Source organism: Moschus berezovskii, chromosome 4, assembly GCF_049115385.1.
Source record: "Moschus berezovskii isolate FMDL1 chromosome 4, NW_MosBer_1.0, whole genome shotgun sequence".
Taxonomy (NCBI): Eukaryota; Metazoa; Chordata; class Mammalia; order Artiodactyla; family Moschidae; genus Moschus; species Moschus berezovskii.
The window spans coordinates 116,894,913-117,471,628 of record NC_142463.1 but is presented as its reverse complement, the minus strand read 5'-3'; the positions used below and the strand labels follow the sequence as shown (position 1 = coordinate 117,471,628).

The 576,716-nt window shown below is 42.3% G+C and overlaps 9 protein-coding genes, 4 non-coding genes and 2 pseudogenes across 31 annotated transcripts; 4 read left to right on the top strand and 11 right to left on the bottom strand.

The window, feature by feature from the left end:
• Nucleotides 1-27,901: 27,901 nt before the first annotated feature.
• OLFML2B (olfactomedin like 2B) lies at nt 27,902-78,901 on the top strand. Of its 3 annotated transcripts, none has more exons than XM_055402598.2 (8): nt 27,902-28,491; nt 30,875-31,138; nt 33,924-34,031; nt 56,675-56,851; nt 63,040-63,265; nt 65,093-65,644; nt 77,126-77,302; nt 77,823-78,901. In XM_055402598.2, the coding sequence occupies exons 1-8, from the start codon at nt 28,318-28,320 to the stop codon at nt 78,422-78,424; spliced, it is 2,280 nt and encodes a 759-aa protein (XP_055258573.2). In that variant the 5' UTR covers nt 27,902-28,317; the 3' UTR covers nt 78,425-78,901. The 3 variants fall into 3 exon arrangements, with proteins under 3 accessions (XP_055258573.2, XP_055258572.2, XP_055258571.2); XM_055402597.2 differs by having other exon boundaries at nt 63,037-63,265; XM_055402596.2 differs by having other exon boundaries at nt 63,034-63,265.
• A 30,400-nt stretch (nt 78,902-109,301) lies between these two features.
• On the bottom strand, nt 109,302-359,928 carry ATF6 (activating transcription factor 6). 2 transcript variants are annotated; one of them, XM_055401458.2, is made up of 16 exons: nt 359,649-359,928; nt 346,828-346,904; nt 342,650-342,737; nt 340,115-340,221; nt 332,655-332,784; nt 331,845-332,048; nt 325,213-325,433; nt 309,619-309,804; nt 308,532-308,623; nt 278,979-279,110; nt 270,602-270,715; nt 269,408-269,507; nt 260,032-260,099; nt 255,835-255,949; nt 177,994-178,078; nt 109,302-114,528 (listed from the first exon to the last, which is right to left on the bottom strand). In XM_055401458.2, the coding sequence occupies exons 1-16, from the start codon at nt 359,926-359,928 to the stop codon at nt 114,320-114,322; spliced, it is 2,208 nt and encodes a 735-aa protein (XP_055257433.2). In that variant the 3' UTR covers nt 109,302-114,319. The 2 variants fall into 2 exon arrangements, with proteins under 2 accessions (XP_055257433.2, XP_088692103.1); XM_088835977.1 differs by having other exon boundaries at nt 255,835-255,946.
• LOC129541337 (proteasome activator complex subunit 3 pseudogene) lies at nt 209,698-221,849 on the bottom strand (annotated as a pseudogene).
• Nucleotides 359,929-366,988: 7,060 nt separating the features above from the next.
• Nucleotides 366,989-373,459, bottom strand: DUSP12 (dual specificity phosphatase 12). Its single transcript, XM_055402954.2, has 6 exons — nt 373,011-373,459; nt 371,844-371,957; nt 371,633-371,751; nt 370,778-370,874; nt 370,287-370,473; nt 366,989-367,428 (listed from the first exon to the last, which is right to left on the bottom strand). The coding sequence occupies exons 1-6, from the start codon at nt 373,274-373,276 to the stop codon at nt 367,267-367,269; spliced, it is 945 nt and encodes a 314-aa protein (XP_055258929.1). The 5' UTR covers nt 373,277-373,459; the 3' UTR covers nt 366,989-367,266.
• A 25,766-nt stretch (nt 373,460-399,225) lies between these two features.
• Nucleotides 399,226-405,128, bottom strand: FCRLB (Fc receptor like B). The gene is made up of 6 exons (XM_055403651.2): nt 405,098-405,128; nt 404,796-404,816; nt 404,198-404,452; nt 401,589-401,855; nt 400,678-400,968; nt 399,226-400,114 (listed from the first exon to the last, which is right to left on the bottom strand). The coding sequence occupies exons 1-6, from the start codon at nt 405,126-405,128 to the stop codon at nt 399,729-399,731; spliced, it is 1,251 nt and encodes a 416-aa protein (XP_055259626.1). The 3' UTR covers nt 399,226-399,728.
• An 11,903-nt stretch (nt 405,129-417,031) lies between these two features.
• FCRLA (Fc receptor like A) lies at nt 417,032-423,581 on the bottom strand. Of its 2 annotated transcripts, none has more exons than XM_088835975.1 (5): nt 423,455-423,557; nt 419,725-419,919; nt 419,140-419,406; nt 418,381-418,665; nt 417,032-417,397 (listed from the first exon to the last, which is right to left on the bottom strand). In XM_088835975.1, the coding sequence occupies exons 1-5, from the start codon at nt 423,510-423,512 to the stop codon at nt 417,096-417,098; spliced, it is 1,107 nt and encodes a 368-aa protein (XP_088692101.1). In that variant the 5' UTR covers nt 423,513-423,557; the 3' UTR covers nt 417,032-417,095. The 2 variants fall into 2 exon arrangements, with proteins under 2 accessions (XP_088692101.1, XP_088692102.1); XM_088835976.1 differs by having other exon boundaries at nt 417,033-417,397; nt 419,725-419,877; nt 423,455-423,581.
• An 18,576-nt stretch (nt 423,582-442,157) lies between these two features.
• Nucleotides 442,158-459,795, bottom strand: FCGR2B (Fc gamma receptor IIb). Of its 10 annotated transcripts, none has more exons than XR_008682791.2 (9): nt 459,578-459,795; nt 456,078-456,098; nt 454,345-454,602; nt 448,099-448,353; nt 447,325-447,447; nt 445,077-445,133; nt 443,748-443,884; nt 443,063-443,103; nt 442,158-442,944 (listed from the first exon to the last, which is right to left on the bottom strand). XR_008682791.2 is itself a non-coding variant. In XM_055403016.2 (8 exons), exons 1-8 carry the CDS (start codon nt 459,687-459,689, stop codon nt 442,858-442,860), a joined length of 951 nt encoding a protein of 316 aa, XP_055258991.2. In that variant the 5' UTR covers nt 459,690-459,795; the 3' UTR covers nt 442,169-442,857. The 10 variants fall into 10 exon arrangements, 6 of the variants coding, with proteins under 6 accessions (XP_055258991.2, XP_055258990.2, XP_055258993.2 ...); XR_008682792.2 differs by having other exon boundaries at nt 443,748-443,881; XR_008682794.2 differs by lacking the exon at nt 445,077-445,133 and having other exon boundaries at nt 442,160-442,944; nt 459,578-459,794.
• Nucleotides 448,382-453,532, bottom strand: LOC148778241 (polyhomeotic-like protein 1; annotated as a pseudogene).
• Nucleotides 459,796-527,240: 67,445 nt separating the features above from the next.
• LOC129540804 (low affinity immunoglobulin gamma Fc region receptor III-A) lies at nt 527,241-537,516 on the top strand. 4 transcript variants are annotated; one of them, XM_055402220.2, is made up of 6 exons: nt 527,241-527,352; nt 528,315-528,335; nt 528,842-529,099; nt 531,900-532,154; nt 536,960-537,149; nt 537,241-537,516. In XM_055402220.2, the coding sequence occupies exons 1-5, from the start codon at nt 527,313-527,315 to the stop codon at nt 537,136-537,138; spliced, it is 753 nt and encodes a 250-aa protein (XP_055258195.1). In that variant the 5' UTR covers nt 527,241-527,312; the 3' UTR covers nt 537,139-537,149; nt 537,241-537,516. The 4 variants fall into 4 exon arrangements, with proteins under 4 accessions (XP_055258195.1, XP_055258196.1, XP_088692099.1 ...); XM_055402221.2 differs by having other exon boundaries at nt 527,265-527,352; nt 528,845-529,099; XM_088835973.1 differs by lacking the exons at nt 527,241-527,352; nt 528,315-528,335 and adding an exon at nt 528,438-528,610.
• A 15,343-nt stretch (nt 537,517-552,859) lies between these two features.
• TRNAD-GUC (transfer RNA aspartic acid (anticodon GUC)) lies at nt 552,860-552,931 on the bottom strand. The gene has a single exon. It is a non-coding gene; the product is annotated as a tRNA-Asp (tRNA).
• A 2,027-nt stretch (nt 552,932-554,958) lies between these two features.
• On the bottom strand, nt 554,959-555,030 carry TRNAG-UCC (transfer RNA glycine (anticodon UCC)). The gene has a single exon. It is a non-coding gene; the product is annotated as a tRNA-Gly (tRNA).
• A 653-nt stretch (nt 555,031-555,683) lies between these two features.
• TRNAL-CAG (transfer RNA leucine (anticodon CAG)) lies at nt 555,684-555,766 on the top strand. Its single transcript has one exon. It is a non-coding gene; the product is annotated as a tRNA-Leu (tRNA).
• Nucleotides 555,767-559,635: 3,869 nt separating this feature from the next.
• HSPA6 (heat shock protein family A (Hsp70) member 6) lies at nt 559,636-562,538 on the bottom strand. The gene is given in 1 exon segment (XM_055402561.2): nt 559,636-562,538. A coding segment is annotated over 1 exon segment (1,932 nt). The 5' UTR covers nt 562,392-562,538; the 3' UTR covers nt 559,636-560,459.
• Nucleotides 562,539-563,060: 522 nt separating this feature from the next.
• Nucleotides 563,061-563,131, top strand: TRNAG-GCC (transfer RNA glycine (anticodon GCC)). The gene has a single exon. It is a non-coding gene; the product is annotated as a tRNA-Gly (tRNA).
• A 2,390-nt stretch (nt 563,132-565,521) lies between these two features.
• Nucleotides 565,522-573,481, bottom strand: LOC129540978 (low affinity immunoglobulin gamma Fc region receptor II-like). 3 transcript variants are annotated; one of them, XM_055402563.2, is made up of 5 exons: nt 573,321-573,481; nt 571,439-571,459; nt 569,770-570,024; nt 567,965-568,265; nt 565,522-566,929 (listed from the first exon to the last, which is right to left on the bottom strand). In XM_055402563.2, exons 1-5 carry the CDS (start codon nt 573,430-573,432, stop codon nt 566,731-566,733), a joined length of 888 nt encoding a protein of 295 aa, XP_055258538.1. In that variant the 5' UTR covers nt 573,433-573,481; the 3' UTR covers nt 565,522-566,730. The 3 variants fall into 3 exon arrangements, with proteins under 3 accessions (XP_055258538.1, XP_055258537.1, XP_055258539.1); XM_055402562.2 differs by having other exon boundaries at nt 565,523-566,929; nt 569,770-570,027; nt 573,321-573,479; XM_055402564.2 differs by having other exon boundaries at nt 565,524-566,929; nt 567,999-568,265; nt 569,770-570,027; nt 573,321-573,479.
• Nucleotides 573,482-576,716: the final 3,235 nt, after the last annotated feature.

Below are 576,716 nucleotides of genomic sequence, written 5' to 3'. Positions count from 1 at the left end.
AAAGGTTCTAAGAAGACCTACAAGACCTTCTAGAACTAACACCCACGAAAGATGTCCTTTTCATTATAGGGGACTGGAATGCAAAAGTAGGAAGTCAAGAAATACCTGGAATAACAGGCAAATTTGGCCTTGGACTACAGAATGAAGCAGGGCAAAGGCTAATAGAGTTTTGCCAAGAGAACGCACTGGTCATAGCAAACACCCTCTTCCATCAACACAAGAGAAGACTCTACACATGGACATCACCAGGTGGTCAACACCGAAATCAGATTGATTATATTCTTTGCAGCCAAAGATGGAGAAGCTCCATACAGGCAGCAGAAACAAGACCAGGGGCTGACTGTGGCTCAGATCATGAACTCCTTATTGCCAATTTAAGACTTAAATTGGAGAAAGTAGGGAAAACCACTAGACCATTCAGATATGACCTAAATCAAATCCCTTACTATTCTACAGTAGAAGTGAGAAATAGAGTTAAGGGATTAGATCTGATAGAGTGCCTGATGCACTATTGATGGAGGTTCGTGACATTGTACAGGATACAGGGATCAAGACCATCCCCAAGAAAAAGAAATGCAAAAAAGCAAAATAACTGTCTGAGGATGCCTTCCAAATAGCTGTGAAAAGAAGAGAAGTGAAAAGCAAAGGAGAAAAGGAAAGATATACCCATTTGAATGCAGAGTTCCAAAGAATAGCAAGGAGAGATAAGAAAGCCTTCCTCAGTGATCAGTGCAAAGAAACAGAGGAAAACAATAGAATGGGAAAGACTAGAGATCTCTTCAAGAAAATTAGAGATACCAAGGGAACATTTCATGCAAAGATGGGCTCAATAAAGGACAGAAATGGACCTAACAGAAGCAGAAGATATTAAGAAGAGGTGGCAAGAATACACAGAAGAACTACAAAAAGAGATCTTCAGGACCCAGATGATCATGATGGTGTGATCACTCACCTAGAGCCAGACATCTTGGAATGTGAAGTCAAGTGGGCCTTAGAAAGCATCACTACGAACAAAGCTAGTGGAGGTGGTGGAATTCCAGTTGAGCTATTTCAAATCCTCAAAGATGATGCTGTGAAAGTGCTGCACTCAATATGCCAGCAAATTGGGAAAACTCAGCAGTGGCCACAGGACTGGAAAAGGTCAGTTTTCATTCCAATCCCAAAGAAAGGCAATGCCAAAGAATGCTCACACTACCACACAATTGTACTCATCTCACACGCTAGTAAAGTCATGCTCAAAATTCTCCAAGCCAGGTTTCAACAGTATGTGAACCGTGAACTTCTAGATGTTCATGCTGGATATAGAAAAGACCAAGGAACAAGAGATCAAATTGCCAACATCCATTGGATTATTGAAAAAGCAAGAGAATTCCAGAAAAACATCTGCTTCATTTCTGCTTTACTGAGTACGCCAAAGCCTTTGACTGTGTGGATCACAACAAACTGGAAAATTCTTAAAGAGGTGGGAGTACCAGACCACCTGACCTCCCTCTTGAGAAATCTGTATGCAGGTCAGGAAGCAACAGTTAGAACTGGGCATGGAACAACAGACTGGTTCCAAATTGGGAAAGGAGCACATCAAGGCTGTGTATTGTCACCCTGCATATTTAACTTATGTGCAGAGTACGTCACGAGAAACGCTGGGCTGGATGAAGCACAAGTTGGAATCAAGATTGTTGGGAGAAATATCAATAACCTCAGATATGCAAATGATACCACCCTTTTGGCAGAAAGTGAAGAACTAAAGAATCTCTTGATGAAAGTGAAAGAAGAGAGTGAAAAAGTTGGCTTAAAGCTCTACATTCAGAAAACTAAGATCATGGCATCTGGTCCTGTCACTTCATGGCAAATAAATGAGGAAACAGTGGAAACAGTGGCTGACTTTATTTTCTTGGGCTCCAAAATCACTGCAGATGGTGATTGCAGCCACGAAATTAAAAGTCGCTTACTCCTTGGAAGAAAAACTATGACCAACCTAGACAGCATATTAAAAAGCAGAGACATTACTTCACCAACAAAGATTTGTCTGGTCAAGGCTATGGTTTTTCCAGTAGTCATCTATAGATGTGAGAGTTGGACTATGAAGAAAGCTGATCGCCGAAGAATTGATGCTTTTGAACTGTGGAGTTGGAGAAGATTCTTGAGAGTCCTTTGGACATCAAGGAGATCCAACCAGTCCATCCTAAAGGAAATCAGTCCTGAATATTCATTGGAAGGACTGATGCTGAAGCTGAAACTCCAGTAATTTGGCCACCTGATGCGAAGAGGTGACTCATTTGAGAAGACTTCGATGCTGGGAAAGATTGAAGGCAGGAAAAGGGGACGACAGATGACGAGATTGTTGGATGGCATCACTGACTCAATGGATATGAGTTTGGATAATGGGTTTGGGTGAACTCTGGGAGTTGGTGATGGACAGGGAGGCCTGGCGTGCTGCAGTCCATGGGGTCAGAAAGAGTCGGACATGACTGAGCGAATGAACTGAACCCCAAAACCTCTCTAAACCCTAGTATTTAGGGTTTTTCCTGCCTTATAGAGGTTTTTATGTAAGTATGACTGATTAAATCATTAACCGCTGACAACTCAGTCTCCAACGGGTCTCACTTCTCCAGAGGTTTGGCAACATGGCTAAAAGTTTCAAGTTTCTAATCAAAGCTTGGTCTTTCTGATAACCAGCTCCCACCCTGACGCTAGCTAGGGGCCTGTCAAGAGTTGCCGCTTTAGAACAGAAGACACTCCTATCATTCTTATCACTCAGGAAATTCCAAGAGTTTTAGGAGCTCTAGACTAGGAACCAGAGACAAAAACCAACCGTCTTTCTATGATGCCACAGCTATGCTGGTAAATGCTTAACAACCAATTTTCCTGGGACAAATAGAACAACACAGATTTATAATATATGCTGATTTCTTTAATGTAAATATCCCACCGTGGCTCATGTCCAGCTTCCAGCATGATGTCACGAAAGGTGGAGATGGGAGGAGGTGTGCACAGTTGGCCTCACAGACTAGTGTGAGCCAGCTCCACACACCACTGCCTTTGCTCTGACTTAGCTCTAATACTAAGAAGTAATTGTCTTGGCCTCGCTACTGAATGCGTAGGTGCTGGAAGAAGAAGACTGACGGTTAGACATTAAACGTCTGTTCAGCCTGCACGAGTGCCTGTGTCTCTCCAGTAGCTGTCTCTTCTCTCACAGTTTTATTTGCGGAATCTTCACGGAGTTTTATTCTGTGTCTGTAGACCTTAGGGTTCAGCCAAGAATTCAAGAGGAACCCTTATGCAAATTTCTGAAACTCTGTCCCTAGATAGCTGCCTTCTTTCTGGTCCTCTGCCATGAGTGTTCGAGCTGTCTTGCTTTCCTGAACTCCAGCTCTCCAACTCAGGCTGCTGTGGTCTTGTCAGGTCTCCACTTCTGCGCTGCATTCTAGAAGGCGCCCCCAGCCAGGAAACTGTGCTGATTGTAGGCCTCCCTTTGCTTCCTTTCTCTGAGGGATCACAGTGCTGTGCTGCCTGCTGTGCACTGTCTGAAGCAGTCGTCTCACACATTTTGTTCAATTTTCTAGCTGTTTACAGAGGGAGGACAAGTCTGTTTTCAGTTACTCCAGAAGCCAGAAGAGGGAGTCATTCTGCTTTCACTGAAGTGAAGCAGATGCCTTTCTTCTAGGGAGATCCCACATTTCTGATTTCATATTTTCCTTTTACAAAAATGGGGCTCATCTTATTTCTGTTTCCACAGAAACTATCAGCTTGCCACTGTTTTACCCTACCTTGCTTTAGATTGTCCATGCACCCTGGAATAAGCCTTCTGAAGATGGCATTTTCAGGTGCACTCATCTGGCTTACAGATCCGAGGGACAGACCTTGACTTCTATATTCAGGTGGGGGCCATGGGGTCCAAAAATACCCACAGCAGTATCGGAGGAGTTCTTTAGCTCAGGAGAGTGTGAAGATGGCGTGAGGACTAATTGAAAGAAATTGAACTCACATCCACAAAAGAGAATCAAGTATAGTTTGTTACCTTAGTTCAGGATAAAATAATCATTTCAGGATAAAGTAAGACATTTGACTTCTTTTTAAATATTAAAGTCAAATTTTTTCTATGAGGAAAGTAGGGACAAAGTCTTTAGCCAAGTATGCCTAAGAGGCTTGTGGGCAAAATCTGGGTTTCTCTTTTCTCGCCTGTTCAGGACCAGCTGATCCTCCTCTGAGTGTCCCAGGCTGTTGTTACACCATATGCATCTGTGCTGGAATGGAGGGTTCTTTTTATCAGTGCCTTTCTTGCCAGATGCACAACTATTTTCAGCCTCTGCCTAAAATTGTCAGGGTCTTGAAAACTAAAACATAATGCGATTTTTCTTTCTTCTACTATGATCTGCCAAATGCCCCCACTGGCTACTTGTCGTCGGGGAATGGTGGCTTCGTAGTGGTGTGGTTATTATTTCCTGTGGCTGCCGTGACAAATCACCACAGACTCAGTGACTTAAAACAATAGAAATTTATTCTCTCACAGTTCTGGAGGCCAGAGGCCTGAAATCAGTTTCACTGGACCAACAGCAAGGTGTTTACAAGGCTGTACTCCTTCCAGAAGCTAGAGGAGAGAGTCTGTACCTTGTCTCTTTTGAATTTTAGTGGACACGGGCATTCCTTGCCTTGTAGCCGCATTATTCCAGTTTTCAAGCTCAGCATCTTCAAATCTCCATCTGCTACTTCCTCACATTGTTTTCTCCTCTATGTGTATCAACTATCCCCTGCCTCTCACCAATAAGGACATTTGGGATGATATTTAGGGCCCAGATAATCCAGGATAATCTCCTCATCTCAAGATCCTTAATAATATCTGTAAAGATGCTCTTTACAAATAAAGTAACATTTACAGTTTCCATAGATTAAGATGTGGATATCTTCTTTAGGGAGGGGCAGATTTTTCAGTCTACTGTGTGGGAGAGTTCTGCTTCATGTTCAGATGTATTACCTCAATGGCTATTGAATTCTGAGAGACACGTCTTCTGACCATGCTCTGGTATTTTGGGGACAATATCTAAAGAGAGAAAAAAATCAGAAAACTGAACTGAGTAGAACTATGGATGCTACTGGGTTCAGTTCAGTTCAGTTCAGTTGCTCAGTCGTGTCCGACTCTTTGCGACCCCATGGACTGCAGCACGCCAGGCCTCCCTGTCCATCACCAACTCCCGAAATTTGTTCAAACTCATGTCTCTTGAGTCAGTGATGCCATCCAATAATCTCATCCTCTGTCGTCCCCTTCTCCTCCCACCTTCAATCTTTCCCAGCATCAGGGTCTTTTCAAATGAGCTAGCTCTTCGCATCAGGTGGCCAAAGTATTGGAGCTTCAGCTTCAGCATCAGTCCTTCTGATGAATATTCAGGACTGATTTCCTTTAGGATGGACTGGTTGGATCTCCTTGCAGTCCAAGGGGCTCTCAAGAGTCTTCTCCAATACCACAGTTCAAAAGCATCAATTCTTCGGTGCTCAGCTTTCTTCACAGTCCAACTCTTACATCCATACATGACTACTGGAAAAACATAGCCTTGACTAGATGGACCATTGTTGTCAAAGTAATGTCTCTACTTTTTAAAAATGCTGTCTACAGGGTTCAGGTATAACCTGAACCCTGTATAAGAGACTACAAAAGAGACATAGGCATTTAGAACAGTCTTTGGGACTCTGTGGGAGAGGGTGAAGGTGGAATGATTGGAGAGAATGGAATTGTAGCATGTATATTATCATAAGTGACCAGTCCAGGTTCGACGCATAAATTTTCCTCTGTTCATATCTTTGCATTTGTGCCTTTTTAATAAAATTCTTTTTTAGAAATAAAAAATTAAAAAAAATAAAAAAAAAAAATAAAAATGCTGTCTAGGTTGGTCATAACTTTTCTTCCAAGGAGCAAGCATCTTTTAATTTCATGGCTCCAGTCACCATCTGCAGTGATTTTGGAGCCCCCAAAATAAAGTCTATGGAGAAGGAAACGGTAACCCACTCCAGAATTCTTGCCTGGAGAATCCCATGGATGGAGAAGCCTGGTAGGCTACAGTCCATGGGGTCGCATAGAGTCGGACACGACTGAGCGACGGAACGGAAATAAAGTCTATTGCTGTTTCCACTGTTTCCCCATCTATTTGCCATGAAGTGATGGGACCAGATTCTATGATCTTAGTTTTCTGAATGTTGAGCTTTAAGCCAACTTTTTCACTCTCCTCTTTCACTTTCATCAAGAGGCTTTTTAGTTCTTCACTTTCTGCCATAAGGGTTGGTGTCATCTGAACATCTAAGGTTATTGATATTTTTCCCAGCAATCTTGATTCCAGCTTGTGCTTCCTCCAGCCCAGCATTCCTCATGATGTATTCTGCATATAAGTTAAATAAGCAGGGTGACAATATAGAGCCTTGACGTACTCCTTTCCCAATTTGGAACCAGTCTGTTGTTCCATGTCCAGTTCTAACTGTTGCTTTTTGACCAGCATACAGATTTCTCAGGAGGCAGGCCAGGTAGTCTGGTATTCCCACCTCTTTAAGAATTTTCCACAGTTTGTTGTGATCTACACAGTCAAAGGCTTTCGCGTAGTCAATAAAGCAGAAGTAGATGTTTTTCTGGAACTCTTTTGCTTTTTCTATGCTATTGGGTAGCATAAGTTAAATATCCTTTCTGTCTGCAGTAGGTAAAGATTGTTCTTTGGGAGGAATTTCCAAAAGTCCAGTCATTAGGGCTGCCATTTTTCCACTGTAGGGGTACAAGTCCAGTCCCTGATTGGGGAACTATGATCCTGCAAGATGTGGTGCAGCCAAAAAAAAAAAAAGATTCTTCTTTCTATCAATTTTGGCTCCATCCTATTATCAAGGCTCCCCGACATCTATAAGAAGTACAGTGATATTGGCAAGGAGTGACAGATGACTAGTGTCAGATGACACTAGTATCTACTCTTGTTACATGGTCTTCATTTATTCTAGAATTGTCCTGTTCAATTAACCTCAAGAGAACCTAGATCATCCAGGCAGTGCTAATTAGAGTCCAAGCAGAGCCTCCAAGAGTGTAAACTGAGAAGAAAAAATAGAAACTGCTAAAAGATAGGTTCTGGGACCCAGAGAGAAAGAACTGAAAAAATAATAAAGGAAGAAAAATAAAGCATAAAGGAAAGAGGTGGTCTCATCTGGAGAGAAACAGTCAAGCAATAAGTGAGCAAGCATTTAACTAGCAACCATGATGCAATGGAATATACCTGGCCTTGTTGTGCATGCTTGCATGCCAAGTCGCTTCAGTCGTGTCCGACTCTTTGGGACCCATGGACCATAGCCCACCAGGCTCCTCTGTCCATGGGATTCTCCAGGCAAGAACACTGAAATGGGTTTCCATGGCCTTCTCCAAGGGATTTTCCTGACCCAGGATCAAACCAGTGTCCCTTACGTCTCCTGCATTGGCAGGTAAGTTCTTTACCACTAGCGCCACCAAGAAGCTCAGGCCTTGGTGAGGGAAAGAAAGCTAATATGACATCATTCTTGTCATTAGAAAACCTTCAATCTAGGAAGACAGAAATGTACAAATCTAACTATAATATCAGGTGTATTACTAGAGTAAATGTTAGTTGCTCAATCATGCCCGACTCTTTGCGACCCCATGGACTGCAGCCCACCAGGCTCCTGTGTCCATGAGATTTTCCAGGCAAGGGTACTGGAGTGGGTTTCTATTTCCTTCTCCAGGGGATCTTCCCAACCCAGGGATCGAACCTGGGTCTCCTGTACTGCAGGCAGATTATTTACAGACTGAGCTACAAGGGAAGCTCCTTACTAGGAGAACCATACAAGAGATAAAATTAATGTGGGAAAGTTCCCATCTGGCTAGAAGGCTCAGGGAAAGTTTAGTGAAGGAGACAGTGTTTGAGTGGTACCTAGAATTGGTATAGACAAGAGAATACACACACTGTGTGGCTGAGGCCTTATAAATCACTGAAGCAAGGTTGACTCCAGGTCCTCACAGTTCCTCTTTCATTCCCCCACAGCAACTGTTTTAGACTCTCCTTACTCTTCTCAAGCTCCTTACATCACCCCTCCCTCTAATTCTCAACAGAGAACTGTTGGCAAGAATATTTCCTACTTCTTTCCTGAATCTATGGATCTAACTCCACCAGCCTCATTTCTCCTAGCTCAGGGAAGAGGCGTTCCCTTTCTGTGTAAGGCTGATGGATGACCACCCGACTCCAAGCTTGGAATTATTCCTCCTTCCACCTTTTAAGGGACTCTGCTATTATCCCCTTTCTCTTATATGAAGTAAGAGAGCACACTTGGAGTTGAACAGCCTGGGTTCAAATCTCAACTCTACTTCCTTCTGGCTCTTACATGTCTTCTTTGGGCCTCAGTGTCCCTATCTGTACAATGGGAGCAGCAATGGTACCTACTTTATAATGTTTCTGAGAGGATTGAAGTTAATTATTTCCTGTAAAACAGAGTCAAGTCTCTGGTCCACAGGTGGTTTTCAGAGAGTGCCAGTATATATCTTTTACCTCCCCCACAATGAGTTCTTTAATCTGCCTTAAAGCATGTTCAAATCATTGCTGTTCATCAGAATAAACTCCTTCTCTGATCATCTTTTTTACCTTTGGCTCTATCTCTCTACTTTTCTTTATAGCCATCCCTCTTGAAAGAGTGATTCATGCAGGGAGAAGCAGTGACATGGGCTGCAGAAAGTCTGGAACGTCATTGAAGAACACAGGAATAGCAGAAAATGACAGAAGGGTAGCCAGTGGCCAAGTCATGAACAGTCTGAAGTATTAGGCTTTATTCTGCAGGCTGTAGAAATTAATGGCACAGGGGAGTGAGCCGATGGAACTGTACTTTAAGAATGTTAATCAGGCAGTGATATGCAGTTGAGAACTCTGAGAAAGTTATTACATTGAGAGAGATGAATTTATGAGCCAAAAAGAGGCAATGACAAGATGGGGCAAGACATGTAAAATCAACACAAGTCAAACTGCAAGACCCTGGCAGTGGGTAGGATGAGGGGCAAAGGAGAGAAAAAAGAAATTATTGGTGGTGACTGCGAAGTTTTCAGCCTGATCCCCCGCTCTCTGCACCCAAACAGGGGAGTACAGGGAAGGAAGGGAGACTCGTGCTGGGAACTGCGGGGTGTGAAGACTGACACAAGACACCAGGTGTCACTCTACTCCTTTTCTGAAAAGTCGCAGAGGCCACTGAGGTCCCAAAGGGCCGTAAAAAGCTGTGATGATTGCCACCCCCTGGCTCCGGTTCCTGTCCTGACTTCCCCTCCTGCAAGGATGGTACAGAAACTCCACATGCATTAGAGACTCACGGTGTATGACAAACATACACAGTTGACAGCTCCTTGGGAAGGCTGTGCTCTGAAGTCCCACCATTGAAGAACCAGTCCTTTGGGCCTTTAAGGATTTTGACCTTGGGGACGATAAAACTTTAAACCAATGGTCACAGCCTCATATGCCTCAGTGACCTGGAGTTAAGAAGGTTAACGTTATATGAAGTGAAATGTGCTAAAACTAGAGTATGTCCTCCCTAAAGACATTCAGATTCAGAAATAAAAAACAGTCACTGTGCTGGTCTAATTAAATACATCCACAGCCAGTCACTTTGCAACTTACACCTTAAGCTTCTCACTCAAGGAGTATGTTGTGATTTCTAACAGAGAAGGCTTGGATATAAAGGAGACAGGATTGTGGAGGTGGGGTAGACATTAGAAGTGGGATAATGAGACTTGGCCTATTAAATCTTCCATATACACAATTTGTTTCTCTCCGTTCAGAGGGAGCCAAAGGCCCAGGCACTGGAGGCGCAGTTCCAAAGGCTCAGGGAGGCCATGGATCTGCTCTGTCCTTATGGAACCAGGGCAGCATATTATCTGATTCATCAGGCCGCAAACCTCAGGCATTTGTGAAGTTCCCAACTTCACAATTTTTGCCACGTTACCTCAACTGACTTAACCCTTTGGACCTTAAATCAACTCACTTTTAAATCTGGCTTCCTCCTAAACAATATTGGGCTTCCCTGGTGGCTCAGTTGGTAAAGAATCCACCTGTAATCCAGGAGACCCTGGTTTGATCCCTGGGTCAGGAAGATCCCCTGGAGGAGGGCATGGCAACCAACTCCAGTATCCTTGTCTAGAGAATCCCCATGGAGATAGGGGCATGGTGGGCTACAGTCCATGGGTTAGCAAAGAGTCAGACACGGCTGAGCGATTAACACTTAACACTAAGCAATATTTAAGAGACAGCAAGTTTTATGTGTAATGTTCTTCACCACCAGAAGGTTGGTGCAGGCGTGTTGCTCACCGTCAAGATGGCAGTGCCAGGTGCATTATCTCTGCGCAGGGTCCCAGAGTTCCTGTGCTGGTAGCAGGCATTAGGTACAGGAACCCTAGTCTGAAGTGACTAACTGGGCACCACCTAAAATATTTTCAAGTGCTCCCTAACAGTATGCATGTCACATGGCAGGAAGCAGCGGTTCAATGCTTCAGTCCACAAATGAGGGATGCAGCACTGGTTTTGAATAAATAAGCCCAAGTTCCCATCCACCATCTGTGACCTTGGCTGTACTACTGACACTTTCTGAGTTTCTGTTTCTCATCCATAAAGTGGAGAAAACTATACCTGTCTCCTAGCAATGCTTTGAGAATTAGTGACAGTACGCATAAAGCCATGAGGAATCAGTTCTGTCATGAATGCTGCTATTGTTACTGACCTCTCAAGTTGCGACTTCAACAATGGTCCATGTGCCCCGTGTCACTCAGGCCAACAGAACAAGACCTGATTCAGTTGAGAAGCAAAGAAAAGCTTTACTCTTTGATCGGAGAATGGAGAGTTGTGAGCTCGCACTGTCGAGTCCACACTTTCTGACAGGTCTGCTGGGGCTGCTGTCAACAAGGAGGGGCGGAGTTCTCACAGGACAGAAGGTGGGTGCAGGCGTGTTGCTCCGCGTCCAGATGGCAGTGCCAGGCTCATTATCTCTGCACAGGGTCCCAGAGTTCCTGTGCCAGGAGCAGTCATTGGGTACTCGGAGCACTGGTCTGAAGTGCTGGGTGCAAGGTCTCTCATGTGGCCAGCCCTCTATGAGCTGTGAAACTAGACTAAGCACAAAAGGAAAGAGAAAATGGGTTAGACTTTCTTGCCCAGATTCTACTTCTATTTTCTGGGGATTGTTAATAGCCTTTGCAGTGACAAACCCCTGCTCTGTCTTTTCTCCTGCATCTCAGTCTTGAGGGGCACAGATCTGTCTCCTGTAACTGCTTCCTCTTGAGTCTGTGTGCAGCCATAACCCCAGGCTGAAGGGGAGAGCTTCTCCTCAGCTGCCTCTAGTGGTGTTCGGTCGTCACCAGGTCTCAGCCCTGACTGTTCATCTCCCAGAGCCACCACCACTTCTCTAACTTTTTGGAGACAAACGACAGCAGACGATCTAAGATACGTGGGACACATGTTAGCAAGACAGTAACGGTCACATGTCAATTTCTTCCTAATATTGCAAGCATCTAGGTCTTTTGTCTCTAGGCAAAAGTATGCCCTGAGGTCGAGGCTCACTGTTGTGGCCTGAGTATCTCTGGTCACAACAGTTTTTCAGAAAAGAAGCTTAAGATCAGAGAGAGGTTCACATGAGTAATCAAGAGGGTCTCTGGCTCCAGGTTTTTTCTCCAGAGGTTGTGGCTCCAGGGCCACTTCACTGCCATGTGATGTCCCCATGGAGTGACCCCTGAAACTTCAGGGCAGAAGCTCTCAACTTCTTGCTTAGGACCACCAAGTGGGGTTCATTCCCCTTAGACTGAACTGATCTTGCAAGCTGCTGTTTTCTAGGTTTTCAGATACACCCAGTCTCCTGATCAGAACCAATGGAGGGCCAGGTCAGGGGGTGCAGGCATTACCTGGTACCATAGTCTGTGAGGACTTTCATGGTTTCTCCTACCTGGAGGGCGTACATGAGTTGTTCCATTTCAAGGGGGTTAAGTTTTCCCTTCTTCAGGCCTGGGTCTACATATGAGAATTCAAATGAACTTAACTTGAACTTATCCCTTGGGGCTAACTGCATGTGGAGCAGGGCAATTGGAAGCAATTTAATAATTTCCTGAGTCTCCTGACATAGCTTTGCTAAGGGCCATTTCTGAGGTCTGATTGGATCTCTCTACTTTCCCTGACAATTGAGATCTCCAAACTGAGTGTAAGGTCTCTTTTTATGCCCTGGGCACTCGTTACCCCTTTGTTACTTGAGACACAAATGCTGGACAATTATTGCTTCGTAGGGATCCTAGAAGCCTGCCTAGAGATTATTCTTTTAGTACTGCTTCTATCCACCCAGAAAACATGTCTGCTAGCACTAAAAGATACCTGAAACTGCCCATTCTCTTGGCATGACAGTGAAATCAGTCCACCAGTCTTCCCCAGGATATATCCCTCTGCTCTGAATGGACCTTATATCTGGGGCCTTCTGGGAGGTCTGGTGTTGGGGATGTTCACTGTACAGATGGAGAAGTTTCTAACTATCCAACTGACTATATTTTTCATGCCAGGGGTTACTGTCAGCTTAACTAACCACTTATATTGGATTGGCCAAAAAGTTCCTTCAGTTTTTTAAGTAAAAATAAAAGGCACAGTTTTTTTTTCATTTTCACCAATAACTTTATTGACCAATGTATTTTTTGTTTTGTTTCACTACCTTCTGCCATTTTTTAGGCAACCTCATAACTGCCTCTTTCCAAAACTTTTTCCTCTTTTTGAGCAAAGAACTGTCCCAGCTGCTGTTTATAGTCTTTCAGGGAGTTGAAATTTTTCCCTTAAGGAAATTTCATAAAGACCAAAATAAATGGATATCTGAAAGTGTAACGTCTTGTGAATACAGTAGATGAATCAGAACTTCCCAACCAAGCTGTAACAATTTTTGCGTGGTCATCAAAGAAACGTGATCTTGCATTATCCTGATGGAAGATTATGTGTTTTCTGTTGACTAATTCTGAACGCTCTTCAGCGAGTGCTGCTTTCAGTTAGTCTAATTGAGAGCGGTACCTTTGGGAATTAATTGTTTGGTTTTCCAGCAGGAGCTCATAACAGAGGACTCCCTTCCAATCCCACCATATATGCAACATCGCCTTCTTTGGATGAAGACTGGCCTTTGGTGTGGTTGGTGGTGGTTCATTTCACTTGTCCCATAACCTCTTACTTTCCGCATTATCATACAGTATCCACTTTCCACCACTCATCATAATTTGTTTTAAAAGTGGAACATTTTTGTTATGTTTAGGTAGAGAGTCACATGTCGAAATGTAATCAAGAATATTTTTTTCACTTAACTTGTGTGGAACCCAAACATCAAAGTGATGAACACAACTAAGTTGGTGTAAATAATCTGGACATTTTGAGTAGGTCAGCTATCTCCCATGTGGCATAATATTAATTATCCTCAATTAATCTCTTTATTTGGTCACTATCAACTTCATCTGTCTACCTAATCATGGAACATCTTCCAGCGAGAAATCTCCAGCATGAAGCTACAGAAACCACTTTTGACACATTAAATCAATTAGAACACCTTCTCCACACACTGCACATTTTTTTTTTTTTGCATTTCAGTTGCTTTTTTAACCTTTCTTGAAATACTAAAGCATAATGTGATAAAAATGCTTTTTTCTTCCATCTTCAATATTAAAATGGCTACATAAAAATTCACCAATTTTGAAAGTGACTATAACGAATGCTCAGAGAAGGCAATGGCAACCCACTCCAGTACCCTTGCCTGGAAAATCCCATGGACGGAGGAGCCTGGTAGGCTGCAGTCCATGGGGTTGTGAAGAGTCGGACACAACTGAGCGACTTCACTTTCACTTTTCACTTTCATGCATTGGAGAAGGAAATGGCAACCCACTCCAGTGTTCTTGCCTGGAGAATCCCAGGGATGGCGGAGCCTGGTGGGCTGCCATCTATGGGGTCGCACAGAGTCGGTCCTGGAGGCCAGTGAGGAGGGCAAAAAGTCCTGGTGTGGTTGCTCCTGCCTTGTCCAGGGGTCAAGAGGACAGCACTACTAGCACGACAGTGGACAAGACTGCCTTGGCTGTCTCTCTCACCCACAGGTCCCCACTGTCCCGGGGGCATCCAGCACTGTGGGGAAGGCTAGCCAGAGGCAGTGGGCAGACGTGTGAATTTCAGTCTCTAATCCCTAATGATGCCACAGGGTGATGGTCTCAAGCAGGCAGGCACAGCCCAGATGACTCTGGCAGTGTGCAGACCACACCCAGGTTCAGGTTGCTGGACAGACTTGCTCTGAATCCCCTGTCAGAGGGAACTCAAAGACTTGAATCAGTCATCCTCACGCAAAACTTGAAAGCCTCCACTGTCCTCCCACTGGAGCCTAGTGGATAAATGCAGGTGAAGAGGCCATGGTCCATACCTTTGTGGCTGCTGAAATTTTGTTACTGCCCCTCTTGTGTCTGTTTCCAACAAGGGGCCTTGTGCCAGGTGTCATTTGAGCCAATAGAAAGAGACCGAGTTAAGTTCAGGAGCAGAGGAAAGCTTTAGTCTCTGACCAAAGAATGGAGAGGAGGGAGCTCATGCTTTAAAGTACATGTTCTCTCCAAAAGTCCTTTGGTGGAACTGCTTAAGGGTTCTTATCAGTGGGGAGGGGAGGGGGATGGAGCTCTTGCTGGTCATAGCTCCAAACTGCATTGCTCCAGGTGCAGTGTCTCTGCACATGTCCTGCCATCACCATCTTGAACTGAGTTGTTGTGCAGTGTTTATGCAGATCACCCCTGAGCTGAAGTGTAAGGTGCAGCCACTCCTCGCTAGGAACTCCGGTCTGAAGTGCTGGGTGCAAGGACTCCACACGTGGTACCCTATGACCAAGTAAACCAGACTAAGCACAAAAGAAAAAAAATGTTAGACTTTATTTTACTACCTGGGTTCTGCTTTTATTTCTTGGGAAATGTTAATGAGCTTTGCACTCACTGCTTAATTTGTCCCCATCCCAGAGTGAGCCCGCAGGAACCAGACCACTTCTGCTTCCTGGGCCAGGACACATGCTCTACAGAAAGTGAGCCATCACTCCTGACCAGACCAGTCAAATTCCCGGCAGCACACCTGGGGCAGCCCTGATACTCTCCCCTCCTCTCTTACCTGTCCTCAGGTGTAGACTGGGCATGATCACACGATGGTTATGCAGTCACCAAGCTTCAATTTGACGAAACCCAGGAGACACAAGTGTCAAGCAAAGTGCCATGAAAAACACAGGATATCTATGTATCTACCCTTCTCATAACTCAAACATTCAACACTCTCTAGTGCTAATGGCCTTACAGAAACATATAAAACAATTTTTTCGTGTGGGTAGCTACATTCAAGCCAACTGTGTTTACAACACAGTGAAGTGTCAATAAATCAACTGCTTGGACTGAAGACTTTAGAATGTTAAGGCTGAAAAGGACCACCTTGGAAATTACTCTTGATTTCCAATCAGTTATCTTGAAAAATAGACAAGATTGTAACCCAGGACTTCCCGAGTTTCACACACACAGCTGGAGTGGCAGCACTTCGACTAGATGCTGGGTCTGCTAGATGGGACATCTCACTGTCCACCGCTTCTATAGTCGGTTCTTTTTCTATAGTTGGTTCTTGCCTCTTTGCCCCTAAGTGATTGGAGAACCTTAAGTATGGAATTCCAGGAGGGGAGATGGCATGTGGGTGAGGAGACAAAGTTGGGTTTCAAAAGTTAACTGTAGGATGGGGTGCCATTAACAGCATGAGCTTGGAGTTAGATAGACCTGAACCCGAAATCAAAGCTAGGTTACCATTAATAAAGTGTGTATTTTTGTTCTCGGGCATGTCAGTCAATCTCTCTGCTCCATTTTCCTCACCTGCAGCCTGCGGGTTAAAAACACCTCCACTGCAGGACTGTTGTGATGAAACGAGATACTTGCACCTGGCCCTATTAGGTGCTCAAACCATCCTCAACCCCACAGGACACCATTTACATGGTATGGCCAGTCCTCCTGGAGTTATCCAAAAGCGGCATGTTAGTGGACATGCCAGTCCAGGTCTACGAGCAGTGAAGTGCAGACACCGAGCATCTTCTGTGAAGGGATGGGGAACCTCAACAGCATGTGGTTTTCCAGGAGCCACAGCTATCACTTTCAGGTAACCGATCTCTGAATGCGTTTTCCTTGCAAGAAGGGAAGAAGGAGGCATAAGAGGAAAACAGAGCAATATCAGTGAGCTGAAGGAAGGCTGAGAATGACGGGGGCATGAGGGAAGGTCCAAAGATTAACTGGAATGAACTTGGATTGGGTTTTTTGAAAGAAACAAAGTAATTTTAGAGGAGAGGGGAGAAAGCTGGAGAAAGCAGAAACTGGAACTCTAGGGTGGCGCCGCTCTGTCTCAGTCATGATGCTGCTGTTTTGGGTGTTTTTCTCTTTGGATGAGCGTGCCGGCTTTCAGAGCGCAGAGCAGGGTTTCCTCCTGTGTGGAGTGAGGTGGCCCTTGGTTCTCACTCAGGACTCAGTGTCGGGCCAGGCATGCTTGTGGCAGCCTTACTCTACTCACCATCTTGCTCTGGGCAATGCTGGATGTCCTCCAAGACAAGCCCCTGCCTTGCCCCCCTCCACCCCACCCTCTTCCCTCACTGGAGGTAGTATCTCCCTGGGCAGCTGCACCTGCTGGATGTGCCTGGGCCATCCTGCCAACAAAAGCAAGGGACTAGCAGCTGGCTCCAAACACCTCAAGGACTGCTTAAGCTTTAGAAAGTTATCTTGTTCAGGTTTAGTCCCGGCAACAAGCAAATCCCCAAAAGGGAAAAACCTGTGTATGTAAGTCACAGTGACCACATGGAAGGAACAAAGAACAGAAAATGATAGTTTTTGTTTTTAGATAAGTAAACCGAGGCACAGAGAGCGTTTCTTCTAAGTTCACATAGTGAGTCAGAAACAGAATAATGGAGAAGGAAATGGCAAACCACTCTAGTATTCTTGCCTGGGAAATCCCACGGACAGAGGAATTTAACAGGCTATGGTCCACGAGGTTGCAACAAGTCGGACATGACTTAGCCACTAAACGACACCATGATCCTGTGCTAAAGTTAAGTTTTTAAGGGCGTGCATTTGAACTGATACAATCATATCAATTGATGTATAATAAAAAAGAAACAGGATAATAATACCTCTATTTAATAAAGAGTTATTATTCTATCATTCACTCAACAAACATTTGTGAAAGTGGCAAGCTATGTCAGGCATTTTTATACATCTCTAATCTCCACAACAACGTAGCAATGCTTAGAAAACTAAGGCTCAGAAGAGAAAAACTTGCCCAAAACCACCCACCAGAAAGGTGGCAGGATTAAGATTGGAGCCCTGGTCTGTGACTCTAAAGCCACCACAAAGCTCAGACTAGAATCATTTCTCCTGCTTACAGGTGAACCTTCACCTTTGTATCAGTGTCTGGGTTTCCTCTTGATGCCAAATCTAAGACTCACCCTTTCATTAAGTCTTCTGTGAGCTTTGTATACCTCATGATTTTTAGCCTTAGAATTGGGGTTGGAGTTCATTCCCACCAGAGTCAAAAACAGGAACACATGGAGAGCACCTAGTAATCAGAGGTGGTGTTTACATGACTCCCAGGTGAGAAGGAGCAGACAGAGATCCACAGAGCAGAAGTGACTTTCCCAAGCTCCATAGTTAGTGTGGGAAAGCCAGGGTTCCATAGACCATCTGTCTAACCTGAAGCCCAGGCTCCCCTGCAGCTCCAGGCTGCCTGACGAGGCTAAAATTAAATGACATTCGTGCACCCCAGTGAACAGGAGAGCGTGTCCTGAAGAACAAATGTACGTATCACGTATTTTCAGTGGCTATACTTCCAAGCGAAATGTCTACCCTGAGCTGAGATCGATTTACATAAAGCAGGTTAAATGTATCGTTGAATCTGATGCCTGTAGGGTGGTGAGACGTCACATGTGGACCAGATTCAAGCCACTCTGGGAAAGATATCACCTGGACAGATACCTTCCTGGACAAACGGAAGAGCTGTCATTCCTAGATAGTAATTTGGGTTGTCTCTTTCTGTCATTCCGAGATAGTAATTTGGGTTGTCTCTTTCTGGGGAGACATTTTGCTTTTCTCTAAGAAGATTAATTTATGTTAAGTAAGTGCATCTTGGAAGCAGCGGGAAGACAGAGCCAGCCATGGGCTAGAATGTAGTGGATACTTGTCAATTTGTCTGGTCTGTTAGTCCTTCCCTGGGACTTGCCCTTCTTCCCATTTCTACACAGTGCCCTGACACCCTCCATATACACTTTAGATTATCAGTTCAGGACTGGCACCAGACTCATGTTGCATCAGAGTCCCTTTCCTGGGCATTTGGAATTGACCCTGAGAAGGAGAAAGCCTCACTCTCTCTTCAAATAACTATGGCCTGGACCACCTTCTGTCTGTTGTATGGAGAAGTCCTTGATGACCCAAGAGACATTGGGGCCTTCAGGTTCTGTGAGACAATCGTATATCCTTATAATAAAACCCTCTCCCTCACCCCTTTTCTTTGACTGGGGCTTCCCTGGTGGCTCAGAGGGTAAAGCGTCTGCCTGCAACGCAGGAGACCTGGGTTCAAGCCCTGGGTCAGGAAAATCCCCTGGAGAAAGAAATGGCAACCCACTCCAGTACTCTTGCCTGGAAAATCCCATGGACAGAGAAGCCTGGTAGACTACAGTCCATGGGATCGCAAAGAGTCAGACACGACTGAAGTTATCTTGTTACTTAAACTGGGAATTCTTAGTCAAGAATACTTTCGCCTTACTCTCTCCCCCATATCTGGAGGTTTACTGACTCCTATTGTTTCTATCTCATTCTGCGTCTCCTACCCGCCCTTTTCTGTCTATGCCATTGCCTTTGTCAGCACCTTTCCAGCTCATACTTCCAAACAGGTCTACCTGCTTCAGTCTGAGCCTCCAATCCATTCCACTGCCAGGACCATCTCCCAGAACTCAAGTTGAATCACTTCACTCCCTTGCTTACAGCAATTCAGGAGTCTCTCCAGAGCCTTTGGTTCCAAATCCAAGCCCCCAGCACGGTGCCCAGGCGTGGGATGCTGCTGACTCCTCCCCCATTTTGCTTCCTCTTCTCTTCCGTCCACTGTAACCCCTGCTCCGGCTTTGCCTGCGCTTCCCAATAATTCACCACAGTTTTATCATTTCTGGTTTCTGCCTGGAGTGCCCTCTCCCAGTCTTTACTGAACCAACTTCTATGCACCTCTAATGATCAAGAATGAATCCTTATACCTCATTTATAGCCTAGGGGTAGAGCATGGACCAGGCCTTGCCTTTCTCCACATTCTCCTCTCTGGATTGCCCAGTAATGTGTCCTTCGGACTTTGCAATGTTTTCCCACTGCTGCTTCCCTAGCAAAATCTGTTATCAGTTGTTTATTTATTCCCTGGTATAGATTCCAGGCAATACACTGCCTCTACCAGAAGTGTTTATGTGTAAAGACTCATCTCTGAAGGCAGAACTTAGTAAAGGGCTATCAGTGGAAAGATAGGGGAGGTGTGCGAATGTCTTGAAAAAGCACACCACAAGTACAAGATGTGTGCCCATCTGCTCTCCGCTTGTAAGCATAGAGGTGTCCTGGAGCCAGAAGAGAGGCAGGGGGAGAGGAGGGAGGAAGGGGGGGGAGGGGCGAGAGAGGGGAGGGAGAAAACGCTGTGTAGACGCCACAGACTCTACGCAGTGCTCCTGGCCTGTCCCAGGGCAGTGTTTGGTGCTGTGGGCTGTGCCTACATTATTTTGGAGGGCTCTACTCATGTGAGCTATGATGGGAATGATATCTCCTGCAGCTCTGCCATGTAGCAGTCACAGGAACTTCTTTGGTAGTGCAAAGGGCCTCTGCCTACCCCTCTTTGGGTCACTGCAAGTCATCGAGGGCAGGAGAGCTTCCCTCTAAATCAGAGCAATGGCTTATGCAGTGCAGGACTCCGGCTTGGGCAGAGCCAACCCAGGAGGCCAGGGGGTCTGCAAGCAGAGAACTGTAGTTAATTGTATTGTCTTTCCCTCTGCTTTCGACTCGTCACCACATGAGTGAGTCATCTAATCGAACCATGGCCATTCTCCTGGCCCAGATCTTTTAATGACTCCTCACTGCCCAGCTCTCTTGCAGTTAGGAACAATTTTGTTTTTACTAAATACTTTCAGAGGGAAAAAAGCTCTTTTGTATGCCTCCCCAGGATTACACATAATCTTTATAACATGAGTTCATAAAGGCAGAGGTTTTGTCTTTTTCATCTTCTGTGTTCAGCAGGCCATAGAGCACCCGGCTCACAATATACATTCAATAATCGAGTTAAGCTGAATTAGAAGAGAGAGAAAACCTAGAAGATCAAAGGCAAAAGAAGAAGCTGAGAAAACAGCAAAGCAGGGAGAACAGGGGAAAAAAGACCTCATTTTCGGCCATGCTTTCCATCATCCTTTTCCAGCACTTTATGGCAGTTCCCTGGCAGGGCTCCCACCCTACAATGAGCCAGAGAAGTGAGATGGCAGAATGATGTGGCTCATGGGATTTTGCCCTGCTCTTTGATTCTGATGCTGTGGGGCAGGTGCATTTTCTAAATTACACACTAAGGTGGCAGGTCATTTCTAGCCAACCCAACCCCACCTGGCAAATGAAGCCTTGGTTTTCAACAGACAGGCATTTCAGAGCAAAGCCAGGAGGCTCCCAGGTAAACTGGAAAACAGATGCTCTGGCCAGAAGCAAACTTGGCTGGGGAGGCCTGGTGGATGCAACATCTGAGGGAGCCCCAGAGACCCACAACCTGCCAACTGGCCAAAACCTATAAAGGTTCTGAGTCTCGGGTTGCTCAAGTGGCAGGCTCAGGACTTTCTGGGACCTTCTTCTTTGAACGTTTCCACAGTAAGCATGTCCCTCTTTGAAGCTGTTCCCTCGTTTGCAAAAGGAGGTGATACTACATAGCTCAGCGTTTTGTTTTGTTTTTAACATCAAAGGACACCTGTACACAGTCAGCACTCAGTATGGGGTGGCCATCATACAATTTATTGTCTAGATGCCTCAAAGACTTCATCTGTAAACAGGTAGAGCAGTACTTATTTTACATGAATATGCTGAAGATTAAGTGAAGTGGAATCTTTAGGCATTGAACAAAGGTTTCACAGAGTTTGTGTCAACTTGGATGCTCTAAAGCCAAACCCAGCTCATCTCAGGATCTTCAGATCAGGTTATCTTCCTGTCAGGTGGGAGTATGCTACAGCATATCTGGATTTCTGAAATGTAGGTGACAAAAGTCTGTCTGGAAATGCTTTTAGACATGATGAAAACATGTGACCTAGGCATCAATGCCTCTGACTCCCTAAGCAATGAACAAAATGTTAATATCAATAAGGAAAGGCTTTCCTATTACGCGTAGGGCTCTAGCATATGAAAAATTATGATTTTTTCAAATGAGTGATCTGCATTAAGATAGAAACTGTGCTCATTGAATTTGGAAATTATCCCAAACTGGGACAAAAGCAAAAACAGCAAGATTTCAACAGAATGAAAAGGTGGGCCACAACCATCATAAGATTCAGTGGGAAAAATTGTAAAGGTTTGCACGTGGGTTAAAAAAAATACAAAGAACTCAGCTGGAAAGCACAGAATGGGGAAAACAAGTGTAAAATTCATGCTAAAAAGTAACAGGAAAAACTACATTTAAAAATAAATCAATATGAATCATTGGTGTGATGTAACTACTGAAAAAACTAAGGCAATCTTGGGCTGTATTAATAAAACAACAGTGCCCAGAAAAATAGAGAAAATAGTTTCAATGTGCTCTAAAAGATACTCAAACTGGAGGTTTTCTAGAGAAAATGTAGCTAGAATAATAGAGGGTTTAGAAGGTTATGTGGTCTGAGAAGCAGGTGAATAAAAAGGAGATAAAAGGAGAAGAAAGTGGGTGTAGTTCGCTTGAGACAGAGACTTGGAAGATACATCCTGTCTTTAAGTGAAAGGAAAGCTAAGACATATGCTGTATTAGAACCATAGGCTTGAACTTTAAAATGATTTAAAAGTGGACTTTAAAAGGAGGAATATTTCAATTCAGCATAGCAGAAAGGACTCATGGTTATGAAAAGGCCATGGCTACAGTCAAAGACAAAGTGGTGGAAGGGTGACATTGGAAAGCTCCTCCCTTCTATTTGCTTCTTTTATCAGGAAGTAAAATATCTTTTGTAAAAACTCTGCAGATTTTTTTTTATTCTATTAGCAAGAATTGAATCATTTAGCTACCCCTAACTGCAAGAGCGGAGAAGGTAATGGCAAGCCACTCCAGTACTCTTGCCTAGAAAATCCCATGGATAGAGCAGCCTGGTAGGCTGCAGTCTGTGGGGTCGCTAAGGGTCGGACACGACTGAACGACTTCACTTTCACACACTGGAGAAGGAAATGGCAACCCACTCCAGTGTTCTTGCCTTGAGAATCCCAGGGATGGCGGAGCCTGGTGGGCTGCCGTCTATGGGGTCGCACAGAGTCAGACACGACTGAAGTGACTTAGCAGCAGCAGCAGCAGCAACTGCAAGAGAAATTGGGAAACTGAATGTCTATCAAAAGAGAATGGTCAAGGGATATACGGAACTGATTTAAGCCAATTACAATTAGGTCAAACAAAAAAATCTTTTAAAAGCCCAAAGAATAATAGAGTGGGAAATGAAAGAGCTTGGGTCCTTGATGATATCATCAAGCCACTAAACCAACTTTCAAACAGTCAACAGTCTTTTAGAGTGGGAAAAAAATAAACGAGAATTTGATTAAGCCATCGTTGATTTCCTGTTCCTTGTAGTCAAATGCATGCTAATAGGTACAAAAATGATATTAATGAAGGTAACTAAGAGTTCATCCAACTGGACTATTTATAGTCCATTCATTCAACCAATTTAATGAGTGTCTACTTCCTTCCAGGAACTAGCTGAACTCTGATAATGTGGTGGTGGTTTAGTTGCTAAGTCATATTTGACTCTTGCAACCCCATGGACTGTAGTCTGCCAGGCTCCTCTGTCCATGGGATTCTCCAGGCAAGAATACTGGAGTGGGTTGTCATTTTCTTCTCTAGGAGATCTTCCTGACCCAAGAATCGCTACAAGGGAAGCCTCTGGGAATGTAATGGTGAACAAAACCAAACAAAACCCTGCCATCATGGTGTTTACAGCCTAGTGGTAGGACAGGCACAACTGAAGCAACTCACAAAGCACAAAAATGTAATTCCCATAACTCTGTGAAGAAAAGATACATGGCACTGTGTGTATGTGTTGCTCAGCTGGGTCCAGCTCTTTTTGATCCCATGGACTGTAGCCTGCCAGGCTCCTCTGTCCATGGAATTTTCCAGGCAAAATTACTGCAGCGGGTTGTCATTTTCTACTCCAGGGGATCTCCCTGACCAGGAATCAAACCCATGTCTCCTGTGTCTCCTGCACTTGCAGGTGGATTCTTTACTACTGCGCCACCTGGGAAACCTGACACTATGGTACTGGGGAGCATATAAGAGAAGGTATGCTGGAGATGGAGTCAGGAAGTCTTCCCTGAGAAGTGAGCATCAGTCATAGATCTGAATATGCACGTTCAGGCTGATAGCTCTGCCTGAATGGCTCCTCTCATCTTGCCTACATCTTACTGCCTTGCTGAAACCTTACCATCCTCCCAGCCATCTACCTGTCACTTTTTCATGAAATCTTGACCTTTCAAGTTAAAGTGACCTAATCCTTCTTTAAGCTCCTTGGGATATGCTCTTACTCTGCCTGACCACTTGAGTACTTGTTCTGCATACCTCATTACTCCTAGTCCACTTCTTCAGGAAAACGTGGACTATTTCTTGTTCCAATTAAATATTTAGTAAATTGTCCTACACTTAGCCAACATTCAACACTTATTTTAATTGAATTTTAAAACTATATTTTATAGTTGCTTACTTCCATCTAGATTTGAAAAAAGATTTGATAGATTTAATATTCTCTGTGTGATATTTCCACAAGTCCAGATAACTAGAATCTTGAATTTTTGCCCATAAACTGTGTTTGAAAAGCTATTTAGTTATATTAATATTCTGAAGTCTTTACAACCTAAAAGATATTCAGTTCAGTTTAGTTCAGTCACTCAGTCATGTCCAACTCTTTGCAGCCCCATGGACTGCAGCACACCAGGCTGCCCTGTCCATCACCAACTCCTGGATCTTGTTCAAACTCATGTCCATCGAGTCACTGATGCCATCTCATCCTCTGTTGTCCCCTTCTCCTGCTTTCAATCTTTCCCAGTATCAGAGGCTTTTCCAGCTAGTCAGTTCTTCACATCACCTGGCCAAGGAGCTTCAGCTTCAGCATCAGACCTTATTTCCTTTAGGATTGACTGGTTTGATTTCCTTGCAGTCCAAGGGACTCTCAAGAGTCTTCTCCAACACCACAGTCCAAAAGCATCAGTTCTTCGGCGCTCAGCTTGCTTTATGGTTCAACTCGCACATCCATCCATCACTACAGGAAAAACCACAGTTTTGACTAGACACATCTTTGTCAGCAAAGTAATGTCTCTGCTTTTTAATATGCTGCCTAGGTTGGTCATAACTCTTCTTCCAAGGAGCAAGTGTTTTTTAATTTCATGGCTGCAGTCACCATCCGCAGTGATTCTGGAGCCCATGTCACTGTTTCCATTGTTTCCTCACCCATTTGCCATGAAGTGATTGATGGGACTGGATGCCATGATCTTCGTTTTTTGAATTATGAGTTTTAAGTCAGCTTCTTCACTTTCCTCTTTGACCTTCATCAAGAGGCTATTTAGTTCCTCTTCTGTTTCTGCCATAAGGGTGATGTCATTTGCATATCTGAGGTTATTGATATTTCTCCCAGCAATCTTGATTCCAGCTTGTGCTTCATCCAGCCCTGCATTTCTCATGATGTACTCTGCATGTAAGTTAAATAAGCAGGGTGACAATATACAGACTTGATGTACTCCTTACCCAATCTGGAACCAGTCCATTGTCCCATGTGTGGTTTTAACTGTTGCTTCTTGACCTGCATACAGATTTCTCAGGAGACACGTCAGGTGGTCTGGTATTCCCATCTCTTGAAGAATTTTCCACACTTTGTTATCATCCACACAGTCAAAGGCTTTGGCATAGTCAATAAAGCAGAAGTTGATGTTTTTCTGGAAATCTTTTGCTTTTTCTATGATTCATTGGATGTTTGGACATTGGCAATTTGATCTCTGGTTCCTCTGCCTTTTCTAAATCCAGCTTGAACATCTGGAAGTTCTTGGTTCATGTACATCTGGAAGTTCAAGGCTTCTATTGAAGCCTTGCTTGGAAAATTTTGATCATTACTTTGCTGGCATGTGAGATGAGTGCAATTGTGTGTAGTTTGAACATTCTTTGGCATTGACTTTCTTTGGGATTGGAATGAAAACTGACGTTTTCCTGTCCTGTGGTCCCTGCTGAGTTTTCCAAATTTGCTGGCATATTGAGTGCAGCACTTTCACAGCATTATCTTTTAGGATTTGAAATAGCTTAACTGGAATTCCATCACCTCCACTAGCTTTGTTCATAGTGATGTGTGATGCTTCCTATGGCCCACTTGACTTCACATTCCAGGATGTCTGGATCTAGGTGAGTGATCACACCATCGTAGTTATCTGGGTCATTAAGATCTTTTTTTTTTTTTTTTGTAGAGTTCTTCTGTGTATTCTTGCCACCTCTTCTTAATATCTTCTGCTTCTGTTAGGTCCATACTGTTTCTGTCCTTTATCGTGCCCATCTTTGCATGAAATGTCCCCTTGGTATCTCTAATTTCCTTGAAGAGATCTCTAGTCTTTCCCATTCTATTGTTTTCCTCTATTTATTTGCACTGATCCCTGAGGAAGGCTTTCTTATCTCTCTGTGCTATTCTTTGGAACTCTGCATTCAAATGGGTATATCTTTCCTTTTCTCCTTTGCTTTTCACTTCTCTTCTTTTCACAGTTATTTGTAAGGCCTCCTCAGACAGCCATTTTGCCTTTTTGCATTTCTTTTTCTTGGGGATGGTCTTGATCACTGCCTCCTCTGAATGTCATGAACCTCTGTCCATCGTTCTTCAGGCACTATCTATCAGATCTAATCCCTTAAATCTATTTGTTACTTCTACTGTATAATCATAAGGCATTTGATTTAGGTCATACCTGAATGGTCTAGTGGTTTACCCTACTTTTTCAATTTAAGTCTGAATTTTGCAATAAGGAGTTCATGATCTGAGTCACAGTCAGCTCCCGGTCTTATTTTTGCTGACCTTCCCCATCTTTGGCTGCAAAGAATATAATCAATCTGATTTCAGTACTGACCATCTGGTGATGTCCAAGTGTAGAGTCTTCTCTTGTGCTATTAGAAGACGATGTTTGCTATGACCAATGCATTCTCTTGGCAAAACTCTGTGGTTCTGTCAACTGTCATCATTTATATGAGTTGAAGTCTCATAGTTTATTATTTAGAATGCTTTTTCCTTACTATAAAAGGCAAGGTGTTTGAATTTCCCAGAGATGAATGACACTTTTCACATCTTCTAAGGGGTCTGGCTCTGTTTTGAATTTCCACAGTTGTCTCAGAAGGCGCAGTGCCTTTCCTTTAATTCAGATAGTTAATCTTCACGGTTTATAAAACGGAACCTAATTAAGGGATACTGTGACACAGATGCACACTGTTGAAGGAGGACATCTTCTAAGAGATCATCTAGTGACAGAGATCCTGACAATTTTCCCAAACAAGAAGACAGTAAGAGTTGTCCCCTTGGACAATCAACTGCGTCTCTGATAGTAGCTCCCCCCTCCCCCGCACCCCTCCCTGCCCCGGCCCCCACCCACAGACTGTCAGAGAGTTACTGAAGAAACTACTCTTTTTGTCTTTAATGACTACACAACTTAGCTATGGTTTTTACAGTAGTCATGGATGGATGTGAGAGTTGGACTATAAAGAAAGCTGAGCGCCGACGAATTGATGCTTTTGAACCGTGGTATTGGAAAAGACTCTTGAGAGTCCCTTGGACTGCAAGGAGATCCAACCAGTCCATCCTAAAGGAGATCAGTCCTGGGTGTTCATTGGAAGGACTGGTGTTGAAGCTGAAACTCCAATACTTTGGCCACCTGATGCGAAGAGCTGACTCATTTGAAAAGACACTGGTGCTACGAAAGATTGAGGGCGGGAGGAGAAGGGGCCGACAGAGGATGAGATGGTTGGATGGCATCACCGACTCAACGGATATGAGTTTGGGTAGACTCCGGGAGTTGGTGATGGACAGGCAGGCCTGGGGTTCTGCGGTTCATGGGGTCGCAAAGAGTCGGACACGACTGAGCGACTGAACTGAACTAAGGACACTCCTGCAGGGATTTCAATAGTTATCCTCTGGGTGGAGGTATTACCAGGTTCTAAAGCTGTGGCAGGGAAGAAAACGACCAGTGGCGCTAAGTTCAAAGCTGCCAGGTGTCTTTCCAGAGTCGTCAGGGAAAAGAAACATCCAAGAGCAAATGTTCCTTCTGTCCTCCAGGTGCAAGAAAAGGGGGGTGCTGAGGATCCATCTATACTGGCTGGCGCTTGGAGAGAGCTCTCGGTGCTTACCTGCCAACCCGGAGGAAACTCGCTCCTCCCGGAGAGAATGGGCACAAGGGATCCCCGAACTTCAAGGAGCCGGCTCAGGGTCACTTCTCTCCCACTTGCGGTCAGACGAAAGAGGCACCCCTCCGACGTCACCCCTGCAGGCGTGAGCGGCAGCTGAGGTTGAGCCGGGGGCGGGGTCGGCGGGCCTCCCCGCCGCCCGAGCCTGGGCGCTTCCCGGTCCTCCTCCGCCGCCGCGCGGTAACTGGCTGCGTCCCCGCGGCAGGCACAATAGAGGCTCCGCCCTCCCTCCGCGCCCGCGCTGCGCGGCGCCCCGGCCCAGCAGCCCGCGCCGCCGCCGCCGCCGGCCCCGCACTCCCACAGGGCCCCGTGCGCCCAGCCTCCCGCCGCCCGCCCGGCGCGCCGCCCCGCTCGCACCCGCCCGGACCCGTTCCTTCCACCTGAGCCCTCCCCAGGGGACGCCGCGCTCGCCTTGCCACCTTCCTTGTCACCTCCTCCTGCCCTGCGCCCCACCGTCTACCGGCTGATCGCGTCGGGAAGGAGATGACCAGGGTCTCTGGGGCGCACATTCCTGCCCTGCCCGGCCGCACCCAGCTCTAGAGCAGTCACTCTGGGGCTCCGGCCAAGACACCCTCTCTCCTTGCTGAGATACCCGCCCCCCACCACCCCCCGCACCGGACCCCAGCCATTCTTCCAAGGGGCCGAGCTCCCTGCTGTCGCCTTCCTCATGGCCAAGTCTTTGCTGCCAGTTCTCTGCTTCGCTCTGGTTACGACTCTGGGCTGGGGGTACAGCACTCCCCCCACCGGGACGACCGAGCCCCCAGATGCGCAGACGGTGGCACCCACAGAGGATGAGACTCTGCAAAACGAAGCAGACAACCAGGAGAACGTTTTGTCTCAGGTAGGCTGCGAGTCCCATGCCCACTGCTTTTGCCCCAGTGATGGCAAGAGCCTTAAGACGGTCCTCGCTGAAGCTTCGGAGGCAGCTGTTTGTCCCTCCATTACCGAAAGGGAGGGCTTTTGCTTTTCATTTATCAGAACGTTTTCTTAACTGAAGAGACAGGGGTCCTCCTCTCAAAGTCATAGGGTCTTTCGAGGTTCCAGAATCGGGAAAAAGGAGAGGCGAAGGAAGGGGAGACACCTCACAACTCCTGGAGAAGAAAGTTGTGGAAAGTATGGCCATCTCTTATCTGTGTGGCTGCTTGTCAGAACTGGAGTGGGAAAACGGGTGGGCATGTTGGACCGAAGGCAGATGGTGTGACCCACGGGGAGCTATTTCATGACAGTGATTGAGACCCCCAGGGAGGAGCAGAGCAGCGACAAGTGTGGCGACTGTGAGGCGAGCCCCACACTGCGGGACCGGGGGTGAGTGCCCCCATACTGGGGAGGTGAAATGGAGACGCAGATCCACCCAGGCCTGCCAGATGGAGCGGGAGCGGGGAATGACAGCATCTGAAACGTGTCCTTTTACAAGGAGCTTTCGCTTGGTTCATTTGACTCAGCCCTCACGCGTGCTTACTCCCTTTCTGTCGATAAGGGCCGTAAGGCTTGAAACAGTAAAGGGCCCTAGAGATGGGCAGAGTCAGGTCCTCTGACCGTCTTCAGCCCTGATCTCATGACAGTAAAGAAAAAAACAGTCCTCTTCTAGACTGTTTATTTCGTGCTTTCCAGGACCGGCCTGATGATTGTGTGTTGGGTGTCACCTTAATCCTAAGGAGGAGGGATGGCTGAAAAAGGATCCCTGTAGTGCTGCCTGTGCCTCTACTAAGCCCTTGGACTGGGGTCCTTGACTCTTTCCTATAGAAAGGATGATCGGCTCCACCTTGGCATTTATCAAACACTAGTCACCTCACCCTTCCTTTAAGGATGATGCTAATATGTGCCCTATACTCATCCATAACCTCGCACTGACCCCTAAATCAAAAAGACTTAAAAATCCATCACATTGGGGCTCTGGAGGACCATCAACAAAAACTTGCCTGAAACTTGAGCCTCCTGAAAGGAAGGGATTCACCCAGAGTCTCTGATTGGGCTATATAGGAATCTAAGCAGAGTTTCAGAGAGCAGACAGCTATGATTTTCCATCGGCCCATAAAGACCGGCCACTTAAGTCATCTTGAACTACAACTCTGTCTTCCACTGATCCATTCCGCCTTTGACAACAGTCCTAACACAAATATTAGTATTAGAAGAAACCCAACCTTTGCAAGAAAAACATTACAAGACTTCTTTCCCCAAACTGCATCCCAGGAACATATCCATTCCAACAAGCTCAGAGCTTGCCTGCCAGGGTCATTTGTCAAAGGGAACCATTCCCTGTGCCCACAGAGGGAGCTGTGACCTTGGGGATATAGGATGTCTTACAGAGGAGCTGGGGAGGAGCCTTGTCCCCAGCAAGTGCCTAGGATTGTGGTTCCAGCAAGCCTGCCATTGTGTTTTCCTGCCTGGGCAAGCACTCAGAAGGAAATGTTTAGTGCTGTGGAGGCAGCAAGTGCTGCCAGTTTGCTTTTCTGGCTTTGGCCTGGGGTTTGGGTGCAGAAGCTATTCTAGGAGCCAAATGAACCCTTGGGTTGAGTAAACCTACTGACATCTGCATCGGTCTCTCTCCTCCCAGTTTCTTTTTTCCAAATCTAACTCATCCTTTGAGACCAGATCAGATACCACTTCCTTCTAGAAGCCACGCTCTGTGGCCTTCTGTTTGAGCTCCCACTGGACTCCCACATCCGCGGTACTTATCACTCCCTGCTTGGTGTGATCGTAACTTATATACCTCTTGCACAGTAAGCTCTTGAGAGCAGGTTCTCTGGCCCATTCATTGCTTTACCTCTCATTGCACCAAGCTCAGTCCCAAGGTGGCACTCAATAAATGGTGAATGAAGGGGAACAGAAGCCAGTAGTCTTGAAATTGGAATGTCAGTTTTCCAATCCCTCTGTCAATCCTTTCTCCTTTCCCTTTTCAGTCTAAATCTGGATTCTAGCTAAGGCAAGTACTATTGGAAGAACGATGGAGCTTATTTGTTTTTTTCCTTTAAGTGATAAAAGACTAAGGCTCCCTGAGAAATGCACTGCTTTCCAAGATAAGTAAAGAGAGCTGAACTCAGAGTGCCTTCAGGAAATGCTAGAGTCAGCAAATTGTGTTGCGATGACCCCTTCAACTCCGCAACAGAGTTATCGGAGATCTCTGGCTAGCAGGACATCCGACAAAGTAAACGTCGAGCCTTTTTCAGGACCCTGACTGATGCTGGTGTTTGCACAGCCCCAACCTGGTCTCTCTCTCTGTCTAGTTGCTGGGGGACTATGACAAAGTCAAGGCCGTGTCTGAGGGCTCGGACTGTCAGTGCAAGTGTGTCGTGCGACCCCTGGGCCGAGATGCCTGCCAGCGGGTCAACGAGGGGACGTCCAGGAAGGAAGACTTCTACACAGTGGAGACCATCACCTCCGGCTCATCCTGCAAGTGTGCCTGCGTCGCGCCTCCCTCCGCCCTCAATCCCTGTGAGGGAGACTTCAGGCTCCAGAAGCTGCGGGAGGCAGACAGCCGGGACTTGAAGGTAGGACCTGGTGGAGGGTGATGCCTGCGAGAGAGGGTGGCTTCGGGACCCATGAGTCTGACAAAGCTTTTGCTGGGGATCAAGGCCTTGGAGTAAGGGGGTCCTGATTTAGCCTTTAAAGGAGGTCAGGCTCCAGGCTGGAGAGTGTTGCGTGTGGATCTGGAGCTGATGACCTGACAGGCTGGTCATTTGCAACTCCAGCGTCTGAGGGTGATGCCTAGAGCAAAGTATGCCTCCCTCTCTTGTGGAGCCAAGGAGGCCGGGCCTGGGAGCAGCTGCCAGACCCAGCTGGCCAAAAGAACTCAGCGTTCTCCGGGAAAGTTACTGCCATAATTTACTGTCAGCACAGCAGGCACCCCAGAGACACACAGAGAGCAGTGAGCCTTTAGTCCTCAGTGCAAGGGCTGGGTGACCCAGGAAAGAGGAGGCCTGGGGCCTGCTCTAGGTCCAATCAGCAAACTGCAATCCTATAGAGACACAGGCCTAGAGAACAAGGGTACGGATACCAAGGGGACAGAGGGAGGTGGGAGGACTCGGGAGACTGGGATTGGCACATATATACTGTTGATACTGTATATAAAATATATAACTAACGAGAATATACTATATAGCACAGGGAACTCTGCTTAATTCTCTGTGGTGACCTGAAGGGCTTCCCTAGTGACTTAGATGGTAAAGAATCTGTCTGTAGTGCAGGAGACCCAAGTTCAGTCCCTGGGTCGGGAAGATCCCCTGGAGGAGGGCATGGCAACCCACTGCAGTATTCTTGCCTGGAGAATTCCATGGACAGAGGAGCCTGGCGGGCTACAGTCTATGGGGTCGCAAACAGTCAGACACAACTGAACGAATGGGTGACCTGAATGGAAAGTAAACCCAAAAGGGAGAAGATATATGAATATCTGACATGACTTAGCAACTGAACAACAGCAGTAATATGTACATGAATGGCTGATTCATTTTGCTGTACAGTGGAAACTAACACAACAGTGTAAAGCAACTGTACTCACAATTGGAATCCTGTAATCCTGGACCACAGGGTGGGGAAACTCAGGCCCTATTTGGGGCAGCTGCATAGGTCAGCTGAGGGCTTCATCTGATGCCCACCTTCCCCTCTTCATCTGTAGCATGGGCTCATGGGATAAGCTTGATTTAGAGTCAGACTTGGGTTCAAATCATTGCTAGTGCTTGCTGCATGGTGATATGCAAGTTATTCAACTGGCCTGACCTCAGTCCCCTTGAATTAAAAAGTGGGAAGAATAACATCTACCTTTGAGGGTTTTGAGAATAGATGAGATGACAACTGTTGAGTACTTGGCACAATGCCTGACATATAGTTGGGGCTTTATAGACACATTCCAATAATGAATGACCGTGTAAAGTGCTACTGCTGTGCCAGAAGCTGCGCCCACTTGCTAACTGGTCGTCACTGATATTCCTTTAAGCAGAGTTGGGTTTCATCCCACTCCAGTACTCTTGCCTGGAAAACCCCATGGATGGAGGAACCTGGTTGGCTGTAGTCCGTGGGGTCGCTAAGGGTCGGACACGACTGAGCGACTTCACTTTCACTTTTCACTTTCACACATTGGAGAAGGAAATGGCAACCCACTCCAGTGTTCTTGCCTGGAGAATCCCAGGGACGGGGAGCCTGGTGGGCTGCCGTCTATGGGGTTGCACAGAGTTGGACATGACTGAAGCAACTTAGCAGCAGCAGCAGTAGCAGGGTTTACGAGTAAAATGAGTGTCCCAGAATTCAGCCTTGTCACTCAGAGCTGCAACTCTGCTGTGAAAAAATTTCTGAACCAAAGGCACAATCACTCAGTTATAGGATTGGACTCTTCGGGGGTTCTGAAACAACGGCAGGCAAAATTTTAGGAATCAGAGAATCATCACAGTACATACTAACTGGCTGCCCTTCCATGGCTCTCACCCAGGCTTCAGCTATCATCCTCTTATGGAGAGGAAGGAGATCTTTGAAACATGAGCATTTCACACACAGAGTTCCTCTCTAATAGAAAGGCTGTGGAGCACAAGTATGTCCAGCAAACTCTTCCAGGGATAGTCCTTGGCAGGGAAGCTCACTTTAAGCATCTCTCAGCAGCTTCCTGTGCCTAAACTTTGCATGACCTGGATGTCACCAGCACCTCAGCCACCTTTCTCCCACTGGCTCTGTACCGGCAGGAAGGACAGTGTTGAAAAAATTGAGACAGCTGGGTACCCCATGACAACTTGTCACCTCAAAGGTGGACCACTGGGTGTCTTTTACCTCCCAGGGGCAGTTTTGCTTCTAGTGCTAAGGTAAAGCTTGCTGGTGTCTTCCAGGGACTTCAGCAGACAATGCATGGAAGTATCTCAGAAGCATATCCTCAAGGCACGGATGTTAATAAGCCACTTTGTTGAGTGTTTATATATCACTTGTTATTGGCCAAGGTATCATGGGGAATCAGGGATGAAGATGACATAGCACTGCTTTCAAGGAGCTCACAGTCTAGTAGGAAAGACAGACATGCATCCAACCAATAGACTCAATAAAGGAAGTATAAACAGTTTGGTGAAGCTATTCAGACCTCAGTTGACTTGTAGGAGTCTCCTATCTTCTTAACCATGTACTCCAGTAGACAGAATACACCTACGCCATTGGATCTGCCTGTCCACCCACACAAGTGCCGGTTTCTGAGGGCCGCCTCTCAATTCCTAGTGGTGTCCCTGTGCAGCCGCCAGCACGGAAACGCCTCCCTCTCGGTCTGCCTGCAGCAGCCTTGGACTGACGCCTGCCCTTGTTCCGTAGCTCTCCGCCATTGTAGACATGCTGGAAGGTGCTTTCTATGGCTTGGATCTCCTGAAGCTGCATTCAGTCACCACCAAACTGGTGGGGCGAGTGGACAGACTGGAGGAGGTAAGGGAGATTCTGGATTTCTATCTCTTTCTCTTGATCAAACCTCAACGGGTATCAAAGTCAACCATAGCCTTTTTTCAGAAAGCATGTACCCTGGTTATATTTAACTCTTTATTCTTTGGAAAGAAAAAAAATATACATAAAACACTCATCCAAAATCATGCCAAATTGCTGGTGATAAAAAGAAATAGTGAAATATAAATGTAAATACCTTCTTTTTTCCATATATAAGAACCACTAAACAATGTATGGAGAAGGCAATGGCAACCCACTCCAGTACTCTTGCCTGGACAATCCAATGGACGGAGGAGCCTGGTAGGCTGCAGTCCATGGGGTCACGAAGAGTCGGACACGGCTGAGTGACTTCACTTTCATTTTTCAGTTTCACGCATTGGAGCAGGAAATGGCAACCCACGCCAGTGTTCTTGCCTGGAAAGTCCCAGGGACAGGGGAGCCTGGTGGGCTGCCTCCTATGGGGTCGCACAGGGTCGGACATGACTGAAGTGACTTAGCAGCAGCAGCAGCAAACAATGTTTATCTACTTTCTCCTTGACTTCAAGGGAACTCAGAGCTGAATAAAATGTATAAAGTACAATAAGCATCTTCATATTTTAAGGTGGAGTCATCTCTCTTCTGGGTATATGGTTATTAATTTCCTTTTTAAAGAAACTATTCTGGTGCATGTCTCTGTGTGTGTCAGAGAGGAGGGAGAGTAATCCATTTCAAATCCATTTTAGAAAAAAAAAGACATAAAGTGTTTACTAATAAATAGTACCCCTTATTGGAAACCATTCAGGCTGCTCACCCCCAAGAAAAGTAGACTAGTAATGTAATGTCCATAGACAGAGATGCATTTCTATGACGCATTTGTATGACGCATTTTTATGCATTGTATGAGTTCTAGAGAGATGCACAGCTGGAGCTATGGTTTTCACAGCTAATGGGAGATTGAAGTCTGTAATGTTGACATTGATTTGTTCTTGTAATGCTTCAACATGTAAATAAGCAATCATGTAATTATCAGAAAAGGAATGATCATCGTTCAGCCTGATTGATGAGAAGTTTATTGACTGACATCCAGTTCTTAAATGAATTCTTGAAGCAGTGGCTCAAAGAGCCGCTACTTCAAGTAGAAAACTATTTAATTTTTAGAATGTTAATGTAAGGTAAATTTAATAATGAGATGACTGTAAATATGTTATTATTCCTCATGAAAAAATGGGCTTTTGGGAGTCTCTCATGGAGAGGCATGACTTTACTAGTGTGTGAGATCAGTACAATTGTGCGGTAGTTTGAGCATTTTTTGGCATTGCCTTTCTTTGGGATTGGAATGAAGACTGACCTTTTCCAGTCCTGTGGCCACTGCTGAGTTTTACAAATTTGCTGACATATTGAGTGCAGCACTTTCACAGCATCATCTTTCAAGATTTGAAATAGCTCAACTGGAATTCTATCACCTCCACTAGCTTTGTTCGTAGTGATGCTTTCTAAGGCCCAATTGACTTCACATTCCAGGATGTCTGGCTCCAGGTGAGTGATCACGTTATCGTGATTATCTTGGTCGTGAAGATCTATTTTGTACAGTTCTTCTGTGTATTCTTGCCACCTCTTCTTAATATCTTCTGCTTCTGTTAGGTCCATACCATTTCTGTCCTTTATCGAGCCCATCTTTGCATGAAATGTTCCCTTGGAATCTCTAATTTTCTTGAAGAGATCTCTTGTTTTTCCTATTCTGTTGTTTTCCTCTATTTCTTTGCATTGATCGCTGAGGAAGGCTTTCTTATCTCTCCTTGCTATTCTTTGGAACTCTGCATTCAGATGCTTATATCTTTCCTTTTCCCCTTTGCTTTTCGCTTCTCTTCTTTTCACAGCTCTTTGTAAGGCCTCCTCAGACAGCCATTTTGCTTTTTTGCATTTCTTTTCCATGGGGATGGTCTTGGTCCCTGTCTCCTGTGCAATGTCACGAACCTCCGTCCAGAGTTCATCAGGCACTCTATCTATCAGATCTATTCGCTTAAATCTACTTCTCACTTCCACTGTATAATCATAAGGGATTTGATTTAGGTCATATCTGCATGGTCTCGTGGTTTTCCCCACTTTCTTCAATTTAAGTCTGAATTTGGCAATAAGGAGTTCATGATCTGAGCCACAGTCAGCTCCTGGTCTTGTTTTTGCTGACTGCATACAGTTTCTCCATCTTTGGCTGCAAAGAATATAATCAATCTGATTTCGGTGTTGACCATCTGGTGATGTCCATGTGTAGAGTCTTCTCTTGTGTTGTTGGAAGAGGGTGTTTGCTATGACCAGTGCGTTCTCTTGACAAAACTCTATTAGCCTTTGCCCTGCTTCATTCTGTGCTCCAAGGTCAAATTTGCCTGTTACTCCAGGTGTTTCTTGACTTCCTACTTTTGCATTTCAGTCCCCTATAATGAAAAGGACATCTTTTTGGGGTATTAGTTCTAAAAGGTCTTTCAGGTCTTCATAGAACCTTTCAACTTCGGCTTCTTCAGCATTACTGGTTGGGACATAGGCCTGGATTACTGTAATATTGAATGGTTTGCCTTGGAAACGAACAGAAATCATTCTGTCGTTTTTAAGATTGCATCCAAGTACTTCATTTCGGACTCTTTTGTTGACCATAATGGCTACTCCATTTCTTCTAAGGGACTCCTGCCCACAGTAGTAAATATAATGGTCATCTGAGTTAAATTCACCCATTCCAATCCATTTTAGTTCATTGATTCCTAGAATGTCTATGTTCACTCTTGCCATCTCCTTTTTGACCACTTCCAATTTGCCTTGATTCATGGACCTAACACTCCAGGTTCCTATGCAATATTGCTCTTTACAGCATTGGACCTTGCTTCTATCACCAGTCACATCCACAACTGGGTATTGATTTTGCTTTGGCTCCATCCCTTCATTCCTTCTAGAGTTATTTCTCCACTGATCTCCAGTAGCATACTGGGCACCTACCGACCTGGGGAACTCCCAGATGTTCAAGCAGGTTTTAGAAAAGGCAAAGGCACCAGAGATCAAATTGCCAACATCCGCTGGATCATGGAGAAAGCAAGAGAGTTCCAGAAAAACATCTATTTCTACTTCATTGACTATGCCAAAGCCTTTGACTGTGTGGATCACAATAAACTGTGGAAAATTCTAAAAGAGATTGGAATCCCAGACCACCTGACCTGCCTCTTGAGAAACCTGTATGCAGGTCAGGAAGCAACAGTCAGAACTGTACATGGAACAACAGACTGGTTCCAAATAGAAAAAGGAGTACGTCAAGGCTGTATATTGTCACTTGCTTATCTAACTTATATGCAGAGTACATCATGAGGAACGCTGGGCTGGAAGAAGCACAAGCTGGAATCAAGATTGCTGGGAGAAATATCAATAACCTCAGATATGCAGATGACACCACCCTTATGGCAGAAAGTGAAGAGGAACTCAAAAGCCTCTTGATGAAAGTGAACGAGAAAAGGTTGGCTTGAAGCTCAACATTCAGAAAACAAAGATCATGGCATCTGGTCCCATCACTTCATGGGAAATAGATGGAAAAACAGTGGAAACAGTGTCAGACTTTATTTTTTGGGGCTCCAAAATCATTGTGGATGCTGATTGCAGCCATGAAATTAAAAGACGCTTACTCCTTGGAAGGAAAGTTCTGACCAACCTAGATAGTATATTAAAAAGCAGAGACATTACTTTGCCAAACAAGGTCCATCTAGTCAAGGCTATGGTTTTTCCCGTGGTCATGTATGGATGTGAGAGTTGGACTGTGAAGAAAGCTGATCACCGAAGAATTGATGCTTTTGAACTGTGGTGTTGGAGAAGACTCTTGAGAGTCCCTTGGACAGCAAGGAGATCCAACCAGTCCATTCTAAAGGAGATCACTCCTGGGTGTTCATTGGAAGGACTGATGCTAAAGCTGAAACTGCAATACTTTGGCCACCTCATGCGACGAGTTGACTCACTGGAAAAGACTCTGATGCTGGGAAGGATTGGGGGCGGGTGGAGAAGGGGACGACAAAGAATGAGATGGCAAGATGGCATCACCGACTCTGTGGACGTGAGTTTGAGTAAACTCCGGGAGTTGGTGATGGCCAGGGAGGCCTGGCGTGCTGTGATTCATGGGGTCGCAAAGAGTTGGACACGACTGAGCGACTGAACTGAACTTATCTGAACATGGAGACGCTTGGAGAAGGCAATGGCAACTCACTCCAGTACTCTTGCCTGGAAAATCTCATGGACAGAGGAGCCTATTGGGCTACAATCCATGGGGTGGCTAAGAGTCGGACACGACTGAATGACTTCACTTTCACTTTTCACTTTCATGGACTGGAGAAGGAAATGGCAACCCACTCCAGTGTTCTTGCCTGGAGACTCCCAGGGACAGGGGAACCTGCTGGGCTGCCGTCTATGGAGCCATACAGAGTCGGACACGACTGAGGCGAATTAGCAGCAGCAGCAGCATGGAGAAGCTGAGGTTCCCTGAAGGGTGATTAGTTGGGATAGCAGATGTAAGTGAGAAGGTGTAAGTAAGGCCCTTCAGGGGGACAAAAAGAGCCGCTGGACCAGGAGTCAGGACAGTGAATTACTCTTTGTTTGCCACTCCCACACAGCCTTATTTCAGTTTTTCCATCTGTGAAGTGGGAAAGGTCCGCTGCCTACTTTGTGTGTTTGCTGAGGGGATAAAAGTTGAACTACTCATTTCATAAATACTTTGAAATGGTTAAAAATTAAACAAAGTACTCAGGTTATGACCAGTGAGAGAGTGGGGGCAAATATCCCTCTGTTGCTTTGCCAGGAGAACTGGGACAAGGATGATGAAACGTTATGGTTTCAAGGATTGATTTCAGCACACTCCTTACACTCCTAAAAATGTTCGCAGAAAGAGAACACAAGGAGAACTGGGACAAGGATGATGAAACGTTATGGTTTCAAGGATTGATTTCAGCACACTCCTTACACTCCTAAAAATGTTCGCAGAAAGAGAACACCACATACAGATGGCCAACAAACACATGAAAAGATGCTTAAGATCACTGATTATTAGAGAAATGAAAATCAAGACTACAATGAGGTATCACCGCATATCCGTTAGAATGACCATCATTAAAAAAATCTACAAACAATAAATGCTGGAGAGAATGTGGAGAAAAGGGAACCCTCCTGTACTGTTGATGGGAGTGTAAATTGATACAGCCACTGTGGAGAACAATACGGAGATTCCTTAAAAACCTAGGAATAACACTACCATATGACCCAGCAAGCCCACTGCTGGGCATGTACCCTGAGAAAACCATAATTCAAAAAGATACATGTATCCCAATGTTCATTTCTATTGAACATTTACAATAGTCAAGACATGGAAGCAACTTCAATGTCCATTGACAGATGAACGGACAAAGAAATTGTGGTACATTTATACAAGGGAATATTTCTCAGCCATAAAAATAAACAAATTTGAGTCAGTTGTAATGAGGTGGATGAAAATAGAACCTAATACAGAGTGAAATAAATCAGAAAGAGAAAAACAAATATTCCATATTAATGCATATATATGGAATATAGAAAAAAGGTACAGATGAACCTATTTGCAAGGCAGGGATAGAGACACAGATGTAAAGGACAGACTTGTGAACATGTGAAGGAGAAGGTGGAACACATCGAGAGTTGTAGCATTGATAAAGAGACACTACCACGTGTAAGAAGAGTCCGAAATGCAGAGCTTGGATGCAATCTAAAAAATGACAAAATGATCTCTGTTTGTTTCCAAGGTAAACCATTCAGTGTCACAGTAATCCAAGTCATTGCCCCAAACAGTAATTCTGAAGAAGCTGATTTGAATGGTTCTATGAAGACCAGCAAGACCTTTTAGAACTAACACCCAAAAGATGTCCTTTTCATTATAGGGGACTGGAATGCAAAAGAAGGAAGTCAAGAAACACCTGGAGTAACAGGCAAATTTGGCCTTGGAGCACAGAATGAAGCAGGGCAAAGGCTAATAGAGTTTTGTCAAGAGAACGCACTGGTCATAGCAAACACCCTCTTCCAACAACACAAAAGAAGACTCCACACATGGACATCACCAGGTGGTCAACACCGAAATCAGATTGATTATATTCTTTGCAGCCAAAGATGGAGAAGCTCTATACAGTTAGCAAAAACAAGACCAGGAGCTGACTGTGGCTCAGATCATGAACTCCTTATTGCCAAATTCAGACTTAAATTGAAGAAAGTAGGGAAAACCACTAGACCATTCAAGTGTGACCTAAATCAAATCCCTTATGATTATACAGTGGAAGTGAGAAATAGATTTAAGGGACTAGATCTGACAGATAGAGTGCCTGATGAAATATGGACAGAGGTTCATGACATTGTACAGGAGACAGGGACCAAGACCATCCCCATGGAAAAGAAATGCAAAAAAGCAAAATGGCTGTCTGAGGAGGCCAGCTGTGAAAAGAAGAGAATCGAAAAGCAAAGGGGAAAAGGAAAGATATTCCCATTTGAATGCAGAATTCCAAAGAATAGCAAGGAGAGATAAGAAAGCCTTCCTCAGCGATAAAGCAAAGAAATAGAGGAAAACAACAGAATGGGAAAGACTCGAGATCTCTTCAAGAAAATTAGAGATACCAAGGGAACATTTCATGCAATGATGGGCTCAATAAAGGACAGAAATGGTATGGACCTAACAGAAGCAGAAGATATTAAGAAGAGATGGCAAGAATACACAGAAGAACTCTACAAAAAAGATCTTCATGACCCAGATAATCACGATCATGTGGTCACTCACCTAGAGCCAGACATCCTGGAATGTGAAGTCAAGTGGGCCTTAGGAAGCGTCACTATGAACAAAGCTAGTGGAGGTGATGGAATTCCAGTTGAGCTATCTCAAACCCTCAAACATGATGATGTGAAAGTGCTGCACTCACTATGTCAGCAAATTTGGAAAACTCAGCAGGGGCCACAGGACTGGAAAATGTCAGTTTTCATTCCAGTCTCAAAGAATGGCAATGACAAAGGATGCTCAAATTACCGCACAATTGCACTCATCTCACACGCTAGTAAAGTCATGCTCAAAATTCTCCAAGCCAGGCTTCATCAATACGTGAACCATGAACGTCCAGATGTTCAAGCTGATTTTAGAAAAGACAGGAACCAGAGATCAAATTGCCAACATCTGCTGGATCATCGCAAAAGCAAGAGAATTCCAGAAAAACATCTATTTCTGTTTTATTGACTATGCCAAAGCCTTTGACTGTATGGATCACAATAAACTGGAAAATTCTGAAAGCGATGGGAATACCAGACCACCTGACCTGCCTCTTGAGAAACCTGTATGCAGGTCAGGAAGCAACTGTTAGAACTGGACATGGAACAACAGACTGGTTCCAAATAGGAAAAGGAGTACGTCAAGGCTGTATATTGTCACCCTGCTTATTTAACTTATATGCAGAGTACATCATGAGAAACGCTGGGCTGGAAGAAGCAAGCTGGAATCAAGATTGCTGGGAGAAATATCAATAACCTCAGATATGCATATGACACCACCCTTATGGCAGAAAGTGAAGAACTAAAGAGTCTCTTGATGAAAGTGAAAGAGGAGAATGAAAGAGCTGGCTTAAAGCTCAACATTCAGAAAACTAAGATCATGGCATCTGGTCCTGTCACTTCATGGCAAATAGATTGGGAAACAGTGGCTAACTTTATTTTTGAGGGCTCCTAAATCACTGCAAATGGCGATTGCAGCCATGAAATTAAAAGATGCTTGCTCCTTGGAAGGAAACCTAGACAGCATATTAAAAAGCAGAGACATTACTTTGTCAACAAAGGTCCATCAAGGCTATGTTTTTTCCAGTAGTCATGTATAGATGTGAGTTGGAGTATAAAGAAAGCTGAGTGCAGAAGAATTGATGCTTTTGAACTGTGGTGTTGGAGAAGACTCTTGAGAGTCCTTTGGAGTGTAAGGAGATCCAACCTAAAGGATTCCATCCTAAAGGAGATCAGTCCTGGGTGTTCATTGGAAGGACCATTGTTGAAGCTGAAGCTCCAATAGTTTGGCCACCTGATGCGAAGAGCTGACTCATTTGAAAAGACCCTGATGCTAGGAAAGATTGAGGGCAGGAGGAGAAGGGGACGACAGAGGATGAGATCGTTGGATGGCATCACCGACTCAATGGACATGTGTTTGGGTGGACTCCGGGAGTTGGTGATGGACAGGGAGGCCTGGTGTGCTGCAGTTCATGGGGTCGCAAAGAGTCGTACACGACTGAGTGACTGAACTGAACTGATGTATAAAACAGATAACTGATGGGACGCTGCTGTATAACACAGGGAGCTTCGCCCAGTACTCTGTGATGACCTAGAGGAGTAGGGTGGGCATAGGGGTGGGAGGGAGGCACAAGAGCGAAGGTATGCATGTATGCTTACGGCTGCTTCATGTTGCTGTATAGCAGAAACCAGCACAACATTGTAAAGCGATTATCCTCCAATTAAAAAATTTTAAAAAAGAGAACACCAGAGCCTTCTCAACTACCCGTAACCTTAACTCTCTCAGTGCTGGATTGAAGTGCTGTCTGAACATGGCTGTTTGCTCTGGGAGGGTTGGTAGGTCCATAGTCACTTCAGTTGTGAGGTCTAATGAGTGGGGTCAGGGTCCTGGAGCCCAAACTTGGAGGCAGGCCAAGGTAGCCAATAGGATCTTGCCAGTCTACTCGTATCACCCACTCCTCCTGGAGGGGCTCCCTACGAAAATCAGGCTACTTGGTGTCTTGAGTCTTTCCTTTCCTGATAGTAATAGCTAGACTGATGGGATTAGGAATGGTCACACCATCCTACTCCCAATGGACTTCATGCAGGCTTGGGAGTCTTTCTCCTTTTTAGAACCACCTTCTGATTCTTTCAAATGGGTGCAAAAGGAATTAGACCAGGGTCCAATTGGACCTTCGAAATTGAAAAGTACCTCTCTTTCTCTTGGCCCCTCAGTTCAGTTCAGTTCAGTTCAGTTGCTCAATCGTGTCCGACTCTTTGCGACCCCATGAATCACAGCACGCCAGGCCTCCCTGGCCATCACCAACTCCCGGAGTTCACTCAAACTCATGTCCATCGAGTCGGTGATGCCATCCAGCCATCTCATTCTCTGTCGTCCCTGTCTCCTCCCACCCCCAATCCTTCCCAGCATCAGAGTCTTTTCCAGTGAGTCAACTCATCGCATGAGGTGGCCAAAGTATTGCAGTTTCAGCTTTAGCATCAGTCCTTCCAGTGAACACCCAGGATCGATCTCCCTTAGAATGGACTGGTTGGATCTCCTTGCAGTACAAGGGACTCTCAAGAGTCTTCTCCAGCACCACAGTTCAAAAGCAGCTTTCTTCACAGTCCAACTCTCACATCCATACATGACCATGGGAAAAACCATAGCCTTGACTAGACAGACCTTGGTTGGCAAAGTAATGTCTCTGCTTTTTAATATGCTATCTAGGTTGGTCATAACTTTCCTTCCAAGGAGTGTCTTTTAATTTCCTGGCTGCAGTCAGCATCTGCAGTGATTTTGGAGCCCCCAAAAATAAAGTCTGACACTGTTTCCACTGTTTTTCCATCTATTTCCCATGAAGTGATGGGACCAGATGCCATGATCTTTGTTTTCTGAATGTTCAGCTTCAAGCCAAACTTTTCACTCTCCTCTTTCAAGACCTTCATTAAGAGGCTTTTGAGTTCCTCTTCACTTTCTGCCGTAAGGGTGGTGTCATCTGCATATCTGATGTTATTGATATTTCTCCCGGCAATCTTGACTCCAGCTTGTGCTTCTTCCAGCCCAGCATTCGTCATGATGTACTCTGCATATAAATTAAATAAGCAGGGTGACAATATACAGCCTTGACGTACTCCTTTTCCTATTTGGAACCAGTCTGTTGTTCCATGTCCAGTTCTAACTGTTGCTTCCAGAACCATCCAAATGTGCAGGAGTAGCAGTGACAGCCTCTTCTGCTTTTACCTGACCTTGGCAGCCACATGCTTTTCATTCTCTTTGGAGAACACAGCCTGGGAAGGATAGTTCTGGGGGTAGAACACAGTGTTCATGAGGCCAAGGTCAGGCACTCAGCCTCTGAGAAGGCCAGTGGGCTGAGCTTTGTTGAAGGGCTATAATCTGTTTCCAGCCTTGTCTAGCAGCTGAGTCCTCTCTGCTGGCAAAGGATGGGGCTGTGGGTGAATTTGGTGCAATGCCGCTACGCAGCAGTATCTATCTTCTGAACAGTCACACAATCACTGGGTTTTTGCCAAAACTAACTATAGTTACATTGATGAGAGCTATCTCTTTTTCAGAACTATGGAATGTTTAGTGGCAAGAACTGGAACCTTTATAATCATCATCATCATCATCCCTTATATTTGTATAGCATTAGTGGTTTTACTCCAGGGTTCTGGCCTGGAGAATCCCAGGGACGGGGGAGCCTGTTGGGGTGCCGTCTATGGGGTCGCACAGAGTCGGACACGAAGGAAGCGACTTAGCAGCAGCAGTGGTTTTATTTAATGTCTTCCCTGGGGGCTCAGTGGTAAAGGATCTGCCTGCAATGCAGGAACTGCAGGAGACATGGGTTCAGTCCCTGGGTCAGGAAAATCCCCTGGAGGAGGGCATGGCAACCCACTCCAGTATTCTTGCCTGGAGAATCCCATGGACAGCGGAGCCTAGTGGGCCATGGGGTCACGAGGAGTTGGACATGACTGAAGCGACTTAGCAGCAGCAGCAGTTTTAAAGCATCCCATTTACATTTAGATTCTTTGTTCCTATGAGCTGGACAAGCATGAGACCAAAGGAAATTAAATGGCTTTCCTGCAGACACAGTGCTGGGAAAGAATAGGCTGGAGCTCAGGTCTTCTGGTTCCTTGTCCAGGCTCTTTCTAATAAACCTTATAAGCTTGTTCAAATCATTGCTAGTTGCCCTGGGAGAGTCAATTTTTCCTAACCAGAACTTATAGCAATAGTCCTTCCAAGGGAATTTCTAGGCAGAACTATGGCCATAACCCATAAATCCTGTTAAATAGGATTAAAGTTGAGTTAGGGAAGGTCTCATCCAGTGAAAGTTTCCCCAACAGGCAGCCCAAGATGACGAGGTGCTTTGGTGTGACAGTGAATAATGATGGGCCTGGGCCTCGGGCCCACAGACCAGAGTCTCTTGCCTTTGGGTCTGGCCACTCATCTCCTGGCTCCTGCTGGCCAACTCTGTCTGCAGTCTGCGTACATTGAAACGGCAGAATGTTGGGTAAATGGAAAAAACACTCCTTCTCCAGCCTGACTCTGCAGGAGGAATGGAATTGAACCTCTGCTCTTGGTCTTTGGATATTCTTAAATCCCAAGGAGAGTTCTTTGGAGGTCAGACCAGATGAAAGGGGTCAAATGGAGGGGCATTTTGCCCAGAGTAAGATCAGAACTTGGCAGAAGAAGCAGGCACATACACGTGTGTACATCTACCTCGGCTCTGTAGGAGGATTTAAGAATGGAAACTCCATTTGCAGATGAAAGAGGAAGGAAGGAGAGAGAAATGGAATCTGAACTGTTGAGAATCTCACCTCTTGGTAAAGTGAGCTCTGAGAGCTCTGCTTGGTGGCGTGATTTAGGTTGAGCTTGTGTTTTAAATGGTGAAAAATAGCACGTGCATAGGAAAGTGCATAAACAATGAATGTACAGCCCAGCAAATCATTATAAAGCAAATACCCATGCAGCCACCACCCAGCTCAAGAAAGAAAGCAATGCTAACACCCAAAACTTGCCTGGAGAATCCCATGGACGGAAGAGCCTGGTAGGCTATAGTCCATGGGGTCGCTAAGAGTTGGACACAACTGAGCGACTTCACTTTCACTTTTCACCTTCATACATTGGAGAAGGAAATGGCAACCCACTCCAGGATTCTTGCCTGGAGAATCCCAGGGACAGGGGAGCCTGTTGGGCTGCTGTCTATGGGGCCGTACAGAGTCGGACATGACTGACGCGACTTAGCAGCTTAGCAGCAACACCCCAAAAGCTCCCCACATGCCCTCTTCCCACTTACTGGTTTGGTGCAAATGTAATTACATTTTTGGGCCCTGAATTTCAAATCATTTTAACTAGGCTCAAACACAGCTTTATTAATAAAAAATAGGAACCATTACAATCAACACATTTTTGCCAATGAGAAATGTTTGATTATTCCTGTAGCATAAAAATCCATGCTTTGGGATTCAACGAACTCTTGGAAAGCATTTTCTGCATCCTGCTGGCTGTGGAAACATTTTCCTTCCAAAAAGTTGTCAAGATGCTTGAAAAGGTAGTAGTGGGTTGGCAAGAGGTCAGGTGAACATGGTGGATATGGCAAAACTTGGTAGCCCAATTCATTCAACTTATGAAGTGTTGGTTGTGCAATGTGTGGTGGGCATTGTCGTGGAGAAGAATTGGGCCCTTTCTGCTGACTGATGCAGGCTGCAGACGTTGCAGTTTTTGTTGCATCTCATTGATCTGCTGAGCGTACTTCTCAGATGGAATGGTTTCACCAGGATTCAGAAAATTGTAGTGGATCAGACTGGCAGCAGACACCCAAACAGTGACCATGACCTTTTTTGGTGCAAGTTTGGCTTTGAGAAGGGCTTTGGAGCTTCTCAGTCCAACCACTGAGCTGGTTATCATATACAATCCACTTTCCATCACACATCACAATCCAATTGAGAAATAGTTTGTTGTTGTTGCATAGCATAAGAAAAGAGAGCACTTCAAAATGACGATTTTTAAAAATTTCCGGACAGCTCATGAGGCACCCACTTACTGAGCTTTTTCACCTTTGCAGTTTGTTTCAAATGCCAAACTACTGTAGAATGGCTGACTTTGAGTTCTTTGCCAACTTCTCATGTAGTTGTAAGAGGATTAGGTTCAATGATGGCTCTGAGTTGTCACTGTCAACTTCTTATGTCCAGCCACTGTGCTTCTCAGCTTCAAGGCTCTCAACTCTTGCAAAACTTCTTGCACGGTACACCACCACACTGTGTGTTCATTAGCAGTTCCTGGACTAGATGCGTGGTTAGTGTTGCAAGATGGCTTGCCACTTTGCAACCCATTTTTGAACTCAAATAAAAAAATTGCTCAAATTTGCTTTCTGTCCAATTTCATTTCCATAGTCTAAGGTAAATATAAAATAGCAAGTAATGTCAACCAGAAAAACATAAAGCAAGAAATGCACATTAAAATGAGGTATAACATGACCATATTTATTTAGAATATATTCCAATATCAAATGGCAAATTTCAACAGTGCAAAACCTCAGTTCTTTTTACCCCAGCCTAATACATCTGATCCCTGAAAGGAACCTCTATCCTTAACTTTGTTAATCATCTTTTTCACTTTTCTTTACAGTTTCATCACCTAAAGATACATCCCTAAATACAATAGTTTTGTTTGTTTTTTAACTTTAAATAGAATCCTACAGAAGTATGTGTGTATGTGTGTTGGGTTTCTTTCATTCAACTTAAAGTTTTTATGTCAATTCTATGGCTTGTAGTTCATTCATTTTCATTCCTGTGTAGTATTCTGGTGTGAGATTATACCACAATTTGCTGATCTTGCCTACTGGTGGTGAATATGGGTGTTATTTTGTAATTCATAGCAGCCCCAGGAGCACCCCTCTAAAAACCCATCCCATACATGCATACATTTCTTAATGATATGTCAGTCAGAATGAAACGACTGGGCTGTCACGCTTATCACCAATTTTAAGGGATACGATTGGCCTTCCGCATCCATATGTTTTGCATCAGTAGATGCAACCCACTGTGGCCAAAATATTGGAGCTTCAGCTTCAGCATCAGTCCTTCCAATGAATAAAATGGTGTAGTATTTGCATAAAACCCACAGACATCTTACCATAGGCTTTAGCTCATCTCTTGATTTCTCACAATACCTAATACAATCTAATGTTATGTCAATATGTGGCAAATTCAATGTTTGTTTTTTGGAGCTTTCTGGAATTTTGGCGGGAATATTTATGATCCACGTGATGCAAAGAGCTGATGGAAAAGATCCTGGGATGCTGGGAAAGATTGAGGGCCGGAGGAAAAGGGGGTGACAGGATGAGATGGTTGGATGGCATCACAAACTCAATTGACAAGAGTTTGAACAAACTCCAGGAGATAGTGAAGGACAGAGAAGCCTGGTGTGCTTCAGTCCATGGGGTCAAGAAGAGTCTGACACAACTGAGCAACTGAACAACAACACCATTTTCTATACAGGACTTGAATGGATTCTCTTATCTGTTCTCGGGGGTCCTAGAACTAATTTCCTACAGATACCAAGGGACAACTTTATTGCCACACTGTTCTCCCAAGTGGCACCTCTAGCAGGGTGTGCATACTCCATACACATTCTTACTGAAACTTGGTATTGACAGACTTTCTAATTTTTATAAATTTGGAGCACGTATCTTAGTATAACCATGTCATTGTGTTTCAAAAACTTACACCTCAAAACATCTTTTCTATTCACGTAGTAGAGGCCTGAAACCGCGTGGACATTCCTGTAGAACTGGTCCAGGTAAAAGGAACATCTAAGGTGGTCAGTGGTCCAAGAACCTTCAGTGTGGTAGATCCAGACTGACCCTTTTTTGAAAATGGCTGGGCTAGGGAAGGGGATGCAGGAAGTAGCAGTTATGTATTGGAGTTGAGGTGGGTGTAGGCACAAATATGGGCTTCCCAGGTGGCACTAGTGGTAAAGAACTCGCCTGCCAATGCATAAGATGTAAGAGATGTGGCTTTGATCCCTGGGTGGGAAGATCCCCTGGAGAAGGGAATGGCAGCACACTCCAGTATTCTTGCCTGGAGAATCCCATGGAGAGAGGAACCTGGCGGGCTACAGTCCACGGGGTCGCAAAGAGTCGGACATGGCTGAGCGACTAAGCAGAGCACAGGCGCAGAGTATAAGTGCCAAGAGAGATAGGAATTAGAAGTCTAGAAGGAAAATCTGTAGCTTCCAAAGGCAAAGGCAGCACCTATTCATTGCATGACCCTTTTCGTTCAGTGGCACAGATTCAGCTCAGAAGACTTTTGCTCTGAGTGCTCTCAGAGATACAAAGACTTGTAGGCTGCCCAGGCCCAAAAATGCCTTCTGATGGCAGCAGGACAAGAGGCGGGGGTACAGCTGTAGTACCACATACTGATTCCAGGAGTAATTTATTCTCGAAGTAAAGAAAAAGACAAACAGAAGGACAGGTCATTAAAATAATTTATTCTAGCTTCAAGGCTTTAGTTGAATTAAGTCATGCCCATAAAAACTCCAAAACTTTGTGAAGAAATGCCCCACCCCCACTTAGTGGCCAGACACCTGTCGACATTTATAATTACTTGGATGTGACTGTTTACACATGTGCTCTTGCATGTGTGTGGGTGCCTAGCCTAGGGTCTTAAAATAGATGCAAGCCTACAAGTTTTCCAAAGTGTGATTTCTGTTGCCCAAGTGTATGTATGTGGCTCTTTCCCTCGCACCTGCCTGCTGGAGTTTGCAAACCCCATCCATGAAAACAGATGGCACTGTGGAACCTTGTGTGTCATCTGAAGGCTTTTCTCCTGATAATGTTGCATCCAAGTGAGATTGAAAGTCTACAATGGATTTACCAGACCCAGAACTGGCCCTCTCCCCAGAATGTGTTGGCATAAGCATTGCTGAGGGCTTCCCCCCCAGACAAAAGGATTTGGTGGCCTTTGTGTTTCTGGTCTGGAAGGCAAAATCAAAAGATCGTTCCTGACACTGGGGGATATATCTCTTTACCAACTAATGGGGAAATGTAACTTTTGTCTGTGCAGACCAGGCCATGAGTTAGGGGAGCTGTCTCTCTCCAAGCCTCTCCTTTCTGCCCTCCCTCCACTCACATCGAGACACCGGGTGCACTCTCTTCTGATCTTTCACAGACGGGTTTGCTGTAAATCATTTCACTCTCCTTCTCACTCCAGTGTGGCCTTGGAAAGGAGTGTCACTCACCCTGCCTGACCAGAGTGTCCTCATCTGTGAAATGGGAGAGGGTTGGAGAGAAGATTTCTAAGATATATTTCAGTTCCAATGTTAATTCACATCTTAGTAAGGGCTTAGGTCAATATATTACCTCTCCTGGGGTTGTATACGCTTCAAATCTAATTTGTCACTGTGGCATGAAAGGTTTTCTTCTTGGCTAAAGGGGTTTACAGTATGAGTATCCATCCTACATCTACTGACCTAGGAATAGCTTGGAGCTGCCACGATGTCAGGGAGTGCATGGCTGTGCTTGTCATCAGAGGCCTAGAACTTCTTGCTCTTTATGTGTTTGACTATCTTCCAGGCTCTGAACTTCTTGAGGACAGCCTGGGTCTAAGTTATTTTTGTTTGTGGATTTTAGCCCCACATAGGGTGTGGACCAAATGCTCAGCAGCTGTTTGGTTGCGGGAGCAATGGAACCCGTCAGCCGGCCACCCCCTGCAGCATGGGCCTGCCTACCGTCTCCACCAGCTGTGGTCGGGGATTGTGTGGCGCCCCGGCTGTCCCGTCAGCTGGAGCACCGGCTGCTTCTAGCTGCGCTGCCCCTGCAGCTCTCCTCCAGGGGCTGCAGACAGCTGTCTTCAGGGGTGGCTGTCCCAGGCAACCTGGTCTAGTCATGTGCTGGAGGCCTCTGAGGAGGTGGGGCAGGGTGAGTTGACGAGAGCTCCGAGCCCTGCCACCAGGTCCAGTGACCCACCCTCCACTGTCTCACTTCCCTCCCACACGGACCCTGCTCCCTTCACCCTCAAGCTTGCCATGTGCATCTGAACCCTGTGTCTCAGGTGGGGGCTGGACGTGCCTGCTACGCAAGTTGGGGCCATGCTTTGGCCCAGCTGCACCTTGCTTAGTCTCCTTCCCCAGGAGTCCTTCACGCCACACCAGCCTTGAGTCTTCACCTTCCTCCCTGTCCCAGCCACAGGACACTTTAGCTCCCTTCCCTGTTTCTACCTGCACATCTGCTACCAAGATCCCGAGAGTCCATCCTACCCCACCTTCGGCTCCACGTGTCAACCCTGTTTTGTGCCTGGCATTGAGCTACATGTCCCTCTTCATTCATTCTCCAAACCAAGCCTGGAGGCAGGTATCATTATTCTGACCTCCTCAAACTGGGGCCTGGAGAGGTCCCATCCCTTGCCTTATGTGGTTACATAGTGACTGTGGTGTGGGTTTCATACCTTGTCTCCAGAGCCTGCACTTTGCCCACCATACCTCATCCCTGCTTCTGGTCGGGAGAGCAAGACCAGAGACCTGATGGAGGCTTGGCTGTGGCTGTCTTTCCCTCGGGTCCCAATTGGCGGAAGCTGCCCCGTGCTCTCACCCAGGCGTGCACACACTAGTCCCACAGCTGGACAAAGTCAGGATGCGTCTGCACCCACTGAACAGCCCTTCCATCCACGTCCATTGCACCAGCGTACACATCTGGTTGTGTTGGCCCTCCAGGGCTCCTTAAAGCTGACCTCTGACCAACTGTGCTGCCCAGGCAGGGCTGACTGCCAGGGGTACCCCCAATTCCAGGGAAACCTATACGTAGTTCCCCTTTTCCCGGCGGACCTGCCCAGTTTGCACACTTCCTTCTCTCGGCCACCTGTGCATCTGGCTGTGGTCAGAGCAGGACACCTGTCCCATCTGGCAAGGTGGGATTGCTCTTAGAAGGCGCCCTCGATGCCCTACTGCCTGCCCCCAGCACATGGCACTTCTTCTGGAATACCTCTCAGTTCTTTGGCCCAAGTCCCATGACACAGCTCCCTGAACTTTAGTCATCCTGTCTGGCTGTGTCCTGCCTTCTGTGCCAGCCTTCTCTCTACCTACTCTTCTTCCCTCTTCCTCTCCCTCCTCACAGCACCAGGACCCTTGGCAGGGATGATGGGATGTGTTTACCCCGCACGACGGGCACGCTTCCTGCTCCCTCTCCCACGTTGCCAGTGCTATGCACCACAAGCCAAGTTGCACACACCATAAATGTCATAGTCACAGCTGTCCCAGAGCGGAAGAGCCAGAGGCATGAGGTCATGGGGTTCAGCCTTCTCCCAGGGCAGGATGGAGAGTGTCCTGGGTAGGCAGCATCCCTGGTGCCTCCTGAGACGTACCCCGCAAAAGACCCTTGATATGAAGAAGGCAGAACCCCAGGGAGCAGTGGGGAGCCCTGCAAGGCCAGCATCCCCGGGGGAGAGGTGCCTGAGTTGGGGAGGGTGGCTAAGGAGGGGCATCTGCTGCTGCAGCCTTGGGGGACCCCAGCTGGCTTGGCCCAGCGGGCTGATGGGGTGAGGCTACCGCCAACCTGGTGTTTATTCAGGCGGCTTGTGGGCTTTGCTGTTCCCAGGAGGGAAATAAAAACTATTGCTTCTCTGGGGTCTCAGGGCCAGGTCTGTCTCAAACTCGCCTCTGGAAACCGAGAACAGTGGTGCCTCACTAAAACCAGAAAGTGGCTTGGGCATTTCTAAATCAGTGAGAACGGGGTCTTCCAGGGGCCTAGAAAACCCAAGGTCTAGATGGCAGGGGCTAATTCCATGGGATTTTTCCTTTACCTCACAGCGAATGTGACGGCCAGTGCTGACTCTGTCCAGGTGTTCAGGAATTGTGTGAGCTCTTGTTTTGCTAATACAGCTACTTAGGCCACACCACTGGGTCTGGGGTTCTGGGGCCATGCTGGGCAGCAGAGGTGGACAGGTTTCAGTCCCTTAGAGCTACGTCACTGACCTTCCCCATGAGTCAGAACCAGCATCTGTCACATCACCCCGACTTGCTTTCTTCATTGCACTTTTTACTAATTGATGCTTTCTTGTTGATTTCTTATTTTCTTACTCCCCCTCAGGGAAGGTGAGCTTCATCAGAGCAGGGTCCTTGCTCTGGCTTACTCTTAGTGCCAGGGCTGAACACATGAGTGCATTAATGAAGAAGTAATGTATCGAACCCTGAACCTTCTGGGGCTTCACTCCACATCACAGGACGTGAGAATTACAGGAGAAGACGCATAGGTGCTGCTCGTTGCAGGTGCCTATGAAAGTGAAAAAGTGAAAGTGAAGTCACTCAGTTGTGTCCGCAGAGTTGTATCCGACTCTTTGCGACCCCATGGACTGCAGCCCACCAGGCTCCCCCGTCCCTGGGATTCTCCAGGCATGAACACCGGAGTGGGTTGCCATTTCCTTCTCCATGGATGCTCAGAAATTCTTGAATCCCATGAAGGCACCAGGAACTTTTCCTGTCAGCCCCGGGAAGAACCTGGCTCCTGTAAAATAGCCTTTCTGACACGTTTGGGCCCCCTTGCCATCAGCTCTATCCCAAGTTCCCTATATTTAAGACAGTGCTTCTCAAACTTCAGTGTGTGTGCAGACTGCCTGGGGATCTTGTTAAAACACAGATTCTAATTCAGCAGGTCCGGGTCAAGTCAGAGCTTCTGCATTTCTTTCTTTCTTTCTGTTTTTAATCAAACTGCCTTTTATTTTTCAGGGACTCTTGCTCAGGTTAGTCTCCCCAAATCTTTATGCTTTACTCAAATGTATTTCAGTAAATGCACACACACACACACTTTAGATTATGTAAAGCTTCCCATCACTATCTACCTTTCACCCAAATCCTACAGTAAGAACAGAACTTGTGCATTTCTAACAAGCTCCTGAGTGATGGAGTGATGCCTATGTTGTTGGTCTCTTTGAGCAGCAGCTGTGGAACCCTAAACCAGGTCACAGGTGTGGAGCCCTCTGTTTTGTCACAGGACAGAAATCTCTGGAACTGACCAAGTCCCGTAGCAATTGTTGCCATGAGCCTCTGAATTTAAACCAGCCAGTTTTCTGGCCCCATAGTAGGTAAAACTCCCACCCTATTACCTACCCTATAGCATCTTAACCAATCACCTAATGCCAGCCTTCCAGTAGGAATTTTCTGTCTTGAGGCCATAAAAATTGGCTACCAGCCCAAGAAAGGGATTGGCTCTTTCTTGAGCCAACCTCTGTTCTAACAGCGTCTCCCACTCTAATGAACTTTATTCTCCCTTCATTCTGCTTCATGTCTGGAAATTCTTTTCCAACCTGTGCACAGACCATGACAGTAACATTCTATGAAAAATACCAACCACTTAGTATGTCCCATGCACTTCCACGTATGTTAATTGATTCTTCACTACAACCCACAGGGAGAGTGCTAGTGTTAACCCCGTTTTACACATGGACAAATGAAGCACAGGGAGCTTAAGTAATTGGCCCAGGATAACCGGTCTAGCAGTAGCACTACTGAAATGTAAACGGGAAGATTTTCTCCAGCATCCATGCTCTTAACCACTGCATTTGACTGACCCTGATAACACTTATCAGGGACGATACACATCCAGTAAACCCACTCATTCTGGGTATTCTTCAAACAGCCTCCTCTCGAGGGCTTCCGCTCTCACACTTAGTTCTGTGACACTTAGGGAGGCCGACTTGGCGTCAGCCCCACAGAACACACTGAACCTTTCCAGTGCTCAGAATTTGGCGTGCGCTGAAATGCTGTAAGAATGGCATGGCCAGTGGTCTGGAGCCTGGTTGGTTTTAACAAGCACCTCGTGGGCTCCTCTGGACCGCCCGCGCAGGGCCGCTGGAGCCACAGTGTCTGGGTGTCGCAGTCTGCCTGTACGCCCCTAGCTCTGAGCCACCGTGGCGTCCTTCTAGGACGGGCGCGGCATCTCACCAGACTGCAGACTGTGCCTGGCGGTGTCTGAGCTCTTGCACGTCTTGTATCTGTCAGTCAAAGAAAGATGGAAAGTGTCTGCGTCCTGTGTTTACATGGTTACTTCCTCTATCACCCTCCTAAACAGGGCCCAAAGGAGAACGCCACATCTAAAAATTCAGACGCTCATGGAAACCGTGGAATGGGGGCAAATGCTGGACAATATTAGATCTCAGTGCAGTAAACTTCTCTAAAAATAACTAGAGATGAAAGGGCACCTCTAAGTCTGTTGACAGCTGCCCAAGATTCAAATCCCACTCAGCCTCACCTTCTCCAGGATGCTGCCTCTGATGCCTCTCGTCCACCCCTCCCTTTGAACGCCTGTGTGACATTTACAGAACCTGACGTGGTTGGTCATCTTTTTCCTGCAGTGGGGACCCTGTCCTCCCCACTGCAGTTGTCCCCCACGGAACCCACCCCCACCTCCCATCCCAGGACAGGAACACCAGAGGAATTAGAGGAGTTCTTTCTGTACCCTAGACACACAGGAGGTACTTACCAGTATTGATTGATAGAAATGAAGCTTTGGTCCTTTCTGGTATGAAGTACATCTGGAACATGGGTAATTCACCAAGTAGGGTTCATTTAGGGAAACATTTTATGTGTGAATAGGAAAGTTTAAAGCCAGCCTATCAATTTCCTATGTAAATAATTCTTTTTAAATGCTGGGGAGCCATAAAAAATGGGTGAAGGGGCTTCCCTGGTGGTCCAGTGGTTAAGAATACACCTGCCAATGCTAGGTCACGGGTTTGATCCCTGGTCTGGGAAGATCCCACATGCTGCAAAGCAACTAAGCCTGTGCACTACACCTACTGAAGCCCAAGTGCCTAGAGCCCATACTCTGCAACAGGAGAAGCCGCTGCAGTGAGAAGCTCGTGCACCACAGCTCGAGCAGCCCCCTCTCGCTGCAACTAGAGAAAGCCCACCCACAGCAACTAAAACCCAGTGCAGTCAAAAATAAATGCATAAATATTTTTAAAGGGTGGAATGTGGCCATTTACAGCAACATGGATGCATCTAGAGAATATCAAACTAAGTCAGACAAAAACAAGTATGACATGAAATCACTTATATGTAGAACCTAAAAAACAATACAAGGGAATCTATATAAAAAACAGAAACAGATTCACAGACATATTAAACAAACTTATGTTTACCCAAAGGGAGAGGCAAAGGGGATAAATTAGGAATATGGTATTAACAGACACAAACTACTATACATGAAATAGACAAGCAATAAGGATTTACTGCACAGCATAGGGAACTATATTCAATATCTTGTAGTAACTTATAATGGAAAATAATCTGAAAAAAATGTGTACGTGTATAACTGAATCACTTTGCTGTACACCTGAAACCAACACAATATTGTAAATCAATTAGCATTCAATTTAAAAAAGATTTTTTTTAAGTGCTCAAAAGAATAGTTTGTGCTTATTAGAAAAGCAGATTAAGTAGATTTCTTTGACCACCTCTTTTAAAATTGCCTAGAAAATCCTTCTTTCATTAGTGAGCCATTGGTTTACGTGTGGGGGGATGAAAGCAAATGGAATTTTTCTGTAATGTTACTCATCACTGGTAAGAGGATCCTGTGTACACAGGATGGAAAAACAGCAGGTGTCCCAGTAGCTCAGGGACACGACAGTATTATCATTAGGAAAGCCGTGGTGGTATTGGGAAGCATTTCCAGTCACGGACACACTGGAGCCAAGCTGCCCTGGAGATGCCACCTGAGTCCAAGCGCCAGTCCTCAACACAGGGCTGGACACTCCTGACGGCCCCTGTGGTTTCTGGTTGGTTTCTCAACCTGCCTGTTGAGTCCCTGGGCTCTGAGCAGGAGATGGCTGCTAGCTCCTCCTGCTTGTCCTCGGAGCACTTTAAATGACTCCCTTTTAAAAATTTTCTCTCTTGCTAGGAAATATCTAAAAACCTCACCAAGGAAAATGAGCAGATCAGAGAGGATGTGGAAGAAATTCGAACTGAGATGAACAAGCGAGGCAAAGAGAACTGCTCCAGTAACATCCTGGACAGCATTCCGGACATCCGCTCAGTCCTGCAGAGGGACGCGGCTGCAGCCTACGCCCACCCCGAGGTATAGCCCCAGCCTCTGGGGGACTCTGACCACAGCCCTCCGGAAAGTGCACGTCCACCCCCTCGCAGGTGCATGGAGCCTCCAGGCTTCAGTCTCCCATGGGCATGGTCTCATTTCATCTACTCAGCTGCCCCATCGGTCTGATGGGGCAGAAGCGGACCCCATTGCACTTAAGATTGAAGCCCTGAGAGGTTCAGCCAGTGTTGAAGCCAGGACTCAAATCTGGGTCTCCTGAGGATCAGGCCCTGTTCTTTTTATTATACTTCATCCTGCCTCTTTGAGCATCCCTTGAATTTATAAGTTAGGTGGCTTGTCTGGGACCATCCTAGTTTACTCCTGCTGTCCTGGCATGATTACCAATAACTCCTTCTGTCACTCTCAGAAGAGTCCCAGTTTGGAAGCAGTCAGCTGTGTGTTCCTCCCTGTTTGTAAGGGACTTTGTGAGGTATTAGTACTTTCATCATCCATCATACCGTATGGTCCTCACCCCAGCTCTGGAGGGCAGCCTGAGGCCGACATCAGTATCCTCACTTTGCAGAAGAGGACCCAGATCCAGGAAAGCTCACGGTCTCCGTGGCTCAGCTGGGAAGCGGTGACAAGGTCTCAAACCTCTGTCTCTGCCCACTCAGTAGTGTCTGGGTTGGTGCAATGAAAGGAAACACTACCCAATGTGATTTGGGTGATGCTAAAGGGCCTACTTGCTTAAAAATACCTCCCCATCTGATACCTGTTTCTTTTGGCTCTGGTTACCAAGTTATATTTATGTGCTAATAATTATGTATATTATTATTTATGTGTTATCTCCTAAATTGCTGCCTATGAAACAGGAGCTAACCCTAAAAGAATGGAAGAGGAAACAGGTAACTTCTGGCAGCAGGACTTGCAGAGTGTGGATGCTATTAGCAAGGCAGGTCTGGATAAAGTGTTATAAAAGGGGTCCCTGGCAAGCATGGAATAGCGACAGCTAAGAAAGGTCTTGCTTACTTTTACTGGGCTATGGGTTGGTGGTGGACAGCAGAGCGTGGATTTCAGGTGACCCATGAGGGATCCCCTCAGCCTGGGGCAGGTGGGCAGGGTGTGGGTTGAGAGGGTCTGAGACACCGGCAACAGATCCCTGAACTTGTGGCTCTATGTGCTGTGACATTGAAAAGGGCTGGGAAGTGTTGCTGCAAAGGATTTGTTGCCTGGGTTGTTAAAAATCAGGGTAAGAGAGGAAATAAGGTTAGGCCTGTGGACTTGGAACTCTTGAGCAAAGAAACTCCCCAAGTGGTGCCAAGCAGGCAGCAGCTGTGCATTTGGGGAACTTTGAGCATGTGTTCCACAGGCAGAAGAGCAGGCAGATTAGGACTTTGGAGACAAGAGGCCCTGAAGAGAGTCTGGTGCCTGCACCCTGCCCAATTTGTAACTTGAAATAAACCCATTTCCAAACCAGAAAATAAGTACAAGGAAGGCCAGTAATTTTCTGGCTTAGCCCACGATGACTCCATTGATGGTGTTTTGGAAATATCGTATATCTTCAAAAATTATTTTTATTCTCATTTTGGGGTGTTCTCAACATGCCAGTGACTGAGTGTATGTTTAGTCTGCTTGGTGGGTCACCCCTGAGCAAGTCTGAACTTGTAAACCAAAGAGCCAGAGGACATTTGCACTTTAAAGGAAACTGGAGGCACCCTGGGTTCATCAGACCTGGGGTCCAGCGGCTCCTGTCACCGCCCGCGTGGCATCATCTGCCGGTCCAGCCGCTCAGCGGAATCAGGCACTCCCTAACTTCAATCCTCTCTGGCTCCAATTTCCCAGTTGACTGAGCTTGAGAATTCCATCAGTTGTCTTGATGACACATTATGTGGTATGTTCAGGAGCCCAACTCAGATTTCCTGAGGGTAAACAGCAAACCAAATCAAACACACCAAACTCTTTTTCTCCTTGCTCAGCAAACCTTGCTTTCTCCTGAAATCCCCACTCACACACTGCTGAGGTTAGCACAATCCACCCAAACCAGGGTGGTGGTGGGGGTAGCCAGGGCCAGGGCAGGGCCAGAAAAGGGGGCGAGGTGATGGAGACGAGGCTAGAATCTTCCTCTCCCTTTTCCTGTCTCTTTAGTGAACCCCGTGTTGAAAAGGGGGTAAGTGGGGTGTCTGGGTTTGGTTGTTATTTTCAAGGTTCTTATGGATTATGTCAGGGTTTTTTGGAATGGTGAATGGCACTTTGTTGGAGGCGTCTTTCCAAGAAGGTCTGTGCCTGGAGGGTTGGCAGGGGGCTCTGGGGGCTGGGTGGAGAGGTCAGGGTGGGATTGGGAACCTGGGGACACCAGGAGTTGAGGTCATATGACAGTTTAACAGAGAGAGGAAACCAAAACTTGGGGGCTGCTGCCACTGCCCCATGCAGCCTGTCGCCAGCGAATCCAAGGAAATTATATGTTCTCTGGCAGAGGCTGTCCACGGTCTTGCTCCATCTCCTTGGCTGGGAGAGGGAACTGCAGTTCCCGCTCATCCCTAAGAGTCTGGAATTAAAGACAGTTCCTGGGGTTTGCCACAAAGAAATGACAACTTGCTTTTGCAATGCAGAAGGAAACCAAGGTCTGGCAATTAGATGGCCTGTGGCGTCTGAGTTGAGGGCTGGGGCCTCTTGTCAGCCTCTCAGGCCGCTCTTTCCTATGGGAAATGAGGAATCCCCAAGTCTTCTGGACACCAGCCAGACCACGGCCCTGAGGACTTTTTGGATGGCAGATGAATTAGTCCTGTGGTGACAGCTGAGCACAGTGTAGCTATAACAAGGTGGATCACACGCTCTGAAGGCAAGCAGCCCTGGGTTATTTAATAGCCTTATGGCTTAATAAGGAGAAGGAAATGGCAGCCCACTCCAGTATTGTTGCCTGGAAAATCCCATGGACAGAGGAGCCTGGCGGGCTAGAGTCCACCGGATTGCAAAGAATTGAACTGAATGACTTCACTTAATAAGGGGCTTCCCACACAGAAGACATAAGAGACAGAGGTCCATCCCTGGGTCAGGAAGATCGCTTGGAGGAGGGCATGGCAGCCCACTCCAGTATTCTTGCCTGGAGAATCCCATGGACAGAGGAGCCAAGAGGGCTACGGTCCACAGGGCTGCAGAGTCAGGCACGACTCAGTGACTTAGCACGCACACACGTGACTTAACAAGCGCTCTCTCACGTAAGCGGTCAGCCTTCAACCCGACTGCGGGGTGACTCTGCCGCTGTCTTTACTCATCTGTAAAGTGTGCACAGCCGTATCCATCTCGCCTCATTGTTTTAAGGCTTAGGAGGAATGTGAAGGGACATGTCTGCCCATAACAGAGGCTCAGTAAAATGCCACCACCACCCGCCAAGTAGTCCCTGCACTTCTAGTGGCGCTCACCTCCCTGGCAAACCATGGGAAGTGGCGGAGGGGCAGTTAGCGGGAATGAGGGCTGCCCAGGGTGCACGACTGCCTGCTTCTTCCAGGCAGCTCTCTGGCCCCGGCAAGGGGAGACTGGTGGAAAGTGTCCCATGTTTTCCAGGAGAGGGTCAGCATGGGGGAGTGAAGAACACATATTTAGGAGCTTCCCTGTCTGCAGTGCCATCTGGATAAAGTCTTTTGTCATGGGAAAACCAGTACAGACCTGGGTTGTGGTGGGGAATGAGGACTCCAGATTTTCTCCAGGCCAGATTTTAAAGGTCAGAACAAGAATCTGATTTGCTTCTTCCTAGGCAGAGTGAAAAATTTGGTTATGATAGCTGGATCCCTGACAGCTGCTATTCAGGGAGCTTAGGGTCCTGCTCTGCCTCTCAGGACTGAGCATCAAAGGGACAGAGGTTTTGTTTCCAAGTGGGCTCTGCTCTCTGGGCAGATTTCACCAAGGATTTAAGGGAGCTCACCCACCTGCTCCTGATAAGAGGAGCTTTCAGGGCTTAAGTGACTACAGGGAGTGACCTCTTCATAATTCAGCCATTCAAAGCCCTCATGAGAGCAGAAGTGGGCCACACCTCCTGTGGTCCATGCTTGCTTTACTGATGGAGCCACTGCCCCTGTCTGGTGGCTCTGCATTTGAGCACAGTCAGCTCACAGGCCCTGTGCCCAAGACCCTTTGTTTTAAAAAATGGGCAGTTGTGATCCTGGGTGAGGGAATATGACTGGATGGACCAAGGCAGGACCCAGGGACTCTGCCACACTGTGGACACAAGAGGTCAGTCCCCAGGCAGCAGTTCTGTGGAGAACAGGATGGTCCTTCTGTGTGACCATAATCATCACAGAGGCCTTTTTTGGTACCGTCATGATGCCCAGGTCATAGGCTACCTACTTTAAAGCATCATTTGATTTGACAAAAATCCAAGTGGCACTCACAAGTGTATAGAGTTCTTTGGGATTTGTTATGATTCAGAAATTCAGTTTAACAAATATTAAGGTACATGTATCCAGGGGAATCAGAGATGGACAAGAGATTCTCTGCTCTTCCATTTGCTCATAGTTTACAGAGATAACATTCTTAAGAAATTCCTGTGGAAGGCAGGATGGGAGAGGTGTTATAAAAGTATAGAGTTTTATCCGTTAGGAGTTGTGTTCAGCTTTGAGTAAGAGACCAAAATATTGTGCGTTAAACAATATAGGGGTTTGTTGTTCTGTTATGTAAAAGAGTTCTGGAGGCAGGTGGCCCAGGGCTGGTATAGTTAGTGGTGAGATGTCATTAGTGATGTCCATCTTCAAAATCCCCTCATGGTCACAAGATGACTGCTCAGCTGCAGCCATCCTGCCCACATTCTCCTGGCCAGAGAAATGAGGAAAAGTGCAAAAGATGCCTTCCAGCTGAGTCAGCCCCATGTTTTAAGGAACTTTTCCAAAAGCTGTTCCCACCAACTTCTACTTCTACTTTAACAGCCAGAACTTAGTCCCAGGACCACTCCCACAAAACCAGTTTCTCATTAAGTTAGGAAAAGGAAGCAGGGTGTTTGGATAGTCACTTAGAAGTCTCTGCTGCAAAGTAAGGTTTGGGAAAGAAAGATTAATTCTAAATGAAAAGGTTTAGGAGTATTTCCTTGGGGTCCTGAGATTTTAGCCAGGCCTTGAAAAGTGGGTAGATTTCAATAAATGGCTATATGGGAGGAAGGGAATGGCCTTCCAGACAGAGAAAACAGTCTGAGCAAAGACCCAGCAGTTCGGGAGAGCCAAGCAGTTCAGGAATACCAAGTGCCTAGAATACCAAGGGTGGGGAGGCTGGGGGTGGAGCAAGAGAGAAGAATGCTGAGCTGGGTCAAGTCACTTTGAGTTCTCAGTGCCAGGTCAAGGACTTTGGACTTTATTCTGGATGCATTGACGGGGACGACAGAGAATGAGATGGCTGGATGGCATCACCGACTCGATGGACATGAGTTTGAGTGAACTCCGGGAGTTGGTGACGGACAGGGAGGCCTGGCGTGCTGTGATTCATGGGGTCGCAAAGATTCGGACACGACCGAGCGACTGAACTGAACTGAACTGAACTGGGGCAGTTTGTTCCAACAACAAAAGTAAAAGCAGTCATGCCTTATCCTGAGGTGTGCATCTTAGCCCTCAGCCTTCTTGTGCCATTCCCTGGTGGCTCAGATGGTAAAGAATCTGCCTACAATGAAGGAGACCCAGGTTTCATCCCTGGGTCAGGAAGATCCCCTGGAAAAGGGAATGGCAACCCACTCTAGTAATCTTGCCTGGAAAATCCCATGGACAGAAGAGTCTGGCGGGCTACAATTTATGGGGTCACAAAGAGTCAGACACGACTGCATGACTAACATACTTCATGTTCCAACCACATAGATTTCACTACAAACAACTCTATGAGATCTGAGGCACCCAGCATCTCTAGGCCAGAGCTGAGAGGACAGCTGAACTCTCTGGGAAGTATAGCATGGAGGTTAGAATCAGAGTCTAGAGTCAGACTGCCTGGGTTCAGATCCTGCCTCTACCACTTACCTGCTGTGGGACCTTGGGCGATTTACATAACCTCTCTGTGCCTCAATTTACCAGTTTGTAACTGAGAATGATTGAAAATGGTTCATGCCTCATGGGGCTGACAAGAAGATGAACAGTGCCTGGCTTAGGAAGTGCTTTTAGGGTTAGCTGCTGTGACTGGGATGGGCTTGACTCCAGCATTGCCTCTGCCTGCCCCCTCCCTCTCTGACCAGTGGCCTGACCTTCCCTTGTGTCCCCTCTGAGGAGCAGTATGAAGAGAGGTTTCTGCAGGAAGAAACCGTGTCCCAACAGATCAAATCCATCAAGCTCCTGCAGACGCGGCCACTGGCTCCACCAGAGGTGGTGAAGCCACAGCGACCCCTGCAGAGACAGGTCCACCTGAGGGGCCGGCCAGCCTCCAGGCCCACCGTAATCCGGGGCATCACCTACTACAAAGCCAAGGACCCCGAGGAGGAGAATGACATTGAAGAGCATCGTGAGTCGGGGTCAGCAGGGCGGCCCCCCAGAGGCAGGGCAGGGAGGGAGTCACCCTTTGGACTCTGGAGGGGCACTTCCCGCAAGCCACACCCACCTTCGGCAGTTTGATTACTACTGTGGCCCCGCAGAGCCAGCCTGGTTACCTGGGAACTACCTGCAGTTACAAATTATCCAGAGTTCTTAGTGCCTTTCCTCACAGTTTGCTGAGCACCCTGGGGCAAGTCACTTGCCTTCTCTGGGCTTGCAGAGGACCTCAGGGCAGAGCGTGGCTGAGCCGGAAGGGACCTCGGTGCCCTCCCCGTTCTCAGATGAGCGCGCTGAGCATGGAGGGGGACTCACTCAGAGACACACGGGGCTTCTCCCACCTGTTCTTTCTCGGGGGACCCTGGGCTTCCTGCCCGAGACTCTAGCACCTACCCTTCCATCGCTTTCCTTATACCCTTTCACAGAAAATAGATTCTCCTTTTCACCTCATCTTTATCTTGTTTCCCCTGCACTTCCTCTTCCTGGGCTCTTCCCTGCCACTGGCGCCTCCTTTCCTTCTATCTGTCCCTGCCCAGCACCCCAGGAGTCCCCGCTCTGCCGGTTCCTCCCATCCGCTCCCCCTCAGCTGCCTCCTGATAGATTCTGCTCCCCTAGTTGCTGGCATAATCAGTTTGCCCATTTTTAACTGTATAACATTTTAATTTATTGATTTATGGGAATTCCCTGGTAGTCTAGTGGTTAGGATTCGGTGCTTTCACTCCTGTGGCCCAGGTTCAATCCCTTGTCGGGGAACTGAGATCCCATAAGCCTCTCGACATGGCCAAAATAAATAATGGATTTGTGGGGTTTTTATATTCTGGGACAAATCCTTTGTCAGTCATACATATTGCAGATATTAATATTTTATTCCTACCCATGGCTTGTATCTTTAGTTCTTTAATGATGTTTATGATGAGCAGATAAAATCCGGTTGACCAATTATGTCTTCTGTGGTTAGACCTCTTTGTGTCCTAAGAAAACACTCCATCTTTGTATTCCTTTTCTGCTCAAAACCCTGCAGACTCCCCCATTTCACACAGGATAAAAACTGAAGTCCAAGCACAGCAGCCAAGCCCTACATGACCTGGCTGCTGTGTTCCCTCTGACCACTGCCCACCTCACTGCTCCTCAGCCTCAGCAGATGTGTTCTGGCCCCAGGGCCTTTGCACTGCTGCTGTTTCCCCCTAGAATACCCCTTCCCCTGTGACCTGCTTGGTTACCTCCCTCACTCCTTCAAGCCTCTGCTCCTCTGTCCATCCCACTGAGTCTCATCTTGACCACTTTATCCATGACTGCAAGTCATCCACCCCCTCCCCTCCCCTCACCCTACCAGACCTTTCCTCATGACGCCTGCAGGCAGACAATCTGCCTAATGTTTGGCATCTCCAGCACTAGACAGAAGCTCCCTGAAGGCTCATTGCTGTGCACGCTCCACTGATACCTACTGAGCGAGTGACTAACTTCCTCCCAGGTTTTGTAGCCCTTGGCTGTGGTCCCTGGGTGGTGGGTGGAGGCAGACTGTTCAGAGAGACCCTCCAGGGAATGCTTCCACCTGTGCTCCTTTCACCTTCTTCTAAATCCCACCTGGCCTCCACTTTGAATCAGGGTATCCTATGGCCGGTTCACGATGTATGGCAAAAACCATCACAATATTGTAAAGTAATTATCCTCAATTAAAATTAATTAATTTAAAAAATAATAAATCAGGGTATCACGCTGATGAAAGAAACCCTCATGAATCTGCCACATACCACATGTTGCTGACTTCTGAGTCATAAATGCACCTGTGTTTGTTTCCCAGAAGACGAATTTTTCAGTGGTGAACACGGAATGGATTTGCTGATTGAAGATCAGCTTCTGAGACACAACCACTTGCTGACCAGCGCCACCCGGAGGCCAGCAGCCACCGGGCACAGTGCCGCCGTGACAACTGATGCTGGCGCCACCAGCGCTGGCACTCCGACCACAGCTGTGCCTTCCGCCCGGCCGCCGGCCTCCACCTCAGCTCCCAGCGCCCCTGACCCTACAGTCTCTGCCTCAGTCGAACAATTCCCAGCACTGCTCCAGACGACCTCAGTGTCTCCAGATCCCATGGGGGAGGCAGTCCCTACACCTTTTACTCAGGTACCAGCTACCACCGTGGCCCGCACAGCCACCCAGCAACCGCCAGCCTCAGCTCCTCCGTCAGTGGCCTCTGAGGATGCATTTGTGGAGGCGACGCACACAGCCCCAGTGCCTCCCCCTCCAGTCAGGACAGACTCACCAGGGAAAGATTCTACTGCTGGGCAGGGCACCGTGCCCCCTGGCCCCACCCTGAGCCCCGAGGAAGAAGATGACATACGGAACGTCATAGGTGAGTTCATTCCACCTGGCTTGGGTCTCCTGCTCAAGTAAAAGGCTGAGCCTGGAAATAGTTTGAAAGGAGAGGGGGGAGTCAGATGCTCCAACTGCTTCATAAAGAAAGGCAAGTGGAGTTACGCCTTGGGCAATGATCAGTTTTAACATCTAGGGTCTATATTCAAAATGCGCCAGTGAAAAGAGTGGAAAACTCCTTTCTAAAATAAAAGTAAATTAGTGGAGCTAAGATCTCAGCTTCATTAATAAGTTAAATGATAAACATTTGTCAAATGCTGGTGTACTAGACTTTATGATGGGTGTTGGATGTTTGGTTATTTAGTGAGGACTACGTTGAGAACAGTGACAAGTGAAGTGTGGGTGTGTGGGTGTGTGTTTCTGTGGGTGGGGGAGGGGTACAACTAGGAAAGGAAGTGGGACTTGGCCACAGGTGGCTTTTTCAAAAAGACTTAAACATTCATTAAGTCACCATCAACACTGATTGAAAAATAACACTATTGAATAATAATTTCATTAAAAATATACTTGATTTGACAGAGATGCGATTTGCCTTATACCTTTCCCTTCTTCCCATTTTCAGCCCCCTTGGCAGCCTCTTTCCCAGTTCCTCCTCAGGATAAGGTGCCAGCCATGCCAGACAGATGGTGGTAGGAGGGCCTTCCAGCAGCCAGATGCCTGGTTATAGCCTAGTCTCTGCTGCTGAGAGCTATGTGACCTTGGCCAAATCTCTGCCCTTCTGTGGGTCTCAGAAATTAGAAATTTACTAAAGATTGTTGCCTCGATTGGGAATCCCTGATAGCTCAGTTGGTAAAGAATCTGCCTGCCATTCTGGAGACCCCGGGTTGATTCCTGGGTCGGGAAGATCTGCTGGAGAAGGGACAGGCTACCCTCTCTAGTATTCTTGGGCTTCCTTTGTAGCTCAGCCGGTAAAGAAAGTTTCCTCAGTTATATCCTGTAGTAAGTGTATCAGGCTGTGATATAGCAAGGAATTCTTATTGGGTGAAAAAAAATCCCAGAGCAATAACAAGGAAATAGCCAGTCACATGGACCCCAGGGCAAAATCTCATGAACCTTGGCCAGGAGGAAGCTAAGCAAGAAGACAGTTCTTGAGCCACAGAGGTTGGGGTGGGAGGAAAGAGTGTTTTTCTTTTCATCCCTTTCACTGTCACGGTGGGAGCAAGCCGACCCCAGAGTAGAAGATCCATTCCTCACCGCGTGGAGAATCAGTTCTGAAGCTGTGGATCTTGCTCAATTTCCGCAGAATGCCCCAGGGTCCAAGCAAAGGGTCCACTTCCACACTGGCTCTGGGCAGCCTTGACCTTGCTCGTGGGCCCACAGACCGTGAGCCCAGCACGCCGTCTCGCCACAGGAGTGCACTCCCCAGGGCCCGTATACCTCTACGACTCAGGTGACAGGGACAGTTCCTCCAGAAACTTAGCCAGCTGCCCCCCACTCTCCCTTCACAGACGGGTGGATACAGGCCACAGGTAGGTCCACACTCCTTCTGTGTCCTCAGGGATGGTGTTTGCCCGGCTGGAAACTCCTCCCATGGTGACTTCCTGGCCAGTAGGAGAGGGGCTTCCCTGGAGGCTTAGATAGTAAAGAGTCTGCCTGTAGTGCAGGAGACCTGAGTTCGATCTCTGGGTCAGGAAGATCCCCTGGAGAAGGGAATGGCTACCCACTCCAGTATCCTTGCCTGGAGAATCCCATGGACAGAGGAGCCTGGTGGGCCACAGTCCATAGGGCTGCAGAGTCAGACGTGACTAAGCGACTCACACTTTCACTTCCAGCCAGTGAGTTCTCCACTGTCTCCACAACCCACCTGCCTCCCTGGGGTGTTGCCACCAGTGCGCTTTTCCAATGTGCATCTTTCTAGAGTTCTTAGGTCTCAGGACTCTGCCCCCTTCACTAGCCTGACCACGAAGCCAATGCCCAGACAAGAGAAACCCTGTGTCCTGGCAGGTGTTTACCTGGCAGTAGGCAGGAGCTGGGATACACTTTCTCTTGTTGTTCTGTATTCTGTTCGACCAGAATCACATTGTCACAGAGGGGCTTCCCTGGTGGCTCAGTGGTAAAGAACCTGCTTGCCAATGCAGGAGATACAGGAAACATGGGTTCCATCCCTGGGTTGGGAAGATCCCAGGGGAAGGGAATGGCAACCCACTCCAGTATCCTTGCCTGGGGACTGCCATGGACAGAGGAGCCTGACGAACTACAGTCCATGAGTCAGACACGACTGAGCGACTATACATCAGAGGATGTCAGCTTCTGCTTAAAGCCTGGTCTGTGGGATTTTTCAAAAGAGCTGGGGTTCTTTTTTTCTGATTTTTATTTTATATTGGAAATAGTTGATTAACAATGTTATGTTAGTTTCAGGTGTGCAGCAAAGTGATTCAGTTAGACATGTATGGATAGCAATTCTTATTCAAATTCTTTTCCCATTTAGGTTATTACAGAATACTGAGCAGGGTTCCCTGTACTGTGCAGCAGGTCCTTGTTAATTACCTGCTTTAAATACAGCAGTGTATGAATATCCCAAACTCCCTAATTGTCCCTCCACCTCCACCTTTCCCCTGGTAATTATAAACTCATTCTCTGTGACTCTGTTTCTGTTTTGTAAATAAGCTCATTTGCATCATTTTTTTTAGATTTCGATATTTGTCTTTCTCTGACTTATTTCACTTAGTATGATAAACTCTAAGTCCATCCATGTTGCTGCAAATGGCATTGTTTCATTCTTTTTAACAGCCGAGTATTATTCCATTGTATATATGGACCACACCTTCTTTATCCATCTGTCCTACATAGAGGATGTAAGCTGCTGCTTAAAGACTGGCCTGTAGGGTTTTTTTCAGAAGATCTGCGATTCTTGCCTCTTGTATCTACTGCAGAAAAGAACGCGGGGACATGGACACAGATACAAGTGCTTCTTCAGATGCCAAGGGGCTGGAAGAGGGCAGAGAGAAGGCAGGTTTTCTCAGGAATCATTTTCAATCGCGTATTGCTGCCACATGCTTCTCTCAGGCTGCTATTAGTGTGGATGGGGTTTCTTTTCTGGAACCTTCTCAGCACACTTCCTGCCTCCCTGTGCCTGGCCGGGTAAGACTATATGTAGCCTTCAGTTAAACAAAAATCACTTGTCTGAAACCAACCCCTGCCACTGACTTGCTACCTGTGGGAGGTTGTTTGCTGTTTGATGAGCCTGGCAATTTCGAGTCTCAGCTGTTTGAGTGGTTTTAACCGGGGCTGCTTTCAAAAGGAACATTCTATCCTGTGGTTTCCAAACCTGGTTTTGTGATGCCCTAAAATGGCCACCAGTTTCCCCAGGGGAATTGTAAAATGCTCAGAAAAATTCCAAAAACAAACAAATTAGAATTAACTTCTGGCCAAGGCATAGCTGCCCTAGGACAAGAGAGGCAAAGCACAGCCGGTGATGGGAGCCAGGCTGCGGAAGGGAGGGGAGAGGCTGGCCCCATCCTCGATGCTGTGGGGAGCTCTGGGCAGGCAGCACAGAGGGCGAGAACACGGGTGCCCCGTGGCCAAGGCTTTGCAGAGTCCCAGAGCTTAAGGACTGTGATGCGTGTCACAGGAGAGGCTGGTCTGGGGCAGAGCGGGGAGTGGGGAGCAGCAAGGAGGGCAGGCAGGATGACAGCGATACCAGAGAGCCTGCCTCACGGCTGAACCTAGAAATGCGATCCGGTGAAGACCGCCTCTTCCGCAGAGTAAGTGACCATAACAATCCCCGAGGCCCGGCCGGCCACGCTGGCTGTGGCCACGAGATGGTCTGAGGAAGGTGGTGCCGACATGGGCAGGGCAGTGCTGGCCAGAGCCTCCACAGCACCCAGACTCAGTACCAAGGACTGTCCCAGCCGGCGGCCCAGAGTGACAGGCACCTTTCCGGCCCCAACTCCACGGACCCAGTCCACTCTCACTTTGCTGGCCACCGCACCAGGCCCTGGAAACCACAAGGAACCTCTGTCAGAACACAGAGGCTGCTGGCCCTAGAAACACAAAGTGGAGAGGCTCCCGGTAAATGGGTAAGGAAGAGTCTGCGCCTGTCTACAAGGACACAGGCCACTCCTAATGCACTCAGCCCTCCGCCGTGCTGGCTGGGAAAGGGACTGCACTCTGGTCACTTCCATGGAGGTGTCACCAGGAAGGGGGTGCAGGGACTAAAGCGGACAGGTCTGGCCAGTGGCAAGGTATGTGGTCCAGTGGAGGCTGTCTTTGGTTCTGACTGTGGAGCTCCATCTCCAGGTGTGGTCACCAGGGCAGAGTGAGCCTCTGCAGGGGGTGTTGAAGGGCACCCACAGTGCTGGCACAGACGGGAGACATAAGGGAGAGGGCCTGATGGTGAAGGGAGTAAGACATGAGGACTTATATCTAAAGGTGTTGGAGAAGGTTCTAAGCAGAGGAGTGCGCTCACATTTGTCAGTACTGAGTTGAAGGACGGTACTGAGTGCTGGCGATGTGCAGGCGCTGTAGGTGTTGGTCCTACAAAAGCAGGTGACGCAGGGTCCCCGACCTGGAGCTGTGCGCAAGCTCGTATACGAGACCCAGAAACGCAGTTTCAGTTCAGGTGGTGGGTGATGTTCAGCCGTTCATTCACATCTGACTCTTTGCGACCCCATGGACTGTAGACCGCCAGGCACGTCTGTCCATGGGGTTCTCCAGGCAAGCATGCTGGAGTGGGTTGCCGTTTCCTCCTCCAGGTGATCTTCCCAACCCAGGGATTGAACCCACGTCTCCTGTGGCTCCTGCATTGGCAGGTAAATTCTTTACCACTGAGCCACCTGGCAAACCCAATTTCAACTCTGGGTGGCGAGCAGATGCATAGAGTGTCAGAGGGACTCTCTTCTGGAAAGAGAAGTTGACCTAGCTGTCTTGAGGGGTGAGGCAAAACCAGCCAGGAAGGACGGTGGCATTGCGATAAGAAGGACCAAAGTCAACAAGAGCCCCAGCGGTGAGCCAGTTTAGTTAGGGCTGACTCCACATTTTGCTGAGCCCACTGCAAAATGAAAACATGGAGCCCCAGTTCCAAAAGCAAGATGGAAAGTGCCATTGAAGATAGTGAATATGAAGCTGTTTCCTTTTTTCTCTCATCTCTCTCTTGGTTTTTTTCTTTGCTACTTCATGCCATTGTAAGTAAAGAAATACGTTTAAAAAAACTTAAATAACTGGCGTGAATTTTATCATTCATGTTTATATTGTGCACTGCTGCTGCTGCTAAGTCGCTACAGTCGTGTCCGACTCTGTGCGACCCCATAGACGGCAGCCCACCAGGCTCTGCCATCCCTGGGATTCTCCAGGCAAGAACATTGGAGTGGGTTTCCATTTCCTTCTCCAATGTGTGAAAGTGAAAAGTGAAAGTGAAGTCACTCAGTCTTGTCTGACTAGTAGCGACCCCATGGACTGTAGCCCAACCAGGCTCCTCTGTCCATGGGATTTTCTAGGCAACAGTACTGGAGTGGTTTGCCATTGCCTTCTCCAATATTGTGCACTGCTGCTGCTGCTGCTGCTAAGTCACTTCAGTCGTGTCCGACTCTGTGTGACCCCATAGACGGAAGCCCACCAGGCTCCCCCATCCCTGGGATTCTCCAGGCAAGAACACTGGAGTGGGTTGCCATTTCCTTCTCCAATATTGTGCACTACCAGTGTTCAATGCAAAGACAAGATCATCTGACTCACGTGTGGAGTCCACCAAGATGATACAGTTTGCTTTTCATGGTTGCTGTGTTCCTGCGTAATTTGCTCTTAGCAGACCAGCAAAAATGCTGCACAAAACAAACTCATCTGTTTCTCTTCTTAATGTGCTCACAATCTACCCCCACTCCCTACATTTGGCTCCCTGAATAAAAGAAAAGGAACTGGGAGTTGCCCTCTCTTTCTCTCTTCTATAACATTTTCAGCATGAGTTATTGTCTACTCCAAGGAAGTAACACAAGTAAGAAAGAATGTAATGGGACTACTTGGTTATTTATGGTTCTTAGAACACCGCTGCCTTCTTTCTGCATTCAAAGTTCTGTTTAGAATGGCAAGTGTGGCCTCTGGTGCTGTGATGCCCCGCGTACTCAGTCACAGGGACAGCACACCTGCCTTGTCTCCACTCTGAATCTCTCTGTAACCCGCGAGCAGTGGGCCCACCAGCGTCCCCTGCACGCAAATGGGCCATAGGAAGGCGGACACGGTGGCCTCTGCTCATGCACACGCCCCGTTGTCCTGTTAGATTCTAACTATAAAATAAGAATCCACACTAAAATGATTAAGAATTACAAGATGGCAACAGCAGAGCTTTAAAAAAGTGACTGCGCGGTTCACATGTCCATGAAGCTAACTCCAGGCATGACCATGGGGAGTATGAGCAGTTAGGTATGGGCAAGAGATCTCAAAGCTGGCACCCCGAGGGCCAAGTGCACCCCTAGGCCTCTTGTCAGCCTTAAATGAGAACGCCTTTAGGTCAGCTGCTCTTCCAGTCCAGCCCGTCTCTGTTGCTGCTCAGCGTCTCATACTCAGCCCGCTTCACCCGTTTCCATCGCACCTGGCCCCTAGACGCATTTGAGCTTGAGAGCTCTGATTGAGGAATGGCAAGAAGTGATGCCATTGAAGGAGGGGCTGATGTCCTGGGATAGGGCCCAGGGCTTCCTGCAGCGGTTGGTGAGTTAAGGGTTTAAGCAGCAAAGCAGCTCAGGACTTCTGGGGGCAGGGGATGGATGGGTTAGAAGGGGTTAGAGATGAGCCATAGAAACCACCATTGTCACTGGAGTGATCCAGGCACGGGACAGGGAGGTCTAAGGTAAGCACAGAGGCGGGGTGGAAGAGTTGAGAAGTGAAGAGGTGGGAGGCAGTGACCAGTGGGGCCATGCGAGGAGGAGAGGTGGACGGTGGGGAGAACCAAGATTCCCGGCTTGGTGAATGGTGCGCCCTGCCTTTCTCCCGGACAGGAAGTATAGGAGGAGCAGGCTGTGGACTGAAGCAAATGAATCCCTTTTTGAATCCATTAAGTGTGAGCACGCAGGAGGACACTCAGGAGGGGGTGGCCGCCCGGCGCTCAGAAACAAAGTCTGGGCTAGGGGGAGCCAAGTGTGCCTGGGAATACAGGAAGGAGAAGAGGAAGGCGAGGGGCTGAGACTGGGGCTCTGAGAGATGACATCTGAAAGGTGGGCAGAAAAGAGAACCAGCCAAAGACAGCCTGACCTGGGCGGCGAGTGGGAGCCAGCAGAGAGGGGCAGGAAAACCGCGTGCGTGAGGGCGGCGGGCGCACAGGACAGGCTTACCGAGGATGAAAGGACCAGAGGGCGGCCCAGTGGACACTGTGCAAGGTTTAAGGCAGCCATCGGTGAGGGGTAGAGGAGTGTGTCGGGCTGCTCCACCCTGTAGGGGGGGCCTGCTGCGTGACAGCCGCAGCTGGGAGCCCTGGAGGGCGGAGGCGGCCTCTTGTGTGCTGACTGCTTTTTGTTAGATGGCAAGATTGAGCAGCCTGACATGCTGAGAGGAAAAGCCCCTACAGACCCTGGGAACTTTGAAGCAGGGCCAGCTGTCTCCCAGGACCATGGTTGACGAGATGAGTTAGTACATAGAGACAGCTTAGGAAATGTTCCCTGTCACCATACTTTGGGGGAAAACTTCTGAGCTGCAGGCAGAAGCAGTCTCTTTTCTCCACAGTGCCTTTGAACTCTCTCCCTTCTTTCTCTCATTACCCGTGAAAATGAATAAACACATGGCTTCTTCTCTCCAAGGCTGACAGTTTGCTGCCAAGGGTGGGAGCATCCGAAGGGCCCCAGACTCTCAGACCGTAGTGATGGGCCTGGGCCTCGTGGTTTACTGACCTCCCTTGAACCTGTCTGCACATGCTCCCAGATCACACACACCTATCACTCTGTTTCTGCCTGTGCTGGACCCCACTGTGTGTTGCTGGCATTTGCTCCATCTGAGGGCATATGGTGATACATCTTGAGGTCCTGGGTGTCAGGACTTGGAAGCTGTAAGCTGAGACTCCCTTCTTCCTACAGAAATAAAGATGCTTGACTCCAGAAGCAGACTCCATCTGTTTTAGTTTCCTATGCCTCCTGTAACAAATTACCACAAACTTAATGGTTTAAACAATAGAAATTTATTCTTGAATGTTCTGGAGATTAGAAGGCTGAAATGAGTCTTATAGGGCTAAACTCAAGTTGTCAGGAGACTGGCTACTTCCTGAGGCTCCAAGGGATGGTCCAGTCCTTGCTTTTTCTAGCCTCAGGTGGCTGCCAGCATTCCTTGGCTTGGGGCCTCCTCCTCATCCTTCCTTTGCTTCCATCATCAGGTTGCCTCCTCTTCTGCAGTCAAATCTCCCTCTGCTTCCCTATTATGAGGATACTTATGACTGTGATTAAGACCACCCTGAATAATAAAAGCTAGTCTCCCCCCTCCCCTGGCCACCCTCCATCACAGCATCCCTGATGTAATCACATCAGCAAACTCTCTTTTGCCATATATAGTCCCGTTCACAGGTTCCAGGATTAGGAGTTGGATACCTTTGGAAGACAATACTCAGCCTGCCATACCATCATCAGAGTGCATTCTCCAAGCGTGCTCATGATGTAGGGAGGGCATATATTTTGCTTGTTTTTCTGTGGAAGAAATGAAAGCTCTGTGACTTTTCAGATGTAACACAGACCTTGGGGGTCAGTAGCAGGACCAAAAGCAATTCCAGGCCTCTGGCTGCCAATCGGGGGCACGTTCTCTAGCTCCACATTAAGGCCCTATCACCGCAGAGCCTTAGTGCTGAGACAGAACCCTGTAGGGGTTTGGAAGCTGCCTGGGGCAATGCAGTGCATTGAAACTTTGATGAGTTCCAGCTTCCAAGATTTCATCTGCAGTTTCAATGTCTGGGCAGAAAGGTGGCGTAGCCGTAGCGACCCTGACAGAAACCCCTGGCTCTCACCCACTTGTGAGGCTCTGGGTATTGGCTGGGGTCTGCCTCTGACGCAGGGAGTTGGGTCTTCACTGGGCTTTTCCATGGGAAGGGGGCAAGTAGAAATGCCCCTCTCTGGGCATGGCACGCTAGGGCTCACCTTAGTTCTGAGGAAGCACAGCTTCTCCGCTGGCAGCCAGGGTCCCACTCAGCGCCAGGGAATGAGATATTTTCCATCAGACCTCTGCTGCCCAGGCTCAGCCAGATTCTTCTGTTTTATTGTCTCGAGCAGATGAGCTCAGTTGTGGGGGAATGAGGCTTTGGCTGGTAGGCTCTGTTGTTTGTCTTACAGAGACCGAAACCCTCCCCTCTCTGTCAGACCAGGACCTAATAAACCCCACACAGAGATGCCTGAACCCTGCCAATTGCACCCAACTGTGGGGCCTGCCTGGGAAACAATGTTTATCCTGCTTTTAGATGCCTGACTGCCCCAGGCTCGGGGCCAAGGGCACAGCGCCTGCCCTGTCCTGCCAGCTCAGACCACTAATGGGGGAGCAGGAGGGATGGAACAGATTGAAACCGTTTGGAAACGGGTGGCCTGGAGTTGAGAGAGCCCTGAATCTGAACCGTGGGCCCTTGCTCTCTGGTCCCATTTGAGTGTCAGGGGCAGATCCCTCTCATCGCTGCTGCCCGTCCGTGAGCCAGTGTTGACGGCAGGTGGGGGTGCTCTGCTGGCCCCAGCTGCCAGGAGGAGGAAGAGTGTGAAGTCAAGTGACGGTTGCTCATTCATGTCCGACTCTTTGCAACCCCATGGACTGTAGCCCAGCAGGTTTCCCTGTCCATGGAGTTTTCCTGATAAGAATATTGGAGTGGGTAGCCATTCCCTTCTCCAGGGGATCTTCCTGACCCAGGGATCAAACCCGGGTCTTCTACATTGTAGGCAGATTCTTACCATCTAAGCCACCAGAGAGGAGGAGGAAGTTGTAAAAGCTGGGTTAATCTGCTGCTCCCACAGCCCTCTCTTCCCATCTCCTTCATAACCCGTTAGCGTAGAGACAAAAAGAGCAAACAGACATGCTCTCAGTAAGTGGTCACGTTCATTCGGGGCCATGTCCAATATCATAACACTGCATAGTAAGCATGCAGGCAGGCTTTCAATTTGATTTAGAACCCAGCATGGCTATGGGGCTTCCCAGGTGGCACAGTGGTAGAGAATCCACCTGCAGGGGTTGTGATCCCTTGGGCAGGAAGATTCCCAGGATTAGGAAAAGCAACCCACTCCAATATTCTTGCCTGGAGAATCCCATGGACCGAGGAGCCTGGCGGGCTACAGTCTGTGGAATTGTAAAGAGTCGAACATGACAGCAGCTGAGCACACACACACACACGCATGATTCTAGCGGCCTTTGGGGACTTCTCAGGGGATCACTCAGGAGGGCATGGCAGAGTGCCGGTCCTACTAAAGCAGACCTGACCTTCGAAGGAGGCTGCTACAGCCCAGAATAAGCTCCTTGGGTGGGAACTTGGTCCCAGGCCTCTCCAGTTCTCAGAATGGGGTCCTGGCGCTCTGCTCACAGGGGCACAGGCTTGAGGACGCGCTCTAGGACCCAGCAGGCGGGCCTCAGGGACGTGACATCCACCACAGTCAGGGCCGCTCTCTGCCGCTGGTCTGGGCCAGCCGCCTCGGGGCCGCCAGCAGCTGGTGAAGCTCTGTGTCCCTGGTCATGCAGAGGCCTCTCCTGTGGTCACCTTTGTCATGCTGCCATGTATTCATCCACGTTTCAGAGCATCTGCTCAGTGCCCCCGGCCTGTCAGACACTGTGTTCTGAGGACCGAGGACACAAAGGGGACAGCCACAGACCCTGCCCCTGGGGTTTATGCTTGAGGTGGGGATGGGCATTGAATCAGGAGAGAGATGCACAAGCGTTGTCAAAACAGAAGATGACAGGTCCTGTAAGAGAGGCACATTCACGATACTCTGGGAGCAGGATGGAATCCAGTGGGGGGATAGCATGGTTTTTCAGAGGAGAAAGTGGTATCAGAAAAGCACACGGGAGCTTAGACCCCTGAGGGATGAGTTTGTAGGACTGAGAAGAGGTCAGCAGGAGCACAGCGTGGTGGCACGAATGTGGCCCAGGATGGTGGCAGTAGACGGCTTCGTAAGAGTAGACCACAGGATAAACAGGGAGCTTCCCGGGTGGTGCGAGTGGTAAAGAACCTGCCTGCCAGTGCTGGAGACAGAAGAGATGCAGGTTCGATCCCTGGGTCGGGAAAATCCCCTGGTGTCAGAGATGGCACCCCACTCCAGGATCCTTGCCTGAAGAATCCCAGGGACAGAGAGAGGAGCCTGGTGGGCCACAGCCCAGGGGGTCCCGAAGAGTCGGACACGACTGTGTGAGCGCAGCTCGGCTAGATGAGAGGAATGGCAGGGGAGGATGCTTAGCAACTATCTGGGGTCAGCTTGGTTACACGGGGCTGCAGAAGCCTGTGGAGGAGTTAGACGCCAGGAGGGGCAGCCAGCAAGCGTCCTAGGGGTGGGGCGTTCTTCGACCATCCTAACCCCTCCATCCACCTCTCCTCCGTCAGGAAGGTGCAAGGACACCCTCTCCACCATCACAGGGCCGACTACGCAAAACACGTACGGACGGAATGAGGGGGCCTGGATGAAGGACCCCCTGGCCAAAGATGAGCGGATTTACGTAACCAATTATTACTACGGCAACACCCTGGTAGAGTTCCGGAACCTGGAGAACTTCAAACAAGGTACGTGCTACAGGTCCAACTCAAGGGAGGGTCTTCCTTCTCCGCTGTCCTCTGTTTCAATCATGACCAGATCACCCAAGGTGGAGACAGTGGATAAGAAGGGCAAAACCTTCTTCTGGTGGTAAAAGGAACTTCTAGCAACAGGATGCCCCTCTTCCACACCCCCTTTCATCTTCCAGCCCCTGAGACATGGGACAACCTGAAGTCCCGTCCAGAAGACAGCAGTGATACAACTTCCCTTTCCCATGGCCTTTGACTGTTTATAAACCATGTTCGTGTATGCTAGCATCTGGATCCTTGAAGTAGCTCAATGAGGGGAGTGGGAATTGTCATTTACAAGTGACAGATGAAGGTGCCTCATAGAAGTGGGAAGTGGCAGATCCAAGACACAAACCCAGGGCTCCAGACCCCAAGCCCGGGGCGCAGCCCCTCCCTTTGGGCTTCCCCCCTCCGCCCTCCCTGCCTGGTGGCTGTCACTGCACCATCGCCCTGAAGCCTCCCGCCTTCTCACCGCCCGCAGGTCGCTGGAGCAATTCCTACAAGCTGCCCTACAGCTGGATTGGCACAGGCCACGTGGTGTACAACGGTGCCTTCTACTACAACCGGGCCTTCACCCGCAACATCATCAAGTACGACCTGAAGCAGCGCTACGTGGCTGCCTGGGCCATGCTGCACGACGTGGCCTATGAGGAGGCCACCCCCTGGCGGTGGCAGGGCCACTCGGACGTGGACTTCGCTGTGGATGAGAATGGGCTGTGGCTCATCTACCCGGCCCTGGACGACGAGGGCTTCAGCCAGGAGGTCATCGTCCTGAGCAAGCTCAACGCCGTGGACCTGAGCACGCAGAAGGAGACCACGTGGCGCACGGGGCTTCGGAGGAATTTCTACGGCAACTGCTTTGTCATCTGCGGGGTGCTGTACGCCGTGGACAGCTACAATCAGCGCAATGCCAACATCTCCTATGCCTTCGACACCCACACCAATACCCAGATCGTCCCCAGGCTGCTGTTTGAGAACGAGTACTCCTACACCACCCAGATAGACTACAACCCCAAGGACCGCCTGCTCTATGCCTGGGACAACGGCCACCAGGTCACCTACCATGTCATCTTTGCTTACTGACACCCCTGCCCACAAGCAGACGTGCAAAGGGGCTCCTGGCACCTTGTGTGTGTTTGTGTGTGTGTTTGTGTGTGTGTGTGTGCATGTGTTGTTTAAAAAATATATATTATTTTGTATAATATTGCAAATGTAAAAGGACAATTTGGGTCTATTTTTTCTATGTGGATTGTAGATCAATCCATTCGTGTATGTGCTGGTCTCACCCTCCATGGTTTATATTTTTGTGCAAATCAACTTCTCCTTTTGACCAGTAACCACCTTCCTTCAAACCCTCAACCCCCTCCAGCTTCCTGATCGCCATCTGAGAAGGTTTCATCATCAGGGTCTTGCAGGCAGATGGCACCAGGAGCAGGAGTGAAGGAGGCAAGAAAGAACTGCTAAGGGGCGGGAAAATTTTTCTATGTGTTGGAGAAGTTTTTGAAGAAAAAAAAAACAGAAAAAAATTGCTTTTTTTTTTTTTAAATAAAGAAGAAATTAAAAATCACCCCAAATGCGTTTTTGTTTGCGCAGCTATGTCTGATGGGATTATGCGCCTCACCCAGAAGGAGATGCGTCTATGTCTCACAGAACCATCCTCACGCTGAGCTGCTCCCAGGCGGCTCTTCTCCTTCTAATGTGGGGCTCCACTGGGGGCTTGGGGGTGGAATTTGGAATGAGCTGACTCCTGCGGCACTTGCTCTGTGGCATTGATCCCTCCCCAGCTCTTCCACTGTCACACCAGCTTCCTTGATCTGTTCGGCTTTTTTTCTGGTCTTTACCCAAGATGTGGGAACCTTTTCATTCCTTAATCTTCCTCCATGTAGTCTGGTGGTTAGCACCGTTGAAAGTATAAAGCTGAGTGTGACCTTCGCCCTGTACTTCTTAAGAAGCTTCCAATCAATCTCCCCCTTTCCCGCAGTCCTCTCCTCCACCGCTCCTGAACGTTCACATTCAGCCAGCCTTCCTTCCCAGCTTCCCCACCAGGGGAAGGGCCTTCTTCTGAAACAAGGCCCCTGAGGGAACTGGGTAGCCTGCCACCCCTCCCCATGCATGTGTCTAAGTGCCTGCTGCCCACAGGCAAGCCCTTTCCTCCACATGACACAGATCAGGAGACACAGCCTGGGCAGAGACAAGCCCACTGACAACCAGATGCTGGCCAAGGCGATCACGGAGCAGGCCAGCTTCCGTGTCAGCGCGGCCTGGTCCTCCAACGTCCCTAAGCCATCACCGTCAGCCCCAGCCACACACCCCAGACCGTGCCAGGTAGCCGTTCCCAGACACCATCAAAGGGGTGGGAGCCACAGACCTTGGGAGCAGCACCTCAGGCAGTTACAGAGACAGAGCGCTCTTGAGTGTTTCCCTTTCCAAGAGGCCTGGGGGTCCTGGCTGTGACTCCTTGTCCTGGCCTTGGAGGGACGTCTTTCTCCTGAGGTTGTGGGTGGTAGGCAGAACCCAAGAGTGATGTGGGAAGACAGTCAGGTCGCCACACTGTCCCTGCGCTGCGCCGTCTCTGCCTCCACCCCCATAGAGGGAGCAGCGCTGCCTACTGAGTCCTGTGCCCTGACCCCTCCCTGCCCTCGCCCCCAGTCATCCCCTGTGCGGCTTGTACCTCTCGGCACAGTGGGTGGCTTCCAACCCCACCCCGCTAGCAGCTTCCTCCACTTCAGTTCAGTTCAGTCGTTCAGTCGTGTCCGACTCTCTGCGACCCCATGAATCACAGCACGCCAGGCCTCCCTGTCCATCACCAACCCCCGGAGTTCACTCAAACTCATGTCCACAGAGTCAGTGATGCCATCCAGCCATCTCATTCTCTGTCGTCCCCTTCTCCTCCTGCCCCCAACCTTTCCCAGCATCAGAGTCTTTTCCAGTGAGTCAACTCGTTCTTCTACTTAGACTATTCTAAACAACGAAAATCCAATGACTTCACTTTATCTTGGGGCTGTTTGGTTCAAATTCTCCGAAACAGATGCTAGTGCCTATCAGGCTTGGAGACAGCAGCAGAGGTTACAAGCCGGGGTTCAAAAAGACTTTGATGGACGAAAATGGGGGTAGAGTTGCCCATGTCCAGAGGCCTTGCCCAGCTAAAGGAGAGAGAAGCATTGCCTCCCTAGACTCTGGCCCTTCTGTCAGGCCCCGGTTGGAAACCATAGCAAAGTCAGCATGAGCCCCAGGTCAGGCTGCTCTGAGGGAATGGGGTAAGACACCAGGAGAGTCGCTGGTGGGGAGCTCACATCTTATGGAAATGTTTATCTATCTATCTATCCATCTGTCTATCCAGCCAGCCATCCACTCCCCTCCCCCAACACACACCCATCCATCTATGTAAAATGATACATTTACGGTTGCCAGACTTCCTAGGTGGCTCAGTGTAAAGAATCTGCCTCCCAATGCAGGAGATGTAGAAGACGCAGGTTTGATCCCTGGGTCAGGAAGATGCCCTGGAGCAGGAAATAGCAACCCACTCCAGTACTTTTGCCTGGAATATCCCATGGACAGAGGAGCCTGGCGGGCTACAGTCCATGGGGTCGCAAGAATCAGACATGACTGAGCGTGCACACATGTACACCAGACTCCTAGACGAGGGCTTGTCCCCTAGGGCACACTCAGCCCTTCTGGGACCTTACTGCTGGGCGGCCCAGAGGCCCGTGCTGGCTGTGTGCCCCTCTCCTCTCTGTGCCTGAACCACAGCCTAGACACTTTGCTCTATCCAGATGATGCCAGAACCTCCCAATCTGCCCACTCCTCAGGTCTCTGCATCAGCCTCCTGAGGGTTGGGCTGCCCTGCCATGTCGAGAAAGGAAGGTCTCAGACTTCAAGTTTCCAGGGCAGACTGGCCTTCAGGGTTAAATAAGCCTTAGGAACAAGCAATGGGGATCAGTAGGATGTGGTCAGGGATCAGGAAGGGTCCTAGCTGCTATGGAAAATAATTAGTCCTGGGAGGCCTGGCTCAAAGTGCAGGTGTAGGGATCCTAGGACATGAGCTGTGTTCCCTGAAAAGCCAGAACCTGGGCTGAGGAGCCTAAAGGCAGGAGCAGCAGAGCAAGGACCAGGCAGCTGTATCGCCTACGCCAAAGGAGTAAGCGTCCACAGCCCGGATCCACAGGCCCCGGACAGGGCTGGTCAGCAGGTAAGAAGGGCAGCTGCCCACCTCCTTGGTGACTCTGGGGTCAGGCTCCCACATGGACACTCATGTGGCTCCTTACCCGAGCATCAGTTTTCCTGCCCTGGCTCCTCTGAGCTCCTCCTGGCCCTTCTGTCAGTCGTCAGGGAACTTCCCCTGCTGGGAGCGCCAGGGGCTATGAGAAACAGCCCCTGGGGATGCCAGCTGGAGCCTGTCTGGGTGATCTACTTGCCCTATGGCCGAAATACTCAGTCAGGCCAGGTGAGGATCTGCTTCCCAGGTACTCCCCACACACTGGAAGGAGGAAGCAGTGGAAGGGGTGACCTCAGGGCTGAAGCTGGGTGGTCGGAAACAGTTCCCCTAAGCACATCCAGGACTTCTCCAAGCAGCTTTCTCATCGCGGGACTGAGTTTCAGAAACATGAAGCATTAGCGAATTACTTTTTCAGAAAGTTGAAGAGGCAGACAAACAGCCAGGCGGGTACTACCCTCCTGGCCTTTCCCTCACCTGTGAAATGAAGGGGGATCTTCCAGCTCTCAGATTTGCCAAGTCTTCTCTGAGCTTTGTAAGCCCTCACCTAACCAGGGGCATTTTATTTTTTTTAATTGGAGGATAATTGCTCTACAGCATTGTGTTGGTCCCTACCATCCTACGGCAGGAATCAGCCGCAGGTATATGTGTCCCCGCCGCCTTGGACCTCCCTTCCACCCAGCTCGCCTCCCACCCACCCCTCTAGATCGTCACAGAGCACCAGGTTGACAGCAGCTTTCCACTCGCTATCTGTTAGGCACTAAGCTGATCCGCTTCAGGTCAACTGACTCACATTCATTCCTTTTTACGGTTGAGTAATACTCCGCTGTGTATATGTAGCACAACTTCTTTATCCATTCATCTGTCAGTGGACATCTAGGTTGCTTCCATGTCGTGGCTATTGTAAATAGAGCTGCAATGAACATGTGGATACATGTGTGTTTTTTTTGAATTATTAACCTGGGACATTTTAATTGCTTGATACTGATGGGAAAATAGATTTACTTTTGTTTTCCTATGAAAGTATTTTCCAACAGTATCATTTTCAAAAGTGGAAAAAAATATGACTAACAATCTACACGTTATTTTTGCGTTCCTCTGTTCGTGTTCACATGTATTCATTCAACAAATACGCACGGAGCCCCCGCTGGGGGACCTGAGTTACCAAGACAAAATTCCTGAGCTCAGGAATCGTATATTCTGAAGCGGAGGAGAGAAAAGGAATGTATTCATGTGTGTTATGACGGGTGGCAATAAAAATAAAGCCGGGGAAGAATATAGAGAAGCACAGGAGGAAGACAGGGAGTGGCTTCTTGTGTAGGCAGGTCAGAGGAAGTCTCTGTGACATGGGGACATTTGGACAGAAGCAGCAGATGGCAGGACTGAGCATGTAGACCTCTAGAGGCTGACAGCAGGGGACAGGACCCGCAAAGCCCTGCCGCAGCCCCTCTCAACAGCATCAGCCCAGAGCAACGAACCTCCAGGCTCCGGATGAGGCTGCCGAGGCGCGCACAGCCAACCCAGCCCCCGGGCAATGAGCACATTTACCCCGTGGCCACGTGATGTGCTCACACGCCTGAACACAACTGGGTGACGGCGTGCGGCCCTTTTTTGTGTTATCACCAAGGGGGGGCTTCCCTGGTGGATAAGGGGTAAAGAATCCACGTTTCAATGCAGGAGACACGAGTTTGATCCCTGGGGTGGGAAGGTTCCCTGGAGAAGGAGATGGCAACCCTTTCCAGTATTCCGGCCTGGGAAATCCCATGGATGGAGAAGCCTGGCAGGCTCAAGTCCTTGGGAATCACAAAGACTCGGACACAACTTAGAGACTAAACAATAACAACAAATCACCAAGGGAATAGGGATGTCTGCTGGAGGAAACTGTCTCCAAGACCTCGGGCTGAGTTCTGACTCCCCAACTTGGCATTCATGTGCCCTCAGAAAAGGAGCACACACTGCCTACAAGGAGGATAGGTTCATGGAAGACTAGAACAAGGCAGTGCAAGTAAGAGTAAGCGGAGAACACTAGCCAAAGTCCTCATGGAAATTTCTTAAGCCAGCTTCTCCTCTCAACTTCCCTGACGGTCTCCTGGCTCTGGGATATAACTTTAAGGCTCCTTTCTTAACTTTGCCGCCCCTCCAAGATACTTTCCTTCCACCTAAGGCAATTTTGGGAGATGGTGCGTGTTTGTGGACAAATATCTGCTTTGCCTTGTTCTGGCTGTGTGATCTTGGAAAAAATACTGAACGTCTCTGAGCCTTCAGTAATGGTTCTGTCTTTTATTGGTTGTTTGAAAACATAATGAAATAACACCCAAAGCACAAGGCAAAACTAGCACACAATAGCTTTTATTGTGACTTTATTGTGTTTTTATTGTGACTGACAATTTTCAGCCAGAAAAATACATAGGAAAGTATAATGAACCCCCATAGCCCCAACATCAAGAATATAATAGTTATCAATATTTCATCATATTTGCTTCAACTTTAAAAAAAATTTGCCTAAAATATTTCAAGGACATCAAAACATATTACCCAAACTTACCTTCAGTAGGCATATTTCAAAAGGACATTTTCCTACATAACCTCAACGTAACAAGGCTAACAATGATTTCTTAAAATCAGTAAAACCAACTCTCATTCAATTTCCCCAGTTGTGTCAACAGTGTCTTGTACATTTGGACCTTTGAATCAGATCAATCAATGTTGCAGGAGCAGTGGCTGCGATGGCACAGGAGTGGAACTACCCCACGTCCAAGGTAAGGAGCAGTGACCTCGTCCAATGTAAGGAGCGGTGTCTGCGCTTTGCTGGAGCAGCTGTGAAGAGACACCCCACAGCCAAGGTAAGAGAAACCCAAGTAAGACGGTAGGCGCTGAGAGAGGGCATCAGAGGGCAAACAGACTGAAACCACAATCACAGACAACTAGCTAATCTGATCACATGGACCACAGCCTGTCTAACTCAATGAAACCAAGCCATGCCATGTGCGGTTACCCAAGACGGACGGGTCATGGTGGAGAGGTCTGACAGAATGTGGTCCACTGGAGAGGGAATGGCAAACCACTTCAGTACTCTTGCCTTGAGAACCCCATGAACAGTATGAGAAGGCAAAAAGTAGGACACTGAAAGATGAATACCCCAGGTCGGTAGGTGCCCAATATGCTGCTGGAGATCAGTGGAAAAATAACTCCAGAAAGAATGAAGGGATGGAGCCAAAGCAAAAACAACACCCAGTTGTGGATGGGACTGGTGATAGAAGCAAAGTCCGATGCTGTAAGAGCAATATTACGTGGGAACCTGGAATATTAGGTCCATGAATCAGGGCAAATTGGAAGCGGTCAAACAGGAGAGGGAAAGAGTGAATGTCGACATTCTAGGAATCAGTGAACTAAGATGGACTGGAATGGGTGAATGTAACTCAGATGAACATTATATCTACTACTGTGGGCAGGAATCCCTTAGAAGAAATGGAGTAGCCATCATGGTCAACAAAAGAGTCCGAAATGCAGTACTTGGATCCAATCTCAAAAACGGCAGAATGATGTCTGTTCATTTCCAAGGCAAACCATTCAATATCACAGTAATCCAAGTCTATGCCGTGACCAGTAATGCTGAAAAAGCTGAAGTTGAACGGTTCTATGAAGACCTACATTACCTTCTAGAACTAAGACCACAAAAATATGTCCTTTTCTTTATAGGGGACTGGAATGAAAAAGTAGGAAATCAAGAAACACCTGGAGTAACAGGCAAATTTGACCTTGGAGCACGGAATGAAGCAGGGCAAAGGCTAATACAGTTTTGCCAAGAGAACCCAATGGTCATAGCAAACACCCTCTTCCAACAACACAAGAGAAGACTCTACACATGGACATCACCAGATGGTCAACACCGAAATCAGATTGATTATATTCTTTGCAGCCAAAGATGGAGAAGCTGTATGCAGTCAGCAAAAACAAGACCAGGAGCTGACTGTGGCTCAGATCATGAACTCCTTATTGCCAAATTCAGACTTAAATTGAAGAAAGTGGGGAAAACCATGAGACCATTCAGATATGACCTAAATCAAATCCCTTATGATTATACAGTGGAAGTGAGAAATAGATTTAAGGGACTAGACCTGATGGATAGAGTGCCTGATAAGCTATGGATGGAGGTTCGTGACATTGTACAGGAGACAGGGACCAAGACCATCCCCATGGAAAAGAAATGCAAAAAAGCAACATAGCTGCCTGAGGAGGCCTTAGAAATAGCTGTGAAAAGAAGCGAAGTGAAAATCATAGGGAAAAAGGAAAGATATACCCATTTGAGTGCAGAGTTCCAAAGAATAGCAAGGAGAGATAAGAAAGCCTTCCTCAGTGATAAAGCAAAGAAATAGAGGAAAACAATAGAATGGGAAAGACTACAGATCTCTTCAAGAAAATTAGAGATACCAACGGAACATTTCATGCAAAGATGGGCACAATAAAGGACAGAAATGGTGTGGACCTAAGAGAAGTAGAAGATATTAAGAAGAGGTGGCAAGAATACACAAAAGAACTGTACAAAAAAGGTCTTCACGACCCAGGTAATCATGATGTTGTGATCACTTACCCAGAGCCAGACATCCTGGAATGTGAAGTCAAGTGGGCCTTAGGAAGCATCACTACGAACAAAACTAGTGGAGGTGATGGAATCCCAGTTGAGTTATTTCAAATCCTGAAAGATGATGCTGTGAAAGTGCTGCACTCAATATGCCAGCAAATTTGGAAAACTCAGCAGTGGCCACAGGACTGGAAAAGATCAGTCTTCATCCCAATCCCAAAGAAAGGCAATGCCAAAGAATGCTCAAACTACTGCACAATTGCACTTATCTCACATGCTAGTAAAGTCATGCTCAAAATTCTCTAAGCCAAGCTTCAGCAATATGTGAACCATGAACTTCCAGATGTTCAAGCAGGTTTTAGAAAAGGCAGAGGCACCAGAGATCAAATTGCCAACATCCGCTGGATCATCGCAAAGCAAGAGAGTTCCAGAAAAACATCTATTTCTGCTTTATTGACTATGCCAAAGCCTTTGACTGTGTGGATCACCACAAACTGTGGAAAATTCTTAAAGAGATGGGATTACTAGACCGCCTGACCTGCCTCTTGAGAAATCTGTATGCAGGTTAGGAAGCAACAGTTAGAATTGGACGTGGAACAACAGTTTCCAAATAGGAAAAGGCGCATATCAAGGCTGTATATTGTAACCCTGCTTATTTAACTTACATGCAGAGTACATCATGAGAAATGCTGGGCTGGAAGAAGCACAGGCTGGAATCAAGATTACCAGGAGAAATATCAATAACCTCAGATATGCAGATGACACCACCCTTATTGCAGAAAGTGAAGAAGAACTAAAGAGCCTCTTGATGAAAGTGAAAGAGGAGAGTAAAAAAGTTGGCTTAAAGCTCAACATTCAGAAAAATAAGATCATGGCATCCAGTCCTATCACTTCACGGTAAATAGATGGGGAAACAGTGGTTGACTTTTTTTGGACTCCAAAATCACTGCAGATGGTGACTGCAGCCACGAAATTAAAAGACGCTTACTCCTTGGAAGGAAAGTTATAACCAACTTAGACAGCATATTAAAAAGCAGAGACATTACTTTGTCAAGAAAGGTCCGTCTAGTCAAGGCTATGGTTTTTCCAGTGGTCATGTATGGATGTGAGATTTGGACCATACTTAGCATCAAAGCATTGATAATTTTGGTTTGGAGAAGACTCTTGCGAGTCCCTTGGACTGCAAGGAGATCCAACCAGTCCATCCTAAAGGAGATCAGTCCTGGGTGTTCATTGGGATGACTGATGTTGAAGCTGAAACTCTAATACTTTGGCCACCTGATGCGAAGAGCTGACTCATTTGAAAAGATCCTGATGCTGGGAAAGATTGAGGGCAGGAGGAGAGAGGGGAAGACAGAGGATGAGATGGTTGGATGGCATCACTGACTCAATGGACATGGGTTTGAATGGACTCTGGCAGTTGGTAATGGACAGGGAGGCCTGGCGTGCTGCGGTTCATGTGGTCTCAAAGAGTCGGACATGACTGAGCGACTGAACGGAACTGAATCAGTGTCTATTCTTCGAGTTTATGGTTTTACATCTTCATTCTGTCTCTCACATACAGTTTACGTTTTAGAATACTTTAAGAGTTACAAAAAAGTTACAAAGTTAGTACACAGTGTTCCCAAATACTGTTCACTCAGTTTCCCCTAATATTAATATCTTATGTGATCATGGTATTTGTTAAAACTAGAAAACCAATATTGCTATGTTGCTATTAACTAAACTCCAGTTAGATCTTTTAGTCTAGAATAGTTTCTTCCTGTTCTGTCCTCTTTCTTTCATGCCTTGATTTGCTGAGAAAAATCATGTTGGGTTTTTGCAGAACATCACTTTCTGGCCTTATCTGATTGCTTCCTTCAGCTATCATTTAATTTATTCCTCTCTCCCTTCTTTTTCCTTTAAACTGGAAGTTAGATCTGAAGGCTTGATTAGGTCCAGGTTCAACATTTTTGGCAAGAAAACTGCATGCTGATGCTGTGAACTTGGTGCTTAGTATTTTCCGTGTTTTCCCTACTGCTTCCTCTGCCTCCTCCAGCTTCACCACCCCAAGGTAGCATGTTGCAAATGCCCCATACCAGTTCTATTGGCTTCTCTCCCACAGATCTATCAAGCCCACACTGACAGATGAATCTTACTTTGATAATGTCCTTGTAACTGTCAAGTTGAATAGGGTGCTTCAGGGCTGTAATCATCAAGCACCTTTATTTTTCCTACCAATATCCCTGTATTTGGGGGGACGAATATCTCTGTATTTGGCGGGGATGGTGGTGGTGAAACTTGTCTTTTCTTGCTCCCGTATGAAAAGCTGGGCAGGTCCTTTGACTTCTCTGGAAACTCTTAGGTAATAAAAAGTCCTATGGTCACCTTAAATAAACAAACACAGATTCAGTTTTAATCAACACGCTGGACTCCACTTCAGGTAGCTGCTTCAGTCTGTTGGAGACCAGAGTCCTGCTCTTGGGGAGGGGGTCATCAACTCCCCCAGGTGGCTAACTGGTCCAGAGTTGAACAGGAGAGAGAGGGGGGAACAAACAGGGCAGGGAAGTTATGACTTCGCTGGTAAAATCATGGTGGTCCAGCTCTCTTGAGAGGCTAAAATTCTCTCTCTCTCAAGCACTTTCGTGGGTCCTTTGAAGGGCCTCCTCCTCCTTTGATAGGGATGTCTTGTTGTCTTCTCTTCATAAGGAGTTGAAGCATCTTTATTCTGGCTGGTCGTCCACCCTTTTCCCAGCCCCTAGGATTCTAGTGATCCTTCCAGTGGCATACTGCTGAAACCTCTGTCCCTCTAAAATGGCCACCTAGATCAAACTACATCTGATCCGTAGAAATTTTTCCCTTGTTATTTATTCTGACCAAGCCTGGGAGTGCAGGTTGGCCTCCAACTAAGTAATCTTGGCTCTCCTGAAAAGTGGTAGCTAGCTAGCCCATCTTTCCTCTCTAGGTCTCCCAGGTGGGAGTCAGTCACTGGTCCACTGTGACCCCCGAACTACAAGGAACACAGATTAAGTGTTCATTTCAAACTCTCTTCCCTTAGCCTTAAGGGAAAATTCAGGCACTCCCTGCTCCAGGAGGAAGGGCAGACCTCGGAAAAGCTCTCTCCAAGGGAATTCTCTTCGTTCTCTTTTAAAAAATCCAACTCAGCTTTTTTTTTTTTTTTTAATAGTCTTAAGGTGGGTGAAGAGTTTAAGTCTTTACCCAGTTCAAGGATGCCTCCCTGGTGAATACAGAGTGCAGTCTGGCCCCTCCTTTGCAATGAGAGATGTAGTGTCTCCTGGAAACACTCACTTTCACTTCCTATAATACTTCTCAGGTTCCTTCCTCCTATTAGATTGGTGAAAAAGTAATTGCAGTTTCAGACCATGAATTTTAAATCATGATAACTAGGCTCAAACACAGCTTTATTAATCAAAAATAGGATCGATTACAATCAACACATTTTTGCCAACGAGAAACAAGCTTGTTCCTGTAGCATAAAAATCTGTGCTTTGGGATTTGACAAACTCTTGGAAAGCATTTTTTGCCTTCTACTGGTTGTGGGAGCATTTTCCCTGCAACAAGTTGTAGAGATGCTTGAAGAAGTGGTAGTTGGCAAGAGGCCAGGTGAATACTGCGGATGGGGCAAAACTTTGTAGCCCAATTCATTCAATTTTTGAAGCGTTGGTTGTGCGACAGGCGGTTGGGTGTTGTCCTGGAGAAGAATTAGGCCCATTCTGTTGGCCGATACTGACTGCAGGCGTTGCAGTTTTCATCTCATCTCATCGATTTGCTGAGCATACTTCTCAGATGTAATGGTTTCGCCGGGATTCCAGAAGGCTGTAGTGGATCAGACTAGCAACACCAAACACTGACCATGACATTTTTTGGTGCAGGTTTGACTTTGGGAAGTGTTTTGGAGCTTCTTCTAGGTCCAACCATTGAGCTAGTTGTCACCGGTTGTTGTATACAACCCACTTTTTCTCCTATGTCACAAGCCAATTGAGAAATTGTTCACTGTTGTTGCATAGAATAAGACAAGACATTTCAAAAAGACGAGATTTTTTATTTCCGGTCAGCTCATGAGGCACCTACTTACTGATCTTTTTCACCTTTCCAATTTGCTTCAAGTGCCAAACAACTGTAGAATGGTCAAGGTTGAGTTCTTGGGCAACTTCTTGTGTAGCTGTAAGATCAGCTTCTCTGATCCTCTCAATTGGCTGTTGTCAACTTCCAATGGCCAACCACTGTGCTCTTCATCTACAAGGTTCTCGACTCCTTGCCTTTTATTGCATTCATCTGTGAAGAGGTATAATCTACTCAGTGATGTGTCCCTCTCCTGGAAGGCAGAGGTTATTTCCTATTCATCTGGGACTCTCCACTGCACTAAACAGAGAGTCTGGCTCATAATGCTTATTCACTGGGGATCTGCCAAATGAGTAAGTAAATGACCAATAAATTCATTTTTGCTGCCCAAAATTCAAGGGCAAATTAGTGACTTCACAAACAGGAAACTGACCAGAGTCACAGGCTTCCCTGCAGTGTATATTCAAGGAGCTATTTTTCTTAAGTCTGCCCTGCCCACAGACTCTTAGTACAATGCGCAGCAGACCAGGTGGCATGAATGTGGCTGTGCTGAAGTTCAAGGCAGTGAAAACTCCAGGAGGGCAGACTCTAGACACCCTTAGAGAGGATCCTTCTGGAGCCACCAGTCTTCACCTGGTGGTCATCCCTGAGTCCAGCACATGTCCAGCTCATCCCACATTGTCAAGCCTCAGTGACAAAAATGGGTTGCTTTCCTTATTTTTAACTAAGAGATACAGAATTATGCCCTGTTTCTCAACAAGTTATACAGCTAACAAGAAATATGGCTATCTGGGGCTCTACTGAGAAAGGTGAGTCTCTGAAGGCTTGATCCTGAGTAGGCTGGGGAGGACCTCTGCCCTCTTGATCACAGAGCTTCCCCTGGCTGCCTTTGCACACCCTCAGCGTCAGGAACACCCTCCCTCCCTCCTCCACTAACTGCTGACTTTCTCAATCTCCACTCTGCCCCACTCTTGCGAAATCACAAATGGACAACAATAAAAGGCCTTGGATTGTCATTTTCAGAGAAGGCAACTCGGGATAGTATTTTCTCTTTTATTTGTAACTGAAGTATGGTTGATTTGTCATGTTTGTTAGTTTTAGGTGTAGAGCATGGTGATTCAGTATTTTTGCAGATTATGTTCCATTATAGGTTGTTACAAGACAATGAGTATAATTCCTTGTGCTAGAGAGTATATCCTTACTGCTTATTTATTTTATGCATAGTAGCTTGTATCTGTTAGCCCCTAATTTGTCCTCCTCCCTTTCCCGCTCCCTTAGGTAACCACAAGTCTGTTTTCTGTGGGAGTCTATTTCTGCTCTGCACCTAGATTCAGTTGTATTACCTTTTTGATCCACATATAATTGATATTATATTGCATTTGTCTTTCTCAGACTTACTTCACTCGGCATAATATTCTCTAAGTCAATCAACATTACTACAAAAGACAATATTTCAATCTGTCGTTCTACTTTATGGTATTTCCAATGGGTGAAATACCCTTTTCCATATCCTCACTTTCAGTTCAATTCAGGTCAGTCACTCAGTCGTGTCTGACTCTTTGCACCCCCATGGACTGCAGCACGCCAGGCCTCCCTGTCCATCACCAACTCCCGGAGCTTACTCAAACTCATATCTGTCAAGTAGGTGATGCCATCCAACCATCTCATCCTCTGTCGTCCCCTTCTCCTCCTGCCTTCAATCTTTCCCAGCATCAGTTTCTTTTCTAAGGAGTCAATTCTTTGCCTCAGGTGGCCAAAATATTGGAGGTTCAGATTTAGCATCAGTCCTTCTAATGAATATTCAGGACTGATTTCCTTTAGGATTGACTGGTTTGATCTCCCTTCAGTCCAAGGGACTCTCAAGAGTCTTCTCCAACACCACAGTTCAAAAGCATCAATTCTTCGGTGTTCAACTTTCTTTATGTAAGAAAAGAAAAATGCTGTTCTCTTCTCTTCTTTTCTCAGCTATTGGTAAAGCCTCCTCAGACAACCATTTTGCCTTTTTGCATTTCTTTTTCTTGGGGATGGTTTTGATCATCACCTCCTGTATAATGTCATGAACCTCCTTCCATAGTTCTTCAGGCACTCTGTTTATCAGATCTAAACCCTTGAATCTATTTGCCACTTCCACTGTTTAATTGTAAGGGATTTGATTTAGGTCATACCTGAATGGTCTAGTGGTTTTCCCAACTTTCTTCAATTTAAGTCTGAATTTTGCAATAAGGAGTTCATGATCTGAGCCACAGTTAGCTCCTGGTCTTATTTTTGCTGGCTGTATAGAGCCATTCCATCTTTGGCTTCAAATATAATCAATTTGATTTCAGTACTGACCGTCTGGTGATGTCCATGTGTAGAGTCATCTCTTGTGTTGTTGGAAGAGGGTATTTGCTATGACAGGTGCATTCTCTTGGCAAAACTCTGTTAGCTTTTGCCCTGCTTCATTGTGTGCTCCAAGGCCAAACTTGCCTGTTACTCCAGCTATCTCTTGACTTGCTACTTTTCATTCCAGTCCCCTATGATGAAAAGGACATCTTTTTTTTTTGGTGTTAGTTCTAGAAGTTCTTGTAGGTCTTCATCGAACTGTTCAACTTCAGCTTCTTCGGCATTAGTGGTTGGGGTATAGACTTGGATTACTATTGAACGGTTTGCCTTGGAAATGAACAGAGATCATTCTGTCAATTTTGAGACTGCACCTAAGTACTGCATTTCAGACTTTTGTTAACTATGAGGGCTACTCCATTTCTTCTAAGGGATTCTTGCCCACAGTAGTAGATATAATGGTCATCTGAATTTAATGCCCATTCTAGCCCACTCCATTGTTCTTGCCTGGAGAATCCCAGGGACAGGGCTGCCATCCATGGGGTCATACAGAGTTGGACATGACTGAAGCAACTTAGCAGCAGCAGCAGTCCATTTTAGTTCACTGATTCCTAAAATGTCAATGCTCACTCTTGCCATCTCCTATTTGACCACATCCAATTTACCTTTATTCATGGACCTAACATTCCAGGTTCCTATGCAATATTGCTTTTCACAGCATCCTCACTTTAAGTCTATATATATATCTTTCACCCTAAAGTGAGTCTCTTGTAGGCAGCTATTGAAGGGTCTTGTTTTTTTATCCAATTAACCACTCTTTACCTTTTGATTAGAGCATTTAGCCCAAGACATTTAATTATCGACAGATATATACTTATTACCATTTTTTTCCTTGTTTTTCAGATGTTTTTGTTGTTCTTTGTTCATTTTTTTTGTTTTTCCCATTGTGGTCTAATGGCTTTGTTTGTAGTACATTTAAGTTCCTTTCTTTTGGTTTTTGTGAATCTATTGTATGTTTTTGATTTGTGATTACCCTGGAGTTCAAGTATATTGACCCATAACTGTATCTACTTGATTTAAATTGATAATCGTACACAAGTTCAAACACATTCTAAAGGATCTATGTTTTTATACTCCCCTCCCCCACATTTTGTGATTTATATATCCTATTTTACATCTTCAGTCCTATAGTTATAATTACTTTTATAATTTAAAAAAATTTACATACAGGCTTAAGTGATCTTCCATCTGTTTATATATTTGCCTTTCCTATCATGATTTTCCCTTTCCCAAAGATTCTTGCTTTTTTTCTACTTAGTGAAGACCCTTTAATGTTTCTCTTAGGGTAGGTTTAGTGTTACTGAATTCTTTTGGCTTTTGCTTATCTGAGAACTTCTTTATCTCTCCCCACTGTTCTCAGTGATAATCTTTCTGGGCTGAGTATCCTATGTTGCGGGTTTTTCCCTTTCAAGATTTTGTATGTATCATGCTACTTCCTTCTGGCCTGCGACATTTCTGCAGAGAAATCAGCTGATAACCTTACGGGGATTCCCTTGTAAATGACTCTTTGTTTTTCTCTTGCTGACTTTAAAATTCTTCCTTTAATTTTGCCATGTTAATTATGATATGTCTTGGTGTAAGTCTGTTTGGGTTCATCTTGTTTGAGACCCTCTGTGTTTCCTGTACCTGGATATCTGTTTCCTTCTTCAGGTTTGGGAAGTCTTCAGTCATAATTTCTTCAAATACATTTTCAATATCCTTCTTTCTCTCTTCTCCTTCTGGAACCCCTATAACGTGAATGTTGGCACATTTTATATCATCCCATAGATCGCTTATGTGGCTTTTGTGTTTTTTTCTCACTTGTCTTTCTACCTGCTGTTCTGATTGGGTAATTTCCATCATTCTGCCTTTCAGATCGCTTGTGCATTTTCAATGTCATCTAGTCTTCTATTCATTGCCTTTGGATTGCTTTTTCTCTCAGAAATTGATTCATCTCTTTTTGATTGGGTCTTCTTTAGAGTTTATAGTTCCTTGTTAAAATAATCTGCGCTTGGATGATTCTCTTTCTTACTTCGGTTAGCAGTTTTATTACCAACTTTTAAAATTCACTGTCTGGTAGATTGATTGTCCCTGTTATTTTTTTAGGGTTTTTCTCTTGCTCTTTAAGTTGAGAGGAGTTCCTCTAGCTTTTCAGTTTTCTTCAGTTTCTCTGTCTCTCTGTACTTAAATGAAACAGTTACCTACTGTGGTCTTGAGAGAGTTTTATATGGGAGCATCCCTATGTAGGCTATGTGCCCAGTGCTTTTGGTGGGAAGGCTGGATTTGATAGGGATGCCAGGAGCATCTTTCTTCAGAGTGTGCTGGCCACTGTCACCTGGGAGGAGCTGGAGCCTGCACGGGGTGTGCAGCGGGACTTTCTGCTCAGTGGGATCTGCTCTTCCGTTGCTGGGCTGGAAGCCCTGAGGGTCAGGCTCTGGCTGGCTCTGCTCCCTGTAACTGTGTGTCTTTCCTCTTCTTGGTACTGGGACCTTCGCTGCAAAGGAGGGGAGTGCTGAAGAAAGTGGGGCTCATGTGCTTACAGAAGTCTGTTTGTGTAGGCATCTGTGGCTTTGCTCAGGCATAGCCCAAGGTTGCATCTTTCCCCCTGGTGTGGTGGTACCAGATCTAGTGCAAATTTGTGGCATGGAGTGGGCAGGGCCAGAGCATTCCCTTGGCTGGCACTGGGGATGGCTGCATTGTGGTTATGGGAACTGAAGTCACTGCACTGCCTTCAGAAGTCTTGGCTGCTTCTGTGGTCCTGCTGGAGTAAGTGCCAACAGTATCCACTGCCGCGCCACCTAGACAACACTCCACGGCCCTGGGTCCCCTCTGAGTCCCTAGACTGAGTCTTTTCTTAGGCCCTGACCATGATACACCCATGCCAAGCTGTGGCGTGGTGTGAATGGGCCCAGGGTATTTGCTCAGCTCGAACTGGGGAACATGGCAAGGTGGCTGCCAGTGGGTAGACGTCTCTCTGCCCTGTCTGGGGATAAGGCAGCACCCATCCAATCCTTACAAGTGATGTGTAGGCTTTTCTGTCCTTTCTATCTGTCCCAGTGGTTCTCCAAGCAGCTTGGAGCACTTATTTCCTAGGCAAAGGACCCCAGGACTGGGATACCCAGTCTGGCTCAACCAGCTTACTCCCCAGGGTAAGCATCTGCCTGTGTGATCTTCCTTCTCCTCTTAGTCTCCTCCTAGGGACACAGGCCCTGACCTGATGCTTTTCTTCCCATCCTACCCAAGCACATGAGAATCTTTCTTACAGCCTTGGCTGTACAGTTCTTCTGCCAATTTACCGTTTTCCATGAGAACTGTTCCTCATATAGATGCATTTTTGACATGTTTGTGGGAGGTGGTAAGCCCCATGTCCTCTTGCTCTGCCATCTTGAAACCCCTAACATTTACTTTCTGAGAACATTCTCATATTCCATATAAACTTATTGGTATACTATCTTCCGGAGACCTTGGTTATAAGCAATAGATATTTGTTAGCTTCAGCTAAAAGGAATTTACTGGAAGGATATTAGGAAGTTAACATACTCAAGAGAAATCCAGAATGGCAAGGACAGAACAAGGCCAGCACTGGGGCTCAGGAGTGGCAGAACATTGTGAATGGTCTTTGAAGATACCCTCACAGGCACATATGTGTGTGTGTGTGTGTGCAAATGTGAGTGCTCAGTCATGTCCAACTCTTTGTGACCCCATGGACTGTAGCCCACCAGGCTCCTTTGTCCACGGGATTTCCCAGGCAAGAATACTGGAGTGGGTTGCCATTTCCTCCTCCAGCCCTCACGGGAGCCTCTGCTTTCACCATATACAGCCCCCATGTTTCTCTACTCAAGATGTGAATTTCCAGTAGAGGGTGTGATTAGTGAGCTTGGGTCCCAAGCCTCCCTCCATGACAAGGTGGGATTCTGTGATTGACAACTCACCCAAATCATACCACATCAGGAAGGGCCAGTCCCCCAGATAAAGTGCTGCTGAGAAAACAAAAAACAAACAACAGAAACTAAAACCCTAAACCAGATGCCTCTTAAAAAGTTTTTCAAGAGCAACCTCTGCTAATAAATTTGAAATGTGATTCACTTTGCCAAAATTCAGTTTATATGTGACTCTTTGTGTAACTAATCACGTTTCTCTTTCCATATTAGCTGCTGGGAAGTGTACAGCTTTATTGTGTTTTAACCTATAGAAAGCAAGTAGAATTTGTATGGTGACCATGTTGTCTTCACCTGTCTCCTGGTTCTTTTTCATATTTGTGATGTTCGTTTTCCTTTCTAATTTGCCATCCTGGTTCATGCTGTGGGGTTATTTTTTTCTGGAATAGGGCAGAATATAAGTGAGTAGATTTGTTTGTGACTCTTCAGGAATGTGTTATGGTGTAAAGCACGGTTCAGCTGTATTATGAATTTTCCCATTGGAAGGACTTGTAATCTGAAAGCCAGAAAGCAGTTATAAAGATATCGTGGCACAGTATCCGCGCAGTTCTCTGCTTTGAAAGCTTTCCCAGAGTGATTAGGTGCAAAGAACTTGTATCAGACTTTCACTGCACAGCACTCCTGTGTTTAGGAGAATGCAATTTGATCTGGTAAAACAGGCCAGTTTCATGTAAGAGAGAGAGAACAAAAAGAAATCATCTGAAGCAGCTTAGGGCAGGGCCCCGCTCATGGATTATTTTCCGTGTGACCTCAGCTGAGCTCTCTCTCTCTCTGGAGAAGACTGCCTGGCCTGGGAGCACCAAGGAAAATTTGGCAGTGCCTGGGGGAGTTAAAGTGCAGCCAAGAGCAGCAGGTGCCAGGAACAGGCCGGAAAACTCTGGTGAAATTCCCAGCCGAATAGCAGCTTCAGTTCGGGTTTGGAGAGTCAAAGCTGGGGTTGGAAAGATGGGAGGTCTGCCTGCTGCCCTCAAAAGAACCCCAGCTCCACCCTCCAGCCTCCGTGATAAGCTGACTTTTCCTGCCTGAGCCCAGAGGCAAGGAGAGGTGGGAGGTTAATGTTCTTTCATCTCAGGATCTTTTGGTTGTAGCAAGTGGAAGTCTACTCAGGCTAGCTCAAATAGAAGACACTTGTTTGTAAGGATATAATGGATGCAAAGGGCAGTCCTTTAGACATTCAGGGAGGTATCATGATCTTCATGGCCTTTCCTGGTGGCTCAGACGGTAAAGAATAGGCCTGCAATGTGGGAGACCTGGGTTTGATCCCTGTGTTGGGAAGATCCTCTGGAGGAGGGCATGTAAACCCACTCCAGTATTCTTACCTGGAGAATCCCAAGGACAGAGGAGCCTGGCGGGCTACAGTCCATGGAGTCCCAAAGAGTCAGACACAACTGAGTGACTAAGCACAGATCATGATCTCAGGAAATTCCTCTCCATCCCTTGGAGGCCCTTGGAGAACTCCCTTACTTCTGCTCCTCTGGGCTCAGGCATCCTGCATGTGGCCCAGCATGGTGGCAGTGCGGTCAACCAGCTGTCTGAGCTTGAGTATCCACAGTTTGCTGTCCCTGGGTCTGTTTCTTCAACTCCTGTGACTGGTCCAGCTCATTGGTTTATCCTGAGCACATGACTTGACTGTGTCTACCCCTTGTCTAGCTGGCATGGCTAGGAGGAGCAGGTCTCATGAAAGGTGTTGATGCTGGCTTTCCCCTTAGCTGAAGGGCCGCTGAGGACCTTACAGACCTTCAGAGCTCTTGTTAGGAGTTATGTGGAAGGAATTCCTGCTCCCCAGGGCCACTGGACCCATGACTCAGAGGACCCTGCGGTGTCTCCTGGTTTCTGGAGGACAGCGATGTTTGGGACATCCAATGAAAGGCAGACTCACTTTGTGCAGGTTGACACCTAACTCTTCCCTCCTAGGGAACTCCCCCAAGTATGACTCTCTTGAGATAAAGCTGTCCAAGTTCGGGGAACCATTCGGGATTACTCACAGCCAGTCCCAGCATCAAAGCAGTGCTTTGAGACATCGGAAGTAATCGACCCACCAGTTTTATTCCTCCGTGGGCAGAACAAGACTTCAACGCGTGAGGCCACACTGGCCCCCAGGCACCTTCGCTGCTTTTGCTCAGGCCATTCCTCTCCTTGGAATTCCCTGACAGGTGACCCTCCCCAGTCACTACCTGATTGAATTCTCCCCTTAAGGCCCTATCCCAGACCAACCTCCTGGAAGAAGCCCCCCGGCTTGCCTATCCTTTCCTCCCCGTCTCCCCTGCACCTGTGTCTCGGCACACACGGCGTCTGGTGCCTCTGAGTTGCTCACACTTCATGTGTTTTCCTCTCACCTGACTATCCTTGGAGGATGTCTCTGTGTCCCTGAGAGAGTGTGAGCAGAGCCCAGCTCCGAGTAGGCGTACTGGTGTGCTGACATGCCCGCTGCCACCAGACAGCTCAGCTCTGTCACAGAGAAGGACCTCTGAACCTCCCAGCAGCCCCCGGGACAGGCTCCTGCGGCCCGAGGTCACCCTGACACCCAGCCTTCTCAGCCAGCAGTGGACCCTGCCGCCCCATTCGGATTCCTCTGTCGCACAGTTTTGGAGAGGCCCCTGCCCTCCACGTGGCATTGTCAGAACAGATGAGGACCCCTCACTGGGCTGCTGCGTTCTTGCAGAACAGACTGTCCTACCCACTGCAGCTCTCAGGAGACAGGCTGTAGACTCTGGGGTCCCAGGGTGCCCCCACTTCACTCCTGTCCCCTAAAAACTAAGGGCCAGTGGCTAGCTTCAGCTCCCAGACATGCTGTGTTTCTGACTCTGAGGACGCCAGTCTCCTTTTTGTTACTCTGGCAAGGCCAGGCCCGTGGTCAGGATGGACGGGAGGCTGAGCAGAGAGAGGGGGAGGCCTGCCAGTAAGTGGAGAGCGGAGGCCCGGCCCGCTCTCCCACAGGAAACCACTGACTGGAAACTCTGAAGTGCTCGGAGGCAGCTCCCGGCTGCACGACCCAGATGCTATCATGCGGCTCCCACAGCCCCTCCGAACAGCTCGTGAGACTTTCGGAGGATGGGAGGGGGCTCAGGGCCCGTGCAGCCTGGCACAGCGGCCCACGGTGCCCAAGGAGGAGTCACAGGCCGGTGGACAACAGCCAGCATCCGGAACACTTGATTTTGCATTGGTTTCTGATGCCCCCAGGCGGTTCCTTGAGCCTGAACCGCACACATGGTGACACTCTCTGATGGGAGGGAGCACTAACCGGGCAGGCGGTGCCGGGGGTCTCCGTGCCCGCTCGTCAGCGCAGGAGCCCAGACGGCACCCGCCGGGCATCACAGGGGCCGCGTCCCATGACGCAGCCGGAATCTTTACTTTGTGGGAGGCTCGGCACACACATGCGGGTTAGTCACACCGTCATGAGAAGTCTCCTGATTTTGCACAAAGTAGGTGTGAAATCTTTCATCCAGGAATAGAAGAGCCTGTATCATTCTTCTAGGTTTGGTCTGTGAGGCTTTTTTCTCTTGGTGACTCAATATTTGGATGGCTAGCCCTGAGGGAAGCCATTAGGGTGAGATCTAAGAATCAGGGGCTGGCGCGTGGCTTCGGGTGGGGAGCTGCTCCCCCCAAGACCCACAGGAGCGGGAGGCCTGGGCTCCTTGGGGCTCGGCCCTCACTCCCTCCCAGGAACTTGGAAGGGGAAGGATCTGGCTTCCCAGCGTCAGGCCCAGGGCACCCTCCTCTGCGAGCCCTGCAGAGCCAGGAGTGCAGGAGAAAGGGGAAGGGGCCGCCGGCTGTCATCCTGACCTCTCCCCTCCCCTGAGGGGCTGTGGGGGGCGGGGAGCTGCACCCTCAGCCTGCTCCCGGGAAGCACTCCGTCTGCCTGGGTGGGTTTGGGTCAAACGCGGGGTGTTTCTTTCCTCAGCAGTAGATTCCTTCTCTCCTTCCCGGCTCATCTTTTGTCGCTTCGGCTCCTTCTGGGTCAGCAGTTGGCCTCTGGCCCCACTCCTCGTGCCCTCTCCTCTGCCATCGTTTCACATCCTCCTGTTCCTTCTTCCATTCTCCCGAGGTCTGGGGGTGAATCTCCCGCCTATATTCTCTCTGGCTTGCCCCCTACCCCCACCCTTTCCCCCTCTCCTCTCCTCTCCTTCCAAGAATATGCCATTTCACAGAAAGTTCCACTTTCACAGCCATGGTTATTTTCATGTGTTTCCCCAGTTCTAACATCGCAGAGGAATGTCTGACATCATCTCCACCAGTGAATCCAACACTCACCAGCAGCCCCCCACCCCTACCTCTCTCCCGTCCTTTCTTCACCAGCTGTTTGCTAAGTCTGGAGTCTGTCTGACGATCGAAATCCTTTTTTTTCTCTTGTCCTTGAAACCCGGTTCTACCTTCCATCTTTAGGTCTATGTTGCTCCCTAAACATTAGAATATGAGCTGGGTCTTGGTCTCAAGAGACTTGTTCATTGGCTCTCAAACTTGCGTGCACATTAGAATCACCTGGGGGAATTGAAACACTCCTATGGCCAGGTCACACCCTATGCCAATTAAATCAGAACATCTGGGGCTGGGAGTAGGAGCAGTAGTTTTTAAAGATCCCCAGGTGATTCCAATATGCAGCCAAGTTTGGGAACCACGACCTGGTGATGTACTGAAGGGGGCTGCAGCCTGCAGCCAACTGAATCAACTTCATGGAGCCCGGAGCTCAGACCTTCTTGTCTTCAGAGCTGTGAAGTCGAGAAATGAGGGTGCAGGTCCCAGGCCCGAAACTAGGCTGGGAGCATTCTTTCTGGGGTGTCTCTGCACTTGCACCAGGGGCTCTCCTAGCCTTGGGGGAAGACATGCTCTGGGGAGGGTTGACAGAGGCCTGGGAGAGCTTCCCTTTTCTGCAGCAGAGGGTGCTGGTTCCAGGCGGGAGCTCTGAGGGGTTCAGTCCCCAGGAGAGCCTCAGGTCAGTTGGGAAGTAAGCAGTCAGTTCTGTCCCTCCTTCCTGAACGCAGCCCCAAGCCCTGGGGTTCCTGACACACTTCTGATTAAGGACACGGTTCTGATTTCCACTCTGCGGGAAGCCCTGATTCCTGCTGAGAGTGAGGTCATTCCGGGTAGCAGGAGGCCAGGTGAGGTGACAAGGGATGGGAGGTTGTGGATGCTCAAGGTGTAACCCCTGTGGACTTTCAGAAAGAGAGTGACAGCAAGAAAATTCTTTCCTGGTGTTTCCCTAAAGCCCCAGCAATGACAGTCTCAGAAGGATCATCTCTGGCAGAGTCTGATATTCTCACTCCTCCACCCTCTCTGACAAGCATCTACATGGGTGGTTCTCAAACTCATATCAGAATCCTCTGAAAATGAAAAGTGAAAGGCACTCAGTCGTGTCCGACTGCATCAGTCAGTTCAGTCGCTCAGTTGTGTCCGACTCTTTGCGACCCCATGAATCACAGCACGCCAGGCCTCCCTGTCCATCACCAACTCCCGGAGTTCACTCAAACTCACGTCCATCGAGTCAGTGATGCCATCCAGCCATCTCATTCTCTGTCGTCCCCTTCTCCTCATGTCCCCAATTCCTCCCAGCATCAGAGTCTTTTCCAGTGAGTCAACTCGTCGCATGAGGTGGCCAAAGTATTGGAGCTTCAGCTTTAGCATCAGTCCTTCCAATGAACACCCAGGATTGATCTCCTCTAGAATGGACTGGTTGGATCTCCTTGCAGTCCAAGGGACTCTCAAGAGTCTTCTCCAACACCACAGTTCAAAAGCATCAATTCTTCGGCGATCAGCTTTCTTCACAGTCCAACTCTCACATCCATACATGACCACGGGAAAAACCATAGCCTTGACTAGATGGACCTTGGTTGGCAAAGTGATGTCTCTGCTTTTTAATATGCTATCTAGGTTGGTCAAAACTTTCCTTCCAAGCAGTAAGCAAGTCCATGGAATTCTCCAGGCCAGAATACTGGAGTGGGTAGCCTATCCCTTACTCCAGGGGATCTTCCCCAACCTAGGAATTGAACCAGGGTCTCCTGCATAGCAAGAAGATTCTTTACCAACTGAGCTATCATGGAAGCCCAATGAGGGAAGTTATCAGGGAAGCCCAATGAGGGAGCTATCAGAGAATCCCAATGAAGGAAGGTTTTCTTAAAACACAGATTGCTGGGCCCAGCCTCAGAGTCTGATTCACTGGGTCTGGGTGGGGACCAGAGCATTTCTAGCAAGCGCTGTTGCTGCTACAGAATGAAGGTCACATTTCTAGAGCGCGTGGTCTACAGCCTCTCTCCAGAACACCTCCAGTTTGCCACAGACTGAAATCAGAGGAAAATGGCAGGAAGAAATCAAGAGGGAAGGGGAGAACTGATGCTGCCTCGTCTGATAGGAAAGGCAGGGCCCTCATCCTGTGTGTTCCTCCTGCTCATAGCTGGCAGTGTGTCTGCATTGCAAGAGCACCGTGAATATTTCCGTATGGTGACATAGCTGGTACACGGAAACACAAGCGACAAACGCCTGTCTATCATGTAAACTCCAGGAAAGACAGTGTCTGTCTGTGGCTTTCTAAATGCTCAACAACTGAACTCAACAAAAAATACTGAGTTGGCCTAAAATGCCCAAAGTACCATATTCTAAGCACATCATGTCAAAAAACTACTGGGGATAAAACAGTGAATTAGATACTGACAGAGTTCTTGATCTTCTGGAGTTTACTGCCTTTCAGAGATGACAGATATTAAACAAGAAATGGTAGAGATGAGAGCTTGGAAAGAAAGCTACCTTTAAAAGAGCAGGCTTCTCCCTCTTTGGACTGTTGATGCCCTGCTGACTTGAACCAGATTATAAATCACTGGTCCCAAATGGGCGACTTGTGGTGTTCACCTGAGTGGTGACCCATAGAGCCACTTAAAACAAGAGGTTAAATGTTTCAGCATCTTTCCTGCTCATGCTGTTTAAATTAAATGAATTTTCATTTCCCTAACCAGTCAAGGGTTTGATGGAAACAGCCAGGCTTGTGGTGCTGTGCTGATGTGCTCAGTTGTGGTCGACTCTTTGCGACCCCATGAACTGTAGCCTGCCTGGTGCCTCTGTCCATTGAATTTTCCGGGTAAGAATACTGGAGTGGGCTGCCATTTCCTTCTCCCCCTTCTCCATGGTGGTGCAGAGGTTGCTGTAATTCTGTCTTGCTTGAGGCTGCCAGGCTAGAGGGGGCATTGTGTTGGTCTGCTGTGAGCAAGTCACTGAGCAGAGAATTCCAGCATGTTCAGGAAACCAGAGACAATGCAGTGAAATGCACCATTGTTTGTCCTAGGACCAGCAGCCAAGTGAGTGGGTGAGTTCTGTGCCCGTGGCAAAGACACTGGTCAATGAATCTTCCATCCCAAAGCTCTCCTGAGAGCAGCCTGTGTCTAACTTATTTTTCAGGCTGACCAGAAATCATGACCTCGTCTGGAAATTATCTTTACTCTTCTGTGGGAACAGAGTGGTGACCGCATAGACCCACGGAAGAGACATCATTCACATGTCTTTGAGGACAAGGATATTATCTGGTTTATCTATATAGCATCCCACAGATTGGTGGTAGCTGCCCGAGCTTAGTCCAACACAGAATCTGTGACAAAGGTTTAAATTCTGGGGCCACTAACTCTAGCTATGGGGAAATTCAACTCAGGAGTCCAAGTTCCACCGGGTACGCGGGCAATGTACGGGGCTGTGGAAGGCGAGCAGGACATCTAACAAATGAGAGTCAGGAAAGGCTTTTGAGGCTAAGTTTTTCTTTGCAACCAACCAGTTGATGTATGTAGAAACAGGGCTACGCCTGTAAACAACTGGAAATATTTTTGGTTAGCTTCACAAGGTCCCCCTACTCCTAACTGAGCAGTTTTTAGGAGTGACAGGGTTGCACACAGTTAAGCTAACAAGACGACCCATTTCTTAATATGGTGTGTTGCATTTATTTTAAAGATATGTCCCTCTCTTCTAGACCAAAGCATTTCAGTTTTGGATCTGGAGATTAGTGATCTCTTACAAAAGTATCTCTCACCATCTCACAGTCCAACATCCACACTAGAAGTTAATTCTGCAGTGAAAACTTTCTAAGGGCTTCCCTGGTGGCTCAGAGGATAAAGCGTCTGCCTCCAATGCGGGAGACCTGGGTTCGATCCCTGGGTCGGGAAGATCCCCTGGAGAAGGAAACGGTAACCCACTCCAGTATTCTTGCCTGGAGAATCCCGTGGACAGAGAAGCCTTGTAGGCTACAGTCCACGGGGTCGCAAAGAGTCGGACACGACTGAGCGACTGAACCGAACCGAACCGAACCGAAAACTTTCTAAAGACAAAAGAGCTTGTGATCAAAAGAGTAGGCAGTTGGATACACCCTGCAGATGGGGTTGAAGGGTCACACTTCAATGCCCTTCGACCTGAGCTGAGTGGGTGGACTGGCCAAGCCTGGGGCCTTCAACTGTGGAAGCACTCAGCTTGTCTTCACCCCACTGGGTAACTCACCCAAGGAGAACACAAGGATTAAGGTCCAGGAGAGGCAGGGCAGCAGCCCACTGTGGGCTCCATGTGCAACCAGCATTGAGTATATGCCTTCAGAAGGAATCAGTTGTTCACAGAAAATTCACTGGCGCTGCTAGACTCTGCCTCTTAGCTGTTGTCCCTCTTTCCTGAACATGCCTTTGCACCCTGGCTGCCTGTGATATGCGACTTTGTTTCTGTCTACTTTGTCTCCTGTGACATCCTTTATGGCTTTAAAGGATGAGTGATAGTGTATTATAGTAACAAGAATGTAACCTTAAAAGCAAGGTAGACATAATTTGGCTCTGGAGTACAGAATGAAGCAGGGCAAAGGCTAACAGAGTTTTGCCAAGAGAAAGCACTGGTCATAGCAAACACCCTTTTCCAAAAACACAAGACTCTACACATGGACATCACCAGATGGTCAACACCAAAATCAGACTGATTATATTCTTTGCAGCCAAAGATGGAGAAGCTCTATACAGGCAGCAAAAACAAGACTGGGAGCTGACTGTGGCTCAGATCATGAACTTCTTATTGCAAAATTCAGATTTAAATTGAAAAAGTAGGGAAAACCACTAGACCATTCAGGTATGACCTAAATCAAATGCCTTATGATTATACAGTAGAAGTGACAAATAAATTCAAGGGCTTAGATCTGATAGGCAGAGTGCCTGAAGAACGATGGACAGAGGTTCATGACATTTAGCAGAGGCAGTGATCAAGACCATTCCCAAGAAAAAGAAATGTAAAAGGCAAGATGGTTGTCTGAGGAGGCCTTACAAATAGCTGAGAAAAGAAGAGAAGTGAAAGGCAAAGGAGAAAAGGGAAGATATACCCATTTAAATGCAGAGTTCCAAAGAATAGCAAGGAGAGATAAGAAAGCCTTCCTCAGTGACCAATGCAAAGAAATAGAGGAAACAATAGAATGGGAAAGACTAGAGATCTCTTCAAGAAAATTAGAGATACCAAGGGAACATGTCATGCAAAGATGGGCTCGATGGAGGACAGAAACATTATGGACCTAACAGAAACAGGAGATATTAAGAAGAGGTGGCAAGAATACACAGAAGAACTCTACAAAAAAACAGATCTTCACAACCCAGATAATCACGATGGTGTGCTCACTCTCACCTACAGCCAGACATCCTGTAATGTGAAGTCAAGTGGGCCTTAGGAATCATCACTACGAACAAATCGAGTGGAGGTGATGGAATTCCAGTTGAGCTCTTTCAAATCATAAAAGATGATGCTGTGAAAGTGCTGTACTCAATATGCCAGCAAATTTGGAAAACTCAGCAGTGGCCACAGGACTCGAAAAGGTCAGTTTTCATTCCAGTCCCAAAGAAAGGCAATGCCAAAGAATGCTCAAACTACCGCACAATTGCACTCATCTCAACACTCTAGTAAAGTAATACTCAAACTTCTCCAAGCCAGGCTTCAACAGTACGTGAACTGTGAAATTCCAGATGTTCAAGCTGGTTTTAGAAAAGGCAGAGGAACCAGAGATCAAATTGCCAACATCTGCTAGATCATTGCAAGAGCAAGAGAGTTCCAGAAAAACGTCTATTTCTGCTTCATTGACTATGCCAAAGCCTTTGATTGTGTGGATCACCATAGACTGTGGAAAATTCTTAAAGAGATGGGATTACTAGACCACCTGACCTGCCTCTTGAGAAATCTGTATGCAGATCAGGAAGCAACAGTTAGAATTGGACGTGGAACAACAGATTGGTTCCAAATGGGAAAAGGAGTACGTCAAGGCTGTATATTGTCATCCTGCTTATTTAACTTATATGCAGAGTACATCATGAGGAACGCTGGGCTGGATGAAGCACAAGCTGGAATCAAGATTGCCGGGAGAAATAGCAATAACCTTAGATATGCAGAGGACACCACCCTTATGGCAGAAAGTGAAGAAGAACTAAAGAGTCTCTTGATGAAAATGAAAGAGGAGAGTGAAAAGTTGGCTTAAAGCTCAACATTCAGAAAACTAAGATCATGGCATCTGGTCCCATCACTTCATGGGAAATAGATGGGGAAACAGTGGAAAAAGTATCAGACTTTATTTTTTTGGGCTCCAAAATCACTGCAGATGGTGACTGCAGCCATGAAATTAAAAGATGCTTACTCCTTGGAAGAAAAGTTATGACCAACCTAGACAGCTTATTAAAAAGCAGAGACATTACTTTGCCAAAAAAGGTCCATCTAGTCAAGGCTATGGTTTTTCCAGTAGTCATGTATGGATGTGAGAGTTGGACTATAAAGAAAGCTGAGCACCAAAGAACTGATGCTTTTGAACTGTGGTGCTGGAGAAGACGCTTGAGAGTCCCCTGGACTGCAGGGAGATTCAATCAGTCCATCCTAAAGGAGATCAGTCCTGGGTGTTCAATGGAAGGACTGATGTTGAAGCTGAAACTCCAATACTTTGGCCACCTGACACGAAGAACTGACTCATCTGAAAAGACTCCGATGCTGTGAGGGATTGGGGGCAGGAGGAGACGGGGATGACAAAGGATGAGATGGTTGGATGGCATCACCAACTCAATGGACATGATTTTGAGTGAACTCCGGGAGTTGGTGATGGACAGGGAGGCCTGGCATGCTGCGGTCCATGGGGTTGCAAAGAGTCAGACACGACTGAGTGACTGAACTGAACTGAGACATAATTTCAAATCCTAGCTCTGGTATGTGCTAGTTGTGAGTTCTTAGGCAAGTTCCTTAAATTTTTGCCCATTTTTTCATCTGTATCGTGGATAAACTACTTCATAAGTCTGCTGTAAAGTTTAGTGAACTAATGCTTACAAATGCTTAGCACAATCTCTACTACAAATTAAGTCTTCTATACATATCATCCATCATCATGAAGTCAGCTAAGGTAAGAACTGTCTTCAGGCAATTGTGGAGATCACACCAAATGCGATGGAGTGAATGTGTTGGAGTGAATAATACACTGCAGATTTCCTATGGTTAGCAAAACATTGGAAGTGGTTTAAATTTCTAACAAAAAAGGACTAGTTTGATAAATTGCAGATTATATGATAGAAGTGCCCTCTATTTCAGGCACCATGTATTGTGTAATCAAAATGTCAGTTGTGGTTATCCTTTGAGACCCCGAAATTGGCTTGAACATTATCCCACATACAGTGGGAAGTCCTGGAGGGACAATCACATAATGATTTGGTGGCAGGGTCCTGTGAGGGCAAGGGTATGGGCGGGTGATATTTCCCTGTTCACTTCTGCTGCTTCATCGATCTTCCATTTATGAACTATCTTGCTTTACTGTCTGCAAGCTTTTCTTCTGCACCAGTCAGACCACATTACATCCTATTTCCATTCTTTCACTCCCTCAAACAACACTGACTCAAAGGCGTGCGTGCAACAGGCTTTCACTGAATATTTGAGACAACGAAGAGGATTCACATTTTAGCACATTGAGCAGTGTGAAGTCTTTTTTGCCCTCCTGTGGCCAAGGAATCTTCTCATGAGTCCCTGAGAAGCTCCAGAATCCAGACACCAAGTCCTGTAGCTTTTCTTCTTCTGCTACTCAGGCCCCTACCCTCCAACGTGCACTGACCTTCTCTGCAGAAGAGGGGATTTGAGGTCTTACTTTCCAAAGAAGCCTGATAAGGTATCTTAGGAAAGAAACGTAGTTTTGCCTGTAAGAGAACCCTGATGTGACTGTAATTTTGTATATTTGTGTACCTGGCCCCACAGGCTCCTTTAGGGCATGTACCTATGCTCGATCTATGCCTCAGGAAGGGGAGCAATAGAGCAAATAAGAATCCGTGCACTGAGTTAAACACTTGGGTCCCAATACTGGGTCTGCTGCTGACTAGTTAGGTACACACTGTAGGAAATGAGTTGCAGGAGGATTGAGATAAGATAAAAGGTAGTGAACACAGAGCAGGGTCTGAGGCATGCCCTGGGTCCTCAGTAAATGCCTACACTGATTGTTCCCAGATGGATTCTGTGCTGTCAGTCTGCAGAGAAATATTCATGGATGGAGACATGTCATTCCAAGCTGAAAGGAGGTCTTTGGTGTGATTGAGTAACTTGGTTTCCTAATGTAGAATGTCAAAGGATGAGTTTTTAGACGATTGTTTTTCCCCTTAGTAAGACTGTAGTTTAAATATTTGGACACAATAAAGGAAACTTTTACTTAACCAGGTTGGGAAGAAGAGTGGAAAAGAGTTCATCGTTTCATCTAAACAGTAACAAGCCACAAAACCATGTCAGGCTTCCCTTCTCATTACTAATCACTTAACACTGCAGATTCGTTTTGGGTCTTTTTTTTTTTTTTTCTCTTTATACATATAGAACAAAACCAAGCAAGTTTAAAAATTCTTTATTTGAATTTTAGACAAAAAACAAGTATTGCATTATAAAGACTTGCTTAAAAGCATATCATAGTCTGTTGTCATTGTTTATGTGTTGAAAACCAAACAAAACAAAAAATTTAAGGGAGAAAATGGCACCTCTTTCCTCCACATTTTAACCCATTCTTAACTGAGCACGGACACAACCTTAGAAAGAGAGTCCTGGTGAAACGATGTCTCTGACGCTGCCTCCTCAGGTTCTAATGGCTCCGCGGGAGAAGCACTATTGGTCTCAGACTAACGATACTGCCAACATACTGATGACAAGTGACTAGTGTCTCTAAGGCCAGGAGCACAGAGCAGTTTCCATCTGAAGTTCTATTTCCCCACCATCTCTCATGAAGATGACTAACCTAGAAATTAGGGTTGAGTGTGAGTTAAAATGGTCCAATATACATCTGCTGCGAAAGTCAACCCGCTAAACTCTGTCTGAGATGATCCTACTGGGCAATACGCCAAGCCTCCTGGTCTGCTTGTTGACTAATGGTCAGCAACATCACTGGGGGCAAGCAGCAAGAGAGTGTGCTGTTTGTTGACTGTGGCAAACGATAAACTATGATTTACTCACTCCTTGGTTCCCCATTGAATATAATTAAAAGTCTTTTAATGTGCTAAGTCTCTAAGGCTTCAAGGTAGCAAAGCACTATGTTGAGTATGGTGCCCACTACTTGATAGTGACTAGCCATGACCTGATTCACACACAGGACAAGTTTCCTGATCAAGATACCTCTGTCATCCTTCTTTTCATAAGTTCTGACAGAAAACCTAACAGATAATGAACCCACAGATATTAGAATAAACTGTGAAAAGTTCTAGTCTTGTCCAAAATAAAATTTGTTTTAAGTTTAGTCATTAAAAATATAAGTTAACAGAACAGACTCTTTTTTTTAGGTAAGAGAAAAGTGTTTTGTTTTGTTTTTTTAATGTGCATAGTTCCATCTGGACTCTGGCAACATTTTGGGTGGTAGTCCAATGTTCTATTTCCTAGAAAACTAAAAATCAATCTCAACCCCTAGGGGTGAGGGGAAATAGGAATTGCTCCCTCCCAAATATTATTAGGTGTAAGAATAAAAATTTCTTACACTTCATTTTATCTCTTTAAGCTTTATTCTGCTTTTAAGGTAAAATTTATAATTAGTATTCATATTAGCAGCGAAGATCCTAATTTCTATAAATTAAAATGACTCAAGACTAACAGAAGTAGCATTTGGCAAAGAAGGAGGGGTCTACAGAAGATCAAAAATGTCTATCAATTCTGGCATTAAGCAATCTTATTTGAGAGGTTAATTTGTATGAAAACAGCCAATAGGATAGTACGCAAGGTCTCATTTGAAGTTGAGTCATATGACTGAAGCAGGAAGCTGAGTTGGCCCAGCAGTGTGCAGTGGAAAGAGGGCTTTCATGGTGGAAAATTTCCATGAGGTCAGACTGAAGCGGGCATGGACTCTAACTCTGGCTCTTCAGTAAAAGTGGTTACTTCTAATAGTTGAAAGTGGAAGCTGCTTTGAAACTTGGCAACGTGTTAGAAAGTCAAATATAATTACAAGTTTTTCTCTCTGATTGTCAAGTTTCACCACCTGAGGTTAGTAAAATAGTGAGAATCAGAAAACAGTACAAAAGCTGCAAAGAGCCTGAGAGTTCTCCAGCTTTAATCTCGCCAGATGCCACAGCAGCAGTTCTTACCAGAGTGTCACTGCTGTGACTACTGGGGCTTCATTCCCGGGAGGCAGAGTCCAGCCAGGAAAGCTTAATCGGGACAGTGTCTCTTTAAAAATGCTAGAAACATCAGTTTGAATCCCAAATTTCTTGTCTGTTTCTAGTAGTGTTTATTCAGAACACTCAGGAATGACTCATGTAACGTTGCTGCTTTCAAATACCTCTGTGTCTACTTGCTAACAAGAGAAGGCAAAGAAATGCCAGCTTTGTTCTGAAGCCTGGAGTCATTTTTTTTTTCTTTTTTTAAATTAGAAGATGCTCTGAGCTTTCATAATCACAGGGAATTTCTTCCTTGTGAAATGACAAATGCTACCCAATAACATAAACCACAAGGATGGTAAGCAATATATTTCTTTCAAGATGATCCTTTCACAAACCCTAACTTTAGAAAGAGACATTTCACGCTGTGGTCCTAATGGAGCTGTGTCCCTGTTCTGCTGAGTGAGTTAAGCCCCTGAGGAAGCAGCTCCTGACACCTGACTCAGTAGGGAGCACAAGGGAACATCTACTTCCATGAAGCCTTAAAAAGTCGCAACCAGGTGGGAAAAAAATGCCCAGAAGCCTTCACCATCACTTCCCAAGAGAGAAGTACCAGTGCCCCAAAGGGCACAGTCATCTAGTAACAGGCGGACTTGACCTCTCCGTGAGCTTATCTAATATTCTCACAAACTTGCAAAATACCACTTAAAGACTTAATAAATTAAAAAATTAAATAAATATACATCCACGCAGCCGCCATAATTCCTGGTTGCCATCCCCAAAAGGCAATCTCACCACAACAATTAAGGCAGAGAACAGCTTAATTTATTCATCAGGCACAGCAACTTTCATTTCCTAAAGGACCTTGAGCTAGCGTACAGGCATTAAAAGAAAAACACCATGATGCCCAGGGATTAGCAGTAGCCTTGACAGCAGTTTAAAAAGTATAATATTTCTTTGCACTTGTCAGTCGCCTTTCACTCATTTCCTGAAACTTTACCCTGAGGAGAATCCTGTTCCCACCTCTCAAAAAGATCAGTTCCAGAATAGGTCATGACAAGGAGCAGAAGGGTCGGTGAGTGAAAGTAGGCAGGGCTCCCAGACTGCTTTTTATGGTCACTTCACAGGTACTCTTAATCCACACTTAACCCACCTGAAAGAGAGGCATTCAGGTGACACAACATGTAAGTCTTCAGTCTGGCCACTTGGTAAAATGAGCGCAGGAAAAGCTGGGAGTGAAGGGATAAAGTAAAAGCGAGTGCTCAAACCAAGAACTCCACGTGATGGTTCGCTCTTGTGTGATTCAGTGCAAAGGACAGCAAGGAAGCACCATCTATAATCACTCCACGCACACTTGTATGTGTATCCACCGTAATGACTACCTCAGTTCCAGGGGAAGACTGGCAGAATGGGAATGACCATGTCACCACTAACTACTAGCCATGGCAGCAGCCTCGTTTGGAATAATTCACGGGACAGAATGGGAAGGATCAGGGCTGGGAGAAGACATTCCAGGAGAAGACTGGCCTGCAACCTAAAGGTCTTCGAGGCACTTGCCTTCTATGTCTTGGTACCCAGTAGAAGGAAGAGTGGTCCCCTGGGGAAGTGACTCTTGTCTGAAAATTGCCCAGGACAGCCAAATCAGAGTGGAGTGCTGCCCTGATTTAAAACGGTTTGTACATACAGAAAAGGAGGCTACTGATACTTCTCAAACTCCAGATTCCCAGGGCACAGAGCAACAGAGCCCCCTACTTCCCCTCACAAGAGTTAAACTGATTTCCTCCAAAAGCATCTAACTGACTTAGACAGAGAAGCATCACTGTCCAGACAGAAGTGTTGGTACGTCTTCAGAATTATTTAAGAACCATGATAAATTCACAGGCAGAAAACTAACTGGCTACATGTAAATCCTTGAGGAGCTGATATATTTTCTCTGTTCTTTTCTTGCAGGGAGGAAGAGACTGATACAGTCTGGAATGGAAGGGAAAAAATCTGACCAAAGCAAGTCAATTAGGATAAGAAGCGGATAAGAACTCTACTGAGAAAATGAAAAGTTTCAGAGGAGGAGAGGGTCAAAGACCCATTTTTGAAGCTAAAGGTAGAAATCACAGAGAAGAAAGTAAAGTACAAGTGAACAAAGTAAGATATTTTTCTGTTTTGTTTTTGCTTTAATAATGGGAGGACAAAATAATTAAATTCCTTCACTGCCTTTTCACTGGAGAACTGAAAATTACTGCCATATTATGGGAAGCACTCCACCAGTAGGAATCTAATTTGCCTGTCTGCATAGTCTTAAAGGAGTAAATACCTGTCAATTCTCAAGAGAAAAAACTCGTGTTTGTTTAAAGTCACCTACATGCTCCTTACTTGAACTGGGTATCATATTAATAGAAGGTGTGTAGTGTGTGGAGATCCACAATAAAATGAAGGACTTGTTTTGTGGTCTTTGAGGATCTGAATCAGATAAGCAAAGACATAAATGCCTGTGCTAATTCTTAGCGGCCCACGGTCCTCAGAATAAATGGCTTTAAATTAAACTGCAATCTCATCAAACTTTCAGTGTTTTAAATATGTGCATTAATGGAGCTACCCCCTCTTTCAAAAAGCCCCCTCCGTCTCTTCCATTTCATTCTCTCAAATTCACTACCCTCTCCCGCAATACAGTTGTTCTCGAGCCGTTTCAGGTGTGAACCACAAACCCCAAGATAAACTTTGCCACCGGAGGATTTTCCCTTTTACCTAACACTCCAAAGGGTTTGCCTCTCTTGGGGGTGCTTTTGGCTCTGCTGGTTCTGACATTTGCTTTCCAATAAGCATACATACACAATTGGTTTGCATTAAGTTGACGAAAGATCTAATCAGTGGAAACATCTGTGTGTTGTTAAATGAAAGCAGGTACCTGTAAGTGAAACGGCAGAGAGGGGAAGCAGGTCTTATTTGAAAGAGTATGGCTATTTAAACGCAAAACAAATACAGAGGGAAAAGTAATTTAGAAAAGTACAGGAAAAAAAATCTACCCCAGGCAGCGGTGAAGAATGCAGGGCTACCTATGCCCCTGGAGAACTGCTGCTTGCCTTGTGTCTGAGCTTCAGTGCTCTTCAAGTGGATAGGCAGATGGTGAAAAATAGAGCAGCTTCGTTTTTTCCTCTTCTATCTCTTGAATTCTATTATGAGGCAGTTCTCTGCTTGCCACCGAGGCAAAAAGAAACATTTCTCTCACCCACTCACCAGTCTGGCAGGGTCCCATTCTTAGTTTTCCAGTGTAGCCCCAGGGTACTACTGTAATGACTCAGGGATGGTGCTGACAACGTGGGCTGCCTCCGGGGCTGCTGGAGGGGAACCAAAGAAGGTGTTGGTTTGATTCCTCTGCTGATCCCGGAGGTAAGGAGGAACTGACGAGCTTTTGATGTGGAGGATTCTGGTGTCCATCACCTGACAGTCAATCTGCATCATCACTTCGTAATCTTGCCCGTTGATCACATTCTCTGCAGAGAGGAATACACACAAGGAATAAATATTCAACAGAAGGCGAAATTCCGCTAGAAGCTTCAATCCCAGGAAGACATCATGAGCTCCAAGGTGTGAACTGTCAACACGCTTTCAAGGGTACAGAGAGAATTCATCGGTCACTAATCAGAGCTACAGTGCCGGGATGGGCTGTCCTATCCTCAATTCTAGTTCCCAAACACCTTCACTGGCTCAGTAAGCGCTGCAGGCACTGTCAGAATTTATCTATCCACAGACACGGCGTGTCTTGTATGCTTTCCACACAGTGTCTCACCATGACTGCAGCGACTGGAAGAGAAGGAGATTTCAGATGCAGAGGGAGGGGAGTGGGTGTAGGGGAAGAATACTTGAGTCCTCTCCTTCCCTTTCAACAGTGGGAGGAGTAATTTGTCAAAGGGACCACCATATCATGTGAATCGTAAGGAGGCCTTGGCCAAGACTGCTTTCCTATGCATCAGTAATATTTCTAATTTCATTAAGATATTCCCAACTATGCATTTAAGGGTTAGAAATTAGGAACATAAAAATACAGTGAAGGCTATAGTAATTTATTCCCTGATTTGTAATTCTGGTTGGTTTTTTCCAACTTGTAGTCAATGAAACTTGGCATAAAACTGATGGAAGAATTATAAATAGATAGCATCTTTCAAGTCCAGCTAAACAGTCACAGCAATACAGTTAGAGGATGTGTGAACTTGGAAGAAGGCTGGAGAGTCAACGTGGCATCTCAGTTTGCATTTTCAACCATGAATCCAGAGCTGGGTGTGGCGATCAGGAAGAATGCTGGCGAAGGCCTAGTCCTACACTGCCTTTTCATGAAGATGATACACAGCCAACCAGTGATTTTTAAATTAAACATTTGGCTTCTCTAGAACAAAGAATTGAATTTAAAAGCAGAATTCTTTCTATTCCTTTACCTTTTTATTTTTTATTTATTTTTTACTACTACACCATGTATGCCAAGTATTATAAATCCAGAGGAAGAAAATCCAAAGTTTGACATTTGATCCTCAGATTCCACTATGTTTGGGAAAACTGAACTATGGAGTCTGTCACTTACGAGGCGGGAAAAGATTTACAGAAATCACCTAATCCAGGGTGTCTTAAAACAGGGTCTAATGCAAAGACTTTGGAGAGTCCATAAGTTCCCTGAAATTACATGCAAAGTTTTATTTGTGTGAGCATTTTTCTGGAGAGGGAGGTTATATCAGATTCTTAATGAGGTCACACCTCTTAAAGGTTAAAAACTATTAAATCTAATAAGGTATCAACTTTAAGTGCCTTGAGCAGATCATATATCCTATTTTAAAGCTAACAGAAGACATCATTCTTCAACTTTTATTGGCTAATTATTTCAATTCTAAAATAGTCTCCACTGATGGTGGATTTCCCCCTACAGGTCTTATAAGTCTCTTTGATTACAGTTAAAGCTAATTTCCTTCTTTCCCAGCCTTACTAGTGATGAAGAGCAGTCAGCTGCTGCTGGATATTAACTAACCCTACTTATTTTTTAAGACCATTGCTATGGAATTTTAACTCCAATTTTACAACTCCTGCTACTCTGTAGTGGCTATCAAATCATTTACTTATCTTTAGAGAATTAAATCTGACTGCCTGTAAGTTAGTCAACGTTTCCCTATCCAGGTGTTTTCTTTTCTAAAAAGTAGGCAATGGAAGAAAGACAAGCTGCTAACGTATTTGGAGTTATTACATTCAGAACATGTGATAGGGTTCAGATTCCAAGGTACCACACTAGTCATTTCCTTTTGGAACCATGGTCCCTCTTTTTTAGAAAAACTGAAAGATTGCGCACACACATACGCATAGATGACCGAATAATGAAAAGCACGTGTATAAGAGGCATAATATACATTACTAATTTTTACTACTTTCCTGGATTGACTCAGAACCCAGATGACAGTTTAAGATCAAAACTAGGTTCTCTCATATAGCCCATACCACCTGCAGAAGTCATCAGAGCCCACGTGCCTGCTATATTGATAACTGGAGTTCTTTAATATCTTAAATATTGGGAAGAGATGAAAAACCTGGTGATATGAGTTCAGATGTTTTGGGGAAAACTAAAACCAAAAACCTGGGAGTCCCCTGCCATGGCTGAAATGGCATCATTATCTTAAGCCCAACCAGGAGGCTCAGGCTAGCTATGGTTTGGGAGGCTTTAAAATGGACTCTGTTCTTCACTCCTTTCTGAACTTTGAGGCCAAGGAAATGACCAGCAACACTAGAAGAAGACTCTACCAGATAGGATATGAATGTCTTAAACCGAATTTAGGAAGCCCTTCTAAACGACAAACTGATAATTTAGGGTTCAAAGTGACATACCATTAGGACTCCCAAGTTACCCACAACCTCTAAAAAAGTAAGAGTGGCTCTAGTAATTTCTTTTCTTTGGTCCACTCTGTGGGACCCTATAAAAGAGTCCTTTGGGGGTTTCAGTACTGACCCCCTTGCATAATGAGTGGGATGTTCTCAACATTACTGATGAGGTTCTAATTATTTTAACTAAAGGAGAACAGAATGGGAAACAGCTTATGATAACTTGTGGTCTGGTAGGCCCTTCCCCTGTGCTGTCAGGCACACAGTCTGCTTCCAGGAGCAACAGAGAGACTCTGAAACTCTGAAATTTGCTCCTCACTGTGAATAATACAAGGGGTCTGCAGGTGGTGCAATGGTAAAGAATCTGCCAGGAGATGCAGGAGATGCGGGTTCGATCCCTGGGTTGGGAAGATGCCCTGGAGAAGGGAAAGGTTACCCACTCCAGTACTCCGGTATTCTGGCCTGAGAATTCCATGGACTGTATATATAGACCATGGGGTCGCAAAGAGTCAGACATGACTGAGTGACTTTCACTTCACACTTCCAGTGTTCTTGCCTGGAGAATTCCATGGATGGAGGACCCTAGTGGGCTACAGTCCATGGAGTCACAACAGTTGGACATGACTGAGCACGCGCACACGTGAATAACATACACCAGGGTAGGTTCTAACTGGAGAGATGAGACCTGAAGATTCTGGTGACTCAGGGAAAAAGGAGAGGAAGAACCTCTGAAGGAAAATCCAGACAGGATGTGAGAGACTGAGGACTGCACACTCTCATTAAGGGCCAGGCTTCCATTATTAATGGGCAGCACCCCTGGAATAAGAGAAAACATCACGGCTCATGGGCTTTCTGACAAGAGAGAACAAGGTAAACACTGGACTGGGGAGTTGTTAGAGCTGAGTTATGTGAAAAGATCGCTAAAAACATTTTTTGTGTACTTAATGAAAAAAGACAGTGACTATTTGGGAAAAACAGAACTAAAAGGAATCGTATGAAGCACAAATGGTGGAGTTTCACTTTCCCTCTTGTACTGGCAAGCACTTTTTTTGGGTGCTGCACAAGTGATGGAACTAACCTTATGTTCTGGGCCTTCTGGAGTAAACACAATGAGAAGAAACATTGACCTGAGTCAGGAAAAAGGTATAAAATATGAATACTTCAAGTTCAAAATTAATCAGGCAAATAAAAAGGAAGAGGTGATTGACTTGAAACATGAGCACCAGAAAGTGATTCTGAATGCTCAGAAGGACTGGAAAAGCATGAAAAACAGTGCCTGGACACTGGAGGTGGAAAAACTCTCGGCAACGTGAAATTCTGAATGCCTGTAAACGCACAGTAACCGAATTAAGAATGGGCTGCCAAGAGGCTGTTAGCGGGGAGACGACGAACACATCCACCAGAGCCTCGCCCGTGAACAGAATTCAAACACCTCAGAATTTTACAGAAAGCTTAATTTAAAAGCAAAACAAAACAAGACTTCACCAGTGCTGTGCAAAGAAGTTATGTATGAGAAAACAGGTTTCTATGCAGAGTCAGACACTAATCCTAACAAGAGGCAGCTTGCTCTGTGCAAGCTAGGCTGGTGACTGGCAGTAGGCTGTCGGTATTTGTGACTGAATTCTGCGGGGTGTGGAGGGACATGGAAGGTAAATAAAAATCCCCCCCTTCCACGGATCACAAGAGATAACTTCATCCAAAACAAACAAACTGAAAAATCAGGAAAGAAACCCAACGGGGTAAGAAAGAGGAGACAAAGGGAATGGAAGGTGGGGACAGAATGAACAATAAAGTGGGAAAATATCACATACGTCCTGGTTTTGACCGTCCCAGTGCACCATGCACTGGAAAAACAATTAAAAAGCTCTTTTTACTCTTCTACCCTAATTCTCCATTCAACTTCTTTTTTAAAAAATTAATTTAATTGTAGCATAATTACTTTACAATATTGTGACGGTTTTTTGCCATACATCAATATGAATCAGCCATAGGTATAGATATGGCCCCTCTATCCTGAACCCCCTCTCATCTTCCCTCCCCACTCTATACCTCCAGGATGTCACAGAGCACCGGCTTTGGATGCCCTGCCTCATACATCAAACTCACACTGGTTATCTATTTCATATGTGGTAGTGTATATGTTTCAGTGTTATTCCTGTTTCAAGAACTTCTTCTAAGAACCTTCTATGAAAACTCCAATATTGATCTTTTTCTTTATAATCAACATATAAATGTTCCATGTCACTGAATATGTTAAAATACTGACAGAAAAGAGGTTTGGCTCTTTTTAAAAATGTCTAGCATTTTTGAAGATAGCAGGTAGGGGACCTCTGGTAGAGCTGGAACCTTTCAATAGTCATACTGCAGACGGGCTTCCCAGCTGACACTGCTGGTAAAGGAGCCACCTGCTGATGTACGGGTCATAAGAGACGCAGGTTTGATCTCTGGGTCGGGAAGATTCCTTAGAGGAGGGCAGGGCAACCCACTCCATTTTTCTTGTCTGGAGAATCCCCATGGACAGAGGAGCCTGACAGGCTACAGTCCATGGGGTCGCAGAGTTGGACACGACTGAAGTGACTTAGCAGGCAGGCATACTGCAGATGGAAACATAAAATACACTTCCAACTTGACTCTTTCCAGAAACATAAGGAAGAACACCTGCAGGAGCAAAGAGATCCCAGTAACTACTATTGTCTGCCCTTTGCCGATTCTCTAACAGTGGAGAGATTTCAGGCTGTGAGTGTCCGAAGGCAGGGAGGGACAGTGGGAGGGGCTTGACATATTTAACTATAAGACAAACCAGAATTTGTTAAACATTTAAAAAATACATGTGTACTTATTTATTTTTTATTGAAGTATAGTTGATTTGCTCTATTACATAAATTTCAATTGTATGACATAATGATTCAATATTTTTATAGATTATATTCCATTTAAAGTTATTATAAAATATTGGCTATATTCTCTATGCTTGTAGCTTATTTATTTTATACATAGTGGTTTCTACTTTATTCCCTACCTTTACCTTTTCTCTCCCCACTGGAAACCACTACTTCATTCTCCATATCTGGAAGTCTGTTTCTGTCTTATTATATTCAGTCATTTTATTTTTTATATTCCACATATAACATACAGTATTCGTCTTTCTCTGTCTGATTTATTTCACTAGCCTAAAAACGTCCGTCTAGTCAAGGCTATGGTTTTTCCAGTGGTCATGTATGGATGTGAGAGTTGGACTATAAAGAAAGCTGAGTGCCAAAGAGTTGATGCTTTTGAACTGTGGTGTTGGAGAATACTCTTGAGAGTCCCTTGGACTGCAAGGAGATCCAACCAGTCCATTCTAAAGGAGATCAGTCCTGGGTGTTCATTGGAAGGACTGATGCTAAAACTGAAGCTCCAATACTTTGGCCACCTCATGCGATGAGTTAACTCACTGGAAAAGACTCTGATGCTGGGAGGGATTGGGGTCAGGAGGAGAGGGGTATGACAGAGGATGAGACGTCTAGATGGCATCACCGACTCTATGGACATGAGTTTGAGTGAACTCCGGGAGTTGGTGATGGACAGGGAGGCCTGGCGTGCTGTGATTCATGGGGGCGCAAAGAGTCGGACATGACTGAGAGACTGAACTGAACTGAAATGAATACTCTTCAGGTCCATCCATGCTGTTGCAAATGGCAACATTTCATTCTTTTTCATGGCTGAGTAGTATTCTGTTGCAGCTACATATACCATATTTTCTTTATGCATTCATCTGCTGATGGACCTAGATTGCCTTCATATCTTGACTAATGTGAATAATGCTCTCAACACTGAGGTGCATGTGTTCTTTTGAATTAATGTTTTCATTTTCCTCAGATATACACTCAGAAGGGGAATTGCTAGATCATATGGTAGTTTTAGTTTCTTTAGACACTCCATGTTGTTTTCCATAGTGGCTGCACCAATTTACATTCCCACCAACAGCGTACAAGGGTTCTCTTTTCTCCACATCCTCGCCAACATTTGTTATCTGTGGTCTTTTTGATGACAACCATTTTGACAGGTGTGAGGTTTTGATTCGCATTTCTCTAATAATCCATGATGCTGAACGTTTTTCAGGTGCTTGTTGGGCATCTGTATGTCTTCTTTGGAAAAATGTCTATTCAGGTCCTCTGCATTTTTTTATCTGGGCTGTTTGCTTTTTCAACATTGAATTGTTATGAGCTGTTTATATATATTTTGGATATTAACCCCTTACTGGTCATATCACTGCAAATATTTTCTCCTATTCTCCTGTTTTCTCCCAAAAAGGTTGTCTTCATTTAGTTGATGGTTTCCTTTGTTATGCAAAAGCTTTTAAGTTTAGTTCAGTTCAGTCGCTCAGTCTTGTCCGACTCTTTGCGACCCCGTGAATCACAGAACGCCAGGCCTCCCTGACCATCACCAACTCCCGGAGTTCACTCAAACTCATGTCCACAGAGTCGGTGATGCCATCCAGCCATCTCATTCTCTGTCGGCCCCTTCTCCTCCCGCCCCCAATCCCTCCCAGCATCAGTCTTTTCTAGTGAATCAACTCTTCGCATGAGGTGGCCAAAGTATTGGAGCTTCAGCTTTAGCATCAGTCCTTCCAATGAACACCCAGGACTGATCTCCTTTAGAATGGACTGGTTGGATCTCCTTACAGTCCAAGGGACTCTCAAGAGTCTTCTCCAACACCACAGTTCAAAAGCATCAATTCTTCGGTGATCAGCTTTCTTCACAGTCCAACTCTCACATCCATACATGACCACTGGAAAAACCATAGCCTTGACTAGTGGACCTTGGTTGGCAAAGTAATGTCTCTGCTTTTTAATATGCTATCTAGGTTGGTCATAACTTTCCTTCCAAGGAGTAAGCGTCTTTTAATTTCATGGCTGCAATCAGCATCTGCAGTGATTTTGGAGCCCCCAAAAATAAAGTCTGACACTGTTTCCACTGTTTCCCCTAATTAGGTCCCATTTATTTACTTCTGCTTTTATTTCCTTTGCTTTAGGCGACCGAGCCTAAAAAATAGTACTACAATTTTTGTCAAAGAGTGTTCTGCCTATGTTTACTTCTAGGAGTTTTTATGGTTTCCAGTCTTACATTTAAGTTTTTAATCCATTTTGAGTTTGTTTTTATATACAGTACTAGAGAATGTTCTCCTTTAATTTTTTTACATGTAACTGTGCCATTTTCCCAGCACCACTTAATGAAGACACTGTCTTTTCTCCATTGTATATTCTTGCCTCTCTTGTCATAGATTAATTTGCCATAAATGTGTGGATCTGTTTCTGGGCTCTCTATTCTGTCCCACTGATCTATCTATCTGTACACAGAACCATACTGTTTTGATGACTATAGCTTTGTAGTACAGTCTGAAGTCAAGAAGTGTGATGCCTCCAGCTTTCTTCTTTCTTCTCAAGTTGCTTTGACTATTTGAGGTCTTTGGTGGTTCCATGTAAAATTTTTAGAATTGTTTGTTCTAGTCCTGTGAAAAATGTCATAACTACTTTGATAGATTGCTTTGGGTAGTATGGTCATTTTAACAAGATTAATTCTTCCAACTCATGAACATTGAATGTCTTTACACTTATCTGTACTGTGTTCAATTTCCTTCATCAATAACTTATAGTTTTCAGGGTACAGGTCTTTTAACCTCCTTGGTTTAAATTTGTTGCTAGGAATTTTATTCTTTTTGATGCAATTGTAGATAGGATTGTTTTCCAGAATTCTCCTTCTGATAGTTCATTATTAGTATGTAGGGAAACAAAATATTTCTTTAATTAATCTTGTATCCTGTAACTGACTGAACTCATTTATTAGTTTTTTGGTAGAGATTTCAGGGTTTTGTACATACAGTGTCATATCATAGTAGTGAGAGTTTTACTTCTTCCCATCCAATTTGTATGCCTTTTATATTTTGTCTGATTAATATGGTTAGAACTTCCAACACTGTGTTAAATAGAAGTGTTAAGAGTTGGCATCCTTACCTTATTCCTGAGTTTACAGGAAAAACTTTCAGCTTTTCTTGTTGAATATATTAACTGTGGGTTTGTCATAAATGGCCTTTATTATGTTTAGATATGTTCCCACTATATTCACTGTGATGAGAGTTTTTATCATGAATGGATATTGAATTTTGTCAAATGCTTCTGCATCTGTTAAGATAATCATGTGATTTTTAGTCTTCATTTTGTTAATGTGATGTACTACATTAATTGATTTGCAGATATTGAGCCATCCTTCCATTCCTGGGATAAATCCCACTTGATCATGGTAAATGATCCTTTTTACATATTATTGAATTTGGTTTGCTAATACTTCGTTGTAGATTTTTGCATTTATAGTCATCAGAAATGTTGCCCTGTGATTTTCTTTTTTCATAGTATCTTTGTCTGATTTTGGTATTGGGGTAATGGTGGCCTCGCAGAATGAATTTGGATGTGTTCTCTCCTCTTCAGTCTTTCAGAATAGTTTTAGAAAGAGAGGTATGAATAAAATCTGTTAAATATTACATGATTGTTATATTTCTGAACAATGGGGAGACAGATGAGAAAGAACTTACCTAGTTAGAAGATCTATAATAATTTCATCTAAAAAATGTATGGGCCTACAATAATGTATATACAACCCACGAACCCTTAAGGAAGACATGTAGTGGTCATGATGATTGAAGGGAACTACTAAAACTTAATGGGCAGGGGTCAGGAGGCTGAACAGTCTGTCATGCACAGGAACAGTCCCTTGCAAAACTGTCCTATATCTCATACAATGTTTGTGTAGGCTAAAGAAACCTGATTATTACTATATTAATAAACTCACTGTTTTATATTTAAATATAAAGCATTTTTTACATGGGTTTTTATATATACTAAATTTCTAGGAAAACTACTGAATAATTTACTTAATAACATTTAGTAGTTTGGTTTGCTAGACACTGTTCATCTAATACTCAAAACAACCTCCTAATTCAGGCATTATTATTCCCATTTTATAGATGAGAAAACTGGAGCATAGAAATGTCATGCAACTAGCTATACAACAAGGAAATGGCAGAGCAGGAAGTTCAAAGATAGAGTGTCTTTAGAATACGTTCTTACAAACCACTCCACTATGTTGGGAATATTATTATTATTATTTTTAACTTAATTGAGATTTGTTTATCATCATTTCAGGAAATCACATCACCAATGGCAAGTACACTCTTAGTATCTGGGTCACTATCAGGAAACTCTAGTATCAGTTTGCTTTGTAGCTGTTGCATTCCCAGTCATAGTATGTACTGGTTCAAGCACCTGACTTGTTCACTGTGTATGCTAATACAGTATAAGCATTATATTTATAATGCTTGAACATTATATATATTTATCCATTCAACAAATAGGTACTGAATTCCTACCATGTGCCAGGCACTGAGGATACAGAAGTGAACAAAACAGGAAAAAAAATCTTATTCTCATAGAGTTTAACCCTTATAAAAGGTGAAAGTGAGGGTGGAGACAGAAAATAAATAATCTAGGTGTTCATTGGAAGGAAAAGTTAAGTACACAGAATGTTAAATAAGTGGTATGGGTAAAAACAAAGCACCGAGGCTGGTTAGGGAGTGAGGGTAGCGGTGTGAGGAGTGGCTTGCAGTTTAGATGTGGTGCCTGGTGGAGGCTTCACTGAGAAGGTGACTTTTGAATAAGGACCTCAGAAGGTGAGGAGTGAGCCATGCAACTATCAAGGGAGAAATTGAACATATATACATGTCTGAGATTCCATGACATTTTAGTGGAGAGAACAGGCAAGCAGTAGGAAATAGGGGCGAGGACTGATTGGCAGGAGAAAACACAGTTAGAACTGTAATTTTGGAGTTTATTTGCAGACAAGACAGATGGAGTCCTGAAACCAAATGGTACTCTTGGGGAAAAAATGATGGGAACATGTGTGTTAAAAAGGATGGGCATGAACCCAGAGAATGGGAGAAAATAATTCCCTTCATTTGCAAATAATCTCCAAAATATACAAACAGCCCATGCAGCTCAATAAAAAACCAACAAATAACCTAATCAAAAAAGAGCTGGAAGATTTAAATAGCCATTTCTCCAAAGATATACTGATGGCTATAAAGCACATGAAAAGATGATCCAACATCACCTATTATTGGAGAAATACAAATCAAAACTATAGTGAGGTATCATCTCATACCAGTCAGAGTGGCCATCATCAAAAAATCTGCAAAGAATAAATGCTAGAGAGAGTATGGAGAAAAGGGAATCATCCTATAATGGTGGTGGGAATGTAAATTGGTATAACCACTATGAAGGACAGTATGGAGGTTCCTTTCCATCCCAATCCCAAAGAAAGGCAATGCCGAAGAATGTTCAAACAACCGCACAACTGTACTCTTCTCACATACTAGCAAAGTAATGTTCAATATTCTCCAAGTTAGGCTTCAACAGTGCGTGAACTGAGAACTTGCAGATGTTCAAGTTGGATTTAGAAAAGGCAGAGGAAGCAGAGATCAAATTGCCAATATCAGTTAGATCGTAGAGAAAGCAAGAAAATTCCAGATAAACATCTACTTCTGCTTCATTGACTATACTAAAGCCTTTGTGTGTGGATCACAACAAACTGTGGGACTACCAGATCACCTTACCTGCCTCTTGAGAAATCTGTATGCAGGTCAAGAAGCAACAGTTACAACCGGACATGGAACAACAGACTGGTTCCAAATCGGGAAAGGAGTATGTCAAGGCTGTATATTGTCACCCTGCTTATTTAACTTATATGCTGAGTACATCATGTAAAATGCCAGGCTGGAGAAGCACAAGCTGCAATCAAGACTGGCAGGAGAAATATCAATAACCTCAGATATACAGATGACACCACCCTTATGGCAGAAACTGAAGAGGAATTAAAGAGCCTCTTGATGAAAGTAAAAGAGGAGAGTGAAAGAGGTGGCTTAAAACTCAATATTCAAAAAACTAGGATCATGGCAACCTAGTCCCATCACTTCATGGCAAACAGATGGGGAAATGATGGAAACAGTGACAGACTATTTTCTTGGGCTCTAAAATCACTGCAGATGGTGACTGCAGCCATGAAATTAAAAGGCACTTGCTCCTTTGAAGAAAAGCTATGACCAACCTAGACAGCATATTAAAAAGAAGAGACACTACTTTACCGACAAAGGTCTCTATATTCAAAACTATGGTTTTTTCAGTAGTCACGTATGGATGTGAAAGTTGGACCATAAAGAAGGTTGAGTGCTGAAGAACTGATGCTTTTGAACTATGGTGTTGGAGAAGAGTCTCGAGAGTCCCTTGGACTGCAAGGACATCCAACCAGTCCATCCTAAAGGAAATGAGTCCTGAATATTCATTGGAAGGACTGATGCTGAAGCTGAAGCTCCAGTACTTTGGCCACCTGAGGCAAAGAACTGACTCATTTGAAAAGACCCTGATGCTGGGAAAGATTGAAGGCAGGAGGAGGAGGGGATGACAGAGGATGAGATGATTGGATGGCATCACTGACTCAATTGACATGAGTTTAAGCAAGCTCTGGGAGTTGGTGACAGATGGGAAGCCTTGCGTGCTACAGTCCTGGCATGCTGGGTTACAAAGAGTCAGACATGACTGAGTAACTGAACTGAACTTAAAAAACTAAATATAGAACTACTGTATGATCCAGCAATCCCACTCCTTGGCATGTATCTGGAGAAAACTGTAGTATAAGATACATGCATTCTGATGTTTACTGCTGCACTATTTACCATAGCCAAGACATAACTGAAGAAGATGTGGCCCATATGTACAATAGGATATTACTCAGCTGCAAAAAAGAACAAAACAGTGTCACTTGCAGCAACATGGATGGACGTAGAGACTGTTATACTGAGTGAAGAGTTCAGACAAAGACAGACAAATCGTATATGATATGGCTTATATGTGGAATGTTAACAAAAAAGGTACAAATGAACTTACTTATAAAACAGAAATAGAGTCACTTGTAGAAACAAACTTGTTACCGGGGGGGAAAGGGGAGAGGACAGATAAATTGGGAGACTGACATACACACACTTCTATATATAAAATGAAAGTGAAATTGTAGTTGCTCAGTCGTGTCTGACTCTTTGCGACCCCATGGACTGTAACCCGCCAGTCTCTTCTGTCCATGGGATTCTCCAGGCAAGAATACTGGAGGGGGTTGCCATTCCCTTCTCCAGGGGATCTTCCTGACCCAGGGATCAAACCCAGGTCTGCCACACTGCAGGTAGATTCTGTACCATCTCAGCCACTAGGGAAGCCCCCATATATAAAACAGCTACTGCATAGCCCAGGGAACTCTATTCAATACTCTGTAACATCCTTTATGAGAAAAGAAAATGAAAAAAAAAAAGAGTAGATATACGTATAACTGATTCATTTTGCTGTATACCTGAAACTAACACAGAATTGTAAATCAACTATACTTCAATAAAAATTTTATAAAAAGAATGATGAACGTGAAGGAAAAGAGTAGATCTGTGGCTTTATCTGATCACCAAGAATACTTTTAACTGAGAAACCAAACTCAGTTTGTAATCTTCATTCATTCGTTCAACAAATGTTTACATACTAACTATAGGCCAGGCATGGTTACAGACTCTTAAAAGCATTCAGATCCTATTTTCTGTATCCAAATTAAACAGAGGGAGAATTTTCTAAAGGAAAATGGACACTATATCATGGGTCACAAAACTGTCCACCAACATTTACTAAGTGCCTTAAACTGTAAGGAATTACATAAGAAAATGAGATTTCTCTCTTTAAGCAGCTTATAGGAGTGTTTCAAAAGCAACAAAATCACATTTAAAATATTGGTAAAACATCAAACAAGTGCATTTCCTCAGAAAAGCCTTTCTTCTTACTACCAAAACTCAAGTAGCATCCTCAAATCACATCAGTTATTTTCCTTCATAGCACTTATCACAACATATAATTAAACACTGGCTTATTTACTTGTTTATGAATATATGCCTCCCCTACTAGACCATCAACTCCATAAACTCAAAGAATATGTCTGTTTCATTCACCACTACATATCTGGAATTAACAACATCTCTTTCCAGCAGACAATGAAAAATACAGAACATGGTTAAGAAGGCTGTTCTTTATACTTGCTAGTTATGTCATAAGGTAATTCTTTGCCCTGTGAAAGTTCCATCATTCTTGACTCCAACTTGAGAAAGTGTCATCCTAGAATGCTTCCAGAAATGGTAGCAACAAAGAATTTCTAACATCCTCAAACACAAAAATAATCCTATTAAGACCTTTGAAACACAGCCAAAGTCACTTCTCTTCAACCTCAAGTTTATATTCTGAATTCATAACCATCAACAATGACTCCTTTAAAGGTGACCAGATGAAATTTATCCCCTGGGAAATTTAGGGGCTTACAGAGGTCTAAGGTGTACATGGTCACATTCCTACCTTTTCTCAAGTTCAGCTTCTCCAGAGTTTTTGATAGTTTGCTAGGATGATTTCAGGAAATCTGACTATAATTGTTCAGATTCCATAATAATTGTTCATAATTCCAAAATAATTCCATAGTTGTTCAAAGACTAATGGTATTAGTTTTGCTTTACCCTGGATTTGCCTAGTCTTTGCCTGAAAATGCTGCCCACATATGTGAGAGGTTTTTTTAATCAGATCATAAAAAGAGTTACATTTCATTGATCTTCAACAGCCCCTAACAGATCATTAAATGGATATGATAAAATTACTCATTTTGCTTCAAACTGGATTTCTAGACTACCAAATTGAAATCTGACTATGTAATTTCAATTAGCCTGAAAAACTGAAACAAGTGAACTTCAATATGAGTGGCAAAAAGGGACCCATGAGATCACTGGGTTGGGGTTAAAATTCATTCTGAAAGCTGAATGAACTAGATGTAGGAGCTGATTTGCTGCCCTAAGACACAGTAGAAAGTCGGCTCCCTGAGGACAAGGCCTTTTTATCCATTTCTCACTGCTGAATCCCCAGTGTTTGGCACACAGAAGGCACTCAATAGGCATTTTAAAATGAATGAATGAATGAGGCTTTGATTGTGTGGAAGTGTTCCCATAGGAGCTGAAGTACAGAGGGTGTTGGAAGTATTATTCTCTACCACATTCACAGAACTGAGCTCAACAAGAATGATAGTAAGGCGGCTTCCTCAGGAGGGACACACTCTCCTGTGGTTTCAGGTTTTAACTAGAGAATTCCACACTCTCTCAAAAAAGGGGCAGGAGTGGAGGTAAGAGAGAGGTGGAGACCAGGTTCAGAGGTCAATGTCCACAAGGTTATTTGCCATTTTGGGTCTCATTTTCTCCACTGCAATGTACGCAGTTCTCTGTCTGCAGGAAACCATGTTGCTTTTCAACTACATAATGTTCGGAAAAGCCTAGAACTCCCCACTTTCCTGTATTTACTCCCCACTGTTACTTACAACTGATAGTTCTGTAGGCTTACATAAGCAAAATCCAGGAAACAGGACTTCTTAAATGTGTCTGCATTTATAACAGCTCTACTGCTCTGTTTAAGCACTGTAACATGCAGTCCTGCCTCCAGGCAAGTTTCATTAATGTGTGTGCGTGCGTGCATGCATGTGTGTTCAGTTCAGTTCAGTTCAGTTCAGTCGCTCAGTCGCGTCCGAATCTTTGTGACCCCATGAATCACAGCACGCCAGGCCTCCCTGTCCATCACCAACACCCAGAGTTCACTCAAACTCATGTCCATCGAGTCGGTGATGCCATCCAGACGTCTCATCCTCTGCCGTTCCCTTCTCCTCCTGCCCCCAATCCCTCCCAGCATCAGAGTCTTTTCCAGTGAGTCAACTCGTCGTATGAGGTGGCCAAAGTATTGGAGTTTCAGCTTTAGCATCAGTCCTTCCAATGAACACCCAGGATTGATCCCTTTAGAATGGACTGGTTGGATCTCCTTACAGTCCAAGGGACTCTCAAGAGTCTTCTCCAACACCACAGTTCAAAAGCATCAATTCTTCGGCTATCAGCTTTCTTCACAGTCCAACTCTCACATCCATACATGACCACTGAAAACCCACAGCTTTGACTAGACGGACCTTTGTTGGCAAAGTAATGTCTCTTCTTTTTAATATACTATCTAGGTTGGTCATAACTTTCCTTCCAAGGAGTAAGCGTCTTTTAATTTCATGGCTGCAATCAGCATCCGCAGTGATTTGGAGCCCCCAAAAATAAAGTCTGACACTATTTCCACTGTTTTTCCATCGATTTCCCATGAAGTGATGAGACCAGATGCCATGATCTTCGTTTTCTGAATGTTGAGCTTCAAGCCAACCTTTTCACTCTCCTCTTTCACTTTCATCAAGAGGCTTTTGAGTTCCTCTTCACTTTCTGCCATAAGGGTGGTGTCATCTGCATATTTGAGGATATTGATATTTCTCCCGGCAATCTTGATTCCAGCTTGTGCTTCTTCCAGCCCAGCGTGCCTCATGATGTACTCTGCATATAAGTTAAATAAGCAAGGTGACAATATACAATCTTGACGTACTCCTTTTCCTATTTGGAACCAGTCAGTTGTTCCATGTCCAGTTCTAACTGTTGCTTCCTGACCTGCATACAGGTTTCTCAAGAGGAGGGTCAGGTGGTCTGGTATTCCCATCTCTTTCAGAATTTTCCACAGTTTATTGTGATCCATACAGTCAAAGGCTTTGGCATAGTCAATAAAGCAGAAATAGATGTTTTTCTGGAACTCTCTTGCTTTCTCCATGATTCAGCTGATGTTGGCAATTTGAGCTCTGGTGCCTCTGCCTTTTCTAACACCAGCTTGAACATCTGGAAGTTCATGGTTCACGTATTGCTGAAGCCTGGCTTGGAGAATTTTGAGCATGACTTTACTAGCGTGTGAGATGAGTGCAATTGTGCGGTAGTTTGAGCATTCTTTGGCATTGCCTTTCTTTGGGACTGGAATGAAGACTGACCTTTTCCAGTCCTGTGGAACTCAGCCACTGCTGAGTTTTCCAAATTTGCTGGCATATTGAGTGCAGCATTTTCACAGCATCACCTTTCAGGATTTAAAATAGCTCAACTGGAATTCCATCACCTTCACTAGCTTTGTTTGTAGTGATGCTTTCTAAGGCCCAGTTGACTTCACATTCCAAGATGTCTGGCTCCAGGTGAGTGATCACACCATCGTGATTATCTTGGTCGTGAAGATCTTGTTTGTACAGTTCTTCTGTGTATTCTTGCCACCTCTTCTTAACATCTTCTGCTTCTGTTAGGTCCACACCATTTCTGTCCTTTATTGTGCCCATCTTTGCATGAAATGTTCCCTTGGTATCTCTAATTTTCTTGAAGAGATCTGTAGTCTTCCCCATTCTATTCTTTTCCTCTATTTCTTTGCATTGATCGCTGAGGAAGGTTTTCTTATCTTTCCTTGCTATTCTTTGGAACTCTGCATTCAGATGCCTATATCTTTCCTTTTTTCCTTTGCTTTTCGCTTCTCTTATTTTCACAGCTATTTGTAAGGCCTCTTCAGACAACCATTTTGCTTTTTTGCATTTCTTTTCCATGGGGATGGTCTTGGCCCTGTCTGCTGTACAATGTCACGAACCTCCATCCATAGTTCATCAGGCACTTTGTCTATCAGATCTAGTCCCTTAAATCTATTTCTTACTTCCACTGTATAATCATAAGGGATTTGATTTAGGTCATATCTGAATGGTCTAGTGGTTTTCCCTACTCTCTTCAATTTAAGTCTGAATTTGGCAATAAGGAGTTCATGATCTGAGCCACAGTCAGCTCCTGGTCTTGTTTTTGCTAACTGTATAGAGGCTTCTCCATCTTTGGCTGGAAAGAATATAATCAATCTAATTTCAGTGTTGACCATATGGTCATGTCCATCTGTAGAGTCTTCTCTTGTGTTGTTGAAGGAGGGTGTTTGCTATGACCAGTGCATTCTCTTGGCAAAACTCTATTAGCCTTTGCCCTGCTTCATTCCGTGCTCCAAGGCCAAATTACTCCAGGTGTTTCTTGACTTCCTACTCTTGCATTCCAGTCCCTTATAATGTAAAGGATATCTTTTTTGGGTGTTAGTTCTAAAAGGTCTTGTAGGTCTTCATAGAATCGTTCAACTTTGGCTTCTTCAGTGTTACTGGTTGGGGCATAGGCTTGGATTATGGTAATACTGAATGGTTTGCCTTGGAAACGAACAGAGATCATTCTGTTGTTTTTGAGATTGCATCCAAGTACTGTATTTTGGACTCTTTTGTTGACCATGATGGCTACTCCATTTCTTCTAAGGGATTCCTGCCCCCAGTAGTAGATATAATGGTTATCTGAGTTAAATTCAACCATTCCAGTCCATTTTAGTTCACTGATTGTGACCCCATGGACTGTAGCCTGCCAGGCTCCTCTGTCCTTGGTTTCCCAGGCAAGAATACTGGAGTGGCTTGTCATTTCCTACTCCAGGGGGTCTTGCTGACTCAGGGATTGAACTCCTGCCTCTTGTGTCTCCTGCACTGGCAGGCGGATTCTTTACAACTGTGCCACTACGTAAGGCCAAATAAATGCTGAGATTCTGAGGCTACTAATTCAATCTCATCCTTAGTTGAAATTTGACCAAGTGTTGAGTCATCTAGATTTTACTTTTTCAGAAACCTAAAAAATAAGTAAGTTTATCTTTTAGACACAGAGGTCTTTGATAACAAATAGGATTTTTTAAATGTTAAGAAAGTGGTATAAACACTACTTGCAGATATCTGGAACAGAAATAACCGTCGAGTGCCTTATTCAGATGTTCCTATAAATGAATGAAGCTCACTGCTTATTCACTCTACTCTTGCAGATGAAGTGATCAGAAAATTAGTGGAAAAAAATTTCCCTTTTGCTATTATTGGAAACTAATCTAGAAAAGCCTTGTCTAACAATTGAGGAAAGATCTCTGGATTTATTTAGAGAAAAATACTAGAGGATACGTGGTTAAACAGCTGATAGAAGTCACTACCAAATACAATTAAGGCTCTGCTATGAACTGATATCCCATCGTCAATCCACCCCCCAAATTAGAAATGGCCTGGATGGTCTTCTCTCAGATTCTGAAAAGAAACGGCCTAAGGGCTGTATAAGATTTTTTATTTTATAACACAAAAATAATTTGGAATATACTATTCTACACATTGAATAATTTTTGCATTCTGAGAATTCTGATACAGTACCACATAAGCCTACAAATAGTACCACTTTTGACTCTTACAACAAATGCCTCTTTTCCAAGAATTTATCATGAGTTCTGAATTAATATAAAGTGGGATACAGACAAGCTATCTCTTGCTATATGGTTAAACTATTATTCTCTGAGCCATAAAAGCTATTTCTCTTTTTGGCAGGGAAGCCATTTTCTCTCAGACATTTCTATTTCTTTCAGAAAAAGGAAGCAGTCATATTTACAAAACAGCTGAATAAATCCTGGTACTATATAGGTTTTTGGCAAGAAGCCAAACAGCATTTTGGAAAAATTTAAAGTGAATTAACTATAAAATGCTCTGATCAATAAATGTCATGTGATTTGCTGAGCAAAGAGTGAGAACGGGGTGTGAAGGTTAATACTCAGGTGAAGTCCAGTAAGTCTCCTGCTTTCATTTTTTTTCACAAACTAAACTCACAAAAGCAAAGAGGGTGCTTGTGTGTGTTTTTTAAAGATAAGACCTGCTACATAAAAAATGATAAACACTGAATGAAAAATGGTCCAATTGAGTACATGTCCCATTCCAGTGCTCTGCTCAGCTGTGACAGGACAAACCCTGCTGAAAACCCAGAAACAAAGCATGCTCCATCCCCCAAGGCCCATGTGTAATGTATGCCACATACACTCTGAGAATAGCTTCAAGACCAAATTCCCAGGGACTCCTGGTGCCAACTATGATACTCAAACCAGAAAGAGATTTTTTGATCAAGGATGTCATTTTGATTTTTTGAGAGTTTCTCATGCTCTCTCGTGGAACAGTTCCTAATAGGTGTCACTGCTACAGCCGAAGCATAATCTTAGAGGATCTGTAGTTGTCTCACAGGAGTGAAACATCATAGATATAGGCTCCTCCTCAACTTTAGTCTGTTAAAGACTCTTCGGGTTTGCAGTCAGGTATCCTGTACTGTCTTATGTAAATACTTGGGTAGGAGAACAGAAAATGTGCTCATGAAAGCTAGTGGCTGTATGTTCAGTGGATCCAACATGGTGTCAGGGCAGGCACTGCTTTCAGCTGAAATGTCTAACCAAATCCCTGAACATTCACAAAACTAGCAAATGATTACATGAGACAGTTTCTATTGGTAAGTAGTTTGTAATCAAGTTAGCAGATAAAATACACAGAGGAAGAAAACACTAGTAACAGTTCAGAAGGAAGATATTCTAAAATGACTGAAAAATACAGCAATTTGCTTGCATGCAATAGAAATTAACAATGATAAGCTTATTAGGATCCTATCCGTAGTTCTGTTATGACAGACAATTATACTTTCTCCCAGTGAAAAGTCACGTTAAGAATAAATACAGTAGTGATTGGTTGGTGTTTTGGAAACTGCGTGACCTGTGAAATCCAAACACTAGCTGGTATAGCGACAGGAGTAATGGTTACAATAAATTAACTTCAGTTCAAGCAAAGAACTTAATACAGTTGCCTCTAAGTGCAGCTATAAAAGTGCTTGGGGATAAGGAGAAAGAAGAGATTAATTCTAACTGGAAAAAATGGAAATCCAGTAAGAGAAAGGTGGCTTAGGAGGCTGCTGTTTTATTGTTTGTCTTGGGGTATTTTGGCCGTGTGGCCTGTGAGGTTCTCAGACCCGCACGCCCGGCACTGGGGGTGCAGAGTCTTAACCACTGAACCACTAGGGAAGTCCCTGATGCTTTTGTTTTATTTTATTTCCAAATAAAAGTTTTGGTATGATTACTGATCAAATCCTAAATTGAGTAATTAGCTTACCATTCTTACTTTCTCAAACTTGTTCCACCTTGTCATGGGCCATGGCAGGTTCACTTAGTCACACACCACTGTGCAAGCAGTATAACAGGACTGGGGACCACAAAACCTACTCAAGTTGTGCACTTAAGAACCAATATTTTGTCAAGGAGCTTGGAGAGCTGCCTTCTGCTCATAAGGATATGCACACCACCTCCAAATAACTGTACTCCCTCCACAGAGAGAATTTTTACCAAAGAAATTGAGAAACATTGCAAAACAACTGCCTTTCACCTTCTTTGCCAAAACCATTGTACAGAGTTGGACAACCACCCACCTGACTCACCAGTGCACTTTCTGTATCTGGCTGCCTGGGGCACATCCTTAACTCAGAACAGCAACAGTGCAGAGCCATGCTGCAGACTTCCTTCCTTTCCTGACCTGTGGATCACTGATTTAGTTCCCGGTCTAAAGTGGCCTTGCCTTCTGGTTTGTTTGCCCCTTTGGTGACTGGGAGAGTCTTCCTGTGGCAGAGGCCGCATGAGAGACCGGCATGCTTGCCAATCCTGTAATGTGACACAGGGAGGTGAAAAGACCTAGGTTTATGCAGTTCTACACCTGTTCTCCTTACTCCTGCTATGTGGAGACAGCGCAGAGGAAGGACTGGCCTGTGTCCCCTATGATATAATAACTGATGAAATAATTGCTTTAAAAGTGCAAATTACCTAAAAAGTATCCCTAATAAACTAGGTTTTATGTAATAAGGTCACTTAAAACCTCTTGTGGATTTTGGCCTCACTCAGCTCCAAACTGAAAAAGCATGGAATGTGGACAGAAGACCAGGGTCAGCTTAAACTCTGACACTGCTGGGCCACAGCATTTTCTGGGGGAAACCACTTTACCTTTTGGATCTTCCATTTTCTGGTTTCTTTTTCATGCACTGAATATTTAATGAGCGCTTTCTACGTGCCAAGCCTGTTCTAGGCACTGCAGCTAGGAAGTGAATAAAACAGACCTAAAAATTTCTCCACAGCATTCCTCACAGCATTATCCATTCTAGTGGGCAGGAGGAGGCCAATGATAAACGGTTCAATTCAGTTCAGTTCAGATGCTCAGTCGTGTCCAATTCTTTGCAACCCCATGAACCACAGCATGCCAGGCCTCCCTGTCCATCACCAACTCCCAGAGTTTACCCAAACTCATGTCCATTGAGTCGGTCATGCCATCCAACCATCTCATCCTCTGTCGACCCCTTCTCCTCCTGCCCTCAATCTTTCCTAACATCTGGGTCTTTTCAAAAGAGTCAGCTCTTTGCGTCAGGTGGCCAAAGTATTGGAGCCTCAGCTTCAACATCAGTTCTTCCAAATGAACACCCAGGACTGATCTCCTTTAGGATGGACTGGTTGGATCTCCTTGCAGTCCAAAGGACACTCAAGAGTCTTCTCCAACCAGTCCATCCTAAAGGAGATCAGTCCTGGGTGTTCATTTGGAAGAACTGATGTTGAAGCTGAGGCTCCAATACTTTGGCCACCTGACGCGAAGAGCTGACTCTTTTGAAAAGACCCAGATGTTAGGAAAGATTGAGGGCAGGAGGAGAAGGGGACGACAGAGGATGAGATGGTTGGATGGCATCACCGATACAATGGACATGGGTTTGGGTGGACTCTGGGAGTTGGTGATGGACAGGGAGGCCTGGTGTGCTGCGGTTCATGGTGTCACAAAGAGTTGGACATGACTGAGCAACTGAACTGAACTGAACTGAACTTCTCTGCCTTTTCTAAAACCAGCTTGAACATCTAGAAGTTCATGGTTCATGTATTGCTGAAGCCTGGCTTGGAGAATTTTGAGCATGACTTTACTAGCGTGTGAGATGAGTGCAATTGTGCAGTAGTTTGAGCATTCTTTGGCATTGCCTTTCTTTGGGACTGGAATGAAGACTGACCTTTTCCAGTCCTGTGGAACTCAGCCACTGCTGAGTTTTCCAAATTTGCTGGCATATTGAGTGCAGCATTTTCACAGCATCATCTTTCAGGATTTGAAATAGCTCAACTGGAATTCCATCACCTCCACTAGCTTTGTTCGTAGTGATGCTTTCTAAGGCCCACTTGACTTCACATTCCAAGATGTCTGGCTCCAAGTGAGTGATCACACCATCGTGATTATCTTGGTCGTGAAGATCTTGTTTGTACAGTTCTTCTGTGTATTCTTGCCACCTCTTCTTAACATCTTCTGCTTCTGTTAGGTCCATACCATTTCTGTCCTTTATTGTGCCCATCTTTGCATGAAATGTTCCCTTGGTATCTCTAATTTTCTTGAAGAGATCTCTTGTCTTTCCTATTCTGATGTTTTCCTCTATTTCTTTGCATTGATTGCTGAGGAAGGTTTTCTTATCTTTCCTTGCTATTCTTTGGAACTCTGCATTCGGATGCTTATATCTTTCCTTTTCTCCTTTGTTTTTTGCTTCTCTTCTTTTCTCAGCTATTTTTAAGGCAGCCATTTTGCCTTTTTGCATTTCTTTTCCATGGGGATGGTCTTGATCCCTGTCTCCTGTACAATGTCACGAACCTCCGTCCATAGTTCATCAGGCACTTTGTCTATCAGATCTAGTCCCTTAAATCTATTTCTCACTTCCGCTGTATAATCATATGGGATTTGATTTCGGTCATACCTGAATGGTCTAGTGGTTTCCCTGCGTTCTTCAATTTAAGTCTGAATTTGGCAGTAAGGAGTATAATGATAAACAAGAGAAGTAAATACCTAGTATGTTTGAAAATGATGAACACTAAGGACAAAACTCAAGCATGGAAGGGACACATGAAATTCTGAGGGGTAGAACAGAATTTTAGAAAGAGTGGCCTAGGAACAACTGAACAGGAAGATGATTTTTGGTGACAACGTGCCTTTTTCATCAAGACCTGACAGTGCTGAGGCAGTTAGTCATGCAGGTATCTGGGGAAGGGCATTTCAGGCTGAGGGAAGAGCCACGATAAAGGCCCTGTGTATCTAAGGAACAGCCAGGAGGCCAGCGTGACTGGGGCAGAGGTAGAAGGAGGGCTGAAGCCACAGAGGGAACCAGGGGACCAGAACCCTTATGCGTGACCAGGTCACATGGATTTGGGCCTCTACTCTAGACAGATGAGACACAGCTGGGGGGTTTGAACATGAGTGTCACTGACTGACTTAGATTTTAATAAGATCATTTTGACCAGTGGCTTGCTTATTTATTGCAAAAATCGCATTCATATTTCCAAAGTTCTTAAGAGTTAAGTGTGATCATCTTGGTGGAAAACTTTCAGGCTATAAAGTGACATAAAATGTGACTTTCTGTCACTGTGTGGAGTCGCACAGTGGAGAGACGCCAGGCTTTGGAATCACAGACGTGGGTCTGAAGGTGAGCTTTTCTAATTGGTAGCTAGCAAGTTTTGTAACTTCGTCTGTAACAGGGAGGCTAATATCTAACCTGTAGGGTGGCTGTGAGACTTAAACACATGGATTCAAGTACCTAAGACAGCATGCAATGTACACCCATCTAAGTAGCAAGGACAGAAAGACGTCAGAGCACAGGGAAGAGGCCTGGGAATCTGTGACCCCGGGGTCTAGCTGTGACTTTCCACTGCCTTATGGTCTTGTGGTGAGGGAGTTAGCTGCATTCTTTAAAGCTGATTCATTTTCTCCATCTCTCTGATGGATGGAGGTTACAGTTTCCTGTGGTGGTATGAGGGTTAAGAAGTTAATGCCTGTGACCCTGCTGTTTGAAAGCAGATACTACAGAATGTTCCTATTGTTAATACAAGTGTGACTAAGGCTTACACTAAGGAGACAGTGAGAGATTCCAGAGGAAGCTGCTGCTTTGGAAACAATATGAGATTTATGTTTATCCTGAGAATGCTTTCCATAACCTTTCAAGTTCTATGACTTATTAAAAAAAGGAGAAGAAGAAAGAGAAGAAAAAGGAGACAGGTCTATAGCATCAGACGTCTATTATTACACAGTAGAAATGGTTCCAGAGGGGAAATTCTGGCAAGTGTTAAAAACCTTCTTTAACTCTTCCTTTAGAGCTAAGAAAGCTCTAGAAAATTTGGCATGTTTCCTATCTCTTTTTCAGATAGGTTATCCCAATCCGCTTCCTGTAACTTCCTGTAACTAATTCTGATGTAATTCTCATAAGAATTCATGACATCTTTCCGGGCTTCTTCAATAAAAAATTTGGGGCCCTTCTTGGGATAAAACAACTGGAACCACCACACAGTTTATATAAGTCACTATGTGGACATGAGTTTGAGTGAACTCCGGGAGTTGGTGATGGACAGGGAGGCCTGGCGTGCTGTGATTCATGGGGTCGCGGAGAGTCGGACACGACTGAGCGACTGAACTGAATCTCTATGGAAGCCAGGCTGAAGGCTGAAAACTAGGCTGGTTTATGACCTAGAAAATGCAGGCTATAAGCTTTCTTGAAATAATCTGTATTTCTTGGGAGTTTTTAAAAAGCAAGACATCAAAGCAGAGACAGCGTGCCACTCAGCCTCTTCCACAGACCAACAGTGACTTGCTACTTTTACGCTATTAGCTCATCTCATCAAAATACCACCAAACACAGAGAGCTATGCTGGACTGCAGCTGGGCATCACACATCCCAAACAACTGTAAAATGTAGTCACCACCTATGTTTCTCCACTAATAGGCACTATGTAATCTTAACAGAGCTGTGAATATACTCAATTTAACCTTTATTTTTTAAGCAGGACTAAAATATCCAATTTAGTATATAGTACAGCAGCTCTCAATTAATAGAGTGTAATAAACAAGGGCTTTTCTCAGATATACAAGGCAAGCAAGGCAGATGTTCTCCCAGTGGGAGTTTGTTCATATGATCAATATGATTCAATTACATAAATATTTACTTAACAGCTGTTCTGTGTTGGTACTGTGCTGGGTGCTGGAAAAAGAGATGAGTAAGACCTGGCCCCGGATCATGGCATTTGTGGTGCGGTAAACTCCTTATTGCCAAATTCAGACTTAAACTGAAGAAAGTAGGGAAAACCACTAAACCATTCAGATATGACCTAAATCAAATCCCTTATGCTTATACAGTGGAAGTGAGAAATAGATTTAAGGGACTAGATCTGATAGATAGAGTGCCTGATGAAATATGGACAGAGGTTCGTGACATTGTACAGGAGACAGGGACCAAGACCATCCCCACGGAAAAGAAATGCAAAAAAGCAAAATGGCTGTCTGAGGAGGCCTTACAAATAGCTGTGAAAAGAAGAGACATGAAAAGCAAAGGAGAAAAGGAAAGATATAAGCATATTAATGCATAGTTCCAAAGAATAGCAAGGAGAAATAAGAAAGCCTTCCTCAGTGATCAGTGCAAAGAAATAAGGGAAAACAATAGAATGGGAGAGACTAGAGATCTCTTCAAGAAAATCAGAGATACCAAGGGAACATTTCATGCAAAGATTGGCACAATAAAGGACAGAAATGGTGTGGACCTAATAGAAGCAGAAGATATTAAGAAGAGGTGGCAAGAATACACAGAAGAACTGTACAAACAAGATCTTCATGACCAAGATAATCACGATGGCGTGATCACTCACCTGGAGCCAGACATCTTGGAATGTGAAGTCAAGTGGGCCTTAGAAAGCATCACTACGAACAAAGCTAGTGGAGGTGATGGAATTCCAGTTGAGCTATTTCAAATACTGAAAGATGATGCTGTGAAAGTGCTGCACTCAATATGCCAGCAAATTTGGAAAACTCAGCAGTGGCCACAGGACTGGAAAAGGTCAGTCTTCATTCCAGTCCTAAAGAAAGGCAATGCCAAAGAATGCTCAAACTACCGCACAATTGCACTCATCTCACACGCTAGTAAAGTCATGCTCAAAATTCTCCAAGCCAGGCTTCAATAATATGTGAACTGTGAACTTTCAGATGTTCAAGCAGGTTTTAGAAAAGGCAGAGGAACCAGAGATCAAATTGCCAACATCCGCTGGATCATGGAGAAAGCAAGAGAGTTCCAAAAAAACATCTATTTCTGCTTCATTGACTATGCCAAAGCCTTTGACTGTGTGGATCACAATAAACTGTGGAAAATTCTGAAAGAGATGGGATTCCCAGACCACCTGACCTGCCTCTTGAGAAACCTGTATGCAGGTCAGGAAGCAACAGAACTGGACATGGAACAACAGACTGGTTCCAAATAGGAAAAGGAGTACGTCAAGGCTGTATATTGTCACCCTGCTTATTTAACTTATATGCAGAGTACATCATGAGGAAAGCTGGGCAGGAAGAAGTACAAGCTGGAATCAAGATTGCCGGGAGAAATATCAATAACCTCAGGTATGCAGATGACACCACCCTTATGGCAGAAAATGAAGAGGAACTAAAAAGCCTCTTGATGAAAGTGAAAGAGGAGAGTGAAAAGGTTGGCGTGAAGCTCAACATTCAGAAAACAAAGATCATGGCATCTGGACCCATCACTTCATGGGAAATAGATGGAAAAACAGTGTCAGACTTTATTTTTTTGGGCTCCAAAATCACTTCGGATGCTGATTGCAGCTATGAAATTAAAAGACGCTTACTCTTTGGAAGGAAAGTTATGACCAACCTAGATAGCATATTAAAAAGCAGAGACATTACTTTGCCATCCAAGGTCCGTCTAGTCAAGGCAATGGTTTTTCCCGTGGTCATGTATGGCTGTGAGAGTTGGACTGTGAAGAAAGCTGATAGCCGAAGAATGGATGCTTTTGAACTGTGGTGCTGGAGAAGACTCTTGAGAGTCCCTTGGACTGCAAGGAGATCCAACCAGTCCATTCTAAAGGAGATCAATTCTGGGTGTTCATTGGAAGGACTGATGCTGAAGCTGAAACTCCAATACTTTGGCCACCTGATGCGATGAGTTGACTCACTGGAAAAGACTCTGATGCTGGGAGGGATTGGGGACTGGAGGAGACAGGGACGACAGAGAATGAGATGGCTGGATGGCATCACCGACTCGATGGACATGAGTTTGAGTGAACTCCAGGAGTTGGTGAGGGACAGGGAGGCCTGGCGTGCTGTGATTCATGGGGTCGCAGAGAGTCGGACACGACTGAGCGACTGAACTGCAGGGAGGCAAATGTAGACCGATATTGGCAGCACAGGAGCTAGATGGGTTTTCAGGTGATGTAAAGAGAACAAAGAGATGGAGCGCTTCCCTGGCCCAGGGCCAGGGAGGGCAAAGAAGGCGTTCTGAAGGAACTGCCACTCCCAGTGAACTCTGAAGCAGTCTTCAGCCAGGTCAGAGGCAGGGGAAATGCTAGAGAGGGATAAGCATCAATTCATGAAGTCCTGAGGACATTCTGTGCAAAGGGTTGTAGAAATTACACAGTGAAGTGGAAAGCGGGGTTATGAGTCTGAAGAGGTGAGAAGGGGTGATTCACAAAGAGCTTGGAATTTATCCCAACGGCAATGGGGAGCCACTGAAGAGTTTTAAGGAAGTGAGAAACAGGGTTGGATATGTATTTTATCTATTCTGGTAGTGCAGAAGACAGAGCTGTTGAAGGATGGAGATAAGAACAAAGGGATGATTCAATCCTAAGTTTATATATCTTGACTTTTTTCCTATGAGTAAAGAGGTCCATTAGCTTTGCTTTATATCTGCCAGTGCAGATAAAAGTATGGAACACAGATTTTTAATGTATGCCTGACAGTCTAGAGTATATCCCACTTGATGCATGAGTTAACCCTCCGTCCTTATTAGGTCTGCTTTGTTTCAAATAAAGATACATGAGCCCAATATAAGAGGAGTCTTAAAAAGTCCAAAATGGCTCTTAGATCCACGGTGAAAAAGTCTTCCCTTCTTTTTTTGTAACAAAGTGGCACAATCTATTGCAAAAGAGTCTCTTCTTAAGCAGAATATTTATTATTTTTTAACATTCAAAATATGATTTGGAAAAATAAGAAATTATCAAGGGAATAGTGAAGCATTTGCTACATTTTCTACACTGCTCCCAATTCCTGTATTGTTCCCTATTTAAACTAACTTTGGTTATACTATTAAAGACATATTCATATCAAGGTATTTCTGTGGCTACAGCTGCTCTGGTATTAACACTATTGAACCTAATAATAACATCCTAATAGTAATAATAACATCTGTTGGCTCCTCGAAAAAGAAGAGGGTTCCAGAAAAACATCTACTTCTGCTTTATTGACTAAGACAAAGTCTTTGTGTGGAGCACACAAACGATGGAAAATTCTTAAAGGGAGGGGAATACCAGACCACCTGACCTGCCTCCTGAGAAACCTGTATACAAGTCAAGAAGCAACAGTTAGAACTGGACATGGAACAACAGACTGGTTCCAAATCAGGAAAGGAGTACATCAAGGCTGTATACTGTCACCCTGTTTAACTTATATGTAGAGTACATCATGAGAAACGCTGGGTTGGAAGAAGCACAAGCTGGATTCAATATTTCAGGGAGAAATAACAATAACCTCGGATATGCAGATAACACCACCCTTATGGCAGAAAGCAAAGAAGAGCTTCTTGATGAAAGTGAAAGAGGAGAGTGAAAAAGTTGGCTTAAAAGTCAACATTCAGAAAACTAAGATCATGGCATTCAGTCCCATCACTTCATGGTAAATAGATGGAGAAAGAATGGAAGCAGTGACAGACTTTATTTTTGTGGGCCCCAAAATCACTGCAGATGGTGACTGCAGCCAGGAAATGAAAAGACACTTGCTCCTTGGAAGAAAAGCTATGAGCAACCTAGACAGCATATTAAAAAGCAGAAACATTACTTTACAGACAAAGGTCCGTATAGTCAATGCTATGGTCTTTTCAGTGCTCACGTATGGATGTGAGGGTTGGACCATAAAGAAAGCTAAGCACCAAAGAATTGATGCTTCTGAACTGTGGTATTGGAGAAGACTCTTGAGAGTCCCTTGGACTGCAGGGAGATCCAACCAGTCAATCCTAAAGGAAATCAGTCTGAATATTGGAAGGACTAATACTAAAGCTCCAATACTTTGGCCACCTGAGGCAAAGAACTGACTCATTTGAAAAGACCCTGATGCTAGGAACGATTGAAAGCAGGAGGAGAAGGGGATGACAGAGGATAAGGTAGTTGGATGGCATGACTAACTCGATAGACATGAGTTTGAGCAAGCTCCGGGCATTGGTGATGGACAGGGAAGCCTGGCGTGCTGCAGTCCAGGGGGTTGCAAAGAGTCAGACAGGACTGAGTGACTAAACTGAACTGAACCTAATAATGGCAGGTAAATGGTATTATTGTTGTTGTTGTTTAGTCGCTAAGTGTGTCTGACTCTTTGCAACCCCATGGGTTGTAGCCCGCCAGGCTCCTCTGTCCATGGGATTTCCCAGGCAGGAACACTGGAGTGGGTTGCCATTTCCTTTTCCAGGGAATCTTCCCCACGCAGGGATTGAACCTGTGTGTCCTGCATTGGTAGGTGGGTTCTTTACCACTGAGCCACCAGGGAAGACTTAAATAGTTTTATTAGGGCGGAGTAAAGCAGTTTAGGGCACAGGGAACTGGGAAAGGATATGCAGACAAGAAGGGAACAGTATCAAGGCACCCGGCATACACTGTTTCTTTTAATCCCCACCATATCCCTTGTTGTTCAGTTGCTAAGTCCTGTCTGACTCTTTGCACCCCTGGGGAGACACCTATTGTATCTCCAACATTAACACATGGGAAATCTGAGTCTAAGAGATTTATATAAACTGCCCCAAAGCACACAGCTAGTGAAGAGGAAGAATCACTTTTGAACTCAGGTCTGATTCCAAAGTCTGAGTAATTTTTCGATGACAGCAAGACCACGAGATCTCTCAAAAAGAGGCAGCAATTCAAATTTTATTAACATATAATTTACTTGGGTTCAGAATGAACTTTTAGGTTAATTAAAATGTACTATATTTTAGAAATGCCTTCATTTCCTGTTTGGTTTTCCTTCTCACTCTTCTACGCCCTACCATCTCTTCAGAAAAGAGATGACAAAATCAGGACAAAGTCATGAACTTACCACCGAGAAGAAAAATAGTATAGAAACAGATTCTCCCGGATTCTCTGAGATTTGATATCCAAGCCCAAGGTTGGTTGGGTCCAACATTTTAGATGAGTTCGGGCACAAAAGAAATGTTGGCCATCTAGTCTACATATCTGCTCATTCTACAAATACTGAATTCCTCCTTCCTCCATCCCATGATGGCAGCTCTCTTTGTCATAGCTGCTTAATCTGTATTTTCATATCATGATGAGATATAAAGAAGGATTTGAGCATCCAATAACGATCAAGCACCTTATACCTGCCAGGCACCATCTTAGGGGCTGGAGAGAGATCATCAAACAAATTTAAGGTTCTGCCCTCATAGTACTTCCTTAATAGTAGAGCAGTCAGAGCAAAACAAGAGCACAGTTTCAGATAGTGGCAGTGCTATGCAGAAATGAAAGCAAGCTAAGGACTCAGAGAAGGCTGGTGGAAGAGAGCAGAAGACAGGGAGGGAGGGAGGGACAGAGGAAGAGGAAGGACACCCTACATTCAACACTAGTATCATTAGACAAAGCCTCTCTGAAGATGTCCCCTTTCGGCTAAGATCTAAGTGATAGGAAAGAGAGAGTCAGGGAAGGACCAGACAGAAGAGTTTTCTAGGCAGAGGGACCAACACGTGTAAAGGAGTGAAGAAGAAATGAGCCCCAGAAGGCCAGGGTGGGGTGGGGTGAATGAGGAAGGAAAATAAAATCAAAGGAGGAGGTAGGGATCAAATCACGTAGGGCTCGGTAAGCTATGATAAGGGATTTGGAATTTTTTCTAAGTGTGACAAGATGCCATTGCAAGATTTTGAACAAGACAGGCATATGATTTGATTTACATTAAAAAAAAAATCATATCACTCTGGCTGCTGGGTGAAAGAGTAGAACGAGACACCACTAGTTGGGAAGAATTACAGTTGTCCTGCTGAGATAATGGTGGATAGATCAGAGCAGTGATCAGAGCGATGGAGGGGAGATGAGGAGAAGTGCTAGGGCTCAGTGTTATTTTGAAGGTAAAATTAATAGGACGTACAGATGGACTGTATGTTGCGTAAGAGAAAAAGAGAGGAACCAAAGTTTCCTATTTTTCTGGCATGAGCAGCTGGGAGAACTAAGATGAGGAAGGGGCTTGGGAAGAAAAGTAGAGTTCAGTTTTGGAGATAGAAGTGTTTGGAGATGTTGGAAATGTAGCTGGGTAAAGAATCTGGAATGCAGGGCATAGGTCAAGACTAGAGACTCAAAACTGGGAGACATCTGCACCTATTTAATACCTAAAGCCATGTGTTGTGGAAATTGCTCCCTGTTCACCAAACTCAATTATCCTCTTTTTCTTCTAGTAAAAGAACTGCCAGCTTTTACCTGGAGTCCAAGGTTACCTGACTAAAGACTACATTTCCTAGAGGCCATTCAGAAAGTTGTCATGTGACTCAGTTCTGGCCAATGGAATGAAAGGAAAAGAAATAATTTAACACTATAGTGTCCTCGAGGGTGGGGATGTGTCCTTCACTTCCTGTTTTCTTCTCCCTGCCGGCTAGAACACAGATGTGATGCAGAGGTTGGAGCAGCCATCTGGGACTAGAAAATGGAGGCAGTGTGTTGAAAACAGCAAGAAAGAAACAGTCTGGATCTCCAACACTAACAAGCTATTGTAGCAGTGGGATCATCTACCCTCACTTTTACAGGAAAGGGATGTTGTAATTTAGATACCATGGGATTAAGTGAGATCACCAAGGTGAAAGACCAGGGGTAAGGTCTAAGCCCTGGGATATTTCAATGTTTAGGGTTTGGGAGAGGAGAAAGAAAGAGGCTATAGATGAGACCGAAAAAGAGCCACTAGTGAAGCAAGATGAAGAACAGAACGAGACATAGCAGAAAGGTCGTAGTGGAAAACAACTAGAAAAAGTGTTTCAAAGCGGCGCCAAATGCTGCTGGGAATGATAAGAATGAGAAGAGAATTTGAAAGAACGAAGGCGAAGGCAGCTTTGACAAGAAGTTTCAGTGGAGTGATGAGCTGAAAGACTATTTGGAGTGGGTTAAAGAATAAATCGGAGAAGGCAATGGCACCCCACTCCAGTACTCTTGCCTGGAAAACTCCATAAACGGAGGAGCCTGGTGGGCTGCAGTCCATGGGGTCGCTATGAGTCAGACGCAACTGAGCGACTTCACTTTCACACATTGGCGAAGGAAATGGCAACCCACTCCAGTGTTCTTGCCTGGAGAATCCCAGGGACGGCAGAGCCTGGTGGGCTGCCGTCTATGGGGTTGCACAGAGTCCGACACGACTGAAGCGACTTAGCAGCAACAGCAAAGAATACCTAGGAGGAGAGAAGGAGGAAACACCAAGTACAGGCGAGTCTTTCAGTGATTTCTGCTACAGAGGGCGACAGTGAAATGGGAGATAACTGGAGAGGAAACAAGCGTCAAGGGAGGATTTTTTTGTAAGTGAGCCCTACTATCATTATCAAACCTACTGTAATGACAAGTTTAAAAATTAATTAAACTTGTCATGACAAGTCATGTCCATGGGAGAATCCCATGGACAGAGGAACCTTGCGGGCTACAGTCCATGGGGTCGCAAGAGTCAGACACGACTGAGTGACTTTCACTACTACTACTCATAAAAAGCAAGAGCTCTGAAATGCAGTATGAAATACTTACATTTTTATAAAGGAGTAATTCTTTCTTTGAAAAGATAACCCAAACTCACCTCCTTAAAGGAATGACAGCTCAAGCTGTTAAACTTGAGACCCTTAACTGAATCACGTTAACAGCACAAACGCTATCACTAACTTCAAATGGAAACAAGGTAATTTATGGGCCTCTTTCTCATTTGTAAGTGCCGATAATTTTAAAAAAACAACTTGATAGTCTGACTAAACTTTCTTCTACAAACTTTAAAAATATACCTTATATTTTTGGTACCAACGAATTTAAAAGTTTGGTGTACTTTTTCCATTGGAGAAATCTGACCATTTCCTTGAAAATCCTAATGCTCTTCTTATGTTCTCTCAGATTCACAGGGAAATCTCAAGTATGTGAAAATCATTAACATTTAGTAGGAGAGGAGATGGGGGAGGAATCCAACTGTTCACACAAAATATTTTGTATACAGAGGCAATTATTTCTTTAGATGTAATTTCAAAATTTTCATTTATGTGAGTCCAGAAGTCAAACCTACAACTGCCATTAGTCGTAACTTCTATTAGTGCGTAGATTCTCATATAATACCTTAAACAAACAAACCAAAAATGACACGTGGAGATTTCATAGGGAAGATTCCCAGACAGTGAAAGAAAGTGCACTCTGGGCAGAAGGAATAGCAAATACAAAGGCTATGATGTCGGAGGACACTTGGCATGTCCTGGGAACAACAAGGAGGACACTGCATGGAGAGGAGAAAATAGGGCAGAAGAGTCAAAAGCGAGCTCAGAAATGCAGTGCGTGTGTGTGTGTGGCGAGAATCATGCAAGGCTGTGCAGGCAGTTTTCAGGGCTCTAGCTTTTACTCTGAGTGAAATGGAAAGTGATTAGTTTGAACAGAGGAGTGACATGACCTAATTTATGTTTTAACAGGATCCCTCCAGCTGTACTGTTGGAGAGAGACGAAAGAAGGCAAGGGTAAAAGTAGAAAATAACAGGAGTCCGTTCAAGGCTCTACTGAGGTCTGGTCCAGAGCAGCAGGGCAAGGAGCTGAGATGTAGAAGAGGTGTGATTCAGGATATGTGCTGAAGTCAAGTCAGCAAAATTAGTTGAGGGATTAGATGTGGGGTGTGGAAGAAAAAGAAAGGTACCAAGGATGACTCCAAGGCTGTGTAAACGGAAGGCTGGATATGCCATTAACTGAGATGGGAAGACTATGAGAAGAGAAGGTTGGGGGTGGAAATGAGGAGGTCTGGTTAAGTGTGAGCTGCCTCATCTAAGTGGAGATATAAATGAATCTGGCTAGGCTGAGGTTAGAGGCACATTATGCAAGTGTAGATATTGAATACATAATGAGGGAAGTGCATGGCTAAGTCACTCACTGTCATAATAGAACCCCCAAACAGCTTGACAGGCTAGAAAAAACATGAGCAAACTCTAACAAGCTGAAATTAAGTCGAAATGCAAAATTCTATACAAATACATGATGAGGGAGATAGAGCAAACTTAATCAAGTATACCAGTTTGATTAATCAAAGGTGAAACAACTCATGCCAACTAAGGCTGTATTGAGAATACAACCAAAACAATGAGACTTCTCTACCTGTTGATCAGAGCACACTTGCAATGCTTTGTTCCATTCTGTGTTGGCTTGAACCCAGGAGTTCAAAGCAGCAATTTTCAAAGACCTTGAAGCTGACCATGTAGGAAAAAGAGTACATGTCTTCTCTGAGGCCTAAGGACACTGAATTAGAACAAGTAATTCAAAGGCAGAGATTCTGTAGCAATATAAAAAGAAATTTCTGACATTTATAGCTGTCTGAAAAGAGAATGAACTGTCTCTGGAGGTAATCAATGCCCTTTTATGAGAAATATTGGAGCATTGTCACCATTTTCTGAGAATCTATTATAAATGCTTTCACATGCTAGATATATTATTAGGCAATTTATACAATATATTAAGTCACTCTTTACTACAACCTCATATGAGGAAAGGCTTCCCTGGTGGCTCAGCTGGTAAAGAATCCCCCTGGAATGTAGGAGACGCAAGAAATGTGGCTTTGATCCCTGGGTCGGGAAGATCCCCTGGTGGAGGAAATAGCAACCCACTCCAGTATTCTTGCCTGGAAAAGTCCATGGACAGAGGAGCCTGGTGGGCTACAGTCCACGGGGTTGCAAAGAGTCATACACAGCTGAGCACACATGCATGCATGCACACATATGAGCAAATTTCAACTCAGAGCAAAGTGAACAAATCATACAGTTAGGGAAGGGCTGAGATTCACACCTATGTCCATCTGTTTCAAAAGCCCATGCTTCTATACATGTCTCTCTCTGAGTATTTTCAAGTGTGTATAGTATTTTTCAAGAGTGCATGTTAAAACTAACATGGAATAAGAAAATATTCTGCCTAGTTAAATACCTATTAATTAAGTACCCGTTAATCCAAAGAGCTCCGTGATAACTTCATACCAATTACTGAAACATCTCTCTTTTTTTAAAAAACGCTTATTTTATATTGGAGTATAGCTGATTAACAATGTTTTGATAGTTTCAGGGGACAGCAAAGGGACTCAGCCATATATATACACTGGAGAAGGGAATGGCAACACATCCAGTATTTTTGCCCAGAGAATACCAGGGACAGAGAACCCTGGCAGGCTATGGTATGGTCCGTGGGGTCACAGAGTTGGACACGACTGAGCGAATAACACACACGTACATATACATGTATCCATTCTCCCCCAAACTGCCCTCCCATCCAGGCTGCCACATAACATTGACATCTGCTTCTATTTTTAGTAATTGTGTGCATCACATTTCCTTGTTAAGTCAGATTCTCTCCAGCTATCATGGAAGGTCAATTGGAATGAGGGTAGAGAGAGAAGTATTATTATTTCTGGAAGGAAACTTCCTGACAGTGGTTAACACAGTGGGTGATGATGCCCCAGGAACAAACGGAGAATGTGAGAGCTAGTCAAGACTCTTGCCCTGCCCCGAGGGAAGCATGGGTTACCTTAGTTCTAATGTTGTCCGTGGTAGAATGTGCTTATTCCCTGGAAAACAAAGTGTTTATAACATGCTACGTGCCATGGAAACACATTTGTTCTTTCCACAAGCATATGAAAAATTCAGGGGAAAAAATAAATCACTGAGCTTAAGAACCAGAGGAAAAACAATTAGAAGGGAACTTAGAAGCAGAGGAAACACCAAATCACAACTCCAATGAAAAAAATTCACACTCTCGAGAGTTTTGGGCCTTTACATAGAGGCTGTTGGCCATACCTTCTCTTTCAAAGGTCTTTGGGGAAGTATCCGGTGCAATGGGAAGAAGCTCTGCTAACACCACTAGGAACCAAGAGTCTCGGGAACAACAGCCCACAGATGTGTGGCACTCTGAACAACTCCCTCCTTCCTCTATCTGAGCTCCTTCTACCTGAATGGGTTTCATTTCTTTCATAAAGAATTTCCTGCTGCTTCTTTGGCATTTCTTATTTTTATCAAACTTTTCTTTATCAGGTTTTGGGTTGTCAAGTGGCTCTAGAAGCTAAAGGAGTAGGAAGGAAGGCAGCAACAAATCTACTGACATGACAAACCAGAGGGAAGATCTAGTTTCATAGGCCATTTGTGAAGCTTTACCCAGGCTGAAGCTGGTCTTACTGCTGGGTGGCTCACCACGGTGGGCTCACATTCCAATCCTCATGTGAAACAGATATACTTGCATGGACGGAACTTTTGCTTTGTATGGGGGCAGGCAAAGTTCTCCTTCTCACTAAAAGGACATGTGTGTGGCTTCAAACACTGTGTCCTGATTAAAATTTTTCTTCACAGAACAACTTTGTTAAGAGTTGGACATGACTTAGTGACTAAACAACAACAATTAGCCACTAGCACTTACCCACTGGCTCAGTCTGGGCTTAGTTTTCCAGCTGTCACTCTACATATCATTTCACAGAGTCTTCAGGTGACCCTCCTACCACTGTGTTATCTTTGCACTAGCATCCACACTACTCCCTAATATAAGTAAAGTCAAAGTGAAGTTGCTCAGTCGTGTCCCACTCTTTGTGACCCCATGGACTGCAGCCTGCCAGGCTCATCTGTCCATGGAATTCTCTAGGCAAGAACACTGGAGTGGGCAGCCTTCCTTTCTACAGGGATCTTCCCAACCCAAGGATTCAACCCACAGATCCAACCCACATCTCCTGCATTGCAGGCAGATTCTTTTACCATCTGAGCCACCAGGGAAGCCACTGATATAGTGGCCTGTATTAAAAAGAAACCTTTGCTTTCTTACATGATGATCATAATTGATACCGTATTCTCACAGGTAATCACAAAGATGACTGTGAACTTGTCAGGGAAGTTACAGCACGAAAGCTGGCCTCAATCAAGTTTTCACTAAGTTTGTTTTTTAAAAACTGCGTTCACTAACTTTCCAGTCTTGATTTTCATGATAGGATCAACTGAATTAAAGCTGAGATTGCCAAATTCATCAGTTTAGAGGAGTGGAAGATTCTTTATTGGGTTGATCCACTCACCTACAATATCTCTGTGGTCTCTAGAACAATATCTCTGTGGTCTCCTTAGCACAGATGAGTAAGGGAAAATATATATATAAAGAAATTCCTCACATATATTCCAGAAGATAAGAAATCAAAATTTGTGCAAAAAAAAAATTGTCTAATAGAATACCTTAGTAGGTTACAGGGACAGGCAAGGGAGCTAGCCAAAATCACCACAGTAGCACTGAATACTTGACATGAGTTTTGAAAAATCTATAATACTTCTCAAGTGTAGAAGCAGGAAGAGTGGTTTGTAATCTCACTGAAAATACAAAGATAACTGGATTGCCAGCTCAGAGAAGACTGACTGAATCCTTATAATAGTTAGGTAAACCAAAAGGCTAATAGCAGATGTCTTCCATTTAAGCTCATAGAGAGAGATTTCACCTATGCTGCACAGACACGATCATGGAGTAACCATGGAATGGAGATCCCACTATCCTTCAGCATGACACTTGTGTTCATGAGGGGAATGAAGTCAATAAAACGGTCAAGAAAAAAAGGATGTGGTTTTGGCAAATAATATGCCATCTTCTATAAAGCCTTGTGTTCTGCTTACAAGCACATAGTCCTAACCTTTCTTCCAGGTCAGATCATTATCAATTCACGCCTGAATGAATGGGAAAGTTCCTAGCTGTGGCGCCTGATCATCCATGTCTAATCCAGTCCCTGTCTACATATAAGTCATCATGCGCACTGTCAGGAGATTAATCTTTCTTCACTTTTATCATGCCCCTGGCCTTTGATGGTCTCTGTGATATTGTGAAAGGCGTTGAACTAATGACTCTTTATGGTGGTGATGCTGGAATAGAGAAGTGAATGCAGAGGAGTGAACCATGTGATGACATGAGGCTAAGAGGCTTCCAGAAGATGGAAAAGCCTGAAGCATAAACAATCAGTCAGGCTGAAGACGAGCAAGGACTGTGTGCTGGAGTGGCATGAACAAGAATAGGACCTGTGCTGACAGAGGAAATGAAGCTGGAGAGACAGACAGAGATCAGTTGCGTTATGGAGGCCAAAGTCAGGAGTGTGGACTTTGTGACAGGTGTAACTCATGATGACTTATGCCAGTAACTTAATAAGCCCTGCCCATTGAACAAATGAATTATTAAAATCTATTCAGAACTACTTGTTTTATTAAATTAAAATTGAAGCTCACAGCATGATTTAAAAGAAAGAGAAATATTCTTCTGCATGTTTTGAACATGTTTTGAAATATTTTTGAACATGTTTAAATTAAAATAATCTTTTAAATGGGCCAAAGTTTTCTATTACTAAAATTGAATAATGTCAATCTTTCTAAGTCAACGGAAAAAATGAAGTTACACATACAAATTTCTCTTCTAATTGTGTCTTAGAATTTTAACATCATCTCTGGATAAAATGGATTAATAACATTGGATATTCACAATTAACGTAAATTGAAGAAAGTGGGGAAAACCACTAGACCATTCAGGTGTGACCTAAATCAAATCCCTTATGATAATACAGTGGAAGTGAGAAATAGATTTAAGGGACTAGATCTGACAGACAGAGTGCCTGATGAACTATGGACAGAGGTTCGTGACACTGTACAGGAGACAGGGATCAAGACCATCCCCATGGAAAAGAAATGCAAAAAAGCCAAATGGCTGTCTGGGGAGGCCTTACAAATAGCTGTGAAAAGAACAGAGGCAAAATGCATAGGAAAAAAGGAAAGATATAAGCATCTGAATGCAGAGTTCCAAAGAATAGCAAGGAGAGATAAGAAAGCTTTCCTCAGCAATCAATGCAAAGAAATAGAGGAAAACAACAGAATAGGAAAGACAAGAGATCTCTTCAAGAAAATTAGAGATACCAAGGGAACATTTCATGCAAAGATGGGCTCAATAAAGGACAGAAATGGTATGGACCTAACAGAAGCAGAAGATATTAAGAAGAGGTGCAAGAATACACAGAAGAACTGTACAAAATAGATCTTCACGATCCAGATAATCACGGTGGTGTGATCACTCACCTAGAGCCAGACATCCTGGAATGTGAAGTCAAGTGGGCCTTAAGCATCACTACGAACAAAGCTAGTGGAGGTGATGGAATTCCAGTTGAGCTATTTCAAATCCTGAAAGATGATGCTGTGAAAGTGCTGCACTCAATATGCCAGCAAATTTGGAAAACTCAGCAGTGACCACAGGACTGGAAAGGTCAGTTTTCATTCCAATCCCAAAGAAAGGCACTGCCAAAGAATGCTCAAACTACCGCACAACTGCACTCATCTCACACGCTAGTAAAGTCATGCTCAAAATTCTCCAAGCCAGGCTTCAGCAATATGTGAACCATGAACTTCCAGATGTTCAAGCTGGTGTTAGAAAAGGCAGAGGAACCAGAGATCAAATTGCCAACATCCGCTGAATCATGGAGAAAGCAAGAGAGTTCCAGAAAAACATCTATTTCTGCTTTATTGACTATGCCAAAGCCTTTGACTGTGTGGATCACAATAAACTGTGGAAAATTCCTAAAGAGATGGGAATACCAGACCACCTGACCCGCCTCTTGAGAAACCTGTATGCAGGTCAGGAAGCTACAGTCAGAACTGGACATGGAACAAAAGACTGGTTCCAAATAGGAAAAGGAGTGCGTCAAGGTTGTATATTGTCACCTTGCTTATTTAACTTATATGCAGAGTACATCATGAGGAACGCTGGGCTGGAAGAAGCACAAGCTGGAATCAAGATTGCCGGGAGAAATATCAATAACCTCAGATATGCAGATGACACCACCCTTATGGCAGAAAGTGAAGAGGAACTAAAAAGCCTCTTGATGAAAGTGAAAGAGGAGAGTGAAAAAGTTGGCTTAAAATTCAACATTCAGAAAACTAAGATCATGGCATCTGGTCCCATCACTTCATGGGAAATCGATGGGGATACAGTGGAAATAGTGTCAGACTTCATTTTTGGGGGCTCCAAATCACTGCGGATGCTGATTGCAGCCATGAAATTAAAAGACGCTTACTCCTTGGAAGGAAAGTTATGACCAACCTAGATAGCATATTAAAAAGCAGAGACATTACTTTGCCAACAAAGGTCCATCTAGTCAAAGCTATGGTTTTTCTAGTGGTCATGTATGGATGTGAGAGTTGGACTGTGGAGAAAGATGAGTGCCGAAGAATTGATGCTTTTGAACTGTGGTGTTGGAGAAGACTCTTGAGAGTCCCTGGGACTGCAAGGAGATCCAACCAGTCATTCCTAAAGGAAATCAGTCCTGGGTGTTCATTGGAAGGACTGATGCTAAAGCTGAAGCTCCAGTACTCTGTCTACCTCATGTGAAGAGTTGACTCATTGGAAATGACCCTGATGCTGCGAGGGATTGGGGGCAGGAGGAGAACGGGACGACAGAGGATGGGATGGCTGGATGGCATCACCGACTCGATGGAAATGGGTTTGGGTGAATTCCGGGAGTTGGTGATGGACAGGGAGGCCTGGCATGCTACGATTCATGGGTCGCAAAGAGTCGGACACGACTGAGCGACTGAACTGAATTGAACTGATTCACAATTAAAATGCTTTAAAATATTATACAAAATACACATAATTTATGTGGAGAGACCTGCTTGTAATACATATGTTTTTAAATGAAATGATCACTTGTGCGCGTGACAGAATCGTGTATGTCGGTGCTCTGCCTACAGACACTATGACTTCTGGGTACTCTATACTGGACAGCAGATTCACAGAACGTGACAGGCACCCTTTCCCTCTGACAGCACCTCCAGGGAGCCCCACGTCCTCATGTTCATATCCCTGGCTCTCCCTCCTGTTGAGTGGGGGCTTTATTTAATCATTTGCTTCTAACAAACAGAATATGGTAAAAGTGTATGGGGTACTAACTCTGAGATTTGGTTACAGCAACACTGTGGCATCCACCTTGAGCATTCTCTTATTTGCTCATTCTGAGATAAGTCAGATGCTGTGTTATGAGCTGTCTAACAGAGAGGCTCCTGTGGCAAGTAACTGCGGGAGGCCTCTGGCCAATAACCAGTAAGAAATGCAACTCTCAGTCCAACAGCTCACAAGGAACTGAATCCTACCAACAATCACGTGAGTGAACTTGGACATGGATCCTCCCTAAGCTGAGCCTTAAGAAAGTGTCTGCAGCCCTAGCTGAGAGTTGGACTGCAACCTCATGAGAGACCTTAAACCAGAGGCACCCAACTGAGCTACCCCTAGATTCCTAACCCACAGAAACTGTGAAATATCTTAAGTCACTAACTTTTGGGATAATCTGTTACACAACAATATATAACTAAAATACTGAACTACTTATCATTTTAATGGAGATGTAGATCAGTTACATTTTTAACAGCGGCTAATGATCCAACCAGTCCATTCTAAAGGAGATCAATCCTGGGTGTTCATTGGAAGGACTGATGCTAAAGCTGAAACTGCAATACTTTGGCCACCTCAGGCGATGAGTTGGCTCACTGGAAAAGACTCTGATGCTAGGAAAGGTTAGGGGCGGGAGGAGAAGGGGACGACCGAGAATGAGATGGCTGGATGGCATCACCGACTCTGTGGACATGAGTTTGAGTGAACTCCAGGAGTTGGTGATGGACAGGGAGGCCTGGCGTGCTGTGATTCATGGGGTCGCATAGAGTCGGACACGACTGAGCGACTGAACTGAACTGAACTGAATCCAAAAGACATTTAAAATGTCTGACATACATATTTAATCTCTTTGTAATAGAAAGTTTGCCTTTCATATTTTTTAATATTAGAATTAGTTTAAAAGGGCTAATTTGGAGGGGATAGCCAAAAAATCCAAATGTTATATATTAATGAAAAAACCTGATCAGAAACTAAGAAACTGCAGTTTCAAAGAGACAGAAATCTAAAATTAGAAGTTAAGGACTGGGTTCTAATATGCCTGAGAAAAATCTCGAGACTGTTATCAGACAAAAAATGAAGTTGTAAAATAATTTTGTTTTTAACAGAATGGCAGTGGGACATAAAGACACAATGACCTGCACTGGCACTTCAACTTTAAAGCACTGGCTTCAGTGCTTATTAACTTTGTGCAAATCAACCTCTTCATGTCTGTTTCTTCATCCACGTAACAAAAGTAATAAGAAAACCTATATTTTAGGGTTGTAAAGCACTCAGAGCAATGCTTAGTACATGGTTAACAACCAAAGAAATTTAGAAGGGGACGACCGAGAATTAGATGGCTGGATGGCATCACCGACTGTGGACATGAGTTTGAGTGAACTCCGGGAGTTGGTGATGGACAGGGAGGCCTGGCGTGCTGTGATTCATGGGGTCGCGGAGAGTCGGACACGACTGAGCGACTGAACTGAACTGAACTGAACAATTACTGTTTCTGTTATAGTCTTAAAAAATTATAAATCATAAATTTTCAGGTTACTTCACATGAGACATTAAAAAAAAATTAGCAGTAAGTTCAGGAAACCAAACTTTAACCAGAGTTAAGAATAAGGCTTGGATTTCCTGAGTGGTACAGTGGATAAGAACCCGCCTGCCAATGCAGAGGACACAGATTTGATCCCTGGTCTGGGAAGATTTCACATGCTATGGTATAACTAAGCCCGTGTGCCATAACTATTGAGCCTGTCCTCTAGAGGCCACAAGCCACAGCTACTGGGCCTGTGTGCTGCAACTACTGAACCTGCATGCCTACAGCCTGCGCTCCACAACAATAAAAGCCAACACTGCACTGAGAAGCCTGTGCATCACAACAAAGAGTAGCCCCTGCTCAGCACAACTAGAGAAAGCCCATGTGCAGCAATGAAGAAGACTCAGCACAGCCAAAAATAAATAAAGGCTTGTTCAAGAAAGCGAGAAGACAAACCCAGAGAATGAGTGAAAATACTTGTAAATCATGTACCTGATAAGGGACTGGGACTTGTATCTAGAATATAAAATGAACTCTTACTACCCAATAATAAAAAAGACAAATAACCAAATTAAAAACAGGCAAATGATCTGATGAGATAGTTCTTCAAAGAAGATATACAAATGGCCAATAAACACGTGAAAAGATGCTCAACATTATTACCCATTGGTAAAATGTAAATTCAAACCACAATTAACATACCATTCCACACCCACTAGGATGGCTGTAGGTGACCTGGGTTTGATCTCTGGTCAGGGAACTGGGATTCCCAAACAGCACTGAGGAGCTAAACCTGCATGCTGCAGCTAGAGTCTGCGTGCCACAGTGAAAGGTCGCACACAGCTCCAGGAGGACCCTGTGTGCCGCAACTAAAACCTGACTCAGCCAACTACTGAAATAAATAGATATTCTAAAACAGATAACAGTAAGTGCCATTAAGAATGTGCAGAAAATGGAACCCTTGTACACAACTAGTGAGAACACAAAAGGTACAGGTTTTCAGTGGAAAACTCTGACACTTATTCAGTTGATTCACTTTATTTTAAATGTACAATTTGCTACCGTCTCTATCACTGAATCAACTGAATCAAAAAAGGAAAACACTTGACCAGTGGATATAAAATGTCTCCAAAATCCTCCACTTTACAATAAATGGGAAGAATCTTATATTTTGTATTGAGATAAACCCATTTTTTAAAGAACATGGTTATATTCTAATTCATTATCATAAATGCAATTTAATCTTCAAATGTTAAATCAGGCATGCTATGGCTTAAAATCTACTTCAGAAATAATATTGAAACTAGGAAACTAGAAAGGCTCTCATAAAAATAGAAGCCAAAAAAAAACAAAAAACAAAACACCAAAAAATTCAGTGAGGATTTCCCCTGCTGCATCATGAATGCCTAAGCTGTACTGTGTGGGAAAAGAGCATTATCTGAAAAAAATAAAAAACTAAGTGGGAATTGAGGATTTAATTATGTGAGTTCATGGAAATTTACTGTCATCAGAAAACACGCTCATGGTTTATTTGCCCTCTAAAACACACAATCCATTTAGGCAGACCTTCCTTTAAAGATCACCTACCTCAGCCTTCTCATGTTATAGATGAGGGCATTAAACTGAACATCTGGTTAAGGGTTGAGCACAGTGAGAACCAAAAGTGTAGGTTGTTTTCCTGGGTCTTATGCTGAGATTAAACCTTTAAAACGAGATGATAGTTCCTGTATCTGTATAGAGATAATGGACTTCAAGTAGAGTTATTAGCCATTCTTTGGAGAGATACTAAAGCTGAAACTGCAATACTTTGGCCACCTCATGCGACGAGTTGACTCACTGGAAAAGACTCTGATGCTGGGAAAGGTTGGGGGCGGGAGGAGAAGGGGACGACGGAGAATGAGATGGCTGGATGGCATCACGGACTCTGTGGACATGAGTTTGAGTGAACTCCGGGAGTTGGTGATGGACAGGGAGGCCTGGCGTGCTGTGATTCATGGGGTCGCGGAGAGTCGGACACGACTGAGCGACTGAACTGAACTGAACTGAACTGAAGACCTTGTTAATTTCTGAGAATATCAGTTACCACCAAGACTTCTATTAAATGAGTTTTATTAAATGGTTTAGGAAAACAGTTTTTTTTTAGTTTAATGATATGAACTAAAACCAAACTCACTATATTCCTCCTTTGGTTGTTGTTTCTTTCTTCTTACTTTCTGTGTTTAACCTTCTCTGATTATCTAAAATGTAGTTGAAATAAGTTTTTAGGCACTTGGCATCTACTGTTATAGGTTGAGAGAATCTCCTATCTTAAGAGGTAAGAGTTTACCACCCACTATATAATTTAAGTTCCTGTGAGATAACAGGAATTATATATTGGCCTCTGCCCCTGGTTCCTGGCATAGAGCTCCTGAAACTCTTGGAATTTCTTAAGCAATAAGAGCACTGGGAGCCTGTTTTGTTCTAACACTTGACCTTTCACCTTGGTTCCTGATACAAGACTCCTGTAACCTTTGTGCTGGGTGACAGGAATGTCTTCTCCTAATAAGGCCACTCTGGATGGTCTCCTGGATTATGGCTGATCACCGAAAAGATCAAGCCATGATGAGAAGCTTGGAATTTTCAGCCCCGGCCTTGCTGAAAATGGAGCTAATGACTGACCATCACGCTTATGTGATGAAGCCTCCATAAAACCCCCAGTAATATGGGAGCTGGAAGGCTTCCAGGTTGAAGAACACATCCATGAACTGGGAGGGTGACGCATCCCAATTTCAAGGGAACAGGAGCTCCAGTGTTTGGGATACTCCTAGACATCTCCCTATGGAGCTCTTCATCTAGCTGTTCATCTGTGTCCTTTATCATATCTTTTAATAAACTGCTAAACATAAGTGAGTGTTTCCCTGAGTTCTGTGAGCCACTCTAGCAAGTTAATTGAACCCAAAACAGGGGTCATGTAAACCATTAATTTCTGTCCAAGTTGGACGAAGTTGAGGGTAACCTGGGGTGCTGACTACTTGCAACTGGCATCTGAAGTTGGGTGGGAGCAGTTGTGTGGGATGTGACACAGATCCAAGTGGACAGTGTCAGAACTGAGTTAAACTGTAGGACTCTGAGCTGGCCTTGTGGAGAATTTCTTGGTATGGGGGAAAACCGCACACATTCGGGGACCAAAACAGTTGTTAGTATCTTTGTAAGGACTAAAGGAGAAAGACACAGGAAAGCAGAACCACAGGTTTTCTCAATACGGAACCAGATACTTGATCTCTCAGGCTTCCTTATAACTAGGGTGTGGACACGTGATGTAGGCATTGCCTTACAAGATGCACCCTTTACAGACTACAAAGAAGCTGTGGCTATTAAGACTCTTCTGGAGAGGGTGGTGGCCCTGGAAGCAGTAGCATCTAATTTCAAGAGCCAGCCATGGCATTGGTTCTGGAAGCAGAGTTAGGAATCAGTGATCTCAATGGTGCAAGTTATGCTCTATGACCAGCTGTGTGGTAGAATTTAGGGCTTTGTTCTTGTTTAAGGGACCTCCAAGTGTGACTCTCTGGCTCTCCTAGAAATTCTGATTAAGTCACCCAGAGTTAGTCTCTGTTACTTGAAACCAAGAAGAAGTATTAATACAAGCAGGTATAAGTAAAAGAAAGAGAAAAAGAAAGGAATAAAGAAAAAGAAAGAAAGGGAAAAAAAGCTCTTCTATATTGTGAGTTTATCTGGAGCTGGTTCTACATGTAGTTTTCATATTAAATAGTATTTCTCAGCTTGTAAGATAATGTCCGGCATTTAGTAGGTTCCTAACAAATGTAGAATTAAATTGGCTATTTTATTTACAAAGGTAATACTTATTAATGAAGCTTACAGGGATAAAAGGGAAAAGATAGTCAACAGGAAAGTACATTTACTAGAATGTGTGAAAACAGAACAACTAACCAAACTCAGAGTAGGGGGACAGAAGTTGTTTTTTTTTATGTTCATAGCCTAGTTTTTCTAATGGAACTTTCGAACTATCTAAATCTTGAGTGCAAGCCCATTTTCCTGGGAAGATACATGTTTCTAGAGAAACGCAGGCAGTAAATTCACTAGTGAGAGGACAGTTTGTTTATTTTTGCTATAAAATGACATGCCTTATTTTGCATGTAGAACTGATCTGTTGGTCTGGGACAGGCTAGGTTAGAGAAATGATTAACATTTATTTACTAGAAAATGTAAAAAAAAAAATTTGTATATTTAAATGCCAAGGAAAAAGCAAGCAAATTTTGAAATCCATGTTTGCTAAATTTGGATGGAACGAATTTATTTTAAAATCCTTTAATTGGGTAAACATATGATGCCAAGAAAGCTGCAGCTTATAGTTGCTCCATTTGTTTATTCACATTTTAATATACTGGTAAAAAAGTCTTTGTCTTATCATGGAAATTCCAGGGAACATGTGAGCATGTCTATCTTACTATGAACATAAGTACTTCACCATTTTGTTGGCCATCCTACCAAATTATGTGCTTAATATAAAATATTTATAGATGATTGGAACATAAACACCATAGCTGCTAGTCTGAAATTATGGTAACATAAACTGGCATTTAGTCATACTGTTTCCACTCAGTCACAAACTGAATTTAAGTAGGAGCTTTGGGTAAAGGAAACTGACTGCAAGGACTATGCAGAAAATTCAGTTATGATTCTTCCAATTTCTCAGCCATTTCAGCCATAAACTGGGATAAAATTATACCATGGAGACTGTGTGAGGACCAAATGCAATTACATATTTTAAAGAACCCAGAAATATGCTTAATATACAGGGTGGGCACTCAAAAAAAGGCAAGAGGAGAAGGGACAGCAGAGGATGAAATCGTTTGATGGCATCACCGCCTCAAAGGACATGAATTCGAGCAAACTCCAGGAGACAGTAAAGGACAGGGAAGCCTGGCAAGCTGCAGTCCACGGGGACGCAGAGGCAGATGTGACTTAGTGACAACAAGAAAAAAACTCGAAAAAAGGAGGAACTAAACCTGAATTTGCGACTTAAACTATTTAGTAGCACAGGCAAATCTATGTCAAAAGCATTTTGTTTGGGGGAAAAAAAATTCCAAAATATTTTAAGCTACGATACATGCTGAATAAATCTTGTAAACGCTTAGCTTTATTCACTTTTATCCTCTCATTATTCTAACAGTATAGTTCATACTTACTATTTTTATTCATTATTTATAACATAATTCTTTGTTGAACCCTGGATTTTATCATTTTGGTGATGGTTTAGTCACTAAGTCATGTCCGACTCTTTGAGACCCCATGGACTGCAGCCCACCAGGCTCCTCTGTCCATGGGATTTTCCAGGCAAGAATACTGGAGTGGGTTGCCGTTTCCCTTCTCCAGGGGATCTTTCCCACCCAGGAATCGAACCTAGGTCTCCTGTATTGTTGGCAGATTCCTTACCAACTGAGCCACCAGGGAAGCCATGATTATCATTTTAATATGGGAAAATTTATGTAAATATCTCACTGTCAACTAGGGAGGTCCCTGCTTCAAAAAACTGTAAGGTATGTGACACTGCTAATTATTTTCTCTGGGTTTACTAATGCATTACAATTTAGTTCAAAGTCATACAATAATCAGTGACAAAGTGAGTCGGTGTTTTAAGAGAAGACAAAAATGTTTTCTAAGACATTTATGTCTCACTTCTTTCCATGTCAAATACTAAGTCATTTTGCTTCTAATATAAAATGGTTTATCAAATAAATATAAATAAACTACCTTTCACATTTAACTAAAGTTCTGTGTCTGGGGATCTGAAGATTTGGGCTCTGGTCACAGCTCCATTAATAGCTGGGTTAGGTCAGCTGTTTGCCACCCTCAACCTATTTTCTTACCTCTATCATAAAGCTATTGTACTAAACTATCACTACGTTTTCTTCTAGTTCTTAAATTCCCTATGATCTATATTATGTCCTGCTTCCCAGTAAGATCATTGGTTCTCTGGAGGCATAAATCAGATCTTTGACAGAAGCTGTACATTACTTGTGACTCAGCTGGTAAAGAATCCACCTGCAATGCGGGACACCTGGGTTTGATCCCTGGGTTGGGAGGATCCCTTGGAGAAGGGAAAGGCTACCCACTCCAGTATTGTGGTCTGGAGAACTCCATGTACTGTACAGTCCATGGGGTTGCAAAGAGTCGGACACGACTGAGCGACTTTCACTTCACTCACATGTATGGAATATCTATAAATCTGAACTGCAATTATATGACACTGTAAACCACCAGATTATTACATCTTATAGTGTAAAACCAGTTATTGCAAAGTAACCATTATTTAACATTTACAATGGGGTTCTCTCTTACATTTCAGTCAAGCAAATGCTTCCTTTACCCCTCTAGGTAGTTCCAAGCTGGGAGGAATGACTAAACACGACAGTTTCTATGTGAGGTGTTAAGTTCTCTCATCTCCATAAACCATTAAAATGCTCCTAACTTCCAGGCCTACTCTTTACATGCTGTCACACGGCAGTGTGGTAAGTAGCTTCAACGTGTTCCCCAAGGAGCCCCGCTCCCTGGGATTCACACCCTCGTGCAATTCCCTGCTATAAAGAACCAGGGTTAGCATGCAGCAGAACCGACGGGGTAGATTTAAAAGACTGACTGCTCTCCTGGGAGCTCTCCCACATGCTCCCTTTCTCACTCTTGTGGCTTACTTACCCTGAGGGAAGCCCCAGGGAGAGGCCCACATAGTGAGAAGCTGACGCTACCAACAGTGAGTGAGTTTGGGAGCATACCCTTCAGCCCTGATCAAGTCTTCATCTTCACCAACAGCTTTATGCAACCTCAGGAGAGATCTGGGGCCAGAACCACTCTGCTAAGCTGGTCCCAGATTCTTGACCTTCAGAAACTGTGTGAGCTAATCAATGTTTGCTTTTTCAAACTGCTAGGTTTGCAGATTCTACACAACAAATACCTATTTATCATCCTTTTCTAATATGAAGTACCCGTGATTTCTTCTTCTTGCCTAGATGATTATAACTTCCTGTTGTCCCTGTAAAAGCATCAGCCTCTGTAACAGTCATCCTTTACATGACTGTAAGTGAAATATTTGAAATGCAAGCTTATTTGTGCCTCTCTATTGCTTAAAAAATTTCAGTAGCTTCCTATTACTATTAGAGCATTTAAAAGTCCATACCATGTCATAGAAGGCCTTCACAAACTGGCTTCTGTTTTCTCTCTAGCTTCTTCTGAGCCTCAGTACTTATGCACTTTAACTCTACTTCAATACCCACAGTGGGCTAAGGGTTTTTTTTTCTTTTTCTGATATCACTATTACACTGTTCCCTCTGCCTAGAATATCTCATCCATTTGACCAATACTACTTATCCTTCAAGATTCAGTTTAAGTATTACTCTGTGTGTGTGTGTGTATTTAATTCATTATATATTTTTCTTGGATATAGATACTTGATATGAGTGCCTGGTTTGTGTATATTTATAATTCAATTCGACAAAAACTTCTGAGCACCTACTGTGTGTTAGGCACATTTTTTGTAAGGCACTGGGAATAACAAAAAAATATTAAGTGAAGGGTCCTTAACCAAGGAGGGGAAGTAGCAAGGAAGTTGGACAGTAAACGACTGATTACAAATGATATGAAAGTTACAAAATGAAGGGAGTTCAGGGTATTCTGGGCAGATAAGGTGGGGGAGGGACCCCAACTTATTCTATGGTTTTAGGAGAGCTTTTCTTGAATGATTGTTGAGTAAAGGATTTAAGAAAAAACTCTTCCCAAAAGGTGTGAAATCAAAATAAAAACACAGCCCTAAATTTTAGTCCGAAAATCAAAATCAGCAAGTAAAACGGAGACATGCTTTGGCAACAATATATGTAAAAAAGAGTTATGAACTTTATTTGACAGAAAGCACAATGTATGATATAGGGGAAAAAAAACACTTTGGCTTCACCAATGGGAATATACTATATAGATCCTCAACTGACAATGGAGTTACATTCCAATAAACATACTGTAAATTGAAAATTTCGTAAGTCAAAATGAATTTAACACACCTTATCTACCAGACATCGTTTAGCCCAGCTTTTGCTGTTGTTTAGTTGCTAAATCATGTCTGACTCTTTGAGACCCCATGGACTGTAGCCCGCCAGGCTCCTTTGTCCATGTGATTTCCCAGGCAAGAATCCTGGTGTGAGTTGCCATTTCCTTCTCCAGGGGATCTTCCCCACCCAGGGATTGAACCTGCATCTCCTGCATTGGCAGGTACCAGGGAGGCCCTTAGCTCAGTATACCTTAATTATTTATTTGGCCATATCAGGTCTTAGTCGCAGCATGTGAGATCTTAGTTGCAGCATGTGAGATCTTAGTCGCAGCATGTGAGATCTTAGTTGCAGCATGTGAGATCAAGCCTAGGACCCTGCATTGGGAGGATGGAGTCTCAGGTACTGGACCACCAGTGAAGGCCCAAGCCTAGCTCACCTTAAATTGCTCACAGGGGCTGCCCTGGTGCTCCAGTGGTTAGGAATCCACCTGTCAATGCAGAGCAGACAGGTCTGATCCCTGGTCTGGGAAGAGTCCACGTGTCGTGGAGCAACTGAGCCCGTGCACCACAACTTCTGAGCCCACACTCTGGAGCCCACACTCGAGAATCTGCTCCACAGCAGGAGAAGCCAGCCGCGACGAGGAGCCGGCACGCCGCAACCACGAGCAGCCCTCGCTCCACAGAGAAAGCCCGAGCTCAGCGAGAGCCAGCACAGCCGAAGCAGCCATTGCTTTACAATGTGCGCAAAACATTTGCATTAGCCTACGGTTGGGCAAAATCACCTAACACAAAGCCCGTTTCATATGAAGTGGTGACTATCTCACGTAATTTACTGAATACTGTACTGAAAGTGAGAAGCAGAGTGGCTGCCTGGGCACAGATTGGTTGTAAGGGTATCCACTGTTTACCCTGGTGCCCACATGGCTGACTAGGAGCTGCTGCCGCCCACGATCACTAGAGTACTATAACTAATATCACTAGCCTGGGGGAAAAATCAAATTTCAAAATATGAAGTATAGTTTCTATTGAATGCATATCACTTTTGCACTATCTTGGAGTCAAAAAAATGGATAGGTCAAACATTTGGAAATACTCCATTATGCTCAGCATTCACAGCCTCTTTAAGAAAGGTGGGAAAAGCAGAGCCCATTCAGAAGAGAATGACCAGAACTGAGACACCGTGAACCCACATCACAGAAAGAATAGTTTCTGAAAACTGGAAGGCCTTGCTGTGTGAAGACTCAGAGGATGCACAGTGTATAAATAGCTAAAGGTCAGTCTTGTAGATGAAATTATTAATAATAATATTATTAATGTTAATAATAATATTATTATTAATATATAATCCCATGGATTTATGGGTAGAGTAAGGAAGAGACAGAAAAACAATTCACAAATAGCCAGAGCTATTTAAGGCAGATAAATCTTCATCCCTGGAGGTGACTGCTTCTCAATTTATTGGCCACTGAGCAAAGCAATGCAGAAGGGAATCCCAACATTGGAAGGGAGTTAGTATGTATGACTTTATACTAAAGTCTTTTAAACCTTGATATTTTATGGCTTGAATACATGAATATTAATGAGTCTTTCTTTGTCCTAATCTATACTTCAGTGATGGCCAAGTAGTTCACATTTCCCACAAGATTCTGTTCTATATAGTAAGCAGAATGAAAACAAAGAAATGGGCTTTAGACATCTTCAGAGGCTATCAATACGGTCTTCTCAGCAACCCTGCTCCTAGCAACAAACTATTTCATAGTTCATTTGTCTTATTATTTAATCTAAATCATATGTTTAAGGCATGCATTTGTTTCTGTAAAATCTGTAATGAATCTAGAGGAAAATATCTCTATGGATATTTGGTTGAGTTCAAAGGCAACTATTGCTTGATGTACTAAAGATCCCCAAAGCAAAAGTTCTCTCTAATGAACTCTAATATCTGTATCCATATTTTCAATTTCAACTTTCTGAATTCAGAAAAAGGAAACATAGATTTCTTCAGACTTGCTAACCATTATTTGTAAAAGTCCAAGCATGTGTGCTTAGCCACGACCAACTCTCTGCAACACCATGGACTGCCAGACTCCTCTGGCCACGGGATTCTCCAGCAAGAATACTTGGGTGGGTTGCCATTTCTTCCTCCAGGGGATCTTCCTGACCCAGGGATTGAGCCTGTGTCCCCTGCATTGGCAGGTGGATTCTTTACCACTGAGCCACCTGGGAAGCCCCAAAAGTCTAAGTGTGAACAAGAACTACAATGTCTTTGACATGTACATCCTTAAGATGATGTTGGTCTATCACCCTGTCTTTAATTTATGTCTTAAATATCAAAGAATTTACCATGCAAGTATTGAAAGAACTAAGCAATACTCCATAGAAAGTTATGATCTCTAGTGTTTCCAATTGGTATCACTGCAAAGGAGAATACACAGAAGAGTTGAACCTGTGCTTGCTAAGCAGTTCGTCTGAAAAACAGAAACTTGAGATTATGTGAAATGGCTCAATCTTCTGACACACTACAAGGTTCTTAATTTTCCAGTGCAAAGATAAATCCATTCTGAAGAGCTTAATATGTATAAAATAAATAAATATTTCAAGTTTTGGACAGTCAGTAGGAGGTTCAAACCAATTCTGTTGGCTTAAATAGATGTTGATCTGTAGTTTTTATTAGCTGAAAGCTAAACCATCTGTTTGAGTAGAAACAGATTTTGGCCCAAGGGAGAAAGAGTGAAACTGATCTCACTGAAGCTAACAGGGCACTGAAGGTCAGTTAGGTACAGTGGGTTTGGGAACTGGCTCCTTTGGGTCAAGGAAGTTCTCTAATATCCTAGAAGATACAGTGCAAACTTGTCTAATTTAAATCTCTGGAGCCTAGTGAAAGTTCTAACAGATTAAATGTTTGATTAGTAAATCACATACAAAAAAGACAAACGCTTCATGGAAAAGATTTACTTGTGCAACTGCCAATAAATTATCAGAGCAACGATCATTCTTCACAAAGTGATCAGTATTCCAAGTACGAAAGGCAGACATACCATTAATCCTATTTCATTTCTATTTTAAAATTCTATTTTCAGATTTCCTTTGTAGAAGGGGCTTCAGAAGAGGCTATAGCAAGTGGGGATAACCTAGTGGTTTGGAAGAAATTAAAAACAGATACCCTGGTGACTTTAAGAAATAAGTGGGAAAGAAAGACAGCCAAGGAGATGAGGATGGCAGGACGCAGTAATATGGCAGCGTTTTCAAAGCCATGGGGTCAGTTTTCACTGCTTCCTCCTTCAGTTGCCAGGCGCTATAGATTTTTCTTTGAAATTTCTTTGGACATTTTCCCTTTCTCTCCATTCCATGCCTTCAATGATCTCACTCCAAGACTGCTGCAATGTCTCCCTGCTCATCTTCTCGGAAGCTTCAATGTATTCTACCCTTCCTCCTAGCACAGCTTCCCTCTTGTTTTTCTTTCTATTTACAGACCTCACCCAGATTAAAAGTCTCTTAATGGAGCCTTTATAGTATTTTAAAAATTATGATAGCTTAAAGTCACTTCCTTAACTTATTAACAACCTAAATCATATATAACTGCATCCCATGCAATAAACACCTATTCCTCATCTCTCCTCAACATGAATCCGCTCTTTACTGTCTTCTCCTGGCTACCTGATAAGAAGAGCCAACTCACTGGAAAGGACCCTGATGCCGGGCAAGATTGAGGGCAGGAGGAGAAGCGGGTGACAGAGGGTGAGATGGTTGGATGGCATCACCGACCCAACAGACATGTTGTTGTTCAGTCACTAAGTCGTGTTCCACTCTTTCCAACCCCTAATCGATATGAGTTTGAGCAAACTCTGGGAGATAGTGAAGGACAGCGAAGCCTGGCATGCTGCAATCCATGGGGTCTCAAAGAGTCGAATCCAACTAAATGACTGAACGACAAAAACCATCTGGATACCTTGCTCAGTTCCAACACAGCACATGATGGAGCACGCAGCAAGCAGCAGATGCTAGTTTGTCCACAATATCCATTATTTCCACACTAAGAGAAGCTCACATTTTTTTTTTTTTCCAGATCACAATGTGCATTATACTTCTGAGCCTCCTTTGAAGCTAGGCGCAAGAATGTGACACAGTTCATACCCAGTGAGAAATAAAGTCTGCTAAAAATTTCTGGAAAATGTGCCTTCCTGATAGACACCATGCCTTCCTTTTTTTCTGTCTGAAATACAGATATGATGGTTTGATCTACAACAGCCGCTTTGAGATCATCTGGGAAAGGCCAAGACAATTGCGGCAACCTTAGCCCTAGCACCCTTAAATTTCTGAATCAACACCAGCAACTGGACTGGTTCACTGCTGTGGATTTTTCAATACATAAGAAAAAAATCCAATTTATTTAAGCCAATGCTTAATTACTTCTGTTGCTTGTAGCTGAAAGCAATTTTTATATTATATTATTTTATAATAATATAAAATATTTTAATATAATAGAGTATAAGATATAAAACTTTATATCTTATACTTTCCTCATCCTTATATTCTAAGTTTCCATTTACAGTTCAGTTCAAGTTTTATCTCCCAAGTAACCAAATTATGTTAGTCATCAAGATTTTCTCATTTATCATATTCTTCTAATTTTCTTTCTTTTTTTCCTTCTTTTGAAATTTATTTATTTTTTAATTGAAGGATAATTGCTTTCATGATTTTGTTGTTTTCTGTCAAACATCAACATGAATGAGTCGTATACCATAGCATGAGCTTTACAACTACCAGTACCTAACTGATCTCTCCTTTAAAAACCATCAATCAGCATATTATTAATGGTTCAGAACTGATATGTGCCATCACTGTGGGTATAGATACAGTTAGTAAATTAGCATCAGTGGAAGCTATGAGCTATAAAGGGACCTAAGAAATTCAGTCATATTTTACCTAAATGCTAAAGACAACTGCGTCATACTCTGCCTCCCTTAGGTGAATGTCCTTTCACTAGAAAACTACCAATTGAATCTGCAGCCCAAAATGTAAAGTTCAGTTCAGTTCAGTTCAGTTGCTCAGTTGTGTCCGACTCTTTGCGACCCCGTGAATCACAGCACGCCGGGCCTCCCTGTCTATCACCAACACCCGGAGTTCACTCAAACTCATGTCCATCGAGTCGGTGATGCCATCCAGCCATCTCATTCTTTGTCGTCCCCTTCTCCTCCTGCCCCCAATCCCTCCCAGCATCAGAGTCTCTTCCAGTGAGTCAACTCATCGCATGAGGTGGCCAAAGTATTGGAGTTTCAGCTTTAGCATCAGTCCTTCCAATGAACACCCAGGATTGATCTCCTTTAGGGTGGACTGGTTGGATCTCCTTGCAGTCTTTACGAAAGTATTCCTTATCGTAGTTAGCACAGTAAATGTTATTTAATGCTCATCATTTTACTTGTCAGTTATTACTATATTCATAATTAACACATCTCTGACTCTATTTCGAAAGAAAAAAAATTCTTTTTTTTTCAGGTGAATAGTGTGATTTTTCTCCTTTCTTCAGTAGAAATTCTCACTGTGGGAATTTTACTGCTGGTTTTAATAGTGAGTCAAAAAGTGAGAACTATTTGATCATGCATTAAAAAAATAATTGAAACACAGCTTCAAGAGACGACTCCATTTACTCAATTAGATATAATTATATCTGAAATGGAACGAATTGCAATGAAAATGCAAAACTGTTCACATATTTTTAAAAATAGCCTGCACACATTTAAGGAGAAATGAATATATAAGAAGGAAATGAACAACTTTTAGGCACAACTCTCTTGGGCAACCAATCTGCTTGAGTAGAACAAGTCTAAATAGGACAGTTTCCAAATACATTTTCTTTGGGATAACACTCCTATGAAAGTAATCATCAAAAGCAGTTGTATCAACATTCTCTTATTTGGTTGGTTTGCTTTCTGCCCTTCTGTTATAGGTCTTCCACTGCTAGCGACTTCTAGATTTTCCTTACATGAAAATTATTTTGAGATTAAATATAATTACAGTTTAGCCTTGCAGTCATTTGTCCACTTACTTGGACCCTTAATGATGACAGGGTAGAATTAGAGTTACAGTTTTATTTTCATTACTCATTTACCACATTATTTGAGCTACATGGCTAACAGAGGGAAGGAGAACAGTAAAACCAAATCAACAAAAGTGCTGGTCAAATTGTGAAATGTATCTGCTAGTGGCTGTGTTCAATGCCTGATGAAAGGAGTCTACAAAGTAGTTACCGTTAAAAAAAAAATCTCTTCTATGTTCTATTTTGTTGAATTATTTATCAATAATGAACGAAAGGAAATGAGCAGTTTTACTATAACATGAGTGGAAATAATTTAAAAGCAGGAAATGCTGACTTATAGTACAAGAAGACCTTCCAGAAACCTTTTCCAAAAAAAAAAAGATAGCAATAGCCTTTTAATTCATCACCAACTGGCCTGCCATACATCTGCAATCGTTTTTTTTTTTTTTTAAGTTTTTTAAAAGTATGCCTAGAATTTCATTTTACTTCAATAATCTCTGGTGTGAAGACTTCCTCAAAGACAGACTTCTTTCTTACAGCCTAACCTGTTTTCAACTCTCTTACGAGAACAAAGGAAATTAAATAATAAAGTTTATTACTCTAGTAACACACTACAAAATTCAATAAGGCATGGAGAACACAGAACGATGCAACTAGTATTTTCTAAATGGCATTAAATGCACATCCATATCCTACTCTCTTTAGCTATTTCTTATATAGATATTTTTCCACAGCTCAAAACCACAAAGCAGAATCATTTTACATTATAGGGTAAGGCCAAACATTGACCTAGGAATCTAATTTACTTTGCTAAAATTGGAAAATCAAATTCCTATTCCCAAATATCCATATACAGGATACAGGAAAATCCAATTGCTCAATAAACTTTGACTTTATGCCCTCTACACTCACTCCAAAATTCTACAAGCTCCACTTAAGTCAAAGAGAGGGATCAAACCCACAACTCATTTTTCCTTTCCAATTTACATGTAACTTTTGAATTCAGAGATGGCAGAAAATATATTTTATTAACTTTCTCAAGTCCTCATATTGCTCAGGGTGAAAAACTTGCCGACTGTTTTTAATCAAAGAGTTAAAATAGTAATGTCTTTCAAGTGACCACAAAGTAATGACCAAATAACATTTACCTTACTTATTGTGTCATTCAACAAACATGTGCCTATCAAATCCAAAATATTATATTGAATTATATTGCTCTCAATGAATATGCTTTAACCTTTATAACACAGGGATAAAGTAGTATAAAAATATATCTTAAATTCTGGAGCCCATGTATTTTTAATATTTACACATTTGTCTTTAATATTGAAATATTTAATTAAAAATTGATCAAAATATATTTTATACAATGTATTTAGCTCTTACTTCTCTGTTATATAACTGTTGAATAAATGGTACAAATTACTTCCTTGACCTTTAATGTCTTCATCTATAAAATGAAGATAATACTTAGCTGGCAGCTGAGCATTACATAAATTAATAGAGATGAACATCTTGCAGTTATGTCCTGTGCCAGACACTGCTTGCTCTATGTGCTGGGGTTATGGTAAATGCAAATATAACAAACAACATTCCTGTCCTTACAGAGGAGGAAAAGCTGGCTAAAGTAACCAAGAAGGAGATGCAGCAGAAAAACTAGACCAGCCATTGTAGCACAAGAGCTCACAAAACAAAGTGTTTAAAAACACAGGGAACACCAAAAATGAACTTGAGGGGACTGATTGCAAAAGGACACAAATAAACTTCTTGAAGCAGTGAAAATGCTGCTATCCTGAATGAAGTGGTGGTTGTCAAAAGTCATAAAATTGGTGATTTTTTATTGTTTGTACATTGTATCTCAATGAATCTGATTTCTAAAAAATGCATGTCATGAAAAACAAAATTAAAAAGGGCAGAAGAGCTATTCTAAACGAGAGGAGACTAAAGAGGTATGACAAGGAGATGCCATGAATGACCTCTGATTGGATGTTGAATCCCTTCCTCCAAAAGCTATAAAGAATATTTTTGGGGAAAATTTGGAAATTTGAACATTGATTATATATTAAACTCTATTATAGCAATGTTAAACTTTGATGTGGTCGTTTTATTGTGCGTGTATAGGAGAACATTCCTTTTTTAGGAGATGCGTATTCAAGTATTTAAGGGTAAAGTATTAAAATGTTTGTAACTAACTCGCTAACCGTTCAGAGAAAAACACAAGTGAGTATAAAGAGATAAATAGACACAAATAAAACAAATGTGGAAGAATGTTAACAACTGGTGAAATCAAGGTAAAGGGTCTCCATATACTCACTGTACTCATCTTTCAACTTTTCTTTTTTTAAAAAATTTATTTATTTTAAATTGGAGGCTAATTATTTTAGCCCCGGGTGTACATGTGCTCCCCATCCTGAACCCTGCTCCCACCTACCTCCCCATCCCATCCCTCAGGGTCATCCCAGTGCACCAGCCCTGAGAACCCTGTCTCATGCACTGAACCTGGACTGGCAATCTGTTTCACATATGATAACATGTGAAGTTTTTAAAAATAAAAACGGGAGACTGAAAAAAAGAGGGAATAGTCAACCATGTCAAATACCATTGAGAGGTCAGGTAAGATGAGAATGAAGATATGACTCTTGGCTTTGGCAAGGCATCGGTCATTGGGGACCCTTTTGCAAGAGCACTTCATTCAGCAGGGCAAAAGTTACAAAAGAGTAAGCAGAGGAGAGAATGGGAGATAAGCAAATGGAGGCAATGAGTATAGGTTAACTCTTTCAAGAGTTTTGCTAGGAAGGCAGCAGAGAATCAGCATATGGAGTTAAGAGATTCTCCCTACACCAAAAGCAATATTAAGGCACTTTGTATGTTGGTAGGGATGACCCAGTAGAGAAGAAACTGATCACTGGGGACAGCAAGGGTAAAAATGCAGGAGCAAAGTCTCTGAAATGGTGAGAAGAGCTGGGATGCACAATCCAAAAGGAAGGCGTCACCTTACATAAAGGTGACCATGATGACAATGACAAAGTAAGAGTGACCACACTGAAAACAGCTAGGCACTATTTAAAGCATTTCTGCTCATTTAATTCTCACCCAAATCTAAGAGGAAGGTACTACACTAATATCTCCTTTTACAGGAAGCTCAAGTACAGAAGGAAATGGCAACCCACTCCAGTATTCTTGCCTGGAGAATCCCATGGACAGAGGAGCCTGGCAGGCTATGGTCCATGGGGTCACATAGAGGCAGACATGACTGAAGCGACTAAGCACGCACGCATGCATAAGTACAGAAAACTTAATTAATTTGTCCAACTATACACATCCAATAAATAGCAAAGTTGGGATTTACAACTCGGTGGAAGAAACTTTTCTCCCAGTGCAGTAAGAAGGAAGGCAGAATTTGTGGGTATAGATGCCGCTAGGCAGTGGAAAGATGAGATAGCTCTTAAATGATCGCATCTATTTTCTCAATGTAGCATTTTGATGAGTTCATCAGCTGAGGGGGTGAAGAGAGGGTATGTTGGAGATTTGAGAAGAGAAGGTGAGAAATTCTTGTTTCAGAGAGAAGGCAAGTGAATTTACTAGCAATGATAGGTGGCACTGAATGCCCCTTTGGAATTAATGGTCATAAGTTTGAACTGAATCTCCTTGTCCTGACTGGATGATGTTTTGTAGTGATTTCAACCGCTTTACAGCAGGTATAAAGAGTAGAGCTGTGTTTAATTAGGGTGAGATTTTACAGACAAGTGGGACCTAAGGAAAGCGGATTGGGGGGGGTGATTTGTAAAAGAGTGGTGATACTATGGGACATGGAATATCGGCTTGGTAAGGAGGAGTGTATGGCATGATGGATGTAAGACACAGAAAAAGTGGCAGGGTCATGGCAGGGTCTAAGGACTGGAGATTTGTGAGGTCAGAGAGTAGCTGGAGTGTGGGTATTACAGTGGGAGAGCAAGTAAAAGTCAGAGCAGGAAGCCTGGAGACATTTCAAATGGATGTCATTATGGATGATGAGGTCTTGAGTATGACCATGTGGGTGGAAAGCTGAGGTGGTGCAGAAATAAAAGATGAGTGGATCTAAAGAGGCCTGAGTGCTGGATGAATCCTCTGTGTAGATGCTGACGTTTTATAGAGAGTTGACAAAAGCCATGGTGGAGAAGTAGTCAGTGAAAGTGGGGTAGAAGACAGCAGCAAAGAAGGGTAACAGGAGTGTTATAAACTTGAAAGATGTTCAGTTCAGTTCAGTCGCTCAGTCGTGTCCGACTCTCTGCGACCCCATGAATCATAGCACGCCAGGCCTCCCTGTCCATCACCAACTCCCGGAGTTCACTCAAACTCATGTCCATCGAGTCGGTGATGTCATACAGCCATCTCATTCTCTGTCGTCCCCTTCTCCTCCTGCCCCCAATCCCTCCCAGCATCAGAGTCTTTTCCAGTGAGTCAACTCGTCGCATGAGGTGGCCAAAAGATGTTAGGGAGACTAAAGAAGAAAGGCGAGGTCATCTGGAAGTTGTAATGGGGAGCAAGGATACTATCTGCCCCATCTGCAGGCTCAGAGATATATGAGGTGGGAAGGAAAAATCAAGGTCTAATTTGAGAAGTGGCCTCAAAACAAGAAGGTTAAAGGGATGGTTCAGAAAAGAAGCTGAGGATACAACACAGTACTGAGCACATGGTATCTACTTAATCAGTATTTCCTGAATTTGAAGTAACTTTTCCAAGAGTAGTCTATATCCTAAAAAGGAAAACAAAACTTATTTACAAATAAATTCAAACCAGATTAAAAAGAAAATGATCCTCTAATATGGTATTTCTCAAATCCATGAAAAGGCTCATTTTCAAAAATTAGTCCCCTGGCCAAGATAATTAAACAGCATCTTATTGTTTTTGGCTTAATATCAATATAAATGGATAGCTTGCTGTTATGCAAAAGAATGCCTGGTTTTATTTTATAAGAACCTGAGATCCGAACACTAAAATTAAGTAAATTCTGCCTTGTTGAAGGTTAGACAATAGCCTTTCTGAGCATAAGCTGACCAGAAGTCAGATCTATAATGGTTCAAGCAGAGAAATCTAGGTACTTATGGAACAAGATTAATAATATTTCTTAAGCATATTCTTTGGAGTGTAATACAGTACCCTTTCGAATATACTGTTCCACTCGAAGTTGTAATATGATTGATCCATGAAAGCTTCAGAGGTATGCCTTTACTGAAGGAGGATAAGTTCACCTCAGCGTTACAGTTTGTTTTTTTTAAAAGTTTGTTCTGTCTTCCTAAGACTAAGAGGATGTCATAATTCTTTTATGTTTTAACAAAAAAGTTTTATGTCTATAACATTGCCTCCCAAGCATTTCTAATAAGCTGTCTGTATACAGTTAATTGAAGTTTGGCAATACTCGGTCTTAAAATGTACAATGAATACCTAATACTCTTTCTCTAAGACTAAATTTTATTGGAATTTATCTAGAATCCCAGTGTTTTATCATTGTATTTGGTGGCTTTAGCATAATCATCAATCAGAATGTGGACTGGTTCAACTGCAGGTTAAAGGACTTTTCAATTTTGTCTTACTCATAAGGTTGTCATTAGACAGAAAATTTACCAGTAGCTCTGTTACATCAGATAAATGGACTTGAGAAGGACAACCAATCCTCCCAGTTCCATTAGAATTTAATATGATGTGCCAGAGAAAGTCAGCCAACAATATACACTGTGCTCATTCTCAACATACAGCTGACACTGGGAGTGAGAAGTTTCTCTTTTCCATGAAGAACCCAGCTGGAAGCAATCTATTCTTTACTAAATCTCTTTAGTACTTTGTCTATTCCTTACGGGATTCTCTCTCTGGAGTACAGTGATTTCTGTGCTCATATTATACTCCCTGCTAGACTATAAGCAAGCACACCACACCGTCACACTTTGGATACTCTCAAAGCACTATGGTATTATTTGCATTTTATCCAATACCCAGAATTAATGAGAGAACAAAATGCAATAGTAATATTGTCAATATCAAATTCATTAGTATTACAGATTAAATATAAACAGGTTTCTTAGGTTTAGTTTGGGAATCACATCACCTTTATGTTATACAAGAAACTGCTTTGAGCTCCAATAACGTAACTTATGAACTCATCCTCACAACATAGCAAGGACTTCTTATACAGCAGGTATTACCAGAAAGGCCCCAGACAAGAAGTCTATAGATCAGTAAAGATAGCAACTTTTCTAAATTTATAAATAAAAGAGAATGAATTTACAAAATATATAGTAATTGTAAAGGTAGCTTTAAACTAAACCTTTTACTTTTTAAAAGAGAGGAATTTAAAATTACTATTTTGTGAAAACAGTAGGAAAATGTTTCAGAATTAATGCATGGATATATACTTGACCAGAAGAATGTCTTAGTTAATCCAGAGAATCTAGGTTAAACAAAACAATCACATGTCATTCATAAGCCAAAATTTCAACTTACCATTTATGTTTATTGCTGGTAATACAATTGACATCTTTGGTCTTGAGGTCTTGTTATGGGTGGTAGCTGGTAACAGCAGGTGATCCTAAGATTAACAAAGAACAATTTGTTACACATAACAATCAGCTTAGTCCTATAACAAGCCAAATTCAGAGTTTCTAGGATGCCAATATTTCAATGCTATCATAAAAAAAAAAAAAGAGGCTGGCTAATCCCTTTTGTACTTGGAACTCTGGTCTGAAGGACTAGGTGCAAGGTCTCTGTACTCGTCCCCCTGTGAGCAAGTGAAACCAGACTAAGCACCGAGGAAGAGAAAAAGGGATCTTCCATCAGGAGGGAGGCGTCATTCTGGAGGATAGGAGTCCTTGAGTCTGGCTTCAGACCTGTTTTGAAGACTGGGTTAAAAGCACTCCCCCATTTCTTCTGGACTCAGAGATGAAGCCCTGAGCCTTTGGAGTGGGAGCACTGACTCCAAGACCCTAGACTAACAGAGAACTAACCCTAGGGAGTATCAAATAGTGAGAACTCACACAAAGGAAACCACCTGAATACAAGACCCGGCATCACTCAACCACCAGTGCAAGATGCCTGTGCAGGACACCTGTGCAGGATGCCTGATCTAAACAACAAACAAAAATACAAACCCAATCATCAGCAGACAGGATTACCACCTCACTCAGCCTTGTCCATCAGAGGAAAAACAAACAAACAAACAACAACAAAAACTCAGCACAAATCTCACCCTACATGAAGCTTACACAAACCACTGAACCAACCTTAGGAGGCCAACCAAAAGGAAGAAAGAATTCAAGCTTGAAGCCTGGAAAAATGAGACCTCAAACACAGTAAGTTAAAAAAAATAATGAAAAGGCAGAGAAATACTACACAAATGAAGGAACAAACTAGAAATACAGAGGTCCAAGTAAATGAAGAGGGAATAGGCAAACTACCTGAAAAAGAATTCAGAATAATGATAGTAAAGATGATCAAAAACCTTGAAAACAAAATGGCAGAAATGCAAGAATCAATTAACAAAGACCTAGAAGAATTAAAGAATAAACATGCAGAGACAAACAACACAATTACTGAAATTAAAAATATTCTAGAAGAAATCAATAGAAGAATACCTGAAGCAGAAGAATGAATCAGTGAGCTGGAAGATAAAATGTGGAAATAACTTCTGAAGAGCAAAATAAAGTAAAAAGAATGAAAAGAACTGAGGATAGTCTCAGAGACCTCTGGGACAATATCAAACACACCAACATTTGAATTATAGGGGTGCCAGAAGAAGAAGAAGAAGAAGTGAAGGCAATGGCACCCCACTCCAGTACTCTTGCCTGGAAAATCCCATGGACAGAGGAGCCTGGTGGGTTGCAGTCCATGGGGTTGCTAAGAGTCAGACACGACTGAGTGACTTCACTTTCACTTTTCACTTTCATGCATTGGAGAAGGAAATGGCAACCCACTCCAGTGTTCTTGCCTGGAGAATCCCAGGGGTGGCGAAGCCTGGTGGGCTGCCGTCTATGGGGTCGCACAGAGTCGGACACAACTGAAGCGACTTAGCAGCAGCAGCAGCAGAAAAAGAAGAGAAAAAGAAAGGGTATGAGAAAAAATTTGAAGAGATTATAGTTGAAAATTTCCCCAACATGGAAAAGGAAATAGTCAACCAAGTCCAAGAGGCACAAAGAGTCCCATAAAGGATAAACCCAAGGAGAAACACACCAAGACATATATGAATCAAACTAATAAAGACTAAACACAAAGAAAGAACATTAAAAGCAGCAAGGGAAAAGCAACAAGTACATTCAAGGGAAACCTCATATGCTTAACAACTGATCTTTCAGCAAAAACTCTGTAGGCCAGAAGGGAATGGCAGGATATATTTAAAGTACTGAAAGGGAAAAATCTACAACCAAGATTATTGTACCCAGCAAGGGTCTCACTCAAAATTGAGGGAGAAATCAAGTTTTTCAGACAAGCAAAAGTTAAGAGAATTTAGTACCACCAAACTAGCTTTACAACAAATGTTAAAGGGACTTATACAGTCAAGAAATACAAGAGAAGAAAAAAGATCTACACAATCAGTTCAGTTCAGTTCAGTTCAGTCGCTCAGTCGTGTCCGACTCTTTGCGACCACATGAATCACAGCACGCCAGGCCTCCCTGTCCATCACCAACTCCCAGAGTTCACTCAAACTCATGTCCATCGAGTCGGTGATGCCATCCAGCCATCTCATTCTCTGTTATCCCCATCTCCTCCCGCCCCCAATCCGTCCCAGCATCAGACTCTTTTCCAGTGAGTCAACTCGTCGCATGAGGTGGCCAAAGTATTGCAGTTTCAGCTTCAGCATCAGTCCTTCCAATGAACACCCAGGACTGATCTCCTTTAGAATGGACTGGCTGGATCTCCTTGCAGTGCAAGGGACTCTCCAGACTCTTCTCCAGCACCACAGTTCAAAAGCATCAATTCTTCAGCGATCAGCTTTCTTCAACCCCAAACAATTAAGAAAATGGAATAGGAACATATATACCAATAATTACTTTAAATGTAAATGGATTAAATGCTCCAACCAAAAGACACAGACTGGCTGAATGGATACAAAAACAAGACCCATATATATGCTGTCTACAAGAAACCTAAAGGCACATATAGACTGAAAGTGAGAGGATGGAAAAATATATTCCATACAAATGGGAAGCAAAAGAAAGCTGGAATAGCAATCCTCATATCAGACAAAATAGACCTAAAAATAAAGACTATTACAAGAGATAAGGAAGGACATTACATAATGATCAAGGGATCAATCCAAGAGGAAGACAGAACAACTGTAAGCATCTACGCACCCAACACAGGAGCACCTCAATACATAAGACAAACACCAACAGACATAAAAGGAGAAACTGACAGTAACACAACAATAGCAGGAGACTTTAACATGCCACTCACACCAGCAGACAGGTCATCAAAACAGAAAATTAACAAGGAAACACAATCTTAAATGATACATTAGATGAGACGGATCTCATTGGTATCTTCAGGACATTCCATCCAAATGCAAAAGAATACACCTTCTTCTCAAGTGCACATGGAACATTCTCCAGGATAGACCACATCTTGGGTCACAAATCAAACTTCAGTAAATGTAAGAAAACTGAAATCAAGCATCTGACCACAATGCCATGAGATATAGCAAGAAAAAAGAAATAAAAATTACAAGAAAAAAGCTGTAAGAAACACAAACACATGGAGATTAAACAACACGTTTCTAAATAACCAAAAGGGAAATAAAAAAATTTTTAGAAACAAATGACAATGAAAACACAACTCAAAACCTACGGGATGCAGTAAAAGCAGTTCTAAGAGGGAAGTTCATAGCAATTCAATCCTACCTCAAGAAACAAGAAAAACATTGACTAGACAATCTAACTTTACACCTAAAACAACTGGAAAAAGAAGAATAAAAACCCCCCAAAATTAGTAAAAGAAACCAAATCATAAAGATCCAAGCAGAAATAAATGAAAAAGAAATGAAAGAAACAATAGTAAAGATTAATAAAACTAAAAGCTGGTTCTTTGAGAAGATAAACAAAATTGACAAGCTTTTAGCCAGACTCATCAAGAAAAAAGAAAGAAGAATCAAATCAACAAAATTAGAAATGAAACAGGAGAGGTTACAACAGACAATGCAGAAATACAAAGGATTATAAGAGACTATTATGGACAACTATATGGCAAGAAAATGGATAACCTGGAAGAAATGGACAGATTCTTAGAAAAGTTCAGTCTTCCAAGACTGAACCAAGAAGAATTAGAAATTATGAGCAACCCAATTAGAAGCACTGAAATCGAAGCTGTGATCAAAAATCTCCCAAAAAACAAAAGCCCCAGGAACAGATGGCTTCACAGGGGAATTCTATCAAACATTTAGAGAAGAGCTAACGCCTATCCTTCTAAAACTCTTTCAAAAAAACTGCAGAGGAAGGAACCCTTCTAAACTCACTCTACGAGGCCATCATCACCCTGATACCAAAACCAGACAGAGACAAAACAGAAAGAAAACTGCAGGCCAATATCACTGATGAATATAGATGCAAAAATCCTCAACAAAATTTTAGCAAACAAAATTCAGCAACACATCAGAAAGCTCATACACCATGATCGAGTTGGGTTTATTCCAGGAAAGCAAGGATTCTTCAATATATGCAAATCAATCAATGCGATACACTATATTAACAAGTTGAAAGATAAAAACCATATGATAACATCAATAGATGCAGAAAAAGCCTTTGACAAAATTCAGCACCCATTTATAATTCAAACTCTTCAAAAAATGGGCATAGAAGGAACCTACCTCAACATAGTAAAGGCTATATATGATAAGCTTACAGCAAACATTATTCTCAATGATGAAAAACTGAAAGCACTCCTCCTAAGATCAGCGACAAGACAAGTGTCCACTCTTACCACTATTATTCAACATAGTTCTGGAAGTTCTAACTACAGCAATCAGAGAAGAAAAAGAAATAAAGGAATCCTGATCGGAAAAGAAGTAAGGCTCTCACTGTTTGCAGATGACATGATACTGCACATAGAAAAGTAAAGATAAAAAAAAAAAAATAAAAAAAAAAAAGAAAAGTAAAGATAGTATCAGAAAATTATTAGAGCTAATCAGTGAATTTAGCAAACTTGCAGGATGCAAAATCAATACACAGAAATCACTTGCATTTCTATATACTAACAGTGGAAACAGTGTCAGACTTTATTTTGGGGGGCTCCAAAATCACTGCGGATGCTGATTGCAGCCATGAAATTAAAAGACGCTTACTCCTTGGAAGGAAAGTTATGATCAACCTAGATAGTATATTAAAAAGCAGAGACATTACTTTGCCAACAAAGGTCCGTCTAGTCAAGGCTATGGTTTTTCCCATGGTCATGTATGGATGTGAGAGTTGGACTGTGAAGAAAGCTGATCGCCGAAGAATTGATGCTTTTGAACTGTGGTGTTGGAGAAGACTCTTGAGAGTCCCTTGGACTGCAAGGAGATCCAACCAGTCCATTCTAAAGGAGATCAGTCCTGGCTGTTCATTGGAAGGACTGATGCTGAAGCTGAAACTCCAATACTTTGGCCACCTCATGTGATGAGTTGATTCACTGGAAAAGACTCTGATGCTGGGAAGGATTGGGGGCGGGAGCAGAAGGGGACGACAGAGAATGAGGTGGCTGGATGGCATCACCGACTCGATGGACATGAGTTTGAGTGAACTCTGGGAGTTGGTGATGGTCAGGGAGGCCTGGCGTGCTGTGATTCATGGGGTCACAGAGAGTCAGACACGACTGAGCGACTGAACTGAACTGAATGAAAGAAATCAAAGACGACATAAACAAATGGAGAGATATTCCATGTTCCTGGGCAGGAAGAATCAATATTGTGAAAATGACTATACTACCAAATGCAATATAAGATTCAATGTGATCCCTATCAAATTACCAATGGCATTTTTCACAGAACTAAAACAAAAAATTTCACAATTCATATGGAAACACAAAAGACCCCAAAGCCAAAGCAGTCTTGAGAAAGAAGAATGGAGCTGGAGGAATCAGCCTTCCTGACTTCAGATTATACTACAAAGCTACAGTCATCAAGACAGTATGATACTGGCACAAAAACAGAAATACAGACCAATGAAACAAGATAGGAAGCCCAGAAGTAAACCCATGCACCTATGGGTACCTTATTTTTGACAAAGGAGGCAAGAATATACAATGGGGCAAAGACAGCCTCTTCAATAAATGGTGCTGGGAAAACTGGATAGATATGTGTAAAAGAATGAAATTAGAACACTTCCTAACAGCATACACAAAGATAAACTCAAAATGGATTAAAGACCTAAATGTAAGACCAGAAACTATAGAACTCTTAGAGGAAAACATAGGCAGAACACTCGATGACATAAATCAAAGCAAGATCCTCTATGATCCACCTCCTATGCTATGCTATGCTAAGTCACTTCAGTCGTATCCGACTCTGTGTGTCCCCATAGGTGGAAGCCCACCAGGCTCCCCCGTCCCTGGGATTCTCCAGGCAAGAACACTGGAGTGGGTTGCCATTTCCTTCTCCAATGTGTGAAAGTGAAAAGTGAAAGTGAAGTTGCTCAGTCGTGTCCGACCCTTAGCGACCCCATGGACTGCAGCCTACCAGGCTCCTCCATCCATGGGATTTTCCAGGCAAGAGTACTGGAGTGGCTTGCCATTGCCTTCTCCAATCCACCTCCTAGAGTAATGAAAATAAAAACAAAAGTAAACAAGTGGGACCTGATTAAACTTAAAAGCTTTTGCACAGCAGAGAAAACTATAAGCAAGGTGAAAAGTTGACCATCAGAATGGGAGAAAATAATAGCAAATGAAACAACTGACAAAGGATTAATTTCTAAAATATACAAGCAGCTCATACAACTCAATACCAGAAAAACAAACAACCCAATCAAAAAATGGGGAAAAGACCTAAACAGGCATTTCTCTAAAGAAGACATACAAATGGATAACAAACACATGAAAAGATGCTCAACATTGCTCATTATTAGAGAAATGCAAATCAAAACTACAATGAGATATAATCTCACACCAGTCAGAATGGCCACTATCAAAAAGTCTACAAACAATAAATGCTGGAGAGGGTATGGAGAAAAGGGAGCGCTCCTGCACTGTTGGTGGGAATGTAAATTGATACAGCAACTATGGAAGACAGTACAGAGATTTCTTAAAAAACTAGGAATAAAACAACCATATGACCCAGCAATCCCACTCATAGGCATATAAGGAAACCGAAATTGAAAAAGACACATGTATCCCATTGGTCACTGCAGCACTATTTACAATAGCTAGAACATAGAAGCAACCTAGATATCCATTGACAGATGAATGAATTAAAAAGTTGTGGTACATATACACAATGGAGTATTACTCAGCCATAGAAGGAACACATGTGAGACAGTTTTGATGAGGCAGATGAACCTAGAACCTATTATACAGGGTGAAGTGAGTCAGAAAGAGAAAGATAAATATTGTATTCTAACACATATATACGGAATCTAGAAAAATGGTACTGAAGAACTTATTTACAGGACAACAATGGAGAAACAGACATAGAGGACAGACTTATGGACATAGGGACAGGGGAGGAGAGGTTGAGATGTATGGAAAGAGTGAGATAGAAACTTACATTTTAAAAAAGTGATAGTTTTTATTTGAACCTGACTTTGGGATAATTAACTACAAATCATTTTATGATTCATTCATTCATAATGCAATACACATGAATTACTGAGTGACTGTCATTAGCCCAGACCAGCCTGTGATGCTCAGTTATGTCTGCCTCTGCCAGGCTCCTCTGTCCATGGAATTCCCCGGGCAAGAATAATGGAGTGGGTGGCCATTCCCTTCTCGAGGGGATCTTCCTGACCCAATCCAGGTCTCCTACATTGAGGGCAGATTCTTTATCGTCTGAGCCACCAGGGAAAGACTATCACTACCACATATAGAAAACTGTTAGTTCTGATAACATATATCCTGCAGTATACTATAAAGAGTATTGGTCAAGCAGTCAGAACAGAGGGTTTTTAATTCTAGCTCTGCCACTGAATAGCTGTATAATCTGGGTCTGTTTCCAGTCGTATAAAATGAGGAGGCTGGACTAGATAATGTTACAAGATACTGAAGTTATCTAATAGAGGCATCTTCAAATTTCTTTTTTAAAGAAGAGTAATGTTCCCCCTCCCGAAAATAATACTGATCCCCAAAACTGATATATAAAAGAGAGGTTCTGACTGAAGGAAGACCAAGGCCTAGAGCCTTGCCTGCTGAGCCTTCTCTTCTCCCTTTGAAGCAGCCAGTGGTAGGCTTTTCTTTTGGTAAGCAACAGAGAGATGCTAAATAAGATGCATAATTCTTCCCCTTAAAAAGCTTACAGCTTAGTGGAAGGGTAAAAAAAAATTATAAATGGATGCCTAGCACAACTGTATAATTCTAAATGTAATATTGGGGCTTCCCAGGTGACACAAGTGAAAGAATTTGCTTGCCAATGCAGGAGACACAAGAGACATGGGTTTGATCCCTGGCTCAGGAAGATCCTCTGGAAAAGGAAATGGCAACCCACTCCAGTATTTCTTGCCTGGAAAATAACATGAACTGAGGAACCTGGCCAGTTACAGTCCACAGGGTTGCAAAGAATCAGACACGACTGAGAACATACACACAAATGTAATATTGCCAACTTTTGATCATCTGTAAGTGACCCAGAGCATCTGAGGTTTCTAGTCTCCAACCACACAAATACTGAAGCTGAAGTAAGAATGAACCAAGAGGACTTTGGCTTCAAAAACAGGGAGGAATGAGTGTTTTGGAAAAGGTATATATGTCTTTGTAGGTATGAAAAAGCTGGTTAAAAATGACTTTCACTTCGATATTAACTACTGTGTTTAATAACTCAGGACACTTTCCCGCAAAAACACAGGAGCTGTCACAACAGAACGGAGAAAGAGAAGCAAGCGCACGGCGGTGCTGCTTTTCAGGGAGCGTGGCTAAGCTGAGACGGAGCTGGCCCGCGGGCCAACTTCCCTCGCTGTCTTTCCTCTCTCCTTTGTTTCATCGTTCACTCAGCAAACTTGCTCCATGGAGAGGCTCATCAAAAAGCAGGATTTGACACAGCTGAGAGTGATAAAAAAGTCAACACAACTTAATTCAATGTGATTATGAAATGCAAGTATCAGCAAAGCTAAGAAAAAAATCCAGATTGTGAAAAAACAAACGGAAATTAATGTACATGAACAGAAGTGAACAGAAAACCTTTCCAGTAACTGCTTGTGCTTTGTCTAATTCAAGGCAACATCTCCATGAGAACATGCTTATTTTTAAGAAAAACAAAAAAACAGAGGGGAAAAGATGAGTGTGATTGTTCTGTTAGAATTCCAGCACTGCAGCATGGGAAAGGTTTTTTTTTTTAAGTGCATTGTTAGACACAAAGATCACATGTTTCTGAAAGTAAGATAACATATGATAGCCAAGACAAAACAACATTTGCTGATCTTCGTGCCATAAAAATTATAAATAGCTAAACTCCTATAATTAAAATATTGTTTCAGGATCCCCCAAATTGAATGAGAAAACAAACCAACAAACTTACAAGCCCCAAATTAAGGCTACTGTAAAAATAAACACACTTTGATTCCACTGGTCATGGGTTAAGGTCAGGCTCAGACTTAAATTTGAATTTCCTGTTAGGATCTAGATGTCGTATCAAACATTTTTAAACATGATTTTTCAGAACATAATGCCTCCTACTTTCTCTCTTCATTAAATTTCAAACAAAGTAGTTACTTTTGCAGCAGAAAACCAAAAAAACACATAATTATTTGTGAAAAAGAAGAAATCTCATCTTGAAGGCATAAAAACTATTACAGTTAACCTTCCCTACCTCTAATTATTAAAGGTTTGCAAACTGGGAAGAAAACCTATAAAGGGCTTGTTAACAGAGAGCCCTATAGGTTAGACGTGCAGGGAATCAAAGCTGGTATACTACAAACTCTGGGCTTCCCAGGTGGCGCTAGTGGTAAAGAACCTGCCTGCCAATGTAAGAGATATAAGAGATGTGGGTTCTATCCCTGGGTTGGGAAGATCCTCTGGAGAAGGAAATGGCAACCCACTCCAATATTCTTGCCTGGAGAATCCTATGGACAGAGGAGCGTGGTGGACTACAGTCCATAGGGTTGCAAAGAGTTGGACATGACTGAAGTAACTTCGCATGCACCCACGAACTCTAATTGTGCCCATTTTATATTAAAAAATACTTTGTACACACACATGCCTACAACAGTTGCTTCATTTAACATTTACTTTCACTTCCTCAAGTTAAATGTTTCTTGCCATAACAGTGAATCTTCAATCATTTGTTCTCTCCAAGTATGTTTATCTCACGTTTGATGGCATTTCACTAATCCTGTAAGTGACATCTTCAGAAAGAAAGGAATCAGTCAACAAACATTTACTGACTTCTCACCATTCATTAAAAAAATGTACTGAACATAGCAACCTACCAAGTATTCAGCACTGTGCTACAGAGGATATTTTCTTTTAAACTACATACATTCAGATTTTTCTTAGGCAAAGAATATGAATTGTGGCAGGAACAGTAATTGTGCTCAGTATCTGCTTTCCTTTTCCTATTCCTCTTCTAATATCATTTAGCTGCTCAGAAAAAGGACTATATTCCTGTGCAACCAAGTGAAGCCACACATTCAAGTTGTGGTCAGCGGAATGTCAGGAGAAATGGTGCATGCAACTCTGTCAGGGTGGTGATGGTGAAAGGCAAACTTCCTCCTTTTTTCTTCCCTGCTAGCTGGAATGCAGATGTGACTACTGAAACTGGGATAGCCATTTGGATCATGATACGGAAACTGCAATCTGAAATTTATGGAGCAATAAGAAGGAGCAAGGGATCCTAATGATCAAGGAGATACCAGAAGACCTCCATATGAGAAACAAAATTCTAGTTTGTATAAGTCACTACTGTTTCAGATTTTTCTGTCACTTGTACTAAAACAACTCTAATTACTAGTTATATTATAAATTTGTGAAATAATATAGTGGTTTTTACTCAAGAGAAAACTCAATAAGGGTTAAAGTAATCAAAGAAGCTTTACTCTTTAACAGTGTAAAACAATCACGTTTGTTATCTGGCCTTCTTGATAATACTCCCCTCCCCTTTAAATTATTTATTAAAGAAATTGTCTAGTAAATTCAATCCTGGAAAAGTAGGAGTACAATTAGATGAATCTGAACAAAATTCTTTCTTTCTTATTAAGTCAGTTAATATAATTCAACTGCAACAAAGGTGAAGTTACTTAAAAATAAAAAGTAGAAAAAAGATGTTGCCGTACAGATAAGTTATTTTGTCACAGTCTTTCAAAACTATGTCACTACCTTTAAGATATCTTCAAATGGACTCCTAAAAAGCTTTTATAGGACTGAGATACCTAGGAATATCTTTGGAGAGAAAACTATGTGGACAAATACCATAATCAACGCTTTGTTATTCTCAGAGGAAGTTAGAGAAACACTGGTGGGGAAAAACCAAAACGTTTCATTGTCAGAATAAAGCACCAGTTTTCCAATGTTATACAAATGGTGCCTGAGAAAATACACTATTTTCATACAGCTTTCCCCATTCCCTCTTCCAAGCACTTTGTTAGAGAAACAAAATTATTAGTGCATAATACAGCATCCAAAGTTATCCGTTTCTTCTCTTTTTTTTTAAAGAGCGAAAGCTTTGGAGACTAACTGATCAAAAGAACAGGACCACATTTTGCCCAGCTGGAGGTTATGATGGAAAAGTACATTCAAACTGAGGTCCTATCAAGTTTTGTCTAATGTTGATTCTACATATCTATGTAGGTAGAAACTGACCTTAACTTAAACTAACTCAATAGGTTAAATGACCCTTCCCGCTCCCCCTCTAAAACTTACTGATGCCCCTAACACACTGAACATTCATGACTAGTTGGGTTATTTTTCCAAAACTGCTGCTACTGCTGCTGCTAAGTCACGTCAGTCGTGTCCGACTCTCTGTGACCCCATAGACGGAAGCCCACCAGGCTCCCCCGTCCCTGGGATTCTCCAGGCAAGAACACTGGAGTGGGCTGCCATTTCCTTCTCCAATGTGTGAAAGTGAAAAGTGAAAGTGAAGTCGCTCAGTCGTGTCCGACCCTTAGCGACCCCATGGACTGTAGCCTACCAGGCTCCTTCCTCCATGGGATTTTCTAGGCAAGAGTACTGGAGTGGCTTGCCATTGCCTTCTCCATTTCCAAAACTACTTTTGCTAATTTCCTTTGTTACTGTGTAATTTAATAAAATACTACATAACTGATAAAACAGTGTGAACAGAAAGAGAGCACTGTGGGTGTAGCTCCTGAGTTGGCGCTAGTGGTAAAGAACCTGCCTGCCAATGCAGAAGAAAGAGACGCAGGTTTGATCCCTGGCTCAGGAAGATCCCCTGGAGGAAGGCACGGCAACTCACTCCGGTATTCTTGCCTGGAGAATCCCTTGGACATAGGAGCCTGGAGGGCTACAGCCTATAGGGTCGCAAAGAGTCAGACACGACTGAAGTGACTTAGCGTGCACACAATGAGAGGAGTTTATTGCAAGAAAGACAACATGGAACTCCAGTAGATGTGCACTCAAAAAAGAACCGGCCCTACCTCAAAGCTTGGCAAATGAATGCACATTTATATAATTAATTGAAATAAAGTGACACACACACATATACACACATATATATCTTAAAAAAAAAAGATCCCTTGCTTTAGCCAATTTTGTTAATTAACAGATTACCCCTAGTCTCTGTTTTACTAGGTAGAACACTTTCCCCATGTTAGGAAGCTGAATCAAGGCTGCAGTCTTTTATTTTTGATAGAAAGGAACGTATTTAAACTTTATTTATTTATTTGGCTGTGCTGGGTCTTTGTTGCCACGCAGGCTTTTCTCCAGTTGCAGTGTGCTCAGGCTTCTCATCGCAGCAGCTCCTCTTGCTGAGTGGGCTTCAGCAGCTGCGGTTCCCGGGCTCTAGAGCACAGACTTCATAGAAGTGGTCTATGTTTTCTCAGTTTCTCTGCGGCACGTGGGATTCTCCCGTGCCAGGGATCGAACAAGTGTCTCCTGCACCACTGAGTCACCAGGGAAGCCCAGAAAGGAAGGTATTTAATATCTAACGATGTCCCCTAGGGATGAAGGAAGCTCAGTCTGCAACAGGCAGTATTTGTGACACTAAACAGCTTTCACTTAGATCACTTAGATCAACATGTCAAAAAGTCTTGCAAATCAGGTCCATATTAATAACAATGACCTCTTGATATTGTAAATTTGAACCACGTAAACTGTATTACAGACATAGGGGTTGGTTTTCCAACCCAGAAAACTGTTAAAAACAGACCAAAAATAAAAAGAGCATCTATCCACATTTGAAAAATAGCTTTGTATTAAATTTTCTCTAATCTATCAATATGTTCCTACCTTTTGTTTCCTGCCTCATTTACCTTACCAAGTATCTTTCAAGCCAACAAACTGAAGGCCAAAACAGTAATTAAAGTCAGTTTTTCCTAGTTATTTATCAATTCACAACATTCTGAACTAATGCTAATTTCTAGTAATTACATTAATTGTTGATCAGGAACCAAATCTGTCCTTTCAGTTAAAGCAATTATAAAGCAAAGGCAATTAGGAAATTTGAAATCATTAAACTACACAGACTGACATATCCTGAAAATAAGAATTGCAAAAAAAAAAAAATTAGAGGTAGTAAAATTAAGTAGAGTGTAATCATTTAAAAGTCTATTAAAATGTTTATGATGTAGAACTTCTCATCATAGTAAAAGCATAAGTAAAATACATTACTCATCCCCAAACTAGAAATAGTTAATAGAAATAGCTAATATGAATGCACTATTTGTGCCACTAATGTATGCAATAAAACTACAGGCCAATAAAAGGAAACGTCAAGTTTGCATCTGTCCCATTAGCACACATGTTAGCCAGAGGAAAAATAAATCAAAACTATTAGAGCACAACAGATGGCTCAAAAGTGAGCCAAGGTTTACCTTTTGACAAGAGGAAAATTTTGACAGTAAATTCAAATCTGATAGTGCAGGCAAGGTCACCAAAAAAAAAAAAAAAAAGCTAGTTTGAAATCCTAATAAGTACAAACTCAAGTATTGCCATAAGCAATGGTTCTCATATCAAACTCTACAGGAAGCCCCCAAAACTCCCCAACTGATGCTGAACTCCTTTTTTTTTCTTAATTTTTTAATTGAAGGATAATTACAATATTGTGTTGGTTTCTGCCATACATCAACACAGATAAGCCATAGGTATACAGATGTCCCGTCCCTCGTGAGCCTCCCTCCCACCGCTATCCCATCTCACCCTTCTGGGGAGTCACAGAGCCCCGGGGTAAGTTCCCTGAGCCATACGACATATTCCCACTGGCTATCTATTTTACATGTTAGTGTACACGTTTCCACGCCACCCTCTCCATTCTTCCCGCCCTCACCTTCTGCATCTCCCCTCACGTCCGTAAGTCTGTTCTCCACATCTGCATCTCCACTTGCCTACAAATAGGTTCATCAGTACCATTTTTCTAAATTCCATATATGTGTGTTAATACATGATATTTATTTTTTCTTTCTGACTTACTTCACTCTGTATAATAGGCTCTACGCTGAACTCTTTTATTCACACAAAAAGGGCATGATTGAACCATACAAAACTGTCATTTTTATGGTGAGTAATTTCATAAGGGTCAATCTCATAGTTTGGTAAAGAGTCTTGAGAGTCCCTAAGACAGTAAGAAGATCAAACCAATCAATCCTAAAGGAAATCAACCCTGAATAATCATTGGAAGGACTGTTGCTGAAGCTGAAGCTCCAATACTTAGACCACCTGATGCGAACAGCCAGCTCATTGGAAAAGACCCTGATGCTGGGAAAGACTGAGGGCAAAAGGAGAAGGGGACAACAGAGGAAAAAATAGTTAGATGGCATCACTGACAACGGACAAGAATTTGCGCAAACTCTGGGATATAGTGAAGGACAGGGAAGCCTGGCGTGCTACAGTTCATGGGGTCAAGAAGAGTCAGACACGACTTAGCAACTGAACAACAACAACACAGTTACATATGCCTCTCTTTTTCAAATCCAGAATTAATTTTGAGTTTCACAGTCAAAATGATTCCTTGTAAACTTTCCCAAGAATAAGACAGTAGCCTCCCAATCATTATTCTCTCTTGATGAGAGCTTCAGGTAAAGTGTTTCTAAACCAGGGTGGGATTGTTTTCCCTAAAGAAAGCTCTTAGACAAAATGTTGGTCACGTGCCTTGAATAGGCAGAGTGCTAGGAAGTCTCTGACCTTATACTTCCTATTTCTTCATTCAATAATCTGAGCTCATCAAACTTCAAAACTTTGTCAGCTATAATACACAACTTTTTCAAAGGTGGACCATGTGTGATTTAGGCAAATACATTAGGATTCCTGAAACTTGTTATCAATCATCATTTGTTGTGTGCTGAGAGTGTAGCAATCAGAAAAACGTCTTATTAAGGAGAAAGATCAAACACCAAACGTATAGAGTTTAACCATATGAGAGTTTGTCAGACATAATGTTTACAAGATGTTTTATTTTAAAAATTGACTTTACTCAGGGCTACTGGCAGGAAGTGAATTTACTGAGAATTAAATTGCAAACTACAGACATAATACCAAAGCAAAGGATGGGGATGGGATAGAGGAAGGGTCTGTGTCTATAGAAAATTGAATCAAGTTTTCTGAAAAAAAGAGATTAATTAGGAAACATTTCAAGCAAAAAGCTAAGTATTGGTATCTAAGAGAATTACTTTATTTTTTTGTTGGAAAAATTGGGGAAAATGTTGGGTCGAGATCAAAAAACTTTTTTAAACTTCTAGGCAGAGGCTCTAGAAATGAGGTAAACTTGAACAAGAGTGGAGCGGGGGATTAGCTCAAATGTTAGAGCGCTCGCTTAGCATGTGAGAGGTAGCAGGATTGATGCCCGCACTCTGCAGTTTGGGGCTTCCCTGATAGCTCAGTTGATAAAGAATCTGCCTGCAATGCAGGAAACCCTGGTTCGATTCCCGGATCAGGAAGATCCACCAAGGAAGGGATAGGCTACCCACTCCAGTATTCTTGGGCTTCCCTTGTGGCTCAACTTGTAAAGAATCCGCCCACAATGTGGGAGACCTGGGTTCGATCCACAGTTGGGAAGATCCCCTGGAGAAGGGAAAGGCTACCCACTCCAGTATTCTGGCCTGGAGAATGCCATGGACTATATAGTCCATGGGGTCGCAAAGAGTTGGACATGACTGAGTGACTTTCACTTGCACAATAGTCTCAAATGCCCTGTGTAAACAGGGGACGGGAAAATGGGGGATATGACTTTAGCTGATTCCTTCATATCTATGACCCTGCAACCTTCTGCGGTGGAAGAAGAGGGGTCCTACTTAATTTATGTTTCTAAAGGTATCAGTCCTGGAATGATTCTCAGTGTCTGGATATTTCCCCACTCTTCACTATAGATCTTGATCCTTTTCTTTCCAAAAGCAATTTTGATCTTGGTTTCACACAAAGAAATATGAGGGGCTGTAAAATATCTTTCCTAAAACATTTTAGGAAAGACTGGACTTGACAAAGCAAACTACAAAGTGGGCAGTGACACTGCTGTCTAGGTTTAATCCGTTCTACCTCATAGTGGAGAACCACTTTCCACAGCTGAGTAAAAGAAACCCAGGGTGATAGGCACTTACAATTGATCTAAATTCCTGAGCCTAGAAATGAAAGCTCTTTTATGATTTGGTCCCCACTGATTTTGGTCTTTCTATTGTGATCGCTCATTATTCTTTTTCACAAACACTGGTGTCAACTGTCACACATATTCTCTATAAATTAAACCAAGGAAGGAATACACTCTGATATTTCACTTCTTTTAACTTAAAAAAATGGTGAGAGAAATAACAGAAGTGCAAGTATTCAGGGCTTCTACTCCTATCTCTGTGCTTCTTCTGGATTTTTTTTTTTTAGCACTGCTGATAGTGTGTGTGGGAGGGGTGAGGTTACAGGTGGAGAGGAGAGTTGGAAGAAGCTACATTGGCTTACATTTTTAAAAAAGTATTAGTTTAGCAGCAGGGGAGAAGTCTGGAAGTTGGAAGGGTAGAAAAGAATTGAGTAAAGAGGGCTAGCCTGAGCTGTGGGCTTTGTGTGACAGAACAGAGACTAAGGCAGTGACTGTGTGTTGGGGGCAGGAAGTGGTGGTTGGAGGCAAGAGGATGTTTTCCTGTCTATTAATACTCCCTTTCCAGTTTTTCCAAGAGGCTCCATTAAAAGGCTACATTACTTATCAAGTTTTTGAAGTTTTAGATTTGCATTTCTTTTGGATGTGTCACTATGCCAAAATTAGTCTTTTAAAAGGATAAGAAAAAAATGTCTAGTTTTATTTGAATTACACTGATAAAGGGTCTTTTCTTCTGTGGGCAGACTTCATAATGGTCTTCTGGCAAGGAAACACATTTAAAAAATCAAGTTAAATCCTAGTACCAAAAAAAAAGAAAAAAAGTTTCTCACAGGCCTAGTCATTTGAAGAATTTGGGCAGCTACTATCTGTACAACATGTGCCTTTCTCTGCTTCCCTCCACTGTTATTCTCCCACCCCAGCAAATCCCTGGCCTGGCCCAGCCACTCAGCTTCCACTGTGGCCCAAAGCACTTTCCCCCACCCCAGGCTCAACCCAATTTTCTCTTCTGCAAAGTTCTCCCGCCCCCTCCAAAGGGCCATAGCTACTCCTCATGTCCGTTCAGGTCTAGCTGAGACTAATCTCATTCCTGGACACGTGCTCCTACTACTCGGTTCAGCAGTGTCGCCTCCCTTTGCTTTGCCAGGCTGCCATCATGAATCCCAGGGTAGGGCTAGGGGCCCAGATACCTGGAGTGAGAGGGCCCTAAAGGGCCCATACTATAGGCACAAAGCAGGAGAGATTAAAGTTTTTAATTTAGTACTCTTGATATTGAATATTGGTAAGGCAAGCCATAGATTACATTCCTAAGCTTAATAAGTATTTTTCATTTTAGTCATGTGAATTTCAAATTAGTTTCCCTAAATCTTTAAGACTTGGCACTTAATTTTTATAGTATTAGCTGGTGGTTATGGCCATCCTGCATCCCCAAAGCTTTTCTATTTGTTGGTATTACCACTGAGTGGGTTTTTGGGCAGAAAATATCTTCAACTACAGAAGCCTGAAGCAAGGAGACGAAACCTCTCTCCCAGCTCTTTGGCAACAAGGGCATGGACATGTGACAGAAGCTTGGCCAATCAGATACTCCTTTTAAACTTGAAAGACTCAGGCATTAGAGAAAAAAGACTCAGAGACATACAGATTATTCATGGCAGTGAAGAGTCTGCCACTGACAGCAGTGCTAGCAGTCTGTGGGGTGTCCAGTGGTGGGCTGTCCTAACCCAACTTCTTCAGCTGAGACAATGGCTGTGTTCTTTGTTGTGTGGCTTCCTTTGGTTCCCACCACATACTAAGCTGAATTCTCCAGCCTGCCGTGGTATCTGTGAACTACCAAATAGACTCCCAATAAATTCCTTTTCTGCTTAACGTCAGCAGTTCCGGCTTTAAGTTTCCGAAGGTTTCTGTTGTTTGCAATCAAGAAGCACTACTAGGACAGAGCTGGAACCCCACTGCAGACATATCTGACACTGCTAGTTAATGTCTGACCTACCGTGTTTCAAAACACTGACTAGATTAACGATGGCATTACTTCAGATAGATAAACTACAACACAGTCATAAAGCAATGGGCTCCCTCACCTCCCATTTGAGGCCCAAAGTAATGGAAACTAACTCTGTCACTACCATCCTACTGAGACTGTCCTCAGATATTCTGCATTCTGACTGTCCGAGCCACTCGCTTTCGTCCAGTCCTCACGTGGGCTTTCTCTCTGCGGCACGCGACACGCAGCTTCCCCTCCTCAGTTCTCTCAGTTCTCATCCCCCTCCAGTGTTACTGCTGTTGCTACCTTCTCTCCCACCACATCCCCCATTAACAACTGGTGTTTCTTAGTGGCGAATGAATCTTTTTTCAACCCATATTATTGGCATTCTCATCTGGTTCTATGACTTGAAGTATATGTCTGACTCAAACCTCCCAAACATTAACTGAAGACCCATATTTACAATTTTTCACTAAACATCTCCACTGGAACATCTATAACAGTATTCTTAAACTACAATTTATCTTCTCCTGGGTTTTCTACTTTTGCTAACTCATCAATTTCCATCTAGTTATCCAAATAGAAATCTAAAATCATCTTGGACTCCTTCATTTTTCTTACCTTCAGCACGAAATATGCCCCCTTTTCATTCCCAAGCTTAAGTCCACATTAGTTCCTCTCATATACTTCTACTTACCCTGCTTATTTAACTTATATGCAGAGTACATCATGCAAAATGTCAGGCTGGATGAAGCTCAAGATGGAATCAAGATTGGCAGGAGAAATATCAATAATTTCAGACATGCAGATACCACTCTAATGGCAGAAAGTGAAGAGGAACTAAAGAGCCTCTTGATGAAGGTGAAAAAGGAGAGTGAAAAAGCTGGCTTAAAACTCAACACTCAAAAAACTAAGATCAAGGTATCCGGTCCTATCACTTCATGGCAAATAGATGGGGAAACAATAGAAATAGTGAAAGACTTTATTTTCTGGGGCTCCAAAATCACCTCAGCTGGTGACTGCAGCCATGAAACTAAAAGATGCTTGCTCCTTGAAAGAAAAGCTATGACAAACTGAGACAGCACATTAAAAAGCAGAAACAATACTTTGCCAACAAAAGTCCATGTAGTCAAAGTTATGGTTTTTCCAGAAGGCATATACAGATGTGAGAGTTGGACCATAAAGAAGATGGAGTGCTAAAAAATTGATGCTTTCAAACTGTGGTGTTGGAGAAGACTCTTCAGAGTCCCTTGGACTGCAAGGAGATCAAACCAGTCCATTCTAAAGAAAATCAGTCCTGAATATTCATTGGAAGGACTAAAGCTGAAGGTGAAGCTCCAATACTTTGGCCACTTGATGCAAAGAACTGACTTGTTGGAAAAGACCCTGATGCTGGGAAAGATGCAGGAGAACAAGGGGACGACAGATGATGAGCCAGTTGGATGGTATCACCGACTCAATGGATATGAGTTTAAGCAAGTTCTGGGAGATGGTGAAGGACAGGGAAGGCTGGTGTGCTGTAGTCCAAGAGGTCTCAAATAGAGCTACTGAACAACAATGTCCTCAGAATATCTTTTTTAATCTTAATCTCTTGCTAACAATTAAATGCACTTTTCCTAGTACATCTTAAATACCACCAAAACAAATATTATTATTGATCTATATTCATCATATGATGAGCTATACTGTTAGGATGTATGAGGATGAGATGGTTGGATGGCATCAGCGACAAAATGGACATGTGTTTGAGCAAACTCTGGGAAATGGTGAAGGACAGTGAAGCCTGGCATGCTGCAGTCCATGGGGTTGCAAAGAGTCAGACATCACTTAGCGACTAATAACAACAACAACATTATTAGGAATAAAAGGAATTAGGGCTGGTCACTACAAACATGACTTCAAAGAGCTAAAAATGTTTGGAATTTTTGTATCCACAGCACTAGAATAAATTGGGCAAATAATAGAAACTAACTGAAACTTTAAAAAAGTGAATGAGTCAATCTTTTCTACTTTTTTTAAAGGGACTCAAGTCAACAGAACATGAAGTATACTCATTTAAAGAAGACTTATCTGTCCAGAGACGTTATAATGTTTCTTTACAAACTTCCTTAGCTGTAAAGATGACAAAAACAAAACAAAGGAAAACACACATGCATAGAACAGAGAAAGGAGAAAGTTTAGACCATCCAAGTATAAAATATGTTCTTCATCAGAAACAGTAAAATGAGGAATACAACTGGAGAAGACCACATTTAATCGAAAATCACTTACGTTCCTCATCAGAGTTCAGCTATTAAACAGATGCCTCTAAGAAGCAGAAGCTATTATTTTAAGATACTGCCCAACACTTACCTATGGTAACACTCAAAACAATGTAATAAGAATCTAAGCTGTAGTTCACTCTCTAATGTGAGGTCTGCACAAGTGCTAATAAGGTGAAGCACTAGAGGAAGCAAGGTGTGCTGAGCCCAGCCCTGGAAAATCAGGTCACACACAAGAATGTACCTCATGAAAGTGAAAGTTTTTCAGTCATGTCCGACTCTTTGTGACCTCATGGACTACACAGTCCATAGACTTCTCCAGGCCAGAATACTAGAGTGGGTAGCTGTTCCCTTCTCCAGGAGATCTTCCCAACCCAGGTGTCGAACCCAGGTTTCCCGCACTGCAGTCAGATTCTTTACCATCTGAGCCACCAGGGAAGCCCAAGAATACTGGAGTGGATAGCCTATCCCTTCTCCAGGGGATCTTCCCGACCCAGGAATGGAACCAGGATCTCCTGCATTGCAGGCGGATTCTTTACCAACTGAGCTACCTCATAATTAGACTGAATAGATGGGAGACGTTAGGCAGAAGTGAAAGTGAAAGTGAAGTCACTCAGTCACTTCCGACTCTTTGCGACCCCATAGACTGTAGCCTACAGGTTTCTCCATCCATGGGATTTTCTGGGCAAGAGTACCGGAGTGGGTTGCCATTTCCTTCTCCAGGGGATCCTCCCAACCCAGGGATCGAAACAGGGTCTCCCGCATTGCAGGCAGACGCTTTACCCTCTGAGCCACCAGTGAAGCCCAAGATACCACACAAAGATAATGTTCCTCATTCTAAGAGAAGGGTTTTTTGGGGGCGGGGGGGGAGATTTTTTTCTCTGAGTTTTGAATCTTTACTCTTACAACAAGTAAACATTTTTATTAGGAAGTAAGACAATAGATATGCTCTTTAGACCAATCAAATGGTTGTGAGCTCTGACATTCAAAGAAGATCACAAAAAATCATCAGCTAACACAGAACTCAAAAGATGAGTAGAATGACAATTGGAAATGGCTGACTGAAGTATCAGGCTAATTATAAATAGGGGCCATAAACCAAAAAGGAAAACAAAAATTTAACAATTAGGAAAACAATAGATACTATTAAAAAAAAAAAAAAAACAAGGCAAGTGTCTCAGAAGTGAATACTAAATAATAAAGGAGGAAAAAGCTACTCAGTCGACTAATCCAACCCCTTTGTTTCAACATACAGTTATTAAGCAAAGATACCAAACTGCTGCTTTCTAAAATGTTTTTTAAAAAATCCAAAGCAATATAAAATTTCCTTTTTGCATTTCCCAACTCTTGTTATATATGGAACATTCAAATGGGTATATATAGAATACATACTTAACTGAGAAGGTGATATGTGCTAAGTTGCTTCAGAAGTGTCGGACTCTCTGTGACCCTATGGACTGTAGCCCGCCAGGCTTCTCTGTCTACGGGATTCTCCAGGCAGGAATACTGGAGTGGGTTGCATGCCCTCTACCAGGGGATCTTTGCAAACCAGAAACAGAACTCGCGTATCTTATGTCTCCTGTATTGGCAGGCAGGTTCTTTACCACTAGCACCGTCTGGGAATCCCACATTCTCTCAGGTATAGTTAACTTGGCAGTGAGGGTCCCTGTGTCTGTACGGCTCGTGATCTTTATTCTTCTGTGCTGGGAGTACCTCACTATTCACATGACTCAGCTCATACTCTCTTTGTCTTTGAAGACTTTATGATCATCCCCTTTCTGACTCCACAAATCTCACGGCTCAAGTCTCATGTGAGAGATAGTCTTAAAGGTCTGCTATTATACGCAAAAAGCCAACCGAAATATCACAGAAATTTCATTAGGCAAAAGCACAGAGCCATAAGGCAGGAAGAGACCTCAGAGATCTTATAGTCTATGCCCTCAATCGAAAAAACTGAGGCCCAGCTGGGATGTATACCAAGCTCTGTCAATAACAATTTTATTCCAGTATACCAAACAATTGTTTGTTTGGTATACTGAATAAATCAAAGTAAAAGTTTTTAAAGTCATCAAGAAAAATGACACTGAGACCTCCAAACTAGAAAATACAACTCGTTCATGAAAGGTACTTTATAAAATCGCTAAGAATGATCAATTCTGCTCATACCTAGACAGGTTTCTGGGATGTCCCTAAATAAAAGGAAATCAATATTCATCAGCAACTTAACAAACATAATTATCGAACAAATCATATTTGTCTATAACAAGATTTCTCCAATCTCTCTTTTGTGTACTTCTGGCCTGTCTTTGGTATATGTTCAGGAAGCATACACTACCTTTAACATAACCCTAAATCATATAATATCAGGATGATAAATACACTGCGGAAAAATTGTCATTTGAGATAATCCTTATAGCTTCAAATCTATATGAATGATAGATAATTATAGAACACAAGAAGTAGGGATGATTATAAGTAAAAGTAAGCTAAAGTAATTTCAACATAATTATTTCAATGTTATTAATAGGACTTTAAAGTGCATTTGCATGAACAATTCTAACACAGTCACATATTAAAACATTAATGTCAAAATAAGTATAGATAATCTTATATATTAGGAATTATTCTTGGATGTTTTAAGTTATGAGTAGTGAAAACAGACCTATAAATCTTTGAATCTACCATTTCAAAGCTCCCACGATATACCTTGTTCATGAAGAAAACTGAGATTTGTTAAATGATTTTCTGTGTTCACAAAGAGGAAATAAATGTATGACTCTACTGTGGGCAGTCAAAGAATGATTAAAGTACAACTGGATGACAACTCCCGGAATATAAAACTTTTCTAGAAAATAAAATCAAAATTTAAAAAATAAAGCAAAATACAGTGGTTTGTATTTTACTTCATGGGAAATAGATGGGGAAACAGTGGAAACCGTGGCAGACTTTACTTTTCTGGGCTCCAAAATCACTGGAGATGGTGATTGCAGCCATGAATTTAAAAGACCCTTACTCCTTGGAAGAAAAGTTACGACCAACTTAGATATCATATTAAAAAGCAGAGACATTACTTATAGACTTCTTGACTAGACATTCCGTCTAGTCAAGGATTTGGTTTTACCAGAAGTCACATATGGATGAGAGAGTTGGACCATAAAGAAAGCTGAGAGCCGAAGAATTGATGCTTTTGAACTGTGGTGTTGGAGAAGACTCTTGAGAGTCCCCTGGACTGCAAGGAGATCCAACCAGTCCATCCTAAAGGAGATCAGTCCTGGGTGTTCATTGAAAGGACTAATGTTGAAGCTGAAACTCTAGTACTTTGGCCACCTGCGAAGAGCTGACTCATTTGTAAAGACCCTGATGCTGGGAAAGATTGAGGGCAGGAGGAGAAGGGGACGACAGAGGATGAGATGGTTGGATGGCATCACCAACTCAATGGACATGGGTTTCAGTGGACTCCAGCAGTTGGTGATGGACAGGGAGGCCTGGCGTGCTGCGATTCATGGGGTAGCAAAGAGTCAGACACGACTGAGCGACTGAATTGACTGACAGTGGTTTGAAACCACCAAACTATAGGTGAGTACCTACTTTAGCCATTTATTTATCTATTCATTCATTTATTCATAAGTGATTCAAGAGCAAGTTCAAATCTAAAAAAGCTGCTGTCTGCTATACACATTCAGTTCAGTTCAGTTCAGTTGCTCAGTCGTCTCTGACTCTTTGCAACCCCATGAATCACAGCACGCCAGGCCTCCCTGTCCATCACCAACTCCCGGAGTTCATTCAAACTCATGTGCATCGAGTCGGTGATGCCATCCAGCCATCTCATCCTCTGTCGTCCCCTTCTCCTCCTGCTTGCCCCCAAACCCTCCCAGCATCAGGGTCTTTTCCACTGAGTCAACTCTTTGCATGAGGTAGCCAAAGTATTGATGCTTCAGCATCAGTCCTTCCAATGAACACCCAGGATTGATCTCCTTTAGAATGGACTGGTTGGATCTCCTTGCAGTCCAAGGGACTCTCAAGAGTCTTCTCCAGCACCACAGTTCAAAAGCATCAATTCAGTGCTCAGCATTCTTCACAGTCTAACTCTCACATCCATACACGACCACTGGAAAAACCACAGCCTTGACTAGACAGGCCTTGGTTGGAAAGTAATGTCTCTGCTTTTTAACATGCTAGCTAGGTTGGTCATAACTTTGCTTCCAAGGAGTAAGCGTCTTTTAATTTCATGGCTGCAATCACCATCTGCAGTGATTTTGGAGCCCAAAAAAATAAAGTCTGACACTGTTTCCATTGTATCCCCATCTATTCCCATGAAGTGATGGGACCAGATGCCATAATCTTAGTTTTCTGAATGTTATGCTTTAAGCCAACTCTTTCACTCTCCTCTTTCACTTTCATCAAGAGACTCTTTAGTTCATCTTCACTTTCTGCCATAAGGGTGGTGTCATCTGCATATCTGAGGTTATTGATAGTTCTCCCGGCAATCTTGATTCCAGCCTGTGCTTCTTCCAGCCCAGTGTTCCTCATAATGTACTCTGCATGTAAGTTAAATAGGCAGGGTGACAATATACTGCCTTGACGTACTCCTTTTCCTATTTGGAACCAGTCTGTTGTTTCACGTCCAGTTCTAACTGTTGCTTCCTGACCTGCATATAGGTTTCTCAAGAGGCAGATCAGGTGGTTTGGTATTCCCATCTCTTGAAGAATTTTCCACAGTTTATTGTGATCCACACAGTCAAAGGCTTTGGCATAGTCAATAAAGCAGAAATAGATGTTTTTCTGGAACTCTGTTTTCTCGATGATCCAGTGGATGCTGGCAATTGGATCTCTGGTTCCTCTGCCTTTTCTAACACCAGCTTGAACATCTGGAAGTTCACGGTTCAGGTATTGCTGAAGCCTGGCTTGGAGAACTTTGAGCATGACTTTACTAGTGTGTGAGATGAGTGCAACTGTGCGGTAGTTTGAGCATTCTTTGGCATTATCTTTCTTTGGGACTGGAATCAAAACTGACCTTTTCCAGTCCTGTGGCCACTGTTGAGTTTTCCAAATTTGCTGGCATATCAAGTGCAGCACTTTCACAGCATCATCTTTGAGGATTTGAAATAGCTCAACTGGAATTCCATCACCTCCACTAGCTTTGTTCACTACACACATTAGGACTGCCAAAAGTATGAGTAGAAATCCAAATTAAGGCTTGCCTAAAATATACTGGGGGTGAGGGTATACTTGGGGGCTAGGGGTAGGGAGGAATGTTGAGACTGAAGAATATGCTTGATCACTCAAGACTGACTGACTTTAAAAATTACTTCATGTAATTACACCTAAATACTTCATATGTATGACAAACAAGAAAATTATTTTATGACAGTTAAAGATCTCTGTTGGTTAACAGGAAGGAATAATGTACAGGTGATTGACACAGTGGTCTCTCTATATAACATCATAACAATACTACCAGGGTTATACAGCAAAAGTATTCCCATATGTAAATAATAAATGCATTAATACTTATTGTGAGCTCAAGAACATTTACAGAAAGAGTTTCACATACACTTGAACAAAATAATACATTAGTAAATCCTCAGGATAGGTTAATCAATGGACAGGGACAATTTGATTATTTAATGAAATAATACTGCTTCTTGAAATTACTGAGTAGAGATCAGTTTGAAATTAACACATACACACTATTACATATAAAACAGATAATCAACAAGGACCAGTCTATTGTATGGGACAGGGAACTTTACTCAATATTCTCCAGTAACCTATATGGGAAAAGAATCTGAAAAAGAATATGCATATAACTGAATCACTTTGCTACACGGTTGAAACTAATACAACATTGTAAATCAACTATACTCCAAAATAAAATTAAATTAAATTTAAAAAAATAAGTTAGCCATTAATCTGACAGTATAGCTAAAAATTTCAGAAATAATTTCAGAGCAAATCTAGATACTGCTTCTTTATAAACATATTTAGAATGTATCACCATGAAATAATATTAAAAGTCTCAAATTTATTTTCTAGGCAGGACTGTTGTTAAACCTTTTTGAAAAAATTTAAAAGATTTCTGAGGTAGAAATGAAAGAGCTTAAAAAATGAGTAATATTTCTTTCTGATACAATATTTCTTATAGTCTTTCCTGTTGGAATTATCAAAGTTCTCATTTTTCAAACATCAGTTTTAATTTTTAAATGTTCTTATGGGGCTAAAGTTCATTAATTTTACATAAAACTTTTACAGAATGAGCATATCTCAGGTAATACATAAATTTATGTACTTGCAAAGCAAAAAATTAGCACATACTGTAAGATTAAGGAGATATTCTTTTAATAAACTATAATTATTTGCTTCCTTTAATCAAGCTATTTTAACTTCATTTGTTGCCATTACTCTTAATCTTCTTTCTAAAAGTATAAACAGAAATTCGATTCTTAAGTAACATTTAAACTTCCTACCATACATACTGTGTGGTCTTTTGGACCTAATATAATGCAATGCAATAAGTTGAAATTTAAATACAAAGGACTATATTAAACTTATTGGTTTACTGAAAATATTAACTCTCAGCTCATGAAGCTCATAAAACGGCCTTTTTCTCTACTCCTCTACAGAAGATCAACCATCTCAGTCTGTCAAATTTCTTTAATTCCAGATGGGTGCCTTAAAGAAGTATTGGAGTAAATAACTAAGTAATGGGTTCAATAATTTTGTGCTTGTCTCACAGCAGAAAATCAAGGAAAGAAGCAGAGAAAAACATTCACTAACATTCAGAAGCTGAGGAATAAGACAGTGATGTCTTGAGCTCACTATACTTTTTAAACTGTTTAAAATTTATGAAATAATTTTAACCAGAATATTTTAAGTCTTTATATTAGCAAATAAAACTTAAAATCTAAGAGAATTCTTTCTTGAGTATTTAATAAACTATGTACCTTTAAGTATTTAAGAAATTAACTTTTTAAAATCAGAAATCTGGAAGGGTAAAGCATTATGTTCCTGATCATAGAGAATCAATTTTGAAAAACAAAACGTTTCACTCTTTGATATACTAGACTTATTTCTCCATCACTCTTGGTTACAAAAGTAATAGGAGAATTACTGATGCTGTTAATGGGGTGAGAGAGTTGTTTTCAAATGGGCTTATACAGCATGGGAATTCAGTACAGATGTGTGGAATAACTTGCAGCTGTTGCAGGGTGAATAGGCTTAATGAAATCACTGGGAATATTGAAGGAGAATTGCCAGAAGTACTTTAAAACATTTATATTATTGTGATTAAAAACTGTTTAATTAGAAGCCTAAAATTGGTCTTTAATTATGAATCAAATTTTTAGATGTCTATCATTGTTACCTATTCCTGGGTATACATCCACAAACATGTTCAATTGTAACAAAGTACCTCACTTACTATTAATATATGTCTTACGAGAAAACAATTTTCTTTAGTTTGATCACATTTTGGCTCAGTTAAATTTAATTCAAAATGCTTTATAAACTTATTATATGCAAAACACCAAAAGGATAAAAGAGTGAATAAAAAAAAAGTCCCTCACTATTCTCAAGAAACTTACCTAGAGAAGGTATTATACATGTACACATAAAAATAATACAAAGAAACAGTATTACAGGAATTCAGTGGAATTTTCCAGATTTCACTGAGTGTTCAAATGCTGTTCCTTGAGGATGAGCCTGACTTTGCCTGAAGGTATCCATAGGTACCAGAGGTACATTATTCCTTCATCCAGGTAAAAATTGTTAGGAAAGTCAATCTTCAAAATAAGATGTCAACCTTACCATCTATTAGGTTTCTAAAGCATATGAAATCACCCTGAATTAGCAATACAGAAGGCTAGTACTAGGCTCTCACCATAAGTGTGGATAAGAGATAAGATATTTAGAAGATATGTTTAAGTGGCATGCTGGCCATCCATTCCTTTAGGCACTCCAAGTTCCAAGATCAAGTTGAACTCTGAGAAGGCTTGATTCACTTTTACCATATATTATGAAAAGGTGACAAATCAGTGTCTTCAGGTAATGTTCCCATAATATGTCACCGTAGAAAGTTTTGATTCAGCTTCAAGACTCAACCCAATTAACTTAGAAATCTTAGATCTAAGCATGTTGCCTAAGGTCAATATATTGTGAACCATATATGCAGGTCACATGTAAACTTTAGTAATAAAAAAGTAAAAAGAAATGGGTGAAATTAATTTTAATAATCTATTTTCTTTACCCAACATATTCAAAATACTATCATTCAATTTGTACATAATCAATGTAAAAATTATTGAGCTATTTTACTTTTTTTCATCAAGTTCTTAGTCTTCAAACTCTGGTGTGTAGTTTACTCTTAAAACACATCTCCATTAGGACCAGTTATATGTGAAGATTAGTGGCTACTATAATGAACACTGTGATGCTCTAAAGGATAAACTTCTTTTGGGAAATGGTCCTTGGAGCCTTCCTCTCCAACAAAAACCTATTGCTCCTCTGCTTTCCCCCTTTATTCTGTAGGTTATTAGGGACAGAGCTGTAACAACTCCACTTAGCAGTTCTTTGGTGGTAAACAATGGGAGGGTAAGGGACTTGGTCAGTAAGATATTTTAAACCCATGTATTCAAAAGTGAAATAAATAAAATCTTGTACTATATTTCTCCTCATCTATCTCCAAATGCTGTAATAGCAGCTCCCTCCAACACAAATCTGTCTGCAATGCAGGAGACCCAGGTTCGATTCCTTGGTCAGGAAGATCCCCTACAGAAGGAAATGGCAACCCACTCCAGTATTCTCGCTTGGAGAATGCCATGGACAGAGGAGCCTGGCAGGCTACAGTCCATGGGGTCGCAAGAGTCAGACACGACTTAGCGACTAAACCACCACCACCACCACAAATGGCATGGCTGATAGTTTAGAATGTCTCCTCAGGAGAAGTGGAATGGGGGTATTCAAACTCCTGGGTTTTGTTTAGTAAGGGTCATTTCTATGACCAAAATAAAGTTACAGTTACCATACAAATTTAGAGATTGTTTTAGATACCTTTACCTAATCTGTTAGTAAAAATACTACAGCCCATTCTGGTTTAGAAATATTTCAACTTCTCTTAAATTTCATAGAAAAAAGTAATACACCATTTTGTAGTGATATATTAATTTGCGGCTACTAGTTTGCAGGTTTCTGGAACTCCCTTTTAATACACTATAATCTCACTTTTGAAAATGAAGATGCAGTTCAGTGCAGTGAATAAAGCACTAGCCTGAAATGGAAGATGATTTGGCTTCTAGACTTCTGTCACATAAGCTGTTATATAATTCTCTGAATCTAAATTTCTTCATCTGTAAAATTAAGGAGGCAAAAGTACATCAAAAACCTTAATTGGAAGCTATATATTTATTCAAGAATTTCAAAATGCTGTATTATCTGAAGCAAACAGTATTACCAAGGTCATGTTGCAAAACTTTGTTAAGAGTGAGATTAAATAACAAAGCTAAAATAAATGGCCAGGTTATAAAAGGAACTTAATTCTGTAGGCAGGTTTAATTCCTGTTCATTAGCTCCTGATAGTTTTTCACAAGTAAAAATAACACTTGACTTTCTCCATGTGAGAGAATTCATTAAGTTCACTTTAGTATTGAAATAGTTTAAATTTGAGTGACTGGGATCACTAAGCTTCACTGATAAGATTCTGCTAACTATAGGAACTTAAAGACTTATCACAAAACAGAAAGCAAAGAAAAAACATATACAAATGTATAACCATCTAATATTAAACACCTGTGGCTGGTGATGAAAAGATAAGTCATGAAACTTCTACATTTCTATTTTATTTCCCATGGATAATTTCAGTTCAAGGTGGGCAGATACACGTTAGCACTACAGTGTTGTAATGCAGTGAACAAGGGCGGTCCAACACCTGTTTCTATAACTGACTGAGTCCTTTGTTTTTTCAAAAAGATCAGTAATTTTTAAAAAATGCCTTGATGTCAGTGCACAATAGTGTCTTTCAGAAATGTTTAAATGTTGACAAAGGAAGTAGGATTCCCTCCTACTCATACCACATCACTGTAAGAAGGAACAACTCATCTAATCAGTACAAGACAATGAGTGCTTTCTGCAACATATTTGCAGAGGTAATAAAAATGTTTTTTGAGGGGGAATGGGATAAACACTAAACAATAAAATGGATAATTCCACTATGGAACCTCAAATCAAAATCAGAGTAAAATCCTAATGTAAGTATCTAGACATTCTCACAGTAATCTAGGCACACATCTTCCTCGCTATTAGATCTCTATTTTCCACACTGTGGTCAAAACCCTTATCCGAGATGCATATCATTGCCACAGCTAGGTAACAGAGCCTTAAGAATCCTTGAAAGACAAAATTAAAGGGGGTTTATCTATTGCTATCTGAATCTGGGGGATAACAGCCAAATGAAATTCTAGTTAGTAAAACTTGATTTAAATATAAATGCTTATCTTCTATAGAAATATACATAATCTTTGTTGCAATAATATAAGAAGATGTATTTCTTAAATGAAACCCACACATAAGCTTCAATGATTTCATTAAACTAGTGGATAAGAGGTGACTTCTCCCTGTTTGTTTCTCAAATTTCTGAGCATTGAGATAGTCCTTTTGAAACTAAAAAAAAAAAAACATTTTAAATTGATCACAGTTATCTATTAATGGCTGAGGCTATTTGGTAAGAGTTCTGTAGAAATATGAAAACCTCATAAAGACTATTTAAAAAAGTTGCTTCTAATAACCAAAGAATTTATAAACAATTTGATAATTAAAAAAAAAAAAACCTCTAAGCTCCAAAACTTCAGAACTTTGAGTCTATTTCAGTTTTATGGCTTAAGAAAGGTATGTCACTCAGTTCTAAAAACCAGATCTACCAATTTCAGAATTTCCAATAAAATCTGAGTTAGAATATTTCATGAATCACTAAAAGAATTTAAAACTAAAATTAATTTCAAATGAGTTTTTCAAACCATTTCCTAAGAACAAAACATAAAACACATACTCTTTCAATTCAGCTGTCTTTTTAAAAGGAATTTAAAAGACGCTTTAAGAACTAACAGTTAGCAAAAGACTCATATTGGCTGCCATGTTTTGATACCAGTCCTGAAATAGGCTCATTACAATAAAAGCTTTTGCAACCATATGCAAGGAGAGATCATAGAGGGCTTGATTTTTGCAGAAGTAGGCACCAGCTCCAAATTTGTTTGATACAGTGTTAGAACAGGGAGAAAAAGGCAAATACCAGAAATCTGAACTAAAAAGGACATGCATATTTTCTTAGTAAGACATTCTTGGGTATTAGAGATAATTTATTTCAATCTCGCATAGGGTCAGCGTCAAGAAGTTAAAACTCCAAACCTTTGGCCACCTGATGCACAGAACTGACTCACTGGAAAAGACTCTGATGCTGGGAAAGACTGAAGGCAGGAGGAGAAGGGGACGACAGAGGATCAGATGGCTGGATGGCATCACTGACTTGATGGACATGAGTTTGAGCAAGCTGCGGGAGCTGATGATGGACAGGGAAGCCTGGTGTGCTGCAGTCCATGGGGTTGCAAAGAGCTGGACATGACTGGGCTACTGAACTGAACTGGCACACGGTCTGACAGTTTAAGAGTATAAGAACAAGCAAGATGACAGTGATATTATGTATGGAACATATTTTAAACCTTAGATGATTAACTATGGTTGAAAAAAAGCAACAGTTGGACTTCCTTACACTGTCAATTACACATTGGCATGCAATTAAATGCCTGTCAAATGATATGAACTGACATAGAATTCCTGGCACTTAATCTGAATCAGATCTGATACCTTACAAGGGAAATAAAGTGAACTCTTGAGGAAGAATGTTAAATGCAACCAGAAGTCTCTCTATTAGGCAATATCGTTTATTGTTTTACAAGGTTCAATTTCAAAGATGCAGGCTTTTCAGTTCAACAAAAGAATAAACTTGCTCTATCTTAGGGCATCATTTTTTAGAAGTTTACTTTGAAAATAAAGCTTCCACTAAACCAGTTTACAATTTTTTCTCATCTATGTAGGTTAATATAGACAATATTCATGTAAATTTTAGTAATACAGGCCCAGTTATAAGGATATGTTATATAGTTATAACTATAAATAAAATTTTTTTAAGGGTGACTATGTCTCTAATTCACGTCACTCATGAAGAACCAGATATTTTACTCCTTCAAGTGAAAAAGATAAGGAAAATGAAAAAGCAAGAGGTGCCCAAAATCATCATGCCCTTCCTGCACAGACTTTGATATCACCCCAGAAAAAAATATAATGAACATCACTATTCACTTAGAAAAACAAAACCACACACTAGAAATGTGGTGTAATTCAAAATAAGAAATATTTTTTTTTAATATGCAAAAAAAATTTCTGCTTTACATATTAAACAATTCTTATTGTTAAACAGGAAATGTTTTTATAGCAGCCTTTAGAGTCAAGTCTGTACAATAAAGGTTCATGCTGGTTTTCACCCTTGGCAACCAAAATGCATTTTTGAAAAGAAACTCCTAAATAAAAAAGTCTCCTTCAAAAGTGATTTCATTCATTAAATGGGGAAAGGGGGGAGTGGAGGAGGAATGATCAGGATCAATGAATAGCAGATAATCAAGTTTTGATCCTATCTAAAGCAAGATCTGAAGGTAGTTTCACTTATAGCAAGGAGTATATTCTTATAAAGATATTGCAAAAAAAAAAAAAGGGGGAAGAGAGTAGAATTACAAGCAAGTTTTAATAATAGATTCTAGACTCTGACTTGGACAGTTACCTAGTTTCAGAGGGTCTTATATTATGTGGGAAAAATTTCCAATGGGAAATACATTCTCATTTCTCACAAAAATAAATTTAATCCCTCATAATTTTCACACCAAAAACTCATTTGAGAAATAATTTATTGCATGAAAGTACTACTATAAAATACATTAAAAGATTAAGGTCACAACTTATTATGCGTAGTTTTAAAACTCTCATGAGGATTCAGGGCACTGTTAGCTGAATGGAAAAAAGAGATGAAGCTGTCAATTGTACACGGGAATAATCTCACTCCTGTATATAAAAAGGTAAGAAAAGTAACTCCCACTCTTTCTTTTTCCAATTGTGTATTATATAACTTCCACAAATGCTGATTTTGAGTGATGAAGATCCTCAAATAATACTAATAGTGAAAAAAAAAGTGAAAGAAAGTGAAAGTAAGTCGCTCAGTCGTGTCCGACTCTTTGCAACTCCATGGACTGTAGCCTACCAGGTTCCTCCGTCCATGGGATTTTCCAGGCAAGAATACTGGAGTGGGTTGCCATTTCCTTCTCTAGGAGATCTTCCCAACCCAGGGATTGAACCTGGGTCTCTCGCATTGTAGGCAGACGCTTTACCATCTGCGCCACCAGGGAAGTCCCAATGAAAAAGTTTTTAATAAATATACTTCAGCTGGCTGAAGTATCTTCATGACCAGATAAAGTAGAATTCTGAAGAAAAAAAAAAACACCATGGAAGAAAGATTAATCATATCAATAACTGCAAGAAATTCTCTGATGCATAAGGTGACTCAGGGTACAGTAATTTACCTTACCTGCAAATGAAAACTGGGAATGCTGGACTTGAAATGTAACAACAATATAGATCACTACTGAGAAGATGACAATGGTTTCCCCTAAACGCGGCAGCAAAAGCAGGAAGGAGGAAAAAACCCAGTCACATTTTAGAGACTTTAGATTTTTAAAATGACCCATATAATTTTACAGGAAAACTTTTAAGAAATAAGAAATAGCTTAAAGGACAAAAGGGTACAGGAGATGAAAATCAGTTGACAAAAAATGTAATGTAAAGTTTGAAGGACTTAGCAGGGACTTAAACAAATGGATACATAGAAGAAACTCTAAATTGTGTGTAAAAGGAAAATAGATGATGCTAAGATGGCAGAAGATTGTGCCGGGAAGGCATTTTCACAGATTTATCTTCAGTCTAAGGGAGGTAAAGATGCCCATTTCTTTAGAACAATTGAGCTCTATCCCTCTTTATATGCTCATTTTTCTTACACATTAGAGTCGAAAAAGACCAAAGGTATGGGTCCAGCTGAGGAGGAGGAAAACTATATATCCGAAAATTAAAGTTCAGATAAGCACACAGGCCATCAAAAAATGATTTTTATTTCAATTTGCTAAATTGAAAGCATACAATGACCTAAATGCATCCCTTTAAACTCCTTTTCTTGCAAAAAACAAAAGATGGTATAAAAGAAACACTTCTGAGGTTTGAACAAAGTAAGAGAGCAGAAAAGAAAAGCTTCACTGAACTTTCTTTAAAACTTTTTTAAAAAATTAACCCCAGAAACCATTCAGTATCACCAATGCCATAAAAAAAGAAACCTTGGCCAACATTTATCTATAAAGTTGTTTTTAAAATGGCCATCCTTTCTCCTTGACCAACCTCACCACCTTCAACCAGATGGCTTGATCCCATTCTCTCTCCTCAAAGAAAAATCAAATAAAAATTACACCAAGAGGATTCAGTATGAGGATAAACTATACGAAACTGTCTCTAAAGAGTAAAGCACATTTCCAGTCATTTTGTCACCTGTAGATAACCAGCCTTCTGGCTGCCTTAACAGCTCAGCCAACTTCTGAAGGAAAGTGGGGTGGAGAAAGTTCCTCAGTAAAGGTTGTCAGTGTTGATGCTCCGAGGGGTCTTGATCTTCTCGATGTTTTTGAGGATTACATCATACAAAGTGGCATACTGGTTCCGTAGATGGAGCAGGATCTGGCGCACACTCAGGTACTCATTTTCGTCGACCTCCGCTACAGTGCGGCGATAATCTTCCACCTGGGGGTATTTCACTATCTTGGATACCAACTTGGCCCGGGTGTTGTAGTAGGTGGAGAAGCGGCGTAGATAGGAGGCTGCTGTGCTCTCCACGGTCCACAGCTGGTCCACGGTGTCTTCCTGGATGGACACTCCGAAGTTGTTGCCGTCCTCCACCTTCGGGATGAGCAGCTGCACCCACATCCGCACCGTGTTGCATTTCTCTCTCAGCAGCTCAATCTCAGGCTTTACACGCTCAATCAGCTCCACTAGATGCTGGTTGCTTCTCAGAAGCTGTCCCTCGCCGCCCGGCAGTGCTAGTACCTTAATGGAGGACTGGGTCTGAAGAGGCGGCGGATCCCGGTTGGGCCCATCACCCGCAGTGTCTGGGGCGATGAGGCTCTCTGGGGCTGGCACTGAACGGATTCTGGACAAGTCTTGCAGGCGGAGCTCCTGGACACGAGTATCTAGCTCCGAGAGCTTCTGAGGGAAGAAAGTGGACACTAGATCCTCGGCCTCCTGGGAGATGCGGGCCCGAAATGAATCTACTTTCCCCTGCACGTCCTGCTCTAGCTTCGGCGGAGAAGCCATGACCACCAGGGGCGTCAAATGTTGGAGCGGATGCGAGTTTGGGCTTCCGGTGCCACCGCCAACTCCCAACAGACCAGAGCCCCCTAGGCCGAAATGACGTCCCAGCGTCCTGCGGACTGGCACGCAGCGGAAGTGGAGCCGCCACGCGGCGGAAGTGGCCACACGCGGACCACTCCCGATGGCGCCCTGGCCACATGTGTGTAGGTGGGGAGGGAGCCCAGCCGGATCTAGTTATCTGGGCGGCCCGTCCCCTATTTACTGGCCCCAGTGGGCTGGAAGACAGTTCCAAAGAATATCGTTAAACTTAAGCTGTGAAGATGGAGGTCAAGGAAATCCACAGTCCTTAGATCCAGAATACACGATCTCCTTTGAAAGTCACCTCACGAAATGGGCTCCCAAGAGCAAGGCCCACTTCTGAAGAGCCTTAAATCACATCTTTACAGGTAATCTGAGACTATCCATGCTTTCCCCTTAGAAAGTCAGAAGGCTTCCCTGGTGACTCAGTCGGTAAAGAATCTGCCCGCAATGGAGAAGACGCTGGTTCGATCCCTGGGTTGGGAGGATCCCCTGGAGGAGGGCATGGCAACCCACTCCAGTATTCTTGCCTGGAGAAGCCCCGTGGACAAAGGAGCCTGGTGGGCTACAGCTCACAGCGTCGCAAAGAGTCGGACACAACCGAGCAACTAAGCACACAAAGAAAGTCAAAAGCGAGTTCACTATTATATTTTTAATCAAGTTAGAAAACTTCTGAAATCGTCTATGGCGTACTTCATATACTTTTTAGTTTCAATCGCAAATGTTAAGTTAGAGAATTTTTCTAAAAATTCATTTTGGTGAATAATTACAGTTGAATCTAGACGGTAGATTAAAGTAACAGATTTCCTGAATTTGATAAGTATATGGTGCTTACAGAGGTTAATGTTCTTGTTTGTAGGAAGTACACACTACAGTATTAGGGGATAAAGTGGTATGATGTATTTTACCTATTCTCAGATGGTTCAGAAAAAGAGAGTGTATGTTTGTCAGTGTGTGCATGTGTATAGAGAATGAGAATGCTGAAGCATGTGGAGAAATGATAAAAAAAAATGATGACTCTGTATAGATTGTATGAGAGATCAGTATTAGTCTTATAAATTCTCTGTAAGTTTCAACTTAATTCAAAATAAAAAGTGAAAAACCTTTTCCTTAAAGGTTTCTGGAATGATAAAGACAAATTCTATAGCCTTCTAAACTTTCACCCTATTTATTTATATTCATTTTCCTTTCCCTGAAATAGTTTCCTTTTGTTCTTTGCAACCCACAGAGTAAAATCCATGCCACTCACTTTTATTCTAAAATTATTGAAGTTTAGGGTGTTTTTTTTTTTTTTAAGGATTATTCTAAAGATGCTATAGTATAGTTTCAAATGTAATTGTCCCTTCGGTCAGGCTGTAAAGTCCTTCAGGACAGGAGCCAAGTTTTAATTCATTTCCTTTACAGGTGCTCAATACATGCCTGATGAAATGATCTTGACATAGTAAGATTTTAGCTAACTAGAACTTCAGAAAATCTAGAACCAAAAGGAAAATATCAACAAGAAAAATATGTTGTTACAGGTTGGGTCACCCAGCAAGCAGAGAAGTTGCTTACTGGAAGTTTATTAGGGGGTGTTCTTAAGATAAACACCTATGGAGATGAAGAGACAGAACTGGGAGAAGCTGAACTTCAATGCAATCTCAGAGCCTTGACGGACCCCATGGGGAACTGGGAAATGCCCTGCAGAGTTATCCTAAGATGGGGTCAAGGCAGTTCTGAAGAGGGCTCTTTGGCGGCAGGACTTCTTGCAGTTGGGAAATAAAAACTTAAGTTCTGAGGAGGGATCTGGGGAGCTCATCACAGCTTCAACTACGTATGTAAGACAGTAAGATTCCATAATCCAAATGGAAAAAAAATACCTCGTTGGGGGTGGTGATGGGGTTGAAGAGAAGCATAAAGAAAGTCTTAGAAGTAAAATTAACATGGTGATAGTTTTAGATATGGTGAGATGAGAAAAAGCAGAATTCAATATTATGCAAGTTTTTTTGGCTTAGGTAAATAATTTCTATTTATACTTATATTAAACCTCTCCTAAGAGGTGATTTAGATATATATACATTTTTACATATACATATTTACATTCAAGTTATGAGAATTTAGATATAGCTGTCAAACAGAAAATAAAAAGCAGATCTTGAAACGACCACAATTTCCCAAATGTTGATTTTCTTCATAACTTTGGCTATAAAAGATTACAATAGGGCCAGCAAGGAAATACCTTTTTGTATCAATAACATCCTCAAAGGTATTAATATATATGGTTTAACAAATGGTTATTCTGTTTTCAAAGAGAAAACATTTCTAGCTGTTTTTTTTGTTTTAACTGAAGTATAGTTGCTTTACACTGCTGTGTCAGTTTCTGCTGTACAGCAAAGTGAATTAGCCATACATATACATATATCCCCTCTCTTCCAGTTGCTGTTTTAAAAAAGGAGAGAAGTTTCTTTCTGTTTATAAGTGATTAATGTAGCCATTTATGTGAAATTATTTTCTTTACTTGTCTAATGGTAAAATATAAAATACTTTGGGGGATTCAACTGCTCTTTTTTCTGATGTGATATAAGAATTTTATTTATTTGTAATGTTTTCTGGTCTTGTTAATGAAAGTAGCAGTTGGTAGGAAAGTAATAGCTCCTAATTCTTCTGCCATCAACCAACAGCGGTCAGTTTTAAAGATTATTTAATGCACTTGCATGCCTTGATTTGACCCATGAAATTAACACTGAGTGCTAACAGGTGGAGGAAGGGTAGGGACAGCTGTATAGAGTGTTGTCTGGTTCAGTTCAGTTTCTCCCTTCTCCACAGCCCAGTAGGGTTCATCATGAACTGATGCCAATAACAGACACCCCACTCATCTTTTAGGAATACCAACAGATCTATGGATTGATTTGTCCTTTAAATATCTTCCAAATCTGAAACTATGCCCTGTGAAGATGGGATTCTGTGGTGCTAAGTATAAGTTCCAATTACAGAACTAAACAACTGTTGTTGTATCAACTTTTGGAGACACCTGTAAGCTTGAGATATGGATTGGAATTTAATCTTTCAAAATAAGCTTTTTTCCACCCCCACTGATTTCTGTCTATGAAAGTTAGAAGAAATATCATCAGTGGGGCTAAATCTAGATAATCTTAAGACTCTGCTGGGTGGTAATATTTATGCCTTTATAAAATTCTTCAACTCTGGGTTGCAATGGATCTTACATTATCTAGACCAAATGGTTTCATTTACCACGTGTGAATACCCCCAAGTGAGCAATTTCTAGGCCTGGGAAATATATCATGTCCTCTTCCTTCATTCTTCTTCCTAGACTGCTGTAAGTAAAGGTACAGAAATAAACGATCTGCAGTGCCTTTTTGTCAGAATCAAATCTCCACATCTAACATGACCATGGCTTTAAATGAATTGAAAGAAAGTGAACATGTTAAGTCACTCAGTCGAGTCTCTTTGCGACCCCGTGGACTATCACCTGCCAGGCTTCTCTGTCCATGGAATTCTCCAGTCAAGAATACTAGAGTGGGTTGCCATGCCCTTCTCCAGGGGATCTTCCCAACGCAGGGATCAAACCTGGGTCTCCTGCATCTCAGGCAGATTCTTTACTGTCTGAGCCAACAGGGAAGTCAAGTTGGCAATATAGCATTGTGGTTAAAGTTTGAAGTTAGTCATATTCAGATCTTAGCTTTGCTACTTATTGTGACTCTGGCTAAGTTGTCTAACCTCTCTGTGCTTCATTTTCTTCATCTATAATAATATCTATAAAATTATTTTGAGGATTAAATTAGTTAATACATGTAAAGAGTTTAGCAAAGGGCCTGGAATATAGTAATTGTTCAATAAACGTTAGCTATTATTGAAGGAGGGTCTATCAACAGTCCAAAATCTCCCTTTACTCTGAATTGGAGTAGAACTGTGTATTCTAGACAAAACAAGATACAATTTCCTTGTTCACTGTCTTACTACTTAGCAGTAATGACTAATTGTACTACACATTTGAATATAAGTATCTTTTTTTTAATGGCTTGAATTTCTCAGATCATCAGTATTTAGAGTCCATATCACAGAGGGCATAGGTGAAGGAAGCACAAAGGTTTATTGGCTACCTTGTCTAAAAACTGTGTTTCTAAATAGAACCCCTTCTTGCAAAAGCCATGTCTTCAGCAAGTTCACATTATTTTTATCTTACAAATTACACAATTGGGATAGTTTGGAAACAGTGGTGTCTACTTTCAAGGGTTCTAAAATCACTGATTTTAAGAAAAATCCACTGATTTTCGGGTCCTAGATTCTTGACTTTTTAAGATGCTATGGCCAGTGACTCTCCATTCAAATCACTGATATCTTCCTCGTTTACAAAATGCCTGGATCAGAAATGTACTGGAGGACTTCCCTGGTGGTACAAAGGATAAGAATATGCCTACCAATGCAGGGGACATATGTTGGATCCCAGGTCCAGAAGGATTGATTCCACATGCTGTGAAGCAACTAAGCCCATGTACCACAACTACTGAGCCCACGTTCTAGGGCCTGCAAGCTGCAACCACTGAGCCTGTGTGCTGCAACTACTGAGGCCTGTGCTCCACAGCGAGAAGCCACTGCAATGAGAAGCCTGTGCACCACAAGGAGCAGGCCCCGCTCACTGCAGCTACAGAAGGCCTGTACGCAGCAATGAGGACCCAGTGCAGCCAAAAACAAATAAATTAAAAAAATAATGTACTGGACGAACAATTTATCTTCCAGTTCAGTATTTTTCAAACTGAAGTCCACTGGTTCCCTATAATTATTTGTGTGTCTTCATTCTGATGATAAATTAATCGATGTAAGCATATTCTGGGTCATATTATAACTGCCATGTGATCTGGGGCCCAGCAATTACTTTTTTATGATTATGATAGTACCAAGTATATCTACCTTAATTGATGAGAGAGGAGCCTTTAGGTGGTGTTGGTTTAGTTGCTAAGTTGTGTCCGACTCTTGCAACCCCATGGACTGTAGCCCACCATGCTCCTCTGTCCACAGGATTTCCCAGGCGGGAATAATGGAGTAGGTTGCCATTTCCTTCTGAAAAAGGAGCCTATTATGTATGATTATCCTTTTTTCCCTTCTCCCAAATAACTGTTAATCCAATAGAACAAAAGGTTTTCTTAGTGGCTCAAATAGAGAAAACCTGTAGGAGAATTAATTGGAATTAATAATATGGAAATGTTTAATTAAAAATTAAAAGCACTTGTACCATAAGAGTCAGTACTTCACTTATCAGTAGTGACTTACACAAGTACATAGTCTATGACATAAATTCATGCTGTTGATTTGAATTTTATTTTTGTAATATTACTTATATTTAATTTATATATTTATATAATAGAATTATATTATTTTGGTTTAGTACTTGTAAACTAAAAGTAGGGGATGTTTCGAGTTTTATGTTTATATGTACTTAATAAACATAAGTTAATGCTGGCAGAGAATTTCTTCCTTTAAAAGTAAAAATCCTCTTCTAATGCCTTATGTGAACAATTCCAGAGTTATCTTCCGGAAATGTGTTTTTTATCAGATTTCTCTCAAATTCCTTAAGCGTAGCCTACAAGTTCCTTCATGACCTATTTCCTGCCATCTTTTATTTCCCAGAACCAACTCTACATTCCAATAACATGTCCTATGCTTTTACATATTCACCTTTTTCTGTGTAAAATGCCACACTGCATCATTTTCCCCTCACTCTCTGTCTTCCTCATCTTCCTGTAATCAACTCAAGAACTCTTCCTGATACCACCTGCTTCCTTGTTAGATGAAGTTAGTGCTTCTGGCACAGGTTAAATAGTATAAGATCTACCTTATAAAGCTGTTGAAAGGATTAAATGAAATAACATACAAAGCATCTAGAACAATAAATTCTTCATAAATAGTAGTAGTTTTATTTGTATCTTAAAGTATTCTGCATATATCTCTTTTATAGTTCCTAACACAGTATTGCAAGTTTGGATTTACATCTCACTTTTATCCACCATAAGTTCTTTGAGGATAAGCATTTGAGTTCTTTGATTTCTGTATGTCCTTTAGTAGCAGTATGCCAGGTAACAATAAGTGTTCAATGAATATTTACTGAATAAATTAATGAAGGAAGTAGAATAAAATTTATCAGACAGGACCTAACTAGCAAAAGAGATGAGATTCTCAAGCAACTTATTTTTTTCTTTTTCCCCTGAAAAACTGCTGAACTATCCTACATCATATAAAAATCCATTTTAGAGATCTAACAGTGGTCTTCTGGGCTGAACTCTTTAGGGATTTATAGGGAAAGTAGGAAATATATTTCTTTTTTCTCCCATCAACAGCATGCAGAGTTTTACATTCTGCTTTTGACTTTGGTAATACGCCAGAATTCTACCAATCACAGTATTGCTTAGTTCTAAAAAGGAGCTCTTACATAAATAACTGGAGATGCTTCTTTAGAACAGTAGTTAGCATTACTACATTTGTGCAAAATGAACATATCAGGGAGTACTGGAGAGGTACACACACAAGGAATACGGGTGGTGCTGGCTCTGACTCACGCTCCTACTGTTTGCTTATAGCTGCTTATTAGTATGGGATTTGTTTTCTTTGGCAAATATACAAGATTTCACTGACTGAGAGAAGAAGATGTAAGAAAATGCCCAAGCATAAAACTTCTACAGTTGAATAATAATCTGTACCTCAGTGCTGTATCAACAGACTCCCCAGGGGCTGGTACAAGCTGAAACCACTCCAGAATTACAAACCTCATGAGCTGCAGATTTTACTGCTAAAAGTAAAATAGTGGTTAACTAAAGATTTTATTCTTCCACAGACACTTCCATTTATAAATGCTAAATTCACTAGTTGGGGCTAAATTTTTTGATTAGTATATAAAATATGTATGATGAGTTTCTAATTTCTGTAAATAATTTTCAACAGCAGAAATAGTCAAAGGTACATCTCAAAAACCAAGCCAAAGAATGTATATGCTTCAACCTGAAAAAATGTACTTTCTTTATGTTCATTTAAAATTACTCTGTCCTCTCACTTTGATTTTCCTTCTTAACCCTTATCACAAACTGAAATTCTATTACATATTTATCTATTTGTTATTTCCAGCCTCTAGAATATAAAATCAAGGGCTTTTTTTTTGTTTTGTTTATTGGATTCTTTGCAGTGAGAACAGCTTGGAACATAATGGCTACTCAATAAATATTTTGTTGGATGAATGACAGTAAAGTTGTTTAAATCTCTTGATTTAAATCACTCTTTGAGGATAACTGCATTTGTAAAAACTTTTAAATTATGAAAGTAAGGTAATTATTCAAATAGTCGTAACTTAGTATGAATAAAGTTTTTTAAGCAATAAAAGCAATCCTTAAATATCTGAAGAAAAAACATTTTATGTTATGATCTCTCATATTTATGTTTTCTCTTAAAGAGCAACAAAAGAGGCACTACTTGTTTTTAAAAATTTGGATTTTGGTATTTATCACTTCCATTTACCTTCTTAAAATATATGTTTTTTCCAAGATAAAAAGATTCATATTTTGATAGATGGAAAATATAACTCCTTAGCTTTCTATTTTTCAACTCGGGTCAACTACACCAAATTGCAGTAAAGTTAAAAAAAAATACAGATAAAAACAAGTGAATTTGGACTTATTTTGGTTCTAATAAGTACTTTACTTAAGAAGATACTATGCTTTCCTGAATGTAACCTGAACACAAAGTTGGTAAAATAATCCTAGGAGGATAATAGTTTTCAAAAAACTTATCAATCATATATGTACAGAAATTAGGTTGATCACTTCTTTTTGTATGGTAAGTAATACATATATTTATTTTACTAAAAAATAAGATTAACTTCATAGCTAAAAAGCTGACCCCAAAGCCTCAGTCTTAAATTGTTTCATCAGAATAGACTTGAATTATTTATAATCTGAATTCAAATTATTTTATCATTAATTACTGATCTACTTAATAGCCTATGGTGGACTTCCCTGGTGGTCCAGTGACTAAAACTCTGAGCTCCCAATTCAGGGGGACCCTGTTTGATCCCTAGTCCGGGAACTGATTCCACATCCTGCAACTAAGAGTTGGCATGCTGTGACTAAAGACCCTACATGCCGCAACTAAGACCCAGTGCAGCGACATAAATAAATAAATAAATATATCTTTTAAAAACCTATGAGCTTCCATTATATATAAAAATGTCAGGTAACAGGTTTCATCTAAAAATGAACTACAGAATTAGAACCTTGTGCAGTAATGTCTATTAATACTAAACCTATGCTGACGTTAACTGTTTCAAAAACTATATATGATTTTATGTGTGCTATTAAACTGTATAGGAAAACAAGACTAGTTTTATGCTACAAATATGTAATACTTACTACATCTTCTGGATGACCTATCACATCCATACCAGGCATATGGTTCCTATCTGATATCAATATGGAAAGGTCAGATTAAAGATGACAGTTTCTTTTCAATTATCAGCTGATGTTACTAAAATCATCAAAATGAATGTGACACAGTCTGAATAAATCCTAAAACAGCAGAAAACCTAGTGTCTTCTGTTACTTTGTTTTCTGTCTGTAATCTAAGTATCTAGTTTCCGCAGTCATCACATGAAATGAATATCAAAATAGTATTAATTTAGGAAATCACTCTGAAATAACTTTTTAAAAGACTACTGTAAGAAATTATAGACTACTGAGGGAGATTCTAGCAGTCTTTCTGTTTGGAAGAGCTCTTCCTTTCAAATTCCCTTTACCCCCAAAAGGGATAAAGGGTAGGTCTAAATTATCTAAATAAAGCCTTCAAAAAACCTAATTAGATAATAGATAGTAATATAAAAGTCACTGTTGTAAAATCTTGCAGATTTCACACTCTTTCCAATATGTTAATTTTCTGTCTGTTGATGAATGATAATGGCAAAAAAAATGAATCTTTATGGGGAGTTGGGGGTGGTACAGGATCATGGATGACTGTGCTATATCTAATGAAAAACAAACTCTCTCCCCTTGTCCTATCCACCTATAGGTTCTTCAGACTGTAGTCACAGGCTTCAAAGGTCAGTCCCCTGATGACAGAGAAACAGACATATACTGAACACCTACTAAGTGTTAAGTACTATTCTATTAAGTACCATTCTAGTACCTTATTTTTTATATAAAAATTTTTATATAAAATTTCTTAGCCTAAAAAGAGAGAATTATTAATATTAGAGATACTGAGGCTCTGAAAAGTATTTCCCTGAAATCTTTGAGTTTGTAAGCAAGAGAACAATGCTGGTTGAAATCCAAATACATTTGACTCTAAAGCCCATGCTACATGATTTCCTAGCAAAAAAAAAAAGCTGTCTCAGCACCTCCAAAGTTATTTTCTTTACTTGACTAAAAATTATGATGACTCATAGCTGATTGGAAATTTTTTTTCTTATTTCTGAATAAGGCTGCACAGTGGTACAGGATAAACTATCTATACCCTCTGTTATTTTTCTACTCTTTAAGCCAACGCCTAAACTATCTATATGTGCATGTGTATGTACATACATACACATATCCATACATATATAATACATGTATTTTTAAAAGAATAATTCTAAGGTCAAATGCTATAGGTCTTTTTTACTAAAAAAGGGAGAAAAACATAGTAGATTAGATACAAAGTAGTAGACAGTTCTTTTAAAAACTTCATTTTTAGCTCCTCTTTCACTTACTTTTCTGTGTATTTCCTAGCACTGAGATCTGTATTGGCACATTATGTGTTTATTTCGTCTGGTCTCCAGAACCTTGGTTTGGCAATATCTTCTGCTACCCATTACACTTTTGCTATAATTACCTACAGTATATGTTATGTTTCCAAAAGAGTATATAAATAACATTTCATTGGTTAAGTAGAAAGACAGGAAACTTGAGGTTGAAGGAGTTCAATCACAGGATACTGTTTTAAGAAGTTCCAGCAAAATGGACAAGAAAGTTTTAAGGATAACAAAAGAAAATAGCCTAGTACAGCTCAGCTGATAAAGAATCTGCCTGCAACACAGGAGACCCACTTAAATTCCTAGGAAGAGAAGATCCCCTTTAGGAGGGATAGGCTACCCACCCCAGTATTCTTGGGCTTCCCGAGTGGCTCAGATGGTAAAGAATCCACCTGCAACGTGGTAGAGAATCCGCCTACGATGCAGGAGACCTGGGTTCTATCCCTCAGTCAGGAAGATACCCTGGAGGATGGCATGGTAACCCACTCCAGTATTCTTGCTTGGAGAATCCCCATGGACAAACAAGCCTAGCAAACTACAGTCCATAGGGTCACAAAGAGTTGGACATGACTCAGTGACTAAAAGCACATACCCTTTTAAGCTTGGCTTTGTTTTAATTCTTCTATTAAAAGCTACTGGACACAAGGAAAAAGAGTTTTTATTAATTTTATACCTATATAAAATGATGGATATTCAATAAACTTAATGATAGTCATTTCATGATGTGTGTAAGTCAAATCATTATTTTGTACACTTTATATGGTGCTGTATGTTGATTTTATCCCAATAAAACTAGGAGAAAAAAACTATGGAATGAAAACACAGTATTGAATATCATACAGTACTGGATACACATATGCAAAAAATGAACTTTGACCCATCCCTGTGCCATATACAAAAAGTACTTTAAAATGGATCACAGACCTACATGTAAAACCTAAAACTATAAAACTTTTATAAGCAAATAGAAAATCTTTGTGACCTTGGGTTAGACAAAGATTTTTTTAGAACAATAAAAATAATACTTAAAGGAAAAAGATGATATATTGGACTTCATCAAAATTAAGATTTCTGCTCTTTTAAAAACACTGGTCCAGCCCCTGCCTGCTACTGTGCGGGCGTCTGCGCCACTTCTCCGCTGAGAGTTTCCTCTGGGCACTTAGTCTGGATTTGAAGATGACAAAGAATTTAAGACACCAAAGAATGATTGTATGGCTTTGGAATTATGTAGGTCCCATGACAGAAATCAAGATGACACAAATAGATGGAGAAATATACCATGTTCATGGATTGGAAGAATCCATATAGTGAAAATGAGTATACTACCCAAAGCAATCTATAGATTCAGTGCACTTTCTATCAAGCTACCAATGGTATTTTTCAGAGAACTAGAACAAATAATTTCACAATTTGTATGGAAATACAAAAAACCTCGATTAGCTAAAGCAATCTTGAGAAAAAAGAATGGAACTGGAGGAATCAACGTGCCTGACTTCAGGCTATACTACAAAGCTATAGTCATCAAGACAGTACCACTGGCACAAAGACAGAAATATAGATCAATGGAACAAAATTGAAAGCCCAGAGATAAATCCACACACCTGTGAAACTCCAGTACTTTGGCCACCTCATGCGAAGAGCTGACTCACTGGAAAAGACTCTGATGCTGGGAGGGATTGGGGGCAGGAGGAGAAGGGGACGACAGAGAATGAGATGGCTGGATGGCATCGTCGACTCGATGGACATGAGTTTGAGTGAACTCCGGGAGTTGGTGATGGACAGGGAGGCCTGGCGTGCTGTGATTCATGGGGTCGCAAAGAGTCGGTCACAACTGAGCGACTGAACTGAACTGATGGACACCTTATCTTTGACAGAGGATGCAAGAATATACAATGGAGAAAAGCCAATTTCTTTAACAAGGGGTGCTGGGAAAACTGGTCAACCACTTCTAAAAGAATGAAACTAGAACACATTCTAACACCATACACAAAAATAACCTCAAAATGGATTAAAGATCTAAACATAAGACCAGAAACTAAAACTCCCAGAGAAAAACATAGGCAAACACTCTCTGACATAAACCACAGAAGGATCCTCTATGGCCCACCTCCCAGAATATTGGAAATAAAAGCAAAAATAAACAAATGGGACCTAATTAAAATTAAAAGCTTCTGCACAACTAAGGAAACTATAAGCAAGGTGAAAAGACAGTCTTCAGAATGGGAGAAAATAATAGCAAATGAAGCAACTGACAAAAAGTTAATCTCAAAAATATATAAGTAGCTCCTGCAGCTCAATTCCAGAAAAATAAATGACCCAATCAAAAAATGGGCCAAAAAACTAAACAGACATTTCTCCAAAGAAGACATACAGATGGCCCACAAACACATGAAAAGATGCTCAGCATCACTCATTATCAGAGAAATGCAAATCAAAACCACAATGAGGTACCATCTCATGCCAGTCAGAATGGCTGCTATCAAAATGTCTACAACAATAAATGCTGGAGAGGGTGTGGAGAAAAGGGAACCCTCTTACACTGTTGGTGGGAATGCAAACTAGTACAACCACTATGGAGAATGGTGTGGAGATTCCTTAATAAAATGAAAACAGAACTGCCATATGACCCAGAAATCCCACTGCTGGACATACACACTGAAGAAACCAGAATTGAATGAGACACATGTACTGCAGCGTTCATTGCAGTACTGTTTACAATAGCCAGGACATGGAAGCAACCTAGATGTCCATCGGCAGATGAATGGATAAGAAAGCTGTGGTACGTATTCACAATGGAATATTACTCAGCTATTAAAAAGAATGCATTTAAATCCGTTCTAATGAGGTGGATGAAACTGGAGCCTATTATACAGAGTTAAGTAAGTCAGAAAGAAAAACATCAATATAGTATATTAACATATCTTTATGGAATTTAGTAAGATAGTAACAATGACCCTATATGTGAGACAGCAAAAGAAACACAGATGTAAAGAACAGACTTTTGGACTCTGTGGGAGAAGGCGAGGGTGGGATGATTTGAGAGAATAGCACTGAAACACGTATATTACCATATATGAAATAGATCGCCAGTCCAAGTTAGATGCATGAGACAGGGCACTCAGGCCCAGTGCACTGGGAAGACCCTGAGGGGGGGTTCAGGAAGGGGAACACATGTACACCCATGGCTAATTCATGTGAATGTATGGCAAAAACCAGTAGACTATTGTAAAGTAATTAGCCTCCAATTAAATAAATTAATTTACAAAAATAAATAAATTAAAAATAAAACACTGGTAAGAAATTGAAAAAACAACAGACTGGGAGAAAATATATCCAAATCAGTAACTGACAAAGGAATTTTATCTAGAATATTTAAGAACTCTCAAATCAATTATAGGAAAACAGTTAGAACCCAATTATAAATGGGCAAAAGATCTGAACAGATTCTTTACCAAAGAAGATATATGGATGGCAAATAAGCACATGAAATGATGTTTAAAATTATTTGTCATTAAGGAAATGTAATTAAAACCTGAGATCAGTCAGTTCAGTTGTTCAGTTGTGTCCAACTCTTTGCAACCTCATGGACTGCAGCACACCAGGCCTCCCTGTCCACTGCCAATCTTTTGAGCTTACTCAAACACATCCATCGAGTCACTGATGCCATCCAACCATCTCATCCTCTGTCGTCCAGTTATCCTCCTGCCTTCAATCTTTCCCAGCATCAGGGTCTTTTCAAATGAGTCAGTTCTTCACATTAGGTGGCCAAAGTATTGGGGGTTTCAGCTTCAGCATCAGTCCTTCCGATGACTATTCAGGACTGATTTCCTTTAGGATGGACTGGTTGGATCTCCTTGCAGTCCAAGGGACTCTCAAGGGTCTTCTCCAACACCACAGTTCAAAAGCATCAATTCTTCGGCGCTCAGCTTTCTTTATAGTCCAACTTTCACAATCATACATGACCACTGGAAAAACCATAGCTTTGACTACACAGACCTTTGTTGGCAAAGTAATGTCTCTGCTTTTAATATGTTCTCTAGGTTGGTCATAGCTTTTCTTCCAAGGAGCAAGCATAATTTAATTTCATGGTTGCAGTCACCATCTGCAGTGATTTTGGAGCCCAAGAAAATAAAGTCTCTTACTGTTTCCATTGTTTCCCCATCTATTTGCCATGAAGTGATGGGACCAGATGCCATGATCTTAGTTTTCTGAATGTTGAGCTTTAAGCCAATTTTTGCACTCTCCTCTTTCACTTTCATCAAGAGGCTCTTTAGTACTTCTTCGCTTCCTACCATAACGGTGGTGTCATCTGAATATCTGAGGTTATTGGTATTTCTCCCGGCAATCTTGATTTCAGCTTGTGCTTCCTCCAGCCCAGCATTTCTCTTGATATACTCTGCATATATGTTAAATAAGCAGGGTGGCAATATACAGCCTTGACGTACTCCTTTCCCTATTTTGAACCAGTCTGTTGTTCCATGTCCAGTTCTAACTATTGTTTCTTGACCTGCATTCAGAGTTCTCAGGAGGCAGGTCAGGTGGTCTGGTATTCTCACCTCTTGAAGAATTTTCCACAATTTGTTGTGATCCACACAGTCAAAGGTTTTGCATAGTCAATAAAGCAGAAGTGGATTTTTTCTGGAACTCTCTTGCTTTTTCAATGATTCAACAGATGCTGGCAATTGGATCTCTGATACCATGACACATTTATTAGAATGGTTCAAATAAAAAAGATTGACCATATCATATCAAGTGTTGGTGAGAATGTAGGGGAAGTGAAACTCTTGTATACTGCTGGTAAAAATGTAAAATTGTATAACCATTTTGGAAGATAGTCTGGCAATTTCTTACAAAGATAAACACATACCTATCATATAACCCAGCCACTTTACTCCTAATTTCCATAAGAGAAATGAGAGCATATGCCTCTACAGAGTTATATGTACACCAATATTCATAGTAGCATTATCTCATGTTGATAACTGTAAAGTCATGTTGCTCAAAGGGCACCAGTTTCCAGTTATATGATGAATAAGTTCTGGAGATATAAGATGCAGTATGGTAATTATAGTTAACAATTATTTGTATTAGCCGAAAATGTAAGGTGAATGAATAAATTGTTATATCCCTACAATGGAATACTAAACAATAGAGGTATGAGCTATTGATAATAAAACAGTACAGATGATTCTCAAAGTAATTATGTGGAAGGAAAAAATATATACTTTATGATTTCTTAATATAAAATTTTTTTAATGTAAATGAACTTATAGTATTATATCAGAAAGAAGAACAGTGATTGCCTATGACAGGGGAGAGAATAAGTGGGGAGAAATTACAAAGGAGTAACCATCAGAAATGATGGGCATGCTGATTATTTTGACTATGGTGATGATTTCACAGATACATATATTTGTCAAAACAACATGTGTGATTAAGTATGTACAGTCTCTTATATGTCAGTTATATCTCATTAAAGCAGTTTTCTATTTTTTAGACAATAACAACTAACCCACCATGGAAAACAGTATGAAGGTTCCTCAAAAAATTAAAAAAGAGCTATCATATGATGGAAAATCCCACTTCTGGGTGAATATCTGAAAGAAATGAAATCAGAATCTCAAAGAGATGTGTGCACCCCAGTGTCCACTGCAAAATTATTCACAATAGCCAAGACATGGAAACAACCTAAGTGTCTAATGATGGATGAATGCATTGATAAAGAAAATGTGAAACACACAAATTGGAATATTATTCAGCTACAAAAAAAAGGGAAATCCTAGTATGGAGAACAGTATAAAGGCTCTTTAAAAAACTAAAAACAAAGTTATCATATGATGGTATATATGTGTATATATATATAATGGATTATTACTCAGCCATTAAAAAATGAAATAAGGCCATTTGCAGCAATGTTGATGGACCTAGAGAGTGTCATACTGAGTAAGTCAAATCAAGAAGGAGAAATATCATATGACATCCCTTATATGTAGAATCTAAAAAGAAATAATACAAATGAACTTATTTACAAAACAGAAAGAGGCTCACAGACTTAGAAAACGAACTCATGGTTGCTGGGGGAAGGGACAGTTAAAGATTCTGGGATGGTCATGTACACACTGCTATATTTAAAATGGATAACCAACAAAAACCTAATGTATAGCACATGGAACTCTGTTCAATGTTATCTGTCAGCCTGGATGGGAGGGGGGTTTGGGGGACAATGGATACATGTATATGGGTGGCTGAGTCCCTACACTGCTCACCTGAAACTATCACATTGTTAATTGGCTATACCTCAATACAAAATGTTTTTGGTGTTAAAAAATAAAACTAAAAAAAAAAGGTGTGGTATACATATACAATGGAATATTAGTTATACATAAAAGAGAAAGAATGCCATTTGCAGTAATATAGATGGACCTAGAGATTATCATACTAAGTTAAGTCAGAGAAAGATAATACTGTAGGATTGCACTTGGGTGGGGGAAATGAGGGAGATGTTGGTCAAAAGATACAAATTTCCAGTTATAAGATGAATAGGATCTAGAGATATATAATTACAGTTAATAATACCATATTATATACTTGAAAATTGCTGACAGAGTAAAACTTAAATATTCTCACTATTAAAAAAAGCAATTATGTGAGATGATGGATGTGTTAACTAACCTAATTATTTAATAATATTAACTAATAACCTAATAATTTAACGAATATGTTAACTTTTATTATAGTAATCATTTTATAATATGTATGAGTATATATATTATAAAATGATTAAAGATATATGTTACATACCTTAAGCTACACAGTATTACATATCAATTATATCTCAATAAAGCTAGCGGGTGGAGAACATTAACCTTCACCTTAAAAAATGGCATTACATGATATACAAACTCTCACTAGCAATTTTAATTATAAATATGTTAAAGAATAAGTCTTTGCTTCATATAGCAGAAAATTAAATTCAATCCAGACGCAAGGTTTTTTTTCTTATATTAAGAGTCTTCCAAGAGGTATAGTTCCCTGATTGCTAATAAGACTAATTCCTCAGAAGGCCATAAGGCAGAAATCCAAGTTAAACACTAAATGTTCAAATATTCCTGATTACAACAGTAAAAAAATTAGTTAGAAAATAGGAAATGATAAAAAGAACATGCCAAATAAAAACAAAACAGTATTATTAGGCTGCATCTACAAATCCTTGTAACTTTCTAGCTTCCAACAACTACAACTAAACAAAGATATGAAGGAGGGGAAAGAGGGAGAAAGAAGAGAAGGATGGCCCTTTTCCTCACAGCATCTCGACGTGTTAATGAGGTGCCTGATGATATTTGCAGAAAGCAAACAAGCTATTGCATCAAGATGTAAATAGAGTTGTGACTATCACAACCTCTACAGTTATTTTTGTCACCATGAGCTATGATGTAATAGTCACAGGTAAAGTATCTCAGAACAGTCAGTTCTCAGCTGTTAAGTCTCCAGGAAGAGTTCCCTGCACAGGACTATACTGTAATTATTTGTCTTTCATTTTTTACATTATAAATTCCTTGAGTGCAACGACTATGTCTTATTAATCAGCTGTAACCCCATATCAATAACCTCAGATATGCAGATGACACTACCCTTATGGCAGAAAGTGAAGAGGAACTAAAAAGCCTCTTGATGAAAGTGAAAGAGGAGAGTGAAAAGGTTGGCTTGAAGCTCAACATTCAGAAAACAAAGATCATGGCATCTGGTCCCATCACTTCATGGGAAATAGATGGAAAAACAGTGGAAACAGTGTCAGACTTTATTTTTGGGGGCTCCAAAATCACTGCAGATGCTGATTGCAGCCATGAAATTAAAAGACGCTTACTCCTTGGAAGGAAAGTTATGACCAACCTTGATAGTATATTAAAAAACAGAGACATTACTTTGCCAACAAAGTGCCATCTAGTCAAGGCTATGGTTTTTCCCGTGGTCATGTATGGATGTGAGAGTTGGACTGTGAAGAAAGCTGATCGCCAAAGAATTGATGCTTTTGAACTGTGGTGTTGGAGAAGACTCTTGAGAGTCCCTTGGACTGCAAGGAGATCCAACCAGTCCATTCTAAAGGAGATCAGTCCTGGGTGTTCATTGGAAGGACTGATTCTAAAGCTGAAACTGCAATACTTTGGCCACCTCATGCGATGAGTTGACTCACTGGAAAAGACTCTGATGCTGGGAAAGGTTGGGGGCGGGAGGATAAGGGGACGACAGAGAATGAGATGGCTGGATGGCATCACCGACTCTGTGGACATGAGTTTGAGTGAACTGCGGGAGTTGGTGATGGACAGGGAGGCCTGGCGTGCTGTGATTCATGGGGTCATGGAGAGTCGGACACGACTGAGCAACTGAACTGAACTGAAGTGAACTGAACCCCACACCAAGCACTTTCTTGCAGAAATTTCATGTATCTCATACTGCAAACTGGCACCCACCATGGCCTGACAGTCCTGTTTCTCTGGCAGGCACAGCATTAGTCAAGACAACTATTTCATACCTACCCAATCCTCTTTCCTCAAATCCCCTATACCTCCTCCAACAGCCTCACCTGCAGCTGATCACACTGTATTAAATCCTTCAGTGGAAAATAGAAGCCATCAGAGGTGTCTTATCTTCCTAGAATAAAACGTCCTGCCTATAAATTGCCTGGCTTCTACCACAAGACAAGAAAGGTCTCACCTTCTAGCACAAAGGACAGTCTTTCTACTTGTGACATAAATTCCACCTGTTTGCCCCACCTCAAGGACTTCATCACTTCTAAGAACACTGCTCTCTTACTATCCACTAGTTCATTCCTTGAAAATTTTAAATTGTTATTGTGGAATTAAACAACTACCCTATCCCTGTTCCCTTTGTTGACTAAAAAAATACACAACCTAAAATTTGAGAATTACATTTTATTTGGCAGACAGAACTGAGGACTTAAGATAGTTCTGAGAGACTGCTCCAAAGAGGTAAGGAAGGAGCCAGGGCATATAGGAGATTTTGCTACAAGACCTGGTAGTTGGGATGTCAAAAGATTAGTATTATTAGTTAATGAAAACTGGATGTCTCAAGTTAAGAAATTGAGTATTTTTCTATACATGGGAAGATTCAAGACTCTGGGGTCACTGAAACCAATTCCCAATTCTTGATATGCATTGCTTGTATTTGTTGACAAACAGTCTCATAAAAGAGTTTTGTTGCTGATTATTTGGTGTTCATACTGAATGAATATAAATAAAACATCAAGTGTGTAGGTTCTTTCATTTATAGAGCAGAAAAACAATTCTATACTAGAAATACTAATTCAGTCTCCATATTTCCTAAATCATTCATGTCATTCAGTTGCTTAAATGCCTTAAATGGCCCTCAGAATAAAATTGAACTCCTTACCATAGCTTACAGTCCTTGTGTGATATGGCACCTTCCAGTCTCTCCAACCTTATTTTGATAACTCAACCTCATCCCCCGTAGTATTCACTAAGTCTTCTGCCACACTGGTTTTCTTATAATACCTCAAATAAAGCTTCATTCTATGAGGCCACCCTGATACCAAAACCAAACACCAAAACACTACAAAAAAAGAAAATTATACGCCAATAATCTTTGATGAATTTAGATGCAAAAATTCTCAAGAGAATATTAGCAAAACAAATTAAAAAAAACATAAAAAAGATCAGACACCATGATGAAGTGGGACTTATTCCAGGGTCACAAGGATGGTTCAACATTTGGAAATCAACATGTTATAGTGCATTAACAAAAGGAAGGATAAAAATCACATGATCATCTCAACATATATAAAAAGCATTTGAGAACATTCAACATCCACTCATGATAAAAACACTTCACAAAGTATGTATAGAGGGAATATAACTCAGCATGGTAAAGGTTAAGACCCATAACTTAACGTTACTCTAAGACCAATCACGTAAAGTTTAAGGACCACTGAAATATCTAACATGGTAAATTTATAATGCATTGGCTGAAGAAGTACATACAATCAATACCCGAGAGACTAAAAATATCTTGGATAGTTGACCCCGCTCAATGCCTGATGGATGAAAAGTCAATAACAGAAATTATGGCACTGCTACTTTCTAGTCATATAATAACCCATCACATTAAAGATTAGTTGCAAATATGAAGACTGAATTAATACTTTTATTGTAGAATTGTTCTGCTCAATAAATGAAGGAAACTACACACTTGATATTTTATTTACATTCATTCAATATGAGCACCAAATAATGAGCAACAAAATCTTTTATGAAAATGTTTGGGAACAAACAGAAGCAATGCTAAATATTCAGTGTTGAATAATGGTTTTGAGTCTCATTTATCCTGGAACAACTGTGTTGATATTTATACTGATGATACAAAATCAATTCTGATACTTTAGCCTGAATGAAGACGGGGCACCAAACTGTATTAGAGTTCACTGTATTATTCATCACCTCATGTTCAGATACACACACATATACACATCACACACACACACACAAAGTAAGTTTAAGGATATCCTTGATAAAGCAATAAAAGTTATTAACTTTATTAAATCTTGACCCTTGAGTAGACTTCTTTTTAATATTCTATGACAAAATAGGAAATACACATAAAACATTTCTGCTGCGTCCTAAGTATGATTGTCCAAAGGAAAATCACTTGTGTACTGTTTGAGTTGTACGCTCTACAAACTACTTTTTTTTTTAAATTTCTTTTTTGGAAAGGCCACGGCAAAATACTTGAGATAATAGATGAAAACTTCCCTAAAATGGGGAAGGAAATAGGCACGCAAGTCCAAAAAACCCAGAGAGGCCCAAACAGGATAAACCCAAGGCAAAACACCCCAAGACACATATTAATCAAATTAATGAAGATCAAACACAAAGAAAAAATATTAAAAGCAGCAAGGGAAAAACAACAAATAACATACAAGGGGATTCCCTTAAGGATAACAGCTGATCTTTCTATAGAAACTCTTCAGGCCAGAAGGGAATGGCAGGTCATACTTAAAGTGATGAAAGAGAAAAACCTGCAACCCAGATGACTGTACCCAGCAAGGATCTCAATTAAATATAAAGGAGGAATCAAAAGCTATACAGACAAGCAAAAGCTCAGAGAATTCAGCACCACCAAACCAGCTCTTCAACAAATGCTAAAGAGTCTTCTCTAGACAGGCAACACAGAAAAGGTTTATAAACTTGAACCCAAAACAACAAAGTAAATGGCAACAGGATCATACTTTTCAATGCTGCTGCTGCTAAGTCGCTTCAGTTGTGTCCGACTCTGTGCGAACCCATAGACGGCAGTCCACCAGGCTCCCCTGTCCCTGGGATTCTCCAGGCAATAACACTGGAGTGGGTTGCCATTTCCTTCTCCAATGCATGAAAGTGAAAAGTAAAGTGAAGTCACTCAGTTGTGTCCGATTCTTAGCAACCCCATGGACTGCAGCCCACCAGGCTCCTCCATCCATGGGATTTTTCAGGCAAGAGTACTGGAGTGGGGTGCCAAAATTACCTTAAATGTAAATGGGTTGAATGCCCCAACCAAAAGACAAAGACTGGCTGAATGGATACAAAAACAAGATCCCTATATATGCTGCCTACAACAGACCCACCTCAAAACAAGGGACACATACAGACTGAAAGTGAAGGGCTGGAAAAAGATATTTCACACAAATGGAGACCAAAAGAAAGCAGGAGTAGCAATACTCATATACGATAAAATAGACTTTGAAATAAAGGCTGTGAAAAGAGACAAAGGACACTACATAATGATCAAAGGATCAATCCAAGAAGATTAACAATTATAAATATATATGCACCCAACATCGGAGCACCGCAATATGTAAGACAAATGCTAACAAGTATGAAAGGGGAAATTAACACAATAATAATTAACACAATTAACACAATAATAGTGGAAGACTTTAATACCTTACTCACACCTATGGATAGATCAACTAAACAGAAAATTAGCAAGGAAACACAAACCTTAAATGACACAATGGACCAGTTAGACCTAATTGATATCTATAGGACATTTCACCCCAAAACAATGAATTTCACCTTTTTCTCAAGTGCACACGGAACCTTCTCCAGGATAGATCACATCCTGGGCCATAAATCTAGCCTTGGTAAATCAAAAAAACTGAAATCATTCCAAGCATCTTTTCTGATCACAATAGGGTAAGATTAGATTCAACTACAGAAAAAAAACTATTAAAAATACAAACATATGGAGGCTAAACAACACACTTCTGAATAACCAACAAATCACAGAAGAAATAAAAAGAAAGAAGTCAAAATATGCATAGAAACGAATGAAAATGAAAACACAACAACCCAAAACCTATGGGATTCAGTAAAAGCAGTGCTAAGGGGAAGGTTCATAGCAATACAAGCTTACCTCAAGAAACAAGAGAAAAATCAAATAAATAACCTAACTCTACACCTAAAGCAACTAGAAATAGAAGAAATGAAGAACCCCAGGGTTAGCAGAAGGAAAGAAATCATACAAATTAGGGCAGAATTAAATGATAAAGAAACAAAGAAGACCATAGCAAAATCGACAAAGCTAAAAGCTGGTTATTCTAGAAGATAAATAAAATAGAGAAACCAATATCCAGACTCATCAAGAAAAAAAGGGAGAAGAATCAAATCAACAAAATTAGAAATGAAAATGGAGAAATCACAATAGACAACACAGAAATACAAAGGATCATAAGAGATTACTATCAGCAACTATATGCCAATAAAATGGACAACTTGGAAGAAGTGAACAAATTCTTATAACTTTCCATAACTGAACCAGGAAGAAATAGAAAATCTTAACAGACCCATCACAAGCACGGAAATTGAAACTGTAATCAGAAATCTTCCAGCAAACAAAAGCCCAGGACCAGACGGCTTCACAGCTGAATTCTACCAAAAATTTAGAGAAGAGCTAACACCCATCCTACTAAACTCTTCCAGAAAATTGCAGAGGAAGGTAAACTTCCAAACTCATTCTATGAGGCCACCATCACCCTAATTCCAAAACCTGACAAAGATGCCACAAAAAAAGAAAACTACAAGCCAATATCACTGATGAACATAGATGCAAAAATCCTTCACAAAATTCTAGCAAACAGAATCCAACAACATAGTAAAAAGATCACACATCATGACCAAGTGGGCTTTATCCCAGGGATGCAAGGATTCTTCAGCATTCCCAAATCAATCAATGTGATATGCCACATTAACAAATTGAAAGATAAAAACCATGTGATTATCTCAATAGACACAGAGAAAGCCTTTGATAAAATTCAACATCCATTTATGATAAAAACCCTCCAGAAAGCAGGAATAGATGGAACATACCTCAACATAATAAAAGCCATACATGATAAACCCACAGCAAAAGTTATCATCAATGGTAAAAAATTGAAAGAATGTCCCCTATAATCAGGAACAAGACAAGGGTGTCCACTCTCACCACTACTAGTCAACATAATTTTGGAGGTTTTAGCCACAGCAATCAGTGAAGAAAAAGAAATAAAAGGAATCCATATTGGAAAAGAAATTAAAACTCTCACTGTTTGCATATGACATGATCCTTTACATAGAAAACCCTAAAGACACCACCAGAAAATTACTAGAGCTAATCAATGGATATAGTCAAGTTGCAGGATATAAAATTAACACACAGAAATCCCTTGCATTCCTATACACTAACAATGAGAAAACAGAAAAAGAAATTAAGGAAACAATTCCATTCACCATTGCAACAAAAAGAATAAAATACTTAGGAATAAATCTACTTAAAGAAACAAAAGATCTATGTATAGAAAATTATAAAACACTGATGAAGGAAATCAAAGATGACACAAACAGATGGAGAAATATACCATGTTCATGGATCAGAAGAATCAATATAGTGAAAATGAGTATATTACCCAAAGCAATCTATAGATTCAATGCAATCCCTATCAAGCTACAATGGTATTCTTCACAGAACTGGAACAAATAATCTCACAATTTGTATGGAAATACAAAAAACCTCAAATAGCCAAACCATTCTTGAGAAAGAAGAATGGAACTGGGGGAATCAACCTACTGGACTTCAGGCTCTACTACAAAGCCACAGTCATCAAGACAGTATGGTACTGGCATAAAGACAGAAATATAGATCAATGGAACAAAATAGAGAGCCCAGAGATAAATCCATGCACCTATGGACACCTTATCTTTGACAAGGGAGGCAAGAGTATACAATGGAGAAAAGATCATCTCTTTAACAAGTGGTGCTCGGAAAACTGGTCAACCACCTGAAACTGGAACACTTTCTAACACCATACACAAAAATAACCTCAAAATGGATCAAAGATCTAAACGTAAACTAGAAACTGTAAAACTCCTAGAGGAAAACATAGGCAAAACACTCTCTGACATAAATCATAGCAGGATTCTCTATGACCCACCTCCCAGAGTAACGGAAATAAAAGCAAAAATAAACAAATGGGACCTAATTAAACTTGAAAGCTTTTGCACAATGAAGGAAACTATAAGCAAGGTGAAAAGACAGCCTTCAGAATGGGAGAAAATAATAGCAAACAAAGCAACTGACAAAGAATTAATCTCAAAAATATACAAGCAACTCCTGCAGCTCAATTCCAGAAAAATAAAGACCCAATCAAAAAATGGGCCAAAGAACTAAACAGACATTTCTCCAAAGAAGACACAGAGATGGCTAACAAACACATGAAAAGATGCTCAACATCACTCATTATCAGAGAAATGCAAATCAAAACCACAATGAGGTACCGTCTCATGCCAGTCAGAATGGCTGCTATCAAAAAGTCTTCAAACAATAAATGCTGGAGAGGGTGCAGAGAAAAGGGAACCCTCTTACACTGTTGGTGGGAATGCAAACTAGTACAGCCACTATGGAGAATGGTGTGGAGATTCCTTAAAAAACTGGAAATAGAACTGCCATACGACCCAGCAATCCCACTGCTGGGCATACACACCGAGGAAACCAGAATTGAAAGAGATGCATGTACCCCAGTGTTCATCGCAGCACTGTTTATAATAGCCAGGACATGGAAGCAATCTAGATGTCCATCAGCAGATGAATGGATAAGAAAGCTGTGGTACATATACACAATGGAATATTACTCAGCCGTTAAAAAGAATGCATCTGAATCCGTTCTAATGAGGTGGATGAAACTGGAGCCTATTATACAGAGTTAAGTAAGTCAGAAACAAAAAGACCAATACAGCATACTAACACATATATATGGAATTTAGAAAGATGGTAACGATGACCCTATATGCAAAAGAGACACAGATGTAAAGAAGAGACTTCTGGACTCTGTGCAAGGGTGGGATCATTTGAGAGAATAGCATTGAAATATGTATATTATCATATATGAAATAGATTGCCAGTCCAGGTTCGATGCATGAGACAGGGTGCTCAGGGCTGGTGCACTGGGATGACCCAGAGGGATGGGATGGGGAGGGAGGTGGGAGGGGGGTTCAGGATGGAGAACACATGTACACCCATGGCTGATTCATGTCAGTGTATGGCAAAAACCACCACAATACTGTAAAGTAATTATCCTTAATTAAAATAAATAAATTAATTTTTTTAAAAAAAGAAAAACCGGGAAAAAAATTTCTTTTTTCACTGTGCCACATGGCTTTTGAGATTTGTTTCCCAACCAGGGACTGATCCTGGGTCATGGGAGTGAAAGCCCAGAATCCTCTAGGCCACCAGGGAACTCCTGGCAACTTTTTAATGTAATATCAGTTTTATTTAAAAGAATGTTGAATAGACAAATAGTTATTTTGACTGGGTATTTGATAGACAAATGAGTTAAAGGAGGTTGCCACTTCAAGGAAAACAACTGACAACATTTTGACAGTGATGAAATCTGAGCCTTCAAGCAAAAAATAGAATTTTGAAAAATCTGCATCTGTTACCATGAACTTAACAGCTTCCTAATACTTAAAGACTCTCTTTCTTCATAATGGTGTTTACTGGATGCTAACAGTTAGTACTACTGGGGCTTCCTGGGTGGCTCAGTGGTAAGAATTCACCTGCCAGTGCAGGAGATGCAGGTTTGGTCCCTAGGTTGGGAAGATCCCCTGGAGGAGGAAATGGCAACCCACTCCAGTATCCTTGCCTGGAAAATCCCACTGGACAGAAGAAACTGGTGGGTTACAGTCCATGTGGTCGCAAAGAATCGGACACAACTGCGCGACTAAACAACAACAATACTTAAAGACTTTTCAGATAAGACTTGTGGTGGTATTAAACAGTATGATTTTTTAAATATTGTATAATAAAATGTGTCAATATTTGGAAGATCTGTATATCTCAATGAGCCAAATTTTTCCAAATGGCCAATGTGTGATGTTACAAAATCATGCATGGAGAAGAGATCCATTCAAAGGGCAACATAAAACCAATGGATTTTAATGCATCAGAGTACTAAAAGTTCTTAGATTTGGCTTCTACACTTAAAGTACCCTTGAAAAAACTATCTCTGGTTCAATTTTGGTATGGCATCAAAGAAGAATACCCACAATTATCTGGAAAGGCTTTGAAAATATTCCTTCTGTATCCAACTACATTATCTGTGTGAGGTCAGGTTTTCTTCATGTATTTCAGCAGAAAGGAAATGATTAATGCAGAAGCACATATGAGAATCCAGCTGACTTCTACTAAGCCAGATATTAAAGAGATTCATAAAAATATAAAACCATGCCACTCTTCTCACTAATGTTTCTTTGAAATCTTTTGGGAAAATATAAAGGACTCCTGAAACTGAAAAGTTTGAGAACCTCTGATCTACATCAGTCTAAGGACCTCCACTTTCTTATCACTCAGTTCAGTCTGAGGCCTGATTTTTCAGGCAAAATAGGAGCCTGAAGATCAGAGTCAAATATATAGGAAATTAGTGGATAAATATTTGATGAGATAAATGTCTGCCTGCAAAATTCTGAGTTGGATGCTTTTTCATTCCAAAGCCAAGGAAAAACGTTTTGCCTATGTATCATTCTTTTTATACTGCTTGTACCTCCACAAGAACAGATATCCAAATGCTACTAATTCAAAGCATGTTTAACAGGAAGAACGCAATAGTCTCTTTCCGTTCCGTTCCGTTCAGTCGCTCAGTCGCGTCCGACTCTTTGCGACCCCGTGGACTGTAGCCTACCAGGCTTCTCCGTCCATGGGATTCTCCAGGCAAGAATACTGGAGTGGGTTACCGTTTCCTTCTCCAGGGGATCTTCCCGACCCAGGGATCGAACCCGGGTCTCCCGCATTGGAGGCGGAGGCTTTAACCTCTGAGCCACCAGGGAAGCCCAATAGTCTCTTTAAAGAACTTTAAAGTAAACACCCCCTCCAAGGCAGATTCATACTCAGTAGAATAAAAGTTACTGAATTTCTATTCAGTAACAGAATGAGAAGAAAAATAGCTAGAAAACTTTAACAGAGGCTTGCTTATTCTGTATGATATATTTTATTTTCAAGATTTACTTCTAGGTATATTATAATCAGACACAGATGACTCTATATAAATTATTTAAAATATAGGCTATGGAAGATTAGATTGACAAGCTTTTCTTGAAGCATTTTTTTTCTTTATTAAACAGTTGATTTACAGTATTATATTAGTTTCAAGTGTACAACACAGTCATTTAATATTTTCATAAATTATATTCCATTTAAAATTATTAAAAAATATTGGTTATATTTCCTATGCAGTATAAAATGCATTTAAATTTACTAATTTCTAAAGACTGATTTCTAGATTTACCATGAGACCTAGATGGTCCTGATAAAAGTAATCAAGAAGCTGGTCTATCACAAATTGTTTATCACATTATAGTGATGTTATAAACTAATTTAGAATCCATCCGTCAAACTAATGGATTTGATATCCAGTTTGTTCATTCATTCAATATTTACTGAATACCTGCTCTATGCCTGATACTAGGCTGGATACTATGGATAGCGTGATGACTAAGATGGAGATGGTTCTTGCCCTCAGGTGCTTAAGGCCTGACAAGGGAAACAGACATTAAGCAAGTAGTTGCATAATTATTTAGTTAGACGTACGCCACACTCTGGTCTCAGCTAATCATCTATTCTGCTGGTTTCCACTGTGATTCTATACTAGGAATTGGAAAACTCCTCAAAGTCCAACCATAACAGACTCTTTACAGATTAGCATCAATGTCTTGAAATGAATACCACATACCTATTAAAGCCTTAGGATCTTTCAAGAAAAACCAACTACATGTCAGTGTTCAGATTTGTTGATGGTGTCAAAGTTAAACAAACCATAGTCTAAAATGAAGAAATCACCAAATAAAGGGGAGGGAAGGACATAAGCATTTCAGACCTTACACCTGAGTTAGACTGTAACACAAGTTTTCCTAACTATAATAACTGCTTCCTCCATAATTAAGTTTTATGACATAATCAAAAAGCTAGCACCAAATTCTGTTTAAACATAAAATGATTTAACAGTCTACTTTGCTAGTTTTCCACCTTTTCGAGGAAAAATTCGAAGACCATCTATGCATTTGTTAAATTAGAAATAGTTCTATCACCTTTAAATTTTAAAAACATTTTACCATTATTATAAACCAGCTCCCTGTTTCAGATTTAGAAGACTTTTGATATCTCAAGGAATACTTTAAATATGATTTTATTTTGTAGAAATCTGGTTTTAATTCCACTTTTCCTTTTATTTTTTGTAGTCCTACTGCAAATCAAAATTTTTCTTTAACTTCCTCCATATTCTGAGTTAAATAGAAACACATTAATACAGATGAGGAACAAACACTGACATGTTTATTTTCCTTTAAAACATCTGTCAAAAATAAAATATGCACTCCATTCTTATATTTATATGTATATAAATTAACCATAACAGTCTCTCTGTGACTATTCTGGGAGATAGTGAAGGACCGAGGAGCCTGACGTGCTGCAGTCCATGGGGCCACAAAGAGCCGATTATGACTTAGCAATTGAACAACAACAACAAATCTCTCCGGAGAAGGCAATGGCAAGCCACTCCAGTACTCTTGCCTAGAAAATCGCATGGACAGAGGAGCCTGGTGGGCTACAGTCCATAGGGTCGCTACGAGTCGGACACGACTGAGCGACTTCACTTTCACTTTTCACCTTCACACATTGGAGTAGGAAATGGCAACCCACTCCAGTGTTCTTGCCTGGAGAATCCCAGGGACAGCGGAGCCTGGTCGGCTGCCGTCTATGGGGTCGCACAGAGTCGGACACAACTGAAGCGACTTAGCAGCAGCAGCAGCAACAACAAATCTCTCTTTACTTTATATCTCTCCTTAAACACACATGTGTGCAGACATGCATGCACACGCACACATACACAAATATACACCTTAGTTCTCTTCCCTTTACCTGTATCCAGGCTATTTCCCCTTCCCTTCAGTGCCAAGTTTATCAAGCCCGCCACTTTATTTCCTTCACAATCTTATCTCTCAGCCTCTAATCTGGATTCCGTCCAGATTACTCTACCATAACTATACTCTTCAAGTCACCAATTATTTCCATGTTTATACAGACCAAATGGGCTTTCCTCATCTCATTCTCAGTGAGTTACTGCTGACCATCTCCTTTTTGAATTCTTCTTCCTTGACCTCCATGTTTTAAAATAGATTTTTTCCTCCTTCATCTGTAGTACTGTTCCAATTCTTCTTCTATATCTCTAATCATTTCCTCTGTATTTCCCTGGTAGCTCTGTTTCTCTTACAATATTACTCTTCATAGCATAGGTCCTGCTTTTCCACAGGGCGTTATCTTTGGTCTTGTTCTTTGGAAAATGAACCAGAAGCATTTAAACTATGTTTTGAATAGATGGATCAGTGGAATCAAAATCTTGAATTAAAATCCAAGCTGAATATTCTGAAAGATAAGACACTTGGACTTAAAAGTTCTAGAAAGGCAATATTTAGAAGTGGCTGGAAACACAGATTCTGGAACCAGACTCTGTAAGTTAATGCTGGCTCAGTCACTTCCAAACTATGTCACGTTGGACAAATTAATCAACCTGTCTGTGCCTCAGACTGCTCATCTGTAAAGTGAAGATAATAATTTTACCTACCTCAGGATTAAAGACTGGCATATTATAAGCACTCTAAAACCATTATTAGATAAATTGTAAGGCCACTAGCAATTAAAAAATCAAACTCATTAACTTATGGGTCTATCTTGTAACTTGACATTTTGTTTTTGCTATGGTTGTATTTTAAAACCTTTAAAATGTTCTAACTCCAACAGACTAAGTCACTCTAGTAACTTTAAAGAGTTTTTAACACAACACTATAGACCTTTAAAAGGACAGTGTTGACACACAGAAACACATATACAGACAAATACCTACACACACACACAAATAGAAGACTATAGATTTCAGATTTCTAGAGTTAGAAGGAAAATGCAAATCTGTTCTAACTTAATGCAAATCTGCATTTGCTAAATGCTTCCCTGATCATTTTACAGATCAGGAAACTGAAATTAGGAGAGATGAGTGATTTGTCCAAAGTCAAATAGTAAGTGGCAGAATTGGGGTTAGAATGCAAATCACTAAAGGCTGCATCTATGAATTATTTAAAAAACATTTTCCCTCACATATTCATGATGTGAAGAAATATTTTTTCTTAAAATGCAGTTTTGCTTTCAGGAAATGTTTTCTTACTCCATTATGAAAAATTTGAAGTTTGATGAGAAGGAAACTATCAAAACTTTTATCAATTATCAAATCCCACCTGAAGAATAGGGGTAACATTAGAAGTCATTCTATTCTATAGCTAAAAATCTATCCACATCAAAGTAGACTATATATTTAAAATTTTTCCCACAGTTATTCAAATAATAAAAATAATTTTAAATGTTCACTGAGAAAAATTTCCTTGTTTCTGGAAATCTCATCTCTAGTAATCTTTTGAACAATAGGACATAAAAAATAAGGCAAAAAGACACAAATAAATAGCAGTTTGAGACCTAACATTTATTTAGGACTTGCTTTACACAGTCTGCAGTGCATTGCAACAGACTTTGTAAAAAGACCAGAGAAATAACTTTATTCCTGCCCAGAGAAAGCTTGCAATCGATAAAAGGAGCTTAAACAAATGCACGTGAAAACACATCATAAAATAAAGATTACTAAATATAGCACATGAATAACTAAAGGCTTGAAAATTATCCTGACTCAGATGGACTTGCCCACCATCCAGAAAATTTTGAAGACTTGAAATTATGAGTTATAAGTTCTTTGTGTCCATGGCTATTCTACTTACAAGTCTAGTTATAAAGACTATTGAACAGTCATTTTTCAAACATAAAACAAGTTATATTACAGTTCATAACTGAAAAGTCCAAATAACAGAAACGTTTTTTAATGTTAGCTAGGAATCTGTTACAGAGCCAAGGAACAAATGACTAAATCCCCCGAAACCACACAACAATAACTCATATTTAACAAGGAGCTTGAGATCAAAAATTTCTCATCTCAAGAATCCGGCATGCCATATACAGAACGCATAATAAAATGCAGTGACACACGCACAAAACCCACTCTTCTCTGTGAGAAGTTCTAGAGTACCAGTCATTAAAACAGTGTCTATTCTGGCTAAAGTTCTTCCTTTTCAAGACACAGCAAAGATTTTTTTTCCCCCTAAACTGTTTTAAAAGAAACCAGAAACTCTCAAAGCCTATATATTCTATTCCCTTGGTTTCAAATCTGAAGCGATACTGTAATCTTTCAGACCATTAACTTATTCTTTACTATTATGAAAGTATAACCTAACAAAAGCACTTAATCTACAGTCTGGTAATTAACAAACAAAATATTTTAACTGTTATATAATAAATCCAGCAAAACTGGCCAGCAGATTTGGCAACAATAAATGCTTGGCTTTGGAGGAACAGAGTAATCTTGCTATTTAAATATTCTGCAATATATCTAAAATGCAGCACCAGAATGTAAAGAAAAAAAATCATTGTATTAAATAGGAACACCTCAATTATTGCTATTTCTACTGTATACCATTTCTGTGTCCTTAGACAAGCTACTTAACCCCTCTGTGCCTCAGTATTTCCATGTGTAAAGTAAAACTGGGAATACTTTAATATATGTGTGGAACTAAGATTACATATGTGAAAGGGGTTGGTAAAGTATAGTTAGTTCACGTCAGTTCAGTTGCTCAGTCGTGTCCAACTCTTTGAGACCCCATGGACTGCAGCATGCCAGGTCTCCCTGTCCATCACCAACTCCCGGAGTTTACTCAAACTCATGCCCATTGAGTTGGTGATGACATCCAGCCATCTCATCCTCTGTCCTCCCCTTCTCCTCCTGCCTGGAATCTTTCCCAGCATCAGAGTCTTTTCAAATGAGTCACTTCTGCATATCAGGTGGCCAAAGTGTTGGAGTTTCAGCATCAGCATTAGTCCCTCCAATGAATATTCAGGACTAATTTCTTTAGGATGGACTGGTTGGTTCTCCTTGCAGTCCAAGGGACTCTGAAGAGTCTTCTCCAACACCACACTTTAAAAGAATCAATTCTTCAGTGTTCAGCTATCTTTATAGTCCAACTCTCACATCCATATATGACTATTGGAAAAACCATAGCTTTGACTACACGGACCTTTGTTGGCAAAGTAATGTCTCTGCTTTTTAATATACTATCTAGGTTGGTCATAACTTTCCTTCCAAGGAGTAAGCGTCTTTAAATTTCATGACTGCAGTCACCATTTGATGTGATTTTGGAGGCCTAGAAAATAAAGTCTGTCACTGTTTCCACTGTTTCCCCATTAATTTGCCAGGAAGTGATGGGAACAGATGCCATAATCTTAGTTTTCTGAATGTTGAGCTTTAAGCCAACTTTTTCACTCTCCTCTTTCACTTTCATCAAGAGGCTTTTTAGTTCTTCTTCGCATCTGCATATTTAAGGTTATTGATATTTCTCCCAGCAATCTTGATTCGAGCTTGTGCTTCATCCAGCCCAGCATGATGTACTCTGGGATGTTTCTCATGATGTACTCTGCATATAAGTTAAATAAGCAGGGTGACAATATACAGGAACAATATACAGTTCCTTTCCCTATTTGGAACCAGTCTGTTGTTCCATGTCCAGGTCTAACTGTTGCTTCCTGACCTGCATACAGATTTCTCAAGAGGCAGGTCAGGTGGTCTGGTATTCCCATCTCTTTCAGAATTTTCCACAGTTTGTTGTGTTCCACACAGTCAAAGCCTTTGGCATAGTCAAAAGCAGAAGTAGATGTTTTCCTGGAACTCTCTTGCTTTTTTGATGATCCAGCGGATGTTGGCAATTTGATCTCTGGTTCCTCTGCCTTTTCTAAAACCAGCTTGAATATCTGGAAGTTCACGGTTCACGTACTGTTGAAACCTGGCTTGGAGAATTTTGAGCATTACTTTACTAGTGTGTGAGATGAGCACTATTGTGTGGTAGTTTGAGCATTCTTTGGCATTGCCTTTCTTTGGGATTGGAATGAAAACTGACCTTTTCCAGTCCTGCGGCCACTTGAGTTTTCCAAATTTGCTGGCATATTGAATGCAGCACTTTCACAGCATCATCTTTTAGGAATTGAAATAGCTCAACTGGAATTCCATCACCTCCACTAGCTTTGATCGTAGGGATGCTTTCTAAGGCCCACCTGACTTCACATTCTAAAATGTCTAGCTCTAGGTGAGTGACAACATCATTGTGATTATCTGGGTCATGAATATCTTTTTTGTATAGTTCTTCTGTGTACTCTTGCCACCTCTTCTTAGTATCTTCTACTTCTGTTAGGTCCATACCATTTCTGTCCTTTACTGTGCCCATCTTTGCATGAAATGTTCCCTTGGTATCTCTAATTTTCTTGAAGAGATCTCTAAACTTTCCCATTCTATTGTTTTCCTCTATTTCTTTGCACTGGTCACTGAGGAAGGCTTTCTTATCCCTCCTTGATATTCTTTAGAACTCTGCGTTCAGATGGGTATGTCTTTCCTTTTCTTCTTTGCCTTTTACTTCTCTTCTATTCACAGCTATTTGCAAGGGCTCCTCAGATAACCATCTTTTCTTTTTGCCTTTCCTTTCCTTGGGGATGGTCTTGAACCCTGCCTCCTGTACAATGTCACGAACCTCTGTCCATAGTTCTTCAGGCACTCTATCAGATCTAATCCCTTGAATCTATTGGTCACTTCCACTGTATAATCGTAAGGGATTTGATTTAGGTCAAACCTGAATGGTCTAGTGGTTTTCTGTACTTTCTTCAAGTCTGCGTTTTGCAATGAGTTCATGGTCTGTGTCACAGTCAACTCCCGGTCTTGGTTTTGTTGACTGTATAGAACTTCTCCATCTTTGGCTGCAAAGAATATAATCAATCTGATTTTGGTATTGACCCTCTGGTGATGTCCATGTGTAGTTTTCTCTTGTGTTGTTGGAAGAGGGTGTTTGCTATGACCAGTGCGTTCTTTTGGCAAAACTCTATTAGACTTTGCTCTGCTTCAGGACCCAGAGACCCCACAGAGACTGAGATTAAGAACTGTGATTGAGTGTCTCCTGTGGAGGTACAGGTCAACAGTAGGCTGACACAGGGGCAGGGGCTCTGGGTGCAGCAGACCTGAGTTGGCATAAGCCCTCTTGGAGGAGGTCGCCATTAACCCACCATAGAGCTGCCACAACTTACAAAGGACTGGGAAACAAACTCTTGGCGGGCACAAACAGAACTTTATGCACACCAGGCCCCAAGATAAAGGATCAGTGACTCCACAAGAGACTGATCCAGACTTGCCAGTAAGTATCCAGGAGTCTCCAGCAGAGGCATGTGTTGGCAGTGGCCTGTTGCAGGGCTGGGGGCACTGAGTATAGCAGTGCATACATGAGAACTTTGAAGGAGGTTGCCATTATCTTCATTACCTCTACCATAGTTTGGCCCCAGGTAAATACAGGGAGGGAACATAGCCCCACCCATCAACAGAAAATTGGATTAAAGATTTACTGAGCATGGCCCCATCCATCTGAACAACAACCAGTTTCTAACTCAGTCAGTCTCTCCCATCAGGAAGCTTCTTATCCTTCTCCATCAGAGGCCAGACAGACTGAAAACCACAAGCACAGAAAACTAACCCATCTGATCACACAGACCACAGCCCTGTCTTACTCAACGAAACTTTGAGCCATGCCATACAGGGCCACCCAAGACGGATGGATTATGGTGGAAAGTTCTGACAAAATCTGGTCCACTGGAGAAGGGAATGGCTAACCACTTCAGTATTCTTGCCTTGAGAACCCCATGAACAGTATGAAAAGGCAAAAAGATAGGACATTGAAAGATGAACTCCCCAGGTTGGTAGGTGCCCAATATGCTACAGGAGATCAGTGGAGAAATAACTCCAGAAAGAATGAAGGGAATTAGCCAAAGCAAAAACAATGCCCAGTTGTGGATGGGACTGGTAATGGAAGTAAAGTCCACTGCTGTAAAGAGCAGTATTGCAGGAACCTGGAATGTTAGGTCCATGAATCAAGGCAAATTGGAAGTGATCAAACAGGAGATGGCAAGAGTGAACGTTGATATTTTAGGAATCAGCAAACTAAAATGGACTGGAATGGGTGAATTTAACTCAGATGACCATTATATCTACTACTGTGGGCAAGAATCCTTAGAAGAAATGGAGTAGCCCTCATAGTCAACAAAAGAGTCTGAACTGCAATACTTGGATGCAATCTCAAAAATGACAGAATGATCTCTGTTCGTTTCCAAGGCAAACCATTCAATATCACAGTAATCCAAGTCTATGCCCTGACCAGTAATGCTAAAGAAGCTGAAGTTGAACAGTTCTATGAAGATCTCCAAGACCTTCTAGAACTAACACCCCAAAAATATGTCCTTTTCATTATAGAGGACTGGAATGTGAAAGTAAACTATAATGGCTGTATACATTAAAGGTATCCATATTTGTATAAGAATGAAAAAGAAAATGGACATATAATGTTATTGATATAATCATTAACTAAACTCTTGAGAAACCTGTATGCAGGTCAGGAAGCAACAGTCAGAACTGTACAAGGAACAACAGACTGGTTCCAAATAGGAAAAGGAGTACGTCAAGGCTGTATATTGTCACCTTGCTTATTTAACTTCTATGCAGAGTACATCATGAGGAATGCTGGGCTGGAAGAAGCACAAGCTGGAATCAAGATTGCTGGGAGAAATATCAATGACCTCAGATATGCAGATGACACCACCCTTATAGCAGAAAGTGAAGAGGAACTCAAAAGCCTCTTGATGAAAGTGAAAGAGGAGAGTGAAAAGGTTGGCTTGAAGCTCAACATTCAGAAAACAAAGATCATGGCATCTGGTCCCATCACTTCATGGGAAATAGATGGGGAAACAGTGGAACAGTGTCAGACTTTATTTTGGGGGGCTCCAAAATCACTGCAGATGCTGATTGCAGCCATGAAATTAAAAGACGCTTACTCCTTGGAAGGAAAGTTATGACCAACCTTGATAGTATATTAAAAAAGCAGAGACATTACTTTGCCAACAAAGGTCCGTGTAGTCAAGGCTATGTTTTTACCCGTGGTCATGTATGGATGTGAGAGTTGGACTGTGAAGAAAGCTGATTGCCGAAGAATTGATGCTTTTGAACTGTGGTGCTGGAGAAGACTCTTGAGAGTCCCCTGGACTGCAAGGAGATCCAACCAGTCCATTCTAAAGGAGATCAGTCCTGGGTGTTCATTGGAAGGACTGATGCTAAAGCTGAAACTGCAATACTGTGCCACCTCATGCGATGAGTTGACTCACTGGAAAAGACTCTGATGCTGGGAAAGGTTGGGGGCGGGAGGAGAAGGGGACGACAGAGAATGAGATGTCTGGATGGCATCACCGACTCTGTGGACATGAGTTTGAGTGAACTCCAGGAGTTGGTGATGGACAGAGAGGCCTGGCGTGCTGTAATTCATGGGGTCATGGAGAGTCGGATGCGACTGAGCGACGGAACTGAACTGAAACTCAGGTTAAGTGGATCCTCAGACAACTCTGTTCTATTTTTCATAATGTGCTTAAGACCTGGATAACAGTATATCTTAAAGTAAGATAACAACTTATTTGGAAAAAAGACTTCTAAAATAAGGATTTTTTTTTTAAGTCTCTCTCTTCTAAGAAAAGACATTTTTTTGAAATTTATTTTAATTGGTCATCCCAGTGCACCAGCCCCAAGCACCCTGTCTCAGGCATCAAACCTGGACTCGCAATCTATTTCACATATGATAATATACATGTTTCAATGCTGTTCTCTCAAATCATCCCGCCCTCGCCTTCTCCCACAGAGTCTAAAAGTCTGTTTTTACATCTGTATCTCTTTTGCTGTCATGCATATAGGGTCGTCATTACCATCTTTCTAAATTCCATATATATATGTTAGTATACCGTACTGGTGTTTTTCTTTCTGGCTTACTTTGCTCTGTATAATAGGCTCCAGTTTCATCCACCTCATTAGAACTGATTCAAATGCATTCTTTTTAATAGCTGAGTAATATTCCATTGTGTAGATTACCACAGCTTTCTTATCCATTCATCTGCCGATGAACATCTAGATTGCTTCCATATCCTGGCTATTGTAAACAGTGCTGCAATGAACATTGGGGAACACATGTCTCTTTCAATTCTGGTTTCCTTGGTGAGTATGCCCAGCAGTGGGATTGATGGGTTGTATGGCAGTTATATTTCCAGATTTTTAAGGACTCTCCACACTGTTCTCCATAGTGGCTGAACTAATTTGCATTCCCACCAACAGTGTAAGAGGGTTCCCTTTTCTCCGCACCCTCTCCTGCATTTATTGTGTGTAGACTTTTGGACAGCAGTCATTCTGACCAACGTGAGATGGTACCTCATTGTGGTTTTGATTTCCATTTCTCTAATAACAAGCGATGTTAAGCGATGTTTCATGTGTTTATTAGCAGTCTGTATGTCTTCTTTGGAGAAATGTCTGTTTAGTTCTTTGGCCCATTTTTTGATTCGGTCGTTTATTTCTCTGGAATTGAGCTGCAGGAGTTGCTTGTATATTTTTGAGATTAATTCTTTGAAAGACATATTTTTAAAATAGCAAGTATTTTTCCAAATTCATTTAGTCACTTCTTTTATCAGCCAGAGGAAGAATTTGGCTAAAAGGCCATAAAAGCAGAGATAAGTAAACGGCCAAACTCCAAGATCCATGTGTAGTTGTGAAGTCCCAGAACAAAAGGAGCTGTATCCTTTTGAAGTAGACTTTATACATTAATTTCCTTTGATTACTAAAGAAATTCCTCTTGCTTCTGAAGATTTTATATAAAGTTATACACTAAACAAAAATTTCCAAGAAATAAATAATATACATTAAGAAAATATGCCACTCTTCTAAGCATGTATTAGGTATTACTTTAGGCATTAACTTAGAAAATGTGATTGTCATTCTGTGAAACTCTTCTTTATGGCCTTCTGTGGGAATAAACCTTTGGCAAACATTTTGAATCATTAATATTACCAGTCAACCTTTCTGCACTATTAGAGTCTTTCTTATTCTTTGTCCAAAGTTACAAGTTTCTGGTTCATGCTGCTTGAATCTGCAGAGATACTAGACACCAACCCCTCTCCACAAAAAAAAAAGCAAAGAGGTCCAACAACAATCCACTCCAATAATTTCACCAAGGTGATTTTTTTCTTAGCTCTAGAGCTAAGATTCAGAGGCAAGCACAAAGATGATACATCTCTGGCTAGTACAACCATAAATAAAGCAAAGACAGGTCATCTCTAACTGAACTTTCTGCTGTAATTTGGCATTGCCCATGTTACTTCTTAGATCAGCAAAATAGATTTAAATTTCTCTAAGCAAAACAGATGTAAATATACACCTTAAATGATTATGAAAAACAATGAACTTTCCCTTAGTGAATCATACAAAAAATTGCTGTGTTCAATAAACACTGAGTGACTGGCATTGTTCTGAGTGTCCGTTGAAGTAATAAAAAAGAACATGACACATTCTGCCTTTCAGAGGCTTGTGATACATATGAGAAGACAAGCCTTTGAGACCAAAAAACTAGGGACCAATAAAGAAAGAACTTTTTTAAAAAAAAGCAGGTGTTATGTCATATAATAAACAGTTTATGAAGCTCTAATGGCTCATCACAATCTTTTTCTCAGACTAGTGGTCCAAGCTATTCCTTCTGCATAAACTTGCTGGTACATTTAAAGAAATCCACCCTATTTCCTTGGTCACAAATAAATGGACCATGGATCATGAGCCAGATTATTGCAGAAATTCCATATAATTATACATATATAATCAAACTCTCTTTTATGTTTGGGGAGTCTGAATAAGATATGTGAGAAAAAGACTAAAGTGGAATTACTGGAGCTGCTGTTGAATCAGGAATGACAAGCCGCTATTCTAATTTTCCATGAGGTCTAGTGTACGTTCCAAGCTATGAAATGTAAGAGTTGGTTTATTAAATAATGGCAAACTAAACAGCCAATAGCTACATCTACTTTTTAATATATTAAAATATTTGTTAAACACATGTCCAATTATAAAATAAAACAATATGGTTTACTTATTGGTTCCGTTAATTTTCATTTATACTAAGCAAAACCTGGAGGCATCAAAATTCCTATACTTCTTAATTTCTAATGCAGTCACACAATATCAATTACAGTAACTTCTGTCAATGAAATTAAGAGCCTGAGTGAGACTTCTACATCTTTCTCTTTTTTCCCTTATTTATTTTTATTGAGATTTCTACATCTTTCTGTACAAGAAATGATGCCACCTGCCTTTCTGATAAAACTGTTAGAATATTTTATACTGAAACAAATGGAAAAGAAAACTAAGCATGTAAGCATGAGCTCATTATGTCTCTGATTTTCATTTTAGCAAGAACAAAAAAAACAACCCAGGATTTAAGAATCAAATTCCCGTCCAATGACATAGTCATGATGATAAAATTAACTTCCTTCCCCCTACTGCTGAAATAAAATAAAGCAAGAAAAAGTAAAAAAGGATGCTATCTCTAATGACTTCTAACAACTGTTATCTAGTTAAGTTCATGCTTATCCTTACTTTTCCTTGATACAAAACAATAAGATATGATAAATCAGTAATTAGGAAATGAAAAACTCAAACAGAATGTGAGAGTCCAACAGTTTTCTTAAACATAAGACAGTTCCTTCCAGAACATCAAAAGATTGGAGGGAGTGTGACAAATAATTTTCTAGTAGCACTTTTCACAGCAAACTAATGAGAAGTAGTTTTTACAAATGTAAGAAATGTAATGTATTCATTAAAAAAAAAGAATAGCATTCATCTTCCTTTGTAAAAACACAGTCCTTTTAAGGCTACAATAATTTTCTTCATAACAAATATTTGTTCTCCTCCCTAGAAAAATGTTACTAGTCATGATGTCAATCTGTGGCTTGACAATTGCTACTTTTAATGTATACTGTACCGTTTTCATCAAATAATACAGAAAGTACCCCAAACCTAAGGAAAAGTATTCAGCTATTTCAGTGTTTCTTTTGTGGTTATATTCATTATATATACACATCAACACGTTCGTTTCAACACCCATCAAGTCTCTTCTTCATAGTGCTGGATCCCATTTACATTTCCCCCTAACATGATTGAGTCAACCCAAAGCAACACTAAGTTCTCATCAGCCAAGAGAACTGGAGCTTTGCTGAAACCCTGTTTTCAGCTGCCCCCTTGCTGCTGAAAATGAATTTTGAGGCTGGTGCAGTATAGAAACACACCAATTACATCTGAGAGAACAGAGTGAGCACAGGGAATTTTTGAGAAAAGGCAGAAGTCATGAGGTACCTTCACTATAGTATCCCAAATCTCCTAACATATTTGATTAATGACTACACATACATGAAATGTTTGACTACCCTAATCTTCAAGTCCAAAATTCTGAGCCGCTAGATATTTATACTTCGGGAAAAGAATTAACTGAAAATTTCAGTGATAGTGAGTTGTGACAATAATCAGAGAATGAATTGTTTATTGTCAGCATATGCTTATTTCTATCATGCCTCTCTACATTCTTTAAAAAAAGAAAAACCTAGGATACAAACTCGCAAGGAATTCTAACCTATTCATGTGTTCTTGCTTGGAGAATCCCAGGGACGGGGGAGCCTGGTGGCCTTCCGTCTATGGGGTTGCACAGAGTCGGATACGACTGAAGTGACTTAGCAGCAGCAGCAGCAGCATGTGTTACTGGTTTAAGATACAGGACTTAAACAGAGATATTCAAATGGCAATTCTATGAAAAATGTATTTTCATTTTAGAGGTAAAGTAGATGGCATGAAAATAAGCCATGCATTTTACCCCATTTAGTCTAATATCTGTAACATTCAGAAGTGGTCATATAAACATTTTCTTTTGCATAGGTGACTAATTATCTTATATATTCTTCACTAATAAGAGTAAATGCTCGATGAAGGAGAGAAAAAAGAATAGAAAGTCTCAGTCATATAGATCCAAATATTCCACAAGTAATGTATTAATCAGCCCATAACTCATATTAACCTAAAATTTAGAAAGTCTACTTTCCAATAACCAAATGGGAAAGCCTAAAAAGAAATTTTTATGTTTTTACTTTTCCTTTAGTTATAAACAAACAACATGGCTATAGGGACAACAAAGAATAAAAATCAATAAGCAGCTTATATTTTCTAAATATTGTCTGGTATCAACTCCACGTTCCTCTTCTTAACTTGAACAGCTCAAAGTCAAGCTTGTATTATAGCACTTAGAGTGTTCCACTCAAACAATTTATTTTATATTGCATCCTATCTCATATATTTTTATCTTCCACAGAATTCAGCCCAATGCCTTATGTACAGCAAGTATTCAAAAATATTTCTTTTATTCTTTCAAAATGAACTTACCCTTCGAAACGACACAACATAAAACGTGTCTCCCCTTCTGCGGATGGCTTCAAAGAAGTCTTGGTAACTTCTGGGTGAAGCATAATACACCTGTAGCTCACTCCCTGAGTTCCTGCTGAAGTAAGAAAATGGCAAAGTGCTCTTACACTGATGAATTTGTATCCTCTCAAAAATGCTTCCTAATCTAAGGTGACATTTGAATCATAAGAATCTCTCTCAACCAAAATATTAGTAGCATTTTGGCAGCAATTTTTATAATAACATTTTGAAAAGCTAAGATCCAGTTCACTAAAGCTAAACTCTTATTTCTGAATCAAGGCTCTAAAATGTACGAGACAGTCAAGTGCATTGCAAAGCATGTAAAAACAACAGAAGTACCAGAAAACAGACTTTTGCATCAGTTTCCATGATTTTAAAATTTTGGTAACAAAAATTAAGTCTGAAGAAAAGTTCTTTTTCACCATTCTGTCAAATCTGTGAAAGCACACTTGTCTATGAGGCTGTACAAAAGGTGAAAAAGAGCTTAGGATTTGGAAACAAATATACCTGTCTCTGAATTCCTGTTCCACTCCTCAGCTGGGCATTCTTGGGGAAATCCATCCCTGAGCAACTTCATTTTCCTCATCAGTAAAATGAGGGTAACCACATAAACCTTTCAGGACTGTCCCTGGGGTCAAAGATATTAGTACCAAGCATGTTACTCCTATGGGTCCTGTTCCATAGGAGTCACTCAACAATTATTAGCCATAGATATTAAAAGTATCAGGTCAGTGCCTTGGTAAAATTATATCTAAAAATGTAATGCTTCAAACCACATCATATCCCGAAAGATGTACTCAAATGGTATTAACATAGTTCTTAATAATATCTTCAGAGTCTTTTATTGTTTAGCACAGTAAGCTAACACCCAAAAGTTAAAGAGAGTAAAAAAATGCTTATTTTTCTTCAAAAACAAAAATCATATATATTTAATTCTTACAAGTTCTTCTATGTCTTCAAACTTTTATTAACTTAAGAGGAGGGAATGATTGACCTAAAAGGAAATTATAAATGAGCCATAAAACCTTCCTTTGAAATAATTTCACGTACTCAATAGGCCATTTCTAACTATAATATTTTGCCTACACAGGTTTTATTATTTACGGTAGTTATGTTCTGTACAGTCAGTGAGAACTCTGAATGAGAAAACACTGAACCATTCTCCTAAGGGAAATACAGGTTAGGTTCCTGTGAGCCCTTAGTTTCAGCATTTTTGTTAACTGATCAACATATAACCTTGCTTTATATGTTTCCATTTAAAGACACGTTCTTTAACAAATACTGTTCACTCATTAACACAGCACTCACGGTCGACAACACTATAACCCCTGTGCAAATGAAGTTTATCGAACACAGATTCTCTCTACAGGGCACAATACAGCTTTCTCGAGCTCTTACAAACACTAGGCAGCACACTTCAAAACTACGCTTGGGGGCAATTTTAAATGATGAATTAACAAGCAAAAATACAATGTAAAAAATATGGCACTAAATAGATCTCAGAAAGGACAAGTGTTTACAGTATGAGAGCTGAAACAGGAAGTCAGAGTACTGTTTTGCTGAAATTCACCTGGGAATGCAAATGACCATGAAAGTACTTTGAGTATTGATTGGGGGTACAAATAAATTTTCTCAAGTAAGAAGATTCATAAATGCAGAATACATGAATAAAGAAAAAACTATAAATACTTTAAAACATTTTTTAAAAACTGTTTTTTAAATAGTAGTTTAGGTTCAAGCAGTTTTCAGTTTTAAATAGCAAGTCTGAGATTAAAAGAAATACAAAAAGGCAAAATGGTTGTCTGAGGAGGCCTTACAGATGGCCGTGAAAAGAAAAGAAGTGAAAGGCAAAGAGAAAAGGAAAAATATACTCTTTGAATGCAGAGTTCCAAAGAATAGCAAGGAGAGATAAGAAAGCCTTCCTCAGTGATCAGTGCAAAGAAATAGAGGAAAACAAAAGAATGGGAAAGTCGAGATCTCTTCAAGAAAATTAGAGATACCAAGGGAACATTTCATGCAAAGATGGGCACAAAAAAGGACAGAAATGGTATGGACCTAACAGAAGTAGAAGATATTAAGAAGAGGTAGCAAGAATACACAGAAGAACTATACAAAAAAAGATCTTCACGATGCAGATAATCACGATGGTGTGATCACCAGCCTAGAGCCAGACATCCTGGAATAAGAAGTCAAGTGGGCTTTAGGAAGCATCACTATGAACAAAGCTAGTGGAGGTGATGGAATTCCAGTTGAGCTATTTCAGTTCCTAAAAGATGATGCTTTGAAAGTGCTGCACTCAATATGCCAGCAAATTTGGAAAACTCAGCAGTGGCCACAGGACTGGAAAAGGTCAATTTTCATTCCAATCCCAAAGAAAGGCAATGCCAAAGAATGCTCAAACTACTGCACTGCTGCTACTGCTAAGTCACTTCAGTCGTGTCCGACTCTGTGTGACCCCACAGACGGAAGCCCACCAGGCTCCCCCGTCCTTGGGATTCTCCAGGCAAGAACACTAGAGTGGGTTGCCATTTCTCCAATGTGTGAAAGTGAAAGTGAGGTCACTCAGTCGTGTCCGACCCTTAGCGACCCCACAGACTGCAGCCTACCAGGCTCCTCCATCCAACTGCACTCATCTCACACGCTAGTAAAGTAATGCTCAAAGTTTTCCAAGCCAGGCTTCAACAGTACGTGAACTGTGAACTTCCAGATGTTCGGGCTGGATTTAGAAAAGAGAGAGGAACCAGAGATCAAACTGCCAACATTCATTGGATCATCGAAAAAGCAAGAGAGTTCCAGAAAAGCATCTATTTCTGCTTTATTGACTGCCAAAGCCTTTGACTGTGTGGATCACAATAAACTGTGGAAAATTCTGAAAGAGATGGGAATACCAGACCACCTGACCTGCCTCTTGAGAAACCTGTATGCAGGTCAGGAAGCAACAGTTAGAACTGGACATGGAACAACAGACTGGTTCCCAATAGGGAAAGGAGTACGTCAAGGCTGTACATTGTCATCCTGCTTATTTAACTTATATGCAGAGTACATCATGAGGAACACTGGGCTGGAGGAAGCACAAGCTGGAATCAAGATTGCTGGGAGAAATATCAATAACCTCAGATATGCAGATGACACCACCCTCATGGCAGAAAGCAAAGAAGAACTGAAGAGCCTCTTGTTGAAAGTGAAAGAGGAGAGTGAAAAAGTTGGCTTAAAGCTCAACATTCAGAAAACTAAGACTATGGCATCTGTTCCCATCACTTCATGGCAAACAGATGGGGAAACAGTGGAAACAGTGACAGACTATTTTTTTGAGCTCCAAAATCACATCAAATGGTGATTGCAGCCATGAAATTCAAAGACGCTTGCTCCTTGGAAGGAAAGTTATGACCAACCTAGGCAGCATATTAAAGAGCAGAGACATTACTTTGCCAACCAAGGTCCGTCTAGTCAAAGCTATGGTTTTTCCAGTGCATGTATGGATGTGAGAGCTGGACTATAAAGAAAGCTGATCACCGAAGAATTGATGCTTTTGAACTGTGGTGTCAGAGAAGACTCTTGAGAGTCCCTTGGACTGCAAGGAGATCCAACCAGTCCATCCTAAAGGAAATCAGTCCTAAATATTCATTGGAAGGACTGATGCTGAAGGTAAAACTCCAATACTCTGGCCACCTGATATGAAGAACTGACTCATCTGAAAAGACCCTGATGCTGGGAAAGACTCAAGGCGGGAGGAGAAAGGGACAACAGAGGATGAGATGGTTGGATGGCATCACTGACTCAATGGACATGAGTTTGAGTAAACTCTGGGAGTTGGTGATGGACAGGGAGACCTGGTGTACTGCTATCCATGGGGTCACAAAGAGTTGAACACAACTTAGCAACTGAACTGAGAGATTAAAAACATTTTTAACTAATGAAGAAATAATATGCCATCATAATAATGTGTCAAAAAACGAATATATTTTTAACATACACATAGTAATTGAATGAAATATTCTGGTTACAGAGATCTATAAGTTACTACCTATAGCTTAACAATCTATTTCTATAGGATAATGATGAGAACAAGTTTAAGATGGAAGCAAAGTGTGCATTACAACACTACTGAAATACTAGGTATTTAGAATTCCTTAACCAAGAGCCTCCACACTTTCTTACCTGATACTAGTGGTTTCTGTGTATTGGACAGCCATTAGCTGAGAATTTGAGCCCTGTTCCAGAGCACCCTGAGAGAAAAGAAAATGTTTTAATGTTACATAATGAAATTATATGAAAAGTTTCCTATATTGATTCATTCTATATTTACATTTATTAAACTTCAATAAAGTATTCTTAAAGTTTTTTTCAAGAATATTCTGACATACTAAGTTTATATAACTAAATACCAATAAAGAAATTAGAACTCATTTGGTCATATTCTAGGCCGAAAGATGTGTCTTATGGACAGTAAGACATTTAAGGGACTTCCCATAAAGATTCAAGATATAGCCACAAAACTTAGTCCAGTATCACAGGTTTTATGACCAGCTCATACAAGTATCACTGAATGTATTACAACTTAAGCATCAGTCGCCCAGGCATGTCTGACTCTTTGCTATCCCATGGACTGTAGCCCACCAGGCTCCCCTGTCCATGGAATTTCCATGCAAGAATACTGGAGTGTGTAGCCATTCCCTTCTCCAGGGGATCTTCCCAACCCAGAGATCAAACCCAGACCTACTGCATTGCCGGGAAATTCTTACTGTCAGAGCCACCAGGGAAATCATTAACAACTTGTGTTCGTCTCAAATAATTATTTTCCCAATGAAAATTTCCTAAAGTATGAAAAGAAAGTGAAAGTTGCTCAGTCATATCAGACTCTTAGGTGACCTCTGGACTATACAGTCCATGGAATTTTCTAGGCCAGAATACTGGAGTGTGTAGCCTTTCCCTTCTCCAGGGGATCTTCCCAACACGGGGACACATCTCCCGCATTGCAGGCAGATTCTTTACCAGCTGAGCCACAAGGGAAGCCCAGAGTATGAAAGGTTCATAACAAAACTAGATCCTAATGTTTACTTTGAGTAAACACAAAGGTCTTCATGCCTAAATAGACCTATAGACGAGTCCATCACTAAAGAGCTCTCACCAATGACTCTTCGACTTCTGGAACCATTAGTGGTCTACAAAGACTACAGTAGAAACTTCTCTCCCACTTAGCATCTGCTTTGCACTATGTCTTCTTATATACCCTGGCAGCTTTGTAAACTGATCTTCAGAAAAGTTTTTAAGACTATCAGAGTTCCAGAGCACATTAGGAATTGACTTCACTATTACTGTTTCAGTGACTTAACTGACTTTAATCACGAGATTACTAGCATTTGTCTGTTACTGTATCCATCCATTCCTCCTTCAGCAGTCAAACTTTCACAGAATGTGCCTACTACATGCACAGGTGCTACAGGATTTGACTTCTGCCATCAAGAAGCTTGCAGTGTGACTGGGAAGACAATACAGTATAATGCTAAAACACAAGAATATACAAAGGGTTAAGGGAAGAGACGAGGGAACAATTTTGTTTGGTGGTAGATGGAACCAATATGCAGGGATGAACAGAGGGCTTCCTACTCCTGGTTCTGTAACAAGTCAAGGGTCTTATTTTATGAAAAACTAATGTAGGTCTTAAAATATAATAAGTGCTCAAAAACAATTAAACAAAAATAAAAAGAGCACACATGAAATGAAAAGAAAAAGATACTTAAATAATAAAATATTATACTTACTGATATGCTTATCAAGTAGTAAATAAAGCCAAAATTAAACTACAGCTAGTGGATAATATAAATTTTAAACTAAACAGATTAAATAGCTGATGAATTTTAAATGATTTTGCTACATTGGCACATATGAAATAAGCACAAAAGTCTGAAAAAAGCCAGACTTTCTTTCCATACACTCAGAAATGAGTGGGTAGGCTTTAAAGAAAGCTTAGTTACTTATAGAGACAGCAGGCAAACAGAAACTGAACATGCCATTTACCTATTCAAGAGTTACACCAATAAACAAAGGGACTTGTGAAAATTTGGCCATGAACTTCAACATTTTTGGCTCTGTGGACTTAGCACAAGGTCACAATCAGAAAAAAAAGTGAGACATTTACATAGAAGTGAGAAAGATGTTAAAATCTCCAATTATGTTATAGATTTGTTTTTCCCTTTAGTTCTGTCATTTTTCTGCATTATGTTTTGGAAACTTTGTCATCTGAAGACTATACATTTAGAATTGTTTGAACTTCTTGATTTAATGCTCAATATAAAATTTCTTTGTCTTCTGTAATATTCTCTATCTACTTTGTTTTGCAGATACTGACTGCAGCCATGAAATTAAAAGACGCTTACTCCTTGGAAGGAAAGTTATGACCAACCTAGATAGCATATTAAAAAGCAAAGATACTACTTTGCCAACAAAGGTCCGTCTAGTCAAGGCTATGGTTTTTCCCGTGGTCATGTATGGATGTGAGAGTTGGACTGTGAAGAAAGCTGATCGCTGAAGAATTGATGCTTTTGAACTGTGGTGTTGGAGAAGACTCTTGAGAGTCCCTTGGACTGCAAGGGGATCCAACCAGTCCATTCTAAAAGAGATCAATCCTGGGTGTTCATTGGAAGGACTGATGCTAACGCTGAAACTGCAATACTTTGGCCACCTCATGCGACGAGTTGACTCACTGGAAAAGACTCTGATGCTAGGAAGGGTTGGGGGCGGGAGGAGAAGGGGACGACAGAGAATGAGATGGCTGGATGGCATCACCGACTCTGTGGACATGAGTTTGAGTGAACTCTGGGAGTTGGTGATGGACAGGGAGGCCTGGCGTGCTGTGATTCATGGGGGCGCGGAGAGTCGGACATGACTGAGCGACTGAACTGAACTGAACTGAACTTTGATTAACATAGCCACATCAGCATTCTAATGCTTAGTGTTTGCACATAAAACACACTTCACCCTTTATTTTGCATCTGTCTGTGTCTTTATGTTTAAAGTGTCATTTCTTGCAAACAGCATATAGTTGAGTCTTCCCTTTTAGAAAATCTAGTTTGATAATTTCTCCCTTTTAATTGATATGTTTAGGCCATAAACTTTAATTACTAATACAGTTGAGTTTGTTTCCACTATCTTGGTATATATTTTCTATTTATCCTAATTATTCTTTATTTGTTTATTCTTTTGCCTGAAACATACACTTTTTTAGCATTCCATTTTTACTGCCGATGTCACCTTTTTAGCTATTCCTTGTGCTCAGTTTTAGTGGTTGCTTTAGAGATTATAGTTTGATCTTTAAGCTACTAGTCTACCTTCAAATATTACTTGAACAATATAAAAACTTTATAAGAGTATAATTCCTTTATCCCCCTCCCTTTTTGTTCTTATTATCTTATATTTTACGTCTAAACAAACTATACACCCTACAACAAGATGCTGTAAGTTTTGCTTTTAAAATAGTCTTTTTAAGATCCCAAATAACTAAAGCAATGTTGGAAAAAAAAAAAATGGAGCTGGAAGAATCAGGGTCCATGACTTCAGGCTATACTATAAAGCTATAGTCATCAAAAGAGTAGGATACTGGCACAAAAATAGAAATATTGATCAATGGAACAGGACAGAAAACCCAGAAATGAACCCATGCACCTATGGTCAATTTATGACAAAGGAGGCAAGAATGCACAGTACTAAAAAAACAGTCTCTTCAACAAATGGTGCCAGGAAAATAGGACCACTACATGTAAAAAAATGAAATAAGATCATTCTTTAATACCATACATGAAAATAAGCTCAAAATTTAGGTCATTTAAAGACCTAAATGTGAGACTGGATACTATAAAACTCCCAGAGGAGAACACAGGCAGAAGAGACTGACATAAATCGCAGTATATTTTTTGATCTGTCTCCCAGAATAATGGAAATAAAGACAAAATAAACAAATGACACCTACTTAAACTCAAAAGCTTTTACACAGAAAAGGAAACAATAAACAAGACAAAAAGACAACCCACAGATTGGGAGAAAATATTTACAAATGATGTGACTGACAACGGATTTAGTCTCCAAAATTTACAAACAGCTCATGATGCTTAACAGCATCAAAACAAACAATCCAATCAAAAAATGGGCAGAAGACCTAGACATTTCTCCAATGAAGACATACAGATGGTCAAGAGGCACCTGAAAAGATGTTCAACATGGTTAATTATCAAAATGGCTATCATCGAAAAATCCACAAACAATAAATGCTAGAGAAGGTGTAGAGAGAAAGGAACCCTCCTACACTGTTGGTGGGAATTTAAATTGGTACAGCCAGTGTGAAGAACAGTATGGAGGTTCCTTACTAAAACTAAAAACAGAGCTACCATATGACCCTGCAATCCTACTCCTGGCATATATCTGGAGAAAAACAAGATCTCAAATGATACATGCACCCCAGTGTCCATTGCAGCACTGTTTACAACAGCCAAGACACTGAAGCAACCTAAATGTCCATCAACAGCAGAAAGAATAAAGCAGATGGGGTACACATATACACTGGAATATCACTTGGTCATTAAAGAGAATGAAATAATGCCATTTGCAGCAACATGGATGGACCTAGAGATTGTCATAGTGAGTGAAGTCAAGTCAGACAGAGAAAAGAGAAAAATCATATGACATCCCTTATATGTGGCATCTTTTTTTCTAAAAAGTCATGGCAAAAATGAACTTACAAAACAGAAAGACACTCAGACTTAGAAAATGGGTAAAGGGATAGTTAGGGAGCTTGGGACGGACATGTACATACTGCTCTATTTAAAACGGATAACCAACAAGGACCTACTGTGTGTACAGCACATGGAACTCTGCTCAGTGTTCTGTGGCAGCCTGGATACCACTCCTAGGGGAGTTTGAGAGAGAATGGATACATGCATATGTATACATGCATACGTCCCTTCACTGCTCACCTGAAACTATCACATTGTTAATCGGCTATACTCCAATACAAAATAAAAACGTTTTTTTTTAAAGTCTTTTAAAGACTTTGATATACACAAATAAGATAATGATACTAAAAACAAACAAACAAAATAACGGCCATTTATTTTTATCCAGATATTTACCCATTGTGGTGCTTTTCACTCCTGATAATCTGGTGTTCTGTCTGGTACCATTTCCCTTAGTCTGAAAAACTCATGTTAGTATTTCTTAAAGCGCAGATCTTCTGGAGACAGATTATCTCAGTTTTTATCTGTCTGAAAATGTCTTTATTTTGACTTCATTTGGAAAGATATTTTTACTAATTTGCCCCTTTATCTTTTCTAATAACTCACAGTCCAGGAAGAGGGTAGAATTATGACGTGGGACAAATCAAATCAAGAATATAAGGCTTAGAGATGATAGAAATTAAACAAAAATAATGTTCATTTGTCAAATTTATAGAACACCTTATTGAACTTTAAGAAAGTTGAAATGAGCAAAGAAGACTAAGCAGAGTAGATACAGGTTTTGTATACTAAGAAACAAAACCAGATGAATTCTTTATATGCTTTGGTATCAACAACAGCAGCAGCAGAATGACTCTTCTTCCCCTAACTGACCAAGAACTTCATTTAACCTTTAACAAACATAGATTTATCCTTGTCACTCCTTTTTTCTGTAATAGCTAAGACTCCCATTTTTTACCATTATCTAAGCTCCCTACTAAAAATATATGTACCCAAGATAGCAGAGAAAGAGATAAGATTTTAAACTACAAATCTCCAAATGTTCAAAAGCCATGAAATTAAAGAAAAATTCTTTATCTTCCACTAAAATTTCTGTAAGATTAAAGAACACCAAGCACCCTTACAAAGTTAACTCTCTGCTTATTTATCTAATGAACAGGAAAGAATAACACGAAAAAATATGTCAGAAGATAAGACAAAAAACTTATTTAGGCCAATGATTTAATCTATTTTTCATAAAGCCCATTTTGCCAGCTATGTGGAATTCTCCATTGGCAATAATCTCTTCCTGCTCCCTTTTTGATCTTCTCTGTATAACAAAGGATGAAAGCCTGACAACTATATTACCCAAACTTTTTTGCTACCAGGGTCTAGATATATTTAGGTTCTACCAATAATATTCACTTGCACCAGATTTGGAAAACAGAGGGAGACAGAGTTCATTTTTTCTCTGGCCATGGAGGCAGCTAACGTGGACTATACAGTCCATGGGGTTGCAAAGAGTTGGATGCGACTTTCACTTTCACTTTATCTTCCCTGGTGGCTGATGGTAAAGCATCTGCCTGCAATACGGGAGACCTGGGTTCGATCCCTGGGTTGGGAAGATCCCCTGGGGAAGGAAATGGCAACCCACTCCAGTAACTGTTGCCTGGAAAATTCCATGGATGGAGAAGCCTGGTAGGCTACAGTCCATGGGGTCACAAAAGAGTCAGACACGATTAAGCAACTTCACTTCATTAGCATATAACCAGGTAAACCTGGTGAAACATATCCCATCCCAAAATGAAACGTCTTGATTCTTACAGCTATTCCATTTCTCTGTTTCCATTAATGGGGATCATCCTGAAGTAATTTTCTCATTTTATTTTTACTTCCTAAACCCACATCAATCAGCCTTTTGTCACTACCACTCTCCAATGAGACAACTTTTGTCAGTCACTTTTGTTGATGCTTAGTCACTAAATCATGTAAAATTCTATTGCTAACCCATGGACTGGAGCCTTCCAGACTCCTCTGTCCATGGGATTTCCCAGGCAAGAGTACTGGAGTGGGTTGCCATTTCCTTTTCCAGGGGCTCTTTCTGACCCAGGGATCGAACCTGGGTCTCCTGCACCGAAGGTAGACTCTTGACTGTCTGCGCCACCAAGGACGCTTTTAATCCAGCTTTATTCCACGTCTTGATGTTCCTCAAATTCGTAAACTGTCTCCTCCTGAGGGTCACTAGTACTTTCTATTCTCTTGCTTTGGAAGCTGTTTTTCCAGGTTTTCTCCTAGATCTTTACATTATTTGCTCCTCTATTTTCTGCCTATGGCAAAAGTTCTCACCAAAACCCTCTTCTTCCCAAGCACATAGGAAAACTACATTTGCCAAACCTACTGCAAGGGAGACTAGGAAAAGTGACAGAGTTTTAGTCAACTGAACAGTGGCAAAGGCCATGCCTTATCCCTAAAATATTTTGCATAATTTTACAAACTTTTTTCCCCAGCATCCAAAGCTAGAAGCAAAGGATTTCAAGTTGCTGAGGCCACAATGTGGAAGAACCTGGATTCCTTAGTCACTGCTTGGAGGAAAGCCATTCTCGAGAGCTATCTCAAACTCTGAGTGGGTGAGAAACACATTTTTATTCCAATCAGCTACTGAGATTTTGAGGCGAGCTGCTGTTGTTTAGTTGCTAAGTTGTGCCCAACTCTTTGTGACCCCCATGATAATTACCTTGACAATACCTTACTCAAGTGGAATCTCTTTAGAGAAGGCTTCTCTTACCACCCAATCTAAAATTGCCACTCACTTCTCAATTCAAACTCTAGCCCTGTTTTTTTCTTTAAAGAACTTTTAATTTTGAGTCAGTGAGTCTAAGTTGCTCAGTTGGGTCTGACTCTGCAACACCATGGATTGTAGCCCACCAGGCCCCTCTGTCCATGGAATTTTCCAGGCAAGAATACTGAGGTGGTTTGCCATTCCTTTCTCCAGGGAGTCTTCCCAACCTAGGGATAAAACCCAGGTTTCCTACATTGCAGGCAGATTCTTTCCTGAGCCACCAGGAAAGCCCTTTAATTTTGAGTATATTTAAATATTTATTTACTTATTTTTTTAAGTTAATCTTTTCCCTCGTGATGAGAACTTTAAAGATTCATTCTCAGATTTCCCTGGTGGTACACTGGATAAGAATCTGCCTTCCATCTACTGTAGAGCACATGGAAATCTGCTCAATGTTTTGTGGCAGCCTGGATGGGAGGGGGGACTGGGGAAGAACGGATACATGAATGAATGAGTCCCTTCGCTGTCTACCTGAAACACTGTTAATCTACTATACCCCACTACAAAATAAAAAGTTAAAAAAAAAAGAATCCACCTGCCAACGCGGGAAACACAGGTTTTACTGCTGGTCCGAGAAGATTCCACATGCTGCGGAGCAACTAAGCCCTTGCATCACAACTACTGAGCTCGCGTGCTGCAACTACTGATGCCAGTACACCAAGAGCCTGTGCTCTGCAACCAGAGAAGCCACCGCAATGAGAAGTCTGCACACCAAAACTAGGGAAGAGCACCTCCTCTCCACAACTAGAGAAAGCCTGTGTGCAGCCACAAAGACCCAGCACAACCAAAAATATGAAAGATCCGTTCTCTTCCAATCGTCAAATAGACACTACGGAATTATTAACTAACATTACCATGCAGTGAACCACATCCCTATGACTTCTTTATTTCATAACTAGAAGTTTGTACCCTCCACCCACCACCTCTGGCAACTACCATGAGTTTGGTGTTTTTCTTAAGATTCCACATGTAAATGAGATCATACGGTATTTATCTTTTCTGGGTCTGACTTATTTCACTTGACTTGTTTATAGTTTATCTTTCCCATTAGAATGTAAGTTCCATGAAGGCAGGGACTCTATCATACTCTCTAGTACATTCCCAAAGTTCAGAATAGCACCTGGCTCATTATTACTACCACAGGTAACATTTGTTAGGAGCTTGCAATGTGTCAATCTAAGTAATTCAGAAGTAGTATTAGATACTGGAATGACAGAAAGACTATAAATGTGCTCTGTGGTTAAAAAAAAAAAAAAATTAAGATAGAAGCCCAACTAAACAGGTTCTAAATACGAGCTGTCAATAACCTGTAGTGCAACAAGTCTAAATACAAAAATGCTCTCCATGGAGATATGCCTTCAATCCCAAGCTGTCCTACATTTGAAAAGTTTTAAGAACAGAGGCAGCAGCAAGAACAGAGGAGATAAACAGTATCATTTGTTAAGTTTTCTGTGTCAAAAACAGCTGATGCAGACCCAGGCATAGGAACCCCAGGCTTGAAAGCAAATTTGAGAGACAGAGCAGGAAAGAGCACTGGCCTGAACAGGAAGCACTAGCGCTATAAAACCTGTATGAGTGTTGGGAAACGTGGGAGGAGGGCTTCAGTGGCCATGACAGCTGCATCAATAGCAGCAGGAAGTGGTTAAAGTTCAAGCTTCCCAAATCATCCAGGGAAGACAGCAACCCACCTGAAGGAAGCCTCCTAACAAGTACGCCAAGTGAAAGTGAGAGCCTTAATCATCAAAGTGTTAGTAGCTCAGTAGTGTCTGACTCTTAGCGACCCCATGGACTGTAGCCTGCCAGGCTCCTCTGTTCACGGAATTCTCCCAGTAAGATACTGGAGTGGGTTGCCATTTCCTTCTCCAGGGGATCGTCCCAACCCAAGGATTGAACCTGAGTCTCCTGTATTGCAGGCAGATTCTTTACTATCTCAGCCACGAAGGAAGCCCACAAATATGCCAACTGTTGTTAAAGACAAGCAAAAACAAACCTGAAGAATACGAGTTTTTTGTTGATTATTTGTCATTCTTCTTGACTTGGTCCTTTCCACTTCATGTCTATGAACCCATCCTCGAAGTTCATGATTTAACCTATAAAATAGTTTAATTAATTAAACATATTTCATAGAAACAGATGTTTCACTTTTCATTGGAAAGGAATTTAATCATGTTCTGAGATTTCGAAGAGCATTCCAAATGCCTAATGATTCAATATTCTTTTGACTTAAGAAAGTGAAGACACTTAATGTTAGTTGCTTTTAATGACTTGCAGTTTTATATGGTAGTCTCCTCAATCATGAGTTCAAAGTTCAAAGAAAATCATAGCTAAATACCTGCCAGACATAAATACTGAATGCAAAGGTTTTTCCACAAAAAAATTATTTCTGTTTCTGCTCTTGGACTATGTATACACAAATACTGGAGATGCTGGAGCACAGAGAACAAGTAATAGGACTCCTAATCACAAATGGATGCATCAAGGCCTTTGAAACTCATGCTCTTTTGGGAGAAGAATCAATCAACTGCTCAGGAAGAGAATTTTCAAGGTACTATAATCCAAATTTTCCAAAACCGAAAAAAAAAATTTTTTTTAAGCCCAGTTCAAATATAACTTCCCTTTATTCTGCTTACTTTTAAAGCAGTTGTGGAGATGTCAGACTATACTTACTTTTCTACAGTTGATTACTACATACCACAAACAAACACACACAAAAAACTGAAGCAGTTTTTAAGGTGTGAAAATAGGATCCAAAAATCACAGGAAAAAAAATTCGAGGGAAGAGTAAATAAAGAAAAATACACTAATGTTAAAATGATTCCAGAATCACATATCTTCAAATTATTACCTTCCTAATTTGAAGGAAAAGGTACCTTCCAATATGAATGTTACCACCTGCAAATCTAACACTTACCCTGAATTTTTATATTAATATCATTCTTGAGTTTTCCAATAAGACATATTTAAGCATACAACTCCAATACAATCACATAAAATAGACCCAATACCCGCTTTATCAGGTTGGTGGGGAAACAGAACAATTGATATACCTGCCTATGGTTATGCAAGAAATAACTCAGAGTTTTCTCAGCTACTTGGTTAATCTGAATTAATATTTTTCTAGGTTCCAAAGCTAAGCAGCATAGGAACCCAATCAGCTATATCTGCAACAATCGACAACACTCACCTGAGAGATTCTGTTGTGTTTATCAGGGGCTGACAGGGAGGTGGAGGAATATAGAGTAACGGTTCTTCAGTTAGCACCATCAGGGCTTTGTCATTTGAAACAGAATGGTCATATCTGAAACATAAATGTACAAAATGTGTTGCCTTGTGTCTTGTATTCCTAAGAAGAAGTTTGCTATCAGAAAGTCATTGCTAGTATTGTTTTCACGGAAATAAAAATACAAGCAAGTATAGTCCTACTATACAGCAGAGAACTATATTCAGTATCCTATAATAAATCATAATGGAAAAGAATGTTAAAAAGGAATGTGTGTGTGTACACACAGCAGTAATTAACACAATACTGTAAATCAACTATACTTCTATACTTCAATAAAAACACTTTTGTAAATATTTTAAATAGAACATACTGTAAGCAAGAAGTGAATGTGCTTTAAAATGGAGGGAAATATATACCATATAGCACAAACATCATTTTGCAATTTTCTACAGAGATTATCACCGAAGTTCACATTTACTGTCCGATTATTAAGTACTTAAAACTAGAGATATAATGATAACACACAGTTCATGTCTTCAATGAACTCAAGGCATAGTCAGTGATACTGGAACACAGGAGGTGACACAGTAAGAAGCTAAACTGGGAGAAAGACCCACTGATGGACAGGAAAGACTTATGACTGACAGTGAAGTATTATGCAACCAGGACTGAAGTTATGTGCTCATTCTCAACACTGTGATAAGATAACTGAATAGTCTCCTTAAAAGAGTGTCTGTGTATATACCAAACTTCATTACAGCACTATTTGCAATAGCCAGGACATGGAAGCAACCTAGATGTCCACTGACAGATGAACAGACAAAGAAGTTGTGGCACATATATACAATAGAATATTCAGTTCAGTTCAGTTCAGTCGCTCAGTCGTGTCCAACTCTCCGCGACCCCATCAATCACAGCATGCCAGGCCTCCCTGTCCATCACCAACTCCCGGAGTTCACTCAAAGTCATGTCCATCGAGTCAGTGATGCCATCCAGCCATCTCATTCTCTGTCTTCTCCTTCTCCTCCTGCCCCCAATCCCTCCCAGCATCAGACTCTTTTCCAGTGAGTCAACTTGTCACATGAGGTAGCCAAAGTACTGGAGCTTCAGCTTTAGCAACAGTCCTTCCAATGAACACCCAGGGTTGATCTCCTTTAGAATGGACTGGTTGGATCTCCTTGCAGTCCAAGGGACTCTCAAGAATCTTATCTAACACCACAGTTCAAAAGCATCAATTATTCTGTGCTTAGCTTTCTTCACAGTGCAACTCTCACATCCATACATGACCACTGGAAAAACCATAGCCTTGACTAGATGGACCTTGGTTGGCAAAGTAATGTCTCTGCTTTTTAATATACTATCAAGGTTGGTCATAACTTTCCTTCAAAGGAGTAAGCGTCTTTTAATTTCATGGCTGCAATCAGCATCCACAGTGACTTTGGAGCCCAAAAAAAATGAAGTCTGACACTGTTTCCACTGTTTCCCCATCTATTTCCCATGAAGTGATGGGACCAGATGCCATGATCTTAGTTTTCTGAATGTTGAGCTTCAAGCCAATTTTTTCACTCTCCTCTTTCACTTTCATCAAGAGGCTTTTGAGTTCCTCTTCACTTTCTGCCATAAGGGTGGTGTCATCTGCATATCTGAAGTTATTGATATTTCTCCCAGCAATCTTGATTACAGCTTGTGCTTCTTCCAGCCCAGCGTTCCTCATGATGTGCTCTGCATATAAGTTAAATAAGCTGGGTGACAATATACAGCCTTGATGAACTCCTTTTCCTATTTGTAACCAGTTTGTTGTTCCATGTCCAGTTCTAACTGTTGCTACCTGACCTGCATACAGGTTTCTCAAGAGGCAGGTCAGGTGGTCTGGGATTCCCATCTCTTTCAGAATTTTCCACAGTTTATTGTGATCCACACAGTCTAAGGCTTTGGCATAGTCAATGAAGCAGAAAGAGATGTTTTTCTGTAACTCTCTTGCTTTTTCCACGATACAGCGGATGTTGGCAATTTGATCTCTGGTGCCTCTGCCTTTTCTAAAACCAGCTTCAACATCTGGAAGTTCCCGGTTCACGTACTGCTGAAGCCTGGCTTGGAGAATTTTCAGCATGACTTTACTAGAGTGTGAGATGAGTGCAATTGGGCGGTAGTTTGAGCATTCTTTTGCATTGCCTTTCTTTGGGATTGGAATGAAAACTGACCTTTTCCAGTCCTGTGGCCACTGCTGAGTTTTTCAAATTTGTTGGCATATTGAGTGCAGCACTTTCACAGCATCATCTTTCAAGATTTGAAATAGCTCAACTGGAATTCCATCACCTCCGCTAGCTTTGTAGTGATGCTTTCTAAGGCCCACTTGACTTCACATTCCAAGATGTCTGGCTCCAGGTTAGTGATCACACCATCGTGATTATCTTGGTCATGAAGATCTTTTTTGTACAGTTTTGTGTATTCTTGCCACCTCTTCTTAATATCTTCTGCTTCTGTTAGGTCCATACCATTTCTGTCCTTTATTGAGCCCATCTTTGCATGAAATGTTCCCTTGGTATCTCTAATTTTCTTGACGAGATCTGTTGTCTTTCCTATTCTGTTGTTTTCCTCTATTTCTTTGCACTGATCGCTGAGGAAGGCTTTCTTATCTCTCCTTGCTATTCTTTGGAACTCTGCATTCAGATGCTTATATCTCTCCTTTTCTCCTTTGCTTTTCGCTTCCTTCTTTTCACGGCTATTTAATAGAATATTACTCAGCCATAAAAAGGAACATGTTTTAGTCAGTCCTAGTGAAGCGGATAAATCTAGAGTCTGTCACACAGTGACGTGAGTCAGAAATAGAAAAATAAATATCATGTATTAACACATATGTATGGCATCTAGAAAAAACAGTACTGATGAACCTATTTACAGGGTAGGAACAGAAACTCAGACGTAGAAAACGGACTTTGGATACAGCGGGGAAGGAGAGGATAGATCAAATTGAGGAGTAGCACTGAACATACACAGTACAAAATGCAAAACAGACAGCTAACAGGGAGTTGCAGTATAACACGGGGAGCTCAACACGGCCTCTGTGGCAGCCTACAAGGGCGGGGTAGGCTGCAGGGTGCAGGGGGAGGTTCAAGAGGCAGGGACACACACATACTCAGGCTGATTCATGCTGTTATATGGAAGAAACCAATACAATATTGTAAAACAATGATCCTCCAATTAAAAATAATTTTTTTAAAAAAATATGTGTGTGGTAGAGGAAAGGAAAAGCATAAAATACTTGGCAGGAGAAAAGCAAAAGCCTTGAAAAGTGAAATATTAGAATCATCGAGGAATCCCTAATAAAACACCTGACATTAACCAGTTATTCCATGAGCTTTAAAAATATACTTTCCTCATCATCACAGTGATCTATATCATGTGAATTCATATTCAGAGTATGATGTAGTGAGCAAAATGTGGGTTGAAAATCCTAATCAGATCCTAATCTGAGTTGAGGATATTATTGCTATTTATTCCTGTCAGTCTATTTTAACCTTTCTTACTAAGAAATCTGAATTCTGTCTTGAATTTCTTTATATACAATACTCTGGATTTAGAAAACTAGATTTATTAAAATTCAAAAAGAAAAACACAAAATTGGACATGGCTAGATTTGTGCTTTTCAATCAACAATAGATATTTTTTGAATGCCAACTATGTGCCAGATACTGTGCTAGATGATAGAATTCCAACAGGGAAATGAAGTCCAATCCTCCTTGATCTTGACAGAGAAGATGGGCCAAACACAAGAAAACAAACATATAGAATAAATCCAAACTGAGGTAAGAGCTATGAAAAAACATGTGGTTGAGACAGAAAACCAAATGACAGTGTCTACTTCAGATAAAACGGTCTGAGAAGGAGATGATATTTAAGACAAGGCGTAAAGGATGACAAGAAGACAAACCTATAAAAACTGGGGGAAGAGTGTTCTGGATAGAGGCAGGTGGGAAAAGGGAGGCTTTATGGAACTTAAGGAAAACTCACCAGCTGAAAAGTTGTAAGCAAATGAGGGAGGAACAAGATGTTTAGAAAGACAGAGACCAATCATGATAAGGAATTACTAAATGGAATAAGAAGCCACAAAAAGGTGTTAGGTAGAGAAGTGATGTATTTTTAATTTATACGTATCCCTTGCTATTGTACCAAAAGCAGTTTTGATGGAGGCAAAAGTAGAAGCTGGGAGCCCAGTTAGAGGGGAAGACCACTCTGCCTTGCACTTGGTAAAGTCTCTCTCAGTTAGGAGAGATCAATAGCACTCTGGGCAAGAGCTGAAGATACTATGACTAAGGTGGTGGCAGTGAAGATAAAAAAATGAACCAATTCAAGATAATATTTGGAAAGAATATGAATAGCACTTGTTGAAAGGGAGGAACCAGGGTTTCTGACTTGAGCAACAGAAATGAAGAGTACTGTATAGAAGTGGGTGGAACTAGAATATGGAAAAGGACCTGGAGTTTCACTGTGCAGGTGTTAAGTTTGAAATGTTAAGAGAAGTGAAGGAACTATTGGATATATGACTTTGGAGACTCAGAAGTCTGGACAGAAAATGAGAGAGAGTCATCGGGATATACAGAAATGGACTGTGTGCTAAATTATGGCATAAAGGGAAAAAAAAGTTCACGGTTCTATACTTTAGGATTTGGATAGAAGAGGAGCCTACAAAGATGAAGCAGAGCCCACAGAATCAGAGGAAACAAAACTGCAGCAATGCTAAAGGAGCATACTTCAGAAGGAGTGAGCTACACAGCCAGAGGCTGAGGGAAGACCAAGAGAGAGACGCGTTTTCACTGGATTTGACAGTGTTGAAATCCCTGGCCACCGGGACAAAAATGATTCTTGCAGTGTGGAAAGCTAACTTTAGATTAAACTTGAAGCCTTCTAAGTATGCCGCATACAAGGGGGGAAAAGCAACAGCAGAGGGTATATATACCATTCTTCCCTGCAGCTGCACCAGAAACACTCTTGATGCCCTTTCTGCTGCCTACCAGGGTTATTATTCAGAATAAAACAGAGGTGGTGGTACACAGGTAATGAATGCACACACAAAAGGAAATCAGCTCAAATTAACTGTTGAGGGAGAGGGAAAAAACTCTGCCTTGCACTTGGTAAATTCTGAATGCTTTTAAGAAGCCAGAGACTGTTTGCTACATTAAAAAAAAAAAAAAACATCTACTTAAAGACCAAAGATCTTGATATATGTGTTATTTTAAAATCAGGTCTGAATACTCACAAAAATACAAACACTGAAGTCAAGTCCATCAAAAACGTCTGAACTACTTTTGAAACTATAATTCTGATTTATAATTTTATTTCCATGTGATAAACTCTAGTAATGATTTCTGCACATCTGTGCTGACTGGCTTTGTTCTATCAGCCAAAAATATTCTTTGGAAAAGGAAACAAAAAATCTGATAGGAGAAATAGTGTATCAGGAAAGGGACTGCTGCTGCTGCTGCTGCTGCTAAGTCACTTCAGTCGTGTCTGACTCTGCATGACCCCATAGAGAGCAGCCCATCAGGATCCCCCGTCCCTGGGATTCTCCAGGCAAGAATACTGGAGTGGGTAGGCATTTCCTTCTCCAATGCATGAAAGTGAAAAGTGAAAATGAAGTCGCTCAGTCGTGTCCAACTCTTTGCAACCCCGTGGGCTGCAGCCCACCAGGCTCCTCCATCCATGGGATTTTCCATGCCAGAGTACTGGAGTGGGGTGCCACTGCCTTCTCCAAGGAAAGGGACTAGGTGGAATTGAAGGGGAAACAAAAGGGAGAACCTAAGCCAACATGCAATCTGGAGACAATAATATCCACACTACTCCTGAGATGGTCAGAGTTCCAGACTGCCTACAAACCATTCCATACCAATAGAAAAAATTTCAATAAATAAATCACTGCAATGAAGGGCAGTATTAAGGAGCTACAGCTAATGAGAATTCCTGGAATAAATACAGGTTCTGGCTGATGCCTTAGAAGTAGAGTGACTATTCTTTTCCCTTCATCCAAGACAGTCCTGATTTATACCTGACATCCTGACATAATTATTACACTAGTACACGAGTACCAGTAGCTGAAGCTCCAATTCTTTGGCCCCTTGATGCAAAGAAGTGTCTCATTAGAAAAGACCCTGATGCTGGGAAAGATTGAAGGCAGGAGAAGGGGATGACAGAGGATGAGATGGTTGGATAGCATCACTGACTCAATGGACATGAGTTTGAGCAAGCTCCAGGAGTCAGCTTCAGGTGTGCTGAAGTCCATGGGGCCACAAAGAGTCCGACACGACTGAGCGACTGAACTGACTGACTGACACTACTACCTTTCATTATTAAAAGTCTCTTGGCTTGGTTGACAGATTATATGGTCATCTTATATACCACACATTTCTGAGACTGAAAAATATATGCAGTTAATTACTAAATGATAGACAAATGTAATATTATAAATTACGAGATTAGAATCTACTTTTTTATTTGAACCAGTTCTCATAACCCTCCTGAAAAAATGAAACATAGCATAAAGTAAGCTGCATTTAAAACACACACACAAATGTTATGGCTGAGTATAAATAAACCACCTAAAAGTCAGTTTAAAACAAATTCATACTTGGTGCTTTCAAATGTTTCACAAACATTTTTTGGTATCTGTTATTTAGTATATAACATAATAAAAGAAACAATATAGAATTAATGGGCTAACACCTAAATCTACCAAATGGCTCAATAATAATCTTAGGTATTTCCATAGAGACTTGCACACAACCAAGCATCGATAATCATTTCCAGTTTTTATTAAGACCAGTAACCTATTACTAGATTATGCACAAGAAATGGAGGCTCTGGTTCAGGGACAAAGAGATGGCTTGCACTTCATGCATTATTTTGAAAGCTGATAAATTACAGTCTAAAAGTCATTCAGACCTCTAGTTAGAGCTAATACAATCAAAGGACCGTGCTTTTCAGGAACCACCGTATTATCTTACTCTAAGTGGACAAGTAACTGAAGGCTTTTATTTATTGCAGTTAGTGAAAAATAAGAAATATTTTTATAAAGCTTACCTGAACAGTAATTTCAGGTGTCTAATTCCATTCTAATTTTAGCAACAAGCTATATAACTTACGTGGCATACTCTCAACTCTCATAAATCTAAAGGCTATCTATGAAAAATGTAACTTTTGCTGGATCTTACGGAGACAACAACAGAACTCAAAATTACAGGATATGCAGGCCTAACTTGGAAAAATTATTTAGTAAATTAAAAATATTATTACTGTTAAACTCCAGTAATATTCAGGGAGACTCTTATACAATCACTAAGATGAGTGTTTCAGAAGTATGGCTCATTTGGGCATGTAAGAAAAAGGCAGGAAATGTTAGGTTTTCCAACATCTGTCACATTCTATGTTGCATTACAGTTACTACCATGTAATTCTTTGGATTATCTGCCATATTTAGCACAGTATTTTGCACACTTCAGATTCTTAAAAAAAGTGAATACTACCATTTTTTCCAGGAAGACTAAATGAAGACAAGCCTGAAGGACTACGGTAATACTCTCATTAAGTAGTATGGTGTAACACAGTAAAAATCAGAAGAATGATTCCCCTATGGCCTTTGGCCTGTAAAACCTTAGAGAGTTAAGAGTAATCAAATCTTTAATGATTTTCAAGCATTATTCTGTGCCATGGTGGCCACACTATAACCTCCCTTTGCCTTGTAATTCAAGGACCTAGCTCCACTTGACTCTAATAAAAATTATAAATCACACAGGGAAATGTTTATCAAAAACATTTCTGAAAAGGGCCACTATAACCTTCTTCTACTTGACATAAGGTAAAAATTATATTTTCATACAGTTGTCTTTACTATTTCCAAGCTATATGGAAATTTATGAAGACAGAATTAAATTATAACAAGAAAAAGAGATTCAATGAAAATCACAATAAACAAGTATAAATGATTTTATCTAATAACTGCAAATGGGTTCAGCCATATCATTCCACCAAATCATATCCATCACAGATGATATAGTAACAAATATTACACTATATATATAAACATATGATAGCAAAATAATTATATTAAAGACACTACAAACAATATATCATGTGTAATATATAATGGATGTGTTTCAACGCGTATATTAGTGCACACAAACTGAGATTTTAAGGTCCCAGCTCTACAAGAATTCTAAAACTCGGACAGTTTTTAAAAAGGAAATTTACCCTTAGAACTGATCTTTGTAAAATTTACGAACATCCTTGTAACTTGCTTGCTCTACTAGTTGAAATTTTGTATAAACAATTCAGATATAAATCTAACCTGTAGCTGTTTTTCTGGATGATATCATCTGATGTGTCTTGCTCCTCTTTAGCAGAAAATCCTAGAAGATGCCTCCTTTGATTTGTAGGGTTCACACTAGGATTCATTCTCTTGGAATCTTGTTCCAACATGCTGAAAATGTTAAAATGTTAGCAAATAATTGAAAAAAAGTTTGTCATACATATGCATACTACATATAGCTCTGAAGCAAATCAGAATTCTGTACACACAGCAATGATACTAGGTATAGAGGCAAGTCAAAACAGCTTACTGTATGGTCAAATCCCTAGCTTGGCATTCTGTACATACATGAAAAACAAGTTTGAAAATAATTTTTATAACTGTAGAAGTATATTATTTATAAACTGTTTTAAAAAATCAGTATTCTATATGCTTTAAACTGTGAATATATCCCTGGAGAAGGAAATGGCAACCTGCTCCACTATTCTTGCCTGGAGAATTCCACGGACAAAGGAGCCTGAGGGGTACACTCCATGGGGTTGCAAAGAGTTGGACATGACTGAGTGACTTAGCACGTGAATATATACATATATATATAGGTATAATGTACATACAAACAAATTCTAAACTCAGATAATAACTAGAAGAAGAAGTCTTCCTCGATGCTTCAGCCTGATGCTTTCAAAGAAGAAATACTTCAAATGAAACGGGAATTATTCTCTTTATCAACAATCAAATTCACTAGATTTTTCACCATCCTACAAGGCAGGCAATCAAATAAAGTTAACAGAAATTTTTTAAATGTTTATTTACTCCTTTCTCTTCACTCTCCCTAAATCTTTCTGTATGTATCTGGGGCAAACAAATATATATATGTATATATATACATATACATATATATATATATATATATATATGTTAAAAGTGTTAAGTAACTATTGCAATATTTGATTGATTTAAATGAAATCAAGGGCTTAGAAATCTGGCTGATCGATATGATATCTTGTATGCTTAATTTTACAGTGCCACACATATAACTTATACTAGTCAAAATCTTGAAATTCAACACAAAGGAAATTTCCCTAGGGAAGCACAAAAGAAGGGATACCAGATTCTATTTAGAGGGATGAAGTAAAGGAAGCAAATAAGGCTGATGAGAGGGTCACAGTTAAGGGCCCTGAGATTCTAAGAGAAAAGGAGTTCTTTAGGGTAGAGTACTTTACCTCCAAATTTGGAGAAAGGGATGTTAGGTGGAAGGAAAAGCATGCATGTCACTCTAGAATCTTTTTCTGGTATCCTGTTACATTCCCCATTCTCTTCTTCATTCCTAGAGCTGCCATCATCCAGTGTCTCGGTGTGCTGTGGCATGCTGGCATGCTACAGACTCCTCAGAGGTGTGCCACCAAATGATGTCATGGTGTAAAATCTAATTTTGCTACAACTGAGGCTCCACTTCGTTACAACTGTATCTTTCAGAAAGAATGTTCACCTGAGTGGTCAGGAACAGTATAAACCCTGCTACAAATGAGATAAAAGACTGTGGAATATCCAACTAAACTTAGAAAACTTAGCCTGGTGAGTATTTTAGAAAACATGAGATAAGCAGTAAACAAAAACAATTTTGCAGGGAAGCCAAATGAAGAGTGTGATGATAACTGCAGAATGTATTTTTTCTTTTCGAACCTTACATTTTGGAAAAGGGTTTACTTTTTAATCCTTTCAAGGGTGATACCAAAAATTCTACTTAGGAAAGTAAGACTAAACAAAATCAAAGGTAAAAACTTCCCCCCTCAGGATTTCCCTGGTGGCTCAGTGGTAAAGAATCCGCCTGCTGCCCTGGAGACACAGGTTCAAGCCCCGATCTGCGAATATTCCACATGCTGCAGAGCAACTAAGCCCAGGCATCACAACTACCGAGCCCAGGGACTGAGGCCCGGGTCCCTGGGAGCCCATGCTCCACAACAAGACACGCCATCACAGTGAGAGGCCCGTGCTCCACAACAAAACACGCCATCACAATCCCATGCTCCACAACAAGACACGCCATCACAGTGAGAGGCCCGTGCTCCCCAACAAGACACGCCATCATAATCCCATGCTCCACAGCAAGACACGCCATCACAGTGAGAGGCCCGTGCTCCCCAACAAGACACGCCATCACAATCCCATGCTCCACAAGACACGCCATCACAGTGAAAGGCCCGTGCTCCACAACAAGACACGCCATCACAATCCCATGCTCCAAAACAAGACACGCCATCACAGTGAGAGGCCCATGCTCCACAACAAGACACGCCATCACAATCCCATGCTCCACAAGACACGCCATCACAATCCCATGCTCCACAACAAGACACGCCATCACAGTGAGAGGCCCATGCTCCACAACAAGACACGCCATCACAGTGAGAGGCCCGTGCTCCAGAACTAGAAAGTAGCCTCTGCTCTCTGCAACTAGAGAAAAGCCCACCCAGCAACGGAGACCCAGCACAACTGAAAATAAACAAATAATTTTTTTTTTTTAAAAAAGAGCTTACCCAGTTTACAGAATTAATTCACCTCCTATCAACTTACCTCTCCATTGCATTTGTGAAATATCCACATAATAACATTCCTCTTTGGTGGAAGTACTCTGTCAATTTCACCAATGACTAGGAGAAACTCTACCACTGTAACTATTTAAAAATTGCATCTGAAGCCCATTCACATTTTATTTCTACTGGATAGTGTTGAGCTACCAGCTCCTAGGAAGGAACAGGGTTTGGGAGAGGCGCAAATTCTGTGTGTCCCTCCCTGCAATTGACTTCAATAGGGTCCTCTTTTCTTTTTTTTTTAAACTAAAAATGTTTTACCTAGTACCACTGGTCTTGGTACAAGTTCTGGACTCTGTGGCTATTCAGAACATACCTAATAAGCAAGCCTTCTTCCAATATCCAAAGAAACCTAACATCCCTCAGCCCTCACTTCAGGCTTTCTTTTTCATGCCTATAGTTTCTTCCACATGTTCCTCTTTACAGTACAGTCTAGGTTCCTTCAGCGTATATGGTCACTCCCCTCTCAATATGCTTCTCAGAGATGATGTTCAGAACTGGCCACAGAACTTCTCAGGTGGTATGACCACTACAGGACGGAACAGGGTAATTCCTTCCCATGTTCTAAATACTATTCTTCCACCAATGCAGCCTAATATCACACAGTCTTTTTTGGCAGTTACATCAGACTCTATATTGAAGTTGGTTTAATTAAAATTCCAACTCTTCTCACAAACTGACTGGATTATTACCCTCCCTTCCCTTCCCTTCTTCTCCCACTTCCAATTGAGAATTTATATAATTGAACTTTGTGATCCAGCTGAATAATTTACATCAATTCCCTTTAAAATATCATTCAAGAACTTTTCAGATCCTAATTAGCAACAGAAATTCTCCTTCAAAGCAAGGAACAACATGCCATCAACATCCTCAGCTGAGCTGTTGTTAAGATATCAAAAAGAACAGAGAAAAGAAATTGAGCCCTGGAGCATGCTCCCAGGGAGCACCTTCTAAGTTTGTAAAAACATAAGTTAAAACACTTATAAACTAATCATAATACCTCCTAGTCCAAAATCCCTGTCTTGACCATAGGAATATTACAAGACTGTTAAACATTCTCCTAAGATGCAAATGCAGTATAACAGCAGCTACCATTTTCTGAGCACCTTCTACGTACTAAGGAATGAAAGCTTAAAGAAAGTTGAGGCTCAAAGAGTTTAAAGTTTGCCAAAGATCATGCTGTGATATGGTGATTTATAAAAAGAAATATATATTTGGTGGCAACATTTTTCTGGCCCAGAGCTCCTAACATCCTTGCAAATTTCCCAAGTGATGAAACCCATAAAGGTGCCATTTGCTATGTTAATGAGGTGACTCTGGAAGGCCCTTAGGTTGCCTAAGGATGGGGGTTAGTCCCCAGAGGAATCAGTCATAGAATACAGAGTTTGAACTTTCAGTCACAACTCGCACCCCCACCTCCAGGAAACGGAAAGGGACTAGAGATTAGGTTCAATCACCAATGGCCAAATGACTTAATCAACCATGTCTCTGTCATGAAGCCTCCACAAAAACCCAAACGAAGGGATTCAGGGAGCATCTGGGTTGGTGAAGATTCAGAGACAGTGGTGAGCTTGAAGAGGGCATGGAAGCTCCCTATCCATTCCCCCATACCTTGCCCCATGCAGCTCTTCCACTTGGCTGTTCCGGAGTTATATCCTTTAATGATAAACTGGTATTCTAGTAAGCAAAATGTTTCTCTGACTTCCGTGAGCCACTCCAGCAAACAAACAGGAACCTGAGGCTTGTGAGAGCCTCTGATCTATAGCTGGTTGGCCAGAAGCACAGGTGACAACATGGATTTGCACTTGATGTCTGAAGCAGGGGATGGTAACTCTTGTAGGACTGAGCCCTTAATCTGTGGAATCTGACCTTGTCTCCACACTGGCTGCATCAGAATTAAGCTGAATTGCAGGACACCCAGCTGATGTCAGAGAATTGCTTGGTGGTATGGGGAAAACCTCTCCATACGTTGGAACTGGATGATCAGAACCCTTAGGAGAACTGTTTGGTGGTGTTTTGTGGAAAAACACACATTGGAATTGGCGTCAGAAATGTATATGCCCTGAGTAATTCATGAAGCCAGGATTTGGGTCCAGGATTAGAACATCATCACTGCCTTATATTGACATTTCCCAGAATGACTGATTCACTCATTTATTCAACATGTTCGAGATACCTATTATGTTTCAGGAATCATATTTGGTACTAAAGACTCAAAGATAAAACCGAATATAGTGTGTATAAGTGTGTCTGTGTGTGTGTGTATGCTGGGGGGTTACAGATAATAGAGGGATTAGCAGCATAACAGTGGTTAATGTCAAATGTTACAGAAGCATATAGCTAGGGCATTTGATCTTTACCAAGAGGATCATGAAGTTATCTTAAATGACAAGCAGTAAATAAACAGGTGGAAAAGGAGGATGGAAGTGAGAAAAGGCATTTCACGCAGACGCTGGAGAAGACTCTTGAGAGTCCCTTGGACTGCAAGGAGATCCAACCAGTCCATTCTAAAGGAGATCAGTCCTGGGTGTTCATTGGAAGGACTGATGCTAAAGCTGAAACTCCAATACTTATGGCCACCTCATGCGAAGAGTTGACTCACTGGAAAAGACTCTGATGCTGGGAGGGATTGGGGGCGGGAGGAGAAGGGGGCGACAAAGAATGTGATGGCTGGATGGCATCACCGACTCGATGGACTTGAGTTAACCTCGGGAGTTGGTGATGGACAGGGAGGCCTGGCGTGCTGTGATTCATGGGATCACAAAGAGTCGGACACAACTGAGCAACTGAAGTGAACTGAACTGAATATGAAAAAGGACACAGTCACAGGAGAGTATGATTTGCTTGAGAAATTACAAGTAACGCAGGAGAGGGCATAAGGGTGGACATGTGCATGTATAAGCACAGTGGGAAGGGGCCATCTCACAGAGAGAAGGGAAAGAGACGAGACGAGGAGCAATGCGAGGCTAGAGTATTTATGGGTGGCCTTGCCTGCCACACTATCAGTAAGTCTAGCAATTTATTCAATAAAAGAGATAAAAATGGTATGTTTTATTCTTGTTTTAATTTTGGTTCCCAGTTATCATATCCCTTTCTATATCAACATCTTCCATGTGATTAATGTTAAATTCCCCGGTATAATGGAGGAAATCTACCGTCTTTCTTTTAAAAACTGGTATTACATTTGTCCCCTACCCATCTAGACTACTTGGTGACTATCACTGCCAGAAAAACAGCAGAACACTAGAACCATTCCTCTGCTTTATCTATTTCCTGGCTAGCGATCTTAAAGCTGTCTGTGAGGCTCTCATAGGTAAGTGCCAAGTTAAAGTGGCCGCTATGGCTTCTAGGAGTAGCTTTTACATTTTTCCTTCCTTGAATCCTACTGTCAACTAGCAATGAACACAGTTAGTTCCTCTGGATCAGAATGCACCTTCCTCTAGCACAATGACTCTCACAAAGTGCAGTACGCAGACCAGCAGCATTAGCATCACCTGGTAACTGGTTAGAAATGCAAACTCTCAGGTCCCATTCTAGTCCTACGCACCCAGAAACCCTGGAAGTGGTGCCTAACAATCTATGTTTTAACTAGCTGTCCACATGATACACACCAATGTTTGAGAACCACTATTTTAAACTAATCTTGTTTCTCATAACATCTTTCTTACCTCAATTCCCTAAAAGTTACATGTTTTTCACAATAAATCCAACAGAAGTGAACAGTGTGGGGAAAAGGATGGGGGAGTTAGATGAAATGGCTGAGGAAGGACACAGTCAAAAACGATGTGTGTGGTTTACGGATGATTAACAGAGTAAGTTATTTTTTAAAGGTTTATATTTATTTTTATTTATTTTGCTGCGCTGGGTCTTACAGCATGCGGGGTTTTGATATTTGTTGCTGCATGTGGAGTCTTTAGTTGCAGCGTGCAAGATCTAGTTCCCCAACCAAGGATCAAACCTGGGCCCCCTGCACTGGGAGCTCGGAATCTTTGTTACTGGACCACCAGGGAAGTCCCTAAAGTAAATTATTAATAGTTCATAACCATTAGTACTTGGGAGTTTTTAATGAGTTCTTCTACTGATTATTGTTCTTTAAATGATTTTACTACCACTATGAAAACTGGCATTTCAAGTCACAATTTATAACTGTTACAAGGAAATCCCTTGAGTTTAACTATCAATTCAGTTTATTCCATCTGTAATTGGATTGTAATCACTTAGCAGTCATAATCACTTAGCCGTTACACTTGGTAGAAATCAGTTTTAATGCTGATTGGTTTGGCTCGTAAGTGATCACTATTCTTCCCGCTGCCCACGTGAGAAAATGATTATCAGAGTGTAATGACAAATATATGTTTAACCGTAACTACTTTAACAATTTTACCCGTTTTTAGCCTGAGGGCTCACTCAGATCTCATTCAATGGACTCCACAAAAATGATCTTCACAACACTTTCATTACAAAGAGTCAACAAAGCATTTTTAACAAGGAAGTAAGTCAGAGAAGAGGTAAAAAATAAACATCCAGGCTAACAAATACATGAAAAGGTGCTCAACATCACTCATTATCAGAGAAATGCAAATCAAAACCACAATGAGGTACCATCTCATGCTGGTCAGAATGGCTACCATCAAAAAGTCTACAAACAATAAATGCTGGAGAGGGTGTGGAGAAAAGGGAACCCTCTTATACTGTTGGTGGGAATGCAAACTAGTACAGCCACTATGGAGAACAGTGTAGAGATTCCTTAAAAAACTGGAAATAGAACTGCCATATGACCCAGCAATCCCACTGCTGAGCACACACACCGAAGAATCCAAAATGGAAAGAGACACATGTACCCCAATGTTCACTGCAGCACTGTTTTCAATAGCTAGGACATTGAAGCAACCTAGATGTCCATCGGCAGACAAATGGATAAGGAAGTTGTGATACATATACACAATGGAATATTACTCAGCTATAAGAAAGAACACACTGGAGTCAGTTCCAATGAGGTGGATGAAACTGGAGTCTATTATACAGAGTGAAGTAAGTCAGAAAGAGAAACACCAATACAGTATATTAACACATATATATGGAATTTAGAAAGATGGTAATGATGACCCTGTATGTGAGACAACAAAAGAGACACAGATGTAAAGAACAGTCTTTTAGATTCTGTGGGAGATGGCGAGGGTGGGATGATTTGAGAGAATAACACTGAAACATGTATATTACCATATGTAAAACAGATGACCAGTGCATGTTCAATGCATAGAGCAGGGCACTCAAAGCCAGTGTTCCAGGACAACCCTGAGGGATGGGGTAGGGAGGGAGGTGGGAGGGGGGTTCAGGATGGGTGGACACATGTACACCCATAGCTGATTCATGTCAGTGTATGGCAAAACCACCACAATATTGTAAAGTAATAGCCTCCAATTAAAATAAATAAATTTTTTTTAAATGACTAGAAGAAAAAAAATAAGCATCCAAACAGTCTATGAGTCTCAATTTTATTATCTACCCATTTGGCCCGAATGTATGTTGAAGGCAATATATCAGGAAATTCTGTAAAGAAGCTTTTAAAGTTTTTCACTTGTTTATTTTCAGTAGTTATTGTCCTTCGGCCCCAAGTCCTTGTAAATTTTTCTGAAGTCTTAAAATGACATTTCTCTTAAGCTAAATTACAGAGATGCTGACTGTCCAGTTCAGCTCAAAACAACTATATATGCTTGAAACTATGAAATGACTTACAGAAACTAACTTTAACCATCTGAATAACTGCAAGTTTATATTTCCCTTGTTTTTATTAATATTTGAAATACATGAAGGAGCTTTATTTTACTGGTAGAATTCAAGATTGTCTTCATTCAACTTTGACAACACAAATATGAAGGAAGGAATTTGACAGTCGTAATAGCTAAATGTACAAAAGAGTATGAGAAAATTATTGTTGATATGAACTTTCAGATTCTTGGCATGAGTGTTTTTGCATCATTGTCTCTTTTTGTTAATTTTGGAAAAAAATTTCCCAAAACACAAGGAGATGACTCAGTCACAATAAGAATTAGTATAATGATTAACTGTTTTAGTTCATGATATAAATAAGGCAATCTAATCAGTCTTTTCATAATTAGCTTAAATCACATTCTAGTCAGTATTTTCAAATAAACTGGTAAATATTTTAAAAAACAGAAGTCTCTATGTCTCTGTGACCAGAAACAAGCTGCCCTGCAAGAGTTACAAGTTTTAAGTCTCAGAATAACCATTATACCAACAAACGCTGCTCATGCTGTGGGTCAATGGGCCTGAAAAGCATAGATTAATAAAACATAAATAACTTCAATTTCCCCAAAAGTCTGGAAAAAGTATTATAAGAATTGTTACTTTATTTTTTCATTTATGAAATTCTAAAAGCTAACAACTGTTTCATTTATGAAGCCAACTTAATTATTAAGATATGATTTCAGATACCCAATTTTCATACCAATTAGCTCAGCAAAAAATGGCACATCTCCAAATCTATTCTACCCTTCACAAACCTGTTTCCTTATGTTACCAGCTGGTCAATTTCAAAGTCAAGCCATTTCAGCAGGTAAGAATCCTACCGGTTCCCATCCCCAAAAGCAACCCATTTGCTGCTATTGCTCTCCCTGAACACTGCACATGAAAAACTGAAATCACTTTAAGCTGGAAACACCACGAAGATCCTTAGGTTTTAATGTGGAATAGTGGAAAGAACACAAAATTTGGAATCAAGAGATGGGGATTCAACGTGTGGCTCTGAGACTCCTGGAGTCATTCTGGGAAAGTTGGTTAACTTCTCTGAGCCTCCAAGTCCTCTCAAGAAAAATAAATCTTTCACAGGGGTTTTCAAAGATTCAAAAGATATGATGGATGAGAACATGCTTTATAAATCAGAAAGTTCTTTGTGTCCCAAAGATGACACAGCAGTTAGTGGCACAGCTTGTCTTCCTGCCTGCCAAGGTTCAGGCTATTCTCAGCATAGCAGCTGGAGTGACTGTTTTAAAATCTAAGTCAGATTTCTATGTCACTCCGCTGCTCAAAACCTTCAGATGGCTCTCCATTTGTATCATGGTAAAAGCCCGAATCTTTAAAATGACCAAGGCCTCACTGAGTTTCTTCCCTCCCTGTACCTTACCTCTCTGGCACCATCTCCACAACTCTCCCCCTTGTTCACTTTAGTCCAACCACACCGACGCCCTTGCTTTTCCTGGAACATGCAAGGCACACTTCCACCCTAACACCTTTGTTCCCTCTGCCTGGAATGCTCTTCCCCCAAACATCCACATGGACAATTATCACTTTTAAGCCTTGGTTCAAATGTCTACTTTACAATGACGACTGCTGAAAACTGCAATTCCAATAACCACCCTCACACTTGTAAAACTGTTTACCCTACTATATTTCACCCCTTTTTTCTATCATTTTACTAACTGTGTTTACTGTCTGTGTGTCCCTGTATGTATATTTTGTTCTAAGACAATGCCTAACCCACAGGAGGCATTTCTTTTTTTTTTCCTTACATAACAAATGTATTTTATGTAACATTCTGCTTCTTGCCAGGGGAAAAAATCCAGATCTTTATTTCAGAGAAAACTAATGCACAACTCAAGAATAGCATTATTATACCATCTCCAGATGCAGGAACAGGAAATTATGTTAATTTTCATTGAAACTGAGGCTAAAGACTGGGAGTTCTCAAGGGAGTTCTCCAAATCTTAAAAAAGCTATTTTTCTCTGTTTATTGAGTGGTTCACAGATGATTTTTGCAGACTTGTAGTAACTGAGGGCAATTTACTAGAAACAGAAATTTGAAGCAATAGATCAATAGTCAAGATTAAAAAAAAAAAAAATTCCTCTAAATAGTAGTTCTCAGAACCATGACCTTGAGAAGAAACACGTACTTCACAGTGGCATTTGCAAGCAAGCCGGCAAGAGCAAGAAAACCACCTGAGATTCTTTCATCCATTCAATGAACAATTATAAAGCAAGCACTCTTCTAACAGGCAATGTTCATTCTTGGAATCTAGTCACTAGACTCTGAGAAAGGCCAAGCAGCTTGCAGAGTGGTCCAACTAAAGAAAGAAGGAGACCCCTAGCCAACAGGCCTGGCTCAGTCCCAGTTGAGGCCAGCACCAACCTGCTGGCTATGATGAGTGAGCCATCTCAAAGCAGGTCCTCCACCCTGAGTCCACCCCACTGACACTCCATGGAGCAAACAACTGCTGTCTCTGGTAAGCACTTCCCAAACTGCTGGTGTTTCAGCAGAGTAAATGACTGTTGTTGTTCTACGCTCTTAAGTTTTGGGGGGGGTTGCCACACAGCAATTGATAACTAATACACTCTAGTTATTAAATTGCTGAAGTCAATAAATCAATATTTAATACGTTTGTGTGCAAACAACTCTTTAGTATCCTCTCACTTGAAAAAGGCATGCTCTAATCATTCTTAAATGCCTATAAATTTCAGTGCAATCTCTTCTGTTATATTCCCATCAATCCCATCAACCCATAAAATAAATATTTTCACCTTTCACATCCAATCTTAAGCTTTAGGGAAATGGGTAACATTATTGGATCTTTTTCTCTGCATAAATGGCTGTTGTTCTATTAATGATTAACACAAGGGCTCCAAATACAAACTGAATTCTAGCTCTGACGAATGTTAGCTATGACTTCAGTTTCCTCATCCGTAAAATGGAGAAAATAATACTTACCTTATAGTTCAATATATAAAGTGCTTAGATTAGTACTTGCTGCACAGCAAATGTTTGATAAAAGCTCAACAGCAAAACACATAAAAAACTGCTACCTTTACCAACCAAGCACAGCTGGTATCAACAAACAGGCAGATTATTCTGAAACTGTCTTCACTTTTGTACTCATCTTTTTTCCCAACTATCTTATTTCCATTTATCTCTCATTTTCAAATTCACATTACACAAAAAAAGGAGGGAAGGAAAATTAAACTAAGTAATGCTGCTTTATTGAGAATTCCAATAAAAGGGTTGAGTTGCTGTTGTTTAGTCACTAAGTTGTGTCTGACTCTTTTATGACCCTATGAACTGTAACCCACCAGGTTCCTTCTGTCCATGGGATTTCTCAGGCAAGAATACTAGAATGGGTTGCCATTTCCTTCTCCAGGGGATCTTCCCGACCTAGGGATCAAACTCACGTCTCCTGTATTGGCAGGGGGATTCTTTACCACTGAGCCAACAGGGAAGCCCAAAGGGTCCAGACAGGAAGCCACATAAAGCAGACAGTATCTGTGAGTCCCCAACATGAGCTTCTCAGGGCTCATGGATTGTGACACACTGACTGGTAATATAAGATGTCAATGCCAGTTTATGCTCACCACACACAGACACCATTAAGTCTAGAGGCACAGCACACACTCACACGTCATGCTGCACTAGCTATAACTCAGTTAAAAACCATCCATGAAGTGAAAGTGAAATCGCTCAGTCGTGTCTGACTCTCTATGACCCCATGGACTGTAGCCGACCACACTCCTCCGTCCACGGGATTTTCCAGGCAAGAGTACTAGAGAGGGTTGCCACTTCCTTCTCCAGAGGATCTTCCCAACCCAGGGATCAAACCTGGGTCTCCCGCATTGTAGGCAGACGCTTTACCATCTGAGCTAAAAACCATCAGTAGAATATACCTTATAATATAAGTTTCAAATGTTTACTGAAATGACAGAACAGGTCAAATCTGGAGAAAATAAAAAATTAAACTTCTAGGCAAACTACCTAGAAACAACGTATAATAATTACATATATATTTTGCAAAATCAAAAGTTTCAAAGTTATTTTATACTACCTTAATATTAGGCCAGACCCTCATTTATTACAAAGTAAAGCTGAGTATCCCTCTATTATTTATGTTTTGCACAGCTCGGTACTGAAAACGGTGTTTGAAAAAGCTATTTTAAACAAACCAGCCACTGGTCCTTGTTTCCCATTAAACTAAGACTTATAGTCTAAAGAAAATATCAAAGTAACCAACTTATACTCTGACAGTTTTCTCACCTGCCCTAATTTCTCACTGATGCCCTCGCACAAGACAGAAGCAGCAAAGTTACCACATTATCTCCTTTTATCTTTACATAGTGACTGACTTACTCAAGGTAGAGAAGGAAGTTAGCAAAGAACGTACCTTTCTGATTTCAACTGCTTTCCCTTCACTATGACAAGTCAGGTCTGAGGGGAAAGGTAGCCAAGTGATACATTATAAAGACACTGCAATACTCCTTATACATCTCCCTATATGTAACTCACAAGAAAGCCAAAACTAAAGAAAATCATCAGAATTTTCCATGCCCTCAAAACTCTGCACTATTGATAGACTCTATGTCATTTTTTTAAACAAAGGGTGAAACCCTATAGGGACTAGAAGAAAAGAGAACCAATTACTTTGCACAGATTTTTTTTTGAAGAACATGAATAAATTAGACATTTGGGAAAAGAACTAATCTTAGGTCTCCTGGCTGACTGGCTAAGTCACTTCTGTCATATCTAACTTTTTGTGACCCCACAGACTGTAGTCCACCAGGCTCCTCTGTCCATGGATTCTCCAGGCAAGAATACTGAAGTGGGTTGCCATTTCCTTCTCCAGTTAGGTCTGCTACCTCGCTGCAATCCCAGATTCCATAACACCTAGTATTCAGATGTATAGTATTTCTTCAGTTTATGTGTCACTTTGATAAATGTGGAAAGTATTTTTAGCCAAAAACTTGAACTAGATTTCATTTTAAAGTCTGGCTGAACAAAACCATGTATACTTGGTGGTTTGAAGTCTGACATGTAAGTTATAGAGTAACTTTTAACCTACATCCAATAGTGACATCATACGGCAAACTGTGCTCAGCAAATGAATAAGGGGAAAAATTGAAGCCAGATTTGGAGACAGGCTCATCTCGGGATAAAAAGTTAGAACTCTTCCTATAAAAATAATGAAAAGCTGACAAACTGAGAGAATACTGGAATTAGAGACATTTTATTTCTAACCAGTTCCAGGCAACTCAAATTCAATACCGTATTCTCTGTGGTGATCTTTTCCCTAATAACATAGTGTCCTAAGAAAACCACAGAGTAGCTGGCCCCTAAGGAGTATGATTTGCCTTCCTCACCCAAGTCTGATGTCTTAAACTGTAAAGATTATGGTTCTTGTGAGAGAATAGCACCTAACCCTGAACAAAGGAAAAGTATTATCAATTTCAAACACTTGCTAATTTTGTTGTTGTTCAATCGCTAAGTCATGTCCAGCTCTTTGCAACCCCATGGACCACAGCACGCCAGGCTTCATCATTCTGTCCTTCACCATCTCCTGGAGCTTGCTCAAACTCAAGTCCATTGAGTCAGTGATGCCATCCAACCATCTCATCCTCTGTCACTCCCTTCTCCTCTTATCTTCAATGTTTCCCAACATCAGGGTTAAGATTTAGTATATTTAAAACCTCCTCAGGATGTTGCTTTATTATTTGCAGAAAAGAAGAATGGTTAAAGTGACTTCTTAAATATGTAGAAAGGGGAAGAAGTAACAAAGGAATCTATATATTGCAGTCCTATGTGCCAGGAAGAAGTTCCTCTTAGAGGATTCTGTCGTGGCTCTTCTTCTCTCCAAAACACAAGTCCATAGATTTCCTCAATTATATAAAACAAACCTAGGAATATATTCTGTCGTGGCTCTTATTCTCTCCAAAACACAAGTCCACAGGTTTCCTCAATTATATAAAACAAACCTAGGAATATACAAGTGCCTATCTAGAGATTTTAAAAAATCTCTTTCACATTTATGATCTTATAATTTAATGGGTAAGTGTGCTTACAATTACCATAGGGGTCAATGTATAGAAAGGAAGAAATACAAAATTATACACAGTAGTTTTCAACCCTGGACATATCTCAGAATTATCTAAAGAAAAATGCTTTATTTAAAAAGAAATGATTTAAACCCATCTTATTAGATTCCATACATTAGGGGTAGGGCTCAGTTAGCTGTCTTTCTAAGATTTTCATATTGATTATGTACAGGCAAGGTTGAAAACCACTATAAAAAGAATTTAACAAAAAGTCATCCAAACTATTAAGGAGAAAAGGAAAATTAGCAAAACATCAGACAAACTTCTATGATAAAAGCTGTTGCCCTACCATTATTCAAGAGTCAACTAAACTCAGAGTATAATAAAGGTAATAATAAACAACAAATTGCAAGTAGCATTCAGACTGATGTTTTTCCAGCTAGCTCTTAATCACCTTGTTTTACAAAGAAGGAAATATTTTTAGCACAATTTGTTGCTGGTTAAACTTTATGTTGCTAACAGAACTTTTTATAAATTCTTTTCTATCAAACTTTATCTCTTTTCTTTTCCTCTTTCCTTATTTCCCCCTCATTTCTTAAATTAATTCAACTTCTCTCCATGAAGAAATATTTTTACAAGTGTCTAAAATGAACACTGCCTATTTTCCCCACCTCACTATATTTCCTGAATATTTGTATAACTCTGAGATTATATCAATCCTTCGGGTGAGGATCAAGTTAAACTTACCTAATGTCAAAACTGTCATAAAGTTCAAACTTAAAACAATAAAACTTACAAGTTAAATAGAAACACAGCGTAGAGAAGCAATGAAAAACTATGTCTTTAGTATGAACAACATCAGGTATGATCTTTGACTACTCAGGAGGAAACTCTAAAGATAAGTCCTCTCCTTAACAACAACAACAACAAAAAATTAATATCTCTTCCTCAACCTCATAACAGTTAAAACATAATAACCATTTATACCAGACCCTATCCAACTTCAATGTCTGTTAGAAGGTTTAGTGTATGAAAAATGAATAGATGAAACTACATTTATAGTACAGAAAGTAGTAGTAATGAGATAAAGAATACAGCTATGAAAATTAAAGTATCTTAGAAAAAGTACAATCAGAAAAAAACAAAGAAAACAGAGTCAATCATAAGAGGCCCAGGATTTGGGGGTTCAGCATAGGGGGGCACATGTGCACCTGTGAATGATTCACGTCAATGTATCGCAAAAACCACCACAACACTGCAAAGCAGTTACCCTCCAATTAAAGTAAATCAATTAACTAAAAAAAGTTTCTTTGCCATGTTTATCTTTTAAGAGGGGATAACTTCTTTTCCACTTTCATGGAAAATTTTATATTATACTTTGGTTACTGTCCGGTGTCATCCATTTCCCTTGAAATGTCTAGCTCTCCTTCTCTCCTTATAAATCTTTAATTTTACTCTCCTCTGTAAAAGTCTTTGTTTACAATAATTATCTCCGTCTATTTCCCTCTTCTGGGTACAATACTCACAACACACACCACATTACTTGGTACTTGCTATGACATTTCCTTGCATTCAGTTCAGTTCAGTTCAGTCACTCAGTCGTGTCCGACTCTCCGCGACCCCATGAATCACAGCACGCCAGGCCTCCCTGTCCATCACCAACTCCCAGAGTTCACTCAAACTCATGTCCACAGAGTCGGTGATGCCATCCAGCCATCTCATTCTCTGTCGTCCCCTTCTCCTCCCGCCCCCAACCTTTCCCAGCATCAGAGTCTTTTCCAGTGAGTCAACTCGTCGCATGAGGTGGCCAAAGTATTGCAGTTTCAGCTTTAGCATCAGTCCTTCCAATGAACACCCAGGACTGATCTCCTTTAGGATGGACTGGTTAGATCTCCTTGCAGTACAAGGGACTCTCAAGAGTCTTCTCCAATACCACAGTTCAAAAGCATCAATTCTTCGGCGATGAGCTTTCTTCACAGTCCAACTCTCACATCCATACATGACCATGGGAAAAACCATAGCCTTGACTAGACGTACCTTTGTTGGCAAAGTAACGTCTCTGCTTTTTAATATACTATCAAGGTTGGTCATAACTTTCCTTCCAAGGAGTAAGCGTCTTTTAACTTCATGGCTGCAATCAGCATCTGCAGTGATTTTGGAGCCCAAAAAAATAAAGTCTGACACTGTTTCCACTGTTTTTCCATCTATTTCCCATGAAGTGATGGGACCAGATGCCATGATCTTTGTTTTCTGAATGTTGAGCTTCAAGCCAACCTTTTCACTCTCCTCTTTCACTTTCATCAAGAGGCTCTTTAGTTCCTCTTCACTTTCTGCCATAAGTGTAGTGTCACCTGCATATCTGAGGTTATTGATACTTCTCCCAGCAATCTTCATTCCAGCTTGTGCTTCTTCCAGCCCAGCGTTCCTCATGATGTACTCTGCATAGAAGTTAAATAAGCAGGGTGACAAGATACAGCCTTGACATACTCCTTTTCCTATTTGGAACCAGTCTGTTGTTCCATGTCCAGTTCTAACTGTTGCTTCCTGACCTGCATACAGGTTTCTCAAGAGGCAGGTCAGGTGGTCTGGTATTCCCATCTCTTTCAGAATTTTCCACAGTTTATTGTGATCCACACAGTCAAAGGCTTTGGCATAGTCAATGAAGCAGAAATAGATGTTTTTCTGGAACTCTCTTGCTTTCTCCATGATCCAGCGGATGTTGGAAATTTTGATCTCTGGTTCCTCTGCCTTTTCTAAAACCTGCTTGAACATCTGGGAGTTCACGGTTCACATATTGCTGAAGCCTGGCTTGGAGAATTTTGAGCATGACTTTACTAGCGTGTGAGGTGAGTGCAATTGTGCGGTAGTTTGAGCATTCTTTGGCATTGCCTTTCTTTGGGATTGGAATGAAGACTGACCTTTTCCAGTCCTGTGGCCACTGCTGAGTTTTCCAAATTTGTTGGCATATTGAGTGCAGCACTTTCACAGCATTATCTTTCAAGATTTGAAATAGCTCAACTGGAATTCCATCACCTCCACTAGCTTTGCATTAGTCACTGTTTCCTTGCATTAGTCACTGTTTTATGCTGTTCTCCTTTATTGTGGACATGATGGCCTAAGTGACCTAGACACAGTCTACCCTTTCAGCCCAACTGCTTACCATTCCCTACTGTACAACCTACGTTCATTCACATTCAATCACTCATTTCACTCAGTCCCTCAACTGTCATCCAACAAATATTTATTAAGTAGCTACAATATGTCAAACACTATCTAAAAGCAAGGTAAAAAAAATGTTTTAAAAATAATAATAAAAATAAATAATAAGAACAAGGTAAGCGCTAGCCACCCCTGACTGCAGCTCACTGTAGGTAACAGCCATGTTCCTTCACCTCTCTAAGCATTTATTTGGAATATTCCCTCTGCCTGGAAGACTGTTCCCACTTTGTCACCATGATTAAACCTTTCCTCACAATTCAGAGCAACATGTGTCTACAATGTACTACGCACAATAAAGATGCTGAGAATATACATATATTTCTTTTTTAAAAAAAGGAGGGAATTTCCTGGCAGTCCAGTGGTAGGACTTGATGCTTTCACTGCAGAAGCCCAGGTTCAATTCCTGGTTGGGGAACTAAGATCCTGAAAGTCATGCAGCGTGGCTGAAAGGAGTTAAGGAGTCAGTAACAGTGACGACAGACAGACCAACAAATAATCAGTAAAATGTGATACATTCTATTATATATATACAGGATAATATGGGAACACTAAAAAGAAATACTAAGCCCAACACAATCAAAAAATGGGCAGAAGACCTAAACAAATATTTCCTCAAAGAAGATATACAGACAGTCAATAAACACATGAAAAGCTGCTTAACATCATTCATTATCAGAGAAATGCAAATCAAAACTAAAATGAGGTATTGCCTCAATCGGGTCAGAATGGACATTATCAAAAACCTACAAACAATAAATGCTTGAAAGGATGTGCAGAAAAAGGAATCCCCTTGCAGTGTTGGTGGGAATGTAAATTGATATAGCCACTATGGAGAACAGTGTGGAGATTCCTTAGAAAACTAGGAATAAAACCACCATATGACCCAGCAATCCCACTGCTGGGCATATACCCTGAGAAAACCATAATTCAAAAAGACACACGCACCCCCAGTGTTCATTGCGGCAGTACTGACAACAGCTAGGACGAGGAAGAAACCTAGATGACCACTGACAGATGGATAGAAAAAGCAGCTGCGGTACATATATACAACAGGATATTGCTCAGTCATAAAAAAGAATGAATTTGTGTCAGCTGAACCTAGGTGGATGTGCTGAGAGCCTGTTATACAGAGTGAAGTAAGCCAGAAAGAGAAAAATACCATATATTAACAGAATATATATGGAATCTAGAAAAGTGGTACTGATGAACTTATTTACAAGGCAGGAAGAGAGACACAGACAAAGAGAACAGACCTGTGGACGCAGCAGAGGAAGGAGAGGGTAGGACCAACTTCAAGAGTAGCACTGAAACATTATATTACCACATATAGAAGGGAAAGCCAGCAAGAATTTACTGTGCGATGCAGGGAGCTCAACCTGGTGCTCTGTGACAACCCAGAGGGGTGAGTCGGGTGGAGGAAGGGAAGTTCAAGAGGGAGGGGAACTATGTATACTTATGGCTGATTCAGGTTCCTGTACAGCAGAAATCAACACAACATTGTAAAGCATTATCCTTCAATTAAAAAAAATACTTAGCCTAGCCTAGGGGTGAGTTCAATTTGCTCAATGCCAATTCTTAAACCTAAAATAACAATTCCCTTGCTTTTCTTTATTCGTTCACGCTCAGTCGCTCAGTCGCGTCCAACTCTTTGCGACCCCATAGACTGTAGCCTACCAGGCTGCTCTGTCCATGGGATTTTCCAGGCAATAGCACTGGAGTGGATTGCCATTTCCTTCTCCAGGGGATCTTCCCAACCCAGGGCTCGAAGCCGGGTCTCCCACATTGCAGACAGACGCTTTACCGTCTGAGCCACCAGGAAAGTCTTTTCTTTATAGCTGTACCATATATGCACACACATTCATAATGTACAGTTTTCCCGATTTGAACTTGATATAATCATATTGTAAATATTTTTCTGCAATTTGTTTTTCCCACACAGCATGGTACTTCCTACAAAGTCTGATAAACAGCATTTTAATATCCAATTTAATACCAAATTTCATTATGACTTCTTCTTTGATCTACGGGTTATTTAGAACTGTGCCTTTTAATTTTTAGTTATTTAGAAGTTCTCAGTTTCATCTTTTTTGTTCTTGATTTCCAGCTTAATTGTACTGACAGTGAATATATTCCATATGTTAATGTTTGAAATTTGCTGATATTTCCCTTATGGCCTAGTACAGATTAATTTTTTAACACTTTCACATATGGTTGGAAAACTGTATTGACAGATGCAGTGTATGTACATATGGCCACCAGATCAAACTCAATAATGACAATAATCAAATCTTCTGTATTCTTGCAGATTTTCTTGTCTATGTGGTTAATCAATTATTGACAGAGGTACACTAAAATTTCCCACTATGGCAGCAGACGGTCAATTTTCTCCTGTAGGTCTGTCAGTAATTGCTTACAAGGTACATTACTGGTAACATACTACTTTAGAATTATAATATCTCCCTGGTAAACTAAACCTTTAAATCAACATGTAGTGACTATGTCTAACACTGCTTTTCTCCTTAAAGTATATGTGTCTATGCTAGGCTTTCTTTTGACCACTATTTGTTTTTTCCATCCTCTGACCTTCTACTTTTCTGCAGCTTTATGCTTTTCGGTGTTTCTCTTATAAATAGCATAAAGCTGAATTTTGCTTTTCTCCCCGATCCAGTCTAACAATCTTTGCCTTCTAAATCCAGAGTTCAGTACATTTCCATTCATTGTGATTACAGATAATATTCTAGATTCATTTTCACTACAGTATTTTATGCTTTCATAATTGAGCTGTTTATTTCTCTCTTAATGCCATCTTTTGGAATGAATCTGTCCACCTCATTCCATGATACACTAGACTTATCAATGATATATTCTATTTTGCAACCAGTCCATTCTAAAGGAGATCAATCCTGGGTGTTCATTGGAAGGACTGATGCTAAAGCTGAAACTCCAATACTTTGGCCACCTCATGAGACAAGTTGACTCACTGGAAAAGACTCTGATGCTGGGAAGGATTGGGGGTGGGAGGAGATGGGGACGACAGAGAATGAGATGGCTGGATGGCATCACCGACTCGATGGACATGAGTTTGAGTGAACTCCGGGAGTTGGTGATGGACAGGGAGGCCTGGCGTGCTGTGATTCATGGGGTCGCAAAGAGTCGGACACGACTGGGCAACTGAAGTGAACTGAACTGAACCCTTCAAAACTTTAAAATATCAACTTAACATTCTAAACATAGTCATTATTTTTACGTACTTCTCCAACAATACAAACTTTGAGTACGTTCAGTTACACCCCTCACAATTTATCAGTTATTATTATCCAGAAATTAGTCTCCCTTTATCTGTGGTATTGCTCTGCAGTTCCAATTACCTGTGGTTGGCGGATAAGCCGATGCAGGGGACATAGGTTTGATCCCTAGTCCAGGCAGATTTAACTACTGAAGCCTCCCTCTAGGGCCTGCGAGCCACAACTGCTGAGCTCCTGGCTGCAACTACTGAAGCCTGCAAGCCCAAGAGGCTATGCTCTACAAGAGAAGCCACCACAGTAAGAAGCCAGCACAATGCAACTAGAGAGTAGCCCTTGCATTTCGCAACTAGAGAAAATCTGAGACCAGCAACAAAGACTCCGCACAGCCTAAAAGAATAAAAATATTATATGAAACATACCAGAAATAAACTTATTGTTTTTCATTGCGCATTGAGTAGCATGATGAAATCTTGAACTGTCCTGCTCAGTCCCACCTTTCAAGACGTCAATTATCCCTTTGCTCAGTGTATGCCACCTGTAAGTCACTTTGCAGACATCTCAGTTACCAGGTATCGATACTGCAGTGCTTGTGTTCAAGTAACCCTCATTTTACTTAAAAAAGGCACCAAAGTGCAGGAGCAGTGATGCTGGCAATCTGTATATGCCAAAGAGAAGTCATAAAGTGCTTCCTTTATTTGAAAAGGTAAGGTTCTCCACTTAGTAAGAAAAGGAAAAAAATTGTATGCTGAGGTTGCTAAGACCTACGTAAGAACAAATCTTCTATCCATGAAACTGAAGAAGGGAAAAGAAATCCGTACTGGTTTCATCATCACATCTCAGGCTGCAGATGTTATGGCCACAGTGTATAAATGCTCAGTTAAAATGGAAAAGGTACTAATTTGTACCATAAGCTATTTTGAGAGAGAAACAGGTCACATTCACATAATTTTTCTTACAGTATATGGCTATAACTGTTCTATTTTATTATTAACTACTGCTGTTATTCTTACTGTGCCTAGAAACTAAACTTTACCATGGGTATGTACATATGGAAACAACACAGTGTACATATATATATATGTATATACATATTTATATTATTTCATATTATCCATGACTTTAACCATCCATGACGGGTCTTGGAACATAGCCCCCAAGGATGGGGGGGGTGCTAATACTAAACTTCTGTCTTGATTTGTTTTAACCTTACAAACTAGACACTGTTAATTTTTTATACCATCAACTTGTTTTAGTTTCATCCATAAAAGATTTGAATGCTTTCAGTAAATATTTTGGAACTAAAAAAACAAAGTTTCATTCACATTTATTATTTTTGTTGTTGTTGCTGGATACTCATTTCTATGTCTCAAAATCATTTGGAGTCCATTTTCCTCCTTCCTTAATACCCTGACAGTTCTGAAGACTACAAAAGATTTTGGATGTCCTTCAAATCTGGCCTTATCTAATGTTTCTTCATGATAAAATTCAGGTTATGGATTTTTGGCAAGATTATCCCAAGAGTGATATTGTGCCCTTTCAGTGCATCACATCAGGAGGTACGAGATGTCAGTACATCTCATGACTGATTATTGATTATTGGTTCAGTTCAGTTCAGTCGCTCAGTTGTGTCCGACTCTTTGTGACCCCATGAATCACAGCACGCCAGGCCTTCCTGTCCATCACCAACTCCCGGAGTTCACTCAAACTCATGTCCATCGAGTCTGTGATCCCATCCAGCCATCTCATTCTCTGTCGTCCCCTTCTCCTTTCGCCCCCCAATCCCTCACAGCATCAGAGTCTTTTCCAGTTATTGGTTACTTTGATTATTTAGTTATGGTAGTATAACCCCATGCCTCCTAATAGGTCTCATGTTTTCCATCTCTATGTTTCTAAATTACATTCTGTATAATTTCCTCAGATCCATCTTCCCACTTACTATTTCTTTCTCCAAATGTGTCTAAATTTTTGTTTTAACATGTGCACTGTTTTTCTAATTTAAACTTTTTAATTATTACATTTCCAGATTTTTTTCAAAATATCCTGATCAATTTTGATAGTTTTTTGTTCTTTAATTTTACTTTAACTCCCTCTTTTAACATACTTCTTTTATATTTTGTATCTATTAATTCAAATATCTATAGTCTTTCAGAGTTTCACTCTGTAGTTTATTTCGTCTAACTCTTGCTCATGGTAGCCTGTTTCCTGGGGTGTTTAATAATTTGGAGGAGGTGAGGGGATATGGATTCATGTTCAACTGAAATCCTACCTTTGGCAATTTTTTTAGATGTCTATTTAAAGTGCCTTTCTTTGAGAAGGGCTGGCATTTGCTTTGGCCAGGAGACTAGTAGTAGCACCAACAGAGGCTCTCTTAAACTAGATTTTTGTCTTGGTTTTTTAGAGGCCACACAAGTAGTATAAACTCAGGCTCAAACCTGCATGAGTTAGGGCTTGTGGTAAAGAGAAAATTTCTTTTAATTCTACTCAAAGGCAAGGTACTTTGCAACACTACTCCTCTGTGGTATGGTAATCTACTTTTTTTTCTTTTAGCAACCAACAATGGTATTCTTTAGAAGTCCTGACTTTATTTGGGTGGAGGTAGGAGGGCTTCAATTGGAACTTCTCACTTTGCTTGGGTCCAGAGCTCTCTTTCCTGTTCCCAGATGCTAGGCCAAAAGGATAAGCAAATAACTCCAGGACAAACACTACTTCCAATGACCGCTTACCAGCATGGATTCGTGTTAGCTCAGTATTCCTGGCTTCCGAGAAATCCTTCCGTTTTCCTTAGTTCGGCCATGAAGTAAGAGTTTTGATTTGTTTTTTAACATAGCATTTTCTGGTATACTAAAATGCAAAGTTTCTCTGTACCTCTAGCCCGCCATATTGCCAAAAACAGAAGTCCTTAAGGTTTTCTTGAATAAATGACAGGGGGAAAATGCTTTAGGGTTTAGCAGAAAAGGCAGAGTTTTTAATGATAATTTTTAAAAAGAGATCTGGATTAAATTTCAGGTTCTTTATAAAATATGACTAATAATCATAGAATCAACCTCAATGAGTAGAAAGTGAGAAGAGGGTTTCCTACCAATTCACATTTGTCCTGTTTGGCTATTCCCTGCTGCCTAGAGTTACTGTTTTTATAGACCACCCAGAATAGGCCAGTTCCTTGAATCCTGTGCCAAAAACCACTAGATGCCTTCTTTACCATCTACACAATATCAATAAGGTCAGAAAAATTAACCCTTTTAAGTCTATTTAGTTTATTTTCTTTTTCAGTATAATAACTATTCAGGTACCCCAAACTCTTCAAACTAGTCAGTTTTGCTACACATTACTTTGACAAAACTCTCTTACTTTAGACGTAAGATGTATTTACATTTCATCACCAAGTGCCTTCAGGAAATGTTTCTTAAGGTATACCTCTATTTGGCAAATGTGTGTTATATATTTTCTCACTTGGACCCATACCAGTAAGGCACAAAAGTTCAATTCTACATTGAACATCTGAAACAACATTAACAACACTATTATGGTAATGTGATCTCTTCTGAAAGAGTTCAGGTTCCTGAATCTAAAATGCTTTTGAAATCTCTGATTAAAATGTCTATTCGTCTGGCCAGACTTAGCTTTGTGGTACCTGAGAAAAGTTGAGTTAGAACTCATGGTCTGTTATTTAAAAGTCTATGCAGTTTCTATACCAATTAAAGCAGAAAAATGCTTGCTTTATATATATACACACAAGGCCACGGATGTGAAAGTTGTTCAATAAATATCTTCCAGGTGGTACTAATAAGGTTCAACCAGGGAGTTCCTGTTCCTCTGGCAGACTCCCAGGCCTGAGAAGATCCTCTGTCTTGCAGTGAAAAAGACTGCAAACGTTGAGGTCAATTAAGAAATACTTCTGAATAATATACATGATGGAACATCTTCATACCCAACATTTGCTTCAGGGGTAGATTTCAGTCTTTCAAGTCACTGTCGCTCTCCAGCTTTGATATTTCACTGTTTGTGCCAAATTTTCCCCAGAAGAAATAATTCCAGCTTTACATGAGTTTTGTAGCCAGTTTCGTTCCTACTTCCTTCTTGGTGTCTGGAGATATTCCAACTTGTTAAGAACATTTTGATATTTCTTCATTTCTTCTAGCTCTTCTCTGTTTTTTAATCTTCGGTCTAAGCCTTTTAAACATGTTTTGAAAATCTGAACAGTTCTTAATATTCCCACTACTTCTTGACTTTCTGTTCCTAAAGCCTTCACATAAAGACAGGCATAGATTTCCTTGGGTTGCTCCTCAGGATTTTCAAGTATTTCAACTTTCTCCCATTCTCAATTACTCTTTTTGTACTATCCATCTAATTTTTTAAACACAAACCTTTATTGATAAATTGAGACCACTATCCCCTACATCCATAATGGGTCAATCTACTTGCTCATGGAAATAAGACCCATCCTCTGATACACATCAGCATCTGTGCAGATCAGTAATTCATTAAAAAATTTTTGTTCCTATCTTATCTTTCAAATCTTTGTTGACTTATACAGACTTTTACAACAGGACATACCCAACACCATTCTCACTTCCTGCAGCAAAATTCCACTATCTTTATCAAGTGCTACTACAAAAAGTCTCTGTGACTACCATTATCAGAGTTATTGATGTTCCTTCAAGAATATGCTCCTATCTTTACACAATATCTACATAATGTTTTTTCATATTACAATTGTTTACATATGTGCTTCTCTTACTAGACACGCTTTTATTCATGTTTAAATTCCTGGTTCCTTGCTCAGCACCTGGCAAACATATAAAAATATACACTGTATGTCTGACTGAAAAAATAATGAGAACCTCACCTCATAGAGCCTAGATAACAAATGAGGAACTAAAAGCACACAACTTTTAAGAAATCAAGCATAAATGCGTATCTCTGGGACTCCGTGGTAGTCCAGTGGATAGGAATCCGCCTGCCAATGGACAGGACGTGAGTTCAATCCCTAGTCCAGGAAGATTCCACATGCCGTGAAGCAACTAAAGCCTGCATGCCACAATGACTGAGACTGCGGGCTGCAACTGCTGAAGCCCACGCACCTAGGCCTGAGTGATGCAACACAAAAGCCACCGATGGAAGAAGCCCGTGCACCTCAACAAATCGCAGCCCCTGCTCACCGCAACCTGCACTCGTGGAGCTCCACCTGGCACCGCGGCTCCCAGCACACAATGCGGCACTGTGAATGTTGATGACGCTATTGATGCTGTTGATGACCGCAGAAGAACTGATGCTTTTGAACTGCGGTGCTGGAGAAGACTCTTGAGAGTCCCTTGGACTGCAAGGAAATCCAACCAGTCCATCCTAAAGGCTGCTGCTGCTGCTGCTAAGTCGCGTCAGTCATGTCCAACTCTGTGCGACCCCATGGACTGCAGCCCAACAGGTTCTGCCGTCACTGGGATTCTCCAGGCAAGAATACTGGAGTGGGTTGCCATTTCCTTCTCCACATCCTAAAGGAGATCAGTCCTAATATTCATTGGAAGGGCTGATGCTGAAGCTGAAGCTCTAATACTTGGGCCACCTGATGGAAAAGGTCATTGGAAAAGACCCTGATGCTGGGAAAGATTGAAGGCGGGAGGAAAAGGGGACAGCAAAGGATGAGATGGTTGGATGGCATCACTGACTCAATGGATGTGAGTTTGAGCAAACTCCGGGAGTTGGGGATGGACAGGGAGGCCTGGTGTGCTGCAGTCCATGGGGTTGCAAAGAGTTGGACATGACCAAGCGACTGAACTAACTGACGACTTTATATTCTCTCTACAGTAATCTAATTCACTTTATTCAAGGAATTTAATTATATTCTAGTTCCTAAATCAGGATGACAAAGTTTTGATTAGCACGTTTCTTATCTCCTATATTAATCAGATCTTCTTGAATAAAGAAGTCGCACTCCTTGGGACTTTCCTGACGCTTCCGTGGTTAAGAATCCGCCTTGCAACACAGGGGACAGGGCTTTGAGCCCTGGTTGGAGAGCTAAGGACCCACACGCTGAGCGCACACACAACAAGTGCTGAGCCTGCACACTTGCGCTGGGGCCCTGTGACACAGCCAGGCCCACAGGCCACAGCTAGGGAGTCCACGCGCTACAACGAGAGACCCCGCCTGCCAGAGCTGAGACCGATGCCGCGGAATACATAAGTATTTTTTAAAACAGATAAAGGAGTCCAGTCTTCACACACAAAAACAAAATAATTTTAATATAAAGAATACAGGTATTCTTTTCCAGTTTATTTACTAGAATGACAAAAAAAAAAGAATACGGGTAAAACGTCAAAAATAAATAATGAAAAAAGCAGTAAAAAAATTTTTTTTAATAATTCAAATACTCATTTCCGGTATCTCTTCAGTATACTTTATGTAACTTGTCTAGTAGAGTGTCAACTTTCAAAAATAAGTCAACTTGGAATTATGACTTTTCACTGAGTTGTCTTAGTTAACTAATTAAAAAGCTAGGTCCCTGGGACTCCACGAAGAGATTTCAAATGCTCTGGGGAACTGTGCTAACATCAAATAACAACAAAAGTCCATTATGAGAGTGACTTTATTTTTAGAAAACAACTACGTAGAAATAAAATGGGAATGGCCTGGTTTGGCTATTAAACATGTGAAAAGGGGGTTCATTATACTATTATACTATTTTCTCTGTTTAAAATCTTCATAAATAAAAAAGAGATTATTATTATTCAACTTATAATTCCTTTCAGTTCTCAACTAATTTTAATACAGATTTCACTCCTACCCCTAATAAATCTGCTTTCCAAGATTACCACTGACCTGCTAATCACCAAATTCAGTAGTCTCATCTCAGTTTTCTGCCTCTCCCAAGCCCTCAACACGTGATACCACTGTTCAAGCCCCTCCTGAAACTCTCTTCATCCTTGGCTTCAGAAAATCATTGTCTTCTCATTCTGTCTCCGATCCTATTCACTTTGAGTGTCTTTCCCTGGGTCTATCTATTGTTCATGCCGAGTCCCTCAGATTCTTCTTCTTATTCTTCCTCTATTTTTCTCCTTGGATAATCTCAGCTACTCCACTAACATCTCTGTCTATCTATCAGATAATTGGTAATTCCCAATATCTAGTCACTATCTCAAATTCATACTAACAATAAAAGCCATTATTTTCCATCATGAAACTATTCATCTTTGTATGTTGGCTACTTCATATAAGGGTATCACCATTAGGTCCCTCAAGAGAGGAATTTCTGAATTCTGTTTACTCTCTCTCCTTTCGTCCTCACATTCCACACTGTATTCATCATCAAATCCCACGGGGTTTACATCCGAGATGTACCCTGGGACAGACCATCCTTTCCAACACCATAGTCCGAGTTTAGACTCTCATCTATAGCTTTACATATATCAACAGAATCCCATGCTGTCTCTGTCAACAGTTTCTCCTCCATCCAAACCATTCTCAATACCACCCTCAGAGTCATTTTAGTCATCTTCCTAAGATAGGAAACTGATTATGTTACCCCCTGCCTAAACACCCGGGAATGACTGTTCTCTAGAAGCCCCGTATAGAGCGGTATACTAAGCGCTTCATCATCTGGTCTCACTTATGTCACTAGCTCTATTTCCTCACACGCTTCCACATACATGAATGCACTGAAGTTTTCGCTGTTTTTCTGAACATGTCAGACATTTCACAACTGTGCCTTTTATCATGCTGCTCCCTCTGCATGGTCTGCCTCTCCCATACTTTCCACCAGGCAAACGATCATCATACTTTAAGATTCAGCTTCCTCTATGGGATTCCCTTTATCATTCTGGCACTCAACAAAAGAAAATGTTTTGAGCATCTATCAATATGACGTGAACCTTCTCCTCAAGGAATGCATACTCTCGTTTATATTCTTTTAGTACTTTGTTCACACTGAATTATGACATTCATCACATTAGCTGCGGTCATCCTTTCACATGTCTCTCCTCCCAGCTGGGTCATGGGATCTTTAAAGGCATGGCCCCTGACTAACTACTTTTTGACTCCCCAACATCTAGGATGCTGATTTTGTCCACGTGCTGAGTATGCCACGGTTAGTGGGAATCTGAAAAGATGATTTTTAAGACCCCTTTGAATTCTAGTATTCTATGATTTCAACATAAATGCATCATTTCTTAGTTGTGATATAGCTGAAAACCTGTGTCAAATACAGCTAGAATGCTTAAAATATTTATATTAATTCCTGTTCCAAACCTACTAAAGAGGAAACAGAATTACTGCTCTAGTTAGGGAGGAAGTCATTCAAGTGCCTTATAATCACTGACACTCAAGTATCATAGTATTGAGGGAGATGATATTATAATTACATTTTAAAGGTAAGTAATTGAGGCACAGAGAGATTAAGTAACTTGAATAAGACAACCAAGTTACTAAGCTAAGTGGGGAAGCTGGGATTGGAACTCAGTCTAATTTCAAGGCCCATGATCTTTCTCAGTTCAGTATTCTGCTTTATCAGTGCTCTGTTTAATAAATTAAGGCTTCATTCATTTAAAAAAACATGAACTTTACTTTCTGCCAGACCTACATGAAGAACAAGAAAGAAGAACCAATCTTTCTTCTGTTATCTTGCCTCTGAGGAGGAAAAAACAAATCCATTTTTCCCTAGCTTATGACTAGAGCAAAAATAATAAATAATAATTCAAATTTCTAGCATTAGTATCCAAAACAAATATCTATACACTTACCTCATGGGTCCATAGTTCAGTATTACAAATGCCAAAACTATCATCACACAGATAGCTCTTCGCTTCGGACTAGGAACTTTAAGCCTCTGGTTCTGAAGAAAATGGTTATATTAAATACAATTGAATTACACATCAGTCTCACAAAAAGCAACATCTAAGATAATAATAACTCTCCTCTTTACCAGTTATGAGAATGCTTAAATGAAAACAAAAATGCAAATATGAGGAAACAGTACTTTTCAAAAGACTAAGGAGAGGAGTAGGAGAGAAGAAACATAGCAACGCTTGTTGCAGAGGCCTCTTCACCCAAAAGGAAAGAATTCAACAATTTTATGTTCTTATGAATCTTCAAAGAATCCCAAGGCACTGTACTTTAGTAACCTGTCTCTCTTAAATCACTGTTTTCAGTAACATAATGGAATATTCCCATGTGCTCAGGGCAAGATAGAAAGAGCAATGGAAGAAGCCAGTCTCTGGGGCAGGGAGCATGGGTTTGATCCCTGGTCAGGGAATGAAGATCCCACATGCTGCCCTGCACAGTCAAACAAAGAAGTCCCATTCACTAGGCAGAGGCATCTGTTTGGTTCAAGAAAGCACTGAGGTAGGCAATTCTGAAAGCAGCAGATTTTATGAACAGAATTGAGTTGATTAGCCTCATAGGGACGCATAGCAACAAAATACAAAGTATAGCATAGTGGTTGGATGAACTGAGAACACATTACATTTTTAAAGTTTGTATTGTTTACTCTTCTAAAAGGGAAGACCTAGTGGGACTACTTAGGAGACCTGATGTGATTCCTTCAGTCAAAAAAACAAAAACAAGACAGAGAAAGGGTGCTATGATAATAAGGGAGAAGAAACCCAGGAAAAGGAGACAATTTTTGTACACAGCTTGGGAGGTACAATTCAAAAGCTCCTCTTTCCAACACTTTATCCTTACTACAAATGTTTCTAGGCTTATTGTGCCTGCCTTTTCCTATTATTATTTTACAAAATTTAATTTAAAATGTAAAATTCCCAATTGCTTTATCAGGAAAAAAAAATACTTCAACCCATCATCTCGCCTCTATCACTAACTAGCACTCACCTCTGATACAACTTCATCCAGTTGCCGCTTCAGCGAACCATTCTCTTTCTTCAGCTTCTCATTCTCCAAAAGCGCTGCCTTTAACCTGGCCTCTAAGCCTAGCATGTATTCTTTCTTCTTCTTGCGGGACTGACAAGCTGACTCTCGATTTTTAATCATGCGCTGCTGTCTCCTAAGCACAGCAATCTAGGAAAGGTTACAGTAAATCAAAAACAGTCAGATTTCAGAATCAGATACAATTATCTTTAAACAAACTGTTCAAAAGATAGCTTACTGGTTGTTTTTTAATAAAAATACTCAAATGAAATAAACTGAAATCAAGTGATTAAATAAGGCCTTCTGCTGCTGCTGCTGCTGCTAAGTCACTTCAGTCGTGTCCAGCTCTGCGTGACCCCATAGACGGAAGCCCACCAGGCTCCCCCGTCCCTGGGATTCTCCAGGCAAGAACACTGGAGTGGGTTGCCATTTCCTTCTCCGATGTGTGAAAGTGAAAAGTGAAAGTGAAGTCGCTCAGCCACGTCAGACTCGTAGCGACCCCATGGACTGCAAGCCACCGGGCTCCCCTGTCCAAGGGATTTTCTAGGCAAGAGTACTGGAGTGGCTTGCCATTGCCTTCTCCGAATAAGGCCTTCTAAAACCTGTTAAATGATTTCTTCTGGTGTTTTCACCAGAAATAAGACTTACTTATTGATAAGTAATAAGATTTATTTATTGATCTTCCCATTTTCCCTTTAGAAATACTATATACATGTATACATACAGCTTTAATCTATATCACAGGCCCTGAATTACTTGTTTTTCGGAACCATCTATCCAGTTATTTATAGGGCCACTTCTACTGGTAGAGTTACCATCACTTCAAATTCACCATGTGCCAATTGAATTCATTATCTCCCTCTACCTATTCTTTAAAATTTATGATCTTCTATCAGTGGTATCTCTCAGGATACAAAGGGGGTGTGACCAATAACCTATTTTTCTTTCATTCCCTAAATTTACTGCCTCTCTCAACCTCTTATTTACTCACTAAATACGTATTGAAGATACACGAACAACCAAGTTAATTCCAGTGAAAATGTGTCTGTCATTCCTTCTTCTCTAATTCCACTGCCATTCTCCTAACGCAGGCACATATTAACTCATCTCCAGATTACTGCAACATGGTTTGGGAGAATGGCACTGAAACATGTATATTATCATATGTGAAATGAATCGCCAGTTCAGGGTCGATGCATGTTACAGGATGCTCGGGGCTGGTATGCGGGGATGACCCAGAGAGAGGATAAGGGGAGGAGGGAGGTGGGAGGGGGGTTTGGGAGGGGGAACTCATGTACACCCGGGGCGGATTCATGTCAATGTATGGCAAAACCAACCAATATAATATTGTAAAATAATTAGCCTCCAATAAAAATAAAATAGATTACTGCAACAGCCTTCTAACTACCTCAACTGGCTTCAAGCTCTTTCTACCATTTTTAAGATAACTTTCTTTTCCTAAAAACATTTTAATCTTGCTACTCCATTGCAAAAGCTAGTCATGTATTTTACCTACCACCCTGGCTTTTAAAATCTTCCATAATGTGACCACTCTCTACTTTCCTAACTCTACAATTATTTACACCACACCTTCCAGTCAAGGTTATTCCATGGTCTTCACACATATCGAACTCATTCCTTTATTCATCCTATTTGTTCTGATTTAGAATGCTATCTCCTCTATAAGCTAATTCTAAGGACCATCCAAACTCTTAATTATGACAGACCAATTGGAGTTTTTAATATTTTCTGAATTACTTATGTCCTTATAATTCAGAAGATACAGCTGAATGCTCTGTTTCAAAAATGCTGAATTTTTCTCTCTTTTCCTAGATTTTATACCTTGGAAGCCAAAACTATGTGATATGACCCACAATATCTACCATAATCAAAACTTAGTGACCCAAATTACTCTTGTCATATTTTCTAAACAAAGATGTGAAACGTGTTTTAGCATTAGCTTATTTCAGAGAATGTGAGATAGTAAAATTAAGTCCATAAAAAGAACCAAATAATATTAAATTTATTATTATAAGTATACAGATGACAGAATTTCTGACTTCTCTGGTTTTTAAAGGATTTTTTAAAAAGTAAACATTTTACCGTGGCTGTTTAATAATTTTACTGAGATATATAAATAAAATTAAATAATTTAATGCTGATTTCTTTTGAAATAACAATGCAATTCCCCCTCATACTACATTTTCTAGAAAAGAGGTATACCAAATCCAACTGAGCAATCAGAATCCATAAGGAAAAAAAAAACGAATCCACAAGGAAAAGAAATATTACATGAGATGTCAAGAAGTGTATCCTTCCCCCTTTCTTTTTCTTAACTGAAACTTCACAAGAATGCTGACTTCAATAACCATCAATCTACAAAAGTTCCCTGCGGCATAACTATCCCACTCTTCAATGACGCTTAAACACACACACACAGAGCAGCGGCAAATCATGATGGCTTTTAATTATTTATCAATTTCAAACTATTTTCTGGAGAATGCCACTTTGTTCACTCTAATGTTACTCTTAGTGGCCTTCATTATGACTGAGAATGCCAGTGTCCATATTAATACTGAACGCCAGAGTGCTGAAGGACACAGAGTGCTGAGCAAGCTCATAAAAGAGAAGGCTCCCAGATGGAAGAGTTTATACTGAAAGCTGGACAAAAGGTAACCTTACTCTAAAGGCTGATTAATGTACGGACCCTGGGGAGGCTTACAGATGGCACACTACTTAGTAAATTTCACAACAGGATTAGGGATTTCTATCAACAATAAACGCACCTGCATATCATACAGCAGAAAGTTTCAAAGGCTGTCAGTGCACATGCCTCACACTGAGAAAACGAAAACCACCTGTAGCCAATATTCATTTCTTCCCACAGAGAGATAACAATGTTTCTGAAAATGCAGTAACTACTCAGTATTACCAATAAATACAAAGGATGAATACAGTAAAAATATATGAAGTCCACAGGAATCTCCAAACACAGAGCTCCAGCTTTACATCTCAACAAGCTATCTTCAGCTGAGTAAAACATTTAAATTATTGTGCATTTTCGGGGGTAAAAAAAGAATTAAAATTTCAGATTAAACATACGCATATTGTTTGTTTGTTTGACAGGGGAGGATATTTTAAAAGAAAAAAAGGACTACCTGTAATTACTGTTTTATAAACTTATTTTTTTCCCCATAAAACATCTCATGATCATCTTTGACATGCCATGACAATGGCAGCACAGTGTTTCAATTATGCTGATGTTCCATAATACATTTAATTAATCTCCTCTTGTTGAAGTTGTTATAGTTTTCAAGATTCTTTAAAATAAGGCTCATCATTCGATACTGTTAGAGTAGAAGAATCGAGGCTAGAGTTTAGGGCAGTTAATTCCAAGACCAGTGCTACTTACACAACAGCTCCACACTGCTTTTAAAGACCAAACAGGAAGTCCTGCATTACAGTATGGAGCTCTAAACTCAGTGAACTATGTGGTTACTTTAATTATGTGCCTGTTGAAATTGAAGGCTTATGGAACTGTGCCTGTTGAAATTGAAGGCTTATGGAACTGCTTGTATCTGGAAGTTTACCCTTCTCTGTTAGCAGTCTACAAATATAAAATCAACACTCTGGCCCATTAATCAATTGACACATCTCCCTGTGGGTGTATAAGATGATTCAGCATGATTGAGATGAATGAACAGATAGCCAGTCCCTGCTTCTGATCATCCTGCCTTCAGACTACTCTTTCACCAAGCATTATGCCTTGGAAAAGGAAAACTCCAAAGCAGAAAAATACTCTCCCTTTAGTGCCACTGCACTATAAAACATAGTGTTTCACTATTAAACATTTATTTGACTGTAAGAAAGACTCTCATAACTGCCATATGACCCAGCAATCCCACTGCTGGGCATACACATCAAGGAAACCAGAATTGAAAGAGACACGTGTACCCCAATGTTCATCGCAGCACTGTTCATAACAGCCAGGACATAGAAGCAACCTAGATGTCCATCAGCAGACGAATGGATAAGAAAGCTGTGGTACATATACACAATGGAGTATTACTCAGCCATTAAAAAGAATGCATTTGAATCAGTTCTAATGAGGTGGATGAACCTGGAGCCTATTATACAGAGTGAAGTCAGCCAGAAAGAAAAACACCAATGCAATACGTTAACGCATATATATGGAATTTAGAAAGATGGTAACGATAACCCTATATGCGAGACAGCAAAAGAGACACAGATGTATAGAACAGTCTTTTGGACTCCGTGGGAGAGGGAGAGGGTGGAATGATTTGGGAGAATGGCACTGAAACATGTATATTATCATATGTGAAACGGATCGCCAGTCCAGGTTCAATGCATGAGACAGGGTGCTCGGGGCTGGTGTAATGGGATGACCCAGAGGGATGGGATGGGAAGGGAGTTGGGAGGGGGGTTCAGGATGGGGAACACGTGTACACCCATGGCTGATTCATGTCAATGTATGGCAAAACCAATACCATATTTTAAAGTAATTAGCCTCCAATTAAAATAAATAAATTTATATTAAAAAATAACAATTAAAAAATAAAAATTAAAGAAGAAAGACTCTCATAAAAGGAGAACTTTCACAAATGGAGAAATACTTTCTGAAGGCTGGATCAATTTAAGAGTCAAAATCCTAAGTCTCTTTGCATTATGTTTCATTTTAAGTTACTGATAAACACTACAAGACATGTTCTTCTTACAAATAAAATAGACTATTTAGACCCTTGATTCTGTGACGTTGCTAAAAAATGAGCTTCGAAGTCCTGAATGGCTATAAAGATATTAAAATATTTTACCACTAAGAAATACATCCCAACATCTCACACAAGCTCAAGACAGATTAAGTGTTGGTAACACACAGGTGAATGAATCACTAGGTTACTATACATCTGTCAGTTCTAATTCTCATTTTGCTGAATCTCTCTCTCTAAATTGATGTATAAAGCAAACACTGTCACTGATTAACCTCTTCATTATATCAAACGAAACTTTATTCAATTAAATAAAAAAGAAATAAACTTCGTCTACTTGACACTGACACTTTAATACTCTAAAGGTCTCATCCAATCCAAAAACAAAATGGTTCTAGTGCCGATGTTAAACATGTGTGCTTAATTACCATGTAGCACAATAACGACTTCTGTATCACAAAAAATGGATGCTATTAACTCTGCTGTTTCATCTGATCCCAGACTGTTCAAATAAAGTCAATCTTTATATTTGTCTCACAAAACTTAAAACCAGCTGCTTGAGTTTATTTCTTAATTAAGAGAACACATTTGTAGAGAGAGAGAAAAGGGAACACCAAGTTTCAAGATACGGACAATTTGAAGTGGGCACTGCATCAGGGCTGCCTTGACAGTAAAGCCTCACTGATGGAGCACCGAGTAAAGACCACAGTGCTGACCTGAGGGAAGGCCAAGGCCTGAATCCCAACTCCACTATCGCAGGTCATATGATGGAGGTGAGGATCGAATTTAATGGACATGAAGGTTCTCTGCAAACTGTAATGTCCACACACATGCCATGCGGTGCTAAGTTGCTCCAGTCATATCCGCCTCTGCCACCCCATAGACTGTCACCCACCACGCTCCTCTATCCATGGGATTCTCCAGGCAAGAATACTGCAGTGGGTTGCCAGTTCCTCCTCCATGGGATTTTCCAGACCCAGGGATCAAACTCATGCCTCCTGTGGCTCCTGCACTGCAGGCAGATTTTTTACCACTGAGCTGTAAGTTTCACTAAAAAGAAATATTCTGCAGCTATGAATAAACTGGGTGAGGAAACAAAAATTCTTAATTCCATCAACAATGTGCCTCAGAGATACCCTGATAAACTGTTCAACTAAAGTAATATTGCAAATATCTGCCTTCATTCCAGCTCTTATTTTTACAGATTTCAAATATTAAATATAAGATTAAAACAAAAACAGACAAAATCTGGAAATCCCATTTAATTCATACGAAAGCAGAAAACCAGAGCCTAAGAATAAAAATCTAATTCACTCTCCTCCAAAGATCCCTCAGTCTGCTCCTTATTCTGTATTTATCAGGACTCTCATTTGCCTGAGAAGGCCATTATGAGGTTTTATGCACTTTACAACAAAGCGTCTGGTATATACCAGTTCATTAATATCAGCCATCTAAGTAATATGGCCTTGACTGAAATATTTAACCAATTGATTCATTCAATGGTAAAGTGGGAATAAAGCCCACTTTACAAGGATTTTGAGAGAATCAAATAGGACTATGTGAAAATAAATGTGAATTATCAAATCTATATTAGAAAAGAGCTGAACTTCTCAGAAATGTCAAAAAGACAAAGGCTACGGAAATCCTCCAGATTAAAAGAAGTCAGAGACATCTCAATGCAGTATCTGACCCTCCAGGGATCCTATATTGGAGGGGGAAAACTCAAGTGATAAAACTGTCATACTGACAGCTGAATAAAGTATTTTACAAACACAAATTTATGAAGGTGATAACTGTACTGTGGGTATGTAAGAGAATATCCCTATTCTGAGGAAATACACACTGACATATTTAAGGGTGAAGAACTATAAGGTATGCAACTTACTGTAAAATAGTTCAGAAACAAAAATGTATATATATATATATATATGCAGATGGATAGATAGGCAGATAAATAAAACTAACTGATAAAGCAAATGGTAAAATGTTAACAACAGGTAAGTCCAGGTAAAGGTACATGGGTGTTCCCTGCACTAGTTTTGCTTTTACAACTTTTTAAAGTGTGAAATTATTACCATACACAAGGTCTGGTACAAGTGGACACACACATACAGACACACACACACGACTACAGTGCAAACATAACACTAAGGAGTTACAGGAAAAGAAAAAAGAACTTTCCTTTAAAACTCATAACCAAGGGAGGTAAGAGCCACAGAAAATGTCAACCATAACAGGTTTAATCTTTGAGTATTATTTGTTAACCACCTTTAAGCAGTCAAAAGTTCTCTTCTGTTAACAATTAATATTGTTTCACACATTTGTAGAGCAGTAATGTTCTGGAGAATATACACTTTTAGGACTATAAAGCCAATGGTACTTTCATTGAAATAATTTGTCATTTTCCTTTGTAAATTATCTATTCACTTATTTTGTCCATTTGATTGTTGGACTAACTTGCATCTTTCTGATTTGTAAACACTCTTTATATACTAAAAATTGTTTTTAAAAGACTACAAAAACTTGCACAGTAATTTTCAAAGCAGCATTATTCCTAATAGCCTAAAAGCGGAGACTACCCAAATGTCCATCGACTGATGAATGAAGAAACCAAATGTGGTGTATCTGAAAAATGGAGTATTATTTGGCCATAAAAAGGAGTAAACATTGAAATATACCACATAAATGCATCTTGAAAAATATTGTGCTAAGTGAAAGAAGTCATACACAAAAGCTACATCATGTATAATTCTATAGATATGAAATGTCCAGGATAGGCAACTCCATACAGAAAGCAGGCTTCCCTTATAGCTCAGTTGGTAAAGAATCCACCTGCAATGCAGGAGACCCCAGTTCAATTCCTGGGTCGGGAAGATCCGCTGGAGAAGGGATAGGCTACCCACTCCAGTATTCCTGGGCCTCCGTGGTGGCTCAGCTGGTAAAGAATCCGCCCGCAATGCATGAGACCTGGGTTTGATCCCTGGGATGGGAAGATCCCCTGGAGGAGGGAAAGGCTACCCGCTCCAGTATTCTGGCCTGGAGAATTCCATGGACGGTATAGTCCATGGGGTCAGAAAGAGTCAGACACGACTGAGTGACTTTCACTTTCCCTTATGCAGAAAGCAGAAAGTAGCTGCCAGGGGATGAAGACGACGGCGGATGAGGAAGGACTGCTAACAGGAATGGAGTTTCTTTTTAGGGTGATGAAACAGTAACAGCTGCATAACTCTGAGAATATACTAAGCAATCACTAAATAGCACATTTTAAAAGGGTAAACTCAGATTTCCCTGGTGGTCCAGTGGCTAAGAATCCACATGCCAATGCAGGAGACACAAGTTTGATTCTTGGTCCAGTAGGATTTCACATGCGGCAGGGCAACCAAACCCATGTGCCACAACTACTGAAGCCCAAGCACCCTAGAGCCCATGCTCTGCAACAAGAGAAGCCACCACAATCAGAAGCTCATGCACTGCCACGAAAGAGTAGCCGCCACTTGCTGCAGTTAGAGAAAGCCTGTGCACAGCAATGAAGACCCAGCAAAGCCAAAAAATATATATAATTTTTTAAAATAAAAAGGTAAACTCCATAGTATATGAATTTTAGCCCAATTAGGCTATTAAAAAACTCCAAGCAAACAAGGACTTTCATTCACCTCAAAAGGCCATGGAAGGCAGAAGCTAAGGACTTCTCCTTCCAGACAAATGTACATGCATACAAAGTATCACAAGCAATTATGCAAGGAACAGAGTGAGGTGAAGAAAAGGGAACCTGTTTACGGAAACACGGAAACCTATCGATGGGTTCCGTTAAGAAACCCTGTGACTGTCATTCGTATTGTACTGGGATGAACCAGAGGGATGGGATGGGGAGCACATGTACACCCGGGGCAGATTCATGTCCATGTATGGCAAAACCAATACAATAAAGTAATTAGCCTCCAATTAAAATTAAAAATAAATAAATAAATAAAGTAGAACAAATTACAACTACCCCTAAGGTGAAAAACTACCTAGCTTCTGATGCCCTAGTTTCAGTTCCAGGAATTTCTCCTACAGATATATGTTCATGTGAACAAACTGAAATAAGTACCAAGGTATTCAATGGAGGAATGTTTACAACGAAAAAAACACACCACAAAACTCTTAAATGATTATGACAGCTGTATGAGATAAGACTACCATGCACGTAGTAAAATAATAAGAAAACTTTTTACGTACTGCTGTCGAAAAATCTCTAAGATATATTGAGAAGAGTGACATGCAGGATAGTATTTATAGTATGTTACCATTTCCATAAAATAGGTAAAAAGATATATTCTTATATACTAAAGAACTATCTCAGAAAGAATGCACAAAAAACTGGTAACAATGATTGCTTCTGAGCAGGGAAACAAAATGGCTAGAAAGCATCTAGGTCATGGGAGGACTGTCTTCCTAAGAATGAGTCTCCAGGGGTAGTTTATAGGAAGAGAAATCAGAGGAAGGACAGAAGCATTTAACTATTTATTAAGATATAAATCAGCATCCCTCTAAAAATAATTATTTATTAACCTTATCAAGATGCTAAACTGAGAAAGAATAAAGAATGTTAAACTTGCCATAACATAAATCTAATCTAATGCAACACATCAGGGAAAAAAAGAAATCTGTTCACTTCTCATTCCAAAGCTACTGTAACCACAGAAGAGATTACTTGCCAAAGTCTTTATTCAGGATAAATTTTTAGGAGTCCCAAATCTCCATCTAAAGAGGGGCTGCAAATATTTTAACAAAGCATGTTTTTATTTTACGTGCAGAGTGTCTGGTAGCACCAAAGCCAAAAAGTAGTCAGCACAGAAGTAATTTCTTTACTAGAATCTGGATAGCTTTTCAGATCTCTAAATCTTCCTGTTGAATTTGTTCTGGTGGATTCCTCCACTTTATAGCCTGATGAAATATCATGATCTTAACGTCTCTGTTGCCTAAGAATTTAGTTACTAAAAAGTTCATTATTTATTCACTATATCTTCTTAGGTCTAAGGTAGTCACACAATTCAAGGCTACTCAGCTCACACTCTGACCTAACAGAGTATCTATTTGTGGGTTTACAGACACAATAAGCATCTTAAATGTCCAGCAGTTGCACTTTTTTTTCTGAAACAGCACACAGACACTCTCCACCTTTCTAACAGTTTCTCCACACTGCTTTGCACTGTAGACAGATTGTTTTAGATTCATGCTTTTCTAGGGAGCTACTCCTTTAGGGGGTACCCTGTGAGTTCTGCTACTACACATCCTCCTGGGTATGACAAGAATACAAATCCCTGACCACTCTTTTACCCAGGCCATTTCTCAGGGTTGACCTTGAGAGATGAGGTAACATCTCCCTCTGGACAATGAAGAGGTTTGCTTACCGCCTGCTGTAAAAGTAGTCAATTCCCAGCTTAAGCATTCCACCACTGCAATAAAGGAACACTGTGTGCAACATCGTCTGGGCCAGTATCACATCACCCCCATGCCGACAATACTGACAATACCTGGATTTGTGAACTTAACTTGCAACACTGTCTCCACAGAAAGAAACACAAAGTTTCAATTTGGTATGATACCAGGGGAATGCCCTCCACACCATTCTCACACCCAAGGCCACTGGAGAGGGATCCCCCAGCACCCACCTTCTCAAGATGGCTCTAGTGATCCAGGACAGGGACTCCCAAAGGGAAGGGGCTGGGATGGAAGGAGTCAAGGTCACTAAGTAAAGAATGAGACAGAGGGTCCAAAGTAACAAGGGGTTTGGAAGACACTCAGTGGAGCGAATGGACTGAGAGGAAGACCTGCGGCCTCCTGTCAGTACAGCCTGTACCCCTTCATCAGTCTCCCGTCTGATGTTACGTCAAGTTTTGAACTTGTTTCTGATCATTTTCTTTCCATTGTTTCCACCAACTCATTTCTATTAAGGGTTTTTGCTCCACCTTAACCCACTTGAGACATTTAGAATAGAATTTCACCACTTTTTTTTTCCTGCTCTGTTGTCCCAGTAACAAAACAATGTTGTAGCTCCATAGCCTTAAAACTAGGACCGTAATGTCTTGTGAACTTTATGGAATTATAATGGGTAAGTGGAAGTATTCAATGCAGATTTAAACAGATTGCTGTTTCCAAGCCCTTGGTTTGATGTTTAGCAACATTCAATAGCACTTTAAAGAAAGATAAGAATGTTCTCCCATGAAGGCATCTTTGTAGTTCCAAGATTACCATTTACTAAGAAACTGCTTAAGAGAATTTCTACACTGAAATGAGAGACCATGTTCATTTTTTCCATCAGGATCTGAGCCAAAAACCAACCATATTTCTTGAAGACTTAGGTGAGGTTTCCAAGAGTTAAACAGAACAGATTTACCAGCAAAAGGCAGGAAGAGTGAGATTATAATTTGAACCAGGCAAACTGTTTCATAACAGAAAATGTGGCACTTAATGTAGTTTGCAGAATATGGTATGCTAAAAATGCTACTCTATGGCAGGAGCAGACCTCTGGAGAGTGAAACCAGCCAAACAAAAAGAACAAAAAGGTAGAAAAAAAGAAGCCATGTCAGCAATAAAAGCCACAAAAAAATGATACACTTTTTTTTTGGTACCGAATGACAACTTTTCCACCACATTTTGTGGTTTAAAAACACACACAAAAAAAACGCTTGCTGAAAAAGTTTTCATTTTGGCCATTTTGAATTGGGGTTATACTAACTCAAATTTATCCTAATTTAATAGGACTTGAGTCTAACACATACACACACTGTTGAGGTCACAGGAGACTACATATGTGAACAGATCAAAGTTTTCTGCAGCTCCTTCTGGAACAGATTTATCCTGGGTTCCTGAATGGCTTGGCCAGCTGATAGAGTACAGACTGATGTTTCTTTACTTGAAATAAACATTAAGTCCAAACCTCTAATAGAAAACTCATACTGAAAAGGCTTGGCTCACTCCCTGATGTGCTAGTCAAGGAAAAACAAGCACAAAACTCTCAGTGCAGGTTGATTAGAAAATGTATTCTAATCGTCTTTATGTCTCTTGCACCAGACATACAGTACTTGAATCTTTCTTGTATAACACTGTCAATTCTGAATTTTGAAAAATAATAAGAATGCTTAAAAAAAAAGCTAATAGTTGTTGGTTCTATACTTTCTCATCTCACACATCCCCCAGTTCTTCAACGTTGACTGCATTATTCACCAAATTTACAAAGCACTCAAAGAGTTTAAAACCAAAACAGACATAATCTTTCACATCAAAGAACTTCTAGAGGATGTCTGGCTAATAGACCGACAAATAATTAATTGAAATGTTTATAAAGATTATAGAATGTCTGTCAGTGATATACAATGATGACTGCCAACATTAAGATGCTCATTATTCAGATATTAAGCCTAGAAGAAAAACAATGATCTCTTCTTGTTTTTAAATAGAATTATTGCATCAAAGACTCTTAGAAGAAATTTTTCTATAACTTGGGCTTCCCTTGTAGCTCAGCTGGTAAAGAATAGGCCTGCAACACAGGAGACCCCAGTCTGATTCCTGGGTCGGGAAAACTCACTGAAGAAGGGATAGGCTACCCACTCAGGTATTCTCTGGCTTTCTTGGTGGCAGCTGGTAAAGAATCCGCCTCCAATATGGGAGACCTGGGTTTGATCCTTAGGTTGGGAAGATAAGGGAACAGCTGGCTACCCACTCCAGTATTCTGGCCTGGAGAATTCCATGGAGTGTACATCCATGGGATTGCAAAGAGTCAGACACGACTGAGCGACTTTGACTTTCACTTTCTATAACTTACCTGCACCTGTTCTAGATGAGTCCTCCAGAATAACCCAGAACAGTTATCCTATTTTCCACAGGACAACCTTCATTTTCTAGAAAATGGCTCTACTTTCAGTCTTCTTTTCTTCAGCTGACTGAATCATACCAACCCTTAAACCATTCTTCTCCCCATGACATGGTTTCTAGACCGTCCCCCCATCCTAGCTATGTTCCTCTGGACCATTCCATGAGTGAATGCTATAACTCTATGAATGTAAACTAAAATCTCTCAAGATTTTTTAACACTGAAAACAGTGTGTGCCAAGACATGAAGGAGGAACAGTGGTGCTATATAAAAATAGATACATAGTACAGGATTAAGCTTGACTATTATGTTAGCTTATCTTAAGTAATAAAAAAGGGCGGGCACACAGTGCCGTGGCGTAATAGACACTGACGCGTAGTATGTGTTTCAGCTGAAGATGAAACAATGTGAAGCTGAGGTCTGCTTTACAATCCTCTATGTGGAGGTGATGACACAGAACAGAGGAAACACGATCAGCAAAAAGATGCTGCTGCTCACTGCGGTATGATTGGCAATCAAAAAATACAGAGATGTCATATACATCAATATTCTTAAAATTTCTAATTAGCCATTACCTTTCTCCTGTTTAAAATATTTCAAAATGCATATTTTTAATGTCTAAACAAATTACCTATAGACAACTTTGACTGTTTTCTATTGCAAGTTTTATTTGTGAGTATTATAGAAAAAACATTCAAATTCACAATTTAAAAAGTATTAAAAGAAAATTTTAAGCGATCATTTTCAAAACTTTGTTCAGAATAGAAATTGTTTTAAGCATCTTTTCTGATCACAACAGTATGAAACTAGAAATCAACCACAGTAAGAAAAACGGGAAAAGAATGAACACATGGAGACTAAACAACAAGCCACTAAACAAACAATGGGTCAACAATGAAACCAAAGAGGAAACCAGAAAATACCTCAAGACAAGCGAAAATGAAAACACAGCTTTCTAAAATCTATGGGATGCAGCAAAAACAGTTCTAAAAGGGAAGTTCATAGCCATACAGGCCTTCCTCAAGAAGCAAGAAAAATCTCAAATAACCTAACCTGACACCTAAAAGAATCAGGAAAAAAAGAACAGACAAAACCCAAAGTCAGCAAAATGAAGGAGATAATAAAATCAGAGAGGAAATAAATAAAATGAAGATCCAAAAACAACAGGAAAGATCAATAAAACAAGAGCTGGTCTTCTGAAAAGATAAAATCAACAAGCCTCTAACCACACTCACCTAGAAGAAAACAAAAAAGAACCCAGATAAACAAAATAAGAAATGAAAGAGGAGAAATAACAACTGATACCACAGAAACACAAAAAATCATAAAAGGATACTATGAAGAGTTATATGCCAACAAACTGGACCACCTAGAAGCACACAGGTTTCTAGAAACATACAGCCTGCCAAAACTTAGTCAAGAAGAAACAGTTTGAACAGACCAATCACCAGAAATGAAATAGAATTTCCCTGTGAACATCATTATCCTGTGAAAAACTTTTTAACTGAAAAGCTAGATGTATGATTTTTTAGTTGAAAATATCATGAAATATTTTTTAGATTTTTGTTATCATTGTTCACTTACTTATTGTAGAAAACTTCTCAAACCCCAAAAGGAAAGAAAGACTACACACCCACCCTCAGTGAGCAGCAGCATTTTTTTGCTAATCATGTTTCCTCTGTTCTGTGCTGATCACCTCCACATAGAGTATTTTAAAGCAAACCTCAGCTTCACATCGTTTCATCTTCAGCTGAAACACATACTACGCGTCAGTGTCTATACGCCACAGCACTGTGTGCTTCCCTTTTCCAGTACTCAAACTAACGTGACAGTCGAGTGCAATCCTGTACCATGTCCATTCTCATACAACACTACTGTTCCTCCTTCATGTCTTGGCACACACTGCTTTCAATACCTACATAAACTGTGGGAATTACTGCAGAATTTCGATGTTCTACTCCAGTATATATTCCTTTGTTATGGGACTTTCCAGTATTGCCAATGGAGATTACTTGGCTGTGTTTCTGCAACAGTAGAGCAATTCTACAACGAAATGGCTACGGAAATGCTAGTTAATAAATTCTAGTAGACAGATCTGTCAATAGTATGATATACAATGCTACATAACTCACAGGATTTTAAAAATACTTTGCAATACCTAAAGAAAAGGTAATATCCACTTTTATTTTTAAAAAAGATATAAGGTTTGTTTTGCTTTCCCAGTCATGATTTTAGAGAATCCACTTTCAGACTAATTACTTGATTTTAACTTTCATTGAACTTCAGGCTCATAATGTTCAATTACTGTTCAACACATAACATAAGGTATTTTATATCACTTTTAAAGAAAGTATGAGTTAGCTGGCAAGTACTATAACTGGTTTTAGGCTGTGACAGATCTTAGGAAACTTTCTGTGATTTATAAATTACAAAAAGTCCCTATAACAGAAAATCTGAAGGTTTGCAAAGATGGGAAAAAACTAAATAATCATTAAGAAACAGAATTCCTAAGAGTAGCAAGTCATCGTCACGCAGTGGTGAAAACTCTTCAGTAAGTTAAGAGAGAAGCTAAATATAAACTCTGACCAAAAAGAAGTCTACAAACTTATCTGGGGCGTTGCCAAAAACATTTCAATCAGGAAACGTGAAAGAATCCTGTAAAATACTAGTATTTTATGATTGAGTTGGGAGTGACAGTCTGAAGTACTGTGATGAAAAGGTTCAAAAGAAGGAATTAAAGAAGTGGAAGGTACGCATACCTACCTCTCTTAGTCAAACTACTTTGGACTTTTTAAAACCTTTTCACTTAGATTCTAACAAAATAAGCCTTACTCTAATTTTCCACCAGAGACTGGATGTGTAATTTCAGCACATTTGACACAATATAACAAACTTTAAAAAACAAAAATATTGTCTTTTTTTGTTCTCATTTAAAAAATGAGGCATTTAAAAAAAGCACTCAACTTCAAAACTTACATCAGAACCCACATTTTTCATCGTACTTTGTAGGACAGGTTTAGTCACAGAAAGTTTCCCATTGGCTGGGCTGTTTGCCACAGGGGCTGGTACCACATTCACCACGTGATTAGGTAGCTGTGTGGTTCCCCCAGCAACAGCAAGGACTGGTTGAGGAGAGGGCAGAACTCCAGGTGCCTGGAGCTGAACCACGGTAGGCTGAGAGAGCACCACGGTCTGACCTGCAGTACAGAAACGAGAAAAGGAGTCAGAGGCTGCATGGCCGCGGCGGCGGCAAACTGCGTAGCATTTAGGTCTCTTCTGCAGATCCAATAGGTAAAACCACATGAGACGATTTGGAAGCACCAACTAAACCACAATCAAGAGCAGCACACATTCCTGCTGACTTTCCCTGTTGTGTGTTTCATGAATTTAAAATATGTTTTAAATTCATTCTCTTTGAAGTTATGATTAACAGTGTATTTCCACACTTTTTTTCAGCTAACAAATACTAAATCTACTAAGTTATACATAGATTTCCCTAAGTATTAACCTCTGAAACTTCTGAGTGCTAGAAGTATTTATCATATTACAAAGAACAAACCTTTTATACTGAGCACAGAATCATATATTTTAAGTGAGTGAGATTTAGAAATACATACAACACCAAAAATATATGACAGAGATTCAGTAAGTCAATACTTGGAAGAACCTGAGTCTACAAATATCAAAAATGTTAAAACCACTTGAGATAAATTCTTAGCTAACACGGGAAACATAGATCTGTAATTTAACATAATCTGAAGATAATGTTGACTCCCCTACCCATCAAAATAGTCTACAAGTCTTTTCTTAATCTTCACATTTTACTTTATTTTAAAATTATGCTAATCTGAGAATTAGTATCATAACCTAAAGAAGGCTCAGACAACTCCCAACACTAGTCTAGTAAAACTTTTACTTGTCAGCTGTTTTTGCTTTCAGATCTGGCCAGTTTTATAAGGTGTTGAAAGCCTCACCTAACATCCACCGCTGCCTGAGCCTATCCAGCAAAATAAAGGTACTAAAGTAACTGGCAATTAAAATTTCCCATTGTATATTTATACTCTTCTTGAAGGAAAAAAAATACTATGCTTTCAGACTGTGTAACATGACCCATGTAAAATTCAGCTCAGTATCTCAAAGGATCAAGGAAAACTAAAATTCAAAATAATGCTTCAAACACCTGTTTGTTATGAACATGTCTTAGCTTTAAAAAAAATCACTTCTATAAAATCAGTCTTTCTGTCTCAAAAGGCCTTGAAAAGCATACTTAAACTAGAATTAATAGTATTTTATCCCTAAGTAAATTAGTAAGAAAGACCTAAAAGTAATTTCACAGATTTATCATATACACAACTTAGTATAAATGATCACTAAGTATTCTTATCTTCTAATTTTCCCTTGGAATAATTTACTTTATGAAATAAAAACATATAAAATATGGAAATAACTCATAAGCAGATACAAATCTGCTCCAGCCAAATATTCAAATAAAAATAATTAATAGAGAATTCTCTGGTGGTTCAGTGGTTAGGACTCTGCACTTTCACTTCCAAGGACATAGATTCAATCCCTGGTCAGAGAAATAAGATCCTGCAAGCAAAGTTGCAAAACCAAAAATAATAATAATAATAAATAGCATATCACCAAATGTTAGGTTTTTTAAATAACACTGATCTATTACAGTTAATCTGGTACCATGAAAGACATACTCATGTATGTCAAGAATGTAAAACTCAGACCAAAGGTTCCCACCCTGAATTTAAGGACCCTTCTTTAATATCAAAAACATCATGGTCACCCAAGATGATCCTAGTTGTCCTTTCAGTTTCTGTAGATTGAGAAAATATGTGATGAGAAAAGTTTAGTAAATTTAGTAGTGATTTGAAATGAATCCGGAATTTATTATCATAAGTTATAACCACAAAATTTTTAAAAATCAGTGCAAAGATATATGAAACAAATTATTTATCCAGTCAACAGAAAATATGGATTTGCAGATACCCTGAAAAAAAAGTCAAAAGCGACTGCCACTCTAACCACCCATACCCCAGGATCCACAGTCTACAGGTTGAGAACCACTGATTTAAAGCAATACTTTGAAAAGAGCATTATCAGAAGCAGTGTTCCACATCTTCTGAGTTTAAAAATTATGATAAAAAGGCCCCTCAAAACTAAAATGTTCAGTGAATTTAGGGGATTACTCCAAAGATCAGAGGAGGTGGTAAACATAAAGAGTGAAATCATTTAAAAAAAAAATCCTACTCTTAGCACTGGCAGATAACACATGCAGATGGCTTTGTAATATTTCTTAAAATTGATCCAAAAAATAATCCAAGTCTGCAGTGTTCATGGTCTGATTATCACCATCTCCTTGCTGAGAGAACTGTAGCATGGAGGAAGGGAGATGAAGCAATATCAAGGCAAGGTTTTCACACCAAAGGCGGCTCCAAGGCCTTCCAGGCCACTGACGCCTCTTTTTTTTTTCAAAAATGCTCATCAAGCCCTTTCATCCCAGAGTGCCCAACTAACCTCAAATTATTTAATATCTAAATCAAAGATCCTCGAAATAGTTTTGGCATGTGTGGGTTCAAGACAAAATGGGGAGAAGCAACTAAATTTCTATTACAGTGCGTTCATGGTGGCTTGCTAAACCTAACTAACATGCTCAGTTCAGTTCAGTTCAGTCGCTCAGTCGTGTCCGACTCTTTGCGACCCCATGAATCGCAGCACGCCAGGCCTCCCTGTCCACCACCAACTCCCGGGGTTCACCCAAACTCATGTCCATCGAGTCGGTGATGCCATCCAGCCATCTCATTCTCTGTCGTCCCCTTCTCCTCCCACCCCCAATCCTTCCCAGCATCAGACTCTTTTCCAGTGAGTCAACTCATCGCATGAGGTGGCCAAAGTATTGTTTCAGCTTTAGCATCAGTCCTTCCAATGAACACCCAGGATTGATCTCCTTTAGAAGGACTGGTTGGATCTCCTTGCAGTCCAAGGGACTCTCTAGATGCTTACCAGATCACAAAACGCAAGGCAAAGAACTGTTTCAAGGCTTAAATAGTTAGCAGCTGAACATAAGTTACTACTGTTCCTCATGTGGGAACAGTTAAAAAGGGCACACCAAAACACTGTTTATCCATTTCAGCATGCTCAACGTTCTCTTTGGCATTGCACACAAACCCCTCTTCATGGACCACGGCTGGCTTCAATGCGGGGCACCTTCGACTATGGATGACTCACTGACTGTGACAGTCGGTGTCTTCCTTTTCAATTGTCTTCAAAGGTTTCAAACTTTGTATCAAACATTCACTGAACGTCTTCTTTGTCTGAAACGGTGCGGCTGTGTGACTGAGTAAATAATTTCTCTGTGTGTTAATTTTCTCATCTATAAAACGAAGATGATAATAATAGCACCTATCCTCACAGAGTTGATGTAAGGATTAAATAAGATGACACAGTTAAGCACTTAGAATGGTATCTGGCACTTGATCTTTTAAGTATAATAACTTTCATAAGGGTATTTCATGTATAATTAATTCATCAGTTCTCATAGTTACTGTTATTTAACTATTGATATAATTTTCCAATTAGATAGTCAATTCTTGAGATCAAGGACCACTTGTCTGCATTCTTTCTGAGGCAATAGAGCACAGTGATTAATTATACAGACTCTGAGCCAGACCATCTGGGCTCAAGTTCTGACTGTGCCTCTATTAACAGAACGACTTAGGACAAGTTATTTTACCTCTATCCTCCATTTCAATGATTTGAACCACTATCTACCCAAAAAGTCCAAGAGAGGACACTTTCCCTTTTTCCATCCTCCATTCCCATCACCTAACTGCCAACCCCTGTGATTCTACACTTTCTAACATCTCCACTGTCTATTCTGGATCTTCACTGATATTCCAAGTTTCAACATCTCTCACCTGCACTATCATAAGAATCTTAACAAATGTATAGGACACAGATGTAGAAGCAGGCAGAAGTTATTTAAGGCAGACTGAACAGCATGTCAAGAAACTAGGAAAAACAAGAAAATTTAATGGACAATAGCCAAATTAGTTGAACCAAAGATTTATAGAAAAGAGAGTAATTATTGTAAGGTGAAGTTAGAAAACTAAACTGGAGACAAACCATGATGGGTTTCACATTCCAAGCCAGACAATTCGAACTTAATCCTGTAAGAATTACTTCTTTTTTTGCAGGACTTGCCTGGTAGTCCAGTGGTTAAGACTCTGCACTTCCAATGCAGGGGGCAAAGGTTTGATCCCTGAGTGAGGAGCAAAGATCTCGCACGCTGCACAGTGTAGCCAAAAAAAGAAATTACTTCTTTTTTAATAGCAAATATTTACTTCTGATACTTATATCGATTAACTGTAAAATGCCTTTCCTATATTTCTCTTCTTCTCTCCGCATTATCAAATAAAGACTGGAAGTTATACATTTAAATATGTTATGTTATTACAAGATTACCTCTCCAGATTATACTATAAAAATAGTAACGAGGCCTGTATTAGCATATGCTCCCCCAAAATAAATACTGTTTTCAGGAAGGCATTGAAGTTCTGAATAGTGTATGATTCAGGCCTCTGAAACTGATAAACTGCTCAGAGAAGTATCTCTTCTTGCTATCGGTAAGATCTTCTATCATTCAAACATAGCCAATGGTCTACCAAAAGCAAATTCTTAGGAACACCTCTTGCTTTACATACTGATCATATTAATGTCAAACTTTTACTTTTTTATACATGTGTTTTAATAGCTTATGGAAACTATAATAAAGTTCTTCACACATTTAAATTCTTAGCCTTTGGGATGATGTACACTTTTGAGATCCTGATGAAAGTTTCGGAGACTATCCCTAGAAAAATCCACAAATAATATACACTAAATCTTGCATTTTATTTCAAGGAGTTCATGATATCCATTCACAGGTCATAAGAATACCCATTAGACAGGACTGCTATTTTTCATATGAAAAAGGCCGTATTTTTACGCTATCCTTAGAGGGCAGGTATTTCAGGTTTGTTCGGCTGGGGTTTTCTGGAAGGGATTGGTGAATTTTCACGGAACCATCCAGTCCTTCACCTATTTCTTTTTATCAATGCCATACTATCTATGAACATGGAATAGAGCAAAGTTAACAGAGTACCTGGAAATCAAATTTATGACCTTGCCCTCATTAAAACCATGCTTCAAAGAAATGAGCTAAAAATCTATAACTGAAAATACAGTTATAAATGTAACATTGGTATTTATTTATAAGCAATATCCCATTGATACCTAGTCTTACTTGGTGCCAGTAAGATAAATCCAAGGAAACAATGCTGCACAAGTTTCACTTTAGTCATGTATACACGTATCAGTATAAGCACAATGATGAACAATCTTCCTAAGAGAGATCTGGGCGCAAGTGAATCCTGTATGTTCAGTCAGTTCAGTCACTCAGTCATTTGTCTGACTCTCTGCGACCCCATGGACTATAGCACGCCAGGCCTCCCTGTCCATCACCAACTCCCAGAGCTTGCTCAAACTCATGTCCATCAAGTCGGTGATGCCATCCAACCATCTCATCCTCTGTCGACCCCTTCTCCTCCTGCCTTCAATCTTTCCCGGTGTCCGGGTCTTTTCCAACAAGTCAGTTCTTCTCATCAGGTGGCCAAAGTATTGGAACTTCAGCTTCAGCATGAGTCCTTCCAATGAATATTCAGGACTGATTTTCTTTAGGATAGACTGGTTGGATCTCCTTGCAGTCCAAGGGAAGGAACTCTCAAGAGTCTTCTCTAACCCCACAGTTCAAAAGCATCAATTCTTTGGTGCTCAGCTTTCTTTATGGTCCAACTCTCACATCCATACATGACTACTGGAAAAACCATAGCTTTGACTAGATAGACCTTTTCGGCAAAGGAATGTCTCTGCTTTTTAATATGCTGTCTAGGCTGGTCATACATGTGACAACTATATACATATTCCTATATGTGAACAGTACCAAATCCTCAGACTTGAACTTCTTTCAATACAGACCTCAACTTCTTATAGAATCAACTATATGAGGCCATCTAGTGGACGAAATATAGAAACACACATTCTTAATGGCTTGAAGTCAGAGGTTCAGGTATTTAATGCCCTGTACAAGCTCATGTTTATTAAACAATGCTTCCCACTACTCGGAGATTTAAGAGTCTCGTTCAATTGTCAAAACACACCTGTTAGACCTGAAGTGGACCATCCTATTTAAATACTAACCTCTCCTTAAAAACAAAAAAAATTCATAGACACAAAAATCTCAGAATACAATAGCATCAAGAAAGTTTCCCAGATTTTCTTCTTTGCTACAAAATCACAAGCCTTAGAGACCGGTGTTTTCACTAAAACTGTGAGAAAAAAGAAGTATCAGATATAATTGATCTGGATAGCTACCTCCCTTGCTAGGACAGGAACCACATACTAACCATCTCTGTAACCTCCTCAGAGCCAACGACAATTGCTGGCACACACGCCCAGCATGCGCTCAGAAATTATAACCTGAATTAAAACAAATCATATGACACATGCCTCAGTGTCCTCCAATTAAACACACAGAGCGTCAAATTCCATTCAGGTACCTTTAGTGGGTGCAGGATGTATACTGATAATTGGTTGCTGCTTTGCCAATGGCATAAGTGTTGGTAGTGTCTGAATAATGATGGTTTTTGCGGGAACGCTGGGGTTTGTTTGAGTCTTGGGTGCTGCTGGAAGTAATAAAGGCTTGGGCTGAATTGAAGGTTTCGAATTTATTTGAATTTTTTTCTTTGTAGTCAGTCCATTTTCTGGAGAAAAACCAAACAAACCACAAATAACTTAAGTGCAATTAAGCAAATCCTAGAAAGCAGATTCTATTACACACCTTTCCCTACACATTACCTTAACCTCTGACGACCCTTAACTGAAGTTGAAGCATAGCTTAATGTACTGAAGAACAGAATTTTATCTTAGTGGACTGAAGAAAAGACCTCAATCTGAGGTCTTCCTTTCTGACCAAGCTACAGCTTTGTGAAGGGGACACAGGAACCAGTAGAGAAAAACAGCTAAAATCACTGAATAAAGCATTGAGGTGAATGAGGTTAACAAACGTCACTGGCAAATGGGCCTCACGTTCAACTTCTTCAGGTGAAACTTTGAAATTTCTCCTGAAGATGATGGGGCCCTAAATCTATTTTTAGAGCATTGTTCACCTATAAAAACAGAGCCAACCAAAGATCATTGTTCCCCTTCCTCTTCACATTAACGTCCACAACAAAGGACATAGGCCCGCTAGTTTAAAACCAGCAAGCTAGCTTAATAAACATACACTTAGTCCAACAGTTTCTCTCACCATATGGAGCTCACTCTCAGTCTACCATAGAAAGAACAGAAGTGAGGAGATGCAGTAATACCAGTTTTGCTCTTAGGACCAACGATGGGCTTGTCTTCCTTCAGTGGCTCTGCTGAGGAGGGGTTATTAGAGCTTTCACCATATAAGGAAAGAGGAGACATCTGAGAAGTAGAAGACAAATCCAACTCCTCCTGCAGTAAAATAAAATGCAAATAAATTCATGCAGAAGAATATTATCCTTCAGAAAACGGCTTAGAAATGCAAGATCCATGTATAAACAGAAACACTTCAAGACAGTTTCAAGTCAAAGGTGTGATATATTACAACTATATCTATACAGTAAGCACTAAGAGACAATGGATAAATCAACACTATCCATCAATACTAAAGTAAAAATAACTAAAAACGAAGTACGTCTATTTCACCCTCTTATATTAAAGATACGATCACTGATTCGATCTGCTTCTACATTTTCTCCCACAAACTTTATATTTTACTTGATTCCTAGCCATACAATTTAGTATAATTTAGTATCATATAGATACTATATGATAATTTAGTATAATTATAGAATTACAGTTAAAATGCTAATATCTTTTCCCCACCATCTCTTATTCAGACTTACAGGAATTTCAAAAGCAAATAATTCTTACTATTTTCATCTTTTTCTATTTATTAACACTACCTTTGTCCCTAATGTTTGAAAGAAAAATCCTGAAAGGAGCAAGGCTATTTTATTTAATGGGTAAACTAATAATGCAGAGATATACAAATATTAGTATTTTCCAAAATTCAATATTTAGTGGATCTTTCTCATTTTGCTAAAATAAAGAAACTGAACATAGGATAAAGTAGCATTTCAATTCCAAGAGAGAAAGATGTATAATAAATAAATAGGCATATACATATACATACATACATCATATCATCGTCAAAAGAATCTACAAGATCACTGAAAGAAGAGTTAAAAGAATACTTGTTTGCTCTTAGCATGATGTAGGCCCCCTTAAGTCAAAAATCCAGAAGCCATAAAGGAAGAAAAAACAGATTTGAATAATAATTATTTTATAATAAAAAATAGGCCACAAACAAAGTTAAAAGATATTTATTAAGAGAAAATATTTGCCTAAAATGAACAAAGAACTGGAGTCATCATTTCACCAAAAAGGAAATGCAAATGGTAGCCAAAGGCAAATTTAAAAGAAAGTCTTTTTTTTAATCATAATCATCAGATACAAAAAGTTAAAATAACCTGAAAGAGCATATGGCAGAAATGGTCACTCTCAGTCATACTGGTGAGGATGAGAACTGTTTCATCCATTCCTAACACCTATCATCATGTAGCCCAAACCCAGGACTGCATGAACCTTACAGAGTATAGAATAATACACTGGGGGGGAGGGGGAACAGTAAGAGAAATATAGGAGGAAATGATTATCTTTATGGCCTTAGATGCTTCAGTTCAGTTCAGTTCAGTTCAGTTGCTCAGTCGTGTCCGACTCTTTGCGACCCCATGAATCACAGCACGCCAGGCCTCCCTGTCCATCACCAACTCCCAGAGTTCCCCCAAACTCATATGCATCGAGTCGGTGATGCCATCCAGCCATCTCATTCTGTGTCGTCCCCTTCTCCTCCTGCCCCCAATCCCTCCCAGCATCAGGGTCTTTTCCAATGAGTCAATTCTTCACATGAGGTGGCCAAAGTATTGGAGTTTCAGCTTTAGCGTTTGTCCTTAAAATGAACACCCAGGACTGATCTCCTTTAGAATGGCCTGGTTGGATCTCCTTGCAGTCCAAGGGACTCTTAAGAGTGTTCTCCAACACCACAGTTCAAAAGCATCAATTCTTCGGTGGTCAGCTATCTTTATAGTCCAACTCTCACATCCATACATGACCAACCACTGGAAAAACCATAGCCTTGACTAGACGGACCATTGTTTAGGCATTAAATAAACCTCTGCAAAGATTCTTCATAAAAGTCCTAGAAAATAAGAACTGGAAGGATGATTTAACATTTAAAAAAAAAAAAAGCTAGGCGTAATTAGATAGCCAAAGTCATACTTAATGGTAAAATACAAATACTTTGCCATTAAAGTTGGGACCAGAAAGAAATAATTGCTTTTTCTGTAATTCTAGAAAACATAATTATAGCAGAAACTAAAATAAAAGGAACAAATATTAAAATAGAAGAGACAGAAGTGCCTTTGTTTTGCAAGATGATATGCTGTCTACTTAGAACACATTTAAGAACCAACAAAAAAATTTCACTATAAAAATGTACTAATGGTCTCTGTTTGACCACGGACACTCAGAGGAGGGACACTTCCGTCTGACCTTCTCCCTGTGCCCGGTGCTCATGGCGTCCTGCGACCTGGAAGGCCATTGCCAAGACAGAAGAAGGGAAAGCCTGAGTCTAGGTCTGTCTCTTTGTTCTTATATCTGAGCTGCTGGGTGGTGTGGGGAGTGTTGCTGTTGCTCTTGTTTTTGGTGGTGGGGGGGCGGCGGGGGTGGTCAGGGGGGTGGTGGTGGTGGGGAGTGGGGAAAAAAAATGTACTAATAATCACTTATAAAATATAATAAAAATAGTTCATTCATAATAATAATAGCAATTACAATATACCAAGGAATTAATTTTCTAAAGAATGTACAAGATCTATATGAAGCAAATGATAAAGCTTAACTGAGAGACAAAAAAGAAAACCTTAGTAACAGAGAAACATATAATAATCTTTAACAAGATGATCACAAAGGCAATACAACTGGAATAACTGGTTCATTTATACAGTGAAAATTAAAACTAGATTTGTCTTAAGGTCAACTCTTAGGCCTACAAGGGGACATCTTTCACAATGTTCATTGCGATGCAGGTGAAGTGTTATGCAGTTACATTCAACAAACTGATGCAGACAGAGCAATATGAACTGATCTTAAAAACACTGTGCTAATTTTTAACAGTAAGAAATAAAGAGATCTGATATAATACCATTTACATAAGTTTAAAACACATAAACAAAACTGAAATCAGTGAGAAAAAAAATGAACTTTAATAAATGGTACTGGAATAGTCCTTCTGACAGTCATGGAGGAAAACAAAAAACTTGGATTTGTATCTTACATTATAAACCGGGATAACTCCAAATGGATCAGACATATGAAAATTAACAAGTCACTTAGAAACTATTACTTCCTGAATAATGCGATCCTAAAGCCACTAGATGGGGCAGTGCAAGACAAGCATGGACGCAGAGAGGCAGCCTGTGGGAGCGTCAGAGTCCAAAGGGAGGAAGTAGGCGCAGGCAGCCAAGCCCAGGGAGTCAGAGTAGGGTAATGATTGTATCCATATTGCATCAGCCTGAGGTAGGGTGTCAAAGTCTAGAACACAGGAGTCAGTGTGAAGGGACCAGCACTGGCAAAATCCAGGACAACATAAAAATCAGAACAAATAAAATAATGAACTATAATCTATTGACTATGCCAAAGCCTTTGACTGTGTGGATCACAATAAACTGGAAAATTCTGAAAGAGACTGGATTACCAGACCACCTGACCTGCCTCTTGAAAAACCCGTATGCAGGTCAGGAAGCAACAGTCAGAACTGGACATGGAACAACAGACTGGTTCCAAATAGGAAAAGAAGTACGTCAAGGTTGTATATTGTCACCTTGCTTATTTAACTTATATGCAGAGTACGTCATGGGGAACGCTGGGCTGGAGGAAGCACAAGCTGGAATCAAGATTGCCAGGAGAAATATCAATAACCTCAGATATGCAGATGATACCTCCCTTATGGCAGAAAGTGAAGAGGAACTCAAAAGCCTCTTGATGAAAGTGAAAGAGGAGAGTGAAAAGGTTGGCTTGAAGCTCAACATTCAGAAAACAAAGATCATGGCATCTGGTCCCATCACTTCATGGCAAATAGATGGGGAAACAGTGGAAACAGTGGCTGATTTTATTTCTTTGGCTCCAAAATCACTGCAGATGGTGACTGCAGCCATGAAATTAAAAGACGCTTACTACTTGGAAGGAAAGTTTTGACCAACCTAGACAGCATATTAAAAAGCAGAGACATTACTTTGCCAACCAAGGTCCGTCTAGTCAAGCCTATAGTTTTTCCAGTGATCATGTACGGATGTGAGAGCTCGACTATAAGGAAGGCTGAGCACAGAAAAACTGATGCTTTTGAACTGTAGTGTTGGAGAAGACTCTTGAGAGTCCCCTGGACTGCAAGGAGATCCAACCAGTACATTCTAAAGGAGATCAGTCCTGGGTATTCATTGGAAGGACTGATGCTAAAGCTGAAACTGCAATACTTTGGCCACCTGATACGAAGAGCTGACTCACTGGAAAAGACCCTGATGCTGGAAAAGATTGAGGGCAGAAACAGAAGGCGACAACAGAGGATAAGATGGTTGGAAGGCATCACCGACTCAATGGACATAGGTTTGGGTGGACTCTGGGAGTTGGTGATGGACAGGGAGGCCTGGCGTGCTGCGGTTCATGGGGTCGCAGAGTCGGACACGACTGAGTGACTGAACTGAACTGAATCTGTTGAATAAACTAGGAAACCATGAGTCCATACTGATATAAACAAAGAAATGAATAAATTTAAAGTCTGATGAGAAACAGGATATTTTTACATAGTTTTAAAGTACCTTCTCATAAAATACCTATTTATGGCAAAGGGAGATGGGTAACTTCACAGTAGATTAGCCTGGAAGATACCACCTTAATCAAATGAAAAAAATAAACCTCATCAGTAACAGGACAAATGAAAACAGTATGCAATAGCATCAAAAGTAAATGAGACAGACACAGCATCACTTGTGTGATATTCCTGCCACAAAATCTGAATCTCACCCTGAAGAAACATCAGACAAACCCAACCAAGGGACATTCTATAAAATAACTAGTCTTTAATATCCAAAAGTGACAAATCATGAAAGTCAAGCAAGAATGAACTATTCCAACTGAAGGAGATTAAAGAGACAGGACAACCAAATGCAATGTATGATTCTAAACTAGCTCCTTTTGCTCTCTACAGGATACCTCTAGAACAACTGGCATAATCTAAATGAGAGTTGAAGATCAGATGACAGTAAGGTAGAAATATTTATTTCCTGATTTTAATATCTATGTTATGACTAGAAGACATATCCTTACTTGTAGGAAGTAGACATTGGAGTATCTGGGGGTGACAAGGCATCAGGTTGGCAACTTACTCTCAAATGATTCAGGGGAAAAAAGTTTTGTAAGGTACTCATAACATTTCTGTAAGTTTGAGGTTTTTCCAAACTCTCTCTCTCTCATCTGTCTGTGTGTCCAGATAACACACACATCTATCTGTATATATACACAGACATGCAAGAAGACAAGAATAAAAATATTATAACTTCTGAGCAGTTAAAACCCTCCTTTGAGTAACAACAAAAGCAATAAAAGATTGGTCATTCAGCTATGGAGAAAAGTATCCCTAGAGAAAGTAAACTCCAGAAATAAAGCTTAAAGAAATTGACAAATTAGAGAAGAAAACACTTGTAACTTATTTCACAACCTAAGCACTAATAATTCTAATATGTAATAAAACACTTTAAAAATTGAAGGGAAAAAGACCAATACAATCCAATAGAAAAATGGATAAAAATTTGACAATTCATAAAAAGAAATGCAAATAGGCATTATACATATGAAATATACCAAACGATGTCCAACCATACTTATAATAAAAGAATAGAAAATAAAACATGCTAACGCTATGTAGCAAAAAAGGGAAAACTGGCCCTCTTACACACTCCATGGTCAGAATACACAACTGTACAACCGTTGGAGGGAAATTCAGCAATAAACAGTAACATTAAAAATCACCTTGATCTCAGCAGTCTCTCTTTAGGAGTATATCCCCAAGATATCCTGGCAAAAATATGAAGTGTCTTATGTATACAGTTATTTATTACAACATTGTTTGGGTTCAGAAAAGACTGAAAACAACACATATGTCCATGAATACAGAAATCACTGAATAAAGTATGATATAACCACACAACAGAACACTGTAAAGCCATAAAAAGGAATGGGAAAGAATCTACAACCTGAAACTGCAGTTACCTCCAGGATATATACCACTAAGTTAAATAAACAAAGTGAAGAACAGGGATGTAACATGCTACCTTCTTCCAAGGGAAGGGGGGAAAAAGGCTATTTCAGCTAGAAGGAAGAGCATGTGCAAAAGTCTAAAATGGTGGAAGCAGAGGTCTCACTGCTCGTGTTCACTGGTGGTGTTTCGCACAGCTCCTGGCACAGCTGTTGAAAGACTGGCGCACACAGGAGCTCTTGGAGTTAAAGCTAAGAGGAATAAGAAGGTAGGAACAGGAGGCACAGTGAGAAACAGGACTGAAAGGTAAGCAGGGGCCAGATAATGGAGGGCCTCATACACTAGCAATCTGAATTTTGTCCTTGTAACAGTTGGGAAGGTTTTAAGCAAAAAACTGACACAATCAAACCTGTGATTTTTAAAGATTTCTTTTTGAAGATTCCTCTGCTAAGAAAGGTCTGAGGAATTAGGAGGCAGAGAGACCAGTCAAAATTCTATTGCCTAAATACAGAAGAGGTGATGACAGTCTGGCAGGGTGGAGAAGATGAATCCTAGAGATACTAAGCAGATAAAATCACCAGGATTTAGTAACTGACTATATTTAAATCATGCCAGAATGAAGATACCTCAATTTACATCAGATATAATGTACTGAAACATTAATTTAAATTTTTCTTTTTGTATTTTTTTCCTTTCTCCATTCCAAAAAATGCCTAAGTCCCTCGGTATTTTCTTTTCCTGCCCTCAAGGGTTTTTTCCTAGATGAAGAGCAGAAGCATTTTTAAAGTTTTGTTAAAAAAACCTTACTAACTCATTCAAAAGATAGTGCTAGGCATTCCTGAACTAAGGACACCTTTCTAGGTTTTATGGCTAAGGAGTCACACAAACAGACCATGTCCTCAAAGAACATACATCCTAATAGGGAGGAAAGAGTGCAGCACGGAGAAAAGACAGTAAGCTCAATAAGCAAAAAAACACTGGACACTGGTAAAGCACAATGAAGCAAATGAAACAAGGAAACGATAAAGACAAGAACACAAGGGAAGGATGGCAAAATCAAAGCGACGAACAACTTTCTAACTCCCTCAAGGCCCTTCCTCAGGATTAAAAGAGATGAAATTTATATTCCGTTCAGTCGCTCAGTCGTGTCCGACTCTTTGCGACCCCGTGGACTGTAGCCTACCAGGCTTCTCTGTCCATGGGATTTTCCAGGCAAGAATACTGGAGTGGGTTACCATTTCCTTCTCCAGGGGATCTTCCCGACCCAGGGATCGAACCTGGGTCTCCCGCATTGGAGGCAGACGCTTTAACCTCTGAGCCACCAGGGAAGCCCAAATTTATATTAGCACTTAATAAAAGTTAACGTCCTTCCCCATATACATCCTCCCCAGATTCCACTATCACCAAAATCACTGTAAAAGACTGGTTACTTACAGGAACATGCTGAGTTGATGCGGAAGAGTCCACTGATTGAGGAGATGAGACTGAGCAACTTGAGGAGGCTGGCGAAAGTGGCTGAGGTTCGGCCTTAATATCTTTAACTGGAAAAGGAGAAACAAAAATTTTCCCACTGGACAATATAAACTCAGAATAAATAAGAAAGAAGGTTAAATCTACTCTCAAAATTCAGTGATATAGAAGCTAAGGTCACCAAAATATATCATCAAGTGAAAATTCAAGATGCAGAAAACAGTATATCCAATACGCGTACATCTGTGTAATAAATTTATATGTATGTTTGTATCTGTATCAGTTCAGTTCAGTCGCTCAGTCGTGTCCAACTCTTTGCGGCCTCATGAATCACAGCACGCCAGGCCTCCCTGTGCGTCACCAACTCCCGGAGTTCACTCAAACCCATGGTGTATATATACATATAAATACATATGCGCATACTACTACTAATATCTGCACTAATTCTCCTGAAAGATAAACTTAAGAAATTGGTCACAGTGCTTGTCTCTGGGAAGCAGAACTTGCTGGCTGAGGGACAAAAGCCAAAGGAGACATTTCTCTACTCTATAGACTTTTTGTATCTTTTGAATATTATGCCATATGCAAAAAATTATAGATTTTCCCCCCAAATAATTTTAAAACATAAGAAACAGGAAAGAATTTTTGTGGAAAGTATTTTTGACAATACAAAAATGTTCCTATCTTTTGAACTATTTTTAAAATGTGTTGATCAACTTCAGCCCAGGCAGTGTTCCTCGGTGTCAAATTTCTAACAGGGTAGGAAGGAAGGAGAGAAGAATCTGTGCCAGACTGTGTTCTCCAAAGTTAGGAGCAAAATACCTACCGTGTCTCATGATCTGTACTGTGATCCTGCCACTTCCCCATCAAGAAGTAGTGACTATATTCTCTTCTATTTGAATCTAGGTGAGCTTATGACTTCCTGAATCAATAGAATATGGAAGTAATGATATGTGAACCCCAAGTCTGGGTTACTTTAGGTAGCTGAAAGACTCACATTTGAGCCTTTGAATTCTGTTCACTACGAGACCGCCAGGTTTTGAGGAAGCCAGGACATTTAGAAAGATGATGGGCAGCACTCACACTGGCAGTTCAAGTCTTCAAATCATGGCAAATCAGGCATCAGACATGTGAGTGAAGAAGCCTGAAGGTAGTTCGAGCGCCCATATGTCAAGCTACCCTCATCTCCAAACCTTCCCAAATGGTGTCTGGACACCATGGAGCAGAGACAAGAAATTCCTAAAGTATCCTGTCCAAATTCCTAACCCATAGATTCTGGGAGCCTAATAAAATGGTGGTTGTTTTAAGCCACTAAGCTTTAGAGAAGTCTGTTACACAACAGTAATGAGAACACTGACCTTGTGGAGTCCGTATTCTATGAGGAAAGGAAGGAACTGAGCAAGCTATACTAATTTATAAAACAAAGGGGAACAGGAATTGCAACAGAGGCGGAGGACTGTAACTTAGATGGGGAAAGTGCTGGTTAACTACCCACTGTTTCTCAGCTCCAAGTTCACCTCCTAAAGTCTGTGATGAAAATTAATACAAGTCCCAGCTGGCTTCCTTATAGGTCCTGTCAACAGGGGATTCTAGAAGGATGTTTCTTAAGGTAGAATGGGGGGGTGGGGGGAGGGATTTTTTTCATCTTGCCATCAGCTTTGTCCCAGAAGGGACAGTTTGCTTTAGGTTCTAGTTTTTTTCAGCATACCCAACACCCAGTTCAGTGGGCCCCTTGAAGATACTGGCATCATCCAGGTAGTGTCTCCTCCTCAGAAGTGTATACACGGGACAGCTACACTAATTTCCTAGGTTCTGATAATCCCAAGTCTCTTCCCTTTGATTCGCTAAATCCTGTTTAATTTTCAGATAGGTTAATCTCTTACAGAGTATTATATATAATTCAAAATCGATATTTCTGAATTATAAAATTTTCATTCATTATGTGACTCTGCTGTAACTCTGAAATTCTTTATATCTATTTTGGCAAGAAATTTATGTATGCCTGGCCATACCAGAAGTATAATGTAGTCCCTGGAATTTTTTAACAAATAAAAGTAGCCCAATAGCCCCACCTAATTTTGACTATTCAGTTCAGTTCAATTCAGTTCAGTCGCTCAGTCGTGTCCGACTCTTTGCGACCCCATGAATCGCAGCACGCCAGGCCTCCCTGTCCATCACCAACTCCCGGAGTTCACTCAAACTCACCTCCATCAAGTTGGTGATGCCATCCAGCCATCTCATTCTGTCGTTCCCCTCTCCTCCCACCCCCAATCCCTCCTAGCATCAGACTCTTTTCCAGTGAGTCAACTCGTCGCATGGGGTGGCCAAAGTATTGGAGTTTCAGCTTTAGCATCAGTCCTTCCAATGAACACCCAGGATTGATCTCCTTTAGAATGGACTGGTTGTATCTCCCTGCAGTCCAAGGGACTCTCAAGAGTTACCAAACCATAAAATAATATGGATCCATTTAAAGTTTTTATCAATGAAATACATTATTACCTGTACAGAATTGATTGTTGACGTCCCAAATGCCTGTCTCCCAAGGCATCAAATCCAAGTCAAAATCAAGATTATCAAAATTACTTTCCTGTAGATTTCAAATCAGCAAAAGAATATCAGATTAAAATATAGACATCCAGAAACCAAACTAACAGAAACAACTTGCCGAAAATAACTGCTATTACCCAAATTAGTAAAAATCATTTTCTAAGTTAATTCATCTTGAGAATATATCTTAGATACCTTAGAGATAAACCAATTTAGTTACTTTAAGCACAGTAGTAATAACTACGAAGGAGGCAATGGAGTCAACATCTATCTGAAAGATTCAGTTGGTCTCCTTCTTTTCAGTGAAAAGAGACTGTTACAAGAGTCACAAAATATTAACACAAAATATGTGTTATGTCATAAAGGAGACCCAGTATAATAAGTTTCCCCACTGTCACTAAGGAAAAAAAGTCAAAGCAAATGCCTATTTATAAAATCATCTCTCTATGCAATGGAAAGAATACAGATGTATCCAAAAGACATTCAGGAATCATAAAGAGACTAATTGAACGTTCAAATATACCAAATATTAAAATGGTTATGGGAGAAGGAAGAGATACATAGGAAGATGGGCAATTTTATCTTTTTTACTGGTCCACAGTTTTCAAATTTCGAAATTTTTTTTAATCCTAGAAGATAAAACCAATTTTCTCAAATAGGGGTCAATAAACCTTTTGGAGGGGTTCCTTCTTGTCATTTAGGTGACAATTTTTTTATTTTTTTAATTTTCTACCATATACATTAATAAAGACCTACCACATGATTTCAGAACCCTCATATCACTTAAGACAGTATCACTACTATTTTAAACATCTGAAGTCACAGAGATAAGAACAGAAGGAAACTTAATAATATATAAACAGTACAACAAGTCAAAAGGTAGTTGGTATTAACTTAATGTGACAAATAATAAAACAGCAACAAAAAAGAAAGTAACCCTCAGGCAAAAAGGAAAGATTAATCTAGTAATTATTAACAACCACTGGTAATACTTTCTAGAATATTATCCTTTCAAATGTCTATTATTTGGTTTATTTATTGAGAATGTAACAGAAGAAGGGAAACTTTTCTTATCATACTGCCCTAAACTGAGAAAATATTAGTGCAAGTCACTTAAGAGAATGCGTGAAAGTGCACACACAAAAAAGAAAAAGCTACTTAAATTATGAAAGAAACCCCTTTTAAATCGATCTCCTTCACTTTTTTCCTCACATTTGAATCTATACACAAAAACTTAAACAGCCTCATACTTTCAGCAATGAAAAATGTTTAAACTTTCGTAGTACAAGTAAACTGAGCAGTATTGCCTGATTACTAGCAATCCTTTGTAACATGCTCAACAGTGTCGTGACCTACGTCAGGGATGCTTCATACTCAATCTTCAGCCAAAAAAGTCAAATACCTTTTATAGCAAAAGAATTTTATCTGGTTGGAAATTTCACAGGCCCATTTTATTGTAAAGCAAAACATGCTGATACTTATATACTCTGCTTCTTCAACAACTTCTCAAGGGAAACTGTACTGCCATGTAGAAGAATGATGGTTGTAAAACTAGATGATTTAATCCAATCTCTTATTTTACAGCAGAAAAACTAAGGAACTGAAAGACTGAATGACTTCTCTGAGGTAACAGAATGTTAATTATAAAATCAGAATCTTATCTCCCTGAATCTTTCAAATATAATATATTGTTTCTTGAAGACTAGGCTCTGGAGGTTATAAAAAAAACATCAGTTGCTTAAACAACCAGTCAATATTAAAAACCAACTTAATTATAGACAACATTATAAAGCATCTCATAGAGTAAATGAAACCATTAAAATCTCATGCATTTGGAGAAGGAATTAGCAACCCACTCCAGCATGGGCTTCCCTTGTAGTAGGAGACCCAGGTTTGATTACTGGGTCGGGAAGATCCCTTGGAGGAGGGCATGGCAACCCACTCCAGTATTCTTGCCTGGAGAATCCCAAGGACAGAGGAGCCTTTTGGGCTACAGCCCATGGGGTCGCAAAAGTTGGACACAACTTAGCAACTAAACACCCGCCACCCCCAGTATTCTTGCCTGGGAAATCCTATGGACAGAGGAGCCTGAGCAGGCGACAGTCCATGGGGTCGCAAAGAGTTGAACACAACTTACCAACTCATACTAACACTCTGATGCTTAGGATGGATTTTCCAGCTCCAAGTCACCCTCTGAGGAACTGCCTCATTTTGTACTACTTTGTGTAAACATAAAGACTATTGTTTAAGACGACAACAACAACAAATCTCATGAGCTGATTTTAAAAAACATCATGTGTTTCACTCTCTATTGATTCACGGTAAAACAACTGCGAAATTATTCTTAGAGAAATGTGAAACTCACCGAGCAAGCTTTCCTTTTAATAAGAGCTTAAAAAATAAGTGATAAATATTCAACCTGATTGATGTGCATATAAAATCACTCTGCTCACTTGTACTACTTCCCAAGTCAAACAGCGCCTCATCCATTAAAGAAGAAAACAAAATAAGAGTTCAGGCCAAACAGCTTCACATATACTAACCCAAAAAAGGAAAAAAAAAAATCTAAGCTACTTTTGAGGACTCAAAATACTACAACAACTTTTATGCATACTTCCAACTACTCAAAGGCAAAAAGTAAGGACATTTCTAAGTTTCAGAGCTTTCAACATTAAGGATGCTGCTGCTGCTGCTGCTGCTGCTAAGTCGCTTCAGTCGTGTCCGACTCTGTGCGACCCCATAGATGGCAGCCGACCAGGCTCCGCTGTCCCTGGGATTCTCTAAGCAAGAACACTGGAGTGGGTTGCCATTTATGTGTAGCTTTAAAAAACGGAGAAGGCAATTGCAAGCCACTCCAGTACTCTTGACTAGAAAATCCCATGGACGGAGGAGCCTGGTAGGCTGCAGTCCATGGGGTCGCTACGAGTCAGACATGACTGAGCGACTTCACTTTCACTTTTCACTTTCACACATTGGAGAAGGAAATGGCAACCCACTCCAGTGTTCTTGCCTGGAGAATCCCAGGGACCGGGGAGCCTGGTAGGCTGCCATCTATGGGGTCACACAGAGTCGGACACAACTGAAGTGACTTAGCAGCAGCAGCAACTTTAAAAAAGGAAGTTGGTAAGTTCTCTTTTAAAAAAAAGTTTTATAATTTATTGCTTTTTTGGGTGGGGGTGCTGTGCTGGATCTTGGCTGCTTTTCTCTAGTTGTGGTGAGAGGGAGGTATTCTCTAGTTAAAGCATGCAGACTTCTCACTGCAGCAGCTTCTCCTGTTTCAGAACATGGGCTCCAGTGCCCACAGGCTTCAACAGTCATGGTATGTGGGATCAATAGTTGCAGCTCCTGAGCTCTAGAGCACAGGCTCAATAGACATGGTGCTTGGGCTTAGCTGCTCCACGGCATGTGGGATCTTCCCAGACCAGGGATCAAACCCATGTCTTCTGCATTGGCAGGCAGATTCTTTACCACTGAGCCACCTAGGATGCCTGGTAAGTTCTCTTAACTAGATCCATGACTCACATATATCCCTTAACATCACATTGTTTCCCCTTGCAGCAAAATATGTGCAAAAACCAAGAGGTAGGGAGTTAAGTAACTTCTCCAAGGTTACCTACTCCTGGGGCCAAAGGCAGACTTAGAATACACGTCTTCTACTATCAAGACCAAAGCAGTTTCTACAGTCGTACATTCACTTTCAACAAAATGGCAACTAGCTTTCATTTTTAACCCTAAAAGTTATTTAAACTTAAATAACCAGCCTAACGGAGAAGGCAAAGGCAAGCCACTCCAGTACTCTTGCCTAGAAAATCCCATGGACGGAGGAGCCTGGTAGGCTGCAGTCCATGGGGTCGCTACAAGTCAGACATGACTGAGCGACTTCCCTTTCACTTTCACACATCGGAGAAGGAAATGGCAACCCACTCTAGTGTTCTTGCCTGGAGAATCCCAGGGACAGGGGAGCCTGGTGGGCTGCCGTCTATGGGGTCACACAGAGTTGGACACGACTGAAGTGACTTAGCAGCAGCAAGAGCAGCAACCAGCCTAAAGGTGTTATTCTGAAATCTTCTTGCAATGGTTAAAGATTAAATATCACATTATTCAGTATTTCTCCCCTAATAAATACTTACGTAAGCTTCATTTGCTGCATCCAATTGCAAGTCATCAGTGTCTGTGAAATAGCCAAGTTCAGCAAACAGGGCAGAATCTTGAGACAAAAGAAAACAATAGATATTTCCTGTTAATTCAGCGTTTTGACTAGAGAATAAGTGCTGTGTCCTTATGCCAACTCTATTAGAGTTTCTCATTAGCCATTCTAGCAGTGTGAATAACGGCTGGTGCAAAGCTGATTTCTCACATATGTATTATTTTCCACATACTTTTTATCTGGTGAACTAAACCATTATACCAAGGATTTAAAAATGTCCTGCCATGTCATGTTGGACTAGTTGATAGTGACTTTCTGGAACATTACTAACACAAATTCTGAGGCTTCATCTGGACTCAGCACAGAAAAGGTGACAGAGTTGATCAGCAGTGATGACAGGACAGGAATATGACAGTACCTGTATCAGGTATTTACCATCCATGCCTTAAATTAAGGGTACAACCAATTCTCTATCCAAACAATAAAGAACTTATCTAAATCACTGAATTTATTTCAGCAAATCTAACAATGTTCCAATTTCCTAATGAGACTGCATTATAAACCAAGAAACATGAACACAGAAGGTCAAGGTGCTGATAAGGCCAAACAAGGCTGATTACTGTACCATCTGTAAAGTATCTATTTTCTCTAACATCGTAAGAACTTCAAGCACTTTGAAGAGTTTGCCAGCCTAAGTTGGCCTCTGTCCTCCCTACCATCATGCCACTGAAATCTGCTCTGGTGGTTTCCTTACTTCACATATATAGGAATTGCACTGCCAGTCTATCCTTGACCCAGCCAACGGCAGAAACATTTCATCAACCTAAAACAAAATAGTACATAGCAAAATATGCTGTGTGCAGTGATAATGAAAGGTTATTCATATAACTCTCAGAAAAAGACTACCTTAAACTCAGCTGTCAAGCAAAACAAAACAAAAAACACATATAAGTAGATAACTGTGCCTATGCACCTTCTACACAGGCTAAAACTCCTTGAAAGAATTCTTTATCTGCTGCCTCTCATTTCTCTCCTCCCTTTCCTTCTTGAACCTATTCCAACCAAGCTCCCCTCCCACAGACACATACATACACATCAGTTATGTATGTATGTCTCCAATGACCTCTCCTTTGCTAAACTGAATAGTTTACTTCATCTTACTCTCAACAGCTTTGAAACGGTTGATCCTTTCATATTAATTGAAGCATTTTCCTCACTAGGTTTCAAATTAGCATCCCGCCTCACTGGTTTTCCTCCCACCTCACTGATTGGCCCTATCTTGCTGGTTCTTCCTCATCTTCTTAATATGAAACTGTCCCTGGGCTTAGTGCAAACTTTCCTATCTATTCTACTCCCTTTGTGACTTCAGCTGAGCTCGTGGCTTTAAATAGCATGGACGTGCCAAGGATTCCTAAATAACCCTTTCCAATCTGTACCTCAAGATGTATAAACAGAATAAGCACTCTCCATCTCCTCTTGGGTATCTAAAAGGCGTCTCAAACTCAGCACAGACAAAACCGAGCTTCAAATCATCCTTCATCAAACCTCCTATGGCTTTGTCTGGATCTCAGTTAATGACAATCCAATTACCTCAGCAGCTCAGGTCAAAAACCTTAAGACTCACTGTTCATTTCTCTTCCTCACTCTCTGTATTCAATCTACCAGTAAATCCTGTCAGCTCTGTCTTCAAAATATGTATTAGTAATCTGGCTTCTTACCTTTCTTTTCTGTCCTTCCAACTCTTTCCATTTTTCCTTTCTTCCCCTGCTCTTCTGAACAGAGAGATATCAGCAGAGCAAGGAGGGTGGTGGGGTTTTTTGTGTCATCATCTGTGAAAATGTGCCTGGTACCCAAGGAAATAGGATGATGCCGGAAAGGGGGCTGCCAAGTGGAGGTGTAGGCATGCCTCAGCTGCCAAGAAAATGCAGCAGTGGGAGGAGGCACAGAGTGGCAGATGTAAAAAACATCCCAGGTAGTTAGGAGAGTGATAACACCAAAAAATGTGCTATTTGATAAAGCAAATGATTAAATATATTTAAAATAATTGGAGCTAGGTCCCTCACTGTTTGAAAAAGGACTTACAAACATGAAAAGGGAAGAGAATAAAAGAATCTTAAGGTGTTGGACTGGTATTAGAAGCATTAATATGGGCACATTTTTTAAAATACACACAGAAAGAATTATAGATGTTTGTATAAGTGTGTACACACACACACACACATATATACATGTATTTCTTAGCTCTGTCTGCTAACAGGTCCAAGAAGCGATGAAATACTATCAGTATTTAAAAATCCTGTTTCCAGATCTTGGATACTAAATACGATCTTCTACTAAACAGAAGTCCACCAAACGGCTACTTAAAGAAATAGCTGATTCCAGGGTTTAGACAGGGGCATGCAAAAGAGGCCTGGGAAAATCTTGTTTTGCCAGAAAATAAGGAAATTCTCAGAGAATGATGGGAACTTGTCAAAAGAACAAAGAAGCTGATATGAATGGACTCTTTTTGTCTTTTTGTGTTCTCATATTTACAATTCTTTCATTTAATGAATAGACTCTTACTGGTCAATTCTGGGAAAATCTGAGCCTCAAAATAAAGCCAGATTACAACCCATTAAGTCAAATAGCAATTAGTGAGCCCGTAATGAAATAAAAAGAGAAAGCTCTTTCTTACAGTATCAGCTCAGTTCAGTTCAATCACTCAGTCATGTCCGACTCTTTGCGACACCACGGACTGCAGCACACCAGGCTTCCCTGTCCATCACCAACTCCCAGAACGTATTCAAACTCATATTCATCTAGTCATGATGCCATCCAACCAACTCATCCTCTGTCATCCCCTTCTCCTCCTGCCTTCAATCTTTCCCAGCATCAGGGTCTTTTTCAATGAGTCAGTTCTTCACATCAAGTGGCCAAAGTATTGGAGTTTCAGCATCAGCATCAGTCCTTCCAATGACTATGCAGGACTGATCTCCTTTAGAATGGACTGGTTGGATCTCCTTGCAGTCCAAGGGACTCTCAAGAGTCTTCTCCAGCACCACAGTTCAAAAGCATCAATTCTTCAGCGCTCAGCTTTCTTTATAGTCCAACTCTCACATCCATACATGACCACTGGAAAAACCAAAGCTCTGACTGGACAGCCCTTTGTTGGCAAAGTAATGTCTCTGCTTTTTAGTATGCTATCTAGGTTGGTCATAGCTTTTCTTCCAAGGAGCAAACATCTTTTAATTTCATGGCTTCAGTCACCATCTGCAGTGATTTTGAAGCCCCAAAAAATAAAGTCTCCCACTGTTTTTCCATCTATTTGCCATGAAGTGACGGAGAAGGCAATGGCAAGCCACTCCAGTACTCTTGCCTAGAAAATCCCATGGATGGAGGAGCCTGGTAGTCTGCAGTCCGTGGGGTCGCTAAGGGTCGGACACGACTGAGCGACTTCACTTTCACTTTTCACTTTCTACTTTCACACACTGGAGAAGGAAATGGCAACCCACTCCAGTGTTCTTGCCTGGAGAATCTCAGGGACAAGGGAGCCTGGTGGGCTTCCGTCTATGGGGTCACACAGAGTCGGACACGACTGAAGTGACTTAGCAGCAGCAGCCATGAAGTGATGGAACCAGATGCCATGATCTTAGCTTTCTGAATGTTGAATTTTAAGCCAACTTTTTTACTCTCCTCTTTCACTTTCATCAAGAGGCTCTTCAGTTCCTCTTTGCTTTCTGCCATAAGGGCGGTGTCATCGGCATATCTGAGGTTATTGATATTTCTCCCGGCAATCTTGATTCCAGCCTGTGCTTCTTCCAGTCCAGCGTTCCTCATGATGTACTCTGCATATAATTCAAACAAGCAGGGTGACAATATACAGCCTTGACGTACTCCTTTCCCGATTTGGAACCAGTCTGTTGTTCCACGTCCAATTCTAACTGTTGCTTCTTGACCTGCATACAGATTTCTCAGGAGACAGATCAGGTGATCTGGTATTCTCATCTCTTTAAGAATTTTCCACAGTTTGTGGTGATCCACACAGTCAAAGGCTTTGACTTAGTCAATAAAGCAAAAGTAGATGTTTATCTGGAACTCTTATTGTTTCAATGATCTGGCGGATGTTGGCAATTTGATCTCTGGTTCCTCTGCCTTTTCTAAACCCAGCGTGAACATCTGGAAGTTCATGGTTCTTACAATATAATGTCAATTAATTAATGCAGACATAATGTCTAGAGATAATCACCATTTGGCATTAAAGCAGTAGTTGATACAGACTGGAGTTATCAATAGAGGCCAGGGCTAGTGAGTGAAGCCTTAATAAGGAATAGGATATTGGTGGCATGTGCAATTATCTCTCCCCAAAGACTATTCAAATGTAAAAGGAGAAATAGTGACGCTACAATGTAGAAATCTGGCAGATACTAACTTGACCATGTGATCAAAGTGAACATCACGTTGGGGCAGGTCAACACAGTGTGCTTCCAAATGCAATGCACTGAGAACAGAGCATCATTTCCCCGGCATTCCTGCCACATTCCTGCCATGGACTCAAGGCCTGATTCTGGTCATGAGGAAAGAGTGGATAGACCCAGGTTTAGAATCATCTTACACAACAAAAGATATGCACTCTTTAACACTGTCAAGGATATAGAAACAGGGAAAGACTAAGGAATCATTCCAGGAGACATGACAAGTGAAAGTAATGTGGGTTTGTAGGTAGGGTCCCAGATTGGAAAGGGAACAGGGACATTATAAAGACATATGGCAACATTTGAATGGTATCTGAAAACTGGAGGGTAATGCTGTACCCTTGTTCATTTCCTGACTGGAAGCAGTATATGGCAGTTGATATAGGAGATATCCTTGTTTGGGGGAGGAGAGGGTAAACACTGCAGTATTTAAGGGTAATGATCTAACAACACAGTTTTCTTTTTCTCTCTCTAAAGAAAGAAATGGGGCCAATACAGCAAAATTTAACAATTAGGGAATATGTGTAAAAGGTTTGCAACAATTCTTTGTACAGTTCTTATAACTTTTCTGTAGGTTTGAAACTATTCAAAAATTTAAATTTGAATAAAAAATATACATGGGTATATACACATGTGTATGCATATGTGTATAGATCCATAATCCAACCACTTCCATTTCCTCCATTCTCCCATCATAAATCACTTGGATTGCTACAGTAGCCTCCAAATGGTCTCCCTGCTTCTGCCCTTGACCTTCCTTCAGTCAGTTTTCAACAGAGCATCTAAAGTGAGCCCATAAAAGCATAGGATGTTACTGGGAATCAGGATTTCCACAGGAGGAAAAGAGAAATAAAAGTATATAATACAAGAAGAAAAAAACTTTCAATATTATATAATGCAAGAAAAAAACTTGCAAAAGTATACAATGCAAGAAGAGAAAGAATTCTGTCTGTGCTACTGTCTTTGGACTGTGAGTATTAGTACAAATTCATGCTTCCTAAAAACACGTATTTCCTTTTTCTTAGGAAATACACAGTGAAGTGTTTGGGAGTTTCATATTATTTGCAACCTGCTTTCAGATGATGAAACAAGAAGGAAGTGTTCATAATACTGAGAAAGCAAGTATGGCAGGATGTTAACAGTTGATAAATCTAGATAAGGGGAATATAGGTTATCACAATACTGATCTTTTAACTTTTCTGTGGTTTGCTAACACTTTAAAAAAGTGATAGTGGGTTGATAAGTACACTTGTATATCTACAGAATATCTTAGAAGAATCCATAAGGAAGTGGTGGTATTGGTTACCTATGAAGTATCTCTGAAATTTACTGCCAACTTCTATGTCTTTTTCACCAACCCCACACTACCATTTAGATTTCTACTATTTAGATACTACTGTTTAACAGTAGTAAACTACGGTAGCTATTCAGTCTCATTTGCTCAGCAAACTTTCCCACCTGACAGCCATTTTGACCACTTATTTATTCCTGTACTTCTTATAAGATGAGAAATGGCCACTGGAAATCAGTGGTGACCTTAGAAAGCTGTTTCGGCAAAGCGGCAGAGCCTGACTGCAGTGGGTTCAAGAGACAATGGAAAAAGAGAAACTGGAGTCAGTGAACATGGATATTTTCTAAAAAAGAACTCTGCTGTAAAATAAAAGAGAAATGTGGTGGCAGTTAGAAGGGAAGTAACATTTGAAGCGGGTTTGGGGTTTTCTCTTTTTTTTTTTCACTCTAGATAGGAGAAGCAACTACATGCAGGGAGGGAAATGATGATTCAAGGAACAGAAGGAAGAAGAGTCTGAGCAATATTCATGAATAAAGAAGGAGGACTCTTAAGCACACATGGAAGTGATCGGCTCTCTCATTCCCACCAACAGAAGAGAAGGCAAATATGCTGGTACATGGATGGGCAAACAAGGTAGTAGGAGACTGTGGCAGTTCTCTTCTGATTCAAAGGATTCAGGAAGAGGTGCTGGAGGTTTGAAGAGAAAAGAAACTTTACAAAAACAACCATCAGAATGAGAGGACCAGGGACATATGATCAGCTGGGTAATACTTAATCAAAGGTCTATTTCAGGTTAGAATCATAAATCCAGTGACACCAGTCAGCATGGTTGAATTTGCTTTTTTTCAGCCACTTTCAGCTATTTGAGGGCATTCATGGAGTAGGCAGAGTTAGATTTAACCAAGGCTGTGGTCGAGAATTACAAAGCAGAAGAGAGACAGAGGATATTGAGGCTATGAGGCAATGGTTAGAGACTGTCCGTGTAATGTAAACTGGATGAGGGGAAAGTGATAACATAAAGGGGATGAGGGACAAGGGAAAGATGACAGAACCTCAGCAGGGCTGAAGGTGCCACTGGATCACTACAGAGAGCGAGCCGGTAAGACGGAAGACGATGGTCAGAGTGGGATGTCTGAAACTGAGATTATGTTATTAGTAACGACTAGATTGAGGCTTATGATGGGGAAAGCAAATGGCTAAGACAGGGTGGAAGGTGGAGAGGAGACCCAGGAAACGAGAGGTCAAGGTGTTTGAAGGATCTTCACTGAGAAGGCTTCCCTGGTAGCTCAGATGGTAAAACCTGCAATGTGGGAGACCCGGGTTCAATCCCCTGGAGAAGGAAATGGCAACCCACTCCAGTACTCTTCCCTGGACAATCCCATGGACAGAGGAGCCTGGTAGGTTACAGTCCATGGGGTCGCAAAGAGTCAGACATGACTGAACGACTTCACTTTTCTTTCTTTCTCTGAGAATACCGAAATCAGCCAAGAATCTTGATGGAAGGAGTGTTGAAGTAAATGACAATAAGTTAAGAACTAAATTTTTTCAAAAAGTGAGGGAGAGTGAACCAGAAATCGGAAGATGACTATAACAGGGACAGGTAGAGGAGAGCATGTGAGACAATGTGAAACTTAAGCCTGGATGTGCATTTTTTTAGGGAAGATGAACAGTGAATGATCAAAAAGCAGCAATGAAGAACAAGAAAGACAGCTAACCCACCTTCAGAGACCCTAATGGTGTAATGGTTTTGAGAACGAAAACAGCAACCATTCATAGGACTTCAAGGGAAAAGTGTGATCGGGGTGTCAGGTATTGGTCAACACAGGAAGGCAAAGAGAACTTTCACAGAAGATGCTGAAGTTATCAAAGAAACCACAGTGGCAGAACAAAGCTTCTGATCTTGGTACATATACCTTATATGTGGTCAAAGAAAACAACAAGTGGCTTTTGCACAAATTTAAGAAAAAGGAGACAGTAAGGGAGGTAGGAAGGAAAGAGAAGAGGAAAGATATACAAATGACAAACACAATTTATGAAAAGATGCTCCACATCACATGTTATCAGGGAACTACAAACTAAAATAATGAGATACCACTACACATCTATTAGAATAGCTAAAATCTGAAACACTGGCCACAACCAAGTGTCAGCAAGAACTCGAGCAACAGGAATATCCATTCACTACTGGCAGGAATGCAAAGTGGCATAACCACTTTGGAAGACAGGTTGAAAGTTCTTACAAAACTGGACATACTCTTACTGTGTGATCCAGTAATCATGCTCCTTGGTATTTATCCAAATGATATGAAAATGTATGTCCACATAAAAAGCTGAACCAAATCGTATCCCCCCAGAATTTATAAGCTGAAGCCCCCTATATGACTGCCTCCAGAGGTAGGATGGTATTTAGGAGGTAATTAAGCTTAAATGAGGTTACAAGTGTGGGGCCCTAATCTGTTAGAACTGTGGCCTCATAAAACTAAGAGCTAGATCTATCTACATACCTCTCTCTCTGCTTCCCTCCTTCCTTCCCCTTCCACCCCTCTGCCTTGTGAGGACACAGCAAAAAGATGGTTGTCTGTAAGTCAGGAAGAGCGGTCTCACCAGAACCTGACCATGCTGGCACCTGAAGTTGGACTTCCAGCCTCCAGAACTGTCAGAAAATAAATTTCTATTGTTCAAGCTACCTAGGTATTTTGTTATGGGAGCCCAAAAGACACTGTGGTACATCCACATAATGGAATACCATTCAGTGCTGAAAAGAAATGAGCTATCTAAAGCCACTAAAAGACAGAGGGATCTTAAATGCATTTTGCTAAATGAAAGAAGCCAATTTGAAAATGCTACATACTGTATCATTCCAATAATATGACATTCTGAAAAAGGCAAAACTAGGAGACAGTGGAAAGATCAGTGGTTGTAGAGGGCTTTGGAGGAAGGAGGCAGAGACAAATAAGTGGAGCACAGGGGATTTTTTAGGGCAGCATCACTACTTCATATGATACTATAATGGTAGATACTGACATTATGCATTTGTCAAAACCCACAGGATGAACACGGAGAAAGCAAGGGAGTTTCAGAAAAACATCTGCTTCATTGACTATGCGAAAGCCTTTGATTGTGTGGATCACAACAATGGAAAATTCTTAAGGAGAAAAGAGATGGGGAATACCAGACGACCTAACCTGTCTCCTGAGAAATCTGTATATAGGTCAAGAAGCAACAGTTATAACCGGACATGGAAAAACCAACTAGTTCAAAATTGGGAAAGGAGTGTAAGGCTGTATATTGTCACCCTGCTTATTTAACTTCTATGCAGAGTACATCATGGGAAATGCCAGGATGGATGAATCACAAGTTGGAATCAAGATTCCCCAGAAAAATATCAACAACCTCAGATATGCAGATGATAGCAATGGCAGAAAGTGAAGAACTAAAGAGCCTCTTGATGAGGATGAAAGAGGAGAATGAAAAAGCTGGCTTGAAACTCAACATTAAAAAAACTAAGATCATGGCATCCGATCCCACCACTTCATGGCAAATAGAAGGGCATAAAGTGGAAGCAATGATAGATTTCCTTTTCTTGGGCTCCAAAATCATTACAGATGGTGGCTACAGCCACGAAAGTAAGAGACGCTTGTTCCTTGGAAGGAAACCTATAACAACCAAGACAGTGTATTAAAAAGCAGAGACATCACTTTGCCAACAAAAATCCATATAGTCAAAGCTATGGTTTTTCCAGCAGTCACATATGGATGTGTGAGATGGATCATAAAGAAGGCTGAGCACCAAAAAATTGATGATTTTGAATTACGGTGCTGGAGAAGACTCTTGAGAGTCCCTTGAACTGCAAAGAGATCAAACCAGTCAATCCTAAAGGAAATGAACCCTGAATATTCACTGGAAGGACTGTGGCTGAAGCTGAAACTCCAATATTTTGCCCACCTGATATGAAAAGCCAACTCACTGCAAAGACCCTGATGCTTGGAAAGATTGAAGGCAAAAGGAAAAGCGGGTAGCAGAGCATGAGATAGTTAGATAGCATCACTGACTCAATGGACATGAATCTGAGCAAAATCTGAGACAGTGCAGGACAGAGGAATCTGGCAAGCTGTAGTCCATGGAGTTGCAAAGAGTTGGATATGACTTAGCGACTGAAAAACAAAAAAAAAAAACAACACAGAATGAACAGAGTGATTCTTAATATAAACTATGGACTATAGTTAATGATAATGTATCAATACTGGCCCATGAACTGTACCAAATATACTCCACAATAAGGGAAACATGGGGGTGGGGAAACTCTGTAGTAACCCCTCAATTATTCTGTAAATCTAAAACTGTACTAAAAATAAGCTCTATCAAGTATTTAAAAATCATTACACTGAAACAGAATTTCAGCATCCATAAATAAAGTTGTTCTGGAACAGGGTCATGCTCAGTTTATACTGTCTGTGGCTGCTTTCATACTACAACTGGCAGAACTGAGTAGCTGGAACAGAGACCACATGGCCACAAAAGCCTAAAGTATTTACTATTCAGATCTTCACAGAAAACATTTACAGGGCCTCTCTAACTTTCATTACCCAACATAAAAGGAATATGCACATCTTGTCATAGGCTGTTCTGAGTAAGCCATTTTTATTATTCAAAGTTGTTAGAGGCACAAGTTCTAATTACATGATCTGATTTTAAACTTTAACTGACTAGCTTGTAATATAGAAAAAAGATCAAATCAGTGAGGTACCTGAACACCCAAAATGGCAACTCACAGAAAAAGAACCCACATTCTACTGAGAAATGCTAGCAGAAAGTAACCTTCCACTCCAGCACCTGCAAAACCTATCCTACTTACTGAACATCTGAGGAATCAGAAGTAAAATGTTCTATTAGGAGAAGACATAACACTGTCAAAGGGAAGCTTGCTGGCTCAGAGGTTAAAGCGTCTGCCTGGAATGTGGGAGACCTGGGTTCGATCCCTGGGTTGGGAAGATTCCCCTGGAGAAGGAAATGGCAACCCACTGCAGTATTCTTGCATGGAGAAACCCATGGAGGAAGGAGCCTGGGCTGGCAAAGAGTGGACAAGACTGAGCGACTTCACACTTTCACTTCAACGGTGTCAGAAGCTTGGAAAACCATGGGAAATGGGCATATTCAGGGAGGGGCAGGGCATACCCGAGCTGAGTCAGTCAACCTACTACAAAGAACTGAATGATCTGTTAAAGAACATTAAGAGTAGGAGTCAACAGATACAATTAGTCAAGAAAATGCAGCCTGAGTATCAGAAGACATAATAACGCTATCAGCAAGAATCAGCAAGTATCCCACAGTTATAGTTTAAGAAACATCATGAACATATAGTAGTTGACTAGCTGAGAAAATAGATCCTAACTACCCAATATACTAGATTTATTAATAACTGGGGGTATCTTGGTAAGAATCAAATCTGTAGAAATAATTTAGGAAAGCAATATTAAATAGTGACTAAGTTAACAGGCTTTGGAGGTAGACAAACGTGGTTCTTATCCTGCTTCTGACACTCACTAGCTATAAGACTTTGAGCATTCATTTTCTCTCAGCTTCAGTTTCCTTATCTGTTCATCTAAGAGCTTAGCAGAGCACCTCACACAAAATGTTTAATAAATGACAATTGTTCCTATTGTAATAGGAATATATTTTCCAAAGCCAAATATGTTTCCCAAGCCAAATACAGTAGGCTTATACTGTATAAGATTATACTAGGCTTATACTACTTACTGGAGAAGGCAATGGCACCCCACTCCAATACCCTTGCCTGGAAAATCCCATGGATGGAGGAGCCTGGTAGGCTGCAGTCCATGGGGTCACTAAGAGTAGGACACGACTGAGCAACTTCACTTTCACTTTTCACGCATTGGAGAAGGAAATGGCAACCCACTCCGGTGTTCTTGCCTGGAGAACCCCAGGGACAGGGGAGCCTGATGGGCTGCCGTCTATGGGGTCACTCAGAGTCGGACACGACTGAAGTGAATTAGCAGTAGCATGCTACAAGTACACTCTTGTAAGAGACAGTCTAGTTTTTCCAACAACTCAGAAAATCTACCCAAGGATTGAAATAAATCTCTAACAGTATATAATTTAAGAGAAGTTCTGCCCTTGGAAAATCAAATGAGAACTTCAATTCAACAAAGACAATTGAGATTACACTCTTGCTACTGACAATGATGGTCCAATGAAACGATGAAGGTCAGTCTGTGTTTCCCCAAAATTTTAAAGGTGATGAATGGTGTAGGTTTGCTAAAGGACTCATTCAGGGAAGTATACAACCCCAAATTCACACTGAAGCTCAAGAACAGTGTAAGTACTACTTTGTTAAGGTAAGAATATTACTATTCTTATAAGGTGAAGGACAAGTTTTCTCTAAACACTGGATGATAAGCTTCTCTACTCTTATTTCGACTACATTCCATTCCTACTCTTCCTGCCGCAAAGCCAAAGAAAATATCCGTAACAAGCAAATTCAGAATTGCATCCGGAGAACAATCAGGATTATGCCCGTTTATAAGCGTTAGGTGTAGATGAACAGCAACCTGAGGTCAGGTGCTAGGGTGCTTTGCTTCTCTGCCAATATGGACATCAGCCTCGATCAATAGAGGAAGCTCAGAAAAGGTTTGTCTTCTTTCAGACAAACCAAACGTGTACGTACACGCACAAACATTCCACGGCAAGCATCGCCTACATCGCACACTCTGAGAAAAAACCTTGCAGCCTTTTTGGTGGTCACGGCCATCCTGCCCTAAGCTTCCTAATGACGTCGAATTCGCCGCACCAAATCATCACCTAGTACTTTCCCAGAGGAAATAGCCAAGCACGATAGTAATTCCAATCAGGCAGTAGTTTACACTCATGTCGCCAGGACAGACACCGACAGGTTCTGCTATACTCTACTAGGACCACGGACTGATGCAACGAGTGACCCTCGCTCCCCCGACAGGATTCGTCCACACCTGTCACCGAGGGGGCGCGGAAGCAGGGAGGAATAAACCTGGAGCCACCCCTGGCACAGCCTCAGATCCCACTCACCCCAGTCTTCATCCGGCCGGTGAGGGAGTCCCGGACTAAAAGGCGACTCCATGGTGCCGGCAACGCCAGCCGGCTCCCCAGAAACACACGTTCCCCTGCCCAGTAACTCGGTGACTAGTCCTGGGACGGCGGCGGCGAGCGGACAAAATACTCCGCAACGCTGACGCGACGGTGGCCGAATGGAGACAAACTGCTGCTGCCGCACGAGGGACGTCAGAGCCTGAGCTAGCTTTAAACAAATCGCTGAGCAAGTGTTTTTCCCTTTTGAAGTTTTCGGCATTTTCTGTTCTGCTGTTTTAAGGAAAAAAGAAAGACGCAAACACTACGTCGCTTAAATAAAATATGTTAATAATATTATGAAAAATGGGGAAAAGCCCATTCTGAACATCGTCCCCTGAATTTCATCCCACAGGGGAGATATATCAAAACAAAGTTTAGAGACTAAGAATGTAAATCTGGTTTAATTTTAATAACTCACTATGAATGTAAAAATTCTCCATATACACAAATGTGTGGAAGAAAAATACACAACTACTTTTCCACATTCGTTAGAGTTTCCCCTCTGCTGGCACAGTATCTGAGATGAGCAAAAATAGTATGAATCGTACTTCTAGAAAGCCTACTTTTATTTAAGCAAATTTAAAGAAATAAATATAAAAGATGAACTTTCCAAAAATCAAAATCAGCTCACCGCCTTAAACATACATTTCCAGAGCATAGAACCTAGTAGAGCGAGTCCTAGAGACCTTACCCTAAGACCTGTAATAATTTAAATCCCCAATCTTTTTACTGCTAAAACTTATGGATCGATTTTGTTTTAAAAAAATCCACATACACCACAAACTCTAAACTTGAACTGAGTTTGATGAAAGAGTTTCAAGACCGGTACTTAATAAACTGTCTTTGTAAAGCACTTCAGCGGTACCGTAAGAACACGTATGTTCGATGCATGAGCCAGGGTGCTCGGGGCTGGTGCACTGGGATGACCCTGAGGGATGGGGCGGGGAGGGAGGCGGGAGGGAGGCTCAGGATGGGGACACATGTACACCCGGGGCGGATTCATGTCAGTGTATGGCAAAAGCCACCACAACATAAAAAAAGGGGGGAAAGAACACGTACACCTCTAGGACCAAGTGGAATCTTTCCCTCGGTTACTAAACAAAACAAGCGCTTCCCACAATCCTCAAAACTCCTCGCGGCTGGATGATTACTACGGATTACACAATCCGGAATATACAGAATCGCCCTGGGACTCAAACCCCGAAAAAAACCACATAATTATCTTACATTAAAGGTGATTCTTTCTGTCATCGGCTAACTAATCATTTTTCATAAGTTTTACTGCTAAAACTGTAAGATGAAATTTATACGGTGAAATTTATAAGATTTTTATTCTCACCCAACTGCAAATTCAAAAATTGCCACAAAAACTAAGATAAAACCACCAAGAATCTTCTATATCCACCGCATACCTTAGTCTTTTTTTTTTTTTTTTAAGAAAATCGCCGTGTCTTAACTCCAGGAAGTTTTCGGTTTTTTAATTTTTTTAATTTTTTATTCAAGTGGAGATAATAATAATACAAAACAAACTTTGTGTGCTTACCGCCAAGAATAAACAAACATAAACAATTTCCATTTTCACTTCAGATTTTTCATAAGAAATTAAACATTGAAGATTAAGTTGAGCTATGTTGCTTTCCTCTGCTTCTTTCCCTTCGTCCACAAAACTTTTATTACGAATTTTATCGTAACCATTAAAGTCTATTTTTATCATGTTTAAATATGTGTGTAGATACACACATTTAGTGCTGTTTGGGGGTATTTTAATTTACATAAACGTTTAGCACTAGTCTTCTCCAAGTCACTTTTCACATTCAACATTGTTTTTTGATATGCTATAACTGTTACATAGCATTTCCATAAATTTTTTTTCATGTCATTTGGATAGTTTCAACATGTTACTGTTATGTAAAATATATCTTTGTATGGGTATCCTTGTGCATATATGCAAGAATGTCTTTTAAGGTACTTGCTGGCTCATGAAGTAGGAGTACTGCTGCTGCTGCTGGTAAATCACTTCAGTCTACTATTTGCCAAATAATACCAATTTACACTCTCATTCAGTTCAGTTCAGTTCAGTTCAGTCGCTCAGTTGTGTCCGACTCTCTGCGACCCCATGAATCATAGCAGGCCAGGCCTCCCCGTCCATCACCAACTCCCGGAGTTCACTCAAACTCATGTCCATCGAGTCAGTGATGCCATCCAGCCATCTCATTCCCTGTCGGCCCCGTCTCCTCCCGCCCCCAATCCCTCCCAGCATCAGAGTCTTTTCCAGTGAGTCAACTGGTGGCATGAGACATTCTCATTAGCAGTGATGAATTCTCACCAACGCTAGATGTAATCAGACTTTAATTTTTTGCCTGTGAAGGGTGTGACTATAATTTATGTTCCCCTGGCAATTAAAGAGGTGGTACATCTTCTCATATTCATTAAACTTTATTTCTTCTGTGAATTGCCCATTCATATCTTTCATAAAATTTCCTACTGGGTTTTCTCTCAATGATGTGTACATTTAACCCATATGTATGCAGCAAATACTTTCTCTGAGGTTGACATTTGTCTTTGTTTATGGGATTTTTGTCCTCTAGGTTTTAATTTCAGTGTAGTCAAATTTATCACTCTTTTGTTAATGATCTCTGCTATTTGTATATTGCATAAGAAATCCATCCCTCTCCTGAGGGAATTTTTCTTTCCATATTTTTATAGTTTCATTTTATACATCCTTTTGTAAAAAAAATTAATTCAGTTATTGCTGACATAGAGTAACACTACTGACTTTTATACAGCAATTTTGTATTCTAAAACCTTACTGAATTATGTGCAGTCAAATGCTCAACCATGGAGCTATACCCTCCTTACTGTAAATCCTCTAAACATTAACATTTTAAAATCTATTTTTTATTTAACATCATTTTAGATGAAGTGAAAGTCGCTCAGTCATGTCCAATTCTTTGCGACCCCATGGACTATACAGTTCATGGATTCACCAGGCCATAATACTAGAGTGGGTAGCCTTTCCCTTCTCCAGGGGATCTTCCCAACCCAGGGATCTAACCCAGGGCTCTTGCACTGCAGGCAGATCCTTTATATCTGAGCCACAGGGGAAGCGTATCATTTTAAAATTAACCTTTAATATGGAAATTTTCAAGCAAACAAAAGAATCTGGGGAATTCTTAAGTCTTCCTTTGGAGAAACTCCTGGCAGTCCAGTGGTTAGGACTCTGCATTTTCACCATCAAGCACTTTCACTGCTGTGGTTTCGGTTCAGTCCCTGGTTGAGGAACTAAGATTCCACTGTGCAGGGCCAAAGGAAACAAAAACATCATTTGTCCTGTAAATTTTTTCACTTGGTGAGTCTCCTGATTGTAATATCTAGAGGTTTGATAGGTTTTGGGTTTTTGGTTTTTCATTTGTTTCTGCAAAATCTTTTCTTTGGAGACGTGTTTTTTTTTTTTTAAAGAAACATCAACGTTCATTAAGAAATATGCTGTTTGTAGATCTTTTTAAGTCATACTTGTTGAATGTTATCAAATAACTTATTTGCTTTCAACTTAAACCTTTGGCAGAGTAATAAAATTTCAAAGAATTTTAGGTCTAGATCCATACCTAGGACTCTGCTCTGGCATCTGGTAATGTCTCTTCCCACAGGTTAAGAATCCATGATGCCAAAGTGATGTGCCCAACCAGGACATATATCCCCCTCCAGACACACTTCTGATACACAAATAGCTCCACGCCTTGCTCAGGCCTCTGACCCCCTAAGAACTATGACAATAGTGCATGCCAGGAGTGTAGACAGCTTAGAAATGTGAGGTTAGGAGTCCAAATAATACATATGCACAGGGTCCCCACGGACAAATCCAGGGGTAAGCAAAGAGGGGCAATCTGTGGGTAGGAGCCAACTCTCTCTGCACTGCCATATTTTGTCACAAAACTCCACAGTGAGAGAATTCTAAATTCAAACGTCTTCCAGGTCATTATGAAGATACATTTGTCAAGATATGAGATTAAAACATTTTAATAGCTTAGTAGCTTTAAGTTCTTGGAGAAGGAAATGGCAACCCACTCCAGTGTTCTTGCCTGGAGAATCCCAGGGATGGGCGAGCCTGGTGGGCTGCCGTCTGTGGGGTCGCACAGAGTCGGACACGACTGAAGCAACTTAGCAGCAGCAACAGCTTTAAGTTCTAAATATTAAGACAAATAGAATGTAAATTTCAATTTTGTACTGTCTGAATCCTGCCAATGTTGTTAGAATGCCTGACTAGTGAATTTGTAGTTTAGTTAACAACTGCATTTCATCAGTACTATTAGATTTTACAATCTGATTGACATTTTCAGTGTATCTTCAAAACAATTATCACCCTGAAAAGTGAACTCAAACAATACATATAGAGGTTAAAAGCTCAAATTTTGAAGTCAAATCTTACTTCTAATCTAGGTTCACTAGATAGGCTGTGTAACTTTGAGGAAGTGACAATCTTTCTGAGCCTCAATTTTGACTGTAAAATGGAAATAGGGTCTATTTCAGAGCTGTTTTGAGGATTAAATATACATTAAGTGTTTAGGACAGTGATTGGCACAAAAGTACTCAATTAATTGCAGCTATTTTAAGAGAAATTGTTGACTGCTAGTAGCTATGCACTATATAAAGTTCTTTGTCAGCAATGGATCACAAAAATCCTCGGAAAAACTCAGATGTGGATCCTATCATTATCTCCATTTTAGGTTAAAACGAATTAAAGCTAATACAAATGACCTTTCAAACAACCCTGTGAGGAGAGCAGAGATTATATTAATCTCATTTTGTGAAGATGAAAAATGACTCAATTTTCAAAAGACCTGCTCACTTCCAAGAAGATGGTGATCAGTGGAGCCAGATTAGAGCCACTCCCTAATAATTCTACTTCAGTACTGTTTTCACTGTACCACACTGCCTCTGAAATAAGGTTAATACTGCTGTCTTCAACAAATGTGTAAATCCAAATGTTTTACACTGGCATTCTTAAATATTAAAAAGAATTCTTTTTTGAGAACAAAGGCATACAGATTTTCTATCCATCCCCTACTCCCTGCCAAAAAAGAAAAAAACAAAACATTGAAAGACTTTAAATCTGAAAATCTTCCTTAGAGGATGTTTCACAAAATTTCAAAATTTACATAAAGAATAATCATGTATTCCCAAACAATTCCTCACTGGCAAATACTAATTATCACTCAAAAAAAGATACTATTTTGTGAATTCCCCTGGCAACAATGTAAATTACAAGGCAGAGGTTTTATCTAGTTTGTTCAATGTATCACCAAATTGCACACAACAGGTGCTTCATAACTATTTACTGAATTGACAATCATAAATTCAAGTAAAATCTATGTAATTTTCTGTGTCAGATGCCACAGTGTCATGGATAGGTAACTTAACAGTATGAAACTGCTGCTACTCAACTACTTTTTCCCTACAAAGAGGCAAAGGTTCAACCTAATTGTGTTTAATAAGCTTTCCGGAAAACATCACAAAGTAAAGAGGTAAACAGCTATTATGAAAGCTAAGACAGAAATGGAGAAATTTTTTTCTCTTATGAGGAACACTGGGCTGGAAGAAGCACAAGCTGGAATCAGGATTGACAGGAGAAATATCAATAACCTCAGATATGCAGACGAAACTACCCTTATGGCAGAAAGTGAAGAGGAACTCAAAAGCCTCTTGAGGAAAGTGAAAGAGGAAAGTGAAAAGTTTGGCTTGAAGCTCAACATTCAGAAAACAAAGATCATGGCATCTGGTCCCATCACTTCATGGCAAATAGATGGGGAAACAGTGGAAACAGTGTCAGACTTATTTTTGGGGGCTCCAAAATCACTGCAGATGCTGATTGCAGCCATGAAATTAAAAGATGCTTACTCCTTGGAAGGAAAGTTATGACCAACCTTGATAGTATATTAAAAAGCAGAGACATTACTTTGCCAACAAAGGTCCGTCTAGTCAAGGCTATGGTTTTTCCCGTGGTCATGTATGGATGTGAGAGTTGGACTGTGAAGAAAGCTGATTGCAGAAGAATCGATGCTTTTGAACTGTGGTGTTGGAGAAGACTCTTGAGAGTCCCTTGGACTGCAAGGAGATCCAACCAGTCCATTCTAAAGGAGATCAGTCCTGGGTGTTCATTGGAAGGACTGATGCTAAAGCTGAAACTGCAATACTTTGGCCACCTCATATGACGAGTTGACTCACTGGAAAAGACTCTGATGCTGGGAGGGATTGGGGGCGGGAGGAGATGGGGACGACAGAGAATGAGATGGCTGGATGGCCTCACTGACTCGATGGACATGAGTTTGAGTGAACTCCAGGAGTTGGTGTTGGACAGGGAGGCCTGGCATGCTGTGATTCATGGGGTCGCAGAGTAGGACACGACTGAGCAACTGAACTGAACTGAAGAAAAAATGTATTAAATGAAAGTTGCCAAAGGCTCCAGGTCCTATTCTGAGATACTCTCAAGAGTCAACTGTAACAGTCCCACCCTTTTAAAGGATGGTGATTCACATTTCTTTGTATTTAAAGTTAACTTCCATGTTGGTGTTTATGTACCTATAGATACACTCACATGTAAAGATATGCAATATGTATTAAGAACATGGACTACTTTATTAGCTAATTCTGATCTCATGTAAATGTTCAAACATCATAAACTCCAGTCTCCAGAGATCACATTTAAAAAAGCTAATCTGGACATATTACCTTTCCCAATACTCTAACACACCAGGCTAAAAAGGTGATTGATATGCAGTTACTCCACATTTAATTTTCTTCATCATTAGAAACATACCTAACATTAATATATTTCTTTAAGCAGATTACTTCCAAAAGTATCTTAAACATGTTTTTCTAAAAACTCAGATAACTGGGATTCCAGAACAAAAATAGAAAAAAGACATTTCAGTCAGCATTTTACTGATGTCCTTTCCTTCTACATGTCCAAGAAAAATCCAGACTTATGTAGCTTTACTAATGCCCCTTAAAAGAAAATGTCAAAACACATCCAAGCAAATTTGCTTTACGTTTCTAGAAATAAAAGGATGTTGCTTAAATATGACAGTTTTAAATTTTTGGACATTATTCTGTCCATCTAGACCTGTCCATCTGTTCATAACTAACATTCCAAAAATCACAACTTCAAGGAGGTGACGTATGTGTAATTATGGCTGATTTGCATTTTTCTACAGCAGAAACCAACACAAGATTGTAAAGCAGTTTTCCTCCAATTAAAAAATAAATTTTTTTAAAGATGGGGAAAAAATAACAACTTTTAATATATTTGAAATAAAGTATCCAGTTATAGAAGATTTTAATATCAAAGTATAATTTATATGATTAAAAAGTTCTGATTTCTATACAAAGTATTCTACTTAGTATAAGAAGCTGACAAAGTATAATTTCTGAAGTAACATCAAATGATTTTTATCTTCTCACATTGCAAATGAAATGTTAATGGCCTAAAAACTACACAATCTGCCAGGGATGAAGATAAGGAAGAGCAGCACATATCAGCAAGTTATCAAATGTAACAAGTTCATATTTTTCTTGTTTGTGATCCCAAAACCGGCAGCATTTTCATTTCATCCACTCTGTTCTTATGTATTTGAAAAGCAGGTGTTATCCATCTACCACATGAGCACTGTTCACCATACCAGTTGAAAGAACCCAACTTGGCATTGCATTTGGGGCAGAGAAGCTAAAAGAAAACAGATGTGTTACTTTTTCTTTCACTTTTATGTAAAACAAGTAATTATCTTTGGTAACACAGGATATAAAACAGTAAGACATGGCTCATACCTTCAAGGAGTTGATGATCTAATCAGTGAGATGAAATGTAATGGCAATTTTCTATAATAGATAGTAAACTACAATAATTGTAAAGTATGTTGTACTCTGGGAGTTTAGAGAAGAAATAGATTGATTCCAGAATGAAACGAGAAAGGTGAAGACTGAGTCATGAAACACGTGGCATATATGTTGACTTTTTTTTTTACCTAAAGACTTAAAATTTTTATTTCTAATTAGCTAGTACTAAGACTAGAGCATTTCAAGCAAACAGTACAGTAACATGAGCATACCTGATCCACACTTTAAATACAGTGTCATCATAAACAAGATGAGACAGAAACATCTGTCACTATCCACACACCATATTATGTGTTAACCTTTAAACCAACTATAAAGAAAGTTTGTACATAAAACTCAGAACTAAAATTGATTACAGAAATATCTACAAGTTTTCAGTTTGACAAAATATACCACATTCCTCAAAACAATTAAACACAGAGTCACTGTATGATCCAGTAATTCCAATTCTGGGTATATACTCCAAAGAAATAAAAGCAGGGACCCAAACAGATATTTGTATACCCATGTTCATAGCAGCATTATTCCCAACACCCAAAGGGAGGAAGCAACCCAGATATCCGTGGATAGATGAGGAGACAAACAAAATGTGGTATACACAGAAAATGGAATACTACTCAGCATGAAAAAGGAAGGAAACTCTGACACACGCCACAACATGGATGAACCTTGAGGACATTATGCCAACTGCAATAAGCCAGCCACAAATTTATGAGGCCCCTGGAGGAGTCACATTCATAAAAGCAGAGAGCAGAAGAGTGGTTGCCAGGGACTGGGGAGGAGGGGGTGGAGGACTAGAGTTTAATGGGTATGGCATTTCAACTGGGGAAGATGGTGGTGATGGTTGCACAATGTGAACGGTCTCAATACTACTGAATTATACACTAAAAATAGCTAAAATGGTAAATTTATGTGATGACTATTTTACCGTAATTTTAAAAAGCCACATTCATAATATATGTATGTCAGGCCACTTGTGCTGCACACCTTCAACTTATACAATGCTGTATATCAATTATCTCTCAATAAACTGAAAAACTGTGTATCTCAAAGCTGAGATAAGCAACAGACTGGAGAAAACACCTGCATTATGTGAAACATTAGACTATATAAACCGTTCCTAAATTCCTTAGACAAAGACAAAACCCATAGAAATGCGCCAAGGATATGAAGGAAATTTCCTGCAAAACAAAGTATAAATGGCTGATAAGTACATAAAGATGTTGGTCTCAGCAGCAGTCATAGAGATTCAAATTAAGACACCTTAGGATTAACATTTTTCATCTCACAGACAGACAAAATCTTACTGATTTTATAATATCCATATACCAAAGGTATGGGGAAATGAGTACATGCATTCAACGTTAGTGAAAGGCAAATTTGTGTGGGCATTGTTAAGGTCAGCCCAGAATATTAGTAATATTTAAAAATGTACACTCTTCAAGCCAGAAATTCCACTTTTAGGTATATATTCTATAAGAAAATAAATGTACAAAGTATGCACAAATGTGATCTAGAATATTTCACAAAAAAATAAAATAAATGCCTTTATCTTGGGTGCTTTCCAGATTAAATAAAAGCAGCAAGGGAATTCCCTGGGCATCTAATGGTTAAGACTCCACAAATGGCCCTCCACTGTTGAGGGCCAGGGTTCAATCCCTAGTCAGCAAACCAGGATCCCACAAGCCACAAGGGGCAGCCAAGATAAATAAAAGCAGCAAGGCAAACACATAAGCCACAAAAGAAAAAACAGATAAAGTGGACTTCAACAAATAGTATCAAGAGTAGGAAGTGACTGATGTACAAGGTTTATTTGGTAGTGATAAAAATGGTGACAGATTCTAAAGCCTGTGAACATACTGAAAACCACTGAACTGTACACTTTCCACAGGTGAATGATATGGTAAGTGAATTATATCTCAATAAAGCAGCAGCATCTGAAAACATGGGTTTGAATATAAGGTACCCCCTTCTAGGCAAGACATTAACTAATGTAGATTAAGTTTCCTCATGTATAAAATACACGATGATGAATATGTATCTGCTCTATTTTATAAAATTATTCTTCAAATGAAATACACTGAGAGTTTCATAAAAACTCACTATACACACTTAGATAATCTTTAAACATCATTACATCCTAGATTAAGAATATCTTTACATTAAATCAAGTAAACCTAAAAGAGAGTTGCAGCCATCACAGGATACTCATATGAGCTGCATTTTTCAGAATCAGTAAATGAAAAGGAATCTCATAAAAAAACATATAAAACTGAAAGAATCAGCAAAACAGAGATACATAGAGCCAAAGGAGAAAAAAGGAAGATTAAGAAGAAATTTTAAATCTAACTTTAAAATCCGTGATTTGCCCTACTTCTTACAAAGCTCAAGTTTTGCTAAATATATTCTAGTTTGTCTTAATTTGAAAAAATTTAAACAATAGGCTTAAAAGGAATTAACTGAGACCAAAAGCTCTCAAGCAAAAAGTGGATCACTACTTTAGATCACCTGGTTTTTATTTAACTAATTTATCTTTGATAGAATCTTGCCTATACTACAAAGATATAATCTTTAGAAAGAAAGCAGTTAAGATGGAGTAAAACACTAGTTAAAGTATGATTTAAAATGAAAGAAGGAACAAAATACAGATGACATAATAAAACTAAAGAAAGGAAAATGTGTTCTCACCTGTCCATCCATCACTCCCAACAAAGTGGATTCCATCCACTGTACAGGTTCAATGAAGTAAGATGTACATTGAGCCTGACTCCCGTTGGAAAGCATGGGGGATGGTGTCATCCTCTTGTGGGCAAAAGCTACAGGACCACTTCCTTCGTTATGATCCAAAATGCTAGAACTTCTAAATAACGATCGCCTGCAACCCCCAAACAAACAAAAACATTAATGATTTCCAAAAGGATGAAAAAATAGATTAAATGTGCAGTATTTCTTAGAGGGAAAATTAATATAGCATTGATTATGATATTTTAATTTTTGATAACCTCTACAAGTAACCAGATAACTTTTAAGAATTCATTTTCTTCTTGAAACCAGATCTGAATATGAAATTTCTGTATTCAATTAAACAAATTCTTCCTACAAGGTTTTAAGAAACTGAAACTTTCAGTACTTTTCTACTGAGACAAAATAAAATCTCCAGAGGATACAAAATATTTTACCTGCACTTTCTACATTTGTAGAGACCTCCATCTTTCAATCCTTGTGAAATGGCAGATGGGTCAACAGCGAAGAGTTCTTGAGGTAAGTTCTGCAATTCTATGTAACATAAAAAGGATCCATTTGTTAAAATCAACTCTGCATTTTCAGACAAAATTCAAAAGGCAAGTTGCTCAGTGGTAAAGAATCCACATGCCAATACAGAAGACGCAGGTTCGATCTGTAGGTCGGGAAGATCCCCGGGAGAAGGAAATGGCAACCCACCCCAGTATTCTTGCCTGGGAAATCCCTGTCCACGGGGTCACAAAAGAGTCAGACACAACTTAGCAATTAAACAACAAAATGCTAATCTCAGATATTAAAAAAATCTCCAGTGTTGAGAAATGAGGACGAGGTAGGAGAGCACAGTGATGCAGCCCTTGGCTTCCAGGCACAAACTGCCTGACTTCATATTCGAGCCTGCCATTTACAAACCATGTGGCCCTGGACAAGCTGTTTCCTGCTAAACCATGGTTTCAAAATGAAATAAAAGTACCTGTTTCAAAAGTGAAATAATGCACCTGAAGCATCTGGTGTCAGAGTAAACTACATCTAGAAAGGACTGAATGTGCTGTGCTTAGTTGCTCAGTTGTGTCTGACTCTTTGCGACCCCATGGACTATAGCCTGCCAGGCTCCTTTGTCCATGGGATTCCGAAAGCAAGAATACTGGAGTAGGTTGTCATGACCTCCTCCAGGGGATCTTCCCAACCCAGGGATGGAACCCAGATCTCCCGCACTGCGGGCGGATCCTTTACCCAGGCTGAGCCACCAGGGATGCCCAAAAAGGATTGAATACATACTGCCAATTATTACTTACCTGGATATTTCTCTGTAACCTTTTGTAAACGATACTGTTTATAAACTGCACTGGAGGTATCTACTTCACAGCCCATTGCCTGGTATAATTTCAGTTGCCACTCAAACCCCTCATTCATCCTGCAAGGACAAACAGATACAGAGTTACATTTTCTTTAAATAAATAAAACTGCATCACAAAAACAGAATTATTACTGTAACAAGTAACTCACTTGGCCTCTGGCTGGACAGTCTTAAGGTTTTCATAGGCTTTTTCAAAGGTAAGCTGGTCAGTCTTCATCATAAAAGCAGTTATTACAGTCACACTTCGACTGACCCCTGCATGACTGAAAAAGAAACCTTTAAAATATCAAATAACAACAATTACAAAAACAAAAAAAACCACCCCCTATAAATGGTAAAGTATGGGTCCACTTCTTGTCTGCTTCTTCTACTCAAGTAAATCCTTTGCCTCTGAAATACTACTGCTGTACAAAAGAAGTATTCCTTTATTTCCTTATTCATTTTAAATTCTGAACCATGTGAATGTATTACCTATTGAAAAATAGTTACACTAAATTTTTAACATCTTATAATGGCTTCAGAACAAATCTAAACTCTTTTGCTCTTGGCTTTAAAGGCCCGGGAGATCTGGTCGCAAACTTCTATTTTATCACTACCTTATGTCCTTTATATAGTGTTTATAACAAAATCTGGCTGTAACATTAATGACTCAGTAAGCGTAAACTGCTGTGATTACATTCTTTCTGCCACTGCTACGTCCTAATCAATTTTTCTCTCCCCAAATCTCCCCTACATCGGCCACGTCTACCTCAAACAAAAACAATGAAAATAACCTGCTCTCCCTCTGAAGTCTGAATAACCTTAACCTCTGTTAAGGAGAAGGAAATGGCAAACCACTCCAGTATTCTTGCCTGGGGAATCCCGTGGACAGAGGAGCCTGGTGGGCTGCTGTCCACGGGGTCGCACAGTGTCGGACACGACTGAAGCGACTTAGCAGCAGCAGCAACCTCTGTTAATCTCTCTTACTACACACCTCGCATCCTGGTCTGCTTTTCTTCAGTATGTGTCTGGCTACTCGAGAAGAGATTTAAATGTGCAGAGACTTAGTCATTTATCTGAAGATTCCTCCTACCCTCGATCACTCAGCGGCTGCAGAATGAACCAGCACAAACTAAATGAATGAAAAGCCTGCGCGTCATCAGGGGACCGCGTCCTGCCCGCTCCTCTCTCTGACACAGGCCCACGCAAGAGGGAGCTGGAGGGTCCAGCGGTCCGCCAGCCCTCTGGTGCTCTTCTGGACCCCGGGAGGAAAAGGGCGAGGGGGGTCCGGGGGGCAGCGTGGCGGGGCTGCTCTCCGCACGGACCCGGCCACTCACCAGCGCACCAGCACGGCGCGGCCCTCGGCGCGAGCCTGTTCAATGAAGGCCACACAGCGGTCCAGATGGCTGAGCAGGTCGGTCTCGGGTCTGTCCAGCGCTGGCACGAAGAGACTCCGTAGACCCTCGACCCCAGCCCCCGGGCTGAAGTCAGGCTCCTCCGAGTCCACCGTCAGCACCGCCGTGACGCCCGCCTCCCTCAGGCGGTCTGGCTCCGCGACGGCCGCGGCTCCCCCCAGGAACAGCCCCGGACGCACTTCCAGCATCTGCCTGGCAGAGCAGCCCCGGCTGCGGCCGCCGACCCGGTGCTCGCGGCCTCGGCTTCCGCCCTGCGCCTCCACCGCGGCTGCGCCCGGAGGCCGGGCTGCGGCGGGCCCCACCACCGAGACGGCAATCGGCTAGAACGTCCCTACCGTGGGCCCCAGCCGCGCTCACTCGCGCCGCTGCTGCCTCGGAGGATTTCGTCGACCGCGGGAATGAGGATTTACTGGGGCCGGTGACGTGACTTCGGCCTGGGCGGAGCTAAACCGCACTCGCGGCGGCTTCTGAACCCTAACCCAAATACCTACAGGGTTTCTCAGGCTCCTAGTGTTGAGATCTTTATAGATTTCTGCACAAGCAGAAAATGGAGTCAAGTTGAAATGATGGTCCCACCAATGGAATCAGTACCATAATCTTATGCACTTAAAATACAACACTTTTTCAGTACGTATGAAACCATTTGTTTGTAGTTCTTCTCTTGTGACTTTTTACTTTTCTCCCCCCCGCCCTTATTTTACTGGTATGTGACTTCTTGTTGGTGTGTATTATTCTGTATATTTGAAAGTATTGATACCATGGTTTTGTGTCAGTGCACTCCAAAGACCACCAAAAATCCACGTGTAGTTAAGTAAATTGAGTTTATTACTCAATCATGAACTGTAGAATCTTGTGACATGCAGGTCTTAAGAGAATGTTGCTGCTGCTGCTGCTAAGTCGCTTCAGTCATGTCTGACTCTGTGCGACCCCAGAGACGGCAACCCACCAGGCTCCCCCATCCCTGAGATTCTCCAGGCAAGAACACTGGAGTGTGTTGCCATTTCCTTCTCCAATGCATGAAAGTGAAAGTGAAGTTGCTCAGTGGTGTCCAATTCTTCGTGACCCCATGGACTGCAGCCTACCAGGCTCCTCCGTCCATGGGATTTTCCAGGCAAGAGTACTGGAGTGGGGTGCCATTGCCTTCTCCGTAAGATAATGTTCAGTTCAGTTCAGCTCAGTCGTGTCCAGCTCTTTGCGACCCCAAGAAACACAGCACGCCAGGCCTCTGTCCGTCACCAACTCCCGGAGTTCACTCAAACTCATGTCCATCGAGTCGGTGATGCCATCCAGCCATCTCATCCTCTGTCATCCCCTTCTCCTGCCCCCAATCCCTCCCAGCATCAGAGTCTTTTCCAGTGAGTCAACTCTTCGCATGAGGTGGCCAAAGTATTGCAGTTTCAGCTTTAGCATCAGTCCTTCCAATGAACACCCAGGGTTGATCTCCTTTAGGATGGACTGCTTGGATCTCCTTGCAGTCCAAGGGACTCTCAAGAGTCTTCTCCAACACCACAGTTCAAAAGCATCAATTCTTCGGCGATCAGCCTTCTTCACAGTCCAACTGTCACAACCACTGGAAAAACCATACCCTTGACTAGACGGACCTAGGTTGGCAATGTAATGTCTCTGCTTTTTAATATACTATCAAGGTTGGTCATAACTTTCCTTCCAAGGAGTAAGCGTCTTTTAATTTCATGGCTGCAATCAGCATCTGCAGTGATTTTGGAGCCCCAAAAAATGAAGTCTGACACTATTTCCACTGTTTCCCCATCTATTTCCCATGAAGTGATGGGACCAGATGCCATGATCTTTGTTTTCTGAATGTTGAGCTTCAAGCCAACCTTTTCACTCTCCTCTTTCACTTTCCTCAAGAGGCTTTTGAGTTCCTCTTCACTTTCTGCCTTAAGGGTAGTGTCATTTGCATATCTGAGGTTATTGATATTTCTCCCGGCAATCTTGATTCCAGCTTGTGCTTCTTCCAGCCCAGGGTTCCTCATGATGTACTCTGCATATAAGTTAAATAAGCAAGGTGACAATATACAGCCTTGATGTACTCCTTTTCCTATTTGAAACCAGTCTATTGTTCCATGTACAGTTCTGATTGTTGCTTCCTGACCTGCATACAGGTTTCTCAAGAGGCAGGTCAGGTGGTCTGGGATTCCCATCTCTTTCAGAATTTTCCACAGTTTATTGTGATCCACACAGTCAAAGGCTTTGGCATAGTCAATGAAGCAAAAATAGATGTTTTTCTGGAACTCTCTTGCTTTCTCCATGATCCAGCGGATGTTGGCAGTTTGATCATCAGAGGGCAGACACACTGAAATCATAATCACAGGAAACTAGTCGATCTGATCACATGGACCACAGCCGAATGTGGTCCACTGGAGAAGGGAATGGCAAACCACTTCAGTATACTTGCCTTGAGAACCTCACAAACAGTATCAAAGGGCAAAATGATAGGATACTGAATGAGGAATTCCCCAGGTCGGTAGGTGCCCAGTATGCTACTGGAGATCAGTGGAGAAATAACTCTAGAAGGAATAAAGGGATGGAGCAAAAGCAAAACCAATACCCAGTTGTGGATGTGACCAATGATAGAAGCAAGGTCCGGTGCTGTAAAGAGCAATATTGCATAGGAACCTGGAATGTTAGGTCCATGATTCAAGGCAAATTGGAGGTGGTCAAACAGGAGATGGCAAGAGTGAACATAGACATTCTAGGAATCAGTGAATTAAAATGGACTGGAATGGGTGAATTTAACTCAGATGACCATTATATCTACTACTGTGGACAGGAATCCCTTAGAAGAAATGGAGTAGCCATCATGGTCAACAAAAGAGTCCGAAATGCAGTACTTGGATGCAATCTTAAAAACGACAGAATGATTTCTGTTCGGTTCCAAGGCAAACCATTCAATATTACAGTAATCCAGGCCTATGCCCCAACCAGTAACACTGAAGAAGCCGAAGTTGAAAGGTTCTATGAAGACCTACAAGACCTTTTAGAACTAACACCCAAAAAAGATGTCCTTTTCATTATAGGGGACCGGAATGTAAAAGTAGGAAGTCAAGAAACACCTGGAGTAACAGGCAAATTTGGCCTTGGAGCACGGAATGAATCAGGGCAAAGGCTAATAGAGTTTTGTCAAGAGAACACACTGGTCATAGCAAACACCCTCTTCCAACAACACAAGAGAAGACTCTACACATGGACATCACCAGATGGTCAACACCGAAATCAGATTGATTATATTCTTTGCAGCCAAAGATGGAGAAGCTGTATACAGTTAGCAAGAACAAGACCAGGAGCTGACTGTGGCTTAGATCATGAACTCCTTATTGCCAAATTCAGACTGAAATTGAAGAGGGTAGGGAAAACCACTAGACCATTCAGATATGACCTAAATCAAATCCCTTATGATTATACAGTGGAAGTGAGAAATAGATTTAAGGGACTAGATCTGATAGATAGAGTGCCTGATGAAGTCTGGACAGAGGTTCGTGACACTGTACAGGAGACAGGGACCAAGACCATCTCCATGGAAAAGAAATCCAAAAAAAGCAAAATGGCTGTCTCAGGAGGCCTTACAAATAGCTGTGAAAAGAAGAGAAGTGAAAAGCAAAGGAGAAAAGGAAAGATATAAGCATCTGAATGCAGAGTTCCAAAGAACAGCAAGGAGAGATAAGAAAGCCTTCCTCAGCAATCAATGCAAAGAAATAGAGGAAAACAACAGAATAGGAAAAACAAGAGATCTCTTCCAGAAAATTAGAGATTCCAAGGGAACATTTCATGCAAAGATGGGCTCGATAAAGGACAGAAATGCTATGGACCTAACAGAAGCAGAAGATATTAAGAAGAGGTGGCAAGAGTACACAGAAGAACTGTACAAACAAGATCTTCACGACCAAGATAATCATGATGGTGTGATCACTCACCTAAGCCAGATATCTTGGAATGTGAAGTCAAGTGGGCCTTAGAAAGCATCACTACAAACAAAGCTAGTGGAGGTGATGGAATTCCAGTTGAGCTATTTCAAGTCTTGAAAGATGATGCTGTGAAAGTGCTGCACTCAATATGCCAACAAATTTGGAAAACTCAGCAGTGGCTACAGGACTGGAAAAGGTCAGTCTTCATCCCAATCCCAAAGAAAGGCAATGCCAAAGAATGCTCAAACTACCGCACAATTGCACTCATCTCACACGCTAGTAAAGTCATGCTCAAAATTCTCCAAGCCAAGCTTCAGCAATATGTGAACCATGAACTCCCAGATGTTCAAGTAGGTTTTAGAAAAGGCAGAGGCACCAGAGATCAGAATTGCCAACATCCGCTGGATCATGGAGAAAGAAGGCTAGAGAGACGCTAAAGCTGTAATTGGTCAAGAAATCGCAGTCATGGTACTGGCATGAAGACAGAAACATGGGTCAATGCAACAGAATAGAGAGCCCAGAAATAAACCCTCACGTATATGCGCAAATGATCTTTGGCAAGGGTACCATGACCAAACAATGGTCTTGTCAACAACTTTTTGGACATGACACAAGAAGCAATAAGTGGGACTATATCCAACTAAAAAATTTCTGCATAGCAAAAGAAACAATCAACAAAATGAAAAGGCAATCTACAGAACGGAAAAAAATATTTTCAAACCATATATCTGATAAGGGAAGGATTTAATATCCAAAGTATATAAAGAACTCATACGACTCAACTGCAAATAAAAATAGAAAATGGGCAGAGAAATTAAAAGATATTTTTGCTAAAGAAGACATGCAAATGGCCCACAGGTACATAAAAGGATCCTTAATATCACTACCCAGCAGGGAAATACAAATCAAAACCATGATATCACCTCACACTTGTTAGTATGACATTTAAAAGAAAACAGTAGGTATCATATTGGTGAGGCTGGTGGAGAAAAGGGAACCCTTGTGCATTGTTGGTGGTGCTATAAATGGATACAGCTACTACAGAAGCTGTGTGGAAGTTCTTCAAAAACTTGAAAAACAGACCTACTATATAATGCAGCAATCCCATTTCTGGACACATGTCCAAAGGAAGTGAAATCAGAATCCTACAGAGATATCTGCACTCTCATGTTATTCACAACAACCAATACACGGAAGTGACCTAAATGTCCATCTAAGCATGGATAGTAAAGATGTGATTCATATATTATGAAATATTGTTTAGCTAAATGAAAGTAGGAAATCCTGCCATTTGTGATAACATGAATAGAACTTTGACAGCATTATGCTAAGTGAAATAAGTCAGAGAGAGAAAGACAAATATTGCATCATATCACTTGTATGTGGTAACTGAAAAAGCTAACTCATAGAAACAGAATAGAATAATGGTTGGGTAGGGAACTGTGGTGTTGGAGAAGACTCTTGAGAGTCCCTTATACTGCAAGGAGATCCAACCAGTCCATTCTAAAGGAGATCAATCCTGGATGTTCATTGGAGGGACTGATGCTAAAGCTGAAACTGCAATACTTTGGCCACCTCATGCGACGAGTTGACTCACTGGAAAAGACTCTAATGCTGGGAAAGGTTGGGGGCGGGAGGAGAAGGGGACGACGGAGAATGAGATGGCTGGATGGCGTCACCGATTCTGTGGACATGAGTTTGAGTGTACTCCGGGAGTTGGTGATGGACAAGGAGGCCTGGCGTGCTGTGATTCATGGGGTCGCGGAGAGTCGGACACGACTGAGCGACTGAACTGAACTGAACTGAACTGAGGGCTGCAGGGAGGGAGAATTGAAGAGTTGTTCAATTGGTACAGAGTTTCTGTTTTACAAGATGAAATGGTTAAGAGGGTAAATTTTCTGTGTTTTGTATCGTAATTTTTTTCAATAGCAGTTAGTCATTTTAGCTAAAATAGAGGTATGTTTGGCATTTTGTAATTGAACAATGTTCATGATCTGTCTTACTCAGACACAATTATGCTGGTCTTTCTCTTACTTCATCATGATCTCAGAGTTGCCTTGTATGGTGCTGAATTTCTGTGAAGTTGTTTATGTTCAGCAGAAGAGGAAAAAACACCTAACTGTGGGTGCCTGGCCAGCTGTAGCAACACTAAGGAAGATCTACTTCATAGTACCACGCCAGCTCCTGGTCTGCTTTTCTCTTTCTCATATATGACTATGATTTTCAAAGAGATTGAGACTTGGGGCAGGGACACTTAACCCCCATCTAAGTCAAATGGAGAAAGCAGCAACTACTTGTGCTTGGAAACACTTCAGTGGGCAACCTGTAGGGATAGAGCAGTATCTTCCCTTATTCCCACCACAGGCTCTGAACCTGCTAAGGGTAAGGACTTTGCCTTTTCATCTTTATATCCCCCGCCCCACAGAATCTGGGCTAATGGTGCTGATTATTCCATCTTTTGAATGTTAGAAATGAAAGGGAAAGGAGTACCAGAAAAGACACTGTATATCCTTCCCATCCCAAAGGCTTTATCTCAAAGGCTTACTCAGTGCTTTTGCTGCAGAGTCATGTTAGCAATCTTTCTGAGCCCTTGGTTGAATCAACTCAGCCTTTCTCACTTTATGGTTCTGGAAACATCTCCTGTGTGTCAGGCTCTACAGTAGATGCTGAAACTACAGAAGGAATAAGAGTCTTTGCCGTCGAGTAACTTAGAGTAAAAGAGGAGTAAAGGTAAATAAATAGCCTAATAGTATTTTGACAGGAGCAAGGGCAAATCACTAAGAAGAATGCCGGGGGTGGCCATATACGGAATATATGAAAAATACTGAAATATATGTATCAAACTATTAACAATGGTTATTTCTGGGAGCTGACATGAGGAGACGTATGTGACAGGGTTTATACACTTCTTCCCGTATAAGTTCTTAATACACTTCTTTCTTTATAACAGTACATGAACCATGAACTTCCAGATGTTCAAGCTGGATTTAGAAAAGGCAAAGGAACCAGAGATCAAATTGCCAACATCTGCTGGATCATTGAAAAAGCAAGAGAATTCCAGAAAAACATCTACTTCTGCTTTATTGACTATGCCAAAGCCTTTGACTATGTGGATCACAACAAAATGGAAAATTCTTCAAGAGACAGGAATACCAGACCACTTGACCTGCCTCCTGAGAAATCTGTTTGCAGGTCAAGAAGCAACAGTTAGAATTGGAAATGGAACAACAGACTGGTTCCAAATCAGGAAAGCAGTACGTCAAGGCTGTATATTGTCACCCTGCTTATTTAAACTATATGCAGAGTACATCATGAGAAATGCTGGGCTGGATGAAGCACAAGCTGGAATCAAGATTGCCGGGAGAAATATCAATAACCTCAGATATGCAGATGACACCACCCTTATGGCAGAAAGTGAAGAAGAAGTAAAGAACCACTTAATGAAAGTGAAAGAGGAGAGTGAAAAAGTTGGAGAGTGAAAGACTCGACATTCATAAAACTAAGATCATGGCATCCGGTCCCGTCACTTCATGGGAAATAGATGGGGAAACAACGGAAACAGTGACAGACTTTATTTTTGGGGACTCCAAAATCACTGCAGATGGTGACTGCAGCCGAAATTAAAATATGTTTGCTCCTTGGAAGACAAGCTATGACCAACCTAGACAGCATATTAAAAAGCAGAGACAATACTTTACCAACAAAAGTCGTCTAGTCAAAGCTATGGTTTTTCCAGTAGTCATGTATGGATGTGAGAGTTGGACTATAAAGAAAGCTGAGTGCCAAAGAATTGATGCTTTTGAACTGTGGTGTTGGAGGAGACGCTTGAGAGTCCCTTGGACTGCAAGGAGATCCAACCAGTCCATCCTAAAGGAAATCAGTCCTGAATATTCATTGGAAGGACTGATGTTGGAGCTGAAACTCCAACAATTTGGCCACCTGATGCGAAGAGCTGACTCATTGGACAAGACCCTGATGCTAGGAAAGATTGAAGGCAGGAGGAGAAGAGGACGACAGAGGATGAGATGGTTGGATGGCATCACCGACTCAAAGGATATGGGTTTGAATAAGCTCTGGGAGCTGGTGATGGACAGGAAAGCCTGGCGTGCTGCAGTCTATGGGGTCGCAAAGAGTTGGACACGCCTGAGCAACTGAACTGAACTGTATAATTTGAATCTTTTCAAGAAGTATTATTAAAATTATTCATTGTTAACAATCATAGATATTTACATTCTGGAAAAATGGAGGCGGGGGAGAATTAAGGGTTAATCTCCTAGGTATTTTATTAAAGTAGCCTAAATCATTCCATCAGCTTTATTAGTTTTCTGCTGGAAATTAGCTTTTCTTCCTCAACTTCTTAAAATGAATGTAAGTTCCTTCAAGGATGGGAGTGGGAGACATATCTGAATTCTTATTGAACACTCATATAGCCTGGCTCAGTGTTTATCTGTATCTGGGTGAATAATACCTCAATTACCAAAGCTGAAAAGTATTTACCAGCTTCTGTATTTCTATGCCTAGTCACTAGGTGGCACCATGTGCCCTTTTGCAAAATATATTTTCTTCAGGTTAAGTTGCTCAGTCGTGTCCGCCTCTTTGTGACCCCATGAATCACAGCACGCCAGGCCTACTTTCTTAACCTCCCTTAAAAGGGAGAAACGCATATATGGCAACCTGCAACAAAAGCTGGATATCTGGCCCAGGGAAAGGAGCTTGTCTTTAGAGAGGGAGCTGGGCTGCTTCCGTCAAGGAGAGAAGAGGAGGCTCTACACCTCCACCTAGCAGTGGTAGGCTCAGGCGTGCACCACCCCCAACACAGGCACAGTGTATCTGTTCATTTAACGGGAGCAAGCCTATATCATTGATAAACATGAATGAAGCAAACCTTCTAAGAGACATTCAAGTATGTGGTGGCTTGCAGTTTTAAAAGACATCACTCATTCTATATCAGATTAGTTCAGTTCACTCGCTCAGTCCAGCTCTTTGCGACCCCATGAATCACAGCACGCCAGGCCTCCCTGTCCATCACCAACTCCCGGAGTACACTCAAACTCACGTCCATCGAGTCGGTGATGCCATCCAACCATCTCATCCTCTGTCATCCCCTTCTCCTCCCGCCCCCAATCCCTCCCAGCATCAGAGTCTTTTCCAGTGAGTCAACTCATCGCATGTGGTGGCCAAAGTATTGCAGTTTCAGCTTCAGCATCAGTCCTTCCAATGAACACCCAGGACTGATCTCCTTTAGGATAGACTGGTTGCATCTCCTTGAAGCCCAAGGGACTCTCAAGTCTTCTCCAACACCACAGTTCAAAAGCATCAATTCTTCGGCGATCAGCTTTCTTCACCGTCCAACTCTCACATCCATACATGACCACGGGAAAAACCATAGCCTTGACTAGACGGACCTTTGTTGGCAAAGTAATGTCTCTGCTTTTGAATATGCTATTTAGGTTGGTCATAACTTTCCTTCCAAGGAGTAAGCGTCTTTTAATTTCATGGCTGCAATCAGCACCTGCAGTGATTTTGGAGCCCAAAATAATGAAGTCTGACACTGTTTCCACTGTTTCCCCATCTATTTCCCTTGAAGTGATGGGACCAGGTACCATGATCTTAGATTTCTGAATGTTGAGCTTCAAGCCAACCTTTTCACTCTCCTCTTTCACTTTCATCAAGAGGCTTTTTATACTAATGCATATATATGGAATTTAGAAAGATGCAAATGATAACCCTGTATACGAGACAGCAAAAGAGACACAGATGTATAGAACAGTCTTTGGGACTCTGTGGGAGAGGGTGAGGGTGGGATGATTTGGGAGAATGGCATTGAAACACGTATGTTGTCATATGTGAAACGAATCACTAGTTCAGGGTCGATGCATGTTATAGGATGCTCGGGGCTGGCATGTGGGGATGACCCAGAGGGAGGATAAAGGGAGGAGGGAGGTGGGAGGGGGGTTCAGGAGGGGGAACTTATGTAAACCTGGGGCGAATTCATGTCAATGTATGGCAAAACCAACCAATATAATATTGTAAAATAATTTGCCTCCAATAAAAAATAAATTAATTACCAAAAAAAAAAAAGAGGCTTTTTAGTTCCTCTTCACTTTCTGCCATAAGGGTGGTGTCATCTGCATATCTGAAGTTATTGATATTTCTCCCGGCAATCTTGATTCCAGTTTGGGCTTCTTCCAGCCCAGCGTTCCTCATGATGTACTCTGCATATAAGTTAAATAAGCAGGGTGACAATATACAGCCTTGACATACTCCTTTCCCAATTTGGGACCAGTCTGTTGTTCCATGTCCAGTTCTAACTGTTGCTTCCTGACCTGCATATAGGTTTCTCAAGAGGCAGGTCAGGTGGTCTGGTATTCCCATCTCTTTCAGAATTTTCCACAGTTTATTGTGATCCACACAGTCTAAGGCTTTGGCATAGTCAATAAAGCAGAAATAGATATTTTTCTGGAACTCTCTTGCTTTTTCCATGATCCAGCAGATGCTGGCAATTTGATCTCTGGTTCCTCTGCCTTTTCTAAAAATCAGCTTGAACATCTGGAAGTTCCCGGTTCACGTATTGCTGAAGCCTGGCTTGGAGAATTTTGAGCATGACTTTACTAGTGTGTGAAATGAGTGCAATTGTGCGGTAGTTTGAGCATTCTTTGGCATTGCCTTTCTTTGGGATTGGAATGAAAACTGACATTTTCCAGTCCTGTGGTCACTGCTGAGTTTTCCAAATTTGCTGACATATTGAGTGCAGCACTTTCACAGTATCATCTTTGAGGATTTGAAATAGCTCAACTGGAATTCCATCACCTCCACTAGCTTTGTCTGTAGTGATGCTTTCTAAGGCCTACTTGACTTCACATTCCAAGATGTCTGGCTATAGATGAGTGATCACACCATCATGATTATCTTGGTCGTGAAGATTTTTTTTTGTACAGTTCTTCTGTGTATTCTTGCCACCTCTTCTTAATATCTTCTGCTTCTGTTAGGTCCATAGCATTTCTGTCCTTTATCGAGCCCATCTTTGCATGAAATGTTCCCTTGGTATCTCTAATTTTCTTGAAGAGATTTCTAGTCTTTCCCGTTCTGTTGTTTTCCTCTATTTCTTTGCATTGATTGCTGAGGAAGGCCTTCTTATCTCTCCTTGCTGTTCTTTGGAACTCTGCATTCAGATGCTTATATCTTTGCTTTTCTCCTTTGCTGTTCACTTCTCTTCTTTTCACAGCTATTTGTAAGGCCTCCTCAGACAACCATTTTGCTTTTTGCATTTCTTTTCCATGGGGATGGTCTTGATCCCTGTCTCCTGTACAATGGCACGAACCTCTGCCCATAGTTCATCAGGCACTCTTCTATCAGATCTAGTCCCTTAAATCTATTTCTCACTTCCACTGTATAATCATAAGGGATTTGATTTAGGTCATATCTGAATGGTCTAGTGGTTTTCCCTACTTTCTTCAATTTCAGTCTGAATTTGGCAATAAGGAGTTCATGATCTGAGCCACAGTCAGTTCCTGGTCCTGTTTTTGCTAACTGTGTAGAGCTTCTCCAGCTTTGGCTGCAAAGAATATAATCAATCTGATTTTGGTGTTGACCATCTGGTGATGTCCATGTGTAGAGTCTTCTCTTGTGTTGTTGGAAGAGGGTGTTTGCTATGACCAGTGAGTTCTCTTGGCAAAACTCTATTAGCCTTTGCCCTGCTTCATTCTGTACTCCCAAGGCCAAATTTGCCTGTTACTCCAGGTGTTTCTTGACTTAGTACTTTTGCATTCCAGTCCCCTATAATGAAAAGGACATCTTTTTTGGGTGTTAGTTCTAAAAGTTCTTGTAGGTCTTCATAGAACCATTCAACTTTGGCTTCTTCAGCATTACTGGTTGGGGCATAGGCTTGGATTACTCTAATATTGAATGGTTTGCCTTGGAAATGAACAGAGATCATTCTGTCATTTTTGAGATTACATCCAAGTACTGCATTTCATTCAAGGCCTAAATCAGATGAGAATACACATCACCCTACCCTTATGGTTGCTTTCAGAATGTTTCATCTTCTAGAGCACAGTCACAAGTATGATTTAACACTTTCACCTTTAAAAATGTTTGCTGTAAGTGCATATTTATGCTGAGCAATGAGTAGGGAAATTTCCCCTCTTCTGTCCCATCACCTCCCCATCATGGTCCAAAGACAAGTTCCTTTTTTTATCTCCAGCATGCTGCCTGGGCCCTCCTAAACCCAATGAATTATCAACAAATGTTTGTCAATTATGTTCTTAATGGAACTTAAGATCTAGGACAGCTATGAAGATACACGTAAAATGTACTTTAAGGCCTCCAAATTAAAATGTTGAACAAAAATATAAATGGTGACAATAACATTATTTTGTCTGTGTTCGTGAGTAGAAGGTGGATACCTAGAAAGTGATAAGTTCAGGTTTCACACTGTTTCTGAGGCGCACAGTCTGCAACCAGAGAAAACCCAGGTCTGAATCCCAAGCTTATTCTGACCCTATTACCTACTAATATGTAATCATGTGCCTGTAGAAATTTATATGATTTCTCTAAGCCTCAGTTTCTTCACCTTCAAAATAGGAATGCTGTGCTGTGCTTAGTCACTCAGTTGTGTCCGACTCTTTGCCTACCCATAAACTGTAGCCCACCAGGCTCCTCTGTTCATGAGGGGTTCTCCAGCAAGAATACTGGAGTGGATTGCCATGCCCTCCTCCAGAGAATCTTCGCATCCCAGGGGTTGAACCTGTCTCCCATAGCAAAATAGGAGAAATTATAGCCACATTGCAGAGTTCTAATAAGAATTAACTCATCAACATGTGTTATCACTGGGAGAAAGAAATCCCAAGCTGCACCATTGCACCTGAAACAGCTCGTAGAGGGCGCCGTGAAGGAGAGGCTGAGCTGAGGCGAGGGAGAAACGACTAGAGATGGCATGTCCTGAGGAAGTTGTTGAGCAGAGATAAATCGCTGAGCATCATCAGTCCAGGAACTCAGTGGTCATGAGACTTAGCAGTAAGAGGATCCTAACTATCCATGCTGCTTCAACCACATTCTGAAGTCATTTATTAATGTGGAGCCTGTGTCTTGTAAAAACATGTCCTCTTTCCCTAGAAGGGCACCTATTGTCAAGATTCTGAGGAAATAACGTCACCACGAAACCCTGGGCACAGAGATGACAGAAGTGAGTTGAAACCCCCTCCTTATGTAAGGATAGCTTTGTCCACTGACCCAACAACTTCTGCCTTACTGTGTCCCCCACCCACCCCTAATATTTGAAAACTCATCACATTTGGGGACTAGCCATTTGAGAAACACTGGGGCAGGAACTGGTTAGTGATATTTGTGTCGTGCTCTCAGTTCCTTTTTGACTAAAAGGGAAACTGGTAAAGAGTCAGATGAGCAGAGCAAAGATATTCCCTGTTACATGTCAGAGGTTTGCTGGGTTACATTTTGCCTAACTCCTCTCCCTCCATTCCTCCCCAGACAAGCAAAATACAGAGAATGGCCAAAGTTGCCCCTTCCCAACGTCACAACCTTTGGAGTACTCTCACTGCCTAAATGTAGTCCAGTGTGTTGTAATGGAAAGCACTCTGGACCTGGATGCATGTTCCAGACTTAAGTCTTGGTTCTATCATGTATCAGTTTTATAACTCGGCCAAGCCAGTTAAGCCCTCTGAATTTCAGTGGCCCCACCCTAAAATAATGCCTCTCTAACATTCCCTACATGATTTTAAACTATAAAAATTAGAAATTCTATAAACTTTTGGTCAGTACACAGAATATTTCTACATCCTTTAAAATGTTGTTCCTTGCCCCTCCTTATACCAAATATATTCTGCTGCTTCTTCTAAGTGTGCTTCCTATCAACTATCTCATATTTTCCAAGATGTATTTTTAGAAAAGGCAGAGGAACCAGAGATCAAATTGCCAACATCTGTTGGATCACAAAAAAAAGCAAGAGAATTCCAGAAAATCATCTACTTCTGCTTCTTTGACTATGCTAGAGCCTTTGATTATGTGGATCACAACAAACTGTGGAAAATTCTTAAAGAGATGGGAATATCAGGCCACCTCATCTGCCTACTGAGAAACCTGTATGCAGGTCAAGAAGCAACAGTTAGAACCAGACATGGAACAACAGACTGGTTCAAAATTAGGAAAGGAGCGTGTCAAGGCTATATATTTACAAACATTCAAGATGGCAGAAAGAAATTGTCCAAATAAAGAGAAAAGGCTAGATTTGGATGTTCAATACAAGCATTTTTATTTGGTCCCAAAGTGGAGATGAAGCCTGGAATAAGGTGAAACCCTTTGACTCAAGTTTCCACTATGTAGACAGAGGTGCAGATACCCACACGCTGTATTAAACTGCCAGTACAAACAATGCTTGGAGGCTCAGACCGAAAAAATAACTCATTTTGGCTGGAGGAAACTGGGGAAAATTGTCCAGGAAGGCGGCATTTGAGTTGGGCCTCTCCCACTGGTGAAGGAAAGAGATGTGAGGGAGAAAGGGCTGGAAAATTACTAAGAAGAGAGCAGAGAGCAGTGAGGGAGAAGGCACAGAGATATGAGGGCTAAGATGCTTGAGAATGTTGCATTAAGGGCGGCAATGTCTGAAAAATACATGATTGATTCTGAGACTTCACAAGCGGTCCTGGGTTCTGGGACATGTCCCACCAACCAATGCGGTCCTAACAGCAGCCACACAGAGTTGCAGCTGTTGTGAAGGGAAGGAGCCACTACAAGTCCCGCACAATTCTCAAGTTTATAGAGCCCCTTGCACACGAGGATCTCAGAATTCCTCAGTGGGGTCACAAAATATCACATGGATAGTGGGGTAGTAAGTGGATGCGACCCGTCTGCTTCTATACCTTTAGGATATCGAACCATTACTGGTTGCTTCTAATCCAAAATGATGCCGGTTACTGCAGGAATTTCTTGTAAGCACTTATAAAAAGAAGCAATTCATATGAATTCTAGCATTATCAACTGTAGAAAGCATGATGACTATAGTTAATAATACTGTTTAAAAGTCACTGAGAGAGTAGATCTTAAAAGTTCTCACCACCAAAAAATATATATGTAACTACATACAGTGGAAGATGTTAACTAGACTTATTGTGATGATCATTTTGCAACATATACCAATATCAAATCATTATTTATAGAACTGAAACTAGTATTAATATAACATTATGTGTCAACTGTTGTTATTCAGTAGCCCACTTGTGTCTGACTCTTTGGGACCCCATGGACTGCAGCACGCCAGGCCTCCCTGTCCCTCACCATCTCCCAAAGTTTGCTCAAGTTGATATCCACTGCATTAGTGATACCATCCAGCCATCTCATCCTCTGACACCCTCTTCTCATTCTGCCTTCAATCTTTCCCAGCATTAGAGACTTTCCCGTGAGTCAGCTGTTCGTATCAGATGACTGAAATACTGGAGATTCAGCTTCAGCATCAGTCCTTCCAACGAGTATTCAGGGTTAATCTCCCTTAAGGTTGACTGCTTTGATCTCCTTGCTGTCCAAGGGACTTTCAGGAGCTTTCTCCAGCACCACAGCTCGAAGGCATCAATTCTTTGGCGTTCTGTCTTGCGTTCTGTCTTCATTACAGTCCAGCTCTCACAACTGTACGTGACCACTGGGAAGACCACAGCCTTGATAATACGGATCTTTGTCGGCAGAGTACTGTCTCTGCTTTTCAACACACTGTCTAGGTTTGTCATCGTTTTCCTGCCAAGAAGCAGTCATCTTCTGACTTCGTGGCTGCAGTCAACATCTGCAGTGATTTTAGAGCCCAAGAAGAGGAAGTGTGTCAATGATATTACCTCAATCGAAGAAGGAGAGGGGAGAGGAAAGGGAAGAGAAAGAATGAGAAGGAAGGAAAGGGTGGGCTGGTGGATGGGGAGGAGAAGTAGAAGAAGCATCCACTAGGGGCCAGCATGACCTTACCAAGAACAGTCTTGCCCTACCAGCCTGTTGTTTTTCTGACTGACTAAACAGGCAGTTATGGGGAAATTCTCACCCACTGAATCTGTACTTCTGCAGTCTTGTAGACAGATCTCCTCACGAATAAGGAATAAAGGTGTCCCTCCCATACTCCCTGGGCTTCCCCTGTGGCTCAGCTGGTAAAGAATCCGCCCGCAATGCGGGAGACCTGGGTTCGATCCCTGGGTTGGGAAGATCCCCTGGAGAAGTGAAAGGCTACCCACTCCAGTATTCTGGCCTGGAGAATTCCATGGACTGTATAGTCCATGGAGTCGCAAAGAGTCGGACACGACTGAGTGACTTTCACTTCACTTCACTTCCCATACTCCCTAACTACCCCTTCTTCCCACCCTTCCCTCCAGCAACCATAAGCTCATTCTGGAAGTCTGTGAGTTTGTCTCCAGAAAGAGAAAGGAAAAAACCATGTGATATCACTTATACACAGAATCTAAAATATGATACAAATGAACTTACTTACAAAACAGAAAGAGATTCAGAGAAGGAATTTATGGCTGCCAGGGTAAAGGGATAGTTAGGGAGCTTGAGATGGACATACACACACTGCTATATTTAAAACACCTAACCAACAAGGAGCTACTATACACCACATGGGACTCTGCTCAATGCTGTGGCAGCCTGGATGGGATCGGGGAGTTTGAGGAAGAATGGACACCTGCATGTATGTCACTGAGTCCCGTCACTGTTCACCTGAGACTATCACAACATTGTTTGTTAATCAGCCATCAGTTCAGTTCAGTCGCTCAGTCGTGTCTGACTCTCCGCGACCCCATGGACCACAGCACGCCAGGCCTCCCTGTCCATCACCAACTCCCGGAGTTCACTCAAACTCATGTCCATCAAGTCGGTGATGCCATAATCAGCTATACCCCAATACCAGATACAAAGTTTTTCTTAATGATGGTACATATATGCATGTACATACACATAGACACATGCATACATGCAGTAGGATCCTGCTGCTGCTGCTGCTAAGTCGCTTCAGTCGTGTCCGACTCTGTGCGACCCCATAGACGGAAGCCCACCAGGCTCCCCATCCCTGGGATTCTCCAGGCAAGAACACTGGAGTGGGTTGCCATTTCCTTCTCTAGTGTGTGAAAGTGAAAAGTGAAAGTGAAGTCGCTCAGTCGTGTCCGACCCTTAGCGACCCCACGGACTGCAGCCTACCAGGCTCCTCCATCCATGGGATTTTCTAGGCAAGAGTACTGGAGTGGCTTGCCAGTGCTACTCAGCCATAAAAGTGAATGGAATAGTGCCATCTGCAGCAGCACGGATGGGCCTGGAGAGTGTGGCAGTGAGTGAAGTAAGTCAGACAGAGAAGCCGTGCGATGTCACACACAGAACCTGAACTATGACACAGATGAACTTATGCGTGGAACAGACTCACAGACACAGAGAACAAACCTGTGGTTGCCAGGAGGGAGGGGAGGAAGGAGAGGATGGATTAGGATTTGGGGATTCAAACTATTATATATAGACAGATATAGGACATATAAACAAGATTATGGTATGTAGCACAGTGATCTATATTAAATATCCTGTGATAAACCACAATGAAAAATAATAATATGAAATAAACATTTTTGTAAAAAGAAATAAAAGTTGGATATTGGAGTAATTGAGTTAGTAATCGGTTAAATAATTGCACCCAAAGACAGAAAAAAAATGGATCAATGGCAATCATGAGAGAAATTTCTAAAGATAGAGCCATCATCTAAATTTCTTTAATCTGTTTTATTCAACTTTCTTTTTTTTTCTTTTTAGTAATTTGTATTACAGTGCACAAGACATGTTTATCTAATCTACATGTGTGACTGCTGAGAGGGATTACATTTGCATCCAAAATTGTCTTTGTCCACTAACAAAGACTAAATTCAAAAAAGAGAAATATAAGATACTGGACTTTGGTCCCTCAAATGAACTACATAAATATAAATTGGGGGTCAAAGAGGTATGGCTTAGATAAAACGTTCCCTTGGGTTTGCAAGCAATAGGTTAATGAAGCTGGACAGTACTACCTGAATCCTGGGAGAGTGGCTATCCTTTAGGCTCACTGAATTCCTTGTCAAAAGACCTGAGCTCTATATCTACCCCACCACTAACAAGTCTTTCAGTTTCTACGTCTTCATTTACTGACCTATAAAATTAACAAGTTTTCCGTAAATCTTTAGGTCCTTCACAAAAGTAAAAGTCTACATAGGACTCACCCCTTTATTGTCCATGGAAGTGGGATGAACATTCACTTCACTACCTTCTCAAGTGCCTTTCTGAACTAAAGAGACTGGAAAGCAAAAAGGGATCAAGACTCCCTTGCAGCTAGGTCTGACCACTCAGAAGCCATTAGACAACATACGGAATGTGAAAGTGAAGCAGAGGCTGTACTTCTGTAGTGTCTGTGGCTTCTGGAAACCAGATGGATGACGCTCTTGGTTCTTTCAGCAGCAGCAATATCAGTGATCCCAGTGGATCCCAGTGGATCCCTGTGGTGCTGAGAGGCAGGGCCCTGAGCATCTATTTCTTGGACCATAGCAGACAGGGTATGCTGAAAGCACAATTCATGGAATGATCAAAATTCAGCTTCTTAATCTTTCATAATCCATTTCAGACTCATTCAATGGAGTAATCCCCTGCTCCTCTCGCTACTCAAAGTGTGACCCAAGAACTAGCATCACTGGCATCAGTGGGGAACTTGTTAGATATGCAGACTCTCGGGTCCTACCCCAGACCCACTGGATCATAATCTGTATTTGCAAAAGAGCCCAGATGATTCACGCATACATTAAAGTCTGAGCCAATCCCTGACTTTTCTGTTTCTCTTGGCAGTTCATATTCCTTTAATGACTATAGGCCACAAATATAGTTTCAATTTATGAATTAGAATGCCCAGTCTTAGATGTTAGTCAGAACTTCAAGCTTAATTCAGAGATAACTCTTTGTCCTCATACATATTAGGTTTAGGTCCTGACTTGGGAAAGCAGTTTGAAGGAGTTTGATTGGCTTTTCTCTGTCTCTCTTTCTGCATCTTCTCCCCATCTCCTTAGTATTTGCTTCCTTTTCACCTCACCCAGGCCAAAGAAGGGGATAATAGGGAGGGAGGATAGGTAAGGAAGTAGAAAACTCTTTGGATGAGCATCTTCCTCCTCTCTGAGTTTGGAGGTGACTATGGCCAATTCTTTCTCCCATGAACACATTTTGTGGACTTTTGGGAGGTGTTCATTTTTGGGGACTGATCCCCTCTGATATTCAAGACAGGTGTATCTTTTTCCAGGCGTTCACTTGCACCTCTTTCCTCAATCTCTAGAAATCCAGACTCGCCTCCAGCTTTTTGGTATTCTTTTCAACCCCTTCTGGTGGCCTTATTATACAGGAACCAAGACCCAGGTGGCACGAGTGGTAAAGAACCTGCCTGCCAATGCAGGAGATGTATAGGGTGTGGGTCCTACCCCTGGGTTGGGAAGATCCCTTGGAGGAGGGCACAGCAACCCACTCCCCCACTCCAGTATTCTTTCCTGGAGAATCCCATGGAGAGAGGATGCTGCCGGGCTATGGTCCACAGGGTCACAAAGAGTCATGTCTGATTGAGGCAACTTAGCACACACACACGCAAGACAACCCCATGGCAGCTCTCTGTCTTTTATGGGCCATGGAAATATGTACATACCTAGCTTTGCCCCAGCAAATTCTGTAGTGTAGAATCCCAAAAGAGACTTCCCATCCTATGGCCACAACTCACCTTAGCTTTCTCAGGAGTGAGTCAGGCCCAGTTCCCTGTGTCTCCCAACTGTGGGGAACATATTTCAGACCTCTCTGGGTGAGGCCATGGGTCTGCCCTCATTAGGCTTGAGGAGGAGAGGATAAGCTTCCCCAGACTCCGCACTATGAGTAAGAATTGTGACGGAAACTCTCCATATGTCAAAGAAAGCTCTTCACAGACTCTCTCTCCCCTCCATACTCTAACCCCTTTTTAATCTTCTTGATGTGATTTCAGAGTCCAAAAGTCAGAGAACAAATCTTTAGTCATTTCCTGTGTAAATTCTGTGTATGATGATCTGGCTTCAGAATTCCATGTCTACTGCATCATGAAATATCACATTTGACATCCTGTCACAAGCGCAATTGCTTAATTGTAAAAAACAAAAATAAAATTCTGCTTTCCTGCCTTTTTCTCCCTGGACACACCCAGTCAGTTATGGGTCCCACATTTTAAATCAAATACAGAGATGTGCCCAGAAAAAACAGGATGGGGAAGGAACTCAAAATTAAGAACAGTTGAAAACACTGAAACAGAGTCTGTCTTTAAGAAAACTAAGCATGACTTAAGCAGTGTCTTTAAACATCTAAAGGCCGAACAAGAGGATGAGGAAAGAGATCTGTTGTGTTTAACTCTAGGAGGTATAGTGAGTAGAAGCTATAACAAAATCATTTTGCTCATTAGCCATAGGAAGAACTTTCTAATAGCCAAAGCTATCCCAGGCAGCACAGTGATAAAGAACCCACCTGCCAATGTAGGAGACACAGGAGATGTAGGTTTGATCCCTGGGTTAGGAAGATCCCTGGGAGTAGGAAAAGGCAACCCACTCCAGTATTCTCACCTGGAAAATTCCATGACAGAGGAGCCTGGAAGGCTATCGCCCATGAGGTCCAAAGAGTCAGACATAACTGAGCATGCCCACACATCCTAATATAAAGTGAATTGTCCTTGGGAGGCAATGAGGACTGCATACTCACAGAAAGTCAAATGTGGCCACATGGCAGGAGAAGTTTAGAATCTTAATAAGTGGTTTCTTGGTTGAACTAAACAGCTTTTAAATTCCTTTCAGATTTTTGAGGACTTCCACTTCAACTGAAAAAAAAGTCCATCTTTAGTCTCAGGCTACACGTAGGGTCTTGTGTAACTTTTTTTCTAGACATATTGAAATTTGCTATAAGGATGCATTTTGTTTTTCATTAATTCTAAGAGATACTTTGTTCAAACTACTTTTAATGTCTCTGAAACTACAATGCATCTTATGATTGTCATCGTGTCATAGTTTTCATTGCTTAAATAAACACGAACATGAAAGTACTGGTTTCAAAAGTTAAGAATGGGTATGAGCATCTTGGGAGAAATTTCTAGAGATGACAGTGAAATGTCCATAGGTTGTGAGAAGAAGTGAAATGGGCGGTGTATCAGACATGTTTAGCAATGTTCCTGAAAGTGAAAGTGTTAGTCACTCAGTCGTGTCTGACTCTTTGTGACCCCATGGACTGTAGCCCACCAGGCTCCTCTGTCCATGGAATTTTCCAGGCAAGAATACTAGAGTGGGTAGCCATTCCCTTCTCCAGGAGATCTTCCCACCCCAGGGCTCAAAACCAGGCCTCCCACAATTGAAGTCAAAAGTAAGTTAACTCAAGATGATTGCAAAACCAGCTTACAAGTCTGGCAATGATGACCGTTACTCTTGTTATGGCTTCTTTTAAGAAATGCTGCATTACTGATGCTCTTCACAGGAAAGAGCATATTACAAGAATGGGAAAAAAATCTTTGATAAATATGAGTGGGGAAGGCGATTTAGAGAAGTCAAACTCTGAAAAGTTTTAGGAATGCCTCACCAAATTTATATATTTCTATTATGTTGTCCTTTTTATGCATACTCCCAGGGACAGAGGAGCCTGGTGGGCTACTGTCTATGGGGTCGCACAGAGTCGGATACGACTGAAGCGACTTAGCAGCAGCAGCAACAGCAGCAGCAAGAGTGATTATAGGGCTTCCCTAGTGGCTCAGATAGCAAAGAGTCTGCCTGCAACACAGGAGACCTGGGTTTAACCCCTGGGTCAGGAAGATCCCCCGGAGAAAGGAATGGCTACCTACTCCAGTATTCTTGCCTAGAGAGTTCCATGGACAAAGGACCCTGGCAGGCTACAGTCCATGGGGTCGTAAAGAGTCAGACATGATTGGCAACTAACACTTTCACTTTCAAGAGTGATTACGATTTTAAAATTTTCTATTTCTAATTAAGCCTAAAAGACATTGTGTGGCTATTTGGCCACAATTTCCTTCCTTAATGTTCTGTTCAATGGTGCATCCTATAGTCAATGTCATTTTAGATGCTGTGAATTACAGTCAAAATAACCACTTACTGCTTCTGTCAAGTATGTTACTTGTATAACCTCATTGAATCTTCTAGCAATTCTGTAAGATAGTGTTATTATTGTACTTTGTAGATGAGGAAGTACAACTTCAGAGATAAAATATCTTGCCCAAGTCTTATTGTTGTCGCTAAGTTGTGTCTTACTCTTTGTAACCCAGATGGTAAGTAGTAAGAGTGATGTTTGAACCCAAATCTATTAACTGCTTGGCCAGGGTTCTTAACCTCTATACTCTGCCACCTCTAGGTCCAGAGTTAACTAGCTTGGCTACTACAACTTAACATTTACATTAAGAACATATTTACTGTAAAGAAATGGGAGAGTGGTCATCTCCCACATCAGCTCCTTTGAACTGAAAAAGACTTAAGTGTACCAGTTCTTTAGCCTCAGATGTTAGCTGAATCAGGGAGGTACAGTTATGTGAGGCCTCTTATTATAATTAGAATGGGAAGCACTGAAACCAATTATCTTCGAAGGTGTAGTGCAGGTATAGTCACTGGGGAATAAACTAAACTAATATGGCAAACTGCAGTACACCTTGGGAACTGGGTAGAGAACTAGGATGATCTGGCTTGGAATAAGAGCTCTACTTAGCAGAAAGTTCACATTTAATAAGGAAATATAGTCAAGAGTACATTCTCTTAGTTAACTGCAAACCAGCTAACAAGAATTCAGACGATAGATGGGTTAGAACTACAAACAGGGACATTGATTCTGAAAGGATTGCACTGCTGAGCTGTTGCACAACACAAGGTTAGTAATGTTACCAGAATTCAACTGGGGGAATTCAGCAGTAGATTAAGGGGTGAAGAGTTTCTCTAGGTTTATTAAGAAATATAGGACTTCCCTGGTGGTACAATAAATAAGAATCCACCTGCCAATGCAAGGGACACGGGTTTGATCTTTGGTCTGATAAGATTCTACATGCTGTCGAGCAACGAGGCCCTTGAGCCACAACTACAGAGCCCGAGTTCTAGAGCCCACGAGCTGCAACTACTGAAGCCTGTGCAACTAGAGCCTGCGCTCTGCGACAAGAGAAGCCACTGCAACAAGGAGCCCAACTGAAGAGTAGCCGCCCCCACTTTCTGCAACTAGAGAAAGCCCTCACGAAGTACTGAGGGCTCAGTGCAACCAAAAATATATTAATTAATTTTTTAAAAGAAATATATAACTACAATGATGTACTCTCCTGACTAGGGTAAGAGAAACATGCTCTCTCAGACATAATTTGACAATATCTATTAAAATTTAAAAAGACTCATTTTCTTTGCTTTAGCAATTCTACTTAAGGCTAGGAGTTTGCCCTACAGATATATTCAAATATGTGTCTAAAGATCTAAGTGTGAGAATCTTAATCGTGGCATAACTTAATACAGCAGAAGTTTGGAAATAACCTAATAGCTCATCAGTAGGGACTGGCAGACATCATCTCTTTGGAAAGTGACTTGTGAGCCTCCATGCTGGGCTTAGTGCTCCTCTGTGCTTCTAAGAACCTTAGCAGCCCCTGACTTAAAACCTTTAGTAATGAAACAAATCTGTTTATTTGTCTTTCTAAGGGTGCTCTTATTTCCCTCTTTTTCCAGATGAGAAAACTTGAACTCAGAAGGCCTTTGCAGCCCATGCCCCACCAACAGAGTTGACGCAAAAGTATATGCAGAGGCGCAGAGGCATGAAAGAGGCTCCATGGGAAGAGAGCAAGTGGTCAGTGTGACTGCTCTATATGTCATGATAGGGAGTTTGGACTTGAACCTAGAGGATTTGACTCACTCTCTTAGGAAAAAAGTCATTAAGTGTGGAACCCAGAGTTGAGTTCCTTCCTTCCACAAAGTCCAGTCCAGATGAGAAACTTAGACTCAGGGAGGACAGTATGAGAGAGGGAGGCTGAGATCCAAAGGAAACTTGCCAGGACCCTTTCTGTTCTCTGGCGGAGGACTTTCGGGTTCCTTGTCTGATATCTGGTATGGACACTCCACAGGTTTAGGGTCAAGGCCTGAGACTGAGACATAGAAGTGATCAGAGACCCAGAGTCGTGGCTTCCTCCCCAGGTTTCTCCAGCATTCTGTTGCTACCCTTGCTGCTTGAGAATGAGCTTGAGATTCTCCTTGGGTAACCTGGGCTAGCCAGCCTTCCGTTTCCCTAAAAGCATGTTGGAACCCGATGAAGCTGGATGAGGACTCACAGCACCCCCCCCACCCACCCCCCACCCACCCCCGCCAGAGAAGCATGGCCAGTAAGCTGCCTGTCTGACATTTCTCAGTATTTCCTTAGTGCAGGTCTTCCTGGGAGATCAATAATAGGTCTTGTAGGGAAAGATCAAGGAGAGCCTGGGGGCTTAAAGACATGGAGACTAAAGGACATAAAAGTTGCTCCTTCCCTTGCCACACAACAAAAATAGAGAAGTTGCGTCATGAACAACTTTCATTGTAACCCATAAGTTCTTATTCTTCCCCATCCACCTCGCCCTAAATGGAGGTAGGTGGCAGGAAGGAAGAAACTGTGGCTGCTAACTGTGAATGAGGAGATACAAAAAGAGATAAAACTCTCTTTTGAATGGCTATTTCACTGTTTCACTCCGATATTTAAAATTACTGATTATTGAAGTAAAATTGCTTTACAATGTTGTGTTAGTTTCTGCTGTGCAGCAAAGTGAATCAGTTACACATATCAACTGATTCTTTTTAATGAGGAGGTTCTTTGATTAGGTAATCAGTGCTAGTCATGGCACTAATGCTAGTCATTTTCTGTCTGGATAAAGAGAGAGCAGAAACATCAGGAAACAAAATCACAATGGGGCCACTGAAGTAGAGTCGGGTTAGCCAGGGAAGGCTTGCCAAGGAAAGATTCTGGGAAGTGAGCTAAGCCTGCATAGAAAGCTGAAAAGCAGAGGCACAAAGGCCAGAACCCCGATACTGGATTATAGTGCCTGAACATACCTTCTCAAGGTTATAAGCAAGTGTCCGTTGAGAGCAGTTTATTTGATTGCTCTTTTGTAATTTTAAATTAGCTTCTCCTTCAGTAAGGTTCATTTATGCCCTCAATAAAGAATGCTTCCACATATCCATCCCAATTTTCCAACAGTTTTAAGAACCTCTTAACAAGACTTCCATGTTCTGACCCCTTTCTACTTCCCCATGTTCATCTCCTGCCACCTTCTGCCTAAAATATACCCCACCCTGCCATACACACACACATAAACACATATAATTCTCCAGCCACTTTCAATTATTTGCAACTCTACAAACACACTATGCTCTTCCACATCTCTGCTTGTGCGTCCTCAGCCTGCATCTGCCACTCCTCAATATTTTCCTGTCTTCACTTGGTGAAATGTTGCTCTCCTTCAAGATTCAGTTTCCTCCACTGAGTTCCTAGTGTTTCACAGAAGCACTTATCACATTGCATGGTAATATATGTGTGAACCCACCTGCCTCTCTTCTTAATTTCAGTGACTTTGTAGTAATAACATAGTGAAGATAATACTTGAAGAAAATAAGAAGGTGAGAAGAATAAAAGATGAAGGATGCTAATGTGATACTGATTAATCACTCAAAAAGAAAGGGAAATTGCACTGTGACTGAATACTAGCTAGAAGGGTGGGAGGGTGGAGTTGTTACCAGTTCTAAGCCTTAACAGTAAAGGTTAACTGATGAAGGGTATAGGCCTAATGAGAAAGAATTCTCCTGGAAATAATTCACACCAGCTCTGCTGAGATCTCATAGTTTCAGTAGGCAGATGAGGAACTTATAAAGATTGAACTGTGTGTTAGTGTTGGAATGGCTCTTACAGAAGTAAGAAACTGACAAAAACTAGAATTCAGCAATACTGAGAATTTGTCTTACACTTTCTTCAAAGAGATTTCTCGATGCAGTCATTTAGGCTAAAATGAGCGGGGCCTGCCTGCTCCCACCAGAGCCCATCAGAGTCTGTCTAGCTAGCTAGTGTGGGAGGTGCAGCCGGGTGGTTCTAAGTGTACACTCATCCCTAACCTGGAATGGGAGACCCACACAAGTCCCTTTCTGTCTCTAAAACTATAACACAGGACTTTGAAGGTATAAACTCAACAGAAACAGAACTGAAAGCCTTTAAATTTTAATATTAAATTGATGATGAATAATTACAACGCGACCCTTAAATGTGCCAAAGAGCTTAGCACCAAAATAACCTTCAGTTCAGTTCAGTTGCTCAGTCGTGTCCGACTCTTTGCAACCCCATGAATCACAGCACGCCAGGCCTTAAGTACCAAAAAACTGCCTGTGCTCAAATATGCGTTGTGTGGGTTTACATGAAAAGCTAAGGATGACTAAATTCACTGCCAAAAGTTAACCTCAAAGCAGTAAACAGCAGATTTCTACTTCCCTACTGAAATCTGTGAGAAGAAGGAATAGATGAGAGGGAAGGCCTTGTGGTAACAAACTGCTCAGATGTGCCGGGTGAGATCGAGATGTCAGCTACCACACTTCATAAACCACAGCAAGACAGGGATGAAACAGGTGGCTTAGGAAGGTCTCCACGTGACGGGCGCAGGGGAGACCAGAGGTGGATGTGCCTGAAGCGGGGACTGTAGCCACCCCCTCCCTCAGCTCTCCACAGTAGCGGTCTCAGGAGTTCCCGGACTCACAGCCGAGTGGGAAGTGGGGGTCTCGACTGTGTGCCCTGGGAAGGCCTGTGTCTCTAATTCCAGGAGCACCCGGCTGAGCAGGCCTTGGAGCAGCTGCATTTCTCGGAGCAGAAGGGCCACGTCGGGTTTTAGGGCTCCAGCGGTTTGTTGGAAGGGTGTCGGAGGCGCACAGGCCGGTGGCCCAGCGGTGGGGGCTCCGCCCGCGGGGAACGGCGGCCCCGCTGCGGTGACATTCGGGACGGAGGGGACCGACGGGACCCATCTGGACACCGGGGGCTTTCTGAAGGAAAGAGGCTGGTTACCGGGGACCGGGGCCGTGGTGGACGCCAAGCCCAGGGGAGAACCTGCGAACACAACACACGGAGAACCGCTCGGCTGAAACCGTTCCCCACGGGCTGGGGGCGGGGGGAGAAGGGGGCGAAGGACGGAAGGACGGGCCAGCCGGGGAGAGCAGTGAAGACGGCGAGGAGTATGGAAACGAGCGGGAGGCGGGGGCTGCGGTGGAGCGGGAGGGCGGGGCGGGGCGGGGCAGGGGAGGGCGGGGCGGGGCAGGGGAGGGGGCGGGGAGTGAGGGCGCTTCCGGGAGGCTTGGGCGGGGACGGGGCCGGCGGTGGAGCGGGAGGGCGGGGCAGGGGAGGGGGCGGGGAGTGAGGGCGCTTCCGGGAGGCCTGGGCGGAGGCGGGGCCGGCGGGGGAGCGGGAGGGCGGGGCAGGGGAGGGGGCGGGGAGTGAGGGCGCTTCCGGGAGGCCTGGGCGGGGGCGGGGCCGGCGGGGGAGCGGGAGGGCAGGGCGGGGCAGGGGAGGGGCGGGGAGTGAGGGCGCTTCCTGGAGGCCTGGGCGGGGGCGGGGCGGAGGCGGGGCGGCCGGGGCTGCCCGCCGGGGGCGCTTCCGGAAGAGAGGTCACTCACCGCGGCCCGGGAGTTGCAGCCAGGGGCTGCGTTTCCGGACGCTGCGGCTGGCTGTGGCCGCCTCGCACCAGTACGACTCCAGCTCCTCGGCCTCTGGCTCGGGGACCGTGTACTCCGCATCCCAGTCGTAGCGGCGCACGGGGCGACTGTACTTGTAGAAGGCGAACTGCAGCGGCGTGTCGCGCTTCTGCGGGTGCAGGCGCGTCTCGCAGCGCAAGACCACTCCTCCGAAGGCCGTGCCGCGAGCCTCCACCCGGCCCATCACCCTCAATACGGGCGCCTGGAACAGCTCTGCGGAAGCGGGGGCCCAGTGGCCAAGGGTGCCCTTTAGGCCGGCGCAAGGGTCCCAGGGAACCGGGCCCAGCTTTGCAGTCCCACGATCCCTCTCCCGCTCCGGTTTCCCACGAGGGCCTCTAACCCACCAGGGAGAAGGTTGTGTGTACACGTGAAGGGAGGAAAGTCTTTTGAAACATGGGAGACGAGTCCACGAGGGAGGGGGAAGCTTGAATGGAGGCGGCACCAGGTCAGACGCCTCGAGTCACTTCCCGACTGACATCCAGCTCGGGTGCTCCAGCCTAGAAGGGCACTCAGGACGCCTGGAAGCAGTTCCCTCGCCCCAGTCCCACCGTAATTACATTTACTGACACTGTCATTCTGGCTGGAGCTGCGGAGAGAGCTGCCCCCTACATGGGTCCCTACCCAAAGAAAGAAGCCGGGACCCCTGCCCCTACCCAGGCTTACAGATCAAGTGCGACTTCACACAAAGAAGAAGAGGAGGACGTGCTCGTGGTCCCGCAGAGAAACCCCCCAACTTGCTAGCTACTATAGCCCCCGCCCCTTCCTTTCCCCACCGGGTTTCTGTCCCAGAATTTCCCAGGGCTTGTCTCCCTCCCCGGCCCCGTCTCCCCCACCTTGCACGGTCACGGCCACCTTGGCGGAGAACATGGGCGCGCTTTCCACGGGAATGCGCATGGTGCCAGAGCACTGGTAGCGCCCGCTGTCGCTGGCGCGGGCCTGCGGTACCGTGTAGTTGGCGCTGGAGTGGAAGTAGCGCACGGGTTGGCCGTCGTGGTAGTAGTGAAGTTTGTAGACGATCTTGTCGTACCAACCGCGACAGCGCATGACCAGCGGCTCGCCCTCGAACACCGCAGCATAGGGCACTTGCAGGATCAGCCAGTCTACGACAGTCAGCACAAATTTTCTCTGATTCCAAGAGAAAGTCCAGCCCTTGAGGTGACCCATTCTTCTCCACCTCCCTGCTCCCTTCTTCCTTCCCCTTTTCCCCCACCAATTCCCTTCTCCCTTACTGGACACCCCAGGAGCCTCAGATGGCGAGGGGGAAGGGGAAGGCCAGCCTTATGTATTGATGCCTGAGACTTGGTTCCAGCCTCAAACACTCGTGTCCGTCAGAATCCAGTTTAAGCGCCTTAAGATGGCATCAGGGCCTTCCTGACCTGGCCCCTGCTTACCTTTTCAGCACCGTCTCAGGATTCTCCCCTGCCCCGTGTCTCCTTTTCCTTTTCCACCTTACAATGCAGGCTAAGTCCATCCATACCGTACTGCTGGGAGAACTGGCACTGCTCTAAGCCCAGAGTCTCAGTGCTTGCCAAGAAGACCTCTTCACCTACTTTAGTTGAGGCCTACTTATTCTGCAGGTCTGAACTTAGATCTTACCTCCTCGAGAAAACATACCTGTGGGCCTCCCACCCCCGAGGACAGCCTTAGGCACCTTCTTCAGTACCCTTCGAAGAAGGCAATGGCAACCCACTCCAGTACTCTTGCTTGGAAAATCCCATGGATGGAGGAGCCTGGCAGGCTACAGTCCATGGGATCGCGAAGAGTCCAACAGGACTGAGCGACTTCACTTTCACGCATTGGAGAAGGAAATGCAACCAACTCCATTGTTCTTGCGTGGAGAATCCCAGGGACGGGACGGGAGAGCCTGGTGGGCTGCCGTCTATGGGGTCGCACAGAGTCGGACACGGCTGAAGCGACTTAACAGCAGTAGCAGCAGTACCCTTGTTTACCTGATCATCATAATAGCTAACACAGTTTAGTTTAATAGTTTACACAGCCCTGCTGCTGCTGCTACTAAGTCGCTTCAGTCGTGTCCGACTCTGTGCGACCCCATAGACGGTAGCCCACCAAGCTCCCCCGTCCCTGGGATTCTCCAGGCAAGAACACTGGAGTGGGTTGCCATTACACAGCCCTAGTGTCTGCTAAATGCCACTTTAGGTGTTTTACATGGAGAAAAATTTCTGCAAGTAATAGCCACAATCTCTACGGTACTCTCGGTTCTGCGAGCAATAACTATTGTCTATCATATTCACTATCTTATCTGTGCTTGCTATCAGTTTCCAAACAAGAAACTGTGGAGTGTGGATGAGAGTTGGACCATAAAGAAGGCTGAGCACCGAAGAATTGATGCTTTCGAATTGTGTTGGAGAAGACTCTTGAGAGTCCCTAGGACTGCAAGGAGATCAAACCAGTCAATCCTACAAGAAATCAATCCTGAATATTCATTGGAAGGACTGCTGCTGAAGTTGAAGCTCCAATACTTTGGCCACCTAATTCGAAGAGCTGTCTCTTTGGAAAATACCTTGATGCTTGGAAAGATTAAGGGCAAAAGGAGAAGTGGGAGGCAGAGGATGAGATGGTTAGATAGCACTACTGACTCAATGGACATGAGTTTGAGCAAACTCTGGGAGATAGCGAACGACAGGGAAGCCTGGTGTGCTGCAGTTCCATGGGGTTGCAGTAGTCCGACATGACTTAGAGACTGAGCAACAAATGGGGATGAATTGTAAATGCTAATCTGAACATTGAGTGATAACTTTTTAAATTCTGAATACAAAATATAGCCTTCCAGGCTAAAATGACAAAATATTCCTTACAAAGTAGGCAGTCCTGTGCACTAATGAACAAATTACTGTTACTTCTCTTATTCTGTTTAGAAACTCTTTATGTCTTCCCAGGAAATTAGTTTCTTAATTGACTTGTGTGTGTGTGATAAAATTTGGAAGAAGTGCTTTGTTCATCTGCTTTTTTCTTTGGGAATCTCTCATAATTCATTTTTAATCTTCACAATAACTGAACAGGTGGATACAGTTATTGTCCCTATTTTACTAATGGGAGGCACAAAAAAGCATCACTCTGTTCAAGCAAGAGTAATTCCCCAGTTGCAGGCAGCCTGTCCAGGGAACCTCACTTTTCCTGCTTTGCTCTGCCCTTTCCCTTCCTGCCCAACCCTCTTCCTCAAAAATATTCAGTATCCTTAGAATCTCTTGTCTTCTGAGCTAGTAAATGAACAGAAATGTTTATTTACTGTCCACTGTGGCAGGATGATAAAGGGACCTTTAAGGCTATGCAAGCCTTACTGCAGCTCTCACATAGTGCCAGGCAGACTCAATATAACCCCTCTCTTCCTACCCCAGTGAGAGTGGTCCAGTGTCCTCTCCCACAGGAGGGGCAGCCTTGCCAGAGGACATGTGTGCTGCCCCTCCAATGTTCAAACACTCACCATTAGATACAGAGAGGTGGATGGGGTCACTGACAGGTGCTCCACGCGTCTGGCATCTATACACCCCTGGTGTGTGCACCTCGATGCTCTTCTTATAAGAAGGCAGGAGTAGGTGGCCCAAATACCAGAGAGTGCTAATGGGTCGAATCTCCAGGAGCAGCGGGTGGTACCCATCACACCGCAAGGTTACCTTTTCCCCCTTGAAGATTGTGGTCCAGGGTGGGTGCAGAGACAATATGGGCTTCTCCAGAGTAGCTGGGGGAGAGGGTATGGGAGGCAGCAATGTGAAAACAAGAATAAAGGTGAGGTGGCCAAGGATGTGATCTGAGGTTGGAAAATATCAGAAAATGCCAGTTTCCAGGACCCAGGTTACTAGTCTGCCCCCGGGAAAGGAGAGAGAACGCTGGGCTATCAGCTAGTCCCTCGGTGAGCACCCAGGCCTAAGTGCCAGGCCTGCTGGCAAACTCAGGGATTGAGAAGCCGTGAGATGAGACACTGCCCTGGAGCAGCTCAGAAGTGGGGAGTACCCAGGCAGGCCACTTAGGATGGTTGGAGTAGAAGTCACAGAAAATTGGGATGAGGGATGTGTGAGACTCACCAGCTTGCCCACCGCTTGGAACTACAAAATAAGAAAGAAAGAAAGAAAAAGGAGAATGTCGGAGATGAAAGGAAAGAAAGGGGGCTGTCTTGACCATAGGGAAGATTCAACAAATCCCAAGACGTGTTTTTCTTCTGCCTTTAGTTCCCTCAACTCTGAGAAAGCCCCTTTCCTCTTTTCCTCTCCAAAAATAGATAACAAATTGAAGATTGACTGTCCCCCCAACACACAGATACACCCTGACCCCCACCCTTCCCCATACCTGAAGCTCTTAGGCCAATGTTGCCTCACTGAGGACTCACCCAGGAGCAGAAGGACCGTGAGCTCCCACATGGTGGATCTGCCAGCAGCAGCCGCAGAGCAGCGGAGATGCGCTGACACCGGACGGGAGAAGAAACAGAGACAGGTGACCAGCACTGACCACTGAGTCCCGGGAGACATCGCCGCTTCTCCCAGTCATCCCTAACTTCTGAACACGGTGGGCTGGAGGGAGCAGGAGACAGGCTGGATATGTGTCAACTCTCAGATGTTCCAAGTACCAGACACTGTCCCACCTACTACTCCTAAACCACCTCACATCTCAGGCCAGCCCCAACTCCTGTAGAGAAGGCCTTTGTTCCCTTTGCAGCCCAAGAAAGCCACATAGAACCCCAGGCTCCAGCAGGTGACCCTGCCACCTTCAGGCTCCCAGCAACATCCCACTCCCGTCCCACTCCCTTCCTATCCAGGAAGGTCTCATAAGCCTCAAATGAGAAAGACATCTTCATGTCCTCAAGATCCACACAGGACAGGGACTTCCCTGGTAGTCCAGTGGCTAAAACTCCGTACTCCCAAAGCAGGTGGCCTGGATTCGATCCTTGGTTGGGGAATTAGATCCAGCCTACTGCAACCTAAGTGGCTTAGATGGTAAAGAATCTGCCTGCAATGTGGGAGACCTGGGTTCGATCCCTGGATTGGGAAGATCCCCTGGAGAAGGAAATGGCTGCCCACTCCAATATTCTTGCCTGGAGAATTCCATGGGGTCACAAGGAGTTGGACATGACTGAGCAACTAACGCTTTCACTTCACTTTGCTGCAACAAAAGATCACTTGTGCCCTAATGAAGACCCAGTGCAGCCAAATAAATAAATAAAAATATTTTAAAAAATAGATCCACCCTGGATGATTCTGCATTGGTGTGAAGTGAGATTGACATTGGGTTCTGTATACCTGGAAGTCACGTCCTTCCCTGGGTGAACAGACAGAAGAGTATGATTCATCAACCACCTTCTGTGTCACTGTCTTACAGCATCACAGTCAAGAGGAGAAATGTTTATGTGTTTCCTCTTTCTATCTCCTTTCCTGGAACCTTAAACTTCAGAAATTAGAAAACTCTTCTTTCCCAATGATCTCCTCCATAACATCTCCACTCACTTGGCTTTCCTTCCTTCTCTCTGTCCCCAGCCATGCCCCAGTTCTAATAATCCTTACCTGTGTTAGAGAAGTCCCTGCATCAGCCCCTCGGAAGCTTCTCAGATCTTCCCTCTTGCCTCTACTTCTTGTGCTTTTCAAGCTGTGTGATCATACCCTGAGCAATGGGGAACCTGAATTCTCCTGTAAATACTTAATGAATTTTCCAACCTGATAGTATGTCTCCTTGGACCGTGTTCGGTCCTCATCTGTGGCTGTTTAATACTGGGGTACCTCCTTCCTTTGGAACTCTGGCAGGAAGGAGATAGATGATCAAACCCTGTCAATTCTCTTTAAGATGTTCTCTTCCCCCCTTCCTTGCTGATGCCCAAAGTTTCACTCTGAGAATTTCCTCGTAGTTTCTCTTAATGTGCTAGCCTTTGTTAAAAATGCAGATGCCCCTTAGGGAAAAGCTATTGATCCTTTAAATTAAGCTGGTCACTTCAGATCCTGTTTTGAGAGCACGTTTTAATAGAAGAGAGAGAGAGTTGTATGGGTCTGAAAACCAGGGAGGTAATTGATAAGGTGTCCAGGAGTGGGGGAAGGAGAGAACTGGTTACCAGGAACAGAGACTGTAAACTGCCTGCTTTAGGAGGGCCCAGGCTAGGCAGTGTTCCCAGCTTCTCCTGACATGTCTGATGCCTTATCCGGGGCCAACGTGAGCCTCCCCACATCATCCACAATCTCCTTCAAGGTCTGACCTCTGTACTGCACCCCTCAGCTGTTCCCTTAGTCTACCCAAGTTGACTCTATTTTCTCTTCCTATCACTCAGAATACAGATTTCAGCCTCTTCTCCCAGATTCCAGAAAAAACTTGATTACACTCAAAATTCATGAGGTGTACAATCTTCCCTGAAAATCTCTAGAATCACCCATAGGGTTAGTATCATACAGCGCTCAAATTTTGGCTTGAAGAATCTCCCACCCAGCATTTCTTCATTCCAGGCTTTCTTCTGCACTTTCCCAAATTGGATCTTCTTCTCCAGCCAGGACTTTTTCCTGAAGAATCTCTAGTTATTCACACCTTTACTATGCAGAGAAACTTAGCGATGATCATTTATTACCTGAGCAATTCTGTGAAGCCTATCACAACATCACTTCTGGACAAGATATACTGTTATCTGCTAAGAATTCTGAGAAATAAGACGCTTTCAGTGATGACAGTGGGATGCTGCTGCTGTTACAATCGATGAGGACACAGCTTACTTTCAGTGGGTGCTGCAGCCCTGAGCTGTAGCAGGCACAACAGCGTGTGCCTCACAGATATTACTTTATTTATTTATTAAAAATATTTATTTGTTTGGCTGTGCCAAGTCTTAGCTGCAGCACGTGGGATCTAGTTCCCTGACCAGGGATCGAACCAGGCCCCTTGCACTGGGAACTCGGAGTCTTAGCCGTGGACCATCACGGAAGACCATATTACTTTAATTCCTGCAAGGGCACTTTAAGGCAGAGTTATTATCTCCATTTTACATATGTTTCCTGTGGGGCTAGAACTGGAATTTGAATAGAAATCTGTCTCAACTCTAAAATCTGTTTTCTCATGCTCATGGCAGACTGTCATCATTAGTCTTTTCAAGTCTCCTCTCTCATCTTATTTTTATCTTTATTCACACTGGGGCTTCCCTGGTAGCTCAGATGGTAAAGAATCTACCTGCAATGCAGGAGACCCGGGTTTGATCCCTCAAAGCAAGTGGCTACACACTCCGGTTGTTGTTTAGTCTCTAAGTCATGTCCAACTGTTTGTGACCCCAAGAACTGCAGCACGCCAGACTTCCCTGCCCTTCACTATCTCCTGGAGTTTGCTCAAACTCATGTCCATTGAGTCAGTGATGTTATCTAACTGTCTCATCCTCTGCCACCCACTTCTTCTCTTGCCCTCAATCTTTCCCAGACTCAGGGTCTTTTCCGATGAGTCAGCTCTTTGAATTAGGTGGCCAAAGTATTGGGGCCTCAGCTTCAGCATCAGTCCTACCAATGAATATTCACGGTTGATTTCCTTTAGGATTGACTTGTTTGATCTCCTTGCTGTCCAGGGATTCTCAAGAATCCTCCAGGACCACAATTCGAGAGTGTTAGTTCTTCGGTAATCCCCTGGAGAACGGAATGGCTGCACACTGCAGTATTCTTGCCTGGAGAATTCCATGACTAGAGGAGCCTGGCAGGCTACAGTCCATGGGGTCACAAAGAATTGGAGACAACCGAGTGACTTCATTTTTCACTTTTCATTCATGCTTCTGTTCTCCTCTGCTCGACAGAACACCCACTGTGCAAACTTTACTTTCTAATCCTTCATACATATATATATTTACATTTGAGAAATGTTTAGTATTATTAATTTACACATATGCTATTGTGTTTTAGATATTTCTCTTTCAGAATAAAAGCCAGAGTTAAGAGGAATTTGCCCCCGCCTCCTTTTTTCCTGCCTCAGTGATTGTGCCGAGACATCTCACCCCATCTTCTCTGGCCCTTAAACTGGAATTTACGTCATCAATTCCCCTGGTTCTCAGGCCTTTGGATTCAGGCTCAATTTCCCTTTCCTAGGCCTCCAGTTTACAGATGGCAGATCATGGGACTTTTCAGCCTCTATAATCTCGTGAGCCGATTCCTCGCTTTTTCTTCTCTCCCTGAGCCTCTGAAAACCACCATTCTACTCTTTGCATCTATGACTTTGGCTCTATCAGATTCCACACAAAAATGCACGCACGCTTGCTAAGTCACTCAGTCATGTCCGACTCCTTGCAACGCTATGGACTGCAGCCTGCCAGGCTCCTCTGTCCGAGGGGATTCTCCAGGCAAGAATTTTGGAATGGATCGCCTTGTCCTCCTTCAGGGGATCTTCTTCACACATAAATGACATCAAGCAATATTTGTCCCTCTTGTCTGGCGTATTTCACTTAGCACAGTGTCTTCCAAGTTCATCCATATTGTGAATGGCAAGAGTTTCTTTTCTTAAGGCTGAATAATATTCCATTACATACCTTAGATACATTTTAATTATCCATTCATTTGTTGACATTTAGGTTACTTTCTTATTTTGGCTATTGTGAATAATGCTACAATGAACATGGGAATGCAGGTATCTCTTGAGATACTGATTTCCCTTTTCACTTCCGTTCCGGTCTGTCGCTCAGTCGTGTCCGACTCTTTGCGATCCCATGGACTGTAGCCTACTAGGCTTCTCCGTCTATGGGATTCTCCAGGTAAAAATACTAGAGTAGGTTACCGTTTCCTTCTCTAGGGGATCTTCCCGACCCAGGGATCGAACCCGAGTCTCCCACATTGGAGGCAGACGCTTTAACCTCTGAGCCACCAGGGAAGGGATATATATATATCCTTCCTCCTTCCCCTCCATTTGCTCCTTTCCTATTCCCTCCCTTCCTGGGCTTCCCTCTCCTCTTCCACCTGTCCTTCCTCCCTGCTCCCTGGGAGCCCCCTGTTTTGGATTAGCTGCGGACCACCGCCGGAGGCAGGGGAGGGGGCCCTGTGGACTACCCTCGCCCCTGGCCCCAGCGCCCCCGCCGAGCTCCAGAGCATCTCCCCCTTGTTGATCCTCGGGCCTTAAGGAAGCCCAGCCCTCCATCCACCAGGATCCGTGGCAAGTGGGGGGCCAGAGCAGCTGTGTCCCCAGGAGGAGGGGCAGAAGATTCCGGCCGAGCTGCTGCTGCTGCTGCTGCTGACTGTTGCCGTGGCCAGCCCCACCCGCCAGGTGCTCTCATCGCCGCGCAGGGCTGCCATCCTGGGCGACCAGATTGTGTGGGGCCACAGTGAATGTCTGACCCTGGCCCTGGCCCGGAAGCAGATCAACGGGATCATCAAAGTCCCAGCCAAGGCCCAGTTGTAGAAGTAGACATCTTTGAGCTGGAGCAGGACAGCCAGTAGAGGACCACGGACACCATGTGTCAGATCCTGCCCAAGGGGGCCGTGTCTGTCCTGGGACCCTCCTCCAGCCCCACTTCTGTCTCCACAGTGAGCCAAATCTGTGGAGAGAAGGAGATCCCCCACATCAAGGTGGGTCACCCCACCTTCAGTACCTCCACGTTGCATCTGGCAGCCTGTACCCCAATAACAAGGATACCAGCCTGGCCATCTCCCAGATTCCCAAGTTTTTCAACTACCCTTCAGCCAGACTCATCTGCGAGTGCTCATCTCAAGGCCGAGTGCCTGCTGCGATTGGAGGAACTGGTACATGGCTTCCTCATCTCCAAGGAGACTGTCCATGAGGATGCTGGACGACAGCTGGGACCCACCCCGCTGCTCAAGGAGTTCCACAATGACAAAAGTGTCCACCATCCTCATCGACACCAAAGCGTCCATCTCCCACCTCATTCTCAGTATTGCCTCAGGGCTGGGAATGACCTCAGCATTTTACAAGTACATCCTCGCCACCATGGACTCCCCCATTCTGCACCTGGACGGGGTGGTGGAGGAATCCTCCAACATCCTGGGCTTCTCCAGGTTCAACACCTCGCAGCCTTTCGATCCCGAGTTTGTGTACAGCCTCAAAGTGTCCTGGAGGGAGAACTGAGAAGCCAGCACCTACCCTGGCCCCGCGGTGAGCTCATGCCCTACCCCCAGCTCACAGACACTTCTGGGGCCCCTTCAGGCCTCAACCGATCATGCTCAGAACCCCTGGCATCCCTTTTGCTTTCTGAGTACAACTAGGAGGCCTCACGGTGTGGCCCTGATTAAGTCTGACCCGCTTCTTCCTCTCCACCAGCTCTACTCGCATGTGTCCCCTACAGGTGCCCAGCACACATGCACCCCAGAACCTTTGCATTTGCTCTTCCTGCTGCTTTGCATGCACGTCCCCAGGGAGCTAGTGATTTGATCCCATGTTGCCAAGTTACTGCTCAAATGCCACCCTCCCCATTAAAAAAAAATGGCCAACTACCCACTATTTGCAATGCTGGAGACTAGGGTTCCATCCCCGGGTCAGGAAGAACCCCTGGAGAGGAAAATGGCAACCCACTCCAGTGTTCTTGCCTGGAGAGTTCTGTGGACAGAGGAGCCTGGCAGGCTACAGTTCATGGGGTGGCAAAGAGTCAGACAGGACTTAGCTGACTAATACACACAAGTGGGATTCTTGTTCATTAGGCAGTTCTATTTTTAAATGTTGAGGAACCTCTGTAATGTTCTCCATAGTGGCTGCACCAGTTTACATTCCCACCATTGGTCACAAGGGTTCCCTTTCCTCCACAGCCTTGCAACATCTGTTAGCTTCTTTCTTTCTGATACGAGTCTTTCGGATAGGTGTGAGGTGGTATCTCACTGTGGTTTTAATTTGCATTTCCCTGATAATTAGTGACACTGAGCACCTTTTAATATACCTATTGGCCATCTATACATCTTCTTTTGAGAAATGCCTATTCAGATTCTTCATCCATTTTTTAATCAAGTTATTTGGGTTTTTGCTACTTAGTTGTTTGTGCTTTTTATACATTTTGGATATTAATCCCTTATCAGTTATAGGGTTTGCAAATATTTCCTTCCACTTCATAGGTTGCCTTTTCATTTTTTATTATTTTCATTGCTATGCAGAAGTTGTTGGGTCTTCTCACAGATGCACAAAGGAAAAAAGAAACATGTAGTATAACCAACTTAGACTCTTAAAAAGTGTCCAATTAAAAGCATTAAAATGACTGAGCTGAGGTTGAGGTCAAAATTATTTTATTATACCTAGAGAATTGATTAAGGAATCAAAAAATAAATGGATTCTTCTCTTCAGAAATGCGTAAATATTGAGATTTCTGAGGGTAATGTCAGGGTGGGCCTTAAGAGTGATCTAGTTCAGTAATTCTCAGTTTGGTCTAAGGATACCTGGGAGTTCCAATGACACTTTAAGGGATCTGAAAAGTCAAAATTATGTTTGTGTGCTGAGTCACTTCAGCCATGTCCGATTCTTTGTGACCCCATGGACTGTAGCCCACCAGGCTCCTCTGTCCATGGGATTCTCCAGGCAAGAATACGGCAGTGGGTTGCCATTTCCTCCTCCAGGGGATCGTCCCAACCCAGGAATTGAATGCACATCTCTTACATCTCCTGCCTTGTCAGGTGGGTTCTTTACCACTAGCTTCACCCCCTACTAAGAGGTTTCTTGCCTTTTTCATTAGGTTGACACTTGCACGGATGGCACAAAGCAGTGGGGGGTAAAATTGCTAGATCTGAAGCATAGTTGAAGGCAGTGGCACCAAACTGTATTTTTCACCATTATGGTATGCGCTCACAGTAAGAAAACAGAACAAAACCTTGATTAAATCATTTTAAAATTAATTTTGTTACCTTTTTTATTTTTTTTTAATTTTGTTACATTTTGAGCTCATCTTTTCAATATTTTGTGTGCTGAAATAGGAACTATGCACTTCTGTTCCGTACTGAAATACAATGACTGTCTTCAGGGAAAGTTCTTACACAACTGAGTTCTGGGTTGAACCAGCTACCCTTTTTCTTGGAATACCATTTTTAATTTAAAAAAATGACTGGAAAACTATGGAGATTCAGACTTGGGTATTTCTCAGACATTTTCTTAAAAGTGAACAAAGCGAGACTGTCACTTCAAGGAAAACATCTGACAATAATTATTGCCAATGGTGAAATTCCAGATTTCAAATGAAAATTTGAGCTTTAGAAAAACTTGTATTTCTTATCATGAGCTTGACAGCTTCCCAGTAATTAAAGACTTTTCTGTTGATACTGAATCTGATTTTTAAAATATTGTATATAATGAGATGCTATCAATATTTAAAAGATCTCTATAACTTTGTGAACAAATATTTTCAACTGCCAACACATGAATGAAAGATCTATTTAAAGTACAAAAAGGACCAATGAATCTTATTGTAGCAAAATAAGAAATGCTTGTTGAGGGCTTCCCTAGTGGTTAGTGGTTAAGAATTCATCTGCCAAGGCTGGGGACAAGGGTTCGATCCCTGGTCCAGGAAAATCCCATATGCCACAAGGCAACTAAGCCCGTGCACCACAGCCAGAGAGTAGCCCCCACTCGCCTCAACTGGAGAAAGTCCTAATGCAGCAACAAAGACCCACCGCAGGCAAAAACAGAAAGAAATGCATGTTGATATGGCTTCAGATTCCATAATGCAACTCAATGTTTAAGAAACTATCCTTGTTGAAGTTTCATGTAGCATCAAAGAAGAATATCTACAGTTATACAAAAAATCTCTTAAAATGCAACTACAAACCTGTATGAGGCCAGATTTTCTTCATAGACTTCCACTGAACTCTCTTTTGAAAGCAGAGTTCATGTTAAATTTATCTTTTTTTTTCTTATAGCACCTTGCACAGTACTTTACACATAAATACCACATTAAATGAAGGTGCTTCAGTACTGACAAAAATTGGCTGTCTTGTCTAGCCGGGAAAATGTGTGAAACATCTATAGTCATGTCTTTAAGATCAACAAAAAAAGGTTTACCAAATCCAGCAATTTTAACAGTATACCAGGGGCAGTCTTTAGCAAGTTGAGATTACTTGGGGATCGATAAAGAACTACTTCACACTGTACGTAACAAACTCGGCTCCTTATTACCTGTAAGAAAAGACAAAAGCAGGTAACATAAAGGAATCTGAAGATTATTTAGAGAAATATATATATATATATTTCTAAATTCCTACTGCAAGAAGATTTTTTAAATTAATAATTTATATTTACGTATGTAAATATGTGGTCCTCCCCAATGGTCTCCCATTAGCTGCTCAGAGGTAACTACTATCCTGACCATGGTGTTTCCATTTTTGTGCCTTTTTAAAAAGCTTTATCATATGTACGAATGAATGGCTAAACAATATATACCTTTGTATAAAGGACATCATACCATATGGTATCTTCTGGGACTTGTTTTTATTCACTGAATATTAATATTCCTGATATTCTTTTATGCTGCTGCATTATCGCTATGGTTCATTTATTCTGTTGTATAGTATTCTGTTCTGTGAAGATAGCACAACTTCTCCATTTTTTCTGTTGGACAACTGAATTGAATTCAAAGTTCCGATTTTACAAATAGTGCTATTATGAACACTATTGTACATATCTTCTGGTATACATGTATATATCCTAGTCAGTATATATACTCAGGCATGAGATTCTGGGTTATAGAATGTGCAAGTATTCAACTTTACAAGACAACAGGTGTGCTTGGTATCTAACGTTTATTTCAGAAATAACATCCGGTGCAGCTGCGTTAAGGCCTCTTTTGGTTACAGAATCCTACACTGCACAGGCCATAAACCCAATCTAGTGTAACAATTCCTCTTTGCCAGCCTTTTTCCAATTTCCCCAGGCTGGACAGACAGACAAGGACAGGTAAAAGCTCTTTTCCTCTCATTCCTTCATTTCTGTTCTTGCCTTTCTTATCCCTGATGATAGCAGTTTCTCTCCCTGAGACATCCAGCTCTTGACCTAATCTGGGTCCTCTGGGGGAGAACCTTTTGCTGATACTAGATGTCCTACTCATCCTTTAAGGTATAGCTTGATTCCCATCTTCTTCACAATGCTTCCCTTACTATGCTGACCCAATTCAGTTCAGTGATCCAAAATTCACTGAGTTTAAATATGCCTCATTAAACTAGACACCAATGAGTCAATGTGGAACAGAGAGCTCAGAAGTCCTCAAAGAGCTCACCTTTTAGTGACTAGAAATAAGACTGTAAAAAAATTAAAATGCAGTGTGATGCTAAAGATCCACATAGACACATGGATGAGGAGTACAGAAGAGAGACACTTAGCCAGCTACACCCATTTCCTCCTTATTTTTTCTCTGAGCACTTCTATTATCTGTACATGACTCCCTTATTTAGCGCAGGCTTGCAGGATGCATTTATGAATGTGGTACCACTGCTGCTGCTGCTAAGTCACTTCAGTCGTGTCCGACTCTGTGTGACCCCATAGACAGAAGCCCACCAGGCTCCCCCATCCCTGGGATTCTCCAGGCAGGAACACTGGAGTGGGTTGCCATTTCCTACCACTAGTTGAAATCAATTCCATGTAGAATGGCTATAACAGAATTTTGAAGGGACATCCAGTGTGGTCCATTGGCACTTGAGCTTCCACTTTGGTCATCCACCAGATGACACATTTCTGGTCATCATTTCTTGCAACTCCCACTCAGACACTCGTTAATCCATCCCCGCATGCTACAGTGGTATTTGTGGACTTTTACCAATTTTCATTTGCTTCTCGATCTTTCCCCTTATAGATAATAGGAATCACCATAAAACTGGCATTTTAGAGGGAGCTAGGAACCACCAGGGAGGAGGGCATGGCAACCCCCTCCAGTATTCTTGTCTGGAGAACCTCCGTGGACAGAGGAGCCTGGCGAGCTACAGTCCATGGGGTCGCAAAGAGTCAGACACGACTGAGTGACTAAGCACAACACAGGAACCACCAGGAAACTTGAGTTTTAACATTCAACGTGATTCTATTCCTTTGTTTCTTTGCGGCATTTCTGGAACAATCAAACATGCATCTTTGTAAATCACTGTGGGTCCTAACTGCACACAGAATAAATAGCAGAAAAAAACTGCCCACTGAATAACTTCACACAACATAATCTAAGATAACATGCTAGAGTCCTCACTGGCTGAGGTCATAAAATGAAGGGCTAACTCATTGACCACAGGTTTCTGTAGAGTATATCAGGCTAGCTCTTGTTGGCTGAGAATGCACAGTAGCAGTCCAAGCATAGAGAAAAGTATTATTATGGTACCACAATCAATTTATGTATATTTTTAAAGAAAAATATTTCAGAGTTGAGTTAAAACAAATAATTGCTGCTCTGGCAATGCTATTGTTGTTGTTTAGTAACTCAGTCATGTTTGACTCTTTGTGAGCCCATGGACTGTAATGCTTCAGGCTCCTCTGTCCATGGGACTTCCCAGGCAAGAATACTGGCATGGGTTACCATTTCCTTCTCCAGGGGATCTTCCTGACCCAAGGATCGAACCCAAGTCTCCTGCCTTGGCAGGCAAGTTCTTTACCACTGAACGACCTGGGAAGCCCAGCTGTGTTAGGCTTTGTCACATATTTCTGTGATCAAGCACGATAATTCAGTAGGATCCTGTGGGGAATTTGTATATGCCCTGCTTTAATTGCTTAATGGATAGGAGTATTACCATCTCTCCATCTCAAATTGTAAACCCTCTATAGACAGAAATACTGTTTTACAGGTATATTTACCATAGCATCAATTTGGACATGTAGCAGAGGCCAGAAAATACCAGCATGTAATTAATCTTTGCTGAATTAAGGCTAGCAGGAGAGAATTAAGTAGAAGAGGCAGAAGTTCATCTCAGAGTCCAACACCTATGTGAAGCTGAGGTTCCTCAACCTCAGCACTATTGCCAGTTTGGACCAGATAATCCTTTGTTGTGGAAGGCTGTTCTGTGTATTACTGGATGTTTAATAACATCCCTAGACACCAGCAGCACACCCCCCACCCCTGCCATGTGACAACCAAAAATGTCTCCAGACATTGCCAAATGTCCCCTAGGATGGAGAGAGATTGCCCTTGGTTGAGACTGCTGCATTAAATCTATCTCATTCTATCTAAATCATTCTCTTTCATTCACCAGATTCTGGTCTGGGCCACAGAAGGCAACTGTCTAGATCAAGCAGGATATGTCTTCATGTTAAGAGAGAATACACAATTATAGTTAAACTCCAGGTATAACTTGGTACAAATTTATTTATACTCACCTATCTCTGCTGCTTTAACAGAACACTGGGCAACCTGTAAAACCATTTATGCATAAGTATAGAACAGAAAGATGAAAACTAGAAAAAAAACTGGATTTATTGGGGGCAGTCAAGCAATAAGGCAGATGAATTATTTATTCATGTTTGGTAGGACCCTTTGTGGTCTCAGACTTCAGGTGGCTAGACAAGTCCCTCAGCTCCGTGACCAGGTGACCAAGGAGAACTCTCATATCCTGTATCTGCTTGAGGAGAACACCCATCTGGTGATACAGATGAGGGTCTGGGCCTTGCAGAGGGGAAAAGGAGTCTGGATCCTTAGAAGAAGGGGTGGGAAGTGGAGGCAGTGGCCCAGGGGGCTTTGCAGAAGTAGTTTCTGGAGCATCTGGTTTCTGAGGAGCTGGAGTCAAGGTAGTGGGTGCAGCAGGACTGGAGGGACCTGGATTAGGGGGCAGGAGACACAGACAAGAGTGAAGTCTGACTCTTGTCCTACCCTCATACTCCTGGTCAATCTTTCTTATTCTCTGAAAGTAGCTTTGGAGCCCAGTGGCAGCAAAAACTTGAGGACTCCAGTCCAAATTCCAATCTGAAGAAATTTGAATTTCTTCTGCTTGAAAATCTTCCACAGGGAGGCCTTATCATTAAAAGGACTATGGATATTAGCCAGTTCCTCCTCTTTTAATTGAATTCCTTACAACAGGTATGTTGTACAACAGGTAACTGGTCCTAGGTCAATCTCTTATTGTACATGCATGCATGCTAAGTCTCTTCAGTCGTGTCTGACTCTTTGCGACCCCACAGACTATGGCCCGCCAGTCTCCTCTGTCCATGGGGATTCTCCAGGCAAGAATACTGGAGTGGGTTGCCATGGATTTCTACACTAATGTACATGACATTAGTGTAATTCCTTATCCTGTGCCAGCCTTCAGTGTTTTGAGGACGCCTCTGCTGGCCCCATGAGTCACTTCCTCTTCAAGATGAGCATCTACCATCCCTTCCATTATTTTCCTTATGACATGACTTGAGCGCCCTCCCTACCCTGGATACCTCGTGTGGGTATATGTCAGACCAAAGGCAGCCTTCTTGATGGAGATTCCTAGAATTGAATATAAACTCCAGCCTACTTCATCCTCACTCTCGAAACTCTGTTCCTACAAATGCCCAGAGTTCATGAAGGGAGTGTCAAGTCTCTGGGGCAGTAGCTGTGGAGCTGGCTGAGGTCTTGGTTTGGTGAGTTGTACACCACGGTCTGGGGGAGAAGTTCCCCATCTTTGTTTTTTTCCACCACCAGGGACTCTGGCTTATTGTTCTTGCCTCCTGTGTGTCCTTTCTTAACCTGCTTACACCAAACCCTAGCTCATGGACCCAATTGTCTTATCCACTTCCTTCCTGCTTTTTCAGACACATCACACACACACTCACCCTGCACCCTGATCTCCAGCTTGGGGCTCTGTTTCCAAACTTGATTGTCCTCAGTGGCTGCTTCACACCAGTAGGACCCAGAGTGTGCCTCTGACGCAGTGGGGATCTGGAATTCTGGAGAGGGGCCCCTGCTGCGCACTGTCCTGCCGTCCTTGTAGAAGGAGAAGAGGAGGCGGGCAGCTGACCTCTGCAGGGGCAGCTTTGTCTGACAGCTCAGGGTCACTGGCTTCCCCTCGTGGGGCTCAGCTGAGGGTGTGACTCTGAGAACTGGGGCTCGAAACAATTCTGGGGGAGAGAGAGGTGAGAAAGAGGAGCTCAGCCCTCCTACATTCAGGTGAGCCCCCAGCAGGCAAAGAACCCCGGCCCCACTTTCCTTCCTCTATTTCTAGATCGGGAAGGACTTCTCTTAGAGAAGTTCCACTTGAACCTTTCCAGTTGTCTCTCTCTTCAATAGACAGGACTAAAGAAGATCTGGAGATGGGCAAATCTGACAGTAATCCAGACATCCAGTCAGTGAACACCGGGGAGCGCAGAACCGTACAAGAGAGCAGTAGGAAACATGCCGACCTTGGAGTCAAGCTGAAGGACTTGAAAAGGCAATGCTAAGATGCTGCTCCTCCTGAAGGCCAGCTTGGGCATCTGCCAGCAACCTACTGCTTAGGCCTTTGGTGATCTTGCCATCTCCAGTGAAAGACATTTTTAGTTCCTCTGCCTTTCCCCACCTGCCTCCGCCATGACGACACTGCCTCTAGTGCTTACCTTGAACTGTGAGAGCCACAGGAGATGCCGTCTCTGGGCTCCCAGGACCGGGGCTCCTGAAGACAGCACTGCAGTGGTAGTGTCCGCTGTCGGCCTTTTGCGCCACAGTGATGGAGATTTCCTTGCTAGGTCCAGGGGGGCCAAGGGCTGAGCCATCACGGTAGAACGTGACCTGGGTCAGTGGCCAGTCTTGCCAGGCCTGGCAGCGCAGAACCAGAGGGTCTCCTTCGAATATAGGCTTGGCTGGACTTTGGAGGATCAGCCAGTCTGTGGTCCAAAGCAAAAGCTGAGTGTGACCTACTGCCTTCCTTGGGAGCTCCCTCCATGCTGCCCACAATAGATCCCTCTAGTTTTCTCTGAGGGGCCAGGCCACCTGCCCTCTGGTTGGGAGTGTGGGACAGCTTCTCCAGGGTCTAGCACAGAGGGTACCCTGGCTTCTTGGGCTAAAGATGGAGCAGACAGTATCTTTTCCCGTGGCCAGTTTCCTGGGGATAGCTTCCTGAGTGGGCTGTGGGGCTGAAAGGAGAGCTTTGGGAAATAGGAGGGAGAGCTGCCCGCCCCGGTCAGTGCTTTCTAGGACCTCACCGTAGGACACAGTCAGGTGGACGGGTTCACTGAACGTGTAGCCCTTGACCTGGAAGCTGACTTCCTCTGGGTCCGTCAAGTCATCCTCAGGGTGGCACGTGCTCTCCTGGGTGCTGGCTGGTCCTTTGCACTGGAGCGCCTCAAAACTGGCAGCTGCGGAGAGCATGGTTGGAGAACCAGAAAATGATGCTGCGGCTTGGAGAAAGAGGACAGGAAATGGCTCTCCACAGCGGCTCCTCCCTCTCCTTGGGGAATCATGCATTTTGAAATAGAGTAAGAAGACATCGAAACCTTTTTTTTCCCCCAAGAGACGCATGTGGCTGTCTCAGAGGGATACGTTTGACTTGATTCGCTGGCTCCTGGGTGCACTGAGTGAGTGGACTGCACTCACTGTGAGTTTGAGGAAGGGGTGCCGAGAGAATGGTGAACTCACCAGTGCGACATCCAGCTGCAGGTGCAGGAAACCAGACGCCAAAGACAAGGAGGACCCCAGAGCAGACAGACACGGGACAAGAGGGAAAGGAGACCAGATTCTAACGTTTGCTGGGTGTTTCCATGTGCCAGACATTGCCAGGCACGTCACACTTCATCACACAAATCTCACAAGATTTCTAGGCATGTGATTTCACCCCCACTTTATAAACCTTACTAACAAATGAACAGATTTTGAGAAGTCAATTCATTTACCCCCAATTCTAAAGGAGAGTAAGGAGTACAGCAAGCACGTCAGCTACAAAGTCAGTATTCTTTTTCCTTCGCTGTCCAGACACAGTCTACTTCAGGCCTCAGACCTTCCCTGGGGGCTCTCTTCCATATCTTCATTTTCCCAAATTCACTTTGCTCTTCGTCCTTGAATATGTCATCTACCAACTAGCTTTTAGTAGCTCCTTCCTGGCTCCTCCCTTCAGATCTTCCTTTTTCAGGCCCCTTTCCCTCAATGTCCTCTGTCCCTTGAACTTTCCCTGGCAACGGTAGAGTCCATCCTCTGTCTTTCCCTCTACCCTGACCCTCTACTCCGAGTCTGTCCTGGTAGCTATGACACAATTCTTTCTTTGCTTGGGGGTTGAAGCTTGGTGTTACAGCTTTTTCACCCCATTTCCTCAAGCTGCCTCTTAGTCCCATGGCTGACCCAGGCTGGGTAAACATCTCTCACGTCCACGACTGCTTCCTGACCCTCTTAGCGCTTCTGTCCCTCTTCTGGGCCCATGGCCGTTCACATGTGTGCTTCACTGTGTCCTTTCCTGTCCCACTTGCTTTTGTTCCCTTTCACTTCCAAAGTCCCGATGCGCCTCTTTGGCCTTGTCACTTCTCTTGAAAAGGCCCCTCTCTGCCTCCTAACTCTCATTGCGTCAGCAGCAGGGGCTTCCTTTAGATCCTCTCTCAGCCCTCTTCATCACCCTGCTGCCTTCTTTTCAGTTCCTCCACTTTCACTCAGCTGGACTCAGCCTCTTCCCTTTCTGTAAAATAAAATGTTGTTAGGCCACCAGGCACTTTGGCTCAATAAACTATGTGACGGGTATTATTATTCTCATTTTATGCATAGGAAAACCGAGTTCAGAAATATGAAAAGTGGCTTTTCCAAGTGATACAGAGCTAGTAAATAAAAGAAGAGTGGTGTGAAACCAGAGCATCTGACTCTGAGTCTGGACTTCTCACCACAACACCACTGCGGTATCATAATACAGTCACTCAGTCCTGTTTTTGTGTGTTCAATAAAACAGTTCAACAAAACTATTGTGCAGGGAAAATGTGGGTGCTGAGAATTCAAAGATAAATATGATACAATTTAAGAAATCAAACAAAAAGACATTGTCCCTGTCTACAAGTAGCTCTCAGTTCAATGGCTGGCACAGGCATATGAAGAGATTGTTTCAGATGAGGAAGAAAGTAATAAGAAAGAATTTGTACAGGCAGCCATCAAAGCAGAGAGGAGGGCTCAAGAAAGATTTCCTGGTAAAGATGCCACCTCAGCTGAGTCTTTAGGGATGCCCAGAAGTTTGTAAGTGAGAGAGGAGCAGGGAGCAATGGCGGGGGCAGGGAGACAGGGCTCATTTCAGGCAGAAGTAGCAGTATGAACAAAACTTTGGAGATAAATAAGAGTTTGGCGGGTAAATATAAGCAGGTTGGGATTTATTGCAAGGCTCAGAGGGTGAGAGAAGAGGTTGATGAAGTTGAAACAGGGCCAAGCTATTGTAGACCTTGAATGCCATGATAAGGAGCTTGGGCTGGCAGACTTGAATTTTAGAAATTACTCTGGCTTCAGAGTCAGAATTTATTTCAAGGACACAAGGCTGAGATATGAAGATTAGTTAGGAAGCTGTTGGACTAGCACAAGACAGAAATGATGAGGGCTTGTCCTAGTAGATACCGTTAGTCATGTTTCAGGAAAGAGGCTGGGTCTAGGACCAACTTAGAAGGTAGACTTTGCCAGATTTGATAATTGACCATGTACTTTCATGCACCAGAGAGGGAAATGGCAACCCACTCGAGTGTTCCTGCCTGGAGAATCCCAGGGGCAGGGGAGCCTGGTGGGCCGCCGTCTATGGGGTCACACAGGGTCGGACACAACTGAAGTTACTTAGCAGCAGCAGCAGCAGCAGAGGATGAAGGAGAGGGAGGAATCTATGTTATCTCCCAATTTTTGACCCAGATGTCTAGATGGATACCATTAACTGAGATAAAAAAAAAAAAAAATTGAGGACTTCCCTAATGGTCTAGTGGCTAGGATCCCGGGCTTTCACTGCTGTGGCCCAGGTTAAACCCCTGGTTAAGGAACTAAGATCCCTCAAGCCACACAGTGCAGTCAAAAAACCAAAAGGATGAAATTAGCAGTGGGAGGGACCAAGAGGATAGATGAGTTCAACTCTGGTCATATTGTGCTGAGACACCTTGAAACGTGCAGGTAGCTATGTCTTGTGTGAAGCTTGATGTTTGAATATGAAACTCAAAAGCATAAGTAGGGTGTACTCTGGTCATATTGTGCTGAGACACCTTGAAACGTGCAGGTAGCTATGTCTTGTGCGAAGCTTGATGTTTGAATATGAAACTCAAAAGCATAATAGGGTGTGATGCATCACTTAGAACTCAATTATACAATCGTGGTGGTAAAAGCTAAATAGACAAATAAGTTCACTAAGGAGACTATAAATTAAAAACTAAGGAGGCAAGGAGGCAACTGTAGAAAATGCCAGTCTTTCAGGGAAAGAAAAGAGAAGCCACCAAAGGGACCAAGAGAGATACATGAAGTACAAAGAGAAGCCAGGGGGATAGAAATTGCCGAGGAAGAATAAGTGATCAGCAGTCCCCAATGCCGCAGAGAAGTCCAGCAGGACAAGATTTTAAAGTGTGAGGTTTCTGATTAGCGTTTGTTGCGCTCTGGCCAAAACAGTCCAGCGGAAGCCAAACTGCAGACATTAAGAGTGAGTGACAAGTGGGGAAATAGAGAAAGCAAAAATGCAGACTACTTTCTCAAGAGATTTATCTGAGCAAAGGAAGAAAAGAGTTGAGGTTGTAACTAAAGAGGGCATCATAGTCAAGGGGACTTTGAAGATGAAAAAAATTACCATTCAGAAAGAGCCATTCAGTCCCGCACGCGAAACTTTCTTACACGAGCCATGTCCCACCTGAACTTGGCTTCTGAGCACTGAAGTTAGTCCATGCTGCTTTCTTTGGGTCTTTTCCCCAAGGTCCGACATATCTCCATTTCCACAAATTTGAAGGTTTTACTTACCCAGCAGCATCTGGGCTGCCCAGAGCAAAGCAGGAGAAAAGCAGAAGACCCCAGCCATGAGGACGGAGCTTAGCTTCGTGATGACTGTGTTTAGGTCTCCTGCAGCTTCTAATACACTGATTTTCTTCAACACGAAACCTCTCAAATTAGAAAAGAGGAAGTAAGTCTAACTGTCTGATCTCCTTGCATCTGGGGCTCATTTTCAACTTTGCAATTGACTTTCATCCTTTAGATTGACCAGGTTGGTTCCAGCACCATCAGCACCCTTAGGGGTGTGGATGACATGATCACCCTCCCAGTTGTTCGCAAATTCCCCCACAGAGCTCAGAGACCTTTCAAAGCATGTGGGAAAGCATGTTTCAAAGTCTGCTCTCCCACCGGCTTTCACAAACTGGGCAAAATCAGTGCAACAATTGTTCATGTCACTAATGAAATAACTGGGGATAGGAGGCGGGAAATTGCTTGAAGGCTACACAGAAAGCCACAGGAAGAGCAATGGTGAGAATTCAAGTGTCCTATCTTGTCCTGTTCCAAGTCTTACATGCTTCTAGTAACCAAACTGGAGCAGGACAGAAGGGAGAAGATTGGTGGTGGTTGTTCAGTCACTCAGTTGTGTCCGACTCTTTGTGACCCCACGGACTGCAGCACGATAGGCTGCCCTGTCCTTCACTATCTTCTGGAGCTTGCTGAAACTCATGTCCATTGAGTCCATGATACCATTTAACCAGCTCATCCTCTTTTGCCCCCTTCTCCTCCTGCCCTCCAACTTTCCCAGCAACAGGGTCTTTTCCAATGAGTTGGCTCTTCACATCAGGTGGCCAAGTTATTGGAGCTTCAGCTTCAGCATCAGTCCTTCTAGTGAATATTCAGGGCTGATTTCCTTTAGGGTGGACTGGTTTGATTTCCTTTCTATCCAACTGGTAATTACACCAAATTACATATGAGATTAGCCCCCTAGTATGCTCCTAACATCCAAAGCCCAGACAAATTTGTATACAAATTTTTCTAGACTCAGGCCTGAGCTCTCTTTTTCTACAGTACAACTAAGGCTATTCAGTCTCATTGGAACTCTGAGTAAAAGGCAAAGAGGGACTCCTGGGAAAGAGCAGAGGAAAAAAGAAAGTCAATTTCCAGAGGCCCCTACCTGTAAACTTAGGGCTCAGGCTCCTGGCCAACGCTCAAGCCACTGATCCTGAAGAAATTAGAGACAGAAGGCATCTGATAGCCTGAGAAACCTAAGAAGAGTCAGGAATAAGGGCAACATGAAGGCCATAGCATCTCTCTTCAACTCCAGGGGGCCTAATGGGAACTACGTGCCTACCTCTGAGTATGTGCTGTTGGACTGAGATCTGCTCAATGGAAGGACCGAGGCCTCTTTTCCCAGGGACCACACTCCTCTCCCCTTCCCATCATAATACCCACCAGGCCCTCAGTTGGTTACTCATAGATGAAATGAGCCATCAGAAATGGGGGAAGGCAGTCCTGCTTAAAGGCAGAAGGAGAGTCAGCATGACCCTTCAACTGTGCAAAAACCACACATCAGAACAGATATATTAGCAACAGAGGCCTGAGAGAGCGGGTACTTCTCAAGCTAAAATAAGCATTTAGAGTAAATTTTCCATTATCTGAGAGACAATTTTTTTTTTTTGCAGGTGGCCCCAGGGAATCCAGTGGGAGTGGGGGCTGAATATGGGTGGGGGGAGAAGCAGTGAGGCAGTAAGCCTCGCAGGTGATGTGACGCGATAGAACCCACAGGCTCAGAAGAGGAAGAGAAGTCTAGGCCAGCCCTAATGAAAATTGAGAAAATGAAATGTGTTCAGATGAACTGCCAGACCTAACACTCTAAAATACAGACTCTCAGAGTTAGGTCTTTAAGGAGCTTCCACATTAACCCCAGAAATCTTTCCATTCTCATGCCCCCAACTTCTCCTTAACTGCCCTTACCACCGAGTCATACCGAGATAGAGACCCTTATCTATACACACCATCTCCATCAGCTCCCACAGCATCCCACTCTCAGTATGGAAAGCAAGAAGGCCTCTGCAGATGTGGGATGAAGCTATCACATTCTTTACACTAAAATTTCTACTAAGCCTCTGGAAAATTTCACTCACTTGAAGTCTGATCCACAAACTATTTAGAACAGGTGTGAATCACTGGGAAAAGAGGAACACTGGGCCTATTATGCGCTTATGGAGGCTGCTCTCAGTTTATTGAGTTAGTCCCACCATGAAGATCACCCCAGAATTGTCACAGATCAGTGGGGCACGTCTCCATCCTCATTCCATCCCAATACTAATTAGATCTTTGATATCATTCCCAACTGCTCCTGGCTTGTCACAAGCAGGTGATGTTTATTTTTTCTCTATTTTTAATTGAGTAGATTAAAAAATTTTAGAAAAGATATGACTGTTTTGTACCTGGTTCAGTGGAGGAAATAGAATATTACCACTATTCTTGAAGCACTGTGTGAGCTCCTTCTGATTTCATTATCTTCTTTCCTGGTGACATTCAACCACAATCCTGATCTTGTATTTATCACTCCTTTTATTTTTTGCTTTTAAAATTTTATTATTTATACTTGAAGTATAGTCGGTTTACAATGTTGTGTTCAGTTTCTGGTGCACAGAAAAGTGTCACTCCTTTATTTTATAGTTGCGATCATTTTGCACTTGGAACTGTTATTAAATTGATTAATATTGCATGCATTGTTTTGAGATTTACTTTCTTCTTTTTTTGTGTGAATTCTTTATTAGCCTTGTGCTGGGCTTGGACAAAAAGTTCTTAATTCCTTTTCTAGAGCCCTTCAGGTCAGGTGTGTGTGTGTGTGTGTTTCATGTTTAAAAACATTTTTTAAGAGTCGTTTTAGATTCACAGCAAAGGGTAAGGTGCAGGGAGTTCTCATATCCCTCCCGCCCCAACATATGCACAGCCTCTCTCACTATTGCCATCCCCTGTTGGTACGTTTGTTAAAACTGACAAGCCTGATGCATCATGATCACCCAAAATCCATGATTTACTTTAGAGTTCATTCTTGGTGTTGTGCATTCTACAGGTTTAGACAAATGTATCCATCAATATAGTAACATACAGAGTATTTTTGCTGCCCTACAAATCCTCACTGCTCTGCCTATTCATCAATACACTTCTGTAACTCCTGGTGACTGCTAATATTTTCACTGGTTCCATAGTTTTACCTCTTCCGGAATGTCATATAGTTGAAATCATACACTGTGTAGCTCTTCCAGATTGGCTTCTTTCACTTAGCGGTGTGCATTTAAGATTCCTCCATGCCTTTTCATGACTTGAGAGCAGATTTCTTTTTAGCCCTAAATAGGATCCCATTGCCTAGATATACCAGTTTATTCATCATTCACCTACTGAAGGATATCTTGGTGTTTCCAAGGGTTGGCAGTTATCAATAAAGCTGCTATAAACACCCATGTACTAATGGTATGGAGCATCTTTTCATGTATTTATTTACTAACTGTATATATTCTTTAATGAAGTATTAATTCAAATGTTTTGCTCATATTTTAAAGTTGGGTTGTTCATTTTTTTATTATTGAGAGGTAAAGTTTCAGCTTTTAAAAATTCTAGATATAAATCCTTTATTGGGTGATATATTTTAGAAATACCTTCTCCCAATCTGACTCATCATTTTATTTTCTTATCATTGTCTCTTTTTGAGAGGGTATCATCCAAATGAATTTGCATGTATGTATTTGTGGGGTTTTTATCTGTGTGTGAGGTCTGGTGCTTCTTTTCTTTTCTTATTTTTATTACTGAAGTATAATTGACCTAGAAACTGTGATAGTCCCAGGCGCACAACAGTGATTCAATATTTATCCACACTACAAAATGATCACCACTCATTGCCTTTTTTTCCTCATTGTCTTTTGAAAAGCAAACGTTTAATTTTATGAAGTACAATTTACCAGTTTATTCTTTTATGAGTTTTTTTCTTTTTTATATTGCTTTTTAATCCTACTTAATAAATCTCTGCCAAATCTAAGGTCATTAAGATTTTTTGTTGTTTTCCTCTAGAAGCTTTATAGGCTTAGATCTTACATTTAGACATAAGATCCATTTTTAAATGTTTTTTAAAAATTTTATTGGATTATAGTTGATTTACAATGTTGTTGTTTTCAGGTGCATAGCAAGTTGTACATATACATATATCTGTTCTTTTTTCAGATTCTTTTCTCGCATAGGTTATCACAGAATATAGAGTTTCCTGTGCTATACAGTAGGTTCTTGTTGGTTATCTATCTTATATATGCATTCATGCTAAGTTGCTTCAGTCATGTGTAACTTTGCGACCCTGTGGACCATAGCCCACCAGTCTCCTCTGTCCATGGGATTCTCCAGGCAAGAATACTGGAGTGTGTTGTCATGCTCTCCTCCAGGGGACCTTCCCGACCCAGGGATCAAACCCACATCTCCTGTGTCTGCACCCCTAGTTCTTTACCACTAGCACCTCCTGGGAAGCCCAGCTTATATATAGTAGTTTGTGTATGTTAATCCCATGCTCCTGATTTATTCCTCCCTACCCCTACATTCTCTTTTGGTAACCATAAGTTTGTTTTTAGGATCCATTTTAAATAAATTTTTATATATAGTATGAGTTAAGGACCGAGGTTTAATTTTCACATTGGTTATCAATCGTTCCAGCACCATTTGTTGAAATGATTATACTTTCCTCATTGAATTGCTTTGGCATCTTTATCAAAAATAAATCAGCCATTTGTTTATGATTATATGTCTGCACTCTCTTTAACTTTGTTCTCCTTTTTCAAAATTTCAAAAGCTATTCCGTATAGATTTTGCATTTCCATGCAAATATTGTTATACTTACATATAAATTTAGAAACAGCATGTCGATGTTTTTTTAAAAAGGCCTGCTGGGATTTTGATTCCATAGATGAGTTTAGAGAGAGCTGACATCTTAACAATTCCAAGCCTTTGATCTATGAACACATGTGCTCTCCATTTAAGTCTTCTTGAATTTCCCTTAGCAGTTTTCAGTATATGTGTCTTGCACATCTTTTGTCAAATGTATCCCTAAATATGTCATATTCTTCATGCTATTGTGATACTTTAAAAAATAAAGTTCTGATGGTTCAGTTAGTATATAGAAATACAGACAGTTTTGTATATTGAATTTGTAAACTTGTTAAACTCACTCATTAGCTATAGGAGTTTTGAAATATAGATTCCTTGGGACTTTTTTATACAAACCATTCAGTCATTTTCAAATACAAAAAAATTTATTTCCTCATTTTCATCTGTACATTTAAATTGTTTCCTTTATCGCCTTATTTCACTAGCTAGGACTTCCAGCACTATGCTAAAAGAGTGGTAAGAGCAGACTCTTCACCTTGCTTCTGACCTTGGGGAGAAAGCATGCAGTCTTTCACTATTGATGATGTTGAATGTAGGTTCTTTATATATGCCCTTTATCAGGTTAGGAAAGTTTTCTTCTGTTCCTTCTTGTGAGTGCTTCGCCATTCAGTCATGTCCAACTCTTTGTAACCCAAGGACTGTAGCCTTCCAGGCTCCTCTGTCCATGTGACTATCCCAGCAAGAATACTGGAGTGGGTTGCCATTTCCTCCTCCAGGGGATATTCCCTCACCCAGGGATCAAACCCACATTTCCTGCAGCTACTGCATTGGCAGGCAAATTCTTTACCACTGAGCCACCTGGGAAGCCCACCTGTTCCTACTTAAACTGTTTTTTAAAAACACTTAATGAGCGTTGAATTCTGTCAAATGGTTTTTCTGCCTCTACTGAAATAATCATATTTTTGGCTCTATTAATACAGTGAATTACATTAATTGGTTTTCAAATATAAATTCAATCCTGCATTAGTCCAGATGTCTGTCTATAGCTGCTGCTGCTAAGTCACTTCAGTCGTGTCCGACTCTGTGTGACCCCATAGACGGAAGCCCACCAGGCTCCCCCGTCCCTGGGATTCTCCAGGCAAGAACACTGGAGTGGGTTGCCATTTCCTTCTCCAATGTGTGAAAGTGAAGTCGCTCAGTCGTATCCGACCCTTAGCGACCCCACGGACTGCAGCCTACCAGGCTCCTCCATCCATGGGATTTTCTAGGCAAGAGTACTGGAGTAGCTTGCCATTGCCTTCTCCGCTGTCTATAGCTACACTGTGGCTATTGAGTGCTCACATGACTATTTGCAAACCTAAGGATGCCATCTATCTTATTCCTAAGATTTGAAAACGTATTGCACTACACAAAGTTATTCCTCACTTCTTGACTGGCTTGTTTTTATATTTCTTCAAAGAGAGAGAAGGAACAAAGGAAGAGGGGGATGAGAGAGACAGGGAGGGAAGAAAGAAAAAAAGAGACTTCACTCAGGTCCGGTTTCATATTGCTCAGGTAGAAGCTAGAAGTCTCCAGGAGTGCCGGATATGAACTGACACGTCTCTCTTTGGATGCCTGTTACACCTGCAGTTAGGGTTTTAGAGCACACATTCAGAAAGCATTTACAAAGATGCTCTGAGTTCTCCAATGCACGAGACTTACGACCCTATTGTTTCTCTTCCAGGGGACAGTTCCCTGTTTCCAAATAAAGCCAATTCCTTACCTCTGGGAGACTAGAAGTATGAGGAAACTCACTCTGCTGCCAGGTGGACCTCATTTTCATAAGGAAAACTCACATATTCCTGGAAGATAGTGCTCAGAGCTATTCCTTTAATTTGATTGCTGGCAGAAAATAAAAGAATTAATATTTCAAAAGGGATAGTGCCCCAGGCCCTTTCTTCTTGAGAAATTGAATCTGCCTGAAGTTCTTGGACCACAGAGGATTAAACAATATATTTGTGTATATTTTTTCTTACTCACTTTGTGTTGGCTTTGCAGATTAGTTCAGCAAAACAGTTATTCTGAGCTGCAAGAAGTACAACACAGAGATAATCAGGCTCTTACCCAGGCCCAAAATGATGATCTATCTCCCTTTCCTTTGTTGCTTTATTTGGGTCTGTCAGCACAGAGAACAGCCTTCAGCTTTCAGCCCCACATGGATTTTTTAATGTAATTTGTTAATTAATTGAAATAAATCTCTCAATGTCTTTGTTGAAGGAGACTGTCTAGCAGACCACAGACTTCTTTCCCCCACACACATGACTGAGAAAGTGAAAGTGTCAGTAACTGCTTCTTATCTGACAGAGCAATTTTACAGGTATTTACTCTGTACAGGAATACAGAGGTGTCAATTACATTATTGCTCAAACAACACGTTGTGAAATAAGATGGCCAAATCAAATTATGCATTTTAGATCTTTTGATATTCTCATCAAAGTCTTCGGTTTGACAAAAAATCAGACTAGGTTCTTTGAGCTAGCTTCATCATGCAGAATGATAATGCTCCTTCTGTTCATTCAAGAGAAAGGGGACACCTCTTTCATCTCTTTCTGAGACTTATGAAGCTGCATTTTTCAGATTAGAACCTGCCATTTTATTGTTAGCATTGTCAGCAAAAAGAAGGCCTATGAAATTCTATTTTGCTGGTAGAAATGATGTAGAAATGAACAGGGTTTTACTTCATAATAGTAACATAAGGTACACAGAACATTGTGCTTTCAAATGTTATTTATAATGATACATGCTAATTATAGAAAGTGTAGAAAACACAGAAAAAGGAAATAAATGGAAAAAAATCACACACATAGAGACTTTTCCTATGGAGGGTCTGGTCGGGTGTTTTTCCCTCCAATATTTCAGGAGGAAACTACAGACTGTGATTAACTCTATGTATCAATAGAAAGTATAAGTTTAAATATGTATATTAAAAATATAAAGTTTCAGACATTTCTGAGAATATGGGTAAAAGGTACTTGTCCGTATTTCTCCTGTTAAGTACAACTAAAAATCCTGGACATTGTATATAAAACAAAAATAATATTCTTAAAAACTGGGGAGAAAAAAGTAGACCAGTTAGAGATCTTAGACTCTGAGGAATGACACAGTGGTGTGTTCCCTGGATTTTCTTTTGGCCTTGTATATCTCAAATTTTGAGTGAAAAACCAGTGACCCAGAAATATCGATGGCACAGCCAAAAATGAAACCCTGACAGAACTATGTTCTCTCTAGCCAAAGGACTAAGAAGGACCTGCTTAGCGTGACCCAAAGCATTCAGATAACAAATATTCCACTCCAGCAACATCGTAGGAAAAACTGGCCTCACACTACCCACAAAAGCATCAGATAAAGTAAACTTCAGAGCTAAGAATATCACCCGAGACAGAGAGGGATATTATATAATGACGAAAGGATCAATCCACCAAAAAGACCCTACATTAATATAGAGCAAACAGGAGAGCTGCTAAATGTGAAGCAGCAATGATAGAAAAGAAGGAGAACTTGATAAATGCACAATTACAGTTGAAGGCTTCAACACCTCTCAACAACTGATGAATCAATCAGACAGAAATCCACAGGGATACGGAAGGGCTCGATAACACCTTAACCAACAGGATCCGATCGGTATTTACAGAACACACCACTCAGTAACAGCGGAACACACATTTCCTTTCAACTCTCCACAGAATATACACCAAAGTGGACCAAATCCTGAGCAAAAACAAAAACAAACAAGCAAAAACTCAACAAACCTGAAAGAACTGAAATCATAAAAAGCATGTTTTCTAGACATAGTGAAATCCAACAAAAAGAAAACAGAAAAAAATCTCTAAACACTTGGAAAGTAAAAAGGATACTTCCAAACAATACATGGGCCAAAGAGGAAATCTTAAGAGAAATTAAAAATACATTGAAATGAATGAAAATAAAAATGCAACATATCAAAATTTATGGGACACAGTTAAAATACTACTGAGAAAGAAATTTACAGCATGAACCACTACGTTAAAAAAATGGAAAATCTCAAATCAATCATCTAATCTCCTACTTCAGGAACCTAGAGAAAGAAGAGCAAAATAAATCCAAAGCAAACAGAAGGAATTAAATAATAAGAAGAAGAGCAGAAAACAAGGAAAACAGAGAAAATCAGTGAAACAAAAAAAATTGTGAAAATTTATCTTTGTTGAGAATATTTTAAAAATTGACAAACCTCTAGCAAGACTGACCAAAAAGGAAGACACAAATCACCAATATCGGAGTGAAACAAGAGCTATCACTCCAGAACTTGCATAAATCAGGAGGAAAATTTTTAAGTACTACAAACAATTTTATACACATAAATTTGTCAACTTAGATAAAATGAAACAATTCCTTGAAAAGTACAAACTACCACAATTCACTTAAAATAAAATAGATAATTGAATAATCCTATAATTATAAAGGAAATTGAATTCATAATTTTAAACCTCCCCCCAAAGAAATCTCCAGGCCTATATGATTTCACTGGAGAATTCTGCTGAACATTTAAAATAACAACAATTTTTTACAACCCCTTCCAGAATATGGACAATGAGGGAACACATCCCAGTTCATTTTAGAAAGTAAGTATTACCCTAATATCATACTTAATAGTCAAAACTCCCTGATTCCCCACTAAGAGAGGAAACAAGGCAAAGATGTCTGCTCTGACCACTCTTACTTAACATAATGCTAAAAGTTCTAGCCAGTTTAATAAGGAAAATAAAATTAAAAGGCTTTCAGGTTGGGATGAGAGAAATAAAAATATCCCTAGTTGTACATGATATGATCACCTATGTAGAAAATCTGAAGAACTCATAAAAAATTCCTAGAAGCTACTAAACGAATATCCAGCAAGTTTGCAGAACACAGGTAAAGAGTAAAAAAATATTATTTCTATATATTTAGCAATGAACATGTGGAGTCTGGAATTAAAAATGCAATTTCATTTATAATCACTGAAAAGAACTAACAGGTGAAAATGTAACAAAATATGTACAGGACTTGTATGACGAAAACTATATAACACTAGTGAAACAATTTTAATATAAATAAATGGGGAGATACACAATGTTTTAAGGATTAGAAAATTTAACATCTTTAAAAAGCTATTTCTCCTCAAACTATATAATGGTTTCACACAATTCCTGTCAAAATCCTAGCAAGAAATTTTTGTAGGTATAGACAGTGAATATTATTCTAAAATGTACATGGAAAGACAAAGGAGCAATAATAGATTCATGTTGAGGTTTGACAGAAAAGAGCAAAATTCTGTAAAGCAATTCAGTTCAGTTCAGTTCAGTCTCTCAGTCGTGACCGACTCTTCGCGACCCCATGAACCATAGCACGCCAGGCCTCCCTGTCCATCACCAACTCCCGGAGTCCATCCAAACCCACATCCATTTTGTTAGTGATGCCATCCAACCATCTCATCCTCTGTCATCCCCTTCTCCTCCTGCCTTCAATCTTTTCCCAAAGATAAATAAATAAAAAATACTAAAAAAAAATAATGTTGAAAAAGAATAAAGTGAGAAAAATAAATTACATTAATTAAGACTTGATTGCCAGAGGAGTACACATAGACTAATGGAATAGAACAGAAAACCAGCTGCAGACCCACACAAACATGCCCAGCAGATTTTGACAAAGGTGCCAAAGCAATTCAATGGCGAAAGGCTTTTTAAATAGATGATTGGTAATTCATAGCCAAACAAAAAACCCTCAATTTAAGCCTCATATCTCAAAAAAAAAAAAAAAATGAACTCAAAATGGGTGATGGACTTCAAAATGTGAAAAAATAAAATTTTTACCAAAGTACAGAAGAAATGTCTTTTGGGCCTACTACTACTAAGCCAAGAGTTCTTAGACTTGCTATAAAAGTGTGCTCTATTAAAAGACAGATTTTCATTGGATATGTGAAAATCATAAATTGAAGGGTTTAACTTATTTGACTAATAGTTGTCTTACATAATTTTATTGATATAAATACTTGTATAATTTAAATAATCTGATGAAACTGTGCTTTTTCAGCAAATGAGAAAGAAATTAAAGAATATTTAATCACAGTAGTCACAGGAAAACAGTAAACCAGAGACTAGTGGGGCAAATGTCATAGATGACTTTAAATCTATCCATATTCTTAATTTTTTAATTTTTATTTTTTTTAATTATGAAAATATGATAATACATTTATAGAAGACTTGGAAATGCAGAACAAAGTTGCATATAGTTCCACTGTTTATTATAATTATTTTTTAAGTAGACAAATTAAGATTTTTAGTGGGAGTTTCAATATCAAACTCTCAAAAATTAATAGAATGAATATACAGAAAAGTACAAGAATATAGTAGACCTGAAAAGCTCTGCGAACCAACTCAACATAATTAAGATTTATACAATTTTCACACAAGAGTAGGATAAATTCTATTCAATCTCCCATATAGGGTAAACTAAGACTAAGATATCATGGCATACAGTCCCATCACTTCATGGCAAATAGACGGGGAAACAGTGGAAACAGTGTCAGACTTTATTTTTTTGTGCTCCAAAATCACTGCAGATGGTAACTGCAGCCATGAAATTAGAAGACGCTTACTCCTTGGAAGGAAAGTTATGACCAACCTAGATAGCATATTCAAAAGCAGAGACATTACTTTGCCAACCAAGGTCCGTCTAGTCAAGGTTATGGTTTTTCCCATGGTCATGTATGGATGTGAGAGTTGGACTGTGAAGAAAGCTGATCGCCGAAGAATTGATGCTTTTGAACTGTGGTGCTGGAGAAGACTCTTGAGAGTCCCTTGGACTGCAAGGAGATCCAACCAGTCCATTCTAAAGGAGATCAGTCCTGGGTGTTCATTGGAAGGACTGATGCTAAAGCTGAAATTCCAATACTTTGGCCACCTCATGCGACGAGTTGACTCACTGGAAAAGACTCTGATGCTGGGAGGGATTGGGGGCAGGAGGAGAAGGGGATGACAGAGAATGAGATGGCTGGATGGCATCACCGACTCGATGGACATGAGTTTGAGTGAACTCCAGGAGTTGGTGATGGACAGGGAGGCCTGGCATGCTGTGATTCATGGGGTCGTGGAGAGTCGGACACGATTGAGTGACTGAACTGAACTGAACTGAAAGAGACCTTGGAACATATCCAGGAACATAAAACAAGGTACAAAAGTTTCATACTGTAAAGGTATTCATACACAGTCTGTTTTCTTATCATTGTGGAATTATGTTAGAAATCAATATCGAAAGATATTTGAAAGTAACCCATATATTTTCAAGTGCATTATGCATGTTCTTTAGTATTTAAAAAATGGGCTTCCTAGGTGGCGCCAGTGGTAAAGAATCCTGCAGGAGAGGTAAAAGACAGGAGTTCCATCCCTGGGTGAAGATCCCCTGAGGAAGGCATGGCAACCCACTCCAGTATTCATGCCTGGAGAATCACACGGACAGAGGAGCCTGGCGAGCTACATTTCATAGGGTTGCAAAGAGTTGGACACGACTCAAGCGACTTGGCTTGCACGCACACAGTATTAAAAACTACAGACTTACCCTGGAGAAGGAAATGGCAACCCACTCCAATATTTGTGCCTGGGAAATCCCATGGACATAGAAGCCTGGTGAGCTACAGTCCACGAGATCCCCAAAAGAGTAGGACATGACTTAGCGACTAACACTAACGATGTAAAATACTTTTTTTAATGTGTGATGATTTTTTAAAATTTATTTTTTAATTGGAGGAAAATTGCTTTACAGTGTTAAAATACTTTTAAACAGTTAATTTTCTGCTTCAGAATTCTAAATCACTTCTTCTGATTTCGCTTTTGCGTTTTTTAAGAAGCAACTTTAACCTGTGCCCTGGTAATGACAAGGTTGATGCTCCCTGTGTTTCTGATAGATGCTCTCATCAACATCACTCATACATAACCTTAAACAACAAACACAAAACATTACTCAAAAGACAAAATGGAGATTGGAAAGTTGAAAAATACGAGATTTATAAAATACATACGTACAAAACCTTACTGTTAGCCAGCCCTGAGTGATGATACCAATTACCTAATGCAAATGATATACATTCAAGCTTAATTTTTTAGAGTAACCTTGTCAAAAATGTGTTATTGCTCTTTTATGAAACTCTTGTTCTTCTATATGTGCTACTTTTTTATGGCATAACTTTCTGGTTTTACATAAGTAGGTTTAAAATATTTTATATTAAGTGTTTGTTGAGCTCTTATAGAGGTACTTAAATTGATGGGTCAAATTAAAATATGCAATGTGTTATAATCACCATGTTACATAAATAAGAGAGATTTATTTTATTATTTAACTTATTATCCATAAATTATTCCCCAAAGGGTTTTCTAAACGTTTTTTGAGGGGGGAGGTGAGGATTGATAAAGTTGTTCAGTTGATAAAATAATAAACTTATTGCAGGTATAAAAAAAATACAAACTTAGAAATAAGAAAGAGGATATTCTTCAAGGCTAAAAATCATTACAAATATAAAAGAGATTTCAATGTACAAAATAAAAAGCAAATAAAAGAATACACTTGATCAAACAATCAAAAGTTAACTCTGTGAAAAGATCAATGAAATAGAACTTGGACAAGTCTGATTAAGATAAAGAGAGGTATAAAGTTCTCCTTTTAGTATTCAGCCATTAATAGCAGTATTTTGTTTAGTATCTCTGAAGTAACGTGGAGATGACCACAACATTTGTGGGGATGACCACAAATCTTGGTCATGTTGTTAAAGAAAATTGAGTCACAGGGAACTGATCTTATTTCCAAAATGAGAGGAATGCTATTGAGAAGCAAAACAATTTTCCTGAAAGTTCTTGGGAAAGTTCAGGAATTGGAAGAACTAGGTACTACACAAGATGTGGATCAGGTATGATTTTGAAAATAAGGGGATAACTGGAAAATCTGTAAAAGGAGAAATTAAACTCTTAGAGCCTCTCTCATACCCAAGGGGAGTAGATGTTTCCAGGTCACTAGTTTTCCTTTTCAGTTCAGTTCAGTTCAGTCGCTCAGTCGTGACCAACTCTTTGCAACCCCATGAATTACAGCACGCCAGGCCTCCCTGTCCATCACCAACTCCTGGAGTTCACTCAAACTCACCTCCATCGAGTCGGTGATGCCATCCAGCCATCTCATCTCTGTCGTCCCCGTCTCCTGCCGCCCCCAATCCCTCCCAGCATCAGAGTCTTTTCTAGTGAGTCAACTCTTCGCATGAGGTGGCCAAAGTATTGGAGTTTCAGCTTTAGCATCAGTCCTTCCAATGAACACCCAGGATCGATCTCCTTTGTTTAATTCTCAGGAGAAATTGAACTAGTCAGCAAGTATGAGTGAATTCAGGTGAACCAAGTGAATTTGAGGTGGAACACCAGTGGCATCTGCTATACCACCTGCACACCCTTTCTCAGGATGCCCTGGCAAACTTGCTCCAGCCAAGTCAATCAAGACATAGGAATTCATAAAATTCAGGGGAAAGAGGGTTTAACACAATAGCCATGCAGGGAGCCTTAAAATCAAGAAATAGTTACAAACGTATTATTTGGAAATGTGGAGATAAATTAACAGATGATACAGTTGAAATTGTTGAAAATGATTGCCTCTGGGGGACAGGACTGAGGAGATGCAAGAGAAGGGGCAAGAATCAGTTATTTCTTATTATATGCCTTGTGTTCTGTTATATAACTCAAATTATGTCTTATTACTTTAACAGAATATTAAAATTTTATTTAGAAACAGAAGAAAACATTGTCTTCACATACACATTTAAGACATTCACATGCAGAAAACTCACGTAGCCCACATCAGTGTGCAATAATAGTGGGAAATAACAACATAAAGATAGTGCTGCTCACTCCCATTGGAAACAAAGCAAGCAAATATCGTGAAACACTCAGCTAAATAAGCCTTGAGTTAAGAAGAAAATAGAACAAAAGTTATAGATTATTTACAGACAAATAGCAATGACAAAATACATATCAAAATCTAACAGATGTGGCTAAAATAGCAATAAGAGGAAATGTTATAGCCTTTTGTGAATTTGTTTAAAAACAAATCCTTAGAACTTTAGAAATAAGCGAATAATACAGTAAGTCTAAATAAAGTAGCAGAAAGAAATAATCCATGAGAAAACAAACAAATAGCAAAGTCTTGATCATGAAATCAAAAATCGTGACAAGACAAATAAAAAACTAGACAAACATTTGGGAAGCCTGATTAAGATAAACAGATATGACAGTCAAGGTGGTTGACTCTTCAAAAATCATTCCACTTCCAAATGACTAAGCTAAAGTAAGTTATTTCCTTTTCTAGTGATTGATTTAGGAATGGGCATGTGATGGGAAGATTGCGGGAGAAACATTCTCTCACTCTTAAGAAAGAGACACATAGAAGAGGTAGTTAGCCCTTTTCTTTGTCTAGATCCTTAGGAGTGATGCCTGGAACTGCTGTAATCGTCATGCTTCTAGGCAAAGGGCAACGCGTAAAGGATTGCAGGACAGCACACCCAGAGTCCTGGTGCACAGGAGACACCCTGTCTCTGAACTTTCTGTTGTGTAAGATAATACATTTCCTATCCTTTAAGCCAAATCGAATCTGATTTCCTGTTATTTCCAGCTGAAGTCATCTGACGAAAGAAAGCAAGCGCCAAAGCTAGGTATGAGAGAGAGAATAAAAACACAGACACATAGCAATAGTCACTCAGTCGTGTCCGACTCCTTTGTGACACCATGGACTGTAGCCCGTCAGGCTCCTCTGTCCATGGGGTTTCCAGGCAAGAATACTGGAGTGGGTTGCCACTCCCTCCTCCCGGGGATCTTCCGTCCCCAGGAATCGAACCTGGGTCCCCTGCATTGCAGGCAGATTCTTTACTGCCTGAACCACCAGGGAAGCCTACAGACACATAGACTGTTACCAAAAGATAAAAGAAGACACAGTGTATAGCTGCATATCAATAAACTGGATGGTTTCTAGGAAAGTAACATTGTTTCAAAATTGACTCCAGTAAGATAGAAAAGCCTTATCAAACCAGTAATGACAGGGGAAAAAAAGTTTGTCAAAGATTTATCCTAAAAAAATTATCAAGCCCATGCTGCTGCTTCTGCTAGTCACTTCAGTCGTGTCCGACACCATAGACGGCAGCCCACCAGGCTGCCCCGTCCCTGGGATTCTCCAGGCAAGAACACTGGAGTGGGTTGCCATTTCCTTCTCTAATGCATGAAAGCGAAAAGTGAAAGTGAAGTCGCTCAGTCACGTCTGACTCTTCACGACCCAACAGACTGCAGCCTACCAGGCTCCTCCGTCCCTGGGTTTTTCCAGGCAAGAGCACTGGAGTGGGTTGCCATTGCCTTCTCCGATCAAGCCCATAGGATATGTTTAATATTTCTTTATTTTTGGTTGTGCTGGGTCTTCATTGCTGTACGTGGACTTTCCCTAGCTGTGGCGAGCAGGGGCTACTCTCTAGTTGTGGTGCTGAGGCTTCTGACTGCAGTGGCTTCTCTGCAAAGCACAGGCTCTTGGTGAGTGCCCTTCAGTAACTGTGGCCCATGGGCTTAGTTGCTCTGCAGCATGTGGGATCTTCCCAGACCAGGGATCAAACCAGTGTCCCTTGAATTGCAAGTCAGATTCTTATCTACTAGATCACCTGGGAAGTCTTCCCGCCCCTGCCAGGATATTACAGGAGACTTCTATCAAATCTAAATTAACTGATATAAAAGGAAGGTGAAGGATCCTAGAAAAACAAAAAACAGGGCAGATTCAGGCATGTGGGAAGTTAATCTGATCTGGGCAATGCCATTGGGTTGAATGAACTTCACTTGTTCTCAGTCACAGTGTCACTTTGCTCAAGATTTAAATTCCAGGGAAACAGCTCCTGATGGAGCCAGCGTGGGGTGCATGTTCTCCTCTGGAACTAGGGGCGAGGTCAGCCCACCTACCTGCACGCAAGGAGAGGGGGAATAGGGCTATTTAGTCAAAGGGAAGTCGGGCTCTGTTACTACTAACAGAATCAGGGAAAATCAATGCTGGGTAAGAAAATAGTCCCTTATAATCCGATTGGAAAAGTTTAAAATACTCAGCATTGACAAAGGGGTCAGGAACTGGGTACCCTAATATACTTTGGGAGGATATGTAGACTGCTTTTTAAAAGATGAGAGTATCTTTTGAGCCAATGATTCTACTTCTAGGAATTTATCCTGAAGAAATACTCACATATGTAGTCAAAAACATCTTTCAAGAATGTTGTTCACCACAGTATTGCATACAATGAAAAATTGGTAACATTTAAGATATTAGTTAAGTAAAATATAGCATAGCATTTGTACTATTCAGTTCAGTTCAGTCGCTCAGTTCAGTTCAGTTCAGTCGCTCAGTCGTGTCTGACTCTCCGCGACCCCATGAATCACAGCACGCCAGGCCTCCCTGTCCATCACCAACTCCCGGAGTTCACTCAAACTCATGTCCATCGAGTCGGTGATGCCATCCAGCCATCTCATTCTCTGTTGTCCCCTTCTCCTCCTGTCCCCAATCCTTCCCAGCATCAGAGTCTTTTCCAGTGAGTCAACTGGTCGCATGAGGTGGCCAAAGTATTGGAGTTATTTGCACTATGGAATACTATATAATCCTTAAAAAGAAAATACTTCCATGGAAGAGCTCCATAATATACTATTCATCAAAATAAACAGCATGAGTATATGATCCCATTTATGGTCTTAAAAAACTGTGTGCATACTCAGTTGCTCAGTTGTGTCTAACTCAAAAAAACCCTGGTGGCTCAGACGGTAAAGCGTCTGCCTATAATGTGTGAGACCCAGGTTCAATCCCTGGGTTGGAAAGATCTCCTGGAGAAGGGAATGGCAACCCACTCCAGTATTCTTGGCCCCCCCAAAAAAGGGGCTCAAAGAAAATATGTATTACATGTGTATTAAAAAATCCAGAAATATACTCCAAAATTCAACAGTAGTTACCCACAGAAAAGGAAATAGGATTAGGGGGTGAGAACAAAATGGAATATTTCAGTATTATTTAAGTTTTCATGCTCACAATGAGCATGAGTTTTTGCCTGTGTGTATTTGTAAACAGACAAAAATACAACGTGATTTAATTTTAAAAACCCATATGCTTATACATATAGACAGAAATGTGGATTGAAATTATTTAAACATTAGCATTGATTGTTTCTATTTTGTGAATTTATAAGTGATCTTAATTATCTTTTTTGCTTACCTGTATTTTAATTTTATTTTAGAAATTAGCATAGTAAAATAATTTACATATAAATAAAATAAATCGCTACTATGTAATGTATAAATAGAGGGACATACATTGTTACTGTTAAAAGGGCATGAGTATTTGAACAAGAAAACCGCAAGAGAAGAAATATAAATGGTGAATACTCTTAAACGCTCTCATTCTAAGGGCACATATTTTGGCATAAAGTAAGCCCTCAATAACCCAATAACTGCAATTACTATTCCTTATTGTATAGCAATATGTGAATATGAAACCTCATGAAAACTACTCAACAAAGGAAGCTGCTAAATTCTGAATGCAAAAATGTTGCACAATGTTTCTGTTAGAATCCCAGGAAAATGAGACCTCTCTAAGGACATCTCCTGAGGAAGCTGTCGGTCTTGTTTCTAACCTCCCATAACCTTCTCTGAGAAGTACACATCCTTCTGATAACTCGAATAGGGGAAGGGCAGAAAAGAAAGAGTCAGTAAATCTCCGTTCAGGACTCATCTGCAGTTTGGCTTCCTGAGAACCAGTGTTTATTTGCCATGGGAGGAAGAGAAAGAAGACATGAAAACAAGAACACAAACTCATTGGAAGAAGGGTGTGTGGTTTTAAGAGGGATACTTGTCCTACAGTCCAAACATTTTCTTTCCCCCACCTCCTGCCCATTATTACCTTCCCAAGATTTTTACCACTGAAAAGAAACAGACCCCAGATCAGTCTATATTCTAATTGGTTCAGTGATTAAAAGATAAGGGGACTGTTGTTTGTGTAGTATTTTATTATAAAAGTAATATATGGTCTGTACAGAAGAATTAACAAAGCAAATGAAAAGCACCAATAATTCCACCCCCAGAAATAATCACTTTTAATATACTGGCATATGTTAGTCTATTTCAACATTTCTGAAATCATCCATGCGTATCTCTCATATATCCTGTAACGTATTTCCATGTTGCTGCAATCTCTTAATGAAAGTAATTTACACTGGCTGTGTGAATGTGTAATAGAAGAGTCCTAATGATGAGACGTGCTGAGGCAAGGAATGTCAGTGGTCAGTTATCTGAGGCTATATCATCTGTGAATGCCAGAACAGGGAGCTTCAGGATTCAGAGAAGCTAACTCGGGAAAAGTCATTCTCCTTCTTTAGAACTGCAGCATCCTCCTCTCCTCCCCAAGAGGAGCTCAGGCCAGAAAACACTAGATCCTGGCCTCCCCGATTCACTACCCAAGTCCCAGGCAAGACAACGAAACTAAAGGTGTTTCTGGTAATCGGACTCTGTTTCTTCCTCCTCAACGTCCGGGTGCGAGAGGAGTGAATAGGTGACTGTGTTCTCAGCCTAGAGAAAGCAGAAAGGAGCAGTGAGGGTCCACGCAGAGGTCACAGGAATGACGGCCACGGAAGCGGCAGCGGGGATGGAGGAAGGAGAAGGAAAAGCAGGTGGCTGGAAGGCTCACCTCAGCTCTGGTGGCATCGGTTGCAGCATCAGTGAGGCTGGCTGTGGGCAAACAGAACACAGGTGAGCAGGTGCACTGCTCTAGCATGGGGCCTACCCACACTCCTGCCGAGGCCCCAGCCAGGCTTGAGGTGAGGGCCCCTGACCCCAGCTCAGCCCTGCAGGCCCAAAGCTTCATTCCCACCCCACCCCCGGTATCCCAGACATGGCGCCCCCACCAGCCACCTTAGCAGAGGGAGACACTCATCTGTACAATACTCTTTTCAGAAAATCACTATTTTCTTCGAAGCCGCCAGGCAGCTTTTGGGATTGGAGATAATGGGAAAGAGGTGTGTTGGGGGGGGGGGGGATGTTCACTATTAGAGTGAAGAAATTCAGATTTTTGCCAGCCACAGATAGGACCTTTTCAGGTTGGCCAGATGTATTGGGTTGGCCAAAAAGTTCATTCAGATTCTTCTGGAAGCTGGTACAGAAGACCTGAATGAACTTTTTGGCCAGCCCAATAGTATATCTTTGTTGGAGCTCTGAAGAATCTCATACTCCCTCATATAAAGAAAGAAAGCATGAGAGTGAGCAAGGGAGCCTGAAGAGAAGGAAAGAAGGAAGCAAGCAAGCCAGCCAGTACTATCCTTGATAAAGATCTAAAACACATCCAAATTTCCTCATGTTTTTGCCAACAAACTCACTTTGCCAGTGCGGAAAGCAGCTCAGTATCTGCAAAGCAGTATTCCTCAGGAAGTGGGGAAGGAGTCTGAGACAATACATCTAGTGTCTTCATTCATCTCCAGGACACAAGGAGTCCCTGTATGCCATGCTCCAACTTCTGGAACAAACCACGTCCTGAATCCTCCTTCTAATGCATCCCTCTACAATCCCAGCAACCTAGATGAGCCTTTGGGGAAACCATCAGCCCCAGTGCCTTCCTGTGAAATAAACACCTTGTGAAATATATTTATGCCAGGGTAGGTAGAACCAAACATCAAAATGGCTAATCCACTTGTGTTTGGACGTTTTTTCCTACATCAGTTTGGCCCTGGTGCAGACTCAGGTCCATATCCCCACTTGGCCTGGCCACAGGACCTAGGGGTCTTGCTCAAAGTGCAGCTGGACAGCTGGGCCATTTTGCTCAAGCTCTCAAATCTGTTGGCTCTACTCTGAGACATACTCCAGCCATCTGAGGTGGGGTCCTCAAAGGCTTCTTTTTTCTGTCTGTTTCTGCTGTCTGGGAGCTCCCAGAGAAAGCTCCTACTCCTACTCCTTTAACATATTCCCACTTGGGCCAGGGTTGATGGGCACTGACTCTCAGAATGTCAGACTTGGAAGGCTTAGAGGTCCTCCAGGCCAATCCACTCATTTCCTCAGTGAAGTGATTAAACCCCAAGAGAGGAAATGACACTCAAGATTCCATTTTATGATAGCAACCGAGCTAGTGCCAGGCCCACATTTAACAAACCTATAGGAGTGGGCATTAGGTCCAGGCTTTGTTGACAGAGGAAAGCCCGCTAATGTAGCTAGTACACAGAACTTTCTCAGCCTAAAATCTTCTCTTCATGTTCCACTAAGAGCTGAGCCCTTACCCCATCACTCCACAGATGCAGACTGCAGCAAATCTAGACTTTATTCCCATGGCCTCTTTCTCCTTTCCTCTGGAGTTCTCTCTCTTTAATTCTATTTGCCTTAGTCTTACAACATCTAACCCCCACCCTGTGCCAGCTCTTCCAAAGCTCTGCAGAAAGACCTAAATATCTACAATGTCCTGCTCTGGAAACACCCCTAGCAGTTGTAGCCCCAGGAACTCAGACAAGGCCATTGTCTCTCTGTCTAAGATAGGTGTGCATCTTCTCCTCATCTCCAGCGAGGCCCTCTTCAGGCCCAGGAGTTAGTCTCAGAACTGACCAAGAGATCTGAGCCCCTGCCCTCCTCCCACTGCCCCCTCCCGCTCCTGTGCTCACAAGCAGCTTCTTGACGCACAAGGCAGGGTGTCACTGAGCCCCCAGAGGGGGAGCTGCACTCACCTGGTTTCTCAGGGAGGGTCTCTCCCATTTCCCTGTGCTCAGGGGTTCCTGGGAGAGCTAGGAGGGGCACATAGGAGGTTAGTAGGATTACGGGGTAGAACCTAAGTCTTCAGGACCAAGGACCAGAGGCAAGACTAGGTTAGGACCAATACACACCCTTCTCCCACAGACACTCCTCTCCTCCCCACTCCCCAGAGACTACCTTAGCCTGTAAAAGGGCTGGTCTAGAGAGATGGAAGTTGGCTAGGTTAATAGTAGGGACTCATGGGACTGTCAGAAAGGCCAGTCCATTGCACCTTTCTTAAGCTTGCTCTGCCTTTTAAAAGCGTCTCTTTCTCCCTCTCAGTTTTTTTCACTGAGTCTCTGCATTTACTTATCATCGGTAACTGAGGTCTTGGCTATGAACCAATGGCAAAGTGCTTTGCAAGGTATAAGTAGTGTTTTTTCTCTTTGTCAGTGGCTCTGAGTCTTTTTTCCCTTTTACTTTCTCTGTGTCTGGATAGCTTTAGCACTTTCTGTCACCAGTAAGCTATCTTTACAGTGTTAAGAATTGTGATGAACTGCTTACTAGGTTTCTATAGCACCTTCCCTTCTCTCTCAGCAATTTTACATTAATATTAATACTATGGGGGGAAGGAGACTGCTTTCCAAGAGTTGAAGTTCTTCAGCTGATGAGTGAAGAGATGTTTATTAATCATCTTACTGTGTGGCAAGCACTGTGCGAGGTGCTGATGGGAAAGGGAAGGGAGCATAGAACAAAGAGACATGCTTACTGCCCTCCTGTGCCCTTTGGAATTCAGATTAGTTCTTTAAAGGTAGCCTATGTCAATTCCATGAACTTTCTGCCCTGCTTCACCTTCTTTTTTCTGCTTCACCATTTATGGCTTCAATGGCATCAAATTGCTTACAGCACCCTCCTTACTCTGCCCCTGATCTCCATCCTAGCCACAGTGCTTCTCATTTCCATGTCTTGGCCTCCACGCCTGGAATGCTCATCTACCCTCTTTGCCTGGTTACTGCTACCCTCAAACATCACCTCCTCCATAATGTTTACAGCTCATAGTATATGATGTTAGCTGTCTGCTGCGCACTGTTATAAGAGCTGCAGGCTCATTCATTCTCATAACCTTATGAAATAGGTTCTATTTGTGTCCTCATTTTTCAGATGAAGAAACTGAGGCACATAGAAGTTGAATATGATGAGGAAAAACAACTGTTTTCCTGAAAAAACAAAAAAACCAACTTTGTCTCCCTGAGTTGCAGCCTAAGAATTTTACAGTATGATAACCCTGCTTACCCCCACAGTCTGGACATTTAAGATAAGGACTTGAGTTTGGGATTCCCACTGTTAAGTTCTCACTTTGATTTTCCTGGGGCATCTTTCAAAATTACCACTTAGATGTTAAGCCCACAAATATGTTAGTGTCCTCCGCCTCAACCACTTTATAAATAATAGTTGCTTGATATCCTGTCCTCTCCTGCTCACCCATGACCTGGGGCAAAGGACTGCCACCCCCTTCTCATTTCTGGGATCTCTAAGTGGCAAATCTTGTGACTCTACTTCCTTTATGAGAATGTATTGAAACTGTATTTTCAATCAAAATGACCCAGGGTTTTCACTTCCCCAATCTAGGGGCTCAGATGCTGAAGGAGCTGCAACCCCGTGTGGGTGGCTCGTGCCTCCCTCTTTCAGCTGGTCATAACGTGCCTATTCTTAATGTACCAGCTCCATCTTCTCGACACACAGAGAATAACTCACCCAGTTATGCAGCTGGTGAGCTGAGGAGCTTAGGTTTGAACTTAGGCAGTCTGACCCCACCAGTTGATTCAATCACAATGCAACAGTACCTCCCTATGAAGTTTTCTCTAACTGGCCCAGCCCATGCTGGGTCATTCAGGCTCTTCTATCCCTGTCGTGGCCTATGCATTCTCTAATACTGGTCTTATCCCCTCTAATTACTATCTGTACTATTGTTCTATTTGTACTTCAGTCTTCTCCACTATTATGGACTCCCTAAGGGCAAAGGCTGAACTTCTTTAACCTGGCATCGTCCACAGAGTCTATCACAGTGCTTGACACATAAGCCAATTTGTTCAGGCCTGTTAAATGAATGAATGAATGAATAAAACATGGGACTGCGTCTGACTGCTAAGGATTCTCTAGCCCAAAGACAAGAGCTTTAGCAATGTTTGGGGTTAGGGCCTTGGCTGAGAAGGAACTCAAGAGGGACCAAGAGGAACCACAAACCTGAAAGTGGCTTTCTCCTGAGGCGGAACCAGGCTACTATGGCAGCAACGAAAGCCACCGCAGCAAAACAAGCGCCTGTAGCCACAGCTGGCGTCGTCGATGAGGGGCCGCTCGGGCTGGACTCTGGGGAAGACAGACCTCAGGACAGGCAGTGCCCTCCCAATGCCACGTCACCCTCCCTGCCGTCCTCCACTGCAACACTCGCTTCCTCCCCAACCCCACCTGCACAGGAGTTCTGAGGGTGGGCTTGTGCCTCCCCCATACCCTTTTGATTTCTCTGCTAATCAAATGAAGGCACACGGTTGAGTGTGTAAGGTGGAGGGAAGGGTTCCTCTTAGCCCTTGGGGATAGCAGGGAGGATGAATCTGAAGCCTCCAACACTGGACCCCTAAAATGTTAAGAACATGCTATACCTTTCGGAGTGAATGGACATATCATGAAACATGAGAAAAAATTAGGAAAACTTGAGTTCTTGAGACTGTCCAGGAGCTTTGGGAACTTCTACACCAACGAGAAAGCTCTGCTTCACTGCTGTGCTTGGTGTGATGGGCTTATATTTCAAAGTGGAATAAGAGGCTCATCACCTGTCACCTGAGAGCTGAGGGTTCCAAGCTCTGGACAGCATTTATCAAGTTCCCCATACCCCTGCCCTTGGCCCCAAAGTCCTGGTTTGCTACTATGGCATTTCTAAAATCTCCATTTGAGGCCACGTGACTTTATTCCTAACCATCCATCTCCTCTTCTCCCACCCTTTCATCTTGAGAGAGTCCCCACCTTGGACAGTGATGTTCACTGGCTGTGACGAGTGTGGCGACTTCCCGAGAAATGCCGTGCAGTGGTACTGGCCACTGTGACTGAGGTTGGCGCGAGGGATAGAGAAGTTGGAGCGCAGATAGGAAAATGTCTTGGATTTCCCATCCTGGTAGAACGTGATCTTATTCAGAGGGTGGTTTCTCCAGCTGTGGCACCTCAGCACGATGGGCTCCCCTTCCTGGAACACGAGGCTGGGGGTCTGGAGCAGCAGCCAGTCTGAAAGACACAAAGGGACCGCAGGACCCAGAAGGTCTTGACTCAGATCTGAGACCCAGACCATCACTCCAGGGGCCAGTGTGTGTGGGGGGAAGTTTCAGTGTGGAATCACACACCCCTGGTCTCTAATTCTGGCTCCTTCATGTATGTACCCTGTGATCTTGGATAAATAATTCTTCTGGGCCTCAGTTTCCTCGTATGCGGAACTAGTCACAATAGTACCATTAGCTGTACTATTTCCAGTAGCTGCTGGCACACAGTAGGTGTTCAGATATGCTTGTCTTCTCATTCCTGTCCTGGGAGACACCAGCTGCAGCCCTGTATGGCCCAAGAGGTCTCTGCAGGTGGATACAGGGGACCCGGAGTGAAATCCCTTCCCTGAGGGAGGGAGAGAGGTGGGGGAGAAGCCAGTCTGAGAGAGGAGACAGCATGTGAGGGGGTCACAGCAGAGACCTGTGTCCTTGGAGAAAGTCATGAGCATCCAGCAAATATTGGTTTACTTGGTGCATGTTAGTAAACGTGGAATTCAGTGGGGACTTTGTCTCAAGCCAGCAGTGACATGGGTGGGCCATTAATCAGCCTGCTGTGTACTTTCCCCCCAGTCGTTTTAATCCATTTGCTGAGGAAATATTTTTAATTTATTTGTTGTGTAGGGAATAGAGGCTTAGGTAGCTACTTCTAATCCTGACCTCAGCCCATGCCCTCTGTTTTCCTGAAGCTGTAGGACAGAGCAGAGTTGGAATTGGAAAGAAAGAGTAGGAAATAACAGATACCTTGGAAGGGAGCAGGGGAATGAAAAAAAAAGTCACATGTGTGCCAGTCAACCACACTTAGTCCCATCAGAATGATGCCAACCAAGTCTCTACATTGGCTGGTGAGCTGCCACATATGTGGAAGGAAATGTTCAAACAGAGGGAGTGAGTGACAGGGAAGAGAAAACCGCGGGGCACAGCTACAGTGAGACAGTGCAGAGGGAAGGCGGGGGCACCCGACCTTGCACTATGTCACACAGGCTAGAAAACCCCATGCCTAATACTGGGGGCAGTCTTGTGTTCCACCCACTTCCTCCCCCACCACCCTGTGCAGCCCTCCTCTTGAGGGGCTCAGACCCTAGCTAGATGTTCTACTCCAGGATTAGGTGAGCAGTCCTCGGTCTCTAGTCTGCTCCTTTTATAAAGGTTGTATTAAGCTAGATGGGAATGCTGAGAACTGTAGAGATTTTTTTAAATGAAGTAGAACCCAGAGAAATTGTCAAAGCTGCTTCCATGTAGCATCTGCAACCAATCACTTCGCCTCCCTGTCTGGGGAATCCCCTCTACAGAAGGTATACATCCTTAGAATAGCACTTTCTTCTCAGCGAAGGCTCCCCTGGTGCCAGATTTTAACCTGTACAGTGGAAGCGTCAGCCTTAGGGTGGTTTGTACAAGAGGGCCATCTGAGGTCTCCTTGAAGACAATTCCTTGGTGCAGATCATGAAGGCAGGGCCCAGTTTCATGTTCTTTGCACTCATGAGGTGTTCTTTAAGTCATAAAAGGGCATTTCCATCAACCCCCTGGGACCAAAACTCCTCTGCACTCTCCTGGAAGCCTTGTAGAGAAGCAATAAACCTATATACCTCTGCACTCCAAAGGCGAAGATTACTAGACAGGAATACAGGGTTGATGCCATGAATCCTGGCATCAGTTCAGTTCAGTAGCTCAGTCGTGTCCGACTCTTTGCGACCCCATGAATCACAGCACACCAGGCCTCCCTGTCCATCGCCAACTCCCGGCGTTCACTCAAACTCACCTCCATCAAGTCGGTGATGCCATCCAGCCATCTCATTCTCTGTTGTCCCCATCTCCTCGCACCCCCAATCCCTCCTAGAATCAGACTCTTTTCCAGTGAGTCAACTCGTCACATGAGGTGGCCAAAGTATTGCAGTTTCAGCTTTAGCATCAGTCCTTCCAATGAACACCCAGGATCGATCTCCTTTAGAATGGACTGGTTGGATCTCCTTGTAGTCCAAGGGACTCTCAAGAGTCTTCTCCAGCACCACAGTTCAAAAGCATCAATTCTTTGGCGATCAGCTTTCTTCACAGTCCAACTCTCACATCCATACATGACCACGGGAAAAACAATAGCTTTGACTAGACGCACCTTGGTTGGCAAAGTAATGTCTCTGCTTTTTAATATGCTATCTAGGTTGGTCATAACTTTCCTTCCAAGGAGTAAGCGTCTTTTAATTTCATGGCTGCAATCAGCATCTGCAGTGATTTTGAATCCTGGCACAGGCAGAGCCAAATGGAAGTTTCCCAGGCCTCATTCCCCATGCCCAGCTCTCACTGATAAAGGCCCCAGGATGTTGGAGAGAGTGCTTTCATCATAACTGAAATCTCTGAGCCCCAGCTGCAGTGCTCTTGACCCCTGCAGCACTTGCCCTAGATGATAGCATGGATGGTGTCAGAGGAGCAGAAGCAAGGTCCACACTGGTGAACACAACATGGTGAGCTTCCTCAGACTCTTTCATTTTTCTCCCTTTTCAGCCAGAACTGGCAGCTACAGCTCACACAGTCACTACTCTTAGTGCAACTCATGAAGCAGAAAACTCTTGGAGCCGTTGAACTGTTCTGCAGGAGTATACTTCCCACAGTGCTGGAACTTTGGGAGATTTGTCTTCTTTACTGCTGAGTAGACGGTTTGTCCCCTTCACTGGAGCCACCTGACTGATTCTTATTCAGCCCTGTCGGGAGGCCAGTCTACAGTGGCTTATCAAGCTCTTTCAGTAATGGAGAACACTGGGAACGCTTCTGCTCAGTCCTGGATACCAAAGCCCTTAGTTATCTGGATGAGCATCTGGGGCTTCACAGTGCTTTGCCGAGCTTTGAGTCTCCATTTGTCTGGATACCATGGCTAGCGTAGAAGGTGGTACTGATGGGCAGGGGCCTCGGCTGCCAATTCATCGCTTGGTGAATTAGCATTCCATTGGTCACTAGTTCAGCTTCTTCTCGAAGACTGCTCTCCTTGTCCATGGCTTTGGGCTCTCTGCTGCCTGAGACCCCTCGGCAGGAGCATTGAACTCAGTGTGGGACATCATCTCCCTCCTCCTTGCATTGGACAGCCCACGTCTGGGGTTGTCCCGTCAGTGCACAGGCTGCATGAGGAGAACAACAGGGACCTGTGTGGTGGCGGCTGAGGGGCAGTGAGGCTCGTGGGTGCTGCTGCTGCCGGACCAACTGGAGGTGCGTAGCTGGGTGGAGGAGTACTGGGACTGACGGTGCTGGAGCTGCAGCCAGTGGTCGAGAACAATCTGCGGTCGGATAACCACTTGTTTCTTCAAGAGCTGGATCTGTGGCTATTGCTAAATTAGTGAACGGGGCTTGATGGGAGTGACTGAGTTCAAAAGGGTCGGCTGTGCAGGTTCATGCCCTGCTGACCACTCCCATCTGTTTCTGCCTTCTTGGCCACTGCACTTTCTGCCTCTAGCTGACACCCCAGGTCAGTCACTGCCTGGATACAGGCAAGGGCACCACCTCTCCTGTGCCTTTCCTTGGGCAGTTCCTACCACCACCTATTCCTCACGAGGGCAACTCACCCAAAGGCCCAGGTGTGTGGCCACTTCTTCTTGGACCCATGAGCCTGTGTCTACTGCCTCCGCCAGTTGGACTAAGGCTAACAAACTGACCTGAAGTCCTAGAGGGAGTCTGAGCCACAGCTGCTGCTGCTAAGTCACTTCAGTTATGTCCAAATCTGTGTGACCCCACAGACAGCAGCCCACCAGGCTCCGCTGTCCCTGGGATTCTCCAGGCAAGAACACTGGAGTGGGTTGCCATTTCCTTCTCCAGAGCCACAGCTAGGGCCTGGCAAAAGGCCTGGGGTAGGCCAGAAAAGAGTATTAAAAAGCAAAAACATCACTTTGCCGATAAAGATCCGTACAGTCAAAGCAATACATTGTCCAGTAGTCATGTATGGATGTGAGAGTCAGAACATAAAAAGGCAGAGCACTGAAGAGTGGATGCTTTCAAATTGCAGTGCTGGAGAAGACTTTTGAGGGTCCCTTAGACAGCAAGGAGATCAAACCAGTCAATCCTAAAGGAAATCAATTCATTGGAAGGACTGAAGCTCCAATACTTTGGCCACCTGAGGAGAAGAGCCGACTCATTGGAAAAGACTCCAATGCTGGGAAAGACTGAAGGCAAGAGAAGGGGATGACAGAAAATAAGATGGTTGGATGGCGTCACTGATTCAGTGGACATGAGTTTGAGAAACCCCAGGAGATAGTAGAGAACAGGGAAGCCTGGCGTGCCGCAGTCCGTGGGAGTCACAGAGTCAGACATGACCTAGTGACTGAACAGCAACAAAATGGGGAATAGTGTACTGGGTGGAGCCTTGGGCTGAGACCTGTTCCTCGTTCCCAAGTTCTGTACTCAGCTGTATCTGCATGGACTCCGGGAGCCTGAGCAGATGGTACCTCCTGCTGGACTACAGTCACTAACAGGCATAAGGATGAGTTGAAAACTAGAGGCACACCCTGGACCAGGGTCTGCTTTACCTGGGATTGGTTTCCCAGCTGCAGTCTTGGATACATCTAGGCCTGGGATAGGGTGGGGGAGAAGGATGTCGTGTTCCCCAGTAGCAAAGATTGGGTCAAACTTGTAACACCACAAGAGTTCACTCTGGGATTGGCTGGTGAATGGGGAGGCTGATGCTGTGGCCTAACTGACTGGGGCCTGGGTGGTGTTCAGCTGCTGTGTCTTCCTGGCATTTGGGGTACTGGTCTGCTGCCTGGCAACAGTTGTGGCCAGCTGGACCACAGCCAGGCCATGCAACTGGGCCTGCTGAGCTACTGCTGGACACAAATTGGTGTAAATACTGAGGCCCACAGAGCTGCCCCAGCAATGTCTACAGAGCCTGCCCTGCCTCTTGTTTATAGAGTGCCTTTGCCTTGGACCGATAGTGCCTTGCCTTCTGTTGGCACTAGTCTCCATGGTGGTGGTCCAAGGTCCCCCGTGCTGGTGCTGGGCTCAAGGACTCCATATCTGGCTCTGCACCTAGGTCCCCCAGGGCAGTGCCCACCTCATGTGCCAGTTGTTCTGTCATCAGTCACAGGGGTGGCTGTTGTCTCACATAGTCCTGAGGAGAGGAAGCCCCTCAGCTCCACCCCTTCCTGGAGGGGCAGGCCACTGAGGCTTCCCTCCATGACTGTCTTTTCCTGCTAAGCCCAGAGGGAAAAGATGGCAGGACTGGGACTGAGGCCCCCCTGGCCTATTAGATACTTCCGAGGAAAATTTGGGGATTCAGTGAGGGGAGGGCACTACATGAACAGCAATAATGACGATATTTATCATAATCACATTGCAGCTTTTTTTTTTAATGGAGAAACTATTTCTTGCCAAGAGCTTTGGAAAATCATTGATCTGTTCAACAAACATTTTTTAAGCCCTGCCCTGTGCCTGTGGCTGTAAATATAAGGAGATGAAGACACGAGTTTCACCTCAGTTGCACAGAGAGAGGTCAGGGATTAGGGAAATGCTGATTCTCACCAGAACCTCGTGTGGGAGGCAGTGGTATCTCCATTAGCAGGTGAGGAAACTGAGGCTCAAAGGTAAAAGAAATCATGTTTACATGGCTGGTAATTCCCAGGGCTAGGGTTCACTCGTGCTGTGTCTGTGCTTTTGACTCTGCCATAAAAATGGGAAGATCTCTGTGAATTAGAGATTTTCTTCTGCTGCTCCCGCACTCAGACGCCTGCTGGTGGCCTGGTCACCTTCTTGCTCAATCGGCACCATGACAAAGGAGCCCAGCATATTCTGAGAAATCTCTTAGGAACCACTCACACTGAGCCAAGGAGGTGGGTTGGAAAGGGAAACGAGCAGACCAAAGCCACTTCAGACAACTCACAGCCGTGCTCTCCAGTAAGTAGGAACCGCCCTTTCCTAAAAACCTCTGCCATGCAAGCAGATTTCACCTCTCCTTGTTCTCCCAGCCTCTCCAGGGCCTTCCTCCACTGACCAGAAATCACATCCAGATGCACAGGGTCGCTGAGGCTGGTCTGCTCCCTCTGGCACCTGTAGGATCCAGTGTCATTGCTGCCGGCCCTAAAGCTGTAGCTGGGCTGGTTCTGGGTGTGGATGGAGCTCCCGTTATGGAACCACATGGTGAGGTTGCCTCCATAGAAGCTGGTCCCCTGGCACATCAGCGTCACATGATCCTCCCTGAGCACATTGATCCACGCAGGCTGGATGCTCACTACAGCCTTGGGGAGATCTGCTGAGGGGCAGAGAGAGGAGGCAGCATGAGGAAAAGGGACCCCAAGGGCCTCAGCAGGCCCCAAATCTCAGATGACGGAAAACTGTGGCCATGCTGGGGAGATCAAGAGAAGAGCCCAACCCGGAACAGTTCTGCACCTGAAGGCAATTCCTCCAGCTCATGTAGCCACACAGGGGCCCCCAGGAACCCAGATTCTCTCAGGGAGGAGAGGGTGTGGGGTAGGGAAATGGGAGAGGGGGCAAGCAAACAGTCTAGAAACACAAGTTCACCTCACCCAAGGAGCTCTTCCCAGTTCCTTCCCTCTGTCTCTATTTCTCTTTCTCTCTCACACTCACACTCACACACACTCACACTCACACACACACACTCACACACACTCACTCACACACACTCACACTCACACACACACACTCACACACACTCACACTCACACACACTCACACACACTCACTCACACACACACACTCTCACACACACACACTCACACACACACACTCACACACACACATACATCCTTTGGGGAATCACTTCCCCCACCCTCATAAACTGAGGCATTTGGACACTAGTGGATAAACTGTCTTCCCAGCCAGATGAAGACAAGTGGGGCCACCTGGTGGAGGCGCCAGACTGAGAGTCAGAGGTCACATTTTTCTTCTGACCTGTTTCATTATGACCCAGAGGGAGGATAAGGGGAGGAGGGAGGTGGGAGGGGGGTTCAAGAAGGGGAACACATGTACACCCGGGCGGATTCATGTCAATGTATGGCAAAACCAACCAATATAATATTGTAAAGTAATTAGCCTCCAAAAAAAAAAAAAAAAGAATAGACCTGTCCTGACACCAAAGCACAGATGAATCTCTATGGCCTCAGGAGAATAAGAAAGAGTGAGATAGGCTGGAAGACCAGTCTAGGGAGCCCTGGATTCAGTGACCCAGGAGAGCCCCACCCCCTTCCAGTCCTGGGTGGTGGAGAGGTTAGTGGTGCTGAGAAAGCAGCGTTCACCCCACCCAGCTGCAAGCCAGTAATACCGCCTCCTAGTTCTCTCCAGGGTAACAGGCCCTGAAGGCTTCAGATATATGCAAAGTAGATGATTTATCAACCCATGGGGACAACCTAAGCAGATCATGTGCTTCTGGATGTGGCTGAAACTAAAATGTCCTGGGTTCGTGGTTTAGTTTGGGGAGAAGGCAATTGAAACAGAGGACAGTTATTTTCTGTGACAGAATCTGTGAGGTCTCAGACAGAAGCAGGAGGGCTGAAGCATCTGTGTCCCTTGGCTGCCCACCCCTGGCTTCAGTGGGAGGATGGGAAGCAGGAAGGATAAGGGGGTGCAGGGCTTCTTGTGGGTGCAATTCCTCTTTCCTGGCTCTACCTCAGTCCTGGGTTGCTGGTGCATCCAGAGTTCCTCCAGACAGGGTGCAGGGAGCAGAGAGAGGGTGGCTGGGGGACAGAGGGGACTTGATGGAACACTTACCAGGTTTCCCAGCAATGGGAGCTGTAAGAGAGAAAGCAAAGATCAGCCTGGAGTTTGCATATGATAATTCATTGTTACAAATAATCATCAATCCCAAGTCAGATTCCCTTCACCTGCACAAAGATTTCCCTCTCTGTGTTATTCCCTTTCTCTTCTGCATCACCCATTTCTCCTTCTCAGCTGGGTCTTACCTACCAACATAAATATGCTCCAGGATGTTTCATTAAAAGGATAAAAATCTCACTTGACCCTGCACAGAATTTCTCTGCTCCCTTTCCCAGCCTGATTTCTCAGTTCTTTTTCTACATAGGCTATTGTCATTTCTTCTCTTTCCAATCACTGAATCTCATTAGTCTACTAAAACTTTTCTTGTCAAAATCACCAATGACCTCAATGACAAATTAAATGGACATATTCTATTTCTCTCCCAGATTCCCTCCCATATAAGTGTATATCTTTACCATCTACCTAGGTATTCATGCCAGAAAACTGCAAATCTTCTTTTATTCCTCTCTCTCCTAAACCATCTACCTTTGCACCAGTAAATTCTCTTCATCTTGCTTCCTTAAGTGCATCGACTTTAGTCCATGTCCAAACTACTTTAGACTACCATCAGCTTTCTTCCATCTCCTAACTTAGCTTTTCCCTTCTGTTCCCCCTGCAATTCATTCCCCACAGAGAAGCTAGAATCATTTTTAAAAAAACAAATCAGATATTACCCCCCTGCTTACAAGCCTTCTAGTTTCCTCCTTTACTCTTTAAAGTAAAATGTAAATATTTACAAGGCCACACCTGATACAGTCCTTGCTCACCTCTCCAGCCTCATCTCAAGCTCCACTTTCCCTATTCACTGAATTCCAATAATGCCGGCCCTCTTTAAATTCTCCAAACTTGGGGCTTTTCTGTATGCTGAACTCTCCGAACCCACTTCCTTTGTATCTTCAAATGGCTTAATTCTTATCTTGCTTCAGGTCCTAGCCTCAAAATCACTTCCTCAGAAAATTCTTTCCATGTCATCCTGTTAACACAGGCTATGCGCTCATCTCCCCCACAACAACTGTTCTTATCAGAGTATCCTGTTTACAGCTTCGCAGCCACTTCCCAATTTATATTTATGCATTTGTACCTTTTTATTTATTGTATGTGTAGAATGTAAGCTCAAAGAGGGCAATAGCCATCTTGATTTTATTTACCAATACTCTGAAAATCATCCACCGAGTGTTACCAAGGCGAGGGACAAGAAAGCCCGAAGTTGTAATGGAGCAGAAAGTGAAGATGAGCACACAGGCATGAGAGACGTGCAACAGGCTGCAAGAACGCCGCACTTGATGAGGTGTGGGGGTCTGTAAACGGGCGACCAGGAGAATAGTTCATTGTGCTCACACAACTATAAATGTTAGGAGGAGAAGAACATCTGTGAGGGGAAGGTGAGAGTTGGAGTTTGAATGTGTTTCATTTCTGAGCTGACAAATCAATTTGCAGGTTTCCAACCAGGCAAGTGGAAATATAAAATTGTATCTGACACGGACAAGAAAGATAGGTTTGAGAATTATTGACATAAAAGTTAGCTAAAATCCAGAGTGTGCAGAAGTGACAAGCGATGGTACAGGAAACGGGTAAAGCAGCAGGACGAAGAGGAGGAGGAGAAACAAGAGATGAGGAAAGTAGAGGGGTCACCTTCCACTCGTTCACTGAACAAACATTAGTGAACATCAGATACGTTCACACTCTGTATCGTCACTGTGAGGGAGACAGAAGGCCGTCTCTCTCGTCCCCTGATAAATCCCCAGGTCCTAGGACAGAGTCTGCACAGAGCATTTATTTAATGTGTAAACAAGGTAGTTTGTGGACTCCTTGGAAAGCAGAGAGTACTTGTACACAGTGCCTGGCTCTAGAGGAAAATCTACCTGTAAGAGTAGGATCGGAGCTTCACTCAGTAGGCAGTGGAGCAGCACTGAAGCATTTATGAAGCACAGTGGCTCGCCCACAGCTGTCGCTGAAGAAGCCATGGCTTCAGTGTGTAGTGTGGATTCAGAGAAGAGAAGACAGGAGCAGTCAAGACTAGATCGGAATGTGTGGTTAAAAAATGAGCTACAGAGCAATGAAGACCTAAATCCTTGGTGTCACCAAAAAGGCAAGTGGACAAAAATGCCAGAAGTCTCTCCCAGGAATCTTGCCTAGGCCTCCCATTGATATCACCACGGCAGGGGCAGGGAGGATGCATCTCTCCAGGCCTGAGCTCCTTCACGTCAAAAACTGAGGAGGTTCAGTGTGCTCCTTTTTAATACTATTCTACCGCGTTCCACTTCACCTTGCTTATGGGGGAATACTCTGTCTTCCTCATCTCCACCTCCTGTCCCAGGGTCATCCAGCACCATGGGCCAGGGCTCCTGGGACTGACCAGAGTTTACTATCCATCACAGTATGTAACCTGGAAAATGGCTGGCTGCATGTCTTCCTCTGGGACCACCCTGAAGTGGATTTGATGGTCATACTCCAGAAGTTGAGTTTGGGAGCACATTCCTGGCGATAAGACTCCTCTACTTGGCCTTCCCTAGACTCTTTCTCCCACCAGCACTATCAGCCCATGGTCCCTAGCCCAGGGCTGAGAACGTGGTCAGAAAGTAGTGCTCAATCACAGCCGAAGCTCCTCTCCTTCTCTTTCATCAGTGATAGGACACATCTCCCTGTCTGCACAGTGCAAACAGACATGCATGATGTCTCTGGTCTCACAAGGGATGATTCTAGAATTGCCTGACTTATATATTCTCTGGTCCCTATTCCCTGGATAACCGAGCCCTCCTGTGCTTTTTCCCAGGTGGATCTCCGCATAAAGAGAACAGGTTTCTGCTGTCTGAAGTGGTTTCAGGGGCACAGAGAACAGCCACTGCCCCTGCCACAATGTGTTTTACTGCTTCCCCACTTCTCCATGGCATCACTGACTCAATAGACATGAGTTTGAGCAAACTCCAGGAGATGGTGAAGGTCAGGGAAGCCTGGCATGCTGCAGTCCATGGGGTCACAAAGAGTCAGACACGACTTAGCAACTGAACAACAACATCATCTCCTATTTGCCTAAGACATCATCAGCCCTCTGGCCTAAGATTTGGTCCCAGGGAGACATACATTTCTAAGGAAAATAAACACCTTGGCCATCATTAGTCCTTCAGGTCTAGCTCACTGGACTTTCCTCAGAGCTGGTTCTGCATGGGAGGTGGTAGATTACCAGGGACCTTGGTGCCCAGTGACTTTGGGTAAAACACATTAAAAAAAAAAAACACCCGACTTTTACCAATTTCATAATTTCCCAAAGCTAGCAAGGTTGTCAGACTATAATTTTCATCAGCCTGGCTTCACCCTCCTGACTTTCTTGATGTGCTGCCCACTACAGCCCTCATCCTTGCCCCAGCTGAGCCCCAACCCAGGTGGCAGCAGCTGACTTAGAGAAGCCCACCTGCCCATGGTCCTGCTCCACTGTCCCTGCTGGGCCCCCGACTCACCCAGGAAGAGCAGAGCTGTCCACAGTAGCATGTGGCCCCAAGGATGCCAGGGCGTGCAGTGAGCTTGGTTCCTCCTGGCAGCAGGGAAGACTAGGAATGAGGGGATCCCCATCACCTCCTGGAGTGAGCAGGTTGCTCTGGCAGCCCAGCACGGCAGGCACTGGCTTCTCTCGAGGTTTGATAGATTCCACCCAGAGGGCAAATTCTGGAGTCCAAAAGAGGAAGTGAAAAGAAGTGCTGTTTAATCATTGGCTCCTCCCCTTCCACCCTCTTTCATCTAGAGAGTTCCCTCCCAGAAGATTCAGGGCTTCCCAGAATGAATCTGGCTCAGTCCCACTCCAAATTCACAGAAAATGTAGAAACTGGGAAACAAATTCTCCTCATCCTCTGGGGCCACAACTGGGCTCAGCCCCAGGGAGGAAGAGGGGAATGGTCACCCAGACTCAGCTCAGAACTCCCTGTCTGTCTCTTTGGAAAAGGTGATGGAGGAGAGTGTGCCAGGGGACTCCCCGTACTTCTAGATCCATTTAGAGGTGCAGACACTGGCGTCAGACTCCTCCTGAGACTGAGCAGAGGGGCTTGAGGCCACCTCTCACCATCATTTGATTTCCTTTATTACCATCATCCAGACTCCGTTTTGGATTGTGGAACAAGGACAGAGAAGTGTGTCAGGGTGGCAACAGGATGATCACACCCGTCTTTTATCCCCTTGTCTTTCTTTTTAAAACAATGTTTAGTCATTTATTTATTTGACCTCCCTGGGTCTTAGTTGCAGCATGTGGGATCTTTAGTCGTGGCATGCAGAATGTGGGACCTAGTTCCCTGACCACGGATGGGACACTAGGGCCCCTGCATTGGGAGTGTGGAGTCTTAGCCACGAGACCGCAAGGGAAGTCCCTGTCATTCATTCCTGTACTCACCCCTCCAACAAAGGTCTTTCGAGGAGCAGCTAGTGCCCCTCTTCTTTATGTTTCTCACCCTCATTCCCATCACTGTTCCCATCACTATGGCATGGTGAAAGAGCAGGGCTTTGGAGCCGTATTGGTCTAATTTTGAATGACAGGTAGCGTCTCAGAACCACAGATTCCTCATCTGTATAAATGAAGATTAACTTGTCTATCCTTCAAGCACGTTTTCTCAGCCTCAGTGTTATTGACATTTGGGGCCAAATAATTCTCGATGTTAGGACCTGTCTCATACATGGTAGAGTGTTTAGCAACATCTCTGACCTCTCCCCACTAGATGCCAAGTGGCATCCCCTAATTGTGAAAATAGAAATGTCTCTAGACATTGGCAATCTGCTCTCAGGGGCAACCTTGTTGCTGACTAAGAATCACCGTGGTCACAGTTTTTGAAAATTAAAAGAGAATTTGTGTGCTAGCACAGGCCCTGGTGCATTGTGGATATCCAGCCAATGCTAGTTCCCCCTTTCTGCTTTCTGTCATCATCCTCATCACTGTGTGTTCACCCTCAACATCCCCAGAACAGAAGATGCTCTGGGATCTCTCTCGGGACCCTCTGCTGGGGCCTCTCTCTCAAAAGTTTTCTCGGGAAACAAGCTGTAATATTCAAGGAAATGATACTGTAAAACCTGTTCTTACCCTCTGTGGTCTTCAGAAATCTCAGCAGCAACCCCCCCTCCCTGTTGGCCAAGGCTTTACTACTGGCCCCATTCCACCCCATCTCCCACTCTCAATCTACCACCAGCACTTATCTGATTCTTAGGTGAAAAAGTTTATTTAACCAATGTCAAGACTCCACTGAGCTGTTATCAACACTTTAAAAGTTAATTTATATAATGTGACCCACAAATTGGAGCCACCCCAGTAGAGAAGCCCATATCATAAATCTAAGCCTAGGTAAGCCTGCACTTACAGGAAACACCTGTCCAGGAACTTAACATGCACCAATCACAGTCTTCCAACTCAGCTTTAGGTACTTTACCTTATTCTAAAAGTCAGGATCTTCTAGCCTTGTAAGTAAACTCCCAACCTCCTAGCCAATGAGGCCCTGTTTCCACATGGCCTCTTGTAAAGCTCTGTAAAACTTCAGTTCAGTTCAGTCGCTCAGTCGTTTCCAACTCTCCGCGACCCCATGAATCATACGCCAGGCCTCCCTGTCCATCATCAACTCCCGGAGTTCACTCAAACTCATGTCCATCGAGTCAGTGATGCCATCCAGCCATCTCATTCTCTGTTGTCCCCTTCTCCTCCCGCCCCCAACCTTTCCCAGCATCAGAGTCTTTTCCAGTGAGTCAACTCGTCACATGAGGTGGCCAAAGTATTGCAGTTTCAGCTTTAGCATCAGTCCTTCCAATGAACACTCAGGACTGACCTCCTTTAGAATGGACTGGTTGGATCTCCTTGCAGTCCTGGCCTTGCCCAAATCCCTTGGGAAGAGTTCTGCTTATGAGGAACTGTACCACCTCAATCCATGGCTTGCTTTCCCTTGAATAAAGGATATCAATCTTGTAACTAAATCACTTTAGCTTTGTCATTGGACAGGTAAGGTATATCTCATTTTATTGTGCTAACTTTATTGAGCTTTGCAAATGCATTTTTCACAATTTGAGGACTTTTGGCAACCTTCGCTGAATAAGTCTATTAGTACCATTCTTTTTTTCAACTGCATTTGGCCCACTTTGTATCCCTGTGTCATATTTTGGTGATTCTCACAATAGTTCAAACCTTTTCATTTTTATTATGTGTTATGGTGATCTGTGATCAGTGATCTTTGATGTCCCTACTGAAACTGTTTTGGAACTTTTAGCAATACGGTCATCATAAATTAAGGTGTGTACATTGTTTTATAGACATGATGCTATTGCACACTTTATAGACTATGGTACAGTATAAACATAACTTTCATATGCACTGGGAAACCAAAAAAATTGTGTGAGTCATTCAATATTGAATAGACTCCTTCACTAGTAGAGCAATATTGGCTCTACTGCAGGGGTTTGGAACTGAACCCGCTCTCTTGCGGAGGTATAGCCAGTAATGTCAATGAAGTGCAGTGTGAGGACAGCTACTGCAGTTCTGGGGTTGGCTCTGAGATGAAAGTGAAGGTTCCTGCAGAGCCACTTTACTTTGCTGCCTCTTCAACTGCTCTTCAGCATCTCCGGTAAATTTCTCTTAAATCGAACTCCACCTATTTGCCATTTGGAGATCAAGTTTGTTTGTTCTAACCCTTTTAGGTGGAAATTTGGAGTGTGAGCAACTCCAGATATTTCATGGTGAGACCTAGTAGGCCACAACATTTGAGTTTATGCCCAATCTCAGCTACAGTGTAAGCATCTACAGGAGGTACAAAAAGATCTCAGGAACATGCTCAGGCAATCAGAAACAGTAAGTCTGGTTGAACTAAGGAGGATTATTTAAACAAGGGAAAATAATAAGAGCCCCTTATGCAAAAGACTGGAAAAAAGAATGGCAACCCACTCCGGTATTCTTGCCTAAGAAATCCCATAGACAGAGAATCTTGGCAGGCTACAGTCCATCAGGTTGCAAAGAGTTGCAACGCAAAAGAAAGATGATGGTAGCCATTAGGAAACGCAGAAAGCTTGAGGTGAGTCCACAGAAGAAACTGCTGAGGGACTTGGGGAATGGAATTGAGACTATAAATTTGGACTATTTTCACCAAAAGCACATCAAAATCTAAGTAGGCACAAGTCAAACTCTTGAAAGCCATCAGAGTGTCTGCCACTATAAAGACATATTCTCATGAAAGGAATAAAGATCTGCTACTAACGGGAATCTTAGAAACCAAAGTGGCAAAATTGGTGGCCACAGACTAACATATAAAAGCTGTTAAGAGTGCTTACCACCTCTGTCTCAGACTCTTGGACTAGGATAAGTTGGTCAAGGAATGGGTTAGAATGACAGTAGGTCATGTGCCAACCTCACAAAAACTTCTACCTAACCAGGTACACTCTTGAATACCATATGATCCCCAACCTGGAGGCACATCCCTATTAGGCATTAACTTGGCTCTGAGGAAGGCTTTCTTATCTCTCCTTGCTATTCTTTGGAACTCTGCATTCAGATGGGTATATCTTTCCTTTTCTCTGTTGCTTTTCACTTCTCTTCTTTTCACAGCTATTTGTAAGGCATCCTCAGACAGCCATTTTGCCTTTTTGCATTTCTTTTTCTTGGGGATGGTCTTGATCACTGCCTCCTGTACACTGTCACAAACCTCTGTCCATAGTTCTTCAGGCACTCTGTCTATCAGATCTAATCCCTTGACTCTATTTGTCTGACTCATTTGAAAAGACCCTGATGCTGGGAAAGATTGAAGGCAGGAGGAGAAGTGGACGACAGAGGATGAGATGGTTGGATGGCATCACCGACTCAATGGACATGAGTTTGGGTAAATCCCGGGAGTTGGTGATGGACAGGGAGGCCTGGCGTGCTGTGATTCATGGGGTTGCAAAGAGTTGGACGTGACTGAGCGACTGAACTGAACTGCATATAATTGTAGGGATTTGATTTAGCTCATACCTGAATGGTCTGGTGGTTTTCCCTATTTCTTCAATTTATGTCTGAATTTGGCAATAAGGAGTTCATGATCTGAGCCATAGCCTTCTCCCAGTCCTGTTTTTGCTGACTGTATAGAGCTTCTCCATCTTTGGCTGCAAAGAATATAATCAATCTGATTTCGGTATTGACTATCTGGTGATGTCCATGTGTAGAGTCTTCTCTTGTGTTGTTGGAAGAGGGTATTTGCTATGACCAGTGCGTTCTCTTGGTGAAACTCTATTAGCCTTAGCCCTGTTTCATTCTGTATTCCAAGGCCAAACTTGCCTATTACTCCAGATATCACTTGACTTCCTACTTTGGCATTCCAATCCCCTATAATGAAAAGAACATCTGTTTTGGGTCTTAGTTCTAGAAGGTGTTGTAGGTCTTCATAGAACTGTTCAACTTTAGCTTCTTCAGCATTACTGGTCAGGGCATAGACATGGATTACTGTGATATTGAATGGTTTGCCTTGGAAACTAGCACAGTTTATTCTGTTATTTTTGAGACTGCATCCAAGTACTGCATTTTGGACTCTTTTGTTGACTATGATGGCTACTCCATTTCTTTCAAAGGATTCCTGCCCACAGTAGTAGATATAATGGTCATCTGAGTTAAATTCACCCATCCCAGTCCATTTTAGTTTGCTGATTCCTAAAACATCAACGTTCACTCTTGCCATCTCCTGTTTGACCACTTCCAATTTACCTTGATTCATGGACCTAACATTCCAGGTTCCTATGCAATATCGCTCTTAAGTATCTTCATTATTTGGAAAAGCATAGCTGGCTGTTTGTAATTCATTGTGAAAGGGAGCAGAGTATGTCACCCCAAAATATGCTTCTTTGGCATAAAAATTATCTTGATCTGGTTATGTTTAAGAAACGGCAGACACTGGAAGAGTTCTAAAAACTAAGAAGTTATTCTTTGTAAGGGAAACCTACATCTATAGGGAGAAATATCAATAACCTGAGATATGCAGATGACATCACCCTTATGGCAGAAAGTGAAGAACTAAAGAGCCTCTTGATGAAAGTGAAAGAGGAGAATGAAAAATTTGGCTTAAAGCTCAACATTCAGAAAACTAAAATCATGGCATCTGGTCCTATCACTTCATGGCAAATAGATGGGGAAACAGTGGCTGATTTTATTTTGGGGGGCTCCAAAATCACTGCAGATGGTGACTGCAGTCATGAAATTAAAAGACGCTTACTCCTTGGAAGAAAATTTATGACCAACCTAGCGACTCGATGGACATGAGTTTAAGTGAACTCCGGGAGTTGGTGATGGACAGGGAGGCCTGGCGTGCTGTGCTTCATGGGGTCGCAAAGAGTCAGACACGACTGAGCAACTGAACTGAACTGAACTGAGACAGCATATTAAAAAGCAGAGACATTACCTTGCCAACAAAGGTCTGTCTTGTCAAGGCCATGGTTTTTCCAGTAGTCATGTATGGATGTGAGAGTTGGATTATAAAGAAAGCTGAACACTGAAGAATTGATGCTTTTGAACTGTGGTGCTGGAGAAGACTCTTGAGAGTCCCTTGGACTGCAAGGAGAGCCAACCAGTCCATCCTAAAGGAGATCAGTCCTAAGTGTTCATTGGAACGACTGATATTGAAGCTAAAACTCCAATACTTTGGCCCCCTGATATGAAGAGCTGACTCATTTGAAAAGACCCTGATCCTGGGAAAGATTGAAGGTAGGAGGAGAAGAGGATGACAGAGGATGAGATGGCTGGATGGCATCACCAACTCAATGGACACGGGTTTGAGTAAACTCCTGGAGTTGATGATGGACAGGGAAGCCTGGTGTGCTGTGGTCCATGGGGTTGTGAAAAGTCAGACACGACTGAACTGAACTGAAGTGAAATTTCCACTTGTAAGTGTGTCAATATATACCAGGAACAGAAGATGACCTTAAAGCACAAGAAACTCTTATCAATGGAGAAGGCACAGACTTAAGTCTACATAACAATCTTATCCTTTACTGTACTTTTCTTGATAATCTCCCCAGACTGGCTCCTCAAATTCTGGGAGTGACTAAGATTCCCTGCTCCCAGTGCAGGGGATCCAGGTCAATCCGCGGTCAGGGAACTAGATCCCACGAGCTGCAACTAAGACTTGGTTCAGTTCAGTTCAGTTCAGTTGCTCAGTCGTGTCCGACTCTCCGCGACCCCATGAATCACAGCACGCCAGGCCTCCCTGTCCATCACCAACTCCCTAAACTGCAATAAAATCTGAATTTCATGATGTGGCATTTAGCACAAGTGACTTCATTTTTAGCTTGCTGTTTAATACAGAACTTGGCATACAAATTTAGTCTTTACAATTATTATTGTTATTAAAAGACTAGAAGATGAAAGAAATTGAAGATTACACAAACCAATGGAAAGATATACCATTCTCAGGGATTGGAAAATTCAATATTCTTAAGTAGTTCATACTACCCTAGACAATCTATAATTTCAATGCAATCTCTATCAATATATTGATGGCATTTTTCACAAAACTAGAGCAAATAATTCTAAAATTTGAATGGAAACACAAAAGATCCTGAACAGTCTAAACTATCTAGAAAGAAGAACAAAACAGGAGGTATCACATTGCCTGATTTCAAACTTCACTACAAATCTATTGTTGTCAAACAGTATAGCACTGGCACAGAAACAAACACATAAATCAATGAAACAGAGTGGAGAGCCCAGAAATGAACCTATATGGTCAATTAATCTATGACAAAGCAAGCAAGGATATACTAAAGGAAAAATCTCTCCAATAAACAGTGTTGAGAAAACTGGACATCAACATGCAAAAGAATCAAACTGGACTACTTTTCACACCATCTACAAAAATGAATACAAGATGGGTTAAAGAATTATTGTAAGACATGAACCATAAGAATTCTAGAATAAAACATAGGAAGTACGCTTTTTGACATTGGTCTTCACAATATTTTTTTTGGATATGTTTCATCAGGCAAGAAAAACAAAAGGAAAAATAAACAAATGGGACTACGTCAAACTAAAAAGCTTTTGCACAGCAAAAGGAGCGATCACCAAAATGAAATGGCTGTCTACAGAATGGGGGAGATTTTGCAAACAATATAACTGACAAGAGGTTAATATCCAAAGTATGTAAATAACTCATACAACCACACAACAAAAACCAGAATCAAAAGATAAATCAATTAAAATGGCAGAAGACCTGAATAGACATTTTTCCCAAGAAGACTTACAGATGGTCAGTAGGCACATGAAAAGATGCTCAACATCACTAATCATCAGGGAAAAGCAAATCAAAACCACAATGAAATATCACCACACATCTATCAAAATGGTTAGTATCAAAAGACAACAAATAAGTGTTGCTAAGAATGTGGAGAAAAGGAAACCCTCACGCATGCTTGGAGAGAATGTAAATTGGTTAGCCATTATGGAAAACAGTATTTGAGCAGATTGCTCAAAAAATTAAAAATAAAGCTACCATATGATCCAGCAGTTCCACTCCTGGGTATTTGTCTGAAGAAAATGAAAACACTAATTGGAAAAGTTATATGCACACCTACATTAACTGAAGCATTATTTACAAGCCCAAAATATGAAAGCAACATTAGCATCCATCTATAAATGAATGGATAAAGAAGGTCGGTGATGTATATACACTAGGGGATATTATTCAGTCATAGAAAAAGAAATCTTGCATTTGTGACACCATGGATAGACCTTGAGAGTATTATGCTAAGTGAAATGAGTCAGAGGAAGACAAATACTGTATAATTTCACATATGTGTAGAATCTAAAAAACAAGACAAGACTTTCCTGGTGGCCCAGTGGTTAAGAATCTACCTGCCAATGCAGGGAACACAAGGTTCAGTCCTTGGTTTGGAAAGGTTCCACATACCACATGGCAGCTAAGCCCACATCCTGCAACTACTGAAGTTGTTGCATACTTTTAAAGCCCATGCTCTGCAACAAGAGAAGCCACAGCGATGAGAAGCCTGTGTACCATAACTGAAGAGTAGCTCCCACTTGCTGCAACTAGAGAAGCCCTTACACAGCAGAAAGGACTCAGTGCAGCCAAAGATGAATAAATATATATTTTTTTAAAAAATAAAAGACAAGACAAATGAGCAAACATAAAAGAGTCATAGACACAGAGAACAAACAGGTGTTTGCCAGGGGAAAGGGGTTGCCAGAGAAATAAGTGAGGAAGAATAAGATGTAGGCACTTTCAGTTGTGAAATAAATGAGTCATGAGGACTTCCTGGTGGCACAGTGGTTAAGAATCCATCTTCCAATGCAGCGGACACGGATTTGATCTCTAGTTGGGGAACTAAGATCCCACATATCACAGGGCAACTACCCCGTGGGCCTCAACTACTGAGCCCACACACAGCTAGAGAGAGAAGCCCATGAGCAGCAATGAACAGCTCACACACCACAACGAAAGACACAGCATGCCACAACAAAGATCTGGCACCCCACAACCAAGACCAATAAATGAGTCATGGATATGAAATGTACAGAGGGGAAAATATAGTCAGTTAAAAAAAAAAAGACTAGGAGAGTCTAGTCCACTGCTTCCAGTGAGGGATGGTGTTTATGGACCCACACTGGAAAGGACAGATAAATGACTCCAGCTCTAGGCACGCTTGGATTCCGGCCACTTGATTCAGATGTTTTTTTTGTTTCTTCCTCTGCTTGGTTGGGTTTTGTTTCTCTTCCTGTTGATACAATGACCACCCTCTCAGTGGATCCCTGCAATCCCTTTATCAGTCCTTTCTATGGTTTCCTTGTTACAGTGACTTCCTCAAGAGTTGAGGAACACTGACCCCAAAGGAGGAGGGAGTCTGGAAGGAAAGGCAACCACAGGAGAAGAAGAAAGAATAAAGAATGATGGAGTTATAGAAGCTCTGGCTTGAAGGGGTTCAGCCGGCTCCATATACCAGTATCAGCAGCCCAGCCTGAAAACTTTCGAACTTATGTCTTTGCATTAAAACATTGTCACCTTTAACAACCTTTTAGAAATGGAAATACTCTAAGCTGTGTGGATCATTAACTACAAGTGTGGCTTTGCTCACCAGTCACTCATTTTCACGGAGAAGACAATGGCAACCCACTCCAGTACTCTTGCCTGGAAAATCCCATGGATGGAGGAACCTGCTAGGCTGCAGTCCGTGGGGTCACAAAGAGTCGGACACGACTGAAGCAACTTAGCAGCAGCAGCAGCACTCATTTTCAGAACAACAGAGTGCTGGAGAATTATCATGAGAGGAGAGAAAAATAATATCAGAGAAGGAATGGCTATTTCTCAGGAAGCAAAGATCCATGACAAAGTGAGGGTCTTAGACAACAGAGGGCTATTTATCTCTGAGTACCTAGATTAGCAAAGGAGAGATGAGATCAGATTTCAGAGAGAGCTTTGCTATTTTGCGGACATCAATGAAGAGAGGGGAATGGACAGGATGCTCTTTATAATGACTTTTTTTCTCCCAGTTTCTGGCTTTTCTTATTTTCCTGACAGTACCTTTTGCAGAACAGAAGTTCTACATTTTAATAAAGTCCAGTCAATTATTTCTTTCAAGAATCATACTTTTGATGTTGTATCTAAAAAGTCATTGTCATATCTGAGGTCATCCAGATTTTTCTCCTTTTTATCTTCTAGGAATTTTATAGTTTTGTATTTTACATTTAAGTCTATGATCCATTTTAAGTTAATTTTTGTGAAGTGTGTAAGGTTTGTGTCCAGATTTTTTTTTGGCTTGCAGTTGCCCAGTTGTTCCAGTACCATTTGTTGAAAAGAGTGTCTTTTCGCTGTTGTATTACCTTTGCTTCTTTGTTGAAAATCAGTTGACTATATTTATGAGGGTCAGTTTCTGGGCTCTCTATTGTGTTCCAGTGATTTATTTGTCTGTTCTTCTGCCAATAACAGGACGTTCTTTGAGAACTCTTCCTGATCTAATCACTTCTTCCTGGTCAATAAACTATGTTAATGAAGATAGACATAGATTCATTTCCAGTTTCACCCAGTTCAGACTCCATACTCTGCTTTCTCTTCAACAGTGATTCCAAGGCTGAAAGTGACCGCTCTTTCATAACCTGTCAGGGACAAGTGTTGGAATCTTAGGTCACACCCAGGTAGGCTGCTCTATGGAGCCACACACAGGAGGATGGGACACAGAGACAGCTTATCAGGACTCCTATCCTAAGCAGATGCTGTGCCATGAGGAAGAAGGTATGCCGTCACCTGGGGAGAAAAACAGAAGAGTGAGAAGCCAGAGAGGTCCATTAGCCAAGTATTCAGAGAGGACGTGCTAGGGGACGAGAAGTCAAAGACAGATGAAAGTGTGATGGGTCCAGATTCAGTTTGGAACAAATCTTGTCAAAATCAAGTTCCATTCACTCATTCCTCTTCTACACTGGCAGATTGCTAAGAAAAGACAGGTTGTAAAAGGATAAGAATGTAAATAAAGGAGATCTCCATAAAACTATGGACATGGTTGGTGGATGAGAAGGCTTATAGAAAAATTCCTCCATGGTGGGGGAGGGAGGGGTGCTGGGAGGTCACTTTATCATTCTAGAAACTGGGAAAAGTTATTTTGTACAAGAAGACAGTGGGAGTTCCCAGTTTAGCATCTGTTCTTTCCTGTGGTCCCTAGTCTCAGTAGAGGATCCCAGAAGAAGAGTTTTTTCTGGCAAAGGTACAGAGAAGGTAGGCAAGCTGGAATAAACTTGGACCCTGGCAGAATTGCAGAAGCCAAAATCTTTTGGGACACCTAGAGGGCAATGACACTGAGGCTGGAAATAGCACCAAAGGCTAAGCAAGGGAGAGCTTGCCCAACGGGCAGTGATTACCTAGAGACTGAGTGACTCAGTCAACACTCAGTGCTTTAACCCTATATTCACTCTGTACTCATAAATGGGGTGGTTAAACAAGGTCCTACTGTATAACACAAGGAACTGTAATCAATGTCCTATCATATGTCATCTTATGTATATAATCTTTTATATACATATATATATATATAGCTGAATCACTTTGCTACACAGCAAAAATTAACACAACATTGGAAATTAACTATACTTCAGTTAGAAAATAAAATAGAGTGATAGTGGGCAGATGAAGAAATAAATAGAGGCAAGAAGCTGTGTCCTGAGAAGCATTCATTATAATGGGGAATACAGGCTGTCGTAGTCTGGGCGTAGGTTGGAAAAGAATTTCCAAACATGAGGCAGGATGAAAGAAGAACAAAGTTTATGAGAGTAGGGAGGGGAGAGTGGCTGCCAGCACAGCAGGCTGGCTTCCTGATAGTCAGGGAGAGCTGACAGTGAACAGGGGTTCTTGATTTATTTTTATACCCTGGGTGTAAGGAGTGGGATAGAGGTCTTATGGGTCATTTGCTGATTGGGTGAGGTAGGTATATTGGTTGGGGGGGAAGAGCAAGGCAAATACCTTCTCCCTATATGAGGAATGAGGGGAGACAGGAGGACCTGAAATTCATCAATATTTACACCACTGGGGATGGGAGGGAAGGTCAATAGCGCCTGGTTTTTCCATCCCTGCATTCCAAAACCCTCCTTGGTTTTATCCGCTCTTTTTTGTCCTTGGGTTACCACATTCCACCCTCTCTTTATTTTTAGGGCCAATTCTTTGGCCCCTTTTCATACCCTGCTCATGTCTATCTACCTGTTTCCCTTCTCAGGCATTTGGAAACCCAGTCTCAAGGGAAAAGGGGCAATGATCACTCTGACTTCTTCAGTCTGTACAGGGGCATCATGGGGCTCTGGGTTCCCTTTGCCTGCAGGGTATACTTACAGAGGAAGGTGGGGTTCCACAGGACGGTATGGCAGCTTGTTTTAATGTTGTCCGAGTATCCACTGGCTGGTATCCTTTTTGTAAGACCATTTGGAATTGTATCTTCTGAACCTGTCGGGAGATGAACTTAGGTGTTAATAATACATGGGCCAAGCAGTAATATCAGGAGGAAGGTGATGGCAGGTCTAAGGAGAGGTAAAAACCATGTTATATTAGGTAGACCCCTTTTGATAGTTTGTCAAATGGTATTTGAATCTGGGTCCCCTTTTACCAAAGGAATGTAGCCATTTAGCTTGTTCATATATTTTCTTAATATTCTCTTCTACTAGACCACTACTGTTAATATAAGTGCAACAAGTTTTGTTGATGACTGCACAAACTCCCCCTTGTTTGGCTAGGAAATAATCTAAGGCCCTCCTGAGGTCCATTACCACCTCTGCTAAAGAATTTAAAGACTGGGAAAGTCTTTCCATTGATCTTTCCGTTACTTGGCTGAGGTCATACAAAGTGTCTGATAAATTACTTATAGTTGCTTCATGGTAGATGAAGCCTCCTCAGGGAGCAGCTAATCCAATGGCGGCTCTAATGCCTACTAAGATGAGTCCTGTAGCTCTTTTAGATCTGGGCTGAGTGGCTTGGTAAGTAGTCACTCCTACGGAGCTGTTTTGCATAATCCCCAAGGTGCATTGTCTTTTACACCATGCATTATCAAGACATTTGAGTGCAATTGCTTTACCTGGGTAAGGTGATGAGGGTTGTACGTGCCCATAATATGGAAGTGGATTAGTAGGGAGACCACAAATGAAGACCTATCTGGATGGGGCACAAACGTGTCTCACCTGCGAGGAGTTAAACCAGTGTATTTTCTGGTTTCCCCAAGCAGGGATATCATTACAATGGTAAGATAGATGACCAAAGGAAAAAGGGGCATGGGGATTTGGATCTTTCCCACATGCCTTAGAAGCACTATATACTAGGCACCAGGTGACCCCGAGTGCCCCCCCGACAAGTGGAGGACAGCGGTGTAGACGTCACAGATATTGGGCACCAATGTGCAAGGTTCCATTCCGTTCCATTCCGTCGCTCAGTCGTGTCCGACTCTTTGCCACCCCGTGGACTGTAGCCTACCAGGCTTCTCCGTCCATGGGATTCTTCAGGCAAGAATACTGGAGCAAGGTTACCATAGCCTAAACCATTTTTGCATCTTGGATGGTTAAAAGTCAGAGGTGAAATCTGGGAGGCATCAAATCCCCATATATTAGTCAGGGAGTGGTTGAAGGGGCCTCCACTGGGCCCTGAGCCATAGCAGTGACAACAGTTGCCCTGCTGTATACAGTTCAGTGGGCCTGGCTTTTGTTTCCTGTCAGGTTAAGGTGGGGAGTTAATTGTAGACATGGGAATATCTGGGGACAGGCTGGGTGAAAAACTTAGATTGTAATCTTGGGTCCCCTGAGAAAGAGGGTGGTAGGAGAGAAATTGTAGGCCTCTTTCTGGGTGTTGGTGATATATCCAGCAGTCCTTAAGGTTCTCCCCTTGTGCTGTAGTAGTAGAGATATTTACTAAAGAATTGGTTGTCCATTCCCCTGACGTTTTCCGCCATATACTAACTAGGCTTCCAAGAAGGAAAACTAAGAGTCTCATGGCTCCAGGTTTAAGAGGTGACAGACTTGTTTGGTGAATAGTCTTGGAAGTCTCCTCGAAGGATCTTGTCCAGTGCTAACTGTAATATATACTGTTTTTGGTAATTTGAAGGCTGTAAGGATAGCTGAGGCTCTTGGGAATTTACATCTTCCAGTAGTGCCCAGTAGAAGTCAAATTCAAAATGGGAGATGGAAAGCTGGTGTACAGGGGTCTGTGGAAAGAGCAGTTTAGTAATTGTCATAAAGTGTGCATTAGTATTAAGAAGAAGTAAGATTATTTGGGTCAGTAGGAGTGATCAAGACATCTCAAGGCTCAGAACTCAAGGAGGGGTCACCACCTGATTTCCTTTTGAAAAGAAAGCGAAGGCCATCCAGAGGTTTGCAGTCATAAGAGATGTCTGTGGAGTCTTCTGTTGGTTGGGAATTTTCTTCTGGAGGAGGAGCTGTCTTCAGTCTTGACGCATGGATCCAGGGGGTGAAGCCTTGGATCTTGGCAGCTGTGGGAGTGACCAGCAGGACTTGTTGTGGCCCTGTCCACACTGCTTCAAGTGGTTTTCGATCCTGTGGAAGGGTCTTAACATATACCCAATCACCAGGGTTCAGGTGGGGAGGAGTTTCTGAAAAGTTAGGATCTGGCTTGGGGCTGTTTTGATCTTGGTATTCCCAGATGTTTTTAAGAGTTAGTCTCAAAGTTAGAAGATACTGGGCTAAGTAATGGGTTTCTGGATCAACCAGGAGGTCTGTACTTAAGAATGGTCTTCCATAAAGGACTTCATAAGGGCTTAGATGAGAACAGAATTTTGGGGTGATCCAAACTCTTAAAAGAGTGATAGGAAGAAGAGTGTTGGGACAAGCCCAACAACAAACCAACCTGAGGGAGCGGTGCCACAGAAGAATAAGGAAAAGTAAGACTCAGAAATAAGGTGGGGATCAGGGGGCTGATGTTATTCACAAGCAAAAGCCCAGATCCTAATCCTAACATGCCTTTTATTGTTAACATCTACTTCCTTGTACGTGCTCTGGAGATATCTGTTTTTTACAATCCCAGATCAGGGATAAAGATATACAATGCACAGTCCTCAATGTCAAACTGTCAGGCCTTTCATGACTTTGTTTAGCCCTTCAGCTAGTGATGCCCTCTCTCAGTAACTCCCTCAAAGCTCTGGTTTCGGGAACAGTCACTAATGGTTTTCCATCAGTCACATCAGTACTTCAACATCTTGTTTTCAAGATGCCTTTCCACAGGTGCCTGGTGGCTCAGATAGTAAAGCATCTAACTACAATGCGGGAGACCTGGGTTCGATCCCTGGGTCAGGAAGATCCTCTGGGGAAGGAAATAGCAGCCCACTCCAGTACTCTTGCCTGGAAAAATCCCACAGATGGAAGAGCCTGGTAGGCTATAGTCCGTGGGGTCCCAAAGAGTTGGACATGACTGAGCGACTTCACCTTCACCTTCCACGATGTGCTTTTTACTGCTCTCAGCCCTTCACCTGGGAGTGATGAGAAAGTCATCTTATTTTTCAAAAAGGCCCTGGTAATTATAGTACAGGCCTGTGCATAGCATGAGTACTTCCCTGGTGGCTCAGACGGTAAAGTGTCTGCCTACAATGTGGGAGACCCAGGTTCAATCCCTGGGTCGGAAAGATCCCCTGGAGAAGGAAATGGCAGCCCACTCCAGTATTCTTGCCTGGAAATCCCATGGAGGGAGAAGCCTGGTAGGCTACAGTCCATGGGGTCGCAAGAGTCAGACATGAATGAGGGACTTCACTTTCACCTGTGCATAGCATATTTCCTGTATATCATCCTTTTTTATTTTTTGAAGCTTATTTTTGGTGACTATTGGCGATCATAGAAGCCAAAGAGACAGTCACTAATTGCTGTTGTTGTCCGTCGACTTTCTTGGTGATTCATCGCCAGACTATGTAGAAACAGAAGAAAAGACATGTAAAAATTAGCATAAAACCAGCCATTGATCCTCCGATAGCTTTCAAGTGAGGGATGGGATTTAATTGAGAAATCCCATCTGCCATTGCATCCAAAAGATTCAGGTCAGTTCAGTTCAGTCACTCAGTCGTGTCCGACTCTCCGCGACCCCATGAATTATAGCATGCCAGGCCTCGCTGTCCATCACCAACTCCCGGAGTTCACTCAAATTCATGTCCACAGAGACGGTGATGCCATCCAGCCATCTCATTCTCTGTCGTCCCCTTCTCCTCCCGCCCCCAACCTTTCCCAGCATCAGAGTCTTTTCCAGTGAGTCAACTCGTCGCATGAGGTGGCCAAAGTATTGGAGTTTCAGCTTTAGCATCAGTCCTTCCAATGAACACCCAGGTTTGATCTCCTTTAGAATGGACTGGTTGGATCTCCTTGCAAGACAAGGGATTCTCAAGAGTCTTCTCCAACACCACAGTTCAAAAGCATCAATTCTTCGGCAATCAGCTTTCTTCACAGTCCAACTCTCACATCCATACATGACCATGGGAAAAACCATAGCCTTGACTAGACAGACCTTTGTTGGCAAAGTAATGTCTCTGCTCTTCAATATACTATTAAGGTTGGTCATAACTTTCCTTCCAAGGAGTAAGCGTCTTTTAATTTCATGGCTGCAATCAGCATCTGCAGTGATTTTGGAACCCCAAAAAATGAAGTCTGACACTGTTTCCACTGTTTTTCCATCTATTTCCCATGAAGTGATGGGACCAGATGCCATGATCTTTGTTTTCTGAATGTTGAGCTTCAAGCCAACTTTTTCACTCTCCTCTTTCACTTTCATCAAGAGGCTTTTGAGTTCCTCTTCACTTTCTGCCATAAGGGTGGTGTCATCTGCATGTCTGAGGTTACTGATATTTCTCCCAGCAATCTTGATTCCAGCTTGTGCTTCTTCCAGCCCAGCGTTTCTCATGATGTACTCTGCCTATAAGTTAAAGAAACAAGGTGACAATATACAGCCTTGATGTACTCCTTTTCCTATTTGGAAGCATTCTGTTGTTCCATGTCCAGTTCTGACTGTTGCTTCCTGGCCTGCATACAGGTTTCTCAAGAGGCAGGTCAGGTGGTCTAGGATTCCCATCTCTTTCAGAATTTTCCACTGATCCACACAGTCAAAGGCTTTGGCATAATCAATGAAGCAGAAATAGATGTTTTTCTGGAACTCTCTTGCTTTCTCCATGATCCAGCGGATGTTGGCAATTTGATCTCTGGTGCCTCTGCCTTTTCTAAAACCTGCTTGAACATCTGGGAGTTCACGGTTCACATATTGTTGAAGCCTGGCTTGGAGAATTTTGAGCATGACTTTACTAGCATGTGAGATGAGTGCAATTGTGCGGTAGTTTGAGCATTCTTTGGCATTGCCTTTCTTTGGGACTGGAATGAAGACTGACCTTTTCCAGTCCTGTGGTCATTGCTGAGTTTTCCAAATTTGCTGGCCTATTGAGTGTAGCACATTCACAGCATCATCTTTCAAGATTTGAAATAGCTCAAACTGGAATTTCACCACCTCCACTAGCTTTGTTCGTAGTGATGCTTTCTAAGGCCCACTTGACTTCACATTCCAAGATGTCTGGCTTGAGGTCAATGTTCACGTTATCGTGACTATCTTAGTCGTGAAGATCTTTTTTGTACAGTTCTTCTGTGTATTCTTGCCACCTCTTCTTAATATCTTCTGCTTCTGTTAGGTCCATACAACTTCTGTCCTTTATCAAGCCCATCTTTGCATGAAGCGTTCCCTTGATATCTCTAATTTTCTTGAAAAGATCTCTTGTTTTTCCTATTCTGTTGTTTTCCTCTATTTCTTTGCATTGATCACTGAGGAAGGCTTTCTTATCTCTCCTTGCTATTCTTTGGAACTCTGCATTCAGACGCTTATATCTTTCCTTTTCTCCTTTGCTTTTCGCTTCTCTTCTTTTCACAGTTATTTGTAAGGCCTCCTCAGACAGCCATTTTGCTTTTTTGCATTTCTTTTCCATGGGGATGGTCTTGGTCCCTGTCTCCTGTACAATGTCACGAACCTCTGTCCTCTGTCCAGAGTTCATCAGACGCAAGAGACGCCAGCCCCGGCGGCGCAGACGCCAGAGACGCTGGCACCGGTGCAACCGACCACACAGAGAGGCGCGGCCGTGAGGAGCTACCCCATGCCTGAGGCCAGGGCCAGCGGCCGAGAGGAGCTACCCCACGTCCAACAATAGGTGGTGGCTGCGCGGGCGCAGGAGGGCCGAGAGGAGCTACTCCACGTTCAAGGTCAGGAGGGGCGGCCTTGAGGAGATACCCCTCATCCAAGGTAAAGTGCAGTGGCTGCGCTTTCTTGGAGCAGCTGTGAAGAGATATCCCACGCCCAAGGTAAGAGAAACCCAAATAAGACGGTAGGTATTGCTAGGGGGCATCAGAGGGCAGACACGCTGAAATCATAATCATAGGAAACTAGTTGATCTGATCACATGGACCACAGCCGAATGTGGTCCAATGGAGAAGGGAATGGCAAACCACTTCAGTATACTTGCCTTGAGAACCCCATGAACAGTAGCAAAGGGCAAAATGATAGGCTACTGAATGAGGAATTCTCCAGGTCAGTAGGTGCCCAGTATGCTACTGGAGATCAGTGGAGAAATAACTCTAGAAGGAATGAAGGGATGGTGCAAAAGCAAAACCAATACCCAGTTGTGGATGTGACCGGTGATAGAAGCAAGGTCGGGTGCTGTAAAGAGCAATATTGCATAGGAACCTGGAATGTTAGGTCCATGAATCAAGGCAAATTGGAAGTGGTCAAACAGGAGATGGCAAGAGTGAACATAGACATTCTAGGAATCAGTGAACTAAAATGGACTGGAATGGGTGAATTTAACTCAGATGACCATTATATCTACTACTGTGGGCAGGAATCCCTTAGAAGAAATGGAGTAGCCATCATGGTCAACAAAAGAGTCCGAAATGCAGTACTTGGATGCAATCTTAAAAATGACAGAATGATTTCTGTTCATTTCCAAGGCAAACCATTCAATATTACAGTAATCCAGGCCTATGCCCCAACCAGAAACGCTGAAGAAGCCAAAGTTGAAAGGTTCTATGAAGACCTACAAAACCTTTTAGAACTAACACCCAAAAAAGATGTCCTTTTCATTCTAGGGGACTGGAATGCAAAAGTAGGAAGTCAAGAAACACCTGGAGTAACAGGCAAATTTGGCCTTGGAGCACGGAATGAAGCAGGGCAAAGGCTAATAGAGTTTTGTCAAGAGAACGCATTGGTCATAGCAAACACCCTCTTCCAACAACACAAGAGAAGACTCCAACAGATTAGATCCTTGCAAAAGCTGTAGTTTTTGAGAGGAAGTTTCCATAATCTCTTGCTTGTAAGTTATTTACATTCAGAGATAGATTACCTTGATTTAAGAAATGTTGTTTAACTTTGTCCCAACTGAAACTCCAATACTTTGGCCACCTCATGTGACCAGTTGACTCACTGGAAAAGACTCTGATGCTGGGAGGGATTGGGGGTGGGAGGAGATGCGGACGACAGAGAATGGGATGGCTGGATGGCATCACCAGCTCGATGGACATGAGTTTGAATGAACTCTGGGAGTTGGTGATGGACAGGGAGGCCTGGCGTGCTGATTCGTGGGGTCGCAAAGAGTTGGACACGACTGAGCGACTGAACTGAACTGACTGAACTGAATGAAATGAAGATTCATTATATTTGTGAGGAGTAACACAAAAAGAAGTAATATTCCAGTCACTCTTAAGACAAATCTGTTTTTGCAGACTATTTACTTGATCACATAGTAGTATAACAACCTGTTGTAAATCAGCCATTTGTGCAGCTAATTTTCCATCTATGTGTCTTTGGGTGGACCAGAGAACATCAGAGTCTTTATGCCATTCTTGCACAAAGTGCACAGTCTGTACACTCTGATGTAATGCCGCTCCTGCTACAGCTGCTGTAGTAGCTACAGCAGTAATTCCTAAAATGGCAACAATTAACAGTTCAGTAAACCGGTTAGTGCATTTTAACACTTTCTTAAAGATTTCTTCTACAATATAGACTGTGGGGCTATCCTGCCATGTTCTATTAATTTTTACAGGAAGCCATACTCCAGATCTGGTTTTTAGAATATACAGAGAATAGTCATTCTGAAATTGGAGAGAAGAATTGATACAAGTGTAAAAGGAACAATTTGAACAAGTAGTCCAGAAGAGGCATTATAAATAAAGTTCAGTTCAGTTCAGTTCAGTCGCTCAGTCGTGTCCGACTCTCCACGACCCCATGAATCACAGCACGCCAGGCCTCCCTGTCCATCACCAACTCCCAGAGTACACTCAAACTCATGTCCACAGAGTCGGTGATGCCATCCAGCCATCTCATTCTCCGTCGTCCCCTTCTCCTCCCGCCCCCAACCTTTCCTAGCATCAGAGTCTTTTCCAGTGAGTCAACTCGTCGCATGAGGTGGCCAAAGTATTGCAGTTTCAGCTTTAGCATCAGTCCCTCCAATGAACATCCAGGATTGATCTCCTTTAGAATGGACTGGTTGGATCTCCTTGCAGTATAAGGGACTCTCAAGAGTCTTCTCCAACAGTAGGTCCTATCAAAAATACGAAAGGTAAGCAAACACATGCTTTAATCCAATGGGTTGAATTTTTATCAAAATGTAAGGAATGACCACATAGTGTCGAATTAAATTGCCCCCCCCATGCTATTATGGGTTGGAAGGCAGCTGATATTTTCCACAATTCTAATGTAAAGGTATATAAGGTAATTGAGGTAAGGGAGGGGAGAAACTCCCTCCATGCCAATATTTAGAGCTATTAACAATGTTATTCATGGAGTCTAAAGTATTGTTTAATAATATAGGCAAATACAAATTATTATTTTTATCCAGAGGATCTCCTTCAGGACTCTAATCAATAATTTCTCCATCAGAAGTATTGGCTATAATATGTCCAGTATTAGCTTTACATAATTTCCATTGTACCCAATGTTCTATTCCAAATTTTATAGAAATAATACAGTTAGGTAGATGGGGCAGAAACATAGTAGTATTTTCTCCTGTGATATTGAAGGAAAATGCTTCTAATAAGAAAAAATGAATTTTGTTCACTTGAGGTTCTTTAACTATAGATAGCCAACTTTGTAATTCTCTCTTAAGACAATGAGTTTCCACCCCCATGCGTATAGGGGTAAGATCTGTTCCCACAGTATAATTAACACAAACATTTGAAAGTTGTTGGTCCTCTTCTTCTGGTTTTAAAGGAAGGCTCAGGTCAAAAGGTCCGGGTAACCAAGAACAGTCATTTATGAAAATTGGAACAGAAGAATCCTCCCATGTAATTGGCCTTAATAGGAGAGGATTGGGCACATATGCCCAATAAACATGACTAGCACCTACTGTGGTAGTTACCACAGATAACATAGCTAAGAACAGGGTAGCCGAGGTCAAAGGCTGTCATTGTTCTTTGACCAATTATTCCTTTTCAATGGTCAATTTCTTCAATTACCCCTAAGTGGGCGGTTTGGCTTTGTTGGTCCTTGGACCCATTTCAGGGCTATTGCTGATTGTCAGTCTTGTTATCCCCATCACTGGTGGCTCTCCAGGAGGATTGATGTAGAACCATGTCCTCTTCTTTCCTTACTTTGACATGCCTTCCTGGTATCCAATGGTGTTGTCCATCATCTGAAATGACAAGAGCATAACCTCATCCTTTCTTAAGTCTAAGGCCCTTACACCAATTGTTCATAGCATGTTTCCACCATACCAGAGTATTATCTGCAATCATTTGACCAAAAGTATAATTTTCACTAAGAATGGTGTTCTGAAAATGCAGTGTTGCTGCTGGCATTGTAATATCCAATCTTAAATCCAAAAAATTTAAAGTAAATAAAGCTTGGTCTAATTTCTCTTTTGGTGTCATCAATATGCCATACTTTTATCCCCCTTTCTGTTTAAATAACATATTTTTTAGAATACGATGAGTGTGTTCAATAATAGCCTGGCCTTGAGAACTATATGGAATACCTATAGAATGAGAAATATTCCAATCAGATAAAAATTTTGCAAAACCATGACTCACATATGCAGGGCCATTATCAGTTTTAACATGTTTTGGTAGGCCCATGTAAGAAAAGGCTTGTAAAAAATGTAACATGTATAGATGTTTCTCCAGAGTGAGCAGAAGCATAAATCATGCCCAGATAAGTATTCACAGAAACATGCTGCTGCTGCTAAGTCACTTCAGTCGTGTCCAACTCTGTGTGACCCCATAGTCGGAAGCCCACCAGGCTCCCCCATCCCTGGGATTCTCCAGGCAAGAACACTGGAGTGGGTTGCCATTTCCTTCTCCAATGTGTGAAACTGAAAATTGAAAGTGAAGTCGCTTAGTCGTGTCTGACCGATAGTGACCCCACAGACTGCAGCCTACCAGGCTCCGCCATCCATGGGATTTTCTAGGCAAGAGTACTGGAGTGGCTTGCCATTGCCTTCTCCGCACAGAAACATGAAGAGCTCCCAAACGTCCAAAAGAAGCAACATGAGTAACATCAGTCTGCCAAATATCGTTGGGATAAAGGCTTCTGGGATTAACCCATGTAGTTGTAGGAATGTGGTGAGTAACAGTACATGTGGGGCAGGCAGAAACAATATCTTGGGCTTCTTGTCTGGATAATTGAAATTTATTCATCAAGCCACTTATGTTTATATGTGTGAGTTGATGAAATTTATAAGGAGTAAGAAAAGCAATTAACAAAGAGTCGATGGAATCATTGCCCTTTGCCATGGTCCGGGCAATTTAGAATGAGATCTGATATGTGTAATGTAAAAAGGGAGAGAACAAAGCCTTACTATATTTTATAATTGAGATAGTATTCTAATAATAGATGATTTAGAAGAAGCCTTTGGTAGAGATATGGTTTCAATATGGTTATCCATACAGTATATTGAGAATCTGATATAATATTTAATGCTGTAGAAACATCCTGCAATAAGGTAGCAATAGCCTCTAATTCAGCTTGTTGAACAGAGGCTAAGGTATAGATTGCCAAATATTTGTTGTGGGTCCAGTATAACTGGCTTTGAGAGTTTTATTTGCATCAGTAAAATAAACAGGGGCATTAGCAAGAGGAATTGTTTTAGTAATAGTAGGAATTATCCATTTGTGCTTAGCAGCAATAGCAATCAAAGGTGACTTTGGAAAATGGTTGTGAACCTCACCTATGAAATCACCAATGGCAATTTGCCAATCTATACTGGTAACAAATAATCTATGGATTTGCTCATTAGTGAAAGGAAGAACAATTCCATATGGATCATAACCAGAAAGTTGTATACATCTAGATCTCATTTTTGAAACAAGAAAGGAAATAAACTTTATGTAAGTAGTCATTATTTTCTTAGGAGTGTGGGATAAAAATCCCCATTCAAGGATACCTTATGGTTGCCATAATATTCCTGTAGGGGAATCTAAAGTAGGAAGAATAAGTAAAGAAATTGGTCTTTATCTACTTGGTCTTTGCTGCTGCTAAGTCACTTCAGTCATGTCCGACTCTGTGTGACCCCATAGACCGCCTCCCACCAGGCTCCCCGGTCCCTAGGATTCTCCAGGCAAGAACACTGGAGTAGGTTGCCATTTCCTTCTCCAATGCATAAAGTGAACAGTGAAAGTGAAGTCGCTCAGTCATGTCCGACTCTCAGCGACCTCATGGACTGCAGCCTACCAGGCTCCTCCGTCCATGGGGTTTTCCAGGCAAGAGTACTGGAGTGGGGTGCCATTGCCTTCTCTGGTCTTTATCTACAGTCAAATCTACTTGTTTAAGTTGTCTTGCTGTATAGCTTGATTCACAAGATCTAATTCCTGTTTAGCTTGTTCTGTTAGTACCTGGGGGCTATCTAAATCAAAGTCTCCTTGTAGGATTTGAAATAGGCGTGTCAAGGAATGATTAGGAATTTCTAAAGATGGTCACAATCAATTTATATCTCCTAATAATTTCTGAAAATCATTTAAAGTTTTCAAGGAATCAGTTTGAATTTGTTTTTATGGTTTAATATTTCTTTGCAATATATATCCTAAATAGGTATATGGCTCCTGCTCTTATAATTTATCAACAGCAATATATAACCCATATTCTTTTAATTTAACCTCTGTATTTAAGAAAAATGTTTAAGTTCCTCAGCAGAAGGAGAAGCTAAAAGAATATCATCCATATAGTGGATAATATAAGCATGAGGGAATTGTTTTCTAATAAATTCAAGTGGTTGAAAGTGAAAGAAAGTGAAATCGTTCAGTCGTGTCCGACTCTTTGCAACCCCGTGGACTGTAGCTTACCAGGCTCCTCCGTCCATGGGATTTGCCAAGCAAGAATAATGCAGTGGATTGCCATTTCTTTCTCCGGGAGATCTTCCTGACCCAGGGGTTGAACCCAGGTCTCCCGCGTTGTAGGCAGACGCTTTACCAAGACATATAATTGACATAATATAGGACTATTAAGCATTCCTTGTTGCAATACCTTCCAGTAACATCGAGACACTTTTTTATTATTATTATTAATTGGCAGCACAGTAAAAGCAAAACAAGATCAGATTCTTATAGACAAATAATAAAAAAACAATCTTTAAGATCTATGATTTTTGTTTTCCAGTTTTGTGGTATCATAGAGGGTGATGGAATGCCTAGTTGTAAAGCACCTGTAGGTTCAATTATAGAATTAATTTTTGGTCCTTTATGTACAGGTGGCGGGCTTTGGACCTGGCAAGCCGAGACCCCGGAAGTCCCGCGTAGGGGCCGGTGGGCCCTCAGCCCCGGCGGGTATGGCAGTGGGTACGGTGGCAGCATTACTGGCCACACTAGGTAGGGTCCTGTGGCTAGTTGCCTGGCGATTTGTGGGGTCCAGCATCCAGCGGCTGCACCAAGGCGGGGACTCGGGCCTCATGTGCGGGAAGACCATGCTGATCACGGTTATTATTTAAAATTTAAAAAAAAGAATTAATTTTTCTTAAATCAGTTAACATTCTCCATTTCCCAGATTTCTTCTTAATAACAGACAGGAGCATTCCAAGGACTAGTAGTTGAAGCAATATGATTAGGAGATAATTGTTTCTCTACTAGCTGTTCAAGAGCCTGTAACTTTTCATGATAGTGGCCACTGCTCTAAATACCCCATCATCCCATGGTGTATCAGGATCCAGTGGAGGGGGGTTCTGGAACTACAGGGGGCTCCGGCCAAGGAGCTGAAGGCTGTGAGACTGGTGATAAAAGGAAAGCTTCAGGGTGTTGTCCAGTACCATAGTTAACATGGAATTTAGGACTCAAAAATTGAGCCTCTTTCTCCCCTTCCAAAGGATTATATTTCCCTTTATCCATATTTTCATAAATATGAGGCAGCCAGACGGGCAAATCCTGAGATACAGAAGGAGCAGGAGTATCAGATTCTGAATCAGAAGAGTCAGACTGTTCAGATTGTAAAGGAGCCAAAGTAGTATAAATAAGATTTCAAAGAGACCACACACTTATAGGAATAGGTTCCCCGCACTGATAGGCTCTACACAAACAACGCATCACTTCTTCCCACTCATTAAGACACAAAGTTCCTTTTTCTGGGTCCAACTAGTAACAATGCTTATGAATTGCCTGAAATAATTCCCAAAAAGTCTCTTCTTTCACTCCAGAGCTATGTAGTAAGGTTTTTAAAAGCACAATATAGTCAGCATCCTTAGAAGGCGATTGCCCTATTGTGTCCTTGATTGACAAATCCACGGGGCTGTACTCACCAAGTACTTTCACTGTCCTCTGATCTCTCGCTGGAATTCCCCGCGTCTTCTGGCACTGTCAAAAAAGCCTCGAAAGCTACTTGCACGCTCAGGTCCCTGTTCAGGCGCCAAATGTCGGGACCAGACAAACTGAACCGGCCTGAGGGAGCGGTGCCACAGAAGAATAAGGAAAAATAAGACTCGGAAATAAAGTGGGGATCAGGGGACTGATACAATTCACAGGCAAAAGCCCAGATCCTAATCCTAGCATGTCTTTTATTGTTAACATCTACTTCCTTGTACGTGCTCTGGAGATATCTGTTCTTTACAATCCCAGATCAGGGATAGAGATATACAATGCACAGTGCTCAATGTCAAACTGTCAGGCCTTTCATGACTTTGTTTAGCCCTTCAACTAGTGATGCCCTCTTTCAGAAACTCCCTCAAAGCTCTGGTTTCGGGAACAGTCACTAATGGTTTTCCATCAGTCACATCAGTACTTCAACATCTTGTTTTCAAGATGTCTTTCCACGATGTACTTTTGACTGCTCCCAGCCCTTCACCTGGGGGTGATGAGAAAGTCATCTTATTTCTCAAAGAGGCCTTGGTAATTACAGTACAGACCTGTGCATACCATAGTCCCTACAGAACAGTGACCCATGTTTGGTGAGTTTCAATTGCTGGCTTGGTTTAATACCTTTTGAGGGTTTGATTGGCTCTTCCTACCTTTCCAGATGCCTGGGGGTGCCAAGCCAAGTGAAGATAGTAATTAATTTGTAGGGCTTCACGGACTCCTTGGGTCAAACTGGAAATAAATGTAGGGGCATTATCTGATTGTAAAGAGTGTGGGAGTCCAAACCTAGGTATAATATATTCCACAAAGGCCATTGTGGCCTCAGATGCCCTCTCAGTCTTAGTAGGGTAGGCTTCACCCCATCCTGTAAAGGTGTCTGCCATTGCCAGGAGATATTTATAGCCTTTGCAAGGTGGCATGTGAGTAAAATCTATTTGCCAGTCTTCTCCTGGTTGGTTTCCTTTCCTCTGGATCAGGTGGAGCAATGGGGGCAGTTTTATGGCTCCCTCTGGGTTAACCTGACGACAAATAAGACAGGCTTGGGATATAGATTGAAGGGTTGAGAGGATTCCTTTTCCAGTGAATATTGTCCCCATTACTTTAAAAAGGATTTGGCCCCTAAGTGGGTGGCCTCATGTAGGTGGTTTAATATCTTCCATTGGGCAGCTTCTGGTAGGAGAAGTTTATTGTCTGGACTCAGTAGCCATCCTTCAGGGGTTAAAGTAAACCCACAATTTTGTCCTTCTTTGAGTTCAGAGGGTGAGTAATGAGGCAGTGATGGATTTAGACTTGGGATGAGAGGAGCCTGTAGAGTGCCTAGGGTGGCCCTATAGGCTTCTTTATCTGCTTTATTATTTCCTTATGTCCAATGAATCCTTTTGATGCACCCTGCAGTGCATGATGGCCACTTCCTTAGGAGATTTTATAGCTTCTAGTAAGTCCAAAATCTCTGGCCCATGCTTAATTGGGGTATTATGAGTAGTCAATGGGCTTCTTTCCTTCCAAATGGCTGCATGGTTATGGACTACATGAAAGGTGTATGCTAAGTCTGTGTAAATATTGACTCGTAGTCCCTCTCCTAGTTTGAGTGCCCTAGTTAGAGCTATCAGTTCTGCCTTTTGGGCTGAAGTATTGCCCCATGACTCTATTACTTCTGTTAGGCTAACTATTGCATACCCTGAGACCCTTCGGCCCTCCTGAATGGAACTGCTGCAAATAGTAAACCATTCTACATCTGGGTTGGGTAAAGTGGTATCTCGCAAGTCTGGCCTAGCATTATCAGTTCAGTTCAGTTCAGTCACTCAGTCGTGTCTGACTCTTTGCACCCGATGAATCACATCATGCCAGGCCTCCCTGTCCATCAGCAACTCCCGGAGTTCACTCAGACTCACATCCATCGAGTCGATGATGGCATCCAGCCATCTCATCCTCTGTCATCCCCTTCTCCTCCTGCCCCCAATCCCTTCCAGCATCAGACTCTTTTCCAGTGAGTCAACTCTTCGCATGAGGTGGCCAAAGTATTGGAGTTTCAGCTTTAGCATCAATCCTTCCAATGAACACCCAGGACTGATCTCCTTTAGAATGCACTGGTTGGATCTCCTTGCAATCAAAAGGGCTCTCAAGCATCTTCTCCAACACCACAGTTCAAAAGCATCAATTCTTCGGCACTCAGCTTTCTTCACAGTCCAACTCTCACATCCATACATAACCACTGGAAAAACCATAGCCTTGACTAGATGGACATTTGTAGGCAAAGTAATGTCTCTGCTTTTGAATATGCTATCTAGGTTGGTCATAACTTTCCATCCAAGGAGTAAGAGTCTTTTAATTCATGGCTGCAATCACCATCTGCAGTGATTTGGGAGCCCAAAAAGATAAAATCTGACACTGTTCCCACTGTTTCCCATCTATTTCCCATGAAGTGATGGGACCAGGTGCCATGATCTTTGTTTTCTGAATGTTGAGCTTCAAGCCAACTTTTTCACTCTCTTCTTTCACTTTCATCAAGAGGATTTTTAGTTCCTCTTCACTTTCTGCCATAAGGGTGGTGTCATCTGCATATCTGAGGTTATTGATATTTCTCCTGGCAATCTTGATTCCAGCTTGTGCTTCTTCCAGCCCAGAGTTCCTCATGATGTACTCTGCATATAAGTTAAATAAGCAGGGTGACAATATACAGCCTTGACGCACTCCTTTTCCTATTTGGAACCAGTCAGTTGTTCCATGTCCAGTTCTGACTGTTGCTTCCTGACCTGCATACAGGTTTCTCAAGAGGCAGGTCAGGTGGTCTGGTATTCCCATCTCTTTCAGAATTTTCCACAGTTTATTGTGATACACCCAGTCAAAGGCTTTGGCATAGTCAATGAAGCAGAAATAGATGTTTTTCTGGAACTCTCTTGCTTTTTCCATGATCCAGTGGATGTTGGCAATTTGATCTCTGGTTCCTCTGCCTTTTCTAAAACCAGCTTGAACATCTGGAAGTTCGCGGTTCACGTATTGCTGAAGCCTGGCTTGGAGAATTTTGAGCAGGACTTTAGTAGCGTGTGAGATGAGTGCAATTGTGCAGTAGTTTGAGCATTCTTTGGCATTGCCTTTCTTTGGGATTGGAATGAAAACTGACCTTTTCCAGTCCTGTGGCCACTGCTGAGTTTTCCAAATTTACTGGCATAGTGAGTGCAGCACTTTCACAGCATCATCTTTGAGAATTTGAAATAGCTCAACTGGAATTCCATCACCTCCACTAGCTTGAGAACCCCATGAACAGTACGAAAAGGCAAAATGATAGGATACTGAATGAGGAATTCCCCAGGTCTGTAGGTGCCCAATATGCTACTGGAGATCATTGGAGAAATAATTCCAGAAAGAATGAAGGGATGGAGCCAAAGCAAAAATAATACCCAGTTGTGAATGTGACTGGTGATAGAAGCAAGGTCCGATGCTGTAAAGAGCAATATTGCATAGGAACCTGGAATGTTAGGTCCATGAATCAAGGCAAATTGGAAGTGGTCAAACAGGAGATGGCAAGAGTGAACATAGACATTCTAGGAATCAGTGAACTAAAATGGACTGGAATGGGTGAATTTAACTCAGATGACCATTATATCTACTACTGTGGGCAGGAATCCCTTAGAAGAAATGGAGTAGCCATCATGGTCAACAAAAAAGTCCGAAATGCAGTACTTGGATGCAATCTCAAAAACGAAAGAATGATCTCTGTTCGTCTCCAAGGGAAACCATTCAATATTACAGTAATCCAACCTATGCCCCAGCCAGTAATGCTAAAGAAGCCAAAGTTGAACGATTCTATGAAAACCTACAAGACTTTTAGAACTAATGGCCAAAAAAGATGTCCTTTTCATTATAGGGGACAGGAATGCAAAAGTAGGAAGTCAAGAAACACCTGGAGTAACAGGAAAATTTGACCTTGGAGCACGGAATGAAGCAGGGCAAAGGCTAATAGAGTTTTGCCAAGAGAACACACTGGTCATAGCAAACACCCTCTTCCAACAACACAAGAGAAGACTCTACACATGGACATCACCAGATGGTCAACACCGAAATCAGATTGATTATATTCTTTGCAGCCAAAGATGGAGAAGCTCTATACAGTTAGCAAAAACAAGACCGGGGCTGACTGTGGCTCAGATCTTGAACTCCTTATTGCCAAATTCAGACTTAAATTGAACAAAGTAGAGAAAACCACTAGACCATTCAGATATGACCTAAATCAAATCCCTTATGATTATACAGTGGAAGTAAGAAATAGATTTAATAAATGGAAGAAATTGAAATAGAGATAAGCAATAGAGAAATAGATTTAAGGGACTAGATCTGATAGATAGAGTGCCTGATGAACTATGGATGGAGGTTGGTGACATTTTACAGGAGATAGGGACTAAGACCATCCCCATGGAAAAGAAATGCAAAAAATAAAATGGCTTTCTGAGGAGGCCTTACAAATAGCTGTGAAAAGGAGAGAAGCGAAAAGCAAAGGAGAAAAAGAAAGATACGAGCATCTGAATGCAGAGTTCCAAAGAATAGCAAAGAGAGATAAGAAAGCCTTCCTCAGCGATCAATGCAAAGAAATAGAGGAAAACAACAGAATAGGAAAGACTAGAGATCTCTTCAAGAAAATTAGAGATACCAAGGGAACATTTCATGCGAAGATGGGCTCGATAAAGGACAGAAATGCTATGGACCTAACAGAAGCAGAAGATATCAAGAAGAGGTGGCAAGAATACACAGAAGAACTGTACAAAAAAGATCGTCACGACCAAGATAATCATGATGATGTGATCACTCACCTAGAGCCAGACATCTTGGAATGTGAAGTCAAGTGGGCCTTAGAAAGCATCACTATAAACAAGGTGGCTTTAAGTTTAGTTAATAGATCTCGGCCTAGCAGGGGTGGGGGGCAGGTTGGGAGGACTAAGAAGAAGTGGGTGAACAGAGTATTTTCAAGGGAACAAGGTAGGAGAGGAGTGAGACAGCCAGATTAAGGCAGTCCATCTATCCCTGTTAGGAGGATTGAGGAATAGTAAGTGGGCCCAGAGAAGGAAGTTAGGGCTGAATAAGTAGCCCTGGTGTCAGTCAGAAAGGTTACAATAGCCCCCACACATTCAGGGTCACCTGGGCTCCTCCAGTTTTATACGAAATTTGGGATCCTATAGACTAAGCCCCAGGCACTTTCAGCCATCTGCCTCCAGGAAGTCAAGACCCAAAATGCAGTCTGGTTCCTGTTCTTGATAGTCAACTACCACCAACAGTGGAAGCTGACTTCAACTTTGGCTCTGATTGCCAAGTTCCGAAGTAAGCCTGGTTTTGGTTGGCAGTGGTGTTGGCCTACCCACCTGAGGGCATGAGGGACAACTCCTCTTCCAGTGGCTCTTCTGGTGACAGTAAGGGCAAGGGGTATTGGGTGGTAGAGCATGGCAGTTCCTGACAGCATGCCCTGGCTGACCACACTGGAAGCAAGTCATCAGAGATTTCTGAGAAGGGGGAGGAGCACCTGTTGATCCCTGCTGTGGGAGGAACTGACTAATGGCAAGAGTCATGTATTGAGTCTGTTGCTTTACTTTTTCTTCCTCCTTCTGTTTCTGCCTATTCCTAGAAGTTTTCTCCCTGTTGTTAAATACCTTAAAGGCCATATCAAGCAAAACAGAGGATGGGGTTTGTGGAGTTTTTGTAACTTTTGTCTAATGTCCAGGGATGCCTGACTTATAAAGTGAATTGCAAGAGTGACCTGTCCTTCGGGGGTCTCTGGATCTAGATTGGTGTATTTTTCTCATAGCTTATACTAATTGGCCCTGGAAAAGGGCCAGGTTCTCAGAAGGCTTCTGCATAACTCCCCTAAGTTTATTATAATTAACAGGTTTGATAATTGCCTATTTTCATGCCTTCTAGTAGACAAGTAATCATGTAATTTCTCTTAGTAAGTCCACCTGCTAGCCCATTTTCATTTGCTTGGTATTTGCATCCTGGGTCTGCCTGAGGGACTGCCTCTGTCCCTGCCCTTTTATCATTAGGGTTTCGGGCATGTGCCTCATCTGCAAAAGTCTAAGCTAAAGCCCAGATCCTGCTGTTTTATTTATGGGTGCAACAGTAGTTAGAATTATGTGAATATTTTGCCAAGTTAGTTCAGAGGCTATGGTGAGGGCCTGAAATTCTCTGATAAAGGTGATAGAATCCTGACTAAAAGAACCTATTTGCCCTGGATATGAGCGAGGTCAGACATAGGGAAGGGGACATGGACTCTGATAGTGCCTGAGTCTCCATTAGCAACTTCCTTTTGGGGAACATATTGGGACTTGGCTCCAAGCGTTGGGCTGTCCAAGATCAAGTACGGGGAGGAGAAAGAAGATCTGCCCCTGGATAGGGAGGCAGGGATTGTGGGGCAAAATGTTGAGAAGAAGGATGAGATCAGGGATAGGAAGTGTCATCTAGAATATCTGGTGTAGGAGGAGGTGGAGGGGAGACGCGCGGCAATAGAACTATAGTGGATAGACACATGCAACATGTCTTCCTCAAGCCTGGCTTCTGGCTGAGGGCCATGAAGTCCTGAATATAAGGAACCTCAGAATCTTTTCCATGTCTCCGACAATAGAGGTCAAGTTGGTGGATTGTATTAACAGTCTAACGTTCCATTAAGAGGCCATTGTTCTTGATTCCCTAATTTGTATTGTGGTCAGGACGAGCTACAAAAATAGACAAGTGTCTTTTTCCTGAGGTTGTCTGGGTCAAACAGCTTCCAATTCCTGAGGATACAGCCAAGGGGTGAGTCTGAGGGACTCACCCAAGACTTACCAGAACCCATCCTTAGCCTATATGCTGTAGAATGGGGGTACTGAGAGTCACCAACTGGCAAAAGGCATCCCTGCGACTAAGGCAAAATATCCACCATCCTGACAGTCGCATCTGACTTAGAGGTGACCAGTGTAAACCTTAAGACCATGTGACTAAGGCACCAGTGGCAGAGGGGGAGATCCTGGCCACCAGCCAGTTTACTCACTGTTAGAAGATCCTCAGGGACATGGAGGCAGTTTCCAGGATGGCTTGGGGTCTGTGAGGTCCTTTGGAGCCAATCCAGGCCAAGGAAGAGGAGGCGAGAGTAGACAGAAAGAGAATTGAGGATTCCCCCTTAAAATACTATCGGGGAGGCAGTGGCCAGGGGACAATGATCTCTGTTTTGCTTCAACCACTATGTGTCTGACACCGTGCACAGAAGTTGTCTTGCTGGGGGCGGATGCCTTGGTGGCCTGATCCATTCTGTGTCCCCTTCATCCTTACATGGGAGTCTTCAAGTGGCAGGCACCCTAATAACTTTTAAGTGCATGACTCATGCCCACACAGTATTGGTTGGCCTAGTCCTCAGTAGGAAAGAAGAAAAAGAGAGACCCTCACCCATTCAGGCAGTAGCTACTGGGACACAGTGAACAGTGGGGCCATTGGAACATGCCAGAAGGTAACCCTGGCTCGAGTTCCTCAGTTGCTTCCACAGCCCTTGCCTGTTTGCAGAGGGTCCCCAAGAGAAAGGAGAAGCAAGGAGGTGGGGGAAGAGACTCCAAGGTCCCCGTACGGGCCACTAAAAATGTTGTGGTCTGGGCGCAGGTTGGAAAAGAATTTCCAAACGTGAGGCAGGATGAAAGAAGAATAAAGTTTATGAGAGTAGGGAGGGGAGAGTGGCTGCCAGCACAGCAGGCTGGATTCCTGATAGTCAGGGAGAGCTGACAGCGAACAGGGGTTCTTGATTCATTTTTATACCCTGGGTGTAAGGAGTGGGATAGGGGTCTTATGGGTCATTTGCTGATTGGGTGAGGTAGGTATATTGGTTGGGGGGGAAGAGTAAGGCAAATACCTTCTCCCTATATGGGGAAGGAGGGGAGACAGGATATACTGGTCAAGAGGACCTGAAATTCATTAATAGTTACACCATTGGGGATGGGAGGGAAGGTCATTAAGAGTCTGGTTTTTCCATTCCTGCATTCCAAGACCCTCCTTGGTTTTATCTGCTTTTTCAACCTTGGGTCACCACCCAGGCTACACGCAAGAGACAGTATAAAAACAGCACAAACACATTCTGTCCTTCACTCATATTAGCATAGTATTGGGTTGGCTAAAAATTTGTTTGGGTTTTAAACTTTTGGCCAACTTAATAGAAAAAGAGCTTTGAGTTTGTGACTGGAATTAAAAATTGAGGAAAAGTATGAGTGTTAGACAAGAAAATTATTAATTATAGAGCCAAAGCATTTAATCAAAAAAAGTTTTGGTTTCAGACACAGCTGAAGGTGAGCTGCAGGGTATGTCTGAATAGCAAGCAGACGGACATTCAGGTCCTAACATAAAGGTGAGAAACACTGAAGAGCATGGTAGGTTTGCACCGTAAATGGTTATGAGAGTCATGAAGTTGAAGTTATGTTTGTGTTGCAAACAGGATAACCTCAGGAAACACAAATACCAGTATCACCTGTGGTGAAAATTTAGCACAAATAAAGACTGCAAATTGAACCGGTGATGAGAAGAACATATGGAAATCATGCCATCATGGCATGGTTCTGGCTTGTGTAAAACCCTAGTAATAGTTAGGGTCTAACTCTTAGTCACTTTTGATGAGGAGCTTTAAAACAACCATTCTGAGACAGAAAGAGAAAGGAAAAAAATGATACAAAAACTACCAGAAGGCAAATGATAAGATAGTAGTAGTAGTGTTAGTCATTCAGTCATGTCCAGCTCCACGACTCCATGGAGTGTAGTCTGCAAGGCTCTTCTGTCCATGGAATTCTCCAGGAGAGACTACTGGAGTGGAAATGTAAGATGGCAATAGTAAATCACTACATATCGATAGTCATGCTAAAGATAAATGGATTTAATCCACCAATCACAAAATATAGAGTGGCTGAATGGATTTAAAAAATAAAGAAAAGGAACAAGACCCACTTATGTGCTGCCTACAAGAGATTTGTTTCAGCTGTAAAGACACACATAGGTTCAAAGTGCAGGGATGGAAAAGATTAAATTCAATCCAACTATATTTTCTGACTACAGTGGTATGAAAATAGAAGTCAACAGCTGAGGAAAGCTGGAGAATTTACCAATTTATGGAAACTGAACACATTTCTAAACAACCAATTGGTCGAAGAAGAAGTCAAAGTGGGGGAAAATGATCTCTAAACAAATGAAAATAGAAACACACCATATCAACACTTATGGGATGCAGCAAAAGCAGTTCTGGGAAGAAAATTAATAGCAATAAATTCATTTATTAAGAAATTAGAAAGATCTAAAATAACCTAAATTTTCACTTCTAGGAACTAGAAAAAGAAGAACTAGGGCTTACTTCCCTGAAGGTTCAGTGGTAAAAAGTCCATGTCAAGGAGAAGATGTGAGTTTTATTCCTGGCTTAGGAAGATCCCCCAGAGAAGGAAATGGCAACCTATTCCAGTATTCTTGCCTGGGAAAAATCACATTGACAGAGGAGCCTGGCAGGCTACAGTCCACATGGTCACAAAAGAATCAGACATATCTTAGCAACTAAACAAAATTAAACTCAAAGTTTGCAGAGGGAAGGAAATAATAAAGATCAGAATGGAAGTAAATAAAATAGACACCAGAAAAATAATAGAAAGGATTGACAAAACCAAGATCTGGTTCTTCAAAATGTTAAACAAAATTGACAAGCATTTAGCATTTTTCATAGAAAACAGGAGAAAAGATTCAAATATATAAAATTATAAATGAAAAAGGAGACATTACAACTAAGTACAGAAACACACAGACTCATAAAAGACTATTATGAACAAAGATATGCCAAAAAATTAGATAACCTAAGAAGTGGATAAGTTTCTAGAAGCACACAACCTACCAAGGCTGAATCATGAAGTAATAGAAAAGTTGAATAAACCAACAACAAGAGGTTTAATCATTAATCAAAAACCTCCCCACAAAGAAAACCCAGAAACATATGAGCTCACTGGAAAACTTCACCAAACATTCAAAGAAGAAGTAATACCAATCCTTCTCAAAATCTTCCCAAAAATTGAGGGGGAGGGAATACTTTCAAACTCATTCTACAAGGCCAGGATTACCTTGTACACCATAGCCAGTTAGGATTTATCCATTAGATGCAAGAGTGGTTCAACATATGTAAATCAATAAATGCAATATGATTTATTAATAAAATAAAAGATAAAAATCACCTTATTACTCAATAGATGCAGGAAAAGCACCTGATAAAACATTCTTTCATGATTAACAAAAAGAAAAAACTCAGAAATTGGGTATAGAAGGATTACAGCTCAACACAATGAAGGTCATATATGACAAATTCACAGCTAACATTATACCCAGTGGAGAAAAGTTGAAAATCAGGAACATGAAAAGGATGCCCATTCCCACCATTCTTATTCGATATAATACCAGAAATCCTAGCTAGGACAATTAGTCAAGACAAATAAATGGTATACAGATTAGGAAGGAAGAAGTAAAATTTTCACTACTTGCAGATGATATAATTTAGTACACAGAAAATTCCAAAGATTCAACCAAAAAACTTTTGAAACTAATTAACAATTTCAGTAAAGTTGTAGGCTACAAAATCAACGTACAGAAATCAGTTGCTTTTCTATATAATGACAGAACATCTGAAAAAGAAATTTAAAAAAATTATTCCATTCACATAGCTTCAAAAACAGTAAAATCAGTTCAGTTCAGTTCGTATAAATTTAACCAAGAAACTGAAACTGAGAGACTTTGCTGAAAGAAATTGAGGATGATATAAACAAATTGAAGGACATTCCATGTGCATGGATCAGAACAATTAATGTTGTTAAAAATGCCTATATACCCCCTAATCATCTATAGATTCAATCCCCATCAACTTACAATGATATTCTTCATAGAAATAGAGTGGAAAATCCTAAAATTTGTATAGGACAACAAAAGATCCCCAAGAGCCAAAACAACTCTTAGGAAAAAAGAGCAAAGTCAGAGGTTATCACATTTCCTGATCAAACTATGCTACAAAGATACAGTAATAAAAAGAGTATGGCATTGGCACAAAAACAGATTCATAGAACAATGGAATAGAATAGAGAGCCCAGATATTAAACTCTTGCTTATACAGTACATTAATATTTGACAAGGGAGTCTAGAGTACCCAGTGGAGAAAGAAAAGTCACTTCAACAAGAGGTATTGGGGAAACTGAACAAACACATGTAGAGCAATGAAATTGGATCCCCATCTTACAAAACCCATGAAAAAAATCACTCAAAATGAATAGAAGATTTAAACATGTGACCTGATACTGTAAAACTCCTAGGAGAAAATGTAGAGTGGAAGCTTATCAACATCGGTCTTGGCAATGATGTTTATTTAGATATGACAACAAAATCACAAACAACAGAGGCAAAAACTGACAAATGGGACTGCATCAAATTTAAAAGCTTTTGCACAGCAAAAGAAACAATGAAGGAAATGTAAAGACAACCTACAGAATGGAAAATAAAGTTTATAAACCATGTATTGCAAACCATGTATCAGATAAGGGGTTAATATACAAAATATACAAACAACTCAGAATTCAATTGCAAAAAACAAACAGTCTGATTAAAACCTGGGTACAATAACTAAACAGATGCTTTTCTAAAGAAGACATGGTACAACAGGTACATGAAAAATAATGGTTAACATTGATAATCATCAAGGAAATGCAAATCAAAACCATAATGAGACATTGCATCACACATGTTAGAATAGCTATTATTAAGTAGACAAAATATCTTGTCAGTGCTATTCACAATGTGGAGAAAAAGGAATGCAAATGTGTTGGTGGGAACATAAATTGGTTCAACCACTATGTAAAACATCATAGAATTTTCCTCAAAAAATTAAAAACAGTACTACCTTATGAACAGAAATCCCACTTCTCAGTAGATACCCAAAGGAAATGAAGACAGGATTTTGAAGAGATAAATGCACTCCCATGTTCACTGCAGCATTATTCACAAAAGCCAAGATATGGAAACAACCTAGGTGCTTATCAACGCATGAATGGATAAAGAAGATGTGAGATATCTTCAGTTTTTTAGATTATCAAGTCAGGTGAGAAACCTGATTCTTGTGCCTAAACTTACCCTGACATGCATTTCTGGTGATTTTTCACTTTGGACTTGTCCATTTTGGAGAAGCTCTATACAGACAGAGAGCTCTATACAGTTAGCAAAACAAGGAGGAGCTGACAGTGGCTCAGATCATGAACTCCTTATTGCCAAATTCAGGCTTAAATTGAAGAAAGTAGGGAAAACCACTAGACCATTCAGGTATGACCTAAATCAAATCCCTTATGATTATACAGTGGAAGTGAGAAAAAGATTTAAGGTACTAGATATGATAGAGTGCCTGATGAACTATGGATGGAAGTTCGTGATATTGTACAGGAGGCAGTGATCAAGACCATCCCCAAGAAAAAGAAATGCAAAAAGGAAAAATGGTTGTCTGAGAAAGCCTTACAAATAACTGTGAAAGCAAAAGAGAAAAGGAAAGATATACCCACTTGAATGCAGAGTTCCAAAGAATAGCACAGAGAGATAGGAAAGGCTTCCTCAGTGATCAATGCAAAGAAATAGAGGAAAACAATAGAATGCGAAAGTGGAGAGATCTGGCAGAATGTGGTCCACTGGAGAAGGGAATGGCAAACTACTTTAGTATTCTTGCCTTGAGAACCCCATGAACAGTATGAAAAGGCAAAATGATAGGATACTGAAAGAGGAATTCCCCAGGTCGGTAGATGCCCAATATGCTACTGGAGATCAGTGGAGAAATAACTCCAGAAAGAGTGAAGGGATGGAGCCAAAGCAAAAACAATATCCAGTTGTGGATGTGACTGGTGATAGAAGCAAGGTCCAATGCTGTTAAGAGCAATATTGCATAGGAACCTGGAATGTTAGGTCCATGAATCAAGGCAAATTGTAAGTGGTCAAACAGGAGATGGCAAGAGTGAATGTAGACATTCTAGGAATCAGTGAACTAAAATGGACTGGAATGGGTGAATTTAACTCAGATTACCATTATATCTACACTGTGGGCAGGAATCCCTTAGAAGAAATGGAGTAGCCCTCATAGTCAACAAGAGTCCAAAATGCAGTACTTGGATGCAATCTCAAAAACGACAGAATGATCTCTGTTCATTTCCAAGGCAAACTGTTACATATCACAGTAATCCAAGCCTATGCCCCAAACAGTAATGCTGAAGAAGCCAACGTTGAACGGTTCTATGAAGACCTATAAGACCTTCTAGAACTAACACCCACAAAAGATGTCCTTTTCATTATAAGGGACTGGAATGCAAAAGTAGGAAGTCAAGAAACACTTGGGAGAACAGGCAAATTTGGCCTTGGAGTACGGAATGAAGCAGGGCAACGGCTAATAGAGTTTTGCCAAAAGAACACACTGGTCATAGCAAACACCCTCTTTCAACAACACTAGAGAAGACTCTACACATGGACGTCACCAGATGGTCAACACCAAAATCAGATTGATTATATTCTTTTCAGCCAAAGATGGAGAAGCTCTCCGTTCCGTTCAGTTGCTCAGTCATGTCCGACTCTTTGCGACCCCGTGGACTGTAGCCTACCAGGCTTCTCCGTCCATGGGATTCTCCAGGCAAGAATACTGGAGTGGGTTACCATTTCCTTCTCCAAGGGATCTTCCCTACCCAGGGATCGAACACAGGTCTCCTGCATTGGAGGCAGACGCTTTAACCTCTGAGCCACCAGGGAAGTCCGGAGAAGCTCTATACAGTCAGAAAAAACAAGACCAGGAGCTGACTGTGGCTCAGATCATGAACTCCTTTTGCCAAATTCAGACTTAAATTGAAGACAGTAGAGAAAACCACTAGACCATTCAAATATGACCTCAATCAAATCCCTTGTGATTATACAGTGGAAGGGAGAAATAGATTTAAGGGACTAAATCTGATAGATAGAGTGACTGATGAACTCTGGACTGAGGTTCATGACATTGTACAGGAGACAGGGACCAAGACCATCCCCATGGAAAGAAATGCAAAAAAGCAAAATGGCTGTCTGAGGAGGCCTTACAAATAGCTGGGAAAAGAAGAGAAGCGAAAAGCAAAGGAGAAAAGGAAAGATATACCCATCTGAATGGAGAGTTCCAAAGAATAACAAGGAGAGACAAGAAAGCCTTCCTCAGCGATCAGTGCAAAGAAATAGAGGAAAACAACAGAATAGGAAAGACTAGAGATCTCTTCAAGAAAATTAGAGATACCAAGGGAACATTTCATGCGAAGATGGGCTCGATAAAGGACAGAAATGCTATGGACCCAATAGAAGCAGAAGATATTAAGAAGAGGTGGCAAGAATACACAGAAGAACTGTACAAAAAAGATCGTCATGACCAAGATAATCATGATGGTGTGATCACTCACCTAGAGCCAGACATCTTGGAATGTGAAGTCAAGTGGGCCTTAGAAAGCATCACTACAAACAAAGCTAGTGGAGCTGATGGAATTCCAGTTTAGCTATTTTAAATCCTGAAAGATGATGCTGTGAAAGTGCTGCACTCAATATGCCAGCAAATTTGGAAAACTCAGCAGTGGCCACAGGACTGGAAAAGGTCAGTTTTCATTCCAATCCCAAAGAAAGGCAATGCCAAAGAATGCTCAAACTACCGCACAATTGCACTCATCTCACACGCTAGTAAAGTCATGCTCAAAATTCTCCAAGCCAGGCTTCAGCAATATGTGAACCGTGAACTTCCAGATGTTCAAGCTGGTTTTAGAAAAGGCAGAGGAACCAGAGATCAAATTGCCAACATCCGCTGCATCATGGGAAAAGCAAAAGAGTTCCAGAAAAATATTTCTGCTTTATTGACTATGCCAAAGCCTTTGACTGTGTCGATCACAATAAACTGTGGAACATTCTGAAAGAGATGAGAATACCAGACCACCTGACCTGCCTCTTGAGAAACCTGTATGCAGGTCAGGAAGCAACAGTCAGAACTGTACATGGAACAACAGACTGGTTCCAAATAGGAAAAGGAGTATGTCAAGGCTGTATATTGTCACCTTGCTTATTTAACTTATATGCAGAGTACATCATGAGGAATGCTGGGCTGGAAGAAGCACAAGCTGGAATCAAGATTGCTGGGAGAAATATCAATAATCTCAAATATGCTGATGACAGTACCCTTACGGCAGAAAGTGAAGAGGAACTCAAAAGCCTCTTGATGAAAGTGAAAGAGGAGAGTGAAAAAGTTGGCTTGAAGCTCAACATTCAGAAAACAAAGATCATGGCATCTGGTCCCATCACTTCATGGGAAATAGATGGAAAAACAGTGTCAGACTTTATATTTTTGGGCTCCAAAATCACTGCAGATGCTGATTGCAGCCATGAAATTAAAAGACGCTTACTCCTTGGAAGGAAAGTTATGACCAACCTTGATAATATATTAAAAAGCAGAGACATTACTTTGCCAACAAAGGTCCATCTAGTCAGGGCTAAGGTTTTCCAGTGGTCATGTATGGATGTGAGAGTTGGACTGTGAAGAAAGCTGATCGCGGAAGAACTGATGCTTTTGAACTGTGGTGCTGGAGAAGACTCTTGAGAGTCCCTTGTACCGCAAGGAGATCCAACCAGTCCATTCTGAGGGAGATCAATCCTGGGTGTTCATTGGAAGGACTGATGCTAAAGCTGAAACTGCAATACTTTGGCCACCTCATGCGACGAGTTGACTCACTGGAAAAGACTCTGATGCTAGGAGGGATTGCGGGTGGGAGGAGAAGGGGACGACAGAGAATGAGATGGCTGGATGGCATCACCGACTCTGTGGACATGAGTTTGAGTGAACTCCGGGAGTTGGTGATGGATAGGGAGGCCTGGCGTGCTGTGATTCATGGGGTCGCGGAGAGTCAGACACGACTGAGCAACTGAACTGAACTGAGAGGAGAGAAAGAATGGAGCAAAAGAAACATTTGAAGAGATAACGGCCAAGAATTTCTCAAAAATAATGGAAGCTGTCAAACCACAGATCTAAGAAACTGAGAGAACTGTACACAGACTAAATACATGAATGCATGCGTGCACATACACACACCCCACCTAAACACCTTGGGCTTCCCTGGTAGCTCAGCTGGTAAAGAATAGGCCTACAATGCAGGAGACCCTGGTTTGATTCCTTGGTCAGGAAGGTCCCCTGGAGAAGGGATAGGCTGCCCATTCCATTATTCTTGGGCGTCCTTGGTGGCTCAGATGGCAAAGAATGTGCCTGCAATGTGGGAGACCTGGGTTTTATCCCTGGGTTGGAAAGATCACCTGAAGAAGGGAACAACTACCCACTTCAGTATTCTTGCCTGGAGAATTCCATGGACAGAGGAGCCATAGCAAGCTACAGTCCATGGGGTCGCAAAGAGCTGATTTTCAGAGAGAAGAAACACTTCATATTCAAACTCTTGAAAACCAAAGATAAAGTGAAAAATCATCAAAACACCAATAGATCTTAATTTTTAAAAATCTTAGAGAGTTAGGATATCAGTGCCACCAGTATAGCCAGGCCAAAAACGGCATAATCACTGCAGAGACTATTTTAGCAGAAATGTGAAGACATTTAAATCTGTCTCTTGGCCAACTCACAGTTGTCTGAGTTTAAAAAAGAAATTTCTTTAAGAAATGGAAATGAGAAAAAGAATGTCATAACTCAGTTTCTAAAGCACGCCACACAACAGTGTCCTTTTGGAACAGATAGAAAACCCAGTGGTGTCTAGACCTTGTTTTCTAGTCTTCCCTGCAAGATGAAAATTTTAGTCATCTCAGACTCCAGATGGCTGCCCTGCAGTCTTTCTTATTGTCTTGAAGAAGAAGTACACTTTCTTTTTTAATCTCAAATATTCCTCCCCTGAGTTGTCCTAGATGTTGCCTTGGGTCCTGCCACATGAAAGTTTCCCTTCATTCCAAGCCCAAGGAATACTCAAAATCCTCTCACTTTTCTAAGAAATAACTTGTGAACTCCATGGGCAGAATGTATCATCACAGCTTGCAGGGACAAAATACTTTGATGTTGTTCAGTATCTCTTTCATCAAGACTTGGGTTTCTCCTTCTGCCCCTCTGATGACTCTTGCTACTTTCTGTGAATGCTCCTCTGTCTTCACCCACTCATTAAATATTGGTGCCTGTTCATCTCTTTATCCTCCAGCATACTTTTCTCTTTTCCAGTGATTTTTAAATGGGGAGAGAGTGCCCCAGGGTTGGTATCAGAATGGGAAGGGGAAAGAGAGGAAGAAGGGTAATTTGAAAAGATTATTCAGCATTGTAATACAATTTTATACTTGCAATTTGACAGATAAATTTTGAAATTTGAGATAAAATTACAGGAAGATGAAAATTTTTATATTTACATTTAAAGGAGTTGAGAATAGACTTTAAAAAGTTGGGAAACATGATTTTGCACCTTTGTCACTTCTAGATGATTTTACCCACACCCATAATTTCTACTAGACTAATACTCAAAGTGATTCCTCCATCCCCACCTCCGGGGATATTTGCCAATGTCTGAAGATATTTTGGGTTGTTAAAACTGGGGAGAGTTCCTCCTTACATTTACTGGGAAGAAGCCAAGAATGCTGCTGAGTATCCTCCAATGGACAGAACAGCCTCCCACGACAAAGAATTTTCTGATCCTAAATGTCAATAGTGCTAAGGTTAAAAACTCTGTTCTACGCCCTATATGCTAATGACTCCCAAGTCTTTATCTCCAGTCAACGCTTTTCTTCTGAATTCTAGAAAAGTATAATCAGCTAATTATTAGGCATTTTCACTTCGAAAATTTTTTCTTCCAAAGGGAGACTCATCTATTCCTTCCATACTTGCACTCTGTGATCTGTTACCGAAGCCAAAACCCTTCAAGGTATCTTAGGCCACCACTCTCTATCATTCCTATCCAATCAGTAATTAAATTTTCTTAAATTTCTTTCCCCACTGCCAATTATTAGCAGGATAAAGTTTTCAGCAAGTCACCTAATCTCCTTGTGCCTTGGTTTTCTGATTTGTAAAGTAGGGATAATAATAGTTCAACTATCTCACATGTTTGATATGAGGATTAAATAAGTTAATTATTGCTGAGAAAGCTTGCAATGGTGCCTGCACGTAGTAAGTACTATGTAAGTGCTTTATTTCATGGCCTCGTTATTCCTTGCCTAAAATATTGAAATAGAGTCTTAACTAGTCTTCCTCCCTCAGTCTTGCCCCATTCAAATACACTTTCTATAACTGTTTTCAAAAAGACACATCAAGCTATTGTTCATCAAAAGACATTATTTAAGAAGTGCGTGATCACAGACTAGGAGAAGATATTTGTAATAGGAATATCTAATAAAGGATTCGTATCAAGAGTACATGAAGAACTTCTACAAATCTGTAAGAAGACTGATTAAAATGTGAAGAACCCAGTTAAAATGTGAACAAAAGATTTAAACAGACACTTCACAGGCACTTCCCTGGTATCCAGTGATTAGGACCCTGTGCTTTCACTGTCACGGGCCCTGTGTTCGGAGAACTAAAATCACGCAAGCTGTATGGCCAAAAAAATTTTATTAAAACAAAATAGGCACACCTTGAAAGAAGATATCTAAATGGCCAAATAAGCACATGAAAAGACACTCGGCATCATTATCAGGGAAAGGCAAATTAAAAACACAGTAAGTAATCACTATACACTGATGAGGTTCAGGATATGCTGTCCCAAAATATGGTAGCTTGGTGTATTGAGTAGTTTAAGCTGAAGGAATTTTTTTTTTTAATGGCAGAAACCAGAAGGTTGCTCTGACATCCCCACCTCACCCTTCTTCCCTGAAAGCTGGAGATAAGTATCCCAAGTAAAAGGTACCCTCCCTGCACCAGGAGGAAGGGAAACATTTATCAACAGAGATGGGGAATCTAGGGCCAAGAAGACTGTGCAAAAAACCTTGTTTATTCTTTACCATTTACTAGCCATAGATAGTTCAAACTCCCCTGCCATGTCCATGTTTCACAAAATCGTTGTTTCATTGTCTGAAAGGCATAATAGTTTCCTCCTCTGTTTATTTTTTTGAGTCTCATCTCTTAGTGGGGCTCCTATTCACATATATGAATGTACAAAGTTAAATTTATTTTTCCCCTGCTAATGTGTCTTATGTCAATTTAATAATTACATTAGCCAAAGAACTTCGAGGGGAAGAAGGGGAAGTTTTTCTTCCCCTACAACATCTACCTGATTGGCTAAAATTAAAAAGATTGAAAATACCAAAATTCAGTTAAAACCAAAAAACCGAAAACCAAAATTGTCTAACAGATCGAGTCACTGCTCTGCTCAAAATCCTTCAGTGACTTCCCATTGCCTTCAGGATGATGTTCAGCCCTTCAAGATGACATCTAAAATCTTAAGGGCACAAAACTTGAGAATATACCTATTGTTACCAAAACTACCAAAGAGGTTTATATACCTCTTTGTAATAATGTAGCATAGCAACAAGGATCCATCTTGGACATAGATTACAAATACAAAGCCTCAGGAAATACAAAATTTCAATATCCAAAAAGGTATACTATTTTAAATTTTTTTAACTTAATTTACTGATTTATCTATCTTACTTATTTTTGGCTGCTCTGGGTCTTCATTACTGAGTGTAGGCTTACTCTGCTGTGTGTGGGCTTAGTCTAGTTGCAACAAGCGGGGGTTACTCTCTGGTTGGGGTACACAGATTTCTCATTGTGGTAACTTCCCTTGTTGGATAGCTCTCAGGCTCTAGGTCATGAGGGCTTCAGTCACTGCAGCACATGGGCTCGATAGTGGCACTCGGGCTTTGCTGCCCTGTGGCATGTAGATTCTTCCTAGACCAGGAATTGAACCTGTGTCCCCTGCATTGGCAGGCAGATTCCTAACCAGTGGACCACCAGGAAAGTTCATCACCAAGGTATACTATCGAAACCTAATTTTTCTCTCTAGATTATCTTCACTTTTACTAAACACAGTCAAATTAAAGTTGGCTTGTTCAAAGTAAGTCTTGTTTCAATAAATATGGCTCAATTTGGTAAGCCACTCCAGTACTCTTGCCTAGAAAATCCCATGGATGGAGGAGCCTGGTAGGCTGCAGTCCCTGGGGTCGCTAAGGGTCGGACACGACTAAGCGACTTCACTTTCACTTTTCACTTTCACACATTGGAGAAGGAAATGGCAACCCACTCCAGTGTTCTTGCCTGGAGAATCCCAGGGACGGGGAAGCCTAGTGGGCTTCCGTCTATGGGGTCACACAGAGTCAGACACGACTGAAGTGACTTAGCAGCAGCATTCATATAAATATAATTGCTTATATAGGCTCTTTTAAATTGGTTGCACTGGAACTTTTCATTAGGAATCTCAGATAGAACCTTTAAAAAGCCTCTCAAGACTGGGAGAGCCATGCCAATGGCTTGTCTTCAGATTCTGCCTGTGGTATCTGTAGATTGGGTCAATTTGTATCTTTTCCAGGTCCCCAGACTACCTAGATTCCTGCATATACCAAGAGTTAGTCTTTTCCCTTCACCTGATATGTTTGCTCAGAACCTGAGACTCCCCAATTTCTGGAGGAACCAGACAGAAAGAAAAGAAAAATATTATAATTTTACCCACAGGTTCAGTTCAGTTCAGTTCAGTCACTCAGTCGTGTCCGACTCTCCGCGACCCCATGAATCACAGCACGCCAGGCCTCCCTGTCCATCACCAACTCCCGGAGTTCACCCAAACTCATGTCCACAGAGTCGGTGATGCCATCCAGCCATCTCATTCTCTGTCGTCCCCTTCTCCTCCCGCCCCCAACCTTTCCCAGCATCAGAGTCTTTTCCAGTGAGTCAACTCGTCACATGAGGTGGCCAAAGTATTGCAGTTTCAGCTTTAGCATCAGTCCCTCCAATGAACACCCAGGATTGACCTCCCTTAGAATGGACTGGTTGGATCTCCTTGCAGTATAAGGGACTCTCAAGAGTCTTCTCCAACACCACAGTTCAAAAGCATCGATTCTTCGGCGATCAGCTTTCTTCACAGTCCAACTCTCACATCCATACATGACCACGGGAAAAACCATAGCCTTGACTAGACGGACCTTGGTTGGCAAAGTAATGTCTCTGCTTTTTAATATACTATCTAGGTTGGTCATAACTTTCCTTCCGTTCCATTCCGTCGCTCAGTCGTGTCCGACTTTTTGCGACCCCGTGGACTGTAGCCTACCAGGCTTCTCCGTCCATGGGATTCTCCAGGCAAGAATACTGGAGTGGGTTACCGTTTCCTTCTCCAGGGGATCTAACTTTCCTTACAAATTACCAAATTGTTGTATATCATAAGTAGCATGAGGATAAGCGTTTTTCTATATCTGCAAAACAAAGATTAGTAGCTCATTTAACCCCATATAATTAATCTTTGTTCTAAGTTCAGCTTTTCCATTAGTTTCATTGACTGTGGCTGATAATTAAAGATGATAATGACAGTGATAACTTTAAGACGTTTATGAAGGTTTTGTTAAGGCTTCTATGATTTCTCCAGTGAAGTGGGTGTCTTGACCACTGGAGATTAAAGAAACTATACTCCGAGTGGGAAGCACATTTTCTGGTCTTTTCCTTTTCATAATGAGAACATCAGCCCTGCAGCTGGGAAAGCTTTAACCCATCAAACAGAAAATGAAGTTTGTCAGGGAGCCAGAAAAAGTCAAGCAGCTGTCTTGGATTTCCCATAGCCCTGATTTTTTAAATTTATCACTGTAGTTTATTCATTTTAACTTCTCTGATTTAGGAGTAGACCATTTCCATGCTAAAAGGGCATCAGGGAGGGAGAAGTCTGACAATGATCTCTGCCTGAGATCAATCTTAACACTGTACAAAATTCTTTTCTTGAAGTACCCTTGCATAACACTTTTTATCAGTTTCATATTAATGTGTCCCTTAGTTTTTCCACCCAAGAAACAACGAACTGTAGGATAAAATTATTATCATTATAATTTTTCTCAACAGAAATATCTCATCTTTCTATCTTCTCTCATTGGCAATACATCTCCTATTTGCTCTACCCACTAAAATGTTTCCCTTATCATTTCAGTAGCTTTACTTACAGATTACAATTGTTAACCCTTTATAAAACCCCACAATCTCTAGTAAGAACCGAGAAGAAAGTAACTGTGAACTATTTGTTATATTGGCATTCTCTGATTGTCAAACTTAATAATATATTCTATAACTTCTAACAACAATCATTTTCCCAAAGCACGATTTCTTTTCTCAAAGTGGCATAAGACATGTGTCTAATAGATGCAAGTATCTTTAGTTTCCCTTTGTAAGAAGACAAAAGTAGTTAAACATGGCCAACACCGAAATCAGATTGATTATATTCTTTGCAGCCAAAGATGGAGACACTCTATACAGTTAGCAAGAACAAGACCAGGAGCTGACTGTGGCTCAGATCATGAACTCCTTATTGCCAAATTCAGACTTAAATTGAAGAAAGTAGGGAAAACCACTAGACCATTCAGATATGACCTCAATCAAATCCCTTATGATTATACAGTGGAAGGGAGAAATAGATTCAAGGGACTAGATCTGACAGATAGAGTGCCTGATGAACTGTGGACAGAGGTTCGTGACATTGTACAGGAGACAGGGACCAAGTCCATCCCCATGGAAAAGAAATGCAAAAAAGCAAAATGGCTGTCTGAGGAGGCCTTACAAATAGCTGTGAAAAGAAGAGAAGAGAAAAGCAAAGGAGAAAGGAAAGATATAAGCATCTGAATGCAGAGTTCCAAAGAATAGCAAGGAGAGATAAAGTCTTCCTCAGATCAATGCAAGGAAATAGTGGAAAACAACAGAATAGGAAAGACTAGAGAACTCTTCAAGAAAATTAGAGATACCAAGGGAATATTTCATGCGAAGATGGGCTCGATAAAGGACAGATATGCTATGGACCTAACAGAAGCAGAAGATATTAAGAAGAGGTGGCAAGAATACACAGAAGAACTGTACAAAAAAGATCGTCACGACCAAGATAATCACGATGGTGATCACTCACCTAGAGCCAGACATATTGGAATGTGAATTCAAGTGGGCCTTAGAAAGCATCACTACAAACAAAGCTAGTGGAGCTGATGGAATTCCAGTTGAGCTATTTCAAATCCTCAAAGATGATGCTGTGAAAGTGCTGCACTCAATATGCCAGCAAATTTGGAAAACTCAGCAGTGGCCACAGGACTGGAAAAGGTTAGTTTTCATTCCAATCCCAAAGAAAGGCAATGCCAAAGAATGCTCAAACTACCGCACAATTGCACTCATCTCACACGCTAGTAAAGTCATGCTCAAAGTTCTCCAAGCCAGGCTTCAGCAATACGTGAACTGTGAACTTCCAGATGTTCAAGCTGGTTTTAGAAAAGGCAGAGGAACCAGAGATCAAATTGCCAACATCATGGCATCTGGTCCCATCACTTCATGGGAAATAGATGGTGAAACAGTGGAAACAGTGTCAGACTTCATTTTTTTGGGCTCCAAAATCACTGCAGATACTAATTGCAGCCATGAAATTAAAAGACGCTTACTCCTTGGAAGGAAAGTTATGACCAACCTAAATAGCATATTAAAAAGCAGAGACATTACTTTGCCAACCAAGGTCCGTCTAGTCAAGGCTATGTTTTTTCCAGTGGTCATGTATGGATGTGAGAGTTGGACTGTGAAGAAAGCTGATAGCTGAAGAATTGATGCTTTTGAACTGTGGTGTTGGAGAAGACTCTTGAGAGTCCCTTGGACTGCAAGGAGATCCAACCAGTCCATTCTAAAGGAGATCAATCCTGGGTGTTCATTGGAAGGACTGATGCTAAAGCTGAAACTGCAATACTTTGGCCACCTCATGTGACGAGTTGACTCACTGGAAAAGACTCTGATGCTGGGAGGGATTGGGGGCAGGAGGAAAAGGGGACGACAGAGAATGAGATGGCTGGATGGCATCACCAACTCTATGGACATGAGTTTGAGTGAACTCCGGGAGTTGGTGATGGACAGGAAGGCCTGGCATGCTGTGATTCATGGGGTTGCAAAGAGTTGGACAGGACTGAGCGACTGAACTGAACTGAACTGAACTGAAAGCCAAATGGGCGGGGGTAGGGGGAAGGATGCTTTTCACTGGATTGATTGACACACCCAAGTCAATGGTCACAGTTTTGATGTATTTGCCTTGGTTTGGAACTTTTGCTAAGTATTAATATGCCTCATGCCTGGCAGGGTACAGTCCATGGGGTTGCAAAGAGTAGGACACGACTGAGCGACTTCACTTCACTTCACTTCAATATGCCTCCGTTGAGATCATCGCTACTGTGGGAAATTTGCTTTTTAAAAAATAATTTTGCTTGTTTTCTAAATAGGCAATACATTCTCATGAATTAAAATTCAAAAGGTTCCAGAGTATCCAGTGAAAAGCCTCTTTTCCGTCTCTGTTCCCTGGCACTCAGTTTTTCTTCCAAGAGAGGACCAGTACTGTTGATTTCTCATGTATCCTTACAGAGATATTTTAGACACTTACAAACACCTGCATATGTTTCTTTTCTCTCTTTTTATGTAATGGTAGGGTGTTACACCGGAGAAGGCAATGGCAAGCCATTCCAGTACTCTTGCCTAGAAAATCCCATGGACGGAGGAGCCTGGTGGGCTGCAGTCCGTGGGGTCGCTAAGGGTCAGACATGACTGAGTGACTTCACTGTCACTTTTCACTTTCATGCATTGGAGAAGGAAATGGCAACCCACTCCAGTGTTCTTGCCTGGAGAATCCCAGGGACGGGGGACCCTGGTGGGCTTCCCTCGATGGGGTCACACAGAGTCGGACACGACTGAAGTGACTTAGCAGCAGCAGCAGCAGCAGGGGGAAGGAGGGAAGAAAAAGAAGTTTTTTAAAGCTAAATATATAAACTTGACCATTCTGACTGTTATTCATAAACTGATGTTTAATTTCAATGCCTGATTCATGAAATATAAAAAGATGAAAAATGAGATCTCTGCCTGAATGTATATATGTTAGAGTTTCAGCTTTAGCATCAGTCCTTCTAATGAACACCCAGGATTGATCTCCTTTAGAATGGACTGGTTGGATCTCCTTGCAGTCCAAGGGACTCTCAAGAGTCTTCTCCAACACCACAGTTCAAAAGCATCAATTCTTCGGCGATCAGCTTTCTTCACCGTCCAACTCTCACATGCATACATGTCCACGGGAAAAACCATAGCCTTGACTAGACGGACCTTGGTTGGCAAAGTAATGTCTCTGCTTTTTAATATGCTATCTAGGTTGGTCATAACTTTCCTTCCAAGGCTTTAAGTTCTACTAAATAACCCAAGGCTAATGTCCCAGGCAAAGTGAGCTGTGCTTGTACATCAAGGACATGATGAGAGTTAACTTCAAGTTTTCTCCTAAGAATATTTTTGTTCTCTCAGGGTCAGTGTTCTGAAAAGGAAAAAAAAAAATTTATTAAACCAGCTTTCTCTAATTGCACATACAAAGAAGACCAGTTTTTGAATTTCCAGAGTTTCATCTCAACCAGTTTTCTCTGGAGTCTAAAAGATGCTGTGACCTTAAGGTGTAAACAGAAGCCACACACACACAAAAAAAGCCCAAGGTCCATACTGGCTTCTAATCCCATGTCTTAGTCCTGGCACCTTACAAATGGGATCTTAAAATGGGAACAGATGTTCCCCAAATGGACAAAGTCAAGGGGGCTCAGAGCACATGCCAAGTGACTTTACTAAAGTGCTAGCAGAGATGTCGCGACATCCCAAGTGCTTTCTCCTTCCCCAAAATATTTTCGCAAAGTAGGCAGTCCAGACCAGTGCAGGCAGAAGGAGAGGGGAATGTCCTCATGGCAAAGGTGGCTTTGGCAGCTGCTAGAGTAGCCTCTCTCCTGCCTTCCATCCCCTTCCAGGAGCTCCAATTACCGTGACAGCAGTCCAGGTATGATTGTGGCATAGCCCTATGGCGAGGGATCCCTGGCAATCCAGCCTCCAGAGGAGTCTTCCAAACCACTATCCCGAAGAAAGCTGTCTGGAGAGAAGCTTCAGAGCATCCACTCAAACTGAGGGGCCTCATGGGGCTGCCTGCCCCACATTGGTCCTGGAGGAGCCCCCAAGATTCTGTTGCCAATATTCAGCCTCTGTTCACTTGTGCCAAATAGAAACAGGGAGATGGAGTTTTGGGTGAGGTAAAAAGAATGGATTTTATTGCTTTGCCAGGCAAAGGAGGCCACAGGGGCTACTGCCCTCAATACTGTGACCCACCCTGGAGAAGGTAGTAAGGAGTTTTATAGAGTTCAAGGAGCAGGACGTGGTCAACTTGTAGACAATTCTTGGACTGGCATCAAGGTGACGTTTCAAGTATCATCAACCTTCTGGTTTCAGCCGGTTCTGGGGTCTGTAGTTTTCATCTGGAGGGGGTCTGCTTCCTGTAAAAATAACTTAGGAATGTGTGTCAGGGTGTTATCTATATCTTTCAGGGAACTGTGAGCTTGGTAATTCAGCTGTGTGGCAGTTATAGTCAAAATTGTTACCAGTTCCTTACCTCAAGAGCTAGCCTTTGTTTCTACATCTTCATATTTCCTAATCATTAACTCTTAAGTCAGCATTTTACTTCAGAGGACAAGGACATAGGGGCTTGTACATGGCGTTACTATTACTGTAATTCCCACACCAATCCTATGCTCCACCACTACCACATTTCTTGCTGTTTCCCAAATTTGCCACGTTTTCACCTATGCTATTTTCTGCGAACAGAGCCATTTGCCAATTCATACTTGTTGCTTAAGACCAAACTCCTTCTCCATCCTCGTCAAGACCAAATTCCTTCTCCAATAAAGACTTCCATAAGTTGCACATAGCTAAACTCTAGTTTGCAAGAGTCACCTAAATATTGCTGACTCCAGCTGTGGCCCTGCCTCCACAAAAATATCTCTCATTCTTAAATGCCATATGGCACTCATTCTTAAGTGCCATATTTTGGGTCCCTTCATGGGAAATAGATGGAAAAACAGTGGAAACAGTGTCAGACTTTATTTTTTGGGGCTCCAAAATCACTGCAGATGCTGATTGCAGCCATGAAATTAAAAGACGCTTGTTCCTTGGAAGGAAAGTTATGACCAACCTTGATAATATATTAAAGAGCAGAGACATTACTTTGCCAACCAAGGTCCGTCTAGTCAAGGCAATGGTTTTTCCCGTGGTCATGTATGGATGTGAGAGTTGGACTGTGAAGAAAGCTGATTGCCGAAGAACCGATGCTTTTGAACTGTGGTGTTGGAGAAGACTCTTGAGAGTCCCTTATACTGCAAGGAGATCCAACCAGTCCATTCTGAAGGAGATCAATCCTGGATGTTCATTGGAGGGACTGATGCTAAAGCTGAAACTGCAATACTTTGGCCACCTCATGCGACGAGTTGATTCACTGGAAAAGACTGATGCTGGGAAAGGTTGGGGGCGGGAGGAGAAGGGGACAACGGAGAATGAGATGGCTGGATGGCATCACTGACTCTGTGGACATGAGTTTGAGTGTACTCCGGGAGTTGGTGATGGACAGGGAGGCCTGGCGTGCTGTGATTCATGGGGTCGCGGAGAGTCGGACACGACTGAGCGACTGAACTGAACTGACTTTGGAATAATGTTGTTTTATTTTTTTCTTGGTTAACAAAAGAAGGCTGTTTTCTGCTCTCTACTGCCCTCTGTTGAAACAAAGTGGACAATGTAAGTTTCCTCTGCAGGACAAAAAGCCCAGTTTTCAAAAAACTAAGGATCTAAGCAGTTTAATATAAGAAACAGCCAGTTAACGGGCTAGAGTAGTGAGAGTCAGGTTCAGGAGCAAGAAGAACCTGGGGGTGTTGTTTTCTAAGCCACTTGCTCGGCTCTTCCGTTTGAGTGACCCTTGACTTCAGACAATGCCATCAAAAACTTGCTTTCATTTACTCACACTCTGGCTTTAGACCCTTAGTAGTGAGGGCACAATTTGAAGTGGCAGTAGAAAACTAGGAATTAGATCCCAACATCTAGGATCTGCTGAGACTGGCTGGGACTGGAGACCCTTTGCTAGAGTGCTGCAATGCTTGCAGTTAGAGCAACAAAATACAAAGAAACTGAATGGGGCAAATTCTGGACATAAGTTACAAAAAGAGACCCAAAATCCCAGCTGCCACTTTTGAAGAGCCAGGAGCACAAGCAGGGGATCGAGAGCAAAAGCAGAGTAGAGAGCATACCCCCTGCACACAGCACCCACCTAAGGCATAGGAAAACCACCAAGCTACGCCTCCTGCTCACTCCTGGAGATACCTCTACCCTCGCCCCATGTAACAAACAACCACCACCACCACCCACCCTACCCCCTCCAACCCCCACCCTGCCCCGGAGCAAGCAAGCAAGGGAAACTGTTGTTTGTTCCTGATTCCCTCTGCTGCAGCAGGAGACCCAGTAAAGCCTTGCCTGGATATCTTGTCTGGCCTCTAGTCAATTTCTATTGATTGGGGAAGGCCAAGAACTTTAGTAGTTATCACAGCTACTCAAATGGCTTAGAACCTCCCCCTCAGGCCTGCTTTGTCCTTTAACTGTATCAAGTGCATGGTCCGCAGCAAGGGTAAAGATTCAGAAGGGTGGGAACACTATCTTAAGTCAAACATGCTAAGAATTGCTGGAAACTGCTCCTGGGGAGGGCTGAAGCTGCCCTGCTCAGTAGCAAATCAAAATTATATAAGAATATTTGAAGAAGTATAAATGAGGTTCTAGGGCTTTCCTGATGATTTAGTAGGTAAAGAATTCTCCTGCAATGCAGGAGACACAGGAGACATGGGTTCAATCCCTGGGTTGGGAAGATCCCCTCGATAAGGAAATGGCAACTACTCCAGTATTCTTGCCTAGAAAATCCCACGGACAGAGGAGGTTCTAAATGAGGTTCTAAGTGATTCAAAATTATCATCTTGTCACTGGAAATAGACCAGTGACAAAAAGATAATTTTAATATCATCAAGATGAGGCTCCAAGGCCTCAGTAAATAAAGGAAGCACTTTTATGGCTTCCAGTTAATTTCCTAAAGCACAGTTCAGCTTGAGGCCATGTCTCTAGTTCTAACTCATACCTCTCCTTCCAGATACGGATTCTGACCACTCCACCACTGTGTCCCACAGGTATCTCAAACTCAGAATATCCACACTCAGACTTACATCTCCCTACTCCATTCCAGCTAAAATTCTCCTCATTTTATTTTCTGCCTCAAGAAATAGCACCTCCCAAGCCAGAAATCTAGATATCATTGGGTTTCCTTACACTCTTTCATAGTCCACATCTAATTTTTCCAGTTCTCTTCGCTAAATATCCGAACCCCACTACCATTAACCCTTACCTTGGTCCCAAGTCATCTTCATCTGTCATGACTACTGCAAGAGCCTAACTCATCGTTGGGCTCCCAGTCTTACTCCTTCCAACCTGTTTATAAGCCACAACCAGAGTAATGCTCAGACACACTGGAAATCAAAGAAATGCAAATTAAAATAATAAGACCGCATTTCTTGTCTATTTATTGCCTAAGATTAAGAAAAAGAATGTGATTAAATGGGTTCTCATAGATTTCCGAATGAAGTGTAAACTAAAACAATTGTTCTGAAAAAAATGTGGAAACACTATTAAAAGTTGAGAAATATGCATGTCTATGCTGGGTGTTCATTGGAAGGACTGATGCTAAAGCTGAAACTCCAATACTTTGGTCACCTCATGCGACGAGTTGACTCACTGGAAAAGACTCTGATGCTGGGAAAGGTTGGGGGCGGGAGGAGAAGGGGACAACAGAGAATGAGATGGCTGGATGGCATCACCGACTCTGTGGACATGAGTTTGAGTGAACTCCAGGAGTTGATGATGGACAGGGAGGCCTGGCGTGCTGTGATTCATGGGGTCGCAGAGAGTCGGACATGACTCAGCGACTGACCTGAACTGAACTGAACTGATGCCATCATAATTTCACTTCTGGGAAAATGGCCTTTGGAAAAATGCCAAAATATTTTTTAAACTGCCATTCTTCGCAGCACTATTGAAAATAATTAAAATCGGGAAGTCTGTGAGATGGCGAATGTATTAATTAACTAGAATGAGGAACTCTTTTCACTATACATACATATAAAACAAGTCACCACAATGTGCGCTTTAAACATCTTATAATTTTTTTGTATTACCTACATCAATAAGCTGAAACTTTTTTAAAAAAATTAGAAGCAATCTAAAAATGTCCAAAATGTGACTTCAGGTAAATCGTTCTGAGAGAAGTGTATGTATTAGTTAGGTGACTTTCTGCAGCAAGTACCAAAAAACTCTCAGATGGCTTAAACGACAAGTAATATTTTGCTATGTCATATATGAAGCTGTCTGAAGACAGGGTAGTTCCAGGGTTGGTTAAACGATGACTCAATAATGTTACCAGTCCCCAGATGTTCTCTTTACTGTCATTAGCAGTTTGGCCATTTCCCTTATAGAGGCAAGATGGCTGCAGCAGCTCGCAGAATCACATCCTTAAACATTACCATATTCAAAGACTGATAGAGAATTTATTGCTTCTTGTGCTCCAGAACTGACCCCCCACCCCCACAATCAGATTGCCCCTGAGGATTCATTGTGCAGATCTGTACTACACATTTAGTTCTAAGTCAATCACTAGCGAGGGAATTGGTTCTCAAAGTTTGAACAGCAGTTTCAGCATCATGTGGTTAGTCACTCAGTTCTGCCTGACTCTGCAGCCCCATGGACTGTAGCCTGCCAGGCTCCTCTGTCCATGGAATTTTCCAGGCAAGAATACCGGAGTGGGTTGCCATTTCCTACTCTGGGGATTAGCATCATAATCTGTTAGAAATGCAAATTCTGGAGCCCCACGAGAATCAGAAAATCTGAGAGCGGGGCTCACTAATTTGTGTTTTAACTAGACCTCCAGATGACTCTGATAGAGCTCAAATATGAGAACCACTGACAGACTAACCGGAAACCACCTCCTGGGGCTAGGAAAATGTCTAGTCTTCTCTCAAGTTCATGGACACAATGTGAAATTTGCTCAGTCGTGTCCGACTCTGCCACCCCATGGACTGTATGTACCCTGCCAGGTTCCTCTGTCCATTGGATTTTCCAGGCAAGAATACTGGAGTGGGTAGCCATTCTCTTCTCCAGGGGATCTTCCCAACCCAGGGATCAAACCCAGATCTCCTGCATTTAAGACAGATTGTTACCACCGTTTATCTGAACCAAATCATGGTCTACCAGCAAGGAAGAAAGGGAGAAGTAACTTTGAACTAGGCAATATCTGTAAGAGATAATCATGTTCTAATGATGATGAGTCTTTTAAGGATACAAGAACATACAAGGAGTGACACGGTCTCTTTCCTTTCCACACATTCCTCAAAAATAAATATTTTTTAGTATGTTTTCTTCAGTTAAAAAATGTGAGGGAATTCCCTGGTGGTCCAGTGGTTAGGACTCTATGCTTTCACTGCCAGGGCCCGTGTTTGATCCCTGGTCAGGGAACTAAGATCCCACAGATCATGGCATGGCTAAAAAAACAAGTGAAAATACTGAGTGATATGTGCGTTTGCTGCCTATGTGTATGTGGAATTGTTGTAAATAATTATTGCAGAATAATTATGCAATGGGCTTCCCTGGTGACTCAGAGGTTAAAGCGTCTGCCTCCAATGCGGGAGACCCGGGTTCGATCCCTGGGTCGGGAAGATCCCCTGGAGAAGGAAACGGTAACCCACTCCAGTATTCTTGCCTGGAGAATCCCATGGACGGAGAAGCCTGGTAGGCTACAGTCCACGGGGTCGCAAAGAGTCGGACACAGCTGAGCGACGGAATGGAATGGAATGGAATTATGCAATGCAATATGTAAACCATAGGAACAAAATCAGCAAAATATAAATACATAAAGGTAGATGTGTGTTTACATAAATATGAATGTATAGGGAAAGTTCTGGAAGGAGCACAAACTTCTCATGGTTATTCCTAAGGAGGGGCATGAACCCGGGAGAGAGACATATCACTGTCGCTTTTACTTTATTTACTTCTTGTGGAGTCCTGCCCCGAGGCCACAGGTGTGAGGGCCTTGTACCAAGGCCACAGAAGCAGAGCCCAGAAACAAGGTGATCTCTGAAATTCACTGAGCCCCTTTGTAACTCACCATTGCTGAAATCCTCCCTGATCATCACCAGCCAGCTTCTCACCCCAAATCAGGCAAAAATTTCCATCCTGGGAGTTACCCAATAGTGCCATAACCAACCACATAATGCTAGCCTTCCAGCAGGAATTTTCTTTGTCTTCAGGCTATAAAAATTGGCTGCTGCTGCTGCTAAGTTGCTTCAGTCGTGTCCGACTCTGTGCGACCCCATAGACGGCAGCCCACCAGGCAACCCCGTCCCTGGGATTCTCCAGGCAAGAACACTGAAGTGGGTTGCCATTTCCTTCTCCAAAAATTGGCTAGTAACCCACAAAAAGTGTTGGCTCTCCCTGACCTGTTAGGAGGCGTCTGTTTGCTGTGCTCCCAGTGACCACGTCATCTCTGTTTTTTGTTCTTAAAACCTCACTCCTCTCTGCCATATTCTGTGTCTGGAAATGCTTTTCCAAACCGCATTCAGACTGCCTCGACATTTCTGAATTGTTTCACTTATTTATAGAAAGAATATATTATAGATCACGTGTGTAGTTTCAAACAAGTAATTGTTTAAAATGTCAACACAAAATATAGGCAAGAGGAGAAAGGACTGAAGTTATAGGAATGATTCTGAGCTCTGCTCACATTTCCACTGATGAAAAGATGGCACTAAAGAAAAACCATTTCAAAACCAAGCATTTTGGTTTTGGTTTTTTGGTGTCACTTTCATTTTTCTAGTAAGTTTGACTGGCTTGCATGGAAGAGAAAGCATGAGTTCAGTTTTTATAATTAACTGTTAAATCTTAGCACTATTAATTTGATAGCTGTGCTAGAAAATTCTTTGGACTCCAAAAAAATAGCCTTATGGCCTTCATCAGAATTTTTAAAAGACAAAGTTTATTACTTTAGATACCAGAAAAGCTTTATCAAAAGGGCAAGCTCTTGTCCAACTCATGCAAAAAAATCTGGGCAAGGAACACAAAACTCAGAGAAAAAACAAATACTGAGGTTGAGGAACACAGAGAACGAAGAGGCAGTCTATTTAGGGCAGAAGCCAAGGCCGCCACTCAGAGAACAGGGCAGTGGCCTCCCAAGTGAGGGGTGCCCACAGAGCTTTTGATCCCACTTTTCTGTCGCTTTTAGCCCTTTGAATGGGTGGGGGTCTCTCTGATTAAGAGTGGACTATTCATTGAGGTTGAAGTATGTTCTGGATTGCACGAGGTTTCTTCAGTTCCCGATCCTGACCACTTCTCTCCTGAAGCTACCACAGACACACTCTAAGAGTTTGTTGGTCAGCCACTAGGTTATGTCCGACTCTTTGCTATTCCATGGACTGCAGCATGCCAAGATGCCCTGTCCTTCACTGTCTCCTGGAGTTTGCTCAAACTGTTGAGTTAGCGATACCATCCAACCATCTCATCCTCTGTTGCCCGCTTCTTCTCCTGCCCTAACCTTTCCCAGCATCCGAGTCTTTTCCAATAAATCGGCTTTTTGTGTCAGGTAGCCAAAGTATTAGAGCTTCAGCTTCAGCATCAGTCCTTCCAGTGAATATTGTTTTCCCTTAAATTTTCTGTATTAGTCCAGAGCCACCACACATGGAAGCTCATACAAGGTCATCAGCAACATATATGCTTTTATTGTCCATGCTCCTCGGTTTTCACAGTGAGTTTCTTCCTCAGATGCTATGAAGTTTCTGTTTTAGATGTCATTCCTCCCTGTTTCATGGCCTCATTAAGTGCAAGACGAGGAAGTGTCTTTGCCTTCTCCTTAATGCCTACGTGTGAGGAGGCTATCCTTAGGCTTGGCCCTGTATTTCTTGCCTCACTTTCTGCATGGCTTAGAAATTACACCTGGAAGCCAGCATTCAAAATGATAGGGCTTTCCTGGTAGCTCACACAGTATAGAATGTGCCTGCAATGCAGAAGACCTGTGTTGGAGTCCTGGTTCGGAAGATCCCCTGGAGAAGGGAATGACTACCCACTCCAGTATTCTTGCCTGGAGAGTTCCATGGTCAGAGGATCCTGGTGGGATACAGATTGTGGGGTCGCACAGAGTCAGACAAAACTGAGTGACTAACACATATTCAGAATGATAGAATGTTAAAAGGGAAAGAACTAGATATAATCTAGCTCAATTACATCATTTACAGATGAGCTTCAGAAAGAGAAGTGGCTTGACAGCTAGCCTCTGTCAAACCGAAACCAAAACTTGGATTTCCTTCCTCATCCACCAGCATTTTTCTCATACCACATCACCAGCTTAAAATTCTGCAAGTCTGGGGGGAGTCTAAGCGTATTCTGATGTGAGATAACAAGGTAGGGCATGTATAAGTCACTCTAGAAGATAGCATCTATTTTCTGGAAAGTTCTTACATGTCAATAGGCTGCTATTTTAATGGCAACAGCTAAAGCACAGGCTGTGGTTTAAGGTCACACCACAAACATAGTTTAGTTCCTTGTAGTTTTCTTCCCTTGGGTCTCTCTTCCTATTTTTGGAGAAAAATAGTCACCTTGACTGCCTTTGTGTGCTTCTAGAAGCATATCTGTTTGCAGACCTCTGGATCTGTGTCTTATTCTGTGTGCGTTTTCCATCTGTGTTTGAGATTTAGTATCTGTGAAGCAGGGTATCGTCCTGAGTATTTTTTCACTTTCTGAGCATCTTTGTCTCTCTCGGTTTTCCCCCATTTTTTCTTTTTAATGATTCTAGCTCTTAGCTGTTTGATTCTTCCCAGAGCACCACGCCAAGATATGATGGAGCAGATATAAACCATCCCTACCATGCTCTATTTGAATTCCTGACCATATCACCCATGAGAACAATCACATGTCTGTTGTTTCACACCATAATGATTATCGTTTTAAATTTGAGTATGGTTTGTTAGGTAGCAGTCGATAACCGGAGTTCTAGTTCTGGGCTCCATCGAAGACAACCAGGCCAGCCTGCCGCTCACACTCCCTCTCATGACTCTGTATCTTGGATGACTTCACTGAATTTCTGCCTCTCTTCGTTCTATTATTTCCTCAATCCAATTGCACTGTTTTGGAGGTGCTACAGGTGGCATAATCTGCCTGCACTCCTGCTCAGGACTGCTGTCAGCAAACTAGTCAGAGAGTACTTGACCTGAATACTCCTGGAGAGAAGTTACTGAGACCAAGGACTGGCCTAGCTACAAACCCATAACCTTCTACCTCTGCTGGGCCCTTGGCATTGCTTGGCAATCCTTTTACATGTAAACATCTGTTCAACTCCTTCTCCTGTTCACCATAAGGACCGCTAAACCTCCTCTGGCACCTTGAGCCCTCCTACTATCACCTTCACCCCCTTTTCTCAACAGCTGACTGCCTCCTTACCCAAGAAAATCAAGGCAATCAGGCATAAATTTAGTACTTCACCTTTCTTACTCATTGTCTGAAAATAGATTTGCATATGACTTGTCTTGAGCACCAAAGAATTGATGCTTTTGAACTGTGGTGTTGGAGAAGACTCTTGAGAGTCCCTTGCACTGCAAGGAGATCAACCCGTCCATCCTAAAGGAAATCAGTCCTCAATATTCATTGGAAGGACTGATGCTGAAGCTGAAGCTCCAATCCTTTGGCCACCTGATGCGAAGAACTGACTCATTTGAAAAGACTCTGACGTTGGGAAAGATTGAAGGCAGGAGGAGAAGGGGACGACAGAGGATGAGATGGTTGGATGGCATCACCGACTCAATGGACATGAGTTTGAGTGAACTCCGGGAACTGGTGATGGACAGGGAGGCCTGGTGTGCTGCAGTCCATGGGGTTGCAAAGAGTCGGACACGACTGAGCGACTGAACTGAACTGAACTGAATGGATGACTGTTCCTCACCTCCTGCTTTTAGCGCCGAGGGAGAGGTGTTCCATACCTACCTCAGAACCGACTCTCCACCCGTGCTCTATTCTCATGTCTTCAGGATCTGCGCTTGCTTCATCATATATTCCCTCTTTGTCATGCACCCAACTTCTCCCACTCTACTGACTTCTTCCCAAAGACCTGTAAGCAAGTCCAAGTCTTTTACTTAAAACAAAATCTCCCTTTCTTTCCTTGTACCCTTTCCACTTATCTTCTAATTGTATTTTCTTACAATGTCACTCAGAGCTCTTGATAATAAGCCACAATATCCGAATCTGGATACATTCAGTGTCAAGAAAGGAATCTACTGGAGGGAAACTGGAGGCAGGTCAGCCAATCCTACTGTTGTGGTGACTGGGGCCCAACCACCTCCCTCTCTTCTAAGGGTGTCTACCTTATACGTGACCAAGTCCTACTTATTCAGGATTTAACATTCCAGGAAAGACAAGCTGGCCAGGCCAAGCTCACGTGCCTGCTCTTTGGCTTTCTGCGTTTGTCAGCTCAGGCTGCCGTAACAAAGTATCACAGGCTGGGGAGCTTAAACCTCGGGAATTCATTTTCACAGTTCTAGGGCTAGAAGTCAGAGACCCCGTGCTTTAAGGCTTGTTTCTTTTTTTTTTCTGTGATCTCTTTATTTGGCTTGTAGATAGCTGCGAGTTCACACGGTCCTCCCTGCGAGTTCACAGCCTCCCTGTGCGTGGCTGTGTCCTAATCTCCTCTTCTTATAACCGTACCAGTCATCCTGGTTATGGTCCACCATAATGACTTCATTTGAATGTAATGACCCTTTAAATACCCTATCTCAAAATGTGGTCACAGTCTAGAGGTACTGGGAGTTAGGACTTCAACATATAAATTTAAGGGAGACACAACTGAGCCCATAACACAAGCCTAAGATGAGGGGCAGGGAGGGGAGATCTATCTCCTTTGGCTTCTGCAATAAAAAGCAATCACCACTTTCTATTACAACTCACAGTGGGGGCTTCCCCAAGGAATACTGAGGTGCTGCTAAGAAGCGGAAGAGGAGTGGATCCTGTCATGTTTTCATAACACAGACACTTAAAAGGAGTACTAACTCATGGCCTTCCTTGATGGCTCAGTGGTAAAGAATCTGCCTGCCAATGCAGGAGAAACAGATCTGATCCCTGATTTGGGAAGATCCTACATGCCGCAGAGCAACTAAGTACATGCATGACAACTACTGAACCAGTGCTCTAGAGCCCGGGAGCTGCAACAGCTGAGCCCACAAGCCACAGCCACGAAGGTCAGGCGCCCTAGAGCCTGCGCTCCACAGCAAAAGAAGCCACTGCCGTGAGAAGCCCACTTGTCGCAACTAGAGAAAAGCGTGCACAGCAGCGAAGACCCAGCAGAGCCAGAAATAGATAAATAAATAAATATTAAATAAAATCGGAAAAGTTAAAACACTTTTTCATTTCTACCCAATCTACAGCCAAAAGTTATCAAGCTCCTATCCCCCAACCCCAGCCCCTGAAATTGCTCAGGCAAAGGTTGTAAGTAGTTCTTAGATTGCCACACTGAAAGGACTTTCTCTTAAACTTTTCCACAGCATTTTATACTGTTGAATTCTCTCTCCTACAAGATCCATTCTCCCTGGGCTGTCTTGCTGTGCTCTCTCCTTTAGCCCCTCCTACCCAGTTTCCTTCGTCAGCTATTCTTCCTTTTCACACCCTGTCAAAGTTGCTGAGTGTCAAGTTTTCGTCATTGGCCCTCTCTTCACCCCCTTCCCACCTCTCCCCTCGCTTCCCTTTTTCCTCACTGTTCCCCTTTCTTTCTCATTCAATACTCTTATAAACAAAGAGACTCTTATACTTCATCTTAATCTGTGCTCTCTAGATGGGCTTCACATGGAGTTTCTTAAATTATAGGGAAAATGATATGTATCTGTGCACTTTTTCTTAGGAAAGGGCCTAGAGCTTTTATCAAAAGTTTAAAACATCAACCATGTTGATGCCTCCTAAATCTTTTGTCCAGACCCTTCTGAGTTCTAGAGCCATATATCCAACTGTCTACTTGACATCTTCACCTAAAATCACCATCAATCTCCAACTCAGTGTCAAAAGCTGAGATCATTATCTCTCTCTCCCAAAGCCTGCTCTCCTTCCTCTATTTCTTATGCCCAAGAAATGTGTTACCATCCTCCTGATAACCCAAATCAGAAAGCTGAGCCTCACCTAGCCCCTCCCTCTAAACCCTTCTCATTGCTGTTCATTCATCCAAATGCTGTCCATTCCACCTTCTTAACATCTCTCCTAAAGGCTTCCATTGCATTTTCATTTCTTTAACAGAGAATCTCTCATCTCTCAACTGTTAAAATAACTTTCCGAGTTTTTCCTCCATTTTCAATCTCTTTCCCCTCTAACTTATCTCTTGGACTATGTTATTCCCCAGCTTAAAACTGTGAAGGTCAGTTTTATGTTTTGTAAAAACTACCATGATAACATTTCAAGAAAGTCCAAATTTTTCACCATGGCACACAAAGTCTTTTATGATCACCTAATAAACATTAATTGAGTGCCTAGTCTACTCGAGGGTTTCCTGGTGACTCAACTGGTAAAGAGCCTGCCAGCTAATGCAGGACAGTCAAGAGATGTGGGTTCAATCCCTGAGTCAGGAAGGTCCCCTGGAGAAGGAAATGGCAACCCACTCCAGTGTTCTCGCCTGGGAAATCTCATGGACAGAGGAGCCTGGAAGGCTACAGTCCATGGGGCACAAAAAGTCGGACACAGCCAAGCACTCACACACACACATGGCTTATTTTGGGGCTTCCCTGGTGGCTCAGACAGTAAAGAAACTGCCTGCAATGCAAGAGACTCAAGAGATGTGGGTTCAATCCCTGGGTCAGGAAGATCCCCTAGAGAAGGAAATGGCAACCCACTCCAGTATTCTTGCCTGGGAAATCCTGTGGGACAGAGGAGCCTGGGGGTTACAGTCCATGGGTTGCAAAGAGTCGGACATGACTGAGCGACTAAGCAGGAGTCTACTCAAGGCACTGTATTGTATGCTGGGGATACAATGATGAACAAGAAGAATAGGTTCCCTGCCCTAAAAGACCTTACAGTCCACAAATGTGATGAGTACTACAAAGGAGGAGCACAAGGATTGCAAGGGCTGTGAGCATCACAACTTAAGTCAGAAACGAGAGACGGCCTCAGCCTCTTGTGTTCCACTTCTAGGTGTCATCAACAGGTGTGTATCTAGATATGGAACCAACAACTTTGTATGCATTATTTCATTTAAACTTCACAACAACTCCTTAGGGTTGGTACCATTTTTGCTAGCCCCATTTTAGAGATATGGAAACTGAGACCTAGAAAGTTAAAGTAGTGGAATTGGAATTCCATCCCACACTCATGTGAAACCTAGCCCTCTCAGACCTTTAAAAGCTTGGGCTTCTCTTTTGTTGTATGCACGGATCCTCTGGAGCTATACTCAGCTCGGTAAACATGCCAGTCTATTTCACTTACGGTCTTGGCTCACGATGCTGCTGTTGCCTGAAATGCCCATTTCCCTCAAAAACCTTCCTGCTGAACACACGGTTACCTTCTGGGATCCAGTAAAGGTGTTCTCTCTTCCATGTGGACTCCTCCCCAAGAATTAGCCACTGCACTCTCTGTGGATACACAGAATTTCACAGATCTTTTAAAAGTTCCTGAAGCACTTCAGATGCTATGAGGGCAGTCTTCCCCTGCCGTGATCATTCACTCAGTCATGTCAGACTCTTGGCAACCACATGGACTACAGCCTGCCAGGCTCCTCTGTCCCTTGAGTTTTCCAAGCCAGAAGAAACTATAAATCCCAGGGGATGATAATTGAGGGCCTCTGCAATCTCAGCACCTCGTGCTGTGGCTGCCATTTCACCATGAAGGAAGAGAAGATGGGAAGGAGTAAAGAAAAAGATGCGGGAGAAAAGAAAATGCAAGCACAAAGACAAACACTACAGTATAAGATAATGCCAAGACCATCTGTCCTTCTTCTGAAAAATTTACATTTACTGCAAGGTCAATCCTTACCACCCCAACCACAGTCGGTTGGAGGACTGTTCAAGAAAACCTGCAGAATGGTTCCCACTCTTTTGTGGTCCTCCTGTGTTCTCCCTCCTCTCCTTCCAGTCTAGCCCATCCTCTCGACAGCTGATAAATCCTCCCTCCAATTGAAGGCCACAGACAGAAAATGAGGCGAGAAGAAAATAAAACCTCAAAGGAGCAAAACTAAAGTGAGCAGAAAGCCACTTCAGGGAACAAAGAACAACAGAGAGCATTGAGAGGTACCCACCTCTCACCCTGAAGCCACAGAAAGCCCCGAATACACTCAGTCTTAGGCTTCCCAGATAAGCCACCACAGTGCTGCAGCATGGAGCCTGAAGATTTCAAATACAAGTCTGGATTTTGGAAGATGCAAATAAATCACCCGAGAGGAGCACTAGAATGGCTACTTCATTCGTTTCCACCGTCCATCCTAATCAGACATTTAATCCAAGGGCCTGTGGGGGAGAGGCTGCTGTAGGACCATGTTGGAGGCAGGGAAGATGATAATGGGAGAAGACAGATTAACTCTACTCCAGAGAAATGAAAACGCGTGAAGCAGTTTTTATGACTCCGGAGTGGAAAGGGAGTGTCCGAAGCAGTGGTCACTTGTTCCAGCCTCTGATTCCACGCTTTCCCTGCCAAACATCACTGGCCCACTTCTGTCTGCTGCTCACTTCCTGGGCTTTTCCAAGCAAGACCAGTCCGAGATGTCCAGAAACCTGCTGGGGGCCTGACATGGCCAAGCAGCGCCATTTGATTTTCTGTCTAAGGACTAGACTGATGTGAGAGCAAACAGCGTAGGGCTGAGGGTGGGAGAGTGTATGGGTGTGTATATTTTGGCAGAGTGATGTCGAGAAAAGAGAAGAGGTTAACAATTTTACCACTTCCTAACCATTGCACCTCCACTTTTTCCAGTAAGGAGCTGGTTTACAGATCAGCAAAGGCCCAGTGGGTCCCTGAGGGGCCCGAGCTAACCTGAGCTATTGTGGCCCATCACAGCCCTAGTAACACTGGGGAGAAGTGTCACCCTAGTTCTCACCTCACCCTGCTTCCTTTCCCACCTTTCCACCTTCTCTTCATTCCTTCCAACTTTCTGGTGGTATATCCTCCTCCCAGAGCCTGTTTCTCCCACTGCCTATTTCTTTTAGTAGAGGATTCAAATCTCATGATCAGATTCCCACAAAGTTAGTAGCTCCTGCAGTTTACAGATCCCGGAGGTATACACATCTCCAATTTTAAAAGAAAATATTGCTGCAGATAATATTGGGGTGAAGGACACTTCTAATGATCTGAAGATTTAAAAGACTGCTTCCTGTGGGTAGCTTCTGGTCGCTCAGACAGTAAAGCATCTGCCTGCAATGCAGGAGACCTGGCTTCAATCCCTGGGTCAGGAAGATCCCCTGGAGAAGGAAATGGCAACACACTCCAGTATTCTTGCCTGGAGAATCCCATGGACGAAGAAACTTGGTAGGCTATAGTCCATGGGGTCGCAAAGAGTCGGACACGACTGAGCGATTTCACTTTCTTTTTTTCTTTCTGTAGGCAGGCCCTGGCTGCTTGGAGATGGGTCTGGGCCAAGCAGGAGAGTGAGACGTTTTGAGATAGAACAAGAGACCCCACTCCAGAAGTGTTCTCCTTCTTGAGTCTCATTCCCAGGCTGAACGTGGTGCTGGTGGGTCCTAATCCAAGAAGTGGGCTCATTCGTCTGCATTTATATTCAGGAATTAGATGAAGTTCCCAGAAATAGAAACTGGTGAGTAATAGTTTAGGGGTGGGGAGAAAGGCTGTTTACTTCCTCTCTTCAAGTCAGCTAGGTCTCTTGAGGGTTCGTATCTGTGGTGACTTGCGCACTCTAACACACAGCATGTGGCAGCTGCTACCACCAGCAGCTCTGCTGCTTCTAGGTAAGTCAGAGTCACTTGGCCTGAGAGCAGAGCACAAGATGCCCTGGGCATAGCAGGCATCTCTTTTCAGGCAAGGAATGAGACCCTTAACCAAGGACAGAAGCCCTTACCATGTCTATAGACCTTGATTTGGCTCCTAGGACACAGCTTCAGGGGTTAGAGATGTGGGAAACGGGCATAATCGGGAGGCGAAAGGGGAGGACATGAGGTCTCCGTCACGCCACTCCTCTCGGTCTCCGCTTCTCTGGCTATAAACTGACAAGTATGGACTAGGTGGTCCCTAAGATCTGTCTCCCATTCTCACTTTCCAATGCTGCTCTCTCAGTCTTTTCATTTCTATCCTTTCCAGAGGACTTGGGTAGAGATAGTTTCTATGGCTTGACTCTGAGATATTCAACCTGTGCCCTTAACTTTGGGGTTTGAACAGGGACCAAGGAGGAAGGGTATTGGGCAGATGACAGATTAGGAGGTACAGACGCTGGAAACCAGAAGGCTGGCCATGGGAGCGTTACCTACTCTATTTACCTTTTTTTAAGATTTCTTTACTTGTTTATTTAACGGCTGTACTGGGACTTCACTGCGGTGCTCAGGCTCCTCATTGCTTTGCGCGGGCTGTCTCAAGTTGCAGAGCACAAGCCCCTTGTCGCGGTGGTCTCTCTTGTTGTGGAGCACAGGCTCTAGGGTGGGCAGGCTTCAGTAGTTGTGGCTCATGGGCTCTAGAACACGAGCTCTGGTTGCTCTGCAGTGTGCGGGATCTTACTTCTGGCACCAGGGATTGAACCCATGTCCCCTTTACTGGCAGGCAGATTCTTAACCACTGTACCACCAGGGAAGTCCCCACTATCTTTATCCTGATTCTTGGGAACACTGGCCTCCGAGGGCAGAGGAGTTTAAATACCACACTCCAGTCACCCTGTTCTCTGCTGCTGATCAATATTTGTTTCATTCTCTTTTTCTTACAGTTTCAGCTGACACGCGAGCTGGTGAGTTTGCTTCATGGTCTTGGATTGATCAAGTGAGGCATGTAAATATGTAATAGCTGCAGGGTACTGTTAGGAAATGTTCTTTACACAAGAAACTGTTGACATGGAGTTGACAGTGGTGGTGGTGGTTTAGTCGCTAAGTCGTGTCTGACTTGCAACCCCATTGACTGTAGCCTTCCAGGCTCCTCTGTCCATGGGATTCTCCAGGCAAAATATTGGAGCAGATTGCCATTTCCTTCTCCAGAGGATCTTCCCGACCCAGGGATTGAAACCAGGTCTCTTGCATTGTGGGCAGATTCTTGGCAGGGGCAGTTCTCCCAATACAGTGGGCTTGGCCCTATCAAGGAGGAGGCTAAGTCTCTCCAAGTCAATATGCTCAGACTGAGTGCAATACTAAGGCTGAATTGCCAACTCTCAGTTTGCAGTGGGTTTTGAGCCTCCTTGGGAATACCAGTATAGAGCCTGCTCACTTCTCTGCCCTTATCTACATTCTCTTAACACTTCAGCAGATCTCTCAAAGGCTGTGGTGCTCCTAGACCCTCAATGGAACCAGGTGCTCAAGAATGACCGTGTGACTCTAAAGTGCCAGGGAGACTACCCTGTTGAAGACAATTCCACAAAGTGGTGGCACAATGGGACTCTCATCTCAAGTCAGACTTCCAGCTACTTCATTGCAGATGCCAAGGTTGAGGACAGCGGCGAGTACAAGTGTCAGACAGGCCTCTCTGCACTCAGCGACCCAGTGAAGCTAGAAGTCCACGCAAGTGAGTAGGAGAAGGGGAAAAGGGAACTGACCAACAAAGGATAAAACAAGAGGCCCTGAAAAAAAATAACGTTCCTGGGAGTTAAAACTAAGATGAGATGATCTAGAGTCTATTGAGTTACATCAGAATTGTAGTCCTAGCTACAAGTAGGCCTTATATAAAATGTCAAAGCCTGGCATACACTATGTACAGGGCTGCTGGACTGCACAGTTCCAAGAATCTACATTCACACAGAATACAAATATATACAGCATGAATGGTGCCATCTGAAGTTCAGGGCATGACACCAATGCTCTCTAATAGTTATTGAATAAATTAATGAATCCGCTTTAGGACCTCAATCTCCTTATTCTCAGACAATTTCCACATTCTCTAAGCTACCCCACAAGCCACCCCTAATCTAACATCATATCTATCTCCTCTTCCCATCAACGCTACACTCAAATATACACTTCAGCCTAAATTTGGCAAGGTGAAATCTCTCCTAATAGAGACAGATACACGTTCAGCCTGCACATTCATCATGGAATGAAAGTCTTTGTGTCTTAACAAAATGCAGGCATTAGATGCAAGGAGAAATATGTTGAGGCAGAGATCTCTCCTGGTGTCCCTGAAATCACACCATAATAGCCTGGTACCTGCTGTGTCTTGTAAGCTTGACTCTATTTGCATGGCTGCCCCATCTCCATAATGTATGTGAGTGGAACAAGCCTGGAGGAAAAGGTGTGTTTATTGAAGGTGGACCTGCAACAAAATTCCATGGACCTGGGTCTCTGAGGCTGGTTTTTCGGCTCCTGCACCTGACTATGTTTCTTAGTTGACTTAGTTCTCAATCTATAGAGCTACTGAGAGGAATTCTACCATCTAGAGAGGTGAGAGATGGCCATGCCTGTGTGCCAAGTCGCTTCAGTCATATCTGACTCTTTGTGACCCTATGGACTGCAGCCTGCCAGGCTCCTCTGTCCATGGGATTCTCCAGGCAAGAATGCTGGAGTGGATGGCCATGTCCTCCTCCAGGGGATCTTCCCAACCCAGGGATCTAAGCCACATCTCTTACATCTCCTGCTTTGGCAGGGGGGTTCTTTACCACTACTGCCACCTGGGAACCCCAAGAGATGGCCACCTGTGACCAAATAAAATGGGGAATTACCAACAGGAAGCGAGAGAAGCCTCAAGTCCGGGAGTTGTTAGTTTGTCTTAAACTTGGCTCTAGAAACTAACTTTAGAAGTCTAATTAGTGCGAACAGTTTTAAACTCTGACCAAGAGCATTAACTTCACCAGGCAAACTCCTGATTATTCTTTTGGACCCACTTTGCTTATCTTCTTCTCTGAGAAGCTTTGCTTGCTTTCTTTGGGCCAAATTTCTTTGCTCCATTTTCTTTGGTCACGCAGTCCTTTGTTCTTAGCCTGTTGTAGCACGTATCACCTGGTATTGTAATTATTTCTGAGTATATGTGTTTCTGTGCCTAGACCACAGGTTCTTTGATGTGTCTTAGTCACGAGGGTGTCCCCAATCTGCATGACATGACACAGTGAGTTCTCAATAAGATATTTGTTTCACTAATGTATATATATGGGCTTCCCTGGTGGCTCAGAGGTTAAAGCATCTGCCTCCAATGCGGGAGACCCGGGTTCGATCCCTGGGTCGGGAAGATCCCCTGGAGAAGGAAACGGTAACCCACTCCAGTATTCTTGCCTGGAGAATCCCATGGACGGAGAAGCCTGGTAGGCTACAGTCCACGGGGTCGCAAAGAGTCGGACACGACTGAGCGACGGAACGGAATGTATATATGAACATTCACCGAGTCCATGACAGCCAGAATGGAATAAGAACGTTCTCCCCTCAAAGAAACCAAACTACAGATGTGTGTGTGTGTGTACAACACACGTTACGTATATGTATGTGTGTGTGTATGTATGTGATTACATATGTAACCCTTGTCAATATTTAAGCACATGTTCTTTCTTTCTCTATGAGCATACATGCGTTTTATATTCTTTTTAACTTAACATTCTCTGATAAATGTTTTCTCCTGTCGTTTTAAAATTTCTCTGCAGTATCATTTTAAATTATTCAGGCCAACTTCCTGACCATGACTTCAAGTTCTCTATGTGTGTGAAGTCTGGTTACTTGGCAAGGCAGTTGTGAAAAGAGTTGTTTTGATGATTAACTGTTTCCGTCTTGAAGGCTGTGCTCTGTAATGAAATGGTCTTGCTAAGACACTAGCCCCTGAAATCAGCAGTTACCATCAGCACTACCAACCATGCTTTTCTTTCCTCTCCCTGACTTTTTCAATGAGTTCTCCTTCACAATTTCTGTAGCCACTCCTACGGATACTCAGTAACCTTCTTCCTGACTGGTTGCAACAGTCTTCCAACATTTCTAAAACCATCTATTCCTTCTGAAGTCTACCTTTCCTTATTTTCTAATATGATTTTTACTCTTTGATCTAGAATTTACAATGGCCCCTTATCACCTTTCATAGCAAATCCAAGTGTAGACTTTCAAGGATGCTGCAGCTTGCTTCTTACCTGCCTCATCACTGAGTCCCTCTGCTCACCTTATGCTTTGATCATGTGTGTGTCTGTCCCTCTCTCCCATTAGACAAAAGTTGTTGGAGTGACTTGACTTCTCATCCAGAGTCCAGTTGTCTTTTTCCCAAAGAAAGTTATATAAGGAAGGCACCCGGTCTGGAGTTCCATTATCCCTCAGGACCTGGGTGGTGAGCATCCCCTTCAGAAGAGCTTTGTGCTGGATGCTGAGGCCTCCTGGGCCTGTGCTCTCTTTGTGTATTGCAGGCTGGCTATTGCTCCAGGTCACTCAACGCGTGGTAAATGTGGGAAAGCCCATTCATCTGAAGTGTCACAGCTGGAAGAAAACTACTGTAGCAAAGGTCCAGTATTTCCAGAATGGCAGAGGCAAGAAGTATTTTCATCAGAATTCTGACTTCTACATTCCAGAAGCAAAACTTGAACACAGTGGTTCCTACTTCTGCAGGGGCATTATCGGGACTAAAAACGAGTCTTCAGAGTCTGTGCAGATCATTGTTCAAGGTAAGACATGTGCGGCCCTAAAGGGTCCAGAGACCCCTGTGCTGGGAATCTTGCATTCACACTGGGGAGATGAGTTGGGAGGAAATTGCTGACAGTTCCACAGACTTCTTTACAAGTGTCACTCACTCAGAAACATGACGGCAAGTGCAAAGGCCACTTTCCTCCCTCGTGAATACACCTGTCCTAACTTACCTCATTCAGACCCTAGCCACACTCTTGTCCGTCTCTATCGTGCTGGCCCTTTTTGTACCTGCTCCTGCTCCCCTTTCTCTTCCACGTCTCAAGTCTTAGCCAAGAGTCAAGCTGGCAGTAACCCCTCACTTCTTCACAGAAAGACCCAGAACCTGTGTTCTGGCTCTGCTGCTGATTAACCATATGACTGTGGCCATTTAGTCTCCTGAACTCAATTTCCACTTCTGTAACAAAGGCAAACTGGCATTTATTGGGCATCTTTAAGTGTGCTGGACACTGTGATGAATGTTTCATTACATGCACTTAATCTGATATCATAGTAACCCTTCACAACAACACTAAGAGATTGGTAATAGTAACTCTACAGATGAAGTTTTCTGTAATTCTGAAGTTTTCTGTAATATCAAAAATGACAGAATGATCTCAGTTCATTTCCAAGACAGAGACAGTAATCCAAGTCTATGCCCCAACCACTATTGCTGAAGAAACTGAAGTTGAATGGTTCTATAAAGACCTACAAGATCTTCTAGAACTAACACTAAAAAAAGATGTCCTTTTCATCATAGGGAACTGCAATGCAAAAGTAGGAGGTCAAGAGATATCTGGAGTAACAGGCAAGTTTGGCCTTGGAGTACAAAAGGAAGCAGGGAAAAGGCTAACAGAGTTTTGCCAAGAGAACGCACTGGTCATAGCAAATACTCTCTTCCAACAACACAAGAGATGACTCTACACATGGACATCACCAGATGGTCAATACCAAAATAAGATTGATTATATTCTTTGCAGCCAAAGATGGAGAAGCTCTATATAGTCAGCAAAAAACAAGTCCAGAAGCTCACTATGGCTCAGATCATGAACTTCTTATTACAAAATTCAGACTTAAATTGAAATAGGGAAAACCGCCAGACCATTCAGGTATGACCTAAATCAAATGCCTTATGATTATACAGTGTAATTGACAAATAGATTCAAGGGATTAGATCTTATAGACAGAGTGCCTGAAGAACTATGGATGAAGGTTTGTAACAGCATACAGGAGGAAATGATCAAAACCATCCCCAAAAAGAAGAAATGCAAAAAGACAAAATGGTTGTCTGAGGAGGCCTTACAAATAGCTGGGAAAAGAAGAGAAGTGAAAGGCAAAGAACAAAAGGAAAGATATATTCACCTGAATATAGAGTTCCAAAGAATAGCAAGGAGAGATAAGAAAGGCTTCCTCAGCAATCAGTGCAAAGAAATAGAGGAAAACCATAGAATGGGAAAGACTAGAGATCTCTTCAAGAAAATTAGAGATACCAAGGGAATATATCATGCAAAGATGGGCTCGATAAAGGACAGAAATGGTATGGACCTAACCAAAGCAGAAGATATTAAGAAGAGGTGGCAAGAATACACAGAAGAGCTATACAAAAAAAGATCTTCATGACCCAGATAACCACAATGTTTGATCACTCACCTAGAGCCAGATATGCTGGAGTGTGAAGTCAAGTGGGCCTTAGGAAGCATCACTATGAATAAAGCTAGTGGAGATGATGGAATTGCAGCTGAGCTATTTCAAATCCTAAAAGATGATGCTGTGAAAGTGCTGCACTCAATATGCCAGCAAATTTGGAAAACTCAGCAATGGCCACGGGACTGGAAAAGGTCAGTTTTCATTCCAATCCCAAAGAAAGGCAATGCCGAAGAATATTCAAACTACCGCACAATTGCATTCATCTCACACGCTAGCAAAGTAATGCTCAAAATTCTCCAAGCTAGGCTTCAACAGTACATGAAACAAGAACCTCTAGATGTTCAAGATGGATTTAGAAAAGGCAGAGGAACCAGAGATCAAATTGCCAACATCCATTGGATCATTGAAAAAGCAAGAGAAGTCCAGAAATACATCTACTTCTGCTTTATTCACTACTCCAAAGCCTTTGACTGTCTGGATCACAACAAACTGTGGAAAATTCTTAAAGAGATGAGAATACAAGACCACCTGACCTGCCTCCTGAGAAATCTGTATACAGGTCAAGAAGCAACTGCTAGAACCAGACATGGAGCAACTGACTGGTTCCAAATTTTGAAAGGAGTACATCAAGGCTATATTGTCACCCTGCTTATTTGACTTATATGCAGAGTACATCATGCGAAATGCTGGACTGGATGAAGCACAAGCTGGAATCAAGTTTGCCAGGAGAAATATCAATAACCTCAGATATACAGATGATATCACCTTTATGGCAGAAGGTGAGGAGAAACTAAAGAGCCTCTTGATGAAGGTGAAAGAGGAGAGTGAAAAAGCTGGCTTTAAACTCAACATTCAAAAAACGAAGATCATGGCATCTGGTCCCATCACTTCATGGAAAATAGATGGGGAAACAATTGAAACAGTGACAGACTTAATTTTCTTGGGCTCTAAAATCACTGCAGATGGTGACTGCAGCCATGAAATTAAAAGACACTTGCTTCTTGGAAGAAAAAGTATGACCAACCTAGACAGCATACTAAAAAGCAGACATTACTTTACTGACAAAGGTCTGTCTAGTCAAAGGTATGGTTTTCCCAATTGTCATGTGAGATTTGGACCATAAAGAAAGCTGAGTGCCTAAGAATTAATGCTTTTGAACTGAGGTGCTGGAGAAGACTCTTGAGAGCCCCTTGGACAGCAAGGACAGTCAATCCTAAAGGTAATCAGTCCTGAATATTCATTGGAAGGACTGATGCTGAAACTGAAACTCTAATCCTCTGGCCACCTGATGTGAAGGACTGACTCATTGGAAAAGACCCTGATGCTGGGAAAGACTGAAGCAGAAGAAGGGACAACAGAGGATGAGATGATTGGATGGCATCACTGACTCAATGGACATGAGTTTGAGCAAGCTCTGGGAGTTGGTGATGGACAGGGAAGCCTGGCATGTTGTAGTCCATGGGGTCGCAAAGAGTCGGACATGACTGAGTGACTGAACTGAACTGATATTGAATTCCATTTTCCAAATCACTTAGAAAGCATCTCCAGTTTCCATAGCACCATCCTTCAGGGTCAGAGGACCCTGCCATGGTGCTCCTGGACTTCCTAATTTCCCAAAACTTCCACCTGGAATCAGACTGAGATAAAAACCCTGATACTGGGAAAGATTGAGGGCAGGAAGAGAAGGGGGTGACAGAGGATGAGATGGTTGGATGGCATCATTGACTAAATGGACATAAGTTTGAGCAAACTCTGAGAGATAGTGGAGGACAGATAAGCCTGGCATGCTGCAGCCCATGGGGTCACCAAGATTAGGACACGACTGAGTGACTGAACAACAACAATACACTGTAAGCAATTTACATGTAATAAAACAGCAAGATAGACACACATCTTCTGAGATTCTAACAAAACAATGCCATAGTTTGTATGAAAAATAACTTCATCACAATTTAAATTGTAAGTAAATACTCTCAAACAGCTAGGAAAAGAAAGAACAAATAATGGGGGCAAGCTGCAAACAATTAGTAAATCTAGGTAAAGAATATCTGAGAGTTATTTGTACCTTACTGGCATCCATTTTTTAAGTTCAAAATTAAGATTTTAGAAATTGAGACTAAAAATCCACTCTAATCTTACTACCTTATAGACAACAGCAAGGAATGACTTTAAAACAATCTTAATGACTAAGAGGTTGAGAACCAACAAATCCTATCACTTTCCATTTTGGGTTCTTAGTTACTGAGCCTTGATAAAGAAATATTTTCTGACGATAAGTAGGATAAGTAGTAGATTCCAATGGCTTACTTTGTGTGTGTGTTGATTTGCTTTTTTTTTTTTTAGATTTCCTTGAGTGGGGTGAATACAATGAGTATAGTTTTGAGGCACAAGAGAAAGTTATTGAATTAAAAAACAGTGTTCTCACAACAACTTAAACTCATACCTCTCTAATATCTGACTCTTTGCAGTCCCATAGCCAGCATGCCGGAGAAGGCAATGGCAAGCAAATCCCATGGATGGAGGAGCCTGGTAGGCTCAGTCCATGGGGTCGCTACAAGTCAGACATGACTGAGAGACTTCACTTTCACTTTTCACTTTCACACATTGGAGAAGGAAATGGCAACCCATTCCGGTGTTCTTGCCTAGAGAATCCCAGGGACGGAGGAGCCTGGTGGGCTGCTGTCTATGGGGTCGCAGCAGAAGACAGCGTGCCAGGCTTCCCTGTCCTTAACTAACTCCCAAGTTTGCTCAAACTCATGTCTATTGAGTTAGACATCTCATCCTTTGTTACCTCCTTCTCCTTCTGCCCTCAGTCTTTCCTTGCATCAGGGTCTTTTCTAATTAGTCAGCTCTTCACATCAGGTCGCCAAAGTATTGGAGCTTCAGCTTCAGCATCAGTCCTTCCAATGAATATTCAGTGTTGATGATCTCACACAAAACCCAGCTACAAATACCTCCATCAAATATGAAAACACTATTGCTCAAGAAGCACTAGAATCCAAAACTGGTGGGAGGAAGCTATGGCTTTCTTCCAGACTCCCCCACATTCAATAGAATCTGTTTCTTAGCAGTTGTCAGAAAGACTTTACATTGATGACCTCACTGTTTATTCCAATTTTCTGCCTTAACAAATGTCATTTTTTCTCATCCCTCTGCTCAGGTCTAGGAAATTTACAAACCGTCTCATCATTCTATCCACCTTGGCACCAAATCACTTTCTGTCTGGTGATGGGACTCCTATTTGCGGTAGACACGGGGCTGTATTTTTCTGTACAGAGACACCTTCGAAACTCAGAGGAATGGAGGAATGACAAAGTCACATGGAGCAAGGGCCCTTAGGACAAACGAAGGTAATAAAAGCAGCATCCCCATCCCATGGGGTGATAAAAGCAGCATCTATGGACCTCTTTCTAATTTCACAGCCTTATCATCTCCCAACAGGCATCTCTGGGAGCAGCAGGAAAATTACACTTCAGACTCTAGGGATCTGAGGATCCTTCACCCTGGTCTGTTTCTTCTAGTCTCCTATGGAAAGAAAGTGCCAACAGTGAAGAACCAGTAAATATCTGCACTACCAGAGATAGAAGTCTCAGAGCTACATAGTTGCTTTCTCTATTCCAAACATTCTGTCCCAAGAGAACAACAATACAGACTCTCAAAGATTACCCCTGATGTATGAATATTGTGCTTAAATAAATGGATATGTAAATAAGAGAATTCGTGGTGGAGAGGCAGCTGGGTGGTGGTCTACATTGGTTGCTGCAGGCTGACTGCCTTCAAGGCACCCTAAAGCTCCTTCTGGATAGTCTGTGGGTACATTTGGGGGTCTAGGGAAGCGAGTACAACCAATGAAGAGGATGGCTAAGAAAGAGTGGGGTAGTCCAGGACAGACCAGACAAGACCACCATCTGGGCTGTCTCCCTAGAACAGGAACCATGGTGGAGGTAAAAGAAAATCACAGAGGTGAGGTAGGATTGAGTTTTCCAGGGGAGCCCCTGTCAAAAGTATACAGTGTGAGTCTGTGAGTATACAATGATAAACCCTCTCAAGTCATGAGTAGAAAATGGTCCAGGAAGGGGGTTAGGGGTTGGAAGATTTGCAAAAGAAAGCACAGAATAAACTCATTGGAAGGAACATTGCTGTCCCAAATTAAGCCCAGTTAATAAAGATATATCAGTGTCTAAATTGAGAAAGCATTAAAAGAAGAAGTCAACCACAACTGCACAGGAAGGAGTTGGCAGGAGATGAGGATGCTTTCAGACTGAGAATTAGACGGGGCAAATAAAACCGGAATTTTCACTTCAATATCTAATGCAGCTTTGTTCACATCACCCTTAAACAAATGTTGGATAACCACTATTAAATGTACTAAACTCTACTGAATTAAATCCTGAAACTTTGAAACACTTCAGCATGTCAGTAATAATGGAGTAAAGGTGAAGTCGATCATCGCTTATGGAAGAAAGCTTCAGCTCTCTCTCTCTGTGTTTTAGAAGCTTTAAACTGAACGTGTCTTGATTCCGCTAAGGCATTTTACAAGATTCCGCATGTTATTGTTAGATAGAAGATGGGAAAACCATGATAATAAAACATGAATGATGGAATCCGTTTGTCCTCCCATTGCCTACAGTCTTATCAGAGACTAGTTAACGAGAAGCCCCCTCCTCTCACCACAACTCATAGGAATTAGTCAACTTGCTAATTCACCAAATCTTGTTGGAACAACTGGGCAAAGGGGAACTTTTATAGGTGGTCTGGGATAGGAGGATGAATGGGAATTAGAGGCAGTTTTAGAGCATGGGGCAGGTAAGAAAAGGGAGAGCTAGGAAAGAAGTAGGTCAACTATGAGCTTTATGCCAAGCCAACAATTCAGGTTTGGTATAAGAATATTACAAGTATAAGGATATTAGATTTGGAGATGAGACAAGGGCATTTGGAAACGTTGAATGTTTATTCAACTCACATTTACTTAGTACTTAAGTGCCAATTTAAAAAAAAATTATTTTTTTATGTTTGGCTGAGGCTGGCCCTAATCGCAGGCATGGGGGGCTAGTTGCTCTGGGGTTTGTGGGATCTTAATTCCCAAGGCAGGGATCAAACCCATATCCCCTGAATTGGAAGGCAAGTTCTTAACCACTGGACCACCAGGGAAGTCCACAGGCTACAGTGTAGCTGCTGAAGATATCAAGATGAACAACCCAGGGTCATTCACTGGAGCAATTTTCATTCTAGTGAGAAAAATAAAAAGCATAAATAGAGGATGAAGAAAAGGCTGCCGAAAAGAGGCTTAATATTTGGTGTTGTGGTAATGGATGACTAAGAGTTTGCCGGGCAAAAAGGAGAGGTGCTGATTCAAAAGCCGGAGAAGGGGGTCAAGAGAGTGGTTTGGTTCTGTTGCAGTCTGAAGAGTCAGTGAAGGACAGGAGAGAGTTCAGGGGCCAGATCTTGAAAGGCACTGCCTTCCAAGCTGAGGAGGTTGTCGTTTACCCTGCAAGTCATTGAAGGATTTTAAGCAGAACAGGTCTTTTCTAAAGAAAGCCTCTCTGGCAGCTACTTGGAGGCTGGAAAGAAGAGGACAGTTGAAGACAGGAAACTGCTTAGGCAGCAAGGTGGCTATTGCAGTAACTCAGGGGGCAAGTAATCAGAAAGTAAATATCAGCAGGCAGAAAAGGAAGATGTCTATTCAAATATTTAGAAGGTAGGTTCTCCAAAAAATGTTAACCAGCAGGGTGTAGCATGACTGAGGGCCCAGGGTCTGGAAACATGGTTTCACAAGTTAAGAATTACAAGCACAACGGGCAAGACAGGCAGAGGTAGGGCAAAAGAATCCAGTTTGGGGTTATGAATGCTTGCTTTCTTTGGCTGGTAAATATTTTGAAAGCATCAGTTTCGTGATGCAATTTTAGTGGAACCTTACTCAAGCAAGTAAAAATTGTTTTACTAGTTGCAACCCAGATCTCATACACCCTTTGGTTAGAAACTGCTAGCAAAACACATAGTGAACTGAGAGAGATGAGACTTGTGGTTGCCAAGGGGGAGGACGGACGGGAGAGGGAAGGACTGGGAGTTTGGGATTGGTAATGGAAACAGTTACATTGAGAATGGATAACAACCATGTCCTGTACAGCCCGAAAACTATATCCAGTTTCTTGGGATTAACCTATAATTAACTGAGTCACTTTGCTATACAGAAAAATGCCATGCAGTGCCACAAAGCGCCACAGAGACTGGCACAACACGGTAAATCAGCTATTGTTGTTGAGTCGTTAAGTCGTGTCCGGCTCCTTTGTGACGCCATGCAGTGTAGCTAGCCAGACTCCTCTGTCCATGGGATTTCCCAGGCGAGAATACTGGAGTGAGTTGCCATTTCCTTCTCCAGGGGATCTTCCTGACCCAGGGATCCAGCCTGCTTCTCCTGCACTGGCAGGCAATGCTTTACTGCTGAGCCACCAGGGGAGCCCAAATCAACTATGAAAGTGAAAGTCGCTCAGTCGTGTCAGACTCTTTGCGACCCGGTGGACTTTACAGTTGGTGGAATTCTCCAGGCCAGAATAAGGGAGTGGGGGTAGCCTTTCCCGCCTCCAGGGGATCTTCCCAACCCAGGGATCAAACCAAGGTCTCCCTCATTGCTGGCGGATTCTTTACCAGCTGAGCCACAGAGAAAGTCCCAAATCAACTATACTTCAATTTCTAAAACAAACAAAAAAAGTAGTAGGTTGGCCGCAGGCTGGGTGGAGATTTGCAAACTTTCACAGTATTAATGCTATTGGTTTCCGGTGAGAAACTGACAGGTCTGTCTCAAAGGTCAAAAATTGCTCCACCCCATCCCTGGGTGGGCTCGAACCACCAACCTTTATGGTTAACAGCCGAACGTTCTAACCAATTGTGCCACAGAGACAGATGGCAAATTAAACTTTTCCAAATCAGGTCACTGGGAAATAAACTCGAAGTGTTCTGTGTCTCCAATGTGGTTGAGGCCGGCGTAGGAGCTAGTGAAGAGATCCCCTCCAGAGCACCAGGGAAGTAAGTAGCCCAGAGAGAAGTGGGTCCTTCTCCCTCACTAGCACCTGCTTAGATCTGAGACAAGACTCAGATTCCACCCTGAAGATGCTAAGAAAACGAGAGCAGCCGAAGGTGAGTGAACCGGACTCTTCGTCGTCGTTCGGTCGCTCAGTCGTGTCCGACTCTTTGTGACCTCATGGACTGCAGCACGCCAGGCCTCCCTGTCATTCACCAACTCCCAGAGCTGGCTCAAACTCGTGTCCCTCCAGTCGGTGATGCCATCCAGCCATCTCCTCCTCTGTCGTCCCCTTCTCCTCCTGCCTTCAGTCTTTCCCAGAATCAGGGTCTTCTCGAATGAGTCAGCTCTTCGCGTCAGGTGGCCAAAGCATTGGAGCTTCAGCATCAGTCCTTCCAACCCTTCAGGGTTGATTTTTCTTTAGGATGGACTGGTTGGATCTCCTTGCAGTCCAAGGGACTCTCGAGAGTCTTCCCCAGCACCACAGTTCAAAGGCATCAGTTCTTTGGCGCTCAGCTTTCTTGATAGTCCAGCTCTCACATCGGTACATGACCACTGGAAAAACCATAACTTTGACTATACAGACCATTATCGGCAAAGTAATGTCTGTGCTTTTTAATACACTGTCTAGGTTTGTCACAGCTTTTCTTCCAACAAGCGAGCGTCTTTTAATTTCATGCCTGCTGTCATCGTTCGCGGTGATTTGGCGGCGAAAGTCTGTCACCGTTTTCATTGTTTCTCCATCTATTTCCCCATGAAGTGACGGGACTGGATGCCATGATCTTAGTATTTTGAATGTTGAGTTTAAAACCAGCTTTTTCACTCTTCTCTTTCACGCTCTTCAAGAGGATCTTTAGTTCCTCCTCGCTTTCTGCCATAAAGGTGATGTCATCTGCTTATCTGAAGTTATTGATATTTCTCCCGGCAATCTTGATACCAGCTTGTGCTTCCTCCAGTCCGGCATTTCATACTAGGCATACAAGCCAAATAAGCAGGGTGACAATATACAGCCTTAACTACTCCTTGCCCAATTCGGAAACAGTCTGCTGTACCATGTCCAGTTCTAACTGCTGCTTCTTGACCTGCATACAGGTTTCGCAGGAGGCAGGTCAGGTGGTCTGGTATTCCCATCTCTTTCAGAATTTTCTGTAGTTTGTTGTGATCTGCACAGATGGGGGTCTTGGGGGGAATCCAAAATGAATGCTGTGGGTTCAGGAGTTCATTTGGTTTTGCTCAGAGAAGTACATCACCATACTTATTTGCCGATTTAGACAATTTATGCGTTCATGCGTGATTGTTAACTTATAATAACATTATTACTGTGAAAATTTTAAATACTGCATTACATGTCCAGTCATGTCTGGAAAAATGTTATATCTAAGTAAAGAAGCATAGTGAAACAAAACTAATCTTCAACTCCAGCTGTTTAGAAGGATTTCTACTAGCTTATTAGGCTCCCAGACAGAACATAGAGTTTATAAATGCCTGTAATTTAAGGACTTTCACTCTGACATAATCCAGATTCAAATATTCACAGGCTCTTATCCAGCAAAATCAACCTAGGGATTCTGGCCAGTGCTGGGCCTGATAAAGTTCATCTCTTCTCTCCACTTTGGAGAGAAGCTCCTCTCTGTTCTTGAGCCATTTAAAACCCCCAGGCTTCCTGAGCTGCATCTTCTCTACCACAGGCATACCCAATCAGGTTACAACATCAGTTCTTCCTGAACCCAGGAACTCACAAGAAGCAATCTTCTTTGTCGCCCAAGTCCCAGGGCGCCTGTGAAACCAACACATAGAATCTCTGTCTTCCCTGTGCACCACCATCCTCTTAATAATGGGTTCTAGGTTAGGTGCAGGTCCAAGTTTTCACTGATTTCCAGGGAAATGATAATAAACACAATGTGTGTGTGTGTGTGTATCTCAGATAAGTTTGCCAAATGACCTCCAAGCCAACATTGTTTTTCCACACTTTAAATTTTTGTTTTTAAATGTCCCTTCTTTCATAACATTAAGATGAGCATAGATGACAGTTGATGTGGCTGTGATTGTTTTATTATTTTCCTAACTTAGCAAAACAAAAAGTTAGCAACCCTATGTTGGTCACCAACATTTGGGGGAAATTTTTACTCTCTACGAAGTCTTAGTTTGGGAATCACTACTTTCATCTTGGCCACAAAAAGTAAAAATAACTTTCGAGTTTATTCTAAATACATATATATTTCCTGTACTTCACTTTGCATGTACACATGATAACAATCCAAAAGAAGGTGGGAAAGAATAAAAGAAAAACTGAGGCAAAAAAAAAAGGACAAAATGGGATAGTGAAATAAAACCAAAATATATCAGTAATCACAACAAATATAACTGGAGAAAACGTGCCGGTTAAAAACAAAAGTGGATTTTTTAAATATATTTTATTTTTATTTTGTTTAGAAGAATGACATTAAAACATAAACAGAAAGACTGAATGTAAAAGAATTGCTACTCTCGAGAGTCCCGTGGACTGCAAGGAGATTCAACCAGTCCATCCTAAAGGAAATCAGTCCTCAATATTCATTGGAAGGACTGATGTTGAAGTTGAAACTCCAATACTTTGGCCACCTGATGTGAAGAACTGACTCATTTGAAAAGACCCTGATGCTGGGAAAGATTGAAGGCAGGAGGAGAAGGGGACGACAGAGGATGAGATTGTTGGATGGCATCACTGACCCAATGGATGTGAGTTGGTGATGGACAGAGAGGCCTGGAGTGCTGCAGTCCACGAGGTCACAAAGAGTCAGACACGACTGAGTGACTGAACTGAACTGAACTGATGTCAGAAATATTCTAGGGAAAAAAAGTTTGTAGTTGGTATATCCGTTCTGTTCCATCACTCAGTCGTGTCCGACTCTTTGCGACCCCGTGGACTGTAGCCTACCAGGCTTCTCCGTCCATGGGATTCTCCAGGCAAGAATACTGGAGTGGGTTACTGTTTCCTAAATGGAGGACAAACTAAAGTTTAAGAAATAAATCATCACTAGAAGAGGATGGTCACAAAATGCTAATAAAAGATTAAACACATGATAAACACATAATAACTCTAAACACATATGTATTTATTAAGGTAGTATTAAAGTGTAAAACCAATAATTATTAGACCAAGAGGGAAATTAACAAATCTATCACTACGACTCAATGGACATGAGTTTGAATGAGCTCCAGGAGTTGGTGATGGACAGGGAGGTCTGGCGTGCTGTGATTCATGGGGTCGCAAAGAGTCGGACATGATTGAGCAACTGAACTGACTGATCACCACGGTGGGAGAATTCAACATACTTCTCTCAGTATTTGATAGATCTAATAGTTCAGTTCAGTTCGGTCGCTCAGTTGTGTCCAACTCTTTGTGATCCCGTGAATAGCAACACGCCAGGCCTCTGTCCATCACCAACTCCTGGAGTCTACGCAAACCCATGTCCATCGAGTCGGTGATGCCATCCAGCCATCTCATCCTCTGTCGTCCCCTTCTCCTCCTGCCCCCAATCCTTCCCAGCATCAGAGTCTTTTCCAATGAGTCAACTTTTCGCATGAAGTGGCCAAAGTATTGGAGTTTCAGCTTCAGCATCAGTCCTTCCAACGAACACCCCGGACTGATCTCCTTTAGGATAGACTGGTTGGATCTTCTTGCAGTCCAAGGGACTCTCAAGAGTCTTCTCCAACATCACATTTCAAAAGCATCAATTCTTCATCGATCAGCTTTCTTCACAGTCCAACTCTCACATCCATACATGACCACGGGAAAAACCATAGCCTTGACTAGACGAACCTTAGTTGACAAAGTAATGTCTCTGCTTTTAAATATGCTGTCTAGGTTGGTCATAACTTTCCTTCCAAGGAGTAAGCGTCTTTTAATTTCATGGCTGCAATCACCATCTGCAGTGATTTGGGAACCCCAAAAAATAGTCTGACCCTGTTTCCACTGTTTCCCCATCTATTTCCCATGAAGTGATGGGACCAGATGCCATGATCTTCGTTTTCTGAATGTTGAGCTTCAAGTCAACTTTTTCACTCTCCTCTTTCACTTTCATCAAGAGGCTTTTTAGTTCCTCTTCACTTTCTGCCATAAGGGTGGTGTCATCTGCATATCTGAGGTTACTGATACTCTTCCGGCAATCTTGATTCCAGCTTGTGCTTCTTCCAGCTCAGCGTTCCTCATGATGTACTCTGCATGTAAGTTAAATAAGCAGGGTGACAATATACAGCCTTGACGTACTCCTTTTCCTATTTGGAAGCAGTCTGTTGTTCCATGTCCAGTTCTAACTGTTGCTTCCTGACCTGCATACAGGTTTCTCAAGAGACAGGTCAGATGGTCTGGTATTCCCATCTCTTTCAGAATTTTCCACAGTTTATTGTGATCGACATAGTCAAAGGCTTTGGCATAGTCGATAAAGCAGAAATAGATGTTTTTCTGGAACTCTCTTCCTGTTTTGATGATCCAGCCGATGTTGGCAATTTGATTTCTGGTTCCTCTGTCTTTTCTAAAACCAGCTTGAACATCTGGAAGTTCACAGTTCACGTATTGCTGAAGCCTGGCTTGGAGAATTTTGAGCATTATTTTTAGCGTGTGAGATGAGTGCAATTGTGCGGTAGTGAGAGCATTCTTTGGCATTGCCTTTCTTTGGGATCGGAATGAAAACTGAACTTTTCCAGTCCTGTGGCCACTGCTGAGTTTTCCAAATTTGATGGCATATTGAATGCAGCACCTTCAAAGCATCATCTTACATATAAACAAAGTAACAAGTTTGACTTTATATATATATATGTATATATATAAAGGGATTCCAGATTAGGAGCAGACTCAGTTCAAAGATACATATGTAGTAGTACCAATTTCATGAGTATATTCAGACTTGTTTAACAAGTATATTAAGACAAGTTTAACAATATTCCATAGACAGAGGAGCATGGTGGGCTACAATCCATGGAGTTGCAAAGAATCAGTCCTAACTGAGTGACTAACGTGTTAACGTTTTGTATGTATATGGTGGTTTAGTCTCTAAGTCCTGTCCCACCATGCTCCTCTGTCCATGGAATTCTCCAGGAAAGAATACTGGAGTGGGTTTCTATTCCCTTCTCCAGGGGATCTTCCCGACCCAGAGCTGGAACCCAAGCCTCCTGCATTACAGAGAGATTCTTTGCTGTCTGAGCCACCAGGAAAGCCATATATATATATGGCTTATATATATATAAACCTCTGTGACCAATAATTACAGTTTATACATTCTCCTCAATTGACTTTGAATGAGGCAATAAAACAAGTTTTAATATACTCAAGAAATTGGCACTACTACATATGTATCTTGGAACTGAATAAAGTTTCACTCAGAAAGCAATTACAAAATATAACTTTTAAAAACCTAGTGTATTTGGAAATTTTTTTTAAATTTGCTTTTAAATAACTCATAATAAAGATAAATTGAATGAAAATTGAAAAATACTTAGATTGAGTAATTAAAACTAGAACATACCAGAATTAGCAAATGCTCAATGTTTTACATGTACTCTTGGGAAAAGGAATACTATACTAACCGTCAATGTTTATACTATATGTTAAACAGTATTTTCTGTTAAATAAATCTGTTTTTAAAAAATGAAATACAATTTCACCCTATTACAGTGAGAGGAATAAACAGCCAGTAACTATTCTGATTGGTCAGTGCCATACCAATGAACTCCTCAGAGAGAATCGTCCTCTGGGTTCTGCTTTGGCTCTCCCTATACACTCCAGGAACCTTCCCCATACCACTGCTAGCCAACTCTAAGAAACTCTAGGTAGTCACTTCCAAGGAAGCCACTCAGTGCCTCCCAATATGCAGGTCTAATTTAAGCCAGCCTACTGCAGGTTGTGGATATAGGTCCCTGTCCCTAAATATCTCCCAGGACAGAGCTACCCAAACCACAGTCCAATTAACAAGTGCTCAGTGCCAGTCTGACCACTACTCAGCACACGTCTGTAGTCAGCCTTGCTTGTAGCCATCTGTGGGAACTGCAGCCTCTACCCAATCTTGGCACCAAGAGAGCCAGAATAGCAGAGTGAGCAGGCAGGCAGTAATAGGTCATGGTGAGGGCGTCAGCCAGGTGCTGTGGCCTCTGCTGGCACTCTGGCACTAGAGTATAAAAAAATCGGGGACTAAAGGATGACTGAGATGCACTTGTTCTCTTTTTTTATTCATGTTGTACTAATATTTTACCTTCTTTTCTTGGGATGAGGTGGGGTTTTGTTTTGTTTTGTTTTAAACCCAAACGTCTTCCCACCATGGGCATTAATATTTGTTTCAGTAATAAAATGAATAATTAATGTTTGCATGTTGCCAGGCACCATTCTAAACATGTACTAACTCATTTGAAAGTTGTAATTATGATCTTCATCCCCGCTGAGAGATGAGGGAACTGAGAGAGCCGAAAATCCTCCCCACTGAGCACAAGGGACCCATGTGCTTCGCCACCACCTTACATTGCCTCGTCCAGCCTAAATGGCTGAGGTCAGCTTGATTTGCATACCTCATTCCAATAAATGATTTTTGTATGATAGAGATAACACATACATAAAACCCCCTGGACAATATTTTAAAAGATAGAAAAAATGTTAATATAATTGCTGCTAGTTCTGCAGAAGATGACAGGGAATTCAGTATCATCTATCCTTTCCTAATTTTACGAAAAAATTTTCTACTTATTGAGACAAGTTACCCAATGACTATCCTTTTTGGGGGAAAGGAATTGGAGGAATTTGATACATTTCCCCTATGCTAAACCAGGGTTCACATTCCAGGATGTCTCCCTCTAGGAGAGTGATGACATCATCGTGATTATCTGGGCCATGAAGATCTTTTTTGTTTCAGTTTTTCTGTGTATTCTTGCCACCTTTTCTTAATATCTTCTGTTTCTGTTAGGTTCATGCCATTTCTGTCCTTTATCAAGCCCATCTTTGCATGAAATATTCCCTTGGTATCTCTAATTTTCTTCAAGAGGTCTCTAGTCTTTCCCACTCTGTTGTTTTCCTCTATTTCTTTGCATTGATCACTGAGGAAGCCTTTTTTATCTCTCCTTGCTATTCTTTGGAACTCTCCATTCAGATAGGTATATCTTTCCTTTTCTCCTTTGCTTTTTGCTTCTCTTCTTTTCACAGCTATTGGTAAGGTCTCCTCAGACAGCCATTTTGCTTTTTTGCATTTCTTTTCCATGGGGACGGTCTTGGTCCCTGTCTCCTGTACAATGTCACGAACCTCCATCCATAGTTTATCAGGCACTCTATCAGATCTAGTCCCTTAAATCTATTTTTACCTTCCACTGTATAATCATTAGGGATTTGATTTAGGTCATACCTGAATAGTCTAGTGGTTTTCCCTACTTTCTTCAATTTAAGTCTGAATTTGGCAAAAAAGTGTTCATGATCTGAGCCACAGTCAGTTCCCAGTCTTGTTTTTTCTGACTGTATAGAGCTTCTCCATTTTTGGCTGCAAAGAAGATAATCAACCTGATTTTGGTGTTGACCATCTGGTGATGTCCATGTGTAGAGTCTTCTCTTGTGTTGTTGAAAGAGGATGTTTGCTATGACCAGTGTGTTCTCTTGGCAAAACTCTGTTAGCCTTTGCCCTGCTTCTTCCCATACTCCAAAGCTAAATTTGCCTGTTACTCCAGGTGTTTCCTGACTACCTACTTTTGCATTCCAGTCCCCTATAATGAAAGGACATCTTTTTTGGCTGTTAGTTCTAGAAGGTGTTGTAGGTCTTCATAGAACCGTTCAACTTCAGCTTCTTCAGTGTTATTGGTTGGGGCATAGACTTGGATTACTGTGATATTGAATGGTTTGCCTTGGAAATGAACAGAGATCATTCTGTCAGTTTTGAGATTGCATCCAAGTACTGCATTTTGGACTCTTTTGTTGACCATGATGGCTACTCCATTTCTTCTAAGGGGTTCCTGCCCACAGTAGTAGATATAATGGTCATCTGAGTTAAATTCACCCATTCCAGTCCATCTTAGTTCGCTGATTCCTAGAATGTCGATGTTCACTCTTGCCATCTCCTGTTTGACCACTTCCAATTTACCTTGATTCATGGACCTAACATTCCAGGTTCCTATGCAATATTGCTCTTTACAGCATCAGAACTTGCTTCTATGACCAGTCACATCCACAACTGGATGTGAGTCAAGTGAGCCTTAGAAAGCGTCACTATGAACAGTACTAGTGGAGCTGATGGAATTCCAGTTGAGCTATTTCAAATCCTCAGAGATGATGCTGTGGAAGTGCTGCACTCAATATGCCAGCAAATTTGGAAAACTCATCAGTGGCCACAGGACTTTTGGAAAAGGTCAGTCTTCATTCCAATCCCAAAGAAAGGCAATGCCAAAGAATGCTCAAACTACCACACAATTGCACTCATCTCACACACCTGTAAAGTGATGCTCAAAATTCTCCAAGCCAGGCTTCAGCAATACGTGAACTGTGAACTTCCAGATGTTCAAGCTGGTTTTAGAAAAGGCAGAGGAACCAGAGATCAAATTGCCAACATCTGCTGGATTATCGAAAGAGCAAGAGAGTTCCAGAAAAACATCTATTTCTGCTTTATCGACTATGCCAAAGCCTTTGACTATGTCGATCACAATAAACTGTGGAAAATTCTGAAAGAGATGGGAATACTAGACCATCTGACCTGTCTCTTGAGAAACCTGTATGCAGGTCAGGAAGCAACAGTTAGAACTGGACATGGAACAACAGACTGCTTCCAAATAGGAAAAGGAGTGCGACAAGGCTGTATATTGTCACCCTGCTTATTTAACTTACATGCAGAGTACATCATGAGGAACGCTGAGCTGGAAGAAGCACAAGCTGGAATCAAAATTGCCAGGAGAGTATCAGTAACCTCAGATATGCAGGTGACACCACTCTTATGACAGAAAGTGAAGAGGAACTAAAAAGCCTCTTGATGAAAGTGAAAGAGGAGAGTGAAAAAGTTGACTTGAAGCTCAACATTCAGAAAACGAAGATCATGGCATCTGGTCCCATCACTTCATGGGAAATAGATGGGGAAACAGTGGAAACAGTGTCAGACTTTATATTTTGGGCTCCCAAATCATTGCAGATGGTGATTGCAGCCATGAAATTAAAAGACGCTTACTCCTTGGAAGGAAAGTTATGACCAACCTAGACAGCATATTTAAAAGCAGAGACATTACTTTGTCAACTAAGGTTCGTCTAGTCAAGGCTATGGTTTTTCCCGTGGTCATGTATGGATGTGAGAGTTGGACGGTGAAGAAAGCTGCACTGAAGAATTGATGCTTTTGAACTGTGGTGCTGGAGAAGACTCTTGAGAGTCACTTGGACTGCATGGAGATCCATTCTAAAGGAGATCAGTTCTGGGTGCTCATTGGAAGGACTGATGCTAAAACTGAAACTCCAATACTTCGGCCACTTCATGGGAAGAGTTGACTCATTGGAAAAGACCCTGATGCTGGGAAGGATTGGGGGCAGGAGGACAAGAGGATGACAGAGGATGAGATGGCTGGATGGCATCACCGACTTGATGGACAACGGTTTGGGTAGACTACAGGAGTTGGTGATGTACAGGGAGGCCTGGGGTGCTGTGATTCATGGGGTCACAAAGAGTCGGACATGACTGAGCAACTGAACTGAACTGAAACCAGGGTTCAGATAGAAGCATCATTTGGCTAATGACAGTTGTATAAAATAGAGCCAACAATTACTAAAAATCAGCTAATTTGGAGATGAATAGAAAGATTTAGCAAAGTATTTCCCCTGATATTACCCAGAGATCAGTTTTATAAGATACAAAAATATGTTATCTACACACTTAAAGAATAATAGAGAATTTTTGAAATACATATTCTTATAAATGTTTTAAATCTTCAGAATATTCCTAAACAAACACATTTCTAGCTATGTGTTTCAACATAAATAAATCCCATAAAACTAATATTTAATGGGAAAAATGCTAGTTGCAAAAGAATACATGCCACCTGATGCCAGTTATGTAAATTTTAAATCCTTGTATTTCAATACCCTGCTTAAGAATGAAACAGAAGAAGCCTCCAATGTTCCTCTATTTTTCTTCTTCCCAATAAGGAGTCTTATTTTGGATTTTATATGTATTATTCCTTTGGTTTTTATAAGCTTCACTACTTGTGTGTGTGCATGTGTGATGAGTCACTTCTATCATTTCTTTGCAACCTTTATGTAATTCTTTGTGACCTTATGGACCGTAGCCCACCAGACTCCTCTGTCCATGGGATTCTCCAGGCAAGAATACTGGAGTACCTGTGTTGTCATGCCCTCCTCCAGGGTCATTATCTGTGTATATATTATCAAATATCTGAAGAGCAATTAAATTAGATAGAAAATAAAGAGGATTCAAGCCTTGGAAGAAGGAACCACAATGGGTAATATCTTCATTCTGAGAGCTCACCAAGCAGAGAGAGTCAGGCATATGAACATGCTGAAAACCAACCTTATACCTCATGCATCAAGGTACAGTTTAGAGCTGCCATACTGGCTGGAAATTGAAGGAATAAATTTCAGAAACCTGGGAGCCTCATCAGGGAAAAACAATCTACAAATGAATCACAGTTCATATCTTTGGTTCACCCTAGTACCTGTATGTACTGATTTGAGGGAGGCCAAGGGGAAAATAACAGCTGGAAGTCTAAAAGAATACTGAGCAGAGATTTCAAGAGCTGCCCCACCAGAGGAAGAAAAAACACTGGAAATTACATAAATATTCAAAAATAGTAGACTTGCTAAAGAAATTATGATGTAGTCATATAGCGTAACAATGAAGTCATTAAACTAATGTTTTAGACTAGTACTTAATGAATATAGAAATATTCACGTTTATGTAAACATTCAAGTAGCTTTAAAAATGTGTACAGCATGATTCTAACCTTGCAATTAAAAACGCCAAAGAGATAAAACATACAGCAAAATATTAATAGAGATTTTCTGGATGATGGAAATATGCGTGCCTTTTATTTCTTTGTGAGTGGCTTATTCTCTGTATTTTCTGTAAGGATTCTATATTACCCTTATACTCAGGAAAAATATTATCTTTGGAAAAAAATGAGCATATACTATCTACCAGGTGCTCATACAAGGCACTACTTCAAAGGACTCTACCCTTGCAAAGCGTCTCAAAAACTGTACTTGTTCCTCTCCTTTATAAAGAAACTGCAGCCCTGAAAAGTTAAATGACTTGCAAACAAGCCAACCGTTTTTAGTAGTTTTTGCCTGGAGAATCCCAGGGATGGGGGAGCCTGGTGGGCTGCCGTCTATGGGGTCACAAAGAGTCGGACACGACTGAAGTGAGTTAGCAGCAGCAGCAGCAAGCAAGAAATAGGCCTTCTGACTGTCAAACCAGTGAGTCATTTCTTTGTAAACCAGTTTAGATATAAAATCTTGGTTTATTCTTCATCATCCCTTGTAGAGGAGAGGTTGTTTCATAAATTACGTTCTTTCGTGTAGTATGGCAGTGCAAAGAGTGTGGGCTTGAGAACGTAGGTTGGCCCCTGCTGCTGCTAAGGCACTTCAGTCCTGTCCGACTCTGTGCGACCCCATAGACGGCAGCCCACCAGGCTCCCCCATCTCCGGGATTCTCCAGGCAAGAACACTGCCGAATAGCAACATGAAGGAAGGGAGCAAATGAGGGCTTAGTGAATCGTCGACGCAGGAGAAAATAAGAAGGAAAAAAGGTGGAAATATGGAGTACAGGGTTTAAGGCAGAGCCTGAATCCTGGGATGGGATTCAAGTGTGCAGCAGGAAAACGATAGGGACGGCCCACTTCAGCTGCAGAGCAGGTGGAAACTTGATTGCAGGATTAATGATTCAATGCATTTAACGCAGAACCGGGGGTCAAAATAACCGCAGCAACTAGTACTCTTGCCCAGGATCCAAGAAATCTGCACGCAGGAGAAGTCCTCTTGGAAAGAGCCTGAAGTTTTTTAGTCTTTGTTTTGGCAGTGGGAGTACAAAATAAAACGAGGCTCTTTGTCTCCCCGTCGGGGAATCGAACCCCGGTCTCCCGCGTGACAGGCGGGGATACTCACCACTATACTAAGGAGGAAAACGACACATACGCCCCTAAAACTTCTCGTTAGGAAGTTACTGCTAAACTGCTGTAGTTATTCCTTGAAAAATGGCTGCTGTTCAACTTATCACTTTACTGTATCTAGTCTGTCACCTTGCAACTGAAACATAATGGGAGCTCCACGTACAATTTATTTATTTATTTTTTAGCGGGCCTAGGGCCAGAGGTATTGGGCTAATGTACTTTATTTTTTTTTTAATTTTTATTGGAGGCTAATTATTTTACAATACTATATTGGTTGGTTTTGCCATACACTGACATGAATCCATCCCGGGTGTACATGAGTTCCCGACCCCCTCCCACCTCCCTCCTCCCCTTATCCTCCCTCTGGGTCATCCCCGCATACCAGCCCCCAGCATCCTGTAACATGCATAGACCCTGAACTGGTGATTCGTTTCATATATGATAATATACATGTTTCAATGCTATTCTCACAAACCATCCCACTCACCCTCTCCCACAGAGTCCCAAAGACTGTTCTATACATCTGTGTCTCTTTTGCTGTCTCGTATGGCAACCCATTCCAGTGTTCTTGCCTGGAGAATCCCAGGGACGGGGGAGCCTGATGGGCTGCCATCTATGGGGTCACACAGAGTCGGACACGACTGAAGTGACTAAGCAGCAGCAGCAGCAGCATACAGGGTTATCATTTGCATCTTTCTAAATTCCATATATATGCGTTAGTATATTGTATTGGTGTTTTTCTTTCTGGCTTACTTCACTCTGTATAACAGGCTCTAGTTTCATCTACCTCATTAGAACTGGTTCAAATGCATTCTTTTTAATGGCTGAGTAATACTCCACTGTGTATATGTACCACAGCTTTCTTATCCATTGGTCTGCAAATGGACATCTAGGTTGCTTCCATGTCCTGGCTATTATAAACAGTGCTGCAATGAACATTGGAGTACATGTGTCTCTTTCAATTCTGGTTTCCTCGGTGTGTATGCCCAGGAGTGCGATTGCTGGATCATCTGGCAGTTCTATTTCCAGTTTTTTGAGGAATCTCCACACTGTTCTCCATAGTGGCTGTACTAGTTTGCATTCCCACCAACAGTGTAAGAGGGTTCCCTTCTCTCCACACCCTCTCCAGCATTTATTGCATGTAGACTTTTGGATAGCAGCCATTCTGACTGGTGTGAAATGGTATCTCATTGTGGTTTTGATTTGCATTTCTCTGATTATGAAGGATGCTGAGCATTTTTTCATGTGTTTGTTAGCCATCTTTATGTCTTCTTTGGAGAAATGTCTGTTTAGTCCACGTACAATTTAAACTTTCTAATAGCCACCTTAAAAAGTAAGAAGAAATAGGTGATATTTTAAAAAATATATGTGATTTAACCCAAAATGCCGAAATAAGGACTAGATTTTCTTTACATAATTTTCAAGCTGGTAAGTATTTTACATTTACAGATACCACATTTCAACTCAGACGTTAAATTTTCATTGGAAAAATTTGACTAATATTTAGATTTCATGATATTCACAACTGAAATTCAAGTGGATTCATAACGTACCAAGTTGTTCCTAAAGTATTTGAACGTTCTGCAATAGGTCAATGGGGTATCTGTTTAACTTTTTACATCAAGTTATTTCAATTAATTAATGTAGCAATTACAATTAACTAGACTTTGAAGTGCAGTTCCTCAGACACATCGGCCAGTTTCAAGTGCCCAACAGCTTTTAGCTTCCGTATCAGTCCCGGAGATATAAAACCATGGCCCCTCTCTGAAGCTTAGTTTCAGACAGGACATCCGGAAGATCCCAAAGATTTCTCAAGAGTTTAAAATGGAAGGCAGGAGGGAAGGTAAGAGAGAAAAAAACGCTTCAGATTCTAATCCCTCCAAAATGTAGCTGGGCAGAGAATGAGGTCGAGGGAGAAAGTGCGGTGTGGCTGCAGTTCTAGTTTCAGTTCTTAGTTTCGCTCAGGCTTTAAATTGTAAAATACATCGCACGCTCTGCTTCTCAATTTAATTAGCGTGAAAGAGGGAAAACGAAGCACATGCGTTGGCCGGGAATCGAACCCGGGTCAACTGCTTGGAAGGCAGCTATGCTCACCACTATACCACCAACGCCTACCTAGCAAGCCTTTCGAATTATGTATATAAGAGTAACAGAGGCTATGAATCTGCAAAATTTTTTAGTACTGTTCTGTGTCTGAAACCCCAAAGTACCCAGCCTTTTCCAGGCGAGGATGGACCCCGTCCTTACTCCTCTTAATCGATCCCGCCAACTAAGGACGAGGGCCTGAAACGCAGAGACCACCAGGGGCCCAGAGCTGGAAGGACGGAACAGCGGGAAGCCGGGAGGGAAGGCCAGTGCCTCGCTCGGCAGAGCATTTTCTTCCCCACGCCCCCGCCTTCTGTCACCCGAACTCCCTACTCCGCCGCTTGGCGCCGCCCCAGGACTAGATCCACAGGGTGTTGCATTCAGTAAGGGCGACTTGAAGCGAAGGGGCCGAGGGAGAGCAGCCAACAAGGGAGTCCACTCAGGTGTGGCTAGGTCTCCCGAGAGAAGGAGCGAGAGGAACGTTCGAAGGGGCACTGGAGAAATGGATCTTTGCAGTTTAGGGTGGTGAAGACGTAGGAAATAAGAGTTAGAAACAGTTTTGTTTTCCCTATTTTGCGAAGAAGTCTAGGGGGGGAGTTGTAGTTTTATTTTAAATGAGAATCGTGCTACAGCACTTTTTGACAGTCTTATAAAGAAATAGGAAAAAGCAGGTTCACGTGTCAGGATGGCCGAGCGGTCTAAGGCGCTGCGTTCAGGTCGCAGTCTCCCCTGGAGGCGTGGGTTCGAATCCCACTTCTGACAACATCGAATTCTTTTCCTTGGGCTTTTCTAATTTGAATTCGTGGAGAAAGGACTATTGATTAACCAACATTTTGTTTTTTTATCAACACTTTTTAATGCTCCCTATCTATCTACTATCTACTATCCCTATATGAAGAGTGTGCTTCGCTTTGAATATAAAACTGAATCTATTTCGATCTATGTATGTGTTGTGTGTTAGTCGCACAGTCGTGTCTGCTTCTTTGCGATCCCATAGACTGTAGCCCTCCAGATTCCTGTGTCCATGAAATTCTCCAGGCAAGAATACTGGAGTGGGTTGCCAATTCCTTCCATTCAGATCTATCCCTAGTTACAATTTTTTTTTTCTCTTTCCTTTAGACTCCAGTTTCTCAGTGCTATTCACCCCATGGAGAGACGCCCTCGATCCAGATCTCTTAATTTGCAATTGACCCGAGTCTTTTTGTGCTCAAGATTGTAGTGTCAAGCTTTGGTGAGAATCTGATTCCCCACCATCTTGCCAAACTGCTCCCACCACCAATTTTTATTCAATAAGCTTGCTGTACCACCAAAAAACAGGGAAAGAAATCAACATACAAAACCCAGGGAAAAGTAATAGAGAGGGAAAATAAACTCATAGAGTTGTTTCAAGAACTTGTTCTTCAAGACCTAAAAAAGCCACTTTCTCATTTGAGAGGAACTAGTTATAGAAAAATGTTGTCCTTTGCAGAAGAGAGAAGAACTGTCAATCCGAAGAGGCTAAATGTGTGAGGTTCATAAGCATGAAGATGGAAGGATCTTTAGGTTGGTTAGTGAAAGTTTACATTCTTTGTTATTTACTAGACTATGACCTTGGGAAATGTATTTGACTTTTCTGAGCCTTAGTTTGCTTGTTGTAAAATGGAGACAGAATTGTTGTGAGGATTGAGTGAGATGACCTAGGAGCTTATTAGAAATACAGATCTCAGGCTGCACCTTTGATTTACTGAATCCACATTTTATAAGATTCTCAAATGATTCTCATGCATACTAAAGTTTGAAAGCACTGGTCTATCTAATTTAGATGTCTTTGCACAGGTAGATCTTTAACTTGGAATATCCTTTCCCTTGCCACCTTTTACTCTATCATTTGAGCACTTAGAGTATGCCAGTCACTGCTTAAAACAGGATAAAGAGTTAAATTAGATACTGTATCTAAACTAACGACAGTAAGAGTGTATCCATAAGAGAGACACTGTATCCATAAGAGAGACACTGTATCCATAAGAGAGACACTGTATCCATAAGAGAGACAGGTAAAAAATAACAAAGTTGAACCTTAACCACATGATCAAGATTAAGATCACCAGAGTTTAGTTACATTGGTATCACTTACCTCCTGATATAATGCAAAAGATGGGCACTTCACCCTGTGATACACTGCCCCCAAACCCCCACTCTAATCATGAGAAGGCTGACAAACCCAACTGGGGGACAATCTGCTTCCCTGCTAACTCAGCTGGTAAAGAATCCACCTGCAACACGGGAGACCTGGGTTGGATCCCTGGGTTGGGAAGATCCCCTGGAGAAGGGAAAGGCTATCCACTCCAGTATTCTGGCCTGGAGAATTTCATAGACTGTAGAGTCTATGGGGTCGTGAAGAGTTGGACACAACTGAATGGCTTTCACTTTCTTTCTGCCAAATACCTAACCAGTACTTATCAAAACGTGAATTTTTTTTTTTTACACTGCTTTCTTTCTTTATTCATTCATTCATTTTTGGCCATGCTGAGACTGCATTGCTGCATGTGGGCTTTCTGTAGTTGCAGAGTGGCGGACTATTCTCTAGTTGGGCTGCTCACTGCAGAGCAGAGGATCTATGTGCTCCAGCTTCAATAGTTGCAGCACAGGGACTCATTAGTTGTTTGTGGCTCAAGGGTCCTAGAGCGTGCAAGCATCGGTAGTTGTGGCACGTGGGCTCAGTAGTTGCAGAGCTTGGGATTAATTGCTCCAAGGCTCCATGTAAGACCTTAACATTAACAGAAGGTGGATAAAGGATATACAGTGACTTTCTATAGTATCTTTACAACTCTCTGTCAGTCTAAAATTATTGCAAAATAAAAAGGTCTTAAAAAAAAAAAAAAAAAAAACAACTTAACAGTGGTTACCTGTTAGGAATAGTAGCAGCTGGGAGTGGGGCAAGGAACCGCTATTATTCTTGTTCTGCGCCCCCCACCACCAGGAGGCTCCTGGGATCTTAACTCCCCCTACCACAGAAAGAAACCCAGCCAAGGGCAGCGGAAGTACACAGGCCTAACCACTGGACAACCAGGGAGTTCCCCAAACTGCTGATTTTTTTCATTGGAAGGGTTGTAGGAAGTTTTGATTTTTTAATAATGGAATGTGTTTTGTTTCAATATTTTGGGAAACAAGTTAATATTGTAATCACAATAGTTGTGATTACAGTAATCAAACTAAGACTATATATACCCAATACAACAACATTTAAATAACATGCTGTCCTTCAACCCAGGGATCAAACTGCATCTCCTGCATTGCAGGGGAATTCCTTAACTGTGAGCCACCAGGGAAGCCCATTAACAGGAAACAATCCCCAAAGTATCTAAAACATCAGCAACAGTCATTCAGAAGTAGATGAAGTGGTTAGTTTGTTTAAATCTCTGTAGAAAAATAGATACTATCCAAATGAGATCTGAAGTGTTTTCACAACTAAGCATGATGAAATTCTCCTTCTTATAACCTGTGTCTGTTGAGAGAGAGAGATTGTTGAAATGTGAGGAAATGATCCAAACCTTGTAGGTGCCATCATTCTGCTTGAGAAGTTACAAACAGGTTGCAGTGGTCAGTGTTGGAAGTTGGAAGGACATTCAGGAAAGGGGAAGCATAATACAGAATATTTGTGATATCTCTTCTTTGCAGATTCTTTCAATGTGAAGCCAAGTCACAAAATCTTGGGCCAGGTGCGGGAAAAAGCAGTTAAAAATGAGAGATGACAACCAGACTACAGGTGGGTTGTTACTGCAATCTCCTCTCAACCTGCAAGAGATCATCCTTAGCTAAATAAAATGTAGCATTCCTCTGACCAAGGCCACCTTCATTTCTGAGATAAAAATAAGTCTTTGGGCTGATTGGGAACTAACTTACACAAACTTATCCTTCTCCTATGTCGTTTAACTGGTAGTAAAGTTGAGCCTGAGGATATTCCCCAGGTTCAGTCACTTGCTATAAAAAGCACATATATTCACTTAATGAATAATGCAAGGATACAATATGCTTTTTCTCTCAGGGCTCAGTATCCAACTGTGTTCTAAAGGAATAATATGTACAATTTCACAACATCTGGAGGAAAATCTTTTTTTTTTTTAATGGTCTGTTTGTGAGGTAACAGTGCACAGAATGTAGAAGTAGGCAGGACACAGTTCTTAATTCCAGCTCTCCCCACTACCCACGTTCCCTGACTTAATAGATGTGGATACTGAGTAAATCGTTGCACCTCTTTTAACCTCTGGATCCTCACTTTCAAAAGAGATAATACACTGTTACGTTGCTGTGGTGATTAAATTAGATTGCACAGAGTCAACAATCAATTAGTAATAATAATAGTGAATATTCGTTGCTCAATACTAGATGCCTAGCCTAACATTCTTCTTCAGTCCTCACATACTTAATTGCACCCTCATATCAAATCTGAGGTACTATTTGATCATCATCCCCATTAAACAGGAGGGAAAACTGAAGCGCAGAGTCTAACTTGCAGAGTAGATAAAGCAACACCCGTCTGGCTCCAGTAGAGCCATTTCACTATACAGTTGCACTGTCGTCATCGTCATTGTCACCATCCTAGGGCTCATCAGCAGAAAGCAGCTGGGACCACGCAATTTCTCTCACACAGCTAAGATCAACAATAACTTTAATTACACCACTAGACTTACTCTCTTAATCTAACAAATGCTATTCTCCAGAATCCAGGACTTGGGGTCTGTTCGCTAAAAGAACAATAAGGTCACATTATGAGAGGCAAATAATTAGCATATAAACTTTTTGTCCGCGAATTACGACACATTGGCTGACAAACTAAACTAAGCTCCCAATACAGAATTTTTATTTTAGGGTCTTGCCAAAACTTCTCTTCATTCTCTGCTTTTCCAACTCCACCTCCCTCCCTCTTTCAACACAATATCACAATTCTCTCCTCTCTCTCCTCACATTTCAATACTATTTCAGTGTGCCTTCCTCAAACTCTTCCTCTTGCTTTCCCTTATAGAAATTATTCACATAGCCTCATGAATTTTCTTCCCAGCCCTCCTTCAAAACCCACCCCAACATTTCTGTTTCTGAAAGCCCTGCCCCTTCGTCTACTTAACTGGATAGAAAACTAAGAAATGTTAAAAGTTTATTTAGCTTTATGTCATATAACAAATCCATACACACAAGTAACAAAATACATTAAATGTAGGTAAAAGCAATATTAAAGTGCCACACAAATGTTCATAATGATTACTTCTGCTTGTTTGATGTAGGAGAAGATTTTTTGTAAGTCAAATGACAAATACCTCAGTAATAAAACATACTGACCAAAAAAAAAAAAAAATTCTCTGTTGAGGGTAAGATTCTCCTCCACTCCCACCCCTGAAGTTAGGCAGGATCACAGCAGAAAGTCTAGAAAGTCCACAAACCCAGCCCTTACAGTCTCAGCTGACCCATCCAGAGGGGCCATTTAATCGACCTCCTCAATGACAGGGCCAGTACTAGGGGCTCCATGTCAGGCTTGAGCTCCACAACTGCTGCCCACAGGGACACCAGGCCCACCATAGAGCCTGGAGAAGATGGGGCAACAGATTTGCTCCAGCTCCCTCTTTTGATGCTCATATTCCGCTTTCTCTGCCAACTGGTTGTGCTCCAGCCAAGCAAGGACTTCCTGACACTTGTCTTGTACTTTGCGCCTGTCCTCATCAGGAATCTTATCTCTAAGCCTCTCCTCTTGCAAGGAGCTCTTCACATGGAAGACATAGGCCTCCAGAGAGTTTTTGGCAGCCACCCTGTCTCTCTGGGCCGCATCCTCAGCCTTGTACTGCTCAGCCTCACGAACCATCCTCTCCACCTCCTCCTTGCTCAGTTGGCCCTTGTCATTGGTGATGGTGATCTTGTTAGCTTTGCCTGTGCTCCTGTCGGTGGCTGTCACACTCAGGATGCCATTGGCATCAATGTCGAAGATCACCTCGATCTGGGGGACTCCACGTGGGGCTAGAGGGATGCCACTGAGCTCAAAGCGCCCTAGCAGGTTGTTGTCCCTGGTCATGGCCCTCTCACCCTCATACACCTGAATCAGGACCCCAGTCTGGTTGTCTGAATAGGTGGTGAAAGCCTGGGTCTGCTTGGTTGGGACAGTGGCATTCCTCTGAATCAGTGTGGTCATCACCCCACCAGCTGTCTCCAACCCCAGGGACAGGGGAGCCACATCCAGCAGCAGGAGATCTTGCACCTTCTCACACGTGTCCCCCATCAACACTGCGGCCTGCACGGCAGCCCCATAAGCCACAGCTTCATCCGGGTTGATGCTCTTGTTCAGCTCCCTGCCATTGAAGAAGTCCTGCAGGAGCTTCTGTACCTTGGGGATTCGGGTAGAGCCACCCACCAGGACAATGTCATGGATCTGGGCCTTGCCCAGCTTGGCATCCCGCAAGGCCTTCTCCACCGGCTCCAGGGTGCTGCGGAAGAGGTCCGAGCACAGTTATTCAAAGCGGGCTCGAGTGATAGAAGTGTAGAAGTCTACACCCTCAAACAGGGAATCGATCTCCAGAGTGGCCTGGGTACTGGACGACAGGGTGCGCTTGGCGCGCTCGCAGGCCGTGCGGAGCCTGCGCAGGGCCCGCTTGTTCCTGCTCAAATCCTTTCCGTGCTTCCGCCGGAACTCCCCCATGAAGTGGTTCACCAGCCGGTTGTCGAAGTCCTCTCCACCCAGGTGAGTGTCTCCAGCCGTGGCCTTCACCTCAAAGACTCCAGCGTCGATAGTGAGGACCGACACGTCGAAGGTGCCCCCACCCAGGTCGAAAATGAGCACGTTGCGCTCTCCGGCGCCCAGCCGGTCCAGGCCGTAGGCGATGGCAGCCGCCGTGGGCTCGTTGATGATCCTCAGGACGTTGAGCCCCGCGATGGCACCCGCGTCCTTAGTGGCCTGCCGCTGCGAGTCGTTGAAGTAGGCGGGCACCGTGATGACGGCGTGCTTCACCGGCTGGCCCAGGTACGCCTCCGCCGTCGCCTTCATCTTGCTCAGCACCATGGACGAGATCTCCTCCGGGGAGAACGCCTTGTCCTCCCCGCGGTAGGACACGCGCACCTTGGGCTTGCCGCCCTAGCTCACCACCCGGAAGGGCCAGTGCTTCAGGTCCGACTGCACAGCGGGGTCTGCGAACCTGCGCCCGATCAGTCGCTTGACGTCGAACACGGTGCTGTGCGGGTTCAGGGCCGCCTGGCTCTTGGCCGCGTCGCCCACCAGCCGCTCGGTGTCCGTGAAGGCCACGTAGCTGGGGGTGGTGCGGTTGCCCTGGTCGTCGGCGAGGAACTCCACCCGGCCGTGCCGGAAGACGCCCACGCACGAGTACGTGGTGCCCAGGTCGATGCCTACGGCCAGCTCCCTCGCGGCCGACATGGCTGTGGCTTCTGCCGCTCGCGGCGACGAGTGCCAGACGGCGTCCGATGCGCGAGCCCGCGGAAGTCGGTGCGGCTCAGCCGTGGAGGTGCGCGCAGCCGCGCCGCGCTCCCGCCTGCCCGCCTCGGATCTGCGCGGCTCCGGCGCCACGAGCTTTTTATCCAGTTGCGAGAGCCCCGCCTCCTCCCGCCGCCGCCGCCGCGCAACTTCTAGCGCCTTTGCGGCGGGCCCAGAGCCGCCCGGCCCGCCAGCTCCGGCCGACTCAGCCCGGCAGGCGCCGCGCTGACTCCGGGAGAAGGTTCGAGCCGATCGGGCCGTGCAGGGAGCGACGGCCCCGCCAATGCCTGACTCAGAGCCGCAGAGAAAGTTCCAGCTTCTCCCGGCTAGTTCTAAGGGCGAGCGGTTGGGGCAGAAGAATGGTAAGGTGAAAATCTGTTCTCCCTCTGGTTGGTTGAAGAGGGCGGTTTTGAGTCCAGCGGCTTGGGAAAAACCGAAAGCATTAGAGCCATGGCCTCAAGGACAGAGGTTTAAAGTTTTATTATTTTAAAACGTAAAGGCATTGTTTTCAAAATTGTGACTAAGAGGGGTGGTTGGATTTCTGCTATGGGGTGGACCTAGGGTCAGGAGTGATGATAAGAGACAGTGCTGCGACCTTCTCATGCAAGAGTAGCATTGGTGGTTCAGTGGTAGAATTCTCGCCTGCCACGCGGGAGGCCCGGGTTCGATTCCCGGCCAATGCAACTTGCTCTTTTCTTTCAGGGTACCCTCATTTTAACATTTTTGGTTTTTTCTGTTTTTTTCTTTAATTCAACTTCTAAAGTGGATCTTCATTTAAAAAATAAAAATAAAAATTTGAGTGTAGTTGTTTTAAAATGTTTCTGCTGCTGTACAGCAAAGTGAATCACTTATACATTTACATATATCTACTCTTTTTTAAAATTCTTTTTCCATAAAGGTTGTTATAGAGTAACTATACATCCTCAAAAAGAAGGAACCTATTTTATAACCCAGGAAGGAGAGAAGCTGTCAGCTTTAAATTCATTCTCTCTCAGTGTTTAGGCTGGCCAGGCCTGTGTGTCAAAGTCAGGATATTTTAGGCAAGGCCCTGCTTAAAGGGTGCTCACTTCAGAAAGAAAGATGGGGCCTGGCCTGGGGTCTGTGCCCTGTAGTTCAGGGACTACCTTGTCCAATCTGCTCCAACTTTCTCTCCTAGCCCTCAGCAGCCTCAAAAGCCCTGCACATCTACCCCCAGGAGTTCCAAGAGTTCTACAGCTTCTAAAACAAGCTGTAGAACAAAATATACAGTATCATCCAATTACAGTATGTACAGATCTGTGATACCAATTACTTGTACGTCCTTGAACAAATCATTTCAACCATCTGGTTCATTGCTTTCTCAGTTTTAAAATGAGGAGATCTAACTTCATCTTTTCCAAGACTTTCTAGCTGTAGAAGTCTCTGATTTCATCCAGAAGCTAAAGAGGATTCCTGTTTCCCCTAAACTATGTACCTGCTCTATACCTGAATAAATCATGCTTTTGTTGATAAGAAAAAGAGGAATGATCTCCTATGTCCATCATACGGTGCCATATATACTTTATGCATTTTAACCCTTAACAACAGTACAGTGAGGAACCTTAGTGTGCCAGATATTGATGATGCTTAAAAATATGTATGAGTCTCCTCTTTTCAGCCTCAAAAAAAGATTGTAATCTCATGCCTCTTGTGGTCAGGTCATACAACTTGTTTTGATTAATGAAATTTAAGTATGCGTGATATGTTACTTTTGGACAGAGTGCATTTAATTACTATTCTAATTGTTACTGTTCTCTTTGCCTTCCTTGGCAATGTGTGGTAGTTGGTGCTAAAATGAAAGTATAGTATAAACCTGAGCCTTCCCATGAGATGGCTTCCTTAGGAAGTCTTCCACATATATAGCAGAAAATGAGTGAGAAAAAACCTTTGATGATTTATGCCACTAAGATTGTATTTTTACAGCACATGAGCTTAATACACTGGCTGCTGCTAAGTGCACCCTGCTCAGTGCGACCCCATAGATGGCAGCCCAACAGGCTCCTCCATCCCTGGGATTCTCCAGGCAAGAATACTGGAGTGGGTTGCCATTTCCTTCTCCAATGCATGAAAGTGAAAAGTGAAAGTGAAGTCACTCTGTCGTATCCAACTCTTAGCGACCCCATGGACTGCAGCCCACCAGGCTCCTCTGTCCATGGGATTCTCCAGGCAAGAGTACTGGAGTGGGGTGCCATTGCCTTCTCCGTAATATACTGGCTGCTGCTGCTGCTAAGTCACTTCAGTCGTGTCCGACTCTGTGTGACCCCATAGACGGAAGCCCACCAGGCTCCCCTGTCCCGGGGATTCTCCAGGCAAGAACACTGGAGTGGGTTGTCATTTCCTTCTCCAATGTGTGAAAGTGAAAAGTGAAAGTGAAGTCGCTCAGTCGTGTCCGACCCTTAGCGACCCCACCGACTGCAGCCTACCAGGCTCCTCCATCCATGGGATTTTCTAGGCAAGAGTACTAGAGTGGCTTGCCATTGCCTTCTCTGAAAATACTGGCTAGAGCTAGTCAAATGGGGTTATCCCCTTTTTTTTTTCCAATGTGACTAGCCACAGAAACGTAACTTACCCACAGTTCTACCTTTGATTTCATCCCTACTCCAACTTAGACCCTCTTATGTTTTTTTTTTCAGTTACTATAGTAAAAGCAATCTTACCTATTTAAAGGGAAAGTGCCAGCCAAATAGTGTGCTCCAAAGACATCAGATTCCATAAGCACTTATTAAACATCTACTATGTTCCAAAGACATTATGCTTCCATGTATGTTGTTACACTTTAACCTCACATGATATCCCTGGGGAGGGAGATAAAGATATTACTATTTCACAGAAGAAGAATCTAATTCATAGAATAGTTAAATGAATTCTTCAAGACAAAACACCTAGCGAATGGTAGAAATGAAACACAAATCCAAGTTGTTCTACTCTCCTTTTAGTATGCTTTCCACGGCTCCCGTACAGGCTTAGAGAGTCAACTCAGTCAGAGGGAAGTCGGTCCAGCTAACACACTACTTTACAAGATGCGATGGGTGAAAGTAAACATTGAGTTTGGACAGATAACATTCAAAGCTGAAGTGCATGTACTGGTGGCATATTTTGGGTAGTGTCTAATAGGGTGTTCAGGAGTACTGAATTGGACTTCTGCTTCTGGTAAGATGGAGTAGATGTACTTTTTAAAAAAGTGTCTGATTTTGAATGCTGAAGAACTTACTCATTTCATAAATATGTCCTGAGGGCCTTATCATGTGCCAGACACTGCCCTTGACTCTTAAGTATATAGTAGTGAACAAAACTGACAAGGGCCGAGATCTCCTGGAACATGTTTTAATGAGAGAGGGAGTAGTCAGTTGGTGATACATACATGGGGGAAAAAATACAGCAATTAACAACTGAATCGCTGAACATATTCAGTTGGAGATGAGAACAGTGGGGAAAATCAAGCAGGAGAGCAGGATTAGGAGATGATGGAGGAGTGAGGTTAGGAGACCAAGGAGACCTCACTGATGAGGTGATATTTGAGTAAAGGCCATGAAGAAGCCTGATGTGGATATCTGTAAGAACAGTTCAGAAACAGTAAATAACATAAACCTGTAGCAGAAGTATAATTGAAGTGTCCAAGGAAGCAAAACAGAGCAATAAATGAGGTCAGAGAGGCACTGAGGAGCAAGATCATGTAGTACCTCGTAGAACATTGCAAAGGCTGTAGCTATTACTCTCAGTGCTAAGGGGGAAGCTAATACATGGCTTCCAGAAAAGAAATGACAGATAAACACACTGGCTGTTGTGAGAATAGACTGTTGGGTGACATGGTTGAGTGCAGGAAGACCAGGCAGGGGCTGTTACAGTAATCCAAGTAAGATGGTGGCTTGGATCAAGATGCTGCCACGTTCACCCTGCTCCTGGGGCTGTGCCATCCCTCCAGGCAGCCCCGGCCCCCATGAGCCCATCTGCACTGGGAGAAGTGGGAAGATTGTTGGATTTACTTTGAAAGAAGCACCAGGATTTACTGAGATTTCACATATTTGAGGAGCCTCTGGCGAGGAGCTGAGAGAACACATTTGCTGCGAGTCCATGTCGAGCTGGATGGGCTAGGACTGTGCCTTAGCCTTTGGGAGATCAGTGAAGGCAGGGCCTGTTACCTTCTACTTGATCTAGAGATCACAGGTCTTTTCTCTTCCTGGAGGCCCCTTAGCCCAGGTTATTGTCAAGCAGAGGCCAGGGAAGAGGAAAGTTATGGACTGAAGAGCTGCTGCCACTACTGCTGTTACACCATGGAATGAAGGGTCATTTGTCCTGAGGGTCTTGGCTCCATCTGACTTCGTAATTCTTCCAGTCTCCCATGGAGCTTTGAAGGTATCTCTGCACTGAAAAATACAGGCCTGTATCCATTGCAAAAAGGAGCCCCATCACCAGGCAGAAAGTGATTTGATACCAAGGTGAAAAGATGAGTGGAATTGCTGGACCTAATCAGAGAGGCAGAGGAATGGGAAAAACGACAGTTAAGACAGAAATTTGGGAAAAACAGTCATGTCCCTAGTGAGGAGTCTTTGCAAAGCAACCCAGGCCAAGGCCAGGAGCAGACAGCTACCCCAGGAAGTCTTCAGTGGATCGCCTGCCTTCCCAAATAAAGTGCTGGATCAGCATTTCCCAAAGGATGACCTCAAACACATCTGTTCTGAAGGACATTAAGAGAAGTTATAGAAGAAGAAGGGTTCTGTGGTTACCTGAGTTTAGCAAATGCCTTACTAGACTTAATTTAAAAGTTTGAGACAGGGCTTCTTGAAGCCTTTGGTGTGCATTATGAATATAAAAAAAGAGGAAAAGAATACATAGTGTGCTCTGCATTGATTTGACCACAGAACCCGTCACTCTGAAAGGGCTCTCAAAGAGTTATGTGATTGGGGAACAGCCTTTGGGAAGCATTGAACTTGGGAATACACAGATGACATCAACACAGCTTCACTCACTACCTCCTCTGAACCCAGGACTGGGTACTCACTAATGAAAATCAGGCTGGCATAAATAATTTGTGATACCGTCTGAAAGGACAGAATATGCATTCCACAATGTACAATTTCTCAAGAACAGGCAGAAGTCTAGTTCTTTGTGTGTAGAGAGAGAGTCTCATGCCAACATGGCTGCAGCAAGCTAAGATCTGATCCTAGGCTGAGAGGTTCAGAAGGGAAACGCAGCAAGCGTTAGACTCCGAGAGAGACGCGTGATGAAGTGGTGTGGACGAGAAGCAAAGAGGGAGAGCAGCAACGTCTGCTGGTTGGGTATGGAGGACGAAAAGGTGGATTTTGTCCCCTGAGGGTTAGAACACCAAATGAATGACACCCATTTCTGTAATCCCTGAGAAATGACCTGGAACAGAGCTTCACATTCACACAAGCATCAGGTCAAACTAGGGCTTTCAGGGTTCCTGTTTAAGGGAAACAGGCGCTCCCAGGAAAACAAACATTCTGGAGTCCAGCAAAGATTAGTAATCCTCTCACTACCCATTTTTCCAAGGTGTACATCTCCTTGAACAACCTTCATTCCCATCTTGGACAGTGATGTTCACTGGCTGTGACGAGTGTGGCGACTTCCCGAGAAACGCCGTGCAGTGGTACTGGCCACTGTGACTGAGGTTGGCGCGAGGGATAGAGAAGTTGGAGCGCAGATAGGAAAATGTCTTGGATTTCCCATCCTGGTAGAATGTGATCTTATTCAGAGGGTGGTTTCTCCAGCTGTGGCACCTCAGCACGATGGGCTCCCCTTCCTGGAACACAAGGCTGGGGGTCTGGAGCAGCAGCCAGTCTGAAAGACACAAAGGGACCGCAGGACCCAGAAGGTCTTGACTCAGATCTGAGACCCAGACCATCACTCCAGGGGCCAGTGTGTGTGGGGGGAAGTTTCAGTGTGGAATCACACACCCCTGGTCTCTAATTCTGGCTCCTTCATGTATGTACCCTGTGATCTTGGGTAAATAATTCTTCTGGGCCTCAGTTTCCTCGTATGCGGAACTAGTCACAATAGTACCATTAGCTGTACTATCTCCAGTAGTTGCTGGCACAGAGTAGGTGTTCAGATATGCTTGTCTTCTCATTCCCACCCTGGGAGATGCCAGCTGCAGCCCTGTCTGGCCCACTAGGCCTCTGCAGGAGGATACAGGGGACCTGGAGTGAAATCCCTTCCTGGAGGGAGGGAGGGAGGTGGGGGAGAAGCCAGTCTGAGAGAGGAGACAGCATGTGAGGGGGACACAGCAGAGACCTGTGTCCTTGGAGAAAGTCATGAGCATCCAGCAAATATTTGTTTACTTGGTGCATGTTAGTAAACGTGGAATTCAGTGGGGACTTTGTCCCAAGCCAGCAGTGACATGGGTGGGCCATTAGCCAGCTGTGTATTTTTTCCCCCAATTTTCATTCTTTTACTGAGGAAATATTTTTAATTTCTTTGTTGTGTAGGGAATAGAGGCTTAGGTAGCTACTTCTGATCCTAATCTTGGCCCACACCGACCTTTTTCCTGAAGCTTTAGGACAGAGCAGAGTTGAAATTGGAAAGAAAGGGTAGGAAACAACAGATACTTTGGAAAGGAGAAGGGGAATGAAAAAAAAAGCCACACGTTTGCCAGTCAACCGCACTCAGACCCTTCAGCAGATCATGATGCCAACCAAGTTGTATTTATGGAAGCCACCTCAATAAGAAGCCCATGTACCTCTACTAGAGAGTAACCCACACACAGCAACGAAGACACAGAGCAGCCATAGATAAATAAATAAAAATTTTAAAGACACGAGTTTCACTTCAGTTGCACAGAGAGCAGACAGGGACTAGGGAAATGCTGATTCTCACCAGAACCTCGTGTGGGAGGCAGTGGTATCTCCATTAGCAGGTGAGGAAACTGAGGCTCAAAGGTAAAAGAAATCATGTTTACATGGCTGGTAATTCCCAGGGCTAGGGTTCACTCGTGCTGTGTCTGTGCTTTTGACTCTGCCATAAAAATGGGAAGATCTCTGTGAATTAGAGATTTTCTTCTGCTGCTCCCGCACTCAGACGCCTGCTGGTGGCCTGGTCACCTTCTTGCTCAATCGGCACCAAGACAAAGGAGCCCAGCATATTCTGAGAAATCTCTTAGGAACCACTCACACTGAGCCAAGGAGGTGGGTTGGAAAGGGAAACGAGCAGACCAAAGCCACTTCAGACAACTCACAGCCGTGCTCTCCAGTAAGTAGGAACCGCCCTTTCCTAAAAACCTCTGCCATGCAAGCAGATTTCACCTCTCCTTGTTCTCCCAGCCTCTCCAGGGCCTTCCTCCACTGACCAGAAATCACATCCAGATGCACAGGGTCGCTGAGGCTGGTCTGCTCCCTCTGGCACCTGTAGGATCCAGTGTCATTGCTGCCGGCCCTAAAGCTGTAGCTGGGCTGGTTCTGGGTGTGGATGGAGCTCCCGTTATGGAACCACATGGTGAGGTTGCCTCCATAGAAGCTGGTCCCCTGGCACATCAGCGTCACATGATCCTCCCTGAGCACATTGATCCACGCAGGCTGGATGCTCACTACAGCCTTGGGGAGATCTGCTGAGGGGCGGAGAGAGGAGGCAGCATGAGGAAAAGGGACCCCAAGGGCCTCAGCAGGCCCCAAATCTCAGATGACGGAAAACTGTGGCCATGCTGGGGAGATCAAGAGAAGAGCCCAACCCGGAACAGTTCTGCACCTGAAGGCAATTCCTCCAGCTCATGTAGCCACACAGGGGCCCCCAGGAACCCAGATTCTCTCAGGGAGGAGAGGGTGTGGGGTAGGGAAATGGGAGAGGGGGCAAGCAAACAGTCTAGAAACACAAGTTCACCTCACCCAAGGAGCTCTTCCCAGTTCCTTCCCTCTGTCTCTATTTCTCTTTCTCTCTCACACTCACACACACTCACACTCACACACACACACACTCACTCACACACACTCACACACACACTCACACACTCACACACACACTCACACACACACACTCACACACACACACTCTCACACACACACACTCACACACACACTCTCACACACACACATACATCCTTTGGGGAATCACTTCCCCCACCCCCATAAACTGAGGCATTTGGACACTAGTGGATAAACTGTCTTCCCAGCCAGATGAAGACAAGTGGGGCCACCTGGTGGAGGCGCCAGGCTGAGAGTCAGAGGTCACATTTCTCTTCTGACCTGTTTCATTATGACCCAGAGGGAGGATAAGGGGAGGAGGGAGGTGGGAGGGGGGTTCAAGAAGGGGAACACATGTACACCCGGGCGGATTCATGTCAATGTATGGCAAAACCAACCAATATAATATTGTAAAGTAATTAGCCTCCAATAAAAAAAAAAAAAAGAATAGACCTGTCCTGACACCAAAGCACAGATGAATCTCTATGGCCTCAGGAGCATAAGAAAGAGTGAGAAAGGCCAGAAGTTCAGTCTAGGAGCCTGGATTCACTGACCCAGGAGAGCCCCACCCCCTACCAGTCCTGGGTGGTGGAGAGGTTACTGGTGCTGAGAAAGCAGTGTTCACCCCACCCAGCTGCAGCCAGTAATACCACCTCCTCTTTCTGTCCAAGGGAACAGGCCCTGAAGCCTTCAGATATGTGAAAAATGGACAATTTATCAACCCATGGGGATAACCTAAGCAGATCATGTGATTCTGCATGGCCTGGGCTCGTGGTTTAGTTTGGAAAGAGGAACGAATTGAGACAGAGGACAGTTATTTTCTGTGACAAAATCTGTGAGGTCTCAGACAGAAGCAGGAGGGCTGAGGCATCTGTGTCCCTTGGCTGCGCACCCCTGGCTTCAGTGGGAGGAAAGGAGGAAGGAGAAGGGAGTGCAGGGCATCTTGTGGGTGCGATTCCTCTTTCCTGGGTTGCTGACCCATCCAGAGTTCCTCCAGACAGGATGCAGGGAGCAGAGAGAGAGGGTGGCTGGGGGACAGAGAGGACTTGCTGGAGCACTTACCAGGTTTCCCAGGAACTGGAGCTGTAAGAGAGAAAGCAAAGATCAGCCTGGTGTTTGCATATGATGATTCATCATTACAAATAATCACATTGTGAAAGGTTGTTGCTGAGCCGTGAAAGACGCCAGGACTCTTGGCCTCTGGAGGAGAGGAATTCAACCCAGACCAGTGACGAGGCATGATTGCTCAGAGCTTTTGTGTAATAAAGTTTTACTAAAGTATAAAAGAGATAGAGAAGGCCACTCCTTAGACTGGCCTTCTGACATAGACATCAGAAGAGGGCAGAAAGAGTGCCACCTTGCTAGTTTTTAGCAAGAAGTTATATTCCTCTCAGCAGGCTGCTAATTCGAGGAAGGAAATGTCTCAAAGCTCAGAGCGTGGCACCAGGCCCCTTATCCACAGCATGCACTCTGAGATAACACTGGCACAAGGTGAGCCATCCCGGGCCGTAAAACGATGGCCAGGAATCTGAAGAAAGGCAGGCTTCCAAGCAAACACACAGTCTCATTAACACAACTTAAGAGAACATTTCCATTGGCAAAACATACTGGTCCGTTGAACTCTTATGGGTTCTGACTGTTAGGCAAAACCGACTTGATGAAAGACAGAGTCTAAGGTAAATACATAGTTCGTTAACATAGCTTAAGAAAAACATTTCCATAAGAAAAACGCATTGGTTAGCTCAAGGTTTGAGAAAAGTTAAGTTTAGGTGGAATCAGGTGTCGTCATGGCAACACAGAATTTTAAGGGAAACCTCCTTTTAATTTTGCATAGAGAAGGGGAATAAAATCTGACACTTGTAGTTTCCTCCTGCTGTTTAAGAGAGAAATTTAAAAATGTCTGACACTTGCAGCCTATTTCCTCCATTTGGGGGCCCTTAGCCTTCCTGCCTGTTACCCTCTCACTTGCAAATCGCCCTTAACTCTCTCGTGAGCCTCTTGTGGTCCTTTAACATAATGTCTGCATTTTGTTCACCTGTGTTGTTCATGCCTTAACTTGTTCAGCTGCGTGAACAAAATTACCACACAGGGGCCAGACTGATATCTTCGTAAATTTACTGTCACCATATTCACAAAGACACGAAACTGCAGTTCTGACACTTGGCTAAATTTGCTCTGAGTCTCTTGCTACTCGATACTGATCTTTTCCTCTCTTCATGCCTGCAGTGCAAGGAGGCATTCATGATGTCTCTGGTCCCACAGCTGATGATGCTAGAGTTGCCTGGCTAACATATTCTCTGGTCTCCATCCCTGAATAACCCAGAGCCGTGTGTGCTTTTCCCCGGGGGAAGCTCCTTTCACATAGAGAATAGGTCCTGCTGCCTAAAGTGGAAGGCACAGAGAATGGCCTCTGCTCCCCAGTGCAATTTTTACTGCCTCCTCACACCTCTTATTAAGACAGCATCGGCCCTCTGGTCTAAGGTTTAGTCCCAGTGAAACATACGTTTCGAAGGAAGGTAAACACCTTGGCCATCATTAGTCCTTCAAGTCTAGCTCACTGGACATTGCTCAGAGCTGGCTCAGCTGTGGGAGGTGCCAGATTACCAGGGACCTTGGTGCCCAGTGTCATTGGGCAAAATGTTTAAAAAGCCCTACTTCTGCCAATTTCATAATTTCCCAAGGCCAGCAAGGTTGTCAGAATGTGATTTTCATCAGCCTGCCTTCACCCTCCTGACTTTCCTGATGTGCTTCCCACTTCAGCCCTCATCCTTGCCTCTGGCGGTAGAGAGGTTAGTGGTGCAGAGAAAGCAGTGCCCAGCAGTGTTCACCCCACCCAGCTGCCCCACCTCCTATTTCTGCAACAACCCAGGTAGCAGCAGCTGACTTAGAGAAGCCCACCTGCCCATGGTCCTGCTCCACTGTCCCTGCTGGGCCCCCGACTCACCCAGGAAGAGCAGAGCTGTCCACAGTAGCATGTGGCCCCAAGGATGCCAGGGTGTGTAGTGAGCTCGGTTCCTCCTGGCAGCAGGGAAGACTAGGAATGAGGGGATCCCCATCACCTCCTGGAGCGAGCAGGTTGCTCTGGCAGCCCAGCACCGCAGGCACTGGCTTCTCTCGAGGTTTGATAGATTCCACCCAGAGGGCAAATTCTGGAGTCCAAAAGAGGAAGTGAAAAGAAGTGCTGTTTAATCATTGGCTCCTCCCCTTCCACCCTCTTTCCTCTAGAGAGTTCCCTCCCAGAAGATTCAGGGCTTCCCAGAATGAATTGGCTCAGTCCCACTCCAAATTCACAGAAAATGTAGGAACTGGGAAACAAATTCTCCTCATCCTCTGGGGCCACAACTGGGCTCAGCCCCAGGGAGGAAGAGGGGAATGGTCACCCAGACTCAGCTCAGAACTCCCTGTCTGTCTCTTTGGAAAAGGTGATGGAGGAGAGTGTGCCAGGGGACTCCCCGTACTTCTAGATCCATTTAGAGGTGCAGACACTGGCGTCAGACTCCTCCTGAGACTGAGCAGAGGGGCTTGAGGCCACCTCTCACCATCATTTGATTTCCTTTATTACCATCATCCAGACTCCGTTTTGGATTGTGGAACAAGGACAGAGAAGTGTGTCAGGGTGGCAACAGGATGATCACACCCGTCTTTTATCCCCCTTGTCTTTCTTTTTAAAACAATGTTTGGTCATTTATTTATTTGACCTCCCCGGGTCTTAGTTGCAGCATGTGGGATCTTTAGTCGTGGCATGCAGAATGTGGGACCTAGTTCCCTGACCACGGATGGGACACTAGGGCCCCTGCATTGGGAGTGTGGAGTCTTAGCCACGAGACCGCAAGGGAAGTCCCTGTCATTCATTCCTGTACTCACCCCTCCAACAAAGGTCTTTCGAGGAGCAGCTAGTGCCCCTCTTCTTTATGTTTCTCACCCTCATTCCCATCACTGTTCCCATCACTATGGCATGGTGAAAGAGCAGGGCTTTGGAGCCGTATTGGTCTAATTTTGAATGACAGGTAGCGTCTCAGAACCACAGATTCCTCATCTGTATAAATGAAGATTAACTTGTCTATCCTTCAAGCACGATTTCTCAGCCTCAGTGTTATTGACATTTGGGGCCAAATAATTCTCGATGTTAGGACCTGTCTCATACATGGTAGAGTGTTTAGCAACATCTCTGACCTCTCCCCACTAGATGCCAAGTGGCATCCCCTAATTGTGAAAATAGGAATTTTTCTCTAGTCATTGACAAATCTGCTCTTGGGGGCAACACTGCCCCTGGCTGAGAACCACTGCGCTCAAGGTTTTTGAAAATTAAAAGATAATTTGTATGCTAGTACCATCCTTGGTGCATTGTGGGTATCCAATCAACACTAGTTCCCCTTTTCTGCTTTCTGTCATCATCCTTGGCACCGTTTGCTCACCCTCAACATCCCCAGAACAGAAGATGATCTGGGATCTCTCTCGGGGCCCTCTGCTGGGGCCTCTCTCTCAAAAGTTTTCTTGGGAAACAAGCTGTAATATTCAAGGACATGATATTTTAAGACCTGTTTTTACACTCTGTGGTCTTCTGAAACCTCAACTACCCCTCGGCTCGGTTGTCCAAGGCTTTACTACTGGCCCCATTTCACCCCCACCTCCCACTCCCAATCTACCTCCAGCCCATATCTGATTCTTAGGTGAAAAAGTTTCTTTACCCAGTGACAAGGCTCCAGTGAGCTGACATCAACACTTTAAAAGCTAATTTAGGAACAACTTGGTGGTCCAGTGCTTAAGAATCCGCCTGCTAATGGGGTGAACACGGGTTTGATTCCTGGTTCTGGAAGTTCCATGTTCTGTGGAGCAGCTATGCCCGTGCACCACAGCTACTGAAGCCCACGCGCCCTAGTGCCCATGCTTTGCTTCTGGAGAAGGCCCTGTAATGAGAAGCCCGCGCACCGCAAGTAGAGAGGAGCCCCCACTCGCAGTAACCAGAGAAAGCCCATGCACAGCAAGGAAGACCCAGAACAGTCAAAAAGAGAAAAGAAAGAAACTAAAACTAGAGTTATCGGATGATCCTGCAGTCCCATTCCTGGGCTTATATATATCCAGAGAAAACCATAATTCCAAAAAATATATGCACCCCCGTGTTGACTGGAGCACTATTGACTGTAGCCAGAACATGCAAAGAAATTAACTGTCTATTATCAGAGGTATGGATAACGAGATGGCACATGTATATGTTAGGGATTCAGCCATGAAATGGGATGGAATAACGCCATGTGTAGCAACATGGATGTCCTGGAAACTGTCACATTGAGTGAAGTAAGCCAGACAAGGACACATATCATATGAGATCACTTATATGCAGAATCTAAAAAGGAAATTATATTTACAAAACAGAAACAGACTCACAGACTAGAGAACTTATGAGGTTAGTGGGAAGGGTGGGTGGGAGGGACAGCTGTGGAGTTTGGGATTGATGTGTACTCACTGCTATTTTTGGAATGAATGGCCAACAGGGACCTGCTGTGTAGCACAGGGAACTTGGCTCAATATTTTGTGGCAACCTACATGGGAGGGAAGTTTGAGAAAGAATGGATGCATGTATGTGTGTGTGGCTGAATCACTTTGCTGTACACCTGAGACTAGCACAGCATTGTTAATCATCTATAGTCCAATATAAAATAAAAAGTTAAAAAAAGAATGACATAACCCTTGAGAATACGACAGAAAATGGTTAGAACCAACTAGGTCCAGGATGGTGGAAGTTTCCACTTCCATTAGACCTTGAGCTGCATTATACAGTCATTGTAATATATTAGCATATGGTTAATGACACACCTTCAAGTACCATGAGAGTTCTGAGGCTAACCATAAAAGGTCAAAAGGTTGGCAGTAGCCCAATTCTTGGAAATCTCTGATCCTTCCCTGAAATAGATGGAGCAATCCTCCCTCTCATTAGCTTAGGCAATTACCCAGCCCAGGAAAACTAACCACCATTCATATATGGGGGCCTTTAGCCTTCTGAGATAGCCTACACTCTGTCTGTGAAGTGTGTTTCTCCCAAGGCTGTTCTCACATTTTGAAATGGACTGCATTGGGAGAAATTGGAATATATTGTTAGTCTGTCAGTCATATTCAACTCTTTGTGACCCCATGGACTATAGCCCGCCAGGACACCTCTGTCCATGGAATTCTGCAGGCAAGGATACTGGAGTGAATTGCCATTTTCTTCTCCAGGGGATCTTCTTTGACCCAGGGATCAAACCTTGGTCTCCCACATTGCAGGCAGATTCCTTACCACCTGAGCCACCAGGGAATGTGGTGGTACGTGATCTCAATTAAAAGACCATGGGTTCAGGTCCCA

What these genes read in the sequence shown, in the direction of transcription:
- OLFML2B (XM_055402596.2), top strand. Translation starts at nt 28,318, where the DNA reads ATGGCCAAGTCTTTGCTGCCAGTTCTCTGCTTCGCTCTGGTTACGACT. An exon ending in GAGTGGACAGACTGGAGGAG is followed by an intron (nt 34,032 to 56,674) that starts GTAAGGGAGATT and finishes CTCTCTTGCTAG; the next exon opens with GAAATATCTAAAAACCTCAC. An exon ending in GAATGACATTGAAGAGCATC is followed by an intron (nt 63,266 to 65,092) that starts GTGAGTCGGGGT and finishes TTTGTTTCCCAG; the next exon opens with AAGACGAATTTTTCAGTGGT.
- ATF6 (XM_055401458.2), bottom strand. Translation starts at nt 359,928, where the DNA reads ATGCCGAAAACTTCAAAAGGGAAAAACACTTGCTCAGCGATTTGTTTA. An exon ending in ATCCAGAAAAACAGCTACAG is followed by an intron (nt 270,716 to 278,978) that starts GTTAGATTTATA and finishes TTTATGTTTCAG; the next exon opens with ATATGACCATTCTGTTTCAA. An exon ending in AACACAACAGAATCTCTCAG is followed by an intron (nt 269,508 to 270,601) that starts GTGAGTGTTGTC and finishes ACTATTTTATAG; the next exon opens with GTTAAATCATGAACTTCGAG.
- DUSP12 (XM_055402954.2), bottom strand. Translation starts at nt 373,276, where the DNA reads ATGCTGGAAGTGCGTCCGGGGCTGTTCCTGGGGGGAGCCGCGGCCGTC. An exon ending in ACTGTCCAGCCAGAGGCCAA is followed by an intron (nt 371,752 to 371,843) that starts GTGAGTTACTTG and finishes TTGTCCTTGCAG; the next exon opens with GATGAATGAGGGGTTTGAGT. An exon ending in TACAAATGTAGAAAGTGCAG is followed by an intron (nt 370,474 to 370,777) that starts GTAAAATATTTT and finishes TGGGGGTTGCAG; the next exon opens with GCGATCGTTATTTAGAAGTT.
- FCRLB (XM_055403651.2), bottom strand. Translation starts at nt 405,128, where the DNA reads ATGTGGGAGCTCACGGTCCTTCTGCTCCTGG. An exon ending in GGTGGCCGTGACCGTGCAAG is followed by an intron (nt 400,969 to 401,588) that starts GTGGGGGAGACG and finishes CCGCTTCCGCAG; the next exon opens with AGCTGTTCCAGGCGCCCGTA. An exon ending in GCTGCAACTCCCGGGCCGCG is followed by an intron (nt 400,115 to 400,677) that starts GTGAGTGACCTC and finishes TTGTGTTCGCAG; the next exon opens with GTTCTCCCCTGGGCTTGGCG.
- FCRLA (XM_088835975.1), bottom strand. Translation starts at nt 423,512, where the DNA reads ATGGCTGGGGTCTTCTGCTTTTCTCCTGCTTTGCTCTGGGCAGCCCAG. An exon ending in CCACCTGACTGTGTCCTACG is followed by an intron (nt 419,407 to 419,724) that starts GTGAGGTCCTAG and finishes TTTGGACCACAG; the next exon opens with ACTGGCTGATCCTCCAAAGT. An exon ending in TGTGGCTCTCACAGTTCAAG is followed by an intron (nt 418,666 to 419,139) that starts GTAAGCACTAGA and finishes TCTCTCCCCCAG; the next exon opens with AATTGTTTCGAGCCCCAGTT.
- FCGR2B (XM_055403015.2), bottom strand. Translation starts at nt 459,689, where the DNA reads ATGGGGATCCCCTCATTCCTAGTCTTCCCTGCTGCCAGGAGGAACCAA. An exon ending in CAGGAGAAAGCCACTTTCAG is followed by an intron (nt 445,134 to 447,324) that starts GTTTGTGGTTCC and finishes TGCCCCTCCTAG; the next exon opens with CTCTCCCAGGAACCCCTGAG. An exon ending in GACCCTCCCTGAGAAACCAG is followed by an intron (nt 443,104 to 445,076) that starts GTGAGTGCAGCT and finishes GTTTGCCCACAG; the next exon opens with CCAGCCTCACTGATGCTGCA.
- LOC129540804 (XM_088835973.1), top strand. Translation starts at nt 528,529, where the DNA reads ATGGGATTCTCCAGGCAAAATATTGGAGCAGATTGCCATTTCCTTCTC. An exon ending in GACCCAGGGATTGAAACCAG is followed by an intron (nt 528,611 to 528,841) that starts GTCTCTTGCATT and finishes TTAACACTTCAG; the next exon opens with CAGATCTCTCAAAGGCTGTG. An exon ending in GAAGCTAGAAGTCCACGCAA is followed by an intron (nt 529,100 to 531,899) that starts GTGAGTAGGAGA and finishes TGTGTATTGCAG; the next exon opens with GCTGGCTATTGCTCCAGGTC.
- LOC129540978 (XM_055402562.2), bottom strand. Translation starts at nt 573,432, where the DNA reads ATGGGGATCCCCTCATTCCTAGTCTTCCCTGCTGCCAGGAGGAACCGA. An exon ending in GACAGCTCTGCTCTTCCTGG is followed by an intron (nt 571,460 to 573,320) that starts GTGAGTCGGGGG and finishes TCTCTCTTACAG; the next exon opens with CTCCAGTTCCTGGGAAACCT. An exon ending in TGTACACCTTGGAAAAATGG is followed by an intron (nt 566,930 to 567,964) that starts GTAGTGAGAGGA and finishes CTCTCTGATTAG; the next exon opens with GTCCAGCAATTCCACTCATC.